The sequence below is a fragment of the Saccopteryx leptura genome, chromosome 10, assembly GCF_036850995.1.
Source record: "Saccopteryx leptura isolate mSacLep1 chromosome 10, mSacLep1_pri_phased_curated, whole genome shotgun sequence".
In the NCBI taxonomy this organism is placed as follows: domain Eukaryota; kingdom Metazoa; phylum Chordata; class Mammalia; order Chiroptera; family Emballonuridae; genus Saccopteryx; species Saccopteryx leptura.
The window spans coordinates 66,958,938-67,535,653 of NC_089512.1; the positions used below are offsets into that span (position 1 = coordinate 66,958,938).

General features: G+C 39.8%; 1 protein-coding gene and 2 non-coding genes across 6 annotated transcripts; 2 read left to right on the forward strand and 1 right to left on the reverse strand.

Moving 5' to 3' along the window:
• Positions 1-147,895: 147,895 nt before the first annotated feature.
• TRNAG-ACC (transfer RNA glycine (anticodon ACC)) lies at positions 147,896-147,971 on the forward strand. The gene has a single exon. It is a non-coding gene; the product is annotated as a tRNA-Gly (tRNA).
• Positions 147,972-183,924: 35,953 nt separating this feature from the next.
• On the reverse strand, positions 183,925-478,807 carry MITF (melanocyte inducing transcription factor). Of its 4 annotated transcripts, none has more exons than XM_066350619.1 (10): positions 478,556-478,807; positions 294,899-295,148; positions 222,858-223,085; positions 221,738-221,821; positions 218,830-218,925; positions 211,666-211,783; positions 208,083-208,139; positions 193,227-193,302; positions 189,921-190,068; positions 183,925-185,407 (listed from the first exon to the last, which is right to left on the reverse strand). In XM_066350619.1, the coding sequence occupies exons 1-10, from the start codon at positions 478,657-478,659 to the stop codon at positions 185,006-185,008; spliced, it is 1,563 nt and encodes a 520-aa protein (XP_066206716.1). In that variant the 5' UTR covers positions 478,660-478,807; the 3' UTR covers positions 183,925-185,005. The 4 variants fall into 4 exon arrangements, with proteins under 4 accessions (XP_066206716.1, XP_066206715.1, XP_066206718.1 ...); XM_066350618.1 differs by having other exon boundaries at positions 208,083-208,157; XM_066350621.1 differs by lacking the exon at positions 478,556-478,807 and adding an exon at positions 310,140-310,223.
• LOC136382661 (U6 spliceosomal RNA) lies at positions 302,786-302,892 on the forward strand. The gene has a single exon (XR_010747287.1). It is a non-coding gene; the product is annotated as a U6 spliceosomal RNA (small nuclear RNA).
• Positions 478,808-576,716: the final 97,909 nt, after the last annotated feature.

Here is a 576,716-nt window from a genome sequence, read left to right on the forward strand (position 1 = left end):
TTGAGTGAGGGTCTCTGATTTGAGCATGGGATCATATATATACATGACCCCATGGTCGCTGGCTTGAAGCCCAATGTCGCTGTTTTGAGTCCAAGGTTGCTGGCTTGAGCAAGGGGTCACTGGCTCAGCTGGAGCCCCCTGGTCAAGGCACATATGAGAAAGCAATCAATGAACAACTAAGGAGCTGTGATGAAGAATTGATGCTTCTCATCTCTCCCTTCCTGCCTGTCTGTCCCTATCTGTCCCTCTCTCTGTCTCTCTCTCTCTCTCTCTCTGTCTCTGTCACAAAACAGCCCGCTGTCACAAAAAAAAAACATTCAGCCTATTGCAGAATAATATATAGATTAAGATCTCATGTTTGTTTTAATAAAAGGCATTAAGTTATCATATTTATCTAATTTCTAATTTTATATGACCAGTGGACAATGAAAGACATTTGCCAAACTGTCAACATTGCACATAGGATTGGAGGCAAAGAAGTAGACATGTCTATGCAATGTTTCTTTATCCTCAATTGCATTAATCATATATGACTCATAATTAAATTTCTGATTAAAAAAATGCACCTAAATCTTAAAAAATACCAAGGTTTTATTATATAAATATATAAAGCTTTTATCATTGAAATGTTGATATTCATGCTTATTTACTCTGAACAAGTACTCTGTTTAAAACAGCCGCAAAAACTAAGGAGAAAAATTTATTTTTTCTTCTGCCTGACCAGGTGGTGGCATAGTGGATAGAGCATTAGCCTGGGACACAGAGGACCCAGATTTGAAACCCCAAGGTCACCGCCTTGAGAGTGGGCTCATCTGACTTGAGTTCAGGGTTGCTGGCTTGAGTGTGGAATTATAGACATTAGCCCATGGTCACTGGCTTGAACCCAAGGTCACGGGCGCTTGAACCCAAGGTTGCTGGTTTGAGCAAGGGGTCACTGGCTTGGCGCAGCCCCCCCAGTCAAGGTACATATGAGAAAGCAATCAATAAACAACTAAGGTGCTGCAACGAAGAATTGATGCTTCTCATCTCTCTCCCTTCTTGTCTGTCTGTTCCTATCTGTCCCTCTATCTCCCTTGTAAAAAAAAAAATCAAGAATTTAAATTATACTGGTATTTGTAATTTCATATCATGGTTTATTCATTTAACATAATTTTATGGTCATTTTCCTAGTGGTTTCATTTTAATTCACAACAGAGAGGAAGGTAGAATGGATAAGGCAAGATGAAGTTGTCATATTTATCTTTTTACATTTGAAAAAAATGGCTCTACCAATAATTTTTTGCCTTAATGCTACATAGCCTGAATTTTTATTTTAATAACCACTTTTGAAAATTTCCTTCTAGTTTTCTTTTTTTTTTTACTTTTCTTTTTTTATATAATAAATAAGTTTTTATTAATGTTAATGGGGTGACATCAATAAATCAGGGTACATATATTCAAAGAAAACATGTCCAGGTTATCTTGTCATTCAATTATGTTGCATACCCATCACCCAAAGTGAGATTGTCCTCTGTCACCTTCTATCTAGTTTTCTTTGTGCCCCTCAAGGAGAAAAATTTAAATCAGAAAAAAAAACTAAAGGTGGAAAATATTTTTAAGTGAAAGATATTATTCTTCTTTGTATTGTCTTTCCACTTGCACATATAGCTTTCCTCAAATTCTACCCTTTAAATGAGTAATGTGTACTGTGACGAAGTAGAAAGACATAAATATTATCTCTTGATAAAGTTGCAATGTTTTCATGAGCTCTTTTTCCTTTAGAACATACTGAGGAGAGCTGATTTAGCAGACACCTCAATTTTCAGTTTGCATCAGTTATCTATTTCCACAGAGCAAATTATTCCCCACATCTTAGAGACCTAACGTAAAAATAAAATTTACTCTCATTCAGGAGCAATTTCGTCATAGATCTGGCTGCAGTCAAGCTGTCAGCAAGGGCTGCAATGATTTCAGGGCTCGACTGGGGCCAGAGGTTTTCCAAGATGATTCACTCCATAACTTCTGGCAGAAGGCCTCAGTTCCATGACACACAGAACCCTCTGGAAGTCATGTCCTCTTGTCAACTGGTTCCCTCAGAGGGAGGAAAGTGGAAGCTGTGATGTTTTTTATGACCTAGACTTGGAAGTCACATATCCACAATGTTCTATTGGTTTAGGTCAGTTCTCTTCAATATAAGAAGGGGTATTAATACCAGGAAGCAAGAGTCATTGGCACCATCTTGGAGTCTGGTTAATACATAATAATAAAAAATATTTACAAAAATATGGGCTTAGCTTAAATTTAGCTATTAGCCATATTTTGCAAACAGAAATCTAATTAAAGCATTCTAATTTTGTACATAGCTATATTGCAGGGAAAAAAATTTATATTCTATTAAGAACATACCTAATGTAGGCCCAGGCCAGTTGGCTCAGTGGTAGAGAAGTCATGGGTTCAATTCCTAGTCAGGGCACACAGGAGAAGCGCCCATCTGTTTTTCCATCCCTCCCCCTCTCGCTTCTCTCTCTCTCTCTCTCTTCTCCTCCTCTTCTGCAGCCATAGCTCGATTGGAGCAAGTTTGCCCCAGGCACTGAGGATGGCTCCATGGCCTCTGCCTCATTTGCTAAAAATAAATGACTCTGGTTTAATGAACCAGAGGTGGGCAGAGCATCGGCCACTAGTGAGCTTTCCCAATGGATCCTGCTTGGGGCACGTGCGAGAGTCTGTCTCTGCCTCTCCCTCTCACTAAATTAAAAAAAAAAAAAAAGCATACTTAATGTTATAAAACTTGTCATATATATGACAATCAACAAATCAGTTCTTTTAAAACACTAAAAGAACACAGGGTATTTTATACAAGCAAATTACGTATCTGAATAAGGCCACATGCACAAGTGAAGAAACAAAAGAAAGCATTAGATGGAGAAAAATTATATTGTAAAATATGCCTACTTTTGCTTACCGTTTTATTGTGTGTGTGTGTGTGTGTGTGTGTGTGTGTGTGTGTGTGTGTGTGTGTGTGTGTTTTTCTGAACCTGGAAATGGGGAGGCAGTCAGACAGACTCCCGCATGCGCCCGACCGGGATCCACCCGGCATGCCCACCATGGGGTGATGCTCTGCCCATCCGGGGGCGTCGCTCTGTTGAGACCAGAGCCATTGTAGCACCTGAGACAGAGGCAAAGGAGCCATCCCCAGCACCTGGGCCATCTTTTGCTCCAATGGAGCCTCGGCTGCGCAAGGGGAAGAGAGAGACAGAGAGGAAGGAGAGGGGGAGGGGTGGAGAAGCAGATAGGCGCCTCTCCTGTATGCCCTAGCCAGGAATAGAACCCGGGACTTCCTCACGCCAGGTCTATGCTCTACCACTGAGCCAACCGGCCAGGGCCGCTTACTGTTTTGTTGACAGAGTGGTACAGCATACAAAGTACAAAATTCAACTGGTAAAAATCAGGCTATTAATTGGTATGTAGAATATATTTTTGGAAAAGATATATGTATGCACTGCATAAAGACTGGAAGGATATACCCTGACATTAACAATGGTGTGTATCAGTGTTTGGATTGGACATGATTGCTTTCCTTCTGGATTATGTGTTTTTATCTGTGCTATTCACAGGGAACATGCATCAGCCACTTTTACAATTAAAAAAGAACTCATGTAAAAATGCTCACGGTCTGTTTTTCTGGCTTGTATTATTTCTAGTCCCTAAATTGCCTTGTGAAGGATTTTATTTGAGATTCATAAATCATTCTTACAAACCAAGAAAGGATAGGTTACCTAGTCTAACATTTATCCCTAAGGCTATTTGAAGTTAATTGCAAACAGTTGAAATATGAGGCAAATTTTATTCACATCTACCTTACTTCTGCTTAGGAAGGTCAAAGGTAAAGATTCTGTCTCTTTCTGGTCCATAAAATATGGATTGCTATTTTCAAAATACATCAACAGTTGTAATAGCTATTCCCATTAGTCAGTCATATAATCTCATGAAATATTGACACGATAAAACAATGCAACTGAGAAGGAAACAATAGAGCGCATGTTTATTGACAAATAAATGCACAGGCTTAAATGGTCTCTTACCACCTTTGCACCTGATAGACATGTTGTCAGAAAAATAAAGATTTAAGCTAGCCAATATCAACGACTCAAAATGACTCTTTAGAGCTCCATCAGATCGAAATAACAAATTCGACCCGATCATAATTCAGAGCTGGTTTCATGTCACCTTGACAGTTACATTTTATGGCGAAATGTACATTAATTTTATATTCAAATCTTTTCCCAGCTTTTCCAAGAGAATTCACTTTTTAATTTATGTTATTTCCTTGCTCAATTCAAGCTTCATTCACTTTTAGATACTCTGGAAAGATAAATAACTGACATATTCTGCCAGTTCTGAGTAATGAACTACCTGTAACTTAAGAAGAAAATAGAAAGAAAAAAAAAAAAGAAGAAGAAGAAAATAGGAGGCCAAAGAGATACATTTGTTTTAGAAATAAATATGTATCATATGTATGAGTAATAAAACAGCAGTAAATTAGAAATGTCATAAAATGCTCTTCTATTTTACTGAGCTTAAATTATATACAGTATAGTGCTAGATCATATACATTTTAAGAATGAAATACTTTAGTTGTGGCTTATGCTATATGTAACTATATTTGAATATAAAACATGCAAATTAAGTAATATGTTTACATCTTATTACAGACAGCTATTTTTAGTATGTACCCATTGATAAAAACTTAATTTTTTTGGTAAAATATTATGTGTCATTAAAACTCCAATCACCTAAAAAGCGTGAAAAGCAAGGGTATCTTCATGTTACACTTAAAACTATTCTCCAATTTACAGGTCATGACACAATGAGTACTCTTTATAAAAACAATAATCTTTTATTGAGGGTTTTCTATATGCCAGGAACACTACTGGGTTCTTCTCGTACATTCTTATTTCGTTTTTTTTTTTTTTTTTTGTATTTTTCTGAAGCTGGAAACGGGGAGAGACAGTCAGACAGACTCCCGCATGCGGCCGACCGGGATCCACCCGGCACGCCCACCAGGGGGCGACGCTCTGCCCACCAGGGGGCGATGCTCTGCCCCTCCGGGGTGTCGCTCTGCCGCGACCAGAGCCACTCTAGCGCCTGGGGCAGAGGCCAAGGAGCCATCCCCAGCGCCCAGGCCATCTTTGCTCTAATGCAGGCCTTGGCTGTGGGAGGGGAAGAGAGAGACAGAGAGGAAGGAGGGGGTGGGGGTGGAGAAGCAAATGGGCGCTTCTCCTATGTGCCCTGGCCGGGAATCGAACCCGGGTCCCCCGCACGCCAGGCCGACGCTCTACCGCTGAGCCAACAGGCCAGGGCCTCGTACATTCTTATTTCATTTAACCTTATAACCTCCTTGCAAGGCAGAAAATATTATATATTTCAACTTTACAGATGAAAAATTTCATATTATTCTGAACCTAAATCCCAATTCTTAAATTCTATACCACAGAAAATTAATGTGTGGATTATAATGGTGCCCTATATACTTGGTTTTTACAGTTATTCACAGGTGGAGGTCATTAACAGGAACACCATTGACCTGGTGGCAAGGACTCATATTGAAGTTAGATTGGAAGCTTCAAGTAGCCTAGGACTGCCTTGCAAAGCCAACTTTCAAAGAAATTTCAAACATTGCACGTTATTTCCTATTTATTTTCTAGATCTGATTGTTAGCAGGACATTCACAATTATGGTCAAGAATTGCAAATTCTATTACTATTACCTTGAGCTAACCAAATGCTGTTCTTCCTTGTAATGATTGGAATGAAATAATATAACAGAATAGTAAACATGAAGGTGCCTTCCCATATACAGTGTACATCCTTCCCATGCAATTGACTAAGCCAATCATGGTAATCCCATCCACCCAGTCAGTAAGAGTTTTCAACTGGCAAAGAGATGTGTGAGGAAATCTCATGGCAGGAGTAGTGGTTGCGTCTCTGCAAAGTTCCTGCCCCTAAAAGGGAAGCAGAGGAAAAGATAACTGCTTTCTTTCTTCTAGACATTGTTTTACCTGGATAGAAAACTTAGATTTCCAAACTAAGAGGGAGGAAGGTATCGATGAGAATGGCTCCACATGCATGCAAAAAGGGCCTGAGATCCTACTTCTAAGTTTCTTGTTAATTGAAATAATATATCTTCTATATATTTTAAATTACTCTGAGTCGAGTTTTTGTTACTAGCAGTCTAAAGCACCCTGTTTTGTGCTAGTGGTGTCCAAGTAATGGTTATATTCTTGAGCATTCAGACACTTCTTAACTGACCAGTGTTCTGGTTACTAACCTGAGTAACAAATTATACCAAAACTTTGGGGACAAAACAATGACTTATTGTGCTGACCGATTTTGTGGGTAAAGACGGTCACAGAGGGAACAGCATTTCTTTGCTCCACAATGTTTGAGGCCTTACATGGGGGCTTTAAAGTTCTCGAAGAGCTCAGAGTCCTTGTAGACTGAGGGTTGGAATCTAAAGACTTACTTAGTCATGTTTTGTGGTTTTTCTGGCTATTGGCTGAGAACTTGGTTGAAGCTGTTGGCTGGAACGCCTACACCTGCCTCTCCTGGGCTTCCCTACAACGTGATGACTGCGTTGCACAGGTTAGCATCCCAAAGGTGAGTGAGGAGCAGTAAAGAGTCGCATCACCCCTGATGAGGTAACTTCAGAAGTCACCCAGTACAACTTCTACTACATTCAGTTACTCAAGGAATTTACCAAATTTCATCCTGTTTCAAGGAGAGAGAACAAAGAAATGTATCAATAGCATGTGAGATGTGTATTTGTAAAGGACACACCTGGAATGGAATAGCTATAGATATGATCCCTGTAAAAAATACCATCTGCTACAGTGAGCTTGAAGATCTGTTTGATTGGCAGTAATTTAATGTCTATAGACTAACCATCAAGCAGTCCAAAATCATTGAATAAAATGCACTGCTCGTTAAAGACTTAAGTCTGCCCTGGCTGGTGACTCAGTAGATAGGGCGTTGACCTGGCATACAGACGTCCTGAGTTCAATTGCTGGTCAGAGCTCACAGGAGAAGTGACCATCTACTTCTCTCTCCCTTCCTCTTCCCCTTTTTTCCCTCTTCCCCTCTTGCAGCCAGTGGCTTGATTGGTTCGAGCATGGTCCTGGGTGATGAGTATGGCTCAATTGGTCCCAGTGTGTCAGCCTCAGGCACTAAAAATAGCTTGTTTCATTCAAGCATCTGCCCAAAACAGGTTGCCAAGTGGATCCTCACTGGGGTGCATGCAGGAGTCTGCCTTACTATCTCCCCTCCTCTCATCTAATAAATAAATTAAATTAAATTAAATTAAATTAAATTTTAAAATAGACCTGAGTCTGAGCACTAGCCGAGTCATCCAAAACAACACTTTTTTCCTGTATATGTCCAGTATTGTTATTTATGTTTTGAAGGTATTATTATTTATAAAAGAGATTTTTAATATACATGATTGCTAAAATTTTTTTCCATGTGAGTCTATAAGTATTTTAAAATATGCACAAATGTTTCCACCAGTTGCTATCTGTTCTATCTTGGTTATATAACTTTACTTAAACATCTTAAACATAGGTGTTGTCATGTATAAGATCAGTATGACAGTGTTTACCTCTTACGGTCATAATGGGAACAAAATAATATATCTAGAAAAGCTTAGAGTAAACCATGCAATAGAGTGAGCACTTAATAAATATAACCTCATATTCAATAGAGTATTTTGTCAGATTTGACAACCATACTAGTTTGACCAATTGGGAAGCATACAGATTACAAAAGAGGCTACTTTTATTAAAATATTAACTAAGATATATATAATTTGTCTCAAAAAAATGTAAATAGAAATTTTTCTTTTATTTTTAATAGAAAATATATATTTATTGGTAGCAGGCCTGGTGTTAAAGATTGACATGCATTTGATGCTAACATAAACCTTATAGTTTTTAGAACTAGAATTAATACCTTACCTACCTTGTGACATATTACTTTCTATACTGCTATAAATTCCCTATATTTTTAATGCTTTACATGTCTCTGCACTACCAGCTATGCCAAACACAATGTTTAAAAGATACTGAAGGTTATTAATAAACACCATTAATAATAAATCACAATGTTAATTCCATGCTCCAAATGCTTCTTATCTTGCTTCTTACTGAAAAAAAATTCCTTGTCTGGCCCTCTCAGCCTGACATCACTCCAGAGCACAACCAGGAAAGGTCAACCTCTCAATGGGGCTTTCTAAATCAAGAGAAAATATTTCTAAAAAGAAAGCGACACAGAAAAACCTCCTCATCATATGATATCTTTATTCCAAACTCTTGTCTTTTGAATGGCTTTCCAAAATGCAAAATGGTTTTAAAAATTAAACTTTTTTTTACCCCTGGAATTTTCAAAGCTAATGTCTGAGAATCTCCAGGAAGGGTCTGTGGAGCACTTCCCATATACATGTAGCCTTGAAACTCACTTTTATTTTTCTTGCTCTTCTAGCATTCATTGGAACACAATTCAGAGACTGTTAGGATGCACTCATCAGTAATTTGTGTGCTGTTGTCTGCTAATCAGTTGAGAAGATGGTAGTTCTGATTTGAAGAGAGAATGGGGGCCTGGGGCACCCAGTAAGCAGCACGGGAGCAGTGCAGACGCAATATCCACGAGAAGTAAGAACACCTGCTAACTCCGTACAGCAAGAGGGAACCCCCAAAATATGTGTATAGCACTTTATCCTGTTTTATTTAATGTTATAAACTTTTGCAAGCTGTTCAATCAATTCGATGTGTGAACTCTAAAATGCCACATCCAGGGACTTCACGCATGCCGGTCCTGAAGAACTCTTGTACTCACGAGTGTGAACTATCATCTATAAAATATGGGACATGGACTCATTCTGGGATGGCACATAGGTTTTATCCCAATTTTCCAATGCTAATCAGTCATGGTAGCTTACATCCTTTTTATGAATAATAATATTTAAACAATTGTGAAAACTTATATCCCATCTATGGTTTGTCAGGAAGCCACCCAGGTCTGCCTTGGCTTCAGATGAAGAAAGTGATAACTTTTGGCCTTCTTTTCCACTACATTGCACTAGGGGCTCAATAAGGTCTGAAAGTTCCTGATGCTGAGCCTAATAAACCTATGAAACCCTCTTATCTGGAAGCTGTCCCATTGTCTTCCCCAGAAGGAACAGAGTGAGAGGGGCCTGAAAGTTAAAAGATAATAGTAATAGTTGCCATAAAGCTTTGGCTATAAACATTTTGTTCTTCCTTTTGGTATAAAAATAAATGACATCATATATTATTATTTGTGAAATTTTGTATTAGATACCAAATTCTCACAGACACAGAGCTGACAGTCTTCAGTCGGACAGGCTTTGTCATTATTATTTAAAGCACTCATTCACATAAGTATAATACATGCTATCCATCTTTGACATTTCAAACTGTTCCGCTGAATCTTACTTGATTAAAATTGTAATATTTTTAGCCTTGCTCAGCTTTGCACAATTGATCTTGCCATATAAAGCAAGGATTCCAAATAACAGAGAGAGAAATTATTCAAGTGTTTTTAAATTTAAAAATTATATGAAACTTTCTTTTGATGGATAATTTTTATCATAAAAAGCACTCAATAAAATGTCTACTTAATTGCTTTCAGGAAAATTTCATACAGAATTGGACCCTCCACTTTGGCAGGTACCGCGTTTTCACAGTCTGATCATGAAGGAATGATCACACATCAGATAAAAAGTGTTCTCAAATAACATTAGAAGACTTGGACACACTTTTTGTATATGGGAATCTCCAGCACCTACTTAAGGAAATTTTTAAACGTATACATTTCTTCCTCAAATGGTGAAGATCTGTGCTTAGTCACACCTCTAACTTAAAGATTTGTTCATTAGTTCATTCGCCATGTATTTATAGAATACCTACTCTGAGCCAAGTACTTCGATAGAGGATTGAAGAAAAATATGTTCATTAACTTCATTCATTCACCCAACAGATCTTTACAAGCTGGCTTTGTGTTATGTGCTGGAGACCCAGTGTTGAATACAACAAGATACAGTCTGGGGAGATAATCAAATAATCACAGTGATAAATCCAAGAGATGAGAGAAAGTTAAGGATCCAAAGCCAAGAGAGTTTATGAGTTGATCTGAGTATCCAATTACTTGGTGAATCAGCCTCCCATGTATCGCCTCAAGTCTGTTCAGGGGTGACAGTGTTGATCATGGCTCCCACTTTCTTGCCTCCCACCTGGTGCCTGATGCTGTGCTGTGTGCATCCTGTCCTCACAGAGGATGATTATATTTCATTCTCACATATCTTACAACTATTTTGGAAAGAGAGTCTTCTTGGCGCTGTCCAGAGCCTCCAGGTTTCATCATTTCTGCTCTTCCTTTCCCACGCATCAGGTTCTCCTCTGCACACATTCAGATCTCTGAAAAGAGATCAGCTCTTGCGCACAAACTCGGAGGTAGCGCAGAGGTTTTCAAACCCCTGGCGCAGATTCCTGCCCACATGACATACGAGCAGCTAATGTGCATCAAGTAGCACCAGAACTCTGGTTTCCAAGCCTGGCTGAACACCAGAACCACCTGGAGGTGCCTCAAAACTAGAATGACCCCGCACAGAATGGTCTGGCACAGCAGTTCCCAAAGCACAGTCCGCAATCCTGCAACACCAGCATCACCTGGGAACCTGGTAGAAGGTTGGGCCCCGCCCCGACCTACTGACTCGGATCATCTTGGGTGCAGCTCAGGCTGCTCTCACACGCCCTCTGGGGGACCCTGAGGCAATAACTGTTCATCTTGAACTTAGGAGTAGGTGCTAGGAATTATTTTTAAGCAACCTTGTAACTGTGAAGACTAATAAGTTTGGGAATCAAAAAGAAAGCATTCCTTACAGCTCACAACATCATTTGGAATGCCCCGGGGATGTGAGATAAATAATGTACAAAACAAAATATTGGAAAAGAATCCTAAGAAGGAATAAAGGTAGAGAAATTTGATAAGGATTCACAGACTGAAGAGTGTTGCTATTAACTGCAGAACATCGAAAACTCATAGACACAGACACGAGTGGTGGTCACGGGGGGAGGGGAACACAGGTAAAGGAAGGTCAATAAATGATGATGAGAAGACTCAGTGTAGCTGGGGAGCACACAGGGCATCATGCAGACGATGTGTTACAGAACTGTACCGTGGAAACCTGTATAATTTTATTAGCCAGTGTCATCTCAATAAATTTAATAAAGTTTAAACAATGAAAGTTAATGATTTTTTAAAAAACATTTATTTTGCAAAATTATCCTATTTTGAAACCTAAAATTCTAATCTTTTAAAGTTATCTATTCTAAAACCATGATATTTAAAGGAAAACAATTCTAAAAATACATGCTTGAAATAGGTTAAAAAAGGGAAAAAGGTTCTGTTGCCAGAACTTTTTATCTTGAATAAAATGTATGGCAATTTTTCCCCATTAGTTTTTCTATTTACCTTAATGTTAGTTTAAATTATCACTGTGTTTTCAAGTGTTTGTATTATGATTACACCATTGTTAATTAGGAATTTCTATGTTCTTTATATTGTTTAATAATTGAAAATTAATAGGAAAGAGGCAAGATCTAGAAAGATCACCATGTTCTTGGTGATAGACTGAATACATGACACCTGTGAAAATAAAATCCTCAACGGAAAAGACTTTTTACTTCTCACTGATTGCAAAGTAAATATCCCGAGAAGCACTGTAAGAGGATATACTCTGGAACCAAATAGATGCCTGTGAAATGCCGGGTCTGTGGAAACCATGGTCAACAACAAGGTCACTCTGAGTTTTTATGAGATTCATGCCATGTGCCTGGACTGTGTCAAGTGTGTTACATTCATAACTACCCCCTCTAAAAAAGCCCCTTGTGAGGGTGGGATCGTTAGAGTCTCCATGTGGGGCTGCCTCCCTGCACCCATGTCCCTCCCTGCCCCTGTCCTGCTGCTGCATGCTGACATGGTAACAGGAACACAACGTGGCACTGGGGACACTCAGGAGAGGCAGCGCTACTTTGTCTGCTGTGCACATGGCACTTGCCTGGACTGTCTTAAGACTTCCAGGGGCCCTAAGTACTGAAAAGCTGACAAATATCAAAATTAAAAACTGTGCTCCACTATAAAGTAAACCTAGGAAAGTTCAACAAAGTTTTCTTTTTCGCATCAGGATGACTCTGATGCTTTGTTTAATGGTCAAATGGTTTGCTCAGTGGATAGAGCATGGGCCCATGTGTGGAAGTCCCAGGTTAGATTACTGGTCAGGGCACACAGGAGAAGTGACTGTCCGCTTCTTTTCACCTCCCTCTCCTCCTTCTCTTTCTCTTCTCTTTGATTGGTTCAAGCCTTGCCCTGGTGCCGAGGACAACTCAGTTTGTCTGAGGTCAGTCTCAGGTGCTAAAAATAGCTCAGTTGATTGAGCATAGGCTCCAGACAGGGGTTGCAGGTGGAAGAGTTTGTCTATCTTCCCTCTTCTCACTTAAATAAAAGATCAAATGTAAAAATTATTCAAAATAAATGTTTATTGCTTTGGCTTCACTCGATACGCTAAAAACATACATAGGGCACAATCCAATACTGACCTATTTCAACCTGATTCACTGAAGGGAAAGGGGGAAGTTCTTTCTAGACATGTTTCCTTTTCAGAGCTCATAGGAGTGTGGCTAAGAAGAGAAGGGAGACTGTCTTCTACTGGATCTTCGCCTAACCCTGCCACTAGAAAGCAGCCAGGGCAGCTAGGTGCTCCAGGCTACTCTCCTGGAGTTCGAATATTCTGATACCAGTCTGGTTTAGCCACTTTAGTCAAAAGATCTTGGTGTTTATTCCCTAAGACACTTGCTTAGTGTGGAAGCATGGCTGCCTCAGTTCTCACATTCTCACGTGCACAGGAGCTCCTGCACACAGAGGCACAACTGGGGCTGGGGGCTGGGGTGTCAGAGGCAGCCACGTGCCGTCAACACAGGCCTGAACAATAAATACAGTGTGCAAACCTGTGTCCAGCTCTGGGGCTGGGCTGTCTTAGGGAACGCAAATTCCTCAACCCGGACTAGCTTTTACTGATTTGGAGTCATCAGGGCATTGCCCAACCAACTCACCACCTCAAACGCTAATTCCTAAATGCCACACACCCCTGGGTCCCCTCATGAACCCCTCACCTTGCTCTGATGCTTCCATGTGAGATGTCTTTAGCGACAAATGTGGGGAAATGTAATGAAGAGTTAAAAGTGAATCTCTTCCCTCTTTGAACTGTTTGCTTCGTACTTTGTGTACATAGACACACTTTTGATGTGTTAACTAGAAAATCTGACTAGAAAAGAACAAAGCAGCTGTCACTGGAAGGAAGACACTGACAAAAAAGCCACACAGCCTTTTATTGAAGAACTGTCAGGCCCATTCTACTTTTCCAGGGTTGTCTGTGGCATTTATCAAAGACCTAGATCTGATGCAGGAAATTAAAAATAATAACAATAAATCTACCCACTGGACAGATTAAAGGAATCTAAAATTATATTACATTTAAAATAACTAAAATGGATATTTTAATAAATCAATATTTTAACAAGGTTGTTTTTATTAGTTAAATACATATATATTTGTATATCCATGTGCATTCTTTTCTAAAAATATATACATATATAGAGATAATAAAGGTATACACTTAGGTAACATGTCCACACAAAAATTAAAAGCATGTGTATTTTTCTCAGTATGACAGCATGTAAACTTGAATCTTCTAAATAATTCTGCAGTTAGCTTAAACAAGGTCTTTCTAGGAAATAGGTTTCTTCATCTCATGTTGCTCTATTGACTCACAATATTTTACCGAATATCATTCCAAGCTTTAAGGTAAGATACATGCTTTACAGACAGATTATAAAATTATGTGTTCTATGTGTTATTTGCACTCAGTTCTAACAATTGTATTGCACAGAATTTAATGACCATTTTTTAAGCAAATGTAGTACGGCATATGTTTGAGTGAGGTTTTTTTCTTTTTTACAGAATTCCAGTAGCATGGACATAAGGGGGGGAATCTATTAAAGAATGCACAGGAAAAACACATGCTAAGCATAGGTAGTAATTGTCCATATGTTCAAATGAATGTATCTCTTTATATTTTTAGGTCACGGTGCCTAAAAGACAGAGCAACAGAGCTTCAGGTTTAGGACTTCAAAACTTCACTCTATCAGTCGGGAGTTGGATGATGTCAGGCAAATTATTTAGCTTCACTGAGCTTTAGTTTCTTCATCTGTAAAATAAGAAATTATCGACTTTGCAAGGCTTGTTTAATGAAAAATAAAAAGGGTCTCACAGTTAAATATGTTTGGAGAGCAATGCACTGAACAATTCATTCAACACCTAAGAATGTAAAAGGGATTGTGAATAATGCAGAGCTTCTCAAAACCTGGATATGCTCATGAATCTTTTTTTTCTTTTTTTGCTCATGTATCTTTTTAATTGCAAATATAATTCAACATTGAGAAATTCACAGAATTATTTGACCAGGAACCCTTATATATGATTATTTCTGTAGATCAGTATTTCTCAAAACATAATGTGAAAGGCGGAGAAGGGTGCTAAGGGGCATCTCAGGTGGACAGGAACCTTTTATGACGCTGTAACAGAACTGGGGGCCTACCTGGTCATTCCGCTCACAGTTGCCTCAGTTGCAAAGTGAGTTTCACAACCAGAATTGACAAGTGTACTTTTCCTGTGCCCACTGAGAAGAGACTTTCTGAAGAACAAGTTATTAAGTAAATAAATTGATAGGAAAGGTTTTTTTTTTATTATTAAGAATTTGAAATTCCCACTTGGGATGGTGAACACACAATGCATATACAAATTCTGTATTATAGAATTGTATACCTGAAACCTGTATAATTTTAATAATAAGTAAAAAATAATTTAATAAATAATTTCAATGTCACCCTAATAAATTTAATTAAAAATTAAAATATTAAAAATAATTAGAAATTTCCCTCTAAGTGGTTTGTATGTATTTATGTGTCAAATTGAACTGTACGCCAATAAGTATTTAAATTTAGACCAGGACAAGCACTGGATAAAAGTTTCATGGCCAGTGGGATGAGTTTTACAGTCTTCCCCCCCTAAATGAACAAAAAGGAAAATTTGCAGGGGATTGTAGCTTAAGTCCATGATCATTTGTTTCTAGTCAGTTCTCAAAAGCCAAAATATTTCGTTTAAAAAGGGGCTATCTCAGTCTTCCTGTCTAATTTGACTTTTTGATCAATTGAAGGCAGGAAGATTTGATGATTAATGTCCTTCCTTTTTGAAAATTTTGTCCTATGAAACTTCCAGTATTTTCAAAGGAGCTGATAAATAATACCAAGTTCGTTGGCATGTCAAACAGATAAGACACGTCTATTTTAAACTATTCCGAAAGTCATATTTCCATTCTAACTGGGAAAGATACACATTCCCAACTACCAACCAACTAAGGAAAAATTCTTCAGACAACAATTACCTCTTAATTGAAGATTTCTCTTAAAATTATTTTTATAGAATACTGTAGGTGTTATCCTCCTGAAAAACAAAATTACTTTTAATGAAGCAGTTCAAAATCAGGGCAGGGAGAGAGCAGAGAGCTATCCTGAGGCTCTGGTGATAGCTTACATGAACAGATGTTTTATTTTCTCTTTGCAGGGTGTACACCACCATTTTGTCTTATTATTTCTGACACTCAGTTCATCATATTAGCATCTTTGTGGGAAACAAGAAAGCAATTAACGCTTTTGCTCTTTTTTCTTTAGGAGACAGAGACTTTTCTTTCCCCTCAACATTTTTTTAATGATGAAGCAGACCTAGTCAAACACCAAATGCATGAATTTTAAAATGCAATAAAGATAGAGCTTTCGTAATTTTCAATTACAGTTATTCTGCAATAATGTTAGCAAATCTTATCTAAAAAGTAAATTATTCATTGACTAGGAAATAGGAAAGCTTTAGGATTGTGTGACTCTCCCATTTAAAGTTTCACTGAGATTCCCCTTGATAAGGCCCTTTTAAAAGATTACATATGTTGTACTTTGTTTCTTCTCCTTTTCTTCATTCATGATGCGCTTTCTACTTTTTAATATACTTTTCTAACAAAACATGGTAGTTACAAAGCAGCCATTCAGAGGGATCTATTCAGAATAAGTATCCATTTACTTGCTGCCAGAAATACTGATAATATGATATTTTTTATTTAGTTTTAAAAATACATTTTTCATTTTAAGCAAAAGAGAGTTCTAATCAAATTTTTAAAAACCTGCCTTTGGCTTTCATTAGAAAATTTGTAGGAAAAAGTCTTTCATGTTACCTTTGCATTAGCAAGTCTTGTCTTTCATGTAAATAAATAGAATTATGGGAAAGTGCATAGAATACAGGAAACATATAGAATCTCAGAAAATATTTTAAATCAAAGTAAAATACGACAAAACAAAAAAAGACAATGCAGATCATTTTCTTTAAAAATGGGAAACATTGCCCTCTCACAGAACTTGAAAACATGTCATTAACTTAGTCATTTTCTATGTTTCCTGTGCAATAATTTCAAATATGTTTGCTCAGATAAATATTAGATTTTTTATAATTCTTCTTGCTCTCCTTTCCTTTGCCATTGAATCCAGTTACCTTTGTTAATCTCCCTTCTTTAAAAGTGAAGAGAGTGTCACAAATTTAACTTGGTGATTAGATTTGTGCAAAACTCTTGCAATGAAACTCGTGACTAGAAATTTTTGATTTAAAATTCTAGACCATTGCACGTCAGTGGACAAGTGGATTAAAAAGCAGTGGTACATATATACAATGGAATACTATGCGGCCATGAAAAAAGAAGAAAGTATTACCTTTTGCAACAACATGGATGGACCTGGAAACTATTATGTTGAGTGAAATAAGCCAGGCAGAAAAAGAAAAATATCATATGACCTCACTCATTTGAGGACTCCAATGAACAATGTGAATTAGGGAACGGAACTGAGACAGAGGAGGGATCAAAAGGACCAGAGGAAACGAGGACAGAGGGAAAGGGGATGATAGGATGGGATAAACCTGAAGGGAAGGGGGGAGGGTGCTATGGGGAGGGGAGCAAGGGAGGTGTTAAGGGGGATAGGGGGGAGGGGGGATGCATTTGGGGCAATAGTAGAATCTATGTAAACACAATAAATTAAAATCAATAAAAAAATTCTAGAACATTGCAAACACAAGATCTGAGAGAAGTGTTCTTGAGTACAACACATAAATCTGAACTTTGCATCCAATGACTATTACCAATTTATCCCACAAATACAAGCCACCATGTTTGAGATGACAATGCTATGGGAAATTTGATATGTGACAAATTTAGTGGTTTCTGCTCAATATTATTTTAAGTTAATGGATCCATTTGTTTGTTTGTTTGATTTCAAATCTTGTTTAAGGAAAGCATTTGTTCATCCACTTCAGTGGGAAACTAGATTATGACGAGACCACACGAATAAATCCCAGTGTCTGTAGACACTGTTTCAGCAATCCCTTATAAGTGCTCCCATCCACTAATTTTATTCATTCTACAATATTTTATGAAGTGCCTTGGGTTCATTACAATAGCAAATATTTTAATGACAAAACAAAAGACACAATCTACATTTTTCTCTTAATCTGCATCTCTCTATCTCTTTAGATTAGATATGGATTTTATATCTCACTAGCTTAATTTAATTTACATACTTAATATATATTTAAGTATGTATTAATACATAAATATTAGATTATATATTATTAAAAATTATTTTTATGAAATGACTCATGTAGAATCAATGTTAACTTTTATTTTAGAGCCCTATTTGGAGGACTCTTCACTGAGGAAAATGAAGGTAGACTAACATAGCTATGACATGCACGGCCTAAACATCCAAGAGACATGAGTTCAGAGTCTAACTCAACCAAGTTCCAGAAAGCATTAACTTAACAGCTCCAGACTTCCTTTTTTTATAGAAATGGAGATAATAATAGTAGCTACCTCTTGAATATCTTGAATAATTAAGATGACTCCATGAGACAAACACATCTAAAGGCCAGACCAGTCGCTGGCGTACAGTGAATTCTTAGTCAATTTGAGCTAATGAACAGTACTGTAATAGTAATGTAATTATTAGAATTATTGTAATGACTAATCGGAAGTAATAAGGCTCTGGCCAGTTAGCTCAGTTGGTTAAAGGGTCATCCTGAAACACCAAGGTTGTGAGTTCAATCCTGTTTAGGGCACACACGGCAAGTGCCCAATGAATGCACAACTAGACGTATGGTAGAGCAGTGGATCGAGAGCATCAACTGCTGAGGTCGTCGGTTTGAAACTGTGATTTCACTTGGTTAAGGCACATATGAGAAGCAACTACTACCAACTGATACAAGAAAACTTCAATATTCAATATGAATGCACAACTAAGTGTAACAACAAATGAATGCCTCCTTCTTTCTTTCTGTCTCTCTCCCTTGCACTCTCTGTCTCTCTAAAATCAATCAATAAAAAATAAAATAAAATAAAATAATTGTTTTAAAAAAGAAGTAATAATGGCATCTGTTGCAATTTTGTCAAAGTTTACCTGGGTCAACAGAAATTAGATCTGATATAAAAGTTAATCTTTTTTAAATCCAGCACTGTATATTTGATTCCACAATTTTCTGCATAATTTACATGGTCCTATTCTTTATCAGTCTCTCCCCCTGTCTGTAGGGAAATATTGACACAAATTTCTTTGATATGACAAGATTATTGTTAGTGACTATAGAAATGCTTAGCAAAAACATAAAAATAAAGCACTACCTGCCAATGCTAAAAAGAGACTGTCCTAAAGGAAGCTATATCAGAAACAGAACTTGAATATGTATTGAAAACCACTACTTGAATAATTAACATCTTTATAGACAATGATATTTTGAATCCCATATAATGTTTGAATTACTATAAATACTTTTTTTATCACAGAGATTCATTGTTTATCATCTGTATGTGACCTTTGTTGAAGACCTTTCATGATATTTTGATTTCTAAAACAGTCTTTTTTTCCAGGTTTCATTTTTATTTCAAAGATATGAATGAGAATGGACTAAATAGAGGCACCAGAAAGCATTACAACATAAGCATTATTTGTGAAATGAACTCTACACACTTTATCTTAAATGAGTCTCTTGACAAATAAGTAAATAGAAAAGTTACTAAATATGTCTTTTAGGAATGTGTTGTATAAACAACATATGTGTTCAATATTTATTTCTATTTTACTCTATTTACAAAGAGGTTTAGTTGGAGGGAGAATATTGCCCAATATTTTCTACCTGAAGCCAAAAGGAGCATCCAGCTAAAAATACAGGCTCTTGATGTCCTATCAGTTTCCCAAGAGAAATTAAGGCAAGACACACAGGCTAACATACTCATTGTAATGCTCAACAACACATAAAGTAAGAATTGATTTAGAACATCCTAATTTTGAGCCACACAAGCAGACCTGCACACACCAGAAATTTAGGCTCAGGGGGTTCACAGGTTACTCAAGGCCTAATCCCCCTCCCTCCAAGCACCTCTGGTGGCCATAAAATTGAGGTCAATGAATTGGCACCTTTAATTTTATTCACTTATCAATTCCAACCTCATCAGGGAGTCCTATTGTCTTAGTTCAGTCTACTATAACAAAATAGCACAGACTGAGTGGCTTTAAAAACAGATTTTTATTTCTCATAAACTGGAAGATTCAGTTCCTGGTGAAGACCCACTTTCTGGCTGCAGATGGGCAGTTTCTCACCATGTGTTTACCAGGCAAAGAGAGAGAAACTTCTAAAGACACTAATCCCATCATAGGCCCCTCCCTCTATAGTTTCATCTAAACATAGTTATCTTCCAAAGGCCCTGTCTCGGCATTGTGTGTGGTGAGGATGGGCTTAACCATATAAATTTTGGAGGACACAAACACCTGTTTCAATGTGTTAGTGAAACAAACTCAACTTCCAAAACTCCTCGCAGGAACAGACATGAGTGTGCTGGGTCCAGTCCCATAAGGCCAACTCTCTCTTAATCATTTCATAAATGGGTTAGTGAAATGTAAATAATGATTTCTTCAGATAAATATGTAGTGAGATTTGATTGTCTACATTTTTCAAAGCCATCTAATTTTGCCTCTGTAAAGGTATTGATTTTATATAACTGTAAATTTGGTTTGTGTGATATTACACAAATATAACCTGGCCTAATTATTAACTCTGGCTTTTAAGAATTATGTGCATGATCAAAATATCCACAGCCCAATGACATGGTAAAATTGTTTTAGGTAAAACAAGACAATTGATTTATGTCATAGCATTATCACAGCTAATTAAGGCTTTCCTGCCTTTTAAATTTCTATTTTATCATTATATGGGTGTGGTACAATTACATAATTAAAATGACTATAGCATATGCTGTTGTGAGTGTCCATTTTGCTCTAAAAGGAGAGATGTACATCTTTTCATGTGATTTACTCTCAGCCATCTGTGAAAACTAATCCCATGGCAAACACGGATCAGCAATGCTTGAAGCTGATACTATAAAGCATTAAAACACGTGGAATCCTACATCCAGCCATGCTCAGTTGCTTTTCTTTCTTGTTCATAGAAGGCACTCAGTACTCCAGAAAGTGTACCTGTGATTTTTTTCTGTCATGAGAAGAAAATCTTTATGTCTCAATGACATCATGACGGCTCTGAAGAGATGAGAAAGAAAGCAAGACGACTGTGTCTGCAGGAGCCGTTGTATTTCAGGTCTGTCTTTTGAAAGAGTATATAACTAGGATATTTTAACCAAGGTAAATATCAGACTGTCAGTTGGCAAACTTATTCATGTATATTAATTGGGATTATGAAAATATTGGAATTAATTTCTGCCATGTTATTTTGTAGATCAAAAACTAATTCCTTTCTTTTCCCATGCATCCCCATCAAAAAAAAACTTTTTTAATCCTCAATTTTGACCATGCTTTCTTAAAGTCTGGAATAATTTTGGATGCACCCAGGAGCACCTGGGCTCTGCTCACTCATGCTACTGCGGTGAGGTACTGCAGCGGTATACTCTGCGTGCTCCCTCTCACTACCATATTAGTCTCTTCTCCCATATCAATACCCTTCCACCTTCACTGTCAGCACTGCTAACATCTGGGCGCAGCACTGCTAACATCTGGGCGCAGCACTGCTAACATCTGGGCGCAGCGTTGCTTTTTCTCTACCACTCTTTCCTTCCTGGGCTTCAGTTTCCCTCTTCCTAAAGCCTATCTTTTGATGATTATTTTAGCAAACTTCTATGAGGAAAATGTCCTATGTCTTCTTCACCTTAACTCCTGAAGAGTAGACTAACTAGGTGCATAATTGTTACTTTATTATTATTTTCCTTGGTCTTTGCAGACAGTTGTCTTCTGACAACTGTTATTACTTTTAGTGGTATTACCGCTTCTTCGCAAGCAATCTGTCTCTTTTCTCTAGTTGTTTTTAAGGTTCACACTTCATTTTTGGTGTTCTACACTTTATTTATGATGTTTTGGGGTGTTGGTTTGTTTTTATTTACCTTGCTTAGGATTCAATGTAACTCTTCAGTCTAAAAATCCATGCCTTTAACTAATATTTAAGATTATCAACCATAATACAGTTTTTCTTGCTTTCACTGCATTCTTTCATTTTGGAGGCCATCTCATTTTATCTTCCATGGCTCTGCCTTATTTTCCAATTCTTTATTCTTCAAGACAGCAGTTGTATTTCTCTCTCTTCCCCACCCTTATCAACCATGTATCTGAACTATTTGACTTATCCACTGATGTTTAACTAACTTTATGACCATATTTTTCATTTTTGGAACTCCTGTTTTAAAATAAAAAGTGACCTTTTATTCAGACTGTCCCTCTTTGTTCATGAAGCCTTTAATCACTTTAATCCTATTTATTATCCTTTTATAACTTCAAGTTCATTTCAGTTTTTGACCCTCCTATTTGTAGAATCAGCTGGTTCTCCCTAATAATGGATCGCTTCCTCATGTAAATTGTAATGTTCTTATTGTGAACGCATCTTTAGTTGAGATTATTTTTCTGTGGAAGTTCTATGCATAACTGCTGTGGAAACAACTCTGCGGTACTGCTTTTATTCGGTCTGACACGTGGTCTAGGCTGTGTCTTAAGACTCCACATCAGTGTTGAAAATTCAGTCTGTTGTCCTTAAAGTGAAACCTACCTCTGCTACCCTGCTAGCCAGTCTGGATGATGCCTCCTATTTATAAATTCCCAGTACCCGGTATTTTCCTTTTTTTTTTTTTTAACTCAGCTATTAATTGTTTGCAAGTTTGTTTATCATTTATTTTATCCAGTCTATCCATATGTTCTTATGAAGAGTCAAAAAACATCTTCATTAACTCTGTTCATTAAATCACGAGTGCTAGAACCCCCACACACACACATCATCATCATCATATTAATATATAAGATCAATACAGCACGCTGCTCTGGGTGAAAGTTGTCATTTATCAATGGCATTAAACCAGAGGATATAGCCTTGGTCAAATGAGGAGCAGAGGCTCGCAGAAAAGCCAAAGATATCGCGAAAAAGTGATTTCAGTAGTATCTTAAATTTGATCAGAATGGTTTCTTCCCAGTTACTAATTTCTTGTGTCCTAGAAAAGGATTTTTTTCAATTTCCCAAGTAGGTAGCATCTCTTCAGGTGTCTTCCAAGAACACAATAATCCCCCCTTTCCCTGGGAACTGCTTTTCAGAATTCTCCCATTCCATAGGAATGGCTCCCCAGCAGTTATAAATGAAATGACCTATGTGGGCTGGCCAGCTGCTCTCTTCGGGGACTTTAGAGTTGAGACTGAGAAAGGCTGAGTTAGTCTTTCCATGTGGCTGAACGTCCAGCACCTAAGTCTGGGAGGCATAAGGTGGCCATATTTCACACTGTGGAGAGAGAAAAGGGTATAGCAGTTCTGCAAAAGAAATGGGAATGAAAAAACACAATTCTGAAGTTTTTTCCGGTTTCAGATTTTAGTTTTCCTCTGAGGACAAGTTGCACTTTTACACCAGTTTTTCACGATATTCCCTTATAACAAATCGCCCTCTTCATTTAAGTTAGATTACATTCACTACTCTGTCTTGAAACCAGAAGAATACTACGACATTGGTCCTAGGGACACAGCTAGAGCCTGTGACAGATAGAAGGGAAACATACAAAGCACTGGGACAGCAAACACATGCCCGCACTGGAAGACTCTTGACCATCTGCTGTGGATACACTGAAGAATGGCGGGTGCTGGAACATCAAATATGGAAAAAACAGCTCCAGTCTGAATATCTCAGAGAGCAAACAAGGAGAGAGAAAAGGACGTGCACTATTACGTCAGGATGTTCCTCCGCCTAAAAGTGTTCCCAGTGTTCAACACCTCTGCACTGGCGCCAGCCTGTGCTGGGCTCCTCCCAGAAATCCCCCTGTGGCTATCCATAGCTCCACTGTATCATACACAATGTTACAGTAGTCTACTCACTGGTTCATCTCCTTCATAAACTGTGAGCTCCGTCAAAGAAGAAATGGTTCTTCTCATCACAATATCTCTAAAAACTTGCAAAGTTTCTAACAATTAGTGCTTGTTCAATAAATATTTGCTGAATGAATGACTATGTGAAAAAATAAATGTAAGTACCTGTACAGAAATAGGACAGAGGAAAGAATTAGCGGTTATTTCTTTCCAGGAAGGGCTTGGAGGACCTCTCAGGAGATAGTATAACATACAGGATTAGATAGAGCACTGGTTTTGGAGCCAGAGATCCCTGAGTTCAAGGGCTGGATCTAGCATGAATTAGCTGTGTGACCTTTTGTTTATCTGTAATATAAATTTTTTTTTGATGAATGACTCATAGGACAGTTGGAAAGATTAAATATGGTAAATAACTGTTGGGAAAACAGCTGTGTTAGGCTTGCTTACTTGTACTTTGCCTGATTAGTGCATGAGCACGTGGCAGCACCACCTGTGTATAGTCTAAGTAAGGCTATGGGTGCTGGCCCTCAGGGTGGATTGCAGATTGCCGATCACCTGCCCGCCACTGTGAGTGCCTATTTTTGCTGTTTGTTTGCCTGAGAAGTGGTTTTTCCTGCCTGTTTGCTAGTCCGCTGTTGCAAGGCTCTATTAAGTGGAATGGCTCAACCGGCTCTGCAGTTCCTCTATCGTCTGTCCAAATCCAGTGTAAACCTGCTCAGCCTCGGCCACCTGCATTACAATAACTCAAGAGGGCACACACAGCCATACTAGGGTCTGGATTTTAGGGAAGTAGAATAGAAATGATAAACATGGCATAGGAGAGATCAAGCTCTTCTCCACACATCATCCCTGAACCAATTATCAGTGGGATGGTGGGACTGAGAGTGCAGCTTCCAGGACCTCTATGCCTGCTGTTTGCCCACTTTTGCACATAGAATTCAAGGAGTTGGTGTACCCGAACAGAAGCAGGCTCTGTGCAGCTAGGACCTTGGGAGAAATGAATGATAAAAGAGTAGAGCCCTGGGAATGGTAAGTAGTCCCGTCTAGTCAATCACCAGGAGACATAACTTTGGTGATGCAGGTGGACTTATGTTAATGATGAGTGTTCAGTCAAGAGACCTCTTCTGCATTTGAATCACTGAAGTCTCCATAAGTGGCTCTCTGACAATCTCTGTTTGACAGAGCAGGGCTCGAGGTGACCTGGATTAGAGTGCAAGAAGAGAAGATCTTACCCAGAGAAAGAGAGAGAGAGAGACTGAAAAACTCTAGATCATGTGTCATCAATGGGGCAATATTGCCCCTAAGGGGCAAAAATTGGTTCTTAGAGGCTTAAAATCTTAGATCCAAAGGGCCACAGAATTTGAGCAGATATACAGTCATATTGAAATATAGCAGAGGGAGTTACAATTATAAAAACATCTGAAAAAGACTGCTTAGGTGGGTCATGATTATGTTTTAGAAGTGAAGACACTTTGGCATTAACAGATTATGCTGGCTTTATACCAGCCACCTGCCACCTTTAGGTTGCTTCTGAATGCTTAGCTTTCCACGCCCACTCAGCCTGCACTCCCAGCAGGCTGCCACCAGGGTGCCTTGTTCTTATTACAGCCCCACAACTTGAGCAGCCAGGCACCCCTTTTTTCTGATCAACAGAGTGAGGAACTAGCATGCTTTATAAAGATTTTTTAAGTATATCTATATATAAATTTAATGAGAGTGTGCTCTGAATTTAAACGGTCTGATGCAATCATTATTGCTAAACATTAAAGTTCAAAGAATAGGAAAACACATTTAGGTCTAAAATGGTACCTGTGACTGATTTTCAACTAGTGTTAATTACTGTATAAATTAAATGTAAGGATAAAATAATTGTTCCTAGTGTATTTTGAAGGCTTCAAATTGTAGGGTGTGGAGTAAACTATGGTTGAATGAAGCAGATAATAAAGGAAGATCACCAGATTTTTTCTTCCCATCTCACTTAACACACTGCAGGATGCCTTTATTTTAAGGGACATAAATTTGAATGCTTCTGGCTAAAATTCTCCCATCTCTGGATTATCTCTTCATTGCAATATTTGAGACAGAGTCACCTCTCAGAGAGCAGTACAAAGAATCCTCCTTCTCCCCGCCTTCCATATCCTGTCAATTCCTAGGACAAAACTGTCTTCTTTTTGTCTCTTTTACAGACTATGAAAAAAATTTTGAGAAGAATTAAAATATTAATTTACACACACAGAATAATTCAAATGAAAAAGACTAAAGTGATTCTGAAGGTAGAGCCCAGAGCAAGTGGATTGGGTAAGGAACAACCCCCCACTAACGAATAGACTAAACCCCAACCTATTCCACTGGCTCTGGAGGTCATTCCAGCTGCAGTCACAATTCCTCTCAGGTTGTGTCAGCCATAGCCCTGCCATAAATCACATTTCAGACCCTGGCCAGTTGGCTTAGTGGTAGAGCATAGACCTGATGTGTGGATGTCCCAGGTTCGATTCCAGGTCAGGGCACACAAAAGCGCCCATCTTCTTTTTCATCCTTCCCCCTCTCCCTTCTCTCTATCTTTCTCTTCCCCTCTCACAGTCATGACTTTATTGAGCAAGTTGGCCTGGGCGCTGAGGATGGCACCATAACCTCACCTCAGGAGCTAGAATGGCTCCGGCTACAATGGAGCAAAGCCTCAGATGAGCAGAGCATTGCCCCCTAGTGGGCATGCCAGGTGGATTCTGGTCAGGTGCATGCGGAGTCTGTCTCTCTGCCTCCTCGCTTCTCAGTTAAGAAAAATACAAAAGAAAAAAAGAAGAAGATAAAAAGAAATCACATTTCAGCCAAACTGAAACTAAAGTGGTCCCTCATCTATCGCCAGGGTTAGGTTCGAGAACCCCCCATGACAGGCAAAAATCCGTGAAGAAGTGACCTTATGTTAATTTTATTATTTACATATATTTTAAGGCTTTATAAACCCTCCCCACACTTTCATAAACCTTTCCTACACTGTTATTCACCTTTCCCACACTCTTATAACACTTCTTATACTCTTAAACACTTTCTACACTCTTAATCCTTTGAGTAGTATGAATGTTCATATACATCCTCATTCAAAGGGTTAACAAAAAACTCACTACTCAAAGGGTTAAACTATGTAATTTTAACAACGTGTAAAATTCTATATGGTACTCACCAGTGAATATACTAAAACTTGAATGATGAAGATGATGAATTAGCTGTGTAGAACTGATGACGATGAAGCTGATGATGTTGAGATGAATGTACTGCACAGACAAGAAGATCATTACAGTATTTTATTTTGATTTAATATTCTTTTAAAATGCTTTAATTAATATCTTTAATTTTTTATAGTTTTCATTTTTTAAGCTAGAAAATGCTTATTTTACAACAAAAATGATTAAAATAATAAATATATAAAAATGGCTATATACAAAAAAATCCTGCAGTATAGCAAAAAATCTGAGATACAAAATTAGATAATATACAATTGAAAAATCCACGATACAGTGAGACCATGAAAAGTGAGCCACACTATGGCGAGAGACAACTATATTCCCAATTTATGATGCATAATCTACTTTCCATATTATATTTTCTCAAACTTTCTCTTCCTATTTATAGAGAGTTAGTGAGGGGCAGCTGTGTTAGGCTTGCTCGCAGGGTTACCAACTGCAAGCACTTTCCTAGATTAGTACGTGAGCACGTGGCAGAGGCACGTGTGCATAGCCTATACAGAGGTGCCTTGAGATACAAGTTTAATTTGTTCTGTAACCAAGCTTGTAAGTCAGTCAACTCGTATATCAAACAAATTTCTCCCATTTAAAATAACTGAAATAGATTTAATCCATTCCAGCCCAGTGAAACATCCTCAAACCATCCTAAATTATGAAGAAAGACATGTTTTTAATTAAGAAATACACATGTATACTTTACCAATGCATAAAAAAATATATGAAATAAAAGAAAAAAGTGTTATTTAGTACTGTATTCTTACCTTGGAGACAGATGAGTGTGGCTAACAGAGGTGAATGGTGGAGGAGGAGGGAGGGAGGAAGGGATGCAGGCATTGTAGACATGTAAACTAAAACTGCACTTTCTTAACACTAAATGTAAACCAAAACTGCACTTTCTTTACTTTAAACAAAACTAAAACTGCACTTTCTTTACTTAAAACAAAACCACAAAAACTTAATTGTAAAAAAAAGGCACTTTCTAAACCTTAAACTTAACCTAAGCTTAACATTACATATTTTTCATTTAATCATCACCTGTTTTTGCCTTTTCGGCTGCATTTTCAGCACTTTTGCTTGCAGAACTTTTGAATAAAAATCCAAAGAGGTTTGCTTTTGCCTGCCTTTTAAAATGTTATGGAAATGTGACAAACAAGTGTCATTAAAAAGCACTGAAGCACGACCAGTTGAAACTTTTTCTGGGTGTTTCTCTTCAGTGAAACTTGAAAACTCCTCCCACATTGCCAGCATGTCTTTAATTTCACTTGTAGAAATCACTTCCTCTGACTCTACCTCCTCCTCACTATTAATCTCTTGCAGAAGCTCCGTATGTTGCATCATCTGTAGTTCCTTCAGCTCCTCAGTTGAGAGTTCCTCCTCATGTTCCTGGATGAGCTCGTTTACGTCACCCTCATCTACCTCCAGACCCATCGACTTTCCAAGGGACACAATCTCCTCCAACGCTTCTACCTTGGTCTCAATCTCTGGTTCAAATCCTTCGAAGTCCCTGTCTGCAACAACATCAGGCCACAACTTTTTCCATGCCGAGTTCAAGGTTCTTCTTGTAACCTGTTGCCATGCCAAGTCAATAATGCATAAACATATCACGATGTTGTAGTAATCTTTCCAAAACTCTCAAAGGGTTAGATTTGAATTCTCAGTCACCTCAAAGCAGTAGCAGAACAAGTGCTTTGTGTAAAGCCATTTAAAGTTGGAAATGACCTACTGATCCATAGGTTGCAAGATTGAAGTCATGTTGGGTGGGAGGTAGAGGACTTTCACAAATTTGAACTCATTAAGAATGTGATCTTCAAGACCAGGTGGGTGAGCTGGAGCATTTTCAAGGATTAGTAATGCTTTCATTGGGAGTTTATTTTCTTGAAGATATTTCTTCACTGCAGGACCAAAGATGAGATTTACCCATTCAATAAAAAATTGTTCCATAACCCATGCCCTAGCACTGGCACGCCACATAACCTGCAGTTTTTCTTTAAGAATCCTTTTTTTTTCTTTAAGAATCTTGTGAGTCTTAAAGGCTTGAGGATTTTCAGAATGAGACACTAGCAGTGGCTTTACTTTACAGTCACCACTAGCATTTGCACACAATGCAAGGGTCAGACGGTCCTTCATGGGTTTATGGCCTGGCAGCTTTTCTCCTCTGCACTGATGAAAGTCCTCTGGGGCATTTTTGTCCAAAATGATCCTGTTTCGACACAGCTGAACACTTGTTGGGGGATGTAGCCTTCTTTTGCGATAAGCACAGCAAAATGTGCGATGTACTCCTCAGCTGCCTTAACGTCAGCACTCGCAGCTCCATCATGCCTCACCACCAACTGGATGCCAGATCTCTTCTTGAAATTTTCAAACCAGCCAGGACTTGCCTTAAATGTATCTCTTCCTTCCTCTTTTGAGGTTGATGGTTCTTTCTTCTTCAAGTCACTGAAAATAATACGTGCCTTTTCGCATGTTACAGTCTCTGTCACTGTATCTCCTGCCAGCTCTTTCTCTTTCACCCACACCAGCAGAAGCTTCTCCATTTCTTCATGGATATTTGTCCTTAATTGGGACAGAATTGTAGTTCCTTTCACTGGATTTGCACTTTTGATGGCATCCTTTTGTTTAAGGATGGTACAAATTGTAGATATATTGTGGTCGTACAGCCTTGCCAGTTCAATCACTCGTACACCACGCTCATGTTTTTTTTTATTATTTCTTGCTTTATTTCTATCAACATCATTCTCTTCTTCTTCTCACCACTGTCCTTTACACTCACTTTCTTTGGCCCCATGATAGCACACAAAAAAAGTTAATAAAGAATGCAAGAACAAGTACAGCGCACGAGATTTGACTTGATTCTGCTGGTAACACTTGAGTAAGAACGAGATGCTGGTGTTGTGCTGCCAATAATGGACCCATGCACCAACGCACTAACTAGCGGCAGTTTTCTGAGTCATGACTCATATCTCAGAATTTTGCTTGGATCTCGAACAAAAATACGGACCGAGTCGCAGCTCGTATCTTAAAATTAATATGTTGTTCTGCTTGTATCTCAAGGTACCACTGTATTAGGTTACGGGTGTTTCCCCTGGGGGCGATTCTCCCAGGCCACTCTTCTGCCACCGTGAGGTGCGGTGTTCCTTGCTCCCTTGGCCTCACTGCAAATAGCAGGGTTTCCTTTGTTTATTAGCTCTTTCCCTTTTGTTGTCTATTTGCTGGCCTATCTTTGAGAGCCTCCCATAAACAGTATGGGCCGACACATTCATTCCAGCTCCACAGTTTCTCTACCATCTGCCCTTTTCCAGTGGGAACCAGTCTGACCTAGGCCAGCAGCATTACAGTTAGTGAGGCATGAGCAGAGCAGAAACAAGTGGCCAGGTACAGAAGCTCATCAGGTGGAGAGCCACTGGTGCCTAAAGAACGAACAAAACTACAGGCCCTTGCACGACCACTTCCTTAGGTATTAACCCCTGGAGATGACAGTAAGGCCTCCACTGTGTCTCAGACTTAAAGAAGCAGCAGAAGCAGGCAGGGTAATGCCATGGCTGACCTTGGGCCTAGCTGCACTAATGATGCCCTGCTTGAATTTTCCTTACTTCTCTTTCTCCTCAACTCCAAGGGCCCTTCTTTGGCTGTAACTTGTTTCCTGAGCCCATTTCTTCTGCGGTTCAAGTCTTCTACCTCTGTGACTTTATGAATAAACTTCTCTTATAGTGTGAGTGTGCTCTACATTCTTTCTCAGCTGGGACTCACTTGCTGAACCGAGCTCTGGTCTGACCTCACTGGTCTGACACCTGGTGCCATTTTGTGCCGACGCACTCACCTCAGTCCACACCCCACAGGATTATTTCAATGGACTCAATACTAATAGTTCAAGGCCTAGTTTTGCTGCTACCTTCTCCATGAAGACGCTCCTGGGCTCTGCATCAGATCAGCTGTCTCTTTTCCCTTTGAATTCACTTAATTTGAGTCTTTCTTATATCAGTTTAAATAATTTCCATTTTATGCCAGTTTTCATGTGTATATGCTATGTGCCTCCCCCACCCACCACATGCACAAAGGAGTTTAAGCATCTTAGTGACAGTTATGTGCCTTATTCAATGCCGCACTTGAACATAACCCTTTTTTTTTTTTAAATAAATTTTTATTAATGATAATGGGATGACATTAATAAATCAGGGTACATATATTCAAAGAAAACATGTCTAGGTTATTTTGTCATTAAATTATGTTGCATACCCCTCGCCCAAAGTCAGATTGTCCTCCGCCTCCCTCTATCTAGTTCTCTGTGCCCCTCCCCCTCCCCCTAACTCTCTCCCTCCCTCCCTCCCATGTCCTCCCTCCCCCCACCCCTGGTAACCACCTCACTCTTGTCCATGTCTCTTAGTCTCGTTTTTATATTCCACCAATGTATGGAATCATGTAGTTCTTGTTTTTTTCTGATTTACTTATTTCACTCCGTATAATGTTATTAAGATCCCACCATTTTGCTGTAAATGATCTGATGTCATCATTTCTTAAGGCTGAGTAGTATTCCATAGTGTATATGTGCCACATCTTCTTTATCCAGTCTTCTATTGAAGGGCTTTTTGGTTGTTTCCATGTCTTGGCCACTGTGAACAGTGCTGCAATGAACATGGGGCTACATGTGTCTTTACGTATCAATGTTTCTGAGGTTTTGGGGTATATACCCAGTAGAGGGATTGCTGGGTCATAAGGTAGTTCTATTTGCAGTTTTTTGAGGAACCACCATACTTTCCTCCATAATGGTTGTACTACTTTACAGTCCCACCAACAGTGGATGAGAGTTCCCTTTTCTCCTTTTCTCCGCAGCCTCTCCAACATTTGCTATTACCCGTCTTGTTGATAATAGCTAATCTAACAGGGGTGAGGTGGTATCTCATTGTAGTTTTGATTTGCATTTCTCTAATAATTAATGAAGCTGAGCATCTTTTCATATATCTGTTGGCCATTTGTATTTCTTCCTGGGAGAAGTGTCTGTTCATGTCCTCTTCCCATTTTTTTATTGGATTGTTTGTTTGTTTGTTGTTGAGTTTTATGAGTTCTTTGTGAATTTTGGATATTAGGCCCTTATCTGAGCTGTTGTTTGAAAATATCATTTCCCATTTAGTTGGCTGTCTGTTTATTTTGATATCAGTTTCTCTTGCTGAGCAAAAACTTTTTATTCTGATGTAGTCCCATTCATTTATCTTTGCCTTCACTTCTCTTGCCATTGGAGTCAAGTTCATAAAATGTTCTTTAAAACCCAGGTCCATGATTTTAGTACCTATGTCTTCTTCTATGTACTTTATTGTTTCAGGTCTTATATTTAGGTCTTTTTGAATTAATTTTAGTACACAGGGACAGGCTGTAGTCGAGTTTCATTCTTTTGCATGTGGCTTTCCAGTTTTCCCAACACCATTTGTTGAAGAGGCTTTCTTTTCTCCATTGTGTGTTGTTGGCCCCTTTATCAAAGATTATTTGACCATATATATGTGGTTTTATTTCTGGGCTTTCTATTCTGTTCCATTGGTCTGAGTGTCTATTTTTCTGCCAATACCATGCTGTTTTGATTATCGTGGCCCTATAATATAGTTTAAAGTCAGGTATTGTAATGCCCCCAGCTTCATTCTTTTTCCTTAGGATTGTTTTGGCTATTCGGGGTTTTTTATAATTCCATATAAATCTGATGATTTTTTGTTCCATTTCTTTAAAAAATCTCATAGGAATTTTGATGGGAATTGCATTAAATTTATATATTGCTTTGGGTAATATGGCCATTTTAATTATATTTATTCTTCCTATCCAAGAACAAGGAATATTTTTCCATCTCATTGTGTCTTTTTCTATTTCTCTTAATAATGCCTTGTAGTTTTTGTTATATAGGTCCTTTACATTCTTTGTTATGTTTATTCCTAGGTATTTTATTTTTTTGTTGCAATCGTGAAGGGGATTATTTTTTTGAGTTCACTTTCTAATATTTCATTGTTGGCATATAGAAAGGCTATGGACTTTTGTATGTTAATTTTGTATCCTGCGACCTTACTGTATTGGTTTATTGTTTCTAATAATCTTTTTGTGGAGTCCTTCGGGTTTTCGATGTATAGGATCATATCATCAGCAAAAAGTGATACCTTTACTTCTTCTTTTCCGATATGGATGCCTTTTATTTCTTTGTCTTGTCTGATTGCTCTGGCCAGAACTTCTAGCACCACGTTAAATAAGAGTGGAGAGAGTGGACAACCCTGTCTTGTTCCTGATTTAAGGTAGAAAGTCCTCAGTTTTATGCCGTTTAATATGATGTTGGCTGATGGTTTATCATATATGGCCTTTATCATGTTGAGATATTTTCCTTCTATACCCATTTTGTTGAGAGTCTTAAACATAAAATTGTGTTGTATTTTATCAAAAGCCTTTTCTGCATCTATTGATAAGATCATGTGGTTTTTGTTCTTTGTTTTGTTGATATGGTGAATTACGTTAACCGTTTTGCGTATGTTGAACCATCCTTGAGATTCTGGGATGAATCCCACTTGATCATGATGATTATTTTTTTAATATGTTGTTGTATTCGGTTTGCCAGTATTTTGTTTAGTATTTTAGCATCTGTATTCATTAGAGATATTGGTCTGTAGTTTTCTTTCTTTGTGCCATCCTTGCCAGGTTTTGGTATGAGGGTTATGTTGGCCTCATAAAATGTGTTTGGAAGTATTGCTTCTTCTTCAATTTTTTGGAAGACTTTGAGTAGAATAGGAACCAAGTCTTCTTTAAATGTTTGATAGAATTCACTAGTATAACCATCTGGGCCTGGACTTTTATTTTTGGGGAGCTTTTTAATAGTTTTTTCTATTTCCTCCCTGCTGATTGGTTTGTTTAGGCTTTCCGCTTCTTCATAACTCAGTCTAGGAAGGTTGTATTGTTCTAGGAATTTATCCATTTCTTCTAGATTGTTGTATTTGGTGGCATATAATTTTTCATAGTATTCTACAATAATTCTTTGTATATCTATGATGTCTTTGGTGATCTCTCCTCTTTCATTTTGGATTTTATTTATTTGAGTCCTGTGCCTTTTTTCCTTGGTGAGTCTTGCCAAGGGTTTGTCAATTTTGTTGATCTTTTCAAAGAACCAGCTCCTTGTTTTATTGATTTTTTCTATAGTTTTTCTGTTCTCTATTTCATTTATTTCTGCTCTGATTTTTATTATCTCCTTTCTTTGGCTGGTTTTGGGTTGTCTTTGTTCTTCTTTTTCTAGTTCCTTAAGGTGTGAAGTTAAGTGGTTTACTTCGGCTCTCTCTTGTTTGTTCATATAGGCCTGAAGTGATATGAACTTTCCTCTTATTACTGCTTTTGCTGCATCCCAGAGATTCTGATATGTCGTATTTTCATTTTCATTTGTCTGTATATATCTTTTGATCTCTGCGCTTATTTCTTCTTTGACCCATTCATTTTTTAGAAGTATGTTGTTTAGTTTCCACATTTTTGTGGGTTTTTCCCCCTCTTTTTTGCAGTTGAATTCTAGTTTCAAGGCTTTATGATCAGAAAATATGCTTGGTACAATTTCAATTTTTCTAAATTTGCTGATATTGTCTTTGTGGCCCAACATATGGTCAATTCTTGAGAATGTTCCATGTACACTAGAGAAAAATGTATACTCTGTCACTTTGGGATGAAGTGTCCTGTAGATGTCTATCATATCTAGGTGTTCTAGTATTTCGTTTAAGGCCACTATATCTTTATTGATTCTCTGTTTGGATGACCGATCTAGAGCTGTCAGCGGTGTATTGAGGTCTCCAAGTATGATTGTATTTTTGTTAGTTTTTGTTTTAAGGTCAATAAGTAGCTGTCTTATATATTTTGGTGCTCCTTGGTTTGGTGCATATATATTAAGGATTGTTATGTCTTCTTGATTCAACTTCCCCTTAATCATTATGAAATGACCATTTTTGTCTCTGAGTACTTTTTCTGTCTTGTAGTTAGCATTATTAGATATGAGTATTGCTATACCTGCTTTTTTTTGGGTGTTGTTTGCTTGGAGTATTGTTTTCCAGCCTTTCACTTTGAATTTGTTTTTATCCTTGTTGCTTAGATGTGTTTCTTGTAGGCAGCATACAGTTGGATTTTCTTTTTTAATCCATTCTGCTACTCTGTGTCTTTTTATTGGTAAGTTTAATCCATTTACATTTAGTGTAATTATTGACACTTGTGGGTTCCCTACTACCATTTTATAAATTGCTTTCTGTTAGTTTTGTATCTTGTTTGATTCTTCTCTTTTGTTTTTCTATCATTTGTTTTTGTTTGTTTGTGTTCCATATTTCTTTCCTCTGTTGCTACCTTTTTTAAGTCCAGTGTTTTTGTGGTGGTTTTTTCAAGGGTGGTTACCATTAAGTAATGAAAAGGGTACCTACCATATTCATTGTAGTACCCTATCTTATGAGTATTTCTGCACTTCATCGTCCTTTGCTACTGTTAATCTCCATCCTCTCCCCCCTTTTTTTCCTTTGTTGTCACAGTTTAAGTTTGGTTTTGTTGTGTTCTTGGTGGAGCTGTTACTTGTGGTGTTGTTTTCTTTTGTTCTTTGAATCTGGTTGGAAAACCCCCTTTAGTATTTCCTGGAGTGGGGGCTTTCTGCTGATAAATTCTCTCATCTTTTCTGTATTTGTGAATGTTTTTATATCTCCTTCGTACTTGAAGGATAGCTTTGATGGATATAGTATTCTTGGCTGAAAGTTCTTCTCTTTCAGGGATTTAAATATTGGGGTCCACTCTCTTCTAGCTTGTAGAGTTTCTGTTGAGAAATCTGATGATAATCTAATAGGCCTTCCTTTATATGTTGTACTCTTCTTTTCCCTGGCTGCCTTGAGAATTTTTTCTTTGTCATTGGTTTGTGTCATCTTTATTATGATGTGCCTTGGAGTGGGTTTGTTGGGGTTAAGAAAACTTGGTGTTCTGTTTGCTTCTTGAATTTGAGGCTTTAGTTCTTTCCACAGGCTTGGGAAGTTCTCGTCTATTATTTGTTTGAGTATATTCTCCATTCCATTTTCTTTCTCTTCTCCCTCTGATATACCTATTATTCTTATGTTATTCTTTCTGATGGAGTCAGACAATTCTGTAGGGCTTTCTCGTTTTTTATTATTTTTGAGTCTCTTTCTTCTTCTCTCTGTTGTGCCTCAAGTTGTTTGTCTTCTATTTCACTAATCCTATCTTCTATCTGGGCTGTTCTGTTAGCTAAGCTTGTTACCTCATTTTTCAGCTCATGAGTTGAGTTTTTCATTTCTGTTTGATTTGTTTTTATAGTTTCAATTTCCTTGGTAATATATTCTTTGTGTTCATTGAGTTGTTTTCTGATCTCCCTAAATTGCCTTTCTGTGTTTTCTTGTATATCTCTGAGTATTTTTAAGATTTCTATTTTAAATTCTCTGTCATTTAGCTCCAAGGCTTCCAATATGTTAAGTCTTTTCTCCATAGATTTTTCCACATCTATTTGTGTTACCTCTCTTTCTTTTGTATCCATAATATTCGATTTCCTCTTTCTTATTGGCATCTGAGGGTGGTCTTGTTGATAGCACACAGGCGCGCACTCCCTCCGCGGCTTGAATGATTCCTGCGGTAGTTAGCTTCCTCCACACCCTCGTCTCTCAGATTCAAGTGATAACAGTCCTTTCGCTTTCAGTTTGTGTGGAACTCCGGAATGCTCCGAGGATAAATTTTTCTGTTTCTAGTTGATAAATTTGTTGTGATTTTGGGGAGATCTGTCGGACGCGCTGCTCACGGAGCCATTTCCGTGACGTCACTCAAACATAACCCTTAAGACAATGCATTGCACGTAACGGGCAGCCAGCACTTGCCGAAGCTGTTCTGTCCCGGCTTAGGCTATGTCAGTGAGTTGTGGATATCACGTAGATTGGAAGTAATATTTGCAATTCAATGTGAGCTCTTTGTAAAATAGCTCTTATTAGCCAAGGATTTTTGTAAATCATTAGCTGGCAGCAACAGTACTGGGGATTAATTTTAATAGCATTTCTGTTATAAAATTCAAAGACTATCTCAACCAAAACATGTATATCCCAGACAAGTGCACCTGTTGATAATCACAATAACCACAGTTGAATTGTAAGACCCCTACCTTATTTGAAAAGATATATAAAGCCTTTTCCAGTATGTTCTAAAGACTGTCTATGTGGTTCAACCTGGGGGTTCTGAGAAATGAAAGATCTCATGGTGCCCTCCAGACCTGTGAATCAGATCTACATTTTAACAAATATAGAAAATAGAAGTGTAACAGCACTGGCTTCAACGTTTAAATGGATATTTATTAAAATTTTAATGTCCACTCATTTCCATTTATATGAATATATGGGCATATCAAAAATTTGTTCAGTGTATTTAGTAGAATTTAAAGTCAGGAAGTTAATTGCATATAACATGAATACAAAATAAAAAGAAATTAAATTACCATATCAAATCACTGGTTCTTACATTTTCCCTGCCAACTTCTCAAAAGCACCACAGAGAAATGGTTAGAAAGTAAGGAGCACCCACTACACAGAAATTTCTATTCCATGAAAGGAGGTAAAAACACTAACTATCAATATGACAGGGTTGGACATTAACAGGCGGTTTCCCAGGTGGGGCTCATGCAATCCAACTTGTTTGATTCAAAAGTTCAAGGGGAAGAGGAGTTTTTCTCTAACCTCTGAGGGGAGATCCAGAAGACTCTTGAGAAGAGTTTAAGAAGAAAGGTCCCCCTGCCACGCCAATACCCTTAATTATGGCTTCTGAGCTTTTGATGTTCTGACACATAAATAGCTAGAAATTTACTTTTTCATTTTGTGCACTTGCAAGTTGGGAATGTCATCAAGTTTCATCAAAGTTGAAATGAGGTCCAATTTGCTAAAAAATGCCTCATGCATAAGGAAGTTTGTGCTCTTCCCCACATGGGAGTCAGCTGCACAACGCATTCTGCACCTTGAGCTGGGAGGCTCTCGACACACACTCAACTTGAAACACAGGCAGCAGTACACGGAGGGTCTCTGCACTTGTGTGGGGATGGGTTCCCCAGCCATCAAATAGCCAATTCCAAGTAGGACGTTTCTGTGTCCTCACTAGCAAAGTGCTGACATGAACTACCCCTACCGCTGCTCCTGCTTAGTATTTCTGAGTGCAGGTCATTATTCTGACACGGTCACTCCCAAACAAAGGCAGGCAAATGGCAAAAAATAATTATCATTGTGTGTCCCTTTTGCTTTTAATGAAATATAAAATTACCATTTTCCCTAACAATGGAAAAGTGAAGTGAGTCCGTCATGGGAAAGACCACCTTCTTATACTTTTGGCGTGTCCTTTTCATTTCATGGGGTTACCGTTCCCTCACTTCTGTCAAGAACCTCTCCCTGAGATTATATACCTAGTAACAAACTTTGAAAAGTTCTCCAGTTACTCTCTGGGTAGGCATGTTTTGATTTCCTTCTACAATGTGGATTTTTATGGCTACAGCTCTTCTAAATATACACAGAAATACTGTTTTAAATACTCATAGTGTGGTGAAAGCTACTAAGAACTGACATCAGATGAAGTCTCTGCTACCCAGAAATTCTATAGAAGGGAAGAGTTGTTCGATTATTCCTCACTGGGACTCTGCATCTGAGAAAAGAGAAGCCTGGAAATGCAGTCAACTTTCTAGCCCAAACACAGGAAAATATGCACCCATGACCTTGGCATGCAGCTTGTGTGCACTACCCCAAAAGTACAATGTATGTGAAATCTCTTGTTGTGTCCAAAATCTCATTAACAAATTTGCTGTTAAAATATCTGTTTATTTTGAAGGTTTTAAAAAATATTTCAAGCTCCTTGCTACGTATAGTATAATTCGCAGTCTTTGAAGGTTCCTCATTCCTTTATGTACATCTTGACCCAGTGCTCCTTAACTTAGGGATGCTCAAAACCATCCTCCATATTGAACATACTGTAAGCTTTTCCTATTACCCGGAGCTTTTACTTCTCTCACCATCATCAAAATATTAACACCCAATATTAATTAAATATCCACTGTATGTCAGGTCCTAGGTAAACCCTTTGTATACATAATCTCATTTAATAGTTAAAATACCCCTCTACGCAAGAATTGTTAACCCCAATGTGTAGATGTGGAAACTGAGGCCTAGAAAAGTTAAATAACTACTGGTTGGTATCACAACACAGAAAAATAGGTTTTTGCTGATGACTCTGATATATTACCTATTCATACTTGGGATCTTTATTTTATCTTCTAATTATAGTACTTTCAATATATTTTGTATTAGTTTCAGATGTACAGCGCAGTGGTTATATAATCATATACTTTGCAAAGTGTTTCCCCCAATATATCCAGTACCTACCTGGCACCATATGTAGTTATGAAAATGTTATTGACTATATTCTTATGCTGTACTTTACATTGCCATGACTCTTCTGTAACTGCCAATTTGTACTTCTTATTCCTTCATCTTTCTCACCCAGCCTCAACCTTCCTCTCTGGCAGCCCTCAGTCTGATCTCTGGATCTATTTGTCTGTTTCTATTTTGTTTGTTTATTTTGCTCTTTAGATTCCACACATAAATGAAACCATATGGTTTTTTCTTTCTCTTAACTGATTTATTTTACTTAGCATAGTACCCTCTAAGTCCATCCATACTGTAACAAATGGATAAGATTTCATTCTTTTTATGGCTGAGTAATATTCCATTGTATAGATGTACCACACTTTTTTATTCACTCATGTATCTTTGGGCACTTGGGTTGATTCCATATCTGGGCTATTGTAAATAATGGTGCAATGAACATAGGGCTGCACATATTCTTTTGAATTAGTCTTTTGGATTTCTTAGGATAAACACCCAGAGGTGGAATCACTGGGTCATAAGGCAGTTCTATTTTCATTTTTTTTTTTTTTGAGGAAGCTCCATGCTGTTTTCCACAGGGCTGAACCAACCTCCATTCCTACCAACACATTTGTTTTTCATACAGACTGTAAGGACTTTATTAGAGCTCACATTCAGAAAAGAAAACTAAGACTCTAAGCTTAACATCACATAGTTAATAAATAGCCGACCAATCAATTCAAGATCTTCTAACCCTAAGAAAATTGGACTTCCTGTTATGACACAAATGTTTATGTCATTTCTAGCTCTACATTTTTAGAAATCTAGGATAGAAAAAAAAAAGCTATATCGATCGATAAAAAAATGAAGAAATTTGGAGTCTTTATGCAAATAGTCTCAGAATGAAAGTAAAGACATAAAAATTCAGTGATCTGAATTATAAAAGAATTAGAAATTCCATTAGTAACTATCACAATTTAATAATGCTTATTTTTTTTGTAAGAATGAGTGAGTTACAGGCAATTATAGCAACCTCTTAATTTCTAAGACTATTTTCAAGTGCATTTTCCTAAAGATTAGGTGCCTTTTAAAGCTACCACTAACAGAGAGGTTATATAAGATTTTTACCATGAAGAATTGTCCTATTTGCAGAGCTGTCTAAAACAGGGGTGGGCTACCTTGCACAGTAGTAAGTTCTGTCTCTTAAGGGAATCCCAGCAGAAACTTGATGGCAATTTGTCAACAATTAAATTAAACAGATTCAAAATATTCTGGGGTGATAGACATTTTGAGAATATTGTAAAAAACATGGATATTTTCTCCACAAAAATATAGAGATGTGTAAAATGTTGGAAATTTGGGGTTAGAAAGCTTTGCCCTGCCATGTGTATATGGCAGGAAAACGCTAGACTTGGGAGAATCCCCTACAGCTAATGTAGGTATCAACATGGAAACTTGGAAGCTTTTCCATGAGCTTTGTCACATCTCCCTGCCTCAATCTGGTTTCCAAATACACATGGAAAAAGAACAGTTGCAACCTGACATTTAGAAAAGAAAAAAAATGCTTAGAAAAGTAAAATAATCTTTAGATGTAGGTATTATTAAGATATGAGTGTGGTTGTACATATAATGCTTATTGTATCATATATAAAACATAACTCATAAACAAGGAAGTTGCATTTTTTCTTAAAGACATTAAAAATCAAATTACATGTTTATTTTATCTTACCCTATAATCATTTTTTTGTGAAAGAGACAGAGACAGAGAGATGGACAAATAGGGATAGACAGACAGGTAGGAAGAGAGATGAGAAGCATCAGTTATTCACTGTGGCACCTTAGTTGTTCATTGACTGCTTTTTCATATGTGCCTTGACAGGGAGCTACAACTTGCTCAAGCAAGTGACCTTGGGCTCAAGCTGGTGAGCCTTGCTCAAACCAGATGATCTAACGTTCAAGCTGGCAATCTAAGGGTTTTGAACCTGGGTCCTCCGTGTCCCAGTCTGATACTCTATCCACTGTGCCACTGCCTGGTCAGGTTTGTTTATTTATTTATTTATTTAGTATTTTTCTTAAGTGAGAAGAAGTGAGGCAGAGAGACACTCTCCCACATGCGCGCATACGAGGATCCACCTGGCAAACCCTCTGTAGAGCGATGCTCTGTCCATCAGGACAATTGGTTCATTGAAACCGGAGCCTTTTTAGTGCTTGAGGTGAGGCCATGGTGCCATCCTCAGTACCCAGGTCAACTTGGTCCAATAGAGCCTTGGCTGTGGGAGGGGAAGAGAAAGATAGAGAGGAAGGAGAGAAGGAAGGATAGAGAAGCAGATGGGCACTTCTCCTGTGTGCCCTGACCTGGAATTGAACTAGGGACATCCACATGCCAGGCCGATGCTCTACCACTGAACCAAATGGCTAGGGCTTCTACAATCCTTTTAAAGATTATTTTAAGTACTTTAAAGAATGCTTCTAATATTTTTCCAGGTAAAATGATCAACATGCAATTTAGAAGATTATATATAAATCCTTAAATATTGGCTTACTTCTTACATCCTGTGATTTGTGATTATAACATTTATAGCTTTAAATATTTGTCCCATCTTATTTATAACAACATTGACTAACACTTCTCATTTATCTATTTAAGAAAGGCAATTTGAGAGTGATGTCAGAGAAATGGCACCATGAGGGGTGCTCCTGATATTTCCCCTTAAAATTTCAACAGATTCAACAACTAAAGACAGAAAAGAAAGCTCAGGAGCACCTGAAATATACACACACCAGACAAAGGTATGATTGGGCAAAAAGGAGGATGAATATATAATCCACTATGATGGAAATAAAATGGAGAATGGGGTATTGCGCTTTCCTCACTGATCTAAGGAAGGTCCACTTTTGTCTGGAACCAAGAGAAATGGAGGATCTGGGGCAGAGGGAAGAAGGTGGGCCAGGGTGGATGAGCAAACAGAGGGGGTGCACTGGCTCGGCCTGAGATCACGGACTCAGGGTGAGCATGGGCGGCAGGCTCTAACAAAGGTAACTGGTGAGGGGTGCCCGCTGGGGCCAGCGCTGGCGCCAGCAACTTTGTGCACTCTCAGGTCAGTGATCATGGGTGGTGTGCAAGTGGCTCCACCTGGCACCTGTGGTGTGGGCACTTGTGCTCACCGGCTAGAGGGTTTAGCCCGAGATTATAAGCAGTGGACACTTGCATGAGCTATTGCGAGCGTCTTTGTGTATTCCTGGCTACACGAAAAACAGCACAGAAGTGCACAAGGGCCGGGATTCCTAGGCCTGGACCTGTCCAGGTGCGGTGGCTCTGCAAGAGCATACAGGTTTCAAGACGCATTCCTGCATTCCTGGCTCTGACTGAGATCAGAGGCGCTGTGTGCCTAAGTGGGCAGAAGCAGACCTCCATGTCCATGTGAAAGTCATGAGGGCTGGGCTGCAGGCTACCAAACAGTTCACAAGTGCCTGTGGAAATTAGACCCGCGAGCACTGAGGCATACTAGACATGCCCGGGGACCCTTAGAAAGGCACCATATCTGCAATCAGGCTCCCAGCCCTGCCTGTTCTCACTGGCAGCTCTGGTTAGCACAGCCTTACCCAGAACTATGCTTTGAGCAGTACTGGAGGAAGGACCTGGCAGCTCTTAGACACTCCTACTCTGCAAACAGTGGCTGGGGCAACTTCACAGCTAAGTCCCCAGGCTGTTAGATCAGGTGGGAGAGACATGGGGAGAAGCATCTGGAAAAATAACTGAGACTCCCATTGTCAGAGCCTCCAAAGCCTAATAAGCCCCACCTATCAATGGGACTGAGGCCCAGCCTACGTTATTACCATAGTGAAACAACAGCAAACCTCTGCTCAAGAGCACCACAGGGGCAAAACCTGTAGTACAGCTCCACCTGCTGAAAAAAAAAGGAAAAAGCTACCTCTCAAGACCAGGAAAAAATTACATTTTTTATAACGTCTTTTACTTCTACTTTGGTCATTTTATCTTCTATCCTTTTTATCCTTTCCTTTTTTTTAACTTTATTACAATAGTTGTTACTTATTCTTGTTTCCTTTATGAGGGTTACATTTCAAAAACCTTAACTTTTTTTTCTCTTTTTTTCTTTTTATTTTTTCCCCATTCAATTGTCATTTATCAACAAATTATTTTATTTTGAATTCATATTTTTCTTTGTGGCATTTTGCGTGTTTTTTACTTCATTTTTTATCTCTTTGTTATTTTCACTCAGTTCCTGCTTCCTGTTCTCTGTAGTTTGTGTTACACTTATCATTATAGATTTTTCATTTTATAACTGTATCCTTTCAATTTTTATTTTATTTTTTAATTATCTCTTATTAGCATTATTAACAATACCACTCTCAAATGCCATTAAGGAAAAAGAAACCAAATATTATGGATACAAAAGACAGAGATGTAGCTCAGATAGATGATGAAATATCTCTAGAAAAAATTTTCAGTTGATTGGAAACCTTGGAGTTAAATGACAGAAAATTAAAAACTGAAGTCATAAATATACTCAGAAAAATAAAAGAAAGCACAGAAGGCAATTTAGAGAGCTCAAAAAACAATTCAGGCCCTGGCCGTTTGGGGGGGACTGTCGGTAGAGCGTCGACCTGGCATGTGGGGGACCCGTGTTTGATTCCTGGCCAGGGCACATAAGAGAAGCACCCATTTGCTTCTCCACACCCCCCTCCTTCCTCTCTGTCTCTCTCTTCCCCTCCTGCAGCCAAGGCTCCATTGGAGCAAAGATGGCCCGGGCACTGGGAATGGCTCCTTGACCTCTTCCCCAGGCGCTAGAGTGGCTCTGGTCACGGCAGAGCGACCCCCCGGAGGGGCAAAGCATCGCCCCCTGGTGGACAGAGCGTCGCCCCTGGTGGGTGTGCTGGGTGGATCCCGGTCGGGCGCATGCGGGAGTCTATCTGACTGTCTCTCCCCGTTTCCAGCTTCAGAAAAATACAAAAAAAACCAAAAAACCAATTCAATGAACAAAAAGAATACTTCACCAAGGAAATTGAAACTAAAAAAGGAACCAAACAGAGATGAAAAACTCAATACATGAACTGAAAAATGAGGTAACAAGTTTAGCTAATAGAACAGGTTAGATAGAAGAGAGAATTAGTGAATAGAAGACAGGCAACTAGAGATACTACAGAGAGAAGAGGAGAGAGACTCACGAATTTAAAAAAAAAATGAGAAAGCCCTACAGGAATTGTCTGACTCCATCAGAAACAGCAACATAAGAATAATGGGTATGTCAGAAGAAGAAGAGAGAGAAAATGGAATGGAGGACATATTTAAACAAATAATCAATGAGAACTTCCCAAGCCTGTGGAAAGAATTAGAGCCTTGAATCCAAGAAGCAAACAGAACACCAAGTTACCTTAACCCAAACACACCTACTCTAAGACACTGTATAATGAAAATATCACAAACCAATGACAAAAAATCCTCAAGGCAGCTGGGGAAAAGAAGAATACAACATATAAAGGAAGGCCCATTAGGCTATCATCAGATTTCTCTGCAGAAACTCTACAAGCCAGAAGAGAGTGGACCCCAATATTTAAAGTACTGAAAGACAGGAACTTCCAGCCAAGAATACTATATCCATCAAAGCTTTTCTTCAAATATGAATGGGAAATAAAAACATTTATAGATACAGAAATGAAGAGGAAATTTATCACCAGAAAACTCCCACTTCAGGAAATACTAAAAGAGGTACAAACAACAAAACAAAACAAAATTACAAGTAAAAACTCCAACAAAATAAAAATAAAAACAAAATTAATCTGTGAAAACAAAAACAAAAAAGAGGAGAGGAAAGAGATTAACAGTAGCAAAGGAGTGCAGAAGAACTCATGAATAATGTACTACAATGAATATGATATATATCCTTTTTACTACCTAATGGTAAACACCCCTGAAAAAAACACTACAGAAACACATGGCTTAAAAAACAGTAGAAACAGAGAAAAGAAGTATGGTATACAACCAAACAAAAACAAATGACAGAAAAACAAAAGAGAAGAAACAAACAAGATACAGAGCTATCAGAAAGCAATATATAAAATGGCAATAGGAAACCTTGAAGTGTCAATAATTACATTAAATGTAAATGGATTGAACTCACCAATAAAAAGACACAGAGTAGTAGAGTGGATCAAAAAACAAAATCCAACTGTATGCGGCCTTCAAGAAATACATCTAAGCTACAAGGATAAAAACAAATTCAAAGTGAAAGGCTGGAAAACAATTCTCCAAACAAATAACATCCAAAGAAAAGCAGGTGTAGCCATACTCATATCTAACAATGCTGACTACAAGACAGCAAAGGTAATCAGAGACAAAGATGGTCATTTCATAATGATAAAGGAGTCACAGAATCAAAAAGACATAACACTTCTTAATACATATGCACCAAACCAAGGAGCACCAAAGTATATAAGACATCTACTAACTGATATAAAAATAAAAACCAACAAAAATACAATTAAACTTGGAGACCTCAATTCACCGCTCGTGGCTCTAGATCATTCATCCAAACAGAAAATCAATATAGAAATATGGGCCTTAAATGAAACACTAGAACAATTGGATATGATTGACATCTATAGGACATTTTAACCCAAAACAACAGACTATACATGTTTCTCCAGTGTACATGGAACATTATCAAGAATTGACCATATGTTGGGCCAAAAAAATGACATCAACAAATTCAGAAAAATTGAAATTATACCAAGCATATTTTCTGACCATAAAGCTTTGAAACTAGAATTCAACTACAAAAAAGAAGAAAACAAACCCACAAAAATGTGGAAATTAATCAACATACTTCTAAAAATTGAGTGGGTCAAATAAAAAATAAAAGCAGAGATCAAAAGATACATACAGACAAATGAAAATGACAATACGACATATAAGAATCTCTGGAATGCAGCAAAAGCAGTAATAAGAATGAAGTTCATATCACTAGAGGCCTATATGAACAAACAAGAGAGAGCCCAAGTGAACCACTTAACATCACATCTTAAGGAACTAGAAAAAGAAGAACAAAGGCAACCCAAAACCAGCAGAAGGAAGGAAATAATAAAAATCAGAGCAGAAATAAAAGAGAGAACAGAAAAACTGTAGAAGAAATCAATAAAACAAGAAGCTAGTTCTTTGAAAAGATCAACAAAATTGACAAACCCTTGGCAAGATTCACTAAGAAAAAAAGAAAAAGGACTCATATAAACAAAATCTATAGTGAAAGAGGAGAAATCACCACAGATATCATAGATATACAAAGAATTATCATAGAATACTATGAAAAACTATATGCCACCAAATTTAACAATCTAGAAGAAATGGATAAATGCCTAGAACAATACAATCTTCCTAGACTGAGTCACCTAGAAGTAGATAGCTTAAACAGACCCATAAGCAGGGAGAAAATAGAAACAACTATCAAAAAACCTCCCCCAGAATAAAAGACCAGGGCCAGACACCTATACTAGTGAATTCTACCAAACAGTCAAAGAAGATTTGGTTCCTATTCTACTCAAAGTCTTCCAAATAATTGAAAAAGAAGCAATACTTCCAAATACATTTTATGAGGCCAACATAACCCTCATACCGAAACCTGTCAAGGACAGAACAAAAAAAGAAAACTACATACAGACCAATATCTCTAATGAATACAGATGCTAAAATCCTAAACAAAATACTAGCAAACTGAATAAACCAACACATTAAAAAATAATTCATCGTGATCAAGTGGAATTTATCCCAGAATCACAAAAATTATTCAACATACATAAAACATTTAACATAATACACCATATCAACAAAACAAAGAACAAAACCATATGATCCTATCAATAGATGCAGAAAAGGCATTCGATAAAATACAACATCATTTTATGTTTAAAACACTCAACAAAATGGGTATTGAAGGAAAATATCTCAACATAATAAGGCCATTTATGACAAACCATCAGCTAACATCATATTAAATGGCAAAAACTGAAGACTTTTTCTCTAAAATCAGGAACAAGACAAGGTTGCCCACTCTCTCCACTCTTACTGAATGTAGTGCTGGAAGTTCTAGCCAGAGCAATCAGACAAGAAAAGGAAATAAAAGGCATTCATATTGGGAAAGAAGAAGTAAAAGTTTCACTTTTTGCAGATGATATGATCTTGTACATCGAACACCCCAAAGACTCCACAAAAAGACTATTAAAAACAATAACTAATACAGTAAGGTCACAGGATACAAAATTAATATACAGAAGTCTATTGCCTTCCTATATGCCAACAATAAAACTTCAGAAAATGAAATAAAAAAATATTTTTACAGTTGCAACAACAAAAAATAAAATATCTAGAAATAAACATAACAAAGAATGTAAAGAACCTATATCATAAAAACTACAAAGCATTGTTAAGGGAAATCAAAAAAGATACAATGCAATGGAAAAATATTCCTTGTTCTTGGATTGGGAGAATAAATATAATCAAAATGACCACATTACCCAAAGCAATATACTAATTTAATGCTATTCCCATCAAAATTTCAATGTCATTTTTTAAAGAAATGGAACAAAAAATCATCAGGTTTAAATGGAACTATAAAAAACCCCAAAGAGCCAAAGTAAATCCTAAGGAAAAAAACGAAGCTGTGGGCAATACAATACCTGACTTCAAACTATATTATAGAACCACTACAATCAAAACAGCATGGTATTGACAGAAAAATAGACACTCAGACCAATGGAACAGAATAGAGAGCCCAGAAATAAAACCATATATATATGGTCAAATCATCTTTGATAAAGTAGCCAAAACCACACAATGGAGAAAAAAAAGCCTCTTCAATAAATGGTGCTGGGAAAACTGGAGAGCCACGTGGAAAAGAATGAAACTCGACTACAGTTTGTCCCCTTGTACCAAAATTAATTCAAAATGGATCAAAGACCTAAATATAAGACCTGAAACAATAAATTACATAGAAAAAAAACATAAGTATTAAACTCATGGACCTTGGCCATAAAGAACATTTTATGAATTTGACTCCAAAGGCAAGGGAAGTGAAGGCAAAGATAAATGAATGGGACTACATCAGACTAACAAGCTTTTGCACAGCAAGAGAAACTGACAACTAAATAGACAGCCAACTAAATGAGAGATATTTTCAAACAACAGCTCAGATAAGGGCTTAGTATCCAAAATATATAAAGAACTACCCAAACTCAACAACAAACAAGCAAACAATCCAATAAAAAAATGGGAAGAGGACATGAACAGACACTTCTCCCAAGAAGAAATACAAATGGCCAATAGATATATGAAAAGATGCTCATCTTCACTAGCTATTAGAGAAATGCAAATCAAAACTGCAATGAGATACCACCTCACACCTGTTAGACTAGCTATTATCAACAAGACAGGTAATAACAAGTGTTAGAGAGACTGTGGAGAAAAAGGAACCTCATTCACTGTTGGTGGGAATGTAAAGTAGCACAACCATTATGGAATAAAGTATGGTGGTTGCTCAAAAAATTAAGAATAGAACTACCATATAACCCAGCAATCCCTCTACTGGGTATATACCCCAAAACTCAAAAACATCGGTACATGAAGACACACGCAGCCTTATGTTCATCACAGCATTGTTCACAGTGGCCAAGACATGGAAACAACCAAAAAGCACTTCAATAAAAGATTGGATAAAGAAGATGTGGTACTTATATACTATGGAATATCACTCAGTCATAAGAAATGATGACATCGGATCATTTACAACAACATGGATGGACCTTGATAACATTATACTGAGTGAAATAACTAAATCAGAAGATACTAAGAACTGTATGATTCCATACATAGGTGGGACACAAAATTGAGACTCATGGACATAGATAAGAGTGCAGTGGTTATCCGAGGGGGGGAGAGGGCGGGGAGGAGGGACAGGCATAAAAATACCAAATAAAAGGTGACAGAGGACAATTTGACTTTGGGTGATGGGTATGCAACATAATCAAATGTCAAAATGATCTGGAGATATTTTTTCTGAATCTATGTCCTCTAATTAATTAATATCACCCTGTTAAAATTAATTGTCTAAATAAAAATTTTTTTAAAGGCAATTTAGAGGAGGGGTAGCTATAGTGATGGCAATTTGTCATTAACAGCAGTTCTAATTAAATAGCCTCATCTACACATTATTACAGCATCTTGTGTATTTTCCCTCTCTAAGACTAAAATTTTCTAAACCATAATAGTCCACTAGATCAAAAATTCAGCTGCTTATGGAAGTGAGAAAATAGTGATTTACATGTTACACTTTGAAAGCTTCATCAAAGCTGTAATAATTTTGTTGGATAAACAATGTATTCTTGAAATAAGTAAGAATTCCTAAATATGAACAATATGCACCCTGAAGAGAATATTATCTAACAAGGAACTGATAAATTATGTTGGGCAAATAACCTGCATACCAAAACATGTGTAATGCAGACAGGAAATTAAATTTTGAATGTTTAAATAGTACACAGTTTGGTACGTTGGGCTTTTACCCCCTTCCTTGGGTTAAATCTCAGTTCAAAATAATAAGATGTTCCAGTTCTTGTCCTGATCATTCATTCAGTAAAGAGAACAGAGAACACAGACGTGTGTCTCAGATGCAGGTTCACAGTGGGCAGGAAATATGATAGAAAGTTTTTTGATGAGCTTTGTTTAGAATAGAAACTTAGAAAAGAAGGGAAAGAAATAGCCACGAGATTTTTTTTTTTTAGACTCCCATAAACTCCACTTGGGGCCTTTTTTTATATCAAGTGGATAACTGACTTTGAAAATTGGGAATATAATGTGCTGCTGGTCTCAGTGACTCTGATGCTATGGAACTCAATGGAAACTCTGGCAGGACTATACTAATCAGAATGTTTACATAGGACCTACCTGATTCTGTACTTGAGCCGTAACTGAAAATTCCTTCCAAAGATCATCTCGCCATCCATTCCTGGTAGGCCATTCAGGAAAACTGTATCAGAAGCAAACAGTACCTGCCAGAGACCACTTTCTTCTTCAGGATAGTTATTTCTGGGAGGAAGAGAAAAGCTGAAAAGTCTTTTCAGGTCTTTACAGGGAGGGACGCAAGCACAGGGAAGAGGCACAAGGGATGGAGGGAGGCGGCAAAAGTTTTCCAAGAGTTTGGGTTGTGAAAGTGATGAATGTTCGCCAGGCAGGCACCAGGTAAGCACAGTCCAAGCAGAGGAACGACATAAGCATGAACATGGACATTACAGTATATGTGCCAAAACACAGAAAGGAGGCACAACAATTTAGAAACTAGACTGTGGGAGAAACTGAAGCCAAATTACCCATTCTGTATTTGCTGTACTAGAAATCTTAGATCTTCACCTGAAGGCAATAATGAAGAAAACCTGAGTAATACTGGCAAAATAGTAACTGACAAATAATTGGTATTCTGAATATATAAAGAACCTTAAAAACCAATAAAAAGACAGCCCAGCTGAAAAATGGACAAAAAATATGTACAGGCAATACATATTCCAGAAGATAAGCTTAAAAGACCACAAGAACATATTCAAATATATTTAGGTTTGGTTATAATCAGGAAAAATGCTATTAAAACACAACCAGGTACCATTTAAAACCTGTCAGATATAAAAATCTGAGAATTCCAGCTGTGATGAGAATGTGCTAGAGCCAGGAGTCTCCCACACTGTTCAAGAGTAAGCAGGTGCAACCACTCTAGAGAAAAATTTGGAAATATCAATAAAAGTTTAAGATACCAATCCCCTTTGAGTCAACAATTCTGCTCCTTATAATATATCTTAGATTTTTCACATGTATATGTAAAGTTTTTTGTGTGTGAGAATGTTTATAGTAGTAGAACCTATATTTGAAAACAAAACATAAAAAAATGACTGTCAACAAGAAATAACCCCAAAATGTGTGGTATATTCATGATTGCAACATTAAATGGCACTGAAAATGAACTAGAGTCACACATATCAAGGGTGTATCTCCTAAATAGAAAGTAAGTTTTTGAAAAATATAAACCTTATTATGCCAGTCATATAAAGTTGTACAACAGTCAATATAACAGCCCATATTGCTTGGAGACACATGTATGCATAGCAAAATGTGAAGAAAGACCTTGGAAATGTGAATGATCATTGTCACACTTGAGAGGAGGGTGTTTGATCCGGAAGGGGCAATGACGCTAGGAGTTCCTGCTCATGCTGGTAATAATTTCCTTCTAAAGCAGGGTTGTAGGGATATGGGAACTCATTATCATATCTTTGTTCATTTTTATATGTCAAAATACTTCAACATAAAATTTTTAAAGTAAAAAAAAGAATTTAGCAGTAAGGACATGGAACAGAGTGAGAAAGGAAAGGAGAGGCAGGAGGTGGTGAAACTGACTTTAATGTGCACATTCCTGCCATTAAAGAGATGACATACCAACCCTGCCTTTTCCAACAAAGACTGGACAAGTGCGTGACTTCACCTGGATTTTAATCTCCAAATTGACTTTGCAAGAATTGACTTGGCTGCGGGAGGGGAAGTGAGAGACGGAGAGGAGGGAGGGGAGGGAGAGGGGGAGGGGTAGAGAGGTAGATGGGCGCTTCTCTTGTGTGCTCTGGCCAGGAATCGAACCCGGGAATCCTGCACACCAGGCCAATGACTCCTACGGGTCTACCATATCATGCTTTTTACCAAAAAAAAAAAAAAAAATTTACATTTCTTTTGAAGGCTGATGAACAGGAGACACCAAATCTTTTTCGCCTGCAAACTACTACCTTCTTTATTAGATCCAGCTAATAACACTGTTTTGTCTTTTTCCAAATAGCTCCAGATATATGGAAAAGATTTATATAGGCGGATGGGGATCCTCAAACCCTTCAGCGAGATCTTCTGAGCATGGCTTTTAAGATACCTAGAGGCAGAAAAAGCCCAATAGAGACCAGGGGAACTACCAGCTTTTAGGATACACTCTTAAAGGCTCCAACGCCCCGAAGGGGTCTCATAGGATGCCATCTGGGTCCTGCTTCAATAGTGGAAAGGAAGGTCATTGAGCTAAAGCCTGCCAGCCTCACATGCCTCTACTGTGAGGAAACAGGGACACTGGAAGGTGGGCTTCCCCCTCACTCCTATAAGGGAGGATTCAGTCTCTTCCAACCCTGCTCCAGCCACCTATGACCTAACCTTGCCCAGAAAGCTGGGGTTTGCCACTGAAGGCTGAAGGTGCCCAGGGCCGTCGGCCCCATCTATGACACTGTGGACGAGCCTAGGGTATTTCTTCCAAGAAGCAGGTAAACTGATCTCATTTGCACAAGGGCCACTTAACTATGTTGTGCCTGAATAGTCAGGTTTTTTATTCTTCCCTCAAAGATCTCTGTTGTGGGTGTTGATAGTCCTATTTTCTGCTGCTTTGCTTAGTATATAGTGTTTCCTTTATTCCTCCTACCTCAATGCCCCACTCATATTTCAGGCTGGGACCTACTCCTAATGTAGAGCTCTCCTTCCCCCTTTTGCCAACTTCTATTATGAATTTACCTTTGCCACCCAGCTTAGTGTATCCCAAGGTTCTCTTTACCATGCCACAGTCGCAGAGCTCCAGGGAAAAGCAACCTGGTCTCAACTCTCCAGGCAGAGGAGAACAGAAGCTCCATATCCACGCATGCTGCAAATGGCTTTTCCAGTCTACCTGAATCATTACCAGCTAGAAGCAGATGTAATTGGGACTTGGACATGAGCTGCAAAGTATAGAATGGTGACAACAATTCCAGCACCATGCGGACTTTTTCTGGGTGGACTTTTCCTGGACTCCTGCTCCCTGTGACAGCTCCTAACAGACTGAACTGTGGTTGGGTTGCATTTCTAAGGGATTTGGCATGGTGATGGGGCCAACTTGGACTTGGTGGACATGTTAAGGACACTACTCTTTTATGGATTCTTGCTGTATTGGCCAAGAGTTTGCTTAAAGGCTTTTAATCACTATAAAAAAAATAGAAAACTGGATAAAGAAGATGGGACACATATACACCATGGTATACTATTCAGCTAGAAGAAATGATGACATCGGATCACTTACAGCAGAATGGTGGAATCTTGATAACATTATGCAGAGTGAACTAAGCGAATCAGAAAAAAACAAGAACTGCAGGATTCCATACATTGGTGGGACATAAAAGCAAGACTAAGAGACATGGACAGGAGTGTGGTAGTTATGGGGGGTGGGGGGAGGGAAGGAGGGAGAGGGGGAAGGCGGAGGGGGAGGGGTACAAAAAAAAACTGGATAGAGGGTGACGGAGGACGATCTCTCTTTTGGTGATGGGTATGCAGCAGAACTGAATGACAAGATAACCTGGAAATGTTTTCTTTGAATATATGTACCCTGATTTATTGATGTCAGCCCATTAAAATAAAAATTTATTTATAAAAAAAAAAGAATTCTATTTTTAAAAAAATAGTAAACTTGGGCAAAAGGGACACAAACTTAAAGCTGGAGAACACAGACAACTGCATTCTAATTCAAAAGTAATAGTTCCCTGCAGGGAGAAAAAAATGCTAATATAACCTTTCAACCCCTTACTCCATATTTATTATGTGGAGATAATAATATAGAGGATGTTGTGAGGATTAATAAATTCATTTCTCAAGCTTTGCAGATAAAAAATGTGCTCCATAAGTATTTTATTTTAAGAACTATGAAATTGTTTGTTTATTGCAGTGTCCCATTCAGTCACTCTTTAAACCTTATCTCTCAATTCTGGGTTTGGACATGAATATGGGGTCTTTTAAACGGTTGCTAGTAACCTTTAAGAATTATGTATTTTAAGCACTGTTTCACAATGAATATGTGACCAGATATATGTCATATAGGAGAAAGTCAAATATATAATCCCTAATATGTTAATAATACAAATTATATTTGGAGTTTCAATTTGTCACAATCATTCTGAACTCTTTAGAGTAAGTAACTTTGGCCTTAGCATCCAACATCAGCCAATACAAAGGCATCTGATTTGGGGTCTGTTAGGAACAAGGTAGGGTTTTGGCTGGAAAGCAGCAAATCAAGTCATAAAATTAAATGGAAATATATAGACTATTCCCTTTATAAAGAGAATTAAAGCAGTTTCTTTGAGCAGTTTCCCTAGAAGCAGGCAATGGTTTAGACAGCTTCCTCTGCATTCCCCACCTAACTTCCTTTCAGAAAAAGCCCACGTTCAGGCGCACTAGAACTCATAGCCTGGAAACAAAGGTTCACATCTCTTCTGACCTTAGCTTTGTTATTTCCCTACTTGAACCAACAATTCTGACCATTTTGTGATGACTTCGGATTTCATCCCACAATTATGTAACAGAGTTATGCTTTTCACCCCTTTTTTTTAAACTGCATTAAAACAAGTGTTTGGGGTAGCAACTGAATATCCTAAGACTTCAGTGTATATTTTCTCATTTAATCCCACAACAACTCCTATGAACGATTATTATCCACATTTTATAGGTGAGGAAACTGAGACAAAGAGAAATTGAGTGATTGCCCAGGATCTCAATCTCAGTAATGAGTAGAGCTGGGTGTTGAATCTACTTTTTAACCACAATGCTATAATCAGACTAATACATGCAAGACATACACTGTGACGAGTTCTATGAAGGAAAGGTATATGAACCTAAAAGTGTCTAAAACAAGGTATTTAAACCAAGCCGTGTAGTAAGAGACACTTGAATTGAAATCAGAAAGATGAATATGAGTTTATTAGAAAGAGATAGTCATTCCAGGGAGCAAGAATAACAAATGTCAAGTCTCTGTGGCAGGAAGGAACAATTTAAGGCAGACAGATGAAATAAGACCATTATGGGTGGGTTGAAACTTTGAGAGATTAGAGAGATCAGAGGCCCAAAATAGCACAGAGCATTCATTGTGAGCCATATTAAGGAGCTCTGTCTTTATCTTAAAGACAATAGATGGACTGGAGATGTCTAATGGGGATGAGAGGGGGCAGAAGACTCAGATGATCATATTTACATTTTGAGGCTATACTCTAGTGCAATGGTTCTCAAAGTGTGGGCCAGGGTGCACTGGTGCACCCTAGAAGATTTCCAGGTGAGCCCTATGGTATTCCAGAGAAATATGTGCCTGTTGGGGACCAAAAAACCAACAGGATTTTTAGAGTTTAGATTTTGGGGGGACAGAGGTGTGGGGAATTGACTGTAAACTGACAGTCTGCCCAACCCCTCACCTCACTTGCCTGATTAGGTTGCAAAAGGCTGTTAAGCTGTGGTGCTGGATTGTTTACACTACCCCCCATGTTCCCCAGAAAGACTGGAGGCAAGTTTCTTCTATCCTTTGTTTGGTGTAAAGTTAAGATTTGTTAATGGCCTCACTTTACCCTATAAATAAAGCAAGATGCGGTTTGGGGGCACACTTTGTTCTTGCCAGGAGCAATTACAGGGCCCTCCAAACTCCATATTTTCTTAATTCCACACAGTTCCCACTCAGGACCTGGAATTACTAGCTGTGCTAGTTCGTAGCATGTGCCCAGATATAAAAATAAATATAGTTACTCTATTATACCATTTCATTACAAAAATACTGCTCTTTTTTGTTAACACATCATTATTACATTTATTATTAACACATCATTATATTATTTTTAGATAAATACACCCAAATAAAATGGATAGATTTCTCAAAAAGAAGTGTGATATTGAAGAATCTAATTCTGGAAGTGCGCAAAAGTTCAGTGTAAATAAAATAGGACTTGAAGGCTGATGGGCAGAATTTAATTTATAGCATTTTTCATCACTTAACACTGAACAATACGATTGGATTAGAAACCCATTTATGGAAGCTTCAAGTGATTTTGGTTTAACATTAACAGAAGAAGAAGAACTGGCAGCTATATCCACTGATCATGGATTGATGATTAAACATAAAAAATTTTCTCTTGAAACCTTTTGGATTTCTATAAAAGAAGAATATGTGGCAATATCTAAAAAAGCTTTGAACATTTTACTACAATTTTCAACATCCTATTTATATGAATTAGGATTTTCTACCTTCAACACATTTAAGAGTAAAAAGAGAGGAATTCTTCAATGTATTGATGAAAAAATGAGAGTTTGCCTTTCAGATATATGCCCAAACATGGAAGAAATTGCTAGGACACATCAGGCTCATGTTTCTCATAAACACAAGAATAAAAAACTTAACACATTCGCACCAGGACCTGCCAAATTTACTAAATCTTACTAAGAATGTATCTATATATAAAAGATGAGTTTTTTGTCATTTTTTTATTTTTTTACGAATTCTAAAAAGCATAACTCAGAAAATGTAACATAAAATTGTTTTTTAATGTCAGAATAAATTTAATTTTGTCGTATTTATTTTATTTAATTACCATAAAAGCACGCTTGGACTTTATATGTTTTTCTTTAATATGTGACTTAATTATTATAACATATTTCTCAGAAGTTTGTATATAATGTGCCTACAATTATTTGTATGATTTTAAATGTGCCCCAACTTCAAAAAGTTTGAGAACCACTGCTCTAGTGTATAACAGATTAATAGGAGTCAAGAATAGATGCCTGAGGCTATTAGATTAGTTCAGGCAAGAGATAATGTTGGTGCCCTGAGCAAAGGCAGTGGCGTGGGGATGGAAACAGAGAAGATGATTTGACTCTAGGTGGTGGGTTCACAATGCAATATACAGATCATGTATCATAGAAAATGTACACTTGAAGCTTATATGGTCTTATTAACCAATGTCACCCCAATAAATTTAATTATAAGAGGGGTATATAGGAGAGAAAACAGAGATAAAATAAGGGGAAGTGAGGAAGGGATCAGAAATGATCTCTCCCATGTTTTAGTATGCATAGCTTGAATTTTATATAATATGCACCAATATAATGTGCAGGCTGGTGGTTACATGATTTCTAATGTCAAAGGTTGGCCCCTCAGGAAAGTTGGCCCCTGGAGTCAGGTTTGTGATTTTCCATATATCATGACATAAAGCATAGAAAAGTTACTGCAGAAGGGTAGGAGTTGCAAAATATCCCCCAAAGGAACCTAATGGCTTTAATTGAGGACTTTAATCACCTGTTTAAAAATCAAATAGCTTTGGTTTCAGAAAACAAACTTTTCAAATGAAAGGGTTAATATGGTTTTGCTTCAGGCGTCATTTCAAACACTCTCCGCAGAATATTTCTGAGTCTCAGTTTGCATCTGTAAACTAAGGAACCAGAAAGACCTGCCCACTCCACCCTGCCACACGGCTGCCAGGAACTTCACCAAGCCAACTCAGTCCTCCCACAGAGGAGCTGGTGCTCCTCTTTGCACCACACCTAACCCCACCCTGCATCCAGTGGGCAGGACATTCCTGAATGTCATTCAGAGAGGAGCCCAGTGTTTACCCTGTAAATAAGAAATGAACTTAGAAGGAGTTTACTTCATTCAGAAGATGGTTATAGCACAGGTCTAACACAGAACAGGTTATCTTGTCTCCAAATAAGTAAGCCATGCGGCAAACTTAGGTAGCACAAGCTTTAGAGTTTTCTTTTTTTTATTACTGATTTTAGAAAGAGAGGAACAGAGAGAGAAAGAGAGAGATAAATATTGATTAGTTGTCCCATTTATTTATGTATTCATCTGTTGGTTCTTCTATGTGTCCTGACTTGGAGTCAAACCCACAACCTTGACATATTGGGAAGACATATTAACCACCTGAGCTACCCAGCCAAGGTCTGGAGTGTTATGGTCAAGCCAGAGCATTTCTTCAGCTCCTATTTATTTTTGTTAGCATCAATTTTATTATCTCTACAATGGGTATAATAATTGTTACCTATAAAGCTGGTATGAGAATTAAATGAAATAATCCATGAATATTTGACACATTTCTTGACATAGAGTGTGTCTTTTGTAAACATTCCTTCCTAGGATTATGACTGCCCCGTGTTGTTCGAAAAAGAAGGGTTTCACATTTCAGAGAGGGTGGGAAAGAAATGAAGGTTCACATGAGGAAGGTCAGCAAAGCAACCCTGACCTGCTTGACCACTCAACGACCTTGCTACGCCCAGGGCCCCACTGCTCAGTACCAGGGGAGCCCCCGGGAACCCTGGCAGAACTCTACAGAAGAGAATTTGGAGAATACCAATCTGTTGGGAAAGAAACACTTGACCACACATCCAGAGACCTTTGCCTAAGAATTTTGTAAAATAAATCATTAAACTTATCTGTCTCAGGCCTCCCTCCACAAATGAAAGGAGTCACAATCTCATCTACACACAAAAGCATACTTGCCCATAGTTGAGGATAAGAGGAGATGCTAAATGGATAGGCCACTGAAAAATAAAAGCAATTAATGCAGTGTACATTAAGCATCTACTATAGGCTCAGCGATGTGACCAGCTAAACAGAATGCAGGACTAGTTCATGCAAGGTCTCAGCTTGGGAGCAAAGAAGAATGAATCTTCCATGGGTGGGACAACAAACAGCAATTTTAAAGCTTAACAGTACAAAGCAGAATATAATGAAATGATAAATGATGTAGTAAAGGTAATCATGTTTCAGGATTTTAGAGCAATGAGAAAACAAGAAGAAGGAAGCTTTATAAAGGACAGAGATATGAGCTGGGTCAAGAAAGATGATCGAATGGAAAACAGAGGCTATTCCGGGCAACAAAAAACAACCCATCTGATGATGCAAAGGTGGGGATGTGCAAAGAATGTTTGGAGGAAAGTGTAGTGTCCCTTATACATATTTGAAACGCACATATATCTCTGAATAAGCATAATCTTTGAAAACATCATCCAATCATACTTTTGTTGTATTACCATATTTCTTCATGTATAAGATGCTTCCATGTATAAGATACATCTTAATTTTGGGGTCCAAAATTTGGAAAAAAAAATGTATTACATAAAGTTATTGAACTCAAGTTTTATTCATCATAAAATTCATACAACTCCTCATCACTGTCAAAACTCCCATTCATTAGCTTGTCCTTATCTGTTTCTTATGACAAACCACTGTCTTCAACAATGAGTACAAAAAAAATGCGAAAAGGCGGGAAATAAAAGTAAAAAAATCTACAACCACTGTATAAAATGCATCCAGTTTTTAAACTCCAAATTTTTTGAAAAAGGGTGTGTTTTATACATGGGGAAACATGGTACTTAATTTCAGAGCAGGTGTTATTTTGCATATGGGCACACTGAGACCAAGAGAGATTTATTTCCAGAACAAAGCCAACCAGCAGAGTAGAGGCCCAGGTATAGAGTCCAGATCTTCACTTTATTTCTAGACTCATCTTAGATGTTACAGTTTCAGGCTCAGTGAGGAAAAAGTGAAAAACACTAATCTCTTTTACTGCCTCCATGAACTATAAAAGAAGGCAGCCAGAATGTAGGCAACGGGATTCAATTGAAGATTTCATCTCTGCTACATTATCGAGAGAATGTCATTTGCCAGATAACCCTGCATGTGCATTCTCATCGCTCTCTCTGAGTTCACATCTTCCAAGTTTTAGAAGACAGTTCACAGTGTTCAGGGATGCTCTGGCATCTATTGTGTGCTTGTCCTTATGTTCTCTATTTTTTTTTGTGACATCACCAAATAATTGCATATCACTCCTGGTTGACGGTGTTGCCAGACCTTTCCACTGTACACATGTCAGCATTCTTCAATATCAAAAGTGCTTACTTTCAAAATGCTTGATCAAAAAACTTGGAAGGTAGTTGCTCAAGGTGACTGAGCGAAATCTTGTGAAATTAGTGAACCATGGGGACTCAATTTCTCTCGATCTAGTTCTACTTCAAATTAGCAATTTGCCATAAGAGTTGCCAAAAATTTTTCTGGCTTTAGCTGGCAGATGTGCCCAGGTGGTTCCCAGCCTCTAGACAGAGCTTGCAAACTAAATGAATCCCACTCCTTAACAATCACTGCGGGTGTGTTTTCATTGGAAGCTCTGTGGCTGAGCCGAGATCCCCGGGAAACACAGATGCATTAGTGTGAAAGGCGGTTGAGACCTGTGCTGGAGGGCTTCACACACAGTCATTCAGGGTCCTCATCTCCCAAGTGCCTTCAAATGGCTGGGCCATGCTGCAGCCTGATCAAAAATAGACTTGTACATTTTTCCCTCGAGGTCATGTGTTAGGTCACCCAACACAAGGACCAATATGCAAAGCCATCCAAAGCATCGATTCACCCCATTTGTACATGGTCTCTGATGGATGGGTGAGCAGAAATTAAATGAGACTCCTTCCTCAGAGGCTAACATAAGTTACAGTGCCATTTACATGTCAAGCCTAAGTATAATATTAACATATACATTGATCTTGCATTTTTAGAAAAGGGGGGGGGGGGTTCTAATCACATGCTGTTGCAGACAAAATTTACCTAAGTAAACAATTATTTTTAAACCTAAGATCTAAGATTTAGGCAGCTTAAGCATTTCACATTATGCTAATGTTTGATGATTATTAAGTGTGGGGTATCAGCCAGTGGTTTTCTTTTTTTTTTTTTTTAAGTTTAATTTAAAGCAATTTGACATGGAAAGGTTATTACTTCAGTTGCCAATAAAAGCCATACTTTTAATATAAGTGTATAGTAGGCCCTAGGGTATGTGACTATTATCTTTTCTGCAATTATGTGGTGTTCTACATAAATGTTTTTTAAAAAACTTAGAAATATCAAAAATACTAACAGATACAATATGAAAATTGAATAGAAAGAGAACAGAAAACCCAATTATTTTAGGCACAACATGGGTTGAGGTTTCCTCCTAGAGGTTATATTGGGAACAGCACCAGCTGGCTTTGAATAAATTAATTCAAACTATATCTTAAAAACACACACTTAGCTACCAGAATATCGATTTTATGAACATTCTGTCTTGAGATGCAGTTGTTCAAATTCACAAGCTAAATGCCATTAGCAGGAAGAGTGAGTCTCGGAACCAGTTAACCTGTTTTCTGGAGCTGCTGTGCCACCAAACTAAAAAGAGAGTCTCTCCAATGGTGTTTGCCACCTCAGGCTTTCTTCTGTCTTAAAAAAGAGACAATCATTTATTGCCAGTAATTGGGTAACCTGAACATTTTCTCTTTCTTTGGTTTTTTAGGAAGATAGGACTTTAACAAAACACAATAAAATAACATATTGTTCTTAAAAAAGCAGAAGGCAACCCTATGCCAGCTCACTTCCCTTCACCTTTTACATTCATCTCTGAAGTGTCCATATTTAACTAATGAGGAAAAGTCAAGGAAAAACGGGTAGAAAAGAATTTAATCAATAGCTCTGTCAATTTTTCATTATTATGGGATACTCCCTTCCTATAATAAGAAATCACTCAAGAAAAGTAAGGCCAGCAAAGACAGGGACACTCACCCAGCCATCTCCTTAATAGAACATTTAATCTATCAAAGGAGGCCCCTGGAGGGCCCCAGGAGAGACACAGGGCCGGGGAAGTGGGAGGAGAAGCAAAGTCTGACGCTCTGCCTATGGAGATGGACCCATGGGAGCCAAAGTTGCAACTGGACAAATATTTTTTTTTAATCCTCTGTAAATTAAATTTCTTGACAATATCCATGCCCTTAGCCCTGACTTAAATACCTTAAAAGTATCACCTTATGGTCAAAATAACCCAATGGGGCAGGTGCTCTTTTTACGGGCATTTACCATAGGAATGAGCCAGGGTCCCCCCGAGAGTGGCAGCCATGCCACGCCAGCCAGCTTGCCTTCCAGCGCCTGGCCTCACGCCAGGGACACAGCCAGGGTCCCCCTGAGAGTGGCAGCCATGCCACGCCAGCCTTTCTCCCTTCCAACGCCTGGCCTCACACCAGGGACACAGCAGCACAGTGTCAGCATTTGAGTCTTAACTTCAGCCTTTCAAGCTCAATAACTTCAGCTAACCCACTTCTCTGTTGGACTCAGTTTCCCTATTCATAAATTGGAGATAATTTCTTTTTTCTTTTTTTTTGTATTTTTCTGAAGCTGGAAATGGGGAGAGACAGTCAGACAGACTCCCGCATGCGCCCAACCGGGATCCACCCGGCAGGCCCACCAGGGGCAACGCTCTGCCCACCAGGGGGCGATGCTCTGCCCCTCCGGGGCGTCGCTCTGCCGCGACCAGAGCCACTCTAGCGCCTGGGGCAGAGGCCAAGGAGCCATCCCCAGTGCCCGGGCCATCTTTGCTCCAATGGAGCCTTGGCTGCAGGAGGGGAAGAGAGAGACAGAGAGGAAGGAGGTGGGCAGGGTGGAGAAGCAAATGTGCGCTTCTCCTATGTGCCCTGGCCGGGAATCGAACCTGGGACCCCGCACGCCAGGCCAACGCTCTACCACTGAGCCAACTGGCCAGGGCTGGAGATAATTTCTTAAAATACCTATTTCATAAAGTTGTGAAGATTGTATGTGTGGATGCATATTAAAGTACATTCATTAATAAATACTAATTGGCATATACTGTTGCTTTTCAGCATAGACCTATTTATCTGGCTTTGGTAAAGAAGGTTTTCTATTCTTAACTGGGCATTTTGAGAGCCCCCCCCCAAATAAACGACCCTTTTTAGAATGAGGTTAGAATATAATTCAGATACAAGCAGAATACATTTTCAAAGAATCCCCAATACCAAAAGTTTGGGTTTTTTTCCAGCAACCTCTTTTATTGCTCCAGTTCAGTGCAGAGAAGACCTATTTTTAAATTTAGCAACTTCTATTTTGACTCTTTCTCAGTGACCCTGAGGGTTGCCCGACATTTTGCTGAGGCTCAAACTTGGATTGCATCAGGAGTTTTGTGTATGAGAACAAGTCTGTTAGTAAAGGTGCCCAGTTAGCTACCCAGCACCCACTGCACAGGTCGTCCTTATCAATAGGAATTCACATCTGACATTCAGGGAATCACGTGAGTTTCCTGACCATCTCTACTTCACTGTATAAGGACAAAGTCATGTGCCATGATGATGTCTTCAGATTTGTGAATACAAAGGACTATTATAATACCTTACAATTGTTGACATCTATCCCATGAACATCCCTCTTAATATTCACAAAAAAACTATTATAGAGGCTCTGGCCCATTGGCTCAGTGGTAGAGGATTTGCTTGGCATATGGATGTCCCAGGTTCAGTTCCTGGTCAAAGCATACAGGAGAAGCGACCATCTACTTCTCCCCCACCTCTCTCTCTCTCTCTCTCTCTCTCTCTCTCTCTCTCTCTCTCTCCCCCCCCCCTCACCCCCTCCTGCAGCAAGGGCTCAATTGGTTTAAGTGCATCTGCTGAGTCCTGAGGATGACACCTCTGAGCTTGGTCTCAGATGGGCAGAGTATCAGCCCCAGATGAGGGCTGCCGGGTTGATCCCAGTCAAGGTGCATGAAGGAGTCTTTCTATCGCCCTTCCATTCACTCAGAAAAGAAAAAAATAATAATAATAAAAAAAACTATTATAAAGATATAATCACACACAGTTTCAAAAAGAGAAAACTGAGGCTCAGTAAATGAACCACAATGGTCCCTGTACAAAGTACAGATCACAGCTGCTCTCTCACATTCTCCACAAACCAATCCAAATTCAAGAGAAAAGCCTAGCCAATATATATGTGAGGTTTTCTCTCATTTTGGTTTTAACCAAAAGTCTTGCCTTCCACCTCTAGTTACTGTCTCACTTCCATTACGGATAGACCATGATGAAGAAAATCTATTATATTTGCCTTCCTCCTCCTTCTTTGTAATATCATCCCAGTTTTACTTTGAAACTACTCTTTACCCATTCTTAGTCCATGTTACTTACTGGGACTAACTTCCCAGCTCCAAGATTTGGCATGGGCACCAGATGGTCAAATAGCAGACATATTGAATATATACTGACAAAGATACTAATCCAGGGAATGCCATGCAACCCCCAGCTGACCATTGTTCTATGTTCATTGGAAGCACTAGAAAAGAGAGTCTGTCATAATCTTAGACTTCTAGACCAAAAGCCTAAAGCATTTGGAGACCCCAAGTGAAGAGAGTCTACCTTCAAATAAAGCCAACACAGAGTAAAGCAGACCCAAAATAGAGATGAAAGTAAATTTTTCTATCAACATTTGAGTCCCAGATTCAGCCATGCTTAAAGCAATGCATCACCTAGACTTTTCAGTTAGACAAACCCATAAATAAAAATAAACCCTTTGAATGGGCTGTGGTAGTTGGCCTTCTCCCTAATAGTTGGACGTCTCCCTCAACACGTCCCTGCACCTATGAACATATTGTCCTCATTCCGAGCTGTGACCTGCCTCAGTGAGAGTCTGTTGTAGACAGTGAGAATTTGGAGAAATGAAGGACCTATGTTTCTCTTTTGATCATGCCTGGCACATTTTTCTGTGTCCTTTGGCAGTTTCAATGATAAACAACAAAGATATTGTATTCCTCAGCCCACTTCATTTCTTAAATAGGAAACTCTCCTTCCTCTTATTTCCTCCATTCAACTGACTAGGAAGGAAACTCAGGTGCCATTGCTGCTAAAGAGAACATGCTTGGCTGCCACACTTAGATGTCAGTAGGCTCCATGTCAGAAGGGATCCACAGACTATTAAGTCAATAAAGCTACTTCATTTCAAATTCAGAGCCTAGTTTATGCCTATGTGTACAAATAGAGAAAAAGGTTTTAGGCTGAGACCCCTAGGATGGCAGATACGTTTCCAAATTGCATAGCACTGGCAGATTCTACTATAACATACATTTGCATCTATTGGGAAACTTTCTAAGATCATTTTCTAACAAATTAAATAAACTAATGTTTATTTTCAGATAAGATTCTGGTAAGAGAATTGGTAACCCTGGAAGACAACTTATGGCCCAAAGCTAGGACACCACGATCAGGGGCTAGGAGAGCGGGCTTGATCAACTCGGCCAAACGAGGGACTACATTTCCACCAGTGACCACTGCGAACATTCCTAAGAAAGAATATGGCGGACATTGAGGCAAGAAGAGAACTTCAATGTGGTGAACCTACAGAGTCCTCCTTCTGGAAGACCAAGGCCAATTAAAAATAGCCTGAAGCTCAGAGATGGACTCTTTCAGGCTCAGAGACAGTGCAGCTGTATGGTACCTCTTCCACATGAGATAGTGGTGAGCTTAAACAGGACCTGAGCAATGAGCTCTCTAACCTTAGGTAAGCTGCTTTTCCTTTTCTAAGCCTCACTTTTCCCCTTCAACTAAATGGGACTAATAATGACTTGTGAGATTGTCATGGGGATTAAAAGGGTGAGCCCCTATATACATGTGAAACACTGGAGGCATTGCTTGGCCCATGGGAAACACTCAGTAACTGTGAGCTCTACTATCAGAACTAATCATAATCATCACAAAAACCAAAGAACATTCCTTAAAATTCTAGAACAATATAGCCAGGACTTGGAGGCCTGAATTTACACAATTGTAACGAGCTCTTTCTAGACGGAACAGAAAATCTCATCAGGACAGGCTGTAAGTCTGGGCAACTTGCTCCAGCATCCAACCCAGAAAGGGATGAATGTAGCAAGAGAACCCAGGGCTGCATGGCTAGTAAGCTTTGCCAGCAAGGCCAAAAGGTAGCAGGGCCTCAGCTCTATTAGGGTATGACTCTGGGCAGGGGAAGCTCAGTCTCTGTCTTTGTATTTGTTTCTTTCACTTTTGTTACTGAGTAAATAGATCTTTTTGAAAACACTCAAATTTGTCTTGGTTTAAATAAGGCAAAAGAATTTCCACATTTGAGACCTACGATAAAGGGATTGTTACAGCCACAGAGGAAACCTGTATGTCCAAAACACAGAGTTGTGAAGTGTAACTGCACCATACGGAGATGTAAGGAGACGGGAAAGGAAAGCCACACTCCTTGAGCCAGTCTCACAGGGCATTTGCTTTGTCAACACCAAAGTTTGCTTCCTTCAATGTTTTTCATAGAGATAACAAAGGGACTGTTAGTTGGAAAGACCTGCCACATCCCATAAGAATTTCTGGAAGGTTTTTGGAAATAAGACAGCTGGCGTGATAAACTATTACTTAAAAAGGGATGCTTTTCAAACAATCCAATAAAAAAATGGGAAGAGGACATGAACAGACACTTCTCCCAGGAAGAAATACAAATGGCCAACAGATATATGAAAAGATGCTCATCTTCACTAGCTATTAGAGAAATGCAAATCAAAACTACAATGAGATACCACCTCACACCTGTTAGATTAGCTATTATTAACAAGACAGGTAATAACAAGTGTTGGAGAGGCTGCGGAGAAAAAGGAACCCTCATCCACTGTTGGTGGGAATGTAAAGTAGTACAACCATTATGAAAGAAAGTATGGTGGTTCCTCAAAAAATTAAAAATAGAGCTACAATATGACCCAGCAATCCCTCTACTGGGAGTATACCCACATAACTCAAAAACACTGTTATGTAAAGACACATGCAGCCCCATGTTCATCACAGCATTGTTCACAGTGGCCAAGACATGTAAACAACCAAAAAATCCTTCAATAGCTGACTGGATAAAGAAGATGTGGTACATATACACAATGGAATACTACTCAGCCATAAGAAATGATGACATCGGATCATTTACAGCAACATGGATGGACCTTGATAACATTATACTGAGTGAAATAAGTAAATCAGAAAAAACTAAGAACTATATGATTCCATACATAGGTGGGACATAAAAATGAGACTCAGGGACATGGACAAGAGTGTGGTGGTTACCGGAGGTGGGGAGGGAAAGAGAGGGGGTTGGGAGAGAGGAGGGGCACAAAGAAAACCAGATAGAAGGTGACAGAAGACTATATGACTTTGGGTGATGGGAATGCAACATAATCAAATGTCAAAATAACCCAGAGGTGTTTTCTCTGAACCTATATACCCTGACTGATTAATGTCACCCCATTAAAATTAATAAAAAATAAAAATAAAAAAGGGATGCTTTTAAGAAGCCTAGAGTTCATCCCTCCCCCAAAGTGGTGGGGGGAGGCAGACAGACTCTCACATGCGCCAGACCAGGATCCACCCAGCATGCCCACCAGGGGGCGATGTTCGGCCCCTCTGGGGTGTTGCTTCGCTGCAGCTGGAGCCATTCTAGCACCTGAGGCAGAGGCAGTGGAGCCATCCTCAGTGCCCGGGCCAACTTTGCTCCAGCAGAGCCTTGGCTGCAGGTGGGGAATGAAAGATAGAGAGAAAGGAGAGAGAAAAGGGTGGAGAAGCAGATGCGTGCTTCTCCTGTGCGTCCTGGCTGGGAATCGAACCCAGGACTTCCACAAACCAGGCTGGTGCTCTACTGCGGAGCCGACTGGCCAGGGCAAGAGTCAATTTTTTTTTTTTTTTTTGTATTTTTCTGAAGCTGGAAACGGGGAGAGACAGTCAGACAGACTCCCGCATGCGCCCGACCGGGATCCACCCAGCACACCCACCAGGGGCGACACTCTGCCCACCAGGGGGCGATACTCTGCCCCTCTGGGGGGTCACTCTGCCATGACCAGAGCCACTCTAGCACCTGGGGCAGAGGCCAAGGAGCCATCCCCAGCGCCCGGGCCATCTTTGCTCCAATGGAGCCTTGGCTGCGGGAGGGGAAGAGAGAGACAGAGAGAAAGGAGGGGGGTAGGGGGGGAGAAGCAAATGTGCGCTTCTCCTATGTGCCCTGGCCGGGAATCGAACCCGGGTCCCCTGCACGCCAGGCCGACGCTCTACCACTGAGCCAACCGGCCAGGGCCAAGAGTCAATTTTTGACATTCATCAACAAACTAAAGCTCTTAATATTGTTTTCTTCCTTAAAGTTTAAACAGAAGACCTAGAGCCATGAACTGTGTTTGTGGTCTCACAGGTGCTTGGTTTATTGCCTCTTTAAAGGACTGTCTCAATTCAGTGTAAAAGAACTTGCCCAATGGCTGTGCCTCTCATCCTGCTCCTTCCCTTACTGGGGGAAACTGGACTGGGAAACGAAAAGTGACTGCATCATGACTTTGGAGGATGCGAAAGGGACATAACTCTTTAGGCTAAAATTAAGTCCATTAACAAGGATTATGATATTATGCTTGTTAAAATATTAAAAATTGTCATTTTACTCTTCCTAATTAAGAATAAATATGAAATTTACTATTAAATTTGAAAGAGGTAGGAATTAGGATGGGGAGAGATGATTGACTTCATTCAGTACATCAGGAAGAGTTTCCCAACAAGCAATTGAAGGTGAACATGTAACAGAGAACACAGTCGAGGTAGGAAGCCAACCCAAACCGAAGCAGCAATGCTGTCCCTAATGGAGGGATTGACACTTACAAATGCTCAAGCCTCAGAGCCTGTTTCTTCTAGTTTGTGTCATCCTCTGAGTAGCAGTAAAATAGCTTGGTTATCAATCAAGTCATTAAAGGAATGACAGACAAGGAGGACCCAAACAAGAAGTCCTGGGAGGCTTTTCAGTAGTTAGCCCTTAACAGCAAGAAGGTTATAAAGTAAACTATTAGCTGTTTCTTGCAGTCAAAAATTTTTAATTAGAATGGCTAGTGAAAATTTGCAAATTCACTTTGAATATGGGTAAGTTCAGACCAGTGCATATTGCAAAGGATGGGTACTCCATGATTTGATTGGGGGGCATTTGAAGCTGTGACACCTCCAAGATATGACATCTTGACCCCATTTTTCAGGTACGGTAACCAACCTTCCCCTCCATCTCCATCCATGCTTCCCCAGACACCACCTCCCATTTGTTCTTGTGGTAAGACGTCTTATTTTCAAGCACATACTATTATAATGCACACATTTTGTCCAGGAGGGATTAATTTGTAACTCATTGCTACAGATTCATTAATTTATCATTTTAATTAGTTGGTTAACTCTGCTATGGTGCAATTTTTTTATCTGTAAACTGAAAGATAATAATTATACTTCATAGAATTTTTGTGAAGTAAATAAACTAATACATGCAATATGTCTGGAACTCAATAAGCACTCAGTTGAGGTGGGTTAGTTTTGTAGTTGCTATTATTGTTTGTAAGTGATAAGCTAAAAGTCTCATGGGCATGACTGTAAAATGGAAAAATACAAAGTAACAAGGAAGGAGAGTTCTGCACTACAGAAGCCGTCTACCTGAGCAACACGGTGAGGGGAAGGAGCCAGAGGAAGTGGGCACAGGAACGCGGGGTCTGGAGACCTTTCTCTGTTACTCCTGAATGAATGTATCTTCTCCAATCCCCCTGTATCCTCTGAGAAAGGGGGGAGGAAAATAATCTCTTCAAATTTCATTAAGTGGTTCACAGACCATTTTTTTCCCCTCTAAGTAGTCCAGGCTGCATGATTTAAATGCTCCTAGTGAAAGATTTTCTCAGGTCTGTTAATTAGTGTCAATTGCAATGGTGGTTTCTGTTTCAAATTCATTCTTATTCACAACTTTATCTTTCCATGATTCTGGGAAAGGCTGCAGCAAGCCAGAGGTAACCCCTAATAAATCCCCTCTAGGCAAAATAGTTTGGATGAACTGCTGGGGACTCAGGGAGGTTTGTTTATTACCCTCATACTGAAGAACAACACAAAAACATGAGACATTGGCATATAATGAACAATCTGATGCAAAAGTGTTAAGATGGAACAGTGTGATGAAGAGCAGAAATGTGTTTAAAGTGCACATGTTGGCATGTCTCTCAGCAAATAGCAAGGTCTGTGGTTGAGACTTCAGTTATGCCTGGGTTACTGAAATGGCTAACAGTAAGAATGACACCCATCACTCATTTCCACTTATTAATTCATTCAAATCATAGTTATAGAGCTCCTACTTGGGATATAACATACAGTTAGTTTCACTGAAAAGACAGACACCCAAATGAGTCATACAAAAGAATAGGTAGATAGATAGATGATAGATATATGACAGATGATAGATAGATAGATGATAGATAGATAGATAGATAGATAGATAGATAGATAGATAGATAGATAGATAGATAACTGGGTAATGAATATGAGAAGGTTAAATAAATATGAGATGACATTTCATAATGGGGGACTGATTTACTCAGGGAAGAAGGGTTCTTTTCTAAAATGACAGATCTGAAGGGTATGTAACAGTTAGCCAGGGAAAGGTTTAGGGGATGAAGGCAGCAAGAAGAGTATGTCTCCATTGCATTGAAGCAGATGTTTGTCTCAATACCCTCAACACTAAAAAGCAGTCAAGGAAACCCGGCAGCTGTGGGAGGACAGCTCACAATTGAAGGTCCTGATCCTGTCTTAGAGGTGGGCACAGCAACGTTTGGTATCTAGACAGCGGGATGAGGTGGGACAGGACAGCTGCAGCTCTTCCCTCAGCTGCTGGAAGTAGTGGCTGTAGGCAGCACCAAACCTGAGAATGAGAATGACTGTCCAGAGCTCTAGTCTTAGCTTAAAGAACAGAGATGACCCACTGTGCTGGCTGTAAAGACAGGGAGTTGACATGTAAACTTGAAGCTTCAGAGTAATGATAACCTTCCAAAGTATTTATGCTATAGTCACATGTGACTTCAGAATGAAAATCAAATGGCTAATAGTAAAAACGCTTTGAGACAACAAATTCTGACAAATAATTGCACATAATTTGGCAAATAATTGCAATCTTGAGCTCTTTGAAAAAGTGAATGCTTCTTCTTCCAATAAGTTGTGTGTTCCTGAATAGTTCCATAGATCAACAAAGGCCTTGGGGTCCTAGAGTTGCCCATAATTTATGGGATTGCAAGAAGATTATTTCAACTCCCTTTAGTGGGCACTCACTTGGCCAGCTTCTTTATAAATCAAGAGTTTGTAACTAAACACACAGGCCCTAGAGTCAGGCTGTCTAAATTTGAATCTGAGCTCCTGCACTTGACAGCTAATGTGATTTTGTGCAAGGTATCTAACCTCTTAGCCTCAGTTTTCCTGAGAAATAGTCAGCAACAGAGGCTCCCTTATAAGGATGTTAAAGAGGTCAAATGATATCCATCAAACCAGCAATGGGAAAACAGAGGTTACCACTAGGGGGTGATGTGTCAGTCCTCCACACCCCACAGAGGTTCTTGTTTTACAAATAAAGTTTAGCGAAAATAACTCTGCCCAGAATGCCCAGTTAAGTTTGGGGCAGAGCTGGGATTCAAACATGGGTTTGTATTGCTCCATGTTTTCTCCACTGACTATTTTCCCCAAAAGCCTTTGCAAGTGTGTGTGAAGGCAAGACAAGGACCAGAAACAAAGGTGGTTCAAAGGCCCATTTTTTTTTAAGAAGATAGGCTGAGAATTTACCAGCAATGGTTCTTCCCCAACCATCTTCCATATCAACTTGTAGCCCAGCTCCTATTTATCCTCCACTTCTCAGTTTACATGTCTTTATGTAGAGATGCTCTCTACCTACTGCTCTGTGCCCTGGCTTAGGGTAGCTCCTCTGGAAAATGTGAAAGATACCACACCTTTTATACCAAGGGTAATCACAGAAAAAGGGCCATATAGCAAACCCGTTTTGCTCTGTGGTTTCTATTTCAACAATTCAATTTTGCTGTTTTCACATGACAACAGCTATAGACAATTCATAAAAGAAAGATATGGCTGTTTTAATAAAAGTTTTATTTACAAAAACAGGCAGTAGGTTAGAATGAGCCCATAGATTATATTTTACCAACATCTGGTACTGATGTTATTTAATTATTTTTATAATACATAACATCTGTCATCTAATTATTGAACAGGAACCCCCTAGGATTCAGCAAGAAAGGTGCCTACATGCAAAATTTGAGGAGGCACATTTGTGCCCTTTTTTGGGCATTCACCCTAGGCCTTGCCTCGTTACTGAGTCACCTTAACCAGATTTATGGACGCATTGATCAGTGTTTCGAATCTGAACCACTTGAGCAGAAAGAGATTGAATACATGGAATTGAGAGCTTGCAAAATTGTTGGAAAGGCTCAAGAAGCAGATGAGGCAGGGCAATCAATCTACTGGGGAAGCATTTACATCTGCCTCACTCAATACAGTGGGGATTTGGGAAGCCGCCCACAGGACTGGTGTGTTAAAATACAGTGACATACACATGATCCAGGGTCAAGGCCACCACCACTACCACTTGACCCCCAGAAAGGTAGCGAACAGCACTAGAGCTCTGCAACAAACAAGCCCAACACCTCAGGCCCAAGTCTATCAGCGGCACCGCTGGAGCCACAGGAAAACAGTCCTGCCTTGCTTCCACCTTCCAAATGGCTCCTGCGTGCATCTGTCTGAACCTAATTTTCATCTAGAACTCTAGCTGCAAGGGAGTCTGGGAATTTCAGATTTTTAGCTACTCAAGCAATGACACTAGAAAAAGGATGAAATAGCTACCTGCTAAGAGACAGTTGACTGCATTTGCCATAATGGGCACCCTAGGAAATCACTTATTTGACGACAGCTTAAGACTACTTGTCCAACAGACATGCAACTTCCCTGTGAGAAATCTGGTTCCAATCAGAAGTTCCTGCCTCTAAAAGAAACACCAATCCTTTCTAGCCCCTCCCCTCCCACACACACACACCTGGACCACACCTAGAATGTGTGATGGGATTGGTGGTAGGGATCCCAAGTTTATAACTGAGGGCTGGAGGATGAAAGTATAAGATGCAGGGGAAGAATTCCAACAGGGATAAAGAATTGGGTCAAGAAACACTAGGAGTGGTCATGGCTGGTGGAAGAAGAAGGAATATAATTAGGAGCCCTATAGGAAAATAGAAGGCTGGCAGTTGCTAAGGAGGAAATGCAAAAGAAAAGCTAAGAAAATGTCTTATATGGGTCATTTGTGTTAAGGGAACCATTGTTTTGCGACCGACATTAGTAAATCGACTGCTCACAAAAATTAGGGGATATTTAAAAATGAATATGAAGCTATAAAATATCCCCTAATTTTTGTGAGCAGTGTATTAGTGATACAATAGATTTACTAATGAAGGAAAAATACTGGCATCATTCCCTGAGATCGGAGATGTGTGCCAGTGTGTGATAGTAAGCATGTAAAATTACACAGTGCTTTGTAGACTGCAATTTATATCATTTTCATAAAAAAACTTAATGAATCAATAAAAATTGAATTATTTTCTTTCAGAAACATTTTGCACTATGATATATAAATATGTTACATATATGTGATTATGAATTATATTAATGAAAGACTCTTGGCTGTACCATGTAACTAAAGCTGCCTGAATGTATTTCCCATGATATTTCTGACTCTTCCTCTTTCATTATCTGAAAATTTATGAATTTTATTTCCTGGCATTAATAAATACATAGTTCTATCACATGATGCAGCCTGAAAATTATTTCAAGTTTACACACCTCAATGTATTTCTAATTGATAGTAATTAATATTATTGCTAACCAATGTTTTTCAAAATCTATTTAGATTTTTAAAAGAATAGAAGTCTTACGTTTAAAAAAAAGGAAGGAAAAAAAGAAAAGCAGATATCTTTCATGAATTCTTAATTGACTTTATAATTTAAGCAAATTTTTAGCTAAAAGAAAAAAAAAGTTTAATCCTAAAATCCTTTTATATATGCTAGGCTACTAAAACAGTGGCTGATTTTCACTGGTTTTCACAATGGTGAGCCAGTTGCAGTGTTGATGAAATTAAGCTTCCTTCATCTCTCTCAAATCCCCCCACAAAGAACAGCTGGAATGTAGGGACCCAGCACAGACGCGAGCCGGTTTGCAGGACTTGAGTCATCCCTGATTTGTTACACTGCCTCTTAACAACATATTTGTATTTTTCAAAATGTAAAATTTTTTTTAGCCCTTGAACAAATATATTTACATAACTGTGTCTAATGAGAAATTGCATTTAACTTCTCAGAAATGACAATAACTAAAACCTGAACTGCCAATTCCACTTCATTAGTGTGGTAGAAATGCATTCCAAATGTTAATAAAAATTCCAACATGCTGATAAATTAGAGCTTCTAAGGAGCATGTGACACCTTGGTTAATATATTCAACCTCAATTATATTTCTCTTCAGCACCCTGTTATCTGGAACCTTTGCTGGCAATCAGAGGTGCTGTTTTTCAGCGGCCAATTTTCTAGATAATGTAGCTTATCAACACTGTGGGTAAACTTGCCAATGGAATCAGGCTGCACTGAACCACACACACGCTAATTGCATCCCTTTTTTATGCATATTTACAGACTGTCACTTCAAAGAAATCAGTGGCCCATTGAGGCACCCAGTTAGCTGGAAGAATTGCCTCTTGCAAATGAAAATTAGCAAACAAGCTAGTGATAAATATGAAATGAACAAAGTATAAAAATACTGTTTTGTTCTGAAACTTCCCTGTCATCCTGATTTATACTCCCAAATAGGAGTTTTGAACATAGAGATTACCTTTTGTTTCAGATGAAGACAGAAAAAAAGTCTTCCTTAAACCCACCAACCAGGTAAAAGCCTGTTAGCTCTTCCCTCCTTTCCTACGCCACCCCCACCCTAAATCTCTGTTCACCTAAACAGGTTATTAAATCCTGTATTAGACTTGCTTTGGAATTTGAATAGACAAATGACATGTTAACACTCCAGATACAATTAACCCTGGGAACTTAATTAAGTTCTTCTGACTTTAAGGAAGCACTTTTCAAAATAATGTTTCTAAACTCTCAAGTTTGCTCAAGAATAGCTATTCTCTCCTTCTCTAAAGTATCCCAAGTTCTACTTAGCAGCAGAAAGCTGTGCCTGGCTATATATGGATAAAGGTTATGCTGTTCTGAGCCTGCTGTGATTTGACTAACCCGGAGAGAGTATAAAAAAAGACAAGTACCAAAAAAGTACAATAATTAAAAGAAAGACATTTTCCAAACACTGGGCGTATATAAAAGAGAAAATGATTATATAACTGTGTTCTGAGAGCTCCATGTGAACATGTGGGCTCTGTGCTCGTCTGAATTTCTCTCCCTTGTTTGTAGAATAACACTTTGAAATCTAGCATCCACAACAATGTTTTTAATGCAATATAAGGTTTTGAAAGGCATGTTATTTTAATATAAGCATGTCATTTCAATATAATTTAAAATAAACCACATACCAATTAAACTATAAATACTTATGAAGGTCTTATGCCAAAATGAGCAATTTAGAGTGGCAAAACCCAACCAATAAGAAGCATTTAATGTTTTAGCTTACAGCCGAGGTTCAACAATACTTTGTTTGTTTTGGAGTTCTGAATATCATTCCTTCTCTATGTCGCCATTTCTACAGACTCCTAAATTCCTCATCACCACCGTTAGATAAACAATGTCATCTGAGAGTTTTTGAGATTGTTTTACAGAGCATAAGCAACAGCATAAATATTGATACAAACACTGGGAAAACAGTGCTATTTTAAGAAGCACACTACACCTACATGCCGACTGCTCATTTCTCCCATGGAAAAGCAGGGTTCTTTAGTAAATTAGTGCTCATCTGTGTGGACTAATTTAGACAATTGTTTTACATCACTTTCTGAATCAAAATGTAAATGTGTGTTTATATATCTGTTTTCCTGCAGGGACTGGGAACTCATTGAAGACAGGATCAGTTTTCTGGAAAGAGGAATAAGACATAAACCCACCAAAAAGGAGTTTGTGATGGATAGGGAGGCAGGGACAGGCTACCTTGAACCAGGGAGAGCTATGGATGGATCCAAAGAAGAGACAGGTTTATTCTGCTGGGGGGAGGGGGACACTGGGAAGAGTCACACAGTCAGTAACACAGGAATCAGATCTTAAAGCATCAGTAACATCTCAGTTCACCCGGGAAGGGCACGTCAGGCACACTGAACCACAAAACAGCAGGAGAGTGAATGGACTGCTGTGGAGGAGAGATGTTGATGAGCACATAGTCACACAGCACCTGGAGAGGGTTCCTCTATCATACAGTGAGACAGTTTAGCACATCACTGAGGACGTACTGAAGAATGTGTCTCATCACTCTCGAATCAAAGTACATATTAATAAATTACCCTGTCTTCTGAAAGGGCTATTTGAAATTTGTCTAAATCTTTAGTTCTCAGAACATAGGAGAAAAAGACAGGAATTGTAACCTAGGTGGCAGAGCCTTTGAAGGTTTATCTAAAAACTGAGTTTGTTGCAAATTGTTTTTGAATTTAACATTAAAAAAAACCTGCTAAAAAAAAAACTTCATCAAAAATTAGGAGTTACATAATATCAAAACCAGTCAGTTATTTTCATAGAAAAATTTTCGATTGATTATTACAATAATCACTATTTCCTAGCTGTTTTATAATATAGACATTGCTGTTAGAACGTAAAAGGCAAAATAATAATAATAATGATAACAATATAGTAGCAGCTACGAATGTTAGATGCTCACTGCCAGGAACTGAGCCCGAGCTGTTACTTGAAGTATGCTGTCTACTAATCCAGGCAGCGTTCCTGTGAAATATTTTTAGCCCTGCTTTTTAATAAGAGAATAAACTGAGGTAATTTCTCTAGGTCAAGGTTGTACACTGGTTAAGAGCAGAGCCAGAAGTCCAATCTGTGTCACCCTTCCAAAGCGAGAGCTGTAACCACTATAGTAGTTCACCTCTTTCTAAATAACATTACACTGTTTCACTTTTTAACAATGAGCTTTGCTGAATTTTGTTTGGAAATGAAAGCCTCATAGGGAAGCTAAAGAACAACAAGGAAAGAAATGGAGGAAAAAGAAGATAGGAAGAGAGGAGAGGGAGGGAGGAATGAGAGAAGAAAGGGGAAGCCCCGCGTCCTGGCCACTGCTCCTGGAATACTCATAGCCCCCGTCTTCACTTTCCTACTACTTTTTGTCTGGTTTCTTCCGGACAGACTGTGGTCTCCATGAGGGCAGGAATTATATCTGTCTTCACAGTTGTATCCCCTAAGGCCAGCACAGGACCCGCAAAGAGTGTGCACTCAATGAATGAGTCAATGAAATACAATTATATTTTCTTTCCTGTCATGGCTTGAATATTTCACTTTAAACTAGTTGTTTTCATGTTCTCTACAGCTTCATAAAGAATATGTCCCTGTCTGGGACTGAAAGGATAGGACGATTCCATCGCACTGGACCTGTGCATTTGCAGTCACCTGTCTGAGGTCCGAACAATGGCCATTGTACTGTAGCTATTTGTGTGGCCTCATAGCCTGGCCACTGGAGTCTCAGACTCTGAATGTATCCTCATTTGTGCTCCTCTCCGACTGTACACTGGGCAAATTTAACTTTTTTAAATGAAATTCCCTGTAAGGAAGTTGAGGAAACCGTCGAAACCAGAAACTTCACGGTTCTCAACATTCCACAGAGCTCAAAGATGATTTTAACCATTTTTCTGTAACTGTAATAGTGTACACTTACCCCACTTAAGAATGACTTTTAATAGGGTTATTGCCCCAGTTCATACTACCAATAAAAAAATCAGAGTTTTCAAGATATTTAAATTTTTGTTCCCCATTCAAATTTGTAAAAAATACATATTTATTTCATAAATTCAAACAAACTACCAATTAAAATAGGCAGTGTTTCTGGCTGTTTACTTCACTTACACTTCATCAGACACCTGTTTTATAAGATCTCTCTTTCTAAGGTTATGCTTGTTTTCTAAATATATTTCCTTTTGCTGTTCTTTTTTTTTTTCCCATTTCTCTATTTTCCTAAGCCCTTTGCTTTTTAGATCAAAGCTGTGATTTTGATTTTTATTCTTGGATTCTCCCTTCTCTCAGTGGTCAAAAGAGTTTTTTTTGTGTGTGTTAGAATTATTCACAGAATCCACTGAATGATGATTAAACATGAAATAAACTCCAGCTCAGAAAAACAATCAAACAAACAAACAAAAAAAAAAACACATGTTTGCAGAGGATAGCTTTGGAAGTTCACTGAGCTCAGGGCAGAATAAACAGAGCTGGAACTGACTTGAAAGGAAATACTCCCAGAGCACGTAGCCAAGCTGGCAGTCAGAGTGTGCGTCCTGGTGTCCGCTCTGCTTCCCGCCCCCGTCAAGAGTGCCTGAGTCAGCACAGACAGCGTTGATCTTCTGAGTCAGCACAGACAGCGTTGATCTTCTGGGGGTTACATTTGGAGTTGTGCTAAACTCAGTGAAAACCTGGGACATCCTGAATAAAATGTGAAAATGCTAAGACTTTGTATAATGTTTAAAAGAAAGAATAAGAAGGAGAGAGAGGTATATCTTTGAGAGTGTTTTAAACTAGGTAAAATGTAATTTGTTCTTAGTATTTTTTACACAAGTCAGCTTATAATTGCCATTTCGCAAGGTATCTCAATTATAATTGTACAATGTGGCTGTTTGAATTGCCTATACATTTGTCTGATGAAAAAAAAGCCACAACATTGTCTATTAAGTGTCCAAAAGCCTTTGCTTTAACTATAGAGGGCTGGACAGACCTCAGGAAAGACTTCAGCTGGAAAAGAAGTGTTAAAAGCTACACTTCAAGCTATTGGAAAACCTACTATCAAATGTTAAAACCCTTAAAAATAATCCATGAGTGTCCTTAGCCTGATTACATATCTTTGTTTAGCAAAGGTGGCTCATCATTGATAACCAAAGACAAAATAACAATGGGGCATTCTAACTGCTAATTAGGAATCCCAATGCCTACATTAAGAAACTCGGGGAGAACAGGTATCTGATTACGTATATTCTCCCAACACTGGAACACATTTACTTACAGAAAATGCATCCATGTTTCTGTTTGTCACATGGCTAAGTCATACTGTCAGCACTTGGGATGCTGCTAGCTGTCACTGTGAGTGAGAACCTAAGGAGGAGGGAAAAACAGCCTAACTTTCTCCTTCAGAAGAAAACAGTATGGAAAAATACACATAGTGTGTATGCATATGCACACAACCTTTCACTTATTTCTCTCAGTTCATAGGACATAATGAGAATTAATTAGCACATTCCTAAATGATTAGCCTCAATTTTCTCTCTAATGTGTGCATCTATGCATAACTGAAGAGTTCGTAAAGAAAGGAGGCAGAAACCAGAAAGCTGAGGTCAGAGGCAGATGCACAGACGTATGTATAAATGGATGTTCTGTGATTGTGTCTCTTTGTGATGCATAATTACAAATGATTTTAATTCAACCCCTCCACTATGAGCTACCCCTTTTCTTCCTGTTCTAAATACAGTACCGACAAGCCCCCCAAATTCATCTCTTACAGACTTTGAAGATTTTAAAATTTCTGCAAATGCCACATGTCAGTCAAAAGAGAAAATGATTGGCTTTTAAAATTACAATTTAAGGCGCATTGACTAGAAGGTATGTTTTCATTAAAATTTAACCCCTTTTTAAGCTATGCATTGGGGATTTGAGGAACACACTGAAAACTTGGGCTTTTACCTCCGTGTCCCGAGAAAAGAGAAATATAAAATAAAAAAGCCCAAAATGACAATAAAGCATTTAGTCTAATACAAGACCACGTCCTTCAGTCTACGCCTCAAGGCAGCATTGGCTGCAGTTTGAAATACACAAAAACTCAAGAGCCTGTCACTCCCATCTGCAGATGGCTGGAAATTCACTCGAACAGTGAGCTTTAAGTCATACGTGTGTGGGAAATTATTTTTAATGAAATCATTTTATATATTCTTAAGAGAATAATTTTCTATAAAGTGTAACCTTTTTGTACTATGAAATATTATTCTAGCATCCTGGTAATACTCCATTAAAACATGAATTAATTTAAAAGAGTAAAATATTCAGCATAGTAACCCCTAAACCTAACAATGTCATACAACAAAACAATTGGTCAAAATACTTTATTTTTCCCCCTTTTTTTATCCCAGTATTAAAAGAAATTATTTCTTGATGGATATACAAATCTATACCTGTGATAAAATTTCATAGAACTATTCAAAACAATAGTGAACATCTAAAAACAAAATTCATGTAAGGACTATAGTCTAGTTAATAGCATTTTGTGCAAGTCAATTCCTGACTTGCTGTGTACTATGGTTATGTAAAATGTTACCATTGTGAAAAGCTGGATTAATGGTATATGATACCTCTCTACTGCTTTTACAACATTTTATACCTCTACAATAATTTCAAAATGAAATAAAAAATACTTCTACACAAGTCTTATAAGTCTGAATTCCCAGTCATTGTGGTGGATGTTCTCACCACAAGAAATCAAATAGATTCTCACTAAAATTCAGATCTACAGCTTTCAGAGAAATTTATGAAAGGTTTAGAAATGCATCTTTTAATGGAGCAGATCAGATGAAATCTGACAGCATTACCATCTTCAAAGGCCTAAACAAGACCATGCCTCTAACTTTCTCTGATTGCCTTATACTTTCTTTGCCCCAAGCTCTACAACTACTCACCTCTGCAGGTCAAAGTAATGTCTCCCTCATATGTCAGAGAAGTAAAATTTAGTTGTTAAGAGCCTATATTTATATTACTGCTCTGACACTAAGTGCATGACTTTAGTCAAGGTGCTTAACTCCCAGAGCCTCAGTTTGCTCATCTGTAATATGGGACAATAACAGCATCTTGGGTTGTCGTGAGGAATAAGTTAAGCAATGGTACAGAGTGGTTGGCATGTGGCAAACAATACATCAGTGTCAGCCATGACCCAGAGTACTGCTTCGTGAATGCCCCTACTGCAGTGAGGTGTAAGGAGGACGAGGGCCAGAGCACACAGCACTTCTTTTATGTTGGCCCCTCTTCTTGTGAACTACATGGTCTGACCTCTCCCGAGCCTCAGGTCCCTTGTCTGTGGAGGAGTGATGACGCAGCGCTGGCTACTGTGTTAATGTTGTTGGCCACATTCTAATTATTTGTTATAATTCCGTCTCTTTTGCTGCACTGGAAGATCCTGAAAGGCAGAAGTCAGGAATCCCATCTTTCTGTCTCCTGCCTCATGTCAGCACAAATGAGATGCTCCATAAATATTTGTTAAATTATCATTTTTACAAAACTAATAATTGAAAAATATAACATCAACACTAACATTTTGAACCATATCACAAAGGATTATAGGAGTGAAAAACACATTACACAATCACTCTGGGATTGAAATTTTTCCTTTTGATGATTGTTATACTTCTTTTAAGTTTTCAGAAATTGAATTTGTAAAAGTAAACCTCGAGGAGAATTCTAACTTCTAGGTTCCTAAACCACAGCGGCATTCTCCAACACTCCTTCTAATTAGATGTAGGTGATGCTGGTGAGGACACCACTAATAAATGGGAATGCCTCCCCTGTCCATCAACACATTCCAATGGGCAGTTGGTTAAGTAATACTCTTGAAAACGTAATCCATGCCCACAGTCACAGTCCTGAATGCGACAGTTCTCTCCAGCGTCTGTTCCTGTGCTCCCCCCAGCGTCATCGGGGGCCTTGCCCTAATCCTGATGTCGCTGGAGGACTGGAATATCATATTCAAGAAATAGTTGAGTTTTTTAATCATAGTACTTATTGTAACTTGAGAAACTTTCATACAGATTAATCTAACACCACAATAATTCAATAGTTTTTCTCCAAAACAAAACCATTAGCATTTTACTAGAAGAAATATTTCAAATCTCTCTCTCTCTCTCTCTCTCTCTCTCTCTCTCTCTCTCTCTCTCCCACAGATGTAGTACTCTGTGTGGGTTTTTAATAAGTCAAGAATATAATTTCTTGATTAACTGCTATACACATGATCCAAATTACTCACAATTTTGGTAGTTAATCCCATCACCTCCTATAAGTAGTTACTGCTAAACCTTCCAAATAAGCACATTGATGCTAAATCACTGGGAGCTGTTGAAGGCTTCAGTTCTTCCATGGGCTAGAGACCGTGCCGTTTTCAGTATGCACAAGCTGCAGAGAGAAACTCCACTGTCGGTGTCTGTGGGGCATCTTCCTTCTCCCTGCATCTTCAGGGAGTCTCAGTCAATATTTGCTTGGTGATTCAGAAATGACATCAAGAATCTAAAGATAGACTACAGGCTATGACTTCAATAAATGCAGCCATTCTATAACAGGAAAAGAAAATGCCTATTGGTTTTAAGACTATTGGGGATCAAAGGGCTATTCTTATTTGGGTCAATTAGAGTCAAACTCTCCAAAGAAGCTTCCTTGTTTCCTCTACCATCTAGCTCCTTAACTGGGTGCATGAATATTGATCACTAGATCCCTAAAGATTGGTATAGTGCTTAATTTTGAGTTCAGGATAACTTTAATAAACTGCCCCACCACAATTGTTTTGTGACACAGTTTCCATATTGGTTACTTCACCAATGGAGTGACTTATTTGTCCAAGGGCTGCTCTCTGCCATTCTACCTCAACAAGTTACTCACCCCACACTGATGTAAGGCAGACACGACAGTTCTGTGCAGGTGACCGTGTCTTTTCCATGATGCTCCCCTTCCAGTGCAAGCATAACTGTCACAATGATCTCATTTTATTTTGAAGATGATTAGTCCACCAACACATAACTTGCAAGTAACTGGCCCTTCTTACCTGTGTGGCCAATTCAGACCCTGAGATATCTTCATTTGATAAAAGTTTATCTTCTTTAACATTGAAGATGTGTTTTCCTAAAAGTTAATTTACTTGGAAATTATCCAGATAACCCTCCCTTTAGTTCAAAAATGTGAGGAGACATAAGAATTCTGTTACAAATGACAGTCAGTGAATTGTGACTTCCTAGCAAAGAAACAAACCATACTCATTGTTACCCTTCACTTAATTCTCATATCCTTATGATTTAGGGTCAATATATGCTAACATAAAATAATTTAAATCTGTTTTTAATACTCTTTTTAGTTATTATCTAAATGTAAGCATCCACTTCTTTTACAAGAGTCTCCCAGAACCCTGTGCCAAGTTTTGTTTGCTTTCTGTGCTTTTTCTTTTCTTTCTTCCTTTTTTTTTTTTTTTTTGGAAGCAGGCGATGTTTGCATTTATAGTTTTCTTAACTATCCTGTAGTCTTATTATTAGTCTACAATCCATTCAATAACTGGCTACTAAAAAATGTTTTACTGAATATGTAAAATGAGAAAGAAAGGGGGGAAAAACCTGAACAAAAAATGTCCTCTAAGTTTTCCTTCACATATCCTATAACTTTCCAGTTGGCTTAACTACTCAACATATTTAAATAACCAGCTAACATATTTATTTAACATTCGGCAGATGGACATGATAGGAACATCATGATTTTCAGATGTACTCTTATAACTGCAAGGTTCTCTCTGCGCCAAGATCACAACAGGTCCTCAGGGTGAAGCTGCCCCACCCACTGTCGCTTCCACGCTGGAGCCACTGTCAACCCAAACATGTCCACTCAGGGTAATTTAAGTCCCTGACATTACAGCAGAAATCAAATCATTCTCTTCAATCTATTTTTTACCCACTGCATAAAAAAGACTATTTTACATGTTAATAGTAATCTGATGTGGTTGTATAAATCTGATATAAATATGATACTTTGTTTGGATATGATGCTAATTTAGTTTAAAATGGAGATTACATTTCAACTTGTAAAAGAGCAGGGTGGAATATTAGCATTCATGGCTGTTATATAATTTCCCTTTACACTACACAAGTGTGACTCCAAATCTTTTCTGAGCCTCTTTGTCCAAAGATTTCCCATTCTTCCTATAAGAAACAGGACTGCTCTATTTAACTATAAGTTAAACAGGTGGTACAGACCCTTGAAAAAAGATTAACAAACATTATAAATGCATTTTTGAAGAAACATTTAAAGTTACAATGTAATAAACTGAACAGAATGTCATAAGAATGTCAAACTGGGCACAGTAAAAATAAATGTTATTCCCAAGGAAAATAAAAAGTCTGCATATTTATGTAACATTCAGCAGATGGACGTGATATTAATATATGGCTTTCAGTTGTACTTTTATAGCTACTAGATTTTCTTGCTTAACTTGGCAACCCGAGGCGCCATTTGAGTTTTGGATTTGGACAATACTGCAACAGATGTCCAGACCAATAAAATAAATTCCTTAAGGGCTATGCTTAATTTGTGTAATTGATCAATTTTGGTTACATAGGCCTCAGCTCACTAGCATGTAACTGCCTTCCACAAAAGCTTTACAGTTGGGATTTCATTCCATATGTTACCAGGTTTATGGACTCTCTCTTTTGGACAGAGAGAGCAGGGTCAGTGGTGACACCTGTTGGCAAGCAGTGTCAGAAAACAACAACTGAGCACAATGGTCTGGGCAGTTACTCAGCCTCAGTGCTGTTGATGTTTTGGGCCAATTCTGTGCCGTGGGCGCCATCCTGTGCACTGTACAATGGTGAGCAGAACCCCTGGCCTTCACCCACTGCATGCCAGTACCACCCTTCCCCAAACCTCATTTGTGACAACAAAACTATCTCTAAACAATGCCAAACATCCCGGGAGACATTATCATCCCAGGTGAGCACTGTTGCAACAGAGTAGATGCTTTTGGAAGAGCCACACATTGGAATGGCTTAAAATTTCTCGTGTCTTTTTTTCCAGCTTATTGATATATAATTGATATATTGTATAAGATTATATATACTATGCAATCTCATGTGTTATTCTTTTGCTTAGAAATTAAATTTAATGGGGCGACATTTATCAATAAGAGTACATAGGTTTCAGTGAACAAAGCACAAGACACTTCCCCATGCCTTGAAGTCTCACAATCTAATGACTGTGCGGCAGACGACTGCCAGGCACGTGTCCTGACGGAGGACTGTGCTGCCTGTGCTTTGCCACTGCTTGGCTGGGTAGTAATTAGGACTTGGATTTTGAAACCTAACTCTAAATGCTCATCACTCACCTATTACCTTGCCACCATTGCCGTGTTAATTATTTCCCTGTATCCTTGATTTAGCATCATACAGCCTGCAGCCAGTGACAGAAATTAAAGGAGAGACCAGTGACCTCCCTTGTGATTGTGCTAATAACTACATGATAATAAATTAGTCTCAATTTTCAGAGGACTTTACATGATAAAAAAAAGGGGGGGACAAGGACATGATATACAATCTAGAGAGGAGATGGATCTGAGCATAGCTTTGAGTCTTTTTTTTAAAAATTAGTTTTCAATCAATGTAAACTGTGATTTAAACAAACTACAATGTTATTTACCTGGAGAACTGCATTGCTGAAAAAATGAGAAATTATGTCAGTTTGCAATTTAAGTTGCATATTTTTTCAATAAAAGCCTTCTCGTATGACTTTTTCAGGGTCAGATAAAACTTTGATATACATGAACTGAGATTTTTCCAGTCAGATGTCCTGTCTTGCAGGATTCACACTAATATCAGAATAAAAACATGCAAAGTAAAATGACTCATCTAATAGCAAAGAAGCACCATGACTCTTGGCATGTTCTGAGCCTCTTAACAGCTTTCTTCTCCACTGACAAAACACACATAAGTACAGATAGCGCGGCCCTGCTCTGATGTATAATCACACCCACTAATCACAGGACTCCCTGCTCCCACTGGTCAAGCTGGACTGTATGTACGAAGCAAAATACTGGACGAAGCCTGACACTCGCGAAGCCCTACGCTGGTGTCGAAGCTGAACTAGCAACAGGGGATTCTTTTTTTTTTTTTTTTTAGACGTGGTAGGATTACAACTTCATTACTTTAAAAATCAGTTCTTTCAGAGGGAATGATTCCTTGAATACTGCACCATCTTCTGGCCAAATGCTTAACTACAGGTCTTAATAAATTGTCAATTCCATTTTCTGTTGGCTTAGTATTTGCAGCTTATTACTGTTTAAAGACAATAAAATATATAAGACTCACAAAACATTTTCCCTCTGAGTACATAAAAAGATGGTGAAATTCTGTTTTAAGACAGCTTTGTGCTTCACAGCATAATATTCGTGGAAAGTGGTATACAAGCTTGGCACTTAGAATATGGTGACGAGCCTAAAGCACTGTCAAATGCACTTCTGGCCTTCTGAGAGCTCACAACCTCATCATATAATGATGCGCTTAAAATGGGTGAATTCTGAATAGCTCAGGTAAGAAGTGCAGTGAGGATTAGAGGAGACATCTGAGAACTGACCTTGTGGGAAAAGATTTATTATAGATACTGGGCTTGAACCGTGATGAAGAATGACAATGTTGATATTAATGATGCTTAAAATCAGCCAGGCACTGCGCTAAGCCCTTTACAAATATTACCTTAATTAATCCTCCAAACAACCTCATCTTGCCAATGAGTGCCCCAGCAATGGAGTGGACAGGTTAAGAATGGAACTGTTAGCCCCACTCCACAACTCACACTCTGAACTAGCCCGCTGTGCTGTACCCCAGGATAAAGATTAGATCCCCACAGAGAATGGCATGGCGGTTTCTGGAAAAGTGAGATGAAGTTTAGGAAAAGGAGGGAGGCAGGGTTGTGCAGTGGCAGCTCTAGAGTTACCTGAAGGAGGGACTTAGGATACAACTCTGGAGTAATAGAGACCTGGGGGCTTACTTGTTTGAAGCTGTCTGCAGAGAACTCTGCCTAGGACCAGGAGTAGATAGGATCACAGAAAGAACTAACAACATTTCAAAACACCCACAGCTGCTGCCACTGAGAATATGATCTGTTCTCAAGGAAACCAGTGGGGTTGATAGCTAAATGGTTCAGAGAGCAATCATAGGAAACAACATTTGAAAAGAAGTTTAGTAAGAGACAAATGTATTCAGAAAGTTAACAAGAACATAGGGTTCTAAAGAAACTAGTAAGCAGTAGGTGAATTCACTCATGTACTCATTCATTCATTTGCTCAACGAAATGAATGAGCTAAAGAGCAACAATCTCGGGAGAAGTGGTGGGATCAACCGAAGCTCTTGCAAGTTCGGGGACATGTGTGCATATCCACAGCAGCAGCTAGTCTGGAGAGAGCGATGGATGGGAGACGGAGAGTGAGGGACGACTGAGGAAGTACAGCTGAGAGTAGCAAGTATGGGAATAAGCAGAGGGGAGCCAGGCTCCAGAAAGATTCCCTTCAAAGACGTGGAAGTGATGCAGTCAGAGCTTAAAACAGAGATTGCAAACTCAGATTTGAGGCAAGTAAAATGAATGTGGGCGGTGGGCCACCAGGTGAAGTTCGCAAGGAGCGGTGGCGGCTTGACCTGTCTAAAGGGGCAGCTGCGCCTCAGCTCACTGCTGCCACATAGCGCGAGTCCAGGATTGCCAGATGCTTTGATATTTCGAGCTAAAAAGATGGGTTTCTATGTGCAGTCTCTAGATGTGTATGTCGTTAGAAATTTTAAAGAATTTTAAAACCCTATGCAGGCCAAACAAAACACATCTGTGGTCCAGATGGGGTCTGCAGAATGCCGTTTAGGACTTCTGGCTTAAAGAAAGATGTCAGCATGGTCCCCTAACTCGGTCATGGCTCTGCGCTCCTGAGCTCACTGGTGAGACAGTACTAGCTGGAGGTCTTGCCGTCACCTCAATCACAGCATGCCCCAAACCCAACCAAGTGCATCTTCTTTACCCAAAACCCCTCTTCCTTCCGGCCCTATTTCTCATGTGTGCTGGTGCCAGTCATTCTGAAGCCGTGGCCTCTGCGGCGTCTTGATACCTGTCCTTCTTCTCCGTCTCCATGGTCATGACTTCCCATCCAGACTAGGCGAGAATTGCCCACCTCCACTTGCTGCCTATTCATCTCATGCTACATGTTGTTGGACTCGACTTTTTAGAACATTTCTTTTTTTGCCACCTGCTTCCACCTTAGCCCTGAAACTTCCAAAGATGTTTCCCACTGCTTATTAAAATAAGTTCAAACAACTTCAGCTGACCTGTCTCCATGACTCTTCATAATAAGATGTTTCTAACCCAGCATTTCTTCCCAAACAAAATACCCTCTATCTCTATATATATCCTAAGCTTTGCCGATATAAACCACCCAATTCCCCAAATTCAGCCCAAGTTTTCATACACCTAAATCAGAGCTTGGCAGCCTCAGCACTATTGACATTTGGGTATAAATAATCCTTTTAGGGGTGGGGGGAGGCACTGTCCTGGGCTCTGTAGGCGTTTAGTAGCACCCCTGGCTCCTACCCACTAGATGTCAGGAATACTTCCACCAAATCATAGAGACAATGCAGCCCTTACAATATGTTTCCCAGGATAACTTCCTAATTAATGTGAATGCTCAAGATAATCCTCAATAGGCAGCCGAAAAGTTTGCTCAGCAGTAGCTTGAGGGACAGTGGAGTTGGTCACTGATGAACAGTTACCCATGTAAATGACACAGCTGATAGCCAGAGTCACAGCCCCTCCAGAGTGTTCCGTACCTTATCTCCGCACAGCACCTCCTCCAGCACAGTGTGTGGCTGTGCTCCCACAGCTGGGTGAGTTCCTTGCTCTGGGCTCTCCCAGCACAGACTTGGTAATGCTTGCTTGTTTCATGTTGGCTTCTGCTCTAGGCTGTGCAATTCATGAGGGCACAAACTTTGTGTGTCATCTCCGCTGCACTTCCAGCTCCCAACACGATGCCTGGCATTGAGAGGGCACTTCATACTCCTGCAAAGAATGAGAAAGCTTGCAATACCAAAGTAATCCATTTTCCATCTAATTCTCAGCAAATCCCAATTCTCTTATCCTTTCAGACACAGCTCAAGATCAACAGTTTCTTTGAAAACACCTCTGACTAACACCAACTGACAAGGGGCTCTCTCTCCCTATAACTCTACAGCATTTCAGAGCTGTGTTACAATTTTCTCTTTTTTTTGTTTTTTTTGTTTTTTGTTTTTTTTTATTATAATTTTATTTTTTTAATGGGGTGACATCAATAAATCAGGATACATATATTCAAAGATAACATGTCCAGGTTATCTTGTCATTCAATTATGTTGCATACCCATCACCCAAAGTCAGATTGTCCTCTGTCACTTTCTATCTAGTTTTCTTTGTGCCCCTCCCTCTCCCCCTTTCCCTTTCCCTCTCCCCCCTCCCCCCAATGTAGCAAATCTTTAGGACCAGTGAAATTCAAGATCTTGGAGAGAGTCTGTATCTTCTACTTTTTTATTATCAGCCTTTACAATGAATATACAGTAGACATTTTTAAATATTTTCAGGAGAAATGATTAATGGTTATCTTTCTCTAAAATGACTGAAAAGCCCTCCATAACCAAACTGAACCTTGGAAACCAAATTTTGAAAGTATAACCTATATCTAAAATGTTTACCTAATGTTCTCTTCCTGGACTTGGAAATTAAACTTCTGTTGACTTAGGTTTAATTATTATTTATTTGTATAATAAGCAGGGCACTTTACAAATCAGACATTCATATCATTCCACAAATTTGTGGTCTGATGAAACAAATTCTTTGTCAGAAAAAAACAAAGAACAGAAAACTTAAGCATGTCAATTAATCTCCCTGGTTTCTTCAGTTCATAAAATGGGCACATTAATATCTGAGTGCTGGTAAGAGTGGTAGTAGTCCCTACGGGCTTGGGTTTGGAGACTAGATTCAAACCAGAGTCATATCTATGTCCTACCTTACTGCAGCTCTGTGTTCTTTGTCTTTCTGCTTAGCTTCTCTAAACGTGAAGTGAGACCTGATACGGAACCTACCCTCCTGGGGGACTTGTCCCAGGGTAGACGCAGTCATGGGTAAGTAAAAGTGCTCGGTGACTGCAGTTCCTCTACTCTCACAGGCAAGCAAATGAGACCATGTCATTAGAAAATAATTTTGGATGAGAATGCGTCCTAGGGATGAGAGCCATTTTGTGATGACTGGAAAGCTACCTTGTACCTGTATCAATTTCTAATATCCATTTAAACAAAATTCTTACTTCCCGGTCTTGTGGCCACAAAGTGAGCCCTGGATTTTTATGGACTGAGACTAGAACTGGGCCCAGGATCTGCATTATACTTCAAAGTGTCTAAACCTGTAATTTTCCCCATAGTGCTCTGAATTTTTAGGAGATCTTTTTGTTAACTCTAGTGACTGGAAATATCCAAACCTGTTCTGAGTTAGCTTAAGTTTTACTGTACCCAATCTGAGAAAAGGGGAAAGCGCTGGTTCAGAGTGGAGTCAGGCAGAAGGCAGCTTCACTAGGTGGAGGTCAGTGCCTGCTCGACCCCTCGGAGGCTAGACACTCACTCGCCGCCCACCCACCCGCCCGAGTGTGGCCCGCTGCCCCCGCCCGTACAGCCTCCAGGCCCTCCAATTAGCATTGAGAAGCTGCCTCCTCTTTATCGGCTCTCTTGGCTCTCTTGAGACTGAAGGAAGTTCAACTAAATTCATAGTTTAGGTGAACTTCCTCAAAAGGAGAAAGAAATTAGAAGGTATTTTGACTAATTCAGATTCAAAATCTTTTTTAATGTATATTTCACTCACTCAACAAATACTTATCTTCAACTGATATGTAAAATAAATGTCTCAAATTTCCCTCTCACTTTGGCTCTAAAGACCTGGATTATGTTTGACCTTGAGATTTTATCCTCAAAGTCTCATCAAAAAAGCAAAGGTAATGACAGTATGTGCCCTCTGCATGGGGAAATTGTAAAATTTGATGAAATAAAATCTCAGTGAAAGGTGCTAGCAACACTAATATTGTGTATCACCTCCTGACCTGTGAATGAATGTGTTAATTTAAAAGACAAAATTTCCAATTTATAGCATGATTGTAGAGTAGAATTTTACACACACACACACACACACACACACACGTGCTCATCTATATACATATGTATATGCATATGTATAGCTTGGCATTTACATGAATGTGTGATTTCAGCAGCAAATCAGCCAAAGAAAAAATTAGCTACAGTTTTTTTCCAAGGGAAATAATTTTCTGTTCCTGTTCTGTTATTTTCAAAAGGCTCTAATGCTGTTATTTCAAAACTAAATGTCCCCAAACAAAGCAAAGACAATTCTTCGTTGAATTATGTTTGCAAACGCCAAATTTTCAGTGTTGCGTTAAAGTCCTACAAGAATAATCCAAAAAATTTTTAAAGTATCCATGGAAACATTCTTTTAAAATGAATTAAAAATATTCCACGTTTTTAGGATCACATAACCTTTAAAAGAAGATGAATCAACATTCAAAAAAGAAAAGAAAAAAGATAGAAAAGGACATATTTAAAGAATTCATTGTCATCACCTCCTAATAAAATAACCCATAAAATTAAAATAAATAAAATAAAAATACTCATAAAATTTATTCTGCATTCTTGCTTGACTAAAATCTAAGTTCTTTTTGCAACAAAATAACAGAAAGGAAGAGCTCTGGTATAATTTACTAGGAATATTAAAAAACTATTTTTTTTTCTTTTTGCAAAGATGTCTTTGGCTATCATATACATAAACTCCTGCCTGAACTTTTTGGGACACAAAAAGATTAGATATTTTTTGCAGGTGAATATTTTCTCAGGATATAGCTATTTTCATAGCTGGTTAGTTGATTAAATGCCATAGTATTTTCAAACTAGTTTACTTACATAGTTAAGGCTTTTATTCAATGTAGCACCAGTTACATTGGCATCAAAGTGTGGCCTCCTGTCTTAGGAAAAGTATATACAACTGACAAGGATTGAACATGACCTAACTAACACAGAGAGAGACTATATGGAGCAGGGCTGTGTATCTTCTGGCGTGAATGAGAATCTTTTGTTAATTTGATAACACTTTCTAACACTAACACCTAAATAAAGTGTTAGAGGTGAAACACATATAGATACACTGTGAATAGTATCTGAAACACAGTATAGATACACTGTGAATTTTAATATTGCTTAATTTATTAAATAATTTCCTACCTAGACAGTATATTTCTATTAACATTTTTCATGAAGAGAGAGAGGCCATATAGAAAATATAAAATGAGTCTTAAAAAGAGGAAAGGGGAGAAGAGTTCTCACAAAATTGACATATTAAAAAGAAAATGTGAAAGGTGCCCTGGCCAAATAGCTCAGTTGGTTGGAACATCGTCCTGAAGTGCAGAGGTTGCCGGTTCAATCCCTGGTCAGGACACATGGAGGAACAGACTTATGTTCTTGTCTCTCTCCCTTCCTCTATCTCTAAAATAAATAAACAGTTTTAAATAATAAAATGTGAAAAGTAGCAAAATTGTTGATGAACACATATAGCTTTCAAGAAATTACTAAATCCTTCTTTCCGTTTTGAAATCCAGTTTTAATCATCCTTCTCATTAACTTAAGCAGGGATTTTTTTTTTTCATTTTTCCGAAGCTGGAAACGGGGAGGCAGTCAGACAGACTCCCGCATGCGCCCGACCGGGATCCACCCGGCATGCTCACCAGGGGGCGATGCTCTGCCCCTCTGGGGCGTGGCTCTGTTGCATCCAGAGCCATTCTAGCGCCTGAGGCAGAGGCCACAGAGCCATCCTCAGCGCCCAGGCAAACTTTGCTCCAGTGGAGTCTTGGCTGCGGGAGGGGAACAGAGAGACAGAGAAGAAGGAGAGGGAGAGGGGTGGAGAAGCAGATGGGCGCTTCTCCTGTGTGCCCTGGCCGGGAATCGAACCCAGGACTCCTGCACGCCAGGCCGACACTCTACCACTGAGGCAACTGGCCAGGGCTTAAGCAGGGATTTTATCTGTTTTGCTTACTACCACATCCTCATCATCTGGAACAGTGCTTTGCATACAGTAGGTGCTCAATAAGCATTTGTTGAATAAAGAAACAATGAAGAGAGCTCCTGGAGGCAGACTATAAAATGTAAAATTGGCTAGAAAGCAATAGGGATGCCACAGAACCCTGTGTCACTTTGAGGTTTGCTAAGAAGGAGAAGAAGAAAGAAGAAAGATCAAAATAAATAGGGGTCTGGATCAGTCTGTACAGAATCTTCAGAGTAAGAAAACAGAAATTGCCCAATGGTAAATTGGTATATCACTCTTTTCTTTCACAAGAGTAGACTACCTCCCATTTTGCAAGAAAGACATGGAATTGAAGTAATGAAAAGAAGATAAAACAATTGCCAGTGTCTAAGGGGCTCAAAAAATATCTCTGAATAAATGAAAAGCTGTCTGCTCACTCAACACTGGCTCAGCTGAAAGGGCAAACCACAATAGTCCTCAAAAAGTTCACAGTCCACAACAGAGAACTAAAGAGGCAGATTCCAATCCTGATAGAAATGAAAAAAGAAGTAGGTACAGAAGGTGACAAAATTAAAAGAGAAATTCATCCTTCCTTTTTCCAACTCATGGAATTTGTGCAAAATCTCAACTGCCTTAGAAGAGACAACACTAGTCACAAGCACTAGATTCAAAGAAAAGTCTCTGAAATCCACGCTGATAAATTTGAAAACTTTTATACGAGAAAGAATACAAAGAACTAAACAGCTCCTGGAAGACTAAAAAGGTCAACATATTCTGGGAATAAGATTGTAGGCTTAAAACTTTACAAAATAAATGGGTTCGCCATGCAATTTTCCAAAAAATTTAAAAGTTGTAGAATGAAGGTCAGCTCACATAGCATTACATGGAACATTTATGATAAACTTTTAAATGCTATAGCTAAATATAGCACAGATTAAAATATGTATATATTGGATATAGAAAAATCCATGGACCAGAAATAACCCTAGTAACTTCAGGCAAAATCTGGCCTATGGCCATTTTTTTAAAGACTTTAATATGGAAACTTCAAATATATACAAATTTAAATATGCATATATGCATCTATCATCCAGCTGCCATAATTATCAATCCATAGTCAATGTTGTTTCACTTATATCCTTTGTTTCACTTATACTAAGTTCCCTACACTAACCCATGGATCATTTTGAAGCAAATCTCAAACTTTACATCATTCATCTATAAACTTTTCAGTTAATATTTCCAAAATTAAAAAATATAAACATAACTATAGTACCAAATATCACACTAAAAAAGTTAATAAGAGTTAATAATAATTCCTTAACATCCTTAAATACCAAGTCAATTTTTTAATTCCCTGATATGCAATAGTATTTTTAAAAACTAAAAATTTATAGTCACATTTATAAATAGATATATTTCAACAAAAAGTTCTAGATTTCTGACTTCTCTCTTAAAAAAGTCTGACAAGTCTGGACTGTTACACAATCATGAACAGCAACATTAACAAGAAATGGAATAGCCTCTTCCCCTCTTATGCAGGTTTTACAACTTCCAGCTCACCACAGTCTTCAGCATGCCGTATCATCCTGCCCATCATGCATTGCACACATCAACATTACCTGTCTGGCCCTTGGACACAACTGAGTCTACAATTTTAAATCTAAGTTAACAGAAATTTGGGGTGATTGAAGCCCATCCTTTAGCATTGGAGGTTAATAATTTAATAAATGGTAACCACAGTCATGGTTTAGCCTTTTTAAAGATTTGAGTAAGTCACAGATAAAACAGAAAGTCACACCCTTGAAGACAAATGGTCAAATGTGAAGGTCAAACCAAGGATGAAATAAGAGAAGTCAACAGACAAGAGAGCCAACAGGAGGAGTTTTGAGGCACAGAGTGGTTTGATTAGTTCAAGAACTATTTGGAGAACCAAATTATGTGTCAGGCTCTCTTCTCAGAAATGCATTCCAAGATCCAGAGATGGGTAATGTTGCTTTTAAAGGAGTTATGCCAAGTCCAACACTACATAAAGCCTCCATTCCTTCCCCATTCATTTGTCAGTTTTGAAATGTGAGAATGCAAGCACAGTAGGCTAAATTAAAAGTGTAGTCACTGGGGTGAGGTATTAATGCTCTTAAAATTGAAACTGAAATTAAAATCTAAAATAAGATTTCTTACATTCACCTATATGTATATGTTAACTCCTTTACAGATATGCTGGAATGCTCAGTATTCAATATAAGAAAATAAAATGGTATGTGTTTGACAACCAGATGCTGTTCAAAATTAAAAAAGCTTAATTTTAAGACTGGCAGAAGAGAAGACATACAATTTGCTTGTTAAGCACCCAGTAAATTAAAATCTTTAAAAAAAAAGGCAGTGAGTGTTAAATATTAAATATTTATTTCTCAAAGTATTTTTGTACACTCTGACATTAGTGGTAACAGTAATCACTGTGCCTTACACAAGCCACACCTGGATTGAGAAATTCAATTCACAGAATATGGATATATACAGCAGTTGATATACGTGCTTAATTCCCATTATGTTCATAAACCAGAGGAAATGCACCGATGGAGAAAAAATATCACCCAGAAACTCAATATAATGGAAAACCTGGAAGGGTCTGTTTCTGTTGGAAGTAAGTGAATTAATTCCATTAAGATTTCTCAAAATATATATGTACCCGGGACAGAAAAGCTGAGCACACAAATGATTTCATAGAAAATCACACAAGGCTGACACTTGTCAGTCCCTTTCTATACTAAAAATGACAAGAGAGCTTGGGACGCAGTAGGAGCTCAGTCAAGGAAATTAGTCATTCATTTGAGACTCCACCATTGCTCACATTTTAATGGGGAGATGGCTTGCCTGTCTGCTTGCTTTTTTATTCATTAATTCTAATTCCTCATTAAAGAATCTACATGACCACAGGGATATGCACACCAATCCCTTGGGCAAACACAACTCAGAGCCATGCCTACAGGTCACACATGTAAAAGGCTATGGGCCCCTAGAAGTGATGAATGCAATGGAGGACTCAAGAGGCCAGAGCTCTAGTAGGACCTCTGTTATTTCACCAGTTGGATGACCTTGAACTAAACCTCAGCATTTATATATGCAAAGAAGCAAATAATAACCCCTGTGCACTTACTTCACAAAATTGGAAGACTGCAGAAGAATGATACATGTGTAGGTAACTGCAAATTGCAAACACTACAAAAGGACCTTAGTAAGCAAGCACTGTGTGTCCTGCTTTCCAAAGCTTTGATTCATTTACTACAGATTGTCTTGTCTTTTGAGCTTTTTTACTAATATAAGAGTAATATATATCAATATATACAAATTATAACAAGATAAGCAGATAGAAGAAGGGATATCATTCATGTTCTCACCACCCCAAAATTACAACCATTAACATTGTACATATATATCAATCTAAACCAGAGTTTCTTCAAGAGGGGGCAATTTTGTCCCCCTTTCCATGACATTTGGTAATTTCTGAAAACAGTTTTGGTAATCTCCAAAAATTTTAAATAAGGTTTATCTTCATCAGTATCCATTCGGAGGAGGGACAAGGAGAGCAACTTCTATCTAGCGAGAAGCCAGGGATGTTGCTAAACACCCTACAGTGTGCAAGATAAATGTCAACAGTGTCAAGAATGAGAAATCCTGATCCAATAGATATACATTATGTGTATGTACCATCACATTTAACATCAATGCTAGAAAGCCATTCTAAGATGTCTTTTACCAAATTATGCAGGTGGCAGGGCATTCCCAGACTTTTATATTTAACCTTTGTCTACTAATATTACAACAACATACAGGCAATGTACAAGTGAAATTTAATACTAAAATTACAAAACGCTTCTTTATATACAATAGAGCATACACAAAAACTCATATTATTATGGAGATATTACTAAAGTGGAAATATTGTGGGTAATAATTTTTTGAATTATTTTTTTATAAAAGTAAATATTACTTTTTATACAACTAAGAAATTAAACATTAGCATTTTACCAAAATAAATTTAATAATTAATATATATAGAAAGAGGTCAAATAGAAAAGACATTTCATAATTTTTTAAATTAAAAAAAAAATTTTTTCTGATTTTAGTGAGAGAAGGGAAAGCAGAGACAGATTCCTGCATGTGCCTGACTGTGATCTACCTGGCAAGCCCACTAGGCAGTGAAGCTCTGCCCATCTGGGGCTCTTGCTCTGATGCAACCAGAGCCATTTTAGTGACTGAGGCAGAGGCCATGGAACCATCCTTAGCGCCTGGGGCTAACTTGCTCCAGTTGAGCCTTGGCTGCATGAGGGGAGGTGGGGGAGGAGGGAGAAAGAGAGAGAGAGAAATGAGAGGGGTAGAGGTGAAGAAGCAGTCAGGTGCTTCTCCTGTGTGCCCTGATCAGGAATTGAACCTGGGAGATCCACACGGCGGGCCAACGCTCTAACAGGGAGCCAACTAGCCCAGGCTCCATAATTTTTTAAATCTAACGAACATTATACAAAAAGATACCAGTGAGATGTTATCATCACAATCAAAATCAGATCTACCATCTTATTTTTCATTTAATAATATATAGTGCACATCTTTTTCTTTTTCTTCTTTTCCAAGTGGGAGGAGGTGAGATAGACAAACTCCCACTCGCGCCCCAACTGGGATTCACCTGGCAACCCCCATCTGGAACCAAAGCTCTGCCCATCTGGAGCCATGCTCGCAAACCAGCTATTTTTAGCACCTGAGGCAGAGGTTCCATGGAGCCATCCTTATCACCTGGAGCCAATGCGCTTGAATCAATGGAGCCATGGTTGTGTGAGGGGGAGAGTGAGAGAGAGAAGGGGTAGGGGAGGGGTGGAGAAGCAGATGGTCACTTCTCCTGTGTCTCTTGACCAGGAATCAAACCCGGGACATCCACATGCCAGGCCAATGCTCTACCACTGAGCCAACTGTTCAGGCCTTTGCAAATCTTTTTTAAATTTATTTTTAGAAAGAGAGGAAGGGAGAGAAACAGAAAGAGAGAGAAACATCCATCCATTGTTCCACTTATTCACACTGTCAGTGATTGACTCTTGTATGTCCCTTGACCAGGGATTGAACCTATAACCTCAACATGTCAGACAACACTCTAACGGTACTGACTTGCCCACCCAGGGCCTAGAGCAGGGGCCCCCAAACTACGGCCCGTGGGCTGCATGCGGCCCTCTGAGGCCATTTATCCGGCCCCGCCACACTTCTGGAAGGGGCACCTCTTTCATTGGTGGTCAGTGAGAGGAGCATAATTCCCATTGAAATACTGGTCAGTTTGTTGATTTAAATTTACTTGTTCTTTATTTTAAATATTGTATTTGTTCCCGTTTTGTTTTTTTACTTTAAAATAAGATATGTGCAGTGTGCATAGGGATTTGTTCATAGTTATTTTATGGTCCAGCCCTCCAGTGGTCTGAGGGACAGTGAACTGGCCCCCTGTGTAAAACGTTTCTGGACCCCTGGCCTAGAGTGTACATCTTAATACAGCTACATATATAACTTTAAACATCTTTAACAGAACAAAAATATTTCATTGCATGGGAATTTATCATTTACTTATCAATCTACTATAAATATTTACACTATTTTTAATTTGATCTTTTTTTTTTAGTGAGAGAGGTGACGGAGAGAAAGAGAGGGAGAAAGGGACAGACAGGGACAGACGGACAGGAAGGGAGAGAGATGAGAAGCATCAGTTCATAGTTGCGGCAGCTTAGTTGTTCAGGGATTGCTTTCGCATATTTGTCTTGACCAGGGGTTTCCTGCCAAGCCAGTGACCCTTTGCTCAAGCCAGCAACCTTGGTTTTAAGCCAGTGACCCTGGACTTCAAGCCAGTGACCTTTGGGTTCAAGCCAGCAACCATGGGGTCATGTCTATGATCCCACACTGAAGCCAGTGACATCACGCTCAAACTGGTGACCTTAGGGTTTTGAACCTGGGTCCTCCTTGTCCCAGGCCAATGTTCTTTCCACTGTGCTACTACCTGGTCAGGCTATTTTTAGTTTTTTATTAAACAATGTTACTCTGATATAAGACCTGAAACAATAAAGTACATAGAAGAAGACATAGGTTCTAAACTCATGGACCTTGGTTTTAAAGAGCATTTTAGAATTTGACTCCAAAGGCAAGGGAAGTGAAGGCAAAAATAAATGAATGAGACTACATCAGACTAAGAAGTTTTTGCTCAGCAAGAGAAACTGACAACAAAATAAACAGACAGCCAACTAAATGGGAAATGATATTTTCAAACAACAGCTCAGATAAGGGCCTAATATCTAAAATATACAAAGAACTCATAAAACTCAACAACAAACAAACAAACAATCCAATAAAAAAATGGGAAGAGGACATGAACAGACACTTCTCCCAGGAAGAAATACAAATGGCCAACAGATATATGAAAAGATGCTCATCTTCTTTAGTTATTAGAGAAATGCAAATCAAAACTGCAATGAGATACCACCTCACACCTGTTAGATTAGCTATTATTCACAAGACAGGTAATAGCAAATGTTGGAGAGGCTCTGGAGAAAAAGAAACCTCATTCACTGTTGATGGGAATGTAAAGTAGTACAACCATTATGGAAGAAAGTATGGTGGTTCCTCAAAAAACTGAAAATAGAACTACTTTATGACCCAGCAATCCCTCTACTGGGTATATACCCCCAAAACTCAGAAACATTGATACGTAAAGACACATGCAGCCCCATGTTCATTGCAGCATTGTTCACAGTGGCCAGGACATGGAAACAACCAAAAAGCCCGTCAATAGAAGACTGGATAAAGATGTGGTACATATACACTATGGAATACTACTCAGCCATAAGAAATGATGACATCGGCCTGACCTGTGGTGGCACAGTGGATAAAGCGTCGACCTGGAAATGCTGAGGTTGCTGGTTCAAAACCCTGGGCTTGCCTGGTCAAGGCACATATGGGAGTTGATGCTTCCAGCTCCTCCCCACCTTCTCTTTCTCTCTCTCTCTCCTCTTTCTCTCCTTCTCTGTCTCTTTCTCTCCCTTTCTCTCTCCTCTCTAAAATGAATTAAAAAAAAAAAAGTCTACTGGAATATGTTGCCTGACCTGTGGTGGCGCAGTGGATAAAGCGTCGACCTGGAAATGCTGAGGTCGCCAGTTCGAAACCCTGGGCTTGCCTGGTCAAGGCACATATGGGAGTTGATGCTTCCTGTTTCTCCCCCTTCTCTCTCTCTGTTTCTCTCTCTCTCTCCTCTCTAAAAAAAAAAAGGAATAAATAAAATTTAAAAAAAAAAGAAATGATGACATCAGATCATTTACAACAAAATGGTGGGATCTTGATAACATTATACGAAGTGAAATAAGTAAATCAGAAAAAAACAAGAACTGCATTATTCCATACGTAGGTGGAACATAAAAACGAGACTAAGAGACATGGACAAGAGTGTGGTGGTTGGGGGGGGGGGGAGGGAGAGGAAAAGGGGGAGGGGGAGGGGCACAAAGAAAACTAGATAGAAGGAGACAGAGGACAATCTGACTTTGGGTGATGGGTATGCAACATAATTGATTGACAAGATAACCTGGACATGTTTTCTTTGAACATATGTACCCTGATTTATTGATGTCACCCTAGTAAAATTAATAAAAATAAATAAATAAATAAAAATAACTAAAAAAAAAAACAATGTTACTCTGAACATCTTCATTGTTAAATACTTAAGTACATCTTGAACTAGATTGTTAAGTTGGTAGAAGTTGAATTAGGAGTCAAAGTATTAGATTCAGATAGCCACGTTATTCTCCAAAGGATGGTATTAGAAGGCAAAATTAAAGTTAACCTTTATAACTTGTTGTTTTACCTTCGAACAATCTGACTATTCCTGAAAGAATGCCCACTGTCAATCCTGGTGAGCATAATTGTTTTCAATGACATAATTACTCTTTGCAATAGGAGATAATGCCACAGTCTGTCCAAAGCTGCTGGAATTAAAGTGACCTCCAGGTTTTGATTCAACCAACTGTTTACTGATCATTGAATTATCCTTCAGGTAGAAGTTCACAGAGACAGACCCATAGCAAATCTGAATTAGCCATTAGGGGAACCCTAATTAGTGGTTTGTCATTCTTTCAAACTAGCCTCTAACCTCATCCAATTGTCTAAGTGTCAACAATTTACATATGTAATTAATTTTTAATTGTTTTTTTCAAGCCCTACTCAGCCTCATCTTCCTGATGTGTTCTCAGTAAACACTAATGAAGAGAGACATTATTTGAAATGCCAGGTCTTATTTATTTTTTTTAATCCCTATTGTCAAGAATTCGTTTTTCATCTGAGACCTGCTCTGCCAACCCAAACCCAAGGTCGTGGGGGTAAATTCAGAATAAATTTACTATATCTTTAAAAGTCTTTACACCAGACTCTGTTTGTGCTTGGGCACGTGTGCCATTTACACACATATCTAATCATGTGGAAACGGTTCACCAAAAGTGAAGAGGGTTCCATGTAATGGGACAGTGAGACCACGCTGCTTAGCTCTCCTCTACGGCCACTAGGGGCCGTTTTCTGCTCCAAAAGGGAATTTGCTAGAAGGTGTCTCTAGCCTGTAATATCTGCTGCCAAGTGTGAATTTATTCTTTCCCACCTTGCTAGCAATTTTTACTTTTCCAGCTTGGCACATAGAACCTTGCAAGTCTCCCTGGAAGGTGACTCATATTTAAATATGAATGGGGCAGCTGGCTTCTGTTATCTTAAAGGGTTACATTATGTCATTGCACATTTTCAACTGGGGCAGAAAAACTGTGCTCTTTCTACACAGCAATTCCAGTAATATATGTTTGTACGAGATCACAGGGACTTATAAACTGTCTGAAATTCTTCCAGCTTTAAAAATTAAGACCAGTGCACTGTTCCTTAATAATTCAGCAACAACAACCAAAAAGATTCCCTTGTTGCCTGTCATGATATTTGGGACTTATTTCTTTAAAAATGATGAAGAAAGGATGATAACAAGGACAATGACATTTACCATATACCAGGCACTGTGCCAACAACATTACCTGCAGTCTTCACTACAATCCAAAGAAAGAGGTAAGTACCTTTATTGTCCCTATCCTTCAGATGAGGACTCTGAGGACTTAATGGGGAAAAGGTCAGAAACTTAGGAAACAGCAGAATCACGGTTTGAAAGTAGCCAGTTTTAATTCCAAAGCCTGTACTCTTAACCATTATGCTATATGTTCATGGGTTTTATAATAGCATCTAATCTACATTAGGGCTGGGGCATGAATTAAATATCATAATGCAAACACTGTGACTAGAACAGTGACTGTCACAGAGCAAGAAGTTAGTAAAAGTGAAGTCTTGTAGTGCAGAAATAGTATTAATAATTGTAGGTTCGGGAGCAATAGTATTAATAGTAACAGTGTCCCAGAACCAATGGAGCATGAGTACTCGGAGGGAAGGTTAGGACACAGTTCACTTCTTCACAGTCCATATGCTATTTGGTGCTGTTCATGTAAGGGATATACTTCTTCAGCAAAAACAGAATTGCTTATTCTTTAGGTACCTAGTAACAAAAAAGTTACAAAATCATTTTTTTATGAGCCAAGGAGTATGCCAAACATTTACATGCATTATGTAGTTAAAACTTCACAACATCCTTTCAAGATAAGTCCAATTAACCTCAATTACAGAGGAGGAAGTAGAAATTCAGAGAGGTATAGTCAACTGCTTAGAGTCACACAGCTGGCAAGTTACAGCACCAGGTTATTGACCTTAATTTGTTTATTTAATAGCCTGTCCCTTCCACTAGACTACGGAGGCAAGAGATCACATGCATTCTGTTTATTATTGTATTCACAGCCTGCATAGTGTATAATCAGCAATAGGGAATCTTGGAATGTATTTAAAAATGAATTAATAAAGAGATGACTAGGCACCTGACCTGTGGTGGCGCAGTGGATAAAGCATCGACCTGGAAATGGTTCGAAACCCTGGGCTTGCCTGGTCAAGGCACATATGGGAGTTGATGCTTCCAGCTACTCCCCACTTCTCTTTTTCTCCTCTCTCTCCCCCCCCTTTCTAATAAAAATGAATAAATTAAAAAAAAAAGAGATGACTAAATCTAAAGCCTAAAATCTTAATCAAAGTGATCTCTTAATTATATGAGATGAATAATATTTTTGTATAGCACATCACTGGCAAAATTAGAAGCTGAGTGAGACACTTCATATAATAATAATTAATAACAATAATATATGCTATTTATTGAGTGCCTGCTATATTCATTGTTTCAGTGCTAAAAGCCTTATAGAGATAGCTCTAATACTTAAATAAATTCATTGATAGATACTATTATCTCTATTTTACAGATCCATTATGTCACCCAGTTATGCAGGACGTGAACACAAGTCTTTCAGTTGAACCTTTTCCACTTCAGGACACCAGCTCTGAAATAGGAACAAAGGCAGGTGCATGCTCTGTTTATTCCGAAACAGACACATAAGGTTCATGCCAACCAATCCCAGGAGTTTTAAGAAGCTCTGGGGGCCCTTGCTGGTGGCTCATGGATAGAGCATCAGTCCAGCATGTGAATGTCCTGGGTTTGATTTCCAGTCAGGGCACACAGGAAGCAACAACCTGCTTTGCCCCCCTTTCTCCCCTTCCATCTCCCTCTTCTGTCCCTTTTCTCCTCCTATAGCCAATGGCTCAAATGCTTCAAGCATGGCCCTGGGTGCTGAGTATAACTCTGTTGGAGTGCATCAGCCTCGGGTGCTAAAAATAGCTCATTACTCAAGCATTGGCCTCAGATAGGGTTGCTGGGTGGACTTTGCATGCAGGAGTCTGCCTCACTGTGTCCCCTCCTCTAACCTAAAAAAAAAGAAGAAGAAGAAGAGGAAGAGGCTCTGGGAAGATGTTGATTGTGGCCAAAAAGAACTGGGTATATTTTAGTACCCATGAAGCCTGATGACTCTAGATGCCCCGTTTATGCAGAGTTTTGTTCCATTCCCCCAACCCTCTCCCCCCTATATTTCACAGGGTTGAAGGAGTACTCAGAGTCATCTGCCTTCTGCTGCCTATTTCCTTTAGGGAACAGGTATACAGCTTTGCATTTTGACCTTTGAGAATTCTAATACCTGCATTTACTTTTAAGTTACTGTATCCTCATTCCTCTGGCAAATTATTGTTACTCCAAGCCATGGATTTGTGTGTAAATATTAGTAAAGTCCTATAAAACCTCTCCACTTCTTCACTACTATCCAATCCTGACATGTCTTCCCACTTCTGCTAAATGCTCCAAATAATGCCTTCTGATGAATAAAGACAAGAGTCAGACACTCCTGGATTAATTCATTCAGTCACTTAACAAATACTTATTGAGAACCTACTATGTATCATTTATGGTCACTTTTGTAAAGGACACAAAGGAGGGCACCAAATAAAATTCATGGTAGTAACTGCTATTGCTGTTGACATTCTTAATCTCTTCGTGCTGATAGGCAGATTGATGATCCCCCAAAGATGTCTACATTCAAACCCTCAAAACCTCTGACTATGTTATCTTTTCTGGAAAAAAGGAATTTGGAGATATTTAAGACCTTGAGATGGGGGATAAACTGGATTATCTGGATGGGCCCAATCTAGTCATGTGACTCCTGAACAGAGCCTTTTCCTACAGAGGTGACAGGCAGAGAAAGATATGACTGTGGACAAGAGATGAGGAAAGCAACATGGCTGGCTTTGATAATGGAGGAAGGGGACATGAGTCAAGAAATGTGGGCAGCCTCTACAAACTGGGAAAGGCAAGAAGACAAATGACCTGCTAGAGACTCCAGAAATGAATGCAGGCCTGTTCCTTTCTGATTTTAGCACAGAGAGTATTAAAAATGTAAGATAATAAGTTTATATTGTTTATTTGTGGTAATTCTTATAACAGAAATAGGAAACCAATGCACACTAAAACCAAAAAAGACACAGTACTCTCCTGTGTCCAAATAGTAGGAAAACTGATATTTTACAAGTATTTCAAGGATAAGTGACAATTTTTATGCCCAAGACTTGGAAAGTACAACAATATAATGAGTAATAAAATAAATATTAGCATTGGATACACTTGGTACCAGCTGCAAAAATACCTATTGCTCATATCACATTGCAAATCTCTCGAAAACAGTTCGCAGCATAGTGGGTAAAAAAATGATCTCCCTCACTAGTCAGGGCGGACGGTCTTTCCTCATAACCAGGCACCAGGACTCCAAACTGTTCACCAACATCTGTGTCCATCACTTGGTTTTTATTTTTTAACTTCAAGTATTTTTATTTATCACATTCACCTGTAAAGTTATTCTTTCAAAAAAAACACATGTTTTACATTCAGATCATTTAATCTACTGGAAGAAAAAGAAAAGAAAAAGGGAATGGAGTAGTGCCAAAACGAAATTTTTTTTTGTAGTAGAAGATTTTGTTATAATGAAACATCTTTCCCATGAAATGGATAATAACAGAACACAACAGAATACTAATAAAGTCTTTTCATAATATTTTTCTTAAAGATTACTTGCATTTTAAAAATTGCCTTTTATATCACCACTAAGTGATGCTTACAAAGATACATCACTGCTGAACAAGTTACTTTTTTCTTGAATTTCTGGTGAATTTGTACAGTGTGTCCATAAAGTCATGGTGCACTTTTGACCGGTCACAGGAAAGCGACAAAAGATGATAGAAATGTGAAATCTGCACCAAATGAAAGGAACCCCCCTCCCCCCAGTTTCTGTAGGATGATGTGGCAGCTTGTGCGCATGCGCAGATGATGACGTAACACTGTGTATACAGCGGAGCAGCCCACGGCCATGCCAGTCGAGATGTGGACGGTACAGAGGAAAGTTCAGTGTGTTCTGTGGCTCGCTAAATTCAAATCTGTGACCAAAGTGCAACGTGAATATCAGCGCGTTTATAACGAAGCGCCACCACACAGGAATAACTTTACTTGGTGGGATAAGCAGTTGAAGGAAACCGGCAGTTTGGTGGAGAGACCACGTTCTGGTAGGCCATCAGTCAGTGACAGGTCTGTAGAGGCTATATGGGATAGCTACCTAAGGAGCCCTAAAAAATCTGTGCGTGAGCTCACATGGAACTACACTGAGTAGGTCTGAAACTGGGAGAATTTTCCTTTTATTTGGTACAGATTTCACATTTCTATCCTCTTTTGTTGCTCTCCTATGACCGGTCAAAAGTGCACCATGACTTTATGGACACATTGTATATCCTTTTATGAATTTATCTTTAGTCAATGAGACTTACCAAAAGACAAGCTCATTGACAGTTAAAAGGAATAATTTGTATGATGTAAAAAAGAGTTTACAAAGTCCTGGATTTTCCCAAGATAACACACGTGCATGGCAAGCCAATATTTGGGCTTATCAACTAGAAAAAAAAATGTGTTCAATATTTTGCAAACAATATAGTCATTTGATGTACATTTAATACATGCAATTTTAAATCTGAGCTTGTAAATATTCACAAATCACTTCACAGTGAAAATTGAGTACATCACACTTTTGGATGTTGAGGGGGTGGGGAATGTATAAATTTAAGAAAATGTGTATCTACTTTTCCTCGAGAAAAAGGAGGGTTGGATAAAAAAAAAATGTGATGATGTCAGGATGTTTGACTATTGGTGAGCAGGTGTGTGCTGTGAATGGGCCTCTAGTGAATTGGAAGCTTTTAAATAAGAGAGATTGATTCTTTTGCTTAGCTAACAATTTCAAATATGCTTTTAAAGTTATTAATTACTCATGGAAAAGATTCTCCATTTGCTTCTAAATTGTTTCTTACAGTGAGTTTTTACCCACAAATATGTCTGGGGTAAAGATGAACATTCTGTTACCGTAATTTAAAATAATACATTTAAATATTATATTTAAAATTATATAAAAATATTTAAATTTAATTAAAATTATGTAACATTTAAAATTGTACAAAATATTTGAAATTTGTTTTACCTGTTAAATTATATACTTATATGCAAAATAATTACATGTATTTATGATATATACTATACTTATAATATGCTACATTGACTGTCCCTTAAAAGATTTCAATTTCTATTTTATTTGTGTGTATATATATTACATGATTTTTTTCCATGTAATTTTATTACTTTCTTTATCTTGCAGCATTGTATAAGTTACAATCAGACACTAATGTATGTCTTAATACCTTCCATACCTGTCTCCAGTGCTACAATGTTATTTATTCAGTGATTCTTCAGTTTGATCTGCTAAAGGTATTTGAATTTGCATCAAAAATACATCTTTTATTGGCATAAAGTATTTTTTGTATATGAAGTTTAGTATTGCAGAGTTAGACACCACTATAATCAAGTCACCAGAGAGTTAAGCACAATTCCATACCACCTTGTGATTTACTTGTTGAGTTTTATCAGCCTGTGGCCTCAGGTTCACATAAAAAATATTTTGCAGTGGGAACTTCTGGTCAAGATGACAAGTAGGTAACTACAGTACTAACATCCTCCCACAAGCACATCAAAGCCACAACTAAATGAAAGAATAACCATCCTTCAGAATTGTCCTATGCCTAGCTGTATGGAAGTCCTATAACTAGAGATTTAAAAAAAGAAGCTACATTGGGGCTGGTAGGAGAGGTGGAGACCCAGAATGGTTTGGTCCCACCCCCATACGTAGCAGATAAAATTGGAGGGATATCTTGGCTTCCGAGGTTCCCCTTGAAGAGCAAGGGGTTCCAGCCCCACACAAGGCCTCCCAGCCCAGGGTTCCCGAGCCAGGAAGAAAAGTCCCCATAACCTCCAGCTGTACAAACCAGTGCGGATGATGGCTGAATGAGACACATCGCTATTAGAGTCCCAGAAAGTTCCTCTGAAAGGGCCTGTGCATGAATTTACTCTGACTTACTCTATCTCTGAGCTCCAGCACTGGGGGTGCAGCTTGAGAAGAATCAGGAACTGAATTATCTAGCATCATACTAAAAGCTGGGCATAGGGGAGCAGCTTTCTGCCAGACAAAAGTGCTTTGTTCCTTTTCTGAGACTTCCCTCAACAAAGCCGGCAGGCAGGCACCCTACGTGAGTCTCTATCCATCTGCCTCATGCTGTTCACCCCACCCTGATGATTCCCTGAGACCTTGCCCCATCCAACTTGCAAGCCCTCCCAAGATGTTTCCAGTGGCTTTTCCATACAATGGCCTGTCTTGGCTCAAGCTTCAGACTTCCCTAAAATCCTTGAAACAAACAGTATCTGACCTCAGCATGCCTGGTACCTCTTGCTAAGTAGCCACAGGTCTGGCATTAGCAGCAACCAGCCTTGGTTTGTAGCTCAGCAACTCCTGGCCACTTCCAAGCCCACTACAAGTAACCAGCCATCTGCATATCACTTTGTAGTTCAACCAGGTGACCCCAGTTAGGACACAGGCAGCAGTTGACTCCAGCCTGCACCTCCCAAGAGGCCCCAGACCCAATGCACCTAGTAGACAGCCTCATATCATGACTTAGCACCACCAACAACCCCTATGAGCCACACACTCAAGGGGTGAACTCAGCAGGCACTAGAGCCCCCTGAAGTAAGTCTTGCTCGGAGGCATGGGCTCCTGCGAGATAATCTTCCATAGTGGTCAGTAGTTGCAGCAAGTCTTTGCAGCTGATAGGCTTGTGGGTTAAGTCCATTCCATTGTTGTGCCAACAGCAATCAAGGCTCAACTATATAATAGGAGGGTGTACACAGCCCACATCGGTGGGGCAGGGGGTGCATCTGGAGTGCCCAGCTTGGGTGATCAGGGAAGATGTACCACTGGACCCTACCGAATACCTGCTACATAAGGCCACTCTACAAAACCCAAAAAACATAGCAGCTCTGCCTAATTAATAGACACAAACACAGGAAGCCTGCCAAAATGAGGACACAAAGAAGCATGTTACAAATGAAAGAACAAAAGAAAACTCCAGAAAGAGAATTGAACAAAATGGTTACAACAATCTACTACATGCAGGATTCAAAACACTGGTTATAAGGATGCTCAATGAACTTAGTGAGAACTTTAATAGCATAAAATAGGTATTTGAGACCATAAAAAAGAACCAGTCAGAAATGAAGGCTACACTAACTGAAATGAAGAATAAGTTACAAGAAATTAACAGTAAAGCTTATGAAACAGAGAATTAAATCAGCAAGTTGGAATATAAGGGAGCAAAAAACAACAATCAGAACAGCAAAAAAGAACAAAGAATCCAAAGAAGTGAGAATAACTTTACAAGATTCTAGGACAACTTCAAGCATACCAACATTCACATCATGGGGGTACAGGAAAGAGAAGAGAGAGAGAGCAAGAAATTGAAAAGCTATTTTAAAAAATAATGACAGAAAACTTCCTTATCCTGGTGAAGGAAACAGACATATAAGTCCAGGAAACACAGTGAGTCCCAAATAAGATGAACCCAAAGAGGCCCACACTAAGACATATCATAATAAAATGCAAAGGTTAAAGACCAAGAGTGAATCTTAAAAGCAGCAAGAGGAAAGTGGTTACCTACAAGGGAGCTCCCACAAGACTGTCAGCTGATTTCTCAACAGAAACTTTGCAGGCTGTAAAAGCTGGCATGAAATACTCCAAGTGATGAAAAACAAGGACCTACAACCAAGATTATTCTTCCCAGCCAAGCTATCATTTAGAATCGAAGAACAGTTAAAAAGCTTCCCAGAGAAGAAAAAGATGAAGGAGTTCATCACCACCAAACTAGTATCACACGAAACATTAAAGGGTCTATTTTAAGGAGAAAAAAAAAGAGACAAAAAATATGAACAATAAAATTATAATAAATACATGTCTATCAACAAGTTAATTTAAAAAACAAAATAAATGAATAAGCAGAATAGAAACAGACTCATACATACAGAGAACATTTGACAGTTGCCAGATGGGAGGGGGATTGAGAGGATGGGTAAAAAAGTGAAGGGATTAAGAAATACAATTGGTAGTTCCAGAACAGTCACGGGGATGCAAGCTACAGCACAGGGAATCTAGTCAATGATATTCTAATAACTATGTGTGGTGTCAGATTGCTAGGAGATTTATGGGGATGATCACTAAGGAAGTTATATAATGTCTAATTACTGGAATGTGCACCTAAAGTTCTAATAATATTGTATGTCAACTGTAAGTGAAAAATAAAAGAATGATTTAATAAAGAATAACTATTTTTTAAAAATAAATAGAAGATATTAGTAAATTTAAAAAATTTTGCAGCCTGTCAGGCACAACATATTCTTACTGTGCAGAGGAACAATTTCTAGTGACAAGGGGCCATTTTGCCAATTTGCTGTCCAGAATTCAGACTAATGAGTCACAGACATGAGAATAAAGAAATTTAACACTCTTGACAGTAATGATTAGGGTAAGGATTAGTCATAAGCGTTCCTGGGTAATGTCATAAAGTAACAAAATAACACTTAAAAAAAAAAAAACCAGCACCTTGATGTTTGAATAATTATTTTATTTTAACCCAACATCCACCAAAAGTTCTGCCAAGATTTCTACATCTTTTTCCACATAAGCATTTGAAACCAAAAAAAAAAAAAAAAATCTAAAGAAATTATAGTATACATTTGTTCACTCCTGCAGGATTTTTGATACTACAACTACATATTCACCATCACCCATACATAGTATAAAATCTTTACTGCTAATGTGAACTATATATATAAATGAAACTGAAGGGAAAAAATTGACATCAAAAATGCATTGTTGATCACCCTCAAAAACATTTTAAGACACTCAATGAATAACTAATTGTTAAAACCAATACAAAGGACTAAAACCTTTCTCTTAATGTTCCCAAAAATATAATGTCATCAAACAGTTTATAAACACAAGCTTGGAATTAAAACTGAAAACTCCCTCGGGTCAGAAATGAGACCACTTCATAATTAGAGGAAGAACCTGGTGGTCCCCAGTGGAGATTAAGGAGGAGATGGTTTCTGAAAATGTACATAAGGGCAACAAAAATAAACAACTTCTACAGTCTAGTGGCACAATTCTGTTCCCTTGTGTTGGAAACACAGAAATGAGTCTCTAACAAGCTCCAAAAATATAAGTATATGTATTTTAAGTAAAATACAGATTTCTAGACAATGACGTTTTCTGTGGGAAATAATGAGCTAACATAAAAATGATACAAGATGCATGTAAAAAAGACACAGAAGTGACAGAGGGTGAAGGGGTCATAAATTTACCAAAGATAAAATTAAAACTAGAAATGCAGAACGCAGTGAGAAAACAATTTGGGGCGGTTTCTTCTTTAAGCGAGGGTGGGCAGGGCTTTCTCAGAAACCAGGCTTGCATGCTAATCAGCGGAGCGGTGCAGCCTCGGAAACGCGAAACGCGGTCCCAAGCAGCCCCCGTGCGCACGTGCTCCGAACTCATTACTTCTGATAGGCCTTGTTCTTGACCAAAGGCAATAGAAATTCTTCCGTGGGGTGCACGATATATGAAAAAGTACAACTTCTTTTTAAAATGCCATTAGAATATTTTATTGTGTGTGGACATACACTCCTGTTACTCCTAAATGCTATTCTATTGAGTACAGTATTTACTGGCAAAGTGAAATCTCCAGGGAAGCCAGAGAGGGAATGCAATTTCTAGTAATAACAGCTCACAACAGTGAATACTATCCACTTATCCCCACAATTTCCAGCTATTTTGGACTCCTTTCTGAATTAACATTTCATATCAAAAGGAGCAATTCTGCACACTAGAGACTCCTGCACAATTTCATGCATAATTTATTCACTCAGTTCAACATTCAGTGCACAGCCCTTGACTTTGTCAAGGTGGATTCTGTTGGCAGTCTTCACAAGCAGCCAAACGGGAGAAATGGGATCTGCAAGGCCATCTCTTCAACCTGCTCCATCCGCTCAAGCCGGTGGCTGGGTGGAGAGGAAGAAGGCGGCCCCAGCCTTGTGCACAGGCCTGGTGTCACCTCCGGCAACTGCCTAGTATGCTCACCCAGCAGTCTCTCAAAGGTGTTTAGTTAAGATCATTCCTGAAATTGAAACAAGCTTGAATTCTGTTTCACCAACAAAAGTCGAGCGATTTGCTACTTTCCTGACAACCCCACCATTCAGGAGAAAACAAGACTTTCATCTTCAGTCGGCTCCGTTGGAAGGAGTCAGAGCTGCTATCCCAGCAGGTCTGTGCAGCAGCTTGAGCTCATATTAGAAGGGCTCATTTTAGAAATTTAAGAAACACAGACTTTCCATGGTGACTCGAGTTCTAGGTTGGCACCCCCAAATTGGCCTTCAGGAACATAGACACTCATTTTCTCTCCTAAACTGCCCATCTGTGCACCTCAGCCTTGGCCCTCCACCTTGGCAGTGTCACCTAACGCTCAGCAGGGACAGGGGCTCCCTCTCTTCTCCTGTCTGTGCACCTCAGCCTTGGCCCTCCACCTTGGCAGTGTCACCTAACGCTCAGCGGGGACAGGGGCTCCCTCTCTTCTCCTTCAGAAGACTTTCTGTCCAGACACCAGAGCCCAGCTGTTGTCTAGGTAGACCTACAGATTTCGATATTTCTCAATCTTAAGCATTAAAAATAATTTTTGTTCACGTTATAATAACTGCTCTCTTTTCCTGTTAATAGTTACTATATTAGTACTTAATTTATACCAGCAACTTCACTAATGGCTTCACAATCATTTTGGGATTTATTGCATCTCAACATCACCATGAGATAGTTATTAATATTCACATGTTGCAGGTAAAGAAACTGTAGATCAAAGGCCCTATTCACTTCCCTTGCAGTCCTCACTTTTCCTTGAAAGGCAAATTGTGAAACTAAAGCAATAATTAAGTTGTAACACTGAAACAGATACTAATTTTCTTAAGTACACAAAGTGATTTATTTGGATCTTAACTTTAGCAGGTGCCCTTTAAAATACTCCCTTCCAGCAGCCACCTCCCACTTTCCAAACCTGTGGCTAATCTGAGGTGTAGGTCTATACAAGTCATCTTTGAAAATACCATGAAATGCTGGAAACATTCATGCAGAACACTTTGGCTAATGTCTTTAAATCCTAACTTTCTTAGTTGGCTGCCCACACAGGCTAGTTAAAAAAGGCCCAAAGTGCATAGATTGGAGCCTTACCAAAACTGAGCCTTACTTTTATAATTTGCCTTTAAATTTATTGCAAGGCCATGAAAATTAAATGCCTCTGGTTCCATTGGAGGAGTTTACTGAGGGTGTAGCCGTCCCCCTCAGTTACCACGCAGCAGCTTTTTCATTGTCACAAGACACTTTCTGAGTTCCGGCCAAGTGAGTAAAATCTTTGGAAGCTTGGAGGTACGCAGGACCTTTCCAACCCTAGAGACATTGATCTGCATCCTAATGATGACACACCCAATGTAGGAGTGCCCTTCTGCTCTGAATTTCATTTACCCACCTGCCTAAAGCACCATGCAATTCAAGATGACTGGCAGGTGGTGGGAATAGCACAAGGCACATTGGAGGTAGGCCATGGACATGTTGGATTCAAGATGGGATGGCAGTGGCTAAAGTCCTTGCTGTCCCCACCCTCATCACCCTGCTGCAGCATTGCCAAGGGCCATATGCACCACAGCAGTGGCCTCTAATTTCAGATCCCCGGAGCAGGATCTTATGCTTCTGAGGGGTAACCCAGTCTCAACACCTCTAGAATTCTATTTAGCATAAATCAAACAGTATTGCAAAGCATTACTTCCTGATGTATGTACCCTGCTTCCTGTCTCTCACCTTTGAGCATGATATCCCGGCTGAGTACGTTATCAGCTGTCACTTAGAAGATAGTCCTGGATCTTTCCCATGCTCATAAGGATTTTCATGAGTGATCCCAGCACACCTCTCCAGCCTCAGTCCATCCCAGCCCAGCATACTCTGACCTTCTCACCCTCTTTAAGGCCTCCAAGAAACACTCCAGGTCCTTGATGATTTTATGCCAGCTGCTCCATCCTTGTGAGAGGTAACTGACCCTTTGGACCACACTCACCTTCAACAAACTCTGACTCACATCACTCACATCCCAGCTCAAATGCCACGTTCTGTCTTTGTCTGGTTTCTTCTTAAAGCAGAGCCTGACTCAAAGACTCAAGTGCAGGTGCTTATTTGGGAAGTGATCACAGGAGCAGGAGCGCAAAGTGAAAACACTGAGAAGAGGAAGAAGGGACAGTCAATAAAAATGCAGCATTGAGGTCATTGCTGGAGGCCATGCCAGAACCTCTGAAAACTACACAGAATACCTCTTAGCCTGGTCCCTTTAAAGGTGGGGGGGGGACAGGGGTGCTTATCTAGTGGCTTCCATTTCCCTCACTGGTGGGAGGTTGCGCCCTGGGGGGCATTAACTACCTGGGCGGTTCTGACCATTCTCGGGTCCTAATGCTTCAGAGAAAACCCTTGGCCAAAGAAATGGCTCAGTGTGTCAGAAGGAGCCACTGCTGGCTAGCTGAGAGAGATGGGCAAAGCAGAAGTGACAAAAGGCCCCATGGCGTCTGCTACACTTTTTTTGCAAAGTTTTGCCTACTCCTCCAGAGACAGAAGTTCTCCCAAAGCTCTCCACACTTGTCTCTTGCAGCAACGAGAGTGTTTGTCATTATCTGTCTCCTGCTCTTGCCCACTGTTGGTTAAATAAGTTTGTAAATATGATGTATATGTTTGCTCGCTTATATTGAATAGTTTGCATTGGGGGCTGGGCAACACCAGGTATAGTGGTCTGTGAGGTTTCTGGAGGGGCCATTGTCTTGCTAATGTTTACTGGAAGGGTGATTCTGCCCCATCACCTAGAGGTGCAGGAAGATTTATTTTTTCTCTCCTCCCTGATCCCTGGCCCTCCATGGGAAAAGCAGGTTTTCTTCTTTTCCCTTGGCTTTTCTTGTGGCTTGCCTGTCTTGGTGAGATACCAATAAACAGAAAGTCCCACCATCCTCTGACTCCACCATTTCTTTACCGCCTGCCTGAATTTAATGAGAACCTGCATGTGAATGGCCACCTTGGTGGCAGCCCCTGGCCTTGCACTCTCACTAGGCTCTGAGCTCCTAGGGGGCATGCCCTGCTGGTGAGCAGTTGGTCCATACTAGAATTCCTCAAATTTTTGTTAAATAAATCAGTGCAAAAAGATTTTCCCAGGTCATTCCATGATCTAGATGTCTAACTGCACATTTTCTAACACAGATAAAAAGATAAGATACCAATTCATTAAAATGAAGCTCTAGCTGTCAAATATATAACCAAATACTTTAGACTCAATTTAAAATGCTAAAACTAAGTTTCTTTTTTCCTGGCCTTTGTAATTTTAAATGTAATAATTAAAAAGAGACAGAAGAATCTTCTAGGTTAAAGAAATTTAAAATGTCACTATTGACTACATCCTTATTAAATTTTTAAAAATTGTGTTGCCATAAATTCAATCGATAAAAACTATCCTTTAAAATAATTTAAGCAAGTAGCTATATATATTTTCTATTCTAGCTTTATTCAAATTCATTTGAAAGATTTTTTTTTCTGTACCCTTCTCCTCCTGTTTGCTTGATATAACCTGACATAAATTCAATACAAATATTGGTGGTTGTTCAGACAGGCAGCCCAGAAATGTTAATTGACTGATCACAATAACAGTCTTCATCCTAATCACAGGCGGCTTTTATCCCTAAAATAATCAGGTTTCCAAACTCCTACAAATTTAAAATAGAATTTCATTTGATTGGTTGTGCCAGTTTGCATTATTTTTCCATTTTATAAAACTTATGGCTGGGGAAATGTGCATTGTGTACAAAAATGTGCAATACATAACTCAAAAAAGTTAAAGTTAAACGATTGTGTGCTCGTTGGCTTGGTAAAGGTCAGTGTGCCTTCAGTAGCTACCTGTTGAGCACGTGCCATGTTGGTCCTGTGCTAGTGGTTCCATTTACCCTTCAACACACATGACCAGTTTGCCATTTCAAACCCCAAAAGTTCACAGTGTCTTAATATCTTGTCAGCAAATGCTCTTGGAAAGTCAAATGGGTCCTACTTAGCAAAGCAACCAATTTTCTGTTAGTTATGTGTACACCTAAAATAAGGAATTTTTCCTTCAAAAATGTTTACCATCTGTTAAAGCTGATAGTCACTAAAGTTTTAACCAATGCTTATACTTAGCTTTACATTTCAGCTCTTACCTAGTCTTCTTTTTGCCCAGTCATATTTTACTCCCTTCTGTATATGTACATGTACATGTATGTAAAATATACATAACAGAAATTTATAACTTTAACAATTTAATTTGGTGGCATCAAGTTCACTCATAACATTTGAACAATCATCACCACTATTTCAAGATCATTTTCATAATCCCAGACAGAAACTCTGTGCCTATTAACCAGTAACTATCCATTCTCCTCTCCTTCAGCCCTAGTAACCTCTATTCTATTTCTGTCTCCATGAATTTGCTTATTCTATGTAACTCATATGAGTGGAATCATACAATATTTGTCCTTTTGTGTCTGGTTTATTTTACTCAGGGTAATGTTTTTAAAGTTTATCTGAGGCCAGATAGTAAGAAGCTAAGGAAATTCTTTGACAAATGGAATAAGGGAAACTGAGACAAAATAATTAAACAAAGCCAAATAATCTGAGAAATTTACAACCAGCCAATGAATCAGAGTTTTATCTTCCCTAACCAAGGACACTCAGAAGCAGACAGTTTACATATTACACACCATCTTGGAACAGGCCAGCCTGGTCCTGGTCCCTCTTTGATGACGTTCTTTAGTTCTTTAAAAATGAAACCAACCAGGCCCTGGCCAGTTTGCTCAGTGGTAGAGCGTCAGCCTGGTGTGTGAAAGTCCTGGGTTTGATTCCCAGCCAGGGCATACAGGAGAAGCGCCCATCTGTTTCTCCACACTTCCCCCTCTCCTTCCTCTCTATTTCTCTCTTCCTTTCCCGCAGCCAAGGCTCCATTGGAGCAAAGTTGGCCCAGGCACTGAGGATGGCTCCATGGCCTCTGCCTTAGGCGCTAGAATGGCTTTGATTGCAGTGAAGCAATGCCCCAGATAGGCAGAGCATCGCCCCCTAGTGGGCATGCCCAGTGGATTCCAGTCAGGCACATACTGGGAGTCTGTCTGTCTGCCTCTCCCCCGCAACTTCTCACTTCGAAAAAATACAAAAAAAATTGTAATAATAAAATAAATAAATAAAATGAAACCAACCAGAAAATAACCCTGACACCTCCTTATGCACAGTTTGATAAATCAACATATTGAATGACACACCTAGAAAGTTAATGAATATTCTATTAAAACCCTCCTCTAAGACCTTCCCTAAGATTCCCAGTGGTCAAAGGAAGATTAAAAGCCTAAAGACAAAGGATCCAGTGGCATGCCCACTCTAGAGCACGGCCATATTTTTCTCTCTTACTCTAAGGGTCCCCACAAGACTTGCAACCAGGGGAGCAGTGGGCAGTGGCAGCTTGTCCCGGGCTAACCCCCTGATCCAGCCTTTAAGGCCCCCTTTTACTCTGACTTTCCAGAAAGCCAAAGAAGCCCCACCCAGGCTCTGTCTTATTACTTCCTCTATCCTAAGTCCTTCCTTTATTGTACTATCCCCAGCTGTAATAAATGCACTCTCAAAATCACCTGAACTTGTTTTGAGAAATCTTTCCTCCATGAAGTCAAGAACTCACACACTACCAGCCAGACCAAGCAGACCTGCTCCAGGCCCCATCCCAGTTCAGTAAAATCTACACTGTGTCATGTATCAAGATTCTGGTTTTGGTTGTTTTTTTATTCAGTGAGAGGAGGGGAGGCAAAGATAAGCTCCTACATATGGTCTGACCAGGATCCACCTGGCTAGCCCACTAGGGAGTGATGCTCTGCCCATCTGGGGCATTGCTCTTTTGCTCAGCAACGAAGCTCTTCCTAGAACCTGAGGCAGAGGCCATGGAGCCATCCTCAGCGCCCGTGGCCAACTTGCTTCAATTGAGCCATGGCTGTAGGATGGGGCGGGGGGGGGGGGGGAGGGAATAGGGAAAGGAGTCAAGAAGCAGATGGATGCTCCTTCTGTGTGTCCTGATTAGGAATTGAACCTGGGACATCCACATGCCAGGCAGATGCTCTACCACTGAGTCAACAGGCCAGGGCCAGAATTCTGTTTCTTTTTATGGATGAATGATATGTTGTTAAAGGTATATAGCATATTTTTTATTTATTCACTCAACTGTTTATGGACAGTTGGGTTGCTTTTATCTTTTGGCCATGTTAATGCTGCTATGAACATTGGTGTATCAGCACCTGTTTGAGTTTTAAATTTCAATAATTTTAGGTATATATCTAAAGTGTAATTGATGAGTCATAGGGTAATTCTATATTTAATTTTTTGAGAACTTGCCAAACTATTTTTCACAGCAGCTGCACCATTTTACATTCCCACCAGGAATGCACAAGCATTCTAATTTTTCCACACCATTGGCAATAATTGGTATTTTCCATTTCTTATATTAGCCACTCCATGGATATAAAGGGGTATCTTATTGTGGTTTTTATTTGCATTTCCCTAATGACTAATAATGTCGAGCAATTTTTGCCTGTGCTTGTTGGCCATCTGTGTGTCTTTTATGAAGAAATGCCTATTTAAGTCCTTTCCTACATTTGCAGTTCTTGTTGCTGAATTATTGGAGTTCTTTATATATTCTATATACTGATTCCTTATCAGATGTGTGATTTGCAAATGTTTTCTCCTATTATGTGGTTTGTATTTTCACTCTCTTGGTAATATCCTTTGATGCACAAAAGTTTTCCACTTGGACGAAGTCCAACTTACCTGTTTTCTTTTGTTGCAAGTGCTTCTGGTCATCATATTGTAATGACATAGGCAGAGGCCAGGCAGGTTCACATTGGATTTGGGCAGATGGTAGAAAAACTACTGTTGGGCCATTCTCGTTTAATAGATTCTTGCAATGGTGGATGAGCAAACAGGAGAAAACCACTTCTCATGGCAGTAGGTGAACAAAGAGCAAAACGTCCCCTCACAGTGGCAGGCATGTGATCAGCCAAACACCACCCTGAGGACAAGCACCTGTAGCCTTATATAGTCTACACACACGTGAGTCTGCTACATGCTCATACACTGATCAAGCAAAGTTCAAGCAAGCCAGCCTAACACAGCTGTAATTTCATTAGAGAATAAAATACTTATTTCCAAATCCAGTCTGTGACTTTATGCTCACTATCTGATGTTGCCCAATACATGAGACTACGATAAAGTTTAGAAATTTAGCTCATAGCCTCAGCAGTCAGATAGTCTAATGCCAGATCTATTGCCACCTTGAGGAAGTGACTTAACTCCTCAAGGCCTGAATTGCTCATCTGTTCAATGGGATTAAGAATAATTTATGCCTGCCTCAAACCAGTGGGGCAGTGCAGCTGGCCTCAGAGCAGTGACTGGCAGTGTCCGATACATGTTAGAGATTATTACTGTCATCATTATCAAGGAGGAAACTCCACTGTGTAGATTATGTTTGGACTTATATTTCTTCTCCTGGAAAAACATTAGACATATTTCCCCATGTATAAGACACACAGTTTTTTTTAAAATTTGGGGTCTAAAAATTGGGTGCATCTTATACAGCGGTTGTAGAAGTGTAGCATTTCAAATGCCATAGATGAAACAGAGGATGGGGCAATATATGAAGATAGTGATTCGTCAACAGACAGAGATGAGGACAAGCTAATGGATGGGAGTTTTGACAGGGATGATGAGGAGTTGCATGAATTCTAAATGAATAGAACTTGACTTCAATAACTTTATGTAATACTTTTTTTTCAAATTTTGGGCCCCCAAATTAAGGTGTGTCTTATACATGGGAGTGTCCTATACATGAGGAAATACAGCATCTTATTTTGGAGACACCTGAAGAATGGGAGTGGTATATCTGGAGAACCTTCACGTTCAAGGATTCAGAAACAATTTGATGTCTTTAGCACAAAAAGAATTCAGCATACTAACCAACGGAATGACTTCCACCAAAATATTCCATTAAATGTTTCATTTTGCCTCCCAACATCTCAAATTTATGGTTGTTCCTTTTCCAGCGAATGAATAACCAGGCAATTCAGGACATGGATGTGACACAACTCTGTGGCACATGCAGGAATTTGGCACCCACCCACATACCCTTGGCAGGAACAAGAACTTTAGCCACAAACCTTGCCAGTTAGTCGACCCCACTGGCTGCAACTGTGTGGATGAACAGTCTTGGGAACACATCTCCTGCTCAGAGTGAAGAGCCCAAGGCAAGCACTGAATATTCAAAGAAGCACAAGGCACATCATATTTAAAAGCAGGTAGAAGATGCCCAAAATTAATTTGAAAAAAAGAAAAAAAAAAGTTAACTCCCATAAGGGAAAGTTTTAAATGAGTTGTGTCTGATACTTCGATACTTCCTAGGACTTGAACTACTGCCTACTTTAATATCTCCCCCAAGTGAAAATAGTTTTGAGATATCTTTTAAATTCTTTGCTGGGGTCTGAAAAGAAATCACTGTATTACCTTGCATTTGTTCTTGGAGTCATTAGCCTAGACAGCACGATCATTTAAGAAATTTATCATCAGTGCTGTCCTTCGCACAATGTATTAGTCCAATACATTAAAAGAGCAGCTCACTCTGAAGATGTATGGCCCCAATGATGGAAACATCTGGGGACAAATGGGTCTAAGAATAGATTTGGTGTAAGAGAATAAATGTATAGATATACCTTGGCAGCTGTAAGAGAATAAATGTATAGATATACCTTGGCAGCTGTAAGGGAATAAACGTATAGTTATACCTTGGCAGCTGTAAGGGAATAAACGTATAGTTACACCTTGGCAGCTGTAAGGGAATAAATGTATAGATACACCTTGGCAGCTGTAAGGGAATAAACGTATAGATACACCTTGGCAGCTGTAAGGGAATAAACGTATAGATACACCTTGGCAGCTGTAAGGGAATAAACGTATAGATACACCTTGGCAGCTGTAAGGGAATAAACGTATAGATACACCTTGGCAGCTGTAAGGGAATAAACGTATAGATACACCTTGGCAGCTGTAAGGGAATAAACGTATAGATACACCTTGGCAGCTGTAAGGGAATAAACGTATAGATACACCTTGGCAGCTGTAAGAGAATAAACGTATAGATACACCTTGGCAGCATTACTCTGAAATAAACCAATATTTGTTGTTCTGAACCAACCCCATGAACACTCATAACAATCATTAAAATACCCTTATTTAAAAAATAAAAAACAATTATTCATGACATTAAATGGATTTTTCATGACAAAAAGGAAGGTTTCTAAAACTAGTGGGATGCTGTATTGAAAGATAACCTAGCACAAGCTTAATGATAAATTTTAATCATGGCTTTCAAAAAACTCTAATTTAGTCCACCTCTTGCTCACTTAAATTTTTCAGTAGATTCTCCAAAGGAGAGGAGATTAACATCTGAAGTCTTCAAGGGTATTAGAACAAAATCGAGTCACAATTAATTAGTATATACCAAATTCTAGCTTTCTACTTGGCTGATGATACATTTTTTCTGAAGCTCAATTCTCCCATTTTCATTCTTCAAAGTCCAGAATCATGTCCTCTCCATTACTTTGCCCAAATAGCACACAAATATTTTAGTTAACCAATGTGATAAATCATTAGGAACATTCAACGTCAAAGAAAATTATGGCAAAAGAAAGTGCCTCAGGGACCTGATTTATACATACTAGAAATTTACAGGCCTGTAGAATTTTTTGTTGTTGTTGTTAAAATGGGTCAGAGTGCCCATTTTACCAATTTCCTAGTATGCTTTAGGACCTGGCCCTATTTTCCTATTTTAAGCACAGTACCTCCAGAATTCAGTACTAAAGTGATGCCCCAACCCAACTTGCTACCCTACCCAATTACTCAATGATCTGTGCTAAACGGGACTTATTCAATATTCCTTATGCTATGAGGAAGAGTGAGAGAATAAATTTCCATGCATGCACAATCCACTGGCTATATTTCTTCCAACTATGTCCACATACTAACCTGTTTGGATTCTCAGTGTGGTGAACTCAGAAGATTCCAGCTCCTTTTATTCTGTGTCCACCAATATGAATCTCAGAAGGGACTTAGGGCCCTCAGTGTGTCTCAAAATACTCTAAGATCATCTTATTATCTGACCTTAACAAGCAAACCATGTTCCTCCATAGGACATTGTGAAGGGAGGGAAAAAAACAGCAACCTAGTCTAGACCTAGACCACTTGTCTGTGGTGATCAGTGACTTGATATGTTTTCAGTACTCCTGCAGTCTGTCATCTTTTAGATTCTGCCAAGGCAATGCTATGCTATTTGCTCCAAATTTACTAAACCATCAGGAATTCTTCATTTCAGTGGGAAAGAAACAGGCAGAAAGAGTCAAACAAGTTAGAGAGACTGGGAGTCAGAGAAACAGAAGAGAGGAAGAAATGAAAAAAATAGATAAAATAAATAAGTTGAATAGCTTGAAATTATCTTATATTTAATTAGCTTCAGAAATCCCTTTCTCAGATGTTAGAAGCGAACATAGTCAATGCCCAGAGAAAAGCATTGACTATCACTTTCTGATGACATTATTTTTTTTCCACGAAACAGAGAACCTAAGCAAAATAAAATATTTAATTAAGGAACATGTCATTTTGTCATTGATTAATTTTCCAAAATCATTTTCTCCCTTTTCACTTTTTATGGATTAGCAAACTTTCACTGCTGGTCATTTCCATCGGGAGTTAGCTCCCGTCTCCTTCCCGGTTTTCTCTGCTAAGTTTTTCCTGAGAATTGATCTCTAATTTAAGGTCATTGTTAGCTAGTTAAGTAAAAAAACACAGAAACTCAGCATTAATCTAAACTACTGTAATTATTCCAAGATACCATTTCCTCCATATTTTTTAACAATGCTCAGCTCACCAACCCCCAAATATTATGCAGTGTAGCCAATTTCACTTTAAAATAACATATTCCTCATACCTACATGCATCTCCCACATGGTGGTCTCTGCGGAAAGGTCAAGGCTTCCCAGCCCCTTCTTCACTGCTTTCACCAAGGACAGGACAATAAATGTCATGACCATAACTGACTTCAGGCCATCTTGCTCTCACTTCTCCCAACTGACTAAACAAAACTTAAGGTGTCAACTATTCTTAAATTTTGTATTTCTCCCCACTTTTCCTCTGCACTTTCCTTTGCCATCAATGTTAAGATCCAAGAGTTTCATTAGAAGACAACTTCAGGAGAGAGATTATAAAATGAGTTGAGATCTAGACATTCTGATGTCATACCAAGATGTTTTAGAATCTAGTGAAATGCCACATTACGAGAAAATTTGGATTCAGTTTCTTTAACCCCTTTCTTAATTCAAGACAATCACTTGAAAATATCAACCCAACTTTTACTTCACAGGAAATGTACCCATGCACTCTTTCCTCTGTTTCCAGAATTTTAAAAAAATACTAAAATAAAAACTATTTTTAAACAATAGAAGATAGTCCATTTGAAAATGATGGCATCTACCATTTTGTTTCAGGATGAGAGAGTTCAACCAAATTGAATTTAAGGGTTCTTATAAACCCTTTAGTTGTGGACAAAATTTAATCAGAATCACTGAATTCTTTAACAACATTCTTGAAAAATAGTCTGGGAAGACAGAATTAAATGGTGAAATACTTAAGTTCAAAGGGATCATACTTTATCTGGTAAATTAAAATTGCCTTTGAAATTTGCAATGTAAATCAGTGTACTACATAGGTTCTTCAATAAGAAATAAAATTAGTCCCATAAATGTTCCCAACTGAAAGATCAAAAGAACAACAACAACAAAAAAAAACCCACTAGGACTATTAGAAATAATCAGTTGTCTCTCTCTCTTCTATACTGGCTGACTCACAACCTAATTCCTTATTGAAATCAAATTATGTACATCTGAGGGTCAGTAGAGGATATGTTATTTGCATACTGTGCATTTTCATTGAGAATCATATTATAGAACTCTCACTGTATTCCAGCCCCAACTCAAGGACAGCAGATTCCTGGAGTAAAAAAATTTTCAGGGTGACAAAGACCTTCCTTGTTAATGTGGTGCCTTCCAGCCAGGCCTGCCTCCCAGCAGGTGAGAGGAGACTCTGTCACCTGCTCTGGTGGCTAAACAGGTTTAGATCTCAGTTACTTTTTCTCCTTAATAGGGACTACTTTTAAAATGTTGATGAAGATTTCACAGTTTCTTTGAAAATAATTATTAAAAAAAAATGGCTCCCAAGATTTATCCACGCACAGCAATAAGCCTCAGCTGCGACCAAGTTTTTTAGTCAAGATTTTTGCTTCCAAAAATCAGATTTGTAGAAATGCATTTGAAAACCTTATTAATTGGAGCAGGCTACAGGCCAATTACTGCAGTGGCTTGAAAACAATCCCAAAATAATAAAATATATAATATGCTAATTTTTCCCATTAATATCACCGCAATCTGACATTGCACCAAAAATGCTTCAGATCTTTAATGACAATTAATTACAGAATATCAAAGGGAGGTTTTAAGGATTAAGATATATAACCAGGTATAACAGACATACATTTAGCATTATTTAAATAAGCAATGTTTTCCTTCACTGATACTTTAGCATTTTACTATTCTTCATTTTGCCAGAGATGTTTTATTTTTATATGCATAATCATTTTCATAGACTAAAATTTTTTTAAATAGGGTAAACAATTATAAAAACAGCAAAAGGTTAACAATGCTGAAAGATAGGTGTAAAGCCAGTAGCCATGGCCACCATCACAGCCGCCTGGCCCATGCAGGTTCGAATTTGATTCCTATAAACCATAATGAAACAACAGAGCCAAGAGCTGGTGGGCCATTAGCTTTAATCCTAGTTTGCACCCAGCGAACGAGAAATACACACAGTGGGAAAACACTTTCCTTTCCATTCAGAGCTCCCAAAGTCGCTGACTCATCTGAATTTCCTAGAATCAAAGGTTTCTATCTCACCAGCCTATCTCTTATCCATGTTTATTCCCCATCTCCTCTCTGCAAAAACTCTGCACAAACTGGCTTCTCCTTCAGCACTCTGCCATCTTGGCTGCTTCTCCTTGCAATGCTAATTACAAGAACCCAGCAAGAGAGTCCCTGGTCTGCCCCACTTTATAGTGTAGAAATCAAAATCTTTAAACCAATATACAAATAAGGAAGTCTCTGATACAAAGTCACTTACCTGAGGCATAAATGGGATTCCTCATGAGAGTGCACCACCCCACATCATGCAACAGTCTAGGGTGTGGGGAGAAGCTTAGTTTTGGAAAGATCATAGTATTAAAAGGACAGGAAAGGCTTAATCTTAAAACTAAGCCTTAGGCTATAATGACTTTGCCAGTTTACAGCCTGTCCCCCACACCCAATGCAAACTATAAGCAAGAAAACATATACATCATACAGTGGTACCTTGAGATACAAGTTTAATTCATTCTGTAACCAAGCTTGTAAGTCAGTCAACTCATATATCAAACAAATTTCTCCCATTTAAAATAACTGAAATAGATTTAATCCATTCCAGCCCTGGGAAATATCCCCAAACCATCCTAAATTATGAAAAAAGACATGTTTTTAATTAAGAAGCACACATGTATACTTTACCAATGCCTAACAAAATATATGAAATAAAAGAAAAAAGTGTTATTTAGTACTGTATTCTTACCTTGGAGACAGACGAGTGCAGCTAACGGAGGTGAATGGCGGAGGAGGAGGGAGGAAGGAAGGGATGCAGGCACTGTAGACACGTAAACTAAAACTGCACTTTCTTAACACTAAATGTAAACTAAAACCGCATTTTCATTACTTTAAACAAAACTAAAACTGCACTTTCTTTACTTAAAATGAAACTACAAAAACTTAATTGTAAAAAAATGCACGTTCTTAACTTTAAACTTACCCTAAGCTTAACATTACGTATTTTTCATTTAATCATCACCTGTTTTTTGCCTTTTTGGCTGCATTTTCAGCACTTTCACTAGCAGGACTTTTGAATAAAAATCTATCCAAAGAGGTTTGCTTTTGCCTGCCTTTTAAAATGTTATGGAAAAGTGACAAAAAAGTGTCATTAAAAAGTGCTGAAGCACGACCAGTTGAAACTTTTTCTGGGTCTTTCTTTTCAATGAAACTTGAAAGCATCTCCCACATTACCAGCATGTCTTTAATTTCACTTGTAGAAATCACTTCCTCTGACTCTACCTCCTCCTCACTACTAATCTCTTGCAGAAGCTCCGTATGTTGCACCATCTGTAGCTCCTTCAACTCCTCAGTTGAGAGTTCCTCCTCATGTTCCTCGACAAGCTCATTTACGTCACCCTCATCTACCTCCAGACCCATCAACTTTCCGAGGGACACAATCTCCTCCAACACTTCTACCTCGGTTTCAGTCTCTGATTTAAATCCTTCGAAGTCCCTGTCTGCAACAATATCAGACCACAACTTTTTCCATGCCAAGTTCAAGGTTCTTCTTGTAACCTCTTGCTATGCCAAATCAATAATGCATAAACATATCATGATGTTGTAATGATCTTTCCAAAAATCTCAAAGGGTTAGATTTGTATTCTCAGTCACCTCAAAGCAGAGGTGGAACAAGTGCTTTATATAAAGCTTTTTAAAGTTGGAAATGACCTGCTGATCCATAGGTTGCAAGATTGAAGTCATGTTGGGTGGGAGGTAGAGGACTTTCACAAATTTGAACTTATCAAGAATGTCATCTCCAAGACCGGGTGGATGGGCTGGAGTATTTTCAAGGATTAGTAATGATTTCATTGGGAGTTTATTTTCTTGAAGATATTTCTTCACTGCAGGACCAAAAACGAGATTTACCCATTCAATAAAAATCTGCCACGTAACCATGCCCTAGCATTGGCGCGCCACATAAACCTGCAGTTTTTAAAAATCTTGTGAGTCTTGGCCCTGGCCGGTTGGCTCAGCGGTAGAGCGTCGGCCTGGCGTGTGGGGGACCCGGGTTCGATTCCCGGCCAGGGCACATAGGAGAAGTGCCCATTTGCTTCTCCACCCCCCCTCATTCCTCTCTGTCTCTCTCTTCCCCTTCTGCAGCTAGGGCTCCATTGGAGCGAAGATGGCCCGGGCGCTGGGGATGGCTCCTTGGCCTTTGCCCCAGGTGCTAGAGTGGCTCTGGTCATGGCAGAGCGATGCCCCAGAGGGGCAGAGCATCGCCCCCTGGTGGGCAGAGCGTTGCCCCTGGTGGGCGTGCCGGGTGGATCCCGGTCGGGCGCATGCGGGAGTCTGTCTGACTGTCTCTCCCCGTTTCCAGCTTCAGAAAAAATACAAAAAAAAAAAAAAAGAATCTTGTGAGTCTTAAAGGCTTGAGGATTTTCAGAATGATATGCTAGCAGTGGCTTTACTTTACAGTCACCACTAGCATTTGCACACAATGCAAATCCTTTATGGATTTGTGGCCTGGCAGCTTCTTCTTCTCTGTGGTGATGAAAATCCTCTGGGGCATTTTTTTTCCAAAATGATCCAATTTCATCACAGTTGAACACTCGTTGGGGGATGTAGCCTTCTTTTGCGATAAGTGCAGCAAAATGTGCGATGTACTCCTCAGCTGCCTTAACGTCAGCACTCGCAGCTTCACCGTGCCTCAATACCGAGTAGATGCCAGATCTCTTCTTGAAATTTTGAAACCAGCCATGACTTGCCTTAAACGTATCTTCTGCTGTCTCTTTTGAGGTTGATGGTTCTTTCTTCTTCAAGGCACCGTAAATAATACGTGCCTTTCGCATATTATAGTCTCCATCACTGTATCTCCTGCCAGTTCTTTCTCTTTCACCGACACCAGCAGAAGCTTCTCCATTTCTTCATGGATATTTGTCCTTAATTGGGACAGAATTGTAGTTCTTGTCACTGAATTTGTGCATTTGATGTCATTCTTTTGTTTAAGGATGGTCCAAATTGTAGATAGATGTATTGCAGTCGTACAGCCTTGCCAGTTCAATCACTTTTACACCACATTCATGTTTTTCTATTATTTCTTGCTTTACTTCTATTGACATCATTGTCTTCTTTTTCTCACCACTGTCTTTTACACTCACTTTCTTCAGCCCCATGATAGCACACAAAAAAAGTTAGTTAAAAATGCAAAAGTGATGCATGAACAAGTACAGCGCATAAGATTCGACTTAATTCTGCAGGTAAAATGTGAGAAAGAATGAGATGCTGGTGTTTTGCTGCTGATACTTGACCTGTGCACCAACACACCAACTAGTGGCAGCTTCCCAAATTACAACTCATATCTTGGAATTTTTCTCAGATCTTGAACAAAAATACAGACAGAGTTGCAGCTCATATCTTAAAAAAGTCATATGTTGGTCTGCTCATATCTCAAGATACCACTGTATTTACAAACTTTTTTGACTGACAATAGGTCACACACTAACTTCCTTCTTAAAAAGTCAACATAGCAAACAGAAATGAAAGAAAATCAAACATATACATTTTTGACTAAAAACAAAAACTCATAATACTAATCACTATAGCAAGAAATATGTTTTGGTGGTGTTTTTGTTTTGTTTTGTTTTGTTTCGTATTTTTCTGAAGCTGAAAACAGGGAGAGACAGTCAGACAGACTCCCGCATGTGCCCGACCGGGATCCACCCGGCACGCCCACCAGGGGGCGACGCTCTGCCCACCAGGGGGCGATGCTCTGCCCCTCCGGGGCGTCGCTCTGTTGCAACCAGAGCCACTCCAGCACCCGGGGCAGTGGCCAAGGAGCCATCCCCAGCGCCCGGGTCATCTCTGCTCCAATGGAGCCTCGGCTGCGGGAGAGGAAGAGAGAGACAGAGAGGAAAAAGAGGGGGAGGGGTGAAGAAGCAGATGGGCGCTTCTCCTATGTGCCCTGGCTGGAAATCGAACCCGGGACCTCTGCACGCCAGGCCGATGCTCTACCACTGAGCCAACTGGCCAGGGCCTGTTTTGGTGGTGTTTTACTGAGTAAAGACTCATATCCTCACTGCCTTCCCACTCTGCACATATACTCATGCACACACACACATCAGATCCACAGATAATTCTTTTCATGAATAGATGATATGCTGAAAAGAAAAATGTTGCTAAAGTCATTTCTATGTGTTGGGCAGATAAAATGTATTATGCTCACTTTGTTAAAGATAACATGAGGAGGCCGTCGCCCAGGTGATATTAATGTGTGTTGGGGTGTGCTAAAGGCAGGCAGAATCCTTGTAGCCTGGGGCTTGGTTTTGGGATTAAGCCTTTCCTACCCTTTTTGATGTAGGGTGGTACAATCCAATCATGCCTCAGAGAAGTGACTATTAGAGACTACCCTATTTTGTATATTGGATTAAAGGTTATGAAGCTACACTATAAAATGGGGATGGAACGAGAGTTTGCTCGCTTGGTTCCTGAGGTTAGCATGAGAGAGCGGAGAGAGTAGAGCCAGCAGCTAAAGGAGGCCACGTGGAGGAGGCCAGGAGAAGCAGCCAAGATGGCGGAGTGCTGAGTGAGATGCCAGTTTGTACAGAGTTTGTATCTGGGATAAGGAAGAAGATGGGGAACTGAGGGAAATAAGGCTGGTGAGCTAGAAACCTTTGATTCTAGGAAACTCAGATAAATCAGTAGCTTTGTGAGCACTGAATGTGACTGGGTTTTGGAGCCCAGTGTGTATTTTTACTTGCCCGCCGGGTGCAAGGTAGGATTAAAGGCTATGGCCCATCAGTTTTTGGCTCCGCTGTTTCTTTACCGACTGTCCGAATCCAATGCGAACCTGCATGGACCGGGCTGCTCTGATGCTGGCTCTGGCCGTGCCTCCTGGCTTTACATTTGGCGTAGTCGGCAGGATTCGATACAGATCGGCAAGGAGCCTTTGAGTGGTGGAGTAGAGGACTGGCTAGTGTTAGGGTTCCCCATGGCTGTCCTCTTGGGGATCGTAGGCTGGCTGACTTTTACAGCCATGCGTGAGGAAACCGAGAGCTCTGTGGAAGAGGTTGCCTGGGACCTGCAAACCGAGCAGCGGGAGGAGCTGGAGCAAACACAGGAGAAACCGATGCTGACCCTGGAGCTGGAGGAAATGCTGGAGGAGGAGGCCGACCAGGTGTTCGAGATTCGCCTGGAAATGGAGCAAACGCTGGAGGAGGATTCAGAGGTTCGTGAGTTGCAGCTTGCCCTGGATGTTGTGGAGAGCCAGCAGCGGCGGGAGGCCCGGGCTGAGGCTGAAGCTGAGGCCGGGTCCGGAGCTGCAAGGTCTGCGGAGCAGAAGGCTGCGGCAGACGGAGGCTCGAGCCCGGCAGCCGGAGCTGGTGTTTTCAGTTCCTCTTTGGAGGATGAGGAGAATCGGACTGGAGTTGCAATCCGCAGTCTCCAGAAGGTGAAAGCGCAGCTGGAAGGAGCACCTACTTCGGCCCTGGTAGGTCTGCGATTTTGGGAAATATGGCTGGACATGCTTTCCGGAGCAGAGATGGAAATGCTGACTGCCATTGCCACGTGCCCCTCTTTGGGACAGTGTGAAACCTGCCAGGACGGCAGGAATGAGGGGGGTGGCTGATGACCCACGTGCGTGGACTGATTTCCTGGACTACGACCGGAGTGGGCATTGGCTCCTTTGTTGGATGGACTTACGGATTACGGATTTTGGACAATGTAAAATACCCTGATGTGGGTGGGAGGTGGCTTTGCTGGAAGCACTCCCCTACCCCGGGAAGCTTTTCCCGTGGCTAGAAAGAAGGCCGAGGACATTTTGCGCTTTGGGCAAAGTGCTCAGAGACTGGTGAAGTGTACCTTTGTAATTGTTGAAACTGTATTATTTTTGCTGTTGTAATTTGTGTAATGTTCTAATTTCCTTGCACAGGGATGCCGGTGGTATAGATTGTGGGTAGTAAAGTGAGCATAGGGGTGGATTGTTGGGCAGATAAAATGTATTATGCTCACTTTGTTAAAGATAACATGAGGAGGCCGTCGCCCAGGTGATATTAATGTGTGTTGGGGTGTGCTAAAGGCAGGCAGAATCCTTGTAGCCTGGGGCTTGGTTTTGGGATTAAGCCTTTCCTACCCTTTTTGATGTAGGGTGGTACAATCCAATCATGCCTCAGAGAAGTGACTATTAGAGACTACCCTATTTTGTATATTGGATTAAAGGTTATGAAGCTACACTATAAAATGGGGATGGAACGAGAGTTTGCTCGCTTGGTTCCTGAGGTTAGCATGAGAGAGCGGAGAGAGTAGAGCCAGCAGCTAAAGGAGGCCACGTGGAGGAGGCCAGGAGAAGCAGCCAAGATGGCGGAGTGCTGAGTGAGATGCCAGTTTGTACAGAGTTTGTATCTGGGATAAGGAAGAAGATGGGGAACTGAGGGAAATAAGGCTGGTGAGCTAGAAACCTTTGATTCTAGGAAACTCGGATAAATCAGTAGCTTTGTGAGCACTGAATGTGACTGGGTTTTGGAGCCCAGTGTGTATTTTTACTTGCCCGCCGGGTGCAAGCTAGATTAAAGGCTATGGCCCATCAGTTTTTGGCTCCGCTGTTTCTTTACCGACTGTCCGAATCCAATGCGAACCTGCATGGACCGGGCTGCTCTGATGCTGGCTCTGGCCGTGCCTCCTGGCTTTACACTATGAAAAATAAAATTCCTAATTTTACCTCCTTCCTAAATCTATACCATTTCAAGCTCAGGAGCAGCCTTGCTAAAAGAAATTTTACAGCTAGGAGTGTAAAGCATTTTACTCACTGTTATCAACTCTCAAAACTTGGTTCTGCCATTATCTGGTACCGAGACATTTGTTTGACTGTTTTCAATCTAAATCCCTTCAATATCAAATAAAAATGTGTTTACATAACAGTACATGCTTCATACAGTTGTTGAGGTGATGATAAGTAATCATGTCTGCAAAGGGCTCACTTATATCATGCCTCACAATTGGTAAAGATATTCAATCAACAATAGCTGCTACTGCTATGATTATTATTCTATTCCCATCAGCTAACGGGAAAGGAGTGTGACCCAATGTAAGGCCAGGAACTGCTGCCGCCATTATGGCCATTCACATGCAGGTTCTCATTAAATTTGGGCAGATGGTAAAGAAACAGCAGAATCAGAGGATGGTGGGCCATTCTGTTTATTGGTGTCTCACCAAGACAGGCAAGCCACAGAAAAGCCAAGGGAAAAGCAGAAATCCTGCTTTTCTTATGGAGGGCAAGGGATCAGGGAGGAGAGAAAAATCCTCCTGCACCTCTAGGTGGTGGGGGCAGAATCTCTCTTCCAGTAAACATTAGCAAGACAATGGCCCCTCCCATTCAGGAAGGCAACCTGCAACCTCACAGAACAACTATATCTAGTGTCACCCAGCCCCCAATGCAAACAAGCGAGCAAACATATACATCATATTTACAAACTTATTTGACCAACACCCAAATGGCTCAGTCAGATACTTAGAAGGTGGAGAGCAACATATGAATGGAAGCAGCAGTTTGCATTTTTCTGAAGCTGGAAACAGGGAGAGACAGTCAGACAGACTCCCGCATGCGCCCGACCAGGATCCACCCGGCACGCCCACAAGGGGCGATGCTCTGCCCACCAGGGGGCGATGCTCTGCCCATCCTGGGCATCGCCATGTTGTGACCAGAGCCACTCTAGTGCCTGAGGCAGAGGCCACAGAGCCATCCCCAGCGCTCGGGCCATCTTTGCTCCAATGGAGCCTTGGCTGCGGGAGGGGAAGAGAGAGACAGAGAGGAAGGCGCGGCGGAGGGGTGGAGAAGCAAATGGGCGCTTCTCCTGTGTGCCCTGGCCGGGAATCGAACCCGGGTCCTCCGCATGCTAGGCTGACGCTCTACCACTGAGCCAACCGGCCAGGGCTGGAAGCAGCAGTTTGAAAGCTCTGGGTTCATCAGAAGGGAGGGGAAATCTGAAAGAAACACCACTTCCTGGATAGAACTGACGTTGACTCATGTACCACTCTCGCAGATTCCACAGTTTCCAGATTGGTGAGTAAGGGTATTAGTTCATTTGGGCTGTTATAAAATAAAAATACCATAGACTGATGGCTTATAAGCAACAAAAATTTATTTTTCACAGTCCTGGAGGCCAGGAAGTCCAAGATCAAGGTACTGAAAGATTCAATGTCTGGGGAGACCCCAATTCATGATTCATAGACAACCTTCATCTAGCTATGTATTCAAATAGTGAGAGGTGCAAGGGAGCTCTCTGAGGTTTCTTTCAAAAAGTCACTAATTTCATTCATTGTGTCTCTGAAATGTAGAAACACCATATCCCTGACCATAGAATGAGTTTTGCAAAATTTGCAGATGAGTAAATGAAAATAGTTCTGTAAAAATCATAAATGTTCACTAATGTCTAGACCAGGGGTCTCAAACTCGCGGCCGTGCGGCCCGCCCACCAATTTTGTGCGGCCCACAGACTAATCAAACTTCGTGGATTAATCTGTGGGCCAGTCTGCGGGCCAGTCTGCGGGCTGCACAAAATTGGTGGGCGGGCCGCATGCGGCCCGCGGGCCGCAAGTTTGAGACCCCTGGTCTAGACTCTGGAAAGCCCTCAGGATGCTGCTTTAACAACCTCTGTAAAAGGCCAAGATAACCGAACACATTCTTTTGCTTTTTATAAAATGCTTCGCAGAGCATTTTCTCCCTAGATTGTTCCAATGATAACCGAAAGCCTGTTTTGCTTCTGGAAAACTGCTTTGGCTAGGTGCTCACCCCCTCCCCTCTCTTCTTTAGGCCTATGTAAAGCCAGGAGCCATGGCCAGGGCTACCATCACAGCCGCCTGGCCCATGCAGGTTTGCATTGGATTCGGATAGTCGGTAAAGAAACAACAGAGCCAAAAACTGGTGGGCCATAGCTTGCACCCAGCGGGCAAGCAAAAAACACACACTGGGCTCCAAAACCCACTCACATTTAGTGCTCACAAAGCTACTGACTTTATCCGAGTTTCCTAGAATCAAAGGTTTCTAGCTCACCAGACTTATTCACCTCTGTTCCCCATCTCCTTCCTTCTCCCTGCACAAACTCTGCACTAACTGGCTTCTCACTCAACACTCTGCCATCTTGGCTGCTTCTCCTGGCCTACTCCACGTGGCCTCCTTCTGCTCTTTGCTCTGCTCTCTCCTCTAATGTTAATCTCAGGAACCAAGAGTGCAAGCTCCCGTTCTGCCCCCATTTTATAGTGTAGCTTCACAACCTTTAATCCAATATATAAAATAGGGAAGTCTCTAATACAAAGTCACTTCTCTGAGGCATGATAGGATTGTACCACCCCACATCAAAAAGGGTGGGAAAGGCTTAATCCCAAAACCAAGCCCCAGGCTACAAGGATTCTGCCTGCCCACAGCCCACCCCCAACACACATTAATATCACCTGGGCGACAGCCTCCACGTGGGCAGCGCCATCTTTAACAAAGTGAGCATAATATATTTTATCTGCCCAACAGCCTATAAAAGCAAACCTCTAAATTCATTTGGGGCCACAAGTTCTTTAAAATGTGAATACACTCATGGTCACCGGCATTAAATTAAAGACTCCTTAATTTGACAACTTAATTGTGTGGCAAAACGTTTGTTTCCTCGCTGTCAAGATATAACATTTGGGGGCTTGTCTGGAATCATGTCCTCTGGATGCATTTGGTTTCTGCCACACATGGGCAACTGGCCTCCTCAGCCTGACTGCCTGGAATGGAAACCCAGCAGGGGAGGCACCACCTGAGACATTCCAGGGCCCCGCTGGTCTTTTCTGTCTGGTCAACAGTCAGCCATGGACAATCGGCATGCCCATCCACCCATTTGGAGTCATCTGGAAAGCCTCTGGAGGTAAGTAGAGCAAATTTGCAATTTGCTCAAATTTGTAACTTGCTTGTGGCTTAGCCATCTTGCACCTGTAGTGATCAAGGATTGGACGTGGTCACACTCACACAATGGGCTCTCCAGGCCCAAGACATTGGTGGAGAGTAAGTGTGCTCTCAGAGAAGACATCAGTGGGGACTGAGTTAAGTCCTTCCTCGGGCTTCTCGGTACACATCTATTTGTGCTGTCTATTCTTGCTGAGATCTCGTTCTATGCTCTTGCTTTATTGTTTTTGCACTGGAAACCCTGAGTGAATGGTGTATGAATGGGAATCTCTGGCACCTGCACCTGAGTTTACACGGTCAGGCGAGCACCCGAGCGGCTCCTGACAGGGCACTCCCTTTTCTTGTTCATTAAACTGTGTCGAAAAGTCAAGTATAAATGTAAATAATAAATTGCCTGTTTAGTAGGTTCTCCTTGTTTGTCAGGAAAATCTTTGGTGCAATTTCAATTGGAAATTTCTGTCTTAAAACCAGAGGGCAAAAGTGAAGGGAAATTTGTAAACTCCACATGGTTTAGTGGCCATTCATCGGAAGCGGATGGAAACCTCTTCCATCTCCGGGTCTGACCTAGTCAGGGGTGTATACTGACTGGCCTATACTATGGAGAGTGAATATCCCAAGGTGGACTCAGCAGATGGTTTTCACTCCTAAAGGCAACTCTGAGAAAACCGTTCTAAAGCCCACAAATTATAAAAAATAGCAAAACAGTAAAGCAAAATTTATAGAAATATTATATTGTTTAAAGCTAAAACTAACTAAAGACCTAAGAGAGTGCTAGAGGAATTCGGGGCTGCCACCCCTTGCTACAGCCCCCCTACCTCCTCTGCTTTGGCTCCGGGGAATCACTGCCTCATACCTAGAGCCAGACCTGAGGAGAAGAGTTAGGGAATACTGCCCCTTCTAAACCCATTTTGCCCCTGACGGAAGTCACCTTTCATAGTTCAGATCCCTTTCTCCTCTAGTGACTTGTATAATTAGAAGGCTCAGAATCCTTCTTTCTTGGAGAAGCCTAGGCCCTAACAGGACTGTTAGATTATATATTGTACACACTTTGCCCACTTGGGACAATTGTCAGCAGCTTCTAGTTACCTTGTTCACTGCCGAAGAAAGGGAAAGAATAAAAACTGAGATGAGAAAAGCTGCCATGTTAGGAATGAATAGGTCTGAGGAGGATAACCGAGACCACCTTGAGAAGGTGTTTCCGGTTGTCCAGCCTGAATAGGACCCTAACACCACAGCAGGACGGGAAGCTTTGAACATTTTTCACCAGTTTATGTTAGCCTTGATCAGGGGAGCTACTAAGAAACTCATGAATTTGTCTAAGGTGTCAGAAGGTATTCAAGATCCTCAGGAGACTCCCACGGCTTTCTTAGAAAGACTGCAGGAAGCCTACAGAGTCTATACACCTCTAGACCCAGAGGCATCAGAAAATGCTAGGGCAGTTAACTTAGCTTTTGTGTCCTACTCAGCTCCAGATATTAGGAGGAAGCTATAAAAAAATAAAAATAAGAAGGCTTCCCAGGAATAGTAATTTCCCAACTGTTAGAGATAGCTCAGAAAATTTACAATAATAGAGACACCTTAGAAAAGAAACAAATTGAGAAAATGACTAAGGTTGTTGAAGCTGTTCCAGACAACAGAATAGAAAGAAAGGGAAGGTAAAAAGGGAATAACTCCCCATATTCAGAGACTGTTAGAAGCTAGTATTCTTGTTCCTTGTCAATCCCCATGGAATACCCCTTTTCTGCCTGTTCAGAAGCCAGGCACTGGAGACTATTAAAGGACACTTTTTTCAGTATTCCCTTAGCCCCTGTAAGTCAGTCCCATCTTTGCCTTCGAGTAGAATGACCCAAAAGCAGGCATCTCAGGACAACTAACCTGGACCAGAATACCACAGGGTTTCAAGAATTCACTGACCCTCTTTGATGAAGCACTACATCAGGACCTGCTTGCCTTCTGCCAGGAACATCCAGAATGCACGCTGCTATAGTACGTAGATGATTTGCTTCTAGCTGTGGAAATGGAGGTAAGCTGCTGGACCACCACTAAGGGCCTTTACAAACACTGCAGACTCTAGGGTACCGAGTATCAGCTAAAAAGACACAACTCTGCACTTCCAAGGTGATCTATCTAGGCTACCACACTGAGGCAGGGAAGCACACTCCCTCCTCCAGCTGTATAGAAGCTATCCTTCGGATCCCAACCCCCACCACCAAGAGACAATTCTGAGAATTTCTCAGAGCAGTTGGATACTGCAGGTTGTGGATCCCTAGGTTTACAGAAATAGCCAAGCCTTTGTATTCCTGCACAGCAGGAACCCGAGAATTAATTTGGACAGATAAGGAACAAGAGGCTTTTGAAATGCTCAAAAAGGCCCTTATTAAGGATCCTGCCCTGGCTCTGCCCAACATTACAAAGCCTTTCCAGCTCTTTGTTCATGAGAGCAAAGGAATCGTGAAAGGGGTCTTGACCAAGATGCTAGGGCAGGGGTCAGGAACCTTTTTGGCCACATATTTTATAATGTAATTCCATGAGAGCCATACAACGACTCGTGTACGTTATGCATTATCCAATTTGGTGTTGTTCTGGAGGACAGCTGTGATTGGCTCCAGCCACCCACAACCATGAACATGAGCGGTAGGAAATGAATAGATTGTAATACATGAGAATGTTTATATTTTTAACGTTATTATTTTTTTTATTAAAGATTTGTCCGGCCTAGCGTGCGGAGGACCCGGGTTCGATTCCCGGCCAGGGCACACAGGAGAAGCGCCCATTTGCTTCTCCACCCCTCCGCCGCGCTTTCCTCTCTGTCTCTCTCTTCCCCTCCCACAGCCAGGGCTCCATTGGAGCAAAGATGGCCCGGGCGCTGGGGATGGCTCTGTGGCCTCTGCCTCAGGCGCTAGAGTGGCTCTGGTCGCAACATGGCGACGCCCAGGATGGGCAGAGCATCGCCCCCTGGTGGGCAGAGCGTCGCCCCATGGTGGGCGTGCCGGGTGGATCCCGGTCGGGCGCATGCGGGAGTCTGTCTGACTGTCTCTCCCCGTTTCCAGCTTCAGAAAAATGAAAAAAAAAAAAAAAAAGATTTGTCTGTGAGCCAGATGCAGCCATCAAAAGAGCCATATCTGGCTCATGAGCCATAGGTTCCTGACCCCTACACATGGTGCAGGCCTGTTGCTTATCTCTCCAAGAGACTAGATCCTGTTGCATCTGGATGGCCAAACTGTCTCAGAGCCATAGCAGCCACTGCCATACTAGTGAGAGAAGCAGATAAATTGACTATGGGGCAAGAACTGTTTCTGACAGCCCTACACGCAGTAGAGACTTTGCTTAAGGGAACTCCAGAAAGGTGGATGTCTAATGCTAGAATCACACAGTATCAGGCTCTGCTCATTGACCAGCCTCGCATCAAGTTTGTCCACATGCATGCCATCCATCCAACAAGCCTGATGCCTGACGAGGATCCTAGCATCCCCTTGCATAACTGCTCTGATACTAGACTCTGTTCAAACTGCAAGGCCAGACCTCACTGATAAACCCCTAGCTGGTATAGAAGAACAGCTATTCACAGATGGTAGCAGTTTTGTCTTGGATGGGGTTTGACATGCGGGAGCAGCTGTAGTGACTCTTGATAAGGTCATCTGGGCCCAAGCCTTACCCCATGGGACCTGGGCTCAGCGGGGAGAACTTATTGCTCTCACCCAGGTGTTAAGGTGGGCTAAGGGAAAGAAAGTCAACATTTACACTGACAGCAGGTATGCTTTTGCTACTGCCCATGTTCACACAGCAATCAACAAAGAGAGAGTATTTCTGACATCTGCTAGTAAGGATATTAAAAACAAAGAAGAAATTTTAGCCTTACTAGAAGCCATTTGCTTACCAGAGACGGTAGCTCTCATTCATTGCCCAGGGCACCAGAAAGGAAACTCACTAGAGGCAAGAGGAAATCGGGCAGCTGATAAGAAGTAGCCCTAAAACCAGTAAAACCTGAACCTTTGCTGCCAGAGGCTGCTTTTTATAACCAACTAGAAGAAAATTTTGCTAACAAGAAAGTAATGTCTAAAATTAAGAGAGGATAGTTAGAACTACCAGATAAGAGACTTTTCTTACCTGAAGCCCTAGGATTATCAGCCAGCTACTCACCTAGGCCAAACTAAGTTAATAGAATTATTTAAGAAAAATTACTATTTGCCAGGCTTAGAATCTATTATAGAAAGCAGTGTCCAAGTTTTTAGTCTGTACTCGAGTAAATGCTAAGCAAAGTAGAGAAGTTGCAAAAAGAAATAGGGAAAGAGGAGCTTTCTCAGGAGAACATTAGCACAGGGATATAAGTACTTGTTAGTTTTTATTGACACCTTTTCAGAATAGGTAGAAGCTTTTCCTACTAGAAATGAGACCGCAGTAATTGTTGTTAAGAAATTACTGTATGGAATTATTCTTAGATTTAGCTTGCCCATTAATGTTGGGTCTGATAATGTTGGGTCTTGCATTTGTATGCAAGATCTCACAGCTAGTAGGAAAGGCACTCAATATTAATTGGAAATTACATTGTGTTTACAGGCCTCAGAGTTCAGTTCATTCTTCCAACTTGTCCCGAGCTCTGAAGTCCTAACAAAATTCATTTTAGAAACTGGTGAAAGCTGGACTGACTTACTCCCCCTAGTTTTTCTAGAAGAAGCTAAATACATCCCCTACTGGGAAAAATTGACCCCACATAGAATTGTATTAGGCAGAGTGACGCCCCTTCTCCCTAGACTCCCTTGAAGACCCCCTTGAAGACAGAGATGGTGCAAACTGATCCCACCAACCCCTGTAAGTTGACCCTGAGAAGGACAACATGCCCTGCTCCAGCCACAAGCCAGAAGCTGGCTGGTCTATGCACAGCAGAAGCTTAAGGACTCCTTTATAATTAAACTTTGGGGAATTGGGGGAACTTGGGTTGGGGGAAGGCCAGAGCGAGTCATCTTAAGATTCAATACATGTGCTGCTATAAGTCATAAAGAAATGGGGTATAAGTCCCTTCACTAAGAAAGAGGCATATTTTAAAAGAAAATTGCTTATTACTAACAAGTTGTCACTGAAGGTTAAGATCTTTAAAATTAAGAGGTCTAGTTAGAAAGGAATTGTATAGTTTTAATAATGAAAGGTATAAGGTACAGAGATACTTTTGAAAGAAAAAAGAGAAAGTAAGTTGTTAAAGTTGAGGGTTATATAAGTTGCAGAAGGTTTGTGCAGGTAATAGGAGGTTTGTACAAAAGAGGGGAAAAAAAAGAAAAACAGGTTTAGAAAATAGAATAAGCCTCTATTGTATATTCTAGTATATGTTATGCCTCAAGTTTATTTGTATAGAGAAAATAGTTTTACAAAATAGAAAAAGTTTAGATTTACTATTCCTCCAACAGGGTGGTCTATGTACAGCCAGCCCTAGGAGAGACTTTTGCTTTTATGTTAATAACTCTAGAATTATTAAGGAAAATTTATCTTTAGTTAGGAAAAATATAAAAAAGAGAAAAAAAGAATTTGAAGTCAGAAAACTGGTTTCAAAGAATGTTTAATTAGTCACCCTGTCTAACAATCCTATTGTCTGTGGCGATTAGTCCTCTTAATTTAATGTTGTCTTGTACCATGTTTAATCAATTTTATAGCAAGGTTTGTTCAAGAAAAGGTAAACTTTATTAAATTAATAACAATCAGAGGGCAGTATACAATTATCTAAGACAATAGTGATGAGACTGAATTAAGGATTTGACTAAAAATTAAGTAAAACCAGTAGGAAATGAAATGTAGAAACACTATAATATATCCCTGACCATAGAATGAGTTTTTGCAAGATTTTCAGATGAGTAAATGAAAATAGTTCTGTAAAAACCATAAATGTTCACTAATGTCTAGATTCCAGAAAGTCCTCAAGATGCTACTTTAACAGCCTCTGTAAAAGGCCAAGATAACCGAACACATTCTTTTGCTTTTTGTAAAATGCTTCGCTGAGCACTCTCTCCCTAGATTGTCCCAATGATAACTGAAAGCCTGTTTTGCTTCTGTAAAACTGCTTTGGCTAGGTGCTCACCCCCGCCCCTCTCTTCTTTAGGCCTCTAAAAGCTAACCCTCAAGTTCGTTTGGGGCCGCGAGTTCTTTAGGATGTGAATCCACTCATGGTGGCTGGCATTAAATTAAAAACTTCTTAATTTGACTACTTAATTGTGTGGCAAAATATTTGTTTCCTCGCTGTTCAGATATAACAGCTCCACCCTCATGAGCCAAGTGCCTCCCAAAAGTTTCACCTCTTAATACAGGGGTAGGAAAACTTTTTGGCTGAGAGAGCCATGAACACCACATATTTTAAAATGTAATTCCATAAGAGCCATACAACTACCCATGTACATTACACATTATCCAATGAAAATTTGGTGTTGTACTGGAGAACAGCTGTGATTGGCTCCAGCCACCTGCAACCATGAACATGAGCGATAGGAAATGAATGGATTGTAATACATGAGAATGTTTATATTTTTAACGTTATTATTTTTTTTATTAAAGATTTGTCTACAAGCCAGATGCAGCCATCAAAAGAGCCACATCTGGCTCGCGAGCCATAGGTTCCCTGCCCCTGTCCTAATACCATCACCTTGAAATTTAGATTTAAACATGTGAATTTGGGGGTGGTGACATAGGCATCAGTCTAAAGCAGTGAAGTTAGTACAAGGAGACCTATGCAAATACAGGCTATCTGGATAATGTCAACTCCTTTGGCCATTTCCCATGAGATATTAAAGTTGTATTCTTTCTTCTAGGGTGCTATTGAATTATACTCTTCCTCTTAAATTTTTGTTTTCCTTTTTAATCTTTTAGATCTTGATTGGTTAAAAGAGTTGAAGGCACAGAAAGGAATAAAGAAAAAGATAAAAAAATATAAAGTTAACCTTTAAACCCCAATTTATTATGTTCAGTGTTTCTTTCTCTAAGATTCACCAAGTGATTTGCTTAATTACATAGCATGAGTGGTCTCAGCCCAGTGCTTGTAAGCTGCAGAAACACCAGCCTTGTCTGGCTGTGATGTGCATGGTACACTTTTGAACTTTACCTATAAAGTTTTTAGATACTCTGCCTATAACTGAGGAGTCAAGCAACAATTTCCTGAGCATCTAGTTCCTGGACTTGAGGCAGCATTTTTTCACAGAGTGTTCCAAATTTTAGTAATTGTTATATAAGTTGTTAATTAGTGTGAGAAAGGCTACTCCAAACAAAATCAAGAAGGGTCCTTTATTGCAAGACTTCACAGAGCCTTTAATGTGTTCACATGGAACATAAATTCCCAAGAGAGGTACTTCCTTGATCATCTAGCACTTTTTTCACAGAGCATTTCATGGGACTAGTGATCTCCCAAATATATGGGGAAATACTTGGTAAAGTCCAGCCAAGATGTTTCACATCATGATTTGCTCTTTTTGTCTTAACTTACTTACATTAGTACCCCATATTATCTGTTTAAGGGAGGAATTTAGAAACTCTATAATTATTCTTAGTAATGCTGATATAGTGTTTAGGACACAGAGCTCTGGATCTTTAACTGAAACCACAAGTCCTTAAGAGGTATAGATAGGTGGACAAATCGTACAAAATAATACATTTGACTATTATGAAAAAGTTTTTTCTCAAACTCCAGTGTGGACCCCTTAGGGATTTTAAGACCAGAAGTTACACAGAGGGTTGGAGAAAAGTCAGGATTACTGGTTCTGTCCTTAAACATATTCTCTATAAGTGGCATCTTTTCAGACTCTAGAGAAAGTCATCATAGGTGAGGGCCTCTTTTTTTATGCTCATTCCCACCCCTATCCCACAGAGCTGAACAAATGCATCTGCATTTGACTGGAATGTGTTGGCTCAGAGAAAGGTAGTGATTGTGCCTAGACTGCAGACACATATGTCAAGTAATTAAATAAATATATGTCCTGAGGAACCAGTGGGTGGGTTCTCATAGCAAGCAATTTCTCTGAAGCCTCCTCATGGTGGACAAGGGTTGATTTTTTTCTGCAATCTACTCCTTCTTCTACATTTATCAGAATGTGTTTTATTTATTTTTTTTTTTTTGGACACTGACATATCTTAGGGGTATGTCAAATTAAGAGCCCAGATACTATAACCCCATTGGAAAGCAAGTTACTTTAGCCAATTAGATTTCCTCTGTCCCATGGATAAAATCTTGTGCTGTTGCTGGGCAATAGGGGACACTAGAAGTGGAAAGTTCTCATTCTCCTTTAGCAATAGGAAATTCCAAGTGTCATAAGCATGAAACAAGAACCATCATTTCCATCAGAGCAGAGGTGGCCTTTCTGCAAACAAAGCCCAAACAGAGAAAAACAGATTTGCATAATGGAGAAGTAAAGATTCCTGATAAGAACATTTACCTCCTTGGGTCCAGTCATGTCCTTGAAAAACAGCCCTCCAAAGTTACAAGTACAAGAGCAAGAGGTCTTTTCTTCTTGAGCTGGTTTAAGTTGGGTTTCTAAAGAGGCAATTAGAGGCTAAATAATCCACTCCTATTCTTAAAAATTTATGTAAAATTTGCATCCTTCTTCATAACATATCTTTGTTTAAAAAAAAAGACAAACAATAGCTGATGCCAACCCAAGAAGACCTAGAAATAACACTACTGAAAATTGGAGGCAGACAACACCAAACATAGACTCAAACAGCCCTAAAACAACACACCCAAACACACAGACATATGAGAAGACAGAGAAGTGCAATCTAAATGAAACTACAAGAGAAATCTCCAGAAAAGGAACTGAGTGATATGGAAATAACCAAACTGACGGATGCAGAGTTTAGAATAGTGATTGTTAAGATGCTTAGGGAACTTAGAACAACAATGGATTGTCATTATGAACACCAAAATAAAGAGATATAAAGTATAAAAAAGGACATTGAAATATAAAAAAAGAATCAGTGGGAGGTGACAAATACAATATCAGAAATGAAGACCACAATGGAAGAAATTAAAAGCAGGCTGGATGAAGCTGAGGATCAAATCAGCGAGTTGGAAGACAAGATGATCAAAGACATAGAAGCAGAGCAGAAAAAAGAAAAGAGACTCAAAAAGTCTGAAGACACTCAGAGAGCTCTGTGACAACATAAAGAGAAATAACATCTGTATCATATAGGTTCCTGAAAGAAGAAGAGAAAGAACAAGGGATAGAAACTTTATTCAATCAAATCATAGCTGAAAACTTCCCTAAATTGATGCAAGGAGGGTCTCACAAGTTCAAGAAACACAGAAAACTCTACTAAAGAGAAACTCAAAGAGACCTACACCAAGACACATCATAATTAAAATACCAAAGCTAAGCGATAAAGAGAAAATATTAAAAGCTGCTAGAGAAAAGAAGGCTATTGCCTACAAAGGAGCCCCCATAAGGATGACATTCAACTTCTCAACAGAAACACCTGAGGCCAGAAGGAAATGGCAAGAAATAGTCAAAGTAATGCAGAACAAGAGCCTACAACCAAAACTACTTTATCCAGCAAGGCTATCATTTAAAATTGAAGAAGAAATAAAAAGCTCCCCAGACAAAAAACAACTCAAGGAATTCATTAAAACCAAACCAATGCTGCAGAAAATGTTAAGGGGCCTGTTGTAAATAGATCAAAGTGGGAAAAGAATATAGCAAAAGAGGAATACAGCTTTAAAGAATAAAATGTCAATAAACAACTACATATCAATAATAACCTTAAATGTAAATGGATTAAATGATCCAATCAAAAGACATAGGGTAGCTGCTTGAATAAGAAAACAGGACCCGTACATATGCTGTCTACAAGAGACACACCTTAAAACAAAAGATGCACATAGACTGAAGGTAAAAGGATGGAAAAAAATATTTCAGGCAAATGGAAATGAAAAAAAAGCTGGGCTAGCAATACTTATATCAGACAAAATGGACTTTAAAACAAAGACTATAGTAAGAGATAAAGAAGGTCACTACATAATGATAAAGGGAGCAATCCAACAGGAAGATATAACCATCATAAATATCTTTGCACCTAATATAGGAACACATAAATATATAAAGCAGACTTTGATGGATATAAAGGGCAAGATCAACAGCAATACTATAATAGTAGGAGATTTCAATACCTTACTAACATCACTAGATAGATCCTCAAGAAAGAAAATTAACAAAGAAACAGCAGACTTAAAGGACACACTAGATCAACTTGATATAATAGATATCTTTAGAACCTTTCACCCTAAGGCAGCAGAATATACATTCTTTTCAAGTGCTCATGGTACATTCTCTAGGATAGACCACATGTTAGGACACAAAAGCAGTCTCAACAAATTTAAGAAGATTGAAATCATATCAAGCATTTTTTCTGATCACAATGGCATGAAACTAGAAATCAACAACAACAGAAAAACTGAAAAATACTCCAACACATAAAAACTAAATAGCATATTATTAAATAACGAATGGGTTAACAATGAAATCAAAGAAGAAGTAAAAATATCCCTAGAAACAAATGATAATGAGCAAACAACAACTCAAAATTTATGGGACACAGCAAAAGCAGTCCTGAGAGGGAAGTTTATAGCACTACAGCCATTCCTTAAGAAGCTTGAAAAATCTCAAATAAACAAACTAACCCTTCATCTAAAAGAACTAGAAAAAGAACAGCAAGTAAGGCCCAGAGGTAGTAGAAGGAAGGAAATAATAAAGATCAGAGTGGAAATAAATGACATAGAAGCTAAAGAAACAATATGGAGGATCAAGAAACCAAGAACTGGTTCTTTGAAAGGGTAAACAAGATCAACAAACCTTTAACAAGACTCACCAAGAAAAGAACAGAAAGGACTCAAATAAAATTAGAAATGAGAGTGGAGAAATAACAACTGACACAACAGAAATACAAAATATTGTAAGAAAATACCATAAAGAACTGTATGCCAAAAAATTAAACAACCTAGGAGAAGTGGACAAATTCCTTGAACCATATAATCTTCCAAAAAACAATATAGAAGAATCAGACAACCTAAACAGACCAATTACAACAAAAGAGATCGAAACAGTTATCAAAAAGCTCCCCCAAAAAACAAAACCCCTGGGCCCAATGGCTTCACTTGTGAATTCTACCAAATATTCAAAGAAGAACTAATTCCTATCCTTCTCAAGCTATTTCAAGAATTTCAAGAGGAAGGAACAGGTCCAAGTTCCTTTTATGAGGCGAGCATAATTCTGATTCCAAAACCAGGCAAAAAAAACACAAAGAAAGAAAATTATTGGCCAATATCCCTGATGAATTTAGATGCTAAAATCCTCAACAAAATATTAGCAAACTGAATCCAGCAATACATGAAAAAAATCATACATCATGATCAAGTGGGATTTATTCCGGGGAGGCAAGGATGGTACAACATTTGTTATTCAATTAATATGATTCAACACATAAACAAAAGGAAGGAGAAAAACCACATGATAATTTCAATAGATGCAGAAATAGTATTTGATAAAATCCAGCACCCATTTATGATCAAAACTTTTAGCAAAGTGGGAATAAAGGGGACATACCTCAACATGATAAACCCACCTATGACCAACCCACAGCCAACATCATAATCAAGGCGAAAAATTAAAAACAACTCCCTTAAAGTCAGAAACAAGGCAGGGGTGCCCCCTTTCACCACTCTTATTCAACATAGTTCTGGAAGTCCTAGCCACAGCAATCAGACAAGAAGAAGAAATAAAAGGCATCCAAATTGGAAAAGAAGAAGTAAAACTATGATTATTTGCAGATGATATGATACTGTATACAGAAAACCCTAAAGTCTCAGTCAAAAAATTACTGGACCTAATAAACGAATTCAGCAAGGTGGCAGGATATAAATTTAATACACAGAAATCAGAGGCATATTTATACATCAACAATGAACTGTCAGAAAAAGAAATTAAGGAAATAATCCCCTTCACTATTGCAACAAAACAAAGAAAGTACCTGAGAGTAAATTTAACCAAGGAGGTTAAAGACTTGTACTCAGAAAATTATAAAACATTAATAAAAGAAATCAAAGAAGATACAAACAAGTGGAAGCATATACCATGCTCATGGTTAGGAAGCATAAACATCATTAAAATGTCTATATTGCCCTGGCCGGTTGGCTCAGCGGTAGAGCGTCGGCCTGGCGTGCGGGGGACCCGGGTTCGATTCCCGGCCAGGGCACATAGGAGAAGCGCCCATTTGCTTCTCCACTCCCCCTCTCCTTCCTCTCTGTCTCTCTCTTCCCCTCCTGCAGCCAAGGCTCCATTGGAGCAAAGATGGCCCAGGCGCTGGGGATGGCTCCTTGGCCTCTGCCCCAGGCGCTAGAGTGGCTCTGGTCACGGCAGAGCAATGCCCCAGAGGGGCAGAGCATCGCCCCCTGGTGGGCAGAGCGTCGCCCCTGGTGGGCGTGCCGGGTGGATCCCGGTCGGGCGCATGCGGGAGTCTGTCTGACTGTCTCTCCCCGTTTCCAGCTTCAGAAAAATACAAAAAAAAAATGTCTATATTACCCAAAGCAATTTATAAATTCAATGCAATACCAATGAAAATACCAATGACATACTTCAAAGATATAGATCACATATTCCAAAAATTTATGTGGAATCAAAAAAGAACACGAATAGCCTCAGCAATCTTGAAAAATAAGAATAAAGTGGGAGGTATCACACTTCCTGATATCAAGTTATACTACAAGGCCATTGTACTCAAAACAATCTAGTACTGGCATAAGAACAGGCATATAGATCAATGGAACAGAACTGAGAACCCAGAAATAAACCCACATCTTTATGGACAATTGATATTTGACAAAGGAGGTAAGAGCATACAGTGGAGTAAAGACAGTCTCTTTAACAAATGGTGTTGGGAAAACTGGACAGCTACCTGCAAAAAAAATGAAACTGGACCACCAACTTACACCATGCACAAAAATAAACTGAAAATGGATAAAGGACTTAAATGTAAATTTTGAAACCATAAGCATCCTAGAAGAAAACTTAGGCAGTAAGCTCACCAACATCTATCGCAGCAATATCTTTGCTGATTTTTCTCCAAAGGCAAATGAAATAAAAGACAGGATAAACAAATGGAACTATATCAAACTAAAAAGATTTGCACAGCTAAAGACAATAAGAACAGAATAAAAAGACAAACCACACAGTGGGGAACATATTCAACAATACATCTGATAAAGGATTAATAACCAAAATTTATAAAGAACTTGTAAAACAGGCCCTGGCCGGTTGGCTCAGCGGTAGAGCGTCGGCCTACCGTGCGGAGGACCCGGGTTCGATTCCCGGCCAGGGCACACAGGAGAAGCGCCCATTTGCTTCTCCACCCCTCCGCCGCGCTTTCCTCTCTGTCTCTCTCTTCCCCTCCCGCAGCCAAGGCTCCATTGGAGCAAAGATGGCCCGGGCGCTGGGGATGGCTCTGTGGCCTCTGCCCCAGGCGCTAGAGTGGCTCTGGTCGCAACATGGCGACACCCAGGATGGGCAGAGCATCGCCCCCTGGTGGGCAGAGCGTCGCCCCCTGGTGGGCGTGCCGGGTGGATCCCGGTCGGGCGCATGCGGGAGTCTGTCTGACTGTCTCTCCCTGTTTCCAGCTTCAGAAAAATGCAACAAAAAAAAAAAAAAAAAAAAAAAGAACTTGTAAAACTCAACACCAGGAAGACAAAAATCCAATCAAAAAATGGGCACAAGAAATGAATAGACACTTCTCCAAAGAGGACATACAGATGGCCAATACACAAATGAAAAAATGTTCAACATCACTAATCATTAGAGAAATACAAATTAAAACCACCATGAGATACCACCTCACACCAGTCAGAATGGCGCTCATTAGCAAAACAACACAGGATAGGTGCTGGCGAGGATGTGGAGAAAAGGGAACCCTCCTGCACTGCTGGTGGGAATGCAGACTGGTGCAGCCACTGTGGAAAACAGTATGGAGATTCCTCAAAAAATTAGAAATGGAACTGACTTTTGATCCAGCCATCCCACTTATAGAAATATATTCCAAGGACATCATATCACCCACTGAAAAAAAGAAATGCTCCCCATGTTTATGGCAGCATTGTTCACAATAGTGAAGATCTGGAAATAGCCCAAGTGTCCATCAGTGGACGAGTGGATTAAAAAGCTTTGGTATATATATACAGTGGAATTCTATGGGGCCACGAAAAAGAAGAAAATATTACCTTTTGCAACAATATGGAGGGACCTGGAAACTATTATGTTGAGTGAAATAAGCCAGGCAGAGAAAGAAAAATATCATATGACCTCACTCATTTGAGGAATCCAAGGAATAATGAGAACTGAGGAATGGAATTGAGACAGAGGAGGGATCAAAGGGACCAGAGGAAAAGAGGACAGAGGGAAAGGGGATGATAGGATGGGATATGAAGTGAAGGGGGGAGGGTGCTTTAAGGAGGGGGGCAAGGGAGATGTTGAGGAGAATAGGGGGGAGGGGGGATGCATTCGAGGTGACCCTAGAATCTATGTAAACATAATTAATTAAATAAAAAAAATTTAAAATATGTTAAATTACTTACTTTTGAGTGAAACTGGCTTTCTAGGAAGACACATCATATTTTACTTGTGCTTTTCACTCCTGGCACATGGCCAAGGATTTCAGTTTTAAGTTACATGGTTGTGGGCCCTGACTGGTTGGCTCAGTGATAAAGCATCAGCCCAGCTTGTGGATGTCCTGGGTTTGATTTCCAGTCAGGGAACACAGTAAAAGCGCCCATCTGCTTCTCCACCCTTCTCCCTCTTGCTTCCCTTTCTCTTTCTCTCTCTCTTCCACTCCTGCAGCCATGGCTTGATTGGGGAGTGGTGGCCCCGGGAGTTGAGGATGGCTCCAAGGCCTCTACCTCAGGCGCTAAGAAGAGCTCGGTTGCTGAGCAACAGAGCAATGCCCCAAATGGGCAGATCATTGCCCCCTAGTGGGCTTGCCAGGTGGATCCCAGTTGGATCACATGTAAAGTCTGTCTCTGCCTCTCCTCCTCGCACTGAATAAAATATATAAATAAATAAATAAAAATTACATGGTTATGAAGTAAGAATGCAATAGTGCCTTTCTCAGTCCTTTCAATCTTACTATCCTGAAGGCAAGGGAAAAACAAGATAAACATAAGAAGATGAACTACCCCCTAGCGAGGCTTAGGTATTGACTCTGGCCTCCTTTGCCTGGATCCCCAATGACTGCAATAGAGTTGAAGTTTATTCACCACTTACCATGTACCACATGCTTTACATGTATGATCTCAGTTCTCATAGCAACATTTGAGGGGGATAGTATTGTCATTTTTAGTTTATAGGTGAAAATAATTTGAGGTTCACTCAGGTTTTAAAATATTGTGCAAGATTACAAACTAATAAGAGAGCCAGAATCCAAATCTAGACAACAAATCATCAGCATTATAATCACATTAATATGCTCTAGGCACAAGTGATTTACATAAACAATTAATTAAATGGATATTGTTATTCTTTATTCAAAAATAAAGAGACCAAGGTTAATTGATTTGCCTAAAATCTTAGAGTTTGTACATTTCAAATCCAGGTGGTCTTGTCCAGAGTTTACAAACTTGGCCTTTTAAGGTAGGTGAAAAGGAACAACAATGCTTTCTTCTAAGGTAGAGGAAGTCCCAGGACCCATATGTCATTTCTCTCATATACAAAAAAAAACAGAACTTATAAGAAATCAAAGAAACCATAACTTCCCATTGACAATTAAACTAAGAAGCAGAAAACTTGCTACACACAAAAAAACAAAACTACCACTTAGCATCACACTCAAAGTTGCACCTTTTAAAATGTGATCTGATTCAACTGAGACACACCAGAACTTTCTTCTGGGTGGGGTGGAAGAAGCAAATAAGTGTATTAGTTTCCTGTTACTGCTATGACAAATTACCACAAACTTGGTGGCTTTATAATAACACACTTTGTATTCTTATGGTTCTTGAGGCCAGACATCTAAAATAGATCAATAGGGCTGTGTTTCTTCTGGAGAGTCCAGGGGAGAATCTGTTTCCTTTTCAGCTTCTGGAAGCTTTCTGCTTTTGTTGGCTTGTGGCCTCTTCATCTTCAAAGCCAGCAGAGCTACAGTATCTTCATATCTCTCTTTGACTCTGACTCTCCTTCCTCTCTCTTTTACCTGTAAGGACCAAGGACCCTGGGATATTCCGGGGTACCACTTCAAGATCACATTTACAAAGTAACCTTTGCATGTAAGGTAATATGTTTGCAGGTTCTAGGTATTAGGACATGGACATCTTTGAGAAGCTATTATTCTCCTTACCATAGTGCGTAAAGGAGATTTTAGTTTCCCCGGAGACCAATGGATACTGCTTGTAGAAAATAATTTCAAGCTTCATGATTGCAATGTTGAATAGCATCTCTCTACTCCTCAGGATCTTGGGGCAGAACCAGAAGACCCACCTGCTCTGTCTGGAAGGGTCTCAGGCAAAGATGTGAAGACAGCTCACACAATTATCCCTGATGCTTCTGGGCCGAAGTTCATATTGCTTTTTTCTAAAATATTTTCTTTTATTTTTAATTAAGTGAGTGCAGGGGAGGCAGAGAGACAGACTTCCACATGCACTGGGAATGGGATCCACCCACAAAGCCCCTTATAGGGAGATGCTCTGCCCATCTGAGGCATTGCTCTGTTGCTAGGCAACTAAGCTATTTTTAGCATCTGAGGTGGAGGCCACAGAGCCATCCTCAGCACCTGGGGCCAATTTGCTTGATTCAATCAAGCCATGTCTGTGGGAGGTGGAAAAAGAGAGAGAGAAGGCAGAGGGGGAGGGGTGGAGAAGTAGATGGTCGCTGCTTCTGTGTGGCCTGACTGGGAATCAAACCAGGGACATCCACACGCAGGCCAACACTCTACCACTGCCATTTGTCTTGGAAGATGCAGTCACTTACAGAAATTAATTTTGTCTGCTACTTCCAGAATAAGTTTCCAGAGGTCTCTCTTTAATAATTGTGTTTTAAAACGTAATATGCATTGTGATTATTTTCTTTTTTAGGCCTGAGGTCACTTTGATTTCCATGCTCCGTAATCACAATAATTTTTTGTTTCATAACTGGCATTCTTGGATTCCTGCCCAGTCATATTTGAATGGGCATTACTGGATTTTCCCAATCTTTGTTTTCTTTGCTATTACAGAAATGGGAACTGAAATGGGCACAATTTTCTTTTCAGACACTTTTTAGCCAATTGAATTCACTTTTAAAATAAAATTAAATCTATGTTTTTTTTAGACGTACATGAAATTCTGAGATCTCTCCCTTGAATTTTGGATTAAATTCATGAGCCAAAATAGGCTTTTGTTAAGATATTAGACAAACTACATACACTTTGAATGACTGATAGATAAAAATACTCTCTCTACCTACATATTAGGGCAGGGGAGAAAAGGGCCCTAAATTAAAGAATGACATTGGTCACATCCTCACTATAGGTACTTTCAAAGCTTTAGCCAAATTCTTGGGTATTCAAAGGGGACCTAGCATGGAGTTTAGAGTTAGAGCAGAGAGAAGTGGTTGCTCTGTATGAGAAAACAGAAGACTCATCTTTTTTTTATTTTCTCACAAAGCCGTCATAGACATTACATAAACAAATGAAAGCTATGGTCTTCCAGTGAACATCACAAAAGTAGGAATGGGCTGTAGTTTGCTAAGTGTTGGTTTAGTTTTTCAAGGCAATAAGCTTACCCTCACTCTTGACGCATTTTTCTTTTTCTGTGATAAAATCACCTGTGTTTTAATAAAGTCTATTTCCATTTTATTTTATTGTATGTTCTCAGAAACATTAATATGAGCAGTCTTCTCCATATTGCCAAAGGATCTGATGTACACAAAGATTAAGAACACTTGAGTAACACCCCAAAGTGTAAAAGCCAGTGCTCTATATTATACACACCTCTCAGAAATTAGTTACTCCTGAGAGACTGTACATGATGAAATCATGAATAGGTTCTTAAAAGGAAGATGAGGATGTGTGCACAAACCATAAGATGTCAATTACATCAATGAGAATAGTATCCATCCTCTCCCTGGCGTTAAGGTGAAAACACCAATAGACAATAGAATAGAAAGCCTCATGCTGACCCCCAGTGGTATTTTTTATGTTATGACTTTATTTCCTTTGAAATTATATGGACTTTGTTAAGCATGGAATAATGGGTTTGAATCCCACTTCTATAACTTAGTAGTTTGTGATCCTTGGACTTACTTAACTTCAGTGAGTCTCAGTTTCCATCTTTGTCAAAATTCATAGAGCTCATCAGAATGAGAAAAGAGAAGACCTATGAAGGACAGGTTCTCAAGGGAAAAAGTTCTGTTGCTCCTGCATTTGCTGAGGTGATTGGTTTCATTGGATGGCATTTACAACAAGCGATTGAAGCAGTCTACAAACTTGTAAGAGCATAGCTGCTTATTAAGCATTTCAGGTTTTTATTAAGCAAACCAGTAAGTCTTATATTCTATAATTGGTGCATGTTCTTTTTCTTTCTTTCGTTCTTTCCTTTTCTTTTTCTTTTTTGGCCTAATGACACTAATCTGTTTTTATTTTAGTCATTTAACTGAGTTTCATGACTAGCACATACAAGGTTTCAGGGATTTAAATGATTTGTTTTATGTCTGTTTAATTATTTATTAAAATCATCTGTGTCAACTAGTTATTAAAACTATAATTCTTTTATTGGCTATTACCAAGAGGGGTGAAGGAAATGAAAAAAACTAAAACATTACATGAATTCTTATAATACAGAAAACTTCTATAAAGATGGCCTACATACTCTGCATTAATTGTAGCCTTTTTGGAACAAGTCTGTTCTATCTTTAATCAATCAGGAAAGGACCAAGTGGGTAAGCATATGTGCAATTCACATTCTAATTTATGGTTTAAAATAAATATAACTTTGAAAGAAGCAATATGTTATGGTCTTCAGAAAATAAATATGAAACATTCACTAAAGGAGATTGGTGAATAGTGTTCAAAGATGGCCTCCATCAATTCCTTTCCTCCCAGTGCTTGCATGTCGTGGAATATGGTGAAAGGGACACTCTGCCAGCTCTGTTCATGGTCTTCAAGAATCCTTTAAGAGTCTCCACTTTCTTTTCTTTTCTTTTATTTAGTGAGAGGAGGAGAGACAGAGACAGACTCCTGCATATGTTGGGCCGGATAAACTCAGAAAGCCCACCAGGGGGCGATGCTTTGCCCATTTGGGCCCTTGTTCTATTACAACCAGAACCATTTTTTTAAAAATTCCTGAGGCAGAGGCCACGGAGCTATCCTCAGTGCCCGGGACCAACTTGCTCCAACTGAGCCAGGGCTGCAGGAGGGGAGGAGACAAGAAGATATATAAATATATATAGAGAGAAGCGAAAATGAGAGGAGGAGAAAAGCAGATGGGCACTTCTCCTGTGTGCCCTGACTGGGAATGGAACCCAGGACATCCACACGCGGGGCTGACACTCTACCACTGAGCCAACCGGCCAGGGAAAGAGTCCTACTTTCAATGTAGGAAGCCAGATGGCAATCCCTAAAGAAGCTTAGGTCAGATTACTAAACGGAAGGACAGCACTTGGAGAGAGAAAGGACACATGAGTAAGCAGAGATGCCATGCCAGACAAGCAAGTGATGTCTCATTGGACTTTCTAGCCCAGCTCACTCCATGTGGAACAGAAGGACTGCCCAGATGAACTCAGCCAGGATTCCTGATACAAATATTGTGAAAGATAATAAATCATAATTTAAGTCACTACATTTTGGGGTGCTCTTTATCCACAAAATAGATCATTTAAATGCAGGCAGAAGGATAAAGGAATGAATACTACTTTTCATGTAAGTACTCAAAATAAAATATCTGGTCGAATGCGTGAGCTTCTTTTGACCTGGAATTACCTCATTCCTTCAAAGCAATTTCCAGAGAAAGAGCCCCTTTTCTGAAACATTGCAGGGAAGAAAGTAACACCCAAAGTGTCACACAGTTGAAGAAAAGATGTTGCTCTAGGTGCTTTTCATGTGGAATCAGAGTGACCCTCAAGAATGGTTTATAAGTCTTGGTAGTATTAATAAGGTTCTTGTCCACATAAAGAGTTCACTTATGAGCCATGGTAGCTCTTGGGACAATACATAGTCACTATATGTATTACGGTATCTTAAACACTATTAAAATACTAGAGAGAATTTAAGATCTGTATCCCCCATTAGACCTTTAGTTCCATGGGGGCAGGAGCTGTTTCTGTCCCAGTCATTGTATTTCCAATGTCTAACACAGCAGGTGCATAATAAATAATTGCAGAGTGAATAAAATAATGTAATTCTAAAGAGGAGGACTAGGGAGAGAGAGAGATTTAGTTTTCATTTTGTTGTGTTTTTTTTTTATCAAGTGCCTGTAGTTCTCTTGCAATTAGAAAAAGGAGTAAAGAAAATCAGTACTTACAACTATATACAGAGTGGAGCAAAAGTAGGCATACGGTTGTTTGTATCAATAAATAATATGAGAATAAACTGTGTTTCACATATTTACAAGTGTAAACCTACTTTGCTCCACCCTGTATATATATTTTTTATTTGAAAATTCCTTCCTCTAGGCAGTCTGGGAATCATTGTTGTAAATGATCTGCCTCCTCCACTCCCCTAAACTATCTGATCATGTGCACAGCCAGAGAGTCAAGCAGAAAAGTTCTTATTGTTCAAAGGAACGAACCAACTTCAGCAGGGGAGGGCCCCCCCTGCACTGCACATGCTGCGACTCAGCCACCCAGGTGCCTCGGGAAACGATGACTGTGGAGAGATACTTAATCCAGGGGTATTTGGTCATCACACTGGGACTCCAACTCTTTAAAAGTCTGCACTGATAGCAAAAACACTGTTAAGTGTCTCAATGATTTGAATGATATTAGTAGGAGACCTTGGAAGGAGGAAGCAACAATGGCTGGATGACAGCAAACTGACAATGGAACAGAATTCTGTGGGCTGAGATGATTGTAAAGGCAAACAATGGTGATATTGTCCTTCTGGTGTTATAGTGTAATGCTGTAATTTATGTATGAAGTGGAATTTCAAACAAAATAAACAGACTTGAATTTGTTAACTAATACAGTAAGCACAGAACATTCTGTTATGTGAAGAGACTTGAGAATGTTTTATATAACCCTGCTATTTTCTAAAAAGAAATATGTTTCCATTGTTTTTGCTAGCTATTTGAGAATATCCTTTTTCATTTAATCTTGGAAACAGATATACAATGTGGGTAAAAGTGGAATATTGTTAATATATATCACTATACAATTGTTCTAGTTCTAGAAATGAAAAGGAAGGAAAGACCACATATTTTACCATCCAGAGAAAACTGTGAAAAGGTCAACTAATTTATTCTTTCATCTGAAAATGTAACACCTCTCTCATCACAGATACAAAGGTGATGTGACGGAAAGAAGAATCACTGCTTCTCTGTCGCAAGTAGCTTGTGATGTTAGGTAGCAACAATTTGGTTTCAGTTACACTTTTAAAAAAGGAACCACTTCTCTCTAAACTCTAAAGAGCAGGCCTGCATGCATCTCAGTAAATATTGTTAATGATAAGTTATTACTATTTATGAAATTCTTGAATTAACCTTAGCATACTGGATAGAGGATAAATTATATATCTCATATCTCAGTGCTGGAAATAGGGCATATATATAGTAGGTAATCAGTAGAACCTTGTTGAATAAGTAAATATTTGATTCTCCTATGGGCAAGGTATTGTTCTAAGTTGAGGATACATCTGTCAAAGACAAAACTAAGTCAGAGAATGCAGTATTAACAGAGAATATTCATAAACCTGCAAGGGAATCCATCAGCTGTCACTTGAATTTCATCAGGGTTCAAGGTGTAAGTTTTTTTTAGTAAAAAAAAAAAAAAAAGCCTAAGACAGCCTCTTCCTGGCAAGGACTCTATTAAGGTGAGATTTTTAGAAGCCAGGATAGCTTTCTACATGTACATTTAGCAGTCCTTGATTGGCTGCCAAGGGACAAGCAAGCAATTTGGGGACACTGCTGACAGGAGTGTTAGGGGTGGAGGTTTTCTGCGGGCAGACGTTTCCTGGAATGTGGCATGAAGCGGGGTGCATTTCTCATGGTCAAACTGTCATGGCGGCCCTTCATGAGAAGCTGCCTGCCACCTGTGTTCTCTTTCCCTCGCTCTCAAAAAAATAAAATAAAACAAAATAAAAATAACAAACAAATCTCTCTCTCTAAATAGGCCAAAAAAAGAGTCCTAGATAAATATAGATAGAAATAAATAAAATAATATTTTAAATTCAAAACAAAAAATACCATAGCCACCCCAAATCCTAAATGAAATAAACATAAAAGAGTGATATAACTTTAACTGTTAATGAGAATTCATCTGATTTAAGTAAACTTACATTTTTATATTCAAGCCGTATTTAATCATAGATGTGGTCTCAGGACAAAGATAAATACGTTCAAGATTTAAATGGAATTTGGGTGATATAAGTGAAACATTTTTCTGAAGGTTCGAGAGGATTCTTTCTGTAGGTGTTATTATGTTTACTGTGCAAAATAGTCACCTTAAAAAGAAGCTTCTAAATGTTATTTAAAAGTCAACTTTGAGGACACAACCTTTCTAATGGCTTTGGCTTTACTTATTAATTTATGAAACAGCCATAATAATAGCATTAGTGACCAAGGGAATTTTTAAGAAATTAAATAGACCTTTGGCTTCTTGCCCAGGAAAAAAAAAATGTCAGCCCTGTGCAGAAAACCAGGTAAAATATAAAAAAGATTCCATTATAGCTATAACACAATCTTCTTATGGTTTTTGTACAAGTTTCTTCCCTACTAACAGAAGTCCCTGCAGAAGGTTTAAACAATCTCAACAATTTCATTATGTGAGCAGAGCTAAATCCAATAATGTAAAAAGGCCTGGAGAGACTTCCCATATGCTCAATTCCAGACCCTTTCCTTCCAGGGGAAGTAAAGCACTTGGCTCTCTGGAAACTGATTCTATTCTGATGGCCTGAAGCACAAATCTTGCTTTGTTGACATCAGAGCAAGCTCTCCTGAGGACACAAAGACAAGAGCCATTACAGTTTTTTGTGACCCTGTTCTGAGCCAAATCCAGCTTCACTTAAATGAATGAAGATGCTTGTTACATGGCCCAAGAAGCTACTTGTCCACTTGAAAATTAATTAGACCGTAGCTGATGAACAACTGTAAGACACTTTCACCATGGTCTTAGATGGATGACCCTGGCTCAGTTCCCAATTTTAACAAGCTTACCCTTAAGCAAAAACATGGCCTTTTATCTAAGCTACTGCTTCCAATTAGAATACTTTCCTGAGTGGTAGCCAACCGCTGGGCATAACCCCACCAGACAAGGAAACTGGGCAGAGAGTTTGCAGTCAAGGCTTTTACATGCAATTGTAATTTATGTTCTTGCAGGAAATATTTTGTTTCAAAGAGCCAATTTAGTTACCCTTTTCACAGATCTCAAAATCTTGTGTACATCATGATCCACTTTAGATTAAAACTCCTTGAAGGTACAGGCTCTGTTTTTCCCTGCAGTACTTTAAGTATAATGGGACCACAGTATTGGTAGATTGACTGGGAGCATAAAACACAGACCCACATGTAAATCTGGTTTGCAAAGTACTTGGCAATGGTGCTCCATGCTGGTTACAGATAAGAGAGGCCTTTTGGTGTAAGATTCTGGGCTACTCCACTGACAAAGAAACTAATAGCCACTTTAAAAAGCAATCAATACATTGCTACATGCAGGAAGGATCTTCATAAACATACTAGGTGTGACAATACAGCTGATGCTTAACTATTTGTAATGTGGAGTTGAGAGCAGAGATAATAGGAATTGGACATATTGTGTAGAAAAGCAAATAACAGAGACTACCAAAAACAGACATTTTGGACAGCTTATCCAGCCCATGTTTTTATTGATAAATAATCTCGCAAGTTGACTCAGTCCCTAAGATTACAGATTGGGACAAGGATAGACATCTGACCCTGATGGAGCCTGTTCATTGGCTGATGCTGACCAATTACATTATTTCTCTGTCTCCACTGGGTTCTCTCAATCTCTTCTGCACATGTTCTCCCATTCTGGGGAAGACAGTGAAGGTCTTTAGGCCTAAATTTGACTAACCAGAGATGCCAGTCTGCTTATCTGAGAAGGGGAGTAGTTCAGGTGTTGAAAGAACAGATAGAGGAGCTCGTGTCAGCTGTAGTTACTTAATATGCAAGATTACAAAAAGCTTTAGAAGAAAAACAATGGAGCAGCCACCATGAACTCTTAAAAATCCTTTCTTCTGGTTCACTTCCCCTGCCTCCACCAGGAATTTATGTGATTGAAGTACAGAGACATCAGCATATAGAAGTCCTTTCTGGGTTTTTCTAAAGTAGATAATTATTTTTAGCTCTTCCTGCCCTCCCTAACTCCAGCTATTTTCTATGTCCTTGAATACAAGGACTATCTTAATAGTTACCAATCATCATCCCCTGCACACACTCCCTCAAAAGAAATTTATGTAGGTATGGGCTTACGAAATTCAACCCTGGTCAGAAGGCTTTGGTGCTTCAGATCCATGATGTCAGAGAATCGGTGACTCTGGAAAGGAAGAACAGGGGGGAAGGACTTGTGTTGATCTGTATATAGCTGGCTCAACAGATCATCCCTTGAATTGGCTTAGAGAAGTCAAATTGTTTCCTCCTTTGGAGTCATTAGACTTCACCAGCATGAAACATTTCCCAAGTTATGTGACAAGATTGATTCCTAGGATTTAGGAACCCACAAGAAGTCACCCCTGCTAGCAAGGAGAATAACTCAATTTCCTTTTGTTTTTAACATAGACTGGCTATTCTGGACTTGCTGAAATGCCACTCTGTCATGCCAGCAAACCCCCTTTAATTAGGCTCACTTACTAAGAGTCTGTACCGTGTTTTTTGCCAATAGTTTGAGTGTTTTCACTCTCTGCTTAAACAAGTAAAACTTTCACAGAACATACAACAAATATTCAAAACTGTAGACAGTGTCAGGTCCCTACCTTCTGTATTTTCTCTTGCCTTCAGAGAACTGATAGCAGGAATCACTTTCAAAGGCAGATTGACCAATGGAGGTCTATGAGGAGGCAACACAGAGGTGCCCAGGCTAGCTAAGAGGTCCTAGAATAAGCATGAAATGGTAAACAAAACACTTCATCTGACAAATAATGCAAGCAAGATGTATCACAGGCAAATTAAAGTGTTGAATATAAAAACACATATTCATAATAATAACAATTTGTAGATGAATGAATGAATGAATGAATAAACGAATAAGGTTCATCTTCAGCAGTCTTTTGGGGAGTTGAGGGAGAAGAGGACCATAACAGAACAAGAGTTATCCCCTTTGTATATTCTTCTCAACTGATGCATTCACAACAACTTCAGAGAAATAACACTGATATGAAAATTAAGACTCTGATGGAAAGGCAACTTCGGAAGTAAAGTGAAATAGACAATTCAGATTTCAGAGGTCAGACCTAAGTCAGGTACACAGCTGAGACGGCTGTTTGGGGTGTGTATGCACTTGTTTACCCACCACGGTGCAGCCCTCCCCCAGCTTTGCACACACCGCACTCCAGCCTCCAGAGCCCTGAGTGTAGACTCCGGCTACAGCCCTGCACACGTCTAACCAGTTTGAGACTGAGTAGGACCTAAACCTCCTGACCTCTGTCTCAGCTTTCTATCACCCCATGTGACCTTAAATACCCCCAAGAGAATTCCATAAATGGACTAGGGTCAAAATGAAAGAAATAGATTGAACATAGGGAGAAAAGTGAGTGTGTCCTTTAAATACCAAGAGGCATTGCCTTTGGCATAACAGAGAAGTTAAAACATAATTAAGATCTGAAGGCTGATTATGAGAATGTGTGTGATTATTTTTATTATTTTTCCTCTTTCTATCTTCTTTATAGGATGTGATCAACCTCTGCCATGCTCCATTGCTTAGTAGCAGTCAGAGTTTTAATTATATAATAAAATAAGCTAAAGAACAGAAAACTGCTTTATGTCTAATATGTATATATCAAGAAAGGCATGTGACAGCATCTAAATTGCTTTAGTACCTGATAAAGAGGGCCTCTGGTGGTAGGCTTGTCACCAAGATCATGCAGGAAGTAGGAAAGCATTATTAATAAAGCTGCTACTCTATTTATATGTCCTCCATTGTTTGTGACTTCTTGTTAGAAGTTGGAAATGAAATTTTATCTACCACTAATTTCATCAGCTTTTCTTTTTGAGTCAGAGAAAAAAGTGAAAAAAAAATAAAATGAACTTTTGCCAGTTCTACAGCCAACCCTAGTTCTCCAAATAGAATTCTTTTCACTCCTCCAGATCTGCAATTCCCATATTATATCTCACAACAAAAAAATTAAAGAATTAGCTCATTCATTCTTTCAACATGCAACAGAGCCATATTCCAGCGGCACACCCGGAGGAGTACTCTGCCCTCATCCAGATGAGGTACTAAGGGGAGGGAAAAATAATAAATAGGTAAAACAATGAAAAGATCAGCACAAACCATAATAAGGTTCAGAAAAAAATAGAGGAGGATATTACTTAGGATTAGGGTTAGCTGCAAGTGACAGAAAATTCAAAAGCATTTGGCTCTCACCAGGGCTGGACTCAGCTGGTGTGCACTGGGCAGCTACAACAATTTTCTAACGTTGGCCTCTACATTGATTAGTGCTCTATTCTCTTTGGTTGGTGCAGGTTCTATGCTGGACAAGTTGCCATATAGGTTGAATATTGATTGAGGCTTAGAGAGTTTATTTCTCTCTTTCTCTCCCATTAAAGAAGGCTCTTCAAAATGGGGAAAGCAGCTCCGTGGCTTCATCAAGGACTCAGATTCCTTGTTTTTCATTCTCAATACCTCATTTCCTCATCATGGCCAAGGAGATTGCTTGAGTTCCAGCCATTACACTTTCAAGGAAGACTAAGGTGACAAGAGGACCATACCTTCTCCTCTTAAGGATAGTGTTTATCTGAATACCCAGAACATAGTGTTGGCTGCAAGAGAAGCTGGAATGTGTAGCCTTCATCGTAGGTGGTCATATGCGCACTGGAAATTAAGCAGTCATTCATTCTATTACTAAGGACAGGTAGTAGATACTGCCACCAGGGTGATGTGATAGAGAGTAACTGATACAGAGCGGCTGCTCTAGATTGAGTAAACCAAGGAGGTTGAGTAAATTCAGGAGGTAGCACTGGCCTGAGGCTTAACAGATGCAAGTGAGCTCCTCATGTGCACTGGAGGAAGAGAACTCCAGGCAGAAAAGATGTGTTATTATAAAACAGATTGACTTCTGCTCACAAAATGAAATTGGCCTCACTTTATATAGTTTTCCTGGGCTAGATGATCTGTTTTCTTCATTAATTCTTAATTCTCCAAATCTCCTAGTATGTTATATTATGAAAAGTTTTGGTTTATTGAAAAAATCTACTATCACCCTGTAATTTGAACCTGGTAAGAAGATGGTTGACAACATATTCAGTAACAAAATACTTTTTGATATATTATTCAGGGCTTGTCTATGGGGGGCAGCCAAGCCAAATAAAGTGTGCATATCATGTGTCTTAGAAACCCTCTGAGTGATGTAAATAACACACTAGACTCAGACAAAACTACTCACAAATTAGGGTATTAAATCACAACCCACATCACAATAATATGATTTAGTTTGGTGTAACTGGAATAGAAGCTTTTGTATGAAACTAATGTGATGTTTTTTGTGAATGTCATATTAGTTATGATTTTGTTACATGATTTTTGTGAGTGTTAGAGTGGGATTCATTGCAACAAACAGAAGAGACTAATGGTCTAAAGTTCTAAAGGGGATTGTCTTCACCAAGCCTTTGTATACTGTAATTAAGGTGACATTATATCCAGAACATTTTCTCAATGAACATATACACTGACATCAAACAAAAGAAGAAATCAGTAACACTAGTTATTTCTGCAGATTTTATGTGAACAAATTATTATAAATTAAGTGGTTTTAGTCTAAATATGCTATGCAATGGCTACATGCCTTACTGCAGAATACAGAAATGATGCATGTGTGTGCATGTGCTTCAAGACATTCTCTTGAGTCTGTTGACAAACCACAGAAGATGTGAACTTCCCCAGAGATCATTATATGTTTGAAGGATGAAGCTCTAAGAATATATCTTTTCTGAACTGACAGTATTTCTCACACATTTGTATAAGTCTAGCTATGAACATAAGACCTAATCTATGGAACCAAGAAATATCTGTCTCAAAACTGTCAGAATGTGAGCTTCATTTTCAAGAACAAAGACTATGTCTTTTTACCTCTGTCACCCCAACACCTAGAACAATGTTTCACATATAGTATTTTCTCAGTAAGGTTGAAATGAGTGATTGGTAACTCTCATAACAATTTCTGTTTCTTCAACAGTGCTTCGAGTCCCTATCAATGTAGTTGATAGAAACCCAATATATAATAAAATTCCAAGACAAGAGAAATAAGAATTAATTATGAAGAAACCAAAGCCGAGAGATGACGTCACAGTAATGGCGCAGTAGGAAGCGATACTGATAAATCTCCCCCAAAACTCAACAAGATCTTCAACCAGAAACAGAAAAACCTATCCTTGGAGCCTCCAGATGTTTTGCAATACACCCAAAGGTATGGTCGAGCAAAAAATTGGCTAAATATATAATCAAACCCCAAAGGAAATAGGGAGTAAGAAACACTCTGCCTTCCTCAATAACCTAAATAGGGCTGCTTTCACTGGGAACTGAGAGTATAGAAACTAAGGTGGGCAAAGGGGTGAATAGATCCAGGCCGCGGCACAAACGGCCGAACCAGGCTGTGGCACGGAGATCCAAGCTGAGGAAAAACTGTGCCTGTGGCAACCTAGGCAATACAAGCTAACACTCGTGCCAAACCCACACAAAGAAACACAAGTGGGGCAGCCATTTTCCCCAATCTCCTGGTCTGTGTGTGCAGATAGTGGGCAAGAGATTCCTTTGAAAGCCCCGGGAGTGGGCACCCGTGTTACCCCACAGAGGGGCAGAGTCAGGGGCCTTTGTGTGGGCCAAAAGCAGAATCTCCAGGCCGCCCCAGTGCCCTGAAAAAGCCGTGCATGGGGAGGGAGCAAGAGCCAATTCCAACACTGGAACTTTTCCTTGCAGGCGGGGGTCTCACTCAGAGCGTGAGGCAGCCGGCCTGATATCCTGGTCTGCGCGCACGGAGAGTGGGCAAGAGATTCCTCCGAGCGCCTCAGGAGTGGGAGCCCGTGTTTTCCCACAGAGGGGTAGAGTCAGGGGCCTTTGTGTGGGCCAAAAGCAGAATCTCAGGCCACCCCAGCGCCCTGAAAAAGCTGCGCACGGGGAGGGAGCGAGAGCCAATTCCAATGCTGGAACTTTTCTGTGCGGGCGGGGGTTTTACTCAGACTGTGAGACTCTCGGCCTGATATCCTGGTCTGCGCACAGATAGTGAGCGAGAGTTTCCTCCAAGCACCCCGGGAGTGGGTGCCCACCCATGTTACTGGACAGAGTGGCAGAGCTAGAGGTCTTTGAGTGGGCGGAAGCCCCGCCTGATTATGCTAGCAGCTCTGACTGACTGAGCCTTACCCAGAGCCCTGTGCTGAGTGGGAATAGAGTGGGGAATTGCCAGCTCTTTGAGCCTCTTACTATCCAGGCAGAGGCAGCAGCAACCCCATAGCTGGATTATCAGGCTACTAATTGAGGAAGGAAAGACTAGGAGAGAGGCTCCAGGAACATGGACTCTCTCACTGTCGGAGCCTATAAATGCTAATGAGCCTCGACTGCCAACGAGACTGAAGCCCAATACATGACATCGCCATAGAGACTTATCAACTGCAAACCTCTACCTGAGCATGCCAAAGGGGCAGAACCCGGGGTACAGAGTCACCAACCAGGAAGAGGGAGAGAAAAGAAAAAGCAAGAAGATAACCTCTCAAAATCAAGAATAATCCGCAGACTTTATAACCTATCCCATTTTATTATATTTGTTCGTTTGTTTCTCTTATCTTCATTCTTGATTTTTTTTTTTCCTCCTCCAATTTGGTCGTTTAACTCTCTGCCGGTCTTACTCACTCCTCTCCTTGAACTACACTACCCATAAGTGTTACATCTCCCATTATCTTTTCTTTCCTCTTCCTTTCTCTCTATGAGGGTTGCACTCCAAAACCCTTAACTCTCTCTCTCTCCTCTTTTTTCTTTTTTCTTCTTTTAGTTGTACCCTCTTTTTTTTCTCTCTTTCTTTTCTCCCTCTATATTAGTTTCTTCCTTTCTCCTTTACGTCTCCTCTCATTCAAACCTCAATAACAAACAAATTATCTTATCTGGGACTCAAACTTATGTTTGTGGCATTTTGGGGGTTTTTTACTTCACCTTTTTAACTCACTAGCAGTGATCCCATCCCTGGCTCTCCATTTTATCTAGTTCTTGTTCCACTAAATACAATAGTAATTTTTTAATTTGTTCCCCCATTTTCCTGTTTCCCTCTTATTCCTCTCATCATAACTCTTAGTCAACCAACAACTAAAAGCAGATCATTTTACTCTTGACCCAAATTTTTTCCTTATTTGCTTTTTGTGGGAACATACCCCCTTTTTTCTTCTTTTTTCCTTTTTTTTTTGCCCCTTTATTACTTCTCCCCAATTCAGGCCCTCCATTACAGGCATTGTTTGTTCTATTTAGTACAATATAATTCACAGTTCACCACAAGATTTTCCCAAGAAAGAGGGGAGAGGAGAGGAGAGGAAAAAAGGAGGGGGGGAATAATTTCCTTTTTTTTAAATTTTTATTTTATTTTAATTTTCTTTATTTATTAATTTAAAAAAACAACTCTTTGATTTTTTATTTTTTTAACTTTTTATTCTTTATTAAATCTCATTAATACTATCAACAAAACCACCCTCAGATGCCATTAAGGAAGAGAAAATTGAATATCATGGATACAAAAGAAAGAGAGGTAACACAGACAGATGAGAAAAAATCTATGAAGAAAAAATTTAATATATTGGAAACCTTGGAGTTAAACGACAGAGAATTTAAAATAGAAATCCTAAAAATACTCTGAGATATACAGAAAACACAGAAAGGCAATTTAGGGAGCTCAGAAAACAACTCAATGAACACAAAGAATATATTTCCAAGGAAATTGAAACTATAAAAACAAATCAAACAGAGATGAAAAACTCAATTCACGAGCTGAAAAACGAGGTAACAAGCTTGGCTAATAGAACAGGCCAGATAGAAGGTAGGATTAGTGAAATAGAAGACAAGCAACTTGAGGCACAACAGAGAGAAGAAAAAAGAGACTCAAAAATTAAAAAAAAAATGAGATAGCCCTACAGGAATTATCTAACTCCATCAAAAAGAATAACATAAGAATAATAGGTATATCAGAGGGAGAAGAGAGAGAAATTAGAATGGAGAACATACTCAAACAAATAATAGATGAGAACTTCCCAAGCCTGTGGAAAGAACTAAAGCCTCAAATTCAAGAAGCAAACAGAACTCCGAGTTTTCTTAACCCCAACAAACCTACTCCAAGGAACATCATAATGAAATTGGCACAAACCAACTGCAAAGAAAAAATTCTCAAGGCAGCCAGGGAAAAGAAGAATACAACATATAAAGGAAGGCCCATTAGATTATCATCCAATTTCTCAATAAAAACTCTACAAGCTAGAAGAGAGTGGACCCTAATATTTAAAGTCCTGAAAGAGAGGAAGTTTCAGCCACGAATACTATACCCATCAAAGCTATCCTTCAAATATGAAGGAGAAATAAAAACATTCACAGATACAGAAAAGATGAGGAAATTTATCATCAGAAATCCCCCACTCCAGAAATTACTAAAGGGGTTGTTCTCCAATCAGATAAAAAGAACAAAAAAACAAACAAAAACAAAGCCACAAGTAAAAGCTCCAAGAAGAACACAATAAAACCAAATTTAAACTGTGACAACAACAAAAAGAAAGGGGGGGAGAAGATGGAGATTAACAGTAATAACAAAGGACGATGGAGTACAAAAGTACTCACAAAATAGTGCACTACAATGAACAGGGTAGGAACCCTTTTCATTACTTAAAGGTAACCACCATTGAAAAAAACACCACAGAAGCACATGAGATAAAAAAGAGCAACAGAGGAAAGATGTATGGAATACAACCAAATAAAAACAAAAGATAGAAAAATGAAAGAGAAGGATCAAACAAGACACAAAACTAACAGAAAGCAATCTATAAAATGGCAATAGGGAACTCACAAGTGTCAATAATTACACTAAATGTAAACAAATTAAACTCACCAATAAAAAGGCACAGAGTAGCAGAATGCATTAAAATGAAAATCCAACTGTATGCTGCTTACAAGAAACTCATCTAAGTAACAAGGATAAAAACAAACTCAAAGTGAAAGGCTGGAAAACAATACTCCAAGCAAATAACATAAAAAAAAAGCAGGTATAGAAATACTCATATCTGATAATGCTGACTACAAGACAGCAAAAGTACTCAGAGACAAAAATGGCCATTTCATAATGGCTAAGGGGACACTGAATCAAGAAGACATAACAATTCTTAATATATATGCCCAAACCAAGGAGCACCAAAATATATAAGACAGTTACTTATTGACCTTAAAACAAAAACTGACAAAAATACAATCATACTTGGAGACCTCAATACACCGCTGACGGCTCTAGATCGGTCATCCAAACAGAGAATCAACAAAGATATAGTGGCCTTAAACAAAACACTAGAGCACCTGGATATGATAGACATCTACAGGACATGTCATCCCAAAGTGACTGAGTATACATTTTTCTCCAGTGTACATGGATCATTCTCAAGAATTGACCATATGTTGGGCCACAAAAACAACATCAGCAAATTCAGAAAAATCATAGTTGTACCAAGCATATTTTCTGATCATAAAGCCTTGAAACTAGAATTCAACTGCAAAAAGGAGGAAAAAAATCCCACAAAAATGTGGAAAGTAAACAACATACTTTTAAAAAATGAATGGGTCAAAGAAGAAATAAGTGCCGAGATCAAAAGATATATACAGACAAATGAAAATGACAATACGACATATCAGAATCTCTGGGATGCAGCAAAAGCAGTGATAAGAGGGAAGTTCATATCGCTTCAGGCATATATGAACAAACAAGAGAGAGCCCAAGTGAACCACTTAACTTCCCACCTTAAGGAACTAGAAAAAGAAGAACAAAGACAACCCAAAACCAGCCGAAGAAAGGAGATGATAAAAATCAGAGCAGAAATAAATGAAATAGTGAACAGTAAAACTATAGAAAAAATTAATAGAACAAAGAGCTGGTTCTTTAAAAAGATCAACAAAATTGACAAACCCTTGGCAAGACTTACCAAGGAAAAAAGAGAAAGAACTCATATAAACAAAATCCAAAATGAAATAGGAGAAATCACCACGGACACCATAGATATACAAAGAATTATTGTAGAATACTATGAAAAACTTTATGCCACTAAATTCAACAACCTAGAAGAAATGGATAAATTCCTAGAACAATACAACCTTCCTAGACTGAGTCAAGAAGAAGCAGAAAGCCTAAACAGACCTATTAGTAGAGAAGAAATAGAAAAAACCATTAAAAACCTCCTCAAAAATAAAAGTCCAGGCCCTGACGGCTATACCAGTGAATTTTATCAAACATTCAAAGACTTGGTTCCTATTCTACTGAAAGTCTTCCAAAAAACTGAAGAAGAAGCAATACTTCCAAACACATTTTATGAGGCCAACAGAACCCTCATACCAAAACCAGGCAAGGATGGCACAAAAAAAGAAAACTACAGACCAATATCTCTAATGAATACAGATGCTAAAATACTAAACAAAATACTGGCAAACCGAATACAACAACATATTAAAAAAATAATACATCATGATCAAGTGGGATTCATCCCAGAATCTCAAGGATGGTTCAACATACGTAAAACAGTTAACGTAATACACCATATCAACAAAACAAAGAACAAAAACCACATAATCTTATCAATAGACGCAGAAAAGGCTTTCGATAAAATACAACACAATTTTATGTTTAAGACTCTCAACAAAATGGGTATAGAAGGAAAATATCTCAACATGATAAAGGCCATATATGATAAACTATTAGCTAACATCATATTAAATGGCACAAAACTGAAGGCTTTCCCCCTTAAATCAGGAACAAGACAGGGTTGTCCACTCTCTCCACTCTTATTTAATGTGGTACTAGAGGTTCTAGCCACAGCAATCAGACAAGACAAAGAAATAAAAGGCATCCATATCGGAAAAGAAGAGGTAAAGGTATCACTTTTTGCAGATGATATGATCCTATACATCGAAAACCCCAAAGAATCCACAAAAAGACTACTAGAAACAATAAGCCAATACAGTAAGGTCACAGGATACAAAATTAACATACAGAAGTCAATAGCCTTTCTATATGCCAACAATGAAACATTTGAGAATGAACTCAAAGAATAATCCCCTTCACAACTGCAACAAAAAATAAACATAACAAAGAAAGTAAAGGACTTATATAATGAAAACTATAATCCATTGTTAAGGGAATCGAAAAAGATATAATGAGATGGAAGAATATTCCTTGTTTTTGGTTAGGAAGAATAAATATAATCAAGATGGCCATATTACCCAAAGCAATATACAAATTTAATGCAATTCCCATCAAAATTTCAATGACATTTTTTAAAGAAATGGAGCAAAAAATCATCAGATTTATATGGAACTATAAAAAAACCTGAATAGCCAAAGCAATCCCAAAGAAAAAGAATGAAGCTGGGGGCATTACAATACCTGACTTCAAATTATATTATAGGACACGACAATCAAAACAGCATGGTATTGGCAGAAAAATAGACACTCTGACCAATGGAACAGAATAGAAAACCCAGAAATAAAACCACATATATATAGTCAAATAATTTTGATAAAGGGGCCAACAACACACAATGGAGAAAAGAAAGCCTCTTCAATAAATGGTGCTGGGAAAACTGGAAAGCCACATGCAAAAGAATGAAACTTGACTACAGTTTGTCCCCCTGTACTAAAATTAACTCAAAATGGATCAAAGATCTAAACATAAGACCTGAAACAATAAAGTACATAGAAGAAGACATAGGTACTAAACTCATGGACCTGGGTTTTAAAGAGCATTTTATGAATTTGACTCCACAGGCAAGAGAAGTGAAGGCAAAAATTAATGAATGGGACTACATCAGACTAAGAAGTTTTTGCTCAGCAAGAGAAACTGACAACAAAATAAACAGACAGCCAACTAACTGGGAAATGATATTTTTAAACACCTGCTCAGATAAGGGCCTAATATCCAAAATATACAAAGAACTCCTAAAACTCAACAACAAACAAACAAACAATCCAATAAAAAAATGGGAAGAGGACATGAACAGACACTTCTCCCAGGAAGAAATACAAATGGCCAACAGATATATGAAAAGATGCTCATCTTCTTTAGTTATTAGAGAAATGCAAATCAAAACTGCAATGAGATACCACCTCACACCTGTTCGATTAGCCAGTATTAACAAGACAGGTAATAGCAAATGTTGGAGAGGCTGTGGAGAAAAAGGAACCCTCATACACTGTTGGTGGGAATGTAAAGTAGTACAACCATTACGGAAGAATGTATGGTGGTTCCTCAAAAAACTGAAAATAGAACTACTTTATGACCCAGCAATCCCTCTACTGTGTATATACCCCAAAAACTCAGAAACATTGATACGTGAAGACACATGCAACCCCATGTTTATTGCAGCATTGTTCACAGTGGCCAGGACATGGAAACAACCAAAAAACCCATCAATATATGACTGGATAAAGAAGATGTGGCATATATACACTATGAAATACTACTCAGCCATAAGAAATGATGACATTTGATCACTTACAGCAAAATGATGGGATCTTGATAACATTATACGAAGTGAAATTAGTAAATCAGAAAAAACCAGGAACTGCATTATTCCATACGTAGGTGGGACATAAAAGTGAGACTAAGAGACATTGATAAGAGTGTGGTGGTTACGGGGGGAGGGGGGAGAGGGAGACGGAAAGGGGGAGGGGAGGGGCACAAAGAGAACAAGATAGAAGGTGACAGACGACAATCTGACTTTGGGTGATGGGTATGCAACATAATTGAATGACAAGATCACCTGGACATGTTATCTTTGAATATATGTACCCTGATTTATTGATGTTGCCCCATTAAAAAAATAAAATTATTAAAAAAATAAAAAGAAACCAAAGCCATATAGTATTCTATTGCATATATCCATCACTCTCTGGAAACCTCTCTCAATATGAAACATTGAATATATGTAGTGAACAAGAACATGGACGGTAGTACATACATTTTGGTGTGCAAAATATAGAACTTTTTTATTTTTTTAAAACTTATTTTTATTTTTCCTCCCTCCAAAGGAAGTCTTCTACAAAACAAAAAGATAATCAAAGGATACTTCTGGTATGGGAATAATATCCAAAATAGATAAAGAACTCATACAACTCAATAATAATAATAATAATAATCTAATTTAAAAGTGGGCAGAGAACCTGATTAGACATTTTTACCAAAAACACATACAGATGGTCAACATATATATGAAAAGGTGTTCAACTTCACTGGCTATTAGAAAAATATAAATCAAAACACAAGGAGATACCACCTCACACCTGTGACAATGGTTTCATCAACACGACAAGAAATAACAAGTGTTGGCAAGGATATGGAGAAAAGGGAACCCTTGTACATGCCCTTAGAAATGTAAAATTGGTGCAGCCACTGTGGAAAACACAGTATAGGTTCACCCCCCCAAATTAAGAATAGGGCTAACATATGGCCCAGTGATTTCTCTTCTTTGCATCTTATCTGAAATATTTGGGAAAAAAACCATATTTGTAAAGAAATATGCAGCCCTATGTTCATTGTTGTCTTATTCACAATAGCCCAGATATAGAAACAACCTAGTGTCTCTCAACTGATGATTAGATAAAGATGTGACACACACACACACACACACACACACACACACACACACACACCAGAATACTACATGGACATAAAAAAACAACAACACCTGGAGGCCCTGGCCAGTTGGCTCAGTGGTAGAGCATTGGCCTGGCATGCAGGAGTCCTGGGTTCGATCCCCGGCCAGGGCACACAGGAGAAGTGCCCATCTGCTTCTCCACCCCTCCCCCTCTCCTTCCTCTCTGTCTGTCTCTTCCCCTCCCCCAGCCAAGCTCCATTGAAGCAAAGATGGCCCGGGCGCTGAGGATGGCTCTATGGCCTCTGCCTCAGGCGCTAGAATGGCTCTGGTTGCAGCGGAGCGACGCCCTAGATGGGAAGAGCATTGCCCCCTAGTGGGCATGCCGGGTGGATTCCGGTCGGGCGCATGCGGGAGTCTGTCTGATTGCCTCCCCGTTTTCAACTTCAGAAAAATACAAAAAAAATCCCCCCAAAACTACATCTGGATTTAATTTCTAATTTGAGTCTAGCACTTCCTATGAAGAAAGTGGAAAGTCAATCCTTGTCATTTGGGGGTTTCCTTCCTTTCCCCATGGGGTTTTAAGTTTTATGGGAGTCTATAGAAAAGAGACATTGGGGGAAACAAAGAACCTTCATGCCATTCTCTCTGGACTTTGGCGATGGGCCGATATGAGTTACTGAGGAGTCTTTTATCACCCTTCTCTATAAAGTCTTTGCATAATCAGCTGTTTCCTTCTTTAATTGCAGGTCTTTCTAGTGGGTGATTATGCTAAGTCTCCATCCTACCTAAATACTTCGTCACTTTTCCCTCCACTGCTGCTCTCCAGGAATGTAGCTAGGCAGAGCCTCACATCCTTTCTGCCCTTAGATCCCATCAAATTCTGGAGTTTTTGCCATCTGCCCAGGCTTCGTCCTAAGTAACCGTGCACAGGTTCTGGGTCCCTCCTCCTCCAATATCTGTACTTCCATTGCTCTTCCTCTGACCCATGAGGGAAACTTCGTGGCCAAATACTTATCCTACCCTGTGCACCTTTTCTGTTTTCCTATGAAGAGCCTCCTCTCTTTTCCACTTTCTGAAGAAACATAGTTTTCCCAAGTCAATGTGCACAGAAAAATTGAGTTCCATGAAGTTGTGGCTAGACCAAGAAGGAAGTTACAGTACTGAGGAATTTGGTTAGTATCACAAAAATGTTATCTATCCAATGAGTTTTCTGTGAACAGTGGAGCTGGACAAAGAAAGGAACTGTGAGGCAGAGCTGGAGAATGGGCAGTCCTAGGGAATGAGTCTGGGCCATGAAAGGAGCAAGTGAAGTTTAGCAGAGGGGACACTGTAGGGTGCAGGTCCTCCAGGTCAGGATTAGTCATGGGTACACAGCATTGAGAAAGACCAGGGACCAGTAATCAGAACCTGTAACAAGTGCTTTAGATAGAACACATCCACATTTATGGGAAGGAAGTTTTATAGAAAGGCAAAGATCTCAAATCTTTGATACTTCTTCCAATCAGAGTGGAGTCCATGTCTCCTACCCTGGAATCAGCTAGGACTTGGGGTGCTTAGGTCAGCAGAACAGTGGAAGTAACTTTTTATTTCCAAGGCCAGATCATAAAAAGCCATGTAGTTTCTGTCTGGGTTTTTTGGAACTCGCTCTTCGGATGCTCCTTGTTGGAAACCTGCTACCATGTTGGGAGAAACTCAAGCCATATGGAGAGGCCATGTGTGGACACTTCGGTCAACAGTCTCAACTGAACCAAGTCTGTGAGTCACTGCAGCTCTGGCAGCACATTTGTGAGTGAAGGAGCCTCCAAATGATTCAAACCCTCAGCATTCAAGTCATCACCAGCCCTGGAGTCTTCCCGCCCCACTGAGGCCCCAAACATCATGGAGCATAGAAAGCACAAGCCACCCCAGCTAAATCCTCTTCAATTCCTGATGTACAGAATCCATGAGCATAATAAAATGTCTTTTGTTTTATGTCACAATTTTGGGCTGGTTTGTAATGCAGTGATACTGAAGTAAAACAGGTGGGAAACAAAATAAGGAACACACCGTTGCTGGGCTGGCGGGCAGTCCAGGAAAAGCAGGGGGAGCCTGGGGGTGGAGGACACTGTGGAACACCCAGTTGGCTTCCGGCATCAATGTTCTTGACCTGCTCTGGTGGAGCCTGATATGGTCCAGAACTTGTGTGTGTTCTGCAGAAAAGTTTGCAAACCTAAAGAAGGTTAATTGGTTTTATTCTTCAATCTTTTTTTTTTCTTTAATAATTTTATTTTTTTAATGGGGTGACAACAATAAATCAGGATACATATATTCAAAGATAACTAGTCCAGGTTATCTTGTCGTTCAATTATGTTGCATACCCATCACCCAAAGTCAGATTGTCCTCTGTCACCTTCTATCTTGTTCTCTTTGTGCCCCTCCCCCTCCCCCTTTCCCTCTCCCATTCCTTCCTCCCCCCCCCCCCGTAACCACCACACTCTTATCAATGTCTCTTAGTTTCACTTTTATGTCCCACCTACGTATGGAATAATGCAGTTCCTGGTTATTTCTGATTTACTTATTTCGCTTCGTATCATGTTATCAAGATCCCACCATTTTGCTGTAAATGTTCCGATGTCATCATTTCTTATGGCTGAGTAGTATTCCATAGTGTATATGTGCCACATCTTCTTTATCCAGTCATCTATTGACGGGATTTTTGGTTGTTTCCATGTCCTGGCCACTGTGAACAATGCTGCAATAAACATGGGGCTGCATGTGTCTTTACGTATCAATGTTTCTGAGTTTTTGGGGTATATACCCAGTAGAGGGATTGCTGGGTCATAAGGTAGTTCCATTTTCAGTTTTTTGAGGAACCACCATACTTTCTTCCATAATGGTTGTACTACTTTACATTCCCACCAACAGTGTATGAGGGTTCCTTTTTCTCCACAGCCTCTCCAACATTTGCTATTACCTGTCTTGCTAATAATGGCTAATTGAACAGGTGTGAGGTGGTATCTCATTGCCGTTTTGATTTGCATTTCTCTAATAACTAAAGAAGATGAGCATCTTTTCATATATCTGTTGGCCATTTGTATTTCTTCCTGGGAGAAGTGTCTGTTCATGTCCTCTTCCCATTTTTTTATTGGATTGGTTGTTTGTTTGTTGTTGAGTTTTATGAGCTCTTTGTATATTTTGGATATTAGGCCCTTATCTGAGCTGTTGTTTGAAAATATCATTTCCCATTTAGTTGGCTTTCTGTTTATTTTGTTGTCAGTTTCTCTTGCTGAGCAAAAACTTCTTAGTCTGATGTAGTCCCATTCATTAATTTTTGCCTTCACTTCTCTTGCCTGTGGAGTCAAATTCATAAAATGCTCTTTAAAACCCAGGTCCATGAGTTGAGTACCTATGTCTTCTTCTATGTACTTAATTGTTTCAGGTCTTATGTTTAGATCTTTGATCCATTTTGAGTTAATTTTTGTACAGGGGGAGAGACTGTAGTCCAGTTTCATTCTTTTGCATGTGGCTTTCCAGTTTTCCCAGCACCATTTATTGAAGAGGCTTTCTTTTCTCCATTGTGTGTTGTTGGCCCCTTTATCAAAAATTATTTGACTATATATATGTGGTTTTATTTCTGGACTTTCTATTCTGTTCCATTGGTCTGAGTGTCTATTTTTCTGCCAGTACCATGCTGTTTTGATTGTCGTGGCCCTATAATATAGTTTGAAGTCAGGTATTGTAATACCCTCAGCTTCATTCTTTTTCTTTAGGATTGCTTTGGCTATTCGGGGTTTTTTATAGTTCCATATAAATCTCATGATTTTTTGCTCTATTTCTTTAAAAAACGTCATTGGAAGTTTGATGGGAATTGCATTAAATTTGTATATTGCTTTGGGTAATATAGCCATCTTGATTATATTTATTAAGAAGGTTAATTATTAACATTTTCATAAAAGAAAAACTATTGGCCTTTTCCCTTAAGAAACTGCATCTGAATGATAAGAAAAATGAAATCTGACATCTTACACCAACCATGTCAAACACTGTCTAGGACCAAATGCAGTGTGGACTTTAGAGACTCTAAGATACATTGGCTAATAATAGTTATTTTAATGGAAAAAAAAGACAACTGTTGTTTGAAAGAAAACGCTGTGGTACAACCACAACTAAAGAGAAATAACAATGGCCATTAAGCGTTGCCAAGTGTTGAAACAGGTGTTTTTTATATTTTCTCATTGGTCTTCACAGCAGCCCTCTGAAACAGCCACCTTTACCTCGATTTTCCAGAGGAAGAAACAGACTCAGAAAGCTTATTTTCCCAAGAAGTTATCACAAACATTCTTTTTTCTTACAAAGTGAGGAGAAAAATGCCAGTGTCGCCCCCCATGGGGGCTGGGAGCCGTAGCTCAGAGACCTGTCCTGTCACCTGGTTCTTGTGTCAGTCTTGTGCTGTGTGCCTGTACGTCCTCTGCTCCAGCTGCTCCTCCTCGCGCACTATTTTTTTTTTGTATTTTTTCTGAAGTTGGAAATGAGGAAACAGTCAGACAGACTCCCGCATGCAACCGACCGGGATCCACCCGGCATGCCCACCAGGGGGCGATGCTCTGCCCATCTGGGGCGTTGCTCTGTTGCGACCAGAGCCATTCTAGCACCTGAGGCAGAGGCCACAGAGCCATCCTCAGCGCCCGGGCCAACTTTGCTCCAATGGAGCCTTGGCTGCAGGAGGGGAAGAGACAGACAGAAAGGAAGGAGAGGGGGAGGGGTGGAGAAGCAGATGGGCGCCTCTCCTGTGTGCCTTGGCCGGGAATTGAACCCGGGACTCCTGCACACCAGGCCAATGCTCTACCACTGAGCCAACTGGCCAGGGCCCTCCTCTCGCACTATTAAAGAAGTTCAGCTGACAACAAAAGAAATGAGTATTTAATGCTGCTACCTAGTATTTTCTAATAATCCTAATAAATATAAATTCTGCCTGCACATCTCACTAACCAAAGATACACTCCCTCCCTTCTTTTTTTGCTTCCTACTATTACAGAAGAACAACTATGTTGCATTAGTTTTTTTTAGGAAATACACAAAATCCTTAGAGAGCTTTTAAATTATTCTAAACCAAGCTACAAAGGGAAATTTAAGTTGTTTTTGCTTAAGCAGAAGTAAAAAAAACTTGATTGATTTAGATTATTTGAGTAGGAAATACGAAGACCCTGAAATTATATCATTGAAGAAAAGGCCCAAGAAGAGGAGCAAGAAAAAGAGGAGAAGGAAAAGGAGAAAATATTTCTTACTTTTAATTATTAAAGAGTTTTCATAAATTGAGAGCATAGCTAAATTGTTAACCACAAAAGATCTCAAACTATAGACCTTAAAACAGGGTCTCTCTTGTTCCCATAGCAGTGTAGAGTTGAGAGGCCAGGTCTGGTGGGCAATTCTGCCAGTCAGTCAGCAGAAGCCAGTTTCTGGTTCCCAGACAGCTGTGTCAGTGCCCACGCTCTCCTAGCCAGTAGGAAGTGAAAAATGCAGGGCTGCTCACACCCTGTTAATCCAGAATTTAATGACAGGTTTCCACCTATTGGCAAGGGAGGCTGGAAAAAAAGGAACCCAGCAATGTGGTGATGTGCTGAGCTAAAATTCAGAGCATTCTATTATGAAAAGGAAGAAGAGAAAACAAACAGCTATCAGGGGACAATTACTTGTCTGTGCCATGGTCCAGGTGCTGGGGAAGTGGTCTGAACCTGGCCACTAACTGTTTCTGAACAGCCCGTGAACCATGAGTGGCTTTCACAATTAAACATTTACAATTAACTGGATACTAGAAAACATGAACTTTGAACCCCTATTAATCAAAATTATATTCGCTCCCAAAGATGAAGTCCATTTTCTTATGAGTAAATCTGTTAAAAAAAATGGTACCATTATTGTCATACTTGAATTTCATCACTGAAAAATTTGAAGAAATTTGTTTTCTCTCTTGTTATGCAAGTACTGGTATATATCCTTGATATTGCTAGTTGGCCAATAAGCCTGCAGTAAATACTATCTGGTTCTTCACGGGAAAGTTTGGTGACTCCTGTCTTAGTCTGGCCAGCACTGAATTAGTGGAGAAAAAAGATTGGTTTCCAAGGGGCATAGCAACACTCACCCAGCTCCAAACCCCAAGCAGTTGGGCCTGTGTTTCTTTTTACAGAAAAACTTCTTTATCCAAGTCACAAATCCAGCCACTCCTACTAGCCAGAGATCAGTGAGAAAACAAGACGAGAAAAGTTTCTGCAAGCCAAAATCAAAGCACTCAAGTGTATGCACTTCACGTACAGAATGCCCAGACCTTTGCACAGAACACATTTTTCTTGTACAAGACACTATTCTGTTACTGCTAATGACTTAACCAGATTAGCATAAAATTCAATTCATTATATTCTAAGTGAGTGAAAATAACATACTTGAGAAAGTCTATCATCAAAATTAGTGAAGAGAAAATGTTGGCAATTTAAAGACCTAAGTGACAGGAAAGCAGTTCAAACTGGTTTTAAGGAAAGAAGGAAGAAGAGGCAAGATGTTTAATGCAGTTTTTTCTGGGACTTTGGAGATACGACCTGGGCTGGGAGGCTCTGCCTGCACTGAAAAAGAAATCATTGATAAAACTGTCAATTCTGAATACCACACAATCCTTCCTAATTTCCACCCAAAACCAATGAGCAGGACCTGAAGTTTTAAACTAATGGAATTGCAGCCAGAATCTCCACCCTCCTCCCAAACATCAGGCAGCTGTGAGAGGGGTGGGTCAGACAGCGAGTCTAAACGACTTTTTATAGCTTAGGAAATGTACACTGAATGTGAGCATCACAAAATTTATATATTTCTGTTTAAAATAAAAACATAAATTACTTTCTGAATTAAGAAATAATATTTTAATAATAAATTCCTTAATCTGAACTTTATATAGTCGTTAGACTATATAAGCTAATTTGTTTATTAAGGAATAATATTTTTTATGACAATGGTTTCTACCTACAGAATAAACAAATGTAAGTATATTCACCTTAGGAAAATAGAAGAAATTACGAATACTCTAATTTCTGTTAACTGTTCCAAGAATTGCCCCAACTAAGTTTTTTGAAACATTAACAGGTGTTTGCACACTCACACCACATCCCTGTGGCTGGGTAAGATGGGAAACTAATTATTGACTCGCCCCAGTCCTAAGCACTACCCATCCCTAGCAGCATATTTTCAAGTGGGAGAGGTCTTGCAGTTGAGACACCTGTTCAGATTCGTTTAATCCAGCATTTCCCAAAACTAATTTCCTCAAAGTTACCTGCAGTGTTTCACCTCCAACCCCCACACCCCAAAGCAACTTTTGGAAGTGTGTGGAATTCATCCCACAAACCAAAGTTAGGGATACACTAGTGTAGTGGTTTTATCTACACAGATTTTGCTGTCTGAATAAATGTAAGGAATTTTGAGTGACAATTGCACCCATTTGGATATAACTTCAACTGTCTCCATAATTAGAAATATAAAATGCAAATTTTTCAAAAGCAAACTGCCTTCACTATTTAGAAACGTTGCTGACTTATTTGGATTTGGGTCCAATCCTGTTACTTCCCAGTGTATCTCGTGCAGGTATTGGGCTCCCAAAGCAGGTAAGCACTGAACCAGTCCAATTAGCCATAACTGAACTTTATATATAAACGAGTCTGACAATTTTAATATGAGAAAGGTACACTGAATGTTAGTTTGGTACACGCCTCTTGCAAACATCAGGAGTGGGTGGAATAGAAGCCACTTCATTTATATGCTTCACAAGATGCCTTTACAAATTCACACCAGTGGGGTGAGGACATGAAGCCATTGCTAGTGAGCTTCAAATGTGGCAGCAAAGAATGAAGAGATTATCACCATCTCTCTCTAAATATAATGAAAATCTAACTTTACAACACTCTCTTAAATGAGCTTTCCTCATGCTACTTGGCTATGCATTAAATCTTGGCATACACAAAAAAATAAAAACAGTAGTTCTAAAGGTTCATTTATGTTGGCAGGATTATGAGGATTAACTCCTCAGATGCAGTTCTAAAAAAGCCTTTGAAAGTAAGTGTAATTGAAAATAAAAACCTGAAAAATATTTAAAATTGATAGGAAAGTAAACAGGATATAGTCAAAATCCCACTTTTCAGACACATTAATATCAGTGTATGTCATAAAGAAATAAAAAGTTTAATTCTCCAGGGATTATATTATAATAGAGATTTCATATTTGGCAAGGAATATTTTCTGTAAATAATATAGCATAATAATTCTCACAGTTGAGGCATTCATGCAGAGTACACAGGTTTAATACAATTTAAAGGTTAAGTCACTTGTGCTGAAGATGTATCTAAAATGTGATAAATTGGGTTTATTATTAATCTTCTAAAATATTATAGTCCTGGATCTCAAAGACAGCTGGGGCCTCTTCTCTAACATAGCCTGTGGCTTCCCTCACCTTGCTAATTCACACAAATATTAGCCCTATACCAAAATGCAGTGTTCCCCAAAATGTGCATCCCACTCTTGATAATACAATGATTTTAGGCAGTCCAGGAAGTATGTTCTATTTTAATAATAAAGGTGATGATGATAATAACCTAAAAGCAGCTGCCATATACTATGTGCTACCAAGCAAAAATTCTAGAATATTAACTTGAATGGTGTTCACAAGACCACCATGTGGTGGCTACTATCACTATCTCCAATGAACAGAAAGGAAATTGAGACACAGAGAGGTCAAGTAACTTGCTCAAATTCACACAGCTGGAAATGGGCAGGGATAAGATTCAAACTCATGAAGTCTAACTGAAAGTCCATGCTTATATGCAGGTAATAATGCTAGGACACCTAAATTGAGTGGGGGGGGGGGAGGGGAAGCTAGGGATTAAGGATCTTTGTAGAATGTGAAATGAATGTTAATAAGGCAAATGACAGGTCAGAAATATGGGTTAAAGTCCTGCTGCTGATCTGAAAGCTCCAATTTTCAACTTACCTGCTTTCACTGTTCCAGAAAATTCTTTTGTGCAGACAGAAAATCTTTCTACTTTTACACATTTTTAAGACATCACCCTTGCTGGGTGGCTCTTCCTGGTGCTCCGAGGTCACAGGCCTGGTCCACAGTTGGGCACGTGTGAGAAGCAGTCAGTGAGTACACAACTAAACAGAACATCGAAGTGGAACGAGTTGAAGATTCTCTTATTCTCCCTCCCCCCGCCTCGTAAATCAATGAAAATTAAAACAAAAAGACATCACATAATCACATTTCTATGGAAAACATAAAGAATTCAAATGACTCTGAAAAGAAAGGGTTCGATGATTGTATATTACAATTTAAGAAAAAGCCGACGATCCAATCGGAAGTATTACAGGAAGTTTCTTGCTCATTTTCTCCAGAGGTTCAACCAGCAATTTTTTTTAAGAGGGCAGAAGTTGAATGTTTAGCTAGGGAATAAAGACATGTTTTGTCTGACACTTCCCAAGTCAAACCCGAATCTATCAAATGATCTTAAGTGCTGTATTAAAAACAGGTGGGAGCAGGCAACCGGGGTATGTTAAGCTTTCATTATTATAAACTTATATTTTAAAACCCAGTATCTTTTTTGTAAATATGCAAGGATTCCTCTGGTAATTTCTCTTTTTATAAAACCATGTCTTAGTAAAACATTTTAAATAACATTCCTCTATCTAAAATGAATGCTTGGCATTTGGGAGTTTAAAATCTCCCCAAATTTGGGGGCGGGGGAGAAAGCTTGCATAATTATAGTTCATCTGAGTGTAAGTCATAAGTTAATCAAAAATGTTTAAAACTAAAAAGTAATACCTTAGAATGGCATTTAAAACAAAAAACTTACTTACTGGCATTTAAATTATTTTTTTTCATGCAATTTGCTTTTCATTAAATCCGAAGAAAATGTGCACTACCATTTTTAAGAAGGCATTGACTAAAAACAATTGGCCACCACCATGTGAAAAACCAAATGCTTTAATGAAGCTATGGAGAACAACAGTTCAATTATATCATTGATACATTAATGTCAACCACAGTACACAGGGCTATGGACCAGAGAGAAATCACTGCTGCATCCAACAGCAGGTGACGACGTTACAGTATCAAGGGTCAGTAAGAGACAGTCATTTGTCTTTTTTCTCCTCAAGAAATAGGGTTTTTAATACACCGTTATCAACATCAACTTTTCCACAGTGCATTTTAAAAAATATTGATAAGTGCCTTTCTTTGTGCTTTATTTTGTATCTTTTAACTTCCTATGCATTGTTTGTTCTTATTTATTTATTTAAAAACCAGAAAGAGCTTTGTCATCCAAAGTATGACAAGGTTGGCTGTGTGGTTTTTGGCAAAGTCAGAAGGTTTGGTATTTCGATGACCATATCCAGAGGCAGGTGGACAGGTTTGGCATTTTGTTCACTCCATATGGAGGCCCAACCCCAAGTGACAATTCTGCACCCAGGGACGGAGGAGTGGTATAGATTATTTTCTCATCACAACTGGCAAGCCCAAACCACCGTCTCCTGGTTCTAAAACAAATCCACACTCTATTTGGCAAAAAGGAAGTATTATAAATAAAACCACCCCTGAAGTTGCAGCATTCTCCTGGACTTACTCACCTGCCAGTCCCAGAAATTGTCTCTTAAGAAGAAGGGGAAGCAGGCAACGGTGAGCTTAGGCGTTGCAAGACCCAGGACAGGGGCACGAAATGCCATACTTTATCTCAACAAAGCTTTTTATACAGTCACTCAACCCTGGCCAAGTTCCCTGGGTCTTGGGTTAGTCAGCCTTGCTGTATTTTTAAGAACCTTCTAAATCAGCTAAAGAAAACCAGCGTGATACCATCATAATCTTCCACTTTTGCACCCAGCCCCCCTCCCCTGTATAAATAGGAAGAAAAGAATAGTGCTATGATTGTATCAATGAACACTATGGCACAATTAGTTGTCCATGCACATTTTCATCACTATTCTAGGAAAAGAGTTATCTATACAATTAAGGAGGTTGAAAGAATGGGAATTAATTTTCCCTACCCCCTTAAGTAATAAAGCTATAAAATTGATAACATCATCAAATTTCCATGGATTCTCACTGCCCAACATGCATGGGAACTATGCAGTGAATTAATTTCTTATAAGCCATCCATTCATACATTTGGTAATCACTCCTCTCGGAACCCTCCAATATCCCACCACCAATTCACATTTGACACTTAAACTCATTGTCCTTCCTTCCTTCCTTCCTTCCTTCCTTCCTTCCTTCCTTCCTTCCTTCCTTCCTTCCTTCCTCCCTTCCTTCCTCCCTCCCTCCCTCCCTCCCTCCCTCCCTTCCCTCCCCCCCTTCCTTCCTTCCTTCCTTCCTTCCTTCCTTCCTTCTTTTCTTCCTTCCTTCCTTTTTTTAAAAAACCCTTCTCAATAAGGTTTCCTGATGAAAGAAGTTGGCACTCTGTCACTAAAATATATTTAATATTTAAAATATCTGAAGGAAAATTGGAAGCTCTTATATTGTCTATATAGGCACCATGCTACATGTCCCTCTTGACTCTAGATACTACCTTGACCCTTTCTTCTACAGTACACTTCAGTCAGTGCTAGTCCAGAACAGAATGCTGCTATATTTAAGGCACTTCATTCTGAATAGATATGCTTTATGCCACTTGCTATTCAATTGTAGGCTGCTACTGAGAAATTCCATTCAACAGCCAGGCTCTTAACAGCACACGACATCTGTAAAAAACATCTAGGCCTGATAGAATACATGTAACACTACTGTTATTGCATAGGACTACACAAGTAGATAATGCACCAAAACTAACTTTACAACATTGCTGCTTGTTAAACACTGTTATCAAGTGCCAGTAATAGGCCAATACAGTATTTCTCTCTTTAAAAAAAAATTCAGCAAGTTTGCTGGAATAAACCTCAATTTAAATGACCATAATGGGCGAATTAACGCTATGGTTGGTTACCAGCTCCATGAATATTGCTATTTTTATATCACTAAAAATAAATATATAAGTTTATTCTCCTTAGAAAGCCAGTTTTACTTATTAGTGCTATACCTTAAATGTGTGGAAAACAGCTCGGAGTGAGACTGTAATATACAAAATAGTTGCAAAGCTCTCTTTAAACACAAGACCTTGCATAAAAGTTTTTTTTTTTTTCGTGTGTGTATAAAGAATGCTGAAAACCACCAGTGAGTTGTAAAAATATTGAAAACTTACCATTTTAAGATGCATACTCTTACAAATTAATACAAACATATTGAAAAGAACGATGATAAAGAATCTGTACAAATCAAATGAACAGTAAAACAATTTCAAAATAAAAAAAGTAAAGCCAATTAGAAATGTGCCCAGTTTGGTTTTCTTATCAAAAGCAAAATTGAAGGGAAAAAAAAGTAAAGCTATCAGTGCTCCTTAATATTTTGCTTTGGGAGGACATTCATTTTCATTTCAAAATAAAATATATCTTATGAAAAACTGAATCATATTTATTGATGAGGAAAATTATAACCGCAGAGAGTGAAGATGAGGCCCCTGTTTCAGAGCCCTGCTCCGTCTCCCTGTAATCTCAGTGGTAACACATCAGTTACTTTTCTCACCAAACAATCCTTAGGAAAATGGTGGCACTCTTTGTCTTTTGCAGAATACAGTGTCTCTTTAAATAGTCTGCAGTAGAGACTGATGCGAGAGGGTACTGCATCCTTAAGGCAGTACCAATGAACACATTCACAAAGGAAAAACGTCAGTGTGAACTTCTTCTTTTCTTTTCTCCGTCTCTTTCTTTTTACTTATTTATTTATTTTGGTTGCTTTACATTCTTCTAATTAAGCTTTACATTTAATTTCCAAAAGAGTCACAGGCATTAAAATATCCAACCTATTTCTCCTGAATAAGAACAGACAGAAATTTCTCTGATGCGAAATCCTCTTGCTCAGGAAGCGAATGTCCAGGGTGAATTCTGTTCACAGGTACTATACGCTTATTGGACAATACTTTGGAGGCATTTGTAGTTGCAAAATATAATATACAAGTCTGTTTCACAAAATTCTAAAAATAAAATATATCCTGGGCTATTGATAAAGCATGAAAAAAATTCATATTAAAGGAAAATTATCAAGAAAACCCCTTCAGGCCAATTATTAAATCTGCTGATGGAGGTGGAGCCACTGTGAGAGCGCAGAGGGGTAGGTGTCGCTAACAAGCATGCTCAGGCTCCTCCATGCTCATACTGCTCCTCCGGCTGCTCGCTTTGGAAGCTCCTGGGGACACTGACGAAAGAAGTGGGTCAGTTACACCCACAGGAGAAAGAGTATCATCCATCAGGATGTCTTCCAGTTTAGAACCCATCTTTGTGGGGACACTATAGGCTTGGCTGTTCTCGGTCCCAGGTCCCAGGTTGTTGTTGAAGGTGATGGTGCCATCCGTGAGATCAAGGGTTGTTGTGCAGGTTAGGTCTGCGTGATGCTGCACGAGGTCTTGGCTGCAGTTCTCGAGTGAGGGTTCTTGCTTGATAATCCGATTCACCAAATCTGAAGAGCAGAGCCCCGTTGATGGAATAAGGGAAAGTCCATGAGCTCGAGCCTGCATTTCCAGCTCCTAAAACAAAAGTCAAAATCAAATACTGAAACAGACAGAACACAGGTTTTCGGACAGTGAGACTACTGTACAGGCTACTATAATGATGGATCCAAGTCATTAGGCATCTGTCCAAGCACACAGGATACACGACCCCGTGAGTGAACCCTAATGAAAGAAAGCGTAGTGACTTGCAAGGAGCGGCATATCCATGCAGGTTCATCACAGCGCAGGAGGTAAATGGGAAAGCACTGCACCTTCTGCTCAATTTAGCTGTAAATCTAAACTTGTTGCAAAAAATAAAGTCTATGAAAAAAATCAGACACTAACACAGAAAACAATAAATATCAAAATATTTTGTTCTTTTAAATTAAACACTATATTTTTAGAATAGGTGTTGCTGGTAGTTAATGAAATCCTTTTTAGGCGGTGCATGGATTCTATTATGTATTAAATATACAGGCAGTCTCACAGATGCTAATGTTCACAATGAGTATCCGTAAAAACATATTGAAATAAAATTTCAAAATGTGAGCTGATTAAAGGAAAATATTCAGTAAATAGTACTGTTCTGTGGTCCCGGCACTGTGGACTGAGACACCCAGGGGTGCGCAAAGGACTCCCAGGGGAAAATATTCAGTAAATAGTACTGTTCTGTGGTCCCGGCACTGTGGACTGAGACACCCAGGGGTGGGCAAAGGACTCCCAGGGGAAAATATTCAGTAAATAGTACTGTTCTGTGGTCCCGGCACTGTGGACTGAGACACCCAGGGGTGCGCAAAGGACTCCCAGGGGAAAATATTCAGTAAATAGTACTGTTCTGTGGTCCCGGCACTGTGGACTGAGACACCCAGGGGTGCGCAAAGGACTCCCAGGGGAAAATATTCAGTAAATAGTACTGTTCTGTGGTCCCGGCACTGTGGACTGAGACACCCAGGGGTGGGCAAAGGACTCCCAGGGGAAAATATTCAGTAAATAGTACTGTTCTGTGGTCCCGGCACTGTGGACTGAGACACCCAGGGGTGGGCAAAGGACTCCCAGGGCCCTGGGGAGTGAGAGAGTTCAAGGGAAATGGTGATGTTACTGTGAGAACCATCAAACTCAATGTAGTCTACAGTCTCAATATTTGATTGTGCCATATTCTTTTCTATCACATCTTACTGAAAACTCTAATCGGGGTGGATGTTTGCGTAAACAACAGGGATTGATGAATGTGCCACAGAAACACGGTGGCCGTGTTTATCTGATTCCAGCACTCAGGAACACATCCCACTATAAGTAATGTGGCTATTTTAAAATAATATAAAAATGCTATTTTTCTTTTAATTGGTTTATATATATATTTTTACATATAATTTCTTTTTTTTTAAGATTATTTTTTATTTTTATTTTTTTTAGAGAAAAAGGGGTGGGGGAGAAGTGGGAAGCATCATCTTGTAGTAGTTGCTTCCTGTATGTGCCTTGACCAGGCAAGCCCAGAGCTTTGAACCGGTGACCTCAGCACTCCAGGCTGACATTTTATACACTGCGCCAGCACAGGTCAGTCTTGTTTTATATTTTCAAATGACTACTAAGTTGTTGGGACCTAACAGAAATGGTAGGTATTTCTGCTGGGCTGGGGGTGCAGTGAAAAGCCACTAAGGCACTAAGGTAGTCTGGCTAGTGATGGAAAAAGCTGTGAGGGTCCCACAAGTACCTGAAGTTTGAGAAGCACCGTTTAGCCCATCTCACCATAAGAAATAGAATTTTTATATTTTTTAAATTCCAGTTGAACATTCTCATCTGTAAGATGAATAATTCTTTCCTACATTTTCTTTACATTTCATGTTGAAATCCTAGCTTCCAGTATCTCAGAATGTGATTGTATTTGAAGATAGTACCTTTCAAGAGGTAATTAAGTTAAAATGAGATCATTAGCATGGGCCCTCACCCAATAGCCAATAGGACTAGGTCCTTATCAGAAGAGGAGACCAGGACACAGAGATGCACTGAGGTGAAACCACGTGGAAACACAGAGAGAAGGCGGCCATCGGAAAGGTGTCCCCCAGTATGATAAGGCCCCTCAACCTTCACCTACAAGCCTAGAGACATGCTCAGGAAAAGTCATGGTCAGTCTATATTAAAGGTTATTCTGCAAGATCTTTCTTTGACTATCATACAAGTAAGAGACAGAAACCTGAACGTTACAGAAGTATCTGCATGTTCTTTTCCACAATCTCCAGAAACACAAGGCTCTCACATATCATTTTAAAGCCCTGGGTGTTTAATAAAATGGTAATTCCGATGATATCCAAGCCTCCTGCTCTTTCTTCTTCTGTGAAAATTTTTGCATGCATCACTTAAAATGAAAATGAAAGGAAGTTCTTACCAATGTGCAAATAAGAACAGAACCCTCAACATGTAGTTTATCTTTTCTTCTCTCTTTAAGTGAGAGGAGGGGAGATAGAGAGACAGACTCCCTCGTGTGCCTCTACCAGAATCCACCTGGCAACCCCCATCTGAGGCCGATGCTGGAACCAACAAAACTATCCTCAGCACCCGGGGCCAACACTCGGACCAACGGACCCACTGGCTGCAACATGGGAAGAGAGAGAGAAGGGGGAGAGGGAGGGTAGAAAAGGAGATGGTCACCTCTCATGTGTGTCCTCACTAGTGATAGAATTCCAGGGAATCTACACACCAGGCCAACACTCTATCCACTGAGCCAACTGGCCAGGGTATAGTTTGTCTTTTCCAAAAAAAAAGTTGGATTAGGAGAGGCAAACATCTTACTCGAACCTTTTGTTATTATATTAAAAGTATTTGCCAGCTGACTAAAGCCTTCCTTGGATTTCTAAACAACGTGCCAAGTGTCCTCTGGAGACCTCAAGCTCACACACCGCTGGGCTTCCCTAATCAGTTGCATTTTCCACAGTACGCAGAAGTCTTAGTGGCTGTCCCACCATCACTGCAGGAAACCCAAGACGTCATCACCATGGAATTTCCAATTCACGTATTTTGCAACATTTGTGCGTCATATGAATACATATATTTGGAACCTTAAAACAAAATCTTACCTCTCTTTCAAAATAATTACTATATTTTAATATTTATATAAGGAAATAACACATTGGTTCAAGCTGCTTTTATAAACTGGTATTCTAAGGTCAACAGATTGAAGAGTTATCACTTCTCGAAGAATAGGACATGGAACAAACAACAAAAGCCAAATAAAAGGGAGAGAGGGGGAGGGTTTTTAAAATTACAGCTGACCTCTACTTCACCACTGAGATTCTAAAATGCACCCCTAGAGGACAACTGTCTTCGCTTCTCTGTGCCATGGCTGAAGGTCACTACACTGAAATGAGAGACGGAACATCTAGAAATGTCAACTTTGTTGTAGGGCGTTAGAAAGATCAGAAACCATTATCACCAATGAATTACACTGTTCAATATGTTCAGTGTCTGGGATTCCTACACAAAAAGAAGCACGCTGATCTCTCAAGTGTTATGCTTTGCATTGCCATTGCATAACTAGTTACCTTGGAAACCTGACATGTAACCACTGCTTTACCACAACATCTGGTAAGAGGTGGGTCCACCTGCTCAAGAATAAGGTAAAACAGCAGTGACTGGGAGGCGCTTGGGTAATCAGAGTGGAGCTCTCATGGATGGGATAGTGCCCTTATGAAAAATACCCCTGAGAGCACCATGCCACCTTTGCCCACAGCAAAAAGATGTTTGTCTCTGAACTAAGAAGTAAGCCCATCATCCTCTGAATGTGCTGGTGCTTTAAACTTAGACTCCCCAGCCTCCAGAACTGGGAGAAACAAATGTTTGTTGTATAAGCCACCAGTCAATGGTATTTTTGTCATAGCAGCACAAACAAACTGAGACAGTATGTTCTATCAAGTCATTGTGAACACTGGACAGTGATACTGAACCACTGCTCCTAAGGGAAATACAGGTTAGGTTCCTGCAAACCTCTGGTCACATTTTCATCACAGAGTCTTGTTTCATGTCTGTTTCTGTTTAAAGGGACCTGTTTGATGTACAATGTTGATTCATTAACACTGAATTCGCAGCTAACAGCAATGCAACTTACGTCTGAATGAAACTTAACTCCATAAGACACATCACAGCCTTCGGTGCTTACGAACACTAGTCAACACTTTGGCATGATACTTAGAAGCCATTGTAAACTTATAAACCACAAAAATGTAAAAAACATGGCATTAAACAGACAGAAAAGGCACTGTTTTATGGTAGGAACTGAGAGAAGGCAGAGCCTTGCCTGTTCCACCTGAGTGGAAATGAGTCACGAGGCAACTCAAGTTTGCTGCACTGCACATGTCTGAGAATGTCCAGGAAAGTGCTACAAATGTTGACCTGCAGTTACAAATCAGCTTTTACGAGTAGGCAAATTCAAACAGGGAATCCAGAATAACGATGATCGGCTGCCTTAGGATCTCCCAGGTCAGCTCCCTCACGCCTCTCTCCATCCTCTCCTCTCCCACCTTACGTCCATTAACTTTGTGGAATGTGTGTCCTGTACCTGTATTCTGAGCAACAAGTGCCGGTTGGCGTGCTCCAGTTTCTTCTGTCGGTTTTCAAGCTCTTTCGCACGCTGCTGTTCTCGTTGTAACTTTCGAATATAGTCCACAGATGCTTTTAAAATGGTTCCCTTGTTCCAGCGCATGTCTCTGGGATGAAAATGCAAGGACAGATTTTTGTAAAATCTGAGGCTCAATGACAAGTCAATATTCAGAGAATTCTGTTCCTAAAGATGTGATAACAATTGCAAGTTGATAACAGCTGTCACTCACTGTGTGCTCGTCACATGCTAGACGCTGCCCATCACCTCTCCTATACAGGATCTTACTTAACTCAGACAAGCACCTTGAAAGGGAGAGAAGTGACACGAAGAGAAACAGGCCCAGCTTGCCTCAGGTCGCAGGGTTGCTATAAGGTAGAGTCAGGACCTAAACTTAGGTCTGCTGATTGCAAAGTCAATTTTTTTAACATTATATTAAATGGTTATAGCTTTCTAGGATTATAAAAATTAATTCAGACAGACAAAATAAGCTGTGGTAAAAACAAAATCCATGATGTTTCACTACTTGATTATGTAAGGCATAAAAGTGGCATTCTTAAATTTTATCATGGGTTTTCATGGGCAGGTTATCTAACTTCTCTGTTTTTATTTTCTCATCTATAAAATGATGATACTACACTTGTAGGAGCAGCCTCATAGGTATCTTATTGGTGTCAAAGAAGGCACTTTATATAAATATGCTATAAAAAGTTCAAATGCAGTTCCAATAATGCAGAAAACAATGTGATCAGGCTCAATATAATAATTATAATGGCTATCTTTAAATAGCACTTTTTAAAGAATTTTGTAGCCCATTTAATAATTACAACCTCAGTGGGTAAAGACCAATATTATCCCCATTTGAGAGATGGGAAACTCAGTCACAGAAAGGCTAAGTAATTTGCTCAAGGTCCCACAGCTGGGAAGGGGTAGAACCAGGAAGCCGAGGTTATCTGGCTTCAGGTTCCATCCTCTAACTATTTCAGTCTTCCTCTTACGCAATTGAGTCCTCAGATTGATGAGACTAAGGAGGAATATTCTGATCGCTCCCTTTTTTAACAGATGAGAAAAATAAAGCACAAGTGCTCGAGTCTCTTCCCCATGGTGACACACTGAATCAGGCACTGGGTTCGGAACGCAAACCCAGGCAGCCTGAGGTCAGTGCCTCTCAGTTTGTAATCACTACAGCTCTAATGTACTCATATGTAAGAAAATTAAAAATGCCATTTTGAGCACTTCCGAAACATAATTAAGAAGGAAATTATAATCACATAATATTTCTATAGCACTTTAAATTAATCTGAGCCCTTTTATAGAGAATAGTCATGACAATAATGACAATAATAACGATGAAAATAAAAACAGTTTAATATATGAAAAAACCAGAGTCATAATCTATAGCTGTTCAAAGCAGACCAGAAATATCAGGTGGGCCATGTGAACAGAAGGACCACTAACACAAGTGACCAAGTAATTGATCCTCATATGGATTAGATAAAGGACAAAACAGAAGTTCTCCCATGAGAGGTAAAGTTACAGCCCTCTAAGAATTCCTAGGGGCTGATCCCTGGGGTCTGAACACTAAAAATGGTAATCCACGAGATGTCCTGAGATTGAGTCAACATACTAAATGATCAGGGCTAAGACCATAGGAACAGAAACTTCAGCAGCCAGAGAAAAAAGTTAACTATCATGCTGGACTTACTGAGACCAGCCAGGTGAAAAACAATGGCCACAGCAACTCTGTTCTTAAGAAGTGACTGTGGCCACCAATTATCTTGTTTTACTTCCTTGAGAGACCAAAGCAATTAAGTATGTTTCTGGGCTTAAAAGAAGGGTTTTTAAACATTTTTTGTGGTGCCAATGAGAAAGACCCTTGTCACACAGAAGTACACATATCTCTAATTTACAAGCCAACGAAAGCCTGTCTGCTAGAGGGAAGGAGAACATCTGGGCTGAGAGCCCGAGCAGCTAGGGTCTATACTGCCCCCCAGTCTGCTCTAGAAACCTAGAAGGGGAAACCCTCATAATAGATACAGTCTATTCTACCTTAAACAGTGCCTGTAAAGAAAGGTCATTATCAATTCAGATTACACATATTACGTAATTGAGTACAATGCAGAAGGAAGATCTACAAATGGAGGATTTCACTCCAGCCTCCATAATTTCATATGTTACTAAAGAGATTTACACGCTACAGTTAAAAGAATATGCTAAAAAGTGAAAGCTAATAATGAACAGAAAATGGGAATTCAATTTCAACTATCATGCAAGACTGACTATAGAAAATGAAGGTCAAAGCCCCTTTATAGGATAAGTTTGCTGCAGAACTGAGAATGTGAATGTTTTGAGTTTCAAAATGGCTTTCCTTGAAAAATCTCGAAAGTAAAATGTTGATGATGGAAATTTTGCTTGAATATACATCAGAACCTCCTTACAATGGGAAATGATTTTATTTCATTTTGTCACAAATTCCCTGACAATAATGTGAATAGAATATTAAATAAGCCTTGCATGAATAATGCTTGATTTCATCTTTACATTTAATTGGGCAGGTAAAAGGTCATATTCACAGGCTAATTTCATTGAATGCCTGTGGAAGCCATTAAATGTATACATCCTCTAGCACCTTACTTCAAATGGGCCGATTTCTAATGAATAAAAATTGTATACTGTTGTTTATTTGCTAATGTTGCTGGCAGGGAAATTATCTTTATAGCTGCTATCTCTGAATGCAGTGGGAAGGAAGACTGAAAGCTGAAATCCCAATGAGCTGACCTTTACTTAGAATAAAAATTACTTTGTTTTCTAGAAGAGTAAAACATACAAAGAGCACGAAAGTTTAAAATAAATTGAGCTAAATTGCTCAATGTGAATTCTCCAGTATTAGATCTCAGTGCCTACAGAAACTGAGTTGAAGAACAGACAATAAAGCCTTGCTTCAACAGCTACCGAAATTGCTGCCCTACTTAAACTGTTAAAATAATTTTGTATATCAGCTTAGTGTTTATTTGCTAAGGATGCCCTGATTTCAAGAAGCCACCTCCTCCCTCCCAGACTCTCTCTCATGTACAGCCAGCCTTTTGTACAATTCGGTGTTCTCTCAAACTCTCAGTCTGATGAGACTAACCCAAAGCAAGGGATGAGGGTTCAGGATGAAACCAAAGGGAAGGGGTTTATACTGGCTTTCATAATGGTGCACTTTTTGCAACATATGAAAAAACATTAAAGTACAAAAAATGCAGATTAACATGTAATTGTACTCACGGATCATTAGACTTGGGAATCAAGGTACCTAGCTCCTTAATGCGGTCATTTATGTTAAATCTTCTTCTTCGTTCAACTTCAAAAAAAAAAAAAAAAAAAGAGCAGAGAAAGGACTATTAGTAACAGTGTCACATTCGCATTAATGTGCCTCATGATAGACAGGAGTGTATTAATTTCACTGCTCAGGACCACGAGAACCTGAACCAGTACTTCTGTGGCTACCATGGTTTTGGTAGTGAGGTTAAAATACTTTTAAAAATGAACTACCTTTTATAATTAACAAAGCCCTGAGATAGTTTCTCATTTGAGCCTATAACAACCTGAAACTGGAATCACTATCCTTTACAAATAACAAAACCACCTTGAAAACATTAGGGACTTGAGTAGGACACCCAGAAATAAGTGGGGAACAGCCAGACTCAAGCTTGATGTCGCAGACCAGGGTCGCAAACTTTTTGCAAAGGGCCTCATAATGCGTGCTCTGGCTCTGCGGCTAAATGGCAAAATCCGGGGCTATCATGTAGGTACTTCCATAACAAGAGATAAAACAGGTTTCCAGAGTGTTTACTGACAAAGTGAAAATGTGAAAATATTAACCAGGTACCACTTTTTGCAGTGCCGAGTGTACTAATGAGAAGCAGTGGATGCCAAAATTTGGATTTTATATAATTTTCACATATCCCAAAATATTATTCTTGTTTTGATATTTTAACTTTTTAAAAATGTAAAAAACACTGTTAGCTCATAGGCAACAAAAACTCCTGCTCTGGTCAGTGCTGCCCAGTATGAACATAATGCAAGTTACACATGTAATTTTAAATTTTCTAGTAGCCACAGTAAAAAAGTATAAAGAGATAAAATTAACTTTAATATTTTATTAAACCCAAATATAGCAAAAATATCCTTTCAACATATAAACAATATAAAAGTTTGTAATTCAATATTTACAATCTCTTCTTTGCACTAAGTCTCTGAAACCCAGTGTGCATTTTATACGCATGTCACACCTCAGTGCCAGTGTGCCACATCCCACGTGCTGGGCAGGCGGATGTGGCCAGCACTGTGGCCCAGAAGTCAGTCCTAATAGTATTTCCCTTCTATAAATCCAGTGTATGCTCAACTAAGTTATCACCTTCTTAGGGGAAGGTGAAGTTAGCAAAGCATGTGAGTTAATAAGTGTTTCTAATTTTCTTAGAGTCTAGCAAATAAATTTCAACTAACTTAACTTTTAATAAATTGAATTAAAGATGTTAACATTTGAGTGACGTCACGGAAATGGCGCCGTGAGTAGCGCGTCCGACAGATCTCCCCAAAATCACAACAAATTTATCAACTAGAAACAGGAAAATTTATCTTCGGAGCAAACTGAAAGCAAAAGGACTGTTATCGCTCGAATCTGAGAGACGAGGGTGTGGAGGAAGGTACCGCAGGGACGTTCATTCAAGCAGCGAGAAAGTTCGCCTGTGGTAAGTCATCCCGCACTCGGAAGCCGCCGCCGCCGCCAGCCGCGGCTGCCAGCAGCGCCCGGGTCGGTTGCAGAACGAGCGGCGAGCAGCTGCTGGCGCGCTCCCGGTCTGGTTGCAGACCGAGCATTGCAGACCGAGCACCGCTAACGTTCCCAGCGGCCCGCGCACGGGGAGCGGGAGAGGCCCCAGGGCGGTATTCCCTACTTGGGAGATTCTCTCCGCGGGCGGGGCACCTCACCCAGCCATTCAAGCTAACAATCAAGCGTTGGGGGAGGGGCGCGCGCAGGCAGCCTGAAATACCTTCGGGAGCACAGCTGCGACCCAATTACTAAAATTAACTTAACCCGTGAAATCTGCGCACCCTCGGTTCTAATTGATAAGATCTCTCTCAGTTCACCGACCCAAGACAAGAGGCGTGATATTTTTTGGTGCCTCTCGCTAAAGGGGCGGGGGCAACTTCTGATTGATAGAGCCTCCATATTCAGGGATAAACGCTAACAAGAAGGACTTGGCAGATAATAAGATCTATACCAAACTAGTCGCAAGCAGAGACTAGTACCTCTTCTTACCGGCCAAAACAGGCTACAAAGTGTGGAAAGCCTGGGTTGAGAGGTCCAACGGAATGCTAGGCGCTGAACAATCACCTTGACAACAATTGACTCCCACCCCCGCCTGATTACACTGGAGGCCCTGACTGTCAGAGCCCTTCCCAGAGCCTTGCACTGAGTGGGGATAGAGTGGGGATTTCCCAGCTCTTTGAGCCTCTTACTCCCCAGGCAGAAGCAGTGGCAGCCTTGTGGCTGGATCGCCAGGCTGCTGGTTCGGGAGGGGGGGACTGGGAGAGAGAATCCACGAAGGCGAACTCTCTCATCGTTAGACCCTGCAGACGCCGGCAGGCCGTGATTACCAGCAAGACTAAAGCCAATTGTGTGACATTGCCGTAGAACCCCATCAACTGCAAGTCCCTGCCTGGGTGTGGCGCAGGGGCAGGGCCTGGGGTGCAGAGTCGCCGACCGGGAAGAGGGAGAGAGGAGAAGGAGGAAGAGGTTGTCATCTCAAAATCAGGAAAAATCCACAGACTTTGCAGCTTGTTCCACTGTTTTTTGTTTTTTTTTTTTTTGTTGTTGTTTCTTCCTTCTATCTTATTGTCTTTATTTCCTCCACCTAAGTCCTTCTATTCTCTGCCCATCTTATGCTTCCCTTTTCTTGAACTACACTACCCATAAGTGTTACATTTTATTTCTCTTCTTCATCCTCACCCTCCTTTGGGGTTATACTCCAGGACACTTAATTCTCACTCTCTCCTCTTTTGTTTTTTTTTTGCCTTATTTTGTTTTTTTCTCTTGCTTTTTTATTTCTTCCTTTGTTTTACTCTTTTTCTTATTTTTCCCTTTCTATTCGTTTTTTCTTTTCTCATTTTACTTTCCTCCCATTTAATCCTCAATCACGAACAAATTAGTTAATTTGGGACTCAAGGTTTTTTTTTTGGCTTTGTTTTTCTTTTTCGGTTTTGTTTTTGTGTTTTTCTGGTTGGTTTGTTTTTGTGGCATTTTGGGTCCTCCCAACCCAAGGTCTCCATTGTATTTGGTCTTTGCTCCACTTAATACAACGTATTTTTACTTATTATTTTTATTTTTTCTTCTTTATTATTCCTTTTTTTGTCCTTTTTTCTGGTTCCCTCTTGTCCCTCTCATTATATCTCTTGGTTGACTGTCACCCGCAGGCAGATCAACTTATGCTTGTCTAAGATTTTCTTCCTTTTTTTATTTTTAATTTTTTTTATTTTTTTTTTTTGCCCCCTTGAACTCTTCACCGCAAACCAGGCCCTCCATTATAGGCACGATATTTTCCTGAGGAGGGGAGAGGAGGGAAGGGGAACAAAGAAAAAAAAAAGGGGGAAATAATAAATTATTACTGCTTTTTTTTGTGGGGTGTTTTACCCTCTGGTTTTTTTTTTGTTTTTTTTTTTGTTTGTTTGTTTGTTTTTGTTTGTTTGTTTTTTACTTTTTACTCTTTATTAATTCTAATTAGTGCTATCAATAAGACCACCCTCAGATGCCAATAAGAAAGAGGAAATCGAATATTATGGATACAAAAGAAAGAGAGGTAACACAAATAGATGTGGAAAAATCTATGGAGAAAAGACTTAACATATTGGAAGCCTTGGAGCTAAATGACAGAGAATTTAAAATAGAAATCTTAAAAATACTCAGAGATATACAAGAAAACACGGAAAGGCAATATAGGGAGATCAGAAAACAACTCAATGAACACAAAGAATATATTACCAAGGAAATTGAAACTATAAAAACAAATCAAACAGAAATGAAAAACTCAATTCACGAGCTGAAAAACGAGGTAACAAGCTTAGCTAGCAGAACAACCCAGATTGAAGATAGGATTAGTGAAATAGAAGACAAACAACTTGAGGCACAACAGAGAGAAGAAGAAAGAGACTCAAAAATAATTAAAAACGAGAAAGCCCTACAGGAATTATCTGACTCCATCAGAAAGAATAACATAAGAATAATAGGTATATCAGAGGGAGAAGAGAAAGAAAATGGAATGGAGAATATACTCAAACAAATAATAGACGAGAATTTCCCAAGCCTGTGGAAAGAACTAAAGCCTCAAATTCAAGAAGCAAACAGAACACCGAGTTTTCTTAACCCCAACAAACCCACTCCAAGGCACATCATAATAAAGATGACACAAACCAATGACAAAGAAAAAATTCTCAAGGCAGCCAGGGAAAAGAAGAGTACAACATATAAAGGAAGGCCTATTAGATTATCATCAGATTTCTCAGCAGAAACTCTACAAGCTAGAAGAGAGTGGACCCCAATATTTAAAGCCCTGAACGAGAGGAACTTTCAGCCAAGAATACTATACCCATCAAAGCTATCCTTCAAGTATGAAGGAGATATAAAAACATTCACAAATACAGAAAAGATGAGAGAATTTATCACGAGAAAGCCCCCACTCCAGGAAATACTAAAGGGGGTTTTCCAACCAGATTCAAAGAACAAAAGAAAACAACACCACAAGTAACAGCTCCACCAAGAACACAATAAAACCAAACTTAAACTGTGACAACAAAGGAAAAAAAAAGGGGGGGAGAGAATGGAGATTAACAGTAGCAAAGGACGATGAAGTGCAGAAATACTTATAAGATAGGGTACTACAATGAATATGGTAGGTACCCTTTTCATTACTTAATGGTAACCACCCTAGAAAAAACCACCACAAAAACACATGACTTAAAAAAGGTAGCAACAGAGGAAAGAAGTATGGAACACAAACAAACAGAAACAAATGATAGAAAAACAAAAGAGAAGAATCAAACTAGATACAAAACTAACAGAAAGCAATTTATAAAATGGCAGTAGGGAACCCACAAGTGTCAATAATTACACTAAATGTAAATGGATTAAACTTACCAATAAAAAGACACAGAGTAGCAGAATGGATTAAAAAAGAAAATCCAACTATATGCTGCCTACAAGAAATACATCTAAGCAACAAGGATAAAAACAAATTCAAAGTGAAAGGCTGGAAAACAATACTCCAAGCAAACAACACCCAAAAAAAAGCAGGTGTAGCTATACTCATATCTGACAATGCTGACTACAAGACAGAAAAAGTACTCAGAGACAAAAATGGTCACTTCATAATGATTAAGGGGACACTGAATCAAGAAGACATAACAATCCTTAATATATATGCACCAAACCAAGGAGCACCAAAATATATAAGACAGCTACTTATTGACCTTAAAACAAAAACTAACAAAAATACAATCATACTTGGAGACCTCAATACTCCGCTGACGGCTCTAGATCGGTCATCCAAACAGAGAATCAATAAAGATATAGTGGCCTTGAACGAAATACTAGAACACCTGGATATGATAGACATCTACAGGACACTTCATCCCAAAGCGACAGAGTATACATTTTTCTCTAGTGTACATGGAACATTCTCAAGAATTGACCATATGTTGGGCCACAAAGACAATATCAGCAAATTTAGAAAAATTGAAATTGTACCAAGCATATTTTCTGATCATAAAGCCTTGAAACTAGAATTCAACTGCAAAAAAGAGGGGGGAAAAAACCACAAAAATGTGGAAACTAAACAACATACTTCTAAAAAATGAATGGGTCAAAGAAGAAATAAGTGCAGAGATCAAAAGATACATACAGACAAATGAAAATGAAAATACGACATATCAGAATCTCTGGGATGCTGCAAAAGCAGTAATAAGAGGAAAGTTCATATCACTTCAGGCCTATATGAACAAACAAGAGAGAGCTGAAGTAAACCACTTAACTTCACACCTTAAGGAACTAGAAAAAGAAGAACAAAGACAACCCAAAACCAGCCGAAGAAAGGAGATAATAAAAATCAGAGCAGAAATAAATGAAATAGAGAACAGAAAAACTATAGAAAAAATCAATAAAACAAGGAGCTGGTTCTTTGAAAAGATCAACAAAATTGACAAACCCTTGGCAAGACTCACCAAGGAAAAAAGGCACAGGACTCAAATAAATAAAATCCAAAATGAAAGAGGAGAGATCACCACAGACATCATAGATATACAAAGAATTATTGTAGAATACTATGAAAAATTATATGCCACCAAATACAACAATCTAGAAGAAATGGATAAATTCCTAGAACAATACAACCTTCCTAGACTGAGTCATGAAGAAGCAGAAAGCCTAAACAGACCAATCAGCAGGGAGGAAATAGAAAAAACTATTAAAAACCTCCCCAAAAATAAAAGTCCAGGCCCAGACGGTTATACTAGTGAATTCTATCAAACATTCAAAGAAGACTTGGTTCCTATTCTACTCAAAGTCTTCCAAAAAATTGCAGAAGAAGCAATACTTCCAAACACATTTTATGAGGCCAACATAACCCTCATACCAAAACCTGGCAAGGATGGCACAAAGAAAGAAAACTACAGACCAATATCTCTAATGAATACAGATGCTAAAATTCTAAACAAAATACTGGCAAACCGAATACAACAACATATTAAAAAAGTAATACATCATGATCAAGTGGGATTCATCCCAGAATCTCAAGGATGGTTCAACATACGCAAAACGGTTAACGTAATACACCATATCAACAAAACAAAGAACAAAAACCATATGATCTTATCAATAGATGCAGAAAAGGCTTTTGATAAAATACAACACAATTTTATGTTTAAGACTCTCAACAAAATGGGTATAGAAGGAAAATATCTCAACATGATAAAGGCCATATATGATAAACCATCAGCCAACATCATTTTAAATGGCATAAAACTGAGGACTTTCTACCTTAAATCAGGAACAAGACAGGGTTGTCCACTCTCTCCACTCTTATTTAACGTGGTGCTAGAAGTTCTGGCCAGAGCAATAAGACAAGACAAAGAAATAAAAGGCATCCATATTGGAAAAGAAGAAGTAAAGGTATCACTTTTTGCTGATGATATGATCCTATACATCGAAAACCCGAAGGACTCCACAAAAAGATTATTAGAAACAATAAACCAATACAGTAAGGTCGCAGGATACAAAATTAACATACAGAAGTCCATAGCCTTTCTCTATGCCAACAATGAAATATTAGAAAACGAGCTCAAAAAAATAATCCCCTTCACGATTGCAACAAAAAAAATAAAATACCTAGGAATAAACATAACAAAGAATGTAAAGGACCTATATAATGAAAATTACAAAGCATTGTTAAGAGAAATCGAAAAAGATACAATGAGATGGAAAAATATTCCTTGTTCTTGGATAGGAAGAATAAATATAATCAAAATGGCCATATTACCCAAAGCAATATACAAATTTAATGCAATTCCCATCAAAATCCCTATGGGATTTTTTAAAGAAATGGAACAAAAAATCATCAGATTTATATGGAACTATAAAAAACCCCGAATAGCCAAAACAATCCTAAGGAAAAAGAATGAAGCTGGGGGCATTACAATACCTGACTTTAAACTATATTATAGGGCCACAATAATCAAAACAGCATGGTATTGGCAGAAAAATAGACACTCAGACCAATGGAACAGAATAGAAAGCCCAGAAATAAAACCACATATATATGGTCAAATAATCTTTGATAAAGGGGCCAACAACACACAATGGAGAAAAGAAAGCCTCTTCAACAAATGGTGTTGGGAAAACTGGAAAGCCACATGCAAAAGAATGAAACTCGACTACAGCCTGTCCCCGTGTACTAAAATTAATTCAAAATGGATCAAAGACCTAAATATAAGACCTGAAACAATAAAGTACATAGAAGAAGACATAGGTACTAAACTCATGGACCTGGGTTTTAAAGAACATTTTATGAACTTGACTCCAATGGCAAGAGAAGTGAAGGCAAAGATAAATGAATGGGACTACATCAGAATAAAAAGTTTTTGCTCAGCAAGAGAAACTGATATAAAAATAAACGACAGCCAACTAAATGGGAAATGATATTTTCAAACAACAATTCAGATAAGGGCCTAATTTCCAAAATTTACAAAGAACTCATAAAACTCAACAACAAACAAACAAACAATCCAATAAAAAAATGGGAAGAAGACATGAATAGACACTTCTCCCAGGAAGAGATACAAATGGCCAACAGATATATGAAAAAATGTTCAGCTTCATTAGTTATTAGGGAAATGCAAATCAAAACTACAATGAGATACCACCTCACCCCTGTTAGATTAGCTATGATCAACAAGACGGGTAATAGCAAATGTTGGAGAGGCTGTGGAGAAAAAGGAACCCTCATTCACTGTTGGTGGGACTGTAAAGTAGTACAACCATTATGGAGGAAAGTATGGTGGTTCCTCAAAAAACTGCAAATAGAACTACCTTATGACCCAGCAATCCCCCTACTGGGTATATACCCCAAAACCTCAGAAACATTGATACGTGAAGACACATGTAGCCCCATGTTCATTGCAGCACTGTTCACAGTGGCCAAGACATGGAAACAACCAAAAAGCCCTTCAATAGAAGACTGGATAAAGAAGATGTGGCACATATACACTATGGAATACTACTCAGCCATAAGAAACGATGACATCAGATCATTTACAGCAAAATGGTGGGATCTTGATAACATTATAAGGAGTGAAATAAGTAAATCAGAAAAAAACAAGAACTACATGATTCCATACATTGGTGGAACATAAAAATGAGACTAAGAGACATGGACAAGAGTGTGGTGGTTACCTGGGGTGGGGGGAGGGAGGACAGGGGGAGAGTTAGGGGGAGGGGGAGGGGCACAGAGAACTAGATAGAGGGTGGCGAAGGACAATCTGACTTTGGGCGAGGGGTATGCAACATAATTTAATGACAAAATAACCTAGACATGTTTTCTTTGAATATATGTACCCTGATTTATTAATGTCATCCCATTACCATTAATAAAAATTTATTTAAAAAAAAAAAAAAAAAAAAAAAAAGATGTTAACATTTTACTTTAAACATATTACAACCTAATACATATTTTTTATTATAAGGTTATTTTGTATGTTAATACATATTTATTTATATTTGACCCACTTAAACAAAAAATATTATTCACTACTTTCCCAATATATGTTGCATTTTTAAACTGAGTAATTATTCTTATCATGAAATCAAATATTTATACATGTATGTGTGTGTTACTGTCTTATCATTAGGATTTCATAAATACAGAAATAATAACTGATATGCAATAGTTCTGAAGAAGGAATCGGTACCTCTGATCTCCCAGCAAACCTCCAACAATGTTTTCTCACTTTTCCCAAGCATATAACAACCATAACAATTCATACAATACTGAAATGCATAAAGTGAAATAAAAGTATCCTATGATCCAGATACAAACACTGTTAAGTGTCTTACGTATCTGTTGGAGACCAAAAGCCAACAGGGTCTTTGCAGTTTAGATTTTGGGGGGACAGGGGTGTGGGGAACTGGCAGGAAGCTGACAGTCTGCCCAACCCCCACCTCACTTGTCCTGTGAAGTTGCTAAAGGCTGTTAAACTGTGGTGTTAAATTGTTTATACTCATCCTAACCCCTTGCCCCTGGAAAGACTGGAGGCAAGTTTCTTTTATCCTCTGTCTTGTGAAGTTAAAATGTCATGTATGTGGTGGGGGTTTTCTGCACTTGGTAAAACTCTTGGGTTGCCTTGGTAATGTGATCAGAGATCTCTTTGATTTGCTTATGGCTTCACTTTGCCCTATAAATGAAGCAGAAAGCGGGTGTTGAGTGTGCTCTGTTCTTGCCATCAGCATTGAAGAGGCCTCCGGAGCCCATCCTTTTACTCTATTTTCTTAGTTCCGTACTGTTCCCACTCAGGACCTGGAATTACTAGCCACACTGGTTCATGGCACATATCCCTGGTGATTATTTTTACACTCTAAAAATAAACACATGCATGGCACCCAGGCCACAGTTCTTGGGCTTCTTCTAGATTCACATTCACCTCCTGGTGATTTCATTTCGTCTCATGGTTCTGAACAACACACATAAGCTGATGACTCAAACTCCAGCCTCGTAATTCTGACTTCTTGCTGCCTCCATATGGAGGTCTAATGGCAGCCCAACACCCCAGATATGAGCTCCTGTTCTTCACCACTCAAACAGCTCCACTCACAGGCTCCCTCACCTCACTTAATAAACCTTTGTCCTTCCAGGTGCTTAGGCCAGAATCTTGGAAGCAATTCTACATTGCTGGTCTTCTCATATCCCATCAGCAAAATATTTTTGCTCTACCTTCAAAATATTTCAAGAATCTGTCCACTTCAGCCTCCATTGTTACTGACAGAAGTCATGACTATCTCCTGCCTGGATTGCTGCCATTCTATTAACTGGTATCTGTGGGTGCACTTATGTCCCCCACTCCCATCCCCTTTGGTCTATCTAAAATATACTAGGCAGACGGATCCTTAAAACGTAAGTCAGAGCATGGCAATGCTCTGCTGAAAACCCTCCAGTCACCTTCCATCTCACCCGGAAAAAAGTCAAGTCCTCAAGGTACCTGATGAGCACCTGGTGGCCTCCCATCTGTCTTACCTCACTTTTCACCCCTCTCCCACTCTGACCATCTTTTACTGGGTCTCATATGTGTTGCTCCCTTCAGCCCATGAATTCACTGCTATTCCTCAACCCCTTTAGGACTTTATACTGCTATCACCCTACCTGAAACACTTGTCTCCAATTATCTGAATGGCTCTGCCCTCACCTCCCTCAGGTAGTGATTCAAATTGCCCTATGAGCCTTCCTTGACTACCCTATTCAAGACTCAACCACCACCTCCCATGCCCATCCTGACACTCTATCCCCTTGGTTGCACTATGTCTCCTTGTACAACTTTCTAACACCGAATATTCACATAATTCATTCAAAGATTCATTTATGTAACTTTCCACCTTCTAATATCTACATATTTTCTGTATGTATATTTATATGTATTCCAAGCACCCACATGAGCCTGGCACATAGAAGGCCTTCATAACCAAGTATCAAAGAATGATAGTTACAGTAGAAGAACACCAAAAATGATTCTGCATCTATCTTTTCTCACTTAATAGAACATTGTTGACATCTCTCACCATCAACATTTAGATGTATCACATTTTATTTTTAATTCAATGGCTTCCCTCCCCAATTATTTTTTATTATAAAAGTGATTATTAACTTACAAAACATACTAAAGTGTATAAAGGAAGAAGTAAAAGCCATTTTTTTACACCATCAAATACCTATATTATATACCTGAGGACACTATCAGTAATAAGGGTGGCTCCAAGTTCCTCTCCCTCCACACACACACACACACACACACACACTGCACATCCCTATACAGTGTGTACTTTTTTATATAATGGGATACTGTACACATTATTCTGCCTTTGTTACTCAGTAATACATCATGGATGTTGTTTGAATCAGGGTGAAACAGAACAACTCAATTCTTCTGAAGAGACTGAGTATCCCTAATATGGATGAACCATAATTTTAAAATCCTCTACTAAAGACTATTTAGACTATTTCCAAGTTCTCCCTCTTTGTCAGTATTAAAAGCAGAGGCAGATTTAACAGCAGGTGCACTGGGCGTGCACCCTGGGCCCTGACTTCTGAAGGGCCCCGCAAAACCCCAACTTGACACTTTTTTCTAATGACACCAAGTTTGGTTTCATATGTGCAATTTTAACATTAATAGTATATAATATTTTTAATTTATTTTCCCTCTTTCTCTCCTGTTTTAAGGGGCCCAATGTTCTCTTCTGTGCCCAGAGCCTCAACTGACATTAATCCACCTCTGGGTATAAGAAATATTTTTGCCAGGGCTTGCATGTATATTTTATTCCTATCACAATACTTGCCCGATGCTGAAAACAGCATGTTAATGTTTTGGTTTGCTCATCTATTCTGTCTGCCCCTGACCTGAACATAAGCTCACAGGGTGGAAAATCTGTCCGTGGTTCACGTTCTGCAGAAAGTGCCTCACACAAAATGGGAGTGAGGAAATGGATGTGTTAGTTTGTACATTTTGGTAAGTATTCTTACAAGGTAAGTCCTAGAAGAGAAAGAACTATGCTAATGGGAAATCTAACCGTGGGTAGTAATTCAAAATGGTTAGATGAGATTTTAGGATTGTTTTGCAGCCCTCAGAATTTGAGCTAACCATGTTTGCACTTAACTGACAACCATGAACTTGAGAGACTAGATGCCTAAATAAAGGTAAATACAGCTGTCCCTCGCCATATTGTGGTTTACTTTTTGTGGTCTCACTGTATTGCAGATTTTTAAATTGTATATATCTAATTTTGTATTGCAAATTTTTCACTATATTGTGAAATTTTGCAGTATATAGGTATTTTTATGTTTATTATTTTAATTAATTTTGTTGTAAAATCAGCATTTTCTAGCCTAAAAAATTGAAAACAATATAAAAATATGAATTAAAACATATTAAAAGAATATTAAATCAAAATAAAATACATAGTGTACAGCAGATGAGTAGACAAAGACTCACATGTATGGAAAATGCAGCTACAGCTGCTTCCACTTGGGCTAGTTTGCCGATGTGAGATCATAAATGGCACACTATTGGCTGATGGATGGGAGGCGACTAACCAGAGCACTGTGTTCTGTATCCTGGGCGCTGATTGGCTCAGTAACCATGGCCTTAAAATATACATAAATAATAAAATAAACATAAGGTCAGTACTTTGTGGATTTTTGCCTATTGTGGGGGGTTCTGGAATCCTGAGATAGACATATGGTATTTGACAAGTTTTGAATAATGCCTAATTATTTTATTTAAAGGGTATTTTAAAAAGAGAAATGTCTAAGAGTAAAATTACTTGGAAGCTAGAGGAGACCTTAAAATATTAATTCAGGCCCTGGCAGGTTTGCTTAGTGGATAGAATGTCAGCCCAGTGTGTGGATGTCCCAGGTTCGATCCCTGGTTATGGCACACATGAGAAGTGGCCATCTACTTCTCTTTCCTTTCTCCACCTTCTCCCTCTTCCCCTCCTGCAGCCAGTGGTTCAATTGTTAGGAATGTCAGCCCTGGGCATTGAGGATAGCTCGGCTGGTTCTAGTACATCAGCCTCAGGTGCTAAAAACAGTTGTTGATTCGAACATCTGCCCAAGATGGGGATTACTTGTGGTATCCTGGTCAGGGTACATGCAGGAGCCTGTCTATTTCCCCTCTTCTTACTTAAAATATATATATATATATATATATATATATATATATATATATTCAAAAATTAAATATATATATTCAAATCTTTTGGTTAAGAAATGAGTAAAGCTTCTCATAACTGAGTGGGAACTAGGAAGGGTAGTATCCATTAAAAAAATCCTCCCCTCTGAGACCCAGCAATTCCATTTCTCAGCACCTAACTTGGAGAAACAAACTCCCCTGTACATGAATCCAAGGGTCCATATGACTTTGATTAAATGTAGTTTTAAATTGAGTGCTAGAAATCACCTCTCTTCCTCTAGCCCTCAGAGACCCAGGCTTTCCCCAGATGACTAGCAACCCTGGAGGGAGAAGACAGGAACTCGGACCCGATGAACGGTCACCTGGTCTGGACCTCTGGAAGGATCAGTTTAACATCACCTCAGTTATGTTTCAGCTCCTGAACACTGAGGTGGAACAACCCCCTGGCTACTTTCCTATGAGAGTGGACACAGGGATACCGGAAAAGACCTCGGAACTGTCCTCAGACCTGAAGAAATGATTACCCTTCCCTCACATCGGACCATCAGCTCCCACATGAGCCTGAACCGCTAACCCACAGTATCTTGTGATTTTGTCTTGTCTACTCTGGAGCCTACATGCCAGCCAGGAGTTAAGGCTTTGGAGCATTAGCTGCCCATTCTGCTGAGTGGCAGCATTCGTGATAAAATAGCCATTCTTCTTCCACTGCAGTTTTCAGTCCTTAGTGTTTGGCTCTGCTAGTGGTGGATGGACACTCTCTGTTTTGTAACAAAAACAAAGAGGCATATACACAAATGTTCACTGTGGCATTGTTTATAATATGGAAGAACTGGAAACAACACCTAGCAGGAGATAGTTGTACTGTGGAATACTTACGCAACAGTTTTTAGAAAGTCCTAGATTATTAACAGTAAAGGGTCTGCAGTATATGCTGTGGAGTAAAAAAAAAAAAAAGCAGCAACAAATATGGAAAATATGACACCGTTTGTGTTAAATCACACACAAAACAATGCCTCCTATTCTGTGTGCTTATTGCTGAACACATGAAAAGAGGTCGGGGGACCAACGGCAAATGGAAAGTAGAGAAGATGACTCCAGTGATTGAAGGACAACTCACTCTAGCCCTATTCTATCATTTTCATAAGGACACGGTATTTGTATGTAACGTATTTATAAATGCAATTTAGGAAAAGGAGGAGGTCATGAGATGTGAAATTGACACACATGCAAACTACTTCCTACCTCCAAGTCCAATCCTCGTTGTTTTTTACCCTACAGCCTCTTCTACTTGTATATGAAACAAAAATCTTAAGTTTTTTTATAAGAACACTTTAAATATCTGATCAAAAACAAATTAAACACATAAAAATCATTTTAAATTAAAAAAAAATATTTTAAGTCACAGGTAAAGTCAGAAATTTGGGAGGCTACCTCACCCACGGACTGACTAACCCCAATTTGACCTGAGATAAAGTATGAAAATATATATATATATCTTGGTTTTCCTAAAAAACAAATTTCTTCCATAAAATATAATTTTAATGCCATAGAAATCAATTTTCCTCTAAAATTCTTGGAAAAAATTTGATGCAAGAGTGAATAACAACTCCAATATCAAATATTATGAACATAAAACCAACTTACTCAAGTTGTGATTGTCCTTTTTTTGTCTCTCTTTAGCCAATGCTCTGGCTTCAGACTCTGTGGGAAAAATACACGCTGTGCACGTGAATGAAGTAATTAGAAATGGGAACTGTTCAAAGCACACAATAATGTAAACAACAAAACATCTCATTTCCTAAACAAATAAAAGATTATCTGACTTGACTCTAAATAATGCTGGAACTTTTAAAATTATGACTTTTAAGATGTTTGCATTTTCAAATAGCAATATGTATCAAATAAGTGCAAAAACTCGGCTTCTATAAGATGTTAAAGGAGCCGTCACAAGTACATCCGACACACTATAAACATACAGGCATAAACAAGAAAAATAAATACACAACTTGAAAACCAATATTCTATTATCAGGAGTCAGATTTTCTTTCCAGGCAATAAGAACTCAGTAAGAACTCTTAAGTCTTTCTTCGATCTCTTTGTAACACGCTGACATAGAAAGTTACAGCTGGTGAAGCATAACTATGTATAAATATTCATTAGATGCATATTATTATACATATTTATACATACATAAAGCTGAATTATTTCAACTGGGAAGGTCAATCCAAATCATTTTGTTTTTGTTTCTTACATAGAAGCATGACAAGCAGCTTTTATTTAGACATTCTCTAGTACAGTATCTTAATTTTTTTTCGTTTCCTTTAGTTTTTATGTTTTTAGCTTACCAGCCTCGTGCCATGGTTCTTTGTCAACTTCAACTCGCCAAGTGTGGGTCAGTGATGGTCAAGGCCACCAAGTGAACCTCTGTGCCATCTAGCAGGCTATAACACACCCTCCCCCTCAAGGAGGGCCTGGGGAAGAGGTTCTCTCCCAAGTTAGGGTGCTCTTTAATTCACCCTCTTTTAGTAGCTCACTGCCTATTCATCATTAATGAACCTTTAGCTTCTCTGTTCTAATCACCGTATGGCTTTGTCTTTGTGCCAGGTAGGAAAACTGGGCTTAATAAAGACCATCTCTCCACCTCGTTCAGCTCAGATCTGCTGACTCTTAAGCCTGTTCTCTTTTGGCGACATCATGCTGCCCCTTGAGCTCTCAGTGATCAATGCTCCAATTCCTGCCCATTTGCTGCTTTTCATGCCATTTTACCCTTGACCTGACTGGAAGAGTCATTTTCTATGACACAAGTGACTCTAGAAATGTATTAGCCATTATATCTTTTTTTTTTAAATTTAATAAATTTATAGCCTCTTCACTCACTCCTTCCACTCCCTCTATTATTTATTTGTTTTTGAAGAAAAAATCATATACAAGTTCAAAGCTCCACTTGGCACTCAAGAAGTGAAAATTTTAATGATGTTATTCTAACCCTATTTTATCATTATTTAAAATAGTGACATACTGTCATTTACAACAACATGGATAGTCCTTGAGAACATTATACGAAAAAGCTAAGAACTAGATTTCACACATAGGTGGGATATAAAACTGAGACTCATGGACACAGATAAAAATGAAGTGGTTGGCCCTGGCCGGTTGGCTCAGCGGTAGAGCGTCGGCCTGGCGTGCAGGAGTCCCGGGTTCGATTCCCGGCCAGGGCACACAGGAGAAGCGCCCATTTGCTTCTCCACCCCTCCCCCCTCCTTCCTCTCTGTCTCTCTCTTCCCCTCCCGCAGCGAGGCTCCATTGGAGCAAAGATGGCCCAGGCGCTGGGGATGGCTCTGTGGCCTCTGCCTCAGGCGTTAGAATGGCTCTGGACGCAGCAGAGCGATGCCCCAGAGGGGCAGAGCATCGCCCCCTGGTGGGCATGCCGGGTGGATCCCGGTCGGGCGCATGCGGGAGTCTGTCTGACTGCCTCCTCATTTCCAGCTTCGGAAAAATGAAAAAAAAAAAAAAATGAAGTGGTTACCAGCTCTGGCCGGTTGGCTCAGTGGTCTAGTGTCAGCCTGGCGTGTAGATGTCCCTGGTTCGATTCCTGGTCAGGGCACACAGGAAAAGTACCCATCTTCTTCTCCACCCCTCCCCCTCTTCTTCCTCTCTGTCTCTCTCTTCCACTCCCGCAGCCAAGTTTCCATTGGAGAAAAACTGGCTTAGGCACTGAGGATGGCTCCATGGCCTCCACCTCAGGCAATAGAACGGCTCCGGTTGCAACAGAGCAACGCCCCAGATGGGCAGAGCATCGCCCCCTAGTGGGCATGCTGGGTAGATCCTGGTCGGGCACATGTGGGAGTCTGTCTCTCTGCCTCCCTGCTTCTCACTTCAGAAAACTACAAAAAATTAAAAAAAATGAAGTGGTTACTAGGAGGAGGGTACTGGGGGGAGGGGATTGGGAGAGGGATAAATATCCCACATAGATGAGATAGAAAACTGAGATTCATGGACAGAGATAAAAGAGAAAAAGCTAAGAACTATATAATTTCACACATAGGTGGGATATATCCCCTGGGGGAGGGGGTAGGAGTAGGGGAGCAAAGAGGGACAAATATACAGCTATAGAAAATGATCTGACTTTGGGTGATGGGCACAGTTCACCTGAATCCTCTGTAGTCTTATTGATCAATGCCACCTCATTACATTTAATTTCAAAATAAAAAAAGTAAAAAATAAAATAGATCTTACTTAGCAATATCTTCTAACACTTCATGGTACTTTTCTTTCCTGTAGAATATCTACTTATTATTGGCTTTTAATGTTTTTAATGCATTAATTAGTTAGTTATCTTTTTAAATCCAATCAATAATTTTAAAAAAATGTGTTCTCCTGCCACAATTTTCTGAAGTATTTTTAAAAAAAGACATCCTTGAGTAGGACATATTGTTTTTGCATCAACAGTATATTCCATATTCTCAGTCTTTTCACCCAAATCTACTGGATGCAAGGATCAAATAATAAAAAGAGGGGTGAGGTGAGGACCATACAGTCAGCACAGTACAGCCAGTTCCCATAAGGCTCAGTCAGGGTTCAGTGGGCAAATGCCTTTCCTAAAGTGTTAAACAAAATGGCGAAGTAGGTAATCTTACACTTGCCTCAAGAACAAACAATACCCATTGTTCCATTTTATAATTTTTTTATGCTGTGTAATACAACTTTTTGAACTTGATACAGAAAAAATAACAGGAGGCATCTGAAGATATAAAAAATATATTCTTACCCTATCCCAACTACAGGCTTGAATGTCTGTCATTAGACAATTCAGACCAGGATTCTCAATCTCAGATGCCTCTAGAGCAGCGGTTCTCAACCTGTGGGTCGCGACCCCAGCGGGGGTCGAACGACCAAAACACACCAAACTGGGTACAAACATTTTACAACCAAAAGTGCTGTATGCTACCCCACTCCAAAGAGGCAGTGGTAACAGACACAACGATGGTTGTCACAGAGTAACGGTGCAATGGAGTAAAGGCAGCCATAATCCCCAGTATCCCAAAAAATACTGGAAACCAGCATTTTCAAGTATAAATTTTGCATCTTAAAATACTGTTCAATGTTTTAACTTCTTCCTAGATTTTATAAAGTATGTCTGTGAATTGAAAACAGTCTGAGGTCACTATTTTGATAACTTTATTGATCAGAAAACTCCTAGTTAGTGGCACATTTGCTAGGTATTTACCTGTGAGCTCTCTTTTTATGTTGGGAAGGTTGGCCGGGCAGGAGTTGCTGATGGTGAGGCCTGGAGGTGGCAGTCCTTGATTGCCATAAAGGTCAATCAAGTTTCCAGATACAGGTAACTGGGGAGAGAAACACAGTAGCAGAAATGAGATGTTGAACAGTTCCTAAGTTATACAGCTAAAACCCATATCCTAGACCATCCTTTAATGAAAAGAAATGGTTTTAGGTAAAAAGTCATTTTTTAATCTAAAAACATGAGATTTTTACCTTTTTATTCAATGACAGATCTATAGTCTCCTTAGCTAGTTCCATTTGCGAGAGGTAAGTGTGCAGAATCTCACACCCATAAAAGGTATAGGACCTAGCTTGTAGGGTGAATCTGTGCACAAGACAATGCAGACCATGGTGGACTTCCTGTCTAGCTTGTCTAGTGGCACTCAGAAAATATCCGGTGAATGCTGGCTATTTCTGTAAAATAGCGTTTTGTATGGTATGACTTTTACTCAATTGGATATTTTAACAAAGTCAGTTTTCTTAATTCCCTTTCTTTTTTTGTCCTCTTATTCTCTTTCTTTTATATGGAAAAGCAATGAAAAGAGTTTTCTTATTGGAAAGGAAATGGTTTCCTTATTGCTAAAGAAAAGTTATTTTCCTTGAAACTGAAATCTTTCACAGAGCCACAAGAGGGAGCTCACCGACTTTAATAAAAGTAAAAATTCACAAACAGAAGAAGTATTTATCTTTCTCAAAATAGCAACACAGTGGTTTTCTCTAGCTCTGAATTGAATATTTTAAAGGAGAGAAATTATTTTTTTCCTAACACTGACTTGCTTTTGTTGCATATGAACCTCCCTGTCACTAGTTCATTTTAGGAGTTTGATGGGGCTAGATATAAGATGTCCTAGACATTTCTTTTTCCCACTCCATGAAATAAAATTCTAATTATTAACTACAGGGACATAGTTAAGTTACCACATTGCTCCTGCCACAGAAAATTACCATTTTCAGCTAACCTCAATTCCAATAATTATTACTGAGTAAGACTTTACACTTAGCCTGCCCTTTCTTGAATACACACCCTGAATTGTAAATTTAGATAGCATTTATATGTGATTAAAATGTTTAGGAACCAGGAGGTATTGAGTAAAAATTGTACTGAACATTTTACCTTTCACTCTCTCAAATAGCTACTAACATACAGATGAAAATATCCCACAAAATAGACAAAATCAAATGTATTCCCCACATTGGTAGCCATCAGCTACATCTATCCCTTTCATGGCTTCTAAATAAAGACTCTATGAACTAAACTACTAACTAAAGAAATGGGGGTGCACAGAATAAGATTCCTTCTGATGTTTACTGTGACACTAGCTCTGACGCAATTGGGTGGGGGTGGGGGGACAGACCATCAGCAGAGGGTGGCTCTCTCTCCCATTTGTCTTTGGCTCCTTTTTGAAGGCAGGCTTTAAAATATATAAAATGTTGGCCCTGCCAGTTGACTCCGTGGTAGAGTGTCAAACTGGCATGTGGATGTCCCGGGTTCAATTCCTGGTCAGACCACACAGGAGAAGCGCCCATCTGCTTCTCCACCCTCCCCCCCACCCCTTTCTCTCTATCTCTCTCTTCCTCTCCTGCAGCCAAGGCTCCATTGGAACAAAGCTGGCCCAGGCGCTGAGGATGGCTCTGTGGCCTCAGTCTCAGGCGCTAGAATGGCTCCGGTTGCAACGGAGCAATGCCCCTGGATGGGCAGAGCATCGCCCCCTGGTGGACATGCTGGGTGGATTCTGGTCGGGCGCATATGGGAGTCTGTTTGACTGCCTCCCTGCTTCTCACTTCAGAAAAATAAAAAATAAAAAAATAAATAAAAATGTATGTGAAATGTACATGTCTCCCACTAACCAGATGCACATCAACAATGCATTGTGATCATTTAAAATTCCTCCGGACCATATTCAAGACCCTCTAAGACAGCGGTTCACAACCTGTGGGTTGCGACCCCGGCGGGTGTCAAATGACCAAAACACAGGGAATTTCCGATGGCTTTAGGCGACCCCTGTGTTTTGGTCGTTCGACCCCCGCCGGGGTTGCGATCCACAGGTTGAGAACCGCTGCTCTAAGAAATTGATTAAAAAGTGATTTTGGTTAATAGTTGTCATTTCACAAAGTTGTTTTATTTGGCCTTGTGTGTGTTCAGCGTTCTTCTTGTCCAGTTTAACACATGAGTGTAAAAGGGGCTCAAATGTCTCAATGCAGCACTGAAGAGTCAGCCGCTACAACACCTCAGGATCCCGCTACATTCCAAAGACTTATCCTCCTATTTTCTGAAGTGTCATATTTTGGGAGAACTATTAGGTATTGATAAACCAAGAATGTAACTTCAAAATTCAATACAACAAACTAAATGAATTACTCCTATAGGTCTAGAAACATAAATCATATATATATCATGTTTTCAAATGTAAACTGTAAGCAAAACATGCAATTGTCATGCTGATTTTTTAGGGAAAAGTAATAATAGACAAGTGATTGCACAGCTAGCTTTGAAAACTCATGTTATCAGTGGCTCTATATTGGAGAGACATCTAATTATAAGCTGCTCTGTGACAAGAACATATTTTATAACTATTTTCTAAAGGAAGATGATATGCATACAGATACTTAATAAATGCAGAATCACAGAGAGAGAGACAGATGTAGGAACAGGGTTAGAAAACAAGAAGAGATGGAAAGTCAAATGGACAGGTGGAGGGTGGGGTCTCCAGCCAGACTGGAGGCGATGCCGGGAGAACTGCAGGAGGAGAGGACCTCAACCCCTACCACAGGGTGCCTCATCTTACCCACAGAGGTCAGACATCACGACTTCCAGTCGAAAAGGCAGCTAGTAACCCTCCATCTGTTCTCAAACAATGTTCTACTTTGGCTGCTTTTCCAAGACTTGTGATTAGGAGTGGGCAGCATAGAGCCACCAGAATAGTTTGCTGTGGAAAACTTAATTTCATGGGGTCTCTTCTGGGCCCGATACGATTGGACAGGCTCTGGTGAATGTCATCTCGTTGATTTTACAGAAATAAAGGCCCCAGCTCTAGCTCCCAGGGTGCTGCTGAAGATCATAAAGGCCCAGAGCGCCCCGCAGCACAGACTTATCCATCTCATGGCCAAGATCCCTGCCCTAAATGGTGGCTTATGTTCTTTGTATCAGTGACTGTAATTTGTTGAAGCCACTACAAGGAAATTTACTTAAAACAGTATGGGTTTCCAATTAAAAATTAGTCTCCTATCCATGCATACTTAAGAAAGGATTCCATAGTTCCCCTTCTGGGTCAGAAAAACTCCCCCATCAATACAGTTAACCTAAAAACTAGGTTGAAATACACCTCTGGAGCTAAGAGAAAAGAGGCATCTGCAGTCCACCTGGACATGCTGTGTCTTGCTGGGTTCTTTACCCAGACTGCCCTTCCAGCACACCAGCTACACAGTGCACAGGTGAAGCCACAGTCCGTCCACCTGCGCAAATACAGAGAAGCTAGACTCACATGGGTGTGTGTGTGTGTGACATAAACTTGGCCTGTATCTAGTTTTTCAATATTCTGATCTACAAAAATGATTATTTTTCCAAGTGAATGATCATTGTAAAATATTTTTCCCTCTAGATGGTCCCCTTCTCTGAATATCAATTGGGCACTGTTAGCACAAGTAAACTGGGACTTTTATTCTTTGTTCCTAACACTACAAGAGGGCCTTTGTGCTCTCAGAATAGTTATTTCTAGACTCCGATTCCCTTAGGGCAGTTTCCTCTCCAAGTGTTCCTTCCCCTTTTCTCTTTAAAGACAACTTGAAACAAAGACAATCTCAAAAATAAAAAAAAGGACTTTCCTTAAAAAAAAAAAGATTTCAAAGAATCAAATAAAAGGGGAAATGCCTAACATGAAAAACATTGTTTAAACTTTACTATGGAAAAAAAATTAACATGTTAGTAACTTGTAGTAGCTTTGTTATTTAATTTTGATTACCAAAACCAAAATTTATAAAGAATAAGAACTCAACTAATATTTAGTGAGAACACATCAGGGCCAGGTCTGTTTGAAATGCTCTTTTATAGATTAACTCTTAATTATCACATGGATTGTATTGTTTTGATGCTATTATTATCTCCATTTCCCAGACTAGAAAAGTGAGGCAGAGCGGTCATCTAACTCACTCAAGAAAATGTGTTGAATCCAGATGTGCTGCTCAGAGTCTCTGTTCCTAGCCTCTACGATATTAGCATTTACTAGACAAACGCTGAAATAGTTTTCATGTGGAAAGACTCCAAAGGGCCCACATCTGGTCTTTTCCAGGGTGGAACTACAGAAGAGAAATGAACCGGGACTAAGTCAGTGACTTGAGAGTGGCTACTGGTGATCATTTCTCTCCTGGCGGGAATTAATTCAACTCTGCCCAGGGGAGCTTCCTTACCTGGGAATTCCTCTGAGATGACCTCCCTGCTCCTGACTTGTCCCTCTCCATTCAGGGTCTAAAGTGGCTGTCCCTTTCTGGTGGGTAAACCCCATTCTCACAGGAAGTGTACCTTACTCATCTGAGCACAGAGCACCTCACCCAAAGCCGGGCGATTACTAGGCTTTTAGTAAATGCTAAATCAATATTAACTTTACTTCAGGAGCAATCAGACAATGAAGGTATAAGATGTCCACTCTAACACAGATGGGCTGAGGAGACATACGAATGTAGTCGAAAGACAAGCAAACGAGGTCATGACAGCTGTCTTCAGAAGGTTTGTCGTGGGGACAATTTCTCCATAAGGTAAACTGGGGCCTATGTCTGGAATTCCCAGAGACTCACTGTGAGGAATATCTGGGTTATTCAGTATGATGTTATTCTAACATACAACTAGATACATTACAGGTGCCCAATAAATACCATCTGAATAAAGGACTATTATAATTGTTTGATATTATAATAAATTACATATAATAACTAGATGTCATTGAGTATAACTTATGTTTGCAATGCTAAATGCTATACATACTTTAAGAAGAGACGACCATGTGAGATAGATACAATTATCAGTCCCATTTTACAGATGGGAAAATGCAGGACTCTAAGAAGCTAAGTACCGTATTTTTCACTCCATAAGAAGCACCTGACCATAAGACACATCTAACGTTTTAAGGAGGAAAATAAGAAAAAAAATATTCTGAACCAAATGGTGTGTTAAAATATTTAATAAAATACTGTATTTTTTACTCCATAAGACACACAGGCATTTTCCCCTCCACTTTTGGGGGAAAAAGTGTGTCTAATGAAGCAAAAAATATAGTACATGCAAGGTCACAACATAAATGGCAGCCTTAGGATTTGAACATAGGTCTGATCACAAATGTCCAAATCCTAACCACCGTGCTTTACTGCTGCTCTTATGAGTTAGTGCCTATCCCTCACTGGAGGCTTTTAACAAGCAGGATGTCTGGTCTTCTAGTGGGGGATACAGAGGATATGCAAGAGAAGGTTAAGGCAACAAGTACTGTGTTAGCTCAGATGACTTCAAAGGTCCTCAGCCTTGCCGAAAACAAAGACAATGATTTTTTCAAAAACTGTATCAATTATAGAGTCCTCCTAAAAGTGCCCAGGTATCCACTAGACACCATTGACAAAGTGGCCATCCTCGCCAGCCGAGTTCTTTTGGGATGACTGTGCCATGGCTAATTAATGCTGGTGGGCATTAAAAACACTGTAAATTTGCCCCATTTTGGGGTATATTTATAAATTCCCTAGGGCAAACTCCCCCAAGTGTTTGCTCACGTTCACCTGGGATTTGGACTGCCAACAAGTGTCGCCTGCCTCACAGGAGACACAGAATCAGAAACAGAAGGGTCCACGGAAGCCAACCAAGGGCTCCAAGTGGGTGCAGAGAGCTGGGCGTGGGCTTCCGTCAAGATGGCGGAGCATTGAGTTCTTTCAAAATCGGGGGTGAATTTACATGGGTAGAAGTTGATAAAACTAATGATCCTGCAAGAGGCTTGAGGTTTCAGGAGGTGTCCACAACCTTCCAGACTTGATGGAAAAGAAAAAAAATGCTAAATATAAAAATTTAGCTTACTAACAACTTAAGTGTAAATTATGAAGGGTTATCATGTTCCCTAGCTGAGAAAACTTACTATAGAAATTTAGTCTTTAAAAAAAATCTTTAGGTGGTAAAAAAATATAATAAAATATACCGTCTCAACCATTTTTAAGTGAATAGTTCAGCAGTGTTAAGTATATTCACATTGTGAAACCAATCTCCAAAACTTTTTCATCTTGCAAATCTAAAACTTTATGCCTGTCTAACAATGATTCCTCTTCACCGCTACAGAAGTCAGTCTTTTATATGCTAGTTATTAAGGTATATGGTAGTCTCATGCCATTGCTCTCATAGGAAACAGACAAGGATTGGCTCAGCATGCAAAGACCCGCTGAAAGCTGACTCGGACACATCCATGCCATGTAGTCTTGTGTAAGACTAGCTAAACTTTCCTAACCCTAAAACAGCGGCAAATGGCACCGCCCTAACTTGACTTACAGAACTCACTGAACGACTGAATGCAAGCACTAAATAAAATCTTCAATTAAGAATGGCAAAATGGTAACATAAGACACAAATTTAAGGAGTGAAATACAATAAGCAATACAGCAAAGTCCAAATTATAAGAAGAAGAGCAAATAGTTTCATGGTTTTATTAACAAAAATTGGAATAAATTTTGCTGTTGATGGGAAACCCAACTGTCCCTCCATCATCTGTGAATTGTAAGATGCTGCCTTCAAGACTGCATTATTTTTTCAGGCAAACTAGGACACTGCTGCACACAGTGCAGCCCACAGGGTTCTCCTTGGCAGCAGCGCACTGAGCTGGGGACGGATATCGAGGAGACTGGAAGAATAAGGTCCTACTGAAAGTGGACTTGGACTCCAGGGACTCCAGGGAATGTGGAACTCTATAAACTCATGAGGAATTCTTAATTTCTGATGTCAAAGACACTTATTTTAGCCCTGCAATGTTTCTCTGTTTTATTATTAATGAATTTCTCAATCAATCACCTGCAAAGGCAAACTAAAAGTTCAGAAAAAGGGAGAGAACACTGAAAATAGCTCAAGGTTTTCTTAAAAAGAAAAAGTCATCAGTACCGTATTTGCCATTTGCAAGGCAGGATCCAGCAAGCTGAGTATTTCTTCATTATAACTTGATTCTAGGCTAATGATGTCATCGATAACATCATCCATCTGTAGGGAAAAGGTCAATGGAAGAGAATAGGTATAAGCAAAAACCATGCAAAGCAACCCAAAAGAGATCCAAGGTCTTTTCTCACCCAGAGCAATAATACTCTTTAGATTCTAAGAAGTAACTGTCCTCTTCCTTCCAAAATGTGAACATTACTGAAGGCCATTAACACTCACAGGTGACAAGGATGACATGTGCACCCAGCCCTTTGTGAGTGACTAGTAGGTGCCAGCCACTGTGCTCAGGGCTTTTCACTGGTTAGGATTTACCCCAACAACATCCCAAACAGGATAGATACTATTATAATATCTATTTTCCAAGTGACATAAATGAGAAGCAGTTAATTATCCCAAAGTCACAGACTGCAGAAAGTTGAGAGCCACAAGTTGAACCCATGCTCCCAACTGCTATGGTATACTGCCGGCCCTCAGCAGCAAAGCTGACCAGGAGACCTCACCTTGAATGACAGCTTCCATTTCCTTTTTTTCTCTAAGAGTATATCCATTCCCTTCATAGACCTGCCTGCAGTGGGGAGACACAGGTGGTAATTCAGCCCTTTGCTCAAATAAGAGCATGTGGGGCACTGTGGCTCTCAGGCTACTGACTCGCTCTACACTGATCTCAGTGCCTTGTAACATAAGTTTCTCCGTGTACAGCTGCCCCTGTGCTTGGTAGCCCTGAGGACCACACCCGGATGAGGTTATCATTACTGTTGTGAAGCTGACGTTCCCACTAGATCAATTTTATTCCTAAAGTGCCAAAACGTCAGTTATGACAGTAACCAACAGCTATTACATGTGCACTGCAGCGGTTGTGAAGACAAGTCTGTGAAAACAGTTCTTCATAAACACCTTCTGTCCTTGAGCGAGGTGCTGTGTCTCTGTGACATGTGCACGTGTATGCACCCTATGTGCTCGGAGACTCAGCGTGCTTCATAAGCATAGAAGGAAATCTCAGCGCTCAGAGCCATGCTCCTCTGAGTCCCCCCCTTTGCCACTTCCAATTAAAGAGGACAGGCTACAGTGTCGTGGGACTTGTTGGACGCACTTGCCCCCAATCTTTAAGAGCTTCAGTGGGCCAGTCTGTAAAATGGGGTCAACAATATTCATTGCTTTATAGGGTTCTTGTGAGATTTCAGGATAAAGCATGTGAGGTACTCATAGTGCCAGGACTATGGTAAACATTCAGAAAATGAATGTTATTAAGTGGCCCCTGAAAAAAATAATTGGAGGTTAGTTTTGAGTAATTTCTCGCATACTGTTTATTGTTTCATTTCTAGGTATACCAGATTTATTTGGTTTGTTTGTTTGTTTCTAAGAAATAATTTTCTAATTATGCTGGGGAACAGACAAATAGGCCCAAGGACTTATGAACAACGATTCTTTGTAAATTTTTTATTTTTAGTGAAATAAAATTAGAAGGCCTAGTGTGATAGAATTTTTTAAATAATTTTTTTCTCTTATGAAAATGGTAATGGCAAGTTGATAATAAAAAATATAGGAAAGCAAAAACAGTTTTTGTGGCTTATTCACCTTTCTTTTATATGTCTATATACACATTTTAAATATATAAATTAATTCATGAAAGTAGCATAATTTATCTATTCATTAAATGGAATATCACAGACCCTATAATTATTTAGGAAAAGACCCATGAAATACTATTAAATTAATAGTTTCAAAATGTATATTCCATGAGATTCCATTTTATAAAACAATATATAGATTACACACTTACCTTGGTTTTACTAATAATAGCCTATCAAAATTGCTACCCTACAATGTGTATCTTAATGAAATTACATTTTAATTTTGTTTATTAAAATTTATTTTAAGCATTATTTAATGACTTAAAGTCACTCAGGGAAAAATGCATTTTAAGTTTAATTTCCTTAGTAATTACTTCATCATGAGACACTATAAGAAATGTCTCTGTTTATATCTTTCTATCTTTAAAAATAAATCAATAAAGGGATTAAAGTAAAAATCATTTTTTTCTGTGAAGAGTAACAAATGCTACAGAGTATACACAGACCCTGACCTCAAGGAGCCCAGAGGCACTAAAGAACCTCTAATCATAATATAATAATAGAATAGAGTTTATACATTTAGTAGAAACTGCATTCCCATGGGGACGTTCAGTGCCGCATGACAAATGGGACCCAGAGAGAGCCGCAGACGGACACACTCTACATTCTGTAGTCCCTCTGGAAGACTAACAGTGAACATGAACCTGAACAGGCTCTCTCTGTTTCTGGAGGAAGAAAAGAAATACCTGTTTAATTTTATTTAATACAAGATTTCTCTCTCGCATTTTTTTCTTCTTTGGACTACAGTATATTTTCTACTCTCTTTTCCACTTGCAGTAATACTTGTTAGTGTCCTACATAAGCAGAACCTTGGAACATGGTTTGGGAAGTAGCTCAACAGAAGCATAAATTAGATAAAGTGACTGCACACAGGTGACGTGGTTGCATGTGGGATAAGGGAAGCATTCAGAGACACAGGGATACATGGGATGTGGTCTGAAGAATGAGTGGGAACTCACTACCTCCAAGAAAAGAGGGAAGGTCTTGGCAAAACATAAGAGCATGAGTGAATGCCCAGAGCTGTGAAACAAAATGGAATATGATGTGGGAAGTGGGAGCAGTATGAGTTCAAACTGAAAACAAAGGCATAAAACAAAAATATAAATAATAAATAAATAAAAATCAATTGTACTAGAGGATCCTTAAGTCATCGGATGGTGTGACAGACCACAAATTCAGATTCTCTTTCCCAAATATTCCATCACGGGCACCGAGTCACTCAGTACCTGCATGCAGGATGCTCGGGAGTGCGTGTTCATTGTTGGGCATTCACTCTCCGCCCTGTTTTGTTCTTCAAACTTATAAAATCCCTGCAAAAACACAAGCAAAATCAGCCCATGACTTTGATTTGCAAATGACTCTTCAATGACATGTTTACACGTGGCTGATTGAGCAGCAACAAGATGAACTAAGCTTTCAAACAAAGTGGAATCTGACTGAGGAAGGAAACAATGAAAACAGAACTCTCGCCAGATCAGCCTGATAAATGACAAATATGGACAGAGAAAAATAAGACAGTTGGTTTGGGCAGAAGGAAAAGACTTGGTCCCTTTAGAAATTAAAATCAACCGAACTTCAGAAAAGTCACCTCTGAAATCGTATAAACATTTCAGAGTACAGTAAAACTCCATTAAAATGAGGCTCATCTCATAATTTGGAAGTCATAGGCCTTAAGCCACAACTCTCCTCTCAGGTATTTTCATGCATCAAATTTTGATGCAACAATTAGCATGAGGTGTGTTTGAGTCTTGTCTCCAATCCAGTCTTTACAAAAGCAGATTCCATGAGCAGCGGCAGTTTTACTATCAAACTGAATTTATCTAGCAATTAAACACTGGTTTTGCTGTTTGATTCTTACGTGCTCTATTTTTCAAACCCATCCACTCACATTCTGTACTTTTTTTCCGCACTCAGAGAGAAATAAAAATAATACTCCAGATACTCACAACAAGTGAAACTCCTAAGCCGCCCGTCCCACACCTTTCCTATTTCTGCTTTTCCTTTTCCACCTCCCCTCTCCTCTCTCTGCATATTCACTGCTTTGTAAACGGAAAGGCATTGAAGAAAACACTCAGCTGATGCAGCCCAATGCCTGGGAGAGAGTGTCCTCGCCTCCACCTTGCACTCTGAGCTCAGAGTGGCCAGGTCTCCAACTTGCACCATAACCCAATCACCCAGTGACACTGAGGAGAGGTCGGGGGCGACAACGAGCTTGATCAACTGGGACAAAGGCCAGTGAAAGCAGCCATGTGGATAGGCTAGAGTCCACAGTCAAGTGCAGGAATGATATCCAACAGACAGTCATTTAGTGTAAGAAAACAGGAGAGGGGAGGAGACATGAATTACCTCTTTTTCACAGTTGGAGTTAAGTGTAAGCATGGCCATGGGGCTGTTGGGTGCGCTGCTCCCCGGCACTGGTGGCATGACATGATCGCCAGGCTGGTTTGGACATGGCAAGCTCAGGACTTGGTTGGCATGTTTATTTGCTAAAGTGGTAGAAAGGTACTGCTTTACCTGCTGCCTTTGGGCTTGCTGTATGTGGTACTTGGTGGGGTTTTCGAGGTGGGTCTGCACCTGAACATAGCCATGGAGGGAAGAGAAGACAGCGCTGTTATTTGTGAGTTCGGACAGCTCTTGTTCCAGTCACAAACATGAAATGTGCCAGTCCACCAACAGAATAAATGATTAGTCCCTGCTGTGTACCAGGCACTGTGCTCATGGATTTTGATATTATTAAAGTTCAAAGTCTAACTCTTGGGATTTGGGCTCATAGTTTGCCCTGTTTTATTTCCCTGTGGTATATGTACATCTCTTGAAAACCTAGGCCCTTCTTTTCATGTCTAATAACTAAAAATGTGTAACTATTTGTAGGGCAAAATTTCCCCAATGGATTTATTAAGATCAAGACAGTAATCTAGAAGAAGAAGCATAACTCAATTTATTTCACTTTCCTTGGCAAACAGAATAAGCTATTTGTTTACAAACACAAACAAACAAAAAACATCCTTAATAAACAACTGTAAAATGGTTGTTGAAAATAAACAGAAACATTCTGATGATTAAATCAACTGGTTGTGAATTAATACCTCCCACTTTCATTTGACAAGATTATTCAACATTTTAATTAATATTGCAAACTTAACCTAAAAATCAATTGCACATTAAGTAGCTTCTTTCAAAGCATTAACACTTACATGTATATATTTTTTAAATGCAAGAATATTCAGGTACCAGGATATATTTCCCTTCTTCTTTATGTCTTATAAACATGAATACAGAATTAGAAATGCTTTTTAAAAATCAATAATACTCAACTTAAAGTCACTTTTCCTTGATAAACACAATTTAATCTTATGAGCTAAGCACAGGAGCTGATGAGGAGAGCACAGCCATGCATGAGGGAAAAAATCTTACTAATATTTACTTTGTTTAAAAATAAAATTGAATTACTTCTATTGGTATCAAACAACAAACAGCATCAAACTACAATTATTTCAATAATTGCACTTATTGAAAATAGTGTGTCTATTACAATAACATGAAAAGGTGACTTAATTAATTTATTGCATTATATTTCAGAGATTGAACAGGAATAAGAATAAAGCTCACCTGATAGTGATTATATTCTAGCATTTCCAGCATAACAACGTGTTAGGTAGCCCCAATCCAATGAGAAATGGTAGACTATTCACTCTCTCTACTTTCTGTAATTCCGACTTGGAGACTGACTGGCATACAGAAGCACTATAAACAAGGTAGCCCAAGACACCACCGGAAACTTGGTCACAGCAGCCCTGCTTATAATAACTCAAGCTAATTAGTTATGCATGTAAAAAAAAAAACCAACAACAAAAAAAACCCGTTCACACAAGGGGCCTTTTTTTTTTTTGGAAGTTCTACGAATTTAGTCTTTATAAGTAGTGATACCAATTTTGCCCCCTGGCTTGACGTCATGGTTTTTTTCATAAATATAAAAGAACCTTTTAAAGGGATGAGCTATCAAAGTCAAACTCACTGTCAGATCAAGGCCGATTCACTATTCATCTTTAGTTCCAGTAGTATTAATAGACAATGGTATTTCTCTTTCAGCAATAGGTTAAGAACTAGACACCCCCTCTGGAAAAGACATTGCCTAAAAACTGCTGATACATATGAAATATTTCTAGTGGCCACACAACTCTGCCGCTATGACTGCGGCAAGGTGGTCTTTCCAGTGTGGAGTAGTCTGTACTGAAGCTGCAGCTCCATCCGCTTCATCGTGCATCCTGGTTTCAATGTGCATCTTACCCTTAGCTGGACAGATAGGTTACCTTCCTCCTAACCTCGTATCAGGAAAAGAAGGAGCTCTCCTAAATAAAACAGACAAGTGTGCGTGCGCACACACACACACGACTGAATGCATATTGATGTACATGTATATTTATGTAGGTGGAATAAATGTCTCCCCATCTAAACCCTTGAATTAGGAAGCATGAAAATTTTTACTAAAAATTGTTTAATATAATTCTTGGGGATAAAGAAGAATAAGAGTTACCATATACACAACTGATGCATCTGTATATTTACTCATTTGTTCATTCCATTATTTACTGTTATTACGTGCTGAACACTGTGCAAGACATACATTGTAAACACACAGATACGATTGCCAACTTTATGAAACTGATAGGAGCGAGGCAAAGGAAGAAAAAGGGCTAACAAATACCCATCTAAAATTACGATAATAGTTAATGTTCACTGGTGAATTTGGGAACTATTTTAAGAATAAAAATTTAAAATTCAATAATTCTGTCCAAATGCCCAGGATAATGAAGTCCTTTGGGTTGACAGTCTCAAATTGTTTCAAATGACAGATCTAACATGCGCACATGGGTTCACAGAGACATTCTAAGTTTCATAAGGGGCCCAGACACAATAATAATGAGGACAACAGACATTACTAAAATAAACGTAAAATGAGGGCAAGGAGTGTAAAATGCCTACTTCACTGTTACAGTTAAAAAAAGAAAAGGCTGCACATTTAAAAATAAATGTTAATTCACTGGCAGATTCTTATTCTTTATTGAATCAGAATCTTATGCTTTAGTAAGGAGAAAAGCCACTTGGTCTCTATTTAGCTCTGTCAATGAGATCTTCACTATTTCAAGGTTGGGGTGATCAGAGAGGGATGTCAGTATCTTTTAGATTTCAATTAGGTTGAGAACATGTTGGCTATAAACACTATGCAGCTGATGGATCATCTCCAGCTGTCTCCAACCCAGATACCTGAATCTGGCAACATAAATGAGGTTCATGAACTATGGAGCAATAATAGGGAGTGGTGAGGTTTGTGGCAAACTAGAGGATGCACATTTCACCTAGAAAACAAAAACAGCTGCCATAAGATGCAGCCGACTATGGTGGTGCGGGAATAGCAGGCCAGTAGAGCTAGATCTTCCACATCTTTAATTTAGCTGGAAATCTGAACTTCTTGAGTAAAACTTCCCAGATTAAAAAAATGACACCCCATTGTTTGTTCACTTTTGTACAAGTCAAATCAAACACATCTGTGGGTTGGTGCAGCCTTTGCTTTCCCCACTGTTCATGAGGGCAGTCTCCACATCTACATTTCCTGGGGGTGGCCCGGGTTCTGAGAGGTTAATTCCTCTTCTAGGAAGTTCCTGTCAAAATCCAGGCATTTCCTGGTGCTTCTCTGAAAGGCAGCATGCCTGACAGCACAGTCAGCAGAATATTTAGAATTCAAAACCTGAGTTCAAATTCTAAGTTTGCAAATTCCTACTCATGTAATCTTCCACAAGCCATTAACTTTGCAGGCCTTCCTTCCCTAGGTGCCCAGTGAGGGTGGTAATAGAACCCGCTGCAGAGAGACATTTCCAGTATTCAATTACACCATGCCTAGGACACTTAGCAATGCATCTGAAGCAGCTGTTCTCAAACTTGCCTTATCGTAGCACCCTTTTTAACTCTCCAAATGTGTTTCTGTGGGTTATACCTATCAATATTTAACATATCAGGAATTAAAACTGAGAACTTTTTAAAACACCAGATTATACACTAGCACTAGCACATATTCATTCCCCTGGGCATCAAAACAAGGACATTTCAGCACATCCTAGAGCATATACAGAACTCTTTGCATACTCCGGAGATGTGCAAAAACAAAAAGAAAACTAACATTCTGGTATCATTATAAAGATAGTTGTGCCCTGGTAGGACCACAAAAAGGGTTTGGAGACCCACAGGGCTCTCTGCTCACACTCTGAGAACTGCTATCTAGAACCATTAGCACTCTAGCATTCTCACCATGCCCTCTGAGCCATGTCATTCATCACTTGCATAAGGAAAGCACGACACACAGAGGCTGTCAAGCACCGTATCCAGAAGATGCTGGAGGAAGGCACTAACCCTATACTAACTTCTTCAGAGCATTACCATGAGGTTCTAATAGCCTTCTATTTTAAAAGCCATAAAAACATAATTTTCTGTCTTCAACAATTATAAACCTAAATTTTTTAGTTAGAGACTTCCCCAAACAAGCATGAAAACCTGTGACATTAAACATCTGCATGATTTTTTGATAATTTTTGTACTTTTTCATTTTTTAATTTCAAAAGTTGAGGAACTTGGTGAGCAGAAATCAGGTACTGCTCAGCAACTGAAGCGCAGACCACAGAGTAAAGGTGGAAAACTTTATATGCTATCAAATGTCCTGTTTTATCGATAAAAAATTTTATTTCACATAAAAAAATAAAAAAATCAAAGGATTTGAAATCTTTCTTCCTTGTTACTGTGTTGTGTTGCATGTCCTCGACTCGGCTGTGCCCCCTAGAATAACTTGAGGAATGAGTGACACCCACAGTGTCCTGTCCTCAACAGCCTCCTCAGCTCCTGCAGGCTCCTGTCTCTGGCTTCTTCAGTGGATTCACTCTGCCTCCTGTTCAGTCATCCTCTTTGCTTGCTGCCTTCCGCTTTCCTGGCACTGCTCTCTGTTCATGATGCGCCCAAAGCAGGAGCTTTACCATTTTCGTCTCCAGCAATGTCTCAGGCTATTACTATCTTTTTGCCCTTTTTTCTTTCTTCATTCAGATATTGAATTGATAGCAACAGAATTGGAATGGATCATCTTCTAAATGTCACACATTAGCTTTGCCACTTCTCAGGCAACACTGACATGTGATTTTCCGTCAGCTTCATTCTAAAGACATCCTAGGGCACACCCAGCAAGACAGTGCCAGCAGATATTACCATCTTGGCTGATAAAATAATTCACTGGAGGAAAAAAAATTCCCATCTGATGTCCACTGTCCTTCTATTCCCTGTACTATTTATAAACCAGAATATAAATAAAATTGAGTGAAAATTCCCATAATCCTTTTAGTTTATAATTGATTTTATTTATTTTTTAACAAGTCAACAAAGTGTTTCAATTTCTCACTTCATGTTTACAAAGAAAATGTGTTTTTTTGCTCACTAAGTTTAAGGAAAATTAAAAGAATTATAATTCAACAAATTACTACCCATTGCCACCCCTATACCACTATTCTTTTTATACTGTTTTCTAAATGACAGTTCATTGAGGTCAATTATACAATCACCATTCCTGAAAACTTGTCCAGGTTCACATCTGGTAGAGGCTGAAGTTCTTTTCAGTCCTAATATCATAATGTTACCGCAGAAAAAACTCAAGCCTAGAACACATCATGTACAAAGGTATGCTTAACAAAAGAACAATAAAGATATGAATACTGACCTAAGAAAGAACCAAATCAGATACAAACAAGAGCAAAAATAAAGGAAACTTGAGGAAAAGGAAAGTTAGAAGTGACTAAGGTCAATAAGCCCAAGTCCTTTTCCCTATTACAAGGGGTCTGCCCACCAGCCCAGCCAGGCCCCAACCCAGTTTCTGTAAGGTCTGTAAGGTAAGAATAGAGTTCACATTTTTAAATGAATAGAAAAGACCAAAAACCGAATGATAATTTATGATACATGAAAATTACTATATAGAATCCAATCAGTGCCCAGGAGTGTGGTGTTCTTGCACACCGCCACGCCCACATATTTGTATATGACTCAGGCTGCTTTGCATATTGCAGAGGCAGAGGTGAGAACTGGTAACAGATGATCCCTCAGGACCCCCCAAACCTAAGATATCCACTATCAGGATTTTTACAGAAAGTGCAAACACTGGCTCTGTATGAAATTTACCTCACTAGAATTCAGTTTTATTAATTACAAAGAAGTTTTGGTCAAGATTGAAGAAAACAATTAGGTAATTTTTCTGAAAAGAAATAGTACATGTGTATATAATTTTGTGTCCTTCCCCCTCCCACACATCTAAATTGGACAAGCAGTCTTGTTTTCCCCGATTTATTTATTTATTTATTTATTTATTTATTTATTTATTTATTTATTTATTTATTTCAGTGAGAGAGACAGAGAGACAAAGAGTCAGAGAGAAGGACAGATAGGAACAGGCAGACAGGAAGGGAGAGAGATGAGAAGCATCAATTCTTTGTTGCAGCACCTTAGTTGTTCATTGATTGCTTTCTCATATGTTCCTTGACTGGGGGGCACCAGCAGAGTGAGTGACCCCTTGCTCAAGCCAGTGACCTTGGGCTCAAGCCAGCAACTGTGGGGTCTTGTCTACAATCCCATGTTCAAGCCAGAGGCCCTACACTCAAGCTGGTGAGCCCATGCTTAAGCTGGATGAGCCCGCACTCAAGCCGGCGACCTCAGGGTTTCAAACCTGGGTCCTCCACACCCCCGTCTGACACTCTATCTACTGCACCACCGCCTGGTCAGGCTCCTCATTTTAAATATGCAGAAAAAGAAACTCTGAAAATAAAATCAAAAGACTTGCCAGATTTAGCAATCAACCCAGGTCTCCCCCATTTTGTCCCCAGTAGCAAACAAAGCCAACACCATACACTACCCGATCAATTTTGATCCTGTTTACTGAGTAAAGAGGAATACATAAAACCATGTAAATCCAGAGGAGTATTCACATACTCATTTGTGCACAGATAAACATGTATGAATTTATGTCCTATTTTATTGGTCTGTATACTTTTATACTGCTTCCTGTCATATTACTTGGTAAGGTCATTAGGCTTCTGAATTAAGAGAAATGAGCTGTAAATGTGTACAAAAGAAAAGGATAGCAAATATATTTTTCTAAAATTTTGATGTTCTAATAGAACAAACTAGACCAGATCAAAATTTCTACCACATTATTTATCCTTTGCTAATGACCTATAAACTGTGTGTTTATTATAAACCTCAAGGTGGAAATGCTGTGGGTTTGGAACAAACAATATTTAGTTGCCTCAGGAGAAAATGAATTATCCTAAGAAAATTCCTCCCATATAAACACCATTTTTTTCACTCTCTCTGACTAAAAGAAGCCAAAGGTCTGAGTATAAAAAGAACACAAAATTTTTATCTTGGCCAAATGGATACATGAGGGATGTAAATGTTGGAGCCATCTGCCTGCAGAGTATTTATAATCCCAGAATAAAAACACCACTTTCAGAATCAAATCCTAGGAGAGAAGCAGCGAGACCTAATAATCTTCATCCGTTACTCGCTTTGGGAGAAAACTATTCTGTGCTCAGAGGATCCTATCAGTCACTGTGCGTGGGCATGTCATTCTAAATAGCAGCATTCTGTAAACTACACAGAAAAGAATTAGAATTTGTTCATTCAAAATTGTCTACCATGCACCAGCTGCTGTGTAATTTATATTCATTCTTAGCTTAGGTCAATCAAAAATAAAACTAAGAAGTCACTTGAATAATAATGTAAAATATCTTGAAAGCCTCTTCACACAGTATTTTTAAATTATATGATGCTAACGATTGCATACAGAAGCAACTGTAAAAGACATTTGGCCTTGGCCGGTTGGCTCAGTAATGGAATATTGGCCCAGTGTCTGGAAGTCCTGGGTTTGATTCCCGGTCAGGGTACACAGGAGAAGCACCCATTCCTCCCTCTCTCACTTCCCTCTCTTTCTCTCTCTCTCTTCCCCTCCTGCAGCCATGGTCCAATTGGAGCAAGCTGAGCACAGGCGCTGAGGATGGCTCCATGCCTCTGCCTCAGATGCTAAGAAGAGCTCGGTTGCTGAGCAATGGAGCTATGCCCCAGATGGGCAGAGTATCACCCCCTAGTGGGCTTGCCTGGTCGATCCCAGTTGGGGCAAAGGCAGGAGTCTGTCTCTGCCTTCCCTCTCCTCTCAATAATAATAATAATAATAATAATAATAATAATAATAATAAAAGACATCTGATTTTGATAGTTTTAACCTCTTATTTTGAGTTACTCACATCTGAGAATATACCTAATGCTCTCTTGCTATCTACATAAAGAACTGAATACAGGATTGGGTGCAAACCTTAACGTGCATATAAAACACCTGGGATCGTGTTAATGCAGCGTGATTCTATAGGTCTGGGGTGGGACCCAAGATCATGTATTTCTCATAAACATTCAGGGGGTGCTCCAGGGACCTCACCACACCTTGAGTGAAGGCTTCAAGACATTCCTACCTAGAGTTCTGCTCCCATGAAGAGAGTTATATGTTCACCATTCATTCATCAACTATTGCTTGAGTACTCTACATCTTCACCGTTTCTTCTCCTTGTCTTTTGCTGGTTTTCTCCTCTTCTCCTCCTCTAAGTGTCAGAGGGCCTCCTAGCTCCAGGCCTGATTTTCCCTACCTGCCGGCACAGCCGTGGCAGTCTCAGCCAGGCCTGAGGACGTAAATGCCCAGCCCAGACAGCTCTGAACTCCACATTCATCTCACCACCTACTGCACAGCATCGTTTGGAGGACTGTAGACTTCTCAACCTTTATGTGTCATCACCCCCTCTAAATCAGATCCTCACAAGTCTTAGTAATGACTATCTTGTGTTGATGAAATGATAAGTGGCTGTATATTTCCTATAATATACATGACACTAATTTTGTAATTTTTAAAAATCTATGAATTCTACAAAAATTAAATTCTGTGAATCTGGAAAAATAAAAATATATTCAGGCAGCATTCCTCTATTGAAAACTTTAAGTAACAAATAAACCCATGAAGTTGTTATATAATGATGAAATTTGCTTCATTTCAACCTTTTCTTTAAGAACACTTCATCAGATTAAAAGGACCCTGTTGTTTATGAAATGTTTACTCAAATATTCACACCCAGACAGTTCGTATATTTGACACATTTAGGGTTTTGTAGAGGGCTGAGCGTGCATGATTCTATGGTGCCTGATCAAAGCACATCTTAAGGACCAATTCAGCCTTCCCACCTAATGGGGATGTGAGTGTGGCACTCCACATGCTAGAACTTTCCCACATGCCGCAGTTTAGCACTGCCTCAGAATTGCAGGCTCCTTGTTTTGGCATCCCCTCCTTAAAAAATGCCCCCATTGTATGCAGTTTATGGGGTATTAGAGATCATTATGGCATGGGCAGCAAAACTTCTTTTCATAAGACCCGACACTCAAAAAACTGGCAATGGTCAAGTCTGTCAGAGATGAAAACATGACCCCAGGCCGAAGCAAAAGGTCAGTCAGAAATGAGAGCTGCATGCTGCTGGTTTGAAGGTCAAGTCCACAGGAGCTGAAAACTGGCAAAAAGCCACTGCCTTGGAATAATACAGGATTAGGGACCTAAGTCATAAGACTGAGGGGTCTCCTGGTTTGTGAGGAAGTGCATTGTCTTGGGCAATTCTGAAGACTTGCACAGATAAGTAAGGATGAAATTCCAGGTTAAAATCAACAACCCGACAATAAAAGCAGCAACTAAGGGCACTTTCTGACATGCTAGGTACTGCACTGAGCTCTGCATGTGGCACCTGGTAGCTGCCCCCATTTACAGGGGCACTGAGGACACAACAGAACCAAAGCTTTGCTTCAGTTCAGGAGCAGAGACAAACACGATGGAAACAAATTAGCAAAGAAGGAAGAACCTCATAGCCTAAGAGCAGTGCAATCGGAAAAGAAAACAAAGAAAGCCATTGGGACAGAAGAAGGCTGCCCTGCGGTGGTGACATTCCAGCTGAAGCTTGAATGATACAAAGAAGCCAGCTCTGCAGAGCACCCAAAGGGCTGCCGTCCTGAGGTGGGACAGGTTGTGGCACGCCAGGGGAACAAGAAGCACATCAACAACAACCACCCCAGTCTGACGAGGCAGTGGCACAGTGGGTGGAGCATGGCTTGGGATGCAGAGGACCCAGGTTTGAAACCCTGAAGTCACTGGCTTGAGCACAAGCTCACCTGGCTTGAATGCTGGCTCACCAACTTGAGTGTGGGATCACTGACTTGAATGTGGGATCACTGGCTTGAGCCCAAAGGTCACTGGCGTGAAGCCTAAGGTCACTGGCTTGAGCAAGGGGTCACTGGCTCAGCTGGAGCCCTCCAGTCAAGGCACATATGAGAAAGCAATCAATGAACAACTAAGGTGCTTTAAAGAAGAATTGATGCTTTGCATCTCTCTCCCTTTGTGTCTGTTCCTGTCTTTCTCTTACTGAAAACAAAACAAAACAAAACAATCACACCCTAGCAGGGCTGGAGCAGTGACCAGGTCAGCATGTGACTAGGGAGAGGCAGTCAGGCCAGATGTTGTTTTGGAGCTGTGTTGGCCTCTGAAGGAAACCAATTTTTTGTCATTTGATGCTTACAAGAAGCCTTTGGGAAGTTTTAAGCAGAGAAGCAACAAAAGCTGGTGAACATGTAAAAAATCACTCTGGGGTCAATGTGGATGGAGGTAAAAGTGGACGCAGGGAGAACACTTAGGAGGCTTCTGTAGCCATATAACTGTGAATTAATTGTACCTTAGACCAGTGGTCCCCAACCTTTTTTGGGTCATGGACTGATCTAATGTCAGAAAATATTTTCACGGACCAGCCTTTAGGGTGAGACGGATGAAAGTATCACGTGACCAAGACAAGCGTCAAGAGTGAGTCTTAGACGGATGTTACAAGGGAATCTGGTCATTTTTTAAAAATAAAACATCGTTCAGACTTAAATATAAATAAAACGGAAATAATGTAAGTTATTTATTCTTTCTCTGCGGACCGGTACCAAATGGCCCATGGACCGGTACCGGTCCATGGTTCGGGGGTTGGGGACCACTGCCTTAGACTGATATTATGATGAAGTCAGCTTGCATCATTATCTAACTTAAGAAAAACAGACTTTAAAGCAGGGTTCGGGAACCTATGGCTCGCGAGCCAGATGTGGCTCTTTTGATGGCTGCATCTGGCTCGCAGACAAATCTTTAATAAAAAAAAATGTTAAAAATATAAAACATTCTCATGTATTACAATCCATTCATTTTCTACTGCTCATGTTCATGGTTGCGGGTGGCTGGAGCCAATCACAGCTGTCCTCCAGGACAACACCAAATTTATATTGGATAATGCGTAACGTACACAGGTCGTATGGCTCTCACGGAATTACACTTTAAAATATGTGGCATTCATGGCTCTCTCAGCCAAAAAGTTTCCCAACCCCTGCTTTAAAGGATTTTCTCATACAATGCTCCAAAATATCTCACTCCACCATCAAGAAGTTATTATAAATGATGTACATGGTTATAAATATCCTATATATACCTGCTCAGAGCATACATACTAAGTCTATGGACAGGGGTCCCCAAACTTTTTACACAGGGGGCCAGTTCACTGTCCCTCAGACCGTTGGAGGGCCGGACTATAAAAAAAAACTATGAACAAATTCCTATGCACACTGCACATATCTTATTTTAAAGTAAAAAAACAAAATGGGAACAAATACAATATTTAAAATAAAGAACAAGTAAATTTAAATCAACAAACTGACCAATATTTCAATGGGAACTATGCTCCTCACACTGACCACCAATGAAAGAGGTGCCCTTCCAGAAGTGTGGCGGGGTCCGGATAAATGGCCAAATAGGGGCCGCATGTGGCCCGCAGGCCATAGTTTGGGGACCCCTGTCTATGGATCACTGTCAGAGTACAACAAAGAGGGGTGGTCTAGTAATATTAATATCTGGCTGGAATGTCACATACGGTAGATCTTAGTTCAAATCCTAGGCAAACTGCTTCTATGCTTTAAACTTCAGTTTTCTATTTGCAAAATGAAATCTTGGAGACTACCTACCTAGTAGTTGTTGATCTTGTTAATTATTTTAAGTGATAAAAATGCATGAAAAGTACTCAGCACCAAGAAGAAGCAGAAAGCCTAAACAGACCTATTAGTAGAGAAGAAATAGAAAAAACCATTAAAAACCTCCCCAAAAATAAAAGTCCAGGCCCAGACGGCTATACCAGCGAATTTTATCAAACCTTCAAAGAAGACTTGGTTCCTATTCTACTGAAAGTCTTCCAAAAAATTGAAGAAGAAGCAATACTTCAAAACACATTTTATGAGGCCAACAGAACCCTCATACCAAAACCAGGCAAGGATGGCACAAAAAAAGAAAACTACAGACCAATATCTCTAATGAATACAGATGCTAAAATACTAAACAAAATACTAGCAAATCGAATACAACAACATATTAAAAAGATAATACATCATGATCAAGTGGGATTCATCCCAGAATCTCAAGGATGGTTCAACATACGTAAAACGGTTAACGTAATACACCATATCAACAAAACAAAGAACAAAAACCACATGATATTATCAATAGATGCAGAAAAGGTTTTCGATAAAATACAACACAATTTTATGTTTAAGACTCTCAACAAAATGGGTATAGAAGGAAAATATCTCAACATGATAAAGGCCATATATGATAAACCATCAGCTAACATCATACTAAATGGCACAAAACTGAAGGCTTTCCCCCTTAAATCAGGAACAAGACAGGGTTGTCCACTCTCTCCACTCTTATTTAATGTGGTACTAGAGGTTCTAGCCACAGCAATCAGACAAGACAAAGAAATAAAAGGCATCCATATCAGAAAAGAAGAAGTAAAGGTATCACTTTTTGCAGATGATATGATCCTATACATCGAAAACCCCAAAGAATCCACAAAAAGACTACTAGAAACAATAAGCCAATACAGTAAGGTTGCAGGATACAAAATTAACATACAGAAGTCAATAGCCTTTCTATATGCCAACAATGAAACATTTGAGAATGAACTCAAAAAATAATCCCCTTCACGATTGCAACAAAAAAAATAAAATACCTAGGAATAAACATAACAAAGAATGTAAAGGACTTACAAAGTGAAAACTATAAACCATTGTTAAGGGAAATCGAAAAAGATATTATGAGATGGAAGAATATTCCTTGTTCTTGGTTAGGTAGAATAAATATAATCAAGATGGTCATATTACCCAAAGCAATATACAAATTTAATGCAATTCCCATCAAAATTCCAATGACATTTTTTAAAGAAATGGAGCGAAAAATAATCAGATTTATATGGAACTATAAAAAAACCCAAATAGCCAAAGCAATCCTAAAGAAAAAGAATGAAGCTGGGGGCATTACAATACCTGACTTCAAACTATATTATAGGGCCACGACAATCAAAACAGCATGGTATTGGCAGAAAAATAGACATTCAGACCAATGGAACAGAATAGAAAGCCCAGAAATAAATCCACATATATACAGTCAAATAATTTTTGATAAAGGGGCCAACAACACACAATGGAGAAAAGAAAGCCTCTTCAATAAATGGTGCTGGGAAAACTGGAAAGCCACATGCAAAAGAATGAAACTGGACTACAGTTTGTCCCCCTGTACTAAAATTAACTCAAAATGGATCAAAGATCTAAACATAAGACCTGAAACAATTAAGTACATAGAAGAAGACATAGGTACTAAACTCACGGACCTGGGCTTGAAAGAGCATTTTATGAATTTGACTCCACAGGCAAGAGAAGTGAAAGCAAAAATTAATGAATGGGACTACATCAGACTAAGAAGTTTTTGCTCAGCAAGAGAAAGTGATAACAAGATAAACAGACAGCCAACTAATTGGGAAATGATATTTTTAAACACCTGCTCAGATAAGGGCCTAATATCCAAAATATACAAAGGAACTCCTAAAACTCAACAACAAACAAACAAACAATCCAATAAAAAAATGGGAAGAGGATATGAACAGACTCTTCTCCCAGGAAGAAATACAAATGGCCAACAGATATATGAAAAAGATGCTCATCTTCTTTAGTTATTAGAGAAATGCAAATCAAAACTGCAATGAGATACCACCTCACACCTGTTAGATTAGCTACTATTAACAAGACAGGTAATAAATAGCAAATGTTGGAGAGGCTGTGGAGAAAAAGGAACCCTCATACACTGTTAGTGGGAATGTAAAGTAGTACAACCATTATGGAAGAAAGTATGGTGGTTCCTCAAAAAACTGAAAATAGAACTACCTTATGACCCAGCAATCCCTCTACTGGGTATATACCCCAAAAACTCAGAAACATTGATACGTAAAGACACATGCAACCCCATGTTTATTGCAGCATTGTTCACAGTGGCCAGGACATGGAAATAACCAAAAAGTCCATCAATAGATGACTGGATAAAGAAGATGTGGCACATATACACTATGGAATACTACTCAGCCATAAGAAATGATGACATCGGAACATTTATAGCAAAATGGTGGGATCTTGATAACATTATACGGAGTGAAATAAGTAAATCAGAAAAAATCAGGAACTGCATTATTCCATACATAGGTGGGACATAAAAGTGAGACCAAGAGACATTGTTAAGAGTGTGGTGGTTACGGGGGGAGGGGGGAGAGGGAGAGGGAAGGGGGAGGGGGAGGGGCACAAAGAGAACTAGATAGAAGGTGACAGAGGACAATCTGACTTTGGGTGGCGGGTATGCAACATAATTGAATGACAAGATAACCTGGACATGTTATCTTTGAATATATGTATCTTGATTTACTGATGTCACCCCATTAAAAATAAATAAATAAATATATATTGAAAAGTACTCAGCACATAGTACATAGTGCATGCTCAATAAATAATGTTCTGTATTATTGTTAGTCTATTTTTGCTTTCAAATTCAAGTAGATCTGTGTTAGATAATTTAGCTTAACCATCATTTAAAAAATAAATAAATATGACTATCTGGAAGGAATGGAGAGGTCAGAGGGGCGAAGGAACATGCCCTGGACTCTTTCAGTCATTTTAAAATCTTGGTTTTCTAGGTGACTCAGCTATCACAGATGAATAGTAGGGTAAGAATAAATGGGAAGAAACAAGAAACTTAGAGCATGGGGCATTTGCCAGCCAGAATATCATACAGGAGCTTTGGTGAACGCTTTTCTCTCTCCCACTTCCAAATGATCCAGTTGCATTAGTGATTCTTTTCTTTTAAGTTAGAGGAGGGAAGATAGAGAGACTCCCGCATGTATCCCGACCAGGATCCACCCACCGACCCCCGCCTAGTAATCAACCAAGCTATGCTCAGCACCTGAAGCTGACACGCTCAGACAAAATGAGCCCCTAGCTGTGAGGAGGGGAAAAGGGAGAGCAGGCAGAGAGGGAGGGAGAATAGCAGATGGCTGCTTCTCCTGTGTGCCTTGACTGGGAATCGAACCCAAGACGTCCATACGCCACACTGATGCTCTATCCACTGGGCCAACTGGCCAGGGCCTAGTTCAGTCAGTGATTCTTAAACTGGGCTTTAGGGAAACTGTAGCTTCCTAAAACTGTGTGCAAACTTTTGACTGTGAATTTTTCTAGGAAGAGGTCTAATGTATGGAAACATTTAAGATGAAACTAAAGTCTAGGATTTGCAAGTAGGAGAAGGGTTTACACATGAAGTAAGAAGAGCCAAGAGTTGGTAACTGTTCAAGCTGAGTGCAGAGTTCATGGTGGAGGTGGAGGTGGGGTCACTATACTATTTTCTTGCTGTAATATAAGTTTGAAAACAGCCTATACTCATTCATACAGGGTATATACATGTATACATCAGATATGTTATCTGAATACATTTTCCATTTTCTTTTTCCATAAAAAGGAAAGTCTTATAGTAGCATGTTTACTAAGAAGCACTTGGTTGGTTTACCAACCTATCACAAGTTTAAATGGCTGTTTTCCACTTGCTATCCTGGATCTTTGCCTGAACTTCTTTTCCAAAGGAGCTGACCTTCTGTTCCCTGAACTGTCTGTCCCCAGGTCTGTCCTCTATGCTGTGGTGGGCCGGAGCACCTCTCAGAGAATTGTTTTATTAACAAAATACGTTGAATCTGTCCATAGGGTGTTCTCACTAATCAAATTAGAGTGTGTATTTTAGCCACAAATAAAAACATTTTTGTTTACTTGCACAGAAGATACAAAACTAAATTTCTTATCAATCTTTTCAGACCGAAGTCAGAACTACCTCTTTTAAACAAAAATGGCCAATGATCTACATTTATGTCATATAAAGAAATACAATCAAGTGAAGTTTAAGCTTATAAAGGTATTTAGGAGGAATTTTGTTTTACCTTATTGAAAAACACATCTCATTTGCAAAAAAAAAAAAAAAATGATTCATACACTAAAAAGCAAATTCTCAGAGAAATTTAAAATTTGTTGCACATCTATAAAAATTTGTGAAGGTGAGACATACCTATTCAAAACCAATACATGTCGTTGGGATAGTGCTATAGGGATTTCTTTGTGTGGCAAAAATAATGAATAAAAGGTGTAAAGGGAGAAGGAAAAAACACACTTCTTTTGAGAATAGAGGGGAGAATTTGAAAGAGGTAACAAAATGGTAATAGAATAGGATTTCTCATAATGAGGAGAAAGAATGTGAAAAGTGAAAATGAAGTAATTATTGAGCACTTATTATGTGCTAGGTAATTTTTTTAAAGGTTTTCAATGGATTCACTCATCTAATCTTCACTATAACCCTCTGAGGTAGGAGCTGTTATTATTCCCAGTTCAGGAATGAGAAAACTAAGTCTCCTCCCAACCACTATACTAAAAACTTCCATGTTATGAGTTATCTATAGGTTTCGTATTTCATCATATTATTTGTGGTTTCAAAACTGTACAGAGAGCTTCTATAATAATTTCTTCTGAGTACTTGTTTTCAAACTTTTATTATAAATAAGCCTCTCTTTAATATATAAGTCTCACCTGGGTGAACACGCATGAAGCAAAGCTCCACCCAATTCCTAAGTGAACAGAAGCAGGCATTCAGGCCAGGAGTAGGTCGGCAAAGACAAGACTTGAAAGCATGGGTGAACCTGGAGATCATCATGCTCAGTGAAATAGGCCAGTCAGAGAAAGACAAGTACCATATGATTTCACTCATATGTGGTATCTAATGAACAAAATAAACTAACAAACAAAATAGTAACAGACTCACAGATACAAAGAACAGACTGACAACTGTCAGAGGGGATGAGGGGGGTGTGTGTGAAAAATGTGAAGGCATTAAGCAAAGAAAACAAACCTTACAGACACAGTCAACACTGTGGGGACTGCAGGAGGGAAAGGGGGTGGGGGACGCAGAGGAGGGTAGAGGACAACAGATGGTGATGGAGGGCAACTTGACTTAGGGTGGTGAACACACATACAGTGTACAGATGATGGATTATAGAATTGTACACCTGAAACCTATATAATTTTATTAACCAATATCACCCCAATAAATTCAATAAATTTTAAAAAAAGATTCTAGATCTAGTTTTATTTTTAAAAAAGATAAAAAGCTAACACAGTATAAATAACATGAACCAACATTCTTCTCACAAAGTTTTTGTCTCAAGTAATATGTAACAGGTAAGTGCAGACCTATTGACTTTAACCAGACTCTTACTTTTATCAAAATGGCAAATGGTTTCAGCTGCCAAACTGAAGCTTCCTGTGCTGCATGTTTTATCTCAGTAGCACTGAGAAATGCCGCATCAGGGGACTGAGCACTCTCTGCTCCTCCTTCAGCAGTGGGCAGCGGAGTGATGCATTCCAGTTTACCTCCCAACTGGCTTGGAAAGTCAGCCTTTGCTATAAAATGGTTACAGAGAGAACAAACTCATACGAGCTTTCTTCCAATAATAGAAATAAGGAAAGCCATAATGAAAGGCCAGATAATACAATAATTTTAGTTAGTTTTTCTTTATATAAAACATGATTTTTTGCTTAACAAGTCATGCAATTTTCCATATTCAAAATGGTACTGGAGAGTATGAGACTGAGTTCTAACACAATTTTCACCCCTTCTGTTTAAAGAAGTAAAGATTAGGAAAGAAAATTAATTTCTATTACGCATCTCTTCTAGGTAAGGCACATTAATCTTACTTGATGCTCACAGTAAAGGGCAGTACCTTCACCAGTCTGACTTCACCTCTGACAAAACCCAGAGCAGAATGGTTAAAAAACTAGTCCAAAGCTGGCTGTGTGTTTGTTTTGTTGTCAGTTTCTCTTGCTGTGCAGAAACTTCTTAGTCTGATGTAGTCCCATTCATTTATCTTTGCCTTGACTTCCCTTGCCTTTGGGGTCAAATTCATAAAATATTCTCTATGGCCAAGGTCCATGAGTTTAGTACCTATGTTTTCTTCTATGTAATTTATTGTTTCAGGTCTTATATTTAGGTCTTTGATCCATTTTGAATTAGTTTTTGTGCAAGGGGACAAACTGTAATCAAGATTCATTCTTTTGCATATGACTTTCCAATTTTCCCAGCAACATTTATTGAAGAGGCTTTCTTTTCTCCATTGTGTGTTTTTGGCTCTTTTATCAAAGATGATTTGACCATATATATGTGGTTTTATTTCTGGGCTCTCTATGCTGTTCCATTGGTCAGTGTGTCTATTTTTCTGCCAATACCATGCTGTTTTGATTATTGTGGCTCTGTAGTATAATTTGAAGTCTGGTATGCCTCCAGCTTTGTTTTGTTCCTTAGGTTTTACTTTGGCTATTCAGGTTTTTTTTATGGTTCCATATAAACCTGATAATTTTTTGTTCCAGTTCTTTAAAAAATAACATTGGAATTTTGATGGGAATTGCATTAAATTTGTATATTACTTTGGGTAATATGGCCATTTTAACTATATTTATTCTTTCTATCCAAGAACAAGAAATATTTTTCCATTTTATTGTGTCTTTTTTGATTTCCTTTAATAATGCTTTGTAGTTTTCATTATATAGGTCCTTTACATTATTTGTTATGTTTATTCCTACCTATTTTATTTTTTTGTTGCAACTGTGAAAGGGATTATTTTTTTTAGTTCATTTTCCAAAGTTTCATTGTTGGCATATAAGAAAGCAATAGATTTCTGTATATTAATTTTGTATCCTGTGACCTTACTGTAGTAGGTTATTGTTTCTAATAACCTTTCTGTGGAGTGGGAGATGATATTTTCAAACAACAGCTCAGATAAGGGCCTAATATCTAAAATATACAAAGAACTCACAAAACTCAACAACAAACAAGCAAATAATCCAATAAAAAAATGGAAAGAGGACATGAACAGACACTTCTCCCAAGAAGAAATACAAATGGCCAACAGATATATGAAAAGATGCTCATATTCAGTAGCTATTAGAGAATTGCAAATCAAAACTACGAGATACCACCTCACACCTGTTAGATTAGCCATTATCAACAAGACAGGTAATAACAAGTGTTGGAGAGGCTGTGAAGAAAAAGGAACCCTCATTCACTGTTGGTGGCAATGTAAATTAGTACAAACATTATGAAAGAAAGTATGGTGGTTCCTCAAAAAGTTAAGAACAGAACTACCATATGACCCAGCAATCCCTACTGGGTATATACCCCCAAAACTCAAAATCATTGGTATGTAAAGACACATGCAGCCCCATGTTCATCACAACACTGTTCATGGTGGCCAAGACACGGAAACAATCAAAAAGCCCTTCAATAGAAGATTGGATAAAGAAACCGTGGTACATATATACTATGGAATACTACTCAGCCATAAGAAATGATGATATAGGATCATTTACAACAATATAGATGGACCTTGATAACATTATACTGAGTGAAATAATAAATCAGAAAAAACTAAGAACTGGATGATTCCACATAGAGGTGGGACACAAAATTGTGACTCATGGACATAGATAAGAGTGCTGTGGTTACCAGGGGGCAGGGAAGGAAAGAATAGGAGGGGTATGGGGGGAGGGGAACGGGCATAAAGAGAAACAAATATAAGGTGACGGAGGATAATTTGACTTTGGGTGATGGGTATGCAACATAATCGAATGTTCAAATGATGTGGAGATATTTTCTCTAAATCTATACTCTAGTTGACCAATGTCATTCCATTAAAGTTAGTTGTCTTAATAAAAAATTTTTTAAAAATTGCACCAAAACACTAGTCTGATGTTTCTAAAAACTATAAGACACTGATGAAAAATTTTGAAGAGCACAGAAATAAAAGAAAAGATACTCCATACTTATGAATTGAAAAATTAATATGGTTAAAATGTCTACATTACCCAAAGCAATCTACAAATTCAATATAATCCCTATCAAAATGCCAATGGCATTTTTCACAGAACTAGAACAAATAATTTTAATGTTTGTATGCAACACATATCATCCAGAAGAGCCAAAGCAATCATGAGAAAGAACAAAGCTGCAGGTATTATGCTCCCTGGTTTTAAACTATACTACAAAGCAACAGTATTCAAAACAGTATGGCATGGACATTAAAAACAGACATACAGATCAATAGAACAGAATACTGCTCCCAGAAATAAACCTGCACATAATATACAACAATTAATTTATGACAATGAAGCCCAGACCATACGATGGAGAAAGGATAGTCTCTGTAATAAATGGCATTGGGAAAACTGAACAGCTACATGCAAAAGAATAGATTTTACACCATACACAAAATTTAACTCAAAATGGATTAAAGACTTTAATGTAAGGCCTGATACCATAAAATACCTACAAGAAAACATAGGTTATAAACTTGAAATCAGCCTTAGAGATGTTTTTGTGGTTCTGACTCTAAAAGCAAGGAAAAGCAAAAACAATCAAACGGGACTACATCCAACTAAAAACCTTTTCCACAGAAAAGGAAATCGTCCTCAAAATAAAAAAGCAAATTACTAAATGGGAGAAGATATTTGCAAATCATATATTTAACTAAGGGCTAATATCCAAAATATACAAGGAACCCATGCAACTCTACAACAACAAAAAAACAAACAACTTAATTAAAAGATGGGCAGAGAATCTAAATTGACATGTTTCCAAAGAAGGCATACAGATGACCAACAGGCTCATAAAAAGATCTTCAATATTGCTTATTATTAGGGAAATGCAAATCAAAACCATAATGAAATGACCACTTTATAACTGTTATAATGACTACTATAAAAAAGCTAAGAAACAAAAAGTGTTGGTGAGGATGTGGGCAAAAGGGAACCCTCACACATTGTTAGTAGAACTGTAAACTGTACAGTCACTATGGATAACGTATGGAGATTTCTCAACAGATTAAGACTAGAACTACAATACTATCCAGCAATTCCATTTCTGGGTATTTACCCCCAAAATACAAATACTAATTCAATAAGATGAACACACTCTTATGTTCACTGTAGCATTATTTACAACAGCCAAGATATGGAAACAATCTAAGTGTGTTCAGCAATGGATGTAAACACACACATACATACACATATATACAAGCAATGAAATACTACTCAACCATAAAAAGTAATGAAATCTTGCCATTAGTGACAACATGAAGGGACCTTGAAGATATTATGCTAAGTGAAATAAGTCAGATGAACCATATAATTTCACTCACAGAGAACCTGAAACAAACAAAGAAGCAAACAAAATAACCCCTCATATAGTGGTGTTTACCATAGAGGGGAATATGGGGGTAGGCAAAATGGTTGAAGGGGCAAATTGTATGGTAAAAAATGGTAATTAAATTGTTGGTAGTTAACACCATGTAATGTATACAGATGTCAAATTGTAATGTTGTACAACTAAAGCTTTCATAATGTTAATGCAAATTTTATGTCAATTTTTTTAAAGGAGCCCAGAATATCTACTTTTAAGTCAATTAGAGAAAAGTATACATTAACTATGCTAATTTCTCTTATTAGAGAATAGAGAGTTAATAAGATTTTCCTCTGGGTTCTAAACTGCCAAATCCAATGTCTAGATGACAAAGCTTTAAATATGAAAAAATTAATCACATTATTTCTTATAGTAATAAAAATGTATCTGCAGTCTCCAACAATAAAATAATGGCAAAGTAAATACATTCATTTGAAGTATTATGTGATTATTGAAAATAATATATATATGTATGGAATATACAGCAGTATATAAAAACACATGATGTTGAAAGTAAAATGCAGCTGTAAAAGTATAAAACCTTTGCATTCACTGACTCAAAACAATATTAATTGAAAAAAATTAAGAAAATTTTATTTTAAAATAGCTTTGTATCAGAACAATAAAATATAATGATATTTTCATCTTCTCTACCTTTCAAACTTTCTGGAATAATTATTGTAATAACAATTTGCCTGCCTTGCAACTCAGGAGTGAACACATGATTTAGGATCCACCAATATGATGTACTTGCAATGGACTCAAGTGCTAGTAGCAGGCACGACTGGGGGTGTCACGTTGCAGGAAGACTGAGTTGCTGGTGGAGTGGGGCAATGAAGCAGGTTTCAGTGGTTAGTCTCCAGACCAGTTCTGTGCTGTGGTTTGAGGTCCTGATCTTGGCTGCATGACTCCAAATCTGGTTCTTACAGAAATATATACAGAATATATATACATTTATATATATGTAGACATATATATACATACTTAAATATGTGTGAATATGAGTCCATATATAAATATATTTACATGTACAGTATATAAAAGAGAATTATTATTCATTACTTTTTATGTAGGAATGTTTAACATAAACAAGAACAATATATATAATGTGATTCATTGTTATTATGTCTCATTACGATGTACACTTCTTATAGTTAAACTGGGACACAGGCTCTGATTTAGAAAATAATTCTACAGATTGGAAAAATCTCAAATGAATGGATTCTCCTAAAGATTTGTTTCCATTGGAAGCAACTGAAATAAATTGCTAGCTTTTTTTCCCTCTGGGCTCTATCTTACAATTAAATGTAATAATGTAGAAGTAGGTAGTATTTCTATTTAATTTTAAAGGAAAGTGTTTAGCATCCATATTTATGTCTGTGTCTTTATAAGTGAGGGAGTCAAAACCAGAGCTCCTGATCTCAGACTCCTGCTTTAACAGCCCGCCCCTATTACCGCCTGCCTCCTATTCCAGCCCACCCCCTGCACAAAACCCAGACCTGAGCAACCGCCTTGTCCATGTTTATTCCTCGAGCACTGTGCATCCACCCAACTGCCGCCTCACAACTGGATGGAGTATCACAGAAAGTAATAATTTGTATGAAAACAGACAATAAATATACAACAAAGGGTCAAGTTCATCTGCTGGACAGTTTTCACTGTATGGCCCAACTTATTACCCTCTTCTGAAACATGATATTTCTCTATAACAACAGAACTGTTCAGTTCCAGTAGTAAATATTAATAAGGATGAGGTGTGTGTGTGTGTGTGTGTGTGTGTGTGTGTATGCATGTCTATTTGTCTGTCTACTAAAGAATAAGGAGGAGGGCAACCTCAACAGAAACAATGGGGAAGGCCAAGAAAACCACTTTCCCCAGGAACATTTTGTTAATTCACATTTTAAAAAGAGAGGGAATTACCCTTCTTATTTAAAGTGGCATACTCCATTCTGTCATAGTCAATGAAACTGTAATATCGAACCTAGACTGTGTTCTCAAAAGCCAGTGACAATTTTATAGTGTCCTGAATACGGGGAGAGGATGAGTGGGTACCACCACCAAAACAATCGGAGGGCCTGTTTTATCATGCTATCAATATGTTTGTTAGCAAGACATACAATCACTGGCTTAGGGTACAAGCTGATGACACCCGTGGAACTGCCCGGCTCTAGCCTCCTGTCCAATGACCTGTGTTAGTATTTGTATCTAAAAAGGGCCCACTATGTTATTATGAACAAGATTCAGTCTGTCACTACACACAATGATCAAGTATCTCAACGGTTGAAATCTGAGTCACCTTCACGCACACTGAATTACACATTGTTGTCACTGGTCCATTACCTCAGCTTTTTCTTTGGAATGGGAGAAAAGCGTTTCATTACAAAAGCAGGGCAAGTGAGAACCCACAAGGAAGAATTCATCAATAAATAAAAATAATGGTATACAACATGAAATGCAATACATGACATGCTACTGTCACATATTTAGACAGAATTGTCATCAAAACATCAGAAATGCTATGGTGCTCATCAAACAAGAATAAAACAAATACAGAGACAAGATGGCGCTGGAGTAGGCGGACGTACCAACATCTACCTCCCAGAACCAAAGTGGATTACAAACTAATTTTAAGAAATATCATCTGGAAAAACCAACTTTGGACTAAACTAAGAGGACTCTTCAACCAAGGAACACTGAAGAAGCCACACCGAGACTGGTAGGAAAAGCGGAAACGCGGAGAGGGCTGCCCAGCTCCCCGGAGCGAACAGCAGCAGGGAGAAACTCGCGTGGCGGGAAGTGAGTTTAGCAGAGGGGGAAGGGTCCTGAGCCCCAGGAACAAAGTCCCAGCCTGCAGCCTCAGAGCCCAGAAGAGGCGTAAGGACAGTATTTAGCTGGAAACAAGTCAGGATACTGTGTGTGAGAAAGAGACTGATTTCTCAGACCCAGGATCCTTCTTAAAGGGACCGCGCAGAACATCTCTCTCACAACCACTCACCCGGGCTCCTGGGGATGGGGAAAGAGGAGAGGACCAGAGTAACAGGAAGAAAGTGTAATCTAGGAGGCATGGGGACGAGTCACTCCCCAAAGGTGAAGTGAATATTTCCCCCGGAAACAGCAATACCAGCAAAGGGAAGCAGGAGAGCAGCCAAACAAGCTCCCCCATGGCACTCAGAGCAGAGTCGCATAGAAGGAGGGAGCTTTTGGGTCTACAGTAGTGAGTCTTAGGGTCCAAGCTGCAAGGCCCCCACCCACTTGGCTGAGGGCACACCGGAGGGTGGGCGACAGCGGGAGACAAAAAAGCGGTTCTGCTGGCAGGGGCAGAAGCAGGCTGGCCACCACTGGGCTCAGGTGTGAGCTCAATCTTGCCCAGCTGGGGAGAAGTGGGCATGCAAAAGCGGTCAAGCTGCCGGCAGCCTGCAATCCAGCCTGCGGGAGAAGGGCGGGAACCCCGGAAAGGGTGGAGACCAGCCCCTGAGCAAGGGCACAGGAGCACAGCCTTGCCCCGCCCGTGCAACCCAGGTTTGCGGTCTGACTTGGTAGCCGGCTCCTCCCATGGGGGTGGAGACAAAAGCCCAGAAGAGGTGGAGTTCCGCTACTGCACTGAGGTTGGGCACGCAGTCCTGTCCGGTGGTAGAGCCAAGGCTAGCAGCTGTTCCTTGAGTGGGCTCCTCCTGCAAGGGCAGGGCGAAAGCCCGGAAAAAGGCAGAGACCTGCAGCTGAGCAAAGGTGCTCGCCAGTGCCCTTAGGACCAAGCATAACGTCACACACGGGGGTGGGGCAAAGGCCAAGGCGACCAATGCTTGTGCACCCGAGCGCGTGATCACAGCCACTCCCGTGAAGAGAAAATGCGGAGGCAGAGAAATACAACACAAATAAACCAAGAGAAATCTCCAGAAAAGGACCTACGTGAATCAGATATAACCAAATTACCAGATGCAGAGTTTAAAATAACGATTGTTAGGATGCTAAAAGATATTAGAACAACCATAGATGGCCTATACAGAAACCTAAGTAAAGAGATAACAAATATAAAAAAGGACATTGAAATAATAAAAAAGAATCAGTCAGAAATGACAAATACAATATCTGAAATAAAGAATACAATGGAAGGAATTAAAAGCAGAATGGATGAAGCAGAGAATCGAATCAGCGAGTTAGAGGACACGATAAATAAAGGCACAGAAGCAGAGCAGAAAAAAGAAAAGAGACTCAAAAAGTCTGAGGAAACTCTAAGAGAGCTCTGTGACAACATGAAGAGAAATAACATCCACATCATAGGGGTTCCTGAAGAAGAAGAGAAAGAACAAGGGATAGAGACTTTGTTCAAACATATCATAGCAGAAAACTTCCCCCAATTAAGGAAGAAAAACATTTCACATGTTCAGGAAGCACAGAGAACTCCATTAAGGAGAAACCCAAAGAAACCAACACCAAGACACATCAAAATTAAAATACCAAAGCTAAATGATAAAGAGAAAATATTAAAAGCTGCTAGAGAAAAAAAGACTATCACCTACAAAGGAGCCCCCATAAGGATGACTTCTGACTTCTCAACAGAAACACCTGAGGCCAGAAGGGAATGGCAAGAAATATTCAAAGTAATACAGAACAAGAATCTACAACCAAGACTACTTTATCCAGCAAGGCTATCATTTAAAATTGAAGGAGAAATAAAAAGCCTTACAGACAAAAAAAAACAACAAAAAAAAAAACGCAAGGAATTCACTGCAACCAAACCAAGGCTGCAAGAAATGCTAAGGGACCTGTTGTAAACAAATGAAAGGAAAAAAAGAATACAGCAAAAGAGGAATACAGTTTTAAAGAAAAAAATGGCAATAAACAATTACATATCAGTAATAACCTTAAATGTTAATAGATTAAATGATCCGATCAAGAGACATAGGGTAGCTGCATGGATAAGAAAACAGGACCTATACATATGCTGTCTACAAGAGACACACCTTAAATTAAAAGATGCACAGAGACCGAAGATAAAAGGATGGAAAAAAATATTTCACACAAATGGAAATGAAAAAAAAAGCTGGGGTAGCAATACTTATATCAGACAAGATAGATTTTAAAACAAAGACCATAGTTAGAGATAAAGAAGGTCATTGCATAATGATAAAGGGAGCAATCCAAAAGGAAGATATAACCATTATAAATATCTACGCACCTAATATAGGAGCACCTAAATATATAAAGCAGACGTTGATGGACTTAAAGGGCAAGATCAACAGCAATACTATAATAGTAGGGGATTTCAATACCCCATTAACATCATTAGATAGATCCTCAAGAAAAAAAATTAACAAAGAAACAGCAGACTTAAAGGACATATTAGATCAACTTGATTTAATAGATATCTTCAGAACCTTTCACCCTAAAACAGCAGAATATATATTCTTTTCAAGCGCTCATGGTACATTCTCTAGAATAGACCACATGTTAGGGCACAAAAGCGGTCTCAATAAATTTAAGAAGATTGAAATCATATCGAGCACTTTCTCTGATCACAATGGCATTAAACTAGAAATCAACCACAATAGAAAAATTGAAAAACATTCAAACACTTGGAAACTAAATAGCATGTTATTAAATAAGGAATGGGTTAACATTGAGATCAAAGAAGAAATTTAAAAATTCCTAGAAACAAATGATAATGAGCATACATCAACTCAAAATTTATGGGACACAGCAAAAGCAGTCCTGAGAGGGAAGTTTATAGCATTACAGGCATACCTCAAGAAGCTAGAAAAAGCTCAAATAAACAACTTAACCCTGCATCTAAAAGAACTAGAAAAAGAACAGCAAGTAAAGCCCAGAGGTAGTAGAAGGAAGGAAATAATAAAGATCAGAGAAGAAATAAATGACATAGAGGTTAAAGAAACAATACAGAGGATCAATGAAACCAGGAGCTGGTTCTTTGAAAAGGTAAACAAGATTGATGAACCTTTAACAAGACTCACCAAGAAAAAAAGAGAGAGGACTCAAATAAATAAAATTAGAAACGAGAGTGGAGAAATAACAACTGACACAACAGAAATACAAAATATTGAAGAAAATACTATGAAGAACTGTACACCAAAAAACTAAACAACCTAGATGAAATGGACAAATTCCTTGAATCATATAATCTTCCAAAAATCAATCTGGAAGAATCAGAAAACCTAAACAGAACAATTACAACAAATGAGATTGAAACAGCTATCAAAAAACTCCCAAAAAAGAAAAGTCCTGGGCCTGATGGCTTCACAAGTAAATTCTACCAAATATTCAAAGAAGAACTAACTCCTATCCTTCTCAAGCTATTTCAAAAAATTCAAGAGGAAGAAAGACTTTCAAACTCCTTTTATAAGGCGAGCATAATTCTGATTCCAAAACCAGGCAAAGACAACACAAAAAAAGAAAATTATAGGCCAATATCCCTGATGAACTTAGATGCAAAAATCCACAACAAAATATTAGCAAACCAGATCCAGCAATATATGAAAAAAATCATACACCATGATCAAGTGGGATTTATTCTTGGGAGGCAAGGCTGGTACAATATTTGCAAATCAATCAATGTGATTTATCACATAAACAAAAGAAAGGAGAAAAACCACATGATAATTTCAATAGATGCAGAAAAAGCATTTGATAAAATCCAGCACCCATTCATGATCAAAACTCTCAGCAAAGTGGGAATACAGGGAACATTCCTCAACATGATAAAGGCCATCTATGACAAACCCACAGCCAACATCATACTCAATGGGCAAAATTTAAAAGCAATCCCCTTAAGATCAGGACCAAGGCAAGGGCGCTCCCTTTCAACACTCTTATTCAACATAGTTCTGGAAGTCCTAGCCACAGCAATCAGACAAGAAAAAGAAATGAAAGTCATCCAAATTGGAAAAGAAGAAGTAAAACTATCATTATTTGCAGATGATATGATATAGTATATAGAAACCCCTAAAGTCTCAGTCAAAAAACTACTAGACCTGATAAATGAATTCGGCAAGGTGGCAGGATATAAAATCAATACTCAGAAATCAGAGGCATTTTTATACACTAACAATGAACTGTCAGAAAGAGAAATCAAAGAATCAATCCCCTTTACCATTGCAACCAAAAAAATAAAGTACCTAGGTATAAATCTAACCAAGGAGATTAAAGACTTGTACTCGGAAAATTATAAAGCAATTATAAAAAGAAATCAGGGAAGATACGAATAAGTGGAGGCATATACCGTGCTCATGGTTAGGAAGAATAAACATCATTAAAATGTCTATATTACCCAAAGCAATTTATAAATTCAATGCAATACCGATTAATATGCCAATGACTTACTTCGAAGATATAGAACACATATTCCAAAAATTTATATGGAACCAAAAGAGAACACGAATAGCCTCAGCAATCTTGAAAAGGAAGAATAAAGTGGGAGGTATCACACTTCCAGATATCAAGTTATATTATAAGGCCATTGTACTCAAAACAGCATGGTACTGGCATAAGAACAGGCACATAGATCAATGGAACAGAACAGAGAACCCAGAAATAAACCCACAGTTCTATGGACAACTGATATTTGACAAAGGAGGTAAGGAAATACAATGGAGTAAAGACAACCTCTTCAACAAATGGTGTTGGGAAAATTGGACAGCTACCTGCAAAAAAATGAAACTAGACCAACAACTTACACCACTCACAAAAATAAACTCAAAATGGATAAAAGACTTAAATGTAAGCCGTGAAACCATAAGCATCTTAGAAGAAAACATAGGCAGTAAGCTCTCTGACATCTCTCGCAGCAATATATTTGCTGATTTGTCTCCACAGGCAAGTGAAATAAAAGACGGGATAAACAAATGGGACTTTATCAAACTAAAAAGCTTCTGCACAGCTAAAGACAATAAGAACAGAATAAAAAGACAAACTACACAATGGGAGAATATATTTGACATTGTGTCTGATAAGGGGTTAACCAATTGAGGTTGCTTTTTAGTCAGAAGCTTCCAATTTTGACACAAAAGACCCAAGTCAGGCCTTAAAAACAGACACATTTATACATTAAACAAAGGACTTATACACACACACACACAAACACACACACACACACACGAGTGCACTTTTTTTTTCTTTTTACCCCTCCCCCTCCCCCTCTCTCTCCTTCCCTCCCCCCAACCCCCGTAACCACCACACTCCTGTCCATGTCTCTTAGTCTCGTTTTAATGTCCCACCAATGTATGGAATCCTGCTAAGGGGTTAATAACCAAAATTTATAAAGAACTTGTAAAGCTTAATACCAGGAAGACAAACAATCCAATCCAAAAATGAGCAAAAGAAATGAATAGACACTTCTCCAAAGAGGACAAACAGATGGCCAATAGGCATATGAAGAAATGTTCAACATCATTAATGATTAGAGAAATGCAAATTAAAACCACAATGAGATATCACCTCACACCAGTCAGAATGGCACTCATCAATAAAACAACACAGAATAAGTGCTGGTGAGGGTGTGGAGAAAAGGGAACCCTCCTGCACTGCTGGTGGGAATGCAGACTGGTGCAGCCACTGTGGAAAACAGTATGGAGATTCCTCAAGAAATTAAAAATCGAACTGCCTTTTGACCCAGCTATACCACTGTTAGGAATATACCCCAAGAACACCATAGCACTGTTTGAAAAGAAGAAATGCACCCCCATATTTTTGGCAGCATTGTTCACAATAGCAAAGATCTGGAAACAGCCTAAGTGTCCATTAGAGGACGAGTGGATTAAAAAGCTTTGGTATATATATACTATGGAATACTACTCAGCCATAAGAAATGATGACATAGGATCTTTTACAACAACATGGATGGGCCTTGATAACATTATACTGAGCAAAAGAAGTAATTCAGAAAAAACTAAGAACTATATGATTCCATACATAGGTGGGACATAAAGATGAGACTCAGAGACATGGACAACAGTGTTGGGGGTACAGGGTGGGGGGAGGAGAGGGAGCGGGTTGGGGGAGGGGAGGGGCACAAAGATCATGGCTTTTCAGCATTTGCCATATTCCCCCTTTAATGTATAGACAGACAGCAAATATTTACTTATGGTGTTTCCACTATAAAGACTGCTGTATTAGGGACAAATGCTGATGAACTATTTCAGCAGTTTCTCCTTCTTCAAAGACCTGTATGTCAGCCCTGGCCGGTTGGCTCAGTGGCAGAGCGTCGGCCTGGCATGCAGAAGTCCTGGGTTCGATTCCCAGCCAGGGCATACAGAAGAAGCACCCATCTCCTTCTCCACCCCTCCCCCTCTCCTTCCTCTCTGTCTCTCTCTTCCCCTCCCGCAGCCGAGGCTCCATTGGAGCAAAGATGGCCTGGGCGCTGGGGATGGCTCCTTGGCCTCTGCCCCAGGCGCTAGAGTGGCTCTGGTTGCAACAGAGCGACGCCCCGGAGGGGCAGAGCATCGCCCCCCGGTGGGCAGTGTCACCCCCTGGTGGGCATGCCAGGTAGATCCTGGTCGGGCGCATGCGGGAGTCTGACTGTCTCTCCCCGTTTCCAGCTTCAGAAAAATACAAAAAAAAAAAAAAAAAAAGACCTATATGTCAACATAGAGCTCCATGTTTCATAGGACATACTCAAGCTCACTCAATGTTCCCTGGAGCTTTAGCACAAGGGAATGCCCCCCCCCCTTTTTTTTCCTCTTTTCTTTTCTTTTTTTTTTTTGGTTGTATTTTTTCTTTTATTTACTTATTTTTTGTATTATTCTGAAGATGGAAATGGGGAGGCAGTCAGACAGACTCCCGCATGCACCTGACCAGGATCCGCCTGGCATGCCTACCAGGGGGGAATGCTATGCCCATCTGGGGTGTTGCTCTGTTGCGACCAGAGCCATTCTAGCGCCTGAGGCAGAGGCAATGGGGCCATCCTTACTGCCCACCCAGGGTGGCTTTGCTCCTGTGGAGCCTTGGCTGTGGGGGGGGGGGGGGAGAGGCAGAGAGGAAGGAGAGGGGGAGGTGTGGAGAAGTAGATGGGTGCTTCTTCTGTGTGCTCTGACTGGGAATCGAACCCGGGAATCCTGCACGCCAGGCCGATGCTCTACCGCTGAGCCAACCGGCCAGGGCCTAGGAATGCCCTTGTTGAGTAAGCTACCCAAAAGAAAATTATATGGAGCAACCATGACAGACCGAGCAAGTCAGTCTCATACTATTCATCACCAGAACGCTGCAGCCTGGTGTAAACAGTTTCAACTTTCCCGGGAAGCATCACGGCAGATTGGGAAATCCTGTCCAAGGGGTCCTATACTGCCCCTTCATTTGGAGTTAACCCTCAAGGACCCCTACCAGGACAACTTTGGCAGATGGATGTTACTCATATACCTTCATTTGGCAAACAGTCGTATGTACACATTACAGTGGATACATATTCCGGATCTATAGTAACCTCGGTCAGAACAGGAGAGGCTGCTAAGCATGCTATAGCTCATTGTCTGTATGCATTGTTCTATTATTGGATTTCCTAAACTGGCTAAACTGAAAATACTCCTGCATATGGAGCAAAAGCATTTACTGTATTTTGTCATGCTTACAATCTTTAAAGTTAAGGTATTATTAAAGTGTACTCAGCAAACATTTTAAGGTCAATTTAAAAAAAAAAATTTAAGAGGGGGTAGTCATACCCTGGAACTCCTACGGGTCTACAATATCATGTTTTTTACTTAAAAAAAATTTACATTTCTTTGGAATGCTGATGAACAGGAGACACCAAATCTTTTTTGCCTGCAAACTACTACCTTCAGCTAATAACACTGTTTTGTCTTTTTCCAAATAGCTCCAGGTATATGGAAAAGATTTATATAGGCGGATGGGGATCCTCAAACCCCTCAGCAAGATCCTCTGAGCATGGCTTTTAAGATACCTAGAGGCAGAAAAAGCCCAATAGAGATCAGGGGAACTACCAGCTTTTAGGATACACCCTTAAAGGCTCCAACACCCCAAAGGGGTCTTATAGGATGTTATCTGGGTCCTGCTTCAATAGTGGAAAGGAAGGTCATTGAGCTAAAGCCTGCCAGGCTTACATGCCTCTGCTGTGAGGAAACAGGGACACTGGAAGGTAGGCTTCCCCCTCGCTCCTCTAAGGGAGGGTTCAGTCTCTTCCAGCCCTGCTCCAGCCACCTATGACCTAACCTTGCCCAGAATGCTGGGGTTTGCCACTGAAGGCTGAAGGTGCCCAGGGCTGTCGGCCCCATCTACGACACTGTGGATGAGTCTAGGGTATTTCTTCCAAGAAGCAGGTAAACTGATCTCATTTGCACAAGGGCCACTTAACTATGTTTTGCCTGAATAGTCAGGTTTTTTATTCTTCCCTCAAAGATCTCTGTTGTGGGTGTTGATAGTCCTATTTTCTGCTGCTTTGCTTAATATATAGTGTTTCCTTTATCCCTCCTACCTCAATGCCCCACTCATATTTCAGGCTGGGACCTACTCCTAATTTAGAGCTCTCTTTCCCCCTTTTGCCAACTTCTATTATAAATCTACCTTTGCCACCCAGCTTAGTGTATCCCAAGGTTCTCTTTACCATGCCACAGTTACAGAGCTCCAGGGAAAAGCAACCTGGTCTCATCTCTCCAGCCAGAGGAGAACAGAAGCTCCATATCCACGCATGCTGCAAATGGCTTTTCCAGTCTACCTGAACCATTACCAGCTAGAAGCAGCGGTCGTTGGGACTTGGATATGAGCTGCAAAGTATAGAATGGTGACAACAATTCCAGTTCCATGCGGACTTTTCCTGGATGTGGACTTTTCCTGGACTCCTGCTCCCTGGGACAGCTCCTAACAGACTGAACTGTGGTTGGGTTGCATTTTTCAGGGATTTGGCATGGTGATGGGGCCAACTTGGACTTGGTGAACATGTTAAGGACACTAATCTTTTATGGATTCTTGCTGTATTGGCCAAGAGTTTGCTTGAAGGCTTTTAATCACTGTAAAAAAAAAATAGAAGACTCGATAAAGAAGATGGGACACATATACACCATGGTATACTATTCAGCTAGAAGAAATGATGACATTGGATCACTTACAGCAGAATGGTAAAATCTTGATAACATTATGAGGAGTGAAATAAGTGAATCAGAAAAAAACAAGAACTGCAGGATTCCATACATTGGTGGGACATAAAAGCGAGACTAAGAGACATGGACAGGAGTGTGGTGGTTACGGGGGGATGGGGGGAGGGAAGGAGGGAAGGGGAAGGGGGAGGGGGAGGGGTACAAAGAAAACTGGATAGAGGGTGACGGAGGATGATCTCTCTTTGGGTGATGGGTATACAACAGAACTAAATGACAAGATAACATGGAAATGTTTTCTTTGAATATATGTACCCTGATTTATTGATGTCACCCTATTAAAATAAAAATTTATTTATAAAATTAAAAAAAATAAAACAAGCTAATTAAAAAAAATCTCAAAAAAAAAAGAGACAAATACAGCCCTAACATGTGGTCTATCCTAGAGAATGTACCATGAGCACTTGAAAAGAATGTATATTTTGCTGCTTTAGGGTGAAAGGTTCTGAAGATACCTATTAAATCCAGTTGATCTACTGTGTCCCTTAATTCTGCTGTTTCTTTGTTAATTTTCTTCCTTGAGGATCTATCCAGTGATGTTAGTGGGGTTTGAAATCCCCTACTATTATAATGTTGTTGATCTCGCCTTTTATGTCCATCAAAGTCTGCTTTATAGACTGACCAGGTGGTGGCGCAGTAGATGGAGCGTCAGACTGGGATGTGGAGGACCCAGGTTTGAGACCCTGAGGTCGCCAGCTTGAGCGTGGGCTCATCTGGTTTGAGCAAGGCTCAAGAGCTTGAGCCCAAGGTCGCTGGCTCGAGCAAGGGGTCACTCTGTCTGCTGTAGCCCCCCCATCAAGGCACATATGAGAAATTAATCAATGAACAACTAAGGAACCACAACGAAGAATTGATTTCTCTCATCTCTCTCCCTTTCTGTCTGTCTGTCCCTATCTGTCCTCTCTCTGACTCTGTCTCTGCCACACACATACACACACAAAAAGTCTGCCTTATATATTTAGGTGCTCCTATATTAGGTGCATAGATATTTACAATGGTTATATTCTCCTGTTGGATTGCTCCCTTTATCATTATGTAGTGACCTTTTTTATCGCTTACTATAGTCTTTGTTTTAAAGTCTATTTTGTCAGATATAAGTATTGCTACCCCAGCTTCTTTTTCATTTCTATTTGCATGAAATATTTCTTTCCATCCTTGTACTTTCGGTCTATGTGTATCTTTTGTTTTGAGTTGGGTTCTTGTAGACAGCATATGTACGTTCCTGTTTTCTTATCCATGCAGCTATCCATGCCTTTTGATTAGAGCATTTAATCCATTTACATTTAAGGTTATTATTGATATGTAGTTTTTATTGCCATTTTTTTCTTTAAATCTACATTCCTCTTTTATTAGATTTTTTTCCTCAATAGACCAGCAACTAACACCATTCACAAAAATAAACTCAAAATGGATAAAAGATATAAATGTAAGTCATGAAACCATAAACATCCTAGAAAAAAACATAGGCCACAAGCTCTCTGCCATCTATTGCAGCAATGCAGTAATATCTTTGCTGATTTATTTCCACAGGCAAGTGAAATAAAGGACTGGATGAACAAATGGGACTATATCAAACAAAAAAACTTTTGCACAGCTAAAGACAATATGAACAAAATAAAAAGACAAACCACACAATGGGAGAACATATTCTACATTATGTCTGATAAAGGGTTAATAACCAAAATTTATAAAGATCTTGTAAAAACACCAGGAAGATAAACAATCCAACCAAAAAATTGGCAAAAGAAATGAATAGACACTTATCCAAAGAGGACATACAGATGGCCAATAGGCATATGAAAAATGCTCAATATCAGTAATTATTAGACAAATGCAAATTAAAACCACAATGAGATATCACCTCACACCAGTCAGAATGGCGCTCATTAACAAAACAACATATAATAAATGCTGTCAAGGATGTGGAGAAAAGGGAACACTCCTGCACTGCTGGTGGGAATGCAGACTGGTGCAGCCACTGTGGAAAACAGTATGGAGATTCCTCAAAAAATTCAGAACGGAACTGTCTTTTGACCCAGCCATCCCACTTTTAGGAATATATCCCCAGAACACCACATCAGTGATTCAAATGAAGAAATGCACCCCCATGTTTATGGCAGCATTGTTTACAATAGCTAAGATATGAAACAGCCCCAGTGTCCATCAGTGGACGATTGGATTAAAAAGCTAGAGTACAGGCCCTGGCCGGTTGGCTCAGCGGTAGAGCGTCGGCCTGGCGTGCGGAAGTCCCGGGTTCGATTCCTGGCCAGGGCACACAGGAGAGGCGCCCATCTGCTTCTCCACCCCTCCCCCTCTCTGTCTCTCTCTTCCCCTCCCACAGCCAAGGCTCCATCGGAGCAAAGATGGCCCGGGCGCTGGGGATGGCTCCTTGGCCTCTGCCCCAGGCGCTAGAGTGGCTCTGGTCACGGCAGAGCGACGCCCCAGAGGGGCAGAGCATCGCTCCCTGGTGGGCAGAGAATCGCCCCTGGTGGGCGTACCGGGTGGATCCTGGTTGGGCGCATGAGGGAGTCTGTCTGACTGTCTCTCCCTATTTCCAGCTTCAGAAAAATACAAAAAAAAAAAAAAGCTATGGTACATATACACAATGGAATACTATGGGGCTGTGAAAAAGAAGGAAATCTTACCTTTTGCAACAACATGGATGGACCTGGAAACTATTATGTTAAATGAAGTAAGCCAGGCAGAGAAAGAAAAATACCATATGACCTCACTCATTTGAGGAATCCAATGAACAATGTAAACTGAGGAATAGAGACAGAGGCAGGATCAAAGGGTCCAGAGGGAAAGCAGACAGAGGGAAAGGGAATGATAGGAAGGAATCAGAGAAGGGAAAGATATTGGTGAAATTATACACACATAACACAATGGTATAGAGAGCAGAAAAGCAAATCCTGGAAGGAAAGGGGGAGGGCGTTGTGGGGAGTGGGAAAAGGGGGATGTTGTGGGGAACACAGTGGTGGGAGATGCATTCCAGGGAACACTAGAATCTATGTAAACACAGTAAATTATAATAAAAAAAAGACAAATTTAGATCTGGAACACAAAGCCCCAGTTTGTTTTATCTCTAACTACTCTCAGAATTAATGAATTTTAGAATTTGCGTGTTTTTTTTTATATTTCTCTGCTAATTCAAGTGGAATTAAATAAGATTTAACTACATGTATACAATATATCATTTAAAACAAAAGTTTGGTTATATGATGCATGATTATGTAGTGCTTCAACATAAACTTTCCACGTTAAGAAACCCAGATCCAACCCCATTTTTAAAAAGCAGCCACCTTGTGTTCCATTCTATTAATAATATATTTTAACCATTTCAGATTGGAGGCCATTTCAGTGAATTTGCAATTTGCACTATTTTAAGTAATGCACAATTACATATACAGCTGTCCCTTGCCATATTGTGGTTTACTTTTCGTGGTCTTACTGTATCGTAGATTTTTAAATTGTATATATCTAATTTTGAATCACAGATATTTCGCTATATCATGGGATTTTGCAGTACATAGGTATTTTTATTTATTAATTATTCTAACTATTTTTGCAGTAAAATAAGCATTTTCTAGCCTAAAAAAACTGAAAACGATATAAAATCATGAAAACATATTAAAAGAATATTAAATCAAAATAAAATATGTAGCATACAGCAAATGAGTAGACAAAGACTCACATGTATGGAAAACACAGCTACAGCCACTTACCCTTGAGCTAATTTGCCCACGTGAGATCATACACAGCACACTATTGGCTGATGGATGGGAGGTGACCAATGAGAGCGTAGAAGTGTTGATAAGAGTGTGGAGAGAGTTTATAAAGCCTTGAGATATATATAAATAATAAAATAAATATAAGGTCGCTACTTCACAGATTTTCACCTATTGCGGGGGGGGGGGGGGGGGTTGGAACCTAATCCCCGCGATAGACGAGGGACTACTGTACTTGCATTCATGAACATACTGCACTGTTATACGAGCTTCTAGAGGTGGAGCCTTTAAGAAAGAAGAGAGTTGGGCAAAGGGTGTACCTGTTTTATATTTTCATAGCTGCTGCCCAATTCCCTGGAAAAGGCTAATTCTCTTAGGTTCCCAACAACAGAGGACCCCAGTGTCATGTACCCTTACCTTCACCAACACTGACTCCAAAAAGGTTTAAGAAGCTTTTCAAAAAAATTTTGTATGCAAGTAACAGAATTTGTGTTACACTTTCTTTGGAAAACAGTATGAAACCACAGGTGACATTACTGCTCTAAAGATAATTACAAAATAAAGGAAAATCACCACACAGGAGACAACTAAAAAAAGTCCAAGACAGCACTCAAGCTAATCAAGAAAGACAGCAATGACAAGCTTCTGCAATGAACATTTTGACAGTGTCTTTAGTTAAGATGTGTCTCACTACTTTTTTCCCCCTTAGTGTTCCCTCCTCTAAAATATATATTTTTAGTTTTTATTGAAATATAATTGGTCTGACCTGTGGTGGCGCAGTGGATAAAGCGTCAACCTGGAAATGCTGAGGTCGCTGGTTCGAAACCCTGGGCTTGCCTGGTCAAGGCACATATGGGAGTTGATGCTTCCAGCTCCTCCCCCTCTTCTCTCTCTGTCTCTCCTCTCTCTCTCTCCTCTCTGTCTCTCTCTGTCTCTCTCTTCTCTCTAAAAATGAATAAATAAATAAGATAAAAATAAAAATAAAAAAAAAAAATAAATAAATAAAAAAGCCTGACCTGTGGTGGCGCAGTGGATAAAGCGTCAACCTGGAAATGCTGAGGTCGCCGGTTCGAAACCCTGGGCTTGCCTGGTCAAGGCACATATGGGAGTTGATGCTTCCAGCTCCTCCCCCTTCTCTCTCTCTGTCTCTCCTCTCTCTCTCTCTCTCTCTGTCTCTCCTTCTCCTCTCTAAAATGAATAAATAAATAAAAAATAATAATAAAGAAAAAAAAAAAGAAATATAATTGACAAAAATATATTAGTTTTAGGTATACAGCATAATTTGATATATGTATATGTGAAATGATCATCACAGTAGGTCTAGTTAACATCCATCACCACACATAGTTACAAAGTATTTTTTATTTTTATTTTTAAAATTCATGCAGAATGATAGAGTAGCCATCTTCTTGCCCCTTAGAATAAAAAAAAATTAAAATGCTGCCTGTATGCTTTCAAATAAATATTGGAGATAACAATAAGTTCCTAGGTTCCCCTGCCCAGTCCTGTTTCCCTCTCTCACTCCCAGGGGCAACTCCAACCCAGAATTTGATGCTTATCAATCTAGCCCATGTCTTCATGCATTTACGACATAGCAGCTATGTAGTCCCTAGGTTATTTTGTGTGGTTTTCCTCAATAAAAAACAAAACAAAACCATAAATGTTAACCATATGTATATCTGAACCTACTTGTCTTTATCATTTATTATTACATTTCTGAATCTATCCACAATGATACATATGCATCTAATCCATTTATTTTCTTTATTTGATTGGGGAGATACTGGTTAACATAATTATTCAGGTTTCAGGTACCCAATTTTACATCACATCTCTGAACACAATATTGTGTGGTTACAACCCCCAAGTCAAGTCTTTGTCCATCACCATTTATCCCCCCATAGCCTTCCTCATCCACCTCCCTCCTCCACCCCCCAACAATCACCACACTGTTGTCCATGACTATGAGTTTTTTTCAACCCACCCCCACTCAGCCACCCCCTCAACAACCACCGACCTGTGCTCCATGCGTCTGTCTCTATTTTACTTCTTAGTTCATTAGATTCCACATATGAGTGAAATCATATGGTACTTGTCTTTCTCTGACTGGCTTATTCTACTTAGCATATGCTCTCCAGGTCCATCCATGCTGTTGCAAATGATAAAATTTCCTTCTTTTTGTATGGTGAGTAGTATTCCATTATGTAAATGTACCACAGCTTTTTTATCTCCTCATATAGTGATGGACACTTAGACTACTTCTAAGTTTTGGCTATTGTAAATAATGCTACAATGAACATAGAGGTGCATATATTCTTTTTAATTAGTGTTTTGGGTTTCTTCAGATAAATTCCCAGAAGTGGAATCGTTGAGTCATAATGCAGTTCCATTTTTAACTTTTGAAGTAACTCCATACTGTTTCCCACAGTGTTTGTCCCACTCAGCATTCCCACCAACAGAGCACAAGGGTTCCCTTTTTTCCAGGGGTCCCCAAACTTTTTACACAGGGGGCCAGTTCACTGTCCCTCAGACCATTGGAGGGCCGCCACATACAGTGCTCCTCTCACTGACCACCAATGAAAGAGGTGCCCCTTCCAGAAGTGCGGCGGGGGGCCGGATAAATGGCCTCAAGGGGCCGCATGTGGCCTGCAGGCTGTAGTTTGGGGACGCCTGCTACACTCTTGTCAGCACTTGCTGCTTGTTGATTTACTGATGAGCGCCATTCTGACATGTGTGAGGTGATATCTCATTATGGTTTTCATTTCTATTTCTCTGATGATTAGTGACATTGAGCATCTTTTCATATGTCTATTGGCCATCTGTATGTCCTCTTTAGAATACAGTACAAATGCAGGTCCTTTGCCCAGTTTTAAATTGGATTATTTCTCTTTTTGGTGTTGAGTTCTATAAGTTCTTTATAAATTTTGGATATTAGACTCGAAATCATAAAAATACTAGAAGAAAATATAGGCAGTAAAATTTCGGACATTTCTCATAGCCACATTTTTTTTTTCAGATATACCACCTCAGGCAAGGGAAACAAATAGAAAAAAAATGGGACTACATAAAGTTAAAGAGCTTTTGCACAGCAAAGGAAACCATCAACAATAATGAAAAGACAACCCACAGAATGGGAGAACATATTTGCCAAAACATCAATTATTTTCTTGATCTTAAGACAGTCCATGTAATCCATTCTCTTACTGAGATATTTAATTTGATGTAATTTGTTGTAAACACATCCAGTGCTGCAGTGCATATTTCCTTTAGGGTTTCTTTAGGGTATAAACCTTGAAGTGGAATTGCTAGATTGTAGGTTCCACATATGAAAACTTTATTAAATGTTGCCAAACTATATCCAAGGTGTTGATATAATCTATGCTCACACTACCAATATATGAAGGTTCCAATTTCCCTTTTCTATCCAAAGATGGCATTATCAGACTTTTTAATTTTTGCTAATTCGGTTATATATAAAACATATGTGGTTATTGTTCTAATTTGCAGTTCCTCTGATTACAAATCAGGTTGAGTGTCTTTGAACTATCTATATTCTTTACCTTCCTCTTATACCATTGTTTTCTTATTGATTTTCAAGAGTTGTTTATATATTCTAGGTACTAATCCCATACCGTTACTTATGTCATCAATAGTGTTTTCCCAATTATTGTCTTTTAACTTTGTGTTTCTACATCTACCTTTCTTGAAAAACAGGTCAGAAATATGAGTGTTAAGCAAAGCACTTATGTCTCCATTTATCCCACTGGCACTTGTACTTTCATGAACTTTCCAAAGTAAAACCTTATATGATAATTAAGAATCACTTCTGCGGCCTAGCGTGCGGAGGACCCGGGTTCGATTCCCGGCCAGGGCACACAGGAGAAGCGCCCATTTGCTTCTCCACCCCTCCGCCGCACTTTCCTCTCTGTCTCTCTCTTCCCCTCCCGCAGCCAAGGCTCCATTGGAGCAAAGATGGCCCGGGCGCTGGGGATGGCTCTGTGGCCTCTGCCCCAGGCGCTAGAGTGGCTCTGGTCGCAATATGGCGACGCCCAGGATGGGCAGAGCATCGCCCCCTGGTGGGCAGAGCGTCGCCCCATGGTGGGCGTGCCGGGTGGATCCCGGTCGGGCGCATGCGGGAGTCTGTCTGACTGTCTCTCCCCGTTTCCAGCTTCAGAAAAATGAAAAAATAAATAAATAAATAAATAAAAAAAAAAAAAAAAAAAAAAAGAATCACTTCTGTGGCTCTCAATTTACCTTTTACATTAAAGGTCATGCAACCAAAACATTCACATCCCAACTTTTATCACACCATCTTCACTATGTGTGGTTAGAAACTTAACAGAATTTAGCAGCAGGTAAAGACAATCACCATATCCTATAACCAGAAGCATCAAAAACACATTTTCTAAGGACTGATTCCATATTAAACATATTTTATCACATAAATCTACCTCACACTGATAATACATGTTCAAATGCAACAATTCATATAAAGCACCTAGCATAGTGATCAACACATATTAAGTAGCTAATAAATGAAAGCTGCTGCACTTATTGAAAATATGTAGTCAAAGAAGTAGAAAAGGGACTTCCTGACAGTTCCTACTATAAATCATACACAATAGAACACAGGTTGACAATTTCATTCTAGATCTTGTCTACTTGGGCGTCTTATTAATTAAGAAAACAAACACCCACAGCAATCCTCCTGGACAGATCTGCAATCCATTTCAGAACCCACCAGGGTCTAATCAGCCTTGTGAAAAGCATTCTAAAGTTACTGCCTAAATGTTAAATAATTATATCATTAAGGACCATGTAAAGAAAAGATAAAAAAAAAGTTAAAGATTAAACAAATAAACTTGTACATAACTCATCCCTCTGCTATTTGGGAAAATTCTGAAATGTCTCAGATAAATTATTTTCCAATAAAGAAATGTAGCTGAATGTCAAACAATGGGCCCTGGCCAGTTGGCTCAGTGGTAGAGCATTGGCTCGGCATGTGTATGTCTCCAGTTCGATTCCTGGTCAGAGCACACAGGAGAAGTGACCATCTGCTTCTCCACCCCTCCCCTCTCCCTTCTCTCTCTTTCTTCTCCTCCTGCAGTCATGGTTCTGTTGGAGCAAGTTGGCCCTGAGTGCTAAGAATGGCTCCATGGCCTTACCTCAGGTGCTAAAATAGCTCAGTTGCCAAGCAATGGAGCAATAGCCTCACATGGACAGAGCATTACCTGGTAGGGGGCTTGCTGGGTGGATCCCAGTTGGGGCGTATGCAGGAGTCTGTCTCTCTGCCTCCCTGCTTCTTGCTTATGAAAATAGTAGTAGTAGTAGTAGTAGTAGTAGTAGTAGTAAAAATAATAAAAGAATGCTAAAAAATGGCATTTACTAACCACAGTAACAAAGCAAAATTTCATTTTTACCTCTCTAAAGACTGATATCATGGACATAACTATAACCACTAAATTTTATTAAAATAATTAAAGTAGAAAATAAATTGAAGGGTAGAGACATTACCTGACTTCAAGACTTACTAGAATGTTACAGGAATCAAGACCATTTGGTGTTCGTGTCAAGACAGACCAGTGGACCAGAACAGAGAATACAGGACTAGACCGATACATACATGGACAACTGAGACAAATGCAGAAACGCGATGCAATGGAGAAGTGACAGCTTTTTCAACAAATGGTGCAGGAATGACTGGACATTCATAAGTAAAAGGATAGACTTCAATCCATATTTTACAACAATACAAAAATTACTTAAAAATAAATCTTAAAATTTTTTCAGGTCAAACTTCTAGAATAAAACATAGGAGGACTTGGGTTAGGCAAAGAGTTCTTAAATATGACACCAAAAGCATAATTAATAAAGGATAAATTGATAAATAGGGCTTTGTCAAAGTTAAAAACTGCTCAGCAGACACTATTAACAGGATGAAAAGAAAAACCACAAACTGGGAGAAAATATTTGCAAAGCATATATCTGATATAGGACTTCTAGATCCAGAAATCCTGAACAAATAAAGAACTCTCAGAATACACTAAGACAAACAACAAAGAATCCAATTTAAAAATGGGCAAGTGATCAGCACAGACACTTCACCAGATAGCAAATAAGCACATGAGAAGATGCTCTACCATGCAAGTCATTAGGGAAATGTAAATTATAACCACAATGAGGTAGTATTATATACCTATCAGTACACATACTTATCAGGAAATTAAAGAGACTAAACATTCCAAGTGTTAGAGAGGATGTAAGAAATTGAGCTCTCCTACGCAGCCAGCAAGAATTTAAAACAGTACAACCAATTTGGAAAAAGATTGGCAGTTTCTTAAAAAGTTCAATGTATGCCTACTGTATGATTCAGCTGGTCCACTCCGAAGTACTGATGAGAAAGAAAGGAAAGAAAGCACTGCCTGGCCTGTGGTGGCGCAGTGGACATCGACCCGGAATGCTGAGGTCTCTGGCTGGAAACTCCAGGCTTGCCCGGTCAGGGCACATAGGAGAAGCAACTGCTAAAAGTTGATGCTTCCTGCTCCTCTCCCCCTTTCTTTCTCTCTCTAAAATCAATAGATAAAGTCTTTTAAAAAAAGAAAGCATTCATAAAAAAAGACTTTTACACAAATGTTTATAGCAGCTTTTTCCTTTTTATTGAATTTATTGGGATGACACTGGTTAACAAAATCATACAGGTTTCACATACATAATTCTACAACATATAATCTATACACTAAATTGTGTGTTTACCACTCCAAGTCCAGAAGCTTTGTCATATTCCAAGATTAGAAACAACCCCAAATGTAGATAAACAAACTGTGGTATATCCACATAAAGGAGTACTACTCAATAATAGCTATTCATCCATGTCAATAGCACTACTGGGGCCCTGGCCGGTTGGCTCAGTGGTAGAGCGTCGGCCTGGCGTGCGGAAATCCCGGGTTCAATTCCTGGCCAGGGCACACAGGAGAAGCACCCATCTGCTTCTCCACCCCTCCCCCTCTCCTTCCTCTCTGTCTCTCTCTTCCCCTCTCGCAGCGAGGCTCCATTGGAGCAAAGATGGCCCGGGCGCTGGGGATGGCTCCTTGGCCTCTGCCCCAGGCACTAGAGTGGCTCTGGTCGTGATAGAGTGACCCCCCAGAGGGGCAGAGCATCGCCCCCTGGTGGGCAGAGTGTCACCCCCTGGTGGGCGTGCCGGGTGGATCCCGGTCGGGCGCATGCGGGAGTCTGTCTGACTGTCTCTCCCCGTTTCCAGCTTCAGAAAAATACAAAAAAAAAAAAAAAAAAAATAGCACTACTGGATCTCAAATTAATTATGCTTCAGTAAAAGAAGTCAGATCTGTTCCTCCAAAAAGACTACATTCTGTATAAATCCATATTGATTAAACTCTAGAAAATGTAAACTAACCTATAATAACAAATCAAACCAGTGGTTGCCTAGGGATAAGAGGAGGGCTGAACTGGGTGGAAAGGAGGAATGATAAAGAGACACAAGGCGCCCTAGCCAGTGGTTCAGTGTATAGAGTGTTGGGCCACATATGAATGTCCTGGGTTCAATTTCTGATCAGGGCACATAGGAGAAGCGAGCATCTGCTTCTCCCCCCTTCCTCTCCCTCAGCTAGTGGCTCAATTGGTTCAAGTGTGGCCCGGAGCTCTGAGGATAGCTCCTTTGGAGCACATCAGCCTCAGGTGCTAAAAATAGCTTGGTACTTGAGCATCAGTCCCAGATGGGGTTGCCGGGTAGATCCCAGTTGGGGTTCATGCAGGAATCTGCCTCACTATCTCCCCTCCTCTCATCTAGGAAAAAAAAAAAAAAAAGACACACACACACACACACACACAAGGAAAATGTGGTGAGTAAAGGAATGGCCATCATTTTGAATGTAATAATCATTTCACAGGTGTATACTATATCAAAGTTTATCAAATTATATACTTACACAATATATCCAGTTTCTCATATATCATGCCTCAATAAAGCTGTTTTATAAATTAACAGTAATTATTAGTTATGAAACTATACTATTAATGTACTGTGCTAACACGTGCACACACGTATTTTCTTACCAGCCTGTGAAATAGCATTTATTTATATTAACTTTTTTTTTCACAGAGGAGTAAGAGGAGAATATCACTTGTAGACTAAGATTTCTTTCTCTCTCTCTCAATTAACTCCACATCGTACTGACTACCTAATATACTGCTCACAAAAATTAGGGGATATTTCACAATGAATATGAGTGATAAAAAAATAAGCATTTGATTTTTTTTATTAAACAAGAACATCAGAAAAGCAAATGACAAGTCAAAGAAAGTTGTTCGATTATGCAAATGAGATGCAAAACCAACTTTGATTTCATTGGTGAAAATGCACTATACAAAAGGCTGGAAGTCCTGGAGTATCTGCACATTCCCTGACCCCCTCGTTTTTGTGAGCAGTGTATATATACTAGGGACTGTCCAGGTTCATACAAATATATGGAAGCCATGTGGTCCTTCTATCACATTACTTACAGCATATAAGGATAAAAGTAAGGAAAGTAAGGAACGGTTGGATTAAGGATAAAATGGTTTGTACAATAAGTGACTTGTAAGGAAAATTCTAGAAAGGTGGTGGTGGAGAGTGGAGGAGAACACAGTGGAAGAGTGAAGAGGGAAAACCAAGGAACATCTCACTTGGAAGGCAGTGTCTGACCTGGGCCTTACGGGTTGAGCAGGACTTGGCCAAAGATAGATAGAAATAGAAGGGAAGAGTAGGAAAAAGACAATGAGAAAATTCTCTGCTTTCTGCTATTTTTCTTGCTGGTCAGCACCTGGCCTGGCCAAATACACAAAATCTAGCAACAGTCAAGCATCAGTTTTCCTGTTCGTCTTTGGTGTGCTTAGACGCCGGTCATCCCAGTACAGTCAAGCGTCAGTTTTCCTGTCCGTCTTTGGTGTGCTTAGACGCGGGCCATCGAAGTACAGTCAAGCGTCAGTTTTCCTGTCCGTCTTTGGTGTGCTTAGACGCGGGCCATCGAAGTACAGTCAAGCGTCAGTTTTCCTGTCCGTCTTTGGTGTGCTTAGACGCGGGTCATCAAAGTGCCGTGCAGTGTCGTTTTGTAACTATCATTTACATATTCTTCGTTCCATAAGATGCACTTTTTTCTGCCAAAAAGTGGAGGGAGAAATGCCCATGCATATTATGAAACAAAAAATACATATTATATTAAATATTTTAACAAACCATTTGGTTCAGAGTATTTTTTTCTTATTTTCCTTTTTAAAACCCTAGATGTGTCTTATGGTCAAGTGCGTCTTATGGAGCAAAAAATACGGTATGTTTTGTCTATTTTGTTAGATGGTATCCCTGGTGCCTAGGACTGTGTTTGGCTCATAATATTTGTGAAATTCAGGAATGAATAAACATTCCAGAGAAGAAAGAGAGAGACATTAATTAGTGAACAACCATAGGCAATCCTGCCTCAACCCAATCATGGAAAGTTGTCTCTAGAACTTTTACTAAAAATGTATAGTAAGAATAGCAGTCATTAACATTTGCTAAACACTTGGCTTTTCGCATGCATTGGCACTATCTCCTATCCCTAACAACCTTACATCATTATTATTGCCATTTTGCCAATGGAAAAACATTCTCATAGGTTAAGTAATTTTGCTGCCTCCAAGATCACATGGGAGAGGCAGACTCAGAACCTCCCACACCACGGCAGAATTAGAAGTTATGACTGCCGGAAGAGAGTTAAGTTTCTAGATTCTAGCTCCAGTGGAAACTGGAAAGGACCACTGAATCTATCAGTGGCAACTCAAGAAAACCCTTGTGCTGAGCATTGATTAAAAAAGAAGACAAAAGCCCCCAGTGGCAAGGCTGCTGTTTGACGCACTAATCAAAATGAGCTGCCTTTGGAGAAGATGACCCCAGCTGCCTGGTCATTCAAGAGCTGGTCAGGGTCAGAAGCAGGCACATCACAGACTAGAGCACAATCAAAAAGCAACAGAAAAGTCACACCAATGACCTTTAACTCATGGATCCAGTGTTCTAAGCCAGACTTTGCTTATCATTAGAAACCACTAGGGAGTTTTTGGATTTTTTTAAAAAAAAATTGAAAGGACACTTATACAATCTAGGTCTGGGCCCAGTTGTCTTTATTTTTAAAAGCTTGACAGGGTATCCCAATGATTAGCTAGTTTGGAAATCACTATTGTCAACCACAAACTACTCCACATCTTAGCAAAAACTGTTCCTGTGATACACATTAAGTTTTCAACTCTATGGTTTCATAATAATTAACTAACACCCATAAAATGTGGTCAACTTAAAAGAAAATGTAGTTCCTGAATGCTTTGAAGACTCACAGACCAACAACTCTACAAACAAAATCAGAAATGGTAAAACATAACAGTGCTTCATTATTTTAAGAGTTATATATCTAAAATTCAAAAACAAACCCATTTGGATATTGAGGGGTTTTGCCTTTAAAAAAATAAAGTACATATTAAAATATTCCAGAGGTAATTCCAACTAAATATCATGATATGCTAATAATCAAGTCAAAAGTCAAGATCTCTAAAAACAAAGAACTGAATGTGTTACCATCTTAGTGTTCCAAAGTTATAACTAAAGACTGTACAGCCATTAAAAGCAGTATTTTCATCAGAAGATCAAACTAACGTCATATATTTTTTTTAAAAAAGAAAGCCTCAGGCTACATTTCAAAGGGGTCTGTTTTATACAAGAATAGTCTCTGAGATATCTGTTTAACCCTTCATTTGGAGGAAAATATAACTCCACCACACAAGCCCACAGAACAGCTGCGTCACTCACACATGAAAATCGCAGTGAGCAGTGAGTCATGAACTACACTTCAATCCATTCAGTATGCTTCAAGCCACAGTATGTCCCTGTCCTCTCCTGGGTGCTCAGGCCCCAGAGTAAGCCAAACAGACAAGATCCATGTTCTCATGAGTTAACACAGCTTTAAATATGACCATATGAAGTATGAAATAGTTATGAATTTACATAACTAGAAAGAGGAAAAGGAAGCACAACGAGCCATCACTGAAGGAACAAAAGAAAAACTACAGAAAGGAGAAACCACATGAGTGTATTTCTTCCTAGTGAATATCATGACTGCTGTAAAAGGTCTCACTCCCACTGATGGCCACCTCTCCATTTAATTTCCACCAAACAAGTGGGACACAATCTGGAAGAATGGTTCACCCTTCTGCCAGCTGATCAAGCTACCTCTCAATCTCTACTGCAAAGCCAGTCATACTACTACCACTTGCCCACACCTCCCAGACTGCACCAGGGCTCCATCTCCCACTGCGGTCCCCACACCAGCACAGAGTAGACAACTCCAAGTTTGTAACACTTGACAAATGCCGAGAAAATAGGTCAGTTCACTGCCTACACCACATGAGCTCTTAATACAGGGATGGGAGACTACACAGCATATACCACATCTCAGAGGCTCATAGTACTGCCCACATTTTTCTGCAAATATCTGGATCAGACAGGTGGTGACATGTTAAAATCCTGTTTTCAGAATTTATTATAAAAAGAATTAGTTTCTTCATCTTGGTAAAATGTGTGCAGAAATGTATAACTATTCATAGGACAGGACCAGCTTCCCTGTCTCAAACTGACCAGAAGCTATCAAGAGAAAAATAATTCAGCACTTACTCACTTCCATGGGTTCGCACACTGTTCATTCAAAGTGTACTCTGATAAAGATAGTCTTAAAGAAAGATGAGCTATGGGTTGGGTTCCATGGGTTCGCACACTGTTGATTCAAAGTGTGCTCTGATAAAGATAGTCTTAAAGAAAGATGAGCTATGGGTTGGGTTCCATGGGTTCGCACACTGTTCATTCAAAGTGTGCTCTGATAAAGATAGTCTTAAAGAAAGATGAGCTGTGGGTTGGGTTCCATGGGTTCGCACACTGTTCATTCAAAGTGTGCTCTGATAAAGATAGTCTTAAAGAAAGATGAGCTGTGGGCTGGGGGAAGAATGGAGGATGCGCAGGACTACAGTCAGTGGCATACGGGGAAAAACAAACTTGGTTTCTTTAACTGGAAAGACTATACTCAAACCCATGACATTTATCTAAAACTTGACAAAATGGACATAGTAAAAAAATGTTATAAAAATGATAATTTTTATAAAGAGCCAAACCAGTTGCATTATTAACACATTATTCATATTTAGGAAAAAAAAAAAAAGATCCAAAAGCTAATGTTAACCCTATAGTGACAAAGTCTTACCAAAGATATACTGGATTTTTAAAAATCACTTTGGTTCTTATCACTGCTAATTTGGTTAAACAGTAGTTCCCTTTATCTAGCTGGTTGAGGAGTATATTGCTTGAAATTAAAACCAACCCAAGTCATAGATACATAAAAAGTTATACAGTAGCAGCTTTCATCCAAAGAACTCAATATACTTCACACATATCTCATTCAATCCTCACAATTTTTTTTTCTTTTTAATTGAAACAACTTTTCTGTAAAAGGGGACATGGGCTTTGGGCACTTAACGTATTTTAAGCTCACTTTCCTCTGTCGCTATTACTTTTCCAAGTGAATTTTTCTAATTTTATTAGGTAACAAGTCAGGACTTTCACAAAGTACTGTCTCTACAGTAGACATTGTAAATCACTTTCCACTCTGTCCATCGATCACATTTTCCTCAGTAAACACTGCCTCCTCCCTTATTCGTCTTAATTATGTTCTTGAGGAAATTAATCAGATATTCAAATCATAACTTCCTCTTAACATAGTCACCCATGAGGCTTCCTCCTTCCTGAAATTAGGGCCAGCTGCATGTTTTAGCTAGCTGTTTTATCTTCTTCTATTAGCTTTCATCCACTGGAGCTTAAAAAGGAGGCCACTGGCTTGCCAAGAGCCAGCCAGTGTCAGCTCCTGAGTCAATCAGGATGAGCACAAAGAACAAAGAACAGAGGTGTGGGAGGTGTCTGGTTAAACAGTGCCAAAAAGGATGAAAAGAGATACAGGTAATCATCCACACATTTTATGCAAAAATAATTAAAAAGACACTCTTGGAAGGTATGGGGTTTGGGGTGGTGTTCAGAAGGGAGAACATAGATAAGAACAAGACAGGGAAGTATCACTTTTTTTTTTAAATTCCAGAGGGAAAGGTTTTCATCAATGCCGCATCAGGGCTAGGTGGGGCCAGGAAGGGGCTATCCACCTGCTGGGGTCACAAGTGTGGCAGAGAAGGCTGCCTGCCTTCAGCCTCACTAGGGCCCGCCATTCCTTTATCTGAAAACCCATCAGTTCCTCCTTGTCCCTCCCCCCGCCACATCCAGGCCAGCAGCAACCAAGTCCTCTTAACACGCACAGGCTCCTTGGAGCGAAACCCAGGAAGGGACACATGGCAAGGCCTTCCTGAGTCCTCAAATCTAAGAACAGAAGGATGTAGGAGTAGGGAGTCTGCAAAGTGACTTTTAAAGAGGGAGCTGTCTGACAACACGCTTGCTTTGAATCCTGTCCCCTGGCAGAAATGATGGTGTCAAGGACAGACAACATCCAGAGGTAACTCAAACCAAAAGCCAGTGGCCCTTGAAATCATTACTGTCAAAAGTCACCTGCATTTGTTTCTCTTTTGCCTAACATTGGTTGATCCAGAAATTTAGGTCTCCTAAAATAACAGCATGTACAGTCAAAGAGGACATTATTCTCCTCAGCAGAATTTTCTCTGTGTAACTTCAGGAGAAACTTGCATGTCACTCGCCAAGGCAGGCAGAGGTCCCTATGAGCTGGCCTCTCCCGGTGAGCTCGGTGTGGCCACTCTCAGACCATGACAACATCCGCAGGGGAGGATGCTGCGGAGGATCTCCGGCCTGTGCGGGTCCGGAAAGGTGCGATGGGTTCACACCGCTCTCTACAGAGAGTAGCCTCATGTCTTAGAACTTATGTTTGATAGATCTGGTTACTCTGGTGAATACATGTCCATGGCTTCCCACTGCTCTTGGGACGAAAGACAAGAATCTGTAAGGCAGTCTACAAGCTCCTGTGCACCTCACAGCCACGGACTTCACCATTCTTGCCCTCGCTCTGCTCACAGTGCCCAGGCTTCCCCTTAGGTTTTCTGGAGCTGCCGAGCCCTGGGCCCCTGAGCTGCCGAGCTCCCAGGACCTGGCCACAAGTTCTTCCTTTATCCTCTGATGTGTTCTCTCACCACAGAATTCAGAGCTAACACCTTTGATATGTTCTCTCACCACAGAATTCAGAGCTAACACCTGTCTCCTTCAGCTCCAGGGTCACTTAGAGAATCCCTCCCTGCCCAAGCTCCTGCCCTCTCCTTTGCAATAACTATATTCCCACAGAAACATCTTTCTTTGCTTCATAGTATCTACCTTAGTTTTAACTGTCCATTTACCTTTCTGGGTGGTGCGGGAAAGACTGTTTCACTGGGTGTCCGTCTCCCCCACCGAACGGTAAGCCCAGAACAGCACTGGGTCTGGTTTTGCTCAGTGCTGGCTCCCGAAGACACAGATGCTCAATTACTATTTGCTGAACACACAATGTAGATGTCCTTGTTTCCATTTCCTCTCTGCTCATTCATTCAACAAACTGGCGCCTCCACCCTTCCCCCTGCAATCTCCCAAATCTACTCTTTCAAAGGTCACAGAGGAAAAAATCTAATGACACTTGTCAGTCCTTAACTTTTTGGACATACAGGCCATGTCTACAGTTGATCAGTTGTTCTCCACCTCACAGCTTTTCTGCCACCCCAGGTTCCTCAAGTTTTGTTCCTCATTTTTCTCGCTCTTTATGGGTTTCCATACTCTTTCCTTCCCTCTACTGGTGTGTTCCAAAGTTCTTCCACAGCCCACATCTCTGACAGCACTTTCTCTGGTGGCCTCACATCCCCTCTGGATTAACAGCCTAGATTACTAAACCCCAAATGTGCAGCTCAAATTCTAGATTGGCTCTAGAAATAGATGGATTTCCCTCCTAACTGTAAGAGCACTGCCCATTTCGCCAGCCTCACCCCAGCAGGGCTAGCCTTCTCTCTGTTCTTTGCTTGCCCTTTCTTGTCATAGGACCTTTCCACATACAGTTCCCTCTACCTGGAATACTATTCCCATGTCCCCTTGCCAAATTAAAATCTCTCACTCTTCAGGTCACAGGACAGGTAAATACAGGAAAGCTTTCTCTGGCTCTTCACAGCAAAGCCTCCCTTCACTGACTCCCACAGCACTGTGCCCTCTCCTTTCTGGGACCTGTCAACACTACAACCCATCTGCACTTCCATGATTATCTGATCAACATCTGTCTCTTCTACTAGCAGTAAGGTTCACAAGGGCACATGAAAATCTTCAAAGCAAGGGCAATGCCTTGCACTTTGTTGGTACTCAATATTTGTTTTGTACATTAACTCCTACTCAATCTCTTTGTAATAATTAAAAAAGAATAATTTTGAAAAGCACAGGCTTTGAATCATGTAGTGTGTTCATTCATTCACTTGTGTTAAATAAAAGTCTATTGATGAGGGATTACTACATACTGGACACAATGTAAAATAGGACCAGAGGTAAACAGAAGAGATATGATCCAAACACTTAAATACCTGACTCTTAGGGCCACTATACAGTAGGCATGTGTATAGAACAGTGGGTTAGCAAACTTTTTCTATAAATATCCAGAGAGCAGTTATTTTCAGCTTTGCAGGCCATGAGGTCTCTTTATTCATTTTAGAGAGAAGAGAGAGAGAAAAGGAGAGAGAGAAAAGGAGGGGGAGGAGCAGGAAGCATCAACTCCCATATGTGCCTTAACCAGGCAAGCCCAGGGTTTTGAATTGACGACCTCGACATTCCAGGTCAACATTTTATCTAGTGTGCCACCACATGTCAGGTCACCATGAGGTCTCTGCTACACTAGTTCACTGCCTCAGTAATGTGAAAGCAGCCAGACACCACTGGAAATGAGTAAGCAGAGCTGAGTTAGAATAAAACCTTATAGAAATAGGCAGCAGGCAGGATCTGAGGACACTGTTTGCCAACCCCTGGTCTACAGCACTTTCTGAATCTCTATTATATTCAGTTTTCTTCTGTGTGAAATATATAGTATCATGGATTCTTCCTTTTCCCTTTTATCTAACAAGGTTCCATTTTCTTTTCCCCTTAACTTTATTTTAACAAATATTTTCTCTTATGCCTCCTAAGACTTCTAGAGTCAAAGTCCTTTTTTTAAAGTTGATTTTAAAGACAGAGGAAGGGGGAGAGAGAGAGAGAAACATCGATTTGTTGTTCCACTTAGTTGCCTTTTTAATTTCTTCCTTTTTTAAAATTATTAAATGAGAAACAGGGAGGCAGAGAGACAGACTCCCTCATGCACTGACTGGGATCCACTAGGCAAGCCCACTAGGGGTGATGCTGTGTCCATCTGGGGCATTGCTCCGTTGCTCAGCAACTGAGCTATTTTATTTTAGCACCTGAGGTGAGGCCATGGAGCCAACCTCAGAGCCCAGAGCCAAATGTGCTCGAACCATTTGAACAAAGGGGAAGAGAGTGAGGTGGGGGTGAGGGAGGGAGAAGCAAAGGGGCGCTTCTCCTGTGTGCCCTGACTGGGAACCAAAACCTGGACTTCTACACGCTGGGCCGACGCTCTACTGCTGAGCCTAACGGCCAGGGCCCCAGTTATTTGTTCATTCATCATTGATTCTTCTAAGTGCCCTGACTGGGAATCATTCCAAACAGATTGGGGTGACATTCTAACCAACTGAGCTATCCAACCAGGGCCAATGGAGCCCATGCTTTCATCGTTTACTCCCCAAATGATTGTAATAGCCTCCCGTCTCCAACCACAGTCCTCCAACCCCATCCCCCCATCTCCACCAGCTGGAGGCAGCATCTGCATGACCATCCCTCTCCTCTAAAATGAAAATAAATGATCAAACACATGGACACATGCTCTCTCAGTCCATCTTCTAGTATCTTGCACTTCACCGCATGGACACAAAGAGAAATGTGTTTGCACCACGCCCTCTGCACTTCAGCTTCCCTGGCAGCAGAGCACAGTGAAAGCAGGCAGCCAGAAAACCTGGTCCCCTGGCCCTGCAGGAGGGATGATGCTGTGCAGATACTGGCTGATTTCAGTTCAAGCCTTTATCTATGGCTAAGGCTTTCTCTTTAAATAACATAAATGTAAGATAACAATTGCCCCTGACTGCTCCAACAGTTAGCATGTGGTAGAAAATGAAACAAAAGACATTCCATGTTACTCTAGTATGAGTTCTTTATTGACCAATAACATTTGAGCTATTCACATTAATACTGTGCCCATTTTACAGATAAAGAAACTAATTTTATACTAGAGACTAAGTCACCTTAGCCTAATGATAGAGTTAGAATTCAAAGCAGGCTGTTCAATTTCAGATTTGCATATTTAAGGAAAAAAGAATGGAGGAAGGAAGAGGACCATCTATAAAGGTGTCCTCCAAAGGGGAAAAATAGAAAAAATTGAAAGATGACTAAAAAAGGAAAGCTTTTGAGAGAATACTAGTCAACACAAACACATACGCGCGCGCACACACACACACCCTTAGAAAGAGAATTAAAATCAGTATTAGTATGTAAACTAAAAGAAAATGAACAAAATATATGAAGAAGTAAGTTTCATTTCAAATTCTTCTTGTCCTACCCTTATACTCACTGATCAATCATAAATATTCTTAGATTCTTAGCTGTGACTGGTTTTCTGCTTAATAAAGGAAAGAAGATAAAAGCGCCAGAATATTCTGTGACCACAAATTAGGTCAGAGATGAAATTTCATGTTAGTGATTTAGTAAACCTGAGAATTAAGTATTTTTTCAAAACTAAGTAAGAGGTGAGAGGCAGCGACACAGACTCCAGCATGAGCCCCAACCAGGATCCACCAGGCAGCTCCCTAGTGGGCTCTGCCCATTTGGAGCTGCTGCTCCATTGCTTGGCAATGGGCTATTTTAGCACCTGCAGTGAGGCCATGGAGCCATCCTCAGTGCTGAGGATTGAACCATTTGAGCCATGGCTATGAGAGGAGGAGGAGGAGGAGGAGGAGGAGAAAGGGAGAGAGGGAGAGAGAGAGAGAGAGAGAGATGTGAGTGGAAGAAATGGAGAAGCCGATGATCATTTCTCCTGTGTGCCCTGACCAGGAATCGAACCTGGGACTTTCACATACCAGGCCAGGGTTCTACTGCTGAGCCAACCGACCAGGGCTAGAATTCAGTATTTAATAATGTGTTATAAGACATCTGTGCAAATAAACTCAAGGCAATTTTATCAACCAGTAAGTGACAGCTGTTGTAACAATATAACTACAATACAACATGATATAATATGCAAAATAATATAATAATATATAAAATAATCTAGATAATGATAAAAGAGGTTTTCCAACTCACCTTTTGCCACCCTGAAGGAGAAGGTGGTCCCTGAAGCTACAGTAGAACTTTAAGCATTAGTACACTGAGGTTCTTTATCATGACATCCGTTTTGTATATTTAAAATAAACCTAATGTCTTTCAAGGAATTTTGAAGTCTTTTGTTGTTTTCACCTTACCATAAATGAAATTTCAGTGATCCGTAAGTAAGCATGTCTCAAGGAAAAAGATGCTAGTTCACTGGCCGTCCGAGTTAGGAGGAAGGAGATGGGCGGCTGAGGCTCAGAAAGACAGCCTCCTCCTGGCCGTGGGCTGGGTACTGCAGCTGATTTCAGGGCTGTAGTACTGACTGGACGTAGTGAACACAGTGGACATTTTAGGATCCACCGAAAGGTATATCTCAAGACTGCATATCACAAAAATAAGATAGATAAATTATTAGCAAAAATACTCAAAGTGACATGTTTCTAAAAGGTAAAAATAATAAAAGGAAAAAACTAAAATATAAAAGGGAAAGATTAAAGCTTTATTTCATTATAAGATACGGGAGGGAGAACAGCAGATCTTAAACTAAAAAAGAACATATCATGTAAGGAAGAAGTCATGCAATCTCCACTCATGTGAGACTAGATAAAAACAATTATGCGATTTGATTAGAGGCAGAAACTTTGAACAGATAGTGGTTTCCATCAGTTGACGGCTTCTGTAAAGCAGGCCCTGGGGCTCAAGGATGAGAGGCTATGATTAAATGTCCTTCGAATCTCTACTTGCCTAAAAATAATTCTCTCAGAAGTGAACAGTTAATAAAATCATATACAGTATTGTCATTGATTTACCCAGAGTTCCAGAACAAAACTGTTGACTTCTTAGCTTACAAGTTAAAGGGTAATTTCAGAATCAATAAGAATTTTGATAGCCTAGCACCCATTAATTTTTCTTGAAAACTCAACCCTAATTTTCACCATTTTCCCCAGAATTTTCTATAAGTAAGCATTTAACAGTTTCCTAATTTGGCTTTTAATCATCAAAATGACTTCTAAAAATTTTACATAAGTGTTAATTTGGAGGGAAGTTAAAAACTGCCCAAGCATCCCACCCACTGTCCCACAAAAAAAAGTCACTGTAAAAGAACCTGCATAGCCAGGTGATTTTTAAGAATAAAAATTCCTTGCTGCTAAAAGGTAGCTCAACAGTTACCAATTAAAATAATCTATATATCCCACATACTCATCTAGAGAAATTAATGCCAGAATCAACTTTCCTTTTGCCAAAGCATTATCATTTCAGCCATTTCTCAAGAACCCAGTATGTAACTCTGTCACTGTGGACTTGGTGGAACCTCTGGTTGAAGCGCTGGTGACAGTGATCAGCATCAGTAAGTTCTGTGCCAGTGCTACGTGCTTTGCCAGCAGCATGTCCTGTAGTTCTCACAGTGACACTACAAGCTAGGGATTTTCCTTATCCCCATCACGTAGACAGAAGAATTGAGCTTGAAAGAATCTGCACACGCCCATCTAGCTCTGGAGTCCATGCCCTATATGAATGCCATGGCCAGACAGACAACAGGTGTGGCACACAATCAAACATCTGTGGGCAAGGGTTCTCTGAATGACTTTTAAATGAAAAATGGAAATCCGAACAGAGAAGCAAAGTAGATCTAGGAAACAAGGGTCATGCTCAGTGCAGAAGTTTACAAGGCACATCTTGGGGTTATTTCTGACTTTTTCCTCTCACAGAAGGGGAGAAGGGCAGTAACAAAGGTAGCGTGTCTTCTGGCAGAGGAAGAACGCACCTCACAGTCCCCACTTGCAAGCCCACCAAGTGCTAAGCTTGAGTGTGCATGCGAGTGCACATTCAGGGCTCCAGCAGCGGAAAGAGCTGCTCTTTCCCATGGAGCTTCTAAAAGTGAATGCTTTTTTTATTCCAACCAGGAGTTAAGCTGGCCACATGTACTGGAGATGCTGCCTTCAGGCAGAAAACTAATCCTGAAAGAGAAGAGGAAATGATGTTGTGCTGATGTCAATGCTGCAGTGTGAAGGCAAAGCCAAGACCACGAGCATGTCAGGAAAGACCTCTGACGCCAGACTGGACAGCAAGGGCCCGCTCCTGTGAGATTAGAGCAAATGGGGTCCATCATACTGTGAAGAGGCCATTTTGTGCTGTCAGTTAATAAACCAGATTTGGAAAAGAAAGAGTCAATTCTCCTTTTTTAAATAATAGAATTTAAACAATACTTGATAATTTTTAAAAATTTTCCTAAAAAGAAGTAGCTTTTAACCTTTTTAAAAAGTAAAATATTTCCAGGCCCTGTTTGATTAGGCATTGTGCTCTGAGTTCTCACTGATGATCAAAAATGAGGGAAAAGAATAAATGTAGGGCTAGAAGATGATAGATAAATAGATAGATAGATAGATGATAGATGATAGATAGATGATAGATAGATAGATGATAGATGATTGATAGATAGATAGATAGATAGATAGATAGATAGATAGATAGATAGATAAATGATGGATAGATATGAAGTACATATTTTATTTACAAACATTTGTGGACAAATAGATTTATTAACCTCCAGAGTTCCTCCAGAGGAACAGGATTCTGCAGCTTAAAGTGGGAACCACTGTGTAATTTCAGAGTTTCTTGTTGTTTTATTTGCAAATCCTCTCCCTAAGATTTAACAGGATTATTCTAGTTTTACCAACTTTGCATATAATGGAACATACCCCACGTACTCTAAAAAGATACTTTGCAATTTCCACTGATCAATTTTACACAGAACAAAATTTCCCTTGCTTGTCTTTCTCCTCCCCTCTCTCTCAAAGCGCCCACCTGCCAGACCATGGCTGCAGAGCTGCCTCGCCTCTCTGTGTGTTTATAAAGAAACATGGTTGATTTTCTTTGTACTAGCATTGCCCAATTTTTCTTATGTCTTACAGATTACTTCCCAGGTCTCCACAGCAGTGACTTCCAAACACAAGCGTGCATTAGAACAACACAGAAGAACAGGCCCACCAACAGCGTTGGCTCAAGACACTGGGAGGCACTCAGGAGTGTGAGTTTCCAACCAGCTCCCTGGTGATGCAGGGCCTGAGAACCTGGACTCCTCTGAGAACCAGTAAGCTACAGAATACTGTCCAAGAAATTCCATTTGGTCTATGTTTTACATACCTCAGGTGCGTGTCAAACTAAATTTTACATCAAAATTATCTATCCTTTCAGGCTGTTCTGATTTATCTCTTGTCCAAGAGTTATCAATAGCCCCACGTGTCAATAAAAATGGGCACAGTGACCCATACTCTTAACATTATATTATGAAGTCTATCAAGATTATGCCAATTAGTGAACTGAAAAAATCCTTGTGGTATATGATTTTAATGCAAATCTGGAAAGCTACTAGGAAAATTGAAATCGACTTTTATAATCACCTACATGTTTAGTAACATATTTTAAGATAATAAAATAATACACATTGAGGAAAATATATAATCCCAAACTAAAAAAACCATAAGACCTGACTACATAATGATTTTTCTTTCAGGAAGTCAAGGAATGGTTAATATTTTTCCTGTCTTAGTATCCTTGCTTGTTTAACAGAACAAGAATGCAACTTTACAGGCTCTTAGTAATTTATAAATATCATGTTAAATCTTTCCAACAGTTTACTAATTCCAATACAATAAACTCATTGTTTGCATTAGGAAATAACAAGGTCCCTAAACATAAAAAATTATAATTTAAGTATATTGTTTCTGGTTTAATGAATGGTCAGAAACTAGTATTAAAACAGTAACTTGAGGTGCTTGGTGACTAAGAAGTGGAGGAACACCTTCCCATTGGGTGACTGGCTGTGCTGTGAAGTACTACACACATACTGCAGTTAACTGAGCAAAGAAACTGCCTCAGTGACAACAGCACAGACAACAACATAACTAAAACTCCACCAAAAAAACTAGTTTGCAATACTCTGCACGCTCACTGAGTGCTGTTGAATGCATAATCAGAGAACAACCTAGGACTAAGAGTCTCCTCTTCCTCCAATGTCCTTTTTGTACAGAAAGCAATGATGAAATGCTGATATATTTATTACCAAGGCCTTAGACATCTTTAACACGCCGGCTTGGTGCTGTGTAAGTGCACAGTGTGTAGGTCTGAAAAGAAACTGGAGTGCACCCTGTGACTAACGAGTCAACAGCAGTCACCAAGGGTGACTTCATTGTGTCCTCCTGCCAGGAAATATCACCACACAGGAGTTGTGTCAGCTAACCTAGGCTCCAAGGCTTGTGAGAAAGAAATGACTACATATTTTGTTTTGTTTTTCTCATGTGTTCGTTTCCTTCCGTGGGAGCAGGGGAGCAGCAGGCAAACAGTGTTGAGTGGGCAGCACAGCAGCATGTAAAGCAGCAGGCAGACAACAGTGACGGCTGGAACAGGAGATTAATAACTGGGAGTGACTGTATAATTCCTTATCAACAACAATGAAACAGAGTCGTTTCTCAAGCACTTTCCATGGACCAGCACTGTGCTAACTGCTTTAAATCTGTGCTTCTATAGAGACCAGTGGGTCACATGTGGCTACAGGCACTGAAGGTGTGGCCAGTGCGACTGAGGAAATGCATGTTTTACTTTTATTTTCTTTAAACCTAAATCGAAAGACATAATTAATGGAAATCTTGTTCAAAACAGCTTGGGTATATAAATCTACTTTTTCAACTGTAACTATCATAAAATCTAAACACTAGTAGAAGAATTTTGATTAAAATATAGTGTGAAAATTCAGTTGTGCTTATAGGTATAAAATATACACCTCATTTTAAACAGTTAGTTTGAAAGACTAATATAAAGATTTACTATAAAACATAATTTTAAAGTCCTTTAAATAATTTTTATATTCATTATATGTTGAAATATTTTGGATACACTGAGTTAAATATACTACATTCTTAAATTTATTTTACCTGTTTCTTTTTACTGGTTTTAATGGGACTACTGGGAAATTTAATCTTCCTCTGTGGCTCATATTCTATTTCTATTGGTGGTGCTGCATTGGGTGAAGTATCTCATTTGACCCTGTCTCACAAAGACCCTGCAGAGCACTCCTTTGTCCATTTCACAGATGAGGACACTGAGGCCCAGAGAGAATAGGAAACAGGCCCAAGGTCACCCAGTTCAGAACTGGAGCCAGGCTAATCCCAGATTTTCAACAGGGATACTGATTAGGGTCACACCTCAATGCATAATGAAGCACATCAGTTGTCATTAATGGGAATTTGGCCTCAAATAATAATTCACTGCATTGTTTGGATACCAAGGTTACAAGGCTGAAGTCATATGGTTTTGTACTTCTCATAAATTCAATCTTTCAGGATTAACCTGACTGTCATAAGTATCACCAAACACTTAATAATGCCGGAAGACCAAAGGCCACCACTACAGCCTGTCTTACCAGACGAAGGATTCAAATTAAATTCCATCAAACCACACTGAGCCAATACTCTCTGACAAGCACCTCACATCCAAAACCTCCAAGAGCCTGGAGGTGGTTTTCCAATTTGCTCCCCCTTTCTCTTCACCAAGAGACAAAAGAAAGCTCAGTAATATGTTGAATGGGGTTAAAAAAAACCATGATAAAGTTAAAGAGGGGTCCATAGATGGCCCTTCAGAATTTGTAAAACACAAATACAAGACGGTGCATTTCCATTACTGCACAATATTGCTTTGTTTAAGAGCCAAATCTCACTCTTGAAACGTGTTGGTAATAAATCAACAGGCTTTATTTTAAATAACCAGTTTTATGAAATAAGCCAAGAGTTGAAAGAGGCAGGACTAATTACCAACATTCCTTGATGAATTACTTAGCAGCATGTGCTAAGTCAATGTGCCACCACGTCTTGATCCCCAGTTTTATCCTGTACTGATTTCCCAGGAGGTAAAAAGAACATGTGGCTAATTAAGGCACCACTCTCCACAGCCAGAAATACTCAAGGTAAAATTTCTTTCGAAAAAGAAAAGGTTCTTTGCCTGGTACTCATTAATCTAATTTTTACTACTTCACTAGAAAAACAGAGCTAATCTTGTCACCTTGAGGCATTCTCAACTACCATGCAGTGTTCAGAAAAAGAAATGTTACATATTTGTAATTTAGCCAATAAGAATTTCTTAAGCCTTTCCTAACCAGCAGGAATGTCTCTGGTTTGTCGCTTCTAATTAAGTCTCAACAAAATTTCTAGCTCCTAAATTTTAATTATACAAAATTCAGCGCCAACAGGGGAGATTACGACTAAGCTATGCCTGGTGGTAAAGTAATAGAAATCTGAATTGATCTTTTCATGTTGGGTCTCTTAACTACTTTTAAAATTATTCACAACCTAGTGATTCAAATACCTTTATTCATTTTTAATTTTCAGGATCCTTACACCTTGCTATCTTTCTTGTTGCAAATACTATTAGAGTTATATAATGTGTGTAATTCTATTATACTTACCTGACAGAAATGTGCTGCTCAAAAAGTTGCAAGTAAAAAGAACTTTGCTAAGGCTGCTAAATAAAATGCATGAAAGACAATCATTTTGATTACATTAAGAATAAACGCATATGCATAATACATAATAATGTATTAATAACAGTGCCTTTGACCACCATCATATCCAGTCCCAGATGTCATTACAGAGGTAACTGGTATAAACAGTCTGGTACATACTCATGTGACACCTTTTCTAAGCCATTCTCTCTTTTTTAAGAAAGTAATTAAAACATTTGTTTCAAAAAAAGAAAGAAACTACTACTTCAACAGCCTCCTGCTTCATTCGCTTCATAAACTCTGACTTTGATTAATCTTATTTTCACAAAGTTATAAAGCAATACACAAAAACATCTAACTTTATAACCAAGGTCTGAAAGACCATAGAACTGTTAAGGAGCTAAGTTTTTCTTCAAGTTCAGGCTTAGAGATGTCAATAAAAAGAGGCATATTCAGGGCAACAGCCAAGATTCTAGGCAGATTGAGGCTACAACCTTGAGCAAGGCCACTGTACTAATTTACATATTTTTAAACACAGATACCACCCATTCATTTTAATAAGGCAATGTTAAAATTAGATTTTGCTTCCATATTTCCATAATTTCTATTGTTTAAGAGCATACCTATAGAATAGCAGTTATCATCTGGTGTGTCACAAGACTTTTTAAAACATGTAATACTTTATTACTTAGGGGCACTAACCTCTTTTCCCTTCAATAGTCAATACAACAATAGCTATCCTGTGTAAATGAATCAAAATTAGCAGATGGGTGAAAAATATATTTTTTGGTGTGCCACAGAATCTTGGTAATTAGTTTATGCATGCCATAACATCTAAAGGGAAGTCAATCAGTAGTCTTTTAAATCTAAGTCCTTCGTTTAATTGTTGGGATTAACTAGGTAACATTCATAACGAATACCTGGTGACCTTTTCATATAGTAATTTAAGATTTATTACAACTGACATTATTCACCTCTCATTTAGAATCAAATATCATAAAACCAGTATCACATGAAATGCCATACAGCAGTGGTCCCCAACCTTTTTGGGCCACGGACTGGTTTAATGTCAGAAAATATTTTCACAGACCGGCCTTTAGGATGGGACGGATAAATGTATCACGTGACTGAGACGAGCATCAAGAGTGAGTCTTAGACGGATGTAACAGAGGGAATCTTGTCATTTTTTAAAAATAAAACATTATTCAGACTTAAATATAAATAAAACGGAAATAATGTAAGTTATTTATTCTTTCTCTGTGGACCAGTACCAAATGGTCCACGGACCAGTACAGGTCCGCAGCCTGGGAGATTGGGGACCACTGCTATACAGAGAACATTCTGAGGGATGTCAGATGGGAGGGCTGTTGGGGAGGAGGGTGAAAAGGGTGAAGAAATTAAGAAGTACAAATTGGTTGTTACAGAATACTCATGGGGATGTAAAGTACAGCTTAGGGAATACAGTCAATAATATTGTGATAACTATGTATGGTGTCAGAGAGGTACAAGATTGATTGAATGATCACTTAGTAAGTTATATAATGTCCAACCACTAGGTTATATACCTAAAACTAATATTGTATGTCAACTGTAATTGAAAAATAAAAAGTGATTAAACACACCCGCACACACAACAAACAGAAAACAACCAGAACTGAAGTTCTAACTTCAAGTGTTAAAATACAGTAAAAGCTCTAATATTGCAGGGGCAGGGAAAGAAAAACTACAAATGCCACCACAATTTCAGCAGAAAATTCATATTTAATAAGATGTGCGTGAGTCTATCAAATTGAGTATTTCAAAAATCATTTAACATAATACCAATGTATTATTAAAGTATATAGAACTGTAAAGCATAAAGAATTGTGATAGCCCGAGTCAACAGGATCTTTAGAACCTAAGTGATCTTTTTTCTTTATTGATTGATTTTAGAGAAAGACAGAGAGAGAAGGGTGGGTGGGGAGAGAGATAGAGACAGAAAGAAACATCAATTTATTGTTCCACTTGCTTTCATTGGTTGAGTTTTGAATGTGCCCTGACTGATGACTTAACCCAAAACCTTGGTGTATTGGGAAGAATGTAAGTGACCTTGAGTAATGATCTTTGGGCATTGTTTCAGAAGCCTTCATTCACGACAGTGCTTTTTAATCAATAATGGTGACTACACTAAACCATAAATTGCCATCATGGTCAATGTAAGAACACATTTAGTCTTTTGTCAAACATACCATGGAGACTCATGGAGATAGCATTCATTATTCAGATGGATGTCCTTAAGGATTCTGAATGCTTAAGACCACGCACCTCCTGCAAAGTCAGTGAGTGCCTCTGTCATCCTCCCTTCCTCCTCTGTTTTAATATTCTGTTACTGGCGACTCTTTAGAAATGTTTAGAGTACACCCTTGAACTCTAGAAAACAGAGAGGCAGCCAGGTAAATGGTTATAAGTTGCTAGGGTAGGTAGGATGTGGAGCCTCACTGTGTGACCAGGAGCTAGGGACAAATCTCTCTATGCCTCAGTTTCCCATCTGGAAGACGGAGCTTTTTCTACCTGTTCTACAGGGCTACTAGAGAGATAAATGAGATAAGAAACATGATGTGTTCAGCCTGCCATCCTATTCATCCAATAATTAACGTCCAGGCAGTCATTCCCTTTCCTCCTCCAAGTTCTTTAGGTAGTGCATTTATGCCAATAAATCCTGTTAAAGTTTTAAGATATGGCCTGAATTTCTATAATAAATATTTGCTACACACCCTAGGCTACCACATGAGTTGAGACTGAACATTGCTACCTGAAGTTTCTCAGGTCACCCATTCTAGGAGAGGTACTATCACCAAAATTAAGAAATCTGGGCCATGGAGTTTAATCAAGTGGGTTCAAATTCCAATGTATCACTTACTTCATTGACTGTGGGTGAGCTACTTAACCCCTTTCTCTCAGTTCCCACATCTGAGACATGGGGATGTTGGACATGCTAACAATGCCTGCGATTCTAACAGTTCTCCTAGGGAGACCCAGACCACCTGGAGTGTAGGGGTCACAATGATAAGAGCCTTAATAAATGGCCTCTGAACACAATACACAGAGTAGAGTTGGGAAAGATACTGAGTACCATACAGGAATGTTTCTCAACCTTTTGTTCATTATCACCCCCGTAAGGAGCTTTCTTAGACTATTTTTTTCCTAATTGCTTCTCCCTCAATCCCATCCTCATGAAATTTTAACAGGGACATATACTATATATCTGTTTACTATGGCCCTTTAAAGGGCCACAAACCATTGTAACATTGAAGACTTTTTTGCCCTCTAAGAACCAATTTCTGCCCCCCTGGGGGCAATGTCACTCCTGCTGTGGATGCAGGCTCTATAGGCTTCATCACACGAAAAAGAAGTTACCAGGCCCTGGCCGGTTGGCTCAGTGGTAGAGCATCGGCCTGGAGTGCAAGGGGTCCCGGGTTCGATTCCCGGCCAGGGCACACAGGAGAAGCGCCCATCTGCTTTTCCACCCCTCCCCCTCTCCTTCCTCTCTGTCTCTCTCTTCCCCTCCCGCAGCCGAGACTCCATTGGAGCAAAGATGGCCCGGGTGCTGGGGATGGCTCCTTGGCCTCTGCCCCAGGCACTAGAGTGGCTCTGGTCACAACAGAGCGATGCCCCAGAGGGGCAGAGCATCGCCCCCTGGTGGGCAGAGCGTCGCCCCCTGGAGGGCGTGCCGGGTGGATCCCAGTCGGGCGCATGCGGGAGTCTGTCTGACTGTCTCTCCCCGTTTCCAGCTTTGGAAAAATACAAAAAAAAAAAAAAAAAAAAAAAAAAGAAAAAGAAGTTACCATTCAAAGCCAGATTAAAAAAAAAAAAAAAAGGCCACTCCAAATTTCAATCCTCATCCTTAAGCCCAGACCTTAATATTCTCCTTAAAGTGTCACCCGGACCTCCAGTAGTATGCAATTGTGAGAATTGTGCAAATGAAATGAAAGTGCACCTAAGTGGCTTCTTTTAACAGCAGAAAAAGAGTTGAGCTGGTGACCCTCACAGAAATCCACAAGACGATTCCAGTGACTGCAAAGTCACACACTGATAGATAAGGGGTCCCTCTGACACCTGCATGTGCAGGTGCTCCTGATCACAGCTAGCCCTAACCTCCTGAGGAGATCACACCAGATTCTACTGTACCCCTTGGCCACATAAAAATGTCCTCATGGTCAAAGGAGGAGAAACAATTCCCATTTAGTGCAATATTACCAAGTGAACATGTGATTGCAGCAGATGTTTCAGTGTTTTTGGAAGGATGGAATTAATTCACAGGCTTAGCTCTGTCAAGGTTGAATAGTTTGTGTTAGATAGTTGCTCTCCATGAGTCTGCTCTTTCAAGTGGCCCAGACCTAAAAATCGAAGTGAAGATGACTTTCTTCAGCCATCATCTCATTACCAGTTACTACTACTCACTAAAAGCAATGCCAACAGAAAATGACATCTTAAACTTAGTAACAGGCATATGCTAAGATATGTGCACTACTTAGCCTGTGTTGTTTGATTGACTTCAGCAGTAATGTGGGACAACTCTGAGGAGCGCCTCGTTGTTCCAGCCCTGATATCACCGAGTCTCCACCCACAGGGCTGCACACAGCAGGGGAGGAAACAGGCCCCTGTGAGTGCCCAAGGGGCATCCTGGAGCCCCCGAACAGACTTACTGCTTTCTAATCAGAGTAACAAGGCCCCATTTGGACTAAGGAAGAATGGGGTTTGAAGCCATATTCTCAAAAGTGGAAACAACCCAGAAAGAGAAGAAATTTTATTTCTTCTGTTTCATTTGCAAATGTGAACAAAGAGAAAAATAGGGTTGAGGTCTACCTGACCAAAACTGCCAAATGTATTCTTCGGAGCCCCTCCCACACAGGAGAGCGCAGGGCTGGAAAGCAGCAAGGCCGGCAGGAAGGCTGGGCCCTGAGGTGACAGCAGCCCTCCAGGGACCCCACGAAGAGGAATTGTGAGCATAGGGGCAGTTTCCCGTGCAATTTTTCTGCTGCACTGTGAAAATCTGTTCCGAGTTAACAAGTATTGTCTGCATTTTTTTTAATCCATAAAAATGAGTTTTAAAAGAAAGAAAATTATCTTATGTATGACATTGAACATATCAAAGTGATACATACTACTGGGTGTCTCAAAACACAGTAGAGGATGAGGACTTTCTCTGGGAACCTGGAAAGTGAGTCCCTTTGTCCTGGAGAAGGATGTGACTTTACACACACAGAGTTTGATCCAAAAACAAAAGGACATTAAAGTTCATAAACAGTCCTGAAATCCAGGCTCACAGAATGCTTGTGTGACTCATACTTTAAAAAAAAAAAAGCATGATGGCCCACAAATGAACATGAGTAAATATATGATAGCCTACAGACTATGTTGTTAGAAGAATTCTCAGATGTTCTTTCTTATGGGGACAGTGCCTTTAGCAACAGCTTCCCCTGACAAAGGGACTGAGGCACACTGACCTGAGATGTGCATGTCTGCATGCTTCTCTCAGCCACTGTGAGGCTAATGTTCTGTGTTCCCAGCTAAATAAGTCAGGGTCAAGATCTAAATGCATAATGAGCTGTGGGAGTATCTCTCCTGATAATTTGTGACCCAACGGCCCTCTGAAAGTCCACACACCCTTTTCCGAGTGACTTTATTATAGCTAAAAAATAAGCAACACCTTGAAAATTCTAGACCAGGTAGATTTCGTAAGTTAGAGAAAGCCCAGCAATTTTGTCATCTCTCCTTGCCCTTATTAGCAAAAGCTCAAGGATGCTGGGTGTCTAACGGGGAACAAGGAAGAAGGACTTCCATTCCGACTCCCCTAATAACTATCCAAACAGCAGCCACTGTATGAGACTACCACCACATAAATGCCCAAGTGAACTGAGTGTACAATGCCGTGGGCCTTGCCCAAATGTGTTTCTGTATCTGATGAACAGCAAATATCATTTCCAAGTCTGCAATAATCTGCCTAATTCCTTAAACTGTCCGAGACAATTTGGAAAAAAAGGAAAAATTAAAAAATAGAATATTTAAAACTACTTAAAATATCCGAAAGTTAAAATCTTTTTTTTAAAGGAGGGGTTTAAATTCATATAACCTTCCTCCTAAGCACAGCAGAAAACTTCAATGGACAATCTATTCCAGGGAGAACACCTTGCCCTTAATTTTTTAAAACCCAAGGTGCAGAAAGGAAGGGAGAGAGGTAGTAATCCTTGGCAATTCCCTGCAAATTTTTAAACAGAGAAATGCTTTCTAAGTACAAACTATAAACTGTCAGAGTGCACGCTGTGAAAAGGAGTGGGGAGAGACATTAGGATGAACTTGCCAGTCCAAGATCGGAACAAACTAAATCAGCATTAGACAGATGATACAGTAAAAACACAGGATTGATGTGAGTAAGGCCAATAACATAGTGGCTGGTACACAACACTTCTTTAGCTGTGAAACCTGACATGTGTCTACAAAGTCTACTCCTGGGTCCTCTGTTTTTATTTGGAAGCAAGCTAGATCAAATTGCAAACCTCAGGTCTGTATGACTCCTATGTCAACAAAACCCACCTGTAGAAGAAACTGCTTCTATTAATAGCTCTTATTGACTCTTTTTAATAATGCATAATTTAAAATACAAGATGTGTTCTCTACTACAAAAATGTATTATGTGTTGTATTGGTTAATGTATAAGGATATAAAAGCAACCTTAATTGAGTAGGGTTGTTCTTAAACCCGAAGATCTCTCGAGTGCTGAAATAATAGATAGCAATAAAAATAATCATTCCATGTCACCCAACATTAAAAACAATAAAAGAAATAAAGCCATAAATTGATTAAACCAGTATAGAAACCAGAGTCTGACACCACAAACCTTCACAAATTTACAGACTGAATGACGACCACAGGAGGAAAAGGAATGTAAATTTCCACCCTCTAATGCAAATTCCAAAGATTAGACCTGGTTTACATATGCTGTGAACTATTTTTAAATATGCTTTATAACTCTTCATAATTTTTAAGCATAACTCTGCTAAATATATATATATTTTATAAAAAATTATATTTATATATATTATATATACTGCTCACAAAAATTAGGGGATAATTTATAGCTTCATATTCATTTTGAAATATCCCCTAGTTTTAGTGAGCAGTAGTTTAACCAGAAAACACTAATTTAGCTTTTCAAAACAGTCATTCAACCCACTGACAGTATAATGTTGTTAACTTGAGCTTATGTGTGTCATCTTCTATCAGGTTCTTGCAAACCAGCGGGCGATGGAAGGACTTAACTAGGGCTCTCTAGCACATGCACACCTCAACTTCCACTGAGAAGCAGGTATGTTCCAATTCAGCAATTCAAATCTTTAAAAAATAAATGAGGAGTTTATTCAGGCTACACTATGAGAAAATATTTATTCAATATAATCTGTATCATAATATGCTCAATTCGTATACCCGATATTACTCATTCATTGAATATGTAAATTCATTGGAAAATGGTACAAGATCAAGCAAATTAACTGTTTTTGTTATTAACCATTGTCTTTACAAAATAATGCTTAAGATTTAAAATGAAATGGGAAAAGATTATATTTATCTCACCTTTCTATAATAAATATCTCATAATATATTTATACATACAATTTTTGAAAGTACATAAGAACAAAGTCTTTAAGTATCTGAAGCAATCATTTACATGGTTCTCTCCTTAAAAATGTTATTTGAATTTCTTATAATGTCATATAAAATCATATTTTTCTACTTGGTCTTTCACTTAAAATTACAAAAATCTGTCTAAGCAGCTATCAAATTCTCCTCATTGCTATGCCAACATTCTTGTTCTTTGGTTATATGACGCACTTCACTACTTTACATAACTGAAGTAAAAAATGCACACATTAGAAAACAACTATATTTAACATGAAATAAATTTACCAATTGCTCATTTGTAGTTAGATTTAGTCTCCCAGTTTAAATAATTTATTTGTGCTTTAACTTAGGACATTTTTCTGGCACATGAAAGTAAAGGCTGCAGTTCGGGTCAGTGTTACAGGAAACCACACCTGAGGGAGATGCGTATATGACTCTAACCATGTAGTAGAGATTTTTAATGTTAATCACTTTCAAAATAATGTATCTTAAGTAATAAAAAAATTTTAGGAATGATGCTGATTTCTAAGATAATAGGGAAATAGTTCAACACATTTTTATTTGGGTAATTTCTCCACCATGGAATATAATGTCCTTAATAGGAATACTGACTTCAATTAATATACGTTAATATATTAAATTTTACCTTTGAACTGGACATAAACTATTCACACAAACCCATGATATTTCTTCTAAAACTTGTCCTTCAGATCTAAAGAGTTGACTATTACAGTGAATAAAATAAGATATATCTCTCCATGTTTTATTACCAATTCATACAACTTTAAATAATCTAAGGTATAGACAAAACAATTATGATTTCTATGAACAGGAGACCAGAACAAGTCTTAAATAAACCTTAAATCTATAAAAACTTAGTGATTGTCAATCTTCACTCAAGTAGAACAGAAAGATTTAATATATAATCTATCCCCAGAAGAAAACCTTGCCTTTACTTGGGGACAGTAAAAGGAGAAGGGATAAAATATTCATTAATTGAGGCAATATCCAGAATTTCAATCAACTTGAGTAAAATTTTATGCCAAACTGTTTGGGTCTTTTTTGCGCTAACTGAATTTTAATTTTTTTCCATGAAAGAATTTTATTATTTCATCACTACATTTTTAAAAGGTCTTTGTAAATATAAAACAATTGACTTTAAATATGTTTTTTTAAAGAATCTCTTTCTTACTTCCTAGTAAGGATTATATGTTCTTCCCAATTATAACTTATCAGCCCCTCTATTTGCTTTAGTAGTAACTTTAAATATCTGGAGATTTATTTTTGACCACACAAGTGAATGCAAACACCACAAGTGAATCACCAGTGTGTAAAGTTCACACTGTTTAGTGAACAGTTACACTCAGGACTCTTCAGAATTTATCTATTAGGTGAAAGGGTTAAAAAATTTTTTTTAAGTAAGAGAACTTCACTTACTTTCCTTGCATCAGTCATATGTAAGAGTTGGAGTAATTATCTTTAAACTAGGAGTATCTTACCATTTTGATGTGGAGGACACATGCATGAGATAGAATTCTACTCTTAGACCTGTTACAATTTTCCTTGTAATTAGGAAGGTGTATGTCCCTGATAAAATGATGCTAACAGCCTCCTGCAGTTTCCACTCCAGGAAGAAATCAAAGAGACTCAAAACAGACAACTCACTTCTGTTAGACAATTATGTGCTCTGGTTATTAAAGCGTAGGAAGCTCTTCTAGAGTTTTCTATCTGAAGAGACTTTCTAAAAGAATCATATTCCATAGTCAAGATTATTTACTAAATAAAGGAGAAAATTAAAGAATGGCCATGAAATGTATTAGGGATAAATGTATATAAGTTATTAGAAGAGGTTTATTTTAGATAATTGTACATTTGAACCTTTCCCAGAGAAAGATGGAAAGATATCGCTAAAGCAGACACCTATTCCTACTTGTGATTTCTCATGGAACATCATTCTTCCCCCCTTAAGTGAAGTTTACCAGTAAATTTACAGGAGTTTGCATCTGTCTTTTAAAATTCAAAGTCATGGAGGTATCAATTGGGTTGCAATGACAAATATGATCCAAACAGGTCAATATGACCAAATACACATTCAGATAAATAAAACACCTAGAAAATGGAAAATGCTGGTTTGGCAGAGGGCTTGGTCCAACAAACAAGAACAATCCTCACATACCTTAAGGACTTCCATCGGCACCTGGGTGGCAGAGGGAAGGGTGGTGGGCACGCTGACGTTTATGGCTGGCGTCTGACTCAGAGGCACTCTCTGTTGCATGAACTGGGCCGCCTGCAGCTTCTGCTGCTGCTCCCTGCGCTCCTGCTCCTGCATCTGCTCACGCATGAGTTGCTGGCGTAGCAAGATGCGTGATGTCATACTGGAGGAGCTTATCGGAGGCTTGGAGGCCCCAGGATGCTCCTCGGAACTGCTGTAGAAAGACCAAAAAAAACACACATTTACTTTCCTAATTAGACCCTTTGTGTTTTGAGGTATCCTCAATTGCAGCAAACTAGGAAATAAGCCTACATGTAATCAGGTTGCAGGGTCGTCTCCAAGACTGGAAAGGTAGCAGCACTGAAGTCAGCAGATGAATTAAAATAAGTTAGCTTGATTACATCTAGGCATTTCTATCACGTGGCTTAACTGGTTTGAGTATTTTTGTTTTTTGCTTTTTTACACTTTAGATTGCATATTACTCACCACCAAATACAGCATTGCCATACAACAGGCCAAGAAGCAACGCATTTCAATGGTACCTGGGCTTCCACATTTAAGAATGAATTGCTTGATTTGCTTTTATACCGGATCTAACCAAATAACTACTTCTACATGTTATCCCAATTCCTTGCAGATGTCTAAAATGTTTACTAACATGGAGTGCTTTAAAGAAAAAGGTGAATTGTGTCAATGGAAATATTTTTCTAAAGTACGGGAAGTAAAATCATTAATGAAAGATGCATTTGGATGAGAACGTTAGCACTGAACGGGAGCTCAGTCTTTGAGAAAGGAGGAGACCTGCTGGTTGACAGCCCAGTCCTCCTCCGCCCGATTTTCTTCCTACCGTCTGCCCCGCAGACTCACACTGCTGGGCTGTCTCCTCTGTGTACTCTGTGCTTCCCCGTGTAGCTTACTTCTCATGTGGGACTTGCTCTTCCCCAAATTATTCAAAATGCTTAGACACTAGTCATAAGTTAAGAAGAAAAAAATTCCTAATTTTTCTATATATGTTTTGGGTTGCTTAAACTGCCAGCTCGGTGACATCATCAAGTTATTAAACCCCTCTTTGTTTTAGTTACCATATCCAGAAAAGAGGGATAACAATAGTTATTTGCTCAATTACCCATTTATCAAAATGGGAGGTGTTTGTTTAATTCCAGTTGCATCATTCTATTTTTTCTTTTTTTATTATTTATTTAGAAATTAAATTTAATGGGGTTACATTGGTCAATAAGAATATATAGATTTCAGGTAAACATCTCTACAGCATTTGAACTGTTGATTGTGTTCTGTGTCCATCATGTATCATTTTATATATATATATATGGTTTCAGATGTACCATTCCATAATAAATATATATATGTTGTTTTTTTTACAGAAACAGAGAGAGGGAGAGACAGGGACAGACAGACAGGAACAGAGATGAGAAGCATCAATCAATAGTTTTTCATTGTGCATTGTGACAAATAGTTGTTCATTGATTGCTTTTTCATATGTGTCTTAACCGCGGGTCTTCAGCGGACTGAGTAACCCCTTGCTCAAGCCAGCGACCTTGGGTCCAAGCTGGTGAGCTTTTGCTCAAACCAGATGCGCCCCTGCTCAAGCTGGTGACCTCAGGGTCTCAAACCTGGGTCCTCCGCATCCCAGTCCGACGCTCTATCCACTGTGCAACCGCCTGGTCAGGCTCATCACTATATTTTAAAGACCTAACTCATATGGATTTTGTGAGGATTAAATAAAATAGAAAAGTTCACATAAATTATCTAATACAAAGAGCACCACGTAGTACTGCCTCAATAAACAGTCACTGTTGCTATTATTATTATTATGTAGAAATTTTTTTTATTTTATTGGGGTAACATTGGTCAATAAATTTACATAGGTTTCAGATGTACCATTCCATAATAAATCTCTGTATATTGCACTATACATTTGCCACCCCAAGTCAAGTCTCCTTCCATCACCATTAGTTGTTTTCAATTTATAGCAATATATATATATATTTTAATTATTATTAATTTTTAATTTATTGTTTAGATGGATTCAAGTGTCCCACTGTCTAGCAATATATTTTTATAAAAAATATGTTTATGGGCCCTGGCCAGTGGCTCAGTGGATAGTGTGTTGGCCCAGTATATGGATGTCCAGGGTTTGATTCCCAGCACACAGGAGAAGCAGCCATCTGCTTATTTCCCCTCCCCCTTCTCTCTCTCTTCCCCTCCCACAGCCAGTGGCTCAACTAGTTGGAGCATGGCCCCCAGCATTGAGGATAGCTCAATTGGATCGCATCAGCCTCAGGTGCTAAAAATAGCTCAGTACTGGAGCATCAGCCCCAGGGCTGCCGGGTGGATCCCAGTCAAGGCACATGTGAGAGTCTGTACCTGTATCTCCCCTCCTCTCAACTAAACATATATATGTTTGGGACAAACAGTACAAAATCTTAGCATCTGAAACTGGAAAAAAAGTAACATTTGAGAAAATGTTCACTCTTGTGTAAGTCATTCTCCAAGGGAAACACCCTTATTCCCCTCCTTGAGTATAAACCCAGTATAGTCTTTATCTTCTAACAAAAAATAAATAATTAAATCCCGTAAATCATTGGCCATCCTTGTGAACACCTTCAAATTCTGCAGGTAACAGAACATGCTAGAGGATGAAGAACTGTTTGTGCTTCACCCTCCCCTGTTCCAGAAAACTACATAATAAAAGTCCTGCTAGCAGTCTCCTTGCTACTCAGCACTAGAAACTGTTTCAGTAAATTGTGATTGGTTCATATAAGGTAATATAATGCAGCCATTAAAAATGATGTGGAATTATATTTGTTGTTCTGAATAACAACTACACAGTATAATAAACTTATTTGTAATTCTTCTTTTAAGTCATACTTCTAAAATTTATATTTTTAAAGGAACTTAAAATTTTATTTTTCAATTATAGTTTGCAGTTAATATTATTTGTATTAGTTTCTGGTGTACAGTGTAGTGGTTAGACAATCATATACTTTACTATTTGTGACAAACTGGATGGACCTAAAGGGTATTATGCTAAATAAAATAAGCCAGTCAGAGAAAGGCAAATACCATATGATCTCACTCGTATGTGGAATCTAAAGACCAAAATGAGTGAACAAACAAAATAGAAACAGACTCACAGACACAGAGTACAGACAGTTGCCAGAGGGGAGGAAGCTTGAGGGACTGTGTGAAAAAGGGGAAGAGATTAAGAAGGGGCAGTTAGCCCTGGCCGGTTGGCTCAACGGTAGAGCGTCAGCCTAGCGTGCGGAGGACCCCGGTTCGATTCCCGGCCAAGGCACACAGAAGAAGCGCCCATTTGCTTCTCCACCCCTCCGCCGCGCTTTCCTCTCTGTCTCTCTCTTCCCCTCCCGCAGCCAGGGCTCCATTGGAGCAAAGATGGCCCAGGCGCTGGGGATGGCTCTGTGGCCTCTGCCTCAGGCGCTAGAGTGGCTCTGGTCGCAACATGGCGACGCCCAGGATGGGCAGAGCGTCGCCCCCTGGTGGGCAGAGCGTCACCCCATGGTGGGCGTGCTGGGTGGATCCCGGCTGGGCGCATGCGGGAGTCTGTCTGACTGTCTATCCCTGTTTCCAGCTTCAGAAAAATGAAAAAAAAAAAAAAACAAAACAAAAAACAAAAAACAAAAAACAAAAAAACAAAGAAGGGGCAGTTACAGAACAGTCACACAGATATAAACTGAAATATAGGAAACAGAGTCGATAACACTGTAATAACCTAAGTGTGTATGGTGCCAGGTGGGTATTGAGAATGAGGAAGGGCACAATTTAATATACTTAGAAAAGCCAGATGCAAAACAATACTCAAGGTACGATCCAATTTTTTTTACATTGCTAATGAAAAAGCCTAATGATAATATCTCTCTGAGCCATTGCTGATATATATTACAGTAATTTAAGAAACCATAACAGTGTTATCAAAAGCTATGAAATTGTTCAGATAATTTAATTCAAAATTTCATTAGTGGACAACTTTCCTAAGAAAATAACTCAAAATGCAGAAAACCTGACATTACAAAGCTATTTTAAGTTGCAAACAATTCTAAAACACCTACACTTGTTAAGAATAGTTAAGTAAATTATAAAGGTAGATGTTAGTCAAAGGGTACAGACTTTTTCTGGGGATCTGAGTACAGCATGATGGCTATAGGTAATAATTTTACTCACTAAAAACAGTGGTAATTATGTGAAGTGACAGGTGTGTTATTTAGCTTGATTATAATCATTTCACAATAAATACACGTATCAAATTATCACATTATACACCTTAAATGTATACAATTTGCATCAATTACACCTCAACAAGACAGGAGAGAAAAATTAAAACCATTAAAGAGATTTAAGCACAAAATAAGTTTAAAAGAAGTAAATCTTAATACATGAATTTGATAACATAGTATTTTTTTAAATACACAACTACAGACCAAAGTACCTGCTCACAAAAATTAGGGGGTCAGGGAACGTGCCGATACTCCAGTACTTCCAGCCTTTTGTATAGTGCATTTTCACCAATGAAATCAAAGTTGGGTTTGCATCTCATTTGCATAATTAAACGTTTTTTGACTTATCATTTGCTTTTCTGATGTTCTTGTTTAATAAAAGAAAATCAAATGCTTCTTTTTTTATCGCTTCATATTCATTTTGAAATATTCCCTAATTTTTATGAGCAATATAGAAAATGTATATAATAAGAGTAAATTAAAAAGTAGGATTTAAAAATGTATTTACACTCTAATTTAAAATAAGTAAAGTATGTATACATTCAAATACATGCACATCACTACCAGGGAATGTATAAAGATGCCCACAGTTGCCAGCATGGAAGTAGAATTACAGGTAAATTTCTTCTTTAGTCTTTTTTCCCCCTAAAGTAAACAAAACAATAATGATTTTTCTCAATGGCAGAATATATGCCACTAATTTAAGAACACGATGACAGGACTTGAGTGATCGCAGTCAACACTTGGCTGGAAAAAGGAGACTGGATCACCACCAACAGTATTTTGACAATAAGATGGGAATGTAGGGATTCTCCAGTATACTGGTTTTCCTGGGTGTCTTCAGCATCCCAGAAGAACTGAATCCTCTCTCTCTCTCTTTTTTTTTTTTTTTACAGTTTCCTACAGACACACAAAGATTAAACAAAACTGACATCCTGCTTCTGACTGTAACGCTGTGTATTCATCCACATAATAAAAGTAGCTATTACTCAAAATAATATATTCACCTGGAAAGATCTACTAAGAGACCTTGAAAACTAAAATATACTTACCTAAACCAAGGAAAGAAGGGTAGTGATGGGGAGCACAATTTAAAATAAATAAATAAATAAACAAACAAACAAATAGTCTTAGTATTCAAAGCCTGTCAGGTTACAGCATTCCCAGAGAGGCTGATCCTTTTGATAAATACAGAAGCAAACCTTTGTGCTGTTGTAAACGCAGCTGTGGGATAATCGCAGTAATTAGCTGCTCAGGACAAGCCACTGGTAGTGATACTGGGAGAAAACCCTTTCAATTAACAGTAAAGCATTCTTGAGACATCTTAAATTAAAATTATGAGTGATCAACCATGGTCAGGCTTCACTTTAAAGTCTACAATAACATCATTTAAAGTAGTTACTTAAATATCCAAACAGGAAAAAAAATACATTTTGAGACAGGAAACCCCCACTAAAGAAAATCTGGCAGAGCTCACTAATTGCAATTATTAATAAATCTTCCAAAAATAAAGTACCGAGGAAGATTGTAGTCACTTCATTGCGCACGTTCCCTGAATAACATTTCTACATCATTAAGATAACTCCCAGATTGTCAGCATTACTCTCCATTTTTGAACATCCCATGCCCTTAGAAATAATTGAACCTGCAATTATCACCTTATAGACAGAAAAAAGATATCCACACTTCCAAAAGTTAGCAAGACAAATGAGCATAATCTTTTAAACTCATAATTGAGGTGAGAACATTAAAGGTGACCGCAAAGCTTATTTTTAAAATAAGACCTGGCCCTGGCAGGTTGGCTAGTGGATAAAGCACCTGCCCAGTGTGCAGTCATCCCAGGTTCGATTCCCAGTCAGGGCACGCATGAGAAGTGACCATCAGCTTCTCTCTCCCTCTTCTTCTTCCCTTCTCTCCCACTTCCTCTCTCATTTGTGATTGTGTGTTAGCCTCAGTTGCTAAAAATAGCTTGGTTGATTCGAGCATCAGCCCCACACAAGGTTTGCCAGGTAGATCACAGTCGAGGCACATGCAGGAGTCTGTCTCTCTATCTGCCCCCTTTAAATAAATAAATAAATAATAAAATAAGGACCTTATACTGAAGCCACTAATGGTAAGCAAGGAGAGCTGTCCAAACATATTTAATTTTAAAAGCTAACTGAATTCATCCAGGGCTTACGAAAATCCATCTCTGTTAGATAACCCTAATTCTATGAGTCTGACTCCTTCTAATCAGAGGATGTAAAGGTCATTTATTCAACAAATAATCATTGAGGTTTTTCTCTGTGCTGGGACTACCTGTTCTCTGATTTCATAGAGGTTAAAGCCATGGCCATCAAATTTTTATGTGGTGCCTTAAAATTAAGTCCATTATCTAGATTATTCGACTCTTATCTAGTTCCACATGGGAAAGTATACATCTCACCTTAAGAAATTACCCTCTGAAAGCCACCTAAAGAAAAAAAGCTTTATAGAGCCCTGGCAGGATAGCTCAGCAGTAGAGCATCGGCCCAGCATGTGGAAGGCCCAGGTTCGATTCCCACTCAGGGCACACAGGAGAAGAGACCATCTGCTTCTCCACCCCTCCCCCTCTCCTCTCTCTCTCTCCTGCATCCATGGCTTGGTTGGAGCAAATCAGCCCCAGGAGCTGAGGATCTGGCCTCACCTCAGATGTTAAATAGCTCAGTTGCTGAGCAACGGAGCAGTGGCCCCAGATGGGCAGAGTATCGCCCTGTAGGGGGCTTGCCAAGTGGATCCTGGTTGGGGCACATGCGGGAGTCTGTCTCTCTGCCTCCCCACTCCTCACTTAAGAAAATTTTTTTAAAAATTAAAAAAAAAGATAGAGACAAAAGCTTTACTGGCACTCATCTGGATAACTAAAGCCAGACACATAGCTTCCCTGAGAACTGGGAATTTCTAAACAGTGACTTCAGGAGGACTGTATTCAACTGGGCTCAAACTCTAGTTCAGTCCCTGGTGAGCAGTGGTCTTTCAAGGTGCCATTCCACCTCTCTGAACCTCTCCAAAATGCTCTTCCCAGAGGTATTGTGTTGACTGAGTGGCTAATGTTAGGAAGTTAAAGCGCTCAACCCGGCAGCTGGAATATGGACACCAGGTAGTCACGGGTACCTGGTGGATATGTGCTCCAAATAATCTGGTATATTCCTAAATTCAAACAGTTCGTTCCACTGCCTTCATTCACTACTTAAATATCTCAGACATTCTAGGAAATCCATCACCCCAGCATCCAAACGATACCTGCCTGACTGCTCCTCACCTTGGAGAGTGATGCCAAGCCCTTGACTCAACCTTAGAGGTCAGTCTCCGGTGTGCACACTGGGCTCGTCCAAGGGAGGAAACTGGTGGTCAGTTTAATTGGTCTCTGGGCTGAAGGAGCTGGTGAACTTTTTGCCGCTTTTCCTCTCTTCACTTTCTCACGCAGAACCCAGCTCTGCCTCTTACTAACCTGGAACTGTGGCCTAATTAGGCCATCTCTGCGCTTTGATTTTTCTTATTAATAAAGAGTTTTAATATGTCTGCCTGTCAGCATTATGATGAGGATTAAAATTTGTAATAGGTGTGAAACACTAAGCACATGGTGCTCATTTCACCAGCCTATACACCAAAATTGGAACGATGCAGAGAAGATTAGCATGGCCCCTGACCAAGGATGACACACTAATTCAGGAAGCATTCCATATTTTTGAGTTGCGCACTTGAAATCTGTATGGCTTTGTAACCAATGTCATCCCACTAAATTCGATTTTAATAAAGCTAAGCATATGACTGAAACACAGTCTAATAAATAGGAGCAGGGTTCAAAAATTAGTAAAAGTATTAAATTATAAACATGCTACTTCTTTCCAGGTGCAAGGAAGCAATTTTGTATACATCTATATGCAAGTCTGGGCCATAGCAGATTGATCTTTTAAGGTTTAGGCAATCCATAATTAATTCAGAGAACTTGACAAAGTTTTTCAGAGGTGAAAAGAGAAGATAACTGATCCTGCAATATCTCATGAGTCATAAAGTAAAAAGCTGGATATCTACCTGCATGACGGCACAAGTAGCTCTGCCAGGAAAGCACACAGCGATGCTCACAGCCACGGTGGAGATGTGGACACAGACAGGCACAACATTTGCTTCAAGAAGTACAGGTGAGAAATCTATGTTATGGATAAGTTAAGCCATAGGGGTTTCCAAATGCACAAGGCTGTCACAACATCAGCTGAGTACGCTGTCTAAAATCAAAACGCCCAATCTCCACCCCTAGATATTGATTTCAGCATTGGTAAGTCCCAGGAATCAATATGTCTACAAAAGTTCTGCAGCTGATTCTGATGCCTGGCCATGTTCAGAAACTAAGAGTCAAACACCCAAAAAAATCCAGCCATTTAGTAGGAGCTGGGACATGAACCCATATCTCCAATTCTTGGACCAGAGTACTTTCATCCATGTCTGAGGAAATTCACATTCCATGCCCATGTCCAGAAGCCTGACAAGGGCTCTGAAAGTCCTTCTGAAACGGAATCAATGTGTGAGATGGGATGGGATGAGATGGGGGTGAGGTGGGGTGGGGTGGGGTGAGGTGGGATGGGGTGGGTGGGGTGCGGTAGGGTAGGATGGGGTGGGTGGGGTGGGTTGGGATGATGTGAGCTGGGGTGGGATGGGATGGGGTGGGGTGGAGGGGGAGGGATGGCAGGGGGAGGCCTCCTCAGCCGGGTCAATGGGCCATATACCCAGACAGACAAAAACACCAGTCCAGACATTGCCAATGGATCTTTATGGTTACAAACAACTACTTTATTATAACTAAAACCAACATAAAGGCTGAATCTAGAGGCACAGTTCCCAACCAATTTGCTCTGTCAGCTGAAAGAAATTCTTAGGAGGCTTTTGAAAGTGCCTCATGTGCACAGATCACAGGAAGAAGAGTTGGTAAATGATTTCATTTGAAATGACACTCGAGCATTTCAGAATGATCAGCACTTTCACTATCTTCATCTCTCCAGTCTTCCCAAAGTTTTCACCATGTATAGTGGAGACAATTGCCAACAAGAAAAACTGAGGTTGAACTAAGTAAAAAATTACTTGTTTTTACTTGCACTTATACTTAAAATAGCTGAGAGTATAACCATGTCACTGTGAAAATAACAGATTTCAGAGTTTGGCTTCACAAATTGAGATCTTCCTAACTTATGTTATTGCCAATCCTGGGTCTTAGTGGTCAAAAAAAAGAAAGAAGAAGACAACCTGCCCAAATTCCAGCATTTTGGAGTAATAAATATTACCAGCTCAAACAGTCAATACTACAGGTGCCTGGTGCACAGAAAATAAAAATGGCTTGCAAACAGCTCGTATTTCTCCTCTTCTTTCCTTCAACAAACATCTGTATGCTTTTCAAAGACAAGCTTCTGATGAGGGATATTATGGTGTCCAAAGTAGAGAGTCCTGTCCTCTGTGGCTCTGTACATTTCATTAAACAGAATGAGGAAAACATACTAAAAAGAATTACCAACCTACCAATGATATGTAAGTTAAAATCTGAAATCTTTATCAACACTTACAATTATTTGACAAAAATTGGATCTTCATATCTACTTCAGACTAATAGTCCTTAAACCAGACCTTCAGCAGATACCAGTGAGTATAATCTCAATAACTGGTTAGCTCAATAACCAGTTAGTCAAAATCAATAGAACATTAATAATACTCCCAATACATCAATATTCTTCAAAAGAGGACACAAAAGAAAGATACCTTGGGGTATAGGAAGAAAAATTAAAACATTTCTTTATATGTATATTTTATCCATCATTTTATTTCCTATTTTTGTACATGTATAATATATTAGTATACATTTTATAAAATAAAATTAAAATATGTTGAGAATGTTTGCTTGAAAAAATTTCTTTAGGAGTGATGACCAAAAATGTTAAGAGAACTCAGTAATATACGAACAATGTTTTCCAGGCAATTTTCATCACCATATTTTTTTAAGTTGGTTATTTTCACCACTCTCAAAGAATATCTCATTTCTATATACTCCAACTAAGGAGAATGTCAAGCTCTTAATAAAAAATATTGTCAACTAAGGACACAAGGATGTCATTTTCTCACTTTATGACCACACTGATCTCCATTTTTCCACAGATGCTGCTATGGTGTGGCATACTCTGAACACTCAATTCCCTTCAAAAAACTGTCTTCAAAAGTCAGACCACCGAACAGCTCTAAAGGAGGAGCTCAGGTGCCCACGCTCAAGCTTTCCGTCCTTCATTTCAAGCTTCCTTCCACGAGACCACACTCTAGAATTCTTGCTTACTCTGCCCAACTATGGAGTCCCAATTCATAACTAGCTGCAATGTTTTAAAAGGCTCAGAAAAGCTCATCCCCCATGAGGTGTATGCAATTGATACGGCCTGTAATTGATACCACCTACTGTATTTTCAAAGGGAGAACTTTTAATCCAAAACTTTTGACAGTATGACAAAATTCAGATGTTTGTATGAAAGTAATTGCAAAAACAACATTTTAAAGACAAACTCTCTATTCTTATTCAAATAAGTGTCTCAGGCACAGGGATGTTCTGTACACTTGTCTTGACAACATAACAGTAAAAACCTTACACTGCAATCACTTAACAATTACTGTATGTCCACTAAGTTTGTAATACTGTATGGAAATCAAGACAAAAGTATGAACTATAGTCTCAGGAGCAGTCAATGAGTGCCCCTGTCATGGTGTAGAAGGCAGCCTTGTGCCTGACAAGTGGTGGCGCAGTGTATAGAGCAGGGGTCCCCAAACGTTTACACAGAGGGCCAGTTCACTGTCCCTCAGACCGTTGGAGGGCTGCCACATACAGTGCTCCTCTCACTGACCACCAATGAAAGAGGTGCCCCTTCCAGAAGTGCGGCAGGGGGCCAGATAAATGGCCTCAGGGGGCCGCGGGCCGTAGTTTGGGGACGCCTGGTATAGAGCATTGACCTGGGATGCTAAAAACTAAGGCTAGAAACACCGAGCTTACCAGTTTGAGCATGGGCTCACCAACGTGAGTGCAGGGGGTCACCGGCTTAAGTGTGGGTTCATAGACATGGCCCAATGGTCACTGGTTTGAGCCCAAAGGTCACTGACTTGAGCCCAAGGTTACTGGCTTGAGCAATAGGTAACTGGCTCTGCTGGAGATCCCCAGACAAAGCATGTATAAAAAAGCAATCAATGGACAATTAAAGTGCCAAAACTATGAATTGAGGCTTCTCATCTCTCTCCCTTCCTGTGCATCTGATACCTGTCTGTCCCCTCACTTACAAAAAAAAAATTAAAAAAAAGAAGGCAGCCTTGCAAATAGTACTAATGACTCATGGTGTTCACATGTCACTTATGCCGACCCAGGACCCTGTCCCACTTCTTTGATAAAATACCTTGATTTCACTTTGAAGAACCAGCCTCCTCATGCTCAGTTCATGAGGTTACCGTGGTGCTACTTCCCAGGTTGGCCTAGCACATTGAATGAGCTCTGTTACAAGATAGTCCAATAAGAGTCAACCCTATGCCTTTGACTAGAACTACTAGGGTAAAATAACTCTCTTTATATTAAGATTTGGAAAGATGATAGCATGTAGAATGTAAATCTGGAACTTCCAGGGCCTATCTGGGGGAAAAAAATCCAAACAAGATGAAACAGTACTGTGAGTTGAAAGAGGGAACATAGAACTGAGAAGAATGAGGAAGGAACCAGTGTTTGGAAGACAGTAGCACCTGAATCAAACCATGTCTAACTCTGCATGTTGGATGTTGATTTATAGGTACCAATAAATCTCTCGTTTTACTTAAGCCAGTTTGGTGTGTTCTGGTATACCACAGAGGGTTTTTGTGACATTTTAGAAAATACCAGTTATTTTGGGGAAAAAAAATCAAAGTTTCAACCTAAGAGCTAAAACTCAACCAATCTAATATTTATTCCCTATTTTCTCCTTGTTTGGGCTAGTATACTGCCACCTACAATATTCCCCAGGTTTCCAGGAATTAGGCTTCGTGCCTACATTTTGCCAGTGATATTCAGAAATGTTATGTAGTACATCCAGGAATTCTCCTTAAAGAGACATACCATTCTCTAAAACTGCTGCCATTAGTCCTGGAATTTGGCTGTAATAGCAGGAGCTCCAGCAGCCATTTTGGACCATGAGGTTGAGTCCTCCGTCACTGGCCCTGACCCAAACTTAAGGATGTAGCAGCTTCATGATCAGAAACTTTTCTTTTATTCTCATATAGAATCCCCAGCACCTAGAAGAATATCTGGCACATAGTACAATGAAATAAATATCTGTTCAATGGGTAAATTTGGTGCCTGTATCCTAACAAATACCCCACTTCATAAAATCAGATAATACTAGAACCTTGATGTTGGAAGACTTTTACCCAAACCATCTGCTTAAATCATCCAATGACAGAGATGTGTTTTTCCAAGGAGGTATGAGTTCTGAAAACTTACTGTATTGCCTTAATTCTAAGACAAGCTTTCCCTTCACATTTTAAGACTTTCCAAGTCAGAAAAGATCTTATAATCTATATCTATATCTATCTATATCTATCTATATCTATCTATATCTATCTATATCTATCTATCTATCTATCTATATCTATCTATCTATCTATCTATCTATCTATCTATCTATATATATATATATATATATATATATATATATATATATATATTTAATAGAGTTTTCTCCTACCCCAAACAGTTGCCTTATAGTAAATGGTCAACTGGGGCCCTTGCCAGTTGGCTCAGAGGATAGAGTGTCGGCCCGGCATGCAGACGTCCCAGGTTCAATCCCCAGTCAGGGCACACATGAGAAGCAACCATCTGCTTCTTTCTCCTGCTCTCTCCTACTTCTTCCTCTCTTCCCATCTCACAGTCAGGGGCTCTATTGGTTCAAGGGTCGGCCCCAGGCACTGAGGATAGCCTAGTCAATTCAAGCATCGGCCTCAGAGGGGGCTGCTTTGTGAATCCCAGTAGGGGTGCATGTGGGAGTCTGTCTCACTATCTCCCCTCCCCTCTCTCTCTCTCTCTCTCTCTCTCTCTCTCTCTCTCTCTCTCTCTCACACACACACACACACACACACACACACACATATTTATAAATGGTGGTCAGCACATCATGTAGACAATATAGACAATAAGTAAAAGTCTGGCTGGGATTTCTTCTCCACTCCACTGTGCTTTAATTCTTGCACTGGCATCCCTTGAATCTCTTAGCATCTTACAATTGTTACTTTCTAGAAAGCCCAAACTCTTAAGACTGTTGCTATGGTGTTCCTTTGCTTTCCTAGAGGAAAATACAAAAGGAACAATTAATTCATAGTGTGTGCCCTCCTTCAAATAACAGGCACAAAGAAGTTAATGAGCAATAGCTCAGAGAACAAGTTTTGTCGAAGACAAAAGCTAGGAACTTCATTCTGAGTTTATGGGGAAGTAAGCTCCTATGCCAGGTACTTTAGGTAACTAGAACAAAAAAAAATTCAAATAATTAAACAAAAGTCATTGAAATTAAGAATTAATTAAAGTATACCTTCAAGAGTAACACCATCACACTGCACTTAAGCTGCATCAGAATGACATGTTTTAGCTATTCATGACATCCATTTATTTGTTTAAAATTAATATTTAAAAAATGTTTAAGTTATAAAGGACATTTTTATGGAGTATGAACCTCAAGAGTTAGCTATCATATTTAGTACTATCTGATTTTAAAGCAGAAATTTAAACATTTCTAGCATGATGACATTTTAAATACATAATTATATTTACTTTGTTCATTAAAAATACTCTATCATTTTAGAGAGATAATTAAACTGTTTTAATGACATACAGAATGAAAAAATAATCTGTAAAAGCAAACTCAATGCAGCAAAAGGAGCACAAGAAATTAGAAATCATTTAAAAAGTTTCTGTAAGACTTTTTGAAGATATATCTACTGAATGTAATGCACTTTAACCACATTTAAATTTTGGGAATTTTGGGAATTTTTTTTTAAGAATCAGATTCTCAAAATAGCCCAGCTACATTTAGTATTTTTCCATTATTCTTGCTGTCTTTAAACACACCTTCACAAGCTGCTGAGCATGATGCTTTTCTGGCTTAATCAGAACCTCTCTCATGACCCAGGAACATTCAGTAAATAATTATTAAGCTCCAGAGGAGGCTTTTGCATAAGTTGATTTGCTTGAATGCCTATTTCCCGAGGGACACAGCTTTTAGTATTGTTTCCAAATCTTACTGCCTAACACTGAGAGCCGACGCTAAAGGGGCTGGGGAGAGGATCATGCATTCAGGATGCTTCCGCTTTAGTAAGTCTAAAAGTGACTATCCCAAACTCGTTCTACATGTACACGCAGATGATTCTGATGTGCAGATGTCTTGTCTTCCTCTCAGAGAGAAAAACAATCCATATACATAGACATGCAAAGGAGATGTTATTAATGCAACTGTTACTAGTCCACAGTCAGGAATTAAAAAAAAAGGAGAAGCAAACACCCCAAGTGTCTGCAATAGGATAGTTCTGACAAATGTTATTATCAGACACACTCTCTTTCCTGAAATAAAAGCCATTTTCAGTTCATAACAAAGCTGAACTGCAGTCTAGCTTGTAATCATAAATCTAGCTCTGCTCTCAGATTTTATTAAGCAGTCATTTTTGGCATTATTAATTTAAGACCAACATTCAATTGTAAACAAAAAGGCAAAACCAAGAGCTAGCATTTTGTCCCCAAAACATTCATTTTCTCCTTCATGTATCCACCTCCTAGGTTCAGCTCAAGCTGATTAACGCCACCAAGTATTTTTAACTCCCAAAAAAACCTTCCCTTTCTCTGGTCTCCTCCTTCAAAAAAAAATAATCACTTCTGTTAAGTGGTCCCAGGATTGTTTCCAGAATAAGACTTCACTTACAGATACAAGCTTTCAAAGGCGCAGGGCATGAACATCTGAACTCTCAGCGCCTCCATCTTTTTCCTTTAAGGTGTTCTGCAAGCCCTTGGCGAAGAGTGAAAGTCAAAGTTAGTTCTGGCACTGGCTGTGTCACTAGGGGTGGCTCCTGATAAGGCCCTGGAAACTCCAATCCACGCACAGCTCCAGCCAGAAAGGTGCCTCATGTCTATCTGCAACAGCAGACCTGTTTAACCCAGTCCCTACTGCACCTGCATGCAGTGCTGCCTCACACTGCAAAGGGGCTCTGCAAGGACCCGGGGCATGGCCAGAAGCCAGCCGCAGCCCGGCAAGCACCGTGGATGCTCACTTAGCCCCCGGAGTGCAGGTGCTGGGTGAGGCTTGCCGCGCCAGTGCATTCTTAGAGAACTGGAAGGGAGAGATCATTTCATATACCAGTGAATTTTTAACACTTAATAGAGCAACAGAATCGAGGAGGACTGTCGGAGAGCTTGTGCCTTTCTCAGTTGAAGGGATCTCAGGCATCAGCCCATCATATACCTTTAGTTGCTTTGCATTTGCAAAGAGGCGTTTTTGGAACTGGTGTTTGGTAAATTGTACACGCTCTCCTGCTGACAAACTAGAGATCCAGACAGCATCCCTTACCCTCAGACCTAGGAATACAAGAAGGGGTGCCCTTGCCCAGTCCCAGTGGGAGTCAAAGGCAAGATGCTTCTTACCATGGGCACTATCTTTTGTACACACACACATCTTTAGGCCATAAATTGGTGAAGTCTGATCGTGTCATCTAATTACCTTCTGAACACACAGGTATACAAGAAGAACAAAACAAAAATGTATGTTCTTAAATGACACTAAAATTCCAATGTGAAAACATCAATATTTTCAAATATTGATGCATCTCCTACAGATTCAGCATACCAAAGATGTCCTGAAGAGCTATGAAAATATGTATTGTTCTCCCTACACACAATTAAAGGTCCGAACAAAGGTACCTGCCACTGAGCACATTACTTCACCTGAGAGTTCGCCTCCAGAGGAGATGACTGGAAAACAAGGCAGTCTATATATGCTATAATCAATCTCTAATTCCATATGTAGTGAAATTATGTTTTCTAAATGTCCCACCAATAATAGGAAACATCCAGCCAAGAGTCTGAGACAAGCTATTTCTGGCTATTTTTTTTTCTTCTGTATTTTTCTGAAGCCAGAAACGGGGAGAGACAGTCAGACAGACTCCCGCATGCGCCGGACTGGGATCCACCCGGCACGCCCACCAGGGGGCCACGTTCTGCCCACCAGGGGGCGATGCTCTGCCCCTCCGGGGCGTTGCTCTGTTGCGACCAGAGCCACTCTAGTGCCTGGGGCAGAGGCCAAGGAGCCATCCCCAGCGCCTGGGCCATCCCTGCTCCAGTGGAGCCTTGGCTGCGGGAGGGGAAGAGAGAGACAGAGAGGAAGGAGAGGGGGAGGGGTGGAGAAGCAGATGGGCGCTTCTCCTGTGTGCCCTGACCGGGAATCGAACCCGGGACCTCCGCACGCCAGGCCGACACTCTACCACTGAGCCAACCGGCCAGGGCCATATTTTGTTCATTTTTCTTTCATTCATTCATTCATTCATTCATTCTCTGGTTTAATATATACTTATGGAATACCCACTATGTCCCAAGCACTTTATACATTCTTGGAGGTACAGTGGGACACACATTTTAAACAATCACACAAATATATCATGATACATGGGAAACTGAGCTGGAAAAACTTAAAATGTAGGGTCAAGAAAAGGCTTCCCTTAAGGTAGGACCTCTGGGCTGAGGGCAAAATGCGGTAGCAGTTGGGGGAAACAATGGGAGCACAAGGAAGAAGAGTTTTCTCAGTAAAGGTAACAACATGTGAAAAAGCTCTGGGGTGGGAAGTTAGAAGGCAGGCCCACTGCGGCTGAAGGGAAGGCAGAGTGAGAAGGAAGCATGGCGTCCGTGAGGTCAGTCCGCGTGGACCCAGACCCTGCAGAATCTGTCGGGCCAGAAAAGGGTAGTTGTTTTTGATCCATAATGAGCAGGAACCACTGCAAGGCTGGAAGCAGGAGAACAATGGGCTCAGATTTGAGTTTTTAGAACAGTTCCTCTGGCTGCTATACTGAGAACCAACTGGAGAAGGGGCAGGCATGTTCACTGCAGGCCCTGGTGGGAGACAGTGACAGTTCATGGGAGGAGTGGTAGAGAGAAATGGGCAGATTACTATAAAATTAAAGACCAGTAAATAAAGAGAATGCAGGTGGGGTGGGGAATCCAGGCCCCTAACACAATGATGGGATTCATTAAGCACAGTGATTGAGCACTTCCTCAGATAGAAGACGGCTCAGATGCTACATTGTTCCCCTGAGAAGCTCCCCACCTCACCTCCGCCTGCCTCTTGCAGGCAGAAGAATGACTAGCACAGGCTCTGTTCTCAGTTAATCCAGGTGGAAATCCCACCACTCACTATCTTCTGGGACTTTGTGCAGATTAGTGAATTTTCTGTGCCCCAATTTCTTCCCCTGAAAAGGGGGAAAGACACAGTGGCTGTCCCGGAGGTTGCTATTAGAACTGAGGGAGATGATCTGTGTACTGTGTCTGGCACAATCTTCGCCACCCAATAAAGCTCTAAATTAAAGTACAGCTCTTGTGATTATGACTGTGGTTGGGCCTGTCTTCCTGGATTCACATTTAACAGAAATAGAGCAAGAGCAAGATCAAGGAAAATAAAATAGGCAGAAAATTACCATGTTAGGACTTTTAGGGATTATTTTTAAAAAGCCAAGCTGGACTCTCTCCCACCTTGGGCACTGTTTGTGAGTACATTAAGTCACCAGGCACTCAGGTCCATGTTAGAACTGAAACCCTGACTTATTACATGCTTCACCACAGGAAAAGTCTGTACCCTACACCAGTGGTCCCCAACCCCTGGGTCGCGGACCGGTACCGATCCGCGGGCCATTTGGTACTGGTCCGCAGAGAAAGAATAAATAACTTACTTTATTTCCGTTTTATTTATATTTAAGTCTGAACGATGTTTTATTTTTAAAAAATGACCAGATTCCCTCTGTAACATCTAAGACTCACTCTTGATGCTTGTCTCGGTCACGTTATACATTTATCCGTCCCACACTAAAGGCCGGTCCATGAAAATATTTTCTGACATTAAACTGGTCCGTGGCCCAAAAAAAGTTGGGGACCACTGCCCTACATGGGCTCTTACATGTTGACCATGAAACCACTGGCATGAATTCCAGTCCTTCTAGAATGGATATATTATTGTGCCAGATGCACCCCTGGCACATTCAGACACTGACATTTCCTGGCTTTTTATCCTGAACAATCCACCACCCTAAGAAAGCTACCTAGCCCTGGCCAGTTGGCTCAGCGGTAGAGCGTCGGCCTAGCGTGCGGAGGACCCGGGTTCGATTCCCGGCCAGGGCACACAGGAGAAGCGCCCATTTGCTTCTCCACCCCTCCGCTGCGCCTTCCTCTCTGTCTCTCTCTTCCCCTCCCGCAGCTAAGGCTCCATTGGAGCAAAGATGGCCCGGGCGCTGGGGATGGCTCTGTGGCCTCTGCCTCAGGCGCTAGAGTGGCTCTGGTCGCAACATGGCGATGCCCAGGATGGGCAGAGCATCGCCCCCTGGTGGGCAGAGCATCGCCCCTGGTGGGTGTGCCGGGTGGATCCCAGTCGGGCGCATGCGGGAGTCTGTCTGACTGTCTATCCCTGTTTCCAGCTTCAGAAAAATGCAAAAAAAAAAAAAAAAAAGAAAGCTACCTATAGGCCATTTATAGAATGCCTAAATAAAACTACTTTTAAGGGGCATGTTCAACTTATTAATGGTATTTATTTTTTATTAAGTATGAGGCAGGGAGACAAACTCCTGTATGCACACTGACTGGGATCAACCCAGCAATCCCCCTACCAGGCAATGCTCTGCCTTTTTGAGCCGTTGCTCCATTGCTCAGCAACTGAGCTATTTTAGCACCTAAGGTGAGGCCATGGAGCCATCCTCAGTGCCTGACGCCAACTTTGCTTGAACCATTCAAGCCATCGCTGTGAGAGGAGAGAAGAGAGAGAGAGAGATTGGGGGGAGGGGGGTGTGAAGCAGATGGATGCTTCTCTGTGTGCCCTGACCAAAAATAGAACCCAGGACATCCACACTCTGGGCCGACACTCTACCACTGAGCCAACAGGCCAGGGCCTATTAATGATATTTTTAAAAGATCTGTATTACATCAGTGCTCTTCAAGAATATTCTTGGGCCTTGGCCAGCTGGCTCAGTGGTAGAGCGTCAGCCTTGCGTGTGGATGTCCCGAGTTTGATCCCCAGCCAGGGCACACAGGAGAAATGCCAATCTACTTTTCCACCCTTCCCTCTCTCCTTTCTCTCTATCTCTCTCTCTTTCCCTCCTGCAGTCAAGGCTCTATTGGAGCAAAGTTGGCCTGGGTGTTGAGGATGGCTCCATGGCCTCTGCCTCAGGTACTAGAATGGCTCCGGTTGCAACAGACCAATGCCCCAGATGGGCAGAGCATCGCTCCCTAGTGGGCATGCCGAGTTGATCCTGGTCGGGCACATGTGGGAGTCTATTAGCCTCTTCACTTCTCACTTCCAAAAATAAAAATAAAAAGAATATTCTTGGACAGAGCAACAAAATGCCCACCAGCAAACAGACCTAAGCTTGATTTAAATGGGCACATCTGCCACCACCTACAAAATTCACGAGATATTCCATATATTGTCCCAAAACTAAAATACTGGTCCTCAAGTAGTCACACCATTATTCTACAAATGTCTTCTGAATAGCAAAGACCAAGTCGATTTGGTTCATCATTGTATGCCTAGAACTTAGTGAAAGAAACAGATGTGGTTGGTGTTTAATAACACCTTTAAAATAAATGTATAATGTGTTAGCAACTCTCTTGTGCACATCTGTACTATCCAAATGAGTATCCTAAGTGCATATACAACTGTGCATTTGTATACAAACACACATACACACACCCCTCTACAAATACACAAACCCTAAATTTAAACACAAACTTAGATATTATAGTGAAGAAAAAGCAGTATTTTTTAAAAACAAAATGGTGAATGCAACATAAAAATATTATCTGTCCTCTGATGCATTTCAAATTATAATTACTACTCCTTGCCCCAAAGTCCAGCACATTAGCTGGCATCATCAGAATTTTTATGACCTTTACAAAGATGACCTTGGCTAAAATGAAATTTAAAATCATCAACCATCCTAGGGAGAGTCAACTTTTTCTTTGGGGACTAAATTTGGGCCTCAGAATCTCTTCAGAAGGAAAAATTCAATCACTGTGTTGAATGGGTTAGCGAAGAGGGAAGAGGCTTCCCTTGCTATCTTGTCCAAAACTCCTCTGAAGAAAAGTAGAAACACTACTTTATCACAGTCAGAATTCTTCTTGTTTTTTGAGGTATCAAATGTTTTATTGCCCCCAAACCACACAATTTTCTTTTATCTCTTCTTTTAATAGTCATTGCTCTTTTCAGTGAACTCATACTTCCACTCACCAGCCTCATGACTGCTAACATTTGAGGGCTCACTGTGCGCCCAGCAACATCCGGGCCATGAACTAGCTCTTCCACATGACTGAAGAAGCAGCTACCCACGCTTCACATGTCTCATTATATCCCAGCCCAGCCAGTGGGACCCAAACCTGCATTCCGATCAGGAGCACCTGGGGACCCCTTTCCCAACACTACCCCTTGAAAATCAACTCAAAAGCATTTAAAAGCATAAATGTTAGGGATCTTTATGGAAACAACAACAGAATGAAACTCTTCAGGGGTATGGTTTGGAATTCTGCATTTTAAAAAGAAATTCTCATAAAAATTTGAAGTAAGGCCTGGGAACCAGTAATCGATAATACAACATATTATGATATATATAATTATATATAATATAGTCTGTAGATTTTCTAAGAGTGGCAGGAAAACATTCAAGAATGTAAGTTCCCTTTGTTTATTGAATAAAGAAATCTTCACTTGTACAGTTTAATTCTTTAAAGTGTCCACTTGGAACTACTATCGATGTCCTTTGACTATTGAGAGACTCATTACAAAGTAATTAAAAGAGTGCCATAGAAAGTGGTTAGAAAACTCCAAGAGTACTTTCAAGAGGACCAAACACACCCCCTCTTCTCCCCGCATGCCAGTAAGCTAACATCTGAGAGAAGACAGATGCCACGGAAAGGCCTTCCTGGGAACACTGCTGGCTCCCCAGCACGTGGAAACATTGTTCCCTGGGCTGTGCGGAAGGTGCAGTGAAAGTGTGAGAAGAGCTTTTCAGCAGCCAGAGAACCCACACTCACACACACAGGCCTCCCCACTGCGGAAAGAGCAGAGAGACCAATGCCTGCTCCAAGGCCGCCTTCCCATGGCTCTCCCTTCGTCCTTGAGGCGAGGACCTACAGGCGCACACCTCTTCCCCAGGGAGGTCTCCCTGCCCATCTTAGCTGAAGTAGAAACACCCTTCTCTGTTCCCTGTGCTCTCAGAAAATGTTTTTCTTTCTTTTATGGCACTTAATCCAAATTGTAATCATTTTATTTGTTTAATTGTCTTTTATCCTCGAGGGCAGGGTCCTTTGTATTTATTTTGTTCTCAGGGCCTGGCATATAGGAAGTGCTCAATAAATATTTGCTGGAATAAAGGCTAGAAAGACAGAAAGAAGGATGGAAGAGAGGGATGGAGAGAGGGAGGGAAGTAGGGAGGGGGAGGGAGAGAGAGGTAGAGGTAAGGAGGCAGAGAGGGAGGGAGGCAGAGAAGAAGGGAGGCAGAGAGGGAGGGAAGCAGAATGAAAAAAGATCAGATAAAGAAGGATCTATAAGTATAATTTGAGTGTGGCATTTAATTAATTAGGAAGGAAGTCAATAGGCATAAATGGGACACACAATTGTATACTCTTTAGAGCCTTTTAGTTGCCAAAACCAACTAACTTTCCATAAAGTATTAGGATACAAAGTTATAAGCAATTGGTCTAGCAGTTCTAATTTGATACTCTCAAGGAGGTGACTGAAGGAAATAATGACTACCTATCTGCAGAAGTAACTGTTCAACAGCACACAATCACCTTTACCTCTTCCATCCTGTTTCTATATTTTTCTACTACGGAGAACAAATCTCCTATCACAATGACTGTTTAGCGTCTTTCTTCTGAAAGACTGCTGATAGTAGCTGGCACAAAAAGATGCCCTTTAAGGTTGAAAAGGAAAATACAGACAAGACAAATATGACCTCAGGTAAACTTAATTAATGCTCATGCAACATTATTTTAAAAAAAACTGTTTGGATACTTACACAAACATACAAAGGTAAAATTAATTTTTAAAAACCGGTTTAGAAAACTCTGTGTGCCCTGGCCGGTTGGCTCAGTGGTAGAGCGTCGGCCTGGTGTGCAGAAGTCCCGGGTTCGATTCCTGGCCAGGGCACACAGGAGAAGCGCCCATCTGCTTCTCCACCCCTCCCCCTCTCTTTCCTCTCTGTCTCTCTCTTCCCCTCCTGCAGCCAAAGCTCCATTGGAGCAAAGATGGCCCGGGCGCTGGGGATGGCTCTGTGGCCTCTGCCTCAGGCACTAGAATGGCTCTGGATGCAACAGAGCGATGCCCCAGAGGGGCAGAGCATCACCCCCTGGTGGGCATGCCGGGTGGATCCTGGTTGGGCGCATGCGGGAGTCTGTCTGACTGCCTCCCCGTTTCCAGCTTCTGGTTCTGAAAAATGAAAAGAAAAGAAAAAAAAGAAAGAAAGAAAGAAAGAAAGAAAGAAAGAAAGAAAGAAAGAAAGAAAGAAAGAAAGAAAGAAAGAAAGAAAGAAAGAAAGAAAGAAAGAAAGAAAGCTCTGTGTATTTTTAAAAAATATTTTATTTATAAATTTTAAAGAGAGAGAGAGAAGGGTGAAGGAGCAGAAACATCAACTCGTATTAGTTGCTTCCCATATGTGCCTTGACCGGGCAAGCCCAGAGTTTCAAACTGGTGACCTCAGCACTCCAGGTTGACGCTCTATCCACTGCGCCATGATAGGTCAGGCAGAAAAATCTGTCTTGAGAATAACAATATAATCTACAAAGAGACACCTCAATTTCCTTCTGAAGCAAATACTTAAGCAATTAAAGGGAGAAATACATGAAATAATAGTTTGGCCTTTCATTTAATATAATAATCCATACAGTAGGTAACTTCCTATCTTGAGCTCTCATATCCTCCCTCTCAAAGTTCACTTCAAAAGAAGTATTTGTTCCTGCCATATAGGTGGTTTGGAGGTTGTTTCTGAACAAATTCATGAGACAAACACAGGGTTGGAGAGGAAAACACCAAGATTATGGCATTTTGAAGGTATTTCTTTAAGTGACAAATTTAGTAAAACTGCAATTTACTTTCCTTATCTAGGTAAATAAAGAGGAAAAGAAAATGCTATCACCATTGTAGGGGGCCAAAGTGACTCACTCTATGACTTTACAATAAATAAAATCTTCCACTTCAGAACTTTATAATTGTGGTGCTTTTCTCTCCATTTAGTGGTTATCTCCTAACTCACTTGAAAATAAATCTGTGGACCTTTCTTTCACTGCAGTGTCTTTTAAATTACTTAAAGATTGAAGAGCAAATAAGCAGACAGGATGTCTCTGCCATTCCTTAGGGTGCTGAGGATTGACTTAAGAGCACACCGCTGTCATCATCATCTAAGATATCAGGTTCTTTCTTTCTTCTTCCATGCAGGAGTCAAGATATGAAAATATACTGCTCACAGAAATTAGAGGACATTTAAAAATGAATATGAAGTGATAAAGAAAAAGAAGCATTTGATTTTTTTTAAACAAGAACATCGAAAAGCAAAGAACAAGTCAAAGAAAGTTATTCAATTATGCAAATGAGATGCAAAACCAACTTTTATTTCATTGGTGAAAATGCAGTATACTAAAGGCTGAAAGTACTGGAGTGTCTGCACGTTCCCTGATTGTGAGTAGTACATGTTAAAGCAATATGATATTCAGCTATTAGAAGTGGTCTGCACAGGCCATGTTAGCTCAGGTCGCAGCTGCTAAGAAGGTGAATCCATCCTTCTCAAGCTTCCATCTCTGAATGAGATACCAGGGCATCAGTAGCTCAAAAAATCACCCAAATCTTTCACAGCCCAAGGGGGCGCTGGGAAAGGGGATGAAAATAAAGTAGAAGGGGATACTTTGTCAGCCAGACTTCCTAGTCTACTCATGTAAATTAAATATTTGTTTCTAAAAACTGAGCTGGAGGTAGAGAGGGTTTCTTGCAGACAACCACACCATTGCTATGGTGGAAAGCTGTACGGAAGTCAAGGGTGGAGGTACAAAATCTGAAATCTGTACAAGAGGTGGTAAGGATCCAGCCAGTAGTTTCAACGTATGGGCAGGAAACCTGTAGTGGTTCATTATTTTATAAATGAATGAACAGCTAACATATCTCCTCTACAGATAAAAACTTAGCCCCATTTTTCAACTGGAGACAGCCTAATGTGGTGGTACAGTGCAGACACATGCATACGTACACACACAAACCCACCCACACAGACCTTTATCTTGGGTAAGTAATTTAATTTCTGAGTCTTAAGATATTAATATCAAGATCTTAATATTAACTTTTTATTTAAGGGAGAGGAGGGGAGATAGTGAGATGAACTCCACATGTGCCCTGACTAGGATCCACCACACTACCCATCTGGGGCTGATGCTACAGTACCGAGCTACTTTAAGGACCTCAGGTGGATGCATTCAGACCAACCAAGCTATCTGCAGTGCCTGGGACGAACTGAGCCACTGATTGCAGGAGGGAAAAATGAAGGGGGAGGGGGAGCAAGGGAGAAGATGATCACTTCTCTTGTGTGCACTGACCAGAAATGGAACCCAGGATGTCCATACACCAGGCAGACACTCTATCCACTAAACCACCTGCCACAGCCAATATTAATTATTTAATAGGTTAAGCTGATGATGAAATGGGGTAAGGTATGAAAAGTTATTTTAGCACAGTGCCTTAAAAAAATGGCTCTCAATCAATGTTATGCAAGGAACAAGACTCTATTTCGGAATACTACAGGGAATGAAAAGTTACCCCTGATAAACGCAAAGTATGTCAAGTTGCAGGGCAAATAAAATTTATTATTTGAATGTAACAGATATTTTTAAAACTTGGTATCTGAAGAGACAGTATGAATTTAAAATACATAGAAGCTCAGAAAGATCTGGAGAATTTTTTGAATAATATGTTCATAAGAAATAACTTGAAAACTAAAAATGTTGGTGATGATCTGTAATTTCTTGTAGTGGATAACTGCTATTTTAATGGTTGTTGTGGCTTGGACAAAAAATTCCAGCCTATGGAACCTTCTGCTCTCACTCGGTGTATCAACTATTTTCTTGACTTGCATTTTTTACTATATAAACATATCCAGAAATCAAGCAGAAAATCATGTATTTAAATAAGCAAAACTATAACCAGTTGTTCAGTAGATCACCTTGTGGCACGTTAGCGTTAACAGTCAAATTTCCCAAACTTCTAAAGCATCTCAATACTCACACACTAATGACATCCTGTCTCAGGTGTGCTGAGCAGACAGGATTTAAAATGAGAAAAAGATATCTGCACAGAAATCCTTCCCATTGAGTAAACCAATCAATCATAGTAAACTCAGTTCACATTAGCTGCTGTATCTCATTTACACTCTGGGCATCTTGCCCATAATCTAAGTGTATATTTATGTTGATAGTAAAACATGAAAATAAGATAATCAATATTTTAAATTAATAGTCTGTGCAATTTGAAGTTATGCTGCCATTGTTGGTCAAATAAGTTTGTAAAATGTGATTTTTATGTTTGCTCACTTATAGTTTGCATTAGGGTCTGGGCAGCTCCAGGCATATGTGGGCCTGTGAAATTACAAATTACCTTCCTGTGTGGGAAGGACCATTGTTTTGCTAATATCTGCTGGAGGAAAGGTTTTCCTGCCAGAAAGTTTTGAAAAGAGAGAATGAGAAGAGAGAAAAAGAAGCTATGTTTTGCAGAGAGAGCAGAGAGAATGCAGAGCGCTGAGGAAGAAGCCAGTTTGTGCAGAGAGAAGGTGTACAGACAGGGAAACAGAGCTGAGGGGCTTTGTGAGCTCCGCTGAGACTGGTGAAACCTTTGATTCTAGGAGAAACCGGAGAAGATGCGCCTGGTTGTGGAACCAGAGAATGCGTCAGGGCTTTGGGAGCTCTGAATGAGAGGGAAGTGTTTTCTCTGCCTGTTTGCTCATCGGCTGGTGAGAGACTTTAATAAACAGAATGGCCCTCCATTTTTTGGCTCCACTGTTTCTTTACCGTCTGCCCGAATCCAATGAGAACCTGCATGGCCACGACGGTGGTGGCCACAGGTCCTACAGCCATGAAGTGACAAAAAAAGAAAAAATTAGGCCTGACTTGTGGTGGTGCAGTGGGTAAAAACGTCATCGACCTGGAACACTGAGGTCGCTGGTTCAAAACCCTGGGCTTGCCTGGTCAAGGCACATAAGGGAGTTGATGCTTCCTGCTCCTCCCCCCTTCTCTCTGCCTGACCAGGTGGTGGTGCAGTGAATAGAGCATCGGACTGGGATGCAGAGGACCCAGGTTCAAGACCCCGAGGTCGCCAGCTTGAATGCAGGCTCATCTGGTTTGAGCAAAGCTCACCAGCTTGGACCCAAGGTCGCTGGCTTGAGCAAGGGGTCAGTCAATCTGCTGTAGCCACATGGTCAAGGCATAAATGAGAAAGCAATCAATGAACAACTAAGGTGTCGCAACAAAAAACTAATGATTGATGCTTCTCATCTCTCTCCATTCCTGTCTGTCTGTACCTATCTATCCTTCTCTCTGACTCGATCTCTATTAAAAAAAAAAAAAAAAAGAGGCCCTGGCAGGTTAGCACAGTGGTAGAGCTGAGTCAGCCTGGCGTGCGGGAGTCCCAGGTTCGATTCCGGCCAGGGCACACAGGAGAAGTGCCCATCTGCTTCTCCATCCCTCCCCCTCTCCTTCTTCTCTGTCTCTCTCTTCCCCTCTCGCAGCCGGGGCTCTACTGGAGCAAAGTTGGCCCGGGCGCTGAGGATGGCTCTGTGGCCTCTGCCTCAGGCACTAGAATGGCTCTGATTGCAGCAGAGCGACGCCCCAGATGGGCAGACCATCACCCCCTGGTGGGCATGCCAGGTGGATCCCAGTCGGGTGCATGCGGGAGTCTGTCTGACTGCCTCCCTGTTTCCAACTTCAGAAAAATACAAAAAAACAAACATTAAAAAAATAATAATAATTAAAAAAAAGAAAAGAAAAAAGAAAAAAATAAATCTTTGCTTTAAAAAATTAAGTCATATATCCTTTTAAAAAGTGACTAACAAAGCTACCTGATTGTCTCTTTAATAATTACTAAGTATTAATTACCTGCCATGTGTTACAGGCAAGCATGGTAATGTAAATGCAGATAATAATAACCACTCCCATTCAAGCTTCCCTCATTCCTTACATCAGATAACATTGATTCATTTTTAAGCAATATGGAGAAAATGATGAATAAAAGGAAAATCAAAATACTCTTACTAAGACTTATTCATTAAACATATATTTATTGAACACTCACTACGTTCCAGGCACTGTTTAACAGGCTCATGCCTCAGTGACATATCATGGATCTTTGATTCTAAAAAGAGAAATAATCTGGAGTAACTCTGAATGTTCAAATCATTCACTAATTTAAACTGACAATCTATAAACTGTAGATTTGCAATGTTTAAGCATCATCCACAATGATATTCCCAATGATATTAACAAGGATGTTTGGTTTCTATATTGACAACATATTTTTATTTCCTAGAGTGCCAGGCAGAAAATATGAAAATTTGAAAGAGTAAGATCATGTTCCTGCCCCTTTTTAAAAAGGGGGGTGGGGACAGAGAATTCATCATAGCACACTGATATCTGTACCTCATATTGGCATATCACACCTCATGTTAATTTAACCTCTTTATATTTAAATAAAGAGACTGAGGGACAGGGAGTGAGGTGAGTAATGTGACCAAAGTCATGATGTTAATGAGCAGATGCAGATCTCGGGTTTGAAATTCTAGAGCCATACTCCTCTCACTGTGGTTCTCTGGTCCAAGTTTTGTGAGCCACCCAACAATCACGAAAGCAAATCAACTCTAAAATTAGAAACTTGCACTGGAGTTGCCTCATTGGTTGCCTGTGCCTAACACCTGCCCTGGATTCCGGATTCCATGAAGCATAAACCAGCCTGTTAGCTCCCTTCTTCATTCCTGACTCAGGCACAATTCCAGCCCCAGAGAAGATGCCCAATAACTATTTGCCAATGGGTTAAATGATTAATTAACTGACCACAGTGCTTTTTATGGCCACTTTTTACCATGATCTCCCTTTAAAACAAAACAAAAGAAGAATCAACTGTCTCTGAATATTTATACAAGCAAGAGTTAAATTAATGGCAGTGACTAGAAAGAAACAAAGTTGTCTTGTTTGGAAAAAAGAGTAAGAAAATGTAGTTACAAGGGGGGAAATCAGCACAATTTACATTTGCTAATGGGAGAAAAAATTAGAAAGCACTCTAAAAAGAAAAGAATGATTTAAAAGGTCTTCAGGAATAACACAGCCTTTGGAAATTCAGAAGAATAACAAACTGCCTTTGGCAGAGATGGTAAATCTGACCACTTTCCCAAAGTGTGCTATATAAAATGATCTCAAATCAAGACAGAGACTCCCCACTAAATAACTGTAGAATTACACAATGAGAAAGACCCTTTCAAATATCTTTCATGCCAGGAAAAGTCTCTGTTTGATGCTAATATGTCTTCAACCTCCTAACACTTGTCCTTTGTAACAAAAAAAGCCCAGACCACAGGCACTTTCAAACAATATCTCTGGTAAGAATCTAACAATTTTCTTCCAATTTCATTATGTTTATTTTACTTGTACTTCCATTGTGGTTTCCAACATCTCCTTTAAAATAAAATTTTTAAAGGGGGGAAAAGTCATGAAGCTAGCAGGGGAATGCCTAAAATGTGATTGAGAGAAATGGAGAATATGCCAGAAACCTTCAGTAGAAACAAGCTTAAATAAATACTGCTCAGAAACAGGGGCCTACTCCATTACAGTGAGAGGCTCATAACTACAAAGAATTTCAGATGATAAACTCATGCAGGGTTCTGAAATCATAGTAAGTGGTCCTGGCCCTACCCACTCCTTAACTGTGGAAAATGAGCATGACACTCAGCTAGGATTCTGTACAGAAGAGCAGGGACCTGGGCAGGTAGGGCCTGGAATATCCCAGTGGAAGTCACATGCTGTATTTGTTGATAGTGTCTGTAAATAAGATCTCTGTCCAGAAAAAAATTTTTTAAAAAGCTGTTAGAACAAAATGTCAAGCCTGCTAGATGTTGATATTTCAATATATAATGACCTCTCCTCTCATGCTGTGAAGGTCACTTCTGCTGGTGTTATCTCCTGGGACACAAACATAGCTTACAGTTTAATTCTGTTTGGGTTTCCTACGAGGAAGGTAGGGAGGACCAGAGAGTGCCCTACCTGGTACAGAGGCCCCAGCTGGGTATGTCTCTCAGATACTGGGTCAGGGGTCGGGAACCTTTGGCTGAGAGAGCCATGAACGCCACATATTTTAAAATATAATTCCATGAGAGCCATACAATGACCCGTGTACGTTATGCATTATCCAATAAAAATTTGGTGTTGTCCTGGATGACAGCTGTGATTGGTTCCAGCCACCCGCAACCATGAACATGAGTGGTAGGAAATGAATGGATTGTAATACATGAGAATGTTTTATATTTTTAACATTATTATTTTCATTAAAGATTTGTCTGAGAGCCAGATGCAGCCATCAAAAGAGCCACATCTGGCTCACGAGCCATAGATTCCCGACCCCTGCACTAGGTGGAGCCAACTTTATAAAGCTTTGGGATTTATATACAGGTTTGTGCTGCATTTGAAAAAAACAAACAAAACACAAATGAAGTTACAGACAGGCTTTGTACCACGTGAATATATTTTAATGTAAATTTTTTAATTTTTCATTTCAAAGGAAAAAAGTCCACTTGCTTCACCATTCCACATTATTCAAAATTCTTAAGCCCAAATTAATATTAATCATGCTATAAAAATGTGTTTAAAACATGTATATCCTATAGTTTGCTGGCATTTTTAACTTTGGTTTATTAATATGTACTTATTATAGTTTTTAAACTGATAATTTAAAAAAATACATTTTTTTCCTTTTGGGGAAATGGCAGCACTTTATAAATGCAGTGAGCATGACTGTCTCATCAGACAACATAAAGCAAGACAATCACTAGGACAGGGGTGACGGTCACGAGTCAGAGGGAGGTAGTGTGGAGACCCTCAACGATAAGAAAACAGCAAAGAGCGGCCAGCACCAAGGGAAACAGTGAACACACTCACAGGGGGCCATGCTGACCTGCTCTGGGGGAAGGTCCATTCTATGAGACAAGAATGTCCCACCGTTCAGTCACTAACCTGGGCTGGGATGGCAGCAGGAAAGTAACAGGAAGGTTACAGTGAGGATTCTCTCCAGGCAGGGAACTATACATATGATTATAGTTAATTAAAAAATAACCATAAAAGCAAGGTGTGAAAGGGAAGTGAATAAATAGAGGCAGCAAGTATAGGTCACTCAGACAGAAGGATAATAGTGAATTTTGACATAACTGGTCACAGTACCATCAGGTCAGAGGTATCTCTTCCTCTCTGTCCCCGTAACCCCCACTGTGTAGTCTGTGATCCCACATTGCCCACCAGCCACCAGACTACATCCCTGTCCACCTAGGACTCAGCTCTGGCCTTCACTAGTCAGTTGTTCTCCCTACTCCTCTCAATACATCCTGCACCTGCTACTAGATAACCCTGCTTAAAGCATGGTGTTGCTGGTTTATTGCAACTACCTTAATAAAATTAATGATCTATTAACCTAGAATGAATGAATTTCAAATGCCTTTTTTATACTGGCAACAAAGCCAACTTACTTTTCTACTCTTAACTATTTTAAGTTGCCAAGCAATAGAAACAATGTATCCATTTTCTAACCCTAGCCAGATGCTCTTTTACATGGGTGGTGTCTTGTACCTGGAGTACTCTTCATATGTTCACAACCCCTTTCTATTAAAACTCCCAAATTCTTCAGTAAAATAACACAGAGGTGTGTAACCACATGTTAACAAGGAACACGGCAGCTGCCCTCAGGGTATGAATTCATATAACAATTTTGGAAATGGTTTCTAATATCTACCAGAGCTAAATATAAACACTCCTTTTAACCCACTGATTTCACTCCTTAGTACATATCAAACAGAAATGTATATATATGCAAAAAAGTAAAATTAGGCAACTTCTTACACCATTTACAAGAATAAACTCAAAACCCAAAACCATGAAACTCCTAGAAGAAAACATTGGCAGTAAGTTCTCTGATGTTGCCATTAACGTTTTTTCTTATATATCTTCTCAGGCAAGGAAAACACAAGAAAAAAGAAACAAATGAGATAATATAAAACTAAAAAGTTTTCACAGCAAAGGAAACCATCAAGAAAATGAAAAGACAATCCACTGAATGAGAAAAGATATTCATCAATGATATATCTGATAAGTGTTAATATCCAAAATTTATGAAGAACTCACAACTTACACCAAAAAAAAAAAAAATCCAATTAAAAAATTGGACCTAAGCAGACATTTTTCTACAAGAGATGGCCAGTAGACATATGAAGATGCTCAACTTCACTCATCATCAGAGAAATGCAAATTAAAACTACAATGAGATATCACCTCACCACCTGACTATCTGATAATAGTCAGAATGGATATCATCAATAATTCAACAAACATGTGTTAGTGAGGATGTGGAGAAAAGGAAAACCTAGTGCACGATTCGTGGGAATGCAGACTGGTGCAGCCACGATGGAAAGCACTATGGACTTTCCTCAAAAAAGGAAAACTGGGGCCCTGGCTGGTTTGCTCGGTGTATAGAGCATCAGCCTGGTGTGCAGACATCAGGTTTGATCTTCGGTCAGGGCACACAGGAGAAGCGACCATCAGCCCCCCTCCCCCTCCTGCAGCCAGTGGCTCGATTGGGATTGGTTCGAGCCTCGGCTCTGGGAGCTGAGGAGAGGCTCAGTTGATTAGAGCACTGGCCCCAGATGGGTTGCCAGTGGATCTCGGTCAGTGCACATGTGGGAGTCTTGTCTCTCTATCCTTCCTCCTCTCACTTAAAAAAAAATGGAACTGCCTTGTAGTCCAGCAATTCCACTCTGGGTACTTATCCAAAGAAAACCAAAGCACTAATCCAAAAAAACACATGCACCCATATATTCATTGCAGCATTATTTACAATAGTCAAGAAATGGAAGCAACCTAAGTGTCCATCAATAGATAATTGGATAAAGAAGCTGTGGTAGCCTGACCAGGTGGTGGCACAGTGGATAGAGCATTGGACTGGGACGTGGAGGACCCAGGTTCAAAACCCCAAGGTCACCAACTTGAGCGCAGGCTCATCTGATTTGAGCAAGGCTCACCAGCTTAAGCCCAAGGTCTCTGGCTTGAGCAAGGGGTCACTCAGTCTGCTGTAGCCCTCCAATCAAGGCAATATGAGAAAGCAATCAATGAACAACTAAGGTGCCGCAATGAAAAACTGATGATTGATGCTTCTCATCTCTCTCCCTTCCTGTCTGTCTGTCCCTATCTGTTCCTCTGTCTCTCTCTATTTCTGTCACTCACACACACACACACACACACACACACACACAAAGAAGAAGCTGTGGTACACATATACAATGGAATATTAGTTGACTGTAAAAAATAAAGAAACATTACTATTTGCAACAACATGGATGGACCAAGATGGTATTACGCTTAGTGAAATAAGACCCTCAGAGAAAGGCAAATACCATGTGATTTCACTTATACATGGAATCTAAAGAGTACAATAAACCAACAAAATGCAAATAGAATCATAGATGCAAAAGACAGATTGATGGTTGCCAGATGGGAGGGTTGAAGAGCTGGGTTAAAAATGTGAAGGGGTAAGAGTACAAATTGGTAGTTACAGAACAGTCATGGGGATGTTAGGTGCAGCAGAGGAAATAGAGTCAATAATATTGTAATAACTGTGTATGGTATCACATGGGTTCCATATTTATCAGAGGGATCACTTCATAAATGATTTAAGTGTCTAACCATTATGCTGTCCACCTGAAACTAGTATAAAATACTATTAAATGTCAACGGTAATTGAAAAAGAACTGCTACTTGAATGGTCACGTCATACAAAAACATTTAAATAAAATGATTGGCAAATCATAAAAAATAAAATAAAAATAATAAGGCAACATTTAGACATGTAAATGCTGGCATGTTTACCTCATATTTGCTGAGTAATTTGCTGAGTAACGCCTAGTGTAAGTGCCAGAAACAGCAATGTTTCTTTCACATTTTTAAAAAATTATATAGATGATTTTTTTTTCTATACAGGAGATGGTCTCATTTAGAAGCTATGTGAATTCAATTAATGGACATTACTATTCTAAACCACGGGCCACTGTGTTTCCTTTTGGAAATGCTAGGTGGCAATGACTACCTACAGCATACTATTGGATTAGTGGAAGTTGTTTGAAATTCTGTTAACAAACTACTATAAAGTTTAAACAATCATTATCTTTGGGAATCCAGGTATGAGTAGCAGGAATCAAGACAAAGGTTTTCCACAAATGTGGTATCACTTTTGAGACATGATTGCTAAAGACAGTATCAGCGCCCTAGCTGGTTGGCTCAGCAGTAAAGCATCAGCCCAGCATGTGGATGGCCCAGATTCGATTCCCAGTCAGGGCACACAGAAAAAGCAACCAACTGCTTCTCCACCCCTCCCCCTCTCCCTTCTTGCTTTCTCTTTCTCTCTTCTCCAGCAGCCATGGCTGGGTTGGAGCAAGTTGGCCCCAAGTGCTAAGGATGGCTCCATGGCCTCTGCATCAGGCACCAAAATAAATTAGTTGCCAAGCAACGGAGCAACAGCCTCAGGTGGGCAGAGAATCACCACATAGTGGATCCTGGTGGGAGTCTATCTCTGCCTCTCTGCTTCGCACTTAAGAAAAAAAATTTTTTTAAGTCTCAGAAGAAGGTTTCAGCATATGTATACAAAGTACCTTTTATTTAAAAAATTATTTTTCATGCCACTCACCAGCAGAAATACTATTTTTACAAGTACATAAACTGATATAAAAACTCACGTAACATCTGTATGTTGACTATAGGATATAAAGTGAGATGCATATATTCATGTAAGAATGCTATTCATTAAATAAAAAGGATAACTATACATTTAAGTATCAACATATTTTAAAATAGAGGCCATATATGTGCACATGTGTACATGTAGGTATAGCTTTAAGATTTGTAGTAAGTCATTACATACACAAAAAAAGAGAAGGTTCTTGTGCCCTAAACAAACAGTTTGCAATTTTATTTTTCATTTTTTTAATGAGAGGAGGGAAGGCAGAGATAGACTCCACGTGTCCCAACCGGGATTCACCCACAAGCCCACTAGGTGGCAATATTCTGACCATCTGGAGCCCTTGCTCCATTGCAACCAGAGCCATTTTTTAGTGCCTGAGGCTAAGGCAACGGGGACATCCTCAGAACCCAGGGCCAACTCACGCCAATCGAGCCATGGCTGCAGGAGGGGAAGAGAGAGAGAGAGAGAGAGAGAGAGGGAGAGAGAGAGAAAGAGAGAGAGAGAGAGAAGCAAGAGGGAGAGGGATGGTGAAGCAGTAGGCACTTCTCCTGTGTGCCCTGACTGGGAATCAAACCTGGGACATCCACATGCCCCACAAAGGCTCTACCACTGAGCCAACTGGCCAGGGCCTGCAAATGTGTTTTAAACATAAAATGGAATGAATAAACATTGCCTATTTGGAAACATTTAAAATATATAATTTCATTAGGAGAATCAACAAAAAAAGTGAGTTGTGTTCAAGCAATGAAAGAGGAAATAGTGATGGAAATGAACTCAAACTCCATGTTTGTATACAGACCTCAGAATTCTCATACTGACAGAAAAAATCACAGAGGAATATATACAGCATGATTTCATTTATGTAATCAAAATCATGCTAAGCTGACATTATTTAAGCACAGAAATGATAAAAGACAAGATTCAGGAGAGGGGCGACCTAGAGTGGGGGGGAGGGGGAGTACATATGGAATGTAAGTGGGAGCTGCCCGGATAGCCTCAAGTCCAGCTCCCTAACTCAAGTGACGGGTACCTGACAATCAACTTGCCACTCTTCTTAAAGCTTCCCTATGTACACATGTGCACATACATGGCCTCTACTTAAAAATGTGTTGATATGTAAATGTATAGTTGTGCTTTTTATTAATGAATAACATACTTACATGAGTATATTTCACTTCACATTGTTGAGAGTCATGAAAAATAATTTTTTGAATAAATGCTACTTTGCATAGATGCTGAAACCTTCTTCTGATACTATCTTTAGCAATCATGTCTCAGAAGTGATATCATATTTGCAAATATATTTTATTACTGTAGTAAATGTCCTAACATTGGAAAGAAGCCCAATAATAGACCCCTAAAATTACCTAATGGTATAGCAAAGTCCTCATAAAATTTAAGATGCTTAATACAATGAAATAACTAAAAATTTCATAGTGGACCTCAAATGGATATGAAGAAACCTCATTATCCATCTATCACCTTATTCATTTATTCAATAAAAAGTTATCAATTTCAAAAAAATAAATAAATATTATACATGCATATTCACCAAAAACATATAACAATAATGTCCATAGCAGCACTAGTCATGACAATGCAAAACTGTTAGCAACCCATAGCCCATCAAAAGTAGAAGAGAGAAACACTGTGTGTAGTCACACAAGGGAGTATCACATGAGAATGAATTACTGCCACACACAATAGGGACGAATCGCACATACATAATGTTAGGCCAGAGTCCAGATATGAGAGTACATGCTGCATGATTCCACTTGTGTAAAATTAAATAACACCCAGCCATTATTAATCTATGTTGTTAGAAGTCAGAATAGTGATGAACTTGGGGAAGGGTTGACCAGCAGAAGGTACAGGGGTGCTAGCAATAGTCTGTCTCATAGACAGGGTACTCATTACTTGTTGAAGATTCCTCAGGCAGTACTGGTAAAATGCGTACATTCTGCTGGAGGAAGTTATATTTACTAAAACAGTTTTTTTTTTTAATCTACCCATTCTTCAAAATTATTGTTTGACAAACCTTTCTCATTTTCTTTAAAAAAATACACACACAATCATTCTCTATCCCAACTAAGTATCTCTTTATCCCCTATCTAAATTCTAATAAGATAATTATAACCTTAAAATTGCCTTGCAGTTTTTTGTACATGTTTACCAAAGTTGATTGTTATACTACCAAGTCCGTGGGACTAGTATTTTATGACCACTCATAAAGCACTGCATTATAGTAGCTAATCAACGAACACTTATGGAATTTAAATGATACCTGTTGCCCCTTTCAAAGTAAGTCCACATTTCTGAGTGTGGTGGGTAAATGCTGCAATCCCTCTTTTATTATTATTTTATTTGTATACATTAAATTTCACCATACTTAGCAGGTAGTTCTGTAAGTTTTGAAACATATAGCTTCATATAACCACCACCACAATCAAAATACATAGAGTTCCATCCACTCAAACTATCCATCTGGCCTGTGCCCTGGGGTCAAAATGCCACTCATCCTCAATTCCCAGAAAACACCTTTACACTGACACATGTCCTACAGCTTCACCTTGTCCAGAGTGTCTTACAAGGAAATTGGGTAATTCTCAGGCGTTTGTGCAGGCCCCTTCCCCACACCCAGTGCACGGGTGATGCATGCACACTGGGCAGGTGGTCAGCAGTCCCTCCCTTTCCTTGCACGAGGAACCATGGCCTGGTGTCCTTTACCAGTGAAAGGACATTTGGACGGTTTCCAGTTTTTGGTGATTGTGAATTAATCTGCTATACAGCTTTAAATTAAAAAAAAGGGGGGGATACTTGGGAGTAACTTACCCAAGTTACTTTTTACCACTGATTTAAAAAGAAAAGAAAAAGGTATACACATTTTTTTAAAATGCTGACTATGGGAAAAGTAGGAGTCGACAATTCTTCTTCCTGCCAATGATTCCAGCTCAGAATGTATTATTGTAAAGAGATTTTGAGTGGCCTTTTCTATATTTAGTGCATATATAATGGGCCAGAGTTCATAAGTACCCAACTAAATCACTTATCCAAAGGCTGCTCTGGCCAATGTGACCCTATGGCCACACTACTGTAAGTAACATGTGTCGTGATCTGGACATGGCTATTCCTCGGGGCTGTGTAAAAAGTGATTGTGCCCTGCAGCCTCTGTCTTTCATCTGACCTACTGCACTCACCCTCAATGCACAGAGGAGATGGCCAGTGACAAGCCTGGCACTCGGGGCTCCAAGAACAGGCAAGGAAAGGGCTACTTCAACAATTATGTGAAGGGGTGGCTACAGTTGCACTTTTTTCTGTTGATTTAAACACAAAAAGCATATGTCCAAGTCCTCAGGGGAAGAGTGCCCCCATTACTCAATTTCCATTAGCTCGCATTTCAGGGTGTCCGTCTGTGAAGCTTGAGCCCCTGTGTGCCGGTGCCGAGGCCAAGGGGAAAGAAATGTCCAAGAACAACACTTCAGGGAGGTGCCTAGGCTGTGCCTGCCCCTGTGCTTAGAGAAAGCATGTTGCTTCTGGGCCTTAACACTCAAAATGGCATGATATCTCTTTTTGTAATTATCTGTATGATACTCATAATAAAAATCATGAGAACTTCATCCTCCAGCCCCATTCAAAAGTTCTTAAATAATAATAATAATAAAAATAATAGCAGCTAATTATGGAAGGTATGCTAAGCATTTTACATGTAGTGCCTCATTTTAACTTAAATACTATTATGATGTCCTTGTTATCAATGAGGAGGATGAGGCTTTGAGCAATTACCTCACTTGTTAAAGAGTTTTCAGAGAAGGAACTTCAGTTCAAGGCCCAGTCTGAATCTGATCCTGAGTTCTTAACTCAGCTGCTTTACCACCCCACACCTTACGAGTGAACACATTCATCCAGACACTCAAAAATACTATATTATTGTACCCAGCCAAGAAAATCCATTGAGTAGGTTATGAACTTCCCATCCAGGTGCTCATTGCTTGGGGGAAGTGGGAATCCTAGAAACAAATTCTTAACCTTTCTGGTCATATACCATTCTTAGAATCATGGAAACTGCAGTGTCTCCTAAAACAAAAAATCACACAAAGACACAAAACTCAACTAACAACTTGGGCCACAGCATAGGAATCTCTGGAAAACTTAAATAGGTGGCTATTAGCTGAAAAAGGTTTTGACTAGGATAGGAGCAAAGTTGTGAGAACTCAAAGGAGAAAGCCCAGAGTAGGAAGTCCTGAAGATTGAGGGAAATCCACCAGGCAAAGAAGGAAGGGAGGAGACTCAGATAGAGACACATGCTTCATAAAACTGGTGTCAGGGAAAAGATCTAAACAGTAAAGAGGAAGGAAGCAGAAAAATAGGTCCATGTCACTGAAATATTCCAGGCAAGTTACTTCTAGAAAGGATGTGGTTCGAGTGAGGTATGAGCCATGCTCTGGTGTCAGAAATAACTAGGTTCTAGTGCACAGGGGAAATTATTCAACCCGTCTACACATCAGCTTTCTCATGTAGAAACAGGGAGAAGAAGAAGCCCCATGTCACAGGCTGTTGTGAGAGAACCCATGGAATAATGAGTGCCATGCACCTGGCCCAGACCATAACATAGTGTGAGCATTCACTGCCCTGTAGCCTTCACTACTAACATCATCACCACCACTACTGTTATCCCTATGGCCTCACTAAGAGAACCCCTCCATAACTGCAGCAGAATTGAACTCCTTGATCTATGTTTGGACCAATGTGCTACATTCTTAGGTACACCAGACACTCTAAAAGGATCTTTGCTCATATAAAGCCCCAGTGCAAAAAGCCACCTCACTAGGCCCTGGCCAGATGACTCAGTGGTAAAGTGTCAATTCAGCATATGGATGTCCCGAGTTCAGGGCACACAGAAGAAGGGCTCATCTGCTTTACCACCCTTCCCCCTCTTGCTTCTCTCTTTCTCTCTTGCTTCTCTTCTCTTCTCTCTCTCTCTCTCTCTCTCTCTCTCTCTCTCTCTCTCTGTCTCTTCTCTTCCTGCAGCCATGGCTTGACTGGAGTGAGTTGGCCCCAGACACCAAGATTGGGTCCATGGCCTTTGCCTCAGGTGCTAAAAAGAGCTTGGTTACTAAGCAACAGAGCAACACCCCAAATAAGCAGAGCATCGCCCCCTAATGGGCTTGCTGGGTAAATCCCAGACAGGGTGCATGTGGGAGTCTGTCTGTCTGCCTCTCCTTCTTTCACTGAATAAAAAAAAGAAAAACATCACTTCTCTAAAGGCTCTCTTTGTAAACTCACACTTTATCATTTATTCTCACTAATCACATAAAATATAAAGCATACTCTAGAATAGAGGGAAAACATATTATAAAATTAGAATACCTATGTTGAGTTTGTTTTTTTAACATTATCAGTGTTTGCCCTTTTGTTAAGTGAGAATAGTGGCCTTTGTCAAGCCTAGAAAAACGTTACATATTATCATCATTGCTATCATGTCCATAACAGAAGTCTAAAAACATAAACTCTTGCAAAGCCTTTCTGTACCCAGGTCACCTCTATCACCATTCTTGGCATGGTATAATTATACAGAAAAAAAAAAAGGTATAATATACTCTACAATTCTTCTTAGTTATTGTACTTTCAGTAACATTTTATTTTATATTCCTCATGTGGTCTAGGAGCTAACATAAAAGAAACATATTGGAATCCATCCATGAATACTGGAAGAAATGTGTGCCGGATACTTTGTTTTGATTCCTCAGCCATGGTAATAGACAGAAGACTCATGAAACCCTTGCTCTCAGAAATGTTCCATGTCCAGCCAATATTTGCCAGTGATTCTGCCATACAGTCAGCACTGGAAAAATAAAGTCATGAGCAACACAACCATGCTCATCTTTCCCAGAAAGCTGGTCAGGTTATCTGCTTCCCTCTGCTACCTAAGCTGACTTCATCTGCAAAAATCACAATGTTTCCCTCACATTAAAACACACAAAGAAAAAGGTAGGAATTCCAATGATCCTCCCTAAACCCAACAGACTGTTCCAAATGCACCAAGTCCCCTTTCAGTTTTAAATTTGTTTTCCTACAGAAGCATAGTAATAAATGAATTCATTCCATCAAAAAGGAAAATAATAGTAGAAAACCCAACTGTTCTAGAACAAAAAGTAGCATAAAATGTGTTTAGTTGGGGCCAGAAGAAAGAACTGAGGCTGAGGAGAGATAATGTTGCTAGCACACCACTAAATGCGAAGGTGATGGACAGAACTGACAGGCGTGAAGCGTGTGGAATGTGAGACGGCGGTGGTTAGAAAACACCCCCATCTTACCAGAATCAAAGTAAGGATGAATGTGAGTTAGGGGTTCCCAAATGGCTCTCAGAAAAAATTATAAGTCCTCAAGAACCTGAACTAAAATAGTCTTTGAGGAAACTAAAAAATTGTGAGTGATGAAGTAGATCTTTCATTCTGAAACAGGTCACATGTGAAAGAAACTTCCATCAACAAAAAGGATCATCACTTACAGATGCTACTAGCACACTCCCTGTAGCCTAAGTGAATTCTTTCCATACTCCTGTTTTTATATTTGTTATTCTTTCTTATAAGCAGCACACTCTAGGGATTTAGAACATATCCCCTGGACTCAAACTACCTGGGTTTTTGTTTGTTTGTTTATTTTTGTTTTTTGGTTTGTTTTTTTTGTATTTTTCTGAAGTTGGAAACAGGGAGGCAGTCAGAAAGACTCCCGCATGCGCCCGACCGCGATCCACCCGGCACACCAGTGGGCGATGCTCTGCCTATCTGGGGTGTTGCTCTGTTGCATCCAGAGCCATTCTAGTGCCTGAGGCAGAGGCCATAGAGCCATCCTCAGCGCCCGGGCCAACTTTGCTCCAATGGAGTCTTGGCTGCGGGAGGGGAAGAGAGAGACAGAGAGGAAGGAGAGGGGGAGGGGTGGAGAAGCAGATGGGCGCTTCTCCTGTGTGCCCTGGCTGGGAATCAAACCCGGGACTCCCGCATGCCAGGCCGATGCTCTACCACTGAGCCAACCGGCCAGGGCCTCAAACTATCTGGTTTTACCACTAACTAGCTCTAAGCCTCGACACCCCTACCTGAAAATGAGAATAGTTACATGAATTAAAACAAATAAGGCAGGCCCTGGCCGGTTGGCTCAGTGGTAGAGCGTCAGCCTGGCATGCAGAAGTCCTGGGTTCGATTCCCCGCCAGGGCACACAGGAGAGGTGCCCATCTACTTCTCCACCCCTCCCCCTCTCCTTCCTCTCTGTCTCTCTCTTCTCCTCCCGCAGCGAGGCTCCATTGGAGCAAAGATGGCCCGGGCGCTGGGGATGGCTCCTTGGCCTCTGCCCCAGGCGCTGGAGTGGCTCTGATCCGGACAGAGTGACACCCCGGAGGGGCAGAGCGTGGCCCCCTGGTGGGCGTGCCGGGTGGATCCTGGTCCGGCGCATGCGGGAGTCTGTCTGACTGTCTCTCCCCGTTTCCAGCTTCAGAAAAATACAAAAAAAAAAAAAAAAAAAGACAACACACTTGTCTTGACACCATTTTAGCTTTTTCAGTCTTCCCTAGTTCCAGTGTCTTCTTTGAGAAGGAAATGAACAGAATGTATGTCTTTCCAGTATGACTCCGGCATTGCTTTATGAAAGAGTTGCAAATGTACTCTTGCTTTGATTTTATTCACTTTTTTAACAATTTTTTAAGTGAGAGGAGAGGAGATATACAGACTCCCGCAGGCGTACCGACCGGGATTCACCTGGCAACCCCCATCTGGGGCCAATGCTCAAATAAACTGAGTTAAACTCAGTGCCTGGAGCTGACACTCAAACCAATCAAGCCACTGGCTGTGAGAGGGGAAGAGGGTGAAAAGGGGGAGAGAAGCAGATGGTCACTTCTCCTGTGTGGCCTGACCAGGGATCAAACCCAGGATGTCCACACACTGGGCCTATGCTCTATCCACTGAGCCAACAAGCCAGGGCCTTTATCAACCATTTATTAAGCTCCTACTATGAGTCCATAGCTATGACACTAGAAGTTGGAACAAACCAATGAACTACAACAGATACAACACCAAAGACACAGGCATGGCCCTCAGTGAAGCCCCTTGTGTCTTTCTGGAGTGTGACCAATATTGAGTTGAATTTAGGGAACTGCCCCCCAATTGATTAGTCTTATGCCTTCAAGAGGAAACCTTTATATAACCCAGGTCCCTTTCCTGGATCATAATAGTCCCCAGTTGTGCTTTGTAGATGTGCCTTCTAAGCATAGACAATATGGAGTCAATATTTAAAAAAAAATTCCTTGTACACATGCTTCAGAGCTAGCCATGTTCGTTGTCATTAGTTTGTAATTAATGAGGTCACTGAACAATGCCTTCCCATGGCCTCTGCAGTTGGCAAATAAACTTTAAGGAGGTTTGTGGTGTTCTAATCCTCCCTCTTAGAATGTAATAAACTATTGTGATTACTTAGCTTTTTCGTTCTTAGTACAAGATCATGGAAAGACAACCAATCTTAGGCATAAAACAACGTTTTCTCAGAAGTCTCTATAAACATTGTTTTTTTTAAAAGCAAAGACTTATAGAGCTCTTATTAAAACTGGATTCAAGTAGACTCTAAATAGGTCATAAAAAGAGCTAAAATTGTTTAAACTCTTGCCAGGCAAAAAATAAAAATAAAATTATCTGAGGGAGAAAACGATCACTCTATTTTTATTTATTTATACCTTGTTCTTCTTAAAAGGACATAAAAGCAGCTTATGTAGAGGCACACAACATCCCAATATGAAAGAAGAGAAAATTAATGTTTGTGGGTGAAGAAAATAAGATGAAGAAATGAGAATTCAAGAAAAGAATAATAAAATGACCTTAGGAATGAGATTAGCACATGTTCTTGAGGTGAGCTGCAAACTGCTTGTTAAACCAGGGACACAGAATCCAGTGTCTGTCTACAAGGGATGGGCAGTTAAAGTAAAGGAGTAAAACTAAAAAGTGACTGTTCTATTTTAAGGAAAATAGAATTACTTTATTGGATCCTACGGCTGCTATGGAGACATGTCAGTTCAATTTAGCCAGATCTAATTTTTTTAAAAGATTTTTTACTTAATCATTTAGAGAGAAGGAGGGCAGAAAACATTGACTCATTGTTGCTTCCCACATGTGCCTTGACCAGGCAAGCCCCGAGTTCTGAACCTACAACCTCAGCATTCCAGGTTGGCGTTTTATTCACTATGCCACCACAGGTCAGGCCCAGATCTGATTTTTTAAGAGATGCTAAAAATTCAAATACACTTGTGAAAAATCTCATTTTTCCAATGTTGGTAAACTAGTTTTTCTTGTGGTTAAAAAAATGTGTGGGTTAAAAATACATGCCCGTGGTCATAAAGAGGAAGAAGACATGATCAGTTGCATGACTAACTATATCCATAAAATAAAAACCCAAAGTTGTGTAGAAGTACAGTCATTTGTGGTATTGAAACCAGAGAGACACATCTCTCAAGTCTTCATAAAGAGCACACTGTACCATCCACAAGATAGGCACCATATAATCAGGATTCATAGGGCTCTATCTTACAATGAACCTTAACAGGAGCTAAGCGCAAAATACTAAGCATAACTTGGTAAAAATAACTGCTAATGGAGGTACAAATACTCAGGTACAGAGGTTTCCACAGGCCTAGATTATTTCAGGTATTGATTTTACAGATTTCCCTTAACTACTTCTTAAACAATGTCCCATTCTGATAAATGTAAAATCCTCACACATTTCTTGACTGTTATTTCACAAATCAAAGCAGAAGCCATCATGGGAAATGATTTTTCAAATGCTGTTCATTTCCTCCTTGTTGCTTAAGAGTATTCAGAAGAATGAGTGAACCTCAAGTTCTTCTGAATGTAATGCATAAATATTGGCTTTTCACAGCACCATTTGGTAAGTATTGAGTAGTATCATGTTCAAGGTTAGATCCCCTGACAAGGACCTGGAGTGACATACTCGAGGGGGCCATAAAGTGCAAGGCCATTCTCTTTACTAGGCAGTCCATCTGGCACAGGGACTGAAGGTTGTGAATGCTAGAGAAATTGGCATGCCTCCAGTCTCCAGCCAAGGAGGATACACAGGTAGGACCAGATGTCTTCCAAAAGGAACATTTCTCTATAGTTCCAGGTCACAAAGAAAAGGATAGTCAAGTTCTTTGCCACACAGCAATGTTCTGTGGAAACCCTGGGGTGATCATAGGAAGGATGAATTCTAATCTGGGTTCTCTTTTTTTTAAGTGAGGGGACAGGAGATAGGGAGACAAACTCCAGCATGTGCCCCAACCAGGATCCACCTGGCAACCCCACCTGGGCCAGTGTTTGAATTAACCAAGCTATTCTCAGCACCCAGGGCCAACGGTTAGACCAATCAAGCCAGTGGTTGCAACAGGGGAGAGAGAGATGGGGGAGGGGGAGAAAAGCAATGGTCACTTCTCATGTGTGCCCTGACCAGAGACTGAACCCAGTACATCTGCAGACTAGGTTGATGCTCTATCCACTGAGCCAATCGGCCAGGGCCCAATCTGGACTCTCGACATACCTAGAACTAGTATAGCTGCATTTCATTTATCTCATATACACTTAGTTCTGTTATAATGCTTGTTTTGAAAACTGAAATTTGCTCAACCATGACTGGCACATTAAGAAACAATTTAAATGTAACCTAAATGATTTTTTTTTTGGTTTTCTGTTGCATTATTTTGACTGCAAAAAGATCAAGTAAACACAGAAATTGCACTGATTGAATCAAGCAGTATAGAAATACACAAAAAACAGACACCTCAAACACTGCCAGTTGCCTCAGTTTCCCAGGAATGTTATGTATGCACCATCCACATCTGGTGCTACAGCTTCCTGTCCATTCTAGCTATGCCTCCCCCTCCACTTAACTATAGAGTACAGCTGCCCATCCTTCCTACCCTCACTTCGACAAACACCAGGTATTCTCAAGGCAAAGACCAAGTTCATTGTTATATTATATACTGCTTAACCACTTCACAAGTGTAAAATTGTCTACTGTTTTTATCAGGTTTCTATTTTTTTTTTTTTTACAGAGACAGAGAGAGGGATAGACAGAGACAGACAGACAGGAACAGAGAGATGAGAAGCATCAATCATTAGTTTATCGTTGCACGTGGCAACACCTTAGTTGTTCATTGATTGCTTTCTCATATGTGCCTTGACTACGGGCCTTCAGCAGACCGAGTAACCCCTTGCTCGAGCCAGTGACCTTGGGTCCAAGCTGGTGAGCTTTTTGCTCAAACCAGATGAGCCCACGCTCAAGCTGTTGACCTCAGAGTCTTGAACCTGGGTCCTCTGCATCCCAGTCCGACGCTTTATCCACTGTGCTACCACCTGGTCAGGCATATTTTTTTTCTTTTTAATATGTCACTGATGAAGTTTATGAGTGTTGCATCACTAACCCCATTTTTCCTATAGACTCTATGGTATCTACTTACATAGCTTGGGGTTTTTTTAGAAATGTGTGTGTTGTGTTATAGCAGGACTGACTATACAAAGATTCAATATACATAAAATATTATTTGGAAATATTAATTTCACTAGACTGTAAGTTCTACTGAAAACTACCACACTGAGGAAATCACTCTCTTCTGTTTCATGGTGTTTATCTATAGGAAGGGCCACCTCTGCTTATGGCAAGTGATGCCAGTTTTCCATTTCTGATAGTAAGATAAAGTTCTTCTCTTCAAAGAACATTAATTTCTCTTTAAAAATTTAGAGGGCCAGGATAGGAAATTGGAGATGAAGTAGGTGGACGTTACAACTCCCACCTACCAGACCCAAAGTGGATTACAACTTAACTTAGGAACGCTCATCTTGAAAAACTAACTTTGGACTAAACTAAGAGGAATCTATACCCAACCAACACCGAAGGAGCCGTTCTGAGCAGGCAGGAATGGGGGAGACGCGGAAAGGGTTGATCCGCTCCCAAGAACGAGAGGCAGACCAGAGGGTTTCTCACAGTGGGGTGAGTTTCCCAGAGAGTTGTGGGCCCTCAGCCACAGGATGGAACCCCAGCCTGGAGTCCCAGAGACAAGAGGAGGCATACGGACAGTATTTAGCTGAAAGAAGAGCTGGGTTACTGTTTGCAAGAGGGAGACAGCACTCTCAGACCCAGGCTCCATCTTAAAGGGAAAGTGCAGAAAACTCCATTCACAGCCAATTACCCAGGGCTCTGGGAGCAGGGAGCGCTGAGAGGACTGGAGTTGAGAGAGGAGAGTGTAGTCTCGGATGCACAGGGAGAGACTGTGGGAGACAGCCACCCTAACCCCTGTGCTGACTCACTCCCCAAATCTAAAGGGGCCATTTTTCCTGAAAAAGCCGCGCCAGCAAAGGGAAGCAATTACCCCGCCCACCAGAGGCTCTTCTACTCCAGTCAGCGCAAACAGTTGCTTAGAAGCGGGGGGCGCATCAGAAACACAGGTTTTGAGTGCTTAGGTCTGGGCTACATGTCCCCCCCAACCTGCTGAGTACCCTCCAAAGGGCGAGAAGGCCCTGCTACAGCAGTGGCCATGGCACTTGGCCCACACAGGGGACAGGGGCGGAGCCCAGTTAGGTAGCCCGGGCAGCAGCAACAGGGAGCAGAGTTCAGAGAGGACTACCATGTGCCGCAGGGAAGAACCCTGCAAGGCGAGGCACCCCCAGAGCTGGCACAGGACAGACCCCTGCAGGGTAAGGCATCCCACGTGCAAGCAGGGGCGGAACCCAGAGAGGTAGCCCACGCACCAGTGAAGAGCAGAGCCTGGGGGCCACGCTGGTACCCAGGTACCTGAGGAGGTGGAGACAGAGGGGTCCAGCAGAAAAACCTCACTTCAGGAATAGAGAGGCCACACATACCAGCCAAGAGTGGATAAAAGCAGCCTAAAAGTGCAGCTGATACTTATAACAGCATCAGGGCCCAGCAAAGGCAGACACAAATTCTAGTTCCCCTGTAGCTCCAAGAAGGTTGCTAAGGGCCAGTCAAAGCAGTGACTCCCACTGGTCTGTGCCAGGATGTGGCCAGGAAGGTCCAGGGCTGGTACATCCATTGGCCAGATACGGAGAGCATCAGCTCAGGACCTAACAACCATAGTTAAAGTGATATCTTTAAAAAAGGCTCCTCATACCTGACCCAGCTAAGGAATAGAAAATGTTGTAACAAACAGAAAAAAGAGTAGTAGCAGCAGACAAGTAGCCCACAGCAGATTACAAATGCCTAAAGCCATCACAAAAAGATTTAGAAATAACACAACGGAAAGCTGGAGGCAGACAACACCAACCCTATACTCAGCTAGCTACACAAACCACACATCCAAAGGAGCAGTCTATACAGAGACAAAATAGGAAAACAGAAAAGTGCAATTCAAATGAATCAACAAGAAAAATTCCCAGAAAAAGAACTGAATGAAATAAAAATAACTAAGATACCATATGCAAAGTTTAGAATAATGATTGTTAGGATGCTCAAGGATCTTAGAGCAACAATAGATGGACAAAATGAGCAACTAAACAAATAGATAGCTGGCATCAAAAGGGATACTACACTGAAATCATAAAAAAGAATTAGAAATGACAAACACAATATCAGAAATGAAGACTATACTAGAAGGAATTAAAAGCAGGCCTGAATGAAGCAGAGGATCAAATCAGCAATTTAGAGGACAAGATAAGTGAAAGCAAAAAAGCAGAACAGCAAAAAGAAAACAGGATCAAAAAGTATGAGGAAACTCTAAGAAAGCTCTGTGACAACATGAAGAGAAACAACATCCGCATCATAGGGATTCCTGAAGGAGAGGAGAAAGAACAAGGGATAGAGAAACTGATTGAAGAAATCATAGCTGAAAACTTCCTGAAATTGATGGAGAAAAAAGTCACACAAGTTCAAGAAATATTGAGAATCCCATTAAAAAGGAACCCAAAGAGACCTACACCAAGACACATAATAATTATAATATCAAAGCGAAAAGATAAAGAAAGAATACTAAAAGCTGCAAAAGAGAAGCAGTCAATCATCTACAAAGGAGCTCCCATAACGATGACACCCAACTTCTCAACAGAAACACTTGAGGCCAGAAGGGAATGGCAAGATATATTGCCATAAAGAAATGCAGAACAAGAGCCTACAACCAAGACTTCTTTACCCAGCAAAGCTAGCATTTAAAATGGAGAAATAAAAAGCTTCCGAGACAAAAAAAAAAACTCAAGGAATTCATTACAACCAAACCAATGCAACAAGAAATGTTAAGGGGCCTGTTGTAAACAGAACAGAGGGGGGGAAATCTAGTAAAAAATGAATGTAAATTTAAAGAATAAAATGGCAATAAACAACTACATATCAAGAATAACCTTAAGTGTAAATGGATTAAATGCTCCAATCAAAAGACATCAGGATCAGGTAGCTGCATGGATAAGAAAACAGGACCCATACATATGCTGTCTACAAGAACCCACATCAAAACAAAAGCTATACATAGACTGAAAGTAAAGGGATGGAAAAAAATATTTCATGCAAATGCAAATAAAAAAAAAGCTAGGGTAGCAATACTTATATCAGACAAAATAGACTTTAAAAAAAAGGCTATACTAAGGGATAAAGAAAGTCACTACATAATGATAAAATGGGCCGGGAACCTTTTTGGCTGAGAGAGCCATGAACACCACATATTTTAAAATGTAATTCCGTGAGAACCATACAATATGTTTAACACTAAATACAAGTAAATGTGTGCACTTTATGTAAGACCAACACTTTTAAAGTACAATAAGTCTCTGAATTCTTTTTAATAATGTTGTTACGCTGTTGCTAACCAATGATGAATAAAGTACTTCTTACCATTAATGTGACTTCTGGTGCTGCATGGTTTTGCTGATGGCTTTGTAGTCTGGTTGATTTGTGGTGAGGTTAAGCTTCATGCAGGCGTTGAGACTTCCAGCGTTAAACGTGATCATAGGTTGGTCTTAACGTTCTTTAGATGTGAGAAGGACTGCTCACATGCATATATAGAGCCAAACATTGTCAGTACAGCAATACTCACACGCTGCAGTGTGTGGTATGTGACAGGAAGCGTGTTCCAAATTTTGACAATCAGCTGGTCTGAAGGTTGAAGTTTTTTCATTTCTTCCCACTTGTGTTTGCTCACCAACTCTGCTTGCTATCATGCAAGTCTTTCCAAATCTTCATTCAGTGACTTGAACTTATTCACCCACATGTCTGAGGCCTTCAAGTCAGCAGCTTGTAGCTCAAAATCTCTGACGGAGACACTGGGGATGTAACTCAGTCCATTGCAAACTTGTGTGGATGGGTGATGAACTTAAAAAGACGAGTGCGCTCACAAAATTCTCCAAAGCGTGCTTTGAATGACTGCAGGAGATTAGATGTGAAGACTGCTAGCTGATGGAGATCAAGAAGTTGAGCAGGGTCACTTGCTGTGCATGCATCTTTACACTCACCAAGTTTTTCAAAGTGTATTAAACGACCTGTTTCAATGTCGGCGATGAAGAGTTCTAGCTTATTTTCAAATGTAAACACTGCTTGTTGAAGGGATAAGACTGTATTTCCAATGCCTTGCATTTTCACATTGAGCTGGTTCAGATGTTCAATCATGTCCACGAGATAGTAGAACTTCAGGAGCCACTCAGTGTTAGCTAACTCAGGAAGCTCGACATTTTTTATTTCAAGAAAAGTATGGATTCTGCTCAGACAAGCCGAGAAACGGCTGAGCACCTTCCCTCTTGACAACCAATGCACATTGCTGTGCAGAAGCAGACGATGATAATTATTTCCAACTTCATCCAGCAGTATTTTTAAACTGGCGATCTTTCAAAGCTCGTGAAACAATAAAGTTGACCATCTGAATGACCAGCGACATCACCTCACCAAGCTGCTCACCACACATCTGAGAACAAAGTACCTCATGATGTAGAATGCAGTGAAAACTTAGGATGGGTCTCTTTTCATGTTCATGAAGAAGCACTATGAATCCTCTGTTTTTCCCCACCATGTACGGAGCACCATCAGTACACACTGAAATCAATTTATCCATCAGTAGATTTTTTTCTTTAGTGAACTCAGTGAAAGACTTAAAAAAATCCTCCCCACTTGTTGTCTCTTTCATAGGCAAAACAGTAAGACTTCCCTCATGTTGTGTGTCACCGACAGCATACCTTACAATCACGCTGAACTGGGATAAATGGCTTATGTCTGTTGACTTATCCAAAGTGAGAAAAAAGAATGGTGCTGCATTTATGTTCTTCACTTGTGTTGCCTCAATTTGATTTGCCATCATGATGGTACGATCATGAAAAGTTATTGCTGACAGAGGCATGTCTTTTATTCGTTTGATTATCTTGTCTTTATCCAAAAAGTTGTCAAAAAGTTCATTGGCAACATCAAGCATGAATGTTTTGGCATACTCCCCATCTGTGAATGGCTTTCTGTTTCTCACAATTGCTAAAGCACCAGCAAAGCTAGCTGAATTCCAGTTATCTTGTTGGGTCCAAACATGGAGATGCTGCTGACTAGCTTGCACTATGCACAATAGCTCTTGACATGCTTTCTTCCTGCTGTCCCTGCTGGATATTTCAATGCAAATGTACTATGGCGTGTATCGAAGTGCCACTTTATATTTAACCATTTCATTGATGCAGTTTTATCATTGCATATTAGACACACTGCAGAACCTGCTCTCTCCACAAAGGCAAATTCCTCTGTCCTTTCCTTCTGAAGAGTACGATATTCCTCATCTTTTTTTCTTTTAGCCATCTTCTTCGTCAAAAGGGTTTCTGCAATTAGCTAGCTGACTACTTGATTAAAAGAAGAGAAGTTTACTTCCTGACCTCACAACAACCCGTGTACGTTATACATTATCGAATAAAAATTTGGTGTTGTCCTGGAGGACAGCTGTGATTGGCTCCAGCCACCCGCAACCATGAACATGAGTAGTAGGAAATGAATGGATTATATTAGATGAGTATGTTTTATATTTTTAATGTTATTATTTTTTTATTAAATTTTTGTCTGCGAGCCAGATGCAACCATCAAAAAAGCCACATCTGGCTCGTGAGCCATAGTTTCCCGACTCCTGTGATAAAAAGAGTAATCCAACAGTAAGATATAACCATTTTAAGTATCTATGCACTTAATATAGGAGCACCTAAATATATAAAGCAGATTATGATGGACATAAAGGGCGAGATCAACAGCAATACTATAATAGTAGGGGATTTCAATACCCCACTAACATCCTGCATATATCTTCAAGAATGAAAATTAACTAAGAAACAACAGACTTAAAGAACACACTAGATCAATTGAATTTAATAGATATTTTCAGAACCTTTCACCCTAAAGCAGCAGAATATACATTCTTTTCAAATACTCATGGTAGATCTCTAAGATAGACCACATGTTAGGACACAAAACGAATCTCAATAAATTTAAGAAGATTGAAATCCTATCAAGCATCTTCTTGGATCACAATGGCATGAAACTAAAAATCAACTACAATAGAAAAACTGAAAAACACTCCAACACTTGGAAACTAAATAGCATGTTAGTAAATAACAAATGGTTCAACAATGAGATCATGGAATAAAAAATTTCCTTTAAACAAATGAAAATAAACATACAACAACTCAAAATCTATGAGACACAACAAAAGCAGTACTGAGAGAGAAGTTCATAGCACTACAGGCATACCTTAAGATCTAGAAAAAGCTCAAATAAACAATTTAACCCTGTATCGAAAAGAACTAGAAAAAATACAGCAAGGAAAGCCCAGAGGAAGTAGAAGAAAGAAAATAATAAAAATCAGAGCGGAAATAAATGACATAGAGGCTAAAAGAACAATACAGAGGACCAATGAACCAAGAGCTGGTTCTTTGAAAACATAAACAAGATCAATGAACCTTTAACCAGACTCACCAAGAAAAAAAGAGAGAGTACTCAAATAAATAAAATTAGAAATGAGAGTGGAGAAGTAACAGACACAGCAGAAATACAAAGGATTGTAAGAAAATACTATGATGAACTATACGCCAACAAATTAGACAACCTAGGTGAAATGAACAAATTCCTTGAAACATATAATCTTTCAAAAAATCAATCTGGCCTGACCTGTGGTGGCGCAGTGGATAAAGCGTCGACCTGGAAATGCTGAGGTCACCGGTTCGAAACCCTGGGCTTGTCTGGTCAAGGCACATATGGGAGTTGATGCTTCCAGCTCCTCCCCACCTTCTCTCTCTGTCTCTCTCTCTCTCTCCTCTCTCTCCCTCTGTCTCTCTCTCTCCCTTCCTCTCTCCTCTCTCTAAAATGAATAAAAAAAATTAAAAAAAAATCAATCTGGAACAATCAGAAAACATAAACAAACCAATTACTACAAATGAAACAGTTATAAAAAAACTCCCAACAAACAAAAGCCCTGGGCTAGATGACTTCACAGGTGAATTCAACCAAATATTTAAAGAGGAACTAACTCCTATCCTTCTCAAGCGATTTCAAAAAATTCAAAAGGAGGGAAGACTTCCAAACTCCTTTTAAGAGGCGAGCATAATTCTGATTCCAAAATCAGACAAAGACAATACAAAGAAAGAAAACTATAGGCCAATATCCCTGATGAATTTAGATGCTAAAATCCTCAACAAAATATTAGCAAACCAGATCCAGCAATACATGAAAAAATCAAACATCATGATCAAGTGGGATTTATTCTGGGGAGGCAAGACTGGTACAATATTCGCAAATCAATGTGATTCATCACATAAACAAAAGGAAGGAGAAAAATCACATGATTATATCAGTAGATGCAGAAAAAGCACTTGATAAAATCCAGTACCAAATTATGATTAAAAACTCTCAGAAAACTGAAAATACAGTGAACATACCTCAACATGATAAAGGCCATCTATGTCAAACTCACAGCCAACATCATACTCACTGAGCAAAAATTAAAAGCAATCCCCTTACGATCAGGGACAAAGCAGGGGTGCCCCCTTTCACCACTCTTATTCAACATAGTTCTGGAAGTCCTAGCCACAGCAATCAGACAAGAAGAAGAAATAAAAGGCATCCAAATTGGAAAAGAAGAGGTATAACTATCATTATTTGCTGATGATATGATACTATACATAGAAAATCCTAAAGTCTCAGTCAAAAAACTACTGGATCTGATAAATGAATTCAGCAAGATGGTAGGATATAAAATTAATACTCAGAAATCAGAGGCATTTTTATACACCAACAATGAACTTGCTGAACGATAAATTAAGAAAACAATCCCCTTCATTATTGCAACCAAAAAAATAAAGTACCTAGGAGTAAATTCAACCAAGGAGTTTAAAGACTTGTACTCAGAAAATTAAAAACATTGATAATAGAAATCAAGGAAGATACAAAAAGTGGAAGTATATATTGTGTTCATGGATAGGAAGAATAAACATCATTAAAATGTCTATATTACCCAAAGCAATCTATAAATTCAATGCAATACCAATTAAAATGCCAATGACATACTTCAAAGATACAGAACACATATTCCAAAAATTTATTTGGAACCAGAAAAGAACACGAATAGCCTCAGCATTCTTGAAAAGGAAGAAAAAGTGGGAGGCATCACACTTCCTGATATCATGTTATACTATAAGGCCATTGTTCTCAGAACAGCTTGGTACTGGCATAAGAACAGGCATATAGATCAATGGAACAGAACAGAAAACTCAGAAATAAACCCACACCTTTATGGACAATTGATATTTGACAAAGGAGGTAAGAGCATACAATGGAATAAAGACAGTCTCTTTAACGGTGTTGGGAAAATTGGACAGCTACTTGCAAAAATTGAAACTAGACCACCAACGTACACCATTCACAAAAATAAACTGAAAATGGATAAAAGACTTAAATACAAGTCGTGAAATCATAAGCATCTTATAAGAAAACATAGGCAGTAAGATCTCCGACAACTCTCGCAGCAACATATTTACTGATTTATCTCCACGGGGAAGTGAAATATAAAACAGGGTGAACAAATGGGACTATATCAAACTAAAAAGCTTTTGCACAGCTAAAAACAATATGAACAAAATAAAATGACAACACACACAATGGTAGAACATATTCGACAATACATCTGATAAGGGGTTAATAACCAAAATTTATAAAGAACTTATAAAACTCAACACCAGGAAGATCAACAATCCAATCAAAAAATGGGCAAAAGAAATAGACACTCTTCAAAGAGGACATACAGGTGGCCAATATGCAGATGAAAAAATGCTCAACATCACTAATCATTAGAGAAATGCAAATTAAAACCACAATGAGATATCACCTCACACCAATCAGAATGACACTCATTAACAAAACAACACATAGTAAGTGCTGGTGAGGATGTGGAGAAAAGGGAACCCTCCTGCACTGCTGGTGGGAATGCAGACTCGTGCAACCACTGTGGAAAACAGTATGGAGATTCCTCAAAATTTTCAAAATGGAACTGCCTTTTGACCCAGCTATCTCACTTTTAGGAATATATCCTATGAATACCAAATCACTGATTCAAAAGAAGAAATGCGCCCCCACGTTTATTGCTTCATTGTTACAGTAGCCAAGATCTGGAAACAGCCCAAGTGTCCATTAGTGGATGAGTGGATTAAAAAGCTTTGGTCCATATACACAATGGAATACTATGCAGCCATGAAAAAGAAGGAAATCTTACCTTTTGCGACAACATGGATGGACCTATAAACTATTATGTAAAGTGAAATATGCCAGGCAGAGAAAGAAAAATATCATATGACCTCACTCATTTGTGGAATCCAGTGAACAATGTGAACTGAGGAACAGAATTGAGGCAGAGGCAGGATCGAAGGGACCTGAGGGAAAGCGAACAGAGGGAAAGGGGCTGAGGGGATGGGACCAGAGAAGGGAAAGAGCTTGGTGAAACTATATATACATAACACTGTATTATAGAGAGCAGAAAAGTAAATCCTGGAGGGAAGGAGAAAGGCCGTTGGGGGGAGGGGGCAAGGCAGATGTTGAGGGGAACACGCACAGTGGTGGGGGAATGCATTCGGGGGGACACCTGAATCTATGTAAACACAGTAAGTTTAAATCAATAAGTACCACAAAAATCAAAAAAATACCACACTGCTCAACTCAGGGGACACCATTCACATCATATTGGATGTGTTATTTTTATTATAATGTTATTCACTCAGCATTTAGTTATGTGAAGCTTAATAATATTTGTCAGAAAAAATATTGTTCTAAAGAATGCATTTGCTGCCTGACCAGGCAGTTGTGCAGTGGACAGAACTTCGGACTGGGACATGGAAGATCCAGGTTCCCAACCCTGAGGTCGTTGGCTTGAGCAGGGGCTCATCCGGCTTGAGCGCAGGCTCACCAGTTTGAGCGCGGGGTTGCTGGCTTGAATGTGAGATCACAGACATGACCGCATGGTTGCTGGCTTGAGCCCAAGGCTGCTGGCTGAAGCAAAGGGTTACTTGCTCTGCTGTAGCTCCCTGGTCAAGGCACATATGAGAAATCAATCAATGAACAAGCAATCAACAAACAACTAAGATGCCGCAACAAAGAATTGATGCTTCTCATACTTCTCCCTTCCTATCTGTCTGTCCTTCTCTCTGACTCTCTTTGTCTATGTCAAAAAAACCCCTCAAGAATCCTTTTGCTTATTTTGAAAAATTAAAGGGAAATAAAAATGTATAAAAAATAAAAATCAGAAAGGGGACGAAAGGATGGGATCAGAGAAGGGAAAGAGATTGGTGAAATTATATACACATAACACAGCATTATAGAGAGCAGAAAAGCAAGTCCTGGAGGGAAGGGGGTAGGGCATTGGGGGGAGGGAGCATGGGGGATGTTGAGCAGAACACGGGGTTGGGGGGATGTATTCGGCGGGACACTTGAATCTATATAAACATAATAAATTAAAATCAATTAAAAAAGTTTCATACAAATAAATATAAAAATCATTCATCATTGTAACATGCCCGTATTTTGATGGTTTTCCCTTTAGTCTTTTCTCTTCACATAGAACATCACTATCTCTGCTCTGTCCAGTATTTTGCCTGACCTATTTACTTTAGCTTGGCTTTAAAGGTGACCTATAATTTCTAAATCAATATGCTGGCTTTTCCTTAAAAAAATAAAATAAAAGTGTTGCCAAATTTCCACGATCTGATTTAACATTAACTGAGCACACACTATCTGTCTAGCACTGTCTCTGACCAGGGACTCAGACTACTCAACAGGCTGGGCTTATCCATCAACACAATTACTTCAAGTTTCCAATTTCACCATAGTTGCAACAATTCTTGCCTTTAAAAATAATTACTATTTTTATTCTAGGTTTTAAGATATTTTGGCCATGGCCAGTTGGCTCAATGGTAGAGGATCGGCTCAGTGTGTGGAAGTCCCAGGTTCAGTTCCCAGTCAGGGCACACAGGACAAGCTACCATCTGCTGCTCCACCTCACCCCTGCCCTTCTGCTCTCTCTCACTCTCCTCCTGCAACCATGGTTCAAATGGTTCAAGCAAGTTGACCCCAGTTGCTAAGGATGGCTACATGGCATCACCTCAAACTCTAAAAATAGCTCAGTTGCCAAGCAATGGAGCAGCAGCCTCAGATGGGCAGAGCATCGCCTGGCAGTGGGCTTGCCAGGTGGATCCTGGTCAGGCACATGCAGGAGTCTGTCTCTCTGCCTCCTCACCTTTAAATTTAAAAAAAAAAAAAAAATTTTTTAAGTGTTATGTTGGCTGTTGGCTTTTCTTTTTAATTTTTTTATTAATTTTTATAGGGTGACATTGATAAATCAGGGTACATATGTTCAAAGACAATATCTCCAGATTATTTTGACATTTGATTATGCTGTATACCCCTCACCCAAAGTCAAACTGTCTTCCGTCACCTTCTATCTGGTTTTCTTTGTGCCCCTCCCCTCCGCTATCCCCTCCTTCTCCTCCCTCCCCCCTCCCCACCCCTCCATCACATTCTTGTCCATGTCTCTGAGTCTCATTTTTATATTCCATCTGTGTATGGACTCATATAGTTCTTAGTTTTCTCTGATCAGAAAAAAAAAGGTTTTAAAAACATATAAATTATATAAATAGCACACTTGGAAAAGAAAGTGCCCTTGTATTATTAGTCTCCTGCAAATACAGCTTTGAGACTTGAACCCTCCTTTTTATCTGTCACCTGTACAAGTACTGTGCCACCAGAATTAGTTACATATGACAAAGCTGTGTTTGAATATTTCTAAGAAGTAAATATACACATTGAGTGTCACAAAGACAGCCTAATAGTCTTCCCTCTTTATTTCTTTCAACAAAGTTATTTTAAGATTTGGTATTTTTTGTGAATATGGATTAATGAGTTTAGTAAATTATGTGGAAGACATAGATAAATATAGGTACATATATGCACATATATATGTACGTATGTATGCATCAAAAACTGGGTTCGGTTATGTGTATTCTTTAATTTCTTCGTCTATAGAATATGAACTACATCTGTCATTACATCTATTCCAGTTAAATTCCTTAACAAGCAATAGGCAACTGGAAGTAAAAAGCTGTTTGCAGTGAGACCCTCTCTTGTTCTTGAATGAGATGCTGAGAAACATTAAGAAATAGGGGCCACAAGACAAAAGCAAGAGGCTGATGATCCACAAAGGGCCGGGAACTCAGCTCCCAGCCATTCCCGGCTGTCAGAGAGGCAGTCCTGGGCAGGCTGTGTGAGGCCTGACCTGTTCCAGCAGAGCAAACCTCACAGGGAGGACAGCTATCCCCAAGAGGCAGACTGGAAGCAGGGTCCAGGAGCAGGGTCTAAACCAGGGGTCCCCAAACTATGGCCCGCGGGCCGCATGCGGCCCCCTGAGGCCATTTATCTGGCCCCCGCTGCACTTCGGAAGCGGCACCTCTTTCATTGGTGGTCAGCGAGAGGAGCATAGTTCCCATTGAAATACTGGTCAGTTTGTTGATTTAAATTTACTTGTTCTTTATTTTAAATATTGTATTTGTTCCCGTTTTTTTTTACTTTAAAATAAGATATGTACAGTGTGCACAGGGATTTGTTCATAGTTTTTTTTATAGTCTGGCCCTCCAACGGTCTGAGGGACAGTGAACTGGCCCCCTGTGAAAAAAGTTTGGGGACCCCTGGTCTAAACCCACTGCCAGAAAGAAAGACATCTTTTTGTGATCTCATTTTATCTCGTGTTCAATCAACCGTATAACACACTCTTGCTTATATCAGCAGCAGAAACTTCCTAAATTACTGACCAGTTGCATTATTGAAACTTTTGCACCCCTAACCCGATATTTAAGAACCACTGATGCTCCAGTAAAATGGGCCACATTCACTTCCAACCTCATGTCGTCCTCAGCACATGCCTGCGGACTGGGGCAAGGGGCAGGACACAAACACTTCGAGGTGAAACGCAAAGCACTGGAAACATGAGCGCTTCAATCTTTTTAAGTCCTAGCATGAATGTTTACATTTTATAAGAAGCCAACTGAAATTCCCTTACTCACTTATATGTATCAGTCTTTCTTGAGGTAAGACTGCATTTAGAGCGGGTCTATTTTCTCTTTTGTGCATGCATACTGCACATTAACAGAGTCCTGAGGCAAGTTCTCTTCTGAGCCCACAGAGATATCTCTACCACTCGGAAAAGCTATCAGCCACCAACATGCCCAGCGTCATGTCACCGTGATCTCCTGCCGCTTGTCTGCCCAGGCAGACAGGGAGGAGAGCAGCACAGCGCCCGCTGTCTGCAGAGGATGCGGCTGGCCTCCCTAGACCCTCTCACCCAGGCTCCTCTGCACCCTCGTCCACCAACCTACAACTCAGACCTTCTGAATAAAAAGATACAAGATAACATTCTGGATTGTGCTGGACACCAGAAGAAAAAAAGCAGCCACAAAATGAAAACTGCCTTTAAAGGTATCTATCATTAAACAAGAGAAAAAAAGAATCCCATGATTTTGCTCCCCATACCATAGTTAATTAAAAGAGGCATTTAACACCCAGTAGGAAAAGCAGTGTTTTTATAATTTCATCAGCAATTACTACAAAGCTCATTTCTAAGAACTTGGTGAATCCTTGCTTTCACTGACCTTAACACCCACATTCACTAGACTCAGAAGCCAGAGACTTAGTCTAGTGCTGATGTTCTCCTGAATCCCTTTGAAAGGAAAAAAACAGATGTAAACTTTACATTGACTGATGTAAGACAATATTTACTCCAAAAAAATGTGCAAGTTGAAACTATTACAACATGTCATAAAGCATCAGTAAGGGCCACTCAGTAAAATCTAAACTATTTTAAGTTCAAAAGCACACTTTTTTGCTACTTATTTACCGGAAACATTCCTTTAAAAGCAAGGGTCACAAGGGCTATGGCTGCTTCACACTGCTGTCCCACACAGCAGCCAAAGAACTTACAGATGACCTTGCAACTGCCCTGGCAAATCCTTTCAGCACTTGGTCATTCAACTTTAAAAATTAGGGGGAGGTGAGGCAAAGCTATCAAAGTCAGAGGCAGGAACACCGGAATAGGCTGGAACATGATAAATGTCTTTCTCACAGAAAAAACGTAAGCACTGTTAATTTAGAGACTCCAGTGTAAAAGGCAACAGATCAAATCTTCTTTATCACTTACATTTTAAACCAGAAAAGCAAAATCAGACTTACCCTGGGAAGCCATCCTATAGGCTGACTCTGAAAAGTAACTTGTTGACAAGCCAAAAACAGCTACAAACAACTGCTCCAAAAATTCACTGGGTTTTGTCCACCTACTAACCTCTGCCACTCTGTAGACATCTGGCTTTTGTTAAAGAACTTCTGCAAATGCAGTGGATGAGTAATCTCTGTGACTTCGTAAAACGTGCCAAACCCAACACTAATAACAGTAGCTCCATTTACTCATCACATTTTTGAGTGGCTTTATTTATACTTTTTAAAGAAAAATTAATGTTTTTGCTAATGTCAATTCCCTGCAGCATACACACACACTGTCCAAAAAGCAGTAGGCTACTCGGTTCACATCTAACTTGGTCTGGTCCTCATCAACAGTCAGTGATTTTGACCCAATAAATAAAGGCATAGCCTGCTTGATAAACAATCTTTTAAAATTAGTATTACCATCTGTTTCCTAAATAAAGTAAAACTTGTAGCCAATTCTACTCTGCCTTCTCTGCCATTGAAAAAGGCATTCAACTTATTATAATAATATTTTAGAAATACTGAAGAATAGGAAGTACAAATTCATTTCCCAATTCCTTTTCTTAGAGGTAATCATTACTGACAGTTCTTAATGGAGCGTTTCAGAAATATCTACGTACATATTTTGCATGTGTATTCACATACACACTTATAAAATATTATTGGGGACTGAGAGGCTTTGGATCAAATTTCCAGATTTTATAAAGATAGCAGAGTACACACACAATATAAAATCCCCAGCAGATCAGGGTAACAATTCAGCTCATAATCAATTTTACCAGGAAACATGATTATTCAACTAAGTGGGATAATAAAGACTATAAACAGCCTTGTGTCATTTCAGATCAAAGAACTCTGCCAAATGAGGTAAAGAAAACAATTAAATCCTGCAACATTCAGAGATTTTTAAATTTGGGGATTATGAATAAGAAATTCCACACCTATATTTTTTCTCCCGGTTACTTACCAAGTCTTGAAAATATATTTTATTACACATTTTTATAATATAAAATAGAAATAAAATTAAAGTCACCTGTAAAATCCCACTACTTAGAAATGGCATTTATATTCAGTTACATATTGAGTGCCAACTGGGAGTACAGGCTCAGCATTCTGCAGGCACATTAAAAAGGCAATATAATTCCTATTTTTATATAAGGTAGAAAGGAATACCTGTTCTAAAATTAGAAGGCACTGTGCTACCAAAATTCAAAAGAAGTATTAAGAAGACACACATTATCTTTTAGTTTACCCAGAACCACTTAAGACATTTTCTGTGGAGAATTCCTCTTCTGAGTTTAGAGAAAGACAGAGATGGCTTCAACTTTGGAATCAAAGGTTCACATTCTTAGACTCCCTTGCAGCTAGGATAAAGACATATGTATTCAGTTCTGCCAGTTGGATATTCCTGGGCAGGGAAAGAAGCAGCTACATCTGGCAGGCCTGTAGCCTAGGAGTATGGCTCTGTGGATTTGTTGTTTACACTGCTGGGATCCATGCTGCAACTACAGCATCTGTGCCCAGTGACAGCAGTCATCAATATCTCCACTGAACAGTCCTAGAGTAAGCTGAGGCAGAGCTCTGGTCAGCTGGTTTGTTCTACCAGAGGTCCTGGATTCCTAATAATCCTTTAATAAACTGTTTTTCTGCTTAAACTAAAGGGAGTTTAGGTTTTTGTTGATATAAATAAGAAATTTGACTGCTACAAGTAGGAAATTTCTTTTAAGAAGTTAAGGCAGCATGATGTAGTAAAAAAAACCAAGTCAAAGCAAACAGCATTCAAAATTTTACTCTTACCCCCCCCCCATGCCAACTGTGTCTGGGCATATGGAAAAGCTCATTAGATTACTTGAACATCAGTTCCCCTATCTATAAAATAATGCCACCCACTCTGTAAAATTGTTCATGAGAAAGAAATGAGCTCTTTTATTTATTATCTCATTCGTTTATTCAAACATTTATTGCATGTATATTATGTGCTACACACTGTGTGAAATATCAGGACTACAGTGGCCAGATGTAGCAAATAAAAATACCAGACATCATATTACTTTCAAATAAACCACAAATAATATTTTAGTATAAGTATATACCACATTTGAGGTATACTTATTTTTAAGTATATAGTTTTTAAGTATTTGAGATACATTCATACTTTAAAAATATCCCATATTTTGGTATATACTTAATTATTCATTTTGATATGAAATTCCAGTTTCACTGAGTGTGCTACATTGTATCTGGCGACCCTAAGTAAACAGCAGTGTACAAAAGAGGAGGGTCCTGGTTGTCACAGACCCTCCATCTAGTGCTAAGGGTTGAAAGGTGAGTGGACAGGTGATACATAGGCAAAAACTACCTAAAGAGCTATGAATGTAATGAGTTGAGCAGTAGATAAAAATAAAGAAGAAAATATACTTAAATACATTGTTGTTAAGGAAAAGGCTTGTATAGGAAGCTGGCTCTGAAGGGAAGATCATGCTGAAAGAAATAAAAACCTCATGTCACAGTACAGTATCTCAAACAAGGCCTAGCACACAGCAGATGCTCAATAAATGTTCACTTTATTCCTTGGCAGGACTAGAACTTGCACCTCTTTTGGTTCATCCTAGTCTGGCCATGTCACTTGGGTGCACAAACTGACCACCAGTGGCTTCCTTTTTCAGAAGGCCTGGCAGCCACCTGTCTGCACCCTGGTGAGCAACCCCAAGCCAGAGCTGCCAGACCAGCCCTCCTGAGTGCTCCATTCAGAGAAACCAAGAAACGCAACCAAATGACAGCTATTATTTTCACTTACTATGCTTTATCATGATTTGTTATGCAGCAAAAATAACCAGGTGTTGGCAAGAATAGAGAAGACCCAAAACTCCCAGGCACTGCTGGGGGAAATGAGAATGGGGACAAGTGCTTTGGGAGGGGGCTGGCAGCGCCAAGGAAGCCTGGCCATGCACGAAGCTGTGCTGCACCTGCGCCGGTCCCAGGGCACTGCGCATGTCTGGATCTTCCCGTCCCCAAGCACACCCTTCCCTCCTCTCTCTGGTTTGTAACCACCAACCCGATAGGTCTTCCTATAGCTTACCTTGCATCTTGCCTTTCTGCTACTCAAAAAGTGCTCCATACATATACTTAATAAAACTTTGCTGATTGATTACTTATAAGATTCAAATCTAGGGAGTTTTACTAAGCTGGCACTGAGGGAAAAAAGACAGAAAGCAAATAACCCAAGCATTCCCAGATTTACAAGACAGCTCCTTGAATGCCCTCCAAAAAATAAAACCTGTGCCAGAAATCGTGATCGTTGTGAAATACATTTGTGCGAATACATCTCAGGGGCCCAGACAAGTTACTAACTGCTATCTATTCAGACAAAATGTTGCAAAAAACACCAAGTACTGAATTTCAAACCTGAGAGGTCTTCCATTGGTTAGCAAGGGGAGAGGAGCAGTTTTATTCCCACCACGGGGAACATAGGGGAAGAGGACAGAAAGAGAAGAAAAAAGAAAAGGAGCCTGACCAGGCAGTGGTACAATGGATAGGGCATCGAACTGGGACACAGAAGACCCATGTTCAAAACCCTGAGGTTGCCTGCTTGAGTGCAGGCTCATCTGGCTTGAGTGCAGGGTTGCTGGCTTGAGCATGGGAACATAGACATGACCCTATTATGATCACTGACTGGGGGCCAAAGGTTGCTGGCCTGAAGCCCAAGATCACTGGCTTGAGCAAGGGGTCACTCACTCTGCTGGAGCCCCCCAGTCAAGGCACATATGAGAAAGCAGTCAATGAACAACTAAGGTGCCACAATGAAGAATTGATGTTTCTTATCTCTCTCCATCCCTGTCTGTCTGTCCCTATCTGTCCCTCTCTCTGTCACACACACACAAAAAAAAAGGAAGAAAAGAGAAAAGAAAAGAAGAGAAAAAAAGAGAGAAAAAAGAAAAAGCGAAAAGAAAAGGAGAGATAGGAAGAGAGGATTGACCCTAACCTTCTCTAGAATTTTCTGCTAATGCCCTACTCTTTGATACTGGTCTAGAACCATGTCATCAGCAGTAGTAATAATGGGGGAAAAGAAGTAAAAGACATAATACTTGTGATAACTGCCATTTACCCTGTGCTAGCCAGACATTATGCTGAGCAGTAAGATGCCTCGATCTTCATCAGCATTACTGCAGCCAACACTTATGTGGGCACTGAGCTGTCCTCCTCACAGCCCCATCCCATTTCACTTCACCACAACTTAGTAAGATAATATGTTATTATTCCCATTGGACATATGAAGAAACTAGGAGGCGGACAGGTCAGCTAAATTGCCTAAGGTTTTAACTAGGAATCCTTTGAGGGTCTAGGGTAGGATAAGATTAAACACATAGCAAAAATCAATTTGAAAAAGATGAAAATGGGAATATTTGAAAATGGAAAGAAAATACAGAGATGCATGTGAAAGCTTTTTTATGGCAACATAAGAACTAATGTATGAAACTGTAACTAGTAAGATAAAACACACAACGTGAGGAATCTCAGCTAAACTGGCCAAATTTAAGCTCTATGTAGTACACTCTGAAATGGAGAGTCAGATCCCATATTAATAATTAATTAGTTAATCAAATATTTATTGACTATTATGAGCCCCACACTGTTCAAGGTGCTGGGGATACAGACTTGAACAAAGAGACAAAAATCCCCACTTCTACAGAGCATCAGAGTGGAAGAAAATATAGGTAACAAGCTCAATAAGTAACACCTTAGAACAGTGGTAGTCAACCTGGTCCCTACCGCCCACTAGGGGGCGTTCTAGTTTTCATGGTGGGCAGTAGCGGAGCAACCAAAGTATAAATAAAAAGATAGATTTAACTATAGTAAGTTGTTTTATAAAGATTTATTCTGCCAAACTTAGCAAAAATCTGACATAAAGTACTTGGTAAGTAATTATTATTATATGCTTTAACTTGCTGTAACTCTGCTTTATAAATTTTATAAAGTAAAGTTACTTCCCTACTTTATAAATTACCATTACTGTGGAGCTGGTGGAAAATTTTACTACTAACAGAGATACAGAAGTGGGCGGTAGTATAAAAAGGTTGACTACCCCTGCCATAGAAGATGTTAAAGGTAATAAGTGCTAGGGGCAAAAATAAAGCACAAAGGGCCAAGAGAGGGGGAAAGGAAGGATACAATCTTCACAGCAGTCTGGGTAAACCCTGAGCACAGCACTGCAGCCCAGCCTACAGGAGGCAGAGAGATGGGCTCCGTGCTCGGCTGGCATCAAGCATCACAGGCGGAACGGTGCTCACACACTGGGCAACAGCGAGGACGTCAGTCTAGCTACACAGGAAAGCTCAAGGGAGTAGGTAGGAGAACGTCAAATCAGATAAAATATTAGGGCCCAAACTGCAAAAGGCTCTTGAGGCCGCTGTACACCAATCATTCTTCAGCTTTGGGGTCATGAATTACTTGCAGAAAGAAACTCATGAAAGCTAGGGACACCCAACCCAGAAAGGTACACATATACAAAACAGAGCCCTAATCTCAGTGAGAATTTTTCTGACTCTTTGACCTACACTCCTAGGATAGGAACACCTTCCTGCAGGAGACCACAGTCCTTTGCGCTAGACCAAAGAAACACACTGTCTCTGTATGTAATGACATCCCAAAATGGGACAGCAAGTCAGGACAGTGAGCACCAGATTCCCCTAGTCCCTGAGGCCTGACTTACTCCATCACCATCACCAGTCTGGGGAGGACACAGTCAAGTACCAATGGCCCTAAGGGAAGCAACGACATTTTGTCACCTAGAGACTCTTGCTTTGTTAGTCTCAGTGCTCAGACACAAAACCACAGCAATAGTTAGCTAACACATGCAGCAAGCCAGAGGAGTGGGTGTGGCAGTAGCGCAAGGGGAACTGGAGGACACTTGGAGCCAACTGACTACCTCACAGTTCATACCTGTGTGTTTGTCTCTCTGGTGTGTACACACATATATTTATATATTTTAATTCTTTTCACATAAGCTAGAAAAGAGCAGGGATTTTATTATTATTATTACTACTGAATTACCAGTGCTAAGAACAGAATCTGGCATACAAATGATGCTCAATAAATTATGGCTGAATAAATGAATACGTATAGATAATTATTTCTTTGCAAAACCATGCTAGAAAATAGCAAATCAAAATGTCACAATTAAACAGGCAAAATAGTTATGTTGGAAAGATTAAGGGATGTGTCTTGCCTAGGAATTAGAAAAGCTCGATTCAACATGAGCCACAGTGTTCCACATCGTCTATTGTGCCTACAGGACATTAGAAATTATACAACCTTTCTGCCTCAATAAGGTAGGTTTCTCACCAACAGTACTCAAACCATTTGTGTTTTACATAAATACGCCTGCTTTTGTTTTTAATTACAAATCCATCACAGACCAATAATTTTGTAAACTATAATAAAAATTAATTCTTAGACAAATAAAAAAATAACAAACATAAAATATGCAAATTTGTATTAGATTCAACTGACCAAAATTTACTCTTTTCAATTGCTATGATGGTTTATGAACACTCTCAATTTTTGTTTTCTTCTCATTGTGACCAGCAACACACAGATAATAGAACAATTCGTGGGTCACACTTCCAAGAACATGACTCCTAGGACATATGCATGCACACATGCACACACACACCACACAACCACCGCTCCTCTGCACTTACCACCTTACCACCACCATCACCACCGCCACAGCCACCGCCACCGCCACCGCCTTCGCCACTGCCATCGCCACCACCACCGCCACCGCCACCGCCACCGCCTTCGCCACCGCCACCGCCTTCGCCACCGACATCACCACCGCCATCACCACCACACTCAAACATGCTGGAGATTCCAGTATTTAACTCACATGCCAATGTTCTGCCTCCTATTAAACTCTTGTCAGGTACTTATTTCAATTATCAAAAATAAAATTAGCAAGTCCAGGATACTCATAATATCAGACCGCAAGAATATGTTAGCAGAGTGATCCTATCTCACTTCAAATCATTGCTAGATTTAAACATAAAAATTAAGGTCAGATTGTTTATTTTATAACAGATCCTATGTTTAGTAGAATAATTATAAGATTCATCTTCTGTATCTAAATATGATGATTTTATACTAATATATATATAAAGTATAATCTTATATTTATCTTCTATATGTATCTGCAGTTTTAGTCTAGATTTATTATGTAAACTAGTATGATGAGGTTTTTAGAAATGCCACTAAAATGTGGTACACTTGTGCCAGAAATATTTTCCTTTACTTATTTTAAATTAGTTAATATCATCTACTTGAAAATTATTCTAAATAAACCTAAATAAAATTAGATTAAATATAATTTATAAACAAAACTGATATGACTCTTCCAAGAAGAAAATAGGTTGTTCTTTTCTTTTTTCATTAAAATCACTGCAGATTCATGAGGGATATTAGCTAATCCTCTTAAAGTATCCTTCATCTTAAAATACAACCTTTTAAACTATGTAAACACAATCCTGAAATCTCTAGTCATTCACAAAGCTTTCTTAACTCAGGATAAGTTAATGATTTTCCTCAAAGTCCAACTAAACATGCATTCCAGAGTAAAGCATTCTAGAGGCTGAGCACACAGTCCCACTGATGTGCTTATGAGCTGTCACCCAGACTCATAACCCTAGCTTTGGGCTGACTGTAAATAAGGATGAGGATATTCTTGATCATAATGATAACATGAATTTTCTAGTGGCAGGACTCAAGTTCTATACAGCTTCTATCCCATCACCTGGAAGAAGGGGGAAGTATTGATTGAATTACAGAATGAAACTTGATTCCTCATTTCTTCCAGGAAGACAAGGTCACTGATGCTCATTCCTGCTTTTGTGAGAAGCAAAATTCATCAGGGTACTCTTGTCATGGACATATAGCCCTGGTATTCTGCATATCCTGTGCATTGCCTGTTTGGTAGTTAGGCAGTAAAATTATGTGAAAGTCCAGATAAAAGTTTTTTAAAATGAAGGAAGCCATTGAATAAAACTGACACAAAACAAATTGGAAATGATATCGCAGAGACCATATCTACTGATTCAATGAAAACATCTGAAATATGACCATGCTACCCCTCCTTGCCAAGTGCCTTCCCACTGCGGACTCCCTCTGGGAGGGTTATATTTCCTTCCTACTCAGACCAGGCTTGGCCACTAACATGTTGTGGCCACTGAAATGTGTGTGCAAGTGACATGAACACTTCCCAGGAGGACTTCTAAGGGCCATGTGTGGCTCCATCGTTTCTCTCTTCCTTCTCTTCAAAACACGTATGTCTCAAATAGATGCTGCTCCATAAGCCTTACTTTCAGAAGAAAAGACATACAGGGCAGAGCCACTGTCAATGAAAGATGCTTGTAAGTCACTAACAGTTTAGAGTCCTTTGTTAATACAGCAAAACCATGCCTCCATTGACTGATACAATGGCCTTCTCTCATGGTATATCCATGTCTTTACGAGAAAAGTCCACCCAACAGTGCTTGTTGAAGACTTCAGGGTAAAGCTGAGTTTTCTTGAGGTCTTACTACAGAAGCACCTGTCCTGGCACTGAGCCACCCGGTCCCCTGAGGAGCAAGAGTACACAGTGCCAGGCTCCACAGGAGCAGCCTCACACTCGGAGCCTGGGGTGTGGCCAGGCGGCTTCAAGCTAAGAAGTGGCAAGACAGAAGCACAACTGCAAAATGACATGAATCAGGCTATTTGCTCACTTCCCCACCTCTGTCCACAGACCATGAGCTCCAATGAGCAGTGCCACGCTTAATTCAGTATTTCCACAAGTGCGACATGCACATCAGTGGTGGGGCATGAAATGTTTTTGATGATAAATAGAAAATTTTAAAATATTGCTACAAACCCCTTATTTCAAGAAAAATAATTGCATCTTTGGGCGAAGCAAAGTAAGACAAAATGAGCTGATTAGGGCAAAATAGTAACAAACAATAAGCAAATGGTATTACTCTCTCTTTTAATCACCACCCCTATACCTGGAGTATAAAAGGCAGCTACTAAGTGTAGCACTGAGGAAAGGAGAGGGAAGATAAAGGAGATTCAGGCCCTGGCCAGTTGGCTCAGCTGTAGAGTGTCAGCTCAGCGTGTGGAAATCCTGGGTTCAATTCCTGATCAGGGCACACAAGAGAAGTGATCATCGGCTTCTCTCTCTCTCTCCTTCTCTCTCTCTTTCTCTCTTCCCTCACCCATAACCATGGCTCATTCAAGCAAGTTGACCCCTGGTGCTGAGGATGGTACCATACCCTAGCCCAGTGGTTCTCAAACATTTTGAAGTCAGGGCACACTTAAAATCCTACAAATAATTGTAGGCACACTATATACAAATTTCTGAGAAATATGTTATAATAATTAAGTCAAATATTAAAGAAAAAAATATAAAGTCCAAGTGTGCTTTTATAGTAATTAAACAAAATAAATACGACAAAATTAAATTTATTCTGACATTAAAAAAACATTTTTATGTTACATTTCTGAGTTATGCTTTTTAGAATTCATAAAAAGGGGTTAAAAAATAAAAAAAAATGCCAAAAAGTTATCCTTTTACATATAGAGATACATTCTTAGTAAGACTTAGTAAATTCAGCAGGTCCTGGTGCAAATGTATTAAGTTTTTTCATTCTTGTGTTTATGAGAAACATGAGCCTGATGTGTCCTAATGATTTCTTCAATGTTTGGGCATATATTTGAAAGGCAAACTCTCATTTTCTCGTCAAGACATTGAAGAATTCCTCTCTTTTTACTCTTAATTGTGTTGAGTGCAGAAAATCCACACCATACATATCATCTTAACTTTACACCAAAGGATAGAAGAAACTTGCCTCCAGCCTTTCCGGGGAACATGGAGGGAGGGGTAGTGTAAAGAATCCAGCATCACAGCTTAACAGCCTTTTGCAACCTAATCAGGCAAGTGAGGTGGGGGGGGTTGGGCAGACTGTCAGCTTACAGCTAATTCCCCACACCTCTGTCCCCCAAAAATCTAGACTCCAAAAACTCTGTTGGTTGTTTGGCCTCCAACAGGCACATATTTCTCTGGAATACCATAGGGCACACCTGAAAATCTTCTAGCACACACACTTTGAGAACCACTGGCCTAACTTCAGGCACTAAAATAGCTCCGTTGCTGAGCAACGGAGCAACAGGCCCCAGATGGACAGAGCATCACCCCCTAGTGGGTTTGCTGGGTGGGTCCCAGTCAGGGTGCATGAGGGAGTCTGTCTCCCTGCCTCCCCACCTCTCAATAATAATAATAATAAAGCAGATTCAAACAAAGCAAGTGCTAACCCTGAAAAAAAATGAAAATACTGTATACAAGCAAGAGAATGCAAACAGCAAATTATGTTGATGCTTTGCTACAATTTATAAAAGTGGAATTTAACAAATAGCAACTTCAATTCTTTTGAGTGCTTACTATGTGTCAAGTACTGTGCAGAGCATCCATCCTTTCATTCAGTTTTTTACAGAACCCTGTAAGAATGTAGTTAATATGCAATGACAAACGAGACAGGCTCAAAGATGTAAACAGCTTGATTAAGATCTCACATAATTAATGTCTTTGTCCAATTCCAGGCTTCTGCCCTTAATCTCATACTTCACAGTCTTCTAATGTCCAAACATTATTTTTAAATAATAAAAATTATGAATATTCATAGCTGCACTCTTTATTAATGACCCAAACTAGAAAACTCCTTAAATGCTCACCAACAGAATGGATAAATAAATCCTAACAGATTCATACAATAAAATATCATATTGCTGCCTGACCAGGCGGTAGTGCAGTGGACAGAGCGTCGGACTAGGATGCTAAGGACCCATGTTTGAGACCCCTAGGCGCCAGCTTGAGCATGGGCTCAACTGGTTTGAGCAAAAACTCACCAGCTTGGACCCAAGGTCACTGGCTCAAGCAAGGGGTTGCTCGGTCTGCTGAAGACCCGCGGTCAAGGCACATATGAGAAAGCAATCAATGAACAACTAAGGTGTCGCAATACTCAATGAAAAACTAATGATTGATGCTTCTCATCTCTCCGTTCCTGTCTGTCTGTCCTTATCTATCCCTTTCTCTGATTCTCTCTCTATCTCTGTAAAAAAAAAGTACCATATTGCAATAAAAATAAGTTTCTGAAACATAATTGTGATCAATAAACATCAGGCATGACTGTATAACTCTATGGCTGACTCAATTTCTAAAAAGTACAAAACAAGCAAAATCAATCTATGCTGTCAAGGGTCAGAACAGAGGCTTCCCTTGAGAACAGGAAGGGAGTATCTGGGCTACAGATAATGTTCAATTAATCCATTGAGTGCTGCTTAACAGGAGTCAGATTTATAAGAAATTCATCATGCTATATTCCTATAATAAGTATACTTTTATCTAAATATATTAAATTCCAATAAAATATTTTTAAAATTAAAAATTAATTTAAGATACATTTTGCTTTATCCTTTTAATCTATTTAGCCTTAAATATACTAGAAATCCAAAAATCTGCTCTGGTGTATTCATTCGTTCTCTGACTAGTTACATACTCTCGAGATCAAGGCATTTAGCCTTCCCTGTGGTCTGCTTCCCCAGCCCAAGGTAGATGGGGCTGCACAAATTACCCTCCAGGCGCCTCATTCTGGACTTTCCCCGGAGCCCTGCACTGGCCTGTGATGCAGAGCTGCAGCAGTCACAAGAAAAGGGGAACAAAAGAGCAACTGCCTGCAGCCCTATCATATGACACAGGGTAGAAGGAAACAAACTTGACATGTACATTTAATCAACTTTTGATTATCAGCATAGATGGCACAGCTCTGCATACAGTCCCCAGAAATGGAACTACCACTCCCCAGAGGGCCCACGGCAGCTGCGGTCACAGGTCCTGAGCTCCCACAAACTCCAAACCGTCACTCTCAGACAAAATCTTTGTAGATTTCTTACTAGGATCTTCAGAACCAATAACTTCCTCCTCTAGTACAACTGTAAATCTCTAGATTTTCCTATGATCTGTTCAATCAGAAGAATGCTAAGAAATATGTGATAGCAAAACATTCTGATTTTATGCTTCTTGCCCAAATCCATTGGACTCTCTTACCTACCTGCCTCTTGCAATGCCAGGACTGAACCTAGTTCTATTGATGGATTAGCCAGGGTCCAATCAGGAGAGAGAAACCACAGTCATTTGGATGGGGAAAGTTTAATATCAGAATGTATTAACTATAACAGATTAGGGAGTAAGAAGTAAATTGAACCCTAAGGAATATAGGAATGTCAGATACAAGAACTACCCACTACCCCTAGTGCTGAGACACAGGCGCCAAGGGAGAGTCTTCCCCCAGGGCTGAGACCCAGACCCTTTGGGTTCACTGCATGGCAGGGATGTGCTGTGGAACTATACCTGTGGAACTTACTGGAGTCCACCCTCCAGGGGCCAGAGAATAATTATTCAGAGAGGTGGCTCACACTGCTCCAAAACTGACTGTAGAGATACCTGGGGAACTGCTGGTTACTAGAAGCCGCTGTGGCCACCAGGCCCTCAGAAGCTGGCACTGGACAAGTGGTTATGGTGTAGGAGCTGGAGCTGGAGAAGCTGCACTCACTGCAAGAAACAAGCTCGAAGAGGTCCTGCAGAAGCAGGACAGAAACACCTTTCTCTGCAATGTCTCTCCAGCGCCCCCTCCTGACAAAGCTTAGCATCATGCCAGCTGACAAAGGAAGACCATTCCGAGTCCAGATCCTCTTTCACAAAGCAGGCAATAGAGGGTGAATTCAGACCTGACCCTATAGCAAACAATCCCAGTAAATTCTCATAGCCTACCACCCTGCATGCATGCCACAGATACTGACTTGATCCTGTGAGTACTCCATGGTACAGATGACAACACTATTTTGAGGAAAGAATATTCTCTTGTCAGGAGGCACACAAGTTCGATATAGTACAAACAACAGAACTACTTCTGAATCAGGTATAGGTATATATTTAAATTGTTCTTTTTATTGTATTCTGAGTTTGTACCAAGTCACTTTTTCGATGGGCATTAGTCTGGCACAGACTTCTGACAAATGATGATTGACTTTGAATATCAAATTCGTCACTGAGCCATAAATAATGTTGCTCATATTTTGACCTTTGCTTAGCCATTTATATGGATGTGGTAACTGTAATAGGATAATTCCAAGCCAGTATATGTGTCAGCTGTGGCCTTGCTTCAAGTTGTGGTCATTCTGTTAACCAAAAGGCAGGCTAAAGGGCACATTCCGAACCAGAAAGGGAGTAATACTCAACTACGCATCTGCTCAGGAGAGCATAAGAGTCACAAAGGATTCCACAACAGGAAAGATCTAAACTCAAGGTGACAGGCAAACATCTGTCAATCACTCACTTTGGTGTGGATCACATAATGCGGCTGTTTAAAGAAAAGATCTGGGGAAAGGCCCTAATGCAGAAAGAAATGAAATTATAACCCGTGTTTACAAAGGGGGGGAAAAAAGCACAAAGGAATAAGTTCAAAATCCAACTATCTGCTACATAAAAGCAACCAGCCTTAAACAGAAGAACCCAGAAAAACTGAAAAAAAAAACGGTGGAAATGAATACATCTTACTAATACCAACCTGTAATACTCAATAGGCCTGGGTTGAATAAGGAAACTCAATTGGGGCAAAAAAAAAGTCTTTGGGAAAAGAAAAAGAACAGAAAATAAGGGAATCAGAGAGAAACACCAACAGGTGTTTTGCGTTTGCGTGTGGGCGGGCAGGGGCTGCATTCAGATTCTGGGAAGAAACTCAGTCACCGCCCACACAGAATCCAAGGAAGAGAGTGAAAAGGGGACACAGACCCGTTACTCTCCCTCTCACACTTGGCTGCTTTGTCTTCCCAGGAATTAGACTCAGGTTTTCAGTTTCTTGTTTCCACTTAATCTGGTGAGTTTGGGCTTTTTTTTCTCCATGGGAACTTAAGCTCTGTGGAGGTAGATGTGTCTTTTTTTAACTTTATTTTCCCACTTTCTATGACAGTGCTGGGAACAAAATACTCAAGAAATGTTTGCTGAGAAAATTAACAAAATACAAGAAAGGAACTTTTTATATATCTAATAACAGTGGTGCACAGTGAGCACATTCTAAACGAGGGTGAGCGAACCCTTTGGTAAAGAAAGGGCCAGTACGTGTTTTCGACATGGTGGCCCCATGCAGCCTCTACTGTGTGTTTCTTGTTTTGTTTTGTTCTGATTTGAACTTTAAATGATTGAAAACAACTGCTAATTGCAAAAACCATTGTTAGTTCTATGGCAATCCACGAAAAGGCCTAGATGTGAATTATGGTATGTAAATCCTATTGTAAACTATCATATATAAACTCCAAATATAAAAGCAAAATACTTTTTAAAATATGTATATAGGCCCTGGCTGGTTGCATCAGTGGATTGAGCATCGGCCCAGTGTACAAATGTCCCGGGTTAGATTCCTAGTCAGGGCACACGTGAGAAGTGACCATCTGCTTCTCTTCCCCTCTCTCTCTCCCTTCTCTCCCTCTCCCCTTATTGCAGCCAGGGGCTCCATTGGTTTGAGCATCAGGCCCAATGCTGAGGATAGCTCAGTTGGTCTGAACAATGGCCCCAGATGAGGGATGCCTGGTGGATCCTGGTCAGGGTGCAGGTGGGAGTCTGTGTCACTATCTCCCCTCCTCTCACTATCAAGAAAAACTGGCTTGTACTTCTGTTTTCATAGAATAGGGTTTTTTTCCTATTCCAACTGAAAAATGCAGGGTCTAATATTAGTCCTGATGGCTATCTACTAAACTTTTGTTTCACCTAGTTCAATCTAAGTCTAAGTTGATCCTACTGAAGAAAAAAAATTAATTCAAGGGCCCAAAACGATAAAATGCAAGGTGAGCAGGTTGCAGGCCTGTGTCAGGAAAGCTGCCTCAAATCCAAGCTCTGCTCTCTGCCTCCTCCCATCATTTCCCTACATCCTCCCAGGGAGATGGCAAGTTTCAGCAACCTCATTAGTTTTTCAGGCTGTATGACTCAAGCTTAGTGGGTGGGAGAGAGGGCAGCGACCCACAAAACAAAGACTTCAATGTCTCCACAAGCTGAGAAAATTCCAGCATTGTCAAGGCAGAAGCTATTTATAACTCGTTTAATGTGTATGCTCCTGAATGCCTTTGCTACCTTTGCTACGGAGAATATCCAATCTCTACTACTGAATTCCCAGCTTTGGCAATGGTGAAGAAGTCATGCAACTAAGTCTGACAAGTGAAGGGGGAAAAAATAAACTTCTTGCTATTATTACTTTATAATATATGGTATCATGCGACAGAATTAAAAGGTCCCTGATTTTGACTCACCTATAACAAGAAAGTGCCTCATTGCTATGAGTTCTGAGTTTAAGTTAGTGGGAAAATGTAGGGATTGGAAAAAGACCTACAATTAGGCTGAAAAAAAATGTTGTAGACAACACCATTTAACTTTTTTTCAGAAATACACATGTACACACAAATAAATATGAAGCAAATTTACTGACTGTGTATCACATGTGGCCTATAACGACACGATCTCTGCATCTATGCTTCTGCTTTTCTCTACTGCACAAGAGGAGGAATATCCAGGAAGGGATCTTGACATGCTGCTTCCAAGTGCAGGGTGCTGAGCAGCCAGCCTCACAGCAGACTTGTGCAGTGATTGATTACAAGGAACTCTGCAAGCTCTGCACATTACCCAAATTAATTTTCTCCTGTGCCAATTCCAGCATGTCCCCTGAGTTTACAAAGAAGTTTTACCAGGCCATCAGAACCCAAAAAGGAATGAACATTTTTGTCCTGGCAGAAACTTAAAATAGAGCTTTAAAATAAAACAATGAGAATGAATTTTTAGTTCTGCAAAGCCCATAGTTTCTAGAAATTTCTTTTACAATTAAAAAAAAAGTCCTGTTCTTGCTTTTAATGCTGCATTTAAATTATAAGTGATTAAAAAGTGAACTTGGAAATTCCAAGGCTTTTTTTTATTGATTTTATTTATTGTGTTTGCATAGATTCTACTATTGCCCCAAATGCATCCCCACTCCCCCGTATTCCTCTCAACATCGGCCTTACCCCTCCCCATGACGCCCTCCCCCCTTCCCTTCAGGTTTATCCCATCCTATCATCCCCCTTCCAACTGTCCTCTTTTCCTCTGGTCCTTTTGCTCTCTCCTCTGTCTCAATTCTGTTCCTCAGTTCTCATTGTTCATTGGATTCCTCAAATGAGTGAGATCATAGGATATTCTTCTTTCTCTGCCTGGTTTATTTCACTTAACATAACAGTTTCCAAGTCCATCCATGCTGTCGCAAAAGGTAAGATTTCCTTCGTTTTCATGGCCCCACTGTATATATGAACCATTACTTTATAATCCACTCGTCCACTGCAGACACTTAGGTTGTTTCCAGATCTTTGCTATTGTGAACAAAGCTGCCATAAACCTGGGGGTGCATTTCTGCTTTTGAAACAGTGCTATGTTGTTCTTGGGGTATATTCCTAAAACTGAGATAACTGGGTCAAAAGGCTGTTCGACGTTTAATTTTTTGAGGAATCTCCATATTGTTTTCCACAGTGGCTGCACCAGTCTGCATTCCCACCAGCAGTGCAGGAGGGTTCCCTTTTCTCCACACCCTCACCAGCACTTATTCTGTGTTGTTTTGTTGATGAGCGCCATTCTGACTGGTGTGAGGTGATATCTCATTGTGATTTTAGTTTGCATTTCTCTAATGATTAGTGATGTTGAGCATTTTTTCATATGCCTATTGGCCATCTGTGTGTCCTCTTTGGAGAAGTGTCTATTCATTTCTTTTGCCCATATTTTGATTGATTGTTTATCATCCTGGTGTTGAGATTTACAACGTCTTTATAAATTTTGGTTATTAACCCCTTATCAGATGTATTGTTGAATATGTTCTCCTATTGTGTAGTTTGTCTTTTTATTCTGTTCTTATTGTCTTTAGCTGTGCAAAAGCTTTTTAGTTTGATATAGTCCCATTTGTTTATCCTGTCTTTTATTTCACTTGCCCATGGAGATAAATCAGCAAATATATTGCTGCGAGAGATGTTGGAGAGCTTACTCTATGATTTCTTCTAAGATGCTTATGGTTTCACAACTTACATTTAAGTCTTTCATCCGTTTTGAGTTTATTTTTGTGAATGGTGTAAGTTGGTGGTCTAGCTTCATTTTTTTGCAGGTAGCTGTCCAATTTTCCCAACACCATTTGTTGAAGAGACTGGCTTTACTCCATTGTGTGCTCTTACCTCCTTTGTCAAATATCAGTTGTCCATAGAGGTGTGAGTTTATTTCTGGGTTCTCTGTTCTGTTCCATTGATCTATATACCTGTTCTTATGCCAATACCAAGCTGTTTTGAGTATGATGGCCTTGTAGTATAACTTGATATCAGGAAGCGTGATGCCTCCCACTTCATTCTTCCTTTTCAAGACTGCTGAGGCTATTCGTGTTCTTTTTTGGTTTCAAATAAATTTTTGGAATATGTGTTCTATATCTTTGAAGTATGTCATTGGTATTTTAATCGGTATTGCATTGAATTTATAAATTGCTTTGGGTAATATAGACATTTTAATGATGTTTATTCTTCCTATCCATGAACACAATATATGCTTCCACTTGTTTGTAACTTCCTTGATTTCTTTTATCAATGTTTTTTAATTTCCCGCGTACAAGGTCTTTAATCTCCTTGGTTAAATTTACTCCTAGGTACTTTATTTTTTTGGTTGCAATAGTGAAGGGAATTGTTTTCTTAATTTCTCTTTCTGACAGTTCATTGTTGGTGTATAAAAATGCCTCTGATTTCTGAGTATTAATTTTATATCCTGCCACCTTGCTGAATTCATTTATCAGGTCCAGTAGTTTTTTGACTGAGACTTTAGGGTTTTCTATATACACTATTATATCATCTGTAAATAATGATAGTTTTACTTCTTCTTTTCCAATTTGGATACCTTTTATTTCCTCTTCTTGTCTTATTGCTGTGGCTAGGACTTCCAGAAATATCAAATAAGAGTGGTAAAAGGGGGCACCCCTGCCTTATTCCTGATCTTAAGGGGACTGCTTTTAATTTTTGCCCATTGAATATGATGTTGGCTATGGGTTTGTCATAGATGGTTTTTATCATATTGAGGTATGATCCCTGCATTCCCACTTTGCTGAGAGTTTTGATCATGAATGGATGCTGGATTTTATCAAATGCTTTTTCTGCATCTATTGAAATTATCATGTAGTTTTTCTCCTTTTGTTTATGTGATGAATCACATTGATTTGCGAATATTGTAACAGCCTTGCCTCCCAAGAATAAATCCCACTTGATCATGGTGTATGATTTTTTCCACATATTGCTGGATCCAGTTTGCTAATATTTTGTTCAGGATTTTAGCATCTAAATAGATCAGGGATATTGGCCTATAATTTTCTTTCTTTCTGTTGTCTTTGCCTGGTTTTGGAATCAGAATAATGCTTGCCTCATAAAAGAAGCTTGGCAATCTTTCTTCCTCTTGAATTTTTTGAAATAGCTTGAGAAGGATAGGAGTTAGTTCTTCTTTGAATATTTGGTAGAATTCACTTGTGAAGCTATCTGGCCCCGGGCTTTTGTTTATTGGGAGTTTTTTGATAACTTTTTCTATCTCATTTGTTGTAATCGGTCTGTTTATGTTTTCTGATTCTTCCAGATTGATTTTTAAAAGATTATATGTTTCAAGAAATTTGTCCATTTCATCTAGGTTGTCCAATATTTTGGCATACAATTCTTCATAGTATTTTCTTCAATATTTTGTATTTCTGTTGTGTCAATTGTTATTTCTCCACTTTCATTTCTAATTTTATTTATTTGAGTCCTCTCTTTTTTTCTTGGTGAGTCTGGCTAAAGGTTCATAGATCTTGTTTACCTTTTCTAAGAACCAACTCTTGGTTTCATTAATCTCTGTATTGTTTCTTTAGCCTCTATGTCATTTATTTCCGCTCTGATCTTTATCTGACTTATATCATGATAAACAGTCACATCAAAGTGTAAACTGGACAAAGTTCCATGTAAGTCCCTGGAAAGATTCTCCTGAAAGATACATTATTCAGAATATATATAACAGCATAAAGTAAATCACAAACATACATTTAAACTCTCTAGTACCCACCTGTAAAAGAACATCAAAGTGAAACAGTTGAAATTAATTTTACTATCTTATTAACCCAGTGCGCCCCAAATATTATCTCAACGTTAATCAATTATTAAAAATTTGAACGAGATAGTTTACATTTTTTATAGAAAATCTAATGTGCACTGGACAGCTCCAGCACCTCTCCATGAGGCCTCATCACATTTCGAGTGCTCAGCACAATACGCCACCACAGCCGCTGCATCGACAGCACCAACGACCTCTTACACTTCTTCGAGTTTGCTCTTCCAACCCAGAAAGCTATAGTTGTAACACCATTGCCATCAGCAGGAGAACATACTCTGAGAAGTATTTCAGCTTCTTGGACAAGTTCACACTTGGGCTTCACTCTCTGGCACATTTACACTTCAGGCCATCTGTTCTAATGGACTGACGCCCACCCCAAAACAGCTACCAACTTCTAGAACCAGACATGCAACCACAGCAAGAACTCTCCTGGCTTAGGCAGTTCCACATTCTCAACTTCTGAACTTTGTTTTTCATCTGGACATTGAGCAGGGCTTAAATTAGCACCATTTTTGAGATACTGTCTTTGAAAGAGGTACAGAAACAAGTTTGAACCTTTTACAGGATGGAACTTTGAGGAAAAAGTTTACAGGAATCACAAGCTAACATCAAAAAAGATATATGACTTTTTTTATTTAATTGTGACACAAAAAGTCTCTTTAGATTGAACCTTTATTCCCACCCAACCCTCAATTGAATTTCTGTAGGTACTTTTCATAAATCATTACAGCGTTCTGATATAGATACGTGTATATTGTTTTCCTCTTAAAGATGAATCTTACTGAAATTTTAATCTATTTAATCACAGGATTGTGACACAGTGGGCTGACCACTGGTGTTTTTCATTTTAAACACTCACTTTTTTACTGTTTCCTATCCTATGTACTACTTTAGAAAAAAAAATTTAGGTGAAAGGAGGGGAAATAATGAGGCAGACTCCCGCATGCGCCCCAAACAGGATCTGCCAATCACATCTGGAGCAATGCTTGAGTACTGAGCTATTATTAGCACCTGAGGCTGACATGCTCAGATGAACTGAGCTATCCTCAGTGCCCAGAGCTATCTTGAGCCAATTGAGCCACTGGCTATGGGAAAGGAAGAGAGAGAGAAGGGGGTAAGGGGGGAGTGAAAAGCAGATGGTCACTTCTCCTGTGTGCCCTGACCAGGTATCAAACGTGGGATGTCCATACAGTGGGCAGATGCTCTACTGCTGGGCCACCAACCTTGGCTGTAAAAAAAAATTTTAATTTTCTTAAATAAATTAATTAGTTAAATTAAAGAAAATGAACCTTTTAAAAAATTTATTTTTCAATGAGAGTTCACATTCAATATTATTTAATGCCCTGGCCAGTTGGCTCAGCGGTAGAGCATCGGTCCAGTGTGTAGAAGTTCCTGGTTCAATTCCCAGCCAAGGCACACAGGAGAAGCGCCCATCTGCTTCTCCACCCTTCCCCCTCTCCTTTCTCTCTCTCTCTCTCTCTCTCTCTCTCTCTCTCTCTCTCTTCCTCTCCCACAGCCAAGGCTCCATTGGAGCAAAGTTGGCCAGGACACTGAGGACGGCTCCATGGACTCCACCTCAGGTGCTAGAATGGCTCCAGCCACAATGGAGCAATGCCTCAAATGAACAAAGCATTGCCCCCTAGTGGGCATGCCAGGTGGATCCTGGTTGGGCACATGCGGGAGTCTGTCTCCTTATCTCCCTGCTTCTCACTTCAGAAAAATACAAAAAAATATATATTATTTTATATTAGTTTTGAGTGTACAGCATAATGCTTAGACAATTTACAGGGGGCAATTTACTAAATGGCCCCTGATAAGTTTAGTACCCACTGGCACTTACATAGTTATTACAATATTATTGACTATATTCCCTATGCTGTACTTTATATCCCCATAACTATTTTCTAACTACCAATTTGTACTTTTTAATCCCTTTACTGTTTTCACCCAGCCCCCAACCTCCTTCCCCTCCAGTACAGTTTGTTCTCTATATCCATGAGTCTGTTTCTATTTTGTTTGTTCATTTATTTTGTTCTTTAGAGTCTATATAGAAGTGAAATCATATAGTATTTGTCTTTCTCTGTCTGACTTATTTCACGTAACATAATACCCTCTAGGCCCATTCATATTGTCACAAATGGTAAGATTCATTCTTTTCTATGGCTAAGTAGTATTCCACTGTGTAAATGTATACCACACTTCTTTTCCCAATTGTCCACTGATGGATGGTTAGGTTGCTTCCATTTCCAGCCTCTTGTAAATAATGCTGCAATAAATATAGGGGTGCAGATATTCTTTTGATTTAGTGTTTTGGGTTTCTTCAGATACATTCTTAGAAGTGAAATCACTGTAAATCATGCTGGTTCCATACATACTTGAAAGAATGTACATTCTGTTGCTTTGGGGTGAAGTGCTATAAAAATATCAATTATATCCATCTGACCTAATGTATCATTTTTTTTTTCTGAAGTTGGAAACGGGAGGCAGTCAGACTCCTGCATGCGCCCGACCGGGATCCACCCGGCACGCCCACCAGGGGGCGATGCTCTGCCCATTTGGGCCATCGCTCTGTTGCAACCAGAGCCATTCTAGCGCCTGAGGCAGCAGCCATTGAGCCATCCTCAGAGCCTGAGCCAACTTTGCTCCAATGGAGCCTTGGCTGCAGGAGGGGAGAAGAGAGAGACAGAAAGGAAGGAGAGGGGGAGGGGTGGAGAAGCAGATGGGTGTTCTCCTGTGTGCCCTGGCCGGGAATCGAACCCGGGACTCCTGCACGCCAGGCCGGCACTCTACCACTGAGCCAACCGGCCAGGGCCTCTAATGTATCATTTAAGGCTTCTGCTTCCTTGATTTCCTACCTGGAAGATCTACTGATTGATGTCACTGGGATGTTAATGTTCCCTATAATAAGACTGTATATTGTTGATCTCTCCTTTTATGTCCATCAATATTTGCTTTATTATTTAGTTGCTCTGATGTTGGATGCATAAATGTTTACAAGGATTGTATTCTCTTGTCAGATTAATCCCGTTATCATTTTGTAATGTCCTTCTTTGTCTCTTATAGCCTTTGTTTTAAAGTCTGTTTTGTCTAAATATTGCTACTCTAGCTCTTTTTGGTTTCCATTTGCATAAAATATCTTTTCCATTCTTTTACTTTCAGTCTGTGTGTGTCTTTGAATCTGAAGTGAGCCACCGTTAGACAGCAGGTATACAGGTTTTGTTTTCCTCTCCATTTAGCAACCTTATGTCTTTTGATTGGAGTAATTAATCCAGTGGTTCTCAAACTTTTTGAAGGGGCGCATTTAAAATCCTACAAATAATTATAGGCGAACTATATACAAATTTCTAAGAAATGTGTTATAATAATTAGTCAAATATTAAAAAAATATATAAAGTACAAGCATACTTTTATGGTAAACAAAATAAATATGACAAAATTAAATTTATTCTGACATTAAAAAACATTTTAATGTTATATTTTTTGAGTTATGCTTTTTAGAATTCATATAAAAGAAGGGTTAAAAAATTTAAAAAGACAAAAATGTTATTTTTTATATATATAGATACATTCTTAGTAAGATTTAGTAAATTCGACAGGTCCCAGCACAAATGTGTTTAAGTTTTTTCATTCTTGTGTTTATGAGAAACATGAGCCTGATGTGTCCTAGCGATTTCTTCAATGTTTGGGCATATATTTGAAAAGCAAACTCTCATTTCCTCATCAATACATTGAAGAATTATTCTCTTTTTACTCTTAATTGTGTTGAGGGTAGAAAATCCTAATTCACATAAATAAGATGTTGAAAATTGTAGTAAAATGTTCAAAGCTTTTTTAGTTATTGCCACATATTCTGCTTTTATAAAAATCTTTTATTGTCTTCTTTTCAAGAGACAATTCCTTATGTTTAATCATCAATCCAAAACCCCCATGATACATATCATCCTAACTTTACATCAAACAAAAGATAAAAGAAACTTACCTCCAGTCTTTCTGGGGAACATGGGGGGTAGTAAACAATCCAGCATCACAGCTTAACAGTCTTCTGCAACCTAATCAGGGAAGTGAGGTGGGGGGTGGGCAGACTGTCATCTTACAGCCAATTCCCCACACCTCTGTCCCCCCAAAATTTAAACTCCAAAAACCCTGTTGGTTTTTGGTCCCTAACAGGCACATATTTCTCTGGAATACCATAGGGCATACCTGGAAATCTTTTAGGTCGTACCAGTGCACCCTAGGGTACACTTTTTGAGAACGACTGAATTAATCTATTTATATTTAAAGTGATTATCGATAGGTAGGTCGTTAGTGTCATTTCATTAATCATACTAATGTTTTTTTTCCTTCTTCTTCTTAAAGAAGTCCCTTTAACATTTCTTCTAATACTGGTTTGGTGGTGATGAACCCACTTATATCTTTGTCTAAGAAACTCTTTCTCCCTCCTTCATTTTTAAATGATAGCCTTGTAGGGTAGAATAGTCCTTGGTTTAAGTCCTTGCTTTTCATCATTTTGAATATTTCATTTAAATAACCTCTGGCCTGCAAAGCTTCTGTTGAGAAATCAGCTGCCAGTCTTATCAGAGCTTCCTCTTGCTGCTTTTAAGATTCACTCTTCGTCTTTAACTTTTGCCATTTAACTATTGTATGATGTATCTTGGTGAGGGCCTTTTTGGGTTCATCTTGTTTGGGACTCTATGCTTCCTGGACTTGTATGGAAGTTTTCAGCCATTATTTCTTCAAATGGGTTTTCAATACCAAGGTTTCTCTCCTCTTCTTCTGGTACACCTACAATGTGAATGTTGTTATGCTTGATGTCCCCTAAGATCCCGTAAACTGTCTTCATTTGTTTATATTCATTTTTCTTTTTGACAATCTGATTGGGTGTTTTCTCCTATCTTGCTTTCCAAATCGCTGATTCAATCCTCTGCTTCATCTAATCTGCTGTTGATTCCTTTTAGTGCAGGGATCCCCAAACTACGGCCTGCAGGCCGCATGCGGCCCCCTGAGGCCATTTATCCGGCCCCCACTGCACTTCTGGAAGGGACACCTCTTTCATTGGTGGTCAGTGAGAGGAGCACTGTATGTGGCAGCATCGCAAAGCGCAGGCGTCACTCACGTACAGTACTACTTCCGGTGACACGGGACGCACGCGTCACGGCTCCGGAAGCACGTCATATCACTTGTTACGGCTAGCAGTGACAAATATGGAACCAGACATTGACCATATCATTAGCCAAAAGCAGGCCCATAGTTCCCATTGAAATACTGGTCAGTTTGTTGATTTAAATTTACTTGTTCTTTATTTTAAATATTGTATTTGTTCCCATTTTGGTTTTTTTACTTTAAAATAAGATATGTGCAGTATGCATAGGGATTTGTTCATGTTTTTTTTATAGTCTGGCCCTCCAACGGTCTGAGGGACAGTGAACTGGCCCCCTGTGTAAAAAGTTTGGAACCGCTGTTTTAGTGTATTCTTCATTTCATTTACTGTAGTCTTCATTTCTGACTGGTTCTTTTTATAATTTCTATGTCCCTTTTTATACTTCTTACCTCTTTATTGAAGTTCTCACTGAGTTCCTTGAGCATCCTTATAGCCAGTGTTTTGAACTTTGTATCTGGTAGATCGCTTGACTCCATTTTATTTAGTATTTTTCTGAAGATTTCACCTGTTCTTTTATTTGGGACATGTTTCTTTGTCTCCCCATTTTGGCTGCCTCTCTGTGTTTATTTCTATGTATTGGGTAGATCTTCTATGTCTCTTAGCCTTGGTGAGCTTATGTAGTAGGTGTGCTGTAGGGCCCAGTGGCACAGTTTCCTCGATCACCTGGGCTAGGTGTTTCAAAAGTATCCCTTATGTGAGTTGTGTGTGCCCTCCTGTTGTAATCAGTCCTTGATCGCTGTTGGCATTTCGGTGGGTGAGGCTGACCTTCAATCTAACTGGCTATGAGTAATGACCATGACCAAAGCATACAAGCTGCCATGCAGGAGCCAGGGCTTCTCCAGCACACTTGGGTACCTGCCAAGACCAGCCTTTAGGTATACCACTTGTGGAGCTAACCAGATGGTGTTCTGTTGTGGTCTAAAGCTGATCACCAGGTATGTTGGTTTTGGGGCTTCAACAGATGGGTTCTGGTTCAGGCCAAGTTCAGCCAGTGCCTAGGACCCACCTGATAGGTGCTATAAAGTGATCCACAGTTGGCAACTGCCTGTGCTGGATCTGGAGGCATGGGCAGAGCCCATATTGGGAACCAAGGCCAGTTGTCATGAATATAGGCCTGGGACTGCTCAGCAAAATGGTACCCCTAGGCCTGCTTATACCTGCCAGCTCCTTGTAAGACTCAGCCTCTGAAGGAAACTCTGGAAGTACACAAGTTCCATGGAGTAGGGTCTCAGGTAGTTGTTAGGGTCGAGCGAGTGGTGTCACTGGCTAATGCAGATTTGGATTTGGCTGTGCAGGGGAAAGTTTCAACACAGGGAAAACGGCAGCTATGCCTTCAGTCCTCGCCCTGAGGCCAGACAACTTAGTTTGTTCCCTGTATGTCTCTGGACCTCCTAAACATCTACCCATCCACAGGAGCCTCTGCAACTGAAAAAGTCTGTATGCAGACCCTGTAAGAGGATGCCTGGGTTTCCAGCAACCCTCCGTCTCACCCAGATGGTAGAATCTATACTGGTTTTCACAGCCAAATATTGTGGGGGCTCCTCTTCCTGGCTCTTATGCTCTGGGTTTCTGGTGTAGGGCTAGGATCCCTCGTTCCTCGGGAAGTATCTCTGCAGCCACATCCCTTCCAATTCTTAATCGCCACATGGGAGCATAGGACCACCACATTTCATGTCTCTAGACATTCTATCAGTCTCAATGTTGGCTCTTCTTTATAGCCTTAGTTATATGACTCTGGTGCAGCTAGTTTCAGATGATTCTCCAGGTTGACTGTTCTCTACTTTAGTTGTAATTCTGCTGTGGTCATGGGGTTGGCAAGCACTGTATTTCCCTCCATTTTGACCAGAAATACTAAGAAAATAAACCTATTAATGCCATGGACTCTAACATTGCTTTCCTTGTGAGTAAATGCTTCACTTATCTAACTTTAAACATACTTTGACCCCAAATCCTATGAATGTTTTATAAATATATTCACAAAAATATTCATAAATGACTTATTTAAATCCAGTATTTCCCATGAAAAATTTTAAGTATCTAGTAAGAATATGTAAGTCAAAAGTATAAACTGTTCTTTAGTCATGTATTTGTTCAAAAAAAACTTAATTAGTGACTATGTTACACCATACAATATATAAGGTCTACCGGAAAGTTCTGTCCATTTTTGGAATAAAACAAAATACAAATTTTTCTTACCATCAATAAACTTTATTAAATAATATATTTCCACACCAATTCTATCTTCCGAATATGGTCCGAAATGGTTTGCTGAGCTGAATTAAGCCTTTCTACGATCTCAGATGTTGTCAGAAAAGGATCTTGCTCCAACATGGTCTTAACAACATCGTCATTGATCAAAGATGGTCGCCCAGAATGTGGCTTATCAGAAAGGTCGAAATCACCTGTTTCGAATTTTTCGAACCATCTTCTGCATGTCCTATCAGAAACTGTACCTTCACCAAACACTTTCAATAAATTTCTACATGCTTCTCTAGCATTTCTTCCTTGTTGAAATTCGTAAAAATACAGTGGCATAAATGAACTTTATCAGTAGCCATGGGTACACTATCGCTTCACACATAAGACTAACGTGAATCAACTTTGTTTTAGTTAATTTGCTACATCAGTATGTATACATTAAGTAATAAAAATAGAGAGGCACACATGCACCAAATAAACGTGCTTACGTGTCGAAACTTGTTGTGATAGAAACAAACAGAACTCTCCGGTAGACCTTATACAAATGTTATACAGGTGCTGGAGAACTGGAAACAAACACGGTTTGCCTGTAATGGACATTAAAATAGACTGGTAACTCTGGTCATGTGGCTCAGTGGATAATGTGTCCACCAGGCAAATCAGACATTGCGGATTCAACCCCCAGTTCGGGCATATCAATAAGTGCGCAACTAAATGGGACAAATAAGTAAAACAACGAATTGATGCTTCTGCCTCCTTCTTTCTCTCTCTCTCTCTCTCTCTCCCTCTCTCTCTCTCTCTCTCTTTCTCTCTCTCTCCCTTCTCCTCTCTCTCTTTCTTTCTCTTATGCTCCCTCCTCTCTTTCTCAAATCAATGGGAAAATTTTATATAATAAATCAATAAATAAAATCTAGACTGGGAAGATAGATACGTAAGTAATAAAAGTAAGGATATGAAACTTAATATTGGGAAACTGTGGGAAAATTATCTATATGAACCGGGATATTCAATAGGGGTACTGAAGCTAAAATTGATGGATATAAAAGAGTCAGCTGTAAAAACTTAGGGAAGAGGGGAAAGAGTTACAGATGAAGGGAAATCTAGTGCAAATGCCTGGAATGAAACCAAGGGAATGAATAAGAAACTTGAGCATAAAAAAAAACAAAAAAAAATTAAAAACTGAGTATGGTTAGGTGACAAAATTTTGTCAGATGGTGGGAGGAGCAACAAGAGAGAAAGTGGTGACTTTGTGTGTCCCTTTAAGTTGTATAGAGTTTGTTATAGCAATGAGAAGCCATCTCAGTTTTAAAATTTGAACAGCTCAGAGGAGAGCAGGTTAGAATACAGACTGGCCCAAGAGAAAGTCCAAACAAGTAGACCAGCCACCAAGGTTTATACTAAGGATCACTACTGCACATATATACACAGATAAAGAGTTGTTCTTCACCCCTAAGCATAGCTTCACATTCTGGAATTGTCCCAGGTAAGACACAATGTAGAACACTGTAATCACATCCCTGGAAACATCCCCAAAGGCTTAATATAACATGAATCAAACCTCTAATGCAAAGAATTTTAATTCCAACTAGTATATTATTGTTATTTGCTTTTAAGGCATATATCAAACATGCAGAAAAGACTACAATAAATACCCATAAAAGCACTATCCAGATCTTAAGATGTTATTCCAAATAACTAAATCTATTTTATTTTAGTAAAGTATCATGGATTCAATTTAAGACGTTCTTATAATCTTGCCTGTACTCCCACCCATCCATTTATCTCCTCAGAAAGGAATTACTTTCCTGAAGTTGGTGTTTCTTTCCAAACCAAGTTTTTCATGCATACATACACACACGCGCACATGCACACACATACACACACACAAACACACACCATTCAGAGTACATGGTAATGTTCTATATGTATTTTAAAACTTTACCTAAAGGAGCCTGACCAGGCAGTGGTGCAATAAGTAGAGCATTGAACTGGGATGTGGAAGACACAGGTTCGAAACCCTGAGGTTGCCGGCTTGAGCATGGGCTCATCTGGTTTGAACAAGGTTTATCAGCTTGAGCTCAAGATTGTTGGCTTGAGAAAGGGGTCACTCACTATGCTGTAGGCCCCCCCCATCAAGGCACATATGAGAAAGCAATGAATGAACAAGTAAGGTGCTGCAAGGAAGAATTGATGCTTCTCATCTCTCTCCCTTCCTGTCTGTCTATCCCTCTCTCTGTCTGTGTCACACACACACAAAAAAAACAAAAAAACAAAACAAAACACTTTTCCTAAAGGAAAATATGCTACCCAATACACTTAAACTTATGTGTTTAATCAATATTTTTTAATGTACATCAAGACTATTTGAGGAAGTAAGACAGGTTTCCAAAATTATGGAATATTTTAAGTATACCAAAAGAATAAAAAATATATAATAAATACACAGCTTAAGAAATAAGACATTAGCAACAAAACCAGATTTTTAAAGGCATTTTGCACAGTCTTCAGGAGTTGTGTATCCCTAAAGGTTATAAGAGTAGTTTCATGACAAGCATCAACTCTTCTAGCTACCATACCTACAAGTCATCAATGAATATTTCTATAATTTCTCTGACAGTTGCAAACAGAGGGGAAAAAGGTATCTATGGTCTCCTTGAGCTTATCACACCTCAGTGATAATTAACTGTTATAAGACTTGGAGTACCTTGAGTTTCTAACATAAGAACAGCATTTTCTCCTGTAACATCCTCACTTAGTGGTGTAAATATAGCCAAATGCCACCACCACCATCACTATCATCACCACCATCACCATCATCATCATCATCATCAAAAAATAAGCCTTAAGTACGTTAGGAGCTATATTAAGCATTTTACTTGCACTATCCCAAAACATTGTTCATAAAACCCTATGAATTAGACATTAAAATGTTAGGTTTATAGATAAAGTAAGTCAGAGAGATGTTAACAAACTGTCAAATATAAAAATATAGTATATGATGGAGACTAATTTTCAACTCAAGGTGCCTGATTCTTAATCCCTGATCTTAACTATTGCATAAAAGTCATGTTAGAAAAAAATTCCACTTCCAACCACATATAGTAACTGGTATCAGATTATGTCTTCTACTGAAACTAGCCAGAAAATTACACAAAATATATGAAAACAACAGTTTTAAGTTACTAAACAATAGGCATTTCATGACTGTGGTCCCTGAAGGAAGAGAAACAAACGAAATGAGTCTGACCAAAGCTCTCCCCGAAGTGCTCTTCTGGGCTGGGAGGGAGAGAGTGGAATTGGAGCAGAAGACATCAATCACAATGAGTTGAGAAGAAAAGGCTGGATTTCAGGGAGAATGTTGTAATGTGTTCATCAGAGCACAAGAAAGGAAGGAGCTTTGCAAAAAAAAAGAAAGTGAGAGAAATCACAGGGTCTCCTTGAGTGAGTCCTTAGGCTAAAGCAGTATGCATATGAAGAGGGAAGACACCACAAGGCTGAGCAAAGAGCAACTATCAGAGAAGGAAAAGAACATCTATTGGGAAGCTATAAGCCCAATAACGTAGAGCTCACAACGGGGTAGGAGACATTCAAAGTCCAACCCACCAAGGCAGAGAAACTTCATGAACACCTGCAGCATTTGGTAGACTTCAGAAAGGGCATACCTCAGGTGCAGGGATAAACTAAGCCTACAATAAGGCTATAGTAGATCTACTCTCACAAAGATTTTTTTTTAAAAACCCTCGAAAGAATCAAGCTGATTCCCAAGTAAGTTAATTGCCCACAGACAAAACTCAACACTTCTTAAAGGAATATAACAAAATCCCAAGACATAATCAAATGACAATCACCCATTAAAATATTACTAGTTGTGTGGGCAAAAAAGACTTACCTCCACAGACTTGCATGGATCAAACCCTGCACGTTCTAAAGGAGGGCCCCTCTTCAGGACTGGCTGCTGCTGATGCCTTGGAGATAATCTCTGAGCCCTTGGAATATTCTGCTTGATAGTAAGGGTTCTGCATGTCAGTGGTCTTGGGCCACACTCTATGTATTGTGAACATCTCCATTTGTTTGCCTGAGGCCTTGTGCCATTCTGTACCCATTCACCAGAGAAGTTTATCCTAAAAAACTTTCTAACAGTGTGCTTTAGGATGAATGCATGCTTTTGCTGGGGGTGGAGTCGGGAGATAAAGTGAGAGTACCTGAGGTCAGCCATACAGGAACTACATGACTTCCAAAAAGAGTCCTGGACACCAACGCTTAGGTGAGCTTTCTTGTTTGTTAACAGTTTGCACCTGTCACCTCACATTGTTGCTAGGCGAACTGAGTGAATCCCATGTGACTCTACTGGGAAGGGACACCTGCAGCTTGTACTTTGTTTTCACACGAACAAACAGACTAATAACTGGCATGTCTCTTTTGTGTACAAAGATTCAGACTACATTTTTAAAATGGTAGTAGATTTGACAAGTTAAAAATACAGAATGGGAAAAGACTTATGGAACCAATCAATGAATCAATCAATAAATTAGTATCTATAAAGAAGCCGCCCAGTCACACAGAGACTGGGCTAATGGTATGTAACTCTTTTCTTAGTTCCTATAAGCCAGTCACATATCATTTACTCCATAGACAGAAGGTCAGATGAAGCAATAATAACCATAGTGGTAATAAACATTTAAATCTCTTCCAAGAACATTTAAATTAAACACCTAGTAGCCCTCTTAAATTTCTGTAGTTCTTAATGTGTCCCTAGAAAATAACGAATGAGCAATCCTCTTTCAGTGTGTTATTACAGAATTTAATCTATGATCCTCAAATATTTTCACTTTTTTTCATAGTACCAATCAGAAAAACAAACAAAGGTACCCTCTGAAAATTATTGACTTTCTACTGCACTTATTTTATAAACTCTAATAACCTTGTAAGTGTTAAAAAAACAACAGATTGCATACTCCATTCATACTTCACTGGAAATAATAAACTTCACACCTTTCAGAGAAATCTTTAACAGCTGGCAGCTAGGTAATTCTATTAAAGCTACTCCTCAGTCAAGAAAACTTGTGGTCCAATGTCAGATCTATGAGAGCAACATGCAATGATCTTCCATGTCTACGAAAACAATAGAAAACAATTTGGAATGTAAGGGAAAATGGCTGAGGTCCTCCCAGCAGAAGAATGTATTTAAAATGCTCATACTTTAACCTCTGACATAAACTAAATATGTAAGTAGCCCTGAGAAAGGGGATAAAATTAATGTTCAAATATACTGGAAATATAACAGCATTTCTAGGAGGGGGAATTATTTTACTTGGTATAAATAGATGCATGAATGATAGAAAAAAATTGTGCACATTCTACGTACTGAATGATCCAATCTTCTTTTTCTTTTCTTTTCCTTTATCTTTCTTAGTTACTCAACCGTGTCAATGAAAAGTTACCTTCAAGAGTAATGTAGAAGGATAAGAACTCCTGTCTGAGTCAGGCAGGGTGTGCACGTGTGAAGCATGCTCACAGCAGGGACAATTCCCTTAGTCCTAAACACTTGACATCCACTATTCCAATCATAAACCTTTCCCATTGTCTGCCCAACCCACTGAGTGGGAGACAGCAAATTAATCTTAGGATGTGCCAACCGAGGACAAGAAAGAAATCGAACTATTTGCATGCATGACCTAATTCTTGCTCTTCACTGAACATGAAGAAAAACAATAACTTTATCATTAACTCATAACACACAAAACTGTGACCCCCATAGTCAGCAAAACTTCATTTAAAAACTGAACTATATCTAAAAGTATATATTATTAGAACTCGATGAGAGAATTTAAGCAACAAATAATTAGAAATTCTGAGAAGAAAATAATCATTGAAAGAATAAAACAAGCTATGAAACAAAATTTGACAGAAGTAAAAAAGTATTTCATTTAGAGTTAAATCACATTTATAATCTTAGTCCTTCAAGCATATTTTTTAACTCAGCCTCTCTTCTCTACTGTGTCTCAAAAGGCAAACATCTCCAAACTTTCATTCTCCAAATATCTGATAACAGGAGATCCCTCACAGACATGCCCTTTACTTTTGAAAATGTTTCTACGGCGGCAATTTCTTTTTCATTCCAATATCCCTAGGAGATTGCACCATTCCCATTTCAAACAACCTAGCCGTGTCAAGCACCTCGGATAAGATCACCAAGCTATTTTTGGAAGGGCTATGACTATTACTTTCTACCCTCATTCTTTCCACATCTCACTATTCTGCTTATTCTCCTTACCCCATTTCTATTTTTATTATTGCCCCATTTGTTTCTCAAAAGTTTCTACTAATCTAATGTTCTACTCAAAGCAAAGGACAGAAATCCACTGAAGGGCATACAGGGAAGGAGAAACAATAAGGCAACAGCAGGCGTGTCACAACTGCCCAAGGACAGAAATGAAACACAGGTGGGCCCTGCAGCCTGGAACCGGGACAAGGGGTCTCTCACGTGTCACCTGAGTTACATTGCCATGAACATGGTGCCTCGCCTTGCACACCTGTCCTAGCTACTCTTTGTGCATCAGTCCATACATGGTCCCAGGTGACCATTATGCCCCCACCCCTTCCTCACCCTTCTGTTTCACGCCTATAATAACATGTGTATCTTTATTCAGGCCCTCTCAGGAGTGAGTTAGCTGTCTGTCCATTGGCCACCTGACAGTCCAGCAGGCTTTGATGGTATGTTTGCCATTCATTTAATTGGTGATGGAGAACGAAGGGAACAGGGTGACAGGCCAGGAAGCCATTCTGGTAACAGTAATACCTATACTGGGGCACTAAATCAATACATTAGAGCACGGAAAAGGCTAGGACTGGCTGCACCCTCACTGCATTTAACAAAACCCCATTTTAAAAGTGAGGATCCTGAGGTCTGCCTGGTATAGTGACAGAGGCGCATGTGGCAGTCACGCCTCATCCTGGCTCTCTGAAGCCACAGGTTTTATTCAAAACCCTGTCATCAAAATTGTTCCATCCATACCTAACAATATAGCTCCTTTCTCACATCAAATTATATATCTTGATATATAAATATCAAGTCAACCTGACCAGGCAGTGGCACAGTGAATAGAGCGTCGGACTGGGATGCGGAGGACCCAGGTTCGAGACCCCAAGGTCGCCAGCTGGAGTGCGGGCTCATCTGATTTGAGCAAAGCTCACCAGCTTGGACCCAAGGTTGCTGGCGCAAGCAAGGGGTTACTCGGTCTGCTGAAGGCCCATGGTCAAGGCACATATGAGAAAGCAATCAATGAACAACTAAGGTGTCTCAATGAAAAACTAATGATTGATACTTCTCATCTCTCTCCATTCCTGTCTATCTGTCCCTATCTATCCCTCTCTCTCTGACTCTCTCTCTGTCTCTGAAAAAAAAAATCAAATCAATCATTAACCATAATGTGTTCCTACCTTTAAAGTAATAAATGTCAACCACAGCTGCCCATTAAAATCACCTTCAGAGCTTTTTAAAAATTACCAATGCCCTGGTCCCATCCTAGCCCAATGATATTAGAATCTCGAAAATAGCCTCCTGAATCTGGTATTTTAGATTTTTTTAAAGTTCCCCAGATCATTTGGATGTTCACCTGCAATGAGAATCACTGTTTCTGAACCTTAAAATTAGTGTGCAAATAAATCTACAGAAAAATTTTAACATCTCTACTTTTATTCTGATTCTAAAAAGGAAACCTCAAATACTTTAAGAACATATTTTAGATCACAGATTTTAGACAAATTTTGATAGTGACAATTAGAGCTACCATTTATTAATCACCTATAAAGCACTTTACAAATATTAGTACATATATAAGATCCATGAGGGAAAGAACTTGGCTTAGTTCTGTCACATCCCCAATGACTACTACAGTGCCTGGCACATTTACATGCTTAATAACTATTTGCTGAATGAACAAATTAATGATTCTATTTACCCTCGCAGTGACCTTTGAAGGCAGGCATTATAACTCCCTTGTCACTAACGAGGATTTTAAAGCAAGCCATGTGTTCCACTTACCACATACAGATAATGTTGAAATTACATGTCGTTTGAGAGAGTTAATTAAAACTGACCTTTTGATTAAAGATCTAAACTGGTATGTTTAGGCCCTGGCCGGTTGGCTCAGTGGTAGAGCATCAGCCCGGTGTGTGGATGTCCTGGCTTCGATCCCCAGTCAGGGCACAGAGAGGCAACCATCTGCTTCTCCACCCCTCCCCTTTTCTCTCTCTCTCTTTCTCTCTCTCTCTCTCTCTCTCTCTGTCTCTTCCAGTCTGGCATCCATGGCTCAATTGATTTTAGTACTTCAGCTCTGGGCACTGAGGATAGTTCTGTGGAGCTTCCACCTCAGGTGCTAAAAATAGTTTGGCTAAGATCATGGCCCCAGATGGGCAGAGCATTAGCCCCGATGCAGGTTGCCAGGTAGATCATGGTCAGGGTACATGCGGGAGTCTGTCTTTCTATCTCCCCTCCTCTCACTTGGAAAAGAAGAAAAAATAAATAAACAGGTATGTTTAAAAAAGTTATTTTGAACACTAGCTCTATTATTTAATTTCAAAGCTGAGCAAAGCATATTGCCATCAAATAAATCTTTGGACTGTGCAAGTTCATACTGGACAACCATCCAGAAACCTTGCTTATAGCAAACATAGTTTCACCTGTGCCACATATCTAACTCAGTAAGTTTTTAAGAATGGAATAGAGAAAATTAACCACATTTAATCTAAAATATAATTCAGTGCTTAGTAAAGTTATGAGTTGGCAAACAGTAGCCAAAGCCACCTGAATTGTCCCTGAACATGGGCCTCAGTCATTCTCAGCACCAAATCCTGCAACAAGATATCAAAATCTGCACTAAGTTTTTAAAAAATAACATCCATTCTTTTGGCCAGTCAATGCCAGGTTCAGGGTGAAGAACCAAAGGTAGATGAGCCTTCTTAGAATACTCAGCAAAGAAGAAGTACATTAAAAAAGCCAAAAAGAGAAGAGACAGTCAGTGAAATGAAAATTTCTAACAACTTCCTTCTTCACTTCCCATCAACCAAAAAGACCGTTAATAGAAAGTTGATCCCTACGTATAAACTAGGGGTAGAAACTATAACTTGCTAAGATTAAAAGAGCTAAAATAAGCAAAGAAGTAAGAGGAACCTGTGAAAGAACCTCTGCTTTTTTTTTCCGATGAGAGGGGAGATAGACTCCCCAACCAGAATCACCCAGCAACGCCATCTGGTGCTGATGCTCTAGTATGTCCAGTATGAAGTATTTTTAGTGCCCGAAGCTGATACAAAGCTATCTTCAGTGCCCAGGGCCACGCTCCAATCAACTGAACCACTGGCTGCGGGAGGGGAAGAGGAAGAAAACGGGGAGTGGGAGGGGAAGAGAAGCAGATGGTCACTTCTCCTGTGTGCCCTGACTGGGGATTGAACCTGGGATGTACATACACCGGGCTGAGGCACTAAGCACAGGCCCGGGCTAAGAACCTCTGCTTCTTATTTAACCGAAACAATATTTTTGAAAGAACATTCAACATACCACTCTTAAAAATTTTTAAATGGCATAAATTTGATATTTATAAGTAAACAGAATTTTGCTTATGTTAATATAAATTTTGATGTTCTTAGTTCAGTATCTGAACTAAGATCGCAAGTTTATCCCAGATGTAGGTCTGGGTCAACTGTTGCTAAAAAGTGTACATACCATATCAACAATAAAGGTAGTATGAGTAAAACAAGAATCCAAAATCAAGGAGAAAAAACTACCATATTTCATCATTTGGCAAATGTGTCAAGACCAGAGTTAGCCTGATGCTATGCTATGCACCAAAGCAGAAGTCTTCCACCCACAACTTTGTCCTCTAATGGAAGATATAGTTAGCTCATTGGTGTTTATACACATTCACGTGACACTGTGGGTTTTATTTTAATTCATAACCTCTATTACATCACACTTTAATATGAACAACAGCCCTATAAAAGAACCAAGTGATAAACTGGTTGGGTCCCATGTCTAAGATGCATACTTATCACAGATGAAGCATCTAGGAACCCTATTTTAACCTCTTCAGTGGAACTTCAACCCCTGTTATTTAGAAAATTATTATTCTGGCATCTTCAATGATACCTTAGTCACAGGGCCCTACAGGCTAATGAGGAGAGATCAGGGTAAGAAATCAATGACACAGCAGTACTGGTTAGGATCACACTACAGTTCAACCTTGCATAAGGCTCTCCCCCATACCCAACTCATTTTGTATGCCACAGACCACATGATAATCTGGTGATACCAAAGAGTTAAGATATTTTCTGAGTTTCTAGAAACTATCCCCAGTCATTTGAAATTATCTCAGATGTCAGTGAAATTAGCCTTATCTGTTCTATGATTTCTGCTCAATGCTTCCCTTTTTAAAATTTTATTTAGAAAATTACATTTAATAGGGTGACATTGAGCAATAAGAGTACAGAGTTTTCAGGTAAACATCTTTATAGCATTTGAACTGTTGATTATGTTGTGAACCCATCACTCAAAGTCAAATCATTTTTCCTCACCATATATTTGTCCTTCTTTACTCCCCTCCCAATGCTCCCATTGTTAATTTACAAAATAGGCAGACAAAACACAATACAACTATGTATCATTATAGGTGGGCACAAAAGAATTTAACACCCTTTATCCCCCCCCCCCCAACAGTCTATTTCCGAGTCCTTTTGGTTTCTCTCTGAAAAACCTCTCAAATCCTTCCGTTCCACTGTTCCATTAAAATGTCACCAGTCTCTTGGCTAGACTTATACAAGAGCCACCTAATCACTCTCCCCAGACTGACTCTTGACCCAGCCCTGCTCAACCTCTTCCTCACACTGCTGCCCAAGTCATATTTTCAAGAATCAAATGTCTGGAAATGCTGAGGTTGCCAGTTCGAAACCCTGGACTTGCCTGGTCAAGGTACATATGGGAGTTGATGCTTCCCGCTTCTCCCCTCTTCTCTCTCCCTATCTCTCTCTCTCTAAAAATGAATAAATAAAATCTAAAAAAAAAAAAAAAAAAAAAAAAAAAGAATCAAATATGACCTACCACCTACTTAACCCCCTTCCACCTGTAACTTGTAATGGCTTCACATTGCATTGGGTAAAATCTACATCTTTCCAGGACAGTCAAGGCCATGCATGGTGTGGACCTGACCAAGCTTTCTAGCCAAAGCCCAACTATGCTCCTCACTGAGGTCTAAGCTTGGATCACTCAGGTCTTCTCACTGCTGTCTGAACACACCATACTCCCTTCCCCCCCCAAAGCTTCTTGCACAGTCTTTCTCCTCCTGATATACTCTCCCCATACTCCACTCCTATACTTCCAGGTATCAGCATAACATTTACCTCCTTAGAGAAGCCTTCCCTAACCCCCAACCAGGTCAAATCCTCTCTTACATGGCCTTTTACACTTTTTACAGTTTTAAATTGGTATTTCTTATCTGACTATTGTATTCTTCTCCATCTTCTCCACTGACTGCAAGCTCCATGAAGACAGAGGCCGTGCCTGTTTTAACCAGGGTGACCATTCATCCCAGTTTTCCCAGAACAGTCCCAGTTTACATTTGCTGTCCTACAGTAATTACTAAAAGTGGCACCTGTGCATCTCAAAGGTATCCAACTGGACAACTTACATGGTTACCTCGTTTCAGTTTATCACTGAATCCTCAGTAACTGCTGCTTAGCAACTACATAAAGTAGTCAGTTAGTATTGATTGAATTATTGATGAGCATGAAATCTAATTATACATATGAGTATATATTCATTTCAAGAAAAAAAAATGATTTACCAAGAAACTTTCCAACATACCAAATTGCTAAGCAGATAGAACAATCAAATATCTAGCCAACTCTTAACAATCTTTAGCATGTAAGATAATTAAGCTTAGTTACTAAATATATAATACTTTAGATCAACTCTAAAGAAGCACCTTTGTGCCCATATTATTCCAAAGTGGGTCACCGGGAGATTAACTGTCCCAATGAGGTCAGTACTTCAAAGGCTGCATAAAGAACACTTTGACCCAAATAAAGGTATTGTAAGGTCGGTGGATAATGGGAAAGGTCAGACCTGCGAATTTTGGCTGGGACTGCCCACAACCAAGCGCACCAAAAGAAACTTCCCAGAAGCCCTTTGGAAAAGAGCGACCGTCTGCCAGCCAGTGAGATTTCACCATGTCATATTAGCTCAACCACCCTAGGGACCCTTTAAATATCTCCCAGGCAGGTCACCACTTGCGACTTCCCTGGCCTCCATCTTTCCTCGGGGCCAGGGAACCTCCTTGGGAGGGATGAGCTCTGTACTCAATAAAGCCTTTTGTTATTCCACACTTTGTGGCTCTGTCCCCTTCCTTCTCGGAGGGGAAAAATACCTTCCAGGTATCAGCATGGTTTATCCATTACAAAAGTACAGTAAAAAGCATTCTGCCTTAATTACTGCACTTAGTAAATGTGGTGTCGCCTGAATATGTCATTACAGACAAACAAGACTCATTCGATTCAACCACAGAAAAAATTAAAAACATTTCCCTTTATTAACTGGCTTTAATTAATATGAAAAGCCTTTGTCGAACAACTGCCTTTAAGAAAGAAAATATAATGTCAAACACAGTTCATGTATCTGCTTTGGAACAGGGCCAGTATTTGATCATTAATTCCCTCAAAGTCAGGTGAACTATCTCCTCCCTATGGTTATGAATTCCCCACTATCAGACTAGAGATCCGCAGACTGCCAAAAGCAATAAAATGACACCCAAGCATTCCTCAGGTCTTCTGTGCACTACATCACCCAGAACATAACTCCACAGGGCTAGAATGTACCACAGGAATTTTAAATAGGAGAGAACTCAGGCAACAAGACCACCAACCAACATGCTGAAGGAAATCGTATAAGTTCAGAGAAAATAGCCAACCAGAAGTCCTTCTTGGGGCTTCCTCAGAGAAGGCACACCACTTTGTCTGCCTTCATGCTGAGGACTCTGAAAGTCTGTGCAGCCAAGATAAGAATCTTCACCAGAGGACTAGACAGGGATGAATGTATAAAACCCTCTTAAAAAGGAAGCTGTGTCAGAATTTCCCTGCACTACTCATTTTACTGGCGTGTATTTTTTCCTGTCTTAATTACACATGGAACCAATCTAACAATAATTGCATAGGCTCACAGTGTTTTAAGTAAAAGACTCCCATCTTTAAACTAGCAGCTTTATACAAAGCTTCAGAGAATACAGCCTGCATTCTTAATATATAGGTTTAAGGACACACCTATAAAGGTCCATAAGTCCTATTGTTATATGCACAAATTTAAGATGGGCTGAATTTTTTTTCTGGGAAAAGGATTCTTAGCTTCAAATTATAAACTGGTTCTTGATCTCAAAGTTAAGAACCTTTTATATTAAGTTAATTTTTAAAAAACTTTCAGTGAAAAGAATAGGAAAATGAATACCTTAGTTTAAAAAAAAAAGTTTAGTACTGCAAACAGACTACATTCAAAATTTGCTTTACAAGGTAGATTATCACATAACCATTTACAACAAATAAACCAAATTATAATTAAACTATATGCAATTATCTAAAAATTCATTTATTCACTCACCAAATGTTTATTGAGTGCCTATTACATGTCATTGAATTTTTTTAAGATTTTATTTATTCATTTTAGAGAGGAGAGAGAGAGAGAGAGAGAGAGAGAGAGAGAGAGAGAGAAGGGGGGAGCAGGAAACATCAACTCCCATATGTTCCTTGACCAGGCAAGCCCTGGGTTTTGAACCAGCGATCCCAGTGTTCCAGGTCAACATTTTATCTACTGCACCACTACAGTTCAGGCCTGTCATGAATGTTTTAAGTACAAGGTATAGAGAACATTCTTCCTGCTTTTATAAGATTGTCTAGTGGAAGAAATAACAATAAACAAGAAAATAAGTAAATGATTAATATACATGACCACAAAGATAAAGGGAGTAAGAAGTTACAAAATAGTACAAGGTTGTAAAGTATAGTATCGGGAATGTTGTCAGTAATAGAGTAATAACTATGTATGGTGCCAGGTGGATACTGAAAATATCAAGGAATCCCTTCATAAATTATGTAATTGTCTAACCACTATGCTATACACCTAAAACAAATATAAAAAATACTATCTAGAGAAAAATTAAGTAAAATACATGATCAGAGATATGATTAATCACTAGGAAAGAAACCAACAGGGAGCTGTGACGTAGCACAATAACATCAGGTGGTCAAGAAAGGCCCTACTCTTTTTTCCTCCACCCAAGAAATAGAGAACAAATCTTTAAATAATCAGAGCTAGAGGGGACCATACCGAGCTACTTGTTTTCAGCTGGGAGTACCTTTAAAGTATCAAGTCGTCATTAAAATCTAAGTTAAAGTATTAGTTACTCTAAAACGCTAATGTCTGTGAATAAAATTTACAAATAGGATAGACATGTAGAGAAGGTAAAGAAACATGGCAATAAACAAATTATTTTTCTACTTTGAACTGGGAGCTAAGACGATAGGAAACTACAAGGTCATAAAACTTATCAGACAAAGTTATGTCTGAAAAGTCAGAGAATGATTACTGTAACATCTTTCTTTATAATACATCCAAAATATGACAAGCTTTATTAAAAAACCAGATTTAGAATCATTAGCAGGACACGCGTTGCTAGAGATGTGTGACCTCCATATATAATATAATATGGTTTCATAGTTTTAATAAGCAGAACAAAGTTGTTTCACAGCTTTTCAAGGTCAAGAAACAAGCTTACACGGTCTCAGGGCTGCATCATGCTGGCCTTCCACAAGAAAGCCAGCACCTCATGCCTTCCCTGTGCTCAGAATTCCCCTGCTGAGGATGGCATCTATCCGATGGGGCCCTCTAAGAGCCTGCAAGGTTCTTGAAAAGGCAGAACAAAAAGAAGTTGAAAGTACGTATACCCGTTAAACTCAAATAAGAATATTGTCCTAAGATATCGCAAAAGTAAATCACATTTTAAAACTATCAGCTCTTAATTCCACTGTATACATAAACTTTCCAAAATACCAGTGAAGCACATAAGCACAAGAATAATGTATATTATTAAAAGATATTTAACCATAGACACTATTAAATGTTGAGCATGGAAGAATCACAGAAAAAAATAAAAGGTAAGTAGTGAAGAACAGAAAAGGGAAGGGGAAGCCAGAATTAAAAGGGGCATAACCCCCAAAGTGTGCAGGAGGTACAAAGAGATTGAGGACAAGAGGAAGAGAAAACAAACCAATCTTGCAAAATAGATCAAGAAAAATGTATTCCACTGTCTGCCTCAAAAAGTTATGTATTTTTAGAACTGCCTAGAGATGGTGGAGTTGGCCAGCCTCCAGTAGAAGAACCACAGTGCTCAGTGCGGGTTCAGACACACAGGAGTGACCAGGGAAACTGCTCTGCTGCTGACTCAGCTCGCCCTTATGTGGCACAGGAATGTCCGCCTCAGCTTCTGTTTAGGTAAGAACAGAGACAAACAGCCTAGTCCATCCATGAGGGATACACACTTCTAAGAAGGAAACTTCCAAGCCTCATGGAAACTGTCTACCATTTCCTCACCAAGGGATAATTTGCAATAAATTAAAAAATATTTTTTTAATTATTGGGTCAATGTAGTTCATAATAATAACCATCACGATTCTTGTTTTTTCATGGGATAAAAGTAGAAACTGTTGAGAATCAAGGCCTTCAGTTTACCCCGGGTGTATGTGTGCACATACTTGTTTATTCTCATTAAAGTAGTTTCTATCAACAGATACATTTTAAACAACAGAACTGCTTTATTCCAATCTTTATGAGGCACACATATTTTCTGAGGGAAATTAGGTATTTTATGATATTTCCCACAAAACCCAACAAACTTTCTCACAGTAAAATAATTATTAAAAGTAAACTACAGAGCTCAGTAAATACCCAAGAAAGGTTCTTCCTTCCCCATACATGCACTTCAATTCCAGGTTGTCTGAGACACAGACCAACACAACCCCTATCTCTGAAGACTTTAACTGGTAATGAGAATGATAAAACTGGAAATCTTTCTGAGGGCTGTATAAGGGTTTATGGGAGTACCAGGACTTGGCAGAAATGAATGCCTTTGAGTAGTCAATGAAAAACAGAACAAGATTAATGTGATGGTTCTAATTAGACAACTTCATGAACTGGTCTTTCACATATGAAATCATATTTTTCTCTTCACAAGTTACATTTCAGAAATGTTCTCTTCCATTCCTAAGTAATGTTGCATGAGAATACGACTGTCAACCAGCACAGAGCAGGTGCTCACTAAGTTTGGAGAATTAATGAGCAACACATGAATCAATACCTGCATATCAAATCAACACAAGCAAATGGTGAAAATAAGTGGATTCTCTGGATTTGCTTATCACCATCCCCATGAAGCCATATCTGAGTGTCAAGCCATGAAACTATCTGAAAGGGACTTGTCAAAACCTTACTTTATTTCATTTCCTGGATTCTCACACACACACAAAAAAATAGAATGGTTGCAAAAGGAAAGTAAAAGCATGATTCAGAAAAGTTGATTCAAATCCTATTCCTCTAGCTAAAAGGTCTGTGACTTGGACAGGGCTCTTCAACTTCGGCACTACCAACATTTTGCACTGGATAATTCCTTGTTATAGAGCTGTCCTGCGCATTGTAGGGTGTTCACCAGCATCCCAGACTCTATCTATCAGATGTCAGAATCACCCTACACATTCAGCTCTGACAACCAAAAACATTTCTCCAGACACTGACAAATGTCACATGATGTCAAAGTCATCCCCAGATGAGAACCACTACTGTGTGCAAATCTGTTGCTTATTTGAGTTTCGTTTTCTTTCATGAAAAATGTGCCTAATACCACTTTCCTTAAGTAACAGTTGTAATAATTAAATTATAAGATAACAATAATTACAACTGATTCTGATAACAAACTAATATGGAGTGCTCATTATGGGTCAGGTACTGAAAAGAGAAGATATTTAAAATGACTTCCTCCAACCTTCACACAACCACATGTATTGTAGGGTAATTTCCTTTTCACCATAATCACACAAACAGGAGTTGTCACAGTAAGGTTCAAGTTGAAGCCATCGACTAGAAGATCCCTCACACTCACCCACTGTTCTCTACACTGAATCTCTGCACACAGTTACCACCCAGTAGCCTGTCAACAAATATCTGTCTGATTCCAACACTTTTTCCTAATTTTCTTTTCCTACAATAATCAAATATCAGTATGTTTCCCTACAATGTGAAATCTGGAAATGATGTCTTAAAATTCCCATGTCAAATATATCATAGTTCCTTCTTTCATCCTTATAACGAGTGACATTCTCCTGGATGGACGCTCTGCCTTCATGACATCTACTGGCATCAATGCTCCACATTCCACTGTCAATCCCAATTACAGACCAGGTTCCCCACATAATTGAAGCACTCACTGCAGGTTTGTGGATGACAGTATCTTACATCAGAGAGTAACAAAATATACTGTTATTGATTTGACATTGTCAAAATCTGCAATGAAAAAGCCATATACAGAATTTTAGAAGAGGTTAAAACAAGTAAATTCAGCTGAAGTTGAGTAATTTTACTGTTTAACACTAAATTACATTTAATGAAAGGGAGGAAAAGGAATCTATATTTGTTTAAGTTTCTTAATGCTGGGCTCTTAGCCATGTTTTATATACTTGAAACAATAATAAAAAACAGAGTTGGTGCCTGACCAGAAGGTGGCATAGTAGAGAGAGCATAAGCCTGGAATGCAAAGGACCCAGGTTCAAAACCTGAGGTCGCCGGCTTGAGCACAGACTCACCAGCTTAAGCATAGGGTTGCTGGCTTGAGCATGAGATCATAGTCATGACCCTATGGTCACTGGCCCAAAGGTCACTGGCTTGAGCAAGGAGTCACTCACTCTGCTGGAGTCCTCTGGTCAAGGCATATATGAGAAAGCAATCAATGAACAATTAAGGTGCTGCAACAAAGAATTGATATTTCTCTCCCTTCCTGTATGTCTGTCCGTATCTGTCCCTCTCTCCAAAAAACAAAAAACAAACAAACAAACAAAAAATACAGGGTTGGCCAGGGTAACAGAACTTTTTCTATAAAATTTAAAGCATCTTGTAAGATTGATCTATACATGAATAATTACCATGGCAAGAACATATAAAGAATAAAGAATAAGCATTTAATTTTTTAAAAACATTACACAAGTGTTTATTGTTGTTGATTTTTTATTTAGTTTTTTTTTACTTTAATGGGGTGACATTGATAAATCAGGGTACATATGTTCAGATAAAACATCTCGAGGTTATTTTGACATTTGATTATGCTGCATTCCCCTCACCCAGAGACCAATTGTCTTCCGTTAACTGGTTTTCTTTGTGCCCCTCCCCTCCCCCAAACCCCTTCCTCTCCTCCCCCCAACCCTGTAACCCCCACACGCTTGTCCATGTCTCTGAGTCTCATTTTTAAGTCCCACCTAGTATGGAATCATATAGTTCTTAGTTTTTTCTGATTTACTTATTTCACTCAGTATAATGTTATCAAGGTCATTCCATGTTATTATTGTAAATGACCCGATGTCATCATTTCTTATGGCGGAGTAGTATTCCATAGTATATATTTACCAAAGCTTTTTAATCCACTCGTCCACTAACAGACACTTGGGCTGTTTCCAGACCTTCGCTATTGTGAACAATGCTGCCATAAACAAGGGGGTGCATTTATTCTTTTCAAACACTGCTATGGTGTTCTTGGGATATATTCCTAAAAGTGGTATAGCTGGGTCAAGACAGTTCGATTTTTAATATCTTAAGGAATCTCCATACTGTTTTTCACAGTGGTTGTACCAGTCTGCATTCCCACCAGCAGTGCAGGAGGGTTCCCTTTTCTCCACATCCTCACCAGTACTTATTCTGTGTTGTTTTGTTGATAAGCGCCATTCTGACTTGTGTGAGGTGATATCTCATTGTGGTTTTAATTTGCATTTCTCTAATGATTAGTGATGTTGAGCATTTTTTCATATGTCTATTGGCCATCTGTATGTCCTCTTTGGAGAAGTGTCTATTCATTTCTTTTGCCCATTTTTTGATTGGATTGTTTATCTTCCTGGTATTGAGTTTTACAAGTTCTTTATAAATTTTGGTTATTGGCCCTGGCCGGTTGGCTCAGCGGTAGAGCGTCGGCCTGGCGTGTAGGGGACCCAGGTTCAATTCCCGGCCAGGGCACACAGGAGAAGCGCCCATTTGCTTCTCCACCCCCCCCTCCTTCCTCTCTGTCTCTCTCTTCCCCTCCAGCAGCCGAGGCTCCATTGGAGCAGAGATGGCGCAGGAGATGGGGATGGCTCCTTGGCCTCTGCCCCAGGCACTAGAGTGGCTCTGGTCATGACAGAGCGACGCCCAGGATGGGCAGAGCATCGCCCCCTGGTGGGCAGAGCATCGCCCCTGGTGGGCGTGCCGGGTGGATCCCGGTCGGGCGCATGCGGGAGTCTGTCTGACTGTCTCTCCCGTTTCCAGCTTCAGAAAAAAATACAAAAAAAAAATAATAATAATAAATAAATAAATAAATTTTGGTTATTAACCCCTTATCAGATGAATTGTCAAATATATTCTCCTATTGTGTAGTTTGTCTTTTTATTCTGTTCTTATTGTCTTTAGCTGTGCAAAAGCTTTTTAGTTTGATATAGTCCCATTTGTTTATCCTGTCCTTTATTTCACTTGCCCATGGAAATAAATCAGCGAATATATTGCTGTGAGAGATATCAGAGAGCTTACTGCCTATGTTTTCTTCTAAGATGCTTATGGTTTTACGGCTTACATTTAAGTCTCTTATCCATTTTGAGTTTATTTTTGTGAATGGTGTAAGTTGGTGGTCTAGTTTCATTTTTTCTAGGTAGCTGTCAGATTTTCCCAACACCATTTGTTGAAGAAGCCGTCTTTACTCCAATATATGCTCTTACCTCCTTTGTCAAATATCAGTTGTCCATAAAAGTGTGGGTTTATTTCTGGGTTCTCAATTCTGTTCCATTGATCTATATGCCTGTTCTTATGCCAGTACCAGGCTGTTTGGAGTACAATGGACTTATAGTATAATTTGATATACAGAAGTATGATACCTCCCACTTTATTCTTCCTTTTCAAGATTGCTGAGGCTATTCGTGTTCTCTTTTGGTTCCATATAAATTATTGGAATATGTGTTCTATACCTTTGAAGAAAGTCATTGGTATTTTAATCGGTATTGCATTGAATTTATAAATTACTTCAGATAATATAGCCATTTTAATGATGTTTATTCTTCCTAACCATGAGCACGGTATATGCTTCCACTTGTTTGTATCTTCCTTGATTTCTTTTATCAATGTTTTATAATTTTTTGAGTACAAGTCTTTAATCTCCCTTGGTTAAAATTACTCCTAGGTACTTTATTTTTTTGGTTGCAATGTTAAAGGGGATTGCTTCCTTAATTTCTCTTTCTGACAGTTCATTGTTAGTGTATAAAAATGCCTCTGATTTCTGAGTATTCATTTTATATCCTGCCACCTTGCTGAATTCATTTATCAGGTCCAGTAGTTTTTTGACTGAGAATTTAGGGTTTTCTAAATACAATATTATATCATCTGCAAATAATGATAGTTCTACTTCTTCTTTTCCAATTTGGATGCCTTTTATTTCTTCTTCTTGCCTGATTGCTGTGGCTAGGACTTCCAGAATTATGTTGAATAAGAGTGCTGAAAGGGGGCATCCCTGCCTTGTTCCTGATCTTAAGGGGATTGCTTTTAATTTTTGCCCATTGAGTATGATGTTGGCTGTGGGTTTGTCATAGATGGCCTTTATCATGTTGAGGTATGTTCCCTGTATTCCCACTTTGCTGAGAGTTTTGATCATGAATGGGTGCTGGATTTTATCAAATGCTTTTTCTGCATCTATTGAAATTATCATGTGGTTTTTCTCCTTTCTTTTGTTTATGTGATGAATCACATTGATTGTATTGTGAATATTGTACCAACTTTGCCTCCCAAGAATAAATCCCACTTGATCATGGTGTATGATTTTTTTTCATATATTGCTGGATCCAGTTTGCTAATATTTTGTTGAGGATTTTAGCATATAAATTCATGAGGGATATTGGCCTATAATTTTCTTTCTTTCTGTTGTCTTTGCCTGTTTTTGGAATCAGAATTATACTCGCCTCATAAAAGGAGCTTGGAAGTCTTCCTTCCTCTTGAAATTTTTGAAATAGCTTGAGAAGGAGTTAGTTCTTCTTTGAATATTTGGTAGAATTCACTTGTGAAGCCATCAGGCCCAGGACTTTTTGGGGGGAGAGTTTTTTGATAACTGTTTCAATTTCATTTGTTGTAATTGGTCTGTTTAGGTTTTCTGACTCCTCCAGATTAATTTTTGGAGGATTATATGTCTCAAGGAATTTGTCCATTTCATTTAGGTTGTCTAGTTTTTTGGAGTACAGTTTCTTCATAGTATTTTCTTACAATATTTTGTATTTCTGTTGTGTCAGTTGTTATTTCTCCACTCTCATTTCTAATTTTATTTATTTGAGTCCTCTCTCTTTTTTCCTTGGTGAGTCTGGTTAAAGGTTCATCGATATTCTTTACCTTTTCAAAGAACTAGCTCCTGGTTTCATTGATCCTCTGTATTGTTTCTTTAACCTCTATGTCATTTATTTCAGCTCTGATCCTTATTATTTCCTTCCTTCTAATAGCTCTGGGCTTTACTTGCTGTTCTTTATCTAGTTCTTTTAGATGCAGGGTCAAGTTGTTTATTTGAACTTTTTCTAGCTTCTTACAGAATGCCTGTAATGTTATGAACTTCCCTCTCAGGACTGTTTTTGCTGTGTCCCATAAATTTTGAGTTGATGTGTGCTGATTATCATTTGTTTCTTGGAATTTTTTTATTTCTTCTTTGATCTCATTGTTAACCCACTTGTTATTTAACAACACGCTATTTAGTTTCCAGTGTTTGAGTATTTTCAGTTTTTCTGTTGTAGTTGATTTCCAGTTTCATGCCATTGTGATCAGAGAAAGTAGTCGAGATGATTTCAATCTTCTTAAATTTGTTGAGACTGCTTTTGTGTCCTAACATGTGGTCTATCCTAGAGAATATACTATGAGCACTTAAAAAGAATCTATATTCTGCTGCTTTAGAGTGAAAAGTTCTGAAGATATCTATTAATCGAGGTAATCTAATATGTCCTTTAAGTCTGCTGTTTTTTTGTTAATTTTCTTTCTTGAGGATCTATCTAGTGATGTTAGTGGGGTATTGAAATCCCCTATTGTTATAGTATTGCTGTTGATCTCACCTTTTAAATTCATCAAAGTCTGCTTCATATATTTAGGTGCTCCCATATTAGATGCGTAGATATTTATAACGGTTATATGTTCCTGTTGGATTGCTCCCTTTATCATTATGTAGTGACCTTCTTTATCTCTTACTATACTCTTTGGTTTTGTTTGTTTGTTTGTTTTGCATTTTTCCAAAGCTAGAAATGGGGAGGCAGTCAGACAGACTCCCGCATGCACCCAACCGGGATCCACCCGGCATGCCCACCAGGGGGCGATGCTGTGCCCCTCTGGGGCGTCACTCTGTTGCATCCAGAGCCATTCTAGCGCCTGAGGCAGAGGCCACAGTGCCATCCTCAGCGCCCAGGCCATCTTTGCTCCAATGGAGCCTCAGCTGCGGGAGGGGAAGAAACAGACAGAGAGGAAGGAGAGGGGGAGGGGTGGAGAAGCAGATGGGCACTTCTCCTGTGTGCCCTGGCCGGGAATCGAACCTGGGACTCCTGCACGCCAGGCCAATGCTCTACCACTGAGCCAACCGGCCAGGGCCTATACTCTTTGTTTTAAAGTCCATTTTGTCTGATATAAGTATTGCTACCCCAGCTTTTTTTCATTTCCATTTGCATGAAATATTTTTTTTCCATCCTTTTATCTTCAGTCTATGTGCATCTTTTGTTTTAAAGTGTATCTCTTGTAGACAGCATATGTATGGGTCTTGTTTTCTTATCCACGCAGCTACTCTATGTCTTTTGATAGGATCATTTAATCCATTTATATTTAAGGTTATTATTGATATGTAATTGTTTATTGCCATTTTATTCTTTAAAACTGTATTCCTCTTTTCTTATACTCTTTTTCTCCTTTGATCTGTTTACAACAGGCCCCTTAGCATTTCTTGCAGCTTCGGTTTGGTTGTAGTGAATTCCTTGAGGTTTTTTTTTGTCTGGAAAACTTTTTATTTCTCCTTCAATTTTAAACGATAGCCTTGCTGGATAAAGTAGTCTTGGTTGTAGGTTCTTGTTTTACATTACTTTGAATATTTCTTGCCATTCCTTTCTGGCCTCAAGTGTTTCTGTTGAGAAGTCAGAAGTAATCCTTATGGGGCCTCCTTTGTAGGTGATAGTCTTTTTTTCTCTAAAAGCTTTTAATATTTTCTCTTTATCACTTAGCTTTGGTATTTTAATTATGATGTGTCTTGGTATATATTTCTTTGGGTTTCTCTTTAATGGAGTTCTCTGTGCTTCTTGAATGTGTGAGACGTTTCCCTGACTTAACTGAGGGAAGGTTTCAGCTATGATATGTTTGAATAAAGTCTCTATCCCTCGTTCTTTCTCTTCTTCTTCAGGAAACCCTATGATGCTGATGTTATTTTTCTTCATGTTGTCACAGAGCTCTCTTAGAGTTTCCTCAGACTTTTTGAGTCTCTTTTCTTTTTTCTGCTCTGCTTCCATGCCTTTATTTATCATGTCCTCTAATTCACTGATTCGATTCTCAGCTTCATCCATCCTGCTTTTAATTCCTTCCATTGTGTTCTTCATTTCTGATATTGTATTTGTCATTTCTGACTGATTCTTTTTTATTATTTCAATGTCCTTTTTTATATTTGCTATATTTTTATTTAGGTGTTCGTAATGACCATCTGTTGTTTTTCTAATATCTTTGAGCATCCTAACAATCATTATTTTAAACTCTGCATCTGGTAATTTGGTTATATCTGACTCATTCAGGTCCTTTTCTAGGGATTTCTCTTGATTCATTTGTGTTGCATTTCTCTGCCTTCTCATTTTGTCTGTATAAAAGAAGGTTTTGACCACTGGAGTCCACTGGGTGTGGCCTCTGTGTTCCCTAGTTGTGGTCTGTCTGCAGGCCCGCCACCCTCTCTGCTGTTGCTGCCTAGGGCATTTGGGTATGGGTGTTGCCGTTGCCTGCCCACTGGGGCTGTTGCTGTGGTTTCCGCCTCTCCTTCACGGACTGGCTGTGATCACATGCTTGGGTTACAAGCCTCAGTGGCCTTGGCCTTCACCCCGCCCCTGCGAGTGGCATTATGCTCAGCCCTGAGGGCAGGGGTGAGCACCTTTGCTCAGCTGTGGGTCTCCGCCTGATTCCAAGATGAGCCCATTCATGGGATGGCTGCAAGTCTTGGCTCCACAGGCCTGGTGGGACTGCATGCCCACGCTCAGTAGTGGGACTTTGCCTGTTTTGGGCTTTGGCTCCACCCCCGCGGGAGGAGCCGGCTCCCAAGTCAGGCCACAAGCCTCAGTTCCACAGGCGGGGCAACATTGGCTCCTGCGCCCTTGCTCAAGGGCAGTTCTCTGCCCCTTCTGGGGTTCCCACTCTTCCACCGCAGGCTGGATTGCAAGCAGTCCGCGACTGGGTTTGACTGCTTTTGTACGTCCCCTCCTCCCCAGCTGGGCAAGACTGAGCTCACACCTGGGCCTCAGTGGTGGCCAGCCGGCTTCCGCCCTTGCCGACAGAACCGCGCTTCCATGTCCTGCCACCACCCGCCCTCAGACGTGCCCTCAGCCGTGTGGGTGGGGGCGCTGCAGCTCAGACCCTAATACTCACTACTGTAGTCCCAAAAGCTACCTCCTTCTAAGCAACTCTGCTCTAAGTGCCATGGGAGAGCTTGTTTGGCTGTTGTCCTGCTTCCCTTTGCTGGCATTGCTGTTTTCAGGGGAAATATTCACTTCAGATTTGGGGAGTGACTTGCCCCAGAGATTAGGGTGGCTGTCTCTCAAAATGTTTATCTCTGTGCCTCTTAGATTACACTCTCTTCCTGCTACTATGGCCTTCTCTCTCCCCATCCCCCGCAGCCCCGGGTGAGTGGTTGTGAGAGAGGTTTTCTGTGCAGTCCCTTTAAGAAGAATCCTGGGTCTGAGATATCAGTCTCTTTCTCACAAACAGTATCCTGTCTTGTTTCCAACTAAATACTGCCAATACGCCTCTTCTAGGCTCTGGGGCTGCAGGCTGGGGCTTTATTCCTGGGGCTCAGGACCCTCCCCTCTCTGCTAAATTCACTTCCCGCCACACGAGTCTCTCCCGGCTGCCGTTTGCTCCGGGGAGTTGGGCAGCCCTCTCCGCGTTTCCGCTTTTCCTACCAGTCTTGGTGTGGCTTCTTCAGTGTTCCTTGGTTGAAGAGTCCTCTTAGTTTGGTCCAAAGTTGGTTTTTCCAGATGATGATTCTTAAAATTAGTTTGTAATCCACTTTGGTTCTGGGAGGTGGAAGTTGGTACATCTGCCTACTCCATCGCCATCTTGTCTTCCCTCCACACTAGTGTTTATTACCCAAATTTCTCTTTTGTTGTTTTTAATTTTTTATTTATTGATTGATTTTTTTAGAGAGACAGAGAGAGTAAGGGAGAGAGAGGGGAAGGGCCAAGTTTCTTTTTTTACATTTTTTCTATACAAATATTGATCGACTTACAACCTATACAATTTACAACCATTCAACTTTATGACCACAATTGCTAGCCACGACTGCTCCACGTCTGGCAGTGCAAGCATTGCCCAACTGGGCATATGACAGTGTGGACTAGCTTCCAGCAGCACTACCATCTCCACGTGCACCATTTCAACTGTTATCCCAGACTCGGTACAGCAATTTGTGTTTTGTGTCTTGGACATTTTTCATCAAACCCCTCCCAAGATGTCTACCAAGAGGAAATTGTCTTTGCAAATACTAAACCAGTTGTACTGGTAATGCAGTGTTTTACTTAAACCTGATGAATGTAAAAATAAGAAACAAAATGGTGTAGAGATGATACAAATGGCATAAAATGAACAAAGAAAATTATGATAAAATATGACTTAAAGATTTTTATAACCTCATTTCACAGTACTGAACATATAGCCTACTCAATTTACGACCAAATCATGTTACGACCAGTCTGTCGGAACCAATTGTGGTCGTAAGTCGAGCACTAGCTGTAATGATATGTTTCTGTAATTCATACATGAGAATATTTACTTGAGGCCTAATTTGGCAAAAGAAATCCTAATTTATAGGCCACAACTGCCATTTTCTGGTTTAGTTACTTCCTCCAAGCATGTTGATTCTAATCATAAAATAGCACTTTAAATACTATTCAAGATTCCTTTAGTCCTAGAAAAGGCCCACTTCAAAACTCAGTTCAAATAAATATGACAGCATCCATTTTTCAAGGGAAAGGGTCAATGGAGGAGAACTAATCAAGGCCCACTACAAAACACCATCAAAAAGCCAGATACAATAACCACTTCAAATACACTGGAATGGTATAATCAAAAAACTAAAAATAACAAATGTTGGCAAAAATATGGAGAAACTGAGACCTAGAGCCCTAGTCCCTTGCTGGTAGGTATGTAAAATGGTCCAGCTGCCATGCAAAATGGCTTGAAAGTTCCTCAAAAAGGTTGAACATAAGGTTAACATATGCCCCAACAATTCTGCCAGGTATATACCCAGGAGGACTGGAAACATGTTCACACAAAACGTGCACTAAAATATTCATAGCAGAATTATTCATAACAGCTAAAAAGTGGAAGAAACTCAAATGTCCATCAACCGAGGAATGAATAAATAAGATGCTGTCTGTCTACATGGAGGAATATTATGTGACCATGAAAAGGAATGAACTACTGACAGTCTACAACAAGAATGAACCTGGAAAACATGAGGACAACGGAAAGAAGCAGACACAAAAGGCCATGCTGCAAAGTGCCATTTATATCAAATATTTAGTAAGCAAATACACAAAGACAAAGGATTGATGGTTGATGGTTGCCAGGGGTCAAGGATAAAGAAAAGTTGGGACTAACTGCTAATAGGCTTACTTAGAGGGGTCACGGAAATGTTCTGAAATAAGATAGCGAATATATTAAAAACCACTTTAAAATGGTGAATTTTATGTTATGTGAACTATACCTTTATTTAACTTAATGTTAAAGAAAAGTCAGGCCCTGGCTGGTTGGCTCAGTGGTAGAGCATCATAGATGTCCAGGGTTCAATTCCCAGACAGGACAAATAGAAGAAACTATCTGCTTCTGCATTCCTTCCCCTCCCCCTTCTCTCTCTCTTCCCCTCCTGCAGCCATGGCTCCACTAGTTTGAGCACATCAGCCCCGGACGCTGAGGATGGCTCTGTGGAGCCTCTGAGAGGGGTGCTAAAAATAGCTCTGTTACGAGCATGGTCCAGATGGGTGTTGCCCAGTGGATCCCAGTTGGGGTACATGCCATAGTCTGTCCCTCTATCTACCCTCCTCTCACTTGGAAAAGAAAAAGAAAAAAAAAGTTAGAGACTAAAAAAGAAAATCACTAAACTCACAGATGTGCAGTTGGTTCCTCAGTCCCTGCAGTCTGAGCACCTAACAGTGGTCTCAGCAGACATTTCTTCCCTGAAAAAATCTCCCCATTCAAGTGATGTGAACAACTGAAATGAGAAGCCAACACCAAAGCTTCAAACAGTTAGAAATTATAAGGAGAGTATGGTAAGGAAACTGGAATTGTACAGAGTAGAAAACCACAAGAATGTACAGTTTTTGCAGAAAGAATAATAAGAAAGTAAAAGAAACTGATAAAGGGGAGAGAGTGTCTGTCCTAAGAAGGAAGAGAGGGAGGGAAGGAGGAAGGGAGGGAGGAGGGAGGGAGGGAGGCAGGGAGGACAAAATCAAGGCAAAACTGCCATTGTTTCTTTGCTCATTTTATAAGTTTATCTGTGTAAATAAAGGAACATGGTATCCCAGGGTAGAGAGAAAATATTGTAAATCAGACTCAAAAAAAAAAAAGGGAAGGAAAAAGATACCATGATAACAAATGCATAAAGAGAAAAAATAAGAACTATAGCACAGGAAATAGAGGCACAATTTTCTATCAAGTCACTTCTCAGTTATTTCCTCTTTCCAACACTCCACAACTATTCCCTGTTCCCTTCTTTCCTCCCTGAATTTCATTTGCAGTTTTTCCTCCTGTGTAAACATATCACTCTTCCTCTGTGGAGTGCCAGACCATTTAGCTAATCCACCTTCTTCCTATGCATTCTCCGCAGGATGAACCTCACACCCTACAACCTCCTCTATTTCCTCCAATGTTGCCCAGCTATTTCCTACTACCATTTCAATCATTCATTCATTTATTTACCCCCTCCCACAACAAATGGGACTGTGGCAGGAAACCAACTGAAGGTACAACAGAAATCCAAATGTGACATCATCTCTACTCAGAAACTACAGTCTAGGATGGGGCTTAGAATTCATTAAATGAGCATATAAAAATGTAAAATTACAAGTGACTTAAGTAATTAAGTACAAGGCAATGTTAAGGTAAAGTGCAAGGATCCCATGAGGACATTTAATAAGGGGATGAGCAAGGAAGTACAGAGATAGAAAAGGAGGTGAAAAGAAGTCAAGACTGTTCCAAGGAGAAAAAATAGCATAAGCAAAGGTCCTGTACAGGAAAGTAGCATAACACATTTGAAAAAATAAATGAAGTCCATGGGCAGTGAATCATAGAACTGTGGGGAGCAATTTGGAAGAATGGGAAGGTAGGTACATGCCAGCATGTAGGATCTTTATACCAACACGGGAGAAGGGTTGGAAGGCTACTACAATAATCTGGAAATCATAGTAGCACAGCTATGCAGATGGCAGCAAAACTTCTGTGATGTAAATAGATGGTCAGATAATAGTAAAATTGATAACAACCATAATAACAGTAACAGCTGTCATCTGCTAAATACTTATTACATGCCAATACACATGGTGTGTAATTTAAATATATTATCTTTTTTACTCACACCTCTGAATGGTAAATATTGGAATTCTCACTTTGCAACTGAGCAAACTGAGACTCAGAGTCAGTGAAGTGAGATAAACCAGCTGGCCAAGACCTCAAGAAGCAGAAGATACAACAGGATTTGAATAAAGTCAATCTGGTTGGTTTTCACTAATATAATAGTTTCCTTACCATAAAAATAATAAAAATAACAACTATTGGGGAGCCAGGAACTGCGCTAGCATGTTTAAAATTTGGGCTCTTAATCCTCCCAACAACTGTGTCACATGGGACAGCATCACATCTTACACATGGGGAAACTGAGGCAAAGCCAGGTAAGTTGCAGTATAAGCTGGGTACATAAATGTTCCCGCATCAGAAAGTCACAGAACTTGAATCCAAACCCACTTAAGACAACAGAGTTCTGGAGGGTTTTTCCTTTCCAACTAGGATGCTAATTAACTAAAAACTAAAACTATGAATCACCACTTTATGTTTCAAGCCCTCTGTAAAATCTAAAATGCAGAATGTGTCTAAAATTAACATCCACATTTTAGTTGTAATCGCTGACCCTCAGCACTGGGAGACCCAAATTTCTATCACTACATGTGTCACCACACCGTAACAGAATAAATGTGACCTGGGTTAGAGATGAAAATTCTGAGTATTTCTACCAAAGTGAGAAGAAATTGACAATCAAGTCATCTATAAGGAATCATGTTATATTTTCACTAAATGTATAGTGAACATACTAGCATCTCAAAATCAAGATTGAAAATAAATGTTGCATAAAACCACAGAGAACAATAATAGACTATGAGAATTGAAGAAAACAGAAAGCCACCCCCTTCAAGTATCTACTGCTGCAGCAGGATCTAATTCTTTATTTCTCTCATTGAGCCCAAATCCTTTGTGTTTTGCCAAGAGAAAACTTCTTATCCTATTATCTTTTTACTTTCCAAAATTATTAAATGATATTTTGTAGTAGATGCCATAAGAAATGTTCATTTATATGACTTGTAGATATTGCAACAAATACTTCTGTGAGTATATATACAATGTAAGGACACGGGTTTAAAAAAAACTACATATGCATGAAGATTGGCAGTTTGTGTTTCCCTGTATCAATCTAACCTTCAGCTAGTGACAGAGGTGATCCATTGACATGCAGCACTAAATTGGTTTGACAAAAGCCAAATAATAAGATGAATACCCTTTGGACTAAAATACAGAGCAAATTTCCACACAACACTTTAAAATACTTTTAAATGTATAGCAAAAGACTTTCTCACTGCTAATACATTTAGCTTGTAATAGTCAGAAATCTGTTATTATGTATGTATGGTTTCTGCCACGCCACCATTATCAGTTCCAGGGTGCCTGTGCCTCAATGACAGAACCCCTAGGAATTGCTTGTTTTCAGCATTTGCCCAAGTGTTTTAAAATGTTGAATCTGTTGTCAAGACAACCAAAGTGGACTCAGTAACTGAATGGTCATCCCAGGTTTGTTTTTACAACTCTCAGGAAGAGAGCTTGCTTGTCAGCCTCACAAATTACATGCATCCCAATGACACGAAAGGTTTTCTACCTATTTCAAAGGATTCCTCGCAGGCACTGGCAGATCAGATCAGGAAAAATCCTGTCAAATCAAATCCCCTTTTTCCACCTAAAAGGACAATTTCCAGGGAATAACAACTAAACCCAATCTTCCAAAACAACAACAGAAAATTAAAATTTTGTTTTACAGCAACAGATATTATATGACCTATGATGGAAGGGATTTCTAGTCTATATAATTCGGTATGATATGCATATAAGCAAAAAATAAAGAGAAATCACAAACCATCTAAAATGTTTATTTGTATACTTACAATTTTAGGTGCATTTAAATATGTAACATTGATTCATATTTATATACATTTATAACTAGGTATATACATTTATAACTTTTGAATAGATAGACTTTTAAATGAGGTAAGAAAATTCATTATTTGTATATAAAACCAAAGATGATTTCTTTGTAATATGAAGTGATTATATAATTTTCTGCATTTCTTTTAATTGAAAATGTTCGACATCAGTCTTTCTTATAAAGAGGCAAAGGAATTAATACTGGTTGATTTCATTTACATGAAGTTCAAGAACAAGCTAAACTATGAGTGACAAAAGCCAGACTGAATGTTTCTTTTGGGGGGTGGTTACTGGCTGACAGAGACACAGGAGATCCCTCTATAATGATGGGTTCATTCCAAATCTTGATCTTCATAGTGTGTGTGTGTATGTGTAAATAAATAAATCACAAATGCAAAGCAGCCTGAATTATATTATTTTTTAAATAAATGCATGTAAACTTTAATGTTTACCTATTACCTTGACAACAAAGCTATTAAACTAAAATGCCAACCCAAAACATGACAACGATCTCTCAATCATCTCAGCGCACTATTAAAGCAAAAGAAGGGAGGTGTACACGGGCTTACTCCCCAGCTCCTAGAAGCATCAGTACTCTTTACAGTCAACTACTTGAGAGGCACCCTATATCAGACCAACACAAGGCAATCTAATTTTTTGTTTAAAAAAAACTTTGATAAGGGGCTGCATTTCTAACTAAGGGCATGATGCCCAGCTCTGTTCATATATGATGATTAATTCAACAAGTCACAGTCAGTCATTTGTAAAATATGAGGCTACTTAAATCATTATATAGTGTATCTATATGCAGAAATCACTACAGAATATGCTGAAAGTGGAGAGGCCTCCAATGATCCTCCAAAGCGCTATTTTTTATTGATTTTAATTTATTGTGTTTACATAGATTCTAGTGTCCCACCAAATACATCTCCCCCACCCCTGTGTTCCCCTCAACATCCCCCTTACTCTCCTCCCCCCAGCGCCCTCACTCTTCCCTCCAGGATTTGTTTTTCTGCTCTCTATAATGCTGTGTTATGTGTATATCATTTCACCAATCTCTTTCCCTTCTCTGATCCCATCCTATCATCCCCTTTCCCTCTGTCCACTTTCCCTCTGGTCCCTTTGATCCCGCCTCTGCCTCTATTCTGTTCCTCAGTTCACATTGTTCATTGAATTCCTCAAATGAGTGAGGTAATATGATATTTTTCTTTCTCTGCCTGGCTTATTTCACTTAACATAATAGTTTCCAGGTCCATCCATGTTGTCGCAAAAGGTAAGATTTCCTTCTTTTTCATGGCCCCATACAGCTTGGTACTGGCATAAGAACAGGCATATAGATCAATGGAACAGAACAGAGAACCCAGATATAAACTCACACCTTGATGGACAATTGATATTTGACAAAGGAGGTAAGAGCATACAATAGAGTAAAAACAGTCTCTTTAACAAATGGTGTTGGGAAAATTGGACAGCTACCTGCAAAAAAATGAAACTAGACCACCGACTTACACCATTCACAAAAATAAACTCAAAATGGATAAAAGACTTAAATGTAAGTCATGAAACCATAAGCATCTTAAAAAAAAACATAAGGCAGTAAGCTCTCCAACATCTCTCACAGCAATATATTTGCTGATTTATCTCCACAGGCAAGTGAAATAAAGGACAGGATGAACAAATGGGACTATATCAAACCAAGAGCTATTTTGCCCAAGGTCAGAAGTTGGGAAGATCCTATAGAAGAGAGACAAGGAGGGACAGCAGGTAGGTGGCTACCTCGGTGCCACTGCATCCTACACACTTGAATGCCCAGAGTATGCCATGGGTAGAACTATGTATACCACATGAAGTGCCCAAATCTCACTCAAATAAAATGATGTAAGATTCAGGTGACACTCCCTTGCTTCTCTAATTCAGTAGGTATGCCCTAATCACAGCCAAGAAGTCCTCAAACTGTGATTAAGATGCTTTATCATGGAGGATACTGTATCAATGCATGAAAATGACATAACCTAAATAAGACCCCAATGCTATTTTGTATACATAGCCAACTAAGGCTTATTATTTGAAACTTAATACCGAGATTCACTTCTAATAACACTATGTGACATTACACTCATGTTGTCAAGTGCAAATGAATGAACATGCAAGAGAAATAATTTCATGCCACATAACTGACTTTTTAAATATATACTTTATATACCCTATACATTATAGCAGTGGTTCTCAACCAGGTGATATTGCCTCTCAGGGAACATCTGAAAAGTCTGGAGACATTTGGGGTTGTCAAAAGTTGATGAGGGGAAGGCCCTGGACAGTTAGCAGTAGAGCGCCAGCCAGGCATGTGGAAGTCTTGGGTTTGGTTCCGGCCAGGGCACACAGGAGAAGCACCCATCTGCTTTTCCACCCTCCCCCCTCTCCTTCCTATCTATCTCTCTCTCCCCTCCTGCAGCCAAGGCCCCAATGGAGCAAAGATGGCCCTGATGCTGAGGATGGCTCCATGGCCTCCACCTCAGGCGCTAGAATAGCTCCAGCCACAGTGGAGCAATGCCCCAGAGGGGCCGAGCATCACTCCCTTGTGGGCATGCCGGGTAGATCCCAGTTGGGCGCATGGGGGAGTCTGTCTGACTGCCTCCCCACTTCTAACTTGGGAAAAATATGATAGATATAGATAGATAGATAGATAGATAGATAGATAGATAGATAGATAGATGATAGAATAGATAGATGATAGATAGATAGATGATAGATAGATAGATAGATAGATAGATAGATAGATAGATAGATAGATAGATGATAGATAGATAGATAGATAGATAAAAACTTGGTGAGGGGGTTGGCCTGTGACTGGAATCTAGTGGGTGAAGGCCAGGGATGCTGTTAAATATCCTACAGTGCATGAACAGCCCCCACAACAAAGAACTATCTGGCCCCAAATGATAATAGTAACAAGACTGAGAAACCCTGCACTACAGCATAGATATCCAAAATGCAAAGATCTGGAGAGGTAAATTAGCAAATTAAAAACCTAAAGACTCTGGCTCATAAAACCAAATGAAATTGTCAAGCAATACATAAAAGCAAAATGAAAAAGAAAGTCTATAGCCTTCTTCTAATATCACATGGTAAAGGCTTTACAAAAAAATGCTAGTAAATAAGCAGCACTGTGTTGGGGGGAGGCGATTTGTAAACAATCTGAATCAATCAATGGGGGGTTATGTGAGTAAGTTCTGATAAGGTCATATTATGAAATATTCTGCAGCAATTAAAAATGATTTTTAGCTACATTTAATAATTTAGTACATTTATTATCTGGAGTGATGCCCATGAAATCATGTCAGGAGAATAAAGTTACAGGCCACTGTATACAAATTGAGTCCACTTTTATAAAAATTTAAACAAATTTTTCTATATATATATATATATATATTGTTTCCATGAGGAGAATTGTTGATACAAACCAAACTTTTAATGTTAATGTTTTAGAAGGGCATGATTGGAAATAGGAGGAAAGTTAAGTTTTTCTTTATACATTATTCTTTGTGGATGAAAAACTTTTATAAAGTCAACTGAGCTTAGGAAGGAAGGTAAAGAGAACATAAAGGTGGAGAAGAAAGAGGGAAAGAAAACATTACCAACAGCTGACAGGAACACTGGTGTCTGTTCCTGTTTTTACCAGCAAGTGCTGTTATTGGCCAATTTAATGAATAAAAGCAGTTAAATAAAATTTTGGAAAGCAAATCCAAACATCTGTCACTTTGTTCACTGTCAGGCACCTTTAGCTAGCAGCACCCCACCTAGTTTAGCTGGCTAGTCTTGTTGGGGTTCTCTGGCCCACTGCTCATCTGCACAAGTCCGTGCCCGATAGTGATGGGATCAGCTAGTCATATCTCTCCAGAAACAGAGACGACATCGGCTAGATGACAGCCTCACTCTGGCAAGTGTAGATAAGCATTCGGCAAATCAGTCCCCCTTTGAGGAGTAACACCCAGGCCACAGGAATGTTATGACCCAAGCCTCATTTGAAAGTTCACTGAACGCCTCTAGTCCACCAGAACAGGAAACTAAGGCCTTCTCTACTGTTGGGCACTATTATTGCATGAAACTGCATTTTTAAGTACTACTGCAAAAAATGAGCAGACCCAAGACTAAACATTGCATTTCTAATAATGCCTCATGCACACACTTGCGTGCATACATAAATGCCATGCACCATACAGTTTTACAAAATGAATACTGCTTTTCCAGTATTTTGCCTCAATCTTTAAAGACTATCTGATAATAATACATTGGGCCAACGTGAACATTCCAATAGCCACAATTTTTATATTTTGCAGAAGTTACTACGTATTCTTAACTTCCTATGAAGAGGCAGGCCTTTGGGTCTCTAAATTCCTTTCTATGTATACATGAGCATTTACTTACAAACGGCACACTTTAAGAATCGGAAAACGTGATTTTTTTCTTTTGCTTGCAAAAATTACTCATCTAATGCTATTAATCCAGTGCTAGTAAAATGAACTAAGGAATATTTATTTATCTTTTCTAAGTTACAACACTCAAAGAACCACCACATTGTTAAAGAGAAAAACAACTTGGAGAATTTTCCAGCAGTTCTCCCAGAGTTTCCAGATTTTCCAGTTTTCTAAAAGAAGCCAGAAATAGAGATATCCATGTGAAATTTCCTAATCGTTTAACATATTTAGCTCTAATGCACATTTTGTCAAAAACAGATTGTGAGTCCATCTGAACTTTTTTATGGGCCACATTCAGCCTGTAGGCTTGAGTTTGGCAACCCGAGTCAGAAATTCAGATAATTCAATTAAGGAGCTAAATTACCAGCAGGAGAGAAACATAATTTTTAAAAAATCTGGTAAAAAAAAAAAAAGCACATATAAAATTGACCTTATTTTAAGTATACAGTTTAGTGTTATTGAGCACATCCACATTGCTGTGCAACAGATCTCCAAAACTTTCTCATCTTGCAAACTGAAACTTTATCCATTTTTTTAATCAAGTGAGAGGCAGGGAAGTGGAGAGACAGACTCCCGCATACGCCCCAACCGAGATCCACCCAGCAACCCCCATCTGAGGCTGATGTTCTGCCCATCTGGGGCCGCTGCTCTGTTGCTCAGCAACTGAGCTATTTTAGCACCTGAGGCGAGGCCATGGAGCCATTCTCAGAGCCCAGGGCTAATTTGCTAATTCGAGCAAGTGCGGCGGGAGAAGAGAGAAAGAGAAAGGGAGCTGGAGGAATGGAGATGCAGATGGTCACTTCTCCTGTGTGCCCTGACCAGGAATTGAACCTGGGACTTCCACACACTGGGCCAACACTCTACTGCTGAGCCAACAGGCCAGGGCCTCTATATCCATTTTTTTAAAATTTATTTATTCATTTTTTTAGAGAGGAGAGGGAGAGACAGAGAGGGAGAGAGAGAGAGAGAGAGAGAGAGAGAGAGAGAGAGAGAGGGAAGGGGGGAGGAGCTGGAAGCATCAACTCCCATATGTGCCTTGACCAGGCAAGCCCAGGGTTTCAAACCGGCGACCTCAGCATTTCCAGGTCGATACTTTATCCACTGCGCCACCACAGGTCAGGCTATATCCATTTTTAAAAATTCCCCTTCCCCCATCTCCCTGCCCTGGCCCCCACCACTCTACTTTCGTCTCTGTGAAGATGACCACGCCAATTACTTCATGTACGGGAATCATAGAGTATTTCTCCTTTCGTTACTGGACTATTTCACTTACCACACTGTCCACGAGGTTCGGCGTGTTGTAGCATGTGGCAGGTTTCCCTCCTTTTTAAAGCTGAATAATGTTCCACTCTGTGTATATAGCATATTTTGTTTCTCCACCCACCTGTTAATAGACTTTTGGGTTGCCTCCACCACTTGTCTATTATGAATAGTGCTGAACATAGGTTGAAAATATCACTTTGAGACCCTGCTTGCAATTCTTTTCACACCTGAAACTAAAACTTCTGGGTCATAAGGCAGTTCTATTTTTAATTTTCCGAGGAACCTCTATACTGTTTTCCACAGCACTGGCACCATTTCACAATCCCTCTGACAGTGCATAACATTTCTAATTTCTCCGCATCCTCACCAACACATACCATTTGCTCCATGTATAAGATGCACCTGAATTTTGGGGCCTGAAATTTGAAAAAAAAAATGTATTACATGAAGTTATTGAACTCAAGTTTTATTCATCATAAAATTCATACAACTTCTCATCACTGTCAAAACTCCCATCCATTAGCTTGTCCTCATCTGTGTCTGATGACAAATCACTGTCTTCATATATTGCCTCATATATGGCATCTGAAATGTCACAACCACTGTATAAGACGCACCTAGTTTTTAGACCCCAACGTTTTCAAAAAAGCATGTGTCTTATACATGGGGAAATACAGTATTTTGTTTTCTAGTAATAGTCATTCTATGGGTGCAAGGTAATATCTCATTGTGGTTTTCATTTGAATTTATGATTCGTATGTCTAGCATTTGTTCCTATCCTTGTTGGCCATTTATATGTCATCTAAAAAGAAATGTCCTTTCTTTTCAAATCTTTTGTCCATTTTTTAAATCAAGTTAGGGTTAAGTTTTATGATTTATAAGTATTTTCTATCATCCTATAGGTTGTCTTTTACTCTGTTGATTCCATCCTTTGATGCACAAAAGTTTTTAAATTTAATGTAGACCCATTTGTTTACCTTTCCTTTTGTTGCCTAAGTTTTTGTTGCCATATAAGAAATCATTGACAAGTTTAATGTCATGAAACTTTTTTTCTGTTTCCCTTCAGGCATTTCATTTGGAATCTTATATTTAGATCTTTAATCTATTTTTGAGTTAAGTTCTGTATATGTAAAAAAAAGGTCCCAAATTCATTATTTTGTATGTGAATATCCAGTTTTCCCAACTCCATTAGTTGAAGAGACTGTTCTTTATCCATTTTGTGGTCTTAACACCCTTGGCAAAGGTCATTTGATCGTATAGGTAAGGATTTATTTCTGATCTCTCCGTTGTATTTCACAGGTTTATTTGTGTGTCTTTATGTCAGTCCCACACTGATTTGATTATCATGGTGTTGTAATATGCTTTGAAATCAGGAAGTGTGAGTTTTCCAACTTTGCTCTTTTTCAAAATTGTTTTGGCTATTGGGGAAAATATAAATTTTTATGAATGAATCTTGGGTTAGGTTTTTCCGAGCTTTCTTTCAATCCTCTACCACTGCTAGTATGAAGAAGCACTAACTTCAGAAGGACTTCAAAACAATGCAACTTCCCAGGAATTCCAAACTAACACTTGCTGGAGCAGACTCAAGTATCCTGACTGCTAGTGCAGGGAGTAGTGGCTAAGAGCACAGGGCCCAGAGTTAGAGTTCTGTGTTTTGGTCCCACCACTTCCTGTCTATACAAACTTGTGCATGTGCATTATTATTTACCTCCGTTTCCCCACCTATAGAGTGGGGGCTATGACAGCACCTCCTTCCTAGTCCATTGTGATGAACAGACAGAACAATGTGAACAAGGCACCTCAGCCAGTGCTATCTGGGCACACGACACTCAGTTCAGCTCTGGCTACAGCCATCACTCGTAGCATGTATGCCTCTCACCATTCACTATTTCATTTTTATCAGTGGTATGATTTTTGTAGAATATTACCTAATGTCAGGCACCTAGGAGACCCATGTGAAAACAGGTAGCTTTTATTTATTGAAGCATGAAATTCAAAGTCAGAAGCAAGGAACAGCCATGCTGACTGAGATCAATATGAAGAAAAAAGTAATAAAATTTGGGTAATTTATACTGTCTTGATTCAACCTGAGATTCACTCATCCAAAAGGCATTTGGTATTAAAAAAAAAAAAAAAAAAAAAAAAAAACAATGGTCAGACAGAGATTCAATTTAATGCTTCACAAAGTAAAAACCAAGGCACCAAGACTTTTCAACAAGCTGAAAGGAAGCTTGGTCTGGTGTAGCCTGTACTACTAAGAATGAGTGGAGTCTGAAACTAAATTCTCTAGAAGTTAAACCCTGATCTAAGTCCTTTATTCATTAACAAGCCAGTTTCACATGTAACTGCTAACATGAGTGTATAAGAGAAAACTATCAATAAATTGTGTCATGAGTCTCAACTCTTTAAATCTGCATCCAACCTCAGTTACTTTGCATACTCTCCTGATTTTCCTCCAGGACCCACACCTGGTTTGGGAGTAGAGGCAAGAGCAGGAGCCACAGTGTCTGTATCAATCAGCCTCAAAGGTTTCGTCAGAGGCGCTGGCTCACAGATGAGAACATGACTCAAGTCTTGCCAACAAGAAAAGCAAGATCTTCTTCCTTGCTATGCTAAAGAACTTCCATAAATAATGTCTCTCTCTCCCCCTCAATTGTATTTCCTCTTTCCCTTTATTTCTTGATGGCAGGAGGGAATCAGTAGCCCCAGGGGTATTGGAAGACACCTTGACATAAAGCAGAATCAACAACAGATTCAGACATGACACAAGGAAGGCAGAGTGAACTGGTCATAAACTAGACCCATAATACTGACTCTCAGCCTGAGTCAAACCAACCCTCAAGTTCAAACCAACTCTGAAAGTACCTGCACTCTTCACCTAAAGTGAACCAATAATCTTCTTGATTGACTTGGATTTTCCATCATTTATAACTGAATAAATTTTTTACCTGTTACACTGATCAAACTCTTCATTCTAAAACAAAACATTTTAAATAACACACTTCCAGAAATATGTACCCCAGATGTATGTATTTGGGTCTCTGGTATCAAAATTTTAAGAATTCAAAAGAATAAACCTATAGAAACAAACACATGGCTTCCACAGTTTTATAAAAGACTCAATATTAATGTTACTCAAGTGACTGTCAGTCACCAATCATGATATCTCAATGCCAACTATAAGAACTTGAAGATTTGACTCCTGGGAGCAGTGAACATTGTCCAGATATACTTTCTCTGCTCATCTTAATAAACTAAAACCACTTAATCTGTCCTGTTAGGATATATAATACATTTATTTTTTCAATGTTAACCAAAATGAAGAAACTCTAGATATTTAATAGGGCATTAAAAGTCCTTGAACTTCAATAGCTTCTTTCTTCTAATGAGCCCAAAGAGCTTTAGAATCATTGACAATCACTATTCCCATGAATGAGAAGCAGGAATGTGTGCCCCTGGAGTAACCACGATGCAGCCCTCATGAAAGTCAGCATGCACAGCCTGCTGCAGAATGAAGCCAGGTTCTCTGCTCGGTTTTGAAAATGAATTGTGTCTCAAACCTGTGTTTGAGGGAAAACAAAGTAGGATAAGATGATTCTCTGGTTTGTAATTTCCCAAAATGCAGATAGGCAGATGATTATCCTTCAACTCTCCCTGCTCCAAAAAGAGGCAGGAGAATTTCGTCATCAAGTAAAGCTGAGAAACACTGGACAAAGATGAAAAAGTTTCTAAATTGCTGGACATTTCACAACCTTTAAAATGCAGATGTAAATTATGATACTTGAGATGATCAAATGAGTAAACATAAATACATGTAGTCCTTAGAAGGGGGCCTGGTGCATATCTATGTGCTCGTAGATGTCCCCCAGAAAACTCAACAGTAGATAGGAAGAAGTTTGGTGTCTAGGAGTAAACTACCTGGATCAGGATCTCAGCTCCAAGCAAGGTGGCCTTCCTTCACCTGTAAAACTGACATTAAAATAGTACCTACCTTACAGTACTGGTACAGTTAAGTGCACACAGGAAGCACTCAGTACTTGTCAGGTGCTCTGGGTGCTTTTGTTGTTGCTGCTCTCCGAATGGATGTCGGAACGTACAGTTTCCCAAGTTTATCTGATCGCAGAACCTTTCCTACTGGTAAACCTTCCTATGAATTATTACCACGCTGACCTCTCAACTCAAGTTCTTAAATTATCTTTAATATTGCTCCTTCTCCTCTAAGAAAGTAGACATCACTCTGGATGTGTCCACCTGTCTATCTTTTTCTCTCTTATATTACCCTCTCAACATTTCACTGCCCCAACTACAAGATCCCTTTTTCCTTGACCATTCAGTAGATGGACATGATTTCAGGCTGAAGGTCATTCTCAGTTGTGAAAGGTTAAACTTTATCATGCTATATTATCCTCTCACTCAAAAACTAAACTAATGAAACATAAGAAAAGGGAGTCTTCAGGTCCCTAGTTTACCAAGTAAAACCTGAATATAATGTGATTTAAGAAGGGGAAAGAAACAGTAATAGTGAGAACTCTGGTCAAAGAGAGCATAGTACTGTTGTTAAATGCATGGATTGGGGCATCCATGAGATCAGATTTCAAGTCCACTTCTACTTCTGACTAGTCATGTGACTTTGAGATGATTATATGTGGAAAGGAGATGAAAGATGGTATTTAGCTAATGGGACTGTTGCCAGTTTAAGTGAGATAATGCACATAAGGCTTTAGCAGAGTACCTGGCACCTTGGAAGCATCAGTAACACCAGGCCAGCTACTGCTATTAAGTTGTTGTTGTTGCTGCTGCTGCTGCCACCGCTACTGCTGCTGTGATTTCAGGACAACTGTCCCAGCACGCCATTACTCGACTTGCCCTGCCTCAGCCATCCAGAGGAGTGTTCAAGCCCCTTGCAGGATAACCTGAATTGTACTCAGTGCCACGTGCATCGGCCCAGCTCCATAGCCAACCAAGGGCTCTATGCCAGTACAAAGCTTTCATGGAAAAGACACAGCAGGAAGATAATAAATTTTTACCATTAAAAAAAATCCTACCACAGCTCTTTGACAAAGATAACAGGCTCTCACTTGTATTAACCAGCCCAAACAAACAAAAGCCAGCCTCTTAGGTGCTGGAGCTCATGATTCAGGCCAATCTTTCCAGGTTGGGATATAGAATCTGAGATTTACCTGGGGTCTCCAATGGAAACCAGACCTTGGATCAGACACTTTAGAAAACAATCAAATGGTGTCTTAACTTGGCAACAATTAAATTATCATTTTCCTATGTTAAGAAACCTTTTATAAAGAAGACTCTGACTCTTAAATCACTGTTTAGATTTATATGCCCGTAGGAGTACCCAACAAAGTCACCTGGAATATCCCTATTCTCTAGTTATTTACCATGAGTTAAAGAGAAGACTAATTATTTTTTAATTATAATTTTTTATTTAGAAACTAAATTTAATGGGGTGACACTGATCAATAAGAGTACATATTGGCCCTGGCCAGTGGCTCAGTGGATAGAACGTCAGTCTGGCTTATGGACATCCTGGATTTGATGCCCAGTCAGGGCATACAAGAAAAGTGATCATCTGCTTCTCCCCCTCCCTCTTCCCCTTCTCTTCTTTTACCCTCCCACAGCCAGTGGCTCGATTGGTTCAAGCGTGCCCCCAGGTGGTGAGGATAGCTCAGTTGGTCCAAACACATCATCCTCAGGCACTAAAAATAGCTCAGTACTCAAGCATTGGCCCAAGATGGGTTGCCAGGTGGATCCCGGTCAGGGCGAATAAGAGAGTCTGCCTCACCATCTCCCCTCCTCTCAAAATAAATAAATATAAATAAAAATAAGAGTACATAGGTTTCTGGTGAATATCTCTATATCATTTGAAGTGTTGATTGCAATGTGTGCCCCTCACCCAATGTCAATCATTTCCTGTCAACATATATTTGTCCCACTTTATTCCCTGTCCTCTTTCCCCCTCCCCCAAGTAACCATTACATTTTAACCTATTTCCATGAGTCTATTTTATTTGTTTGTTTATTTATTTATTTTGTATTATTCTGAAGTGAGAAGCAGGGAGGCAGAAAGACAGACACCCACGTGCGCCTGCCCAGGATCCACCCAACATGCCCACTAGGGGGGCAATGCTCTGCCCATCTAGGGCGTTACTCCGTTGCAACTGGAACCATTCTAGTGCCTGAGGTGGAGGCCATGGAGCTATCCTCAACACCCAGGCCAACTTTGCTCCAATGGAGCCTCAGCTGCAGGAGGGAAAGAGAGAGAGAGAGCGAGAGAGAGAGAGAGAGGAAGAAGAGTGGGAAGGGTGGAGAAGCAGATGGGTGCTTCTCCTGTGTGCCCTGGCTGGGAATTGAAACAAGGACTTCCACACACCAGGCCAACACTCTACCATTAAGCCAACCAGCAGAGCCTCCATGAGTCTGTTTTATATCCCACCTACGTGAGATATATATTTGTCCCTCTTTACTCCCCAACCTCCTGCCCCCTCACCCTGGTAACCACATAACTTTTATCTATGTCCATGAGTCTAAGTTTTATATTGTATCTATCTGTGAAATCATATAGTTCTTAGTTTTTTTAAATTTACTTATTTCACTTAGTATTATGTTCCCAAGGCTCATCCATGTTGTCATAAATAGAAATATGTCATCATTTCTCATGGCTGAGTAGTATTCCATTGTATGTATGTACCACATCTTCTTTACCAAATCTTCTATTGAGGAACATTTTGGTTGTTTCCATGTATTGGCCATTGTGAATAATGCTGTGATGAACATGGGGGTATATATGTGTCTTTACATGCCAAAGTTTTTGAATTTTGGGGGTATATACCCAGTAGAGGGGTTGCTGGGTCATAAGGTAGTTCTATTCTTAATTTTTTTAAGAAACTTTCTTCATAATGGTTTTAACCACACTTTCTTCCATAATGGTTGTACTACTTCACATCCACCAACAGTGGATGAAGGTTGCTTTTTCTCCACAGCCTCTCCAACACTTGTTGTTACCTGTCTTGTTGATAACAGCCAATCTAACAGGTGTGAGGTGGTATCTCATTGTAGTTTTGATTTGCATTTCTCTAATAGCTAGTGGAGAGTAATTTTCTAGTTCAGCTTCTCAACAAAGGAATTCCTCTAACATAGGGAAGGGGAAGGGAGTTCATCTATCAGAAATAGTTTTAGTTAAAATCTTCCTATTTTTAGCCCTGGCTGGATAGCTCAGTTGGTTAGAATGTTGTTCCAATACACAGAGGCTGCAGGTTTGATTCCCCAGTCAGGGCTCATACAGAAAACAAATCAACGTTTCTGTCTCTCTTTCCCTCCTTCCTGTATCTCTAAAAATCAATAAATAAATTGATTTTAAATCTTCATACTTTTAAAAATCCATTAGAACCTCTAGTTTTGTGACTGTTCCCTATACGTACAAACTACAAAATCCTGAACACAGCACTGAGGGCACTGTCACTACCTAATCTGAGTCCCAGAAAATCCTCAAAATGCCTTTTCAAAGGGTTCGGATTCCCTTCTCTCACCCCAAAAAGCAGGATCTAAAACTTTAGAAATATCTGCACTAAATTCTCAGATTTATGGACAGTTGTCAGTTCCTGAAAACTGATTGATAACAACATCCTCTAGCAGAGAAAACCAGCATTCATCCTCAGTAAGAAAATAACAACAGTATTTTGTTCAAAATGTAATTTCTGTATCTTCCTGGAGATCTACTGTGGAAAATGGTTTAAAAAAACAAACAAATAAAAAAACTTCTTCTTCCCTAGTGGTTCCTTTTATATAGACAGCAAAAAAAGATAGAATTGTGATATCACTATAATTAACAAAACTATTCACAAACAATAAAAAATAAGCCATTGTAATAACTCTTAAAATAGTTTTCTTTGCTATATTTGAGGAAGGAGACGGGAAGAGAAAAGACAGGGAAGAGGAAAGTGAACCAGGAAAGAGAAAACCGAATGGAATCATTACCCTCATGTTGCTCCATCTCAGACACTGTCAGCAGAGACCCATGGAAACGCTGAGCAACTTCATTTCCCAGAGCCCTTGAATCAGTAGGGCTGGCACCCTGGGGCCCAGGAATTCATATTTTTCATGTGCTCACAGATGAGTTTGACATAGGTGACCTTTGAAACACTACTTTCAGACACATAAGAAAAATATTCTAATTTACATCCTTTATCAGTATAATAAAGTTTCTCATAGCCCCTAGGCTAATACTTCAATTAGAATAGGGAGGTCCTCAGTCAATATTTGTGGGACTAAAAGCAACATAACCTGACTTGGTATTTTAACAAAGGCAAAACACACACACACACACACACACACATACACACACACGTATGTATCTGTGTGTATGTGTGTGTGTGTTTGACCAAGATTATTGTAGTAAAATAAAGCACTTTATCTTTCCTTTCTACTTACTCAACATGAATTATTAGTCAAGAATAATGAGGATCTTTAGAAAGACGACTCTATCATATTGTTTGCAATTTCATACTGTACAGATGGGTAGTGAGACAAAAAGCACCTAAGCAAAATATAACTTCTGGTATCTGAACTTTCCCATAGTCTGTCACAGGATACCAGGGTTCTGCTCCCAGAGCAACATTGTTCTCACCACTGGAAAAGAACCTATCTATTCACATACATGAATTGAATTGAACTATTATCGCTCCAATAGAGAAAAAGAATTCTAGTCACTACTTGGGGAAAGAAGGAACAAAGTAAAAAGGTGTACTACTGAGCGACTCGTCCCATCTGAGCATAGAGCACATGATGCCGAACACAGTGTAAATTAGGTGAGAGTAATTTCCTTATCACTGGAAGGAAATTCTCTGGCGATGTTAGGGCTCTATTCTCATCTGTGTCAAGGAAATGAGTTAATTTCTATGTCCTCCTAAGAATCTGTAAAACACACAACTCAAATATATAACCCACTCACCATGTACCATTCGTAATTTTAATTATTTCAGAATGAGCATTCCTAGATTTACTGAAGTAGATAACAATAAAACTTAGGGAAGGTGGTTACTTTGAAAAGTGTTAAGACTATTGCAAGAAATAAATGTAGGTGGAGAATATTTAATTAGGGAATGAGAACAGAAAAAAGCCTTTGATACAACAGACTTTAAATGGTGAACTGTCATATGCAAGTATTCCTCTAAAAATATGGTGCACACCTTATGTAATGTTGCTCGGGTTTGGAAATCAGACAGAACTGGGTCCAAATCATAGCCTGTCACTTAATTAGCTATGTGACTATGAAAAAATAATAGTAACTATCTAATAGAGTTGTTGTGAAGATAAAATTAGATAATGCATGCAGCGTTATTAGTACATAATAAGCAGTTTATAAATGTCAGCTATTATCATTCTATTATAAGAATCAGTCATGTGGCTGTGAGGGTAATTTGGCCTTGGAATCCATTGATTGATAAGCATAACAGAAAAAAATTAAGAGCCATGATACTACAATCAGGGGCCCAAACAAATAATTCAACGTGGCTCATGTGATACAAAAAATCACCTCTACATACATATCCCTAAATTATTAAAGCAAATTGAGACTCATATGGCAGGGCTTGGTTCACAGCCAGTTAGGCTGGGAGCTATACAGTGCCGGGGCTAAAATTCCTATCAGGCGTCCCCAAACTACGGCCCGCGGGCCACAATGCGGCCCCCTGAGGCCATTTATCCAGCCCCCACTGCACTTCTGGAAGGGGCACCTCTTTCATTGGTGGTCAGTGAGAGGACCACTGTATTTGGCAGCCCTCCAATGGTCTGAGGGACAGTGAATTGGCCCCCTGTGTAAAAAGTTTGGGGACCCCTGTAGATCATCATCTGAACATGCCTCCATTATAGGCTGAACTGTGTGCCCCCAAAATTCATATTTTGAAGTCCCACCTCCTAATACTTCAGAATGTGACATCATTTGGAAATAGGGTTGTTGCATTATAATCTGTTAAAATGAAGTAATACTGGAATAGAGTGAGTAACTTATCTAATATGACTGCTGTCTTTGTAAAGTGGGAAAATTTGGTCACACACACACAAGGAAAAGCCATGTAAAAGAAATCGAGTTATGTTACCACAAGCTAAGGAACTACCAGAAGACAGGAGAAAGGCCCAGCACTGATTCCTCTCTAACTCTTTCAGATGCATCATAACCCCGCTGACACCTTGATCTTGGACTTAATAGCCTCCAGAACTATGAGATAATAAATTTCTTTTGTTCAAGTCATTCAGTTCACGTACTTTGTCATGGCAGCCTGAGCTTATAGATTCCATGAAATTCTACAGCATTACAGCCTGGTCTAGAGCAGGGGTCCCCAAACTACGGCCCGCGGGCCGCATGCGGCCCCCTGAGGCCATTTATCTGGCCCCCACCGCACTTCTGGAAGAAGCACCTCTTTCATTGGTGGTCATTGAGAGGAGCACATTGACCATCTCATTAGCCAAAAGCAGGCCCATAGTTACCATTGAAATACTGGTCAGTTTGTTGATTTAAATTTACTTGTTCTTTATTTTAAATATTGTATTTGTTCCCGTTTTGTTTTTTTACTTTAAAATAAGATATTTGCAGTGTGCATAGGGATTTGTTCATAGTTTTTTTTATAGTCCGGCCCTCCAACGGTCTGAGGGACAGTGAACTGGCCCCCTGTGTAAAAAGTTTGGGGATCCCTGGTCTAGAGTCTTCCAAGCACCTTCCAGAAATGTTGACCCCAAATTCCTGGCATAATGAACTATGCTAGTGTCTGTTCTAAATGAACATTAAGTGCTCATTAATTAGATAAGCAATGTATTCTGTATGCTTCACAAAGCTCAGGGTAAAGGAGAAAAGTGCATTCAGAAGATGACCTACCAAATACTCAACGGCATATGCCGTCCCTGCTGTGGTGGTTTTACTGGAACTCAGGAAGGCGACACGGCAGGCAGTCCAGACTAAGGTTGCCAAGACCAACCGCAGCAGCCAAAAGGTATATACAGTGTGTCTGTAAAGTCATGGTGCACTTTTGACCCATCACAGGAAAGCAACAAAAGACAGCAGAAATGTGAAATCTGCACCAAATAAAAGGAAAACTCTCCCAGTTTCATACCTATTCAGTGCAGTTCGATGTGGGCTCACGCACAGATTTTTTAGGGCTCCTTAGGTAGCTATCCCGTATAGCCTTTACAGATTTGTCACTGACTGATGGCCTACCAGAACAGGGTCTCTCCACCAAACTGCCGGTTTCCTTCAACTGCTTATCCCACCGAGTCATGTTATTCCTATGTGGTGGCGCTTCGTTATAAACGCGCCGATATTCACGTTGCACTTTGGTCATGGATTCGAATTTAGCGAGCCACAGAACACACTGAACTTTCCTCTGTACCATCCACATCTCGACTGGCATGGCCGTGGGCTGCTCCGCTGTATACACGGTGTTATGTCATCATCTGCACATGTGCACATGCTGCCACATCATCCTACAGAAACTGGGAGGGTTTCCCTTTTATTTGATGCAGATTTCACATTTCTATCATCTTTTGTCGCTTTCCTGTGACCGGTCAAAAGTGCACCGTGACTTTACGGACACACTGTACTGCCTGCTTGCGAGCAGAGAACTTTGCAAACACGAAGCTTCCATCTTTTCTGATTTGTCTAAAAAATGTTGGTGTCAAATTCAAATGAGAATTTTATTAAAGCCAATGGCCCTCTGCTGGAAAAATATACTTTGTTCTAATATTTGCATACATTTTCAAGAGTCTAAGCAAAGAGGGCTTAAAGGGTGAATGACTCATATAGTTGTATAGGGCCTGCAGATTAATGTACTCCTGTCAATATCTTGAAATTCTTACTTTTTAAACATCTTCATTTTGTATTGAGTCCTGCAAATTATGCAGCTGGTTCTAGGACTTAGGAATACAAATCACACTAATGGTCATTTCAGTCACACTTATTTGTGGGCCCCTTTTCTGAAGGAATACATAATTAAGAACTTAATATTAATTAACAATCTGGTCACATATATGAAAAACACACACTCACCAAACCAGAACAGATCTATCCTATATAGTATTATTTCTTTTAAATGACTAAAAACCAAATAACTACAAATGAGTTATGCTTCCAAAGGAAGTCACTGTATTAAAAAAACAAATTTTCTCCAAGACCATAGTGATCATGAAAAACTCAGTATTATGCACTTCTCAAAAAACTTCAAAGTAACATGACTGCTATAAGCAGAGAGTTTTCCCTCTCTTCCCAATTTGTCTGGATAAAAAACTTCGCCAATATCTAGAGATCTTGACTTTGGTTGCAGGTCATCTCCAAAAATGGCTGCTCCCTCCCACAATGACTCTAGGCTGGCCTCCAACCAACAGAAGAGGGCAAGAGTGATGCTCCAGCAATTCTGAACCTGGCCGTAAGGACACTGGTTGTTTTCACTGATTCCCTCTTGACTGTTTCAGGGCCCAAGATGGACCTTCAGATTTCTCCAGCCCTGGCCATCATCTACCTATAATTATATAAGGGACCCCAAGCCAAGACCAGCAGAACCGCCCATGTGAACCCAGCCAACCCTTAAAACTGTGAGAAATAATAAAACGGTTATCATTTTGTCTTTTTTTTTTATTATTCATTTTTAGAGAGGAGAGAGAAAGGGAGAGAAAGAGACAGAGAGGGAGAGAGAGAGAGGAGAGAGAGAGAGAGAGTAGGTGGGGAGGAGCTGGAAGCATCAACTCCCATATGTGCCTTGACCAGGCAAGCCCAGGGTTTCGAACCAGCGACCTCAGCATTTCCAGGTCTACGCTTTATCCACTGCGCCACCACAGGTCAGGCACGGTTATCATTTTGAATCACTATGTCTGGAGTAATTTGTTACACAATAGTGACTAACTTAAGCTCTAAACATTCCTAAACTATGGGTGAATCTAGCCCATAGATGTATGCTAATTGGTATGCATCTTCTTTTTAAGTTGTATTAGGTAACATTTAAAAATTGGAAGATCTTACATAAAAATCAAGAGTACCAGCCACACTGGACCTCCCTTCCCAAACCAGCAGCAGCCAGAGTAGTGGCCTCCCCACAGGGTGTAGTCTGGTTATGTCTAGTCCAGTCCAAGATAGTTTTCTGCCTGACCAAACAGTGGGGCAGTGATTAGAGCACCGGACTGGGACATGGAGGACCCAGGTTCGAGACCCTGAAGTCACCGGCTTGAGTGCAGGCTTATCTGGCTTGAGCACGGGCTCACCAGCTTGAGTGCAGGGTTGCTGGCTTGAGCGGGGGGTCACAGACGTGACTCCATGGTCACTGGCTTGAGCCCAAATGTCATTGGGTTGAGCAAGGGGTCACTACCTTCACTGTAGCCCCCCAGTCAAGGCACATATGAGAAAGCAATCAATGAACAACTAAGGTGCCGCAACTAAGATAGTTTCTATCTGGCCCCTTCCCCTCCACCACATTGCCTAGTTTCTGTTAAATTATCTCTAACCCCTACAGTGCTTAGCAGAGTGCATGGCACACAACTGACCCTAATTACCTACTTGCTGATCAGTTGTACAAAGCATCCACTGCTCTTACCACCTCCACGTGCTGCCAAGTCCCGCTGTCTCTGCCTTGACTATCTTCTCCCTTCCAACCCTATCCTCGCTCTTCACGATTCCAAGAGCCTTCTAAAGTTCTCATGGCCTTCATGTCATACCTCCAATCCATTCCGTTCCATTCCTACTAGTATCGCCCACTTAAAAGACAGATTTAGGTGTATCCTGGACACCCCTCAAAAGTCTTCAGTTGAGTTCCTGGCTGTGCTACTGTACGAGATGCTACCATGGAGGAAGCTAGGCAGAGTGCACAGGACCTCTCCGTACTGCTTCCTATAACTGTCTGTGAAGCTACAATTATCTCAAAAAAAAGTTTAACTTTTAAAATCTGTGGAAACTTTAAATGTACATATACTATGACCCAGAAATTCCACTTTTATCAAAATTCAATTTCTGGCCCTGGCCAGTTGGCTCAGCGGTAGAGCGTCAGCCAAGCATGTGGAAGTCCCAGATTCAATTACTGGCAAAGGCACACAGGAGAAGCACCCATCTGCTTCTCCACCCTTCCTCCTCTCCTTTCTCTCTCCCTCTTCCCCTCCCGCAGCCAAGGCTCCATTGGAGCAAGGTTGGCCCGGGGAACTTACAAAGGCTCCATGGCCTCCGCCTCAGGCACTAGAATGGCTCTGGGTGCAACAGAGCAATGCCCCAGATGGGCAGAGCATCGCCCCCTAGTGGGCATATGCTGGGTGGATCCTGGTTAGGAGCATGCAGAAGTCTGTCTCTCTGCCTCCCCACTTCTCAGTTCAAAAAAATAAAAAAGTTAGGCCTGACCTGTGGTGGCGCAGTGGATAAAGCATCGACCTGGAAATGCTGAGGTCGCCGGTTCAAAACCCTGGGCTTGCCTGGTCAAGGCACATATGGGAGTTGATGCTTCCAGCTCCTCCCCCCCTTCTCTCTCTCCGTCTCTCCTCTCTCTCTCTCTCTCTCTCTCTCTCTCTCCCTCTCTCTCTCTCCCCCTCTCCTCTCTAAAATGAATAAATAAAATTTTTTTAAAAAGTTAAAAAAAATAAATGTCTATGAATATTTTAAATGTCTTTAGTTGCTCTCCATCACCTAGAGAACAAAGTCCAAACCTACTCAGCCAGACTTTCAATTTCTCCTCATTGCTTCCTTTATTGAATACAATTCCTACTCCCTGAAACCCTGAAACACACTGTGTGCATTTGCTCAGCCTGGGGCCATCATCCATGTACACCCTCTTCATTCTCCAACACACAGCTCAAACCCCATCTTCCACAAAGCCTTCCTAAAGTCTCTCAGCAGAAATTAATCCCTCCTTATGCTACACCCCACCATGTTTCACTTGTACCTCAGAGTACCCGAGCCACCTTGTTTCAGAGGTATTTGTATATGCATGTGGTAGGGACTATAAATGTATCTCCTGCCCTTCTCCTGACTGCATAGAATAAACCAGTTCAGAGAGTATAACCAGATCACATGGCACACCACTAAGCTTCAGATGCTTCTTAGAAAATCTCTGCTCCTTCTGCTACTCCTCAGGAACTAGACACTATGTATCTTCAGAGTCACTGTTAGCTAACAGTCACTAACAGAATTCTGCATATATTAAGTGGTGAAATTATCTTATATTAAACTAGAGTAAAGGACAAATATTGGCATCTTATGATACCTGCAATAATGTTACCTTCATAAAGAGTGAACAAACATTTCCCCTCCCCAGTTTGAAACAGAGACCAATGATATCTTTCACAGATATTGAAGTTGCAGCAAAGGGTGTGGCATTTCCAGCCTGCATTCCCTGCCCTCACTTGCACAGCAGTAAGTGAACACCAAATGGAAATTTCTGTGTTCACTCTAAACCCAAAGAGGTCCACTGAGAGTCTAGGGATAAAGAAGATTAGAAATAAATCTGAGAAAAATATTTTTTATAGGTTGAGAATTTTAATCAGATAGGAAAAAAATGTGTTTAATATATTTTAAAGACAATTCGAAGTTATATGTGTTTGAAGGTAACTAACAAAACTATAGGTGAACTTTAAACACATTTTATAAATTATATGTTAATGTGAAATTATAGCTTGGGGCTGACTGCAGAGTTGAGAGCAAATGTGCCCATGGACATTTCTCACCCATGGGATTAAACTCCTCTGTGTCCTCAAACACTTCCTATTCCTCCACTCCTAACCAGAACCGTGAGGCGAACTAGGCAACTCTTTGCATACAGAAGTTCCATTTCCTTTGTTTCCTACTAACTGAACCATAATTCGCTCAGGGAAGCAACGTCCCCAGTGAGGAGCTGCCATGTGATCAGTTCTACCAAGGAGATGCAAGGAGACCTATCCACCAAGGAGACCTATCCAGAGGGTTTCCGGGAAAGCCTATGTGTGCCCACCACAGGTTTATCCTTTTCTCTTCAGCCTCTTCTCAAAGCAGATGCTATGTCCCAGGGAACAGCAGCCGTCCTCCAACCACAAGGTAAAAAAAATTAAGTAGGAAAAGCCAAGACAAATCACGGTGAGGATCGCTCTGTCCTCATGGAGTCACAGGAAGTGTAGCCATGGTCATATACCTCTGAACTTCTCGGGTGGGAGTAAATGAATTCCTATGTGTTCAGGCATCTGTTAAATTGGCTACTGACTTGCATGCATGAAAATATAAGCCTGACTTATACACAAACTCTGCCCCCAGAATAGTGCTGGCCCTAAATCTCTCTCAAATGACAGCTGTTCCATCTTACACTCCACATGTGAGGAGGCACTAATATCCACCCTAGCCAGACTGTTTCCCTCTCCCGGGAGCTCCATCTCTGTAAGACCTCTGCTCTACCCACCAGCCCCATCCTTTCCTCCTCGCTCCGTCACCACTTAAGTCTCATCAGTCACGCAGGCCTGCACACTTCTTATCCTCCAGTAAGTCTCCATTCCACCCCCTTCTCTCCATCTCTGTAGCCACCAGGCATCATCTTCTGTCCGCACTGCTCCTCACTGGTCTGTGTTACCACCCTCTGCCACAAAGATCTTTCAGAAACACAAATAGGATCCCACAGCTCTTACTTAAAACTCTTCCGTGCTTCCCATTGGCCTTTGAATAAAGCTCATCTTCATAATCACGGCTTAAAAGGTCTTCCATTCCAAGACCCCAATAATACTGACCTCGAATTAACTTTCTCTCTAGGTTCCAGCCTGCAAAGCATCCCACACTCCCAGCAGATATCTATCTGCACATGCCCAGAGGAAGTTCTCCTATAAATTTATGAATGAATAATTTACTCATCCTTCTAGAACACGTAATCTAGGATGTCAGCAGCACTTCCATGTTGTGACTTAAGAGTATCTGACAACCTGGTACAGCCATTTGCACTTCTCTGCATATCTGGCTGCTTGGTGCAAGCTTCCACCTTCGTTGAAAACAAGAGCACACTACCATCTCAAGTGCTAGTCAAAGCCCTTCATTTCTCAAACACCATTCACAGCTCTGTATTTTAATCACTGATTTTTCATTCTGTACCTTATTTAAAAAAAATTTTTTTAAAGGAAGTTGAACTTAGGGATATATTACAAAACAACACAAAGGTTTAAATATGGATATTGCAGACCCGGTGACTCAAATGACTAAAGTGGAAAATGTGACCAACTCTACAATCAGTGCTTATCCATTCATTTCTGGTTATGTCTGGTTATGATGCATGGTTCTCAGTCATAAATGAGATTTAACATCAGAAGTTTAAGAAATGTCAAAACTTTACTCTATGAACACAATCCCAGTTAAGAGATAAAATAGATAAGCCTTGACTTAAACACAATTTATGTGTTGGCTTTTTATTTTCTATTTTGGAAATTTTAGTTCCTGATGTTTCATATGAGTCATTTTCCATGAACATAAAACTGTCTACCTAACATTGACCCTGACTAACTTCTATCTTTTGGGACCTGTAAATTTATAAATGCATGATTATAAGACTCTTACTGGATGTTTTCAATTTGCTGAAATAGCTCCATTTATACAAATATACCAAGAGTAACAATAGACATCAAAATTATTTTCCACATATTAATCATGTTGATTTCCATGGAGGGTTTGTGTAATCCATCTTACAGTATAACACTGCATAAGCCAGAGACATATTAGCAATAGAATTAACAATAATGGAAATAGTGATAGTGATCGTAGTAATAATTTTAAGGAGAGCACTCACCTCTCTATGACTTACTGAGTATTTCTACCTTTCAGGCCCTATGCTAAGCACTTCACATACACATGAAATCAGTGATTTCTCATAAAATTTGGCACTGCCACTAGAATCATCCCCATATTACAAAAAGAACAAACAAAGGCTCAAAGAAGTTAGTAATTTCTTCATGGCCGTACCTCTGGTACATTACAGAACCTGACTTAGGAGCCCAGACTGTTTCTCTGCAGGACTCAGGGTCCTCGGTTACAATAGCAAGCATTTACACAGCATTTTTCTTGTTCCAGGAGATGACAAATACCCAGTCTCATAACAACCCTATACGGTGGGTATTATTATATCCTTATTTTACATATGAGAAAACTCAAACAGGAAAAGGTCAGGTCAAGATGGCCCAGCCAATAAGCAGCAGATCCAGGATTTAAGCCCAGGCTGGGACCTCTGGAGTCCCTTCTCTTAAATACCACCCTACCCACGGTGCCACCCCTCCAGTAATAACTGTATCTCTAGGGCATTTATAACATGTCACTTCCTAAATATTACCTCAGGAAACACTCAAAATAACTATGAGGTAGGTGGAACTTCTATCTCCACTTTACAGAGAGGGTTCTGGGGCTCAGAAAGGTTACTTCAGTTTTCCAGGGTCTCACAACCACAAGGACCATATCGGAGAATATAAAGTAGCAACCTCGGGTTTCATTCCCACTTCCCCACTTCTTATCCTGAGGCACAAGTGGCTGGGAAACAGTCCACATCAGAGTTTCCACCTCTTTAAACTGCTCAGTCTGTGTAATTTAGGGTGTGACTACTCATAGACACCTCTAAGCGAATCCTCTCGGAGCCAGTGCAACCGCAATGCGCCTGCAGAACAATGCATGCTTTCTCTATAAATTAACCACGCTGCCCCAGCTTGGGAAAGGCTGTCTTTGTGATAGGAACATGTAGGGTCGTCTAATTTTAGAAACAGAGTACATTGTTGTTGTTGTTTTCTTTTTTCACACAGTAGGAAATTTTTCTCTTTCTTCTGAAGCAAGTACCAGTCAGTTTTCTCTTCCTACCCACTTAGAAGTTCCATTAGGTAAACCAAAACAAATCCCTCCAAAAAAGCATTATGAATCCTATTAAGAAAAAGTAGTAGGTTGTCTATTCATTTTTAATAAATAAATTGAGGTGGGTCTAAATAGCACTAAAGCTCATTTCTAGGAACAGAATTAAGGAATAAAAAAGCAACTACAGCAAAATAAATTGATAAATCATAGCCCAACATGTCAAGCTCAGACCAATTAAAAAATGCTGATTTATGTGTGTCACTGAGTTCTGGTTTTTGCAGAATCAACTCTAATAAAATTCCACAAGGGCCACAACTTATGCTGGAAAAAAACTCACATCTTTAGCACCTTCAATAACATACAGAATCAAGAACCCTTAGCCAGGACAGGGACAGTGATTAATATGAATAGACAAAACAAAAGGCAGAGTCTGTCTTTTAATCATTTATTCTTTCATTTGTGGGCTTGTTTAATCAAAAATTTTTACACAGTGCCTCTCTGTCAGAGCCTGGGCTAACCCCTGGGAACGAATGTGAACAAACAGCTGTGCTCTCTGGCCTCGTGGATTTGGGAAACAGGCACTGAACACACAGATAAATATAGGACAATTCTGTAAGTAACTAAGTGGTATAAAGGAAAAGATGAGAAACCATAAAAAAAAAAGCATGGCAAACTGACTCAGATGAAGGAGAGGCAAGAAGTGGGGCAGGAAGCAACTTCAATTGAAACTGAAAGTTAATTTTAAAAAAAATAAAGTAGAAAAGTGTTCAAGATGGTGGGAAGAATATGTGGAAAGGCCTGAGAAAGGGAAGAATGAAAAGGAAGCAGTGTGGCATGCGTAAGGGCTCACGGCCCTGTTGCCAGAGGAGATGCGAAACGGCTGGCCCCATCCTCCTGAGAGTCATGGTGCCCGTAGCCGTGCTAACTCTCCTTGGCAACTGGCCTCCAGCATCCCCAGCATATGCCAGGAGACTCAGCTGAAGGGCTAGCCTGGGCTAGCGGTACCCTCCTATCTCCTGGGAAGTTGGTTCCAGAATCCTCAGCCCAGAAACATTCAACATTTCCAGGCTTCCCAAGACTGGACCAGTTAATAGAGCATGAAGGACAGATGATGTTAGTGGGTAAAATGCCTGGGGCTCCACCTGATAAGAGTTCAGACTGGAGGCTTCACCACTGGGAAGATAAGTGAACTGACCAGCTCTGGGTGTGAATTAGGGGACCAGCCAGTGAGACACTAAAACATCACAGGAAGTGGGAGGAATATTCTGAGGGAAGGGAAGGGTTGAGATGCCCAAAGAACATTCTTAAGTAAAAGAAGATCGTCCCTAGACTGCCCTTCAAAGAGGGCTCATTGCAGGGCCTGATGTGCTAAACAGTGTGATGCAAGTACAGGGCAGAACCAAATTGCCAGGCTGTAGAACAGAGGCTGTGGGCTCCAGGGCCTCCTCCCGTGTGGCACTGAGTTTGACCGGATGGTGGAAAGAGTAAAAAGTACTGCTGTGAAGGAGTACCTGAATTTAGTCTGCAAGACTCCCACAAGCTTCAGGCTGGCCACAGCGTCGAGCGCTACATTCCACCTTTAAACTGCTTTGAGGGGTATCCTCTTAACCAGGCCTGTCTCCACCTACTCAGCTTCTTGAGGGCAGAACCAGTGTCTAGTTCAGGCGACCCCAAACTACAGCCCACGGGCCTCATGCAGCCCCCTGAAGCCATTTATCCAGCCCCCCCCCGCACTTCCAGAAGGGGCACCTCTTTCATTGCTGGTCAGTGAGAGGAGCACTGTATGTGGCGGCCCTCCAATGGTCTGAGGGACAGTGAACTGCCCCCTGTATAAAAAGTTTGGGGACCTCTGGTAGTTTATCACTCTGTTTCAAATGATAGCTCACTGTGCCACTCAACAAATTCGCTTTATTTTCTGTAACAATAGAAAAAGGTATTAAGGCTATATAATAAAGCTTATAATCTGTGTTTACCCACCATTTCATCTATGAGCAACCTTAATGTCAATGTATAAAATTAATTCATAGTTCACAAGGTTTCAATGTGAGACATTTATGGAAATTATGAAGAAATTAAAGTGTAGTAAGATAACTAACACATCTGAGGTCCAGCTTTACATGCTCAAAAAGAAATGCAATTGGCCACAAATATGTCAGACTCAAATACACTGAGAAGGGGAGGGATCAAAGACCGCAGACAGGATGTATCAAAATCTGAAAAGTCACTAGCAATGGTCTGGTCCACCAGCTTTGTTTCATAGGGAGGAAAAAAATGTCAAGCTCAGAATGCTAAATTAGGAGTGACGTCAGAGAAATGGCGCCGTGAGGAGCGCTACCGATACCTTGCCCCAAAATTTCAACAAGTTCTACAACCAGACAGAAAAAGCTATCCCTGGAGCATCTGGAAGTCTCACACACTGAACAAGAAGGTATGATTGTGCAAAAAGTTGGCTAAATATATAATCAACCCTGAAGGAAATAAGACGGAGAAAGGAACACTCCGCCTTCCTCACTAAGCTGAGCAAGGGCTGCTCTCACTTGGAACTGAGAGTGGGGGCTGGGGGTGTGGAGGGAGCTGGGCTGGGGCACAGATGTCCAAGCCGAGGAAAGAGTGTGCCCGCGGCGACTCAGCCAATGCGAGCTGACACTGGCACGGGACCCCAACAAAGGCGGGTGAGCGGCGCCTCCAATACCCCCCATATCCTGGTCAGGGAGCACAGACAGTGCGAGAGGTTCCTCCTAGCGCCCTAGGGGTGGGCGCCCGTGCTCCCGGACAGAGGGGCAGGGTCAGAGGCTTCTGCGTGGGCTGTGACCAGAGTCTCGGCGTGGTCCCTGCACCCCGAACAGTGGCGCGAGGGGAGTGCGCGAAAACGAACTTCCCTACGCCCGAACATCTCCGGGCAGTTTTCGGGCCCGCAGGGCGCCTCACCCAGCCACCCAGGCTGACATCCCGGGGAGGAAAAAATACAGAAGAGCTATGGGAGGGGCACGCAGGCAGCTTGCAGAATGTCTCTGGAGCAGATCTGCGGATGCAGTCACTGAAATTAGCTTAACCCACAGTCTTCTCACCGCCCAACTGGCTTACGCGGCTCTAATTGACAAAGTCTCTCTCAGATCAGCGATCTAAGACAAGAGGCGTGATATTTTTTAGTGCCTCTTGCTATGCACGTAGGGGCAGGGCAACTTCCTGTCAGCCGATACAGGGTGAAAAAAACATTCCCATGGAACAAATCTGAGAGAATACTGCAGTAGTTAGACAGGCTAGACTGTAGGCTTTTTAACAAGGAAGAAGCCTGCAGAAAGTAATCCCACAGAAACGCTAAGGCAAATTTAACTAGATATACCTGGGGAACTGAACAGAAGTCAGCACACCCCCTACCTGCTTAAGCTGGTGGCTCTGATTGGAAGAGCTTTCATACTCAGGGCTGTGCACTAAAAGGAGGGACTTGGCAGTGTTAAGACCTCCTGTTTTGCAGGCAGTGACGGGCATCTTCTTCCCAGCCAAAACAGGTTACAAAGTGAAAAAAGCCTGGGGAGAGTGGTCCCACAGAGTGCTGAGGCATACTGGACATGCCTGGAGGCGCATAGAAACACACCTTGAGAGCAACTGGCTCCCAGCCCTGCCTGATTACGCTGGCGGCTCTGACTGCCAGAGCCTTACCCAGAGCCCTGTGCTGAGTGGGAATAGAGTGGGGATTTGCCAGCTCTTTGAGCCTTTTACTCTCCAGGCAGTGGCAGCAGCAACCTCATAGCTGGATCATCTGGCTGCTAATTCAGGAAGGAGAGACTAGGAGAGAGGCTCCAGGAAAACGGACTCTCCCACTGTTGGAGCCTGCAAATGCTAACAAGCCCCAACTACCAACGAGACTGAGGCCTAGTATATGTCATCACCATAGTGAAACAACAACTGCAAATCTCTACCTAAGCGTGCCACAGGAGCAGAGCCTGGGGTACAGAACCACCGACAAGGAAGAGGGAGAGGAAAAGAAAAAGGAAGAAGAGAACCTCTCAAAATCAAGAAAAATGCACAGACTTTAACAGACTTTATAACTTTTTCCACTTTTTTTTGTTTCTTTCATCTTCCTGTCTTTATTTTTTTCTTCTTCCACCTTGATCCTTTTATTCTCTGCTCATCTTATTCTTTTCTCTTCATCTTCAACAACATTACCCATAAGTGTTACATTTCTGGGTTTTTTTATTTTTTTTTCTTTCTATGAGTGTTACACTCCAAAACCCTTAACTCGCTCCTTTTTTTATTTTTCCTTTTGTTTCCTTTTTTCCTTTTTCTTTATTCTCCCTCTCTCTTAGTTTCTTCTTTTCTCCTTTACTTTTCCTCTCATTCGATCCTCACTCACAAACCAATTATTTTATTTTGGATTCAGATTTTTACTTTGTGGCATTTTGGGTACTTTTGACTTCGCTTTTTAACTCATCAGCATTCCCGCCAACACCAGCTCTCCATTCTATGTAGTTTTTGTTCCACTTAATACAATAGTATTTTTTTTCCTTTTCTTGTTTTTCTCTTCTACCTTTCACTATATTTCTCAGCCGACCATCGTTTACAAGCAAATTATTTTATTCTTGATCAAAATTTTTTCCTTTTTTGCATTTTGCGGGTCCCTAACTCTTTTTTGCCCTTTATCACTTCTCCCCAACTCAGGCCCTCTGTTATAGGTAGTTTTTGTTTCATTTAGCACAATATAATTCTCAGTTTTTCATGGTATTTTATCAAAGAGGGAAAGAAAAAAGAAAAAATAATAATTTTTTTAAATTATTTTTTATTGTTCTTTTTTTTTTTTTACTTTTCATTCTTTATTAATTCTCATTAGTGTTATTAACAAAACCTACCCTCAGATGCCATTAAGGAAAAAGAAATTGAATATCATGGATACAAAAGGCAGAGATGCAAAAAACTGAAAATAGAATTACCTTATGACCCAGCAATCCCTCTACTGGGTATATACCCCAAAAACTAAGAAACATTGATACGTAAAGACACATGCAGCCCCATGTTTATTGCAGCATTGTTCACAGTGGCCAGGACATGGAAACAACCAAAAAGCCCGTCAATAGATGACTGGATAAAGAAGATGTGGCACATATACACTATGGAATACTACTCAGCCATAAGAAATGATGACATCGGAACATTTACAGCAAAATGGTGGGATCTTGATAACATGATACGAAGCGAAATAAGTAAATCAGAAAAAACCAGGAACTACATTATTCCATACGTAGGTGGGACATAAAAGTGAAACTAAGAGACATTGATAAGAGTGTGGTGGTTACGGGGGGGAGGGGGGAATGGGTGAGGGAAAGGGGGAGGGGGAAGGGCACAAAGAAAACAAGATAGAAGGTGACAGAGGACAATCTGACTTTGGGTGATGGGTATGCAACATAATTGAACGACAAGATAACCTGGACTTGTTATCTTTGAATATATGTATCCTGATTTATTGATGTCACCCCATTAAAAAAATAAAATTATTATAAAAAAAAAGGCAGAGATATATTAGCACAGAGAGATGAGGAAAAATCTATAGAAAAAAAATTTAATAGATTGGAACCCTTGGAGTTAAATGACAGAGAATTTAAAATAGAAATCCTAAAAAATACTCACAGATATACAAGAAAACACAAAATGGCAATTTAGAGAGCTCAAAAAACAACTTAATGAACACAAAGAATATATTACCAAGGAAATTGAAATTATAAAAACAAATCAAACAGAGATGAAAAACTCAATTAACGAGCTGAAAAATGAGGTAACAAGCTTAGCTAATAGAACAGGCCAGAGAGAAGAGAAGATTAGTGACATAGAAGACAAGCAACTTGACGCACAACAGAGAGAAGAAGAGAGAGACTCAAGAATTAAAAAAAATGAAAGCCCACAGGAACTGTTTGACTCCATCAAAAAGAGTAACATAAGAATAATACGTATATCAGAAGGAGAAGAGAGATAAAATGGAATGGAGAATATATTCAAACAAATAATAGATGAGAACTTCTCAAGCCTGTGGAAAGAACTAAAGCCTCGAATTCAAGGAGCAAACAGAACATCAAGTTTTCTTAACCACAACAAACCTACTCCAAGGCACATCATAATGAAATTGGCACAAACCAACAACAAAGAAAAAATTCTCAAGGCAGCCAGAGAAAAGAAGAATACAATATATAAAGGAAGGCCTAGTAGATTATGATCAAATTTCTCAACAGAAACTCTACAACCTAGAAGAGAGTGGACACCCATATATTTAAAGTTCTGAAAGAGAGGAACTTCCAGCCAAAAATACTATACCCATCAAAGCTATCCTTTAAATATGAAGGAGAAATAAAAACATTCACAGATACAGAAAAGATGAGGGAATTTATCAGCAGAAAACCCCCACTTCAGGAAATACTAAAGGAGGTTTTCAGTCCGATACAAAGAACAAAACAAAACAAAACCACAAGTAAAAGCTCCACCAAGAACACAATAAAACAAAAATTAAACTAAGACAACCAAAACAAAAAAGGGGAGAGGATGAAGATTAACAGTAGCAAAGGATGATGGAGTGCAGAAGCACTCATAAGATAGTGTACTACAATGAGCATGGTAGGTACCCCTTTCATTACTTAATGGTAACCACCCCTGAAAAAACCACCACAGAAGTACATGACTTGAAAAAAGTAACAGAAAAAAGAAGTACGGAGTACAACCAAACAGAAATCAATGATAGAAAAACAAAAAGAGAAGAATCAAACAAGATACAAAACTAAGAGAAAGCAATATATAAAATGGCAATAGGGAACCCTCAAGAGTCAATAATTACACTAAATGTAAACGGATTAAACTCACCAATAAAAAGACACAGAGTAGCAGAATGGATTAAAAATGAAAATCCAACTGTATGCTGCCAACAAGAAACACATCTAAGCAACAAGGATAAAAACAAATTCAAAGTGAAAGGCTGGAAAACAATACTCCAAGCAAATAACATCCAAAAAAAAGCAGGTGTAGCAATACTAATATCTAACAATGCTGACTACAACACAGAAAAAGTAATGAGAGACAAAAATGGTCATTTCATAGATTAAGGGAACACTCAATCAAGAAGACATAACACTTCTTAATATATATGCACCAAACCAAGGAGCACCAAAATATATAAGACAGCTACTGACTAACCTAAAAACAAAAACTGATATAAATACAATCATACCTGGAGACCTCAATACACTGCTGACAACTCTAGGTCATTCATCCAAACAAAAAATCAATAAAGATATATTGGCCTTAAAGGAAATACTAGAGCAATTGGATATGATAGACATCTACAGGACATTTCATTCCAAAGTGACAGAGTACACATTTTTCTCTAGTGTACATGGAACATTCTCAAGAATGGACCATATGTTGGGCCACAACAATAACATCAGCAAATTCAGAAAAATCGAAGTTGTACCAAGCATATTTTCTGATCATAAAGCCTTGAAACTAGAATTCAACTGCAAAAAAAGAGGAAAAAAAAACATAAAAATGTGGAAACTAAATAACATACTTTTAAAAAATGAATAGGTCAAAGAAGAAATAAGCGCAGAGATCAAAAGATACAAACAGAGAATAAGAATGACAATATGACATATCAGAATCTCTGGAATGCAGCAAAAGCAGTAATAAGAGGGAAGTTCATATCACTTCAGGCCTACATGAACAAACAAGAGAGAGCCCAAGTAAACAACTTAACTTCACACCTTAAGGAACTAGAAAAAGAAGAACAAAGACAACCCAAAACCAGCCGAAGAAAGAAAATAATAAAAATCAGAGCAGAAATAAATGAAATAGAGAACAAAAAAACTATAGAAAATATTAATACAAAAAGGAGATGGTTCTTTGAAAAGATCAACAAAATTAACAAACCCTTGGCAAGACTCACCAAGGAAAAAAGAGGAAGGACTCATATAAACAAAATCCAAAATGAAAGAGGAGAAATCACCACAGATATCATAGATATACAAAGAATTATCGTAAAATACTATAAAAAACTATATGCCACCAAATTCAACAATCTAGAAGAAATGGATATATTTCTAGAACAATACAACCTTCCTAGACTGAGTCATGAAGAAGCAGAAAGCTTAAACAGACCAATAAGCAGAGAGAACATAGAAAAAAACTATTAAAAACTTCCCCAAAAATAAAAGTCCAGGCCCAGATGGTTATACTAGTGAATTCTATCAAACATTCAAAGACTTGGTTTCTATTCTTCTCAAAGTCTTCCAAAAAATGGAAGAAGAAGCAATACTTCCAAACACATTTTATGAGGCCAACATAACTCTCATACTGAAACCTGGCAAGGACAGCACAAAAAAAGAAAACTACAGACTATTTTCCCTAAAAAATACAGATGCTAAAATAATAAACAAAATACTAGCAAACTGAATACAACAACATATTAAAAAAATAATACATCATGATAAAGTGGGATTCATCCCAGAATCTCAAGGATGCTTCAATATATGTAAAACGGTTAACGTAATACACCATATATCAACAAAACAAAGAACAAAAAAAACATGATCTTATCAATAGATGCAGAAAAGGCATTCGATAAAATACAACACAATTTTATATTTAAGACTCTCAACAAAATGGGTATAGAAGGAAAATATCTCAACATGATAAAGGCCATTTATGATAAACCATCAGCTAACATCATATTAAAAGGCATAAAACTAAGGACTTTCCCCCTTAAATCAGGAACAAGACAGGGTTGTCCACTCTCTCCACTCTTATTTAATGTGGTATTAGAAGTTCTAGCCCGAGCAATCAGACAAGATAAAGAAATAAAAGGCATCCATATCGGGAAAGAAGAAGTAAAGGTTTCACTTTTTGCTGATAATATGATCCTATACATCGAAAACCCCAAAGACTCCATAAAAAGATTACTAGAAACAATAAACCAATACAGTAAGGTCCCAGGATACAAAATTAATATACAAAAGTCCATAGCCTTTCTATATGCCAACAACAAAACATTAGAAAACGATCTCAAAAAAATAATTCCCTTCACAGTTGCAACCAAAAAAAAATAAAATAAAATACCTAGGAATAAGTATAACAAAGAATGTAAAGGACTTATATAATGAAAACTACAAAGCATTGTTAAGGAAATTGAAAAAGATACAATAAAATGGAAAAATATTTCTCGTTCTTGGATAGGAAGAATAAATATAATCAAAATGACCCTATTACCCAAAGCAATATACAAATTTAATGCAATTCCCATCAAAATTTCAATGACATTTTTTAAAGAAATGGAACAAAAAATCATCAGATTTATATGGAACTATAAAAAACCCCGAATAGCCAAAGCAATCCTAAGGAAAAAGAACGAAGCTGGGGGCATTACAATACCTGACTTCAAACTATATTATAGAGCCACAACAATCAAAACAGCATGGTATTAGCAGAAAAATAGACACTGAGACCAATGGAACAGAATAGAAAGTCCAGAAATAAAACCACATATATATGGTCAAATAATTTTTGATAAAGGGGCCAACAACACACAATGGAGAAAAGAAAGCCTCTTCAACAAATGGTGCTGGGAAAACTAGAAAGCCACATGCAAAAGAATGAAACTTGACTAGAGTTTGTCCCCTTGTACTAAAATTAATTCAAAATGGATCAAAAACCTAAATATAAGACCTGAAACAATAAAGTACATAGAAGAAAACATAGGTACTAAACTCATGGACCTTGGTTTTAAAGAGCATTTTATGAATTTGACTCCAAAGGCAAGAGAAGTGAAGGCAAAGATAAATGAATGGGACCACATCAGACTAAGAAGTTTTGTTCAGCAAGAGAAACTGACAACAAAATAAACAGATAGCCTACTAAATGGGAAATGATATTTTCAAACAGCAGCTCGGATAAGGGCCTAATATCCAAAATATACAAAGAACTCATAAAACTCAACAACAAACAAACAAACAATCCAATAAAAAAATTGGAAGAGGACATGAACAGACATTTCTACTAGGAAGAAATATAAATGGCCAACAGATATATGAAAAGATGCTCATCTTCATTAGTTATTAGAGAAATGCAAATCAAAACTACAATGAGATACCACCTCACACCTGTTAGATTAGCTATTATCAACAAGACAGGTAATAGCAAGTGTTGGAGAGGCTGTGGAGAAAAAGGAACCCTCATACACTGTTGGTGGGAATGTAAAGTAATACAATAATTATGGAAGAAAGTATGGTTGTTCTTCAAAAAACTAAAAATAGAACTACTAATGACCCAGCAATCCCTCTACTGGGTATATACCCCCAAGACTCAAAAACTGGTACATAAAGATACATGCAGCCCCATGTTCATTGCAGCATTGTTCACAGTGGCCAAGACATGGAAACAACCAAAAATCCCTTCAATAGATGACTGGATAAAGAAGATGTGGCACATATACACTATTGACTACTCAGTCATAAGAAATGATGACATCGGATCATTTACAACAAAATGGATGGATCTTGATAGCATTATACTGAGTGAAATAAGTAAATCAGAAAACTGCATGATTCCATACGTAGGTGGGACATAAAAACGAGACTAAGAGACATGGACAACTGTGTAGTGGTTATAGGGGGGAGGGAGGAGGAAGGGAGAGGGGGGAGGGGAGGGACACAAAGAAAACCCCGAGAACAATTTGACTTGGTGATAGGTATGCAACATAATTGAATGACAAGATAACCTGGAGATGTATTCTTTGAACATATGTACCCTGATTTATTAATGTCACCCAATTAAAATTAATAAAAAATTATTTAAAAAAAAGAATGCTAAATTACTTTGTCCCTCCCTAGTGACAATACTGTGACTTTAATGATCTCCAAGTTCTCAGACCATGTTCTCCCCACCCCCTGGGCTGCCACCTGAATTGATCTGATCTGTCACTCCTCTGGCTGGGAAGCTGCAGTAGCCTCATCTTTAATGAATAAAAAGCAAACCTTCTACAGACCACTATGGTGTCTGCCTCATTCCAGCCCCACCTTGTCCCTGACCTCATCTCCTGCCATTCCACTATTTTTCCTTTTGCTCAGCCTGTCCCAGTCATGGTGGCCACCATGCTGTTGCTGAATGGGGCACTCCCCATTTCCCAAGCCTTTCCCCAAATACAAGCAGGCCACCCTCTGTCAACTCCTTCAGATCTTTCCTCAAATGTCATTTTCTCAGTCAGGCCTTTCTTGCTCACTCAACCTTAAATTACAAGTCACCCCAAATCCACTTATGCTTTATCTTCTCTCTAGCACTTATAACCCTTTGACATATTATATGTTTTACTTACTTATGTATGCATTTCTGCAACCCTCCGCCCTTCCCCGGTGTAAACTCCATGAGTCAAAGATTGTCAATAGACTGGTTCACTGCTGTATTCCTTGTACATATGAGTGTCTAACATCTTTGTAAATATTAGCTGAATATGGTTATATAGATTGATGGATGGACTTTAGAAGTGGCCCAAATCCAGAGAATGCAAGAGTTGTAAATTGTCTGCTAGTGTCTGGCAGTCCCTGGGAAGCAGCCTGTGGCCTGGGTGTCATATACGATCACTAGGTACCCACTCTAGAACTGGTATTCACTCACACACTGTGTAAAAGTCAGTAAGCTAAGGAATGAAATGGCATAGTCTTGTCAAAAAAAACCCCTTTGAGTTGGTGTGACTCTGGGTTGAAGAGTGAACCAGCAAGCCAATCATTTATCAGAAACCAGATGCTCTTACACTTCTGACTTGTTACATAGTACCCATCAGCTTTGAGAAGAAAAAACATTTCGCTTAGATCAAGCATCCCAAAAAAAGAGCCCAGGTTTCAAAAACTTTCTGGCATGAACCATCATTTGCTATTAAGCCTAAATGGCTGGCATTATTCTAAATATAAAACCACCAGGCTTCAATTATAGCTAATGACAGATACATAAAGGAAGACATTAAGAGTGGCCAAAACCAAGGCAATAGGAATGAAGGTTAGATATAAAACTACATAATATTTGGCCCCGCCATCAAGAAAAAATAAGAATAACGTTCAGACAGACTCAAACTAACATAAACAGTTAGTGCTCTTTAATGTTTAAACACTCAGTCAAGGTTTGCAAGTGCTGTGTCTCCTCCCATCAACACCTGAAATAGCAAAAATAGCCACAAAGAACTAATTACCTGTCCAAACTTGAAAGACACATGCCAATCCTAATTTATGAGAATGGAATACCTGGGATCACTAAATGCCTTGCTAATTTCCAGTCTAATTCAGACCTTTATAGCCCAAAGCACGTGAATTAAAAAATGGAGTCTTCCACTCCCAGCTCTGCTGTCCCTCTTAGCTACAGGGCATGCTTCCCAAAACAATACTTTTCATGGCATGCCTGATCATCTCCTTGCCAACCTGAACCCTTGTCCCACTTTAATTCATTTGCTGGAAAAGATGGGGTGATTTCAACAAGTTTCAAATCCTGGGGTCATTTTTAAATGGCATTAATTCCCCATGAAATCTTTTTTTTTAAAAAAAGCAAAAGTACTAGCAAACAACTTTTGAAAAAATATTATAGCATTTACTGCAATGGTAACTCTTCCTTTCCAAGATTCCAAATTTCCACACTCTAAAGCAGGAGTGTGTACTATATGAAATCTGTAGAAACCTCCCATCTGCTCATGGCGCACTGCTGGAGAACCATTTGGGACCATTCAAAACCATTAAGGCTATTAACTCTAACTTAGGCCATGGCTAATAAACAAGCGTCATCCCAACAGGAAATGAGTGAAGCTGACCTTCAAAGTCATTTAAGCAAATACTCAAAGCCAAAGTGTGCCTCACAAGAAGATTCTCATGAAATCCTTCTGCTTCTGCCCAGTTTAAATCAGAGATCACTGAATATCAGGAATTATATATATATTTAAATGAACTTTTAGTTGGTTTTAAGTGACCAACTGAAAGAGCCTCTAATCATTGCCCTAGTCTCTCTGGCCAGCTCTTATATAGCAACAACAGGTGCCTGAAAAGTATTTAGGAAATCACTATGGAATGAATCCAGCTCCACCTACATGAAGTCAAGTTTCTGATCTGGATATTCTAGACCATAAACAGTCACACATGAGAGAAGAGGTCATGGCCATGGACTGTGCTACATATATATTCCTGTAGTGTCTAAATAACATATTCATTTCAAAATGCAGACACCTCCAGGCCTTTGTCAATGCTAAGCCTACACCTAGAACAGTGTTCAGCAAACTCTTTAGTCAACAGAGCCAAATATCAACAGTACAACGATTGAAATTTCTTTTGAGAGCCAAATTTTTTAAACTTAAACTATATAGGTAGGTACATTGTTATTAACTTAATTAGGGTACTCCTAAGCTGGCCTTTGCTAAACACTCAAGGGGCCAAAGAGCCTCATGTGGCTCGCAAACCGCAGTTTGCCAACCAAGAACCTAGAACATTTCATTTCTCAAGTGAAATCATTCTCATCTTTGAAGAGTTCTCTCAAATAGGACCCCTCTAGGAAGCTATTCCTACTTTACTTGTTCTTCAGATTTAATCACTTCCTGCATTCAACCCTCTGGGACCTGGCTCTACGTGCCTTAGATCCTGACATTATTTATTCTGTCTTTTGTCACCATTGTTTCTTCCTTAGTGTTCCATTCAACCCTAAGGTTTTTGAGAACTAGAACTATATTTTAAATTCCTATCTACTCTTAGAAGGTTGTTTTATCCCAAGTAGATACTCTGTAAACATGGGCTGCACTGAGAAGGATCTTAAGTCTTAGATTTAATTTTTCTCAAAATCTTCAACTAGTCTAATAGCTTAAGGACCAAACCTACTTAAAAATTAACTTCAATGGTAAGTACAGTGAAATTACTCTAAATTATTAACCTACCCACTCTATGTGTTTACTTTCCTACTTGGGGAACCAGGCCAGCCATAAGAATAACCTTCCCTAAACAGATGACTCTCAGAGTAATGAGGTAATTTCCTTCAAAGATGATGAGGTTTTCAGGATTCTCTGGAATGCATACCTACACATTAATATATCATTATTAATAGTTCCCTCTAGGTAGAAGCAACACTAGAATATTTCAGAATTTTCAAGCCACTTCACACTATGTATTAAGGTGTCAACATAATCTCAATCTGATGGTCCCATTGCTTTCAAAGGTATAAAGATTTTAGGAGACAGATTTACAAGTGATACTAGGAAATATTCCATCAAACTTGTGTAACTGGCCCTGGCCATTGACTCAATGGATAGAGCGTCAGCCTGGCATATGGATGACCGAGGTTCAATCCCTGGTCAGGACACACAGGAGAAGTGACCATCTTCTTCTCTCCCCCTCGAGTTCCCCCTTATCCTCCTGCAGCCAGTGGCTCAACTGGTTCAAGTGTCAGCCCCAGGTGTTGAGGATAGCTCAGCTTGTCCAAGCATTGGCCCTAGATGGGGATTGCCGAGTGGATCCTAGTCAGGGTGCATCCAAGAGTCTATCTCCCCTCCTCTCACTTAAAGAAATTGTATTAACTATTTCTATGCTCATGTTCTCTAAGGGTATATCATTCACTGTGTTTGTATATGCACCCATATATTTATCTGAATTAAAAAATGAATGAATGAGAGGGTAAACGGATAAATTTTACCCCAAAACCAGGGTTGCCAGATTTGCCAAATAAAAACACAAGATTCCCAGTTAAATCTGAATTCAGATGAACAAAGAATAATAATTTATTATGAGTATCCCATGAAATATTTGGGCCATAATTATACTAAAAAATTGTTATTCGTTTATGTAAAATTCAAATTTAACAGGACATTCAGTATTTTATCTGGTAACTCTACTCTAACCCTAAAATTGTATTATTGAGTCTTCAACTATAAAAAAAAAAAGACAAAGGAAAGCATATAGCAATAAGTGTATTTTGTGAAGCCTTAACTTTCAGAAAGAATACAATAAAGCAGCGATTTTCAACTTCGTTCATCTCATAGCATCCACAAACTAGTTACCAAAATTCTGCAGCACACCAAAAAAAAGGGTTTTTTGCCAATCTGACCTCAAAAAAAACATAATTTTAATTCATTCACACTGAATGGCCATTGTTGTGTTGGCTATTGTCATTTTTTTGACAATCTAAGGAAAAAGAGGTCAGTGCCCCTGACTACATAGAAAGTATGGCAGGTTTAGAAATTTTTGCAGCACACCGGTGTGCCGCAGCACCCTAGTTGAAAATCACTGCATAAGTCATCAAATGGTGTTCTAGAACATCTTAGAAAGCTCAGCACAATGATGTCAGGGAAATGCTGAGTGCTCTTCACCAAGTACTGTGCCAAACCCTTTATGTGAATGATCTCATTTAATTCCTACCATTTCCTTAAAAGGCAGGAATTATTATTATTATTATTATTATTATTATTATTGCTATAGCTATTATTTACAGATAAGAGAAGCAAGAAACAAAGAGAACAAGTTACCCAATGTCATGGAGGAGCAGAGCAGGGTCAATTCCAGGCAGGCTTAACAAAAGAGCTTGTACATTTATTTAAGCATCACCTAATTTTACAAATACACAAAAAACAAAAGCCTAGTAACCTGCCCCCAACTCTAAGAGCTGATCATCATTATAGCTGGGACTCACACCCAGGGCAGTCTGACTCCAGAGCTTTGGCCCTACGATAGACCACCTGTCCAAGTCGTGCAACACAGGAAATGCGCACGTCCCAGCTGAACCAGCTGCCTCACCACTGAGGTGTCAGAGCATCCTCTTCAGAGAACAATGCGGGAACGTGCAGTGGCTCCTGAGGCATTTTTATCAGATCCATCCAGCTGAATTTTGACTCAATATAGTCTAAAGGATTTCCTGGGTTGGAAGGAGCATGTGAAGATTTGTATTTGGGGAAAGAATTTGTTATTATTGTCCTTTCAGTAAAAAAACATCTCTTTAAAATAAGCCATTTATCTAATATCTACCAGTCTTGTTTCCTTGAGGCAAATTCTTGTTCCTGCATGAGAATCACAAACACTGGAAATAACCTGGAACACAGACATGAAGACCAATTTGAAGTAGCCACCAAAGCCAGCTTCAAGATCCAATTGTGTGTGGCTGGACCACAAAAGTCAAAATTTTTCTTCTTGATCTGGAACTAAAAGCTAGGATTATTCTACATAAAATATCAGAGTTCATAAAATATTGGAAAATATCCAGAACCTTACCTGGAGCAGACTTACCTAAGGGAAACTTCATATGCCTTATTCTGGTACATCTGGAATGAAGACAGGTGTCTTTGATCTGTGTGTGTGTATATATATGCAATACAGCACACACACAAAGCTTATCTAATGCTATCCTCAAAACTTATTACAGGTAGCAGAGTGCCTACTACTCAGAGTGTGTGTAGGTTAACTGCTGTAAAAGAGGGGGAGTGGGGTCTATGATAGGATGGACACTTAGACTTTTGTTCATGTAACTTGTAAGGAATATGCATTAATCCATCACTGTCTGTTTATTTGACTGTGTCTCCCATTAGAATATAAGCTTCCTGCACACAGGGACCATGCCCATTTTATTCACCATGTATTTCCCAGGTGTTTGGCATAGAACAGGTACCAACTATACGATAGGTGAATAAGCCATCACCACTGTCACCAGAAAGCAATATGCACAATCTTACTTTTGCCCTCATTGCTCTAAAATCAATGACCTAGGTTTGTACCCTCCTGCAATCACAACCTCTCCTCAGGAATGAACAGTGCATTTGTATCTTCATTTCTGACAAAGAGTGTTAAACTGAAACCATGCTAACTCGCCTCCGTGACACTAGACCTGGCCACTCCCCAACGGATTCTACAGTTGGCAGCCAGAGTATTACTCCTCTGCCGAAGTCCAGACACACTCGTAGGTGCTCCAGCCACACTCGCAGGTGCTCCAGCCACACTCGCAGGAGCCCCCACTGTGCTCGCTGGCGCCGCAGCCACCCTGAAGCTCCCAGAGCTCCACAGGCACCGCACTGTGCTGCCCCCTCCCGTCTACCAAGCGCCCTCCTCTGGTCTGTTTGGCAATCGTCTTTTGATAATGAATTCAAACTTCATTACTTCCCTTCTCCCTTCCATCTTTGTCCCCGACGTTACAATTGCAGACCAAGCACCGTGTTCTTGTCGCTATGAGTTACAAGAAATCAGAGCTCCATCTTATGGGACAACCATGTTATCACTAGCATAGTGTCTGGCATGGATTAGGTTTTAAATAATCATTTTTTAGATGGGCAAATGGACTTGTGGGAGTAAAAGTGAAAACTTTGTTAATCTAATTATTTTCCTGATATCATATTCTACCAAGGGAATATTATCTGGACTTATTTGTTAAGTTCTATCTATATCTGCTAAATCTACCAGATAAAAGGAATTACTGAACAGAGAACCACCTGCTAAATAAGAAACTTCACAGAATATTGTCTATTTGTAATTGGACCTTGAGGTACCAAGAACAAAGTGACCCAAAATCAACGACTTTAAGGGACCTCAGAAAGAATGTACTTCTGAGATAGCAAATAAATTTCACCTTCAATACCCATGGTGAGAGGTGGAAGCCAAGGCTTCTCAGGGTTCAGAGAGCACAGTGCAGTGACCGTGGGTAGCATCTCCCATGGTGGCACTGGGGGAAGAGAAGCACAGTACCACCTAGTCACTCTGGTCTAGCCTGATGCCTCACTGTACATAAGAGGAGACCACATCCTCACAAGTGGTAACTCCAGGTCACACAGTTAGTGGCACAGCTGGGCCTGAAACCAGAACTCCCAATACATTCATTCATTCAACAAGCATTGAATAACTATTAGTTCCTGCACAATGTCATTTGCTGGAATAAAATTATAAATAAAAACATTCATGGTCATCAACCTAGTGGAATTTACAGTTTATTCAATACTAATTCATAGCTCCTCTTACCAGCTTATACTATGTGTCCAATGCCCACCTCCCCTTAACTGTTAAGCTCTCATTTTCTTATATTTAGTGACATTTCCTAGATAAATATAAAAGTTTATTTTTGAGAAATATTTCATTCCATACAATTCAACTAATTCATAACTATTCTTCCTTTCTCTGCTTTATTCTATTCATTCAAATTTTTAGAAACTCACATTTAACCCAAAACTCAACAGTGACATTTGAAATCTTTTTCAGATAGCTGCACCATTCCCAAATTTCAATTCAAAGAGCTTATCACAATGTTAGAAGAAAGTACTGGCTAAGTGATATAGACCCTGCAGTGCACGCTTTCTACAGGTGAATCACAACTGCTGCTCAGTAACTCAACCAGTGCTTAGAGTTCTTACAACAAGGACAATCTACTTTTATTCCTAATCTAACTCTTACCACTAAAAATTAAACTAAATCTACTCTATCATCAAAGACAATGAAAAAGAACCAGTTACCATCTTACATTAATCAATATACTACATATGATTTTGGTTTGCAATTCTTCTGTCTAATCTATTTTTGTCTTTAAAAGTTAGAAAAATGAATTAGTGAGAAAAGAAACTGCTCTGAAATCTTAAATAATTTAGCTAAAAAAAAAAGTTTTTTCAAAAAAAGTAATTGACCCCCAAGTGGAAATACTTATATACTGATAATACTCACTAAAGAGTTTACATTTTGACTCTGGAGTAAATACATGACTTTTCAAATTCATAGTTTGAAAAATCTCAAGGCACTAAGTAGCACTTATTTCCATAAAGTAAAAAGACACATTATAGTCTTCTTCTAAACAGGAAACCAGAAAACAAAACTAAACCATCTTAGCTAAAACTCATTGAAATAATATAAATGGTTTCCATTCCAGGAAAAATAGTAAGTCAGCAGTTTGCATTCTGCTGCCTTTTCCAAATGCACAAAACAAGCAAAAACACCACCAGAGGAAAGGGCAAATGCTGAACCCTTTCTATTTCTGTTTCCACAGGGCTGCAATTCAATCAATACCACCGGGCACGCTCAGCTACCACTGACACACACTTCCAGGTGACCCTCGACGCCCCACCCAGAAGCCCAGAGAACTCCCAGTTCGCGGAGCCATCCCTCACACCACAAAAAGCAACAAGAAAGCTGGGGCCCTGTACTCCAATGGCTAGAACAAGGACTGGAAAACCAGAAAAATACATGTGTGAGGGTGTCAAGCAATCAGAACGCTCACAAAGAACACTCAGATTCTAAACAAGGAAACAATAGGGACAGAGCAAGGCATTCCTTAAAGAACAAAAGGCTCTGGAAAACAGAATGATGAATCACAACCCTTCACCTAATACCAGTAAGCAGCCTGGAGTTGGCGAAAGACTGTTGAGTAAAAATATTCTATATAAAGAAACTTACTTAGGGGAAGTATTCAAAACCCTTCAGCCAGGATAGAAGACAATCAATGTGCAAAGTCAGACTGGGGAAAGTCTGTCCATTTATTAAAGGGCATATGAGAATAACATCCTGAACATGAAGTTATTCTTGAAGAATAACATTAACAGAAAAAGGAAAACAAAAAGTGCTGTTTTAACTTGAAGACAGAGAACTTACTTCCAAATCCCCATCCTCCTACAGGACTTGAAAGGACAATCATCAGTCCAGAAAAACAGCAAAATGAGGAAGTGATATTCTCTTACAATGTCTGTTAATCCCCTCCAGCTGTAATTGAAGAAATTCAGTGACATCAGCATTTATATTAGATCCAGCAAGAACGACAGAACCACAACTGCAGATCACATGAGGGGGAGAAATGTGAGGGCGCCTGGAAGGCGCATGTACAAACGGGGAGAATGAATTCACTTTGCAGTCAATCACTTCAACAGCTTCAAACACCAACATTGCCAAAAACAACAGAAAAAGTGGAAAAGGAAGCATAAGCACTCCAAACCTAATCAAATGATCCAGTGGAACTTCTGAAAAAACATTCACTGAAACAAGTGTACTGACATTTCTGAAAATAGAAAGTGACCTAGCCATTTATGACAAGAACCAAAACTCAATATGATATGAAGATGGTCCCTCTTTAAACACATCTGTTGCACAATAAGCTGTAAACTGAGTTACTGTGGTTATCGTTTGCATTACCTTCCCGAAGACAGGCGCAGAGTCAGGTCCATGGTCTTCTTTTCCCAGGAAGAGAAAACAGCTTGTAGGAAAACCCATGGGAGTATTTTGAAGGTGTCCCAAGTGAGTTCAGAGATGGACCAGGAATAGGTCTCGGTTCCCAACATGAATGCCAACCATTAGCCCTTACCCCGGTCGAATCAAAGGGAGAAGACAACCACACCAAACCTGACTAAGATAACCCACGGAAGAGAGTTGAAAACACTCACCAGGCCCGCCCTCGTGGCCCCTGGGCTGAACATTGAGTCCACTAAGCAGTCTCAGAAAGATTTTGCTCTCCTTTCTGCCACAGGCTTACAGGCCCTCCTCCCAACAGCGGGAGGCTAAAGCAGAGATGGAGTGACAATTACTAGGCTCCTTGGAAGCAGGAGCCAGCTCCTTTAACAAGCCAGTAATTGCTGCCTACTGAAAATGAATGGACTCCAGCCAGAAAGGAGGGAGGGGCACATGACTGGAATCTCAAAAGGTAAAACAGACTTTACATCAACAGGTTACCTGGCTCCCATTCAAAACTATCTTCTTATCTCCAGATTCAGTTAATAATGATGGTAAATACATTCAGAATCATGATACAAGGCCTAGAGATCAATAATTCTTCCGGAAATATCACCACGGATGCAAGGAAATCTGATGAAAACAGATCTTCTCTTCACATACCCTCCAACCCCCATTGTCAAACTTCCTAACTTGGTTATGAAAATTACTATTTTGTATCAGATGTCCTAATGGAAAAGAAAAATTTCCCCATGATTGATATATTTGTACTTGGACAGCCTTTGAAAATATCCAGTCAAGACGTTCTTCACAGCACACAGACGCAGTTCATGCCCTCTGTTCTGACAAGAAAGCAATTTCCTTGTTCATAAGCTGTTCTGGAGAGAAAAGATATTCAGCTCAGAACTTGTTTATGGGAAATGAAGATGGCTGGCAGGGTAAAGAAGAGGTGCGCATGGCGTCTGCACTTCAAACCTCAACCCCAGGAAACAAGACTGTACATCAACCTGTTGAACTGATTACCAAAAACTCAGAATCCCATCAGAGATGACCAGTACCTACTACACACTCCCCGGGAGAAGCAAACCCAGGTACCTCTAACATCCTTAGATGCCCAGAGACATGGAGAGCTGAGGATTCAATTTCTGCCATGGGAGATGTCTACAGAGATAAACCAGGGCAGCAGGCACATAGTTTTGCAATGACTAATGTTGACCAAAACTCCTCATAAATCAACTCCACAGGTCAAGTCCATCGCCTTCTCTCAGAAAAGCCCTGGCTCTCTGACGGCGCTGCAAAGGAGGCCCTGATTGCTTGTAGAAAGACAAAAGACAGACATGACAAGGCTGAGGGCTTTCTGACAAGGGGCAGCCCAGGAGTCCCTGTTGATAATATCTCATGGAAATCTCCAACATTGTTCATGGTATTTAAAGACACATACAAGGTAGCAAATCAGGAGCAGAAGCATTGGAAATTCAGATGGTTTACACTTTTCTTTGTATGTACTAGAATAAAGTGTTGCTTTTTTTTATCATTGGTCTTTCTCCTCTCCCATGAATAATGAGTTAAAATGCTTTTACATTCGTTCTGTGAATCTCTAACTCATCACTCATGGAAACTACTAAGAATATGTCTCATCATTAAAGCCATCAACTAAGTATTTTTATAACTTCTTCCTCTCTATTAGATCATTATATGCTTTTATTGAAAATATTTAACTCAATACTTTGCAATGACTAATGCTCTTAGCACACACAGGTCAAGGCAGAAGCTATGTTCATTACACAACATTATGATGCTTCCAGACCTTTGGCATTCAAAAATAAACAGTTAAAAATGGAACAGACTGGCTACAAATTTAAGAAGACACACAGGAAAAGCAATGAATAAGCCAGGTTAGGGATGAAAAAGAGGAGAGTGAGAGATGAGTGAAAAACATCAGGTTGTTAGAAGCTATGTGTTCAGGGTAGACCACAAGGATGGGTTTGTGGACAGGACTGCTTGATAATATCAACTAGGAACATCCAAAGATCTTTAATGAGGAATGAGGAAAATTTACAACTTACAGACCACACCCTATTGAATGATTAAGTATCCATCATCTCGTCTCTGCTACCTTTCCTGGAGCATCCATAGCCTACCTCCTTTACTCTTCAGAAACAGCTCTGAAAACAGAGGACTGTGTAGCCAAGCACACTGTGAGCACCTTTAATAGACAGACCTATTTATCTTGGATTCAGATGCGCAACCACACCCCGAGTCTCCTGCCTTTACTTCATCAGAAAACTAGTCCTCTTTCAATTCCAAAATCAACATGAGTTATCACCCCTAATCACTTCATATCCTGACTCACCTAGGCACCCCAATATACACAGTAGCCACCACAGCAGGGTGAATAAGAGGGTGAGGTTTTAAGTCAGATAGTCCTCAGTTTAAGTCTTGGTTCCTCCCTTATTTGAGTGATTTTATACAACTGACTTAAGATGGCCAGGCCTCAGTTTCTTCATCTATAAAGTGGAATTCTATCTGCCTTGAGAATTAAATTATATAAAACATTTGAAATGCTTAACATAGTACCTGATAGATAGTAGGTACCTCAATATGTTTTGTGTTTTTTTAACTCAAGTAGATCTGAATTATTCATTTCTGCTATTTCAGCTTCTTGACTTTTCTGATACCAGAAAAAAGTCTGATAAAAAATTATATGGATACATTCCTTATCCTAGGACCAAGACAGACAAGATATAAACACACATGCACACCTGCATACACATATACAGATTAAATAAGCCATTCTTTTTATAGTATACAAGGATTCAGTACAAAATGCATAAGGCAAGCAAGAGATACAAGACAAAAAAAGATGCAGCTTTTGATACTTTAACTCCAAAGAGTTTCAGTTTCCTAAATGTAGATGAGCTTAAAACACTAGCACAAGAGCCTGACTAGGTGGAGGCACAGTGGATAGAGCATTGGCCTGGGAAACTGAGGTCCCAGGTTCGAACCCCAAGGTCTCCAGCTTGAACGTGGGCTCACCAGGGGTCTGCTTGAGTGTGGGATCATAGACATAGACCCATGGTCACTGGCTTGAGTGCAGGATCAGAGACATGGCCCTATGGTCACTGGTTTGAGCCCAAAGGTAGCTGGTTTGAACCCAAGATTGCTGGTTTGAGCAAGGAGTCAATGGCTTGCTGGAGCCCCCCAGTCAAGACACATATAAGAAAGCAATCAATGAACAACTAAGATGCTGCAACTAGGAGTTGATGCTTCTCATCTCTCTCCCTTCCTGTCTGTTCCTCTCTCTCTCTCTTTCTAAAAAGAAGAAAAAGAAAAAACCCTAGTACAAAACACAGTCTATATATAGTAAGGGCTTTAAAAATGCTAGATTCTGGCCCTAGCCGGTTGGCTCAGTGGTAGAGCATCAGCCTGGTGTGTGGAAGTCCCAGGTTCGATTCCCAGCCAGGGCACACAGGAGAAGCGCCCATCTGCTTCTCTACCCTTCCCCCTCTCTTTTCTCTCTGTCTCTCTCTTCTCCTCCCACAGCCAAGGCTCCACTGGAGCAAAAGGTTGGCTGGGGCGCTGAGGATGCCTTCATGGCCTCCGTCTCAGACGCTAGAATGGCTCCAGCCTCAATGGAGGAATGCCCCAGATGGGCAGAGCATTGCCCCCTAGTGGGCATGCCAGGTGGATCCCGGTCGGACGCATGCGGGAGTATGTCTGTCTGCTCCCCCACCCCCACTTCTCACTTCAGAAAAATTAAAAAAATTTAAAAATTTTAAAAAAAGCTAGATTCTGCTGCTGTTATTATTGCTGCTTGTGTTTCTTTATTGTCATGATGTTGTGTGATCTATCTGCTAAGCAACTCAAAACTACTAAGAATAATCTTTTTTCTTCCCTCCTTCCTAAAACAATTCCAAGTGCTCCCAACATGTAATTAATGTATATAATAATGACTATGCTATATAATAATTACAATATGCTAATTTTAATACACTAAGAAGTCAAAATCATCAACCTGATCCTTAGGTCATGAGTAAGCTGAGCCTGGCCACTTTGAAAACTTCCTACAGCAGAATGTCTCAGCTGTCCTACTTTATGCTGGATTCTTGAGCACGGACCCATAATCTCTCTGTGCTCTTCCCCAAGTCCCATTCTTACATTCTAGCTCCCTAAAGAACTGTAGAAATTAGAGCAAAATAAACAGTAACACTCCAGAATGGCCCCACTTAACTTTAAGATCTAGAAATGAGGGACCATTCTTACTGGCAAACTAGTAAAATTAGAAGATCAGGGAGGGCCCTGGCCAGTTGGCTCAGTGGATAGAGCGCTGGAATGGTATGCAAACATCCCGGGTTCAATGCTCAATTAGGGCACACGTGAGAAGCGACCATCTGTCCACGGCCATACCACCCTGAACATGCCCAATCTCTTCTGATCTCAGAAGCTAAGCAGGCTCAGGCCTGGTTACTACTTGGACGGATGAATATACTATCTGCTTCTCTTTCCCTCCCTCTCCCCCTTCTCTGTCTCTTCTCTTCTCGCAGCCAGTGGCTTGGCTGGTCTGAGCGTCTGCCTCAGCTGCTAAGGATAGCTAGCTCAGTTGATTGGAGCATCGGACCCAGACAGGATTGCCAGGTAGATCTCGGTTTGGGGGCATGCAGGAGTCTGTTTCTCTACCTCCCCTCCACTTACTTAAAGAAAAACAAACAAAGCCACAGAAGATCAGGTGCCTGGAAAATATTTATTAATGTGGTTTCATGTACAACCTGCAACAGTGCTGGGTTTTAAAATGTCTTCCCCAATGAGCATATTTTTAGCTCAGAGAAAGAAAAACGGATAGATCCAAGAAAAATTTTCATAGTCAACCCTCATTACCCATGGATTACTTATCTACAAATTCACCTACTCACTAAAATTTATATGTAACCCCCAAATCAAAATTTGTGGCCCTTTTGCAGTCATTCACAAACAGAAAAGTGAAAAATTTGAGTCACCCAATGCATGCATAATACCTAGCTAAGGTCAAACAGGGTGACACTCTGCCCTCTTGTTTCAAATCTTCTATAGTACACAAGTGTGCTTTTTGTTGGTGACTTCACTGTTTAGCATGTCCCCCAAGGCAAGCGCTGCAGTGCTACTCGGTCCTCAGCACCGCAGGCTACCTGCGCAGGTGTCAGGGAAGCTTCCTTCAGACCTGACAGTGCTGCTGGCTAGCAGTTGACTGTTAATGAATTTATAGTACACATAAATAAGGTACCTTTAAACAGAAACACACAGAAGACAGGGTTATGTATCAATCAGCTGACAAAAGTGTGACCACAGGCTTGCAGGAACCTAACCCTGGACTTCCCCTAGGGGCGACAGTTCAATATTCCCAAGTTAAATGTTTGTGGTGACTTTATAAAACATAATTACCACAAATAATCAGAACTAAGTATATTGTTATTTCATTTCTTAGGACAAGACTAGCAACAACAATCATTGCCCCTACTAACCTAATGGACTGAGCATTTACATACAACAGGTATGTTACACATTATCTTCCAAAACTTTCACAGCTATTCCAAGAAGGAAATACTATGGCCCCCATATTTTAGGGTGAGAAAACTGAGGTTCAGAAAATCTCAACAGGGGTCCATAGCTAATAAGAATAATAGTTGAGGTATTTCCTGCATATTATGCTGACAGTCTAAGAGAGCTCCCAGAAGACATTGCTCCCTGCTAGCACACTGGAAACACTCAATCCATTTCAGTCATTCTTTATTCAAAAAATACTTACTGGACACACTCACTATCCTTTATCCTAGAGATGACCAGTGAACTAAAATATACCTTATTCCTGTGGGGCCTGCTTCAAGTGAGGTCTCAGAGACAATAAAATAAGTATTGACTACTAGCCTATTTATAGGAAGAAGATGCCTGATTTCCTAAAATACATACTACTTTTAAAATAAGGACTTGAAAGTGACAACTGAAGGCTGTCATTAATGAATATAAGTTTAAAATATATCTCACTTATATATGATCTCTTACATTGTATGAGATCTCATCTATATATGATCTCTTACAATGTATGTCATCTCACTTACGTGTAGAATCTAAAATGAAAAAAACAAGCTCACAGACAAGCTCATAGAACAGACTGCCAGAAATGGGGCAGGGGGATGAAATGGGTTAAGAAGTCAAAAGGTACAAACTTTAAAAAAATTAAAGAGGCTGCTGTGTTAACTAAAGCAGGAAGTCACTATAGGCTGAGCTGAAACCTGACAGCTAGGAATGACAGATTTCCACCTGGAAGCAGCACCGGGGCTCAGCTGCCAGAGTGCAGCGTTGTGAAACCCAGTCAGGCATCCTGTTATTTGTTCCTCTGCCTAGCTGTAGTCTATAATCACGAAGAAGGGAAGCATGTTGATAAGGACAAAGACTGCTCTGACAATGAAAGTAACACCTTCCCCGTACATAGCAAGTGCCTCTCAGAAACCTCGCCATAGGCATTCCACAGGACAGCCCCGCTCGACCTGCATCACCCCAAAGGTCCTGATGCTGACTGCCCAATTTCCAGGTTTCTCAGCCCCCAAACACCCTTCTCTTCTAGGCGACCTCCTCTCTTCCTTCTAGTTGCCTTTGAGCTATTTTCTCTTTATCAAGAGTCTAAAAGTAACAATGCATTTCTAGTCAAAACCTTGCTGCTGTGTAGATACAAAGGGAGCCAGAGCAGGGAAGCAGTCACAGAGCACGGACTCAGAGACAGGCTTGAGGCAGAGGACTTCAACCACTGACCACATTTACCCACACAATTCCCCTACAACTAAAATCATATGATTACCCAGCAGCCCCACTTTGTCCTATGTTGAAACGGGCTACAAAAATAACTTGCCCAGAGATAAAAAGGCTAGTAGGTACTCAGATTGGAATTTAAGTTAAAAATCCTTCTTACTCAAAAGGTTAAACCCAGACCTTTAGACTGACTGGACTGGTTAGAGCTCTGAACTGGTGTTAAGATAAGAAGAGGTTCTGTCAAATGAGGACCAGGGCTTTTCCTCTGGACAAGGTCCATAGCCAAAAAATGCTGTGTACTTGGGATCGTAAAGGTAGCCAAGTCTCCCAGAGAGGAAAGCCCAGAGCTCTTCTCCAGGCTGCCTGCCTGGCACACAGGGACCTGCCCTGCCCTCTCCATGGGAGAAGGGAGAGGCCTCGGGAGACTTAGGAGGGCACAACTGCTCTGTCAGCTCTCCCCTCCGTGTGACAAAACAGATGCTGGTTGCTCAGCCGTTCCGCCCCTCTGTTTTGGAAGCTCCCACACTCTACAAACTGCCTGGAATTCATTAAGACAGGAAAATAGGCTGACTGTCGTATTTCAAGTTTTATTCCGCAGACGTTTTGTGAAAAACAAATTTGGTCATGTGGGTAGGTTCAAAACCACCATCACCCTGTTTCTCAACCAAATCATTAGTCAAGTGACTATGGTATGTTTTGAGTTTCACAGGTTTTGAATCTAGATTAAGCTGCAAACCTCTTAAGAGACTTGGGCCAGACAGCTTAGGGCTAGGTCAACTCCAAGTCACTCAGAGACTACATCTGGACAACCAAGAAACCTCCCTGGTTTCACCAATGTTGGTCTGATGGCTCACTCTCTAGAGGATTTTTCTTTTTTTTTTCTTTCTTTTTTAATCAGTAAGGAATTCTTGTCAATTATCTCTGACCTGACCATAACAAGTAACACGTCATTTTTTAATAAGTGTATTCTAATACAGGTAATTTTTCATTCTAGAATAGTAATACAAGGATAATTCAATATGGAACACAGGATTTATAGTAAAAGCATTACGGTGTTGGTTCTCAAACTTAAGTGTGCATCAGTGTCTTCTGGGGGCTTGTTAAAATAAGACTGCTGGGACCCACCTCTAACAGTTTCTGATTCCAGTACATCTTCAGTAGGGTCTGAGACTACATTTCCAACAAATTTCTGAATAATGCTGATGCTCCTGGTCTGAGAGCCACATTCTGAAAAGCAATATACTTAAGGTGGTGGTGAGGGTGGTGGATTTGCTGTTGGGAAACAGGGTGGTGACATTAATCAATAAACTTGGAATAGGAGGCATTGCATGGAGTCCCTATTCAAGTGACAGAAAACCCAAATAACTATGTGTATTCAGAAAAGGAATTTATTGGTAAGATATAGGTCTAAGGATAGGCATGATTGACCAAAAGGGGAAAACACTATTACTAGGACCATGACAATTATGCCTTGCTATCCACCAAAAATGTGTTCTCTTTTCAGGGTCAAGGTGTTGCTGCCCAGCTGAAGTCTCAATTTCCTAGGTCCCACCCCTGCATCCAGATGTAGACATGAGACTGGTCCTTGCCAATAGAATTTGTGCAAAAGTGATGCCCCTCATTTCTGGACCTTAGTTTACCCCTCCTACTTGTCTTTTCCTTTCCATCACTGGGCACAAAGGGCTCCAGGGTTCTGGAAGGTGGCAGGATAAGAAGATGGCAGGACCCTGCATTCTGCTTTTGGTGAATGGGGCAAAGCTGCCTACCAACCAGGAACTACTTATTACACACATGACTACTGCATGCCACTTCGTTACAGAAACTAACATTAACCTCATGTAAGAACTTAGCTTTTCTCTGTCTCCAAAGTAGGGTGGCAGCTCATTCTCAAGATTCCCAAGTTAAAGGTCAATAGAAATAAAGGGATAATCTGTTCCTCTTAGCACCTAGGCAAAATCCCGAGACTCGTTTTCATTAATTGGCATGCACCTTCCTGAAACTAGCCCCTGGAATAAGGAACTGTGGCTGGGCCTGTGTCAGATTCCCCACTCCAGAAGGCAGGAAACTGAAGAACATGGGAAGGGGCTGGTACAAGAATTTGGAACGATGTGCAGGCAAAATAAAAGTGTCCACTAGAAGAAATATGTAAGGAGATCAAAGTGGCTACCAGTGAGCACTGGTTAAAAGATGTCAGGCATTGAACCCAAGAGTGCGAAAGAGGAAACTCTAAGGCCAGCACAGTGATACACAGGGTAACTGACTCCAAAAGTAAACCCCAATTTATTATCCTTCCATTCAGCCCTCTGCTGTTAATTTATTTTTTTTTAGCAATTTTTTTTTGGAAAGTATGACATGTACTATCATTGATGTCATTGATTTAGGCCCTCTCTTTCTTTTTCTAAAATAGTTTTTTATATTTTATTTATTCATGTCAGAGAGAGGAGAGAGAAAGAGAGAGAGAGAGAGAGAGAGAGAAAGGGGGGAAGAATGGGAAGCATCAACTCATATTTGCTTCCTGTATGTGCCTTGACCAGGAAAGCCCAGGGTTTTGAACCAGCATAATTGTTTTTTTAAGTGCGAGGAGAGGAGATAGACTCCGGCATGCAACCCTACTAGGATCCACCCAGCAAGCCCTATCCAGGGCCGATGTCTAAATCAACCAAGCTATCACCAGCTCCTCAGGTTGATGCTGGAACCAGTCAAGCCACTGGCTATGGGAGGGAAAGAGAGAAAGAAGGGGGAGATGAGGGAGGCAGAAAGAAGCAGATGGTCGCTTCTCATGTGTGCCCTGACCAGGATCAAATCTGAGATGTCTTCATGCTGGGCCGACTCTCTTTCCACTGAGCCAACTGGCCAAGGCCAAATTTTAGTGACTATAATATTATGACCAAGTAAATAACATCAAACCCTTTTGTTATTTCTGCATCAACAAAGATTTAAAGCTTCCATATATAATCAGTATCATTTCAATTGCATTCCACAATCCCATCATTTAGCATTTACACACTAGCATTTTTCTAGTTAAAATATTATTATCCATCTAAAGACCAGTGGACAAATAGCCATGCTAAAATGATGCAAGGTGTGGTGGTTCCAAAAAAATCTGCACACCAATATACCACTAGACCAGGGGTCGGGAAACTTTTTGGCTGAGAGAGCCATGAATGCCACATATTTTAAAATGTAATTCCATGAAAGCCATACAACGACCCATGTACGTTACGCATTATCCAATAAAAATTTGGTGTTGTCCCGGAGGACAGCTGTGATTGGCTCCAGCCACCCACAACCATGAACATGAGTGGTAGGAAATGAATGGATTGTAATACATGAGAATGTTTTATATTTTTAACGTTATTATTTTTTTTTTATTAAAGATTTGTCTGCAAGCCAGATGCAGCCATCAAAAGAGCCACATCTGGCTCCTGAAACATAGGTTCCCGACCCCTGCTCTAGACAGTGCCCATCTCTCACAGGCTACTCTCCAAGCACACTTCCTCGCAACAAGTGGACAAACTTTTATTTGGAATGTAACCAGGGATCATGCCAGTTGTTTATATTTTCAGGGACTATTTTACATAAGCTACTGTAAACTCCTTCTTTAAAAATAAATAGAATTTTTCAAGAATGCATAGTTACTGCCATCCTCTTCTCTTAACAGTAAGTGACCCTAACTGACCAATACTCAGTTAATGTTTATTCATTCTCATTCTCTGCTAAAAGTATTATAAATTCATTGCAAAGGATTTCATTTGCTGAGATGCCAATGTTCTAAATTTAAATGGTGCTGTTATATAGGTCCAGTCATACAACAGAATAAAGCTAACTTTCTACCTTTTGCTGAAAAGCTTCAAATGCTAAAAAAAAAAAACCCAAAAATATTGCTAGTTCTTTTGATAAAGAAGGGGTTGTTACAGTATCTGTCTCTTCATGACTCAGTTATAGACTACTCTCTCCAGCTGTCTGGGACATACCCATGCAAGAGGGCCAGCGTGGCTATAGAGTACTCTCTCCAGCTGTCTGGGACATACCCATGCAAGAGGGCCAGCGTGGCTATAGACTACTCTCTCCAGCTGTCTGGGACATACCCATGCAAGAGGGCCAGCGTGGCTATAGAGTACTCTCTCCAGCTGTCTGGGACATACCCATGCAAGAGGGCCAGCGTGGCTATAGAGTACTCTCTCCAGCTGTCTGGGACATACCCATGCAAGAGGGCCAGCGTGGCTATAGACTACTCTCTCCAGCTGTCTGGGACATACCCATGCAAGAGGGCCAGCGTGGCTATAGAGTACTCTCTCCAGCTGTCTGGGACATACCCATGCAAGAGGGCCAGCGTGGCTATAGAGTACTCTCTCCAGCTGTCTGGGACATACCCATGCAAGAGGGCCAGCGTGGCTATAGACTACTCTCTCCAGCTGTCTGGGACATACCCATGCAAGAGGGCCAGCGTGGCTATAGACTACTCTCTCCAGCTGTCTGGGACATACCCATGCAAGAGGGCCAGCGTGGCTATAGAGTACTCTCTCCAGCTGTCTGGGACATACCCATGCAAGAGGGCCAGCGTGGCTACATCTCACAGAGGTCCCCTCTTCTTTAGGACTGTTAGGTTTCAAGTTAAACAGGAAAATCATCTTTAGGATTTCTATGTGCTTTTCCTTCCATCAAGTTCCAAATTTTCAGTTATAAAAATAAAAAGTATGTTTTGAAAAACACACTTTTCAGAACGAGTTAGTATATGGGAACATATTACAGTAACGGTACCAAAGACAAGATAGCATTCCTCTCTGCCATTCTGTAATTCCATATATAACCTCTGCCATCAGGCTACTGAATCTTCTCTGCCTTCCCATGGAGGTCAGTTAAACTTCCCAGAAGGAAACTGTTCCACAACAGGGGCTGCACATGCTCTGCCAGCATGCCTTTCCCATCTGCCCTTGCTCTCAGGGAAAACAGGGGAATGTCTGTGAGTGATTCAGCAAGTTATCCCACTTTGGGGAAGGGGTGGAGTAGGAGGGCAAAGGCCACAGATGCCTTCCTCAAAAATTGCTCAATAACCCACAATTTTCTTCTAAAACAGGATTCTATCAGTGCCTTCCCCAGACCTGTAAGTAACTCACCAGATTTGAATTTTAAATATCAGCTCCCATACGACCCAATAGTTTTTCTTTAGAAAGTTACCACTTGATTTAAAGAGCGCAGCTACTGAAACTCAAATGCTTTGAAGAATTTTTTTGTAAATGGTTGTACTGAAAACACACCACTGCCTGTGGCTCTCAACGCTGATGAGAGCTTGATGTGGTGTGTGGGGAGGAGAGGCTGTTTCTTTATCACTTCTGCACCAACATGGACATTTTCACATCACCATACACAGGAACCATCATGTAGGGTCCAGAACACAGCACTGGGAGTCAAGAGTTCTCATGAGTTATTCATTTGTGGTGTGCATGTATATTTTTTTAATCAATCTCAGGCTTTACTTTATAATCCCAGGTTACTTAGACCTCTTCTTTATACTAAAAAGTGATTCAGAGTCCACCCAAAAACCATTCCTAGGCTAAAACATAAGGGAAGCATGGTCAGATATGAGTAATCTCAATGCACCAATAGTGAGAAGAACCAGGTGACAACTCAAGTAGGATGATCCTAGAGAAAGGATAACAAAAATAGCAAGACCCATCTCTACATTTTTTTTTTTGTGACAGACGGAGAAAGATACAGGGAGAGGGACAGACAGACAGGAAGGGAGAGAGATGAGAAGCATCAATTCTTCGGTGTGGCACCTTGGTTGTTCATTGATTGCTTTCTCATATGTGCTTTGACCAGGGGGCTACAGCAGACCAATTGACTCCTTGCTCAAGCCAGCGACCTTACGCTCAAGCCAGCAACCTTGGATCCAAGCTGGTGAGCCTTGCTCAAGCCAGATGAGCCCACGCTCAAGCCGGTGACCTCAGGGTCTCAAACCTGAGTCCTCCGCATCCCAGTCCAACGCTCTATCCACTGCGCCAACACCTGGCAGGCCCATCTGTAGTTTTAATCCAGGCAAGCATAAATCTCTGGCTACTCAACATCAAGAAAACACTTAAGACCAAGTTATAATCACTTATAGGAAGATTAACATCTGTACTTCTTTCTGGACTACTCATACAGTTGACGATGTATGCTGACCTTCCTCCCCCACCTCATGCAGTCAAAAATACCCGTGATGACTAAAGTCAATCCTCTGCATCTGAGGATCCCCAACCACGGACTGAATAGTGTTACCTTAAGCCAGTCTTATGTGTCTTCCTGAGCACCTATAAGGTGTGTTGTTTTCCATGCATTACCTTTTATCTTCATAGCAGCCTTGCAAGGGAACTACTGCCCCATTTTACAAAACAGGGAACTGAGTTCAGAGAGGTTAGGTAACTTGTCCAAAGTCATACAGCAGTGAGTGGTAGTGCCAGGATTTGCACATTTATTTTAGAGGTTCAGGTCTTGCCTCAAAATCACTTCCTTCATGAGCTCATTCCTAATGACCCAATCTAATAAAGCCCCCTTCTTTCCCAGTCACACATATTAATAACATTCTATTTAATTTTCATAGCACCAAAAATTATCTTGCCCATCTAGCTGTTTAATTATTAACTGCATCCCCACTTCCAAGATACAACTTGTCTAGGTCCACCTTTGGTGGCCAGCTCAGAGCCGGACAGCTAAAGGCACTTAACAAAGTATTGTAAGGAGAGAGAGCTGGGGAAAGGGAAGGCAAGAAGAGAAACAAACAGGTCCTGCTGACCCCAAAGCTGTACTGCCTCTGCTGAAATGCGTGGAGTGCTGTTTTAGAAGTGCCATTTTGAGATTCCATTTCCTTCCCTAAGGGTCTTTCTCTTACCACTCTCCAAAGCACTGCACCCGTCAGCTGCCCTGGTTCAACACCTGCCAACGAGCTGCCATCTATAACACACTCGGCACACACCTAGCACTCGAGAAGAGAAGCGCCCACCATTCTAATTTCAAGACAGCAGTCTCATGTGAACACTCCAAAGGTGTCTTCTTTGTTCCTCAAAGCACGCATGGAAGGCCACCAGAGGGAAAGGTGTAGCGCAGAAATCAGGAAGCCATGTTTCAGAACCACACTGGAGAAACAAGGAGCCTGGTCCTCCTCCCCAAACCCTCAGGAACAGACAAGCAGGTCTTGGATTGTCCTCAGAGACCCCAGAGGCCAACTTCTCAACAGTGTCATTCCTTGACTGAGAGCTCACACTGTTCACTGGATTCACAAAAAACATCTTACAAACAGCAAACTTGTCTTTACAGTACCAAAAGCTTAAGGTGACTACTTTTACTATCTTTAATCTATCTTCTGAAATTTTTTTTCTTGGAAGTGAGAAGAGGAGAGGCAGAGACAGACTCCCACATGCACCCGACTGGGAGCCACCCGGCATGCCCACTATGGGGCGATGCTCTGTCCATCTGGGGAGTTGTTCCACTGCAACCGGAGCCATTCTAGCACCTGAGGCGGAGACCATGGAGGCATCCTCAGTGTCCTGGCCAACTCTGCTCCCATGGAGCCTTTGCTGTGGGAGGGGAAAAGAGGGATAGAGAGAAAGGAGAGGGGGAAGGGTGGAGAAGCAGATGGGCGTTTCTCCTGTGTGCCCTGGCCGGGAATTGAACCCGGGACTTCCACATGCCAGGCTGATGCTCAGCCGCTGAGCCAACCAGCCAGGGCCCATCTTCCGGATTATTTTCTCCAAATAATTTATACTTGGAGTTAAGTCAAACATATTTTTATAATTTGCTTCAATGAATCAAACCTAACAGCAAAGTATATTTTATACTTAAACCATACACACACACACAGACACACACCCACACACAGACACACACACACACACAGACACACACACACACACAGATACACACAGACACAGACACACACCCACACACAGACACACACACACACACAGATACACACACACACATACACACAGACACACACATGATACTCTTGCTTACTATCCTTGAAAAACAACACACACAAAAAAATTTAACCAAGGATTTTTTTCCTTTTATTTATCCTAATACTGCCAGTTCTGAAACAAAGCAGTTGGAGGGAGAAATTTAGTAACTTTGATATGTCCCAAGATACATTTTTTTACACTGACAGTAAGCACATGTGACCTATTCTAAAAAAAGGATATTTTCCACTTCTTGCACAACTGGAGCAGATATAAACATCAGCCTGTGCACACTGCACTGCAGAACTCAAAGGGAATTAAACATACTCACACACATACACTTAAATCAATTCTATAAATAGCAGTACTCAGGAAAAGGAAAGCTCCAATCACTCACAAAACCAACATTTAGAACCCCACTTTAATCAAGTCTTCCATCAAATCATACTAGGCAAGTAATCTGCATAATAAGATTTGAACATCTGCCAGGTAAGCCTCTTCAATTTTGTCTATTTTGCTTCAGATATGCTCCGAGATTGCTATGCAGAGGGGAAACTGCAATCATGACAACGCCAGCATGAAGGAATTATCACCTCTAGGTGATAATTCTAGGTGCTAGGCACTCTGAGAAGCACTTTTACACATTTATTTCCACCTGAAAACTTCCACAACTCTAAGAGGCTCTATTGGTCCAATTTTATAGGTGGAAAAACTGAGACCCCAAGAGGTTCAGTGTCCTGGACACAGATACAGCAGTTAAGCGGCGAAGCTGAGGGCACAGTGCTCCAGCCCAGCTCCCTCTGAATCTGTCTGCATGCATCCAGTCTTTGCCAGCACCAGGTGGCCGCTGAACACGAGGAAGAAGATCTGGGACTCTGGTTGGAAGTTTAAAAAGCAACCAAACACCCTAACAGTCTATTTTAAGGAATGCCCTCCAAGGCATCTAACATTTTATTTAATGTTGTAGAGAAATATATTTTAGCATTGCTTGGCCTTAAAGCCAAGCTTAAATATCTATTCACAAAACTGCTCCCCAGTTTCCGTTCCTCTGTTCAAGTCCCAGTGCTGACGCCCCCCTCCCCATGTTGATGACACTCTGTCTTGTATGTTGAGCAGGATCCATATGTCCTCTCCCCTCACCTCGTGAGGTGAAACTTGGAGAATGATGGCATGACACCCCTTCTCACAGTCATACATAGAGCCCTTGACACACAGTATAGACTTGTGCACAAGAGCCAGACACCCTCCAACTGAAGCAGGTCTACCTACTGCCTATGCCTCAGTTGTCTTTTTTGTAAAATGAGAGTGATAAAAATACATACGCCCAAGGTTTAAGTGAGGATTAATTGTGTTAATACAAGCAACATATTCAGCATACCTGGTATATAGTTAAGCACTATAAAAGGGTTATCTGTTTTTTAAATTATAATTAAGATGTCATTAGTTTTTATTTACTATTATTGCCTCATGCAGTTATTGCAAGATTAAGTTAATACACATAAAAACACTTAGAACTGTGGCTGATACATGCTTAGTAAATGTTAGCTAGCATTATTGGTGTTACTGTGCACGTATCAGGATTCAACAGATACCCAATGAATATGAATTTTTATATATGTGCTGATGCCGCAACAGCTTTTCTTAAACCAGCTTAAAGAAATCAAGTATTGAAACAAAAATATAAAATACAAAAGATTTGTCTGAACACCTCATTAGAATGAAAGCAAAGAAGAATTTACTAAAATTGGAATCATTTTATTGTAACAATGCTGGTTTAAGAGAACAAAGCCAAAGCCAACAAATACAAAACACCTTCCAGAATTTCAGGACTCACCACTAAGTAACAAAATCACAAGAACCACATCTGCCAACTTTCACTGAGCACTTACAATATACCAGGCTCCATGCTAATACTGTTCTAGTCAACGTCACAGTTAATGTTCCTAAGATCAAGAAGGCAGGTCCCGATTTTCCAGATGAGGAAACTGAAGTCAGAGGCCATCCACCCTGCCATAGGTCACTCAGCTAGTTAGGGACAGACAATGCTATTAATGTCCATGCTAGTGTCTCCCTACAGATTGGACAGACCAAAAAAAAAAAAGAAAGAAAATTTTCATACCACTAAAAAAATAGTTTTGTTTTTCCAAGAATGGATTATCACTTCATAATGGGCATATTGATTGGAGAACAAGGCTCTGGCCAGGTTGCTCAGTGGATAGAGCATCATCCTGGCACACAGAGGTAGCAGGTCTGACCCCCGGTCAGGGCGTGTATGAGAAGCAATCAATGAGCGCAAGACTAAATGGAAAGAGTTGATGCTTCTCTCTCTATCTCTCTTCCCCTCTCTCCTTTCCTTTCTCAAATCAGTGAAAAATTATTTTAATAAAAAGGAAGATAGGAGGGAATATCTCAGAATAAATCTATGAAATGGCAACAGCTTTATACCAGAATATGTGCACATGACTCTACAGGTGACATAAGTCTTTTTCTTGCTCATTTCACCATAATCCTGTGAAAATTTCATACGCCTTTCTATGAATCAGAATTTAAGAACCACCACTATATTCTGACCTGCATTATACAGTAAAAACTCACTTTAATTCCAATTTCTCATTTGCAGGAAGTTATCTAAAATTTGGGGAAGAGAAAATAACTGACATTAGATTCAGCCAATTTTGAAGTCTGTCCAGGAAAAGGGCATTAACAATACAAAGCCCACAGAATTGAGTAAATAAAACAAAAGAAACATGAACCTGAAGATGCTAACATATTTTAAAATGATTTATTCAGGTCCCAAAGACCTACAGAGAGTTTCTTGGCAGTTAGGAGCTTAGCTTATGCAATAGCCTGACCTGAGTGCGCTAACATGTGAATTCCGGGTTCACCCATGACATTCGGCGCTTTTCCTCTACCATTACCATTCAGAGCACATTCCCATGGCACACAAAGGTTTAAAAAACCTGTTGGGGTCACCAAACTGCAAATAATTCATTGGGACCTTTTCTCATAGCATGGGTCTTCCTGCAACACAGCTTTGCCAGTAAGTAGGACCAAAATGTGGTTCTCATCATCTAAATCCAGCAGCTTCACATTCCTAAAGGCAGGAGGTCCGGGTTAGGAAAGAAACGTGGCCTTCTTCATGAAACACTTTCCTATCTGAGCTTAGCACAAATGGAGAGTATATAAAGGGCTCTTGTGAGAGACGCCAGTGGTGTCTATTTTAAAAGGAATGCAATGTTGAATGCAAAAACAAAAACCAAACACTCCTTGTGCTGGACACTGTTCTAGGCCAGTAGTTCCAAAACAGGGTGACTCTGTTCCTCACGGACACTCGGCAATGTCTGAAGACATTTCTGGTTGTCACAACTGGAGGAGGGGTTCAACCGGCCTCCAGCAGGCAGAGGCATGACATGCTGCTAAAAACCCTTCAATGCTCAGGTCAGTAGCGATTCCCTTCTGTTGTAATGACCAAAATGTATCTAGACATTGCCAAACGACTGGGAGGCAAAACTGCCCCTAGGGTGGGAATCAGTTTGAACAGGAACATCATGGCTGCTGTGTTGAAAACCCACAGGAGCAGGTAAAGATGAAAGGCAGGGGACCAGTTAAGAGACTACTGCAATAACTCAGGCGAGGGCTGACGGTGGCTTGGACCAAAATGATAGCAGAAGAGCTGATGAGAAGTAGAAAGATTCTAGATTTATCTTCACCTCCAACAGATACTCTTGAGAATAAAACTGATAGATAAATAGCAACAGCAGACTTAACACCTTTCAATTTTCATTTCCTGAAGACTCATAAGAAGGAAGGTATCCCATCTAAGACTTAAGACAACAAGTCATTAGGATGTGTGGCCCCTGAATGATGTGTGACCCCTCATGATGTTGATGATAATACATTAGACAACCATGAAAAATTTGGGGAAATTTTGCCAATCCCATATATTTATTCACAGATTTTATTTAATTGCTTTATTGCAAAGAGCATGCGTCTGTTCACAACTTGACAACTTATATTTTATTTTATTTCTTTTGTATATATTTTTCCGAAGTTAGAAGTGGGGAGGCAGTCAGACAGACTCCCGCATCCACCCTACCAAGATCCACCCAGCATGCCCACCAGGGACGATGCTCTGCCCATCTGGGGCATTGCTCGATTGTGGCCAGAGCCATCCTAGCGCCTGAGGCAAAGGCCATGGAGCCATCCTCAATGCCCGGGCCAACTTTGCTCCAATGGAGCCTTGGCTGCAGGAGGGGGAGAGAAAGACAGAGATGAAGGAGAAGAGGAGGGGTGGAGAAGCAGATGGCGCTTCTCCTGTGTGCCCTGACCAGGAATCCAACCCAGGACTTCCACACCGGGCCAACGCTCTACCACTGAGCCAACTGGCTAGGGCCCAGTTTGACAACTTTTTTAAATTAGCCTTTCTCTCTACACAGGTTCTGTTCCATACCTGTTTCTAGCTTCAGCATGTAAAGTCATTACTTATCCCATACCACACTTTGCCTGACACATGCCAGCTAGCTACCAAGCACGTTCATTCACCCTTGCAAGTAATTTATTGCCAACTCTGAAAAAGAAGAGGGCAAATCCTTCAACATGAGATTCATAACCCAAATAACATTTGGGTTATTCCAGGTGGTATTTTCATCTCTCTCTCAAACTCATTTAATGTTATCTATCAGCTACCATAAAAAATGGTCCTAACAGTCCAGTTAATTCATTTTTTTTCAGGACAACACACTCTCTCTCTCTCTTTCTCTCTCTCCCTCTCTCTCTCTTCCTTTGCCCCTCATTCTGGCAATCTAAGCATTTGCTTATAGAAGCAAAAGCAGAGACTGCTCAGTAAACACTGGTCCCTTCAGCTGAGTGCACATAAAGCCCCAATGAGCATGATCAACAATACCCTTTGCACAATATTACTCAAAACTCCCAACCCCCAACACACACAATCTATGCTCACACACAAGACAGACATTGTGAAGAGAAATCACCAACTACAGGCTGGTTGTATGCGTCTAACTGCAGAAGTTTCCTTCCAATCTCCATTAGCATCTGCAAAAAGGCTGCTTCAGCAACCGGGTCAATGAGTATGCTGTTCAGACTCTCTTCCCCACCTAGCACTCAAGAGTGTTGACAAGGCCCTGAAACAAACATACCTGGGCTCCACTTTCCACTAGAGCCAAGTACCAGCCCCCGCACGCAGAGGCAAAGACTAGACACCCCCTCATCTAGATTCAATTATTCCCCTTCTTCGTTCACCCTGATTCCTGGACCTCCCCTCCCCTGCTACCTGGACCATTTCCCTCAGGTCCTACCCCAGTGAGGGGCCGGCAGGGAGGTTTGAGATGGAAATAGGAGCACTCTGAACCTTCCAGTTAGGTTACCTTCTCTTACCCACAACTGAGAAACAACCATCTCTTCTCTCAAAGCTCCAAATGACCATCTTCCTCTTAGTAAACATTGAAAATGTTCGGAGTGGCCACAGGAGTGAGAGAAAGGAAGATAGGAGCTAGAACAGTAAATGGGCATCAGAGGTGTATAGGGCGCCAGAGCAGCAATGTCTTCACTCCTCTCCTAAAACGTTTTTTAAGTACCTAGCTAATTAAATACGTGTCACTGCCACGCGGGGGGCACTCCAATTCCCTCCAGTTCCAAGGCGCTTTCCTGTCCAGGGACGGCCCGATTTCAATAGGTCTCTCTGGCCCAGAGTTTAACCTGGACGCGAAGACACACCCACCGCTGCCCCCGCCCGTCCCGCGCCCCCAGCGGCTGCCAGGCAGGTGAGAGGCGGGGCTCGGGGAAACCGCACCTGGAGGCGGTCAGCTCTTCCCGGAGGGGCCGATCATACGAGGGGACAGCAAACGAGCTAATTACTTCCCTCCAACTTCGCGCCTCGATCCCCCCCCCCCAAGTTCTCCCTCCGAGTCCACAGCCCGCTGGGATCTCCAGGAAAGGGGTTCTCTTGAAACTGTTTTCCTCCTTTCCAGCCGGCCAGCCGCCAGGCCCCACGCTCCTCCGCCGGGTCGCGCCCCAGCCCCCACCCGATCTCAGCCGCAGGTATCCCCAGTCGAGGGTGCCCTGGCCGGCTGGCCGCCGTGGGCTGTCCGCGGCGCCCCCGATGTGCGCGTGGCGGAGCCCCCCACAGGCGCGCCGCGTGGGCCCAGACCCCCAACTGCGTGGACGCTCGCAAGGGCACGGGGTCCTTGTCCCGGAGCCCGCGCGACCGTGTCCCCGCACCCCAGCGAGGCAGGTGCCGAGGCCCCGCCGCCGCCGGGCTCCCATCGCTCCAGCTGTCACCACTCACCTGCTCTTCAGGGGCTGACTTTTGAGTTCGTAATAGGTTTTGGGCTCTTCGTGAAACTCCTCCCCGACTTCGAAATCCGGCACGATCCCCGACTCCGACTGCATGGCTCCGGCCTCCCGTCCTCCCACGGCTTCAAAGTGACCACGAGCCCGGGACGAAGGGGAAGCGGCGGGGCCTGGGTCCCGGAGCGCGCGCCCCGCGCAGTGCCCAGCTCAGCCCGCCGCCGGCGCGGCCACCCGGCGCGGGGGTTCACACTCGGGGGCGGGCGGGGCCGCCGCTCGCGGCGCCTGGGATTGTAGTTCGGCCGGGCGGGGCTTTCCCGGCTCGTCGGGGCAGCGGCTCCGGCGGGAACTACAAATCCCAGAAGGCCAGGCAGGCAGGCAGAGGCGGCGTGGTGGACACCGCCGGGCAACTCCTGTTTGGATTCATCTTCAATGTCAGCAGCTCCTCTCCCTCCTCTCTCCCCGCTTGCCTCAAGGGTACAGACTTGGTTATTGAATATGAATAAGGACGAACTCAGCCTACTTTCTTACCGTCACCCCTCTTCCCAGCTCAGACATTCGAGAGGAGATGTCAAGTCCTTATTTAAAAATAATAATAATAATAGTGAGGGATTTGGCACTAGAAAGTTTTAGCCCTCAAATAAAAGGATTCCTTCCAGCTTGCATGCTTCCCAGAGCTGCTACGACAAATCAGTTTTTCCTAGGATTGTAAGAGTGCAAGAACTCGCCTTCACTTCGTAATTAAACATTATTGTAGAAAAGGCTGCTGTGCGTTTCTTTTCTATAATTCAGTCTGCGCTTTAACAATACTATCCATTCAGCAGAGTGGCTCTTTCGCCTTGATCCAATCTCCACTTCTAATCTAAAGCAGCACTTAAAAGGTTCTGTTCACTTAAAAAGGCACAAAGTAACAAAACAGCATCATCACTGTTTGTTTTTAATTTTCAGTCGACTGGGAGATCAGATGAGATTGTCCTAACATTTCAGGAGGGAAGTTGTGGAGCAATGAACTATAAAAGTCTCTCTCTCTTCTCTCTCTCTCTCTCTCTCTCTCAATATCTCACAGACACACACACACGCAGCTTCCCAGAACTCACTTAGGTAATTGAAAAACAGGTTTGACTGTAGCTCACTTTTGTTTCCAGCCCTTTACTCTAGTTAGTTCCACTAAATTGTCTTCCTTCTTTTCAAGGTGTCTGGAGGCATCCGGGAGGCAGTAGAGAGTTAGAGGGTGGCATTTAAAGTTGGTACAGCCCAGAGTTGAAATCCTGAGTCCTTCTTTAAAGCTTTGGGTAATCTTCAGCATGTTGATTCCTAAAAACGTCATTTTTTCATCTCTAAAAGAGGAGATTGGCAAACTTGTTTCAAAAGATGTCACAATGTCAAATGTAAATGAAAGTGATTTGTGATCTACAAAAGTGCTGCTCAATGCTCATTCTTTTATTTATTAGATCTTGAGGATACTCCTTTCAACTAACATTTTTTCTGTGAGTTTCTCCTTTCAAACTAAATTAAATGATCACCCTAGGCGAAAACCCTAAGGAGGCTTAGTCTAATTGAGTGGGCATCTTCTAGGAGTGGCCCGTTTTGCATCACAGTGAAATATTTTAATTTTACATTAGAAAAGATCTTAAGAGTTAAAGATCTTGAAATTCAGGGGAAAGTGCAGGAGGCACACCATATTACGGTAGCAATTACCAAATCCCACAATAAAATTTACTTTCAAAAACACTACTTTTAGGTTCTTCGCTATTCCATCAAAATATGGCAAAATATCCGAACGCTCCTGAAAAAAGTGGACTTTTTGTCCTCTAACTCTGGATCCCAGATTCCTTGACAGACTGATTACTGGAAGCCAGATGTTAAAAGTTAAGAAGGGTTGGTTGCTCTCTGCCAGAAGAAAAGGAAAGATGAAACACAGAGAGAACATTTAATCTGACTGCTGGTCCCACTTTCATTCTCAGTTTGGGTGCTTGAAATGTGGGGAAAGTGTTGATTTTCACAATGACTTGGGGGCATTACAGACATTTCAGGTGTTTGGATGAGAGATGCTATACATTTTGTACAGTGACAACCATTGTCCAAATATCAGAGATTTCCTGTTGAGAAACACTTGAGTCTTCCTAATCTTTTGGTTCTCCAGAAGCTTTTAAATCAAAGGAAAGCTATGGACCCTCTCCCCAGAAAATATAGATATAAACAAGATCCTATACATAATTTTTCTCTATTGATCCCTTGGAGAGTATCAAGGACTTAGTCCTGAAAATGCAGTTTATAACCTCTTTAGAACTGTCGAGAAAAAAAATCTGTTATGTCATCCATTATATCAAAGAGTGACCTGCTAGACCTAAGGGACCAAACCTGACCAGGAAAAACCTGTCAAAAAAAGCTAAGATTCCTGAACTTACCTCCAACTAAGTGTACCTTTCAGAGAGATCTCCAGGGTGCAGAGAGTTCTGAGCTGAGGATGCCTTGAGGTATACACAGATGGGTATTCTTTTCCCTACATCTTTTCTTCTAATCTCAATTTATTCTTGGTTCAGAAAAAGTTATCTTCCATTATATATGGCAGGGTTATCGATTACAGCACCATCTGTTACCCAATGAGAGTAGATGTGTGATCTAATCATGACCAATGAGCGGGCTTCATTCTTTTAACTAAAGTGATTTCTTTAGGAGTGGACATAGGACCCTAATGTGACCAGAAGTTCACCTTTGAATATTTCTGCTAGGACAACTGGGGAAAACTGATTTTTGGAAGCACGATGCTAGAAAGAAAACATTTTGAGCTAATTACTTGTGGTCACGTAGGGAAGCTGACACAAAAATAAGAGTGAATGAATTAAGATCAGATATCATCAGCAGTTATACAAGTAAATATCCTTAGATTTTTCCAGGGATATAAACCAAAACAATTTTTTTTCTTTTTGCTAGAACAGTTACTATGGACTACCACATCTTTAATCCACATAATAACACGTTGACTACCTGATAGATGGCTCCTGTAATTTCTGTTCATTAATGAATTAAACCCTAGGACTAGATACCTCTTCTTTTAAAAGGTGATTTAAGTCAACAGCTCCATACATTTCAACCAAGACCTGTGCCTATTTAAAGCACAAAAGCAATGGCTAAAGATTGTAACTACTGTCACTAATAATAAGACTTATATTTATGGAACACTTTTACTTTGTTGCAAATGCTTGTCACATGTATGTCTTATTTGAGATCATAAAAATCCAGAAAGGATAGATGAGCAAGGGTTGCCACCTTAGTATGCATTGAATGTGCACAAGACAGAAATATAGTATTGTGCTAGATAGCCAGACCGCAGAAAGGAACTGACTTCCTCTCTGCTCTCCAGAGACTCACAGTCCAGGATTTGAGTCAAAGTTTGTTTCACAATGAGCAACTACACATAAGGCAACCAGTAAATAATTGGTGGTTTACAAAAAAATTACAATTTAAAAAATTAATTTGTACTTTTATACCCATTTAGCTTAACAACTATTTCCAAAACACCTACTATGTGCCAGCCATATTATGTGCTAGGTATGGAGAAAATAGCAGTGATGAGCCCTATACAGTCTCTGCACTAAAGGCATGATGCTGGCCATGTTTGAATGAATACAGAGAGTGGTAGGGCGATGGAATGTTACAAGTGTCTGAAAAAGGAGAAACTACTGAGGGCAGTGATGGGGATGAAGTGAAGAATTCTTGGAGCTAAGGAAGGGGAAATTTGGGGTATAAAATATAAAACTCGAATCTAATCAAGCTGCTAGATCTATCCTCCAGTTTACAGGGAAAAGAAATGAGGAGGAACATGTTAATAATACCACAAGGATGCAATCAGACAAACCCAGAAATTGAGAAATTCTACAAGACATTGAGAAATTCTTCAAAAAGTAAATATCATGAAATAAAGAGGCAGGGGGAATGCCTATATATCTTTAAAGATTTAAAAGACACTAGGTACATAAATTATATCTATCTCAATTTAAAAATGAATTTATAAAAAAGAGACACATCACTCAATATATTACATAGACATCATCTGGAGGCTGATTTGAACAACCTGTTGCCAGAATTCATCTTAGAACTTGGAGAATTTGGAAATGCGCTGGAATTAGATGATATTAAAGAATTATTGTTTATTTTATTAGGTGTGACAGTGGTATTGTGCCTATCTTATTTGTTAAAGTTCTTATCTGTTCGTCAGAGTAAAATGTTGAAACTAGGTAATGCCTATGGAAGTTTACTATACTATTCTCTCAACTTTTGTGTACATTTGAAAACTTACATGACATAAAATAAAACTTTAAAAAGCTGAGAGAGCCCTGGCCGGTTGGCTCGGTGATAGAGCGTCGGCCTGGCGTGCGGAAGTCCCGGGTTCGATTCCCAGCCAGGGCACACAGGAGAGGCGCCTATGTGCTTCTCGACCCCTCCCCCTCTCCTTCCTCTCTGTCTCTCTCTTCCCCTCCCACAGCGAGGCTCCATTGGAGCGGGGATGGCCCGGGCGCTGGGGATGGCTCCTTGGCCTCTGCCCCAGGCGCTCGAGTGGCTCTGGTCGCGACAGAGTGACACCCCGGAGGGGCAGAGCATCGCCCCCTGGTGGGCAGAGCGTCGCCCCCTAGTGGGCGTGCCGGGTGGATCCCGGTCGGGTGCATGTGGGAGTCTGTCTGACTGTCTATCCCCGTTTCCAGCTTCAGAAAAATATTCAATACAAAAAAAAAAAAAAAAGCTGAGAGATACAGAGAGGAAACTGTCATAATGGCTTTTTAAAAAAAAAACAGGGTACACTTTCTGATAAAATTAGGTAACAAGGCATGTCATTCAAAAAAAGAAAATGGGCATGAGGAAGATATGGAAGCCAGGTTGCACCTTGTAGGTTTGAGGAAAGAGCCAATGGAAAGTGACTATGCTTGATTTACATTGAAAGAAAGTTATTGAAAGGATATTGAGTAGCACACAGACCCTCAGGAAGGGCAGCACAAGTTGGCACAAAAGCTGTGCAAATAAGAACAACTCCAAAAGGTATGCCACAGAACTGAACTAGTGAAGGCACCCAGCAGCACCATCACCGGGTCACTAAACATCACAGCTTGCACCTCTGACATGACAAGACCTAGGATGCTGGCAAGATGGATTTAGCTACAACCACCCAGTACCAGAATAGACAATGTTCCAGCTACGACACCTGCTTATCACCCAGCCCAAGGGCAAGGCTTGATTAGATTGCTGAATCTAGGTTTTGTGCCCCAAATTCTAACCAACTAAAGCCATCCAGAATATTTTCTTTCACTACTTTAGAGACTTAAGAAACTTTTTTTTTTTTTTTTTTTTTTTTTGTCTTTTTTTTTTTTTTCCTTTTCATTTTTCTGAAGCTGGAAACAGGGAGAGACAGTCTGACAGACTCCCGCATGCGCCCGACCGGGATCCACCCGGCACGCCCACCAGGGGGCGATGCTCTGCCCACCAGGGGGCGATGCTCTGCCCATCCTGGGCGTCGCCATGTTGCGACCAGAGCCACTCTAGCGCCTGAGGCAGAGGCCACAGAGCCATCCCCAGCGCCCGGGCCATTTTTGCTCCAATAGAGCCTTGGCTGCAGGAGGGGAAGAGAGAGACAGAGAGGAAAGCGCGGCGGAGGGGTGGAGAAGCAAATGGGTGCTTCTCCTGTGTGCCCTGGCCGGAATCGAACCCGGGTCCTCCGCACGCTAGGCCGACGCTCTACCGCTGAGCCAACCGGCCAGGGCTAAGAAACTTTTTTAATAAATAAAGAAAACTATTTTGCAGTGTCCCTAACAGCAATACATTCAGTCATGAGTACCAAAATCCATAAAGTTTCCATACACCCCCTTAATAACATAATCAGATTCAAGTTTTATTTCTATTACTTGAAATATACAATTTTTTTTGTATTTTTCTGAAGTTGGAAACGGGGAGGCAGTCAGACAGACTCCCGCATGCGCCCGACCGGGATCCACCCGGCATGCCCACCAGAGGGCGATGCTCTGCCCATCCGGGGCATCACTCTGTTGCGACCAGAGTCATTCTAGCGCCTGAGGCAGAGGCCATGGAGCCATCCTCAGCGCCCGGGCCAACTTTGCTCCAATGGAGCCTTGGCTGCGGGAGGGGAAGAGAGAGACAGAGAGGAAGGAGAGGGGGAGGGGTAGAGAAGCAGATGGGCGCCTCTCCTGTGTGCCCTGGCTGGGAATTGAACCTGGGACTCCTGCACGTCAGGCCAACGCTTTACCACTGAGCCAACCAGTCAGGGCTTTGAAATATACATATTTTAATAAGAATAGGATTGAAGAGTAATGAGACTATTTACTTACTTAAATAAATAAATAAAAAAAGTGAGACAGGCCCAGATAAAGAGCAATATAAATAACAGAAAAATGCTGAGAGAAAAAGATGATGAGGGGTAAGGGAGGAGTGAAAGAGGCAAGTTTTCTGCACCATCCTCTCAGCATATGTCCTTTCTATGCATGCCAAGGCAAGCCTCAGACACTAGCCTGCCCTAAGAAAACAATCTAAGCTATGCAAAATTCAGACATGAAACATATCAAGTGTAAAGATACTGGTAATTAATTTTCAAGTTATACATCTGCTTAGTGGCTTGTAAGACTTTTAAAATTTTTGGATATTGAATTTCTTTAAGAGTATGATGAAAATTACAGATTTTCTTATCAGAAAAAAAATGAGAAACCTGACTGGTGGTGGCGCAGTGGATAGAGCTTCAACCTGGGATGCTGAGATTCCAGGTTCAAAACCCAGAGGTCAGCAGCTTGATCATGGGGTCGTGGCTTGAGCATGGGATCATCAACATGCTCCCAAGGTCTCTGATATGAACCCAAGGTAGTTGGCTTGAGGAAGAGGTCACTGGCTTAGCTTGAACCCCCTAGTCAAGGTATATATGAGAAGCAATCAATAAATAATTAAAGTGGCCCTGGACAGTTGGCTCATTGGATAGAGCGTCGCCCCAGCATATGGATGTTCCAGGTTTGATTCCCAATCAGGGCACACAGGAGAAGCGCCCATCTGCTTTCCCCCCCTTCTCTCTCTCTTCACCTCTCACAGCCAGTGTCTTGAGTGGGCACTGAAGATAGCTCAGCTGGAGCATCAACCCCAGACGGGGGTTGCTGGGTAGATCCCAGTCAGGGCACATGCAGGAGTCTATCTTGCCATGTCCCCTCCTCTTATTTAAAAAAAAGAAAGAAAGAAAAGAAATAACTAAAGTGACAGAAATACAAATTGATGCTTCTCATCTTTCTCCCCCCTGTCTGTCTGTCTGTGTCTGTCTGTCTCTCTCTCTAAAAATAGGTATACACAATATGTTATTCGCAACTTCAGAGGTGCCATGGACTACCTTGTGGTCATCCATGCTCCTCCAATAATCTATGCATCCTGGTCTGCCAAATATACTGTTCTTAAAAGTGCTGTATACTAACACTGTCTGGAGACACTGGAAAGGGGAGAGGGAAGAGGGCTGTGCTGTGTAGACCAAGAGAGGAAAGCAGTGTGCCTTCTCAGAATGTTGTCCATGAAACCATGTCACCAGAATTCACTGGGGTGCCGATTAAAATGCAGATTTCCAAGCCCAAAATCACAAATACTAAATTAGATTCTGAAGAAGCGGAGATTGAAAATCTGCATCTTTACCAAGCTCCTCAGCTAGTTGTTAAAACACTTGGAAATTTTAGAACCAGTACTTTAAGGGATGACACCAAGACAGGCAGAAAGAAAGTACTGCAACAGGAAGAGAGTAGAAATGAGGCTGGAAGAAAGATAGAAAGAGGATGACCGACAAATTATCCAGTGCAAAATCCATGAAGTTTGGGTCAGGACATAAACAGCAACATAAATGGATGAGGAAAAGGCTGACTGAGATCTGGAGTGTGATTATCAGTGCCCTTAGAAATAGAAACTCGTGGGTCTCAAGAACAAGCTGATTGCGATGCAGCAACTGAAGAGTTGCTGGGAAAAAGAAATGAGCTGTGGTTTGGGGGTGGTTTTACCTTGTTAAAAGCTGTTAAAGACTCTGGCTGGTTGGCTCAGTGAATAGAGCATCACCCCAGCGTATGGATGTCCTGCATTCGATTCCCAGTCAGGGCACACAGGAGAAGCGCCCATCTGCTTCTCCACTTCTTCTCCTCTTGTTTCTCTCTCTCTCTCTCTCTCTCTCTTTCTCTCTCTCTCTTTCCCTTCTGCAGCCATGGCTCTATTAGAGTGAGTTGGCTGCAGGCAGTGAGAATAGCTCTGTGGCCACTGCCTCTGGTGCTAGAAAGAGCTTGGTTGCTGAGCAACAGAGCAACACCCCAGAGGGGCAGAGCATTGCCCCCTAGTGGGTGTGCTGGGTGGATCCCAGTTGGGGTGCATACAGGACTCTGTCTCTGCCTCCCCTTCTCTCACTGAATAATACTAAAATAAAAACCTACTAAAGAAAAAATTATTCTGACAATATTGAAATTATTCAAAACACAGGGAGACCAGCCTCATCCAGGGCAAATATTGCAATAAACAGAATGACTATTGTTAGAGGGTTTGCAACAGAGGAGAGAGTTTGGGTTCAACTCCAAATACAAAAAGGAACATTTGGGGATTTATAGTCAAGAAGTAGAATGGGAAAGGGGTGGAAGGTGGTCAGTAGGTAGAAAATTACTAAAAGAGTAGTATAATTCTTAGCTAAACTGACCTAACAGGATTCTCACGGAAGGCACCTATCATCATATTACCTGGGGGCGTGGGGGGATGGAAGGAAATAAGAAAGGTGATCAGATATCCAGAGTAGGGGAGAGGTGTTGGCTAAACCGACTTGACAGGATTTTTCTTAAAATTGTTCAATGCAAATGGAAGTCCAAAAGTGAAGATCTAGTAGGGAAGAGAATTCAGAGAAAACTGACTAAAGTTTGGTCAAGGAAAGACTCAGAGCAAAATAGTGCCTTTTCTAACTCATAAACCCCCAAACCAGGCCAGTGGCTGTCACCTGACAACTACAAATGCAATGGAGGAAGAATGGTTTGACCCTATAGTGTGGACTTGTGACTGCAAACCCGGACTGTGAGCAACCTAAGGGCTGGGGCCCTGCCTGTGATACATAATTAATAGCTGTTTGCTGAACAAATGAATGGATTAGCCATCCAGTCAAAGAAAACATGTTTTCTAGCAAACTCACATTGTTCCTTTTTGTAAAATTGCAATAATAATACAAAAGAAAATGGAATTTTCACTAGGTTGTCCACAGTGTGCATTAGTGCATCAGGCAACTATTGATCGCACAAAGTAATTTCATCACTAGGACACCCTCCCAGTCTAAATTGATTTATCAGAGTAGAATATAGTCTGAGTCCCAGTGGCATTCCTAATAAGGAGGCTGAGATCTCTTCATCAGAACAAGCAGACACATTCAGACTTGCTAGTGGGTGATTTGGAGAAATATCATGCTGGAAAATAACTGAGTGAATCATATTTAGCACTTATTAAAAGAACTAAACTGAGAAACCAAAGTAAGCCAAGATGTAAGTGCATTTCTTGTTGTGAAGGTTACAGGGATAAACCTCAAGGGATTTGATGTTCCTATCCATGTTAACACAAAAAGTTGTCAGAATGTTTTAAAAGACAAGGACTTGTTTGTCAGGTTACAGATGAAAATATATTTATCTTTGTTCACCCTAGAACACAGTAGGAGCTGGGACTCAATTTACTGCTGCTGACTTGATTGGGTAACATTAAAATTTTAAGCTCCAGCCTGACCAGGCAGTGGCACAGTGGATAGAGCATTGGACTGGGATGCAGTTGACCCAGGTTTGAGACCCCGAGGTTGCCAGCTTGAGCGCGGGCTCATCTGGTTTGAGCAAAAGCTCACCAACTTGGACCCAAGGTCGCTGGCTCAAGCAAGGGGTCATTCAGTCTGCTGAAGGCCCGTGGTCAAGGCACATATGAGAAAGCAATCAATGAACAACTAAGGTCTCGCAAGGGAAAACTGATGATTGATACTTCTCACCTCTCTTTGTTCCTGTCTGTCTGTCCCTATCTATCCCTCTCTCTGACTCTCTCTCAATTCCTGTAAAAAAAAAAAAAAAAATTCAAGCTCCGGGGGTCAACAGACAAGCGCCTGCCTCAGGGCAGAAGAAGAAGGTCCTCGGGAACTCAGTATTAGAGATGAGTTAGAATAGACATCAGGGATGGTCAGAGGGCTGTGAAGGAATTAGTACTTGTACAACACATAGAACAGTGTTTGACACATGAGACATTCCATGCGAGGATTTTTTTAAAAATAAATAAATCTCTATTTCTTTATTCATTTAAAAAATATCTGTTTAGCCTGACCAGGTGGTGGCACAGTTGATAAAGCATCAGACTGGGGTGCAGAGGGCCCAGTTTTGAAACCCAGAGGCTTAAGGGCAGGCTCATCTGGCTTGAGCACGGGTTCATCAGCTTGAGCGTGGAATTGCTGGCTTGATCATGGGATCATAGACATGACCCCATGGTGGCTAGTTTGAGTGCAGAGGTCGCTGGCTTGAAGCCCAAGGTTGATTGCTTGAGCCCAAGGTCACTGGCTTGAGCAAGGGGTTACTCGGTCTGCTGTAGCCCCCAGTCAAGGCACATATGAGAAAGCAATCAATGAGCAACTGAAGAGCTGCAACGATAAATTGATGCTTCTCATCTGTCTCCCTTCCTATCTGTATGTCCCCATCTGTTCCTCTCTCTGATTTTCTCTCTGTCTCTGTCCAAAAATTTAAAAAAAAATTGTTTATTATTTACTTTACACCAGTCACATTTGAGAAAAACTAGTTGACTGATCCAGCTAAAGGTTTCCTAAGGTAGTTCAACATAAGCAAAAATAAAGAGTTTAAAAATGTATACCAGTAATCGGACCTCTGCAGAAGAGCACAGTGGCCAGCTTCTCACCCTGGCTCCACCATTTATTGGCCCCGTGTCCTTGAGCAGGATACCTCACTCACCTAATTCTCAATTTCATTAGCTGCAAAAGGGAATAATAGAACCAAATTGGTTGTTATGAGGATTAAATAAGGAAATTGGTATTGAGCACTTTGCTTTATATTCTCTAGAACTCATAAGAACTGTTGGCTAATTTCATATTACTATTTGGTGTTACGTGTTGCTGTTGTTATTATTCTTTTGACCATACTTTACATTAGCTTTTAGCAACCCATTGATTTGTGTTATAGGCATTTTTTGGTTTTCATGTAAATCTTCTTCTGGTTTAATTTTTTTAGAAGAAACTTTCTTTTCTTTGCAATTTTAAAATATGTTATTATACTTTGAAAAAGTACATAAAACATAAATTTATTATTTTAAAAGTAATAATTCTTATTCACTCACAACTTCTTCCCTTCAACAAATAAACACTTTTACGGTAATTATTACCCTCTTTTTTCTATAGTTTTACCACATAAATATGCCCCCTTAAGCAATATAGTCTAACTTTAGATAAGTGAAGTTATGGTCATTTATGGTATCCAGCTTCCAAAATGGCCCCAATGATTCTGGTGTCCTGGCAGGCCCTTCCTGCATTCAATTAGGGTTGGTCTGTGTGACCAACTTGTAAGGTCGTCATAAAAGTGTATTGGAGTTTCCGCATAGCTTTCAGATTGTTCACTCTGGAGGGAGCATCAGGAAACCCAAGCAGTTCTGTGAAGAAGCTTCTCACAGACAGCCAGCACCATCTGGTCAACCTGTGATTAAGCCACCTGAGAAGTGGATCTTCCTGTCCAAGTCAAGCCTTCAGATGTCTGTAAGTCCAAAAGACATTTGTCTGCAACCTTGTGAGCAACACTGAACCAGAATTGTTCCAAGCCGCTCCCAAATATCTGACCCACAGAAACCATGAGCAATAATAAAAGATTTGTCTTGTATTGAGTCAAGAAGCTTTGGAATAATTTGTTATGCAGCAATAGATAATCCCAAATTGTACAAATTGTTTTGTATCTTGATACTTTTACTCAACGTTTTTTAAGGATTTATTTATGCCCTGGCCAGATACTTAAGTTAGTTAGAGCCTCACCCCTATATGCCAAAGTTGCGAGTTCAATCCCTACTCAGGGCACATATAAGAATCAACCAATAAATGCATAAATAAGTGGAACAATAAATCTATGTTTTTCTCTGTGTGTTTCTCTCCCTTCCTCTCTTTCTCTCTATAATCAATAAAAATTTTAAAACATTCATTTATGAATACTGTGTGTAGTTTGGTTTGCTTATTTTTATAAATTGTACAACATTCCATTGTATGGATACATTTTGGTTTGATTTATATAAACATGTCTGTGGAGGAAATTCTTAACCTTTAGAAATTTAGAAGGAGTTTCTTTCTCTAATTGAGGCATGTCTTTGCAGAATTAGGAGGGAAAGATATCATATTTTCCCATGTATAAGATGCACCTTTTTTTGAAAAATTTGGGGACTGAAAACTGGGCATGTTTTATACAGTGGTTGTAGATTTTTTTTTTTACTTGCACTTACTGCTTTTTTTGTGCTTGTTTTTGTGTTCATTATTGCAGAATATTTTACTTGCATTTCCAGCTTTTTCACACTTGTTGTCTTTGCACTCATTATTTCATACCAGTTACCTGTAGATTATTACGGTAGGTTACATTTTGCCACGTTCTGCCCAGAAATGACTCAGAAAAGATTTTCATACAGTGCTGAATTCAACTTAAAAGTGATCCAGTTTGCAAAAGTGAATGAAAATGACTTATATAGTTGGGAACCAACTATAGGAGAAGTTTGTATCTGGGTAAAAAGATCCTGGGATAATATCAAGATTGAGATGGTTGTCAAGTCAGTTAAGAAGTGTGGCATTCAAAGTGTGGCAGTTCCATAGACGGAACTGAGGACGAGGCAATGTATGAAGACAGTGATTAGTCATCAGATGCAGATGAAGAAAAGCTATTGCATGGGAGTTTTGACAGTGATGAGGAGTTGTATGAATTTTATGATGAATATAACTTGAGTTCAGTAACTTTATGTAATACTTTTTTTTTTCAAATATCAGGCCCCAAAATTAAGGTGCATCTTATACATGGGAGCATCTTATACCTGGAGAAATATGATAAAAGCATTTCACAACATTTAAGCCAATTTACTATTAGTATTTTAGTAATCCAAATATCTTGAGTAACAAAAAAAAGCACAACAACAATAAAAAACAAGACTTGCTTCTTTTCATTGCAAATAGCATCATCCTGAGTGACAACCTTACTAATCCTTCATATCTCCTCAAATAGTCACTGGATTTTTTGTTTCTGTCCCTCAGATAGAGAGTAGGAGAGAAGATGGTGTGGAGACAAACACTCTCTCCTGGGACATGCAGTCGTGTGCCATGGAACAACGTTTCAGTCAACAGGGGACTGCGCGTACAACAGTGGTCTCATAAGATTATAACAGAGCTGAAAAATTCCTATCGTCTGGTGACGTTGTACTTGTGGTAAGGTCATAACGCAATGCATTAATCACATGTTTGTGGTGATGCTGTTGTAAATAAACCCACCGTACTGACTGCCCACCGTATACAAGCACAGCATCTACCATTACAGTAGTAGGTTTACATTATCTAGATTTGTGTAAGTGCACTCTATAATGTTGTACAACAATGAAATTGACCAACGACGCATTTCTCCAAATTTTTTCCTGTTGTACAGTAAGTTGTGTTGTACAGTATTTTCCTCTAACAATGAAACCAAATCAAACATGTTATCTATTGCAGACTCAGAAATTCATGCTTTCTTTACCGTTGAAGCACTCGGTCAAGCAGGAGTTTTGAGCACCTTGAGCCCACAGCAAGCTGGGCAGCTCCGCTTCTTGCACTCTGCTACTGCTGCCGCAGCACACAGATCAACTAAGGAAGGAGGGCTACAATCAGACACTTGGACTGACACAAAGAACAAACATTTCATTTCTAGGAATCTGTACTACAGAAATACTCTCACAGAAGTGCCAACATATATATACTACAAGAATTGTCACTGCAATATTTTTCATTATTTTGGAGAACTGGGTCTATGGTATGGGAGTTGTAGATAAATTATGATGCATTCTGACAGTTGAACTCCACACAAGTATTAGAAACAGTGAGACTGAGCTCTGTGAACAGACACAGAAGGATGTTTAAAATGTTACATGAAGAAAAAGCACATTGTAAACAATATACAGTATGTTTATTCTATCTTCATTTAAGAAATGATTGTGTGTGTGTGTTTGTGTGTGTGTTGTTGTATCTAGGTTAAACCATTAATAGCTACTAATTGGACTGAAAGAGGAATTATAAATAAATTTCACTTTCAAAAGTCACACATTCTCATAATGTTGTATTTTGTTACAACATATGGATATGGTTTTTCAAAGCTTAAACAAAGCCTATCACTGACTGCCACACCTAAGACATTGATAGGCAGAAGAAAAGCACAAAATTGAAAAATTTGTTATAGCAAGTAAGAGAAAGAGAAGCATAGCCTGACCAGGTGGTGGCACAGTGGATAGAACATTGGAATGGGAAGCAGAGGACCCAGGTTCAAAACTCTGAGGTCGCCTGTTTGAGCGCAGGCTCATCTGGCTTTAGTGCGGACTCACCAACTTGAGCATGGGATCATAGACATGACCCTATGGTCGCTGGCTTGAGCCCAAGGTTGCTGGCTTGAGCAAGGGGTCACTCACTCTGCTGTAGGCCTCAGTCAAGGCACATATGAGAAAGCAGAACAACTAAAGTGCTGCAGCAAAGAATTGATGCTTCTCATCTCTCTCCCTTCCTGTCTGTCTGTCCCTGTCTCTCTCTCTCTCTCTCTCACGCTCTCAAAGAGAGAGCGAGAGAGAGAGAGAGAGAGAGAGAGTGAGAGAGAAAGAGAGAGAGAAGCATAGAGATAGGATGAAGAAACAGGAGGAAATTAGTGCAGTGAATACTTGTTTTGATTGAGTTGGCCTTCCTTCTTTCTATTTCTCAGAGAAGCACCTTCCTTTGCTTTTAGGGAACTGTCCTATCTCCAGTGCAGATAGTATTGGTATGGTCGTCAATCAGCAGTATCCACCTATCTCTGCTGACTCAAGCTAGATCAGCAAACTTCTCTTTCCCAGAAAGCCAAATCTTTTACAGAGAAACCCTAGGAGGGAAGGCTGTTGGAGCTGAGTCATCCATAACGGCACCCTACAAAATCGACCATGAGTTCCTTCTACTAAGATCCCTCAAGAACCCTGGTTCCTGTCCTTACACAGGAATGCTTGTTCAGCCCTCCCTTCTGGTCTCCAAGCTATACAATAGTCTTCCAATCAATTCCTTCTTCTTGCTTCAGTTAGTGAGAGTCAGTGTCTGTTTGCAACAACACAAATCCTAATAGAATTAAATCCATGGGTATAGTGAGAACATATGGTCCACCCCTTGATTTTTGTTGTTGTTGAGCAAAACACACACACAGGCCCAATGATGTCAAGATATCTTGCAAAAGTTTCACAGCTATTAAAGATAGAGTCAGGATCAAACACAGATTCCTCTTCAGTGGACTATAAATTTCTTGAGGACAGTCTTGTTTAGCATTGAGTACTTCATCCCCAAAACAGTGAGAGACACAGTCAAGGTGTTCAATAAATGATGGTTGTAAATGTTTGTAGTTATTTCTTTGTTTAAAATAAGTATTTCTAAGATATTCTATTGAATAAAAAACAATTTGCAAAATACTATATATTGTGTGAACTTATTTTTGAAAAATTTTAAAGGCTGTAATATTTATAATTATATTGTATAAAAAATTATCCGGAATTTTGTCCTTACCCTACCTGTTAAGAGAGAAAGTAGACTTAGGATGATGAGCACACAATGCAATGTGCAGGTGATGCATTACAGAATTGGGTACTTGAAATCTATATAATTTTATTGACCGGTGTAACCCCAATAAATTCAATTTAAATTTAATAAAAAGATAGAGAAAAATTTTCTCTAGCAGGAAAAAATACCTAGGCAAATTTTTTAATGTTTCATTGTTATTGAATTTATTGGCTTAAAATATTATTTTTGTGGTTTATTGAATTTACTCAATTTAAATATATCATTTTTGTGATTATAAAATAATTGTTTAAAAGAAAGAAGGACAGAGAAAAAGAGTGATAAAATATTTTTGTTTTTTTATAGATAAATTTTTATTAATGTTAATGGGGTGACATCAATAAATCAGGGTACATATATTCAAAGAAAATATGTCCAGATTACCTTGGCATTCAATTATCTTGCATACCCATCACCCAGAGTCAGATTGTTCTCCGTCACCCTCTATCTAGTTTTCTTTGTGCCCCTCCCCCTCCCCCTCTCCTCCTTTCCTCCTGCGCCCCCCCCGCTCCCCCACCCCCGGTAACCACCACACTCTTGTCCATGTCTCTTAGTCTCGTTTTTATGTCCCACCAATGTATGGAATCATGTAGTTCTTGGTTTTTTCTGATTCACTAATTTCACTCCATATAATGTTATCAAGATCCCACCATTTTGTTGTAAATGATCCGATGTCATCATTTCTTATGGCTGAGTAGTATTCCATAGTGTATATGTGCCACATCTTCTTTATCCAGTCTTCTATTGAAGGGCTTTTTGGTTGTTTCCATGTCTTGGCCACTGTGAACAATGCTACAATGAACATGGGGCTACATGTATCCTTACGTATCAATGCTTCTAAGTTTTGGGGGTATATACCCAGTAGAGGGATTGCTGGGTCATAAGGTAGTTCTATTTTCAGTTTTTTGAGGTACCACCATACTTTCTTCCATAATGGTTGTACTACTTTACAGTCCCATCAACAGTGAATCAGGGTTCCTTTTTCTCCACAGCCTCTCCAGCATTTGCTATTACCTGTCTTGTTAATAATAGCTAATCTAACAGCTGTGAGGTGGTATCTCATTGTAGTTTTGATTTGCATTTCTCTAATAACTAATGAAGATGAGCATCTTTTCATATATCTGTTGGCCATTTGTAATTCTTCCTGGGAGAAGTGTCTGTTCATGTCATCTTCCCATTTTTTAATTGTATTGTTTGTTTGTTTGTTGTTGAGTTTTATGAGTTCTTTGTAAATTTTGGATATTAGGCCCTTATCTGAGCTGTTGTTTAAAAATATCATTTCCCATTTAGTTGGCTGTCTGTTTATTTTGTTGTCAGTTTCTCTTGCTGAGCAAAAACTTTTTAGTCTGATGTAGTCCCATTCATTTATCTTTGCCTTCACTTCTCTTGCCTTTGAAGTCAAATTCATAAATGCTCTTTAAAACCCACGTCCATGAGTTTAGTACCTATGTCTTCTTCTATGTACTTTATTGTTTCAGGTCTTATATTTAGGTCTTTGGTCCATTTTGAATTAATTTTCATACAAGGGGACAAGCTGTAGTCTAGTTTCATTCTTTTGCATGTGGCTTTCCAGTTTTCCCAGCACCATTTGTTGAAGAGGTTTTCTTTTCTCCATTGTGTGTTGTTGGCCTCTTTAATCGAAAATTATTTGACCATATATATGTGGTTTTATTTCTGGACTTTCTATTCTGTTCCATTGGTCTGAGTGTCTATTTATCTGCCAATACCATGCTGTTTTGATTGTCGTAGCCCTATAATATAGTTTGAAGTCAGGTATTGTAATAACCCCAGCTTCATTCTTTTTCCTTAGGATTGCTTTGGCTAATCGAGGTTTTTTATAGTTCCATATAAATCTGATGATTTTTGTTCCATTTCTTTAAAGAATGTCATAGGAATTTTGATGGGAATTGCATTAAATTTATATATTGCTTTGGGTAATATGGCCACTTTGATTATATTTATTCTTCCTATCCACGAACAAGGAATATTTTTCCATTTTATTGTATCTTTTTTGATTTCCCTTAACAATGCTTTGTAGTTTTCATTATACAGGTCCTTTACATTCCTTGTTATGTTTATTCCTAGATATTTTATTTACTTTTGTTGCAATCGTGAAGGGGATTATTTTTTTGAGTTCATTTTCTAATGTTTCATTGTTGGTATATAGAAAGGCTATGGACTTTTGTATGTTAATTTTCTATCCTGCGACCTTACTGTATTGATTTATTGTTTTTAGTAATCTTTTTGTGGAGTCTTTGTGGTTTTCGATGTATAGGATCATATCATCTGCAAAAAGTGATACCTTTACTTCTTCTTTTCCAATATGGATGCTTTTATTTCTTTGTCTTGTCTGATTGCTCTGGCCAGAACTTCTAGCAGCACATTAAATAAGAGTGGAGAGAGTGGATGACCCTGTCTTGTTCCTGATTTAAGGTGGAATGTCATCACTTTTATGCCATTTAATATGATGTTGGCTGATGGTTTATCATATATGGCCTTTATCATGTTGAGATATTTTCCTTCTATACCCATTTTGTTGAGTGTCTTAAACATAAAGTTGTGTTGTATTTTATCAAATGCCTTTTCTGCATCTATTGATAAGATCATGTGGTTTTTGTTCTTTGTTTTGTTGATATGGTGTATTACGTTAACCGTTTTACATATGTTGAAGCATCCTTGAGATTCTGGGATGAATCCCACTTGATCATGATGTATTATTTTTTTAATATGTTGTTGTATTTGATTTGCCAGTATTTTGTTTAGTATTTTAGCATCTGTATTCATTAGAGATATTGGTCTGTAGTTTTCTTTTTTTGTGCCATCCTTGCCAAAATTCGGTATGAGGGTTATGTTGGGCTCATAAAATGTATTTGGAAGTATTACTTCTTTTTCAATTTTTTGGAAGACTTTGAGTAGAATAGGAACCAAGTCTTCTTTGAATGTTTGATAGAATTCTCTAGTATAACCGTCTGGGTCTGGACTTTTATTTTTGGGAAGGTTTTTAATAACTTTTTCTATTTCCTCCCTGCTAATCGGTCTGTTTAGGCTTTCTGCTTCTTCATGACTCAGTCTAGGAAGGTTGTATTGTTCTAGAAATTTATCCATTTCTTCTAGATTGTTGAATTTGGTGGCATATAGTTTTTCATAGTATTCTACAATAATTCTTTCTATATCTATGATGTCTGTTGTGATTTCTCCTCTTTCATTTTGGATTTTGTTTATATGATTCCTTTCTCTTTTTTTCTTGGTTAGTCTTGCTAAGGGTTTGTTAATTTTGTTGATCTTTTCAAAGAACCATCTCCTTGTTTTATTAATTTTTTTTATAGTTTTTCTGTTCTCTATTTCATTTATTTCTGCTCTGATTTTTATTATTTCCTTTCTTCAGCTGCTTTTGGGTTGTCTTTGTTCTTCCTTTTCTAGTTCCTTAAGGTGTGAAGTTAAGTTGTTCACTTGGGCTCTCTCTTGTTTGTTCATGTGGGCCTGAAGTGATATGAACTTCCCTCTTATTACTGCTTTTGCTGCATCCCACAGATTCTGATATGTCGTATTGTCATTTTCATTTGTCTGTATATATATCTTTTGATCTCTGCGCTTATTTCTTCTTTGACCCATTCATTTTTTAAAAGTATGTTATTTAGTTTCCACATTTTTGTGGAGGGTTTTCCCTCTTTTTTGCAGTTGATTTCTAGTTTCAAGGCTTTATGATCAGAAAATATGCTTGGTACAATTTCAATTTTTCTGAATTTGCTGATGTTATTTTTGTGGCCCAACATATGGTCAATTCTTGAGAATGTTCCATGTACACTAGAGAAAAATGTATACTCTGTTGCTTTGGATGAAGTGTCCTGTAGATGTCTATCATATCCAGGTGCTCTAGTGTTTTGTTTAAGGCCAATATATCTTTATTGATTCTCTGTTTGGATGACCGATCTAGAACCGTCAGCGGTGTATTGAGGTCTCCCAGTATGATTGCATTTTTTGTTTTTATGTCAATAAGTAGCTGTCTTATATATTTTGGTGCTCCTTGGTTTGGTGCATATATATTAAGGTTTGTTATGTCTTCTTGATTCAGCATCCCCTTAATCATTATGAAATGACCATTTTTGTCTCTGAGTACTTTTGCTGTCTTGTAGTCAGCATTATTAGATATGAGTATTGCTACACCTGCTTTTTTTTTTGTTATTTGCTTGGAGTATTGTTTTCCAACCTTTCACTTTGAATTTGTTTTTATCCTTGTTGCTTAGATGTGTTTCTTGTAGGCAGTATACAGGTGGATTTTCTTTTTTAATCCATTCTGCTACTCTGTGTCTTTTTATTGGTGAGCTTAATCCATTTACATTTAGTGGAATTATTGACACTTGTGGATTCCCTATTGACATTTTATACATTGTTTTCTGTTAGTTTTGTATCTTGTTTGATTTGTTTCTTTTGTTTTTCTATCATTTGTTTTTGTTTGTTTGTCATTCCATACTTCTTTCCTCTGTTGCTACCTTTTTAAATCATGTGTTTCTGTGGTGGTTTTTTCAAGGGTGGTTACCATTAAGTAATAAAAAGGGTACCTACCGTATTCATTGTAGTACCCTATCTTGCTAGTGTTTCTGCACTTAATCGTCCTTTGCACTGTTAATCTCTGTCCTCTCCCCTTTTTCTTTTGTTTTTGTTGTCACAGTTTAAATTTGGTTTTATTGTGTTCTTGGTGGAGCTTTTACTTGTGGTTTTTTGTTTTGTTCTTTGGATCTGGTTGGAAAACCCCCTTTAGTATTTCCTGGAGTGGGGGTATTCTGATGATAAATTCCCTCATCTTTTCTGTATCTGTGAATGTTTTTATTTCTCCTTTGTACTTGAAGGATAACTTTGATGGGTATAGTATTCTTGGCTGAAAGTTTCTCTCTTCAGGGTTTTAAATATTGGGGTCCACTCTCTTCTAGCTTGTAGAGTTTCTGCTGAGAAATCTGATGATAATCTAATAGGCCTTCCTTTATATATTGTATTCTTCTTTTTTCTGGCTGCCTTGAGAATTTTTTCTTTGTTGTTGGTTTGTGCCATTTTCATTATGATGTGCCTTGGAGTAGGTTTGTTGTGCTTAAGAAAACTTGGAGTTCTGTTTGCTTCTTGAATTTGAGGCTTTAGTTCTTTCCACAGGCTTGGGAAGTTCTTGTCTATTATTTGTTTGAATAAATTCTCCATTCCATTTTCTCTTTCTTCTCCCTCTGATATACCTATTATTCTTATGTTATTCTTTTTGATGGATCAGAAAATTCCTGTAGGGCTTTCTCATTTTTTTTTTAAATTTTTGAGTCTATCTCTTCTTCTCTCTGTTGTGCCTCAAGTTGCTTGTCTTCTATGTCACTAATCCTACCTTCTATCTGGCCTGTTCTATTAGCTAAGCTTGTTACCTCATTTTTCAGTTCATGAATTGAGTTTTTCATCTCTGTTTGATTTGTTTTTATAGTTTTAATTTCCTTGGTAATATATTCTTTGTGTTCGTTGAGTTGTTTTCTGAGCTCCCTAAATTGCCTTTCTGTGTTTTCTTGTATATCTTTTGAGTATTTTTAGGATTTCTATTTTAAATTCTCTGTCATTTAGCTCCAAGTTTTCCAATATATTAAATTTTTTCTTCATAGATTTTTCCTCATCTATCTGTGCTACCTCTCTTTCTTTTGTATCCATGATATTTGATCTTCTCTTTCTTAATGGCATCTGAGTGTGGTCTTGTTGATAGCACTAATGAGAATTAATAAAGAATAAAAAGTAGAAAAAAAAGTAAAAAATAATGAAAGAAAATTTGGGAAAAAAACACACAAAAAAACCAATAATAATTTATTATTTCCCTCTCCTTTTCTTTCTTCTCTTCCCTTCCTCTTCCCTCCTCCTTAGGAAAATATTGTGATAAACTGTGAATTATATCATGCTGTAATGGAACAAAAACTGCCTATAACAGAGGGCCTGAGTTGGGGGGAACTGTTCAAGGGGCAAAAAAGGAAGTAGGAGCCCACAAAATGCAAAAAAGGAAAAAATTTGGGTCAAGTATAAAATAATTTGCTTCTAAGTGATGGTTGACTAAGAGATATAATGAGAGGGATAAGAGAGAAACCTGAAAAAGGAGGGAAAAAACAAAACAAAAAACTATTGTATTAAGTGGAGCAAAGACTGAATAGAATGGAGATCCTGGGTTGGGAGGAATGCTAATGTGTTAAAAAGCAAAGTAAAAAGCACCCAAAATGCCACAAAAAAAAACTAAAAAACTTGAGTTCCAAATTAAATAATTTGTTCGTGATTGAGGATTGAATGAGAGAAAATTAAAAGGAGAAAAGAAGAAACTAATAGAAAGGGAGAAACAAGAAAAAGAGGAAAAGGAATGGAAGAAAAAAGAAAAGAGAGAGAGAGAGAGTTAAGGGTTTTGGAGTGTAACCCTCATGGAGAGTAAGGAAGAAGAAAAGAAATAAAATGAAACACTTATGGGTAGTATAGTTTAAGAAAAGAAAAGAGTAAGAAGGGTCGAGAATAAAAGGACCAAGGTGGAGGAAATAGAAATAATACTAATAAAGGCAAGAAGATGAAACAAACAAACAAACAAACAAACAAACAAACAAAAATAGTGGAACAAATTATAAAGTCTGTGGATTTTTCTTGAATTTGAGAGGTTAACTTCTTCTTCCCTTTTCTTTCCTCTCCCTCTTCCTGGTCAGTGACTCTGTACCCCAGGCTCTGCCCCTGTGGCATGCTTAGGTAGGGATTTGCAGTTGATGAGACTCTATGGCAATGTCATATATTTGGCTTCAGTCTCGTTGGTAGTCGACAATGAGAGAGTCCATTTTCCTGGAGCCTCTCTCCTAGTCTCTCCTTCCTGAATTAGAAGCCTGATGATCCAGCTATGAGGCTGCCGCTGCCTCTGCCTGGGGAGTAAGAGGCTCAAAGACCTGGCAAATCCCCACTCTATCCCCACTCAATGCAGGGCTCAGGATAAGGCTCTGGCAGTCAGAGCAGCCAGCGTAATCAGGCGGGGCTGGGAGCCAATTGCTCTCAAGGTGACTTTCTATGAGCCTCCAGGCCTGTTCAGCACACCTAGCACTGTGTGGGACCACTCTCCCCAGGCTTTTTTCACTTTGTAACCTGTTTTGGCTGGGAAGAAGATGCCCTAGTCACCACCTGCTGTACAGGAAGTCTTAACACTGCCAAGTCCCTCTTTTTAGCATATATCCCTGAGTATGAAAGCTCTGCCAATCAGAAGTTGCCCCCACCCCTTTAGCAAGAGGCACTAAAAAATATCATGCCTCTTGTCTTGGATCCCTGAACTGAGAGAGATCTTGTCAATTAGAGCCGCGTAGGTCAGTTGGGAGGTGAGCAGCCTGTGGGTTAGGCTAATTTCAGCGATTGGATCCACAGAATTTCTCCAGAATGAACTGCAAGCCGTGCGTGTGCCTCTCCCCCAACGCTTAATTGTTAGCTTGAATGGCTGGGTGAGGTGCTGCGCCTGTCTAGAGAAGCTCGGGTGTAGGGAAGTTCGCTTTGGTGCACTCCCCGTGCGCAGCTGGCAGCTGCTGCTTGTGGCGCTGGCAGTTACTTGAGGTTGGGCTGTTCGCAGCACAGTGCGCGGGAGGTTGGGCTGCTCGAGGCACGGGCGCACGGGAGGTTGGGCTGCTTGAGGCGCGGCACGCGGGAGGTTGGGCTGCTCGAGGCGCACACGGATGGCCGGGATGCTCGCGGCACACGGGCGTTTGCTTGTGTGGGCTGATTCACCACAGGCACCCTCTTTCCTCGGCTTGAAGGAACGTCCGTGCTGCAGTTAGCTTCCTTCACACCCCTAGCTCCTCCTGACTCTCAGTTCCAAGTGAAAGCAGCCTTTGCTCAGGTTAGTGAGGAAGGCAGAGAGTTTCTTTGTTCGACTTATTTCCTTCAGGGTTGATTATATATTTAGCCAATTTTTTGCTCGACCCTACCTTCGCCTTCAGGGTGTGGAACTCTCGGATGCTCCAAGGATAGATTTTTCTGTCTCTGGTTGATGAACTTGTTGAAATTTTAGGGAGATTTTTCGGTCGCACTCCTCACGGCACCATTTCTATGATGTCACTCTGATAAAAATAATTTAAAAGATAAAACATATATAAGAAGAAAGGGAGTAAAAAGTAGAGAACAAAAAGGGAAGAGGAGGCCAAAGGGCAGAGGGACTTCCTGCTGGCACTCTGTCAGAGGCCCCTCAGTACAGTGATCAACAGCATTGTTCAGTGATATCCAATTTTCTTCTTCCACTCACATGGTAAGATTGAACTTCCTACACTCTCGAAGTTAGACCTGGCCATGTGTCTTGCTTTGGTTAACAAAATGTGGATGGAAGCGATGTGTCACATCTCAGCAGAAACCTTTAAGAGTCAATGTGGGATTTATTACCTTCGCCTCCCTTGTCTGCAACAATCACTGATGGTGGAGACTCCTTACACCTGGGACCCTGAGAGAGAACAGAAACACAGTCCTCCACCACGCATGATGGACATGGAACATAAGTGAGAAATAAAACTTTATTTCAGCCACTGAGATTAAGGAGTATCTATTTTTATAACTTCAGCATTCCAAGTCTATTGTGGGGTAAATCTCCCCCAATGCTGAAGGCTATAACATTGTCTCATATCTGCTGTGGACTAAATGTTTGTGTCCCTGCCTCCCAAGATTTATAAATTGATGCCCTATCCCTATGGGAAGTATATTTGGAAATGAGGTCTTTGGGAAGTAAGTAGGTTTAGATGAGGCCACAAGGGTGGGGACCTTGTGATGGGATTAGTGCTCTTATACAAAGAGACACTGGAGAACTCTCTCCATCTCTGTCCAGCATGTGAGCACACAGTGAAAGGGAGGCCTTCTGCCAGCTGGGAAGAAGGTCTTCCTCAGAATCTGGCATGCTGGTCTTGCACTTCCCAGCCTCCAGCACTAAGAGAAATAAATTCCTGTTGTTAAAGCCACCCAGTCTATGGTATTTTTTATGGCTGCCTGAGCAGATTAAGACAATCTCCTAAAGAAATCAGCTGTGCCCCTCTTACCCAAAGAGCTCAGGACTATCTAGCATTGTTCACGCTTCTCTTTCACCCTGTGCACCAGCTATTCAGTTATCTGAATATTTTATGATGCCACAGCTATATTTTTCACTTTTGCATGTATTCAGCCCTTAATCTCTCTGAAAAGCCTTCTTGGACTACCCCCTCCACTCACATACAGGTCTTACTTTGGTCTTCTTTCTAAAGTGTGTAATCCCACCTCGGGGCTTGTCACTTTACAAATTGTTTCTGGTTTTGTTTGGTTGGTTGGTTTTGGTGGAGGGTATCTTAGTTTTTAAAATACAACTTTTTTATTTAAAGATCATAGATTTACATAAAAGTTGCAAGTATTCTACAGAGCATTTCCATAGCCCATGCGCCCATCTTCCTCTTATATTAGCATAGCCATGGTGCATTGGGCAAAACTAAGAAATTAACATTGGTACAATACCATTATTTTATTATGTCATAGACTATTCAGATTTCATTAGTTTTCTGCTAATGTCCTTTTTCTGTTCCAGATTCTAGTCCAGGATACCACATTGCATTTATTCTTTGAATATTCTTAATCTCTTAAAGTCTGTGACAGTATCTCAGTCTTTTTTTCAATGACATTAAAAATTTTGAAGAGTATTTGTTAAGTACTTTGTAAAATGTCCCTAAATTTGGATTTGTCTGATGTTTTCTCAGAAGTGGTCTGGGATTATGGATTTGGAAAAATACCACAAGGTGAGATAAACTTCTCATCATGTGACATTAGCACAACTTATCTCAGGTACTGTTAACCTTAGTTGCTTGGTTTAATTGGTATTTGCCATATTTCTCAATGGTATAATTACTATTTTTCCCTGTCTATTTATATTTTTTAGAAGAGTTACTAAATTCAGCACATACTCAACAAGAGAATTAAGCTCCACCACTCTCTGTCCCAGTTCTGGAGGAGGTCTGCTGCCTGTCATGTAAACAACCCAAAGGAAAGGGTCACACAATGAGGAACAGAACTCTCCCACCAGTAGCCCCATGACTGAGTGTGGAAGTGCACTGTGCAGCTCTAGCCAACATCTTGACCGCATAGAGACCCTGAGCCACAAATTCCCTCAGAAATTGTGTGAGCTAATAAATATTGGTTGTTTTAACCTGCAATGTTTGGATAATTTGTTGTACAGCAATAGATAATAAATTCACCAGGCAACAGTTCACCACCTTTTCTTTGGCTTTTCTCTCCACATCTGCTTTGTTCTTTCTTCTCTTTGCATGTAATTCCTCTTGAACTTCAGCCCTTGCTTGCAATGGTTACTTACATTTCCCAGAGGAACTCCTTGGCTCAAGGCACCAGACCACCCCAAACAGCAGTCATCTAATTACAAATTAGGGAGAGAGGAATTGATCGGTCCCTGATGGGTCATGTCTGATTAACATGGATGAAATCAAGTTGTTTGAACATGGCAGCTTGAGATCCAGTCCTCTATGTGTTTGGAGAAGGGCAATTCTCAGAGGAAGAGGGTTAACAGGGTCTGGCAAATGCCCACCAGTATCAAATTCTGACACACTCAAAGGAGTGAAAGATGAGACCTGAGTTCGCACTGGATCCCATATTTAGGAACATATGGTGAAATGGGAAATGTGGGGAGTTGTGAGACCTCTTCAGGGTCTTCCAAAACAGGCAACATCTACATTCCTATGGCTGGACCGATTCCTCCTATGAAGGGCAGAAAGGATGATATTTTCACAAACAAGGGGTGACCTCAGAGACAAATGTGTGAAACTGCACAAGTTATGTTACAAACAACAGAGGTGACAGTTATGTAATCCCTGTCACTTTGGACATCCGGTGATATTTTCAGCCCAAGATCCAGTGAGTCTTGCACTTATTTGTCAGTAAGGTGATAGCTCTTTCAAGGATTTGTTTAAAAATAAATACACCATTGGTGAACTGCTCAAGGCAAAGCATGAATAAAGGAACAAGTGTCTGGATGAGTTAACACTAAGGTTGGAAGACTTCCGTTAGGGTTTCGAGAAGCTGATGAAATCTAGCACGTTTAGCAAAGGACGATGAAGTGCAGAAATACTTATAAGATAGGGTACTACAATGAATATGGTAGGTACCCTTTTCATTACTTAATGGTAACCACCCTAGAAAAAACCACCACAAAAACACGACTTAAAAAAGGTAGCAACAGAGGAAAGAAGTATGGAACACAAACAAACAGAAACAAATGATAGAAAAACAAAAGAAAAGAATCAAACTAGATACAAAACTAACAGAAAGCAATTTATAAAATGGCAGTAGGGAACCCACAAGTGTCAATAATTACACTAAATGTAAATGGATTAAACTTACCAATAAAGAGACACAGAGTAGCAGAATGGATTAAAAAAGAAAATCCAACTATATGCTGCCTACAAGAAACACATCTAAGCAACAAGGATAAAAACAAATTCAAAGTGAAAGGCTGGAAAACAATACTCCAAGCAAACAACACCCAAAAAAAAGCAGGTGTAGCAATACTCATATCTGATAATGCTGACTACAAGACAGAAAAAGTACTCAAAGACAAAAATGGTCACTTCATAATGATTAAGGGGACACTGAATCAAGAAGACATAACAATCCTTAATATATATGCACCAAACCAAGGAGCACCAAAATATATAAGACAGCTACTTATTGACCTTAAAACAAAAACTAACAAAAATACAATCATACTTGGAGACCTCAATACTCCGCTGACGGCTCTAGATCGGTCATCCAAACAGAGAATCAATAAAGATATAGTGGCCTTGAACGAAATACTAGAACACCTGGATATGATAGACATCTACAGGACACTTCATCCCAAAGCGACAGAGTATACATTTTTCTCTAGTGTACATGGAACATTCTCAAGAATTGACCATATGTTGGGCCACAAAGACAATATCAGCAAATTTAGAAAAATTGAAATTGTACCAAGCATATTTTCTGATCATAAAGCCTTGAAACTAGAATTCAACTGTAAAAAAGAGGGGGAAAAACCCACAAAAATGTGGAAACTAAACAACATACTTCTAAAAAATGAATGGGTCAAAGAAGAAATAAGCGCAGAGATCAAAAGATACATACAGACAAATGAAAATGAAAATACGACATATCAGAATCTCTGGGATGCAGCAAAAGCAGTAATAAGAGGAAAGTTCATATCACTTCAGGCCTATATGAACAAACAAGAGAGAGCCGAAATAAACCACTTAACTTCACACCTTAAGGAACTAGAAAAAGAAGAACAAAGACAACCCAAAACCAGCCGAAGAAAGGAGATAATAAAAATCAGAGCAGAAATAAATGAAATAGAGAACAGAAAAACTATAGAAAAAATCAATAAAACAAGGAGCTGGTTCGTTGAAAAGATCAACAAAATTGACAAACCCTTAGCAAGACTCACCAAGGAAAAAAGGCACAGGACTCAAATAAATAAAATCCAAAATGAAAGAGGAGAGATCACCACAGACATCATAGATATACAAAGAATTATTGTAGAATACTATGAAAAATTATATGCCACCAAATACAACAATCTAGAAGAAATGGATAAATTCCTAGAACAATACAACCTTCCTAGACTGAGTCATGAAGAAGCAGAAAGCCTAAACAGACCAATCAGCAGGGAGGAAATAGAAAAAACTATTAAAAACCTCCCCAAAAATAAAAGTCCAGGCCCAGACGGTTATACTAGTGAATTCTATCAAACATTCAAAGAAGACTTGGTTCCTATTCTACTCAAAGTCTTACAAAAAATTGAAGAAGAAGCAATACTTCCAAACACATTTTATGAGGCCAACATAACCCTCATACCAAAACCTGGCAAGGATGGCACAAAGAAAGAAAACTACAGACCAATATCTCTAATGAATACAGATGCTAAAATTCTAAACAAAATACTGGCAAACCGAATACAACAACATATTAAAAAAATAATACATCATGATCAAGTGGGATTCATCCCAGAATCTCAAGGATGGTTCAACATACGCAAAATGGTTAACGTAATACACCATATCAACAAAACAAAGAACAAAAACCACATGATCTTATCAATAGATGCAGAAAAGGCTTTTGATAAAATACAACACAATTTTATGTTTAAGACTCTCAACAAAATGGGTATAGAAGGAAAATATCTCAACATGATAAAGGCCATATATAATAAACCATCAGCCAACATCATTTTAAACGGCAAAAAACTGAGGACTTTCTACCTTAAATCAGGAACAAGACAGGGTTGTCCACTCTCTCCACTCTTATTTAACGTGGTGCTAGAAGTTCTGGCCAGAGCAATCAGACAAGACAAAGAAATAAAAGGCATCCATATTGGAAAAGAAGAAGTAAAGGTATCACTTTTTGCTGATGATATGATCCTATGCATCGAAAACCCAAAGGACTCCACAAAAAGATTATTAGAAACAATAAACCAATACAGTAAGGTCGCAGGATACAAAATTAACATACAGAAGTCCATAGCCTTTCTCTATGCCAACAATGAAATATTAGAAAACGAACTCAAAAAAATAATCCCCTTCACGATTGCAACAAAAAAAATAAAATACCTAGGAATAAACATAACAAAGAATATAAAGGACCTATATAATGAAAATTACAAAGCATTGTTAAGGGAAATCGAAAAAGATACAATGAGATGGAAAAATATTCCTTGTTCTTGGATAGGAAGAATAAATATAATCAAAATGGCCATATTACCCAAAGCAATATACAAATTTAATGCAATTCCCATCAAAATCCTTATGAGATTTTTTAAAGAAATGGAACAAAAAATCATCAGATTTATATGGAACTATAAAAAACCCCGAATAGCCAAAACAATCCTAAGGAAAAAGAATGAAGCTGGGGGCATTACAATACCTGACTTTAAACTATATTACAGGGCCACAATAATCAAAACAGCATGGTATTGGCAGAAAAATAGACACTCAGACCAATGGAACAGAATAGAAAGCCCAGAAATAAAACCACATATATATGGTCAAATAATCTTTGATAAAGGGGCCAACAACACACAATGGAGAAAAGAAAGCCTCTTCAATAAATGGTGTTGGGAAAACTGGAAAGCCACATGCAAAAGAATGAAACTCGACTACAGCCTGTCCCCGTGTACTAAAATTAATTCAAAATGGATCAAAGACCTAAATATAAGACCTGAAACAATAAAGTACATAGAAGAAGACATAGGTACTAAAATCATGGACCTGGGTTTTAAAGAACATTTTATGAACTTGACTCCAATGGCAAGAGAAGTGAAGGCAAAGATAAATGAATGGGAATACATCAGAATAAAAAGTTTTTGCTCAGCAAGAGAAACTGATATCAAAATAAACAGACAGCCAACTAAATGGGAAATGATATTTTCAAACAACAGCTCAGATAAGGGCCTAATTTCCAAAATTTACAAAGAACTCATAAAACTCAACAACAAACAAACAAACAATCCAATAAAAAAATGGGAAGAAGACATGAATAGACACTTCTCCCAGGAAGAGATACAAATGGCCAACAGATATATGAAAAAATGCTCAGCTTCATTAGTTATTAGGGAAATGCAAATCAAAACTACAATGAGATACCACCTCACACCTGTTAGATTAGCTATGATCAACAAGACGGGTAATAGCAAATGTTGGAGAGGCTGTGGAGAAAAAGGAACCCTCATTCACTGTTGGTGGGACTGTAAAGTAGTACAACCATTATGGAGGAAAGTATGGTGGTTCCTCAAAAAACTGCAAATAGAACTACCTTATGACCCAGCAATCCCTCTACTGGGTATATACCCCAAAACCTCAGAAACATTGATACGTGAAGACACATGTAGCCCCATGTTCATTGCAGCACTGTTCACAGTGGCCAAGACATGGAAACAACCAAAAAGCCCTTCAATAGAAGACTGGATAAAGAAGATGTGGCACATATACACTATGGAATACTACTCAGCCATAAGAAACGATGACATCAGATCATTTACAGCAAAATGGTGGGATCTTGATAACATTATAAGGAGTGAAATAAGTAAATCAGAAAAAAACAAGAACTACATGATTCCATACATTGGTGGAACATAAAAATGAGACTAAGAGACATGGACAAGAGTGTGGTGGTTACCAGGGGTGGGGGGAGGGAGGACAGGGGGAGAGTTAGGGGGAGGGGGAGGGGCACAGAGAACTAGATAGAGGGTGGCGAAGGACAATCTGACTTTGGGCGAGGGGTATGCAACATAATTTAATGACAAAATAACCTAGACATGTTTTCTTTGAATATATGTACCCTGATTTATTAATGTCATCCCATTACCATTAATAAAAATTTATTAAAAAATAAATAAATAAATAAATAAATAATGCACCCATAAAAAAAAAAAAAAAAAAAAAAAAAAGAAATCTAGCACGTTTTACTGGTTGGTGTCCAGCAACAGTAGTATGTTAATGGCCTGGCTTGTTAAAATCTAACTGTCTGCCATGAGGCAATGGAAATGGCAAAACCTGTGTCACACAGTAGTAGATACAATTTCTGACACTACATGGATGAACTAAAATTGCCTTTTACAATGTGAGAATTGTCTCAGATTTTTAATAGTGTTAATATACTGATATTATAATCCGATGTAATTAAAACACACACATCAGATTGGCTGGGGAGGTAGTAAAGCAATACATAAAATATTATCCAAAATTCAAGCCCACCACCAACGTAGGTCATATGCAAACATTTATTTTAATGCTATTTAAAATATCCTTGAGATTAGGGATGCAAAAAGTCCCCTTCAAGTACAAAGTTACCTGGTTCAGTTCTAGCCAGCCTTCTGCTAATCATCCCTTCCAGATCCAGGAGAGAGGGCTGATCACATTGATAATCAAGATTTGCTAAAACAAAACAAAAAAAATCTTCTGACTCATCAGGTAGTAGCTGGAAAGCCTTAGATACACACTGTGGAGTTTTGTGAGTCTATAGATATCCTTCTTACTTTTAAACCTGTTCTCTTGAATTTGACTGTGGAATTTCAGTGCTCCTCTTCTCATAACTCTACTTTCAGAGAAAGAATCACAAACAGAGACAATAATAAGCATCTATCACAAGAATAATAGTTTTAGAAGAAACACCAGGAGAGGCTATGGATGACACTGAGCTGCTTTTATGGTAGGGCCCTTGCTGGCCATGTGCCTTTTGCTCTCAGCTCCATTTCTTAGGGAACTCCATTCTTCAGGCTCTATGGCCCTGTGGCCCACCAATGGTTTGGCCAACAGGAGGCACTGGTGCAGGGCTGAAGACAGAGGCAGATTAAGGCTGGTTGAAGCTCTAGGCACAGAAGAAAATATTAGGCCCCTTTAAAAAAAGAGAGAGGGGGCCCTGGCCGGTTGGCTCAGCGGTAGAGCATTGGCCTGGCGTGCGGGGGACCCGGGTTCGATTCCCGGCCAGGGCACATAGGAGAAGCCCCCATTTGCTTCTCCACCCCCCACCCCCTCCCTCCTCCCTGTCTCTCTCTTCCCCTCCCGCTTCCCCTCCCGCAGCCAAGGCCTCCATTGGAGCAAAGATGGCCCGGGCGCTGGGGATGGCTCCTTGGCCTCTGCCCCAGGCGCTAGAGTGGCTCTGGTCGCGGCAGAGCGACGCCCCGGAGGGGCAGAGCATCGCCCCCTGGTGGGCAGAGCGTCGCCCCTGGTGGGCGTGCCGGGTGGATCCCGGTCGGGCGCATGCGGGAGTCTATCTGACTGTCTCTCCCCGTTTCCAGCTTCAGAAAGAAAAAGAAAAAGAAAAAAATAAAAATAAAAAATAAAAAAAGAGAGAGGGGAAATATAAATACATGTTAACCATATTTTTTAAATAAATAAAAATACTATGTACTATTAATGTTAAAAATTGCACATATGAAATCAAACTTGGTGGTGTTAGCAAAAACTGTAAAGTTGGGGTTTTGCGGGGCCCTTCAGAAGTCAGGGCCCAGGGCGTGTGCCCGGTGCGCCTGCCGGTAAACCCACTTCTGGCTGAAGGACGTGAGGACAGAAGCAGGGTGCTGCTGCTCTGTCTGCCCTGGGTAACTGGTGGGGCTGGTCTCGCTGGCGGCTCACTCTCTGCAGCAGAGCCCCTCTCTTCTTCCCCTCAGCTCCCACCAGACAGCCTGCTAGGATTCCAGCTTCCAGCAGGTAGTCCCAAAGCCAGGGCTTTGGCTACTCACCTTTTCCTCTCTCTTGTCTGAGGGCTTGTACTTACTTCCATTTGTTTCTAATCTCATGTCCTGTTTGGTTTTTCAGCTCTTTCATTGCCTGTGTAACAATTCCCTATATTAAATCATCTCTGTTGGAATAATTGGTGGTTTCTTGCCTGGACCCTAAATGACACAGGGATACAAAAGCAACATGTGTATTCCAAAGTTACAGAATTACATAATTAATTGAGTAAATTGGATAGTCCAATAAGCACTCACAGAAGGCAGAGATGAGAGAGCCCTAGAAATTAAGCTCTCCTGTGGTTCATCATGATTCCCAGTGATCTTTCTTCTAGATCTTGACCTTTCAGCCTCAGCTTCTGTAAGTAATAGCCTTTTCTTGTTAGTATTAGCCAGGCAAATTTTTGAGGACTTATTATGTTATGGCATTCTTGGCATCAGATGCTAGTTAGTCAATTCACAGGATGCTTTGCCTATTCATTGGTTTTCCTCATTTACGGTCTAATGGGCCCTGACCCCATAAGGTCTGAACACAATGGTAATGATAGCTGACATTAATTGATGTCAGGCAATAAGGAACCTTTAATCAGTTATCTCATTTAATTTCTAAAACAACCTCTTAAGTTGTATGCTATTATTATCTCCATTTTTAAGATGGGAAATTTAAGGCTTAGAAATTAAATATTCTCTCTCCAAGCACAATTTCTTACTGCTGCAACTTCTGTGAGGGTTGCCTCTTCACTGGTCCAGTCCCTCCTAGAAGGCCCGGGTGTTGGAGGTTCTGGTAGATACTGAGGATGGAGGATTCATAGGAGGGAGCTAGATTATGGAAAGGCTTGCAAATCAAGGCCAGGAGGTTCCTTTGAACAGTCATTGGATTCTCCACTAAGTGAACGATATTAGTACAAAGCATAACCTTTGTAGTTAGGAACAATCCACTCAGTTTCAATTCTTTATAAGAACGGTGTCAGCCCTGGTCAGAGAGCTCGGGTGGTTAAAGCATAGTCTCAAAGCACTGAGGTGGCTGTTTTGATCCCTGGCCAGGGCACACATAAGAACAACTCAATGTTCCTGTCTCTCTGTCTCTCTTCCTGCCTCTTTGGAAAAAACATGGTCTTGGCCCGCTTCTGGAAGGATCTGAAGATCTTCTCTTATTTAAAATGAATAATACCAACACCATGTTCACAGTTTCCATAGGAGCACCATTATTTGAAGCCCATTTATAATTTTTTTTAATTTTTTTTAAAGGCAGAGTTACTAGATTTAGAAACAGAGTAATCACACCTAACCAAAATAAATATCATTACCATATACCTCCACCTCCATCTCCACATAAAATGTACAGAAAAACAGTTCTGGTTTACTGGTTGCCCAACCATAGGCCAGTGCACTGCAGTGATCATTCCTGTGTGTTATGTTGAAAAGAGTAAATATTCAGTTCTTACACAGAGCGGTACAATTGTCTTTTTATATAGACACTTGCTAAGGTTTTCTTGTTGTTTATTTGTTTTAATTGTATCTGTTGAAAGTAGGAGTGTCAAGTGTTTTTAATAAGTCAGCAAATAGCAAAATTAAGCATACAATTCACAATGAACACACACACACACACACACACTCACACACACATTCCATTTACACAGTGTGGGTTCTGACTTAACTCCCTGTACTTTGTTGGAAGGCAGAGAATGCAGACCTGCACCTCTACGCGGCAATGAGGCTCCATTATGGAGAATGACAGCTGAAATATAGAATTTTAAAAATAGAGCCTAATGAGAACATCAGCCTGTTATCAAGCCCAGCAGTGCCAAGCTACAGGCTCTTCAGTGGGCAGATTATGGAAAGGAGGCGACATGGCCACTGCTGACATTAGCCCTTTAAAATCCTGCCAGCTCCTTGAAGCAAAGCGTTTCTGCAGAAGATTGAGTCTGAAGTTAGAAAAATAGAAAAACAACACAATTTCATATTTGATGTATAGCAAAAACACAAAGGAAAAATGTCTTTTGTTCCCTTGTAACCAGGAAGTCATCAAATTATCAGGAGTAAATTTGAGCATCCTTGGTTTAGAATTTGAATACTTTAATGTCTCATTTCATACAATGAGAAGGGAGTCTGAGAAAAGGTAAAAGGTACGTTTGAAGCTGGTTTGGTTTCAAAGCTTAAATTAATTTCCTTAATTTCCAAAATTCACAGTGTTGTGAACCAAGCACTGCTGGAAAACCTATGCTTTTCTCTAGCTCTGCAAACTTGGGCACGTAATTTGTTGGGAGATTTTTGTTTTGTTTTAGAAATTAAATTTAATGGGGTGACATTGATCAATAAGAGTACATAGGTTTCAGGTGAACATGTCTAAAGTGTTTGAACTGTGGATTGTGTTGTGTGCCCATCACCCAAAGTCAAATCATTTTCTGTCACTAAAGAGTTGTCTCTCTTTACTCCCCCCGGCCCCCTTCCCCTGCGTAACCACTTCACTCTTATCTATGTCCATGGGTCTCAGCTTTATGTCCCACCTATATGGAATCATACAATTCTTAGTTTTTTCTGATTTAATTATTTCACTCAGTGTAATGTTCTCGAGGTCCATCCATGTTATTGCAAATGGCAATATATCATCATTTCTTATGGTTGAGTAATAGTCCATTGTATATATTTATTACATCTTCATTAGCATGTACTTTGATTCAATTTATCAAATGAGCATGTCAATCTTGCCTTGTAGTCAGGGAAAATTATCAGTCATTGTGCTCTGGTATGCATCTACATGACTGCACCAAATGTTAAAATATGTAAATATTTACATAGTCATGTGTCTCAGAATCACTGCAGTGCTAGTTAGAAATGTCTCACTACCTGAGAGCCTGTTCAGGAGGCTGAGGGTGCCTAAGCATCTCGTCTGAGTAAGTATTGTAATGCATGATACTGTTACTGCTGATCTCTATTGCTGTGTTCTCAGGACTCTGTGTGGGACTCACTGGTCTGTCCTCTGTGCCTTGTACAGAGCTTGGCACATAGCAGGGTGTCAGAAAAATGTGTTAAACATGACGGTCATTCTCAGTCCCACCAGTGTTCTCAGGCGAATGCAAACAACCTTTACTTCTGATAACAAAGGTGACCTTTCCCCATCTTAATGTAAACAGTATACTTTCAAAATTCAAGGCCCACTAAACTACATCAATAACGTATTATACAAAAATTGTCATGGTCAAATAAATTTGAAAATGCTCTGTTTATGAGATACAATGCAAGCTACCAATAAAATTTACCCTCCATGATTGTCTCTAAGGTAAATGTTAACTGATTTCTTCATGAAAATTATATTCTTTAAATAAATGCTTTAAATTTTTATATATTTTTTTCTTAACTCTAAAGGTAAACCTCGGAAAATATAAAAACTGGAGCACAGTTTTCTTTAGCTTTTGTAGCTGTAGGCTGTGATAAATTAATATAGTGGAGGCTAATGGAGAAAATTTTGGAGTTACACATTTGAAAATAATAATTAAAAAGCATGTATTAAACTTTTTTTTTTTTAGTGAGATGAGGGGAGGCAGAAACAGACTCCTGCATGTGCTCCAACCAGGATCCACTTGCAAGCCCACTAGGGGGCAATATTTTGACCATCTGGGGCCCTTGCTCCATCGCAACCAAAGTCATGTTTTAGCAGCTGAGGTGGAGGACACAGAGCTGTCCTCAGCACCTCAGCACCCGGGGCCAACTCACTCTAAACGTTCTAATTGAGCCTGGGCTGCAGGAGGGAAAGAGGAGAGAGAGACAGAGAGACAGAGAGAGAGAGAGAGAGAGAGAGAAGTGAGGGGGAGGGGTGGAGAAGCAGATGGGCGCTTCTTCTGTGTGCCCTGACTGGGAATCGAATCCAGGACATTCACACTCCAGGCCGATGCTCTACCACAGAGCCACCAGCCAGGGCCTTTAAACTTTTTATATCTAAGGTTAGAATGGTGCAATATCTTCAGAAGGTGGGTTTCTGCTGAATGTTTCTTCTTATTTTTAGTATTTAAACAAAAAAACCCAAGGCACTACTATTTCTAAGACAAGTCTTGAATCACCTTTGCAAATGCTGAATGTTATTAACTCATTTTTTTTTTATTACTGTAGAGTTGGGAATACACTCCAAACCAAACATGATGAAACAACTCCCATGCAGAAAGACTGCGTTTCCAAAGTAGTGTCCTCAGCTCGATGTAGATAATTGAATGTAGCCAAGCAGGTCTCTGGGATGGTCATTAGTGCTAATGGGAAGGATATGGCCAAGGCTTATAACAGGTGCGTAGCTTCTGAAGAGTTAGATTATTTGAGGGGCCCAATTAGCCTCTGAGTGAGCAACAATTTTAGTGCTTGCCATTTGAGGACCTCTCCTCTTTCAGAGTTCCTTCCTGTCATTTTTAGTTGGTCTTCATGCCATCTTTTGAAAGCAGAATAATTCTCTTCAGATGGATAAAATGGTAAATTGTTTCACAATAACTACAGGGGTGGCAGAAAGAGCTGAAAGGTCCTCAAGTACTTTCCTTATTCTTTTGAGATCCAGAGAGTGGGACTGAATACAAACAAGTCATGTCATTAAATAGTGAATGGCAGAGAAGTTTGGACTTCACTTTAGGAATTCAGCAACAGAGATGGCTCCCTGCCAAGGGCTTTGATTGGTCACTAGAGTCTGGATTTGGTGGAGACCAATTCTGGCAACTTGAGGTTGGATGAGGTAAAACATATGACAGAACACAAAAGTACAGGGGAAGCCTAATGTTTGTATTCTGATATGGCCTCATAACTTATGGTACAATGGGGATCCCTTCTCTAACACAGCTCTCCTGTCTGCTAAATGGGTAACAAATTCAAAGTGTTGAAGCTTAATTACTTAGTACATGCAAACCAAACTTGTAATTGTCTTAGGCTGTTCACTACTCAGAAGCAGAAGAAGATACAGCACCCCATTCACTGAGTTAGAGGGCAGAGAATCGTAGCATTTTTAAGCATCTCAAACCAACTGTCATTACTAGCCTTGAATGGGAATTAACCACAACAGACATGTTTAAATGACTGATGTTTGCCCTAAATCGAGCGAATGATGCTTTTCAATCATCTAAGTCAGTGGTAGTCAACCTGGTACCTACCGCCCACTAGTGGGTGTTCCAGCTTTCCTGGTGGGCGGTAGCAGAGCAACCAAAATATAAATAAAAAAGATAGATTTAACTATAGTAAGTTGTTTTATAAAGATTTATTCTGCCAAACTTAGCGAAAATTTGACATAAAGTACTTGATAAGTAATTATTATTATATGCTTTAACTTGCTGTAACTCTGCTTTATAAATTTTATAAAGTAAAGTTACTTCCCTACTTTATAAATCACCATTACTGTGGAACCGGTGGGCGGTTAGAAAATTTTACTACTAACAGAGATACAAAAGTGGGTGGTAGGTGTAAAAAGGTTAACTACTCCTGGTCTAAGTGATTAGACCTGTGTACATCTACAGACACAGATAAGTTCAAAATAGGAAGCTTTCTATGAAATGAATTTGGGGAAAACAGTAGCTAAAGTCTAAACATATATTATCTAACGTTGGAAATAAATCTGTTTCTTTGATGGCATAGCAGATGAAGTAACTGACTTTTAGGGGCTATTTTGTGTAAATGTATACATAAAAGATATTTACTCTGAAGTAAAAAGTGTTGGTTGCTCAATGTGTGTGTGTGTGTGTGTGTGTGTGCGCGCGCGCGCGCGCACGCGTGTTTGCACGCAGCACACACTGGTTGAATTTGTTCATTGATCTGTGGTAGGCACCTTGAATTTAAGAACTCTGTTTTTAATACCTGCATAAGAATAAGTACTTAGTGGATTCTTGTTAATGGTTTTTATTGTTGGTGCAGTAACTAATTGTAGCTTCTAATGTAATTACTAATGTAAAACAGCTTTGTCAGAGCCACTGAGCACAGAAATATGTTAGGTCAGTGCTCTGCAGTCCTCCACAGTAACACAGGACTCTTGTCTTGGTCTTCATAGCTTTTGATTCTGATTCTTTTCCTCATCTATTTGTCCAAATATAGGCTAAAAAAAGTTTCTATCCTACTTACTGGGAAAACAGCTGTGTTAGGTTTGTTTGCTTACACTTTGTGATTAGCTGTGAACATGTGGCAGAGACATATGTGTACAGTCTATGCAAGGCTACAGGTGCTTTAACTCAGGGCAGAATGCGGATCACCTGCCAGCCACTGCGAGGGGCCATTTTGCTGTTTGTTCACCTGCTGCCATGAGAAGTGGTTTCCCCTGCCTATTTGCTCGTCCTCTGATGCAAAATTCTATTAAACCGGAATGGCTCAATGCTTTCTGGCTCTGCAGTTTCTCTACTACTTGCCCAAATCCAACGTGAACCTGACTAGCCTTGGCCACTGGCATTACACTACTTTGCCTAACCAGATTTAACCAGTGGTCATCATTAGCCTTCTGAGAGGCAGATACCAAAAACTGTAGTGTGCTACTAACTAGAGCTGGGCCCAGCCCACACTCCAATCCCTCAGTCTTTCCTTATGACTATGGTCACAGCTGTGATTTCAGGTATCTAGTTCCATACGTGAGTCTGAAACCAGTTTCCTTCATTTGCCAAGGTAGGATGTGGAGACCATGGGAGTGTGACCCTCCAATCACAGGGAGAACTACTGACTAAGCCCCAGCTGCTCTCCAATAAGATGCATCACTGTGCTTGGACTGAAGCCACACTTCCCATGACCAGTGATTGTGTGTGGCAAAGATGCTGAGTCAGGAGCATCTTTGGAGGCACAGAACTCCTCTGATGGTGACTTGGCTTGAGAACTACCCAATGGCCTTGACAAAGTTTCCTTAGAACTGCACTTAGATCTTCCATCTCTCCTTCATCACGGACAGATTTGCAATAAGTTCTGATGGCTCCCCCAACCATTACCCCTGATAAACTTCTATACATTTAATCCTGTCTTAGCATCTGTTTCTGAAAGCACCCAGACTAATATATGAAAGGTATGCTTTTACATGAGGAATGGTACATTGTATATAGGGATGCCAATCTTATGAGGCATTCTGGAACTGGGACAGTCCTTCAGAGTTGTCTCACTGTCTCAGTGGTATGAGAATGACTCTGAAGGCACAGGGTTGCGGGCAAAAGTGCTGCCCCTCCTGTTTTCTGTACCTACGATGAATGTTGCTGATTGATCGTGCCTCTGTGTGAAACAGAGCAGTGTTGTATTAGCAACAACGGCCACGGGTACAAGTGCTTGTGGTGGAGTCGACTCCAGGCATTTGCCATTCTGTTTCAGACCTGTCAGCCTCTTATCAGGATGCCTTTGTCAAGATTTCCTCATGCGTCCCATGAGTCTGTGCTGGTTGGGGCAGGTCATGCTATCTTTTATCCCCTCTACACTCGCCATTGACCGCACACTATCACTACATAGCAGGTCATTTTCTACCATTTTTAACTTTCTATTAAATATATTTAAATTTTTAATTAAATACATGCATGTGTATGACTTTAAACATCGTGTGTAAGCAATACTTAAGGTTTATAATTTAAAAAGCCATCCCTTCGATCAGGGGTTCTCAAAGTGTGCGACAGGGTGCACTGGTGCACCCTGGAAGATTTCCAGGTGCACCCTATGGTATTCCAGAGAAATATGTTCCTGTTGGGGACCAAACAACCAACCGGGATTTTGTAGTTTAGATTTTTGGGGGACAGAGGTGTGGGGAATTGGCTGTAAGATGACAGTGTGCCCAACCCCCCACCTCACTTGCCTGATTAGGTTGCAAAAGGCTGTTAAGCTGTGGTGTTGGATTGTTTACACTACCCCTATATTCCCTGGAAAGACTGGAGGCAAGTTTCTTCTATCCTTTGTTTGTTGTAAAGATAGATGATATGTATGGTGGGGGTTTTCTGCACTCAACACAATTAAGAATAAAAACAGAGTAATTCTTCAATGTATTGATGAGGAAATGAGAGTTTGCCTTTCAAATATATGACCCAACATTGAAGAAATCGCTTCAATGTTTTTGACACATCAGTCTCATGTTTCTCATAAACACAAGAATGAAAAATCTTAATACATTTGCACCGGGACCTGCCAAATTTACTAAATCTTACTAAGAATGTTTCTGTATATATAAAAAGATAACTTTTTGGTGTTTTATTATTTTTTTTAACTCCTCTGTTTTATAAATTGTAAGAAGCATAACAAAAAATGTAACATAAAAATGTTTTTTAATGTCAGAATAAATTTAATTTTGTCATATTTATTTCATTTAATTACCATAAAAGCATGCTTGGACTTAATATTTTTTTCTTTACTATTTGACTTAATTATTATAACATATTTCTCAGAAATTTGTATATAGTATACCTACAATTATTTGTAGAATTTTAAATGCGCCCCTACTTGAAAAAGCTTGAGAACCACTGCCTTAGACCATCTTTCATTTCTATCCCCTGGAAGCAAACCCCTCTTAAATTGTAGCTATCGGCCCTGGCCGGTTGGCTCAGCGGTAGAGCGTCGGCCTGGCGTGCGGGGGACCCGGGTTCGATTCCCGGCCGGGGCACATAGGAGAGGCGCCCATTTGCTTCTCCACCCCTCCCCCTCTCCTTCCTCTCTGTCTCTCTCTTCCCCTCCCGCAGCCAAGGCTCTATTGGAGCAAAGATGGCCCGGGCGCTGGGGATGGCTCCTTGGCCTCTGCCCCAGGCGCTAGAGTGGCTCTGGTCGCGGCACGGCGACGCCCCAGAGGGGCAGAGCGTCGCCCCCTGGTGGGCAGAGCGTCGCCCCTGGTGGGCGTGCCGGGTGGATCCCGGTCGGGTGCATGCGGGAGTCTGTCTGACTGTCTCTCCCCGTTTCCAGCTTCAGAAAAATACAAAAAAAAAAAAAAAATTGTAGCTATCTCTCTTAGATTTTCTTCCATATTTATTTCTTCTTTTTTTAAATTTTACAGAGAGGCAGGGAGAAAGAGACAGAGCAACAAGAACATCGATCTGTTTCTGTATGTGCCCTGGCAGGGAATTGAACCAGCAACCTCTGCGTTTCAGGTCCATGCTCCAACCAACCGAGCTATCCAGTCAGGGCTTTCCATATTTTCTTTCTTTTTTTTTTTAAACAATTTTTAAACAAGTTTATTGAGATGCAATTCACATACCATATGTTTCATAAATTTAAAGTATATGACTCAGTGAATAGATGGGCATTCATAACCACAATAGCACTTTCTTTTATTATTATTATTATTTTTGGTTAATTATTGGTTAATTTTTTTATTTATGATTTCAATTTGTGTTTACATAGATTCAAGTGTCCCACCGAATATATCTCCCCCCACCCCCTTATTCACCCTCGGACCCCCCCATGCCCCCTCCCCCAATGCCTTCCCCCCTTCCCTCCAGGATTTGCTGTCCTGTTCTCTATAATGCTGTGTTATGTATATATAATTTCATTAATATTTTTCCCTTTTCTGATCCCCTCTTCTCTTCTAATTTCCCACTAACCATTTTCCCCCTGGTCCCTTTGATCCCACATTTGCCTCTATTCTGTTGCTCAGTTCACATTGTTTATTGGATTCCTCAAATGAATGAGGTCATATGGTATTTTTCTTTCTCTGCCTGGCTTATTTCAATTAGCATAATAGTATTCAGGTCCATCCATGTTGTCACGAAAGGTAAGATTTTCTTTTCCCTCATGGCTGCGTAGTATTCCATTGTATATATGTACCACTGCTTTTTAATCCACTTGTCCACTGATGGACACTTGGGCTATTTCCAGATCTTGCCTATTGTAAACAATGCTGCAATAAACATGGGAGTGCATATCTTCTTTAGAATCAGTGATTTGGTATTCTTAGGATATATTCTTAAAAGTGGAATAGCTGAGACAAAGGGCAGTTTCCTTTTTAATTTTTTGAGGAATCTCCATACTATTTTCCACAGAGGCTGCACCAGTCTGCATTCCCACCAGCAGTCCAGGAGGGTTCCCTTTTCCCTGAACCCTCTCCAGCACTTATTATGTGTTGTTTTGTTGATAAGCACCATTCTGACTGGTGTGAGGTGGAATCTCATTGTGGTTTTAATTTGCATTTCTCTAATGATTAATGATGAACATTTTTTCATCTGCCTATTGACAATCTGTATGTCCTTTTTGGAGTAGTGTCTATTCATTTCTTTTGCCCATTATTCAATTGGATTGTTTATCTACCTGCTGTTGAGTTTTATAAGTTCTTTATAAATTTTGGTTATTAACCCTTTATCAGACGTATTGGCGAATATATTCTCCCATTGTGTGGTTTGTCTTTTTATTTTGTTAATGGTATCTTTTGCTGTGCAAAAGCTTTTTAGTTTCATATAGTCCCATTTGTTTATCCTGTCCTTTATTTCACTTGACCATGGAGATAAATCAGCAAAAATATTGCTACAAGAGATATCGAAAAGTTTACTGCCTATGTTTTCTTCCAAGATGTTATGGTTTCACGACTTATATTTAAGTCATTTATCCATTTTGAGTTTACCTTTGTGAATGGTGTAAGTTGGTGATCCAGTTTCATTTTTTTGCAAGTACCTGTCCAATTTTCCCAACACTATTTGTTAAAGAGACTGTCTTTACTCCATTGTATGCTCTTACCTCCTTTGTCAAATATCAATTGTCTATATAGGTGTGGGTTTATTTCTGGGTTCTCTGTTCTGTTCCATTGATCTGTATGCCTGTTCTTATGCCAGTAACAAGCTGTTTTGAGTACAAGGGCCTTGTAGTATAACTTGATATCAGGAAGTGTGATTACCCCACACTTTATTCTTCTTTTTCAGGATTGCTGAGGCTATTAGTGTTCTTTTTTAGTTCCATATATATTTTTGGAATATTTGTTTTATATCTTTGAAGTATGTCATTGGTATTTTAATAGGAATTGCATTGAATTTATAGATTGCTTTGGGTAATATAAACATTTTAATGATGTTTATTATTCCTATCCATGAATACAGTATATGCTTCCATTTGTTTGTATCATCCTTGATTTCCCTTAACAATGTTTTATAATTTTCTCAGTACAAGTCTTTAACCTCTTTCGTTAAATTTACTCCTAGGTACTTTTTTTTGTTGTTGCAATAGTGAAGGGAATTGTTTTCTTAATTTCTCTTTCAGAAAGTTCATTGTTGACCCTGGCCGGTTGGCTAAGTGGTAGAGCATCAGCCTGGCTTGCGGAAGTCCAGCGTTCAATTCCCGGCCAGGGCACACAGGAGAAGCACCTATCTGCTTCTCCACCCCTCCCCCTCTCCTTCCTCTCTGTCTCTCTCTTCCCCTCCCACAGCCGAGGCTCCATTGGAGCAAAGATGGCCTGGGCGCTGGGGATGGCTCCTTGGCCTCTGCCCCAGGCGCTAGAGTGGCTCTGGTCACAACGAGCGACGCCCCGGAGGGGCAGAGCATCACCCCCTGGTGGGCAGAGCATCGCCCCCTGGTGGGCGTGCCGGTGGATCCTGGTCAGGCACATGCGGGAGTCTGTCTGACTGTCTCTCCCCGTTTCCAGCTTCAGAAAAATACAAAAAAAAAAAAAAAAAAAAAAAAAAAAAAAAAAAAAAAAAAAAAGTTCATTGTTGGTGTATAAAAATGCCACTGATTTCTGAATATTGATTTTATATCCTGCCACCCTACTGAATTCATTTATCATGTCCAGTTGTTTTTTGACTGGGACTTTAGGGTTTTCTATGTACAGTATCATATCATCAGCAAATAATGATAGTTTTATTTCTTCTTTTCCAATTTGGATGCCTTTTATCCCTTCTTCTTGTCTGATTGCTGTGGCTAGGACTTCCAGAACTATGTTGAATAAGAGTGATGAAAGGGACACCCCTGCCTTGTTCCTGATCTTAAGGGGATTGCTTTTAATTTTTGCCCATTGAGTATGATGTTGGCTGTGGGTTTGTCATAGATGGCCTTTATCATGTTGAGGTATGTTCCCTGTATCCCCACTTTGCTGAGAGTTTTGATCATGAATGGGTGCTGAATTTTATCAAATGCTTTTTCTGCATCTATGGATATTATCATGTGATTTTTATCCTTTCTTTTGTTTATGTGTTTAATCACACTGATTGATTTGTGGACGTTGTACCAGCCTATTCTCCCTAGAATAAATCCCACCTGATCATGATGTGTGATTTTTGTCATGTATTGCTATCCGGTTTGCTAATATTTTGTTGAGAATTTTGGCATCTAAGTTCACCAGGGATATCGGTCTATAGTTTTCTTTCTTTGTAGTGTCTTTGCCTGGTTTTGGAATCAGTATTACGCTTGCCTCATAAAAGGAGTTTGGAAGACTTCCCTCCTCTTGAATTTTTAAAAACAGCTTGAGAAGGATAGGAGTTCTTCTTTGAATATTTGGTAGAATTCGCCTGTGAAACCATCTGGCCCAGGACTTTTTTGTTGGGAGTTTTTGATAACTGTTTCAATCTCATTTGATGAAATCAGTCTGTTTTGGTTTTTTGATTCTTCTATATTGATTTTTGAAAGATTATATGTTTCAGGGAATTTGGCCATTTTGCCTAGGTTGTCTAATTTTATGGCATACACTTCATAGTATTTTCTTACAATCCTTTGTATTTCTGCTGTGTCAGTTATTACTTCTCCTGTGTCATTTCTAATTTTATTTATTTGAGTCCTCTCTCTTTTTTTTCTTGGTGAGTCTGGTTAAAGGTTCACCAATTTTGTTTACCTTTTCAAAAAACAAGCTCTTGGTTTCACTGATATTCTGTATTTTTTTTAGCCTCTATGTCATTTATTTTCACTCTGATCTTTATTATTTCCTTCCTTTTACTTCCTCTGGGTTTTACTTGCTGTTCTTTTTCTAGTTCCTTAGATTCAGGGTTAAATTGTTTATTTGAGCTCATCCTAGCTTCTTAAGGTATGCCTGTAGTGCTATGAACTTCCCTCTCAGTACTGCTTTTGCTGTGTCCCATAAACTTTGAGTTGTTGTATGCTTGTTTTCACTGGTTTCAAAGAAATTTTTGAATTCTTCCTTGATCTCATTGTTAACCCATTTGTTACTTAATAACATGCTATTTAGTTTCCAAGTGTTTGAGTGTTTTTCAGTTTTTTTTATTGTAGTTGATTTATAGTTTCATGACATTGTGATTCGAGAAGATGCTTGATATGATTTCAATCTTCTTAAATTTGTTGAGACTCGTTTTGGGTCCTAACATGTGGTCTATCCTAGAGAATGTACCATGAGCACTTGAAAAAAGAGTGTATATTCTGCTGCTTTAGGGTGAAAGGTTCTGAAGATGTTTATTAAATCCAGTTGTGCTAGTGTGTCCTTTAAGTCTGTTGTTGCTTTATTGATTTTCTTTCATAAGGATCTATCCAGTGATGTTTATGGGATATTAAAATCCCCTACTATTATAGTATTGCTGTTGATCTCACCCTTTATGTCTATCAAAGTCTGCTTTATATATTTAGGTGCTCCTATATTAGGTGCATAGATATTTATAATGGTTATATCTTCCTGTTGATTGCTCCCTTTATTATTATGTAGTGACCTTCTTTATCCCTTACTATAGCCTTTGTTTTAAAGTCTATTTTGTCTGATAGATATAAGTATTGCTACCAGAACTTTTTTAATTTCAATTTGCATGAAATATTTTTTCCATCCCTTTACTTTCAGTCTATGTGTATCTTTTGTTTTGAGGTCGGTCTCTTGTAGACAGCATATGTATGGATCCTGTTTTCTTATCCACACAGCTACCGTATATCCTTTGATTGGAGCATTTAATCCATTTACATTTAAGGTTATTATTGTTATGTAGTTATTGCCATTTTATTCTTTAAATCTACATTCCTCTTTTACTAGATTCCCCCCCCCTTTGTTTTGTTTATAGCAGGTCCCTTAATATTTCTTGTAGCATTGGTTTGATTGTAATGAATTCCTTGAGGTTTTTTTTGTGTGTGTCTCTGGGAAACTTTTTATTTCTCCTTCAATTTTAAATGATAGTCTTCCTGGATAGAGAATTCTTGGTTGTAGACTCTTGTTTTTCAGCTTTTGAATATTTTTTGCCATTCCCTTCTGGCCTCTAATGTTTCTGTTGAGAAGTAAGATGTCATCATTATGGGGGCTCCTTTGTAGGTAATAGACTGCTTTTCTCTAACAGCTTTTAGTATTCTTTCTTTATCTTTTAATTTTTGTATTTTAACTATGATGTGTCTTGGTGTTGCCCTTTTTGGGTTCATTCTTTTTTTTTTTTTTTTTTTCATTTTTCTGAAGCTGGAAACAGGGAGAGACAGTCAGACAGACTCCCACATGCGCCCAACCGGGATCCACCCGGCACGCCCACCAGGGGCGGCGCTCTGCCCACCAGGGGGCGATGCTCTGCCCATCCTGGGCGTCGCCATGTTGTGACCAGAGCCACTCTAGCGCCTGAGGCAGAGGCCACAGAGCCATCCCCAGCGCCCGGGCCATCTTTGCTCCAATGGAGCCTTGGCTGCGGGAGGGGAAGAGAGAGACAGAGAGGAAAGCGCGGGGGAGGGGTGGAAAAGCAAATGGGCGCTTCTCCTGTGTGCCCTGGCCGGGAATCGAACCCGGGTCCTCCGCACGCTAGGCCGACGCTCTACCGCTGAGCCAACCGGCCAGGGCTTTGGGTTCATTCTTAATGGAACTCACTATGCTTCTTGAACTTGTGTGACTTTTTCTTTCATCAATTTAAGGACATTTTCAGCTATGATTTCTTCAATCAGATTCTCTATTCTATGTTTTTTCTCTTCTCCTTCAGGAACCCCTATGATGTGGATGTTATTTCTCTTCATGTTGTTACAGAGCTCTCTTAGAGGTTTCCTCAGACTTTTTGAGCCTCTTTTCTTTTTGCTGCTTTGCTCCCGTGCTTTTTTTTTTATCTTGTCCTCTAAATCGCTGATTCGGTCCTCAGCTTCATCCATCCTGCTTTTAATTCCTTGCAGTGTGGTTTTCATTTCTGATACTGTATTTGTCATTTCTTACTGATTCTTCTTATTATTTCAGTGTCCTTTTTTATACTTGCTATCTCTTTATTTAGGTGCTCGTTATGTCCTTCCATTGTTGCACTAAGATCTTACAGCATCCTAATAATCATTATTTTAAACTCTGCATCTGGTAATTTGGTTATTTCTGACTCATTCAAATCATATTCTGGGGATTTCTCTTGATTCATTTGGGTTGCATTCCTCAGTCTTCCCATTTTGTCTGTTTATAAGAAGGGTGTGGTCACAGGAGTCCAATGGGTGTGGCCTCTGTGCTCCCTAGGGTTGGTCTGCCTGCAGGCCTGCTGCCCCCTCTGCTGCTGCTTCTGGGGTGTTGGGGCACAGATATTGCTGGTGCCGGCCACTGCAGCAGTTGCTGCAGTTTCTGTCTCGCCTCCACAGGCGGGACTGTGTTTGTGTGCCCAGGCTGCAAGCTTTGGCTGGCCTGGCCTTTGCCCTGACCCGCTGCCCCCCCCCCCCACGTGCATGCGCAGGATTGCGCTTCTACGTCCAGACTACAAGCCTTAGCTGGCCTCCACCTTCACTCTGCCCCTGTGGGCAGGACTGCTATTGTGAGCCCAGCCCAGCCGTAAGTCTCAGCCATTTCCCGGCTTTTGCCTTGCCCCTGTGGGTGGGATTGCAGGTGGGACTGCTCTTGCTTGCCCTGCCCGCAGCCACAGGTCAGACCACTTTAATGCACCTCTTCGCTGCTGGGGCTGCACTCAGCCCCTTCCGTGCTGGACTGTGCTTGTGCCCCGCCCCCGCTAGTAGGATTATGCTGGTGCCCGGGCCACAGCCGGGGCTAGCCCCGGGCTTCCGCTCCTGCTGACAGGACTGCGCTTCCCTCTGCCCTCCAGCAAGCACTCAGCAGTGTTGCGGGTGGCGATGTAGCTCAGATCTCAGCACTCAACACTGTATCCCTGATGGTTCCCTTCTTCCAAGCGACTCAGCTCTGACTACAGCAGGAGAGCTTCTGTTTGGCTGATGACCTGCTTTTCTTTGCTGTTATTGCTGGTTCCAAAGGAAATACTAACTTTAGATTTTAGAAGTGACTCAGCCCAGGGGTTAGGGTGGCTGTCCCTCAAAGTGTTTCTCCCTGTGCCTCCTAGATTACTCTTTCTTCCTGCTACACCGATCCTCTCGTCTCTCCCTGTCCCCCGGAGCCCTGGGTGAGTGGTTGTGAGAGAGGTGTTCTGCGCGGTCCCTTTAAGAAGAATCCTGGGTCTGAGAAATCTATTTCTCATGAACAGTATCCTGGCTTGTTTCACAGCTAAATACTGTCCGTACATCTCTTCTATGCTCTGGGGCTGCAGGGTGGGGCTTCGTTCCTGGGGCCCAGGACCCTCCCCTCTCTGCTTAACTCACTTGCCCCTGCACGAGTCCCTCTGGGCTGCTGTTCGCTTGGGGGAGCTGGGCAGCCCTCTCCGTGTTTCCACTTTTCCTACCAGTCTCAGTGTGGCTTCTTCAGTAATCCTTGGTTCAAGAGTCCTCTTAGTTTAGTCCAAAGTTGGTTTTTCCAGATGATTGTTCTTAAAATTAGTTTGTAATCCACTTGGTTCTGGGAGTGGAAGTTGGTACGTCCACCTACTCCATCGCATTCTTGCTGCCCTCAGGGCTTGTCATATTTCTGAAATTTTGCATATACTGCTATTTCTTGGCTTACCGATTTAAGAGGGTACCCACTGACTTCACTACGTGCTACATGAAGACTTATCATCATTTCTACCAGTTTTCTGTTTTTCACACTTCAACATAGTCATGTTTTACTAAATCAATAGCCAATGTTTACATTGTTATGATTATGCAAATATCATTCAGCTCACTAGAATTATGCCTCCCCTTTGTGTACAAACATATATTTCTGCTGAAGATAATAGCTACTTTATTAATTATTATTATTTATTATTATTAATAATAATTATCTTGGTTTCTAGATCCCTCCCACCTAGAGCCCTCTGATCTGATTCTATCTGGGCTGATCTCCATTTAGTTTGCTGCAAGGAGACATCCTTAGGTCTGTCTCTTAATCAACCTTCTGGATAACACCCCATGTTTTCCTGCATCCCATGTCCCCTCTGTCTTGCTTTACCTCTTATTTTGGTTGACTGTATTCAGTCTGCTGCTGTTGCTCCTTGTATCATTTCACTCCAGTATTTTCCAAATAAAGATTAAGAAAGAGGTAGGCAGGCCCTAGCCCATTAGTCGGTTAAGAGCAGAAGTAAATACATGTAAATCTTCATCAGGTTGCACACTTAGCATTTGCATACATTGCTGCATGCATGTTATACCTCAATGTTAAAAACTTTCTTTAGTGGCCCTAGCTTTAGCTCAGTCAGTTAAGAGCATTGTCCTGAAAAGACAAGGTTGAGGATTCAATTCTTGGTCAGAGCATACATGGGAAGCAGCCAAGGAGTGTACACTGAATGAAAGAACAAGTGAAGGCTTCCCTTCCCTTCTCTCTTCCTTCCTCTCTGTCTCTCTGAAAAGAGGAAATAAAAAAAGAAAGAAAGAACTTAAACCTTCGCCAGCTAGCTTGGTTAGTTGGAGCGTTGTCATGCAGCACGGAGGTTGCCGTTTGGATTCCCTGGTCAGGGCACACACAGGAGCAGATCTGTGTTCCTGTCTCTCTCGCCCTGCCTCTATCAAAAAAATTTTATTTAAAAAGAAAGGTATACTTATTGGGTGTTTATCTATATAAAAATGTCTTCATGCCATCTTTGTACTTATTTAGTTATATACCCAAAATGAAATCCATAGTCTAGGAGTAAATCTAAATATATTATGATTTTTTTTTTTTAATTTAAGGCTCTTTTCTTGATTCCAGTGTTGCTGTTGAGGAATCAAACACCATTCTGTTTCCAGTTTCTTTACAGTTGATCTATTGTGTTTTGTTTTTTTCCTGAAAGTTTTTAATATTTGAGCTCTTACATTTTACCACAGTAAGTTTTGGTATGGCCTTAGCTTGGGTTCAGAGACAGAGATTGTTGTGCAGGAAGTTTATTGGGGACTGCTCTTGAAGACCACATTTGTAAGGGCTAAGGAAAGTAGGGCTGGGCAGAGGAAGGAGTTGACTGTGATGTACACACTTCAGCTAATTTAATGGGAAGTTCTGGACCTAGAGTATTTCAGAGTTATCCTACCTTAGATAGGTAGGCTAGGCCTTTTTCTACCACTGTTGACTTGTCATGGATGAAGGCCATTCCCAAGAAGGAACCGACAATGGGGGAGAGAATACCCTTGTGTCAATGTTAATTTCCCATTAGAAAATCACCTGAGACCCATCAGCCACCAACATACCTGGGACATAGGGAATGAGTGTCAGTCCTGTGGGCAAATCTGTAGCACACAACAGATAATAGGTCCTGTTTTAATAATTGTGCTGAGCTCCTGCTGTATTTATTCAGTCTGAAGAGCAATGTCCTTCAGTTTTGGGAAATATTCTTGTGTTTGTTCTTGGATAATTTCTTCTCTTTTTTTTTCTTTTGTTCTTTTCTCTCCTTTTCTATGAATCATATTCTAGTTCTGCAAGATTAATTTTCTAATCTTATCTTTTTTCTTCTATTAACCATCTTTGATACTTTCAATTTATATCCTTAGAGATTTTTTCAACAATATTATTTTCTAATATGCTTGCTGTGATCATCTAGTGACATGAGTCTGACAGACAGGAGTGGGCACCAACCTCATCTGCTATGTAATTAATAACTTACTTATCCCTCTGGTGTCGTTTTGTGGAACTCTGGGAGGAAGAATAAATAAACACAAGTAGTCCATCTGAAATTCTGAACCAGGAAACATCCATTTCAGACTGTCTTTATCTGCTACTGTCCCCCTCTGAATCTCTTTCCATCAAGTGTTATCAAAGAGAAGCTAGTAAAAGCTGAGACCAGGGTATAATGTTCAGCAAGACTTTATGAAAGACCTCAGAGTAACTGAAATGCACACAGAAATTTATATGTTAAGTTTGACTCCTCTCAGTGTCTATCGGTCCAATTTACTTCACAGCAGGCATCAGTTGGTTTAATTAATCTACACTTTGACCCAAGTTTCAGAATACAGCTTGTTATTTCTTCTTTGGAGGCCCCTGAATTCATCTCTTCTGCCTGTGTCTACAAAAAACAAAGAGATAAAATCTCCTTTTACCTCTAAAGTTTTACCAGGGGACCCCAAACTTTTTACACAGGGGGCCAGTTCACTGTCCCTCAGACCACTGGAGGGCTCCCACATACAGTGCTCCTCTCACTGACCACCAATGAGAGAGTTTCCCCTTCTGGAAGTGTGGCGGGAGCTGGATAAATGGCCTTAGGGGGCCAAATTGCGGCCTGCGGGCCGCAGTTTGGGGACGCCTGTTTTAGGCTTTCCAACAGAGTCCTTATTTTTTTAAGGTGAGAGGAGGGGAGATAGTGAGGCTGACTTCAGCATGAACCCTGACCAGAATCCACCCAGCAACCCCATCTGGGGCTGATGCTCAAGTACGGAGCCATTTGTAGCACCTAAAGCTGATGCTCAGACCAACTAAGCCAGGGGTCGAGAACCTATGGCTCGTGAGCTAGAAGTGGCTCTTTCGATGGCTGAATCTGGCTCGCAGACAAATCTTTAATAAAAAAAATAATGTTAAAAATATAAAACATTCTCATGTATTACAATCTATTTATTTCCTACTGCTCCTGTTCATGGTTGAGGGTGGCTGGAGCCAATCACAGCTGTCCTACGGGACAACACCAAATTTTTATTGGATAATGCATAAGGTACATGGCTTGTTGTATGGCTCTCATGGAATTACATTTTAAAATATGTGACATTAATGGCTCTCTCAGCCAAAAAGTTTTCTGACCTCTGGACTAAGCCATCCTCAGCATCTGGGACCATGCTGAAACCAATCAAGCCATTGGCTGTGGGAGGTGAAGAGGGAGAAAGGGAGAGGTGGAGGGAGAGAGGAGCAGATGGTTGCTTTTCCTGTGTGCCCTGACTGAGAATTCAATCTGGGACATCCATATGCCAGACCAATGCTCTATTCATTGAGCCACTGGCCAGGGCCAGAGTCCTTAACCCTTGGAGTAGTGAGTTGTTTTCATGCTTCCTGACCCCTGCGAGTGAGTTCTTTTTTTTTTTTTTAAATAATTTTATTTTTTTAATGGGGCGACATCAATAAATCAGGATACATATATTCAAAGATAACAAGTCTAGGTTATCTTGTTGTTCAATTATGTTGCATACCCATCACCAAAAGTCAGATTGTCCTTCATCTTCTTCTATGTAGTTTTCTTTGTGCCCCTCCCCCTCCCTCTTTCCCTCTCCCTTTCCCCCCTCCCCCTGTAACCACCACACTCTTATCAATGTCTCTTAGTTTCACTTTTATGTCCCACTTACGTATGGAATAATGCAGTTCCTGTTTTTTTCTGATTTACTTATTTCACTTCGTATAATGTTATCAAGATCCCAACATTTTGCTGTAAATGATCCGATGTCATCATTTCTTATGGCTGAGTATTATTGCATAGTGTATATGTGCCACATCTTCTTTATCCAGTTATCTATTGATGGGCTTTTTGGTTGTTTCCATGTCCTGGCCACTGTGAACAATGCTGCAATGAACATGGGGCTGCATGTGTCTTTACCTACCAATGTTTCTGAGTTTTTGGGGTATATACCCAGTAGAGGGATTGCTGGGTCATAAGGTAGTTCTATTTTCAGTTTTTTGAGGAACCACCATACTTTCTTCCATAATGGTTGTACTACTTTACATTCCCACCAGCAGTGTATGAGGGTTCCTTTTTCTCCACAGCCCCTCAAACATTTGCTATTACCTGTCTTGTTAATAATAGCTAATATAACAGGTGTGAGGTGGTATCTCATTGCAATTTTTATTTGCATTTCTCTAATAATTAAAGAAGATGAGCATCTTTTCATATATCTGTTGGCCATTTGTACTTCTTCCTGGGAGAAGTGTCTGTTCATGTCCTCTTCCCATTTTTTTATTGGATTGTGTGTTTGTTTGTTGTTGAGTTTTATGAGTTCTTTGTATATTTTGGATATTAGGCCCTTATCCGAGCTGTTGTTTGAAAATATCATTTCCCATTTAGTTGGCTTTCTGTTTACTTTGTTATCAGTTTCTCTTGCTGAGCAAAAACTTCTTAGTCTGATGTAGTCCCATTCATTAATTTTTGCCTTCACTTCTCTTGCCATTGGAGTCAAATTCATAAAATGCTCTTTAAAACCCAGGTCCATGAGTTTAGTACCTATTTCTTCTTCTATGTACTTAATTGTTTCAGGTCTTATGTTTAAATCTTTGATCCATTTTGAGTTAATTTTAGTACAAGGGAACAAATTGTAGTCCAGTATCATTCTTTTGCATGTGGCTTTCCAGTTTTCCCAGCACCATTTATTGAAGAGGCTTTCTTTTCTCCATTGTGTGTTGTTGGCCCCTTTATCAAAAATTATTTGACTATATATATGTGGATTTATTTCTGGGCTTTCTATTCTGTTCCATTGGTCTGAGTGTCTACTTTTCTGCCAAATACCATGCTGTTTTGATTGTCGTGGCCCTATAACATAGTTTGAAGTCAGGTATTGTAATGCCCCCAGCTTCATTCTTTTTCTTTAGGATTGCTTTGGCTATTCGGGGTTTTTTATAGTTCCATATAAATCTGATGATTTTTTGCTCTATTTCTTTAAAAAATGTCATTGGAATTTTGATGGGAATTGCATTAAATTTGTATATTGCTTTGAGTAATATGGCCATCTTGATTATATTTATTCTTCCTAACCAAGAACAAGGTACATTCTTCCATCTCATTATATCTTTTTCGATTTCTCTTAACAATGGTTTATAGTTTTCATTATATAAGTCCTTTACATTCTTTGTTATGTTTATTCCTAAGTATTTTATTTTTTTGTTGTTGCAATTGTGAAGGGGATTATTCTTTTGAGTTCGTTCTCAGTTGTTTCATTGTTGGCATATAGAAAGGCTATTGACTTCTGTATGTTAATTTTGTATCCTGCGACCTTACTGTATTGGCTTATTGTTTCTAGTAGTCTTTTTGTGGATTCTTTGGGGTTTTCGATGTATAGGATCATATCGTCTGCAAAAAGTGATACCTTTACTTCTTCTTTTCCAATATGGATGCCTTTTATTTCTTTGTCTTTTCTGATTGCTCTGGCTAGAACCTCTAGTACCACATTAAATAAGAGTGGAGAGAGTGGACAACCCTGTCTTGTTCCTGATTTAAGGGGGAAAGCCTTCAGTTTAGTGCCATTTAATATGATGTTAGCTGATGGTTTATCATATATGGCCTTTATCATGTTGAGATATTTTCCTTCTATACCCATTTTGTTGAGAGTCTTAAACATAAAATTGTGTTGCATTTTATCAAAAGGCTTTTCTGCGTCTATTGATAAGATCATGTGGTTTTTGTTCTTTGTTTTATTGATATGGTGTATTACGTTAACCGTTTTACATATGTTGAACCATCCTTGAGATTCTGGGGTGAATCCCACTTGATCATGATGTATTATTTTTTTAATATGTTGTTGTATTTGATTTGCTAGTATTTTGTTTAGTATTTTAGCATCTGTATTCATTAGAGATATTGGTCTGTAGTTTTCTTTTTTTGTGCCATCCTTGCCTGGTTTTGGTATGAGGGTTATGTTGGCCTCATAAAATGTGTTAGGAAGTTTTGCTTCTTCTTCAATTTTTTGGAAGACTGAGTAGAATAGGAACCAAGTCTTCTCTGAATGTTTGATAAAATTCACTGGTATAGCCGTCAGGGCCTGGACTTTTATTTTTGGGGAGGTTTTTAATAGTTTTTTCTATTTCTTCTCTACTAACCGGTCTGTTTAGGCTTTCTGCTTCTTCTTGACTCAGTCTAGGAAGGTTGTATTGTTCTAGGAATTTATCCATTTCTTCAAGATTGTTGAATTTAGTGGCATAAAGTTTTTCATAGTATTCTACAATAATTCTTTGTATATCTATGGTGTCCGTGGTGATTTCTCCTCTTTCATTTTGGATTTTGTTTATATGAGTTCTTTCTCTTTTTTCCTTGGTAAGTCTTGCCAAGGGTTTGTCAATTTTGTTGATCTTTTCAAAGAACCAGCTCTTTGTTCTATTAATTTTTTCTATAGTTCTACTATTCTCTATTTCATTTATTTCTGCTCTGATTTATATTATCTCCTTTCTTCGGCTGGTTTTGGGTTGTCTTTGTTCTTCTTTTTCTAGTTCCTCAAGGTGTGAAGTTAAGTTGTTCACTTGGGCTTTCTCTTGTTTGTTCATATATGCCTGAAGTGATTTGAACTTCCCTCTTATCACTGCTTTTGCTGCATCCCATAGATTCTGATATGGCGTATTGTCATTTTCATTAGTCTGTATATATCTTTTGATCTCTGCACTTATTTCTTCTTTGACCCATTCATTTTTTAAAAGTATATTGTTTAGTTTCCACATTTTTGTGGGATTTTTTTCCTCTTTTTTGCAGTTGAATTCTAGTTTCAAGGCTTTATGATCAGAAAATATGCTTGGTACAACTTCAATTTTTCTGAATTTGCTGATGTTGTTTTTGTGGCCCAACATATGGTCAATTCTTGAGAATGATCCATGTACACTAGAGAAAAATGTATACTCAGTCACTTTGGGATGAAATGTCCTGTAGATGTCTATCATATCCAGGTGCTCTAGTGTTTTGTTTAAGGCCACTATATCTTTGTTGATTCTCTGTTTGGATGACCGATCTAGAGCCATCAGTGGTGTATTGAGGTCTCCAAGTATGATTGTATTTTTGTCAGTTTTTGTTTTAAGGTCAATAAGTAGCTGTCTTATATATTTTGGTGCTCCTTGGTTTGGTGCATATATATTAAGAATTGTTATGTCTTCTTGATTCAGTGTCCCCTTAGCCATTATGAAATGGCCATTTTTGTCTCTGAGTACTTTTGCTGTCTTGTAGTCAGCATTATCAGATATGAGTATTACTACGCCTGCTTTTTTTTGGATATTATTTGCTTGGAGTATTGTTTTCCAGCCTTTCACTTTGAATTTGTTTTTATCTTTGTTACTTAGATGAGTTTCCTGTAGGCAGCATACAATTGGATTTTCTTTTTTAATCCATTCTGCTACTCTGTGCCTTTTTATTGGTGAGTTCAATCCATTTATATTTAGTGTAATTATTGACACTTGTGAGTTCCCTATTGTCATTTTATATATTGCTTTCTGTTAGTTTTGTGTCTTGTTTGATCCTTCTCTTTCGTTTTTCTATCTTTTGTTTTTATTTGGTTGTATTCCATACATCTTTCCTCTGTTGCTATCTTTTTTATCTCATGTGCTTCCGTGGTGGTTTTTTTAATGGTGGTTACCTTTAAGTAATGAAAAAGGTTCCTACCCTCTTCTTTGTAGTGCACTATTTTGTGAGTACTTTGCACTCCATCATCCTTTGCTACTGTTAATCTCCATCTTCTCCCCCCTTTCTTTTTGTTGTTGTCACAGTTTAAATTTAGTTTTATTGTGTTCTTCTTGGAGTTTTACTTGTGGCTTTGTTTTTTTTTTGTTCTTTGTATCTGATTGGAGAACCCCCTTTAGTAATTCCTGGAGTGGGGGTTTTCTGATGATAAATTCCCTCATCTTTTCTGTATCTGTGAATGTTTTTATTTCTCCTTCATATTTAAAGGATAGCTTTGATGGGTATAGTATTCATGGCTGAAAATTCCTCTCTTTCAGTACTTTAAATATTGGGGTCCACTCTCTTCTAACTTGTAGAGTTTCTGCTGAGAAATCTGATGATAATCTAATGGGCCTTCCTTTATATGTTGTATTCTTCTTTTCCCTGGCTGCCTTGAGAATTTTTTCTTTGCTGTTGGTTTGTGACAATTTCATTATGATGTGCCTTGGATTAGGTTTCTTGGGGTTAAGAAAACTTGGAGTTCTGTTTGGTCCTTGATTTTGAGGCTTTAGTTCTTTCCACAGACTTGGGAAGTTCTCATATATTATTTGTTTGAGTATGTTCTCCATTCCATTTTCTCTCTCTTCGCCCTCTGATATACCTATAATTCTTATGTTATTCTTTTTGATGGAGTCAGATAATTCCTCTAGGGCTATCTCATTTTTTTTAATTTTTGAGTCTCTTTCTTCTTCTCTCTGTTGTGCCTCAAGTTGCTTGTCTTCTATTTCACTAATCCTCTCTTCTATCTGGCCTGTTCTATTAGTTAAGCTTGTTACCTCGTTTTTCAGCTCATGAATTGAGTTTTTCATCTCTGTTTGATTTGTTTTTATAGTTTCAATTTCCTTGGAAATATATTCTTTGTGTTCATTGAGTTGTTTTCTGAACTCCCTAAATTGCCTTTCTGTGTTTTCTTGTATATCTCGGAGGATTTTTAGGATTTCTATCTTGAATTCTCTGTCATTTAGCTCCAAGGTTTCCAATATATTAAATTTTTTCTCCATAGATTTTTCCTCATCTAGCTGTGTTACCTCTCTTTCTTTTGTATCCATGATATTCAATTTTCTCTTCCTTAATGGCATCTGAGGGTGGTTGTTGATAGTATTAATGAGATTTAATAAAGAATTAAAAGTTAAAAAAATAAAAAATTGAAAAATGTGTTTTTTAAAAAAATCAATAATGAAATAAAGAAAAATAAAATAATTAAAATTAAAAAAAAAGGAAATTACTTCCCCCCTCCTTTTTTTCCTCTCCTCTCCTCTCCCCTCTTTCTTGAGAAAATCTTGCAGTGAACTGTGAATTATATTGTATTAAATAGAACAAACAATGCCTATAATGGAGGGCCTGGATTGGGGAAAAGTAATAAAGCAGCAAAAAAAAAAAAAAAGAAAAAAGGGGGGGTATGGACCCACAAAAAGCAAATAAGGAAAAAATTTGGATCAAGAATAAAATGATTTGCGTTTAGGTATTGGTTGACTGATAGTTATGATGAGAGGAATAAGAGGGAAACAGGAAAATGGGGGAACAAATTAAAAAATTACTATTGTATTTAGTGGAACAAGAGCTAGATAAAATGGAGAGCCAGGGATGGGAGCACTGCTAGTGAGTTAAAAAGGTGAAGTAAAACCCCCCCAAAATGCCACAAACATAAGTTTGAGTCCCAGATAAGATATTTTGTTCATTATTGAGGTTTGAATGAGAGGAGACGTAAAGGAGAAAGGAAGAAACTAATATAGAGAGAGAAAAGAAAGAGAGAGAGAGAGAGAAAAAAAAAGAGAAAACCACTAAAAGAAAAAAAAAGAAAAAAGAGGAGAGAGAGAGAGTTAAGGATTTTGGAGTGCAACCCTCATAGAGAGAAAGGAAGAGGAAACAAAAGATAATGGAAGATGTAACACTTATGGGTAGTGTAGTTCAAGGAGAGGAGAGAGTAAGACCGGCAGAGAGTTAAACGACCAAATTGAAGGAGGAAAAAAAAAAAATCAAGAATGAAGATAAGAGAAACAAACGAACAAATATAATAAAATGGGATAAGTTATAAAGTCTGCGGATTATTCTTGATTTTGGGAGGTTATCTTCTTGCTTTTTCTTTTCTCTCCCTCTTCCTGGTCGGTGACTCTGTACCCCAGGTTCTGTCCCTTTGGTATGCTCAGGTAGAGGTTTGCAGTTGATAAGTCTCTATGGCGATGTCATGTATTGTGTTTTAGTCTCGTTGGCAGTCGAAGCTCATTAGCATTTATAGGCTTCAACAGTCAGAGAGTCCGTGTTCCTGGAGCCTTTCTCCTAGTCTTTCCTTCCTCAATTATTAGCCTGATGATCCAGCTATGGGGTTGCTGCTGACTCTGCCTGGATAGTAAGAGGCTCAAAGAGCTGGCAACTCCCCACTCTATTCCCACTCAGCACAGGGCTCTGGGTAAGGCTCAGTCAGTCAGAGCTGCTAGCATAATCAGGCGGGGCTTCCGCCCATTCAAAGACCTCTGTCTCTGCCACTCTGTCCGGTAACACGGGCAGGCACCCACTCCTGGGGAGCTTGGAGGAAACGCTCGCTATCTGCGTGTGCAGACCAGGATGTCAGGCCGGAAGTCTCACCCTCTGAGTGAAACCCCTGCCCGCACTGAAAAGTTCCAGCGTTGGAATTGGCTCTCGCTCCGTCCCTGTGTGCGGCTTTTTCAAGGCGCTGGGGCGGCCTGAGATTCCGCTTTCGGCCCACACAAAGGCCCCTGACTTTGCTCCTCTGTGGGATAGCACAGGCTCCCACTCCTGAGGTGCTGGGAGGAGTCTCTTGCCCACTCTCCATGCGCGCCGACCAGGATATCACGCCAGCCGCCTCACCCTCTGAGTGAAACCCCACCCGCACGGAAAGTTCCAGCGTTGGAATTGGCTCTCGCTCCCTTCCTGTGCGCGGCTCCCTCAGGCGCTGGGGCGGTCCGAGATTCCGCTTTTGGCCCACACAAAGCCCCTGACTCTGCCTCTCTGTGGGGTAACACGGGCACACACTGCCGAGGCACTCGGAGGAATCTCTCGCTCACTATCTGCACGCGCAGACCAGGATATCAGGCTGGCCGCCTCACCCTCTGAGTGAAACCTCACCAGCACGGAAAAGTTTTAGCGTTGGATTTAGTTCTTGCTCCCTTCTCGTGCGCGGCTCCCTCAGGGTGCTGGGGAGGCCCGATATTCCACTTTGAGCCCACACAAAGGCCTCTGACTCTGCCTCTCTGTGGGATAACACGGGCACTCACTCCCGGGGCTTTGGAAGGAATCTCTCGCCCACTATCTGCGTGCGCCGAGCAGGAGATCGGGTAAAATGGCTGCCCCGCTTGTCTTTCTTTGTCTGGGTTTGGCACGAGTGTTAGCTGTATTGCCCGGGTTGTCACAGGAACAGTTTTTCCTCGGCTTGGATCTCCCTGCCACAGCCTGGTTCGGCCGTTTGTGCCACGGCCTGGATCTATTCACCCCCTTTGCCCACCTCAGTTTCTATATTCTCAGTTCCCAGTGAAATCCGCCTTGTTTAGGTTAGTGAGGAAGGCGGAGCATTTCTTACTCCCTATTTCCTTCGGGGTTTGGTTATATATTTAACCAATTTTTCTCTCCATCATACCTTTGGGTGTATTGCGAAACATCTGGAGGCTCCAAGGATAGGTTTTTCTGTTTCTGGTTGAAGATCTTGTTGAGTTTTGGGGGAGATTTATCGGTATCGCTTCCTACCCCGCCATTACTCTGACGTCATCCGAGTTCTTTTTTAAAAAATGAAATTAGTTCCAGTTCCAGTTTTATTAATATAAAATCATGTTTGCTTGATAACCAATTTATGGAAACAAGAACATACATTTGCCTTTTTTTAATGTTGCCTTACACATTTTTAAAATAAATTGATCGTACTCTAGATGGTCAGGAGGCTCGAGGACATACAAGAACATTTGTACTACTCAAAGGGTTCATTTTAATCCAGGACTGGCCTTTTTCTAGGATGACTGGTGGTAGGAATTTCCATTCTCTCAGAAGTGCTATGGCCTTCAGCAGGGCTACGATTTTGCGCTCAGGAAGTGCTCATTAGAAGTCCTGTCATTCATTAACAGTTTAGTCCAGGGAAAGCACACATGACCCAGGGATTCCTCGGGTTCACTTTGACAATCAGATATACACTTCCCTCCTGTCACTTTATGTTCTTGATTCCTTTTCTCTATCAGGCAACTGTTGAAATAATAAAACACATGTGCATGAGCGTACATGAACACACACACACATACACAGACTGCATGCACACACACACACTTCCTTCCAAAACCAATTATAATATATAGACATTATGGGAATCAAAGCCACCAGAGATGAAAAAATTCATTGAATGAAATAGTTTTGTATGTTTCCCGGCAGAGCAGTCAAACTCCTCAAACCACAGTTCTTCCAGTAGAGGGACTTCTGTCACATTAGTATAATCAATGCTTTCCTCTGTTCAAGGGACATTTAGCTCCAAACTCCTGTCAAGTTTCCATCTACTGCAAACAGAAAAGTGCTCCCTGTTGGAGATTTGTGATGACAGGGTTTGTTTTTCCATGTATTAGAACTTAATGTTTACAGCTAATGACTGTGAAGTCAGTCAGTGATGATGGGCTCAGATCTCAGCTCTGTTGCCTCCTAACAGTGTGTCCTTGGGACATCTATTTTATTTTCTGTCCTTCAGCTTTATTATCTGTAAAACAGGAATAGTTAAGAGAACCATCTCAGAAAGTCGTTGTTAAAATTAAGTGAAGAAATCCATGTAAAAGGTCTTCACACAGTGGTTAATGAAAATTTTTTTCAATAAATTGTAACTATAATGGCTAATTAACTAATAACTTCATTATTAATTAAGAGTGTGGATGCTTCTTCTGCTTCATAGTCACAATATGTATATCGAGTAATTTGTTATGTATTAAGACTGGACACAGGCGATGTAAACTGGAAACTCCAGGAAGAATCCTCTGAATCTCTTCCCATCAAGTGTTATCAAAGAGAAGCTATAACTATAAGGGCTAATTATACAGCAGTTATAAGGAGACTACCAATTAAAAAACATGCATGTTAGAGGTTAGAGTAGATTTTTAGCCCCAGCTAGCAAGATGACCCCCTAATTTGGTTCAAAGCCCCTGTTTCAATTCATTCAAGAAAAGACCCCCAGATTCTGCAGTTTTTTTCTCTCCTTCTGACATGAGGGAGAGGCTCAGGAATCCATGGCCAATTTAAAGCTTGACCAATTTAAAGCTGACAATTGCCTGCCAGTCCAAGTTGTTCAAAAGATGAGTGATAATGAGGAGTTTCCTAATTACCAAGGTTTCAGGCTTGTCAGATTATAAATCTTTCTGTGAGATGTAGCTAATTGGTAACATCAAGGAGAAAATTTCAGAAAGACCTAGATAATAAGCAGATATTGAATTCAGTTGAGATGGCTGTTTTCTATTGTGTCTGTTCATAGCCCTCTTACATGATGAATCTTCCATCTTTCTGTTCACATCTTGGCATAAAGTGAGTCCTGCCCTTTCTTCTCCTTTTTCGATGGTGTGTTGCTAAGAAGAGAAGTCTGTGGAATATTATTCCTATTCCTACTGGAGGGTTTAAAAATCTAAATCTGAAGTCATGTAGATACTTTCTTACTGGTTTTTTTGAAGGCTCGAGTACCATGTTTCGTGAAATGAACTTAGATTTGAAAACAGAAGGTAAAGTTTCAATGCAATCTTGCTGTTTGAGAACTGGAGTGGTTATGCCACTGCTAAGAGACTCAGTTTCCTCATCTGTGAGACAAAGAAAGGAGCATCTATTTCACAGATGTTTAAATAAGGTAAATTAGCTAAAACCATAAGCATAGTAGCCACCCAGGGTAAGTAGTCACCACACTGTAAAGTGGTCCCAAAATAATTTCTAACCACTTTGCTGTACATTTGAAACTAATACAGAATAATATTGAATATAAACTGTAATTGAAAATTTTTTAAATGAAAAAAAAGTAGAACTCTTTTTGTTAAATAGATTTTTAAATAAAAATTTCAGGTACTTCTTTTCCTAAAAAAAAAACTGTTGCACTCCAAACCCAAATAAATAAATCTAACAGAAATAAAGTGTTTGAAGAAAATACACAATTCAGTTTCCAATATTATCATTAAAAAATTAATTTAAAGCTCTCTGAAATGTATTGCTTAAATACACTTGCATGTGCAGACATTTAAGTCCAAGTGTGTGTGTGAGAGAGAGACACATATACACAGTGTCACATTATAGATTAGTAACCTAATCATCCTTCACTGAGAATAATACTGTATAAACTGTAAAAATAATAAAATGATTCTGTAGATTCAGATGTCATGTGATATCATCTAATGATAATATCAAGAAAAAATAGCAAGTATGTTAGATTTTCTAGTTTTGGTATTAAAAAAAAAGGACTGATGGACACGAAGGCTTCTATACGCTATCTCTGGGAAGATGTACCAACTTACACCATTCACAAAAACAAACTCCAAATAGATAAAGACTTAAATTTAAGTTATGACAGCCTCAAAATCTTGGAAGAAAACATAAGTAGTAAACTCTGTGATATCTCTTGTGGTAGCATTTTTGCCAATATATCTCCAGGGGCAAGTGAAATAAAGGACAAAATAAACAAATGAGAGTATATCAAACTAAAAAGCTTTTGCACAGCAAAAGACACCCCCAGCAAAATAAAAAGACAACCACACAATGGGAGAACATATTTGCCAATATATCTGATAAGGCAGGAGTCCTCAAACTACGGCCCGCGGGCCACATGCGGCCCCCTGAGGCCATTTATCTGGCCCCCACTGCACTTCCGGAAGGGGCACCTCTTTCATTGGTGGTCAGTGAGAGGAGCATAGTTCTCATTGAAATACTGGTAAGTTTGTTGATTTAAATTTAGTTGTTCTTTATTTTAAATATTGTATTTGTTCCCGTTTTGTTTTTTTACTTTAAAATAAGATGTGCTGTGTGCATAGGGATTTGTTCATAGTTTTTTTTATAGTCCGGCCCTCCAATGGTCTGAGGGACAGTGAACTGGCCCCCTGTGTAAAAAGTTTGGGGACCCCTGTGATAAGGGGTTAATAACCGAAATTTATAGAGAACTTCTAAAACTCAAAACCAGGAAAGTAAATAACCTAATTTAAAAAATGGGCAAAGGACCTGGATAGACACTTCTCCAAAGAGGACATACAGTGGCCAATAGGCATATGAAAAAATGCTCAACTGTCACTAATCATCAGAGAAATGCAAATTAAAATCACAATGAGATACCACCTCACATCAGTCAGAATGGCACTCATCAACAAAACAATACAGAATAAGTGCTGGCAAGGATGTGGAGAAAAGGGAACCCTCCTGCACTGCTGGTGGGAATGCAGACTGGTGCAGCCTCTGTGGAAAACAGTATGGAGATTCCTCAAAAAATTGAAAATCGAACTGCCTTTTGACCCAGCCATCCCACTTTTAGGAATATACCATAAGAACACCATAGCACAATTTCAAAAGGAGAAATGCACCCCCATGTTTATGGCAGCATTGTTCACAATAGCCAAGATCTGGAAACAACCCAAGTGTCTGTCAGTGGACGAGTGGATAAAAAAACAGTGGTCCATATACACAATGGAATACTATGGGGCCATGAAACAGAAGGAAATCTTACCTTTTGCAACAACATGGATGGACCCGGAGATTATTATGGTAAGTGAAATAAGCCAGGCACAGAAAAACAAATATCATACGGTCCCACTTATATGTGGAATTTAATGAACATGATGAACTTAGGAATGGAATAGAGGCAGAGCTGGGGTCACAGGGAGCAGAAAGAAAGCAGTCAGAGGGAAGGGGGATGAGGGGATGGGATCAGAGAAGGTGAAGAGATGAGTGAAATCATATATAATACACACAGATACAGATAACAGGACAGCAAGTCCCACAGGGAAGGGGAAGAGGGAGTCAGGGGGAGGGGGCAAAGCAGGTGTAATGGGAGCACATTTTTGGGGGGTGACTGTGTTATATGGAGTGGGACACTTGAATCTATGTTAACACAATAAATTTTAAAAAATTAAAATTAAACTAATAAAAAGAAGAAGTGCTGAGATGATTTACGGAATGTCTCCGTCTCTTTAGGAACCTCTTCTGAAAGTGGTCTGGTCCTACACTGACACAACAGAACCTCCCCCACTCCACCATCTACCTCAGTGTTCCCTTCTAGTGGGGTACGTGCCAGAGCTTTGCACACGTGTATTTTGTATACTGATCATGGATCATCATAGTTTCATGCAGAGTATTTTCACTGCCCTAAAAATCATCTGTGCTCTCTCTTGTCTATTCATCACACACCCCTAATCCTGGCAACCACTAATCTTTTTACTGTCTTCATAATTTTGGCTCTTCCAAAATGTCATACAGTTGGAATCATACAGTATGTAGCCTTTTCAGACTGGCCTCTTTCACTCAGCAATATGCTTTTAAGTTTCCCCCATGTCTTCATGGGTTCAAAGCATATTTCTTTTTAGTGACAAATAATATTCCACTGTGTAGATGTACCATTCGACTTCTGAAGGATATCTTGGCTGTTTCCAAGTTTTGGTAACTATGAATAAAGCTACAATAAACATCTGCATGCAGGTTTTTGTGTGGATGTAAGTGTTCACCTCCTTTATGTAAATATAAAAAGTGTGATTGCCCAATTATAAGGTAAAAGATATTAGTGTTATAAGAACTACGAAATGTCTTTCAAAATTTTCATGAGTCATGAAATCACATTTATCTTTTCATTTTTCCTTTCATTTAGATATATAGAAACCATACCTAACTGTATAACATTCAAAACAAGTGGTGGCTAGGTTTGGCCATTCTGCAGTAACTTGTCAACTTCTCCTCTGTCATTTAGTTTAAATGATATTTTTTCCTTCTTTTAAATGTGACATATTTATTTATCTTTCTTAGCATCAGAGTTCTTACTTTTAAAATGGAGTGTTTAGTGGGCCCAGTTAACAGCCCTGAGCATGATGCTGGAGAGAGGCGTCTGGTACCTCCCCTCCCATACACTGATGCATTTACATTTTCTTATAGTTTGGATGATCAGCATTCTTTCAATTACAAGTAATTAAAAAATTTCCACTGGCTTCAACAACAAAGGGTATTTGTTAGCTTACATAGCCTGAGAGCTCAGGCACAGCTGCACTCAGAGACTTAAGCAATGTCAGTGGGAAAAACACCCTCTCCACTCCCCATGCCGTTTCTCATGTGGTAGATTATCTTGTCAGACAACTTCCCTTCCAGTGCTGGCTTCTAGTGGCTTCCAGCTTCTAGCATCTCAAGTTTATGCTCAGTAGAAAAAAGTAAATCTCTTTTTCAGGGGCTTGAGCAAAATGTCCGCATTAACTCCGGTTGGACTGGCTTGGCTTGGGTAAATGTTCCTCTCTGTTGGATGGATGTGATCTTCTACTGTCTAGGTGGTTGTCACACATCTACTTCCGGAGCAGAGTGTGGAAGGGAAGTAAAATCAACTCCATCCAAAGACGTAACTTAGAGAATGAGGGCCCCCTAAAACAAAATCAGGATGGCTGTCATCTAATAAGTAATAAATGGACAATAAGCAGCAACACTCACAAATGGAAACTTCAGAATTCTTACCCACAAAATCTGATATCATTAAGAGTCTGGCCTACTTTCTTTCTAATTCTAGGGCAATAGGATGAGATATATTTGCATAACTGATGAGTCTATTTTTATAGCGGTTGGTTTTATTGGGTGTTTCACAATGTTTCAAAGAACTGTGTCTTTTCAGTCTTTATGTTGTTTGTCTCCCAGAGAGCAATGACTTCAGAGAATCAGATCTCTGAAGCTTAATCTCTCCCAAGAGGCCTAATATGAACAGCACTCCCCTTTCTTGTACTGTTTCTTAATTCTCCGCGAATTCCTTCCTGGCCAGAGATTCTACCAGACACTGCAAGCCCAACCACATAAATAAAGTGTAAACTTCCTTATCACCCCCCAGGCACTCAGCCAACATTACAAAGAGCAGAAAAGACCTCAGAGGCTGTCTTATCTACTGTCATTAGTGACGATGAAGTTAGATAATTCAAGACAGCCTAATCTTTTTCTTCAAAGACTTCTCTACTGACAATCCTGGATCAATGTCTGAAATTTTAAAAATACACAAAATTATATCCCATAAAGTATACCCTTTCATTGTAGCAATGTTAAATGAGGTCTTCTTAAAATCTCTTCCCTTTTTTGGCCAGTAAAATACACCTCTCGGTTCTTTCCCTGACGTCCTGATCAGCCCGGTCCCTCCTCTCTTGTGCCCCCCCTCTTGGTTGCTCTCTCTCAGTCATGTCCTTTCCTCTTCTCCCTACTTGCCTTCCACCAGCTCACAGCTCTTCTCTGTCTACACATTCCCCTTTAGCGATTTCATTTGTTTTCACATTTCAATGATCACTTATTGATCTTCAATAATAAAAGCTACAGTTTATTGACCATATACTATATATTTGCTCCTCTTGATAGTTCTGAGAGGTAGCTGACAAAACTTACATTTTACAGTAAGAATTGGTGACTTCCTAAAGGTCACAAGCTTGGTAATTGGGAGAGTTGGAGTTCAAGCCTATCTGATTCCAAGGTTCATTTCCTTTTCACTGCTTTTCACGATGTTCAATCTCTTCTGTAATTTGGCACAGATCTCTTGAGCATCTATGTTGAACCAAGCATCGTATATTAGAAATCACACACACACACACACAAATCCCCAGTCCCCATCTTCAAAAAGTTCACAGTCTAGTAAGGGAAACAAGCAGTCAATATAATTATAGTATGCCTGCTATGTCAGAAGCATGCGCATATTACAAAATTAGATCTAAGGCCCAGATCTTTTGCCTGAGCTCCATGCCCATATCACTAAGGATCTTTTGAACATTTTCATTTGGATGTTGTTTTCATTACACTGGGAAACAAAATTTTTGTTGCATCCAGAAAAACACTTGTTCTTACCTAATTCAAGTATGCTGAACTCAAATCTGACATTAGTTTTTCTCTGTAAGCTACAGTTTTTTGTGCAATTCAAGAGTTTAGGTTTTTATCTTATTGTAAAATTTTCAACATTTCAGCTTTGTGAAAATATAATAATTTATATAATGCAGTAAATACATTAATACACTAAAAATATGAATGCATCAGAATTTATCTACAATTTCAAAACAGAACATATTAAAACACTTATTTTAATCATAAAATTTGCGCAAAACTTATTTAAATTCTATTCAGGCAGAAATTTGCATTGGTAGCTCTTGCATTTGTGTACTTGTTGAGGACAATCTTGTTTGATGCTCCAGCAGTAGTCTGCTCATCACTAACAGCTCCAAGATTTTCTGGAAACTTATCAAGGTGACTGTTCAGGAACTGAATCTTAACGCTCATGTTACATCCAATGTTGTGGAAAGCCAACAGCATCCTTTGAACCAGAAGTTCATAATTTCCTGATTTTTTTCTTGCCAAGGGAGTTCTTTGTAACTGCCACAAAAGACTGCCATGCTGCTTTCTCCTCCTTATTCATCTTCCTGGAAAATTCTTCATCATGTGTGAGGGTTTGAATTTGAGGTCCATTGAATACACCTGATTTATCTTCTTGAAAGACAAGGCAGGAAAAACAGAAATAATATGTTGAAAGCATTCACTTTCTCTATTCAAAGCCTGAACAAACTACTTCATTAAGCCAAGTTTGATGTGAAGTGGGGGAAAAATGATCCTGTCTCGATTAACTACAGGTTCATTTACAATATTGATCACCATGTTGACTTTCTTCATCCTTAGAAGAAATAAAACCATTGAAAACTGGAACTGGGAGTGTCTCAGAGTGTGGGATAGGTCGTATTGTTGAAGGAATATTAGGATATGCGATCATATGCCATTTTTTCTTGCCAATGCCCTTTGTATGGATCAGACAGAAATAACAGTCACTTCTGTGGTCCTTAGGTTCACGCCAAACCATGGGGATACCAAAAGGAACTCTTTGCGTTTTCTTTTTGTCCAGTCACGAAGCATTTCCTCACAATTATGACACACAATGTGAGGAGCCTAATTCTTGTCTTGATTGCCAAGGGGAACTTGAAAATAGGCAATATATGCACGTGTCACAAATGATGAAATATTGTGCCTTTGACCTTGAAGTGTGTAACAGCCACATAGATTACAGAAGGTGTCAGGACTATTCTTACATTTACGTCTAATCGAAGAAGCCATGATTCAATCTTAAAACAAAATAAGAGGGTGTTTTTATCAGATAATAATTTTTTAATTAAAAAAACTACAATCATGTAAAAGTGATGTTTGTAAAACATTAATTGCCTTGTGGTTATGTTCAATCCAAGAGTCGTTGCCCTTTAACTCCAATTTAAAAACCAATGCATACCATTAACTGTAACAAAAAAAATTAAAATTGCATAAAAACTAGAGCATGCACCAAAAAATGGATTTTAGATTTGGAATCAGCAATACAGAAATATATAGAAACAGTTCTAAAACCTCATGCAATAGGAAATGAAAAAAAAAAATTGTTCTCCAGTGTTATCTACTGCCACTCAACAAAATACTCCGAGTTTAGTGGCTTAAAACAACAATTTGTGATTTCTCATGTTTGTGAGTTTGACTGAGCTCAGTGAGTGGTTTTTGTGCTAAAGTCACTCCCCTCTTTCCATTCATCCAGAAGTTAGTTTGGGGCGGAAATATGAAAGATGTGCTGCCATAGCCCTGCCTCGCTCTGCCCAGGACCTCCACCATTCAGTGGAAGAGCCTTAGTTTCCTTACATTATGGTGATTGGGTCCAGGAGGACCAGCCTCAGTGCACACTCAGTAAGCCTCTGCCTGCCTTGTGTTAACGTCTCATTGACCAGAGAAGTCACATAGCCAACTACAGAGTCATGGTTACTGGAGCCATGGATCCCTAGGGGCCATCAATGAGACTGTCCACCATAAGACCCAGCTTTCACCTCCACATCTTAAACTGAAATCACAATGTGCCTTCAAAACAATCTTACGCTGGTATTTTTATTTCTGGTATTACCAGTCTCAAAATTTATAGCTTACTTTCATCTCTAAAATCTATCCTAACTACATCTAATTAGTTACCAATTGTTTTAAATTTCTTCTGTAAAATATCTTCATGTTTTTCACTTCCTTTTTCATATACATCACTACCTATTTAGCTCAAGAAAGCCTACAACCTGAGAAGATCCCAGCTGTAGGCTGGTGCTCACAACCATGCTATAAAATGGTTATAGGTCTGAGGAGACAGTGGCCCTCATTTGATGACCCTGAAATGAAAGCCTTGAGCAGCTGGAGTCTCTGGACTAGTCACTGCCAATGAGCAAGCTGCCTTGTTCATTTGCTCCCATGAGCAATTCATACATCAATTTTCAATGTGCCACAGCATGAATAATTTTGAAAACAATGCTGTAACTTTATCTCCTGCCTGTACCCATCTTTCTTACTATCACTAGGTTATTCCTTTTTACCATAAACTTGTTAATGGTTTTCTAGGAAACCACTTCCTATTTCATTCTTTTCTCAACAACATAAGTTGCCTACTGCACACAGTCCAGGTTGGCATCCGAACATTTCTGCCCAATGACTTGAACCTGTTTCAATCTTTTTGCCTACTCCTCCACAAAAAAACACATTTCTAAGCCCTGGCCGGTTGGCTCAGTGGTAGAGCATCGGCCTGGCGTGCAGGAGTCCCGGGTTTGATTCCCGGCCAGGGCACACAGAAGTGCCCATCTGCTTCTCCACCCCTCCCCCTCTCCTCTCTGTCTCTCTCTTTCCCTCCTGCAGCCGAGTCTCCATTGGAGCAAAGTTGGCCCGGATGCTGAGGATGGCTCCGTGGCCTCTGCCTCAGGCACTAGAATGGTCCTGGTTGCAACAGAGCAACACCCCAGATGGGCAAAGCATCGCCCCCTGGTGGGCATGCCGGGTGGATCCCAGTAGGCGCATGCGGGAGTCTATCTGACTGCCTCTCCGTTTCCAGCTTCAGAAAAATACAAAAAGAAAAAGAAAAAAAAACACACTTCTGCCAAACTGATCTGCTTAGCCTCCTCTAAGACTATTTGATTGTTTTCTGTTATTTTGCTTGAGGCTAAACTCACACTCTTAGAAAACTTTCAAATCCCAACTACCCCTTAAATCCATTCTGAGTTCCTCATCCCCCATGAAAGTTACAAATGATTCTTGCCTATAACGTGTTTCTGTTTTGCTTCCAATCTCCAAGAAGATAGTGTTTATAATTCTACAATGTCCAATATGGTCATTACTAACCTCATGTGCCTATTTAAATTTAAATACAATTAAAGTCCAGTTTCTCAGTCACACTAGCCACATTTCTAGTGCTCAGCAGCCAGTGACCAGCAGTCATCATGTTGGACAGCACAGATACAGAACACTTCCATCATCACAGAAATTTCTACAAATTGCAAAGATAGCTGTACATCACTTATTTGGCAGTCAATCATTGTTTTTTACTTTGGGTTAGCGTTGTTTTTTTTATTATTATTTTTTCAATTAGAATTTATATTTGATACTGTTTGAACCAGTTTTAGGTTTATAGCTTAGTGGTCAGACAATCATATCTTTATAGTCAATTAATATTTGACAAAGGAGGCAAGAACATGCAATGGGGTAAAGACAGTCTATTCAATAAGTAATGTTGGGAAAATGGGACAGATATGTGCAAAAAAAAAAGAAACTAGACCACCTTCTTGACATACTTCCTTCAAGCAAGGGAAACAAAAGAGAAAAAAATAAACAAATGAGACTACATCAAACTAAAACGTTTTTGCATAGCAAAGAAAATCGTTAACAAAATGAAAAGACAATCTACTGCATGGGAGAACATATTCACCAATGATATAGCTGATAAAGGTTTAACATACAAAATCTGTAGAGAACTTATATGGCTCATCACTGAAAAAGAAAACAAACAATCCAATTAAGAAATGGGCAGCCTGACCAGGTGGTGGTGCAATGGATGGAGCATCGGACTGGAACATGGAAGACCCAGGTTCGAAACCCCAAGGTTGCCAGCTTGAGCATGGGCTCATCTGGTTTGAGCAAGGTTCACCAGCTTGAGCCCAATGTTGCAGGCTTGCACAAGGGGTCACTCAGTCTGCCCATCAGTCAAGGCACATATGAGAAAGCAATCAATGAACAACGAAGGTGCCACAACAAAGAACTGATGCTTCTCGTCTTTCTCCCTGTCTGTCTGTCCCTATCAGTCTCTCTCTCTCTGTCTCTCTCTGTCTCTGTCACACACAAAAAAATAAAAATAAAAAAAAAGAAAAGAAAGAAATGGGTAAAGGACCTGAAAAGACATTTCTCCAAAGAGAACATAGAGATGGCCAATAGACATATGAAAAGATGTTCACTATTACTAATTATCAGAGAAATGCAAATTAAAACCACAACGAGATACCACTTCACACCAGTCAGAATGGCGCTAATTAACAAAACAACACAGAGTAAGTGCTGGTGAGAATGTGGAGAAAAGGAACCCTCCTGCACTGCTGGTGGGAATGCAGACTGGTGCAGCCACTATGGAAAACAGTATGGAGATTTCTCAAAAAATTAGAAGTGAAACTGCCTTATAAACCCAGTGATTCCACTTTTGGATATTTACCTAAAGAAACCCAAACCAATAATTTGAAAGAATATAGATTGGCTTTTTTTTTTTTTTTTTTTTTTTGAAAGAGAGATAGTCATGGAAAGAGAGAGACAGAAATATTGAGCTGCTCGTGTATGTTCTTTGACCAGGGTATCAGATCGGCAAATGTTGCACTCTGGGACATCGCTCTAAATCTAGCTATCCAGACACGATTCAATTTTTATTAATTCTTAGAGAGACAAAGAGAAGAAGGGAGAGAGGGGAGGGGAAGGGAAGCATTTATTTCTGTTCCACTCAGTCGTGCATTCTTTGGTTGCTTCCCTGAGTGTTCTGACTGAGAATTGAACCCGCAACATTGTCATTTTGGGGCAATGCTCTTAACCGACTGAGCTAGTAAACCAGGGGTAGGTTGGTTTTTCAATAGCCTAATTCTAACTCCCTTACTTCCTTGTTGCTTCCTATTGTAGAGTCTGAAAAACCCAGATACTTCTATTTTCAAGCTCCCTTGCAGCTAGGTGTGTCTTTGTGGCCTAGCACTGAATGCAGTGTAAGGATATGCCCTTTGGCACAGTTTCTGGGCAAATATCCTTTTATATGATAAAAGAGAGAAGTATGCAAAAAAAAAAAAAAGCTCTCTCACTGATACTCTTTTGCCTTTGAACACAGTCGTATGAGGATGTCTTATCTGAATGTGCAGCCACTATCTCCTGACCATGAGAGAAATATTAGTACTATTTCAGAGATGTGTACCCAGAGCCTAAAATCGCAAAAGCACTCAATCAACCCTAGGACTATTAATTGCCTAACATCTTTGTATGTAGTTAATTATATCATTTTATTATTTATGCCTTTATAAGTTATGAGTCCTCATTCTTATTCACTAACTGTACCATTAGTGAAATTTCTAATGTTTATGTCCTGCCTCTTCAATCACATTGTAAATACACATTAAGGCAAGAACACCCTTATAATGCCCCTTAGAATTACCCACAACATATTGTTGGTACTCAGTAAACTCACATAAACTGATTGATTTCTTATGACAGGACTTTGGAAAGTCAACAGTGAAGGGGTTCCTGGGCAGTACCACGTGCTTATGAACTTCTTTTCTGAAACTCTCTAACCTTGGCTTATGTGAAAAATTACGTCATTTTAACAACAGCAACACTTCAAACTATATCTGTACCTGAAAGTTACACTAGAAAGGTGAGAAAAGAAGAACCATACTTCTTCATTTTTATCTCCAAGATACATCCAAGACAGTTCAATTTTAAAAATTAACCTGGTAGCATGATGTCAGTGACAATGTGAATGGAAGCCTTTTAGTATCATTGATAGTTTTGCCAAGTAATCTACTCACACTTAGCCTTGAGAATAATCATTTTCAGTGAATAATGTGTGTGGTGTGATGTGTGTATAGTGTGGTTTATTCTCAGTGGTTTATTATTAAAGATAGGTAAACTAAAATAGATATTATTGAGTATACTTTATTTGTTTCTTACTTACTTTTATTTTCCAATACATGCTGAAATTCTAGGTCTTGACCAATAGGAATTCTCATTTCATTCATTCATTTAACCTTGAAGATTTAGGCCTGGCCAGGTGGTGGCACAGTGGATAGAGCATTGGCCTGGGATGCTGAGGTCCTATGTTTGAAACCTGAGGTTGTTGGCTTGAGCGCAGCCTCATCCAGCTTGAGCACAGGATTGCTGGCTTGAGCGTGGGATCATCAACATGATCTCATGATCACTGGCTTGAGCCCAAGGTCGCTGGCTTGAATCCCAAAGTCACTGGCTTGACCCCAACATTGCTGGCTTGAGCAAGTAGTCACTGGCTTGGCTAGAGCCCCTGATCAAGGCACGTATGAGAAAACAATCAATGAACAACTGAAGTAACACAACTACAAGTTGATGCTTCTCATCTCTCTCCTGTCTCTCTCTTTTCTCTCTCTCTCTTTCTCGCAATAAAACCAGAAACAAACAAACAACCCCCAAAACATCAAATATTCAGCAGACACCAAAGATCTAAAAATGAAGAAAAATGAAGAAGACCTTACATTAACACTTTTATGAGTCAATCATTTAGAAAATTGTCCCCTTTCATCCATTTTCTTGCCTGGCATGGGTCTTGTATCATGTCCACATGTACAAGGTTAGCTGCAAGGCGAGCTCTAAGGCTGGGAGTAACTTGCTAAAGGTGCACACTGAAGGCTGACTGAGAACTCAATTTTCTAAGCCTTAGTTTTCCCTCCCTGACATGCTGGAAGGCATTGTGGCAAAGGACATTGGCTCTGATATCAGAGTCAGACTCCCACGACTGCCATGTGTTAGGTGTAACAATGCTGAATATACAACCTCTCTGAGCTTTGTTGCTTTGTCTATAAAATGAAGGCACCAGCAATACCCATCTCACAGAGTTAGTAGAATTATATATATAAGATATAATCTTTTTAATAAACATTTTAGAGCTCAATGCACAGTAGACTATGTAGTGACAGTAACCCATTTTAAAGCATTGGTTAATGTGAACCCAATGTGATATAATGAGCAAAAGTATCTTGAGGTGATCCTGTGCTCACTGCAGATTAAGTGGACAATATGCTAGCTTTAGAATATCAGTGAAGGCCCTAGACAGTTGGCTCAGTGGTAGAGCGTAGGTCCGGCGTGTGGATGACCTGGGTTTGATTTCCGGTCAGGGCACACAGGAGAAGCTTTTATCTGCTTCTCCACCCTTCCCCTTCCCTTCTCACTTCTCTCTCTCTCTCTCTTTCTCCCTCCCTCTCTCTCTCTCTTCCCTTCCTGCAGCCACGGCTTGGTTGGAGTGAGCTGGTTCCAGGTGCTGAGGATGGCTTCATGGCCTCCACCTCAGGTGTTAAGAAGAGCTCAGTTGCTGAGCAATGGAGCAATGCCCCAGATGGGCAGAGTATCGCCCCCTAGTGGGCTTGCTGGATGGATCCCAGTCGGAGCTTATGTGGAAGTCTGCCTCTGCCTCCCCTCCTCTCACTGAATTAAAAAAAAGAAGAAGAAGAAGATCAATGGTACCCCTTCTGTCTGAAGAGGCTGTACTCGAGCTCAGCTTCTCATGAGACTGGGGGTTCCCTTTCTCTTGTGAGAAAGGCTGCAACATTTCATAGGCTCCTAGGTGTCCAGGTGCTAGGCAGCTGGTCTTGCCAGAAAACTCCTTAAATAGCTGACTCCCAGTGCAGAGTGCCTGGTGCCAAGCAGCTTATGACTTCCCCTACAGAACAGAAGGCAGCACAAAGCCTTGGGCTAGTGTAGACTTTTGTGGAATAATTAGAGGAAATAATGAGAGGATGTGGGAACTCTGTCGTTTCTTCTCTCGCTGATCTTGGCCTAGCATGTTTCCCCTTCTCCACCAAAGGCTATTTGTTAAACAATAGAGTTTGTCTTGAACTCGACTGTATGACAGATGGAGCCTCAGAGGGAGACACCCCTTGTCTAATAAATAGACAGATGTACAGACAGATGCTAACTGACTGAGCGCTAGTTGGTCTACAAGGCCTCACACATCTTCAGAAGAGGAACCAAACAGACTTGGAGAGCAAGGGCATCCAAAGAAGCTCAGTATACCCTCACAGAGACTTTATGATTTGAGTCCAAAGCGCCTCTTTTCTTATTCTATGTATATACTCACTTTCATACAGAATTGTGGTATTTGTGATTTTGTATTCTTTTTCTTAAAGGAGCCCTCTAAACTGTGCAAGCTTCAGGCCTGCCAAACCCTGGCTGTGATTGAGTTTCACTGGTTTGTTTGTTTGTTTGTTTTTTGTGGCAAGAGGAGAGAGAGTAGCTGCATGTCACAGGTGTAGCCCCGTCATATCCAATCTCTTTGCCTTACAAATGAGGAAACTGAGAACAGGGGAGAAGTGACCTGCTCTCTCTTGGCTTCACGATCAATCAGGGCTGATAGTGGGAACTTTAATCTCTCCTCCTCATGTTCATTAGCTTCCAGCCCTTCTCCCCCCCCCCTTCACTCCTCCCCAAGAAACATTTCTGAAGCAGTTTGGGGGAATGTTTAAGGGGAGGTTCCTGAAACCAGGCTGGGTTCAAAGTTCAAGTCCACGACTTGCCATTAAACATGTCATCTCTCTGTGCCTTACTTTCCCCGGCTGTGAGGATAGAGATGGTAAGAAATGTATCTCTCACCAGCCATTACAAGGACAAACAAGTTTGTCTGGGTTTTTTTGAGAGAGAGGCGTTATGCTGTATACCTGAAAATAATATAGAATAATACTGAATGTCAACTACAATTAAATTAAAAAAATAAAAACTGTAAACAAAATTAACAATTTCCTTCACTACTGAATAATATTTACTTAGTCATCTCTATGTATTTATAAAATATCAATTTAAATATATTGTGATAGAGCTATATTAGAAGAGTGGGGGCAAAGGAGAAAAATGTTTAAGAGTGGGAAGTTTACCTCTACAACAGAAGCCTCTCAGTAGATATTGCCACACTTGATGAATCAACAAGCAGCAGCAGAAGCAGGCTATGTTAGAAACACAGATGCAAATATGGAAAGAAATAGTGATCAGTATTGCACATGGCTGGGAGCTCCACATGAATCAGGCAGCTAATATTTTTTCATTTTGGTAAAGCGTTTAGCACTGTATTAGTTAAGATTATATTAGGCTGCAAGTAACAGAAATAGCAACAAAATATATATATAACAATAACAATTGCTTAAATATGAGCAAGTTCAACCTTGCTCAAGTGGGTGTTCCCAGGGTTTGACCCGGTACTGGTATGGCAGCTCATTTCTTTTTTTTATTATTATAAATTTCTATTAATTTTAATGGGGTGACATCAATAAATCAGGGTACATATGTTCAAAGAAAACATGTCCAGGTTATCTTGTCAATCAATTATGTTGAATACCCATCACCCAAAGTCAGATTGTCCTCCATCACCTTCTACCTGGTTTTCTTTTTTTTTTTTTTTTTTTCTGAAGCTGGAAATGGGGAGAGACAGTCAGACAGACTCCCGCATACACCTGACCAGGATCCACCTGGCACGCCCACCAGGGGCAATGCTCTGCCCACCAGGGGGCGATGCTCTGCCATGACCAGAGCCACTCTAGCGCCTGGGGCAGAGGCCAAGGAGCCATCCCCAGCGCCCGGGCCATCCTTGCTCCAATGGAGCCTCGGCTGCAGGAGGGGAAGAGAGAGAGAGAGAGGAAGGAGGGGGTGAGGGTGGAGAAGCAAATGGGCGCTTCCCCTATGTGCCCTGGCCGGGAATCGAACCTGGGTCCCCCGCACGCCAGGCCGTCGCTCTACCGCTGAGCCAACCGGCCAGGGCCGTACCCGGTTTTCTTTGTGCTCCCCCTTCCCCTCCCCCCCCCAACACCATACTCTTGTCCATGTCTCTTAGTCTCGTTTTTATGTCCCACCTACGTATGGAATAATGCAGTTCTTGGTTTTCTCTGATTTACTTATTTCAATTTGTATAATGTTATGAAGATCCCACCATTTTGTTGTAAATGATCCGATGTCATCATTTCTTATGGCTGAGTAGTATTCCATAGTGTATATGTGCCACATCTTCTTCTTTATCCAGTCTTCTATTGAAGGGCTTTTGGTTGTTTCCATGTCTTGGCCACTGTGAACAATGCTGCAATGAACATGGGGCTGCATGTGTCTTTACCTACCAATGTTTCTGAGTTTTTGGGGTGTATACTCAGTAGAGGGATTGCTGGATCATAGGGTAGTTCTATTTTCAGTTTTTTGAGGAATCACCATATTTTCTTCCATAATGGTTGTATTACTTTACATTCCCACCAACAGTGGAAGAGGGTTCCTTTTTCTCCACAGCCTCTCCAACGTTTGCTATTACCTGTCTTGTTGATAATAGCTAATCTAACAGGTGTGAGGTGGTATCTCATTGCAGTTTTGATTTGCATTTCTCTAATAACTAATGAAGATGAGCATCTTTTCATATATCTGTTGGCCATTTGTATTTCTTCCTGGGAGAAGTATCTGTTCATGTCCTCTTCCCATTTTTTTATTGGGTTGTTTGCTTGTTTGTTGTTGAGTTTTATGAGTTCTTTGTATATTTTGGATATTAGGCCCTTATCTGAACTGTTGTTTGAAAATATCATTTCCCATTTAGTTGGCTGTCTGTTTATTTTGTTGTCAGTTTCTCTTGCTGAACAAAAACTTTTTAGTCTGATGTAGTCCCATTCATTTATTTTTGCCTTCACTTCTCTTGCCATTGGAGTCAAATTCATAAAATGCTCTTTAAAACCAAGGTCTATGAGTTTAGAACCTATGTTTTCTTCTATGCACTTTATTATTTCAGGTCTTATATTTAGGTCTTTAATCCATTTTGAATTAATTTTAGTACAAGGGGACAAACTGTAGTCGATTTTCATTCTTTTGCATGTGGCTTTCCAGTTTTCCCAGCACCATTTGTTGAAGAGTCTTTCTTTTCTCCATTGTGTGTTGTTGGCCTCTTTATCAAAAATTATTTGACCATATATATGTGGTTTTATTTCTGGATTTTCTATTCTGTTCCATTGGTCTGAGTGTCTATTTTTCTGCCAATACCATGCTGTTTTGATTGTTGTGGCCCTATAATATAGTTTGAAGTCAGGTATTGTAATGCCCCCAGCTTCGTTCTCTTTCTTTAGGATTGCTTTGGCTATTCGGGGTTTTTTATAGTTTCATATGAATCTGATGATTTTTTGTTCCATTTCATTTAAAAATGTCATTGGGACCTGTGGTGGCGCGGTGGATAAAATGTCAACCTGGAATGCTGAGGTCACAGGTTCAAAACCCCAGGCTTACCTGGTCAAGGCACATATGGGAGTTGATGCTTCCTGCTCCTCCCACCTTTCTCTCTCTCTTTCTCTCTGAAATGAATAAATAAAAAAATTTTAAAAATAAAATAAATAAAATAAAAAATGTCATTGGAATTTTAATGGGAATTGCATTAAATTTGTATATTGCTTTGGGTAATATGGTCATTTTGATTATATTTATTCTTTCTATCCAAGAACAAGGAATATATTTCCATCTCATTGTATCTTTTTCAATTTCCCTTAACAATGCTTTGTAGTTTTCATTATATAGGTCCTTTACATTCTTTGTTATGTTTATTCCTAGATATTTTATTTTTTTTGTTGCAATTGTGAAGGGGAATATCTTTTTTGAGTTCGGTTTCTAATGTTTCGTTGTTGGCATATAGAAAGGCTATGGACTTTTGTATATTAATTTTGTATCCTGCGACCTTAGTGTATTGACTTATTGTTTCCAGTAATCTTTTTGTGGAGTCTTTGTGGTTTTCGATGTATAGGATCATATCATCTGCAAAAAGTGATACCTTTACTTCTTCTTTTCCGATATGGATGCCTTTTATTTCTTTATCTTGTCTGATTGCTCGGGCTAGAACTTCTAGCACCACATTAAATAAGAGTGGAGAAAGTGGACAACCCTGTCTTGTTCCTGATTTAAGGGGAATAGTCCTCAGTTTTATGCCATTTAATATGATGTTAGCTGATAGTTTATCATATATGGCTTTTATCATGTTGAGATATTTTCCTTTTATACCCATTTTGTTGAATGTTTTAAACATAAAGTTGTGTTGTATTTTATCAAATGCCTTTTCTGTATCTATTGATAAGATCATGTGTTTTTGTTCTTTGTTTTGTTGATATGGTATATTAGGTTAACTGTTTTACATATGTTGAACCATCCTTGAGATTCTGGGAGGAATCCCACTTAATCATGATGTGTTATTTTTTTAATATGTTGTTGTATTCGATTTGCTAGTATTTAGTTTAGTAATTTAGCATTTGTATTCATTAGAGATATTGGTCTATATTTTTCTTTTTTTGTTCCATCCTTGCTAAAATTCAGTATGAGGGTTATGTTGGCCTCATAAAATGTGTTTGGAAGTATTGCTTCTTCTTCAATTTTTTGGAAGACTTTGAGTAAAATAGAAACTAAGTCTTCTTTGAATGTTTGATAGAATTCACTAGTAAAACCATCAGGGCCTGGACTTTTATTTTTGGGGAGGTTTTTAATAATTTTTTCATTTCCTCCCTGCTAATTGGTCAGTTTAGGCTTTCTGCTTCTCCCTGACTCAGTCTAGGAAGGTTGTATTGTTCTAGGAATTTATCCATTTCTTCTAGATTGTGAATTTGGTGGCATATCATTTTTCATAGTATCCTACGATAATTCTTTGTATATCTATGTTATCTTTGGTGATTTCTCCTTTCATTTTGGATTTTGTTCATATGAGTCCTTTCTCTTTTTTCCTTGGTGAGTTTTGCCAAGGGTTTGTCAATTTTGTTGATCTTTTTAAAGAACCAGTTCCTTGTTTTATTAATTTTTCTATATTTTTCTATTCTCTATTTCATTTATTTCTGCTCTTATTTTTATTATTTCCTTTCTTTGGCTTGTTTTGGGTTGTCTTTGTTCTTCTTTTTCTAGTTCCTTAAGGTGTGAAGTTAAGTGGTTTACTCGGACTCTCTCTTGTTTGTTCATTAGGCCTGAAGTGATATGAACTTCCCTCTTATCACTGCTTTTGCTGTATCTCAGAGATTCTGATATGTCTTATTGTCATTCTCATTTGTCTGTATATATCTTTTGATCTCTGTGCTTATTTCTTCTTTGACCTATTCATTTTTTAAAAGTATATTGTTTAGTTTCCACATTTTTGTGGTTTTTTTTCCCCTCTTTTTTTGCAGTTGAATTCTAGTTTCAAGGCTTTATGATCAGAAAATATGCTTGGTACAATTTTGATTTTTCTGAATTTGCTGATGTTATTTTTGTGGCCCAACATTTGGTCAGTTCTTGAGAATGTTCCATGTACACTAGGGAACAATGTATACTCTGTCACTTTGGGGTGAAATGTTCTGTAGATGTCTATCATATCCAGGTGCTTTAGTGTTTCATTTAAGGCCAATATATCTTTATTGATTTTCTGTTTGGATGAATGATCTAGAGCCATTAGTGGTGTATTGAGGTCTCCAAGTATGATTGTATTTTTGTCAGTTTTTGTTTTAAGGTCAATAAGTAGCTATCTTATATATTTTGGTGCTCCTTGGTTTGGTGCATATATATTAAGAATTGTTATGTCTTCTTGATTCAGCATCCCCTTAATCATTATGAAATGACCATTTTTGTCTCTGAGTACTTTTGCTGTCTTGCAGACAGCATTATTACATATGAGTATTGCTACACCTGCTTTTTTTTGGATGTTATTTGCTTGGAGTATTGTTTTCTAGCCTTTCATTTTGAATTTGTTTTTATCCTTGTTGCTTAGATGTGTTTCTTGTAGGCAGCATACAGTTGGATTTTCATTTTTAATCCATTCTGCTACTCTGTGTCTTTTTATTGGTGAGTTTAATCCATTTACATTTAGTGTAATTATTGACACATGTGGATTCCCTATTGCCATTTCATAAATTGCTTTCTGTTAGTTTTGTATCTTGTTTGATTCCTCTCTTTTGTTTTTCTATCCTTTGTTCTTGTTTGGTTGTATTCCATACTTTTTTCCTCTGTTGCTATCTTTTTTAAGTCATGTGCTTCTGTGGTGGTTTTTTCAAGGGTGATTGCCATTAAGTAATGAAAGGGTTCCTACCATGTTTATTGTAGTACACTATCTTATGAGTGCTTCTGCACTCCATTGTTCTTTGCTACTGTTAATCTCCGTCCTCTCCCCCTTTTTTTTTGTTTTTGTTGTCACAGTTTAAATTTGGTTTTATTGTGTTCTTGGTGGAGATTTTACTTGTGGTTTTGTTTTGTTTTGTTCTTTGTATCGGACTGAAAACCTCCTTTAGTATTTCCTGAAGTGGGGGTTTTCTGATGATAAACTCCTTCATCTTTTCTGTATCTGTGAATGTTTTTATTTCTTCTTCATATTTGAAGGAAAGCTTTGATGGGTATAGTATTCTTGGCTGAAAGTTCCTGTCTTTCAGGACTTTAAATATTGGGGTCCACTTTCTTCTCTCTTGTAGAGTTTCTGCTGAGAAATCTGATGATAATCTAATAGGCCTTCCTTTATATTATATGTTGTATTCTTCTTTTCCCTGGCTGCCTTGAGAATTTTTTCTTTGTCGTTGGTTTGTGCCAATTTTATTATGATGTGCCTTGGAGTATGTTTGTTGGGATTAAGAAAACTCAGTGTTCTGTTTGATTCTTGAATTTGAGGCTTTAGTTCTTTCCACAAGCTTGAGAAGTTCTCATCTATTATTTGTTTGAAAATGTTCTCCATTCCATTTTTTCTCTCTTCTCCCTCTGATATACCTATTATTCTTATGATAGTCTTTTTGATGGAGTCAGACAGTTCCTGTAGAGCTTTCTTATTTTTCAAAATTTTTTTATCCTCTCTCCTCTTCTCTCTGTTGTATCTCAAGTTGTTTGTATTCTATGTCACTAATCCTGCCTTCTATCTGGCCTGTTCTATTAGCTAAGCTTTTTACCTCGTTTTTCAGTTCATGATTTGAGTTTTTCATCTTTGTTTGATTTGTTGTTTTTTTTATTTTATTTTATTTTATTTATTGATTTTTAGAGAGAGAGAGAGAGAGAAGGGGGAGGAGCAGGAAGCATCAACTCCCATATGTGCCTTGACCAGGCAAGCCCAGGGTTTCGAACCAGCAACCTCAGTGTTCCAGGTCAATGCTTTATCCCACTGCGCCACCACAGGTCAGGCCCTGTTTGATTTGTTTTTATAGTTTCAATTTCCTTGGTAATATATTCTTTGTGTTCGTTGAGTTGTTTTCTGAGCTCCCTAAATTGCCTTTCTGTGTTTTCTTGTACATCTCTGAGTATTTTTAGGATTTCTGTTTTAAATTCTCTCTTATTTAGCTCCAAGGTTTCCAATATATTAAATTTTTTCTTCATAGACTTTTCCTCATCTATCTGTGCTACATCTCTGTCTTTTGTATCCATGATATTTTATTTCCTTTTCCATAATGGCATCTGAGTGTGGTTTTGTTGATAGCACTAATGAGAGTTAATAAAGAAAAAAAAGTAAAAAAAGAAAAAAATTGGAAGAAAAAAGAGAAAATTTATTATTTCCCTCTTTTTTTCTTCTCCTCTTCCTTCCTCCTTGAGAAAATATTGTGATGAGCTGTGAATTATATTGTGCTAAATGGAAGAAAAACTACCTATAATGGAGGGCCTGAGTTGGGGAGAAGTGATAAAGGGCAAAAAAGGAGAAAGGGACTCACAAAGTGCAAAAAAGGAAAAAATTTGGGTCAAGAATAAAATGATTTTTTTGTAAGTGATGGTTGACTAAGATATATAATGAGAGGGATAAAAGGGAAACAGGAAAAAAGAAAAAAAATATTACTATTGTATTAAGTGGAACAAATACTAGGTAGAATGGAGAGCCGGGGTTAGGGGGAATGCTAATGAGTTAAAAAGCAAAGTCAAAAGCACCCAAAATGCTACAAAGAAAAAAAATTTGAGTCCCAAATAAAATAATTTGTTCATGATTGAGGATTGAATGAGAGGAAAAATAAAGGAGAATAGAAGAAACTAATAGATAGGGAGAAAAAAGAAAAAGGGAAAAAGGAAAAAAGAAAGAAGAACAAAGAGAGAGAGAGAGAGAGTTAAGGGTTTTGGAATGTGACCCTCATAGTGAGAAAGAAAGAAGAAAAGAAATTAAATGGGAGATGTAACACTTACAGGTAGTGTAGTTCAAGAAGGGGAAAGAATAAGACAGGCAGAGAATAAACGGACCAAGGTGGAAGAGAAAAAAATAATAATAAAGACAAGAAGATGAAAGAAACAAAAAAAATGGATAAAGTTATAAAGTCTGTGGATTTTTCTTGATTTTCAGAGGTTATTTTCTTCCTTTTTCTTTCCTCTCCCTCTTCCTGGTCAGTGACTCTGTACCCCAGACTCTGCCCCTGTGGCACAATTAGGTAGAGATTTGAAGTTGATAAGTCTCTATGGCGATGTCATATTTTAGGCTTCAGTCTTGTTGGTAGTCGAGGCTTGTTAGCATTTGCAGGCTCCGACAATGAGAGAGTCCATTTTCCCAGAGCCTCTCTCCTAGTCTCTCCTTCCTGAATTAGCAGCCTGATGATCCAGCTATGAAGTTGCTGCTGCCACTGCCTGGAGAGTAAGAGGCTCAAAGAGCTGGCAAATCACTCTATCCCCACTCTGCGCAGGGCTCTGGGTAAGGCTCTCTCAGTCAGAGCTGCCAGCATAATCAGGTGGGGCTGGGAGCCAATTGCTCTCAAGGTGCCTTTCTATGAACCTCCAGGTGTGTCCAGTATGCCTCAGCACTCTGTGGGACCACTCTCCCTAGGCTTTTTTTTCACTTTGTAACCTGTTTTGGCTGGGAAGAAGATGCCCTAGTTGCTGCCTGCAGAACAGGAAGTCTTAAAAGCTGCCAAGTCCCTCTTTTTAATGTATAGCCCTGAGTATGAAAGCTCTGCCAATCAGAAGTTGCCCCCACCCCTACGTGCATAGCAAGAAGCACTCAAACATATCACACCTCTTGTCTTAGATCACTGAACTGAGAGAGATCTTTTCAGTTAGAGCCACATAGGTCATTTGGGAAGTGAGCAGACTATGGGTTAAGCTAATTTCAGCAATTGGATCCATAGATCTGCTCCCGAGTCAGACTACAAGCTGCTTGCGTGCCCCTCCCCCTAATGCTTTCCTATTTTTTTTTCTTCCTGGGGATGTTAGCTTGAATGGCTGGGCGAGGCGCCCCCCCTGCCCAGAGAAGTTTGGGCATCGGGAAATTCGCTTTTGTGCACTCCCTGTGCATCGCTGTTCATGGTGCAGGGACTACACTGAGACTCTGGTCACAGCCCACGCAAAGGCCTCTGACCCTCCCCCTCTGTCTGGGAACATGGGCGCCCACCTCCAGGGCACTAGGAGGAACCTCTTGAGCACTGTCCGCGCTTGCCGACCAGGATATCAGGGCCAATGGCGGCTTCTGCTCGCCCACCTCTGCTGGAGTCCGGCGCGGCCATTAGGTCGCTTTGGCTGAGTCACTGCTGGCACACTCTTTCCTCAGCTTGAACGTCTGTGCTGCAGCCCGGCTCCCTCCACGCCCTCAGCCCCTACTCTCTCTCAGTTCCAAGTGAAAGCAGCCCTTGCTCAGGTTAGTGAGGAAGGTGGAGTGTTCCTTTCTCCGTCTTATTTCCTATAGGGTTTATTATATATTTAGTCAATTTTTCACTCGATCATACCTTCGCTTTCAGTGTATGAAACTTCCAGATGCTCCAAGGATAGATTTTTCTGTCTCTGGTTGAAGAACTTGTTGAAATTTTGGGAAGATTTATCGGTAGCGCTCCTCTTGGCGCCATTTCTCTGACGTTGGCAGCTCATTTCTGTGAACAAAACTCAGGAGAACAAAACCCCTCGCATCTCACCACTCCTTAGAGCAAACATCTTCATGTCCAAATCCACTCTCCTCTCAGTAAAGTGGGTCAGGGATGAGAAGTAAGCCTGTCAGGTGGCGACAGTGGCCCCTTTAGGGAGGTTCCTCAAAGCAGCCATGTTGCACCCCTTGGGTCCTATTGGCCAGAACTGATCACATGCCCATGTTTACCTGCCAGGGGACCTGGGAAGCACAGTGTTTCTCTAAGACAGCATGTGCCTAGCTAACAGACGTCCTACCATGGAGGACCAGGAGAATAGAAACGGGATGGACTAGCAATTGTTCTCACAAGCACTGTGACGTTCTCACACTTAAATCAAAGTAATATCTAAATTCAGACAAAATACATTGGCATTTGTTGTGTGCTGGTGAAGCGTCCAAGGGCTGGGGTTTGAATCTGTGTTACCCACTTTTCACCTTCATTTCTTTATGCAATGCAGTAACTGAAGTTCAAGGGTCCTCGGGTTATGACAGTACCAACATACGTTTTCAGTTTATGATGCTCACTCCCATGAAACTTAAAAAAATAGAGATGTATTTCAGCTTACGCCATTAATCATACTGACAGACTTCGTAGGCAAACTAGTTTGATCACACATGGCGGAAGAATACTCAGTATTCTTTTTCTGTGGCTTAGCTGTGTTTTATGTTCTAGATTATGATTTTACAACTGTGTTAGGATAGGTAAGTGACTTAGGCTAGGGTGTGTTTCTACTTACACTAAAACTCGGGTTCGTCATTGTTGTGGGTACCAAACTGTGTTGTAGTCTGAGGACCCCCTGTAGTAGAAGCAAAATGTGACAGTAGTTGCTGGCATTGAGAGGAATTCCTTCCACATTCACTGTTGATTTCATCAACATTTTATAATTATTAAAATCAACAAGTACATAAACCTCAGCTATCTGAGGAAAACCAATCAGTGAGGGATCAAATTAAATAGAACTATTGAATCACCAGGAAACATTTAGAGAATTATTTAGGAAAAGAGGAGATGAACAAAAATAACCTTAATAAGACTTAAGAAAACACTGTATACATAAAACAAGAAATTAATGCATTAAAAAGGAGCAACGGGACAGGATTCAATACTACTAACACAACTAATATGCAGCCTCATTTTTTTCTGGGCCTTGCCAATGTCGGACACACAGCAACATGTTGGGCCTCAGCCCACCTATCACTGCAGCAGCGGAGGCCAGTCACTTATACCCCATGGGTTCTGCCTTCCCCCAGAAGGGACAGATGATGTAACTAGCACTGGCGAGAATTAATGCACAGCTTGCAGTGAGCACACAGGCTTCTTTCCCTTGTCAGGAGCAGGTAAATAATAAATACTGGATATCACTATCATCTTAATATTACTCATCCCCATGTTTCTAGCTTCTAATTCACTGAATTATGTCCCGCCAGAAACAAGTAGCTTTCAAAAACCAATTTAAAGTTTTCTTCTACCAATTCAGGGCCTTAAGATTTTTCCAAATAATTTATGGCAATTCCTGGTTCCCATCTTCACTTGCAATGAGATTCTGAGCCTCGGCAACCTCATGTGACAAATGAGGACAGTAACAAGATCTATCTTAGAGATTGCAAATCTGTTAATGCATCTAGTACATGGCACTCAGTAAAGTCTCCGTATGGGAAAGCTATCGCTGCAGTCTTGCTGCGAAGAGCCATGATACCCAATCTAGCTACTATCTTGAATAAGAAAGGGAGAGATGGCTTGACAGGCACTCAGGCCAAAAACACGTTTCTCGAGACCTTCCTCTGCAACTGGCAAGCACAAGACCTGTGTCACCTGCGTTCCCCGAGGCTGGTCATCGCTAGGATCTGCTGCCTCCCTATGGAATCTCATAGATACAGTCATGAGCCAGGCAAATCTGAGCCAGAGTTTCATTGCCCTGCCAATCACAGAAGGATTCTCCAGGTCCCCTGTTTCGTTCGTGAATGGTTAATAGTCAGGTCTGCACAACTGTCACTCTCTCAACAAGTCCTGTGTGCACCGTTCTGTGTAAAAGAGTAATTCATCCCCACCTGCTCTTGTGCCTTGCACTCTGCTCTTTGTTTCCCTTTTCCAGTGCTTTATCCCTTCTCACAGATGAGATAACGTATTAATTATTTCAACACTTATTGATTTTTTGTCTTCTGCCTTTACTCCACAGCAAAGAGGCATTTTGGAGGGTTTTAGGGTGTTTTGGTTTTGGTCTAATTTAATTCCAAGTGTCTATAACAATGTCTGATGCATGGAAGGAACTCAATATGGAAGGAAAAAAGGAAGGGAGAAAGGAATGAACAAAAGAACAAAGGGGTGAAGGTATAAATGATTGCTTCTCTTGTAATAGGACATGAAATACTTGGGAAATGTGAAGCTATTGGGCATTTTGTCGCTCCTGCACTGAACCTGGGCAGGAGGCTGCAGTTTGTGGTGCCAGGTCCCTCCTGGACTATTCAGACACTGTAGCAAGGCTGGCGCTCTGGTCCCTGCACACACGATGCAGCAAACACTGCCATTGTCAGTGTTAGAGCTGCGGGACTCACACAACTCCAGTCTGCACGCCCCCGGACGTGGGGAGCCACCATGCAGCCACCACACTGACTACAGCAGTAGAGCGTCATGGCAGCCAGCAGAAGGTAGGCGATTTGAGGTAAGGCAGTCAGGACTCTGAGCCTTGGAGATCTGGGGGAAGAGCTTTCCAGACAGACGAAGGAGCAGCTGTGAAGTGCTGGCTCATGCTCCCCTCCTTACCCACTGCATCCTCCATGCAGAGTTTGTTTCTGCTTCATGGCCTTTTGATGTTCCCTCTGCATGAAACTCCCTGGGATCCCACACCAGTGGTCCCTTCTCATCATCCTTGAATGTCCCCAGGAGACCATCTCTGACCACCCTGTAGAAGCCCACCACTGGGTAGCCGAAGCCTGCCGCTCCCTGCTGCCCATCCCCTCGGCTGTCCTGGGCCCTCCTCGGCCTCCAGTCGCTGCTGCAGTGGGCTCTGTGAGCTCAGACCACCTGTGCTTGCAGCATTATTCCGCGAGCTCCCAGTCTCTCCTCCCTACTGCAGGCCGGTCTCCAGCTCTGTGGGAGCCCCTCTGCCAGTGTCCAAGCACCGAGACCCAAAGGGTGAAGCGCTGATGTCCCTGGAATCTGTAGTTGTTGATAAATGGTCCATAACTCTCATACGGACATTGAGGCAGGTAATTTATACACCTCTATCTCCTACCACAGGAACACATGTGCTGGGAGGGCAGGACTCTTCTTCTTCTTCTTTTTTTTTTTTTTCTGAAGCTGGAAACGGGGAGAGACAGTCAGACAGACTCCCGTATGCGCCCGACCGGGATCCACCCGGCACACCCACCAGGGGCGACGCTCTGCCCACCAGGGGGCGATGCTCTGCCCCTCCGGGGAGTCACTCTGTCGCGACCAGAGCCACTCTAGCGCCTGAGGCAGAGGCCAAGAAGCCATCCCCAGCACCCGGGCCATCTTTGCTCCAATGGAGCCTCGGCTGCGGGAGGGGAAGAGAGAGACAGAGAGGAAGGAGGGCGGGGGTGGAGAAGCAAATGGGCGCTTCTCCTATGTGCCCGGCCGGGAATTGAACCCGGGTCCCCTGCACGCCAGGCCGACGCTCTACCGCTGAGCCAACCGGCCAGGGCCAGGACTCTTCTTTACTTCACATATGTAGGTACTATCTACTGAGTGACTCTTGTGAGCATTGGGTCTGTCAATGCTTCTTTGCAACTCAGAACTTAAATAATCATTTAATGAGAAATCATCTCAACTATTTAACTTTTGCTATTCTGGAATATCATAAAAGTGCTTTCTACTTTACTCTAGAAAAATAAAGTAGTATTTCAAGGTAAGTTGTTAGTAATTATATCATCCTAGTCTATGAAAATAATGTAAGGTAGAAGACTAATGTTATTTCTATTAATTTCTTTTAAAATTAAATCCAGCCTGACCAGGTGGTGGCACAGTGAATAGAGCATTGGGCTGGGACACGGAGGACCCAGGTTTGAAACCCCAAAGTCGCTGGCTTGAGCATGGGCTCATCTGGTTTGAGCAAGGCTCACCAGCTTGAGCCCAAGGTCGCTGGCTTGAGCAAGGAGTCACTCAGTCGGCTGAGCCCCCCTTCCGGTCAAGGCACATATGAGAAAGCAATCAATGAACAACTAAGGTGTTGCAATGAAGATGATTCTCATCTCTCTCCCTTCCTGTCCATCTGTCTCTATCTGTCCTTCTGTCTGTCTCTGTCACAAAAGGAAAAAAAAATTCAGAGATTAATTTTTTAATTTCCCTTTTTTGAATGAAGTGTTGGAGTCCTAGGCATTGTGTTAATCTCATTAAGTTGTACCCAAAATCATCCCAAGAGGCGAAATGTGAAATCAAGTCTTTAGTCAGGCCTTTCCACTCTGTCATTCTGCTGTCACTGAGTCATGAACTAGAACTTTGGGGAACTCTGGCCATCAAGTAACACCTTCTTCCAGTGGGGGCTGAATTCCTTTCATTTATCTTTGCCTAGATAAAATAGTAGATGGGAACTAATGTGTATTAAGCATCTACCTCAGCATTATTTGATTTTCTCAATCACAAAATGAAAAATAAACTTTATAAACCATAATTCAGAAGCCCTTATTTTGACCCAGAAGCACAGAAGCTCTTTCTTTGCTTGATAATCTAGGATTGCTGGTTAAAAACAAACAAACAAAATAACCTCTTCAAAGGCTACAGCTCACCGTCTTCAGTCACAGCAGGACCAGTTATGATGATGGCAATCACATCATCATCGGGACAATTACAAGAGCACTCTGTGGCCAGATGAAGAGAATGGCCAGTCATTAAATGATTCAAAGTAAGTCCATTTTCCCAGGCAACATTAACTCCGGCTTTCATGTTTAGTAATATATAGCTTTGATCCCTATTCTAATCTGCTCATCCAAAACAACATGAACAGGTGCCAGGCACTCCATCTGTGATTTTTACCGGCCCTCATCCATCCCCACAACAACCTTGTTAAACGTCTCATTTGAAGGCCGAGTCATGGGACAGTCTTAAGTCTTAGGTGTAGAGAGAAGTTCTGCGCCACTCTGGAAATCTCATGATAATTTAGGGACACTTGGGGAACAAAAATACGTATAACCACATAATTCACAACACACCACACATACGCTTTTAGGGGGTGTTCATGAAATCTCATAAATCCAAATGTGAAGTTACATGTGAACTGGAAAATAATCAGTCCTGAGTAGGAAACTCAGACTCAGAGATCCACAGAAGCAGGAACTTGCAGCTAAGATGAAGGAGCTAGACATGTTAGCACTCACATCTGTCTAACTCCAGAGCCTGCTTCAAAGGTAACGCGATGCCTTCCCTGGGAAGTGCCCATCAATTCAAACCCAAGCACATTTAGATTAAATTAAACAGCATGCTGGTGTCAAGACTGCAGAATACTAACTCTAAGAAAGATCATCACAAGTGTCAATAAACCTCCATTAACCTTGTGAAAGTGCACTTGCCTCCCGACTGAGGGAAGCTCTCAAAGCAGGAGCCCATTCGGTTGGGGCACATCCCCCAGGGGCGGCCATCTGCTTGGCCATCCTGCAGGCCTGGCTCTGCAGTGTCCGTGTGGACCTATCCAGGGAAAGCCAGTGTCCATGTGGACCTATCCAGGGAAAGCCAGCTCCCTCTGCTGTTGACCAGCGTCATGGCAAAGTGCTGGGCTGCTGATTACCAGGTCTGCAGTAGAGCAGAACAGGGCACCCTAAAGACTACAGTTACCAATGGCCTGGGTCAGGCTGAGAAAGGTCAAGTTTTACATTTTAGATGTGTCAGTTTTCATTAGCTCCGTTTGAAATGAAGAAGCACTATGATGAGCATTTGATCAAGAAAATTAAATTAATTTAGCCCAAATCTGCTAAACTGCAGAGGCTAGGGCTTGGGCTCTTTAATATGTTGATTTATCCCCAGAAAGATGCTTAAACAATAACGACTTTTTTTTAAAATGGGATTTTTGAAAAACAATCTGATATTGACTTTCCTTCAGCATTATAGGGAAACTATCATTCAATTGTTTTTGATAGATTAAAATTTGGTTTATACTAAATTAATATTAAAACATAACTACATTTTTGGATTAAAAGTTTTACATGAATTTCAGAGAAATTTGGAACTCTGAATTACATTTTTGAGAAATAAACCCAAGATTGCATTTTTTGGAAATTGACCAGCAGATGGCGGTATCAGATAAGTTTTGATAGTTTCACCCCGCCACAGCCACATTTTGCCAAAAGTTGTTTTCAAAAGTGTTGAGAAATGTATACCAAAATATAAGCAATGTTAACATCTTACAATTGCACACTGCAGTAGAAACCAGTTAGTTTGATTCTTTAGAAAAATAATTATTTTGAATTTTTTCTCTAAATATTCAAATAATGGGTTCACTTTTTCAATAAAGAAACAACACAATTGGTAAATTAATTTACAGTAATATACCGAGTAAGACAAAAGCAGGTTTACAATTTGTATGAGAATAATACAATAGTTAATAAATAATAATACAAAAATAAACTTTCACATACTCACAACTATAAACCTACTTTTGCCCCACCTTGCAAATGAATTTGCATCAGTGGGAATGATTTCTTAAAAATACCATTTACTGGCCCTGGCCAGTTGGCTCAGTTGTAGAGCATTGGCCCGTCATGTGGATGTCCTGGGTTTGATTCCCGGCCAGGGCACACAGGAGAAGCGCCCATCTGCTTCTCCACCCCTCCCCCTCTCACTTCCCTCCCTCTCTCTCTTCTCCTCCTCTCCTGCAGCAGCCATGGCTCTGAGGATGGCTCCATGGCCTCCACTTCAGGTGCTAAAAAATGGCTCTGGTTGCAATGGAGCAAGGGCCCCAGATGGGCAGAGCATCGCCCCCTAGTGGGCTTGCTGGTTGGATCCCAGTTGAGGAGCATGCAGGAGTCTGTCTCTGCCTCCCCTCCTCTCACTAAAATAAAAATAAAAAAATTTAAAAATATTCATTTACTGAGAGTGTTCTGCCATTTCCTTTTTCATTCTTTTTTTTTTTTTTTTTTGCCTCTTGACTTTCTAATAACAATATCATTAGATTTTGCTATAATTTCAATTCAATTTATTATTAACATGGGCCAGGCATAAACCACAATCAGTTTGCTTTACGTCTCCCTTCCCTGTAGGCAGCAGAATCACAAAGGTCAGGAGGAAGGCATTTGGACTTGAGTGTCTTCCAGTTCTGGTTAGAACCCGTTTCATCCAACCTTGCAATGACATTTTACTATTACTACTTTCCCCCACACGACTCTGTCTGTTTTAAGTAATATTTCAGGAATTGTGCTTTGCAATAAAAAGGACACTATTTTATTTAACAAATATTCCAGGTTTTGTGCTAGGAATTGAGGGTACAGAAGTAAATAAGCCGAAGTCCTTGCTTGGGTGCTGCGTTCTAGGAGCAGAGTCCGACAATAAGCATGTATGCAGACATGGGGGGGGGGTCACCAGTTTGTTGTTCCACTTATTTATGCATTCACTGGGTGAGTCTTGTATGAGCCCTGACCAGGGATGCAACCAGCCACCTCTGTGCTTTGGGACGATGCTCTACCCAACTGAGCTATCTGGTCAGGACTGTAACTGTTTTTAAAATGTTCTATTTTGAACATCTTTTCCCTTTGACATTAAGGAAAAATTAAACTCTTTTGAAATAAAAATAACAGTAAGTTGCTTTTAGCCTCTAGACTTGCACAGTGCGATGTGAGAGCCGAGAGCCACGCGCGGCTACCAAGCACTTGAAAGGTGAACAGCCCAAAGCGAGGTGTGCTGTGTTGAATACACTGGTTTTCAAAGACTTGGTACAAAACAATAATGTAAAATATCACATTGATAGCTTTTATGTTGATTATATGATGAAATGATAACTTATTTAAAATATATTAGGTTAAATAATATACTGTTAAAATTATTAAATTGTCACACCATTTGAGTTAAGTAACAGCATCATATATTATTATTGGACTACTCGTGAATCTCACCATTTCTTTCTACTCTGTTTAGTGTGGCGACTCCAACACTCACAGTGACGCTGGGACCTGTCTTCCACTCCTGGGGGTGCCAGCTATTCTAGAGCTGATGCACCCTCTCACCACATCCACAGGCCCTTGCTTCCGGCACCTCCTCTCAATTCCTGTTCAGCAATAGAAAATCATGTGGGAAGAATGACCCTGTTTCCTGATTTAGACTCTGCATATGCTACCTGGGGAAACATTGACCTTGAAGTGCAGTATATGTGTTGATCTAGAACCTTCCAAAAAGCCTACCAAACTCACAGAAAGCTTTCTGTCATTCTGAGCTCCCACCATGGGCTGCACCGCACCAGAATTTACCCATGTAGCTCAGTGTCTTTGCCAGACCAAAGAACATTGGAGTAAAATGTGGAATTGGCTTATAAACTGGGTAACATTTGGGGTCTCACTGCCTCTTTCTGGCTCCTCCCCAGCTCATAAATACCAGTGAAGTCTGTGTCATGTATGGGGAAGCCTGCAACTCAATGGCCCCACCCTAGGGCATTACCAGGATTTATACTTTCCTGCAATTCACACTATTTCTCTTCTGCACCCAACACACTTCCTACAGTGTTAACGGGCAGGTGACAGCACCTCCTTCCGTAAGTGTCCTCATGTGTCCGCACTTCCCAGAAGACAGTGGCTCTGTGTGCTCTGAAGCCAGCCCTGAGCAGACAGAAATCCCCTGAGTGTGTTCGCAGATGAACATGCATGGGGCCAGCCACGCTCTGTCTCCTGAGACAAAACACGAGTAAGCGGTTTGCACAGTGAGCACTCGTGAAGGCACAGCAGTGGTTTCCAGGTGGAATTGCCATGGAATTTCCATCACTTTTCTGTAAATTGAGAAAGAAAAAAAAAACACTTGAACTTTCCATTAGGTTAAAATTTAATTCATTGAAAACATTACACTTCATCCCTTTATTTTTAATACTAAAATGTCCTTACTTTTATAAATTCATGATTGTAATGAATAACATATCGTGTGTGTCCTTAATGTTTTTACTTTTACAACCTCGTGTCAGTCCCCAAATATGGGAAATTTCATGGGTATTCCAAACACACAACGTCTGGGAATCACTGGTCCAGGCTGACATCGAGGGCCAACTTCCACAACCTAATGGCATCAAGTCTCCCTAGGATTTCTATACCATCACGAGCTCTAAGAGTTCCATAGCAACATTATCAACTCCTTGCAGATAGAAACTGCCTCCCCTCCCTCCCAGCTCACCCCCACAGGGTGGCTGACACAGTGCCACATACATAAGGTTCTCAGTAAACACACGTGGGCTTGTGTAATGTGATAAAAATAGTGCTGATGCTTTAAAATTCTACTGCATATGTTGGTTTCCCCCCAGTTTTGTTTAAAAATTTAACATAGTTCCCAGAAAGGGGAGATTCAATGCACAGAAGTAATAAACAGTGCTTTTTACTTGGAACTTTTGAATATCAGTTGCCCATACTAAGAATTCTCTGTGTGTAACTGACCAAAAATCTAAAAGATATAAATAAGAAAACCCCTGAGCAGTTTTCAGCCTGTGTTTTTACCTCTTTACTGACTCAGAAGAGAACATATGTTTATCAAAGGCCTAAGAAGAAAACATCGCTGTGGCTCTGGGTAGAGCTGGACCAGAGCTCATCTTCTGCAGCTTGAAGTCTAAGGGGAAGGAATATTAAATAGGTAACATCACAAAAATGGAGTGAGTTTTAAAGCAGAGAGATGGATGACAGTTGAACTCAGAAGACTCCTGTACAAATGTATCTAGTTAAAAACAAATGATGAAGATAGGTAGTTAACGTGAATATTTAATTAGTTCCCAGGAGATTATATACAAGGAAAATAAAAATACTTTGCTATGGAGGGAAGAGTCTCTAAGGAACCAGGGACGAAAGGCCACGTGCACCTGTGCTTCCTCTTTTGATTGGGAACTTGCTGGGAGAAAATGGGGTTATTTTGAGACATCAGTTTAAAAATTCTGAGTAACTGAAAAGCCTGCCCAGATGTGGGTGGCCACATCTGTAAAAACATCTAGAATGAAAGGAGACTAGGCAATAATGGGCAGTTCTTGGCACCCCGGGAAAAAAGGCACATGCCTTTAAACAAATGAGCCACCAGTTTATTCCAAGAGAGCATCATTAAGTTGGCAAGACACATTTTTAAAAGACGCCAATATACATGAAGACATTTTGTTCTGAAGTTAATTCAGTTTTTCTGCAGTGCCACCCAGTAACAAAGATGTCTGGGAAATAATGGAATGACACTGGCATAAAGCGACTTTTTGCACATACTTAGAAACATTCACGAGAGATGTTGGTGTCTCCTAGTGTCTAGCAGACAGCTGCTGGAGTTCATTTAATTACTCTCCTAATCCTTGTCAGAGTGATGACCTCTGAAAAGAGGAGGAAGAAATCTCAGTTCCATAGCCTTGATTAGCAGGGCCCCAGAAAGCCTCCAGTGGCAGGGGTGGGAGTTCCCAGCACACTGGGAAAGAAAGTCTTTCTCATTTATTTTTTTAATTGGGCATAGAGTTGACAATATATTGTAAAACATCATGCCACTTCGTTTTCATGGAACAAACAACCTAGTACATAATTGAGAGAAAGTGAAAATGTAAGCCACTGGAGGCTGGGCAGGTGGTGGGGGAACAGGAGCGGAGGCCCTTTGCGAGTCAGTGGGTAGAGCTGGAGTCCAGGGCTCGGCCGCATTGCTAGCTGCGTAATGTTGGGCACGGACTCTGTCTGGGCCTCAGTTTGATCAGGTATAACCGTAGCATGAAAATCACGTCTACCTTGTAATGTTATTAGGAAGAACAGATGATATTAATATGCATATGGTGTGCCTGACCAAGCCTGGTAACAGTACACACTCCATAAATTATTTCTACTGCCATCACCACCATGCAGCCTAGGAGCTTTTCTCCTGAGTTACCAGGGTCTCCCAGACTTGGGAGGGGCGCCTGCCCTGACCCCTGCACACCTCTCAGGTGGGGAGAGGCCATTGCTGTCTTTTAATTGTCCTTTTTAAATCATGCAGATATCAAACTTCTGTAAAAGAGTTCATTTGAAAAATAAATGTTTTTGATTATTAAAAAAAATTTTTAAGTTTGATAAACCACTGATTCAGCATAATTCTCTCAATTTACAAGTGAAGAAACAGTGCATAAAGGAACACATTTGTTACTCAAAAAGATAGAAGTTACAGCACACATATGCCTTGCTCCAGTTGAAAGTTCTTTTCATGGCCCAGCTGGCCTCTTGCACTGGCCACATTGTGCTCAGATTAAGGTGCTGGAGTTTAAGATTAAGGATTATTGTCCTGCAGACAGATTAAGGCCCGGAGGAGTTGGGTGCTTGAGGTCCTCTTAGCTTTGACTTGGCACCACTGTATTTTTTCTTTTTAACTTTGTACAGTGAAGAATTTAAATAAATACAAGTTGGCAGAATAGTGTAATGAATGACCATGTTCTCATTACCCCACTTCCACATTATTTTAATTTGTTATAATCTTAAAGTAAGTCCCACACACTATATCACACCACTTAATAAATGTTACAGTATATCTCTCTAAATGATAAAGATATTATAATACACAATAATCAAATCAATAAT

Bases quoted from the DNA above. Each gene is read 5' to 3' on its own strand.
- MITF (XM_066350618.1), bottom strand. From the start codon at position 478,659: ATGCAGTCGGAGTCGGGGATCGTGCCGGATTTCGAAGTCGGGGAGGAG. The intron at 223,086-294,898 runs GTATGTGAGGAT...GGCTATGTTCAG, and splicing joins TGCCGATGGAAGTCCTTAAG to GTGCAGACCCACCTCGAAAA. The intron at 208,158-211,665 runs GTAAATACCTAG...TCACGTGCACAG, and splicing joins CATAAAAAGAGAGCTCACAG to CGTGTATTTTTCCCACAGAG.